Source organism: Sceloporus occidentalis, unplaced genomic scaffold, assembly GCF_023333645.1.
Source record: "Sceloporus occidentalis isolate IW3139 unplaced genomic scaffold, rSceOcc1.0.p SCAF_54, whole genome shotgun sequence".
NCBI classification, from domain to species: domain Eukaryota; kingdom Metazoa; phylum Chordata; class Lepidosauria; order Squamata; family Phrynosomatidae; genus Sceloporus; species Sceloporus occidentalis.
The window spans coordinates 2,473,901-3,050,616 of NW_028317034.1; the positions used below are offsets into that span (position 1 = coordinate 2,473,901).

The 576,716-nt window shown below is 39.2% G+C and overlaps 3 protein-coding genes across 3 annotated transcripts; 1 reads left to right on the plus strand and 2 right to left on the minus strand.

Annotated features, from left to right (window-relative positions):
* Positions 1-10,659: 10,659 nt before the first annotated feature.
* On the plus strand, positions 10,660-18,085 carry LOC149288032 (N-acetylglucosamine transporter UNC93A-like). Its single transcript, XM_089492169.1, has 8 exons — positions 10,660-10,743; positions 11,885-12,066; positions 12,245-12,474; positions 15,311-15,445; positions 16,122-16,333; positions 16,528-16,663; positions 17,602-17,733; positions 17,835-18,085. Exons 1-8 carry the CDS (start codon positions 10,660-10,662, stop codon positions 18,083-18,085), a joined length of 1,362 nt encoding a protein of 453 aa, XP_089348295.1.
* Positions 18,086-23,460: 5,375 nt separating this feature from the next.
* Positions 23,461-25,220, minus strand: LOC149288033 (homeobox protein notochord-like). Its single transcript, XM_089492170.1, has 3 exons — positions 24,875-25,220; positions 24,188-24,384; positions 23,461-23,607 (listed from the first exon to the last, which is right to left on the minus strand). The coding sequence occupies exons 1-3, from the start codon at positions 25,218-25,220 to the stop codon at positions 23,461-23,463; spliced, it is 690 nt and encodes a 229-aa protein (XP_089348296.1).
* A 39,557-nt stretch (positions 25,221-64,777) lies between these two features.
* LOC149288034 (sodium/potassium-transporting ATPase subunit beta-1-interacting protein 2-like) lies at positions 64,778-373,014 on the minus strand. Its single transcript, XM_089492144.1, has 6 exons — positions 372,961-373,014; positions 235,747-235,884; positions 221,520-221,600; positions 134,000-134,200; positions 83,292-83,352; positions 64,778-64,863 (listed from the first exon to the last, which is right to left on the minus strand). The coding sequence occupies exons 1-6, from the start codon at positions 373,012-373,014 to the stop codon at positions 64,778-64,780; spliced, it is 621 nt and encodes a 206-aa protein (XP_089348270.1).
* Positions 373,015-576,716: the final 203,702 nt, after the last annotated feature.

Below are 576,716 nucleotides of genomic sequence, written 5' to 3' on the forward strand. Positions count from 1 at the left end.
CTGCAACAAATGTACCAAGAGGGTTCCCAGTCGTAAGCCATTGCTTATAAGCGTCATAAGGTGTTTCCTGACAAACCTGGGATGTTTTTGGCATTCAGCTGGTCCTCAAGGAGTGTGTAATGTCACGGATCAGAGACCTGCAATTGGCAACCAAGCTGCGGCTAGCCGGAATGAGGTCTCTGTGCAGAGGATAACTACCCAACAGCCATCTCCTGCACAGCCGCCTCGGGCTTCTGGCTATCCTGTCGGAGCTTGTGTGATGTGCTCATTGGGGTGAGTCTGTGATGTGCAACAAGAGGCAGGACAGGCTCTGTGTCAGGTTTAAAAACTCAGAACTGTTGTACAGAATCACCCTAGCAAATCTGTATCCTGAAGCTATGTTTGACTCCTGGGTTGTTTGACTACTCTATGCCTAGCATTTTTGCACTTTGCTGACCTGTTCTGTGTACCGACCTTGGTTACGTCTAAATATGTGCTAATGGATTACTGCCTGTCCTGTCTACCTGACCTCTCATCTTGAGGCTGCATGTCCTGAGTAACTACCTGTGGCATCTCCTATTGTAACGTTCACCCTTCGCTGTATGGACTTGTTGAAACTTGGTTCTACTCAATTCATGTTTCCAGCCACTAGTGGCCGCCCTTGCCACTCAGAACCACTCAGACTGATTATCAGGTCCAGCTGCAGTTGATTACCTGATCAAGACAGCCTTTATAAACCTGCCCAGCCCTGCAGTCTGGGCCTTGACATTGATGTTATAGGACTGCCTGATCTGTTTCCTGATCTGTTTCCTGATCTGTTTCCTGATCTGTTTCCTGATCTGTTTCCTGATCTGTTTCCTGATCTGTTTCCTGATCTGTTTCCTGATCTGTTTCCTGATCTGTTTCCTGATCTGTTTCCTGATCTGTTTCCTGATCTGTTTCCTGATCTGTTTCCTGATCTGTTTCCTGCTTTGTTTCCTGATCTGTTTCCTGCTTTGTTTCCTGATCTGTTCCTGCTTTGTTTCCTGATCTGTTTCCTGATCTGTTCCTGCTTTGTGTTTCCTGATCTGTTCCTGCTTTGTGTTTCCTGATCTGTTCCTGCTTTGTTTCCTGATCTGTTCCTGCTTTGTTTCCTGATCTGTTCCTGCTTTGTTTCCTGATCTGTTCCTGCTTTGTTTCCTGATCTGTTCCTGAGTTGCGGCCAGTGACGAGTGACCTGCATCTGGGCTCCCTGGTTAAGTACCCTGCAAGTGGGCTTCCTGCCGTGTGCCCTGCAAGTGGGCTTCGTGCCGTGTGCCCTGCAAGTGGGCTTGCTGCCGAGTGCCCTGCAAGTGGGCTTGCTGCCGAGTGCCCTGCAAGTGGGCTTGCTGCCGAGTGCCCTGCAAGTGGGCTTGCTGCCGAGTGCCCTGCAAGTGGGCTTGCTGCCGAGTGCCCTGCAAGTGGGCTTCCTGCCGTGTGCCCTGCAAGTGGGCTTCCTGCCGTGTGTGCCCTGCAAGTGGGCTTCCTGCCGTGTGTGCCCTGCAAGTGGGCTTCCTGCCGTGTGTGCCCCAACTAGAGGGCTTCCTGCCGTGTGTGCCCCAACTAGAGGGCTTCCTGCCGTGTGTGCCCCAACTAGAGGGCTTCCTGCCGTGTGTGCCCCAACTAGAAGGCTTCCTGCCGTGTGTGCCCCAACTAGAGGGCTTCCTGCCGTGTGTACCCCAACTAGAGGGCTTCCTGCCGTGTGTGCCCCAACCAGAGGGCTTCCTGCCGTGTGTGCCCCAACCAGAGGGCTTCCTGCCGTGTGTGCCCCAACCAGAGGGCTTCCTGCCGTGTGTGCCCCAACCAGAGGGCTTCCTGCCAAGTGACTTTCCTTGTATATATATTGTTGTACCATCATATGCAATACAACTCTTAATCCGCATCTTCAGTCTTTGATTTATTTCCTGCGCCTGTCTGTACCAACCCCAAGCCATCATGCATCGTGGGGTACAGACAGAGCCCCTCGTATCCCCTGCACCTGGGCTCCTGTCAGACCTGCTCACCCGGTTCGTGACACCTATATACAGTCATCCAGGCTACCTGCAAGTGCTTTGCTATCGACTACTCAGTACCAATAGTATTTGTCTCTACCTGAGCAACCACACTATTAGGACACCAGGAACTTCATGGATCCCATCTTTGGGTTTAACCCTTCGGTAGGTTAATCAGGGTGAATAACTCTTGTGGTGTGTGTGTGCTTCTGAGTTCTGGCATTGTGACAGTGTAAATAAATTATACACTCCCTTTAGATTATGAAGAGAAGATCCTCCATTTCTAAGCAGATCTAAGCTACCTTGACCATTACTAGTGTACAGGACCTTCTCTTAATATAACTAAACCAAAGTAACCATCTCTATGTAGCAAGTATTAGACCACTACTGAATAATGAAAAATGTATTCTGTTTTGAAATACGTATTTGTGGGTCAAAATATTAAACCTAGAAAGGTTTTCCACAGTAGCTGGGAACAGATAAACATCCACTGCTACAAAATGAACAGAAAGTAATAATAATTGTTCTAGTTTAATTGTTTAGTCACAATGAGCTTTGTTTGATTAACCATCTCCACCCTTTCATGATGTCATGTGTAATGACTAGCCTCATTAGCCAATTTTCAAATTAGCAAACATTTTAGTTTCTCCTGTGCGTCTCTCTTGAGTTAATCATGAATCCTTTTTGCATAGCATCCCCCTAAACAGGGCCACCATGCAAAATCTTGTGGCTCAGTACAGGCTCCTAGGGTTATTAGTGCCTGGGTGTAGTATTTCCTCAGGCCCCCCCATAACTAACACACATACATACTGACATGCAAACTCACTCCAACACTGACACTTACTTGACACTGTCGGGATTCCACTCTGCCAGCCCAGACTCTGTATTTATTTAGGTGTCAGGTATGTTGCAGTCTCTAGAGGCCACATGTTAATGACCTGACAAGCAGCATCTGCTTACTTGGGTGCAATCCCCCCTTAAATACCTGTTGATTCCATTATTCTGGGCCTTTGCTTTGCAGAGTATACAGCCTACTGCTGTTGCTATGTGTTCTAGTCCTGTGCTATTGCTAAAAGTTTTCTGTGGATTTTACCTGTTTTGACCCAACTAGCGGTGACCTTGCTCTTGGCTCCCGATTTTGTTCCTGTGATCTGCCGGGTGAGCGCTGCTCCTCCGGTTCTCCGGGTCAAGACCCGAATCCTCCGGGTCGCAGGAGCGGGGTGTTGACACGCCCCGCTCCCCGCCCATTTTTTCTTGAAATGGGGGTGTTTCCCGCTGCCGTCAGCGGGAACATCCCCGACATCAGCGGGACCGCCCAACAACGTCAGCGGCACCACTGACGTCAGTGTGCAGTCCTGGCGGCGTCCCGCAAAGGAAGGCTCTGGGTAGCCGGAGCCGAGAAGTTCCCAGGTATGCCAATATGCTGACAGATAATACACTACAGATGCTAACATTATATGCTCACAAACACACTAACAAAAAGAAAAAATGTTGGTGCGCTTAGCTAATCTCAGGCTCAAATAATACAAATGTATAATACAAGGCCTACCAAACAGGTGTAAGCCTGCTGCAAATACAGTGTATTGGCTGTACAATGTATACAAAAAACAAAAACTGTCTTCTTAACCTAATAAAGTTGGCAACAAATATATAAACATAATATAAATAAGAGGTTTTGGTTATATGAATTGGCAAAAGCATAATTAAGCTCATCAAGGCACACTCTCAATAGGGTGAGAACCTACTCTCACCTCCTACATAGTGGGCACACAAAGCAGTTTATACCGCTACCAAAACCTTATTAATGTGTTGGGGGAGGTGCAATTAAACCTCCTCCCCATTAACCCCTGGACAGCAAGCTGCAACCAGACTGATGAGGAGCCAACAACCTCAAATATGTGTAAACAGGGAAAAGAAAAAATGTCGGTGCGCTAAGCTAGTCTCAGGCTAACACCATATACTGATGTACAGGCATGCTAACACACCACATCAAAACACATCCACTATAACACAACATGATGATATAGACACTAAGGTTAATGACATACAGTAACACACACACAACACCATATGCTCTCATACACTAACCAACAACATACAGACTGACTTTACCTTTATACACACATATACAGTATATATAGTTAGTCAGTATGTATATAATATATACCGTAATATACACACTGGCTCTAACACTTTACATACACACTGTACTCTAACACAACAGTACAGTACACTCTAGTCCCCTTCTTGCCTTGCTGTGTCCTGTCTCCCATGTAGCTTACACTCTCTGTACAAGCTGCTGCATTGCTGCCTCTATACCGGGGCCAGACTAGGAATACAAAACAGCTCTGGAAATATTTGGACACCAGCCCTGTATATTGGCTCGCATGGTCAAGCTCATGTGCCCATACACTACACCAGGGGTTTAACTAGAATCCACAGTGCCTTGGGGCAACATGTCCCACAGTGCCACTTTTGCACCCAAACAGCTTGTCTGTGCCATCGTTGCCCCGCCAAGCAGCTTGTCTGTGCCCTCTCTACCCCTAAACAGCCCTCCAGGGCCTTGGAGCAACATGTCCTACAGTGCCACCTTTTCACCCAAATAGCTTGTCTTTGCCATCTTTGCCTCCCAAGCAGCTTGTCTGTGCCATCTTTGCTCCCTAAGCAGCTTGTCTGTGGCATCTCTATCCCAGCCTGTCTGTGCTATTTGTGCCCCTAAACAGCATACATGTGCTATCTGTGCCCCCTAAACAGCCTGCCTGTCCCATATCTGCCCCATAAACAGGCTGCATGTGCCACTCTTGCCCCTGCTCCAGCCTGTATGTGCCACCCCTGCCCCTGATATAGCCTATCTTTGCCACCCCTTCCCCCAGAAACAGCGTGCCAGTGCCACCTCTGTCTCATCCCTCTCTACCCCTTAAACAATCTGCCTGTGCCACATCTGCCCCTGAAGCAGCTTTTCTGTACCACCACTGCCACTTAAGCAGCCTGCCTGTACAATCTCTGCCTCCTAAACAGCCTGCCTTTGCCATCTCTGCCCATGAAACAAACTGCCTGTGCCACCACTGCCCCAAAACAGCCTGTCTGGGCCAAGGGATGTACCTAGAGTAGTTGACGGATCCTGTATGTGGCACCCCCTCACACATTGGCAAAAATATTTATTTCACAAATTTGCAAACTGTATGTCAACTGGAAAAAAATAGAAATCTGAAAAAAATAAATTATTAACTTATAAATAAATTAAATATGTTTAAATAAATAACATTTATTGCACATATATGGTACAGCATAGCTCCCATCACTATATATACTGAGCCAGACATTGATGGTAGTGCAGTATAACCCCTATCACTATAAGGTAAGCCAGACATTTACGTGGTAGGCCTCTGCCCCTGAACAGCCTCCCCATGCCACCGCTGCCCCTAAAACAGCCTTCCTGTGCCACAGCTGCCCCTGAAGCAGACTGCCTGTGCCACCACTGCCCCTGAAGCAGCCTGCCTGTGCCACAGCTGCCACTGAAGCAGCCTGCCTGTGCCACCGCTGCCCCTAAAACAGCTTCCCCATGCCATCGCTGCCCCTAAAACAGCCTGTCTATGCCACTGCTGCCCTTAAAACAGCCTGTCTGTGTCACCGCTGCCCCTATAACAGCCTGCCTGTGCCACCTCTGCCCCTAAAGCAGCCTGCATGTGCCACCACTGACCCTTAAGCAGCCTGCCTGTGCCACCACTGCTCCTGAAGCAGCCTGCCTGTGCCACCTCTGTCTCTGAAGCAGCCTGCTTGTGCCACCTCTGCCCCTGAAGCAGCCTGCCTGTGCCACCGCTGCTCCTGAAGCAGCTTGCATGTTCCACCTCTGCCCCCCTAAATGGCCTGTCCCATTTCTGCCCCTAAACACTTACTCATTCATTCACCCACCCATTCATTCACCCATGAACTCTCCCGCACCCCCTTACCCCTCTTGCAGATTTCACTGGTCCAGGGGCCGACTGAGCATCACTGGGGCACCCAGAGCGGACTGCCCCTCCCCCTCTAGGTACGCTACTGCCTGTGCCATCGCTGCCTTTGTTGCCACTGCCACCAGAATCTCCCCTCACATACTAAGCAGGTAAGCACATGTGAAGGGATCAATATTGTTTCTGGGCTTCCAAATTCAAAAACTTCAAAAGGCCACAACTTTTTCATCTTGATGACATTATTTGAATAGTGATGTAATATAAAGGGTATATTTGTATATATATGTGTATCTCGTGTAAAGTACATAATTTCATTATTACTATTATTATTATTAAGGACCTCTGTTGCATGTGGATATCAGTGTTACACTCATTCATAACTCCCTTGGTGATTGAGTGCATTTTATATATTCAAAAGTATCACCCCCATGCAAAAGCCAGCCAAATTACCCTTACCTGTTTTGGTCATCACTATCCAAATGCTACTTAAGCCTATATGGCATGACCTTAAGAGGGAATGTAGGTTTGGTCCAATTTTATTGTTCTACATTTTGTTATACATAGAAGCAACAAAAAGCAAAAAGCTTTTTACATTAACAATTACACAATTTAAACTTGTTAGAAGTGTTGCTGAAACTATTAATAAAAAACAAAACAAATCAGACCACACTTAGTATAGGTATACTGCAATTCCTATAAATGCATCTCTCAGGCATAAATATTAGGGATTCCCAATATGGCCATATATTATTGAGCCTGCTACAACATCAGATCTATCTAATCCCAACATGGATGCATTGCTTTTCGTGGAGCTTTCAACTGGGTTCAGTATAACATTTTTTGTCACAATGCACAGCATGGTTCCACATGTCTATTATAAGTTATGACATTTCTAGTATAAGCTGTATGTCAACCTATATGTGGCTGCATCTATTGATCATCACCTATATCACATTGGTGATAGTAACTGATTATAGGATGTTCCTATTCACCATATTTGCAGGTACAGAGCAAAAAAAATAATCCAGCAGTAAATCAAAAAGCAATTCGAAACAGTCACAAATCTTGGGATAATGTTTCAATTGTGGCTTTAATTCAAACAGGTAGGCTAAGGAACAAATACACATAATCATAAGTTGTAAAATCATATATAAATATCTGATGTAGAAGTGCAGGTTCACAATGTCACAATGTCAACCAGAAATAACCAGAAAGATTTATTCACTGTACTGTGCCAAAAATGTCAATGCAAAACAACATGACTATATTTTACAAGACATCTTTCAAAATGTAAATGATTACTCAAACATACACAACATACCTAAGCTTCCTTTTTAAAATCATTCAAGAGTCATAGTAATTAAATTAGTACTTCCTAAAAGTATGTGCTAACGAAATCAAATTGTAAGTGAAATTTTCCCAACCTGAATCAACAGTGATTACAACCTTCTCCTTAAATGTTGGTCGACAATATTAGTTAATATGCTAAATTAGGAATTACACATATCATCTATGGCATTGTTTTCTGTAACACAAGTGATAAGAAAAATGTCAGTATAGAAGTGACTCACCTAATTTGCAAGCAGAGTTTTCTAAATTGCAATAAATTACTCCTATTTTAATGAACAGAAGAAATATACTATTGTGTGAGTGTGCTATACTTGTTAAAGTGACACATCACTTTATAGTTTCTATGTTATTAGACAGAAGGATTTCATACTTTTATATCATAATGTTACTAGGTAATATACCCTCAACCTGTTTATGCATTTTTGTGCTTCTCTAAATTGCATTATCATCTGATCTGAAAAGGACTCAGGTCACAGCCTGCTTTCTTACATTAACAATATAAAAAGCAATACAAAAACACAATTACCTGGTAGTGCACAATCCTGGAATGGAGAAGACATGAACCGAAATCTTCAAATATGGATGTAAAACGTAGGTTTTATTGCTTCAGATTTTCAGATAGCCCTTCTTCAAGCTTCAGAGCTACCTCTGTCATATTTATGAATAAAAGTGAGAGAGCATGAGTAAGAGTAAATGAGAGAGTGTGAGGGAGTGAGAGTAAAAAGGCAAAAAATTGCAAATGAAAATGATGATGGGAGATGGGAATTATTCTGTACCACTGTCAATGTCTGTCTTAAAATATAGTGATGGGAGTTATAGTGCACCATCATAAGTGTCTGGCTTAGTACATACTGATTGGACTTATGCAGTACCACCTTCAGTGCCTTGCTCAACAGATAGTGATGGGTGTTATGCTGTACCACTGTCTGTGTCTGGCTCACTATGGTATGATAGGAGTCATGCTGAACCACCATGTGTATGGATCTGTAACGTCGGAGTCTCTGACCACAGGTGATGGAGTCCAGGAGCAGGAGAGATAGCCGCACAATCGTACAAACAGAGACACTATTCTAAGCAGTTAGAGATGGAAACAAATGGAGTCACTGTGAATGGGTCCACAAGGGCAATAATTCCAAAAAGCATAATACAAGAAGATGAGGTAAAAGGCATAGTGAAATGAAAGGAGAGGTCGGGACAGTCGGCTAAGTCAAGGAAACAGACTGAAGGTCAAAGAACAAAGTTTTATTATAACAGGAAACTGGAACCTTAGGAACAACAGGTACACTAAAGTTAGCTTAATGACTAAGCAATTAAGGAAAGGAGCTGTGGCTATACATAGGCATCATGGTAGGTATCTCACACCTGGAGAAGGGCTCTTTAATTGATGTGTTGCTAGGTTGCTATGATGCCTCCATAGCAATGATAAAACATTGTCTGTATGGAGCCAGGCCATGCTCCTCTATGGCAACCCGAGTGTAGCAGCATAATGGAATGCTGACCTGCATTCTGTGGGCATAGGGTAAGGGCAAGGTAATGCACCTGCCATATTGGATGTTGACCAGATTGCCCTTTTCAAGTTTAGGAGCCCACCAGGACTCGTGTCTCAGACCTGTTGACAGTGTTAAGGCAGCTGGGGACATGACATGATCACTCTATAATGATAAGAGTCAAGCTGTACCACCATCTATGTCTGGCTCACTATATAATAATAGGAGTCACTTTGTACCACCATCTGTGTCTGGCTTTCTTTATAATGTACTGTACCAGTCTGGATCACTATATAATGATAGACGTTATATTGTATCATCCTCAGTGTTTGGATCACTATATAATGATAGGAGTTATGTTGTACCACCATTTATGTCTGGATCACTATATGATAGGAGTCATGTTGTTCCACTATCAGTGTCTGCATCACTGTATAATTATAGGTGTCTTAGTGTGCCACCGTTTCTGTCTGACTCAAGATGTTATGATGGGAATTTTGATGTACCACTGTCAGAGACTACCTGTAATGAGGATCGTGAAGCTCAGTCTTATAGGTTCATGCAACATTGAGTAGGTCCGTCCTCACTGACTCACAACTATGGCCGGTATTTTATTTTTTGAGGAAAAGGTGCCAACCCTATCTGAAAATTAACTTATTATCTGGGTGCATTGATCTTGTTTGGTGGCAGGGAACTGATTGGATATAAGTGTCATTCCTAACTGCAAGAACAGATTTGGACAAATCAAAGTATTCATAATACTATTTTCAGCAGACCTGTATTTTGTATTTCAAAAATGTGAAACATTATTCATGTACATTTTCGGTTTATATAAACAGTAAAAGCAACATTATCACATTAAAGAATATCTGTTCTTTACAATCTTCTGATCAGTCTTAGATTCCACTGGCACAAAAAAAAACCATATTAATTAAAAGGATGTCATATTTGTGAGAAATGTATTCAATAATATACTGTATAATACAGTATGTATATTGAAACTATACATTTTACACATATACACGTTATATATTTAACATTTCCAAGAAAACAGTAATATACAGGAAGTGACAATTACACTGAAATGAACTTGTTACCACACAATGACATGATGAATATAATAAAAGCACTTATATATTACACAATTAATTGTATGTCAAGCCAGGTATATAAAAGACCAGGTATTTTAGATTTCCTTTACTTGTCATCTGAATAAACATTATTAAAGACTACTTGGAGTTTTGATGCTCGTAAGGTCTACAAGAAGTACAGAGTTAAACAAACAGTAAGTATAATTAAATGATTTTTACTCAAGGTTGGAAACCAGTTACTGCACAGTAGCAATACAGATAAGAAGAGTTGGTATTTATAATTCCTAAGTTAGTAACTTCTGACCTTTTTGCAATATAGAAATAAATCCTGAACGCACACTATCTATTTTACCCTGCATTGTATTGTATAAAACCTTTTCTTTCTAGGTGAGTATGGTAACATCAAATTAGTAAAAGCAAAACATCCTGCCAACTGTATTAACTATCCAAAACTGTTTTAGAAATAATTAGTCTCTTCTTCTGCTGAACTGTTCAATGTGCATTCATCCTGCACTTCCTAGTACACTCCTAGTGTTAGTGTTCACTGACAGTCATAACAGGCAGGGCATTTTTGAGAAACTCAAATATGAGTAGTTATTACTAAACTTTTTATTGGACAGGGACCACAACTGCATGTTTACATGGATACATTTTAAGAGATATTGAGAGTTGGTATATTATATTTTGTTCTGTAATATATGTTTGGAAAAATAAAATAACCCATGATTTCCGTTTCTTTCAGGATTATATTTCAACATACATTCCCAAAAACATCGATCTGACAAAAAAGAGAATGAGTCCTATAAAAAACTTGGTAGTTCTTTCAATCGGAATTTTGTTTTTGTATACTGCCTATGCTGGACTAATGACACTGCAGGTAATTTGAAATATTTGGCAACAGGGGTTTTTATTGAGAAAACATCTTTACTAAAAATCACACTCCAAATTAAAACAACATAGAATCATAGAATTTTAGGGCAGATAAGAACCATTTGACAGATCTGGTATGCCCGTTTTTTCTGATTTAAAGGAACTTAAAGTGGTACTACAATTGGCAACTTCCAGTCTTTTGGAACTATTCTTGTCAATAGTGATTGGTTAAACATGTCTGCTAATGGTTTTCTCAGGACACCCTAAAGCTCTTTTATTAATTTTGGGTGTATCCCATTGGGTCCCATAAATTTGTCAGTTCTCACTTCGGAGAGTTTGAGCAGAACTTATTTTTCTGTAAACACACATTTTACGTGTCTCCTTTCTAACTTAGGTCCCTTCCCTTCACTTTGCTCTGTTAACAGAGTTATTTGTTTAGGCAGTTGGCTAGCTCTGTATCCTCATTTTAGATCTTTATCCTCATTTAAAGTAAAAATAATTAGTATACTATAGGATATTTTACAGTAATGTATACAAAGTTTAATTGTAAAAATATTTGTAATTTTGATTATCTTAATAATGTTTTATTCAATTGTTAATATGGTGTTAATATAATGTTAATAACTACTTGCATACATTTGGAAATCTATTTCCCAACAAAAATGACACCTTTACATGATAATTACACCATGCCTTAGAGTCACTTTCCTGTTTGTATGTAGAAGCACAGAAGCAACTTCTAACAGGGTTAAACTAGAAAGGTTGGGAATTATCCTGGGTAGGGTGAGGTTCAGATTGATTCCACAGAGGAAGGTGTTATGCTGTCATCTGATATGGCCTTAACACAGAATACAGGTGGAAAAAATATTTTGCAGAACTTGTTTTAATTGTGTTAGTACACGGCTACAAAACGAGTGGAAGGATTTGGAAATCTTGAACCTAATGTAACATGTTCATGTTGCATAATAATGTCATTGTATATCAGTTACAACACCATTGTGTAGTTTTAGTATCAACCTGTCCTTTTCAGGTATACATGCTTTTATTGCTTCTCATTAATCTACACACACAAGGCAGCTCTGCAGCACCTAAGTGTCTGTGGGATCCATCAGTTGTATATTGATGTTTTCTGTTTCTTGCTTCTACAGAGCAGCATGAACCATGATGAAGGCCTGGGTGTTGCATCTCTAAGTGTTATGCATGGAGCATTAACATTATCGTCGATATTCTTACCAGCAATCCTCATGAAAAAATTAGGATGCAAATGGACTATTGTTGCCTCAATGATGTGCTATCTCTCATTTACTCTAGGAAATTTCTATCCAAGCTGGTAAATATTATTTCAGCCTATTTATTTGTAATAAATCAGACAGTACTATCCATTTAGTCCTGCATCATATAAGCAAACCATGCCTGAGCACTAAAGAAACAATTAACATTTGCAATTTAGCATTTGCAATTGTATTATTATTTGTACAACCCTTAATTCTCTCTCTCTCTCTCTCTAGGCCAACGCTTATTTTAAGCTCAGTACTTCTCGGAGTAGGAGCAGGGCCTTTATGGGCTGCAAAGAGCATCTATATCACAGCCATTGGTAATAAGTATGCCGAAATGACTGGAAAAGCTTCCAAAGATGTTGTTAATCAATATTTTGGAATTTTCTTTTTCATTGTTCAAACCTGTCGAATATGGGGCAATCTCATTTCATCGCTAATATTTCAATTTACAACTTATGCAGGTAAATATTTTTCTCACGTAAAATTAAATCAAAATGGGTTTGGGCAATTTCTATTTAAAAATGCAAAAGTATTAGCATAAAAACATTTGATGGCAGATAAGAACGATTCAGCCCATCTAGTCTGCCTATTTTTCTGATGTAAGGTATTCAAACCCCCATCAGTCCTTTATCTGGCCCCTTAGTGAGGATATGTTTATGTCTATCTCATGCCTGTTTAAATTCCCTCACTGTATCAGCCTCCACCACCCTTTGAGTAAAGTAGAACTTTACTTACCGTATTTGCTCGATTATAAGATGAGGTTTTTTTCAGAGCAAATGCTCTGAAAAATACCCCTCATCTTCTAATCGGGGTCGTCTTCAAATAGAGGTCTGATTATGAGACTAAGATCCAGATCCCCCGCACCGCTGCAGGGGACCTGGATCCTCCTGTCCCCCCCCCCACACACTTACCGTTGCTTCCTGCTGTATTGCCGGGGCAGCGGGTTGACGTCTACGCGATCCGCGTAGACAACGTCCGCTGCAGCCGGAAGGAGGTGTGGCTAGCAGCGGGGGTTGTCTGCGTCCGTCGCGGATACCTTCCCCGACTGTCAGAAATCAGAGTTCCCCGCACAGAGTGCGGGGAACTCTGATCTCTGACAGCCGGGGAAGGTATCCGCGACGGACGCAGACAAACCCCCGCTGCCAACTCCACCTCCTTCCGGCTGCAGCGGAAGGAGACGTCAACCCGCTGCCCCGGCAATACAGCAGGAAATTGAAAGCACCGGTAAGTGTGTGTGTGTGCGTGTGTGTGTGTGTGTTAAATGGGGGCATAGGGCGTTTCTGGAATGCCTTATACCCCTATATGCCACTCTGGCACTTAGGGGGTTAAAAGGCATATTATGGGACAGAGTGGCATATAGGGAGGTATAAGGCACTTCAGGAGGCAGAGTGGCGTTAAGGGGGCATTTAATAGAGCACTCTGCCTCCTGAAATGCCTTATACCTCCCTATATGCCACTCTGCCCCATAATATGCCTTTTAACCTCCTAAATGCCAGAGTGGCATATAGGGGTATAAGGCATTTCTGGAGGCAGAGTGCTCTATACAATGCCTTTTAACTCCCTTAACGCCACTCTGCCTCCTGGAATGCCTTATACCTCCCTATATGCCACTCTGCCCCATAATATGCATTTTAACCCCCTAAATGCCAGAATGGGATATAGGGGTATAAGGCATTTCTGGAGGCAGAGTGGCACATAGGGGGGTCAAAAGGCATACCATGGGGCACAGTGGCATATAGAGGGTTAAAAGGCATATCATGGGCCACAGTGCCATATTGGTGTGGCAAGCCTGGGGGCAGATGTGCGTAACTGGGGGACAGGTTGGAAAATACCAGGAAATAAAAACCAAAAAAATATTTTTCTCAATCATAGCTTTTATTTTAAAAAAATAGTTTACATGAATTAACATTTACTGGTAAAACTTTTTTCCTTTAGGGTCGTCTTATATTCAGGCCTTTTCTTTTTTTCCTAAATTAATATTCAGATTTTGGGGGGTCGTCTTATAATCAGGGTCGTCTTATAATCGAGCAAATACGGTATATTACATATAAGCCTGTGACCCTCAAGTTTAAGACTATGTCCTCTTGTTCTAACATTGCACCTCTTTTCAAATAATTTCTCGTTCTGTACACTTATCATTTTTGTACCCCTCCTCTGAACTCTCTCTTATGTGTCAATATCTTTCTGGAGATGGGATCTCCAGAACTATACACAATACTCTAGATGAGTCCTGACCACACATCTTTCTGTTACTAACGCCTCTCACAATATAACCCAGCATCCTAATCACCTTTTCTGATGCTTTATTGCATTGTCTGGTTACCTTTAAGTCATCAGAAATAATTACTCCTAAGTACCTCTTATTCTGTTGTCACTGACAGAATGGTGTACCCAATGTTATATTCTGCCTTGGGATTTTTATGTCTCAAGTGCATTATTTTACATTTAACTGCATTAAACTGCAGCTGCCAGGGGGCAAGGTCAAATGCCTTATTAAAATCTAGATAGACCAGGGAGGAGTTATTGATATAGCCTATTATCTTAGTTACCCAGCCAAAAAAAGTTTTAAGTTCATACAAGGTTATCGTAGGGCGAAATGGTGGAGCTTCTGGTGACGTGTATTCCCCAATCCACCAATCAGGTGGACAGGATGTCACCGGAAGCTCTACCATTTTGCCCTACGATAACCTTGTATAAACTTAAAACTTTTTTTGGCTGGGTAACTAAGATAAAAGGCGGAATTTTTCATCAGGAGAACGGAGCTATGGGACACGGTCGACAGAGAAGGTAGGGATACATTCAGGGAGAATGGAACTGAAAGAGCCTATAAACTTCAGATGAAAATTTGTAGCCTTTTGCCTCATTTTCATCTGACTGGGGTGGGGGTTGGCCTCTTTTGTGGAGATTCATAATAATTGACTAAAAGGCATATTTTGTTACATTTTCAATTTATATGAATATTACCATTTTTTAGCATGTTTTCCATCCATTTGCCAACTACTGACATAGGTCTTCCCTACTAGCTTTTTTTGTGAAGTAATAGAATAATGTTTAAACAGTTTCTTATCATAAAAAACATGTAGTCAATAATTTATTGCCCCTTTTTACACCTCCAAGCCCATATCCACCTCAAAAATCTTACACAAGCAATTGCCAGACTTCATGCAGATATATGCAGCTACCTGTCCCATGTGTGCCATGAATTCTTAATGCAGGGAGGTGCAAGATATCACTGATTTATAAACGTATGTTATTTATTTTAGTGATTTAAACAAATGAATGCATTTTTTTTTGTAGACGACTATATTAGTGTCTTGAACAACACTGTTTGCGGAGCAGGTTCCTGCCCAATCCATTCATTTTCCTCTCTAAACGCAACAGGTCCAAGTCTATCAAACAGTGTGCTATATACAATTCTTGGGGCATACACAGGTATGTTGTACTTTGCATCATATGAAACTGATTAGAATTGTTATTTGTAGAAGCAGTCAGTATAATGTTGCTAAAAGCTCCTTATTTTTACAACCATTACTTTATCCTTACATTTTTATGCAAAAAATATTTTCAACTAATAGGGACACTCCTGCCATAAGTTTTTTCACATGCAAATGGGGGTGGTTCATCAAAATGAACATTTGCACAGTTACCCAAGCCCCTTGGCTTGCAAGAGATGCATTCAGTACACATGCAGGATTTTAACCATCAGCCACCTACCAGCATGTTTTTCCAGTATAGAGAAAGGAGCCATGTGAAACCTCCTGCCAAACGTCTCCTACAAGGCAAATTCTTAAAGGCCAAAAGCATATGGGAAAATTCTGAAGGATCTCTCCATGCATTTGCAAAGGGGGCACCATGAAAATATGCATTATAGTGCATATGATGGCTGTCATGTCCCTGTAATGAAATAATGGGTAACAACATATATTGGGCATATTTAATTGTGTTGCTTTTATGATAAACACCTTGCATCTTATTTTTCCCTGTTAATTAAATATTTTCCTTTTAGATTTGTGATCTAAATAGTTAATAACCTGCAAAACATTACTGTGGTAAATTGACAATAGGTCAAGGTTTGCTCTTTTAAACTTGCATATTTGTTCTCTTCTAGGGTGTGGCGTAATTGGCATTCTAATTATTTTGATATGTCTTGATCAAATCAATCTAAAAAATGAGCACAACAAAGATGAGGATCAGCAATCATTATGTTCAATAGTTTTTTCAACATTTAAGCATCTGAAAGATAAACGCCAGTGCTTACTGATTCCTATTACCATGCTCAGTGGACTGGAGCAGGGATTCATTACAGGAGACTACACCCGTGTAAGTCTTAACGCTCCAACTCTATTGACTTTAATGATCGTGTGCAACAGCAGTTGAACACCATAAGCACATTTAACCATATTCTTTGTTCTAATATTTTGTTAACAACAAAGCTTGCATTGCCTATGACATAATAAATATTATTTCATAGCATCACATTGAATACTTAGTAATACTTTGTTCCCCATCTTTAGGATTATGTCACCTGTGCAATTGGTATCCGGATGGTGGGATTTGTCATAATTTGCTCTGGAGTAACAAATTCCATCAGTGCAATTGTATTTGGAAAGATTTCTCAATACACTGGTAGATTTTTCATCTTCATATTGGGTAAGTTTCAAAATAAAAAAACTTCAATATATATACACAAAAGTACCGCTTATATATACTATATAACATTTATCCTATTGTGATATAAATGTATACAATTACAAGACTGTCTGACATATAATATTAGTGTGGGAGATTATATGTCCTAAAACAGTAGTATTCTGAGCTGTTACATACACAAATTGAAAATTAGACGTGCAAATGTGCCAAAAACGATTTGGACACATTTTTTGGTTCATTTTTGGGCAACAAATTTTGTTCCTTGTCCATTCGGTTTGGCTGAAAATTTGGGGGCATTTTTGAATCAGGAACAAAATAAGTTGCCAGATGCCCACATTTACTCTCACATTTTAATTCTTGTTCTCTCACACTCTCTAAATGTTTCCCTACCTTGTCTGCCGACCACTTCCGCTTCTCCCGGCCACGTCCGCTTCCACATCTTCTTCTATCGTCTCCCTTCTTATCTCTCTTCGATCTTCATTCCTTAATTTGCTATTTTCTTTGTTGGTCCACCAAAATAGCTCTGCGGTGACATCCTCCCTGATATTCCAATTGAGGAAGAAGACATCACCTAAAGCACCAACTGAGATGGTGCTTGCGATGATGTGCTCTCCCCAATCCTCCAATCAGGGGAGAGAACTGAGGGCAATATGGTGGCGCTTGCGGTGATGTCCTCTCCCTCAATTGGAGGATGGGGAGATGATCTCTTGTTAGTTTTATCCTTCATCTGTGACTTTTTGCCACCATATTAGCCTGGTATGTCCTGATGATTTACTATAATTGAAAATGGCAAACATCTAATTTGAAGTAATTTTGTAATTACAGCCTTTACATTGCAGTTGAGAATAACTTGCCTAAGGCTTTATAGCTATTATTTAAATTTTCTAGCATGTCAAAAACATAATACATTTTCCTTGCATTATTTCTGTTTTCCATAGGTGCAATCATCAACATTTCATGCATCATTGTTCTTTTGTTGTGGAAACCTCACGCAGACCAGATAGTAATTTTCTTTGTCATTTCTGGTGTTTGGGCTATTTCTGATTCAGTTTGGCAAGCCCAGGTCAGCTGTAAGTATCACAATAAAACAATATGCTTATGCAAATAGTTTTGAGTACGAATGTATTATGTCTACAAATTTTACTAAATATTTTGTCTTGTTTTATTACAGCTTTATATGGAGTTTTGTTTGAGAAGAATAAGGAGGCTGCATTTGCCAACTTCTGTCTGTGGGAAGCAGTTGGCTTTGTGATTGCATATGCATACAGCTCATTTCTATGTGTATACATGAAGCTCTACATACTTTTGTGTGTAATTGCACTAGGCTTTAGTATGTATGTGGTTGTGGAATACATGGAATTCATGAGAACATCTTCAGATAAACAAGAACCCAAGGAAGCGCCAACGCTGAACACACAGTAAATATGGCAATAGTAATTTCATACAAATTTTAACACAATTTGCCAAATCCTTCAATTCATACAAATGTCTGAAAACAAGGAGGGCTCCCTAGAAAAGAAACAACAATGAAGCAGAGAGCTCCAAACTTTTGTTTGCATTTCAAGTTTTTTTTTCACTCTTACTCAAGCTCTCTCAGACTCTTATTCATATTCTCTCTCTCTCTCTCTCTCTGAATGTCTTCCTACCTTCTCCATCGTCCAATTCTGTGTCCTGTCTCCTTTCCTGTAGCTGTAGTAATAATAGTCATTGTTAATAACGCAGTCGGTTGTCTCAATGTCTGGTGTGGATGAGAGGTTCTCAAATTCAATCACAGGCAGTGTTTCGCTCTGCTCAGTAAACAGGTACACACCTCTATCTGATCACTTGTTAAATAGCCAGCCTCTTTTTGCGGTGCTCTGGCTAGTTAAGCTGCTAGGTTCAGTACCTCACTGCCCTTGCGTGGTTTCAGACCTCCTTGTACATTCCTGCTGTTTCTGCTATTGATTCTGTGTATGATGCTTGGCTTACTGATTCTCATGGTTCCTGATCCTGGCTTCTGTTCCTGACTCTGTTGCCTTCTGTGTTCCTGACCTGGCTCTTCTAACTACCTGTTTTGGCTTTGACCCCTGCCTTGTATTTTTGACAACGATTCCGGATTGTACTTTACATTTGTTTTTGATATTTTTCTATTATTTAATAAAAGGTGTTTTATTTATCAGCATCTCCTATTTCTGTCTGGTTTTCATGGTTCCCTGAGACAAACTGAAGGAAACATGGTGGTGCCTGTGGTCACGTGCTCTACCTGACCCTCCAATTGGGGTAGAGGACGTCACTGCAAGTGCCATTATTTTGCCCTCGGTTGAACTCTGAGGAAGTTCAATATCCTGCGGGAAGAAAATAGAAGATTAAGAATATGCGAAAGTGATCGGCAGAGAAGGTAGGGAAACAGGGAGTGTAAGAGAGCGAATAAACAAACATCACTCTTTCAACAAACACATATGAAAATAACACCTATATTAATATTTAATCAGCGCTGAGGCTAGTTCCATCAGTCTGCCATCTTTTGGAGAGCCGTGAACAGTTTTCAAACAGACAATGGAAGACCTGCAACTGCTACCAAAACTTGAGTTGGGAATGTTGCTTGAAATGAGAGGATAGTAAAGGTTTGGGTTATATCTCTCTGTCATTGACGCTGACAGAAAAGGTGAAAACATGAAAGCATAGCTGTTTTTGCACGTGAGGAGGAAGCACTGGAGGTGTACAATAACTGTGTTTCAAGAAGAAAATTACCTCAAATTAAAGCCAATAATGCATATGTTTGAAGAATATTGTATACCTAAAAGAAATGACATATGAAAGGCACACATCCTTTACCTTTGTTCAGAAGCCTGAAGAATCATTTGATCCATATGTGACAAGAACCTCAGCAAAACATGTGAGTTTGGTATACAGAATTGTGTGTGGTATACTAGATAATGTCCTGAGGGAGAGGCTGCTAAGTGAAAAAGACTTAAATCTAGAAAAGGCCTAAGCATCGTGTAGAGCAGCTGAAACTATAAAGCACAGTCCACAGAGCTCAATAATGCAACCTGCTGTAGACCAGCTGAGAGCAAAAGAGTACAATGGAAAAAAAAAGAAAAGAAAATGCAGTCAGCAAAAAAAAGAAATACATTTTAAAAAATAAAAATAAAATAATAAATAAATAAATATATATATATATATATATATATATATATATAGTTAAAAGGCAAAAGCTTAGTTGCCAAAATCAGGGACACTTTGCAGCACAGCTATCAATTACGTACTTGAAAATTTACCACACCTACTGACTCAAAGCTCTTCCCACACGTCACAACCCACATAATTAGCATAATCTGACTAGTTATTATGGTGCACATTATATCACCAAGTTTCCACCAACGGTACAATACGTTCTCGGCATTCGCACCAACACTGCCGCCCTGGACAAAGGAATTGGGTCTAAAGGGGCAGGGCCACACACTCTGCGTGACCCTGCAGTATTGAGCTCTAGGCTACCTGGGTAGTTTGGAGCTCATTTACAAGTGAAAACATGAAAATGTAGGGTGTGTGTAACATAGTAACATAGTTCATAAGGTTGAAAAAAGACCAAAGTCCATCAAGTTCAACCTATATACATATTGTGTCCCTACTGTGTTGATCCAGAGGAAGGCATAAAACCCTTATGAAGCAGATGCCAATTGCCCCATACCAGGGGGAAAATTCCTTCCCGACTCCAAATATGGCAATCAGAATAAATCCCTGGATCAACGTTCTGTCCCTATTAATCTAATATCCATAACTTGTAATATTATTGCTTTCAAGAAACACGTCCAGGCTCCTTTTGAACTCTTTTATTGAGTTTACCATCACCACTTCCTCTGGCAGAGAGTTCCATAATCTCACCGCTCTTACTGTAAAGAACCCCCGTCTGTGCTGGTGTAGAAACCTTCTTTCCTCCAGCCGTAGAGGATGTCCCCTTGTTATAGATACAGTCCTGGGTATAAATAGGTCCTGGGAGTGATCTCTGTACTGCCCCCTTATATATTTATACATAGTTATTAAGTCCCCCCTAAGCCATCTTTTTTCCAAACTAAATAACCCCAATTCTGATAATCTTTCTGGGTACTGTAGTCCTCCCATTCCCCTTATTACTCTGGTTGCCCGTCTTTGAACCCGCTCCAGCTCCACTATATCTTTCTTGTACACTGGTGCCCAGTACTGTACACAGTATTCCATGTGTGGTCTGACTAGTGACTTGTACAGTGGTAGAATTATTTCCTTGTCGTGGGCATCTATGCCCCTTTTGATGCACCCCATGATTTTATTTGCCTTAGCAGCAGCTGCCTGACACTGGTCGCTACAGGTAAATTTACTGTTAACTAAAACTCCTAAGTCCTTTTCCATGTCAGTCATCCCCAGTGTTTTCCCATTTAATACATATTCCCAGCCTGGATTTTTCTTCCCCATGTGCATAACCTTACATTTATCTGTGTTGAACCTCATCTGCCACATCCCAGCCCAAGCCTCCAACCTATGCAGATCCATTTGTAATCGTGCACTGTCCTCTATTGTGTTAACCACGTTACAGAGCTTAGTATCGTCTGCAAAGATTGATACTTTACTATGCAATCCCTCTACAAGGTCATTAATAAATATATTAAAAAGAATAGGACCCAAAACTGACCCCTGTGGTACCCCACTAGCAATAGTCACCCACTCAGAGTATGTACCATTAATAACCACCCTCTGTTTCCTATCACTGAGCCAGTTACTTACCCACATACACACATTCTCCCCCAGCCCAAACATTCTCATTTTATGTACCAGCCTTTTATGTGGCACCGTATCAAATGCTTTGGAAAAATCAAGATATACGACATCCAGCGATTCACCCCGATCCAGTCTTGAGCTCACCTCCTCATAAAAGCTGATCAGGTTAGTTTGACAGGACCGATCCCTTGTAAACCCATGCTGATATGGAGTCATACATGGATGTCTTAGACATTTGTCAGAAATAAGGCATAGGTGCAAACTGACCAGATAATGACCTCCTAAATATAACCATTTCGCCCCCAAACAAACCAATGCATTGGTGGTATCACTGTATTCAGGAGATGTTTGTTTGGTAGTGACATATATTAGGAGCTATAACTTCATACTATGCGTATGGGGGAAAAAATGACTGCTGCAAATTTTGATAAAGGCTGGTGGTAAACTATATATATATATATATATATATATATATATATATATATATATAGATATATATATAGATAGATAGATATAGTTTACCACCAGCCTTTATCAAAATTTGCAGCAGTGTTTCCAGTTTAATGATTATTTGACTGTTGCTTGATCCCTTGCTTGGACTCTGGCTTTTGAATTTATTGTTGCATCCATTTTTTTTTATAACATCTCAGTCTGACTGATTTTTTTTTTTATATCGGACCTTGCTTGGGCCTTGACTCTGTCTCGGTTTTGCTCACCAGTACCCTGTTCTAATCTGGTATTCAACCTCTTAGGCTAGTCCAACCCACAAAGGGCAGTCTAGAACCAAAATGAGGGAAAGACAATAGAAAAAAAAAAAGCGACAAAAAAGAGGAGTCAGCAAGTGAGGTGCCATTCAAGTCCACATGCAAGTCAAGAAATACGTTGGCAATGTTGCAATCTGTCTCTAGTGAAGCAGCCCAGCAGCTACTGTCCCCCTGATCTGTCAAGCCCAGAAAACCCCTCAACAATTTCAGATCAGTTATTTTATGTTGCAATCCTGTAATAGTAACACACTAGAATAGCTCATTAAGTAAAATGTATTTAACAGCAGTAGAAAAGCTTTTAGCAATCAACTCAGATTGTTATCACAAAAATATATTAAAAATACTAAGTACACCAGAAGTGGATTCACTATGTGGATTTATTTGAAGGGGGAAGCAATCATAAAAACTCAAAAACCAGCAACAGTTACATATTTTGCACAGTAAAACACAAGTGGTTTGAAGTTACAACATTTTAAAATAAATTGATGATTAATAGCTAATTCCCTATAGTGAATATAAAGTCTAGATAATGAAATAATTTGTATAAAAATAGATAATAACCATTTGTTAGGAAAATGTCATTACATTCTATACAGGAATAGAAATTCCAGTGTTCTTATCAAAAAGTTGTAGTCCGACATCAGCTGGATGTCAACGTTGTTAAGCATGTTCTACTACTAAATGAAATTACTGACCCTTAAATACTACAATGCAAAGTCAGAGACTAGAGGCTGTGTGACATGCTGCCACTTTAATGCAGTGTTCATTTAAGTATGAATACTGGTCAGTGGTTTGAACTTTAAGCAACTATTAGGACTGAGTACAAACCTTGGTATACATTATCTCAAAGACTGTTGCTGTGATGCCTTGTAGAAACCCAAGTGCTGAAGCATACCAAAATGGGTCTGCTGCTGAAATAAAAATTGATTAATCTGCATTTTGTTCCAAAGACATAGGCAGGTTTCTGCATTCACATTGCTGATGTCAACCACTATTGCGAACCTGTAACTTAAGTGCAACTAGAAAGGTAACAGGAGAAACCAGGATTAAGCCTTAAGACCCTTCTCATAGGGATGACAACCCTTGCAAGGACCAGAAGGTAGCCATCTCTAATGAATTCACCAATTCTTGTGATAATTCTAGATCATAATCTGTAATGGTTTCACGTAATTCATGGTGAAAATGTATAGGACATTCTGTGCCTACAGGATACATGGTGACGCCTTCTGACTATCCATGGAAAGCAGACCTGGTCAGTTATTTAGAGGACATGAATATTCTTTCATGCATAAAGTTTAAAGATTACAGTGTCTTTTCTGCTTCTGGATTCCTCTTCATTTGTACTTTTGTGTCTGGGGGAATTACCCCACACTGAGATAACTTGGCCTTCTTTTGCTCTTGGCTCTGCTTTTTCCATTTGATACGGCGATTCTGGAACCATACTTTTACCTAAAATAAAGCAATACATAGTTAGAATAGCCAACTCAGCCAAGTGAGTAAAAATAGAAGTAAATGCATCTTGCTTAACATGAGCTACTTAATAATAATTAAAAAAAAAAGATATGCTTATTTGAAAAAGAATAAAAACGATTGATATATGCCAGAGAAGGAAACCGTTGATCATATTCAGACAGAACCAGAGGTTGTAAATCTCTGAAGAGACATATCTACAAAGTGTTAAAAAAAATCTGAATGGCAAGCATTTCACACATATCTATATACTAAACATCCAAATTTTTTCTGTAATTTAAATACAGAAGCCGCTGCCTACAGTTAATGTTCTGTACCTTATGAAACCTGCAGATAAATTGTGGATTCAGTCAAAAGGGTGGCACCAGGCCAAAGATCACCAGTGGTTCTCTTTCAAAGAGTAAGCATGACAAATGTTATAGGAACTCATCCAGTGGGAGTTAAAGAGCCCAAATACCATTACCCTGAGCTCAAAAGGGTTAAAATAAAAAAAACAAATAATTCAAGGGGTCATCAGAGCAGGTTATAATGTGATGACTAGCAGCAGGAGTGTCCTTACTTGTGTCTCTGAGAGGCTTAAAGTAGAAGCCAGATCCACTCTCCCGGTGCCCACCATGTACTGCTGTTTGATGAATTCCTTCTCTAGTCTTTCCTGCTGCTCCTGGGTAAAAACTGTCCGGACCCTTTTCATTTTGCATTGTCCTGAATGCCAGGACACACATTCCACGGAGTGGCTATAATGCGTGTATGCAATTCCTAAAATAGACACACGATGGCAATATAAGCACACAGGAAATGCAAATAGGGTTTTTTTTCACCAGAAAGAAGACATTCTGACCAAAAGGTATTATATTAAAGAGCAAGAGTCATAGCTAAAGCAACGTGTTGTCTTACATTATAGTGTTGTATAAAAGATTAAGCAATTTCTGAACACACAAAAATGGTCCGAAATAACACATTTTTAATTCTACATTAATGTGGTGCGATAGTAAAAACCCCCATGAAAATCAAAAGACAATCATGTAGGTCAATTGTTAAAAGAAATTTAAAAAAACTTGAAGGTTAAACAGCAGGTAAAGCTCCCAGCCTGGGCAGCACCAGGCTTTGCATGAAGTATCTGCTCTACAAGCCATGTTTGTTCAGCTACGGCACCTGAGGTCAAAACATTGTATAGCATGGACGTCACTCATGTTGCCTGCAACAATTAAGATTTAATGAAAGTTCACAACTAACTGAGACTGCTCACCTATAGCTTGGCAGAAGGGGTCTGTGAGGTGGCATGGTGTCTTGGGCAAGCTGGCTGTCTGGTGTTGGGAAAGCAGGGTGGGGTGGCCAGCTGCTGGTCGATGAACCCACACAGATGGATAGGGTGCCATGTCATATGAACATCCATAGGACACAAGAGGAGGACAGGTTGGTTGCCAAACTACCATCTCTGGTGCCGCCTTGCGGGTGAATATATCCTTCTTGGCCAGAATGGTGTCAATGTTGAAAGAAGGCTTGGGGCTCTGCTTAACCTGTGTAGTCATAGGAAAGGTGGGGAGCTCTGCCATATGCTGCACATAACCTGGGAATATTGGGTTTTGCAGCATGGTGCAAATGAAAAAAGTACACAAGGTATCCAGAAAGTTTCAAGTAACTGTTTCCAGGAAGATTTCAAGTTGTTCTCTGGAGACTAATGCTGGAGATTAGCTACTCAAAGCAGTCTTGGCTTGATTATTAATGAGCTTTGAGAAGGGCCCTTGATATATATGCCCCTCCCTAGACTCTGAAATGTTAATAGGGTATTAATATGCAAATTATCCCAATCAGGTGAAGGGGAACATGTTCACACTCTCTTGTCCTCAACAAACAAAACTTAGCTCTGCCTGAGGGGAGGAGAGAGGAAATGGAGATTTGTACACGGGATCAGAGCATAGAAGAAGGCTTCCTGTAGCCTATTGAAGGTCAATCAATTTCACCCAAAGTAAAGACACTATTATATGTAGATAGTAAACAGCACCCTTTGTTTACTGTTCTAATTGTATTGTATTAGGGTTCACAAAATGATCAGTGGTGATGAATACTTAGTTGCAATTGTTACAAGAGTCTTAGCCTGGAGACTTTGAGGATTAACTATTTTAAAACCAGTGTATAAGTCTCACAACTATTGAACCAACTGGTAAATATCAAATATTTTTTTCCACTGATTTATCATAGTGTTGATGAAATGTAGTTGAAGGCACAGAGACCCATAGTTTTAACACATAACTAGATTGTAAATTCCTTCTTGACAGACTTGCATTCGAGCATAATTGTCAAGAGATTATGTAGCATTATACTTCTGTAATTTTCTTCTGATAATGATAATTAAAAATGTTATTTTGTTGTTCAATAGAAACGTTAAGGTGATTATTAAAGACCAATTGTTAAAAGTTAATTAACATCATTAAAGTAATAATGTCTGTCTACCTGAATAGCAACATGGGCCTAAAATATTTATAAACTATTCATATTTATATAAAAGTAAAATGTATTGCGGATTGGATAGTATAATTTTATATAAAAACAAATCTATCAGGCGGTTAATTCTAAAGACAATCCTAAGTGTTGGATTCCTGACAAAACACTAAACTGATTTACACACTAAAAAAATGTTCTGGCATCTGATAAATATGCAGATCTAAATCTTAAAATGAAAAATCAAAAAATCTACATTTTTCTTTTATTCCAATATAGCAGACATGTCAACAGTGGCATGTGCTAATGTATATGTCACATACCAGTGATATATACATTAGCACATGGTGATGACTTGAGAAGTATCACACCAGATACTAAACTGATATATATCAGTGGTGGCCCACGGGCCAAATGCGGCCAGCCGGAACTTGAGGTGCGGCCCGCGTGAGATCTGCAGCCAGGGCAACCGGGATTGCAAGGGCCATGCTGCTTACCTGTGGGTTGCTTGCACACACTCTGTGAGCAGGGTCTTTTATACCGCACAAGGAAAGCAGAACCCAGCAGAGTCACGTCAATTTATGTCACATCACATGACTCTGCTCCATTCCTACTTCCTCTGTGCTGTAAGTGATGTGCAGACCCCATGCTGCTGGCAGTATCACTACACAAGGGGGCAGCTAGCCAGGTTTCAGTTGAACTGATCATCATTTTTTATATTGACCTTAACAATGGCTTAATAACTCAGCAGGAACTTAACAAGTTGAAAGTAACTGCTTCTCAGGGAATTCAATGATAAAACAGTTTTATTATTAACATGTACCTAAAATCTTTGGTAAGTCTGTAATTAGCTGGAAGGATGTGTCCTGTTTCACATACAGCGGATTACACTAATATTAAATAAGAAGTTAATGGGTCACTTTGTTTCCCATTAGGTGTGTGTGTTTTGTTAATGTATTTTACTTAAAAAGCCGCAATTTTTCTGTGGTAATGACTTGAGAAGTATCACACCAGATGGTGAAGGGTGGAGAAGGCTCTTCTGTCACACGGGTCCTAGTTACAAGTAAAACCAAACTGTAATAGGAAAGGGACAATTTAATGTCCTATACAGCCCCACAGATAAAAAACGCATATTAAAGTATTTTACACATTCCTTAAATTGTTTGAGGTAAAAGAAATAATGCCACTAAGTAGATCCAGTACTGCGGCGTTCACCCACTTTTCATCAGTGGTGTGGTTTCCATACCACTTTTGGCTACCTTGCAGTATGTGGGATATATAAATTCACAATAGAAAGTCAATTATTTTATCAAAATTAAACATACCCCAAACCACAAAAAATAGATGTGTCCTAGGACAATAGCTACTTAGTTTGTGAAGTGTTTAAAAGGGTGCTATAAGTAAGAAAGTTTTAGACATTTTGAGGTTGGTTGTTACAAGAAAAATATATTTTATATGTTTTAGTTTTTTTTTACTAAGAGCATAATCTATTATTGTGTTAATCTAATGTAAATATACTTCCATGCAGTGTTTATTTTGTATGCCATTTTTAGAAATGTAAAGACTATGTATCATCATTTTGGTAATTATCAGAGATCGGCCAAACCTGTAACAATACATTTTTTGTGGACCACAAATTTACATATGCAGAAATGATGGGAGCAGTTTTCAATGTACGGTGTGCAGCTTAGAAACTGAAATAGCTACTGGAGTGCTTTTGGTGGTTTCCGATTGCTCTGATACAACCCCCGTAGAATATGCTGAAAAAAAACAGTGAACTTCTGTTATAGAATATGATGGAGTCATTTCTCAGGCCATTCAACAGCCAAAAACATTGGTATCTACTTCTATTACCCAATACACAGAGTGCATAACATATACATAAAGTAATAGAGTGCATAACATATACATAATGTAATACTGACCATTATGCATTAATGACCAGTAGAAAATGTAGACTATATCATAGAAAAATCCATGGAAATACTTAAATGTGTCCTTAATAATGCAGCATTGTTAACCTAATTACAATAAACATTTACAGAAACATAGCAGACTGCACCCATCTTTTTCCCTAAATAACATCTTAACCTTATGCAACTGAAAAATTGCGTATACCTAGAGTTGTTAGGATGTATAATGATTATTTATTGCAGTGTTTTAAAGTGAAAATATTACTTTTGCCTTGAAACTTACTTGCAATTTTAGCAATCCACTGATTTCAAATGAATTGTATTTAACATTTTTATACATTCAATCAAAATGGGAGGATTTTACCAAAGAAAGTTTAAGATAATGCCTTTTTATTGTCGCTAGTCGGCCATTAAAGCAAGATGTCTTCCTGCATGTATATGTATCTTTATCTTAAGGGCTACTTCACAGTCTGTAACATATAACAATGTGTTATATCTAGGTAGGTAAACAAATTGTGGGAATGTGATTACTTTTGCTGTATTAGGGCCTACTTCTAAAAGGGTGGAGAGGATCTGAAAAACATTTCCTAATAACTTTAAGAAAGAAAAGCAGTTTCATTGATATTTCAATTGCCTTGTATGGAGATTAAAGGCTGGGACCAGGAGACCTCTGGTCTTCTCTCTGCAGATGTGATTGTATAAGCAGTGACATGTTTTTGCACACAGAAAGCTGCTCCACTTCAAAAGATCCTAATAGATGCTAATGACTACTAGAGGGAACAGAGACTTTTGTAGGAAAATAATAGGGGGCAAGAAAATAGTGTTTTAGAGGATGCCATCACATGAATGTCAATGTCCCCTAAGTGAGCTTCCATAGAGTTGAATTTGGAACTTCTTTTTCAGCACTTGTGGCACACGGTGAAGCTCCTTGTCTGGACCTGAGACATTTCACATCGTGCACCTTATCAATAGACAGTATTGACATCTACTAAGGTCTCTGGTCCCTGGGTGAGGTGAGCAAGTATTTCTGTGTGCCAAATGAGTACATTTTTTTGTAATTGGGAGTTAATCATATGATTTCAATGCTATCATTAGTGATATAAGAGCATTGGATGCTCATCTACCCTGCAGATTCAGGCTTTTTTTTTAGCTTTTGTAGATGAGTGGAATATTTTTCAAATAAAAGTATTTATTTTTTAAAAATTTTCACCATATTTTATATATACACATAATATGGTTAAATATATATATAATTTTTTTATTGTAAAATAGATTATGATCAAGATAATATCTAAAAAAGACGTTCTCGTCCTGAAAAATATAATTTGTACATTAAAATAGAGAGAAGAAAGTTACAGCTAAACATGAGCACCACGGAAATGTTAAAACAGCCATTGTCCCAAAGGGTGCAAAAATAATGTACACCTTATTTTTTGTACCCTATTTGACCAAGGCTGTTTTAACACTTTTGCGGTGCTCTAATTTAGCGGTAATTTCTTCTTCTCCCATTTAGTTCACCCATACAAGTTGTATATTATTTTTTTCAGGACGAGAAAGGCTTTCTTCTTGAGAAACAAGTTTTTTGGATCATATCATCAAATTTCCTCTAAAAAAAATAGGATGGAAAAATGATAAAAAACCCATTTTTTTCACTATTCGAAAAATCTTTTAGCCATCTAAAAAACCTAATGAAAAAACCCGCTAAATAGATTCTCCTATTTGTCCTGAGTTTAGAAATACCCAATGTTTTATTTATTTTTTAAACTTTTCTGCAAGTTATTGGGAAATACAAGTAGCGTTTTGCTATTTCAAACCCAATTTTTCAAAATCTGTTCATTCTGCCCCATATGCTATTTCGAGTATCTTTAAAGCCGGCCAATGCAATTTACCCCATCAAACCATATATTTTTCAAACTAGACTCTCCAAGGTATTTCAAATGCTTGTATTTTCCCCCCATTTTGGTCAGCCTGTGCATATGTCCTATCTTTGAACCCGGCCACTCTAATTAACCCTATCAAACCATTCATTGGGTATTTGAAATGGTTTTATTTGTTTTATCTTTTTAACTCTTTACTTGTCAGAATTTTTGGGAAGATACAATGCTAATTTTAGCACATTCTCATAATAATAAACTTATTTTTGTATTTATTTTTTACCTTTTTTTTTTGTACATTTTTCTGAAACTGGATAGTTCCCTTGATGGCGGCATACTTATTTTTAAATGTTACCACCTTTTTTTTACTAATATTTTACTAATCACATTGTGATTAGAAAGCTGGGCTTCATTGATTTGCATGGTTAAATGCAGTACCTGTATTCAACCTGTAAGTTCTCTCTTGAAAACTTTAGAAACTTGTTTATATTTATAAAGGATGCGCTGCCATCTTGGGAGTGGCAAAATCACTTGCAGTGGCGGTTGTGACGGCTCTCCAGAGCACCACAGCGTATTCTCGGGTGGGTGTTCAAGGCATCAAGGCATCAAGGCATCAAGGCATTTCAGCAACGCCATTGAAACCTTTAAAATGGGCATGCGCTGCCATACAGTATATGGCGGACATTGTCGCCCCAGGGATGAGCCAGATATGGCCCCTAATGCCGACTTTGGTGTTGCTGAATGACATTGAGGCATTACAGCAATACATTTTAATCGGAGAAAGTGATCGTAGACTTTCTAAGCTTGTTTAATGACATGATGCCTTGAAGTTTTTGCATGACATGCCTGGCCCGTCATAGGTCGTTAAAGGAGTACTAACCTCTAATTTTCTACTAAGTAACATCTTACTTTGTAGTGTATTATAATGATTATTGATTAAAATGAATATAGATCTTATAATTACATGTGGTCCATATATCTACTGAAACACATTTCTCTGTGGACCCCACTTTATTATTTTTGTTTTTCATTAATAATGTTAAGCACCAGGATTTGATTTATGTCATTTAAACCTGTAAGCAAGGATAGCAATGTTTTCACACTCAAGCACTCCTCTGCTTTCTTTACAGATTAATTATGTGGTAGGCTGCTTCTGCTGTGGAGGTTTTTTTCCCCAGAAAGTAAGAGCTAGAATAGACTAGACTAGTGCTTTCCAACCCTGTCTGTGCTGAGTAGTGATGTCCCGATCATGAACGAATCGTTCATTTGATCCGGTTCTTTTTAGTGATCCGGATGAGTCGGTTCACTAGACTGAACGATTCGTTTGTAGCGGTTCAGTCTGTGAATCATGCAGCTGTAACCTGATCCTAGAGCTGTGAGTCATCTGCAGAGCACTCTGGGGTCAGGTTACAGCTCATTAATTCACACAGGAACGATGACTCATAGAGTCAGAGAGTCGTTCAAAGAGTCGAATGATCCGAAGAGTCGAATAATCCGAAGAGTCGAATGATCCGAAGAGTCGAATGAACCGAAGAGTCGAATGAACCGAAGAGTCGAATGATCCGAAGGGTCGAATGATTCGAATCTTACAGGGATCCGGATCTTGCAAGGATCCGAATCTTACAGAGATTCGAATCATTCAGAGAATATCACTGATACCATACTTTTATAAATAAATACATTAATAATGTTCACACTGCCCCCAGGATTTAGATTCCCCTGAGTTTGCCCCCCTTTACCTATAACTGCACCTACAGTTAACTTTATTAAATTAATTAAATTAACCCTCAGTCATCAGCATAAAATTAACCCTTATACCCCATCAACCATAACTGCCCCTGAAATTAACCGTAAAGATCCCATTAACCATAACGGCCCCTGAAATTAACCCTAAAGACCCCATTAACCATAACGGCCCCTGAAATTAACCCTAAATACTCCATTAACCATAACTGCCCTTAAATTAATTGCATGTACTCCAGATAAATTACCTAATAAATTGGTATGGTTGATGGGGTCTTTAGTGTTAATTTGGGGGCAGTTATGCTTAATGGGGTGTTTAGGGATAATTTAGGGGCAGTTATGCTTAATGGGGTCTTTAGTGTTAATTTAGGGGCAGTTATGCTTAATGAGGTGTTTAGGGTTAATTTGGGGGCAGTTATGCTTAATGGGTCTTTAGTGTTAATTTAGGGGCAGTTATGCTTAATGAGGTGTTTAGGGTTAATTTGGGGGTAGTTATGCTTAATGGGGTCTTTAGTGTTAATTTAGGGGCAGTTATGCTTAATGAGGTGTTTAGGGTTAATTTGGGGGCAGTTATGCTTAATGGGGTCTTTAGTGTTAATTTAGGGGCATTTATGCTTAATGAGGTGTTTAGGGTTAATTTGGGGGCAGTTATGCTTAATGGGGTGTTTAGGGATAATTTAGGGGCAGTTATGCTTAATGGGGTCTTTAGTGTTAATTTAGGGGCAGTTATGCTTAATGAGGTGTTTAGGGTTAATTTGGGGGCAGTTATGCTTAATGGGGTCTTTAGTGTTAATTTAGGGGCAGTTATGCTTAATGAGGTGTTTAGGGTTAATTTGGGGGCAGTTATGCTTAATGGGGTCTTTAGTGTTAATTTAGGGGCATTTATGCTTAATGAGGTGTTTAGGGTTAATTTGGGGGCAGTTATGCTTAATGGGGTGTTTAGGGTTAATTTGGGGGCAGTTATGCTTAATGGGGTCTTTAGTGTTAATTTGGGGGCAGTTATGCTTAATGGGGTCTTTAGTGTTAATTTGGGGGCAGTTATGCTTAATGGGGTCTTTAGTGTTAACTTGGGGGCAGTTATGCTTAATGGGGTGTTTAGGGTTAATTTGGGGGTAGTTATGGTTAATGGGGTGTTAAGGGTTAATTTTAGGGGTAGTCATGGTTGATGGGGTGTTAAGGGTTAATTTTAGGGCAGTCATGGTTGATGGGGTGTTTAGGGTTAATTTAATGGTGAGGGTTAATTTAATTAATTTAATAAAGTTAGCTTAAGGTGCAGTTGCAGGTAAAGGGGAATGTAAATCCTGGGGACAGTGATTATTAATTTATTATTTATAACAGTATGGTGACATTCTCTGAATGATTAGAATGCCAATGAAGGCAGAGAGTCGTTCAAAGATCAGGATCTTACAATGATCCGGATCTTACAATGATCCGGACCTTACAATGATCCGGATCTTACAGTGATCTGGATCACTGTAAGATTCGGATCCCTGTAAGATCCGAATCTTTGAACGACTCTCTGCCTTCATTGACATCACTGGAGGCAGGGGGGAGGATTCATAATGAAAGGGGCGGGGCCAATCGTTAGTGTGCCTGCACGGAGTTACTGGAAAACAGTAACTCCGTGCAGACACACTGAGTGATCCGAAGATCCGGATCATGAATCGGATCATTTCAGTGAACGAATCGAAATGATCCGATTCACTTTAATGATCCGAACTTCCCATCACTAGTGCTGAGCTGAGCCTTATGAATATGCATAAGGGTCAGACAACAGGAAGTGAAATCATGCCTCAGCAAGAGCCAGAACTGCAGACACCCAGAGTAGAGTGCAAAGCAAGCACCTAATGTGTCATGATACAGAAATGGAATAAATAAATGTTGACTTAACAGAACCTTTGTGGATCATTCTTCATACCAAAAAGGGTGAACAACACACTGTCCTTGATGGCCATAATTCAGGTTAAGTTCTAGGACAGGGGAGTCCAACATGCGGCCCACGGGCCAAATGTGGCCCGCCGGAACTCGAGGTGCAGCCCACGTGAGATCTGCAGCCAGGGCAACCGGGATCGCAAGGGTCCTGAAGCTTACCTGTGGGTTGCTTGCACGCACAAGGGAAGCAGAACCCAGCAGAGTCACGTGAATTTACGTCACATCACATGACTCTGCTCCATTCATACTTCCTCTGTGCGGTTCAAGAGAAGTTGCTCCTGCGCAAGTCTGCGAGCAGCACCGACAGAGCTGCGATGCAGGTAAGGGGGTGGGGTAGGGTGTATGAATGAGTATGCTTGATTGAGGCAATTATTCTGTGAATGAATGAGTGTGTGTGTGTGTGATAGCATGGATGTGTAAGTGGGGGGAGCATGGCACAGGAAGGCTGTAAGTGATGTCCCGACCCTATACTGCTGGCAGGATCAATACATTGCCTGGGCATGATAGGAGTGTTATTGCTGTTAACAATTATATATATAGTAATATTGTTATTGAATTTCTGTCCAATTTTGGTGTGTTAACCACACTTTTATTAAAAGTAAGTAACACATCAAAATTGGACAAAAAAATACAATAACAATATTCAATTATATATGATTGTTAATATCAGATATATATATATATATTAACATTGTTATTTTTATTTTTTTTACAATTTTGGTGTGTTACTTTTTATTAAAAGTGTGGTTATTTTTTTTATTTTTAAAGGTAGGGGGTCCTGAATTTCTGGTTCCGGTCCAGAATTTTAATTTTGGTGCATCCCTAGAATAAATGGAACTATTTAATTTTTACTTATCCAGAATCCTGAATTTGTAGTCACTTCAGAGGAAAAACCTTTCTAGGCCCAGAAATCAGTGAGAGAAAAAGTTAAGGTTTTGTGTATTTACTTTATTTCAATCTGCATATTTTATTAAAGGCCATATTTTCTCTCAGTGAAAAATGAGTGTAGCCCACGCACATATACATTTCTGATGAAGTAGCCCACTGCAGAAAAACCTTGGACACCCCTGCTCTAGGATACAATTATTCTTAAAACCTGTTCTGTTTGTGTCCCTGGACACAAGTTAAGTGACTGAAATAAACAATGGGTTTGTCAGTTAGTGGGATATGTTTACTGTCTTGCTTCACTAGTTTGCAAGTAATGCCAAATCAGATGTGTTGGTTCCATCTTGGGAATTTGTACTGCGCAAAAATGTTAGGCAGGTGTGGAAAAAATGCTATGAAGTAAGAATGCTTTCAAAAATAGACATGTTAGTTTGTTTCTATCATTAAGCAAAATGTGAAGTCACTGAACAGAAGAAAATTATAAATCAAATCAATATTTGTTGTGACCACCCTTTGCCTTCAAAACAGCATCAGTTCTAAGTATACTTGCAACAAGTAAGAGATTTTGTAGACATATAGTTAGGTATATGATTGGTGGTGCTAATGATCATGAATTTAATATGAAGGTTGAAACACAATTGTCAACTGAAAAATTAATACATGTATAGGAGGTAGAAAACTGGGTAAGGAACATCCAAACTTGCAAACAAGGTGAGGTTGCTGAAGTTAAATGTCAAAAGTCGAGGGGGGCGTGGCCGACCTGCGACATAGATGGACGCCTAAGTCTGTAGCTCCCGCTCCTCGTGCCTAAAAAGACGCTCCAGTTTCCTGCAAAGTCCCTCAAAATGGGCAAACATTCCAGACTTAACTCCCCTAAGCCTTCGGGATCGAGGGAGAAGTCGGCACTCACCTCTGTGCGCTCCTACTTTCAAGCGTCGTCGGACCAAGATTCCCGCGACTCCTCTCACAGGCCGCCATCTTCGCCACCTAGCCCTGCTAGTGAAGCGGATGTGGAGGTTCAGCGTGCCCGGCAATCACTCCGGGCTCCCTCGGCAGAGCAGTTGTGGCACGATAAGCTGGATTCCCTACCTTCGAAGGATGACATCTCGGCGATCGTGGATCACGCTACACAAGGCCTGCATGCGAGTCTCTCTGCGATACAAGCGGACATCCGCCATATTGGGGACCGTGTGGCCTCCTTGGAGGATGTCCAACCGAAGATCTGTACAACAGTGGACTCCCTTACCATGCGGCTGCGGGACCAGGCAGACGCTATGGTGCAGCTGACAAGGAAGATGGATGACCTGGACAACAGGGGCAGAAGAAACAACATACGGGTACGTGGCTTACCGGAGTCCGTTGTTCACGACGATATTGCCCCGACATTACAAATTATATTTAATAAGATTCTCCGTCGACCGGAGGACACGGTCCTCCGCTTTGACAGAGCTCACAGAGCCCTCCGGCAGAGGCCCGTGGGAGCGGCACCTCCCCGGGATATTATCTGTTGCTTGCAAAGTTATCCCCTGAAGGAAGATATTATGCGGGCCTATAGGAGCAATGCGGCCTGCTCCTGGGACTCTCATCCCATCACGCTTTTTCAGGATCTTTCTCCGTTCACATTACAAGCTCGGAGGATGCTCAAACCGGTCACACAAGCTTTACGGGCGGCTAACATCCCCTATCAATGGGGCTTCCCGTTTGCCTTGCTGGTGCGTCGCGGTAACGCGACTCATATAGTTCGCCATGCATCTGATGTCCCTTCGTTCACTGAGGCCTTGGGCTTACCCACCTGCGAAGTCACCGACTGGGAGCCATCCTTCGTCGCGCCAGCACCCCTTATGGATCCGTCTCAAGAATGGTCACCTAGACCACAAAGGAGGAAGCGGCACAAGCTCCAGGACACCCCATGAGTGAGGACGTACGCACGGTGGGCTCGTCCCGCCTTATCCCGTGGACATCGCTCCGGTTCGCTGGTCTAGGAAAGCTCCACGTTCCCGGCGTTATGTGGCTGCGCCGCACCTATCGCTGCTCAGGGTGTATCCTTACTTTTTCCTTTGGTTTTAATTTTCTTTTATTTTTATTTTTATTGCTCCATACTACACTCTCTTAACTCTGCACGCGGAGCTCTTACCTGTATTGCCGGACATCGTCGTTTTTTGGGGGGGGGGGGTTTTTTTACAGATTTTATGAGTTTGCATGCGTTTCTCCGTTGCCCCTTATGGGACGCTTTTGACTATGTTCTCTTGAAGCAGGGAACCGTTTTTTTTTTTTTGTTTTGTTTTTTTGTTTTTTCTAGGCCCGTTGGAGCGGGATGCGATATCTCCTGCCCTCTTTGTATTCATTCTCTCTGCCTTCGGCAGTGACGTTTACGAGCTAAGTTTGCGCTTCTTCCCCCCGAGCCTACTTACCTGACCCTTTCTCCAGGTTCAGGTACAGGGTTCTGACCTTCTCTAAGGTCATCTGGCTCAATACTCGATGCTGCGGCATCTAGCGTGGTTCTATGCTATGTTTGTTGTGATTTTATGTTGTGTTCTTGATTTTTACTGCTTTATTTCTTTTTGTTTCTTTTATTGCTCCAGGGGTGGCATTGTCTCGGCGGGGTTCCTCCTGATATCCCTCTCATGGCCCCTGATTTAATTAAATTTACATCACTTAACGTTAGAGGTTTGAATAAGCCCCAACAACGTTCGAAGGTCCTCTACACCTTGCAGCACCAGAAATCCCATGTCGCCTTCCTACAGGAAACCCATTTCAGGTCTCCTCACGAGTTCCGACTAACGAATAAATACTTCCAACATGCCTTTCTGGCGAGTGCTCCTGAGTCAAAGACGAAAGGGGTTGCCATTCTCATTCACAAATCCCTTCCATTTCAGCTCCTGGATGTCTGGAGGGACTCCGAGGGGAGGGCCATATTCTTGAAATGCTATTTTGGGACCCAAAAGGTCACATTGGGTAATGTGTATGCTCCTAATCGTAACCAGGCCTCCTTTTTATGCAATATGTTGAATAGATTTGAATCTTTCCAGGAAGGCATAAATGTTTTTGGGGGCGACTTTAATATGGTTTTGGACCCGCGTAGGGACTCCTCCACTCATACCTCCTCCATCCCCTACTCTAGCATTAAAAAAGTTAAGCGGATACTACATTTACACCAGCTAATTGATACCTGGAGATCGCAGCACCCGATGACTAATGATTACACTTATTATTCCCACGTGCATAATAGATACACACGGATTGATAGTCTGTTCCTCTCACACCATCATCTTTTGCATCTGCATTCTTCCGAAATCGGCGTACAGACACTTAGCGACCATGCCCCCACTCACTTTACTCTACGCCTCTCGAACCCCACGCCCAAACAGTGGGGCTGGAGGCTCAATGAAAATTTAATTGACAACCCTCACCATGTTGCCGAGCTTTCAACTCACCTTCAGAATTATTTTCGGGATAACACTACAGCGGAGTTGCCCTTCCCCTTGATATGGGAGGCCCATAAACCAGTCATCCGTGGTCACTTGATCAAATTGGGCTCCACGATTAAAAGGTTAAAATTGGCCGCTATTTTAGATCTCACACGTAAACTCCACCGCCTCGAACAATCCCACAAACTCACACTCGCCCCGGAGGTCTTGACGCAATTGCACACGTTACGTGACCAACTGGCCTCTCTCCTGGACGACACCACGAAACGATATTTTCTTCTGACCAAAAAATTGTTTTATGAGCTGGGTAACAAACCGGGTAAACTATTGGCCAGGGCTCTGCGGGTGCGAAGGGCCTCCACTTATATTCCTAAAATCAGATCCCCTGACGGCTCTATTCAATATGAATCTCATGGAATCGCTAAATGCTTCCACTCTTATTATAAGGCGCTTTATGACATTAGCCCCCTGTCTGCTGGCTCCCCTGTACACCTTCAAAGTATTGATGATTATTTACAAAAATACTTACCTCAGAGATTGGACGGGGATGCGCTCACCTTTTTAAATTCCCCTGTGACAGGGGACGAGATTCTGGCTGCCCTGAGACTTACCCCCCGTGGTAAATGTCCCGGCCCGGACGGTTTTACTACCGGGTATTATCGAAAATTTTTTCCTGTGTTAGGTCCTCACTTAGTCACCTTATTTAACGCCCTGGCCGCGGGGACGCCACTTGACAGCCAGTCCAATGTAGCTCACATTTCGGTTATACCCAAGCCGGGCAAGGATCCTGAGCTGTGTGCTAATTACCGCCCTATTTCCCTGATAAATGCCGACATCAAGTTGTTGGCTAAGGTGATGGCGCTGCGCTTACAACGTTATGTACCCTCCCTCATCCACAAGGATCAGGTCGGATTCGTGCCTGGGAGAGAGGCCAGGGACAATTCTATTCGCGCACTCAATCTCATCACTCATGCTCGCGCGCACAACATCCCCTACGCCTTGGTTTCTATGGACGCCGAAAAGGCGTTTGATCGGGTGTCCTGGCCCTTCCTCTTTCGGGTTTTGCATAAGTTAGGCATTCACGGCCCTTTTCTCAATCAACTCACTGCTTTGTACACTAATCCCTCTGCACGCATAAAAGTCAATGGTATTCTCTCGGATGCCCTGCACCTTAGGAACGGCACGCGACAGGGGTGTCCCCTCTCCCCGCTACTGTTTATCCTAGCTATGGAACCTCTGGCCCAGGCGATACGCGACAATGATCTGATTACGGGTTTGACTATTGCGAATACCACTCATAAGATTGCAATTTACGCGGATGACATGCTGTGCATGTTGACCAACCCACTCTCCTCCCTCGAACAAGTTGTTTCGGAATTGTCTCGGTTTAACCTTCTGTCCAATTATCGAATTCATTTGCAAAAATCGGAAATTTTAGGCATAAATATTCCTACTGCCCTACGGTCGGTGATGGCTCGCGCCTTCCCCTTCAAGTGGCAGGATTCGGCCTTTAAGTATTTAGGTCTCTGGCTCCCGGCGGACCTCTCCCAAATTGTCCAACTTAACTTTTCGGCCCTTCTGGCTACGGTGATCCAGGACCTCCGTAAATGGTCGGTACCCCATATCTCGTGGTTTGGTCGCATAGCTGTTCTTAAGATGAACATTCTCCCGAGATTTCTATATCTCTTTCAGTGTTTGCCTGTATTTTTACCTAGAAGCTTCTTTCGTGCCTGCCAGAGGGTCTTTACGCGGTATGTGTGGGGGGGGGACGCCTAGGCTGTCCTTTGCGCACTTGTCTCGCTCTAAATCAAGGGGAGGTATGGCCCTCCCCAGTTTGGAGTGGTATTGGCTTGCGTCCCATTTGCGGAGGGTAGTGGAGTGGTCATTGGAGGCCCCCAAGCTATGGGTTCACCTTGAAAATTCTTTTTTTACCTGTAACATCGCGGCTGCCCCTTGGTTACCGGGAGGCTCTGGGTGCCTTACTCATTCCTCTCATCCCACTATTTCGGCTACTTTGAAGGCCTTCCGTAAGGTGACAAAGGGGGCTATTCTTACCTCGACACCAGGTCCGCTTCTTCCTTTGACTTGCAATCCTGAGTTACCCATTCACATCACAGACGACATGACAAGATCACTTACCGCGGCGCGTTCCGGTCCTTTGAGGCTTTGTCACATATTGCAGGCGGGTACTTTCCGGTCTCTTGGGGACCTCCTGCACCCGGTTACACCTTCCTTCCATATGGCTTTTGTTTACCACGGGATCAAGCATTATGTCTCCTCATTTCTGCCTAATCCCCAACTTACCAGACCCCTGTCGGGGTTTGAACAGTTATGCTTGGCTGGTTCTGAGCCGGCACATTTTATGCTATGCTTCAGGAGGCGTTCGGAACCGCTAAGCCCTTTTATTTTAGTTTATGGGAACGGGATCTACAATCACCTCTGACTGATGCTGACTGGGATAAGGTGCTTCAACTCACCCATAAAGGGGCTATATCCAGTTGGGTTCAGGAAGGCAACTACAAGTTGCTGTCCCGTTGGTATAGAGTCCCGGCCGAAATGCACCGTTTCCTCCCTCAGGTCTCACCCCTTTGTTGGAGGTGTGGGCAGGAGGATGGCACTTACACACATATTTGGTGGGATTGTGCCCACATTCGTCCGTTCTGGCGGGCTGTGGTGAAAGTTATCCGTGATATTGCGGACCCAGATATTGAGTTCTCGCCACTAGGTTTACTGTTACATCATACTCAGTCCTCGTTGCCCTCCTATAAGAAATCTCTGGCCATTCACCTGGTCCATGCTGCTAAGGCCGTCATTCCCCGCTTCTGGAGGGTGCCGGGCCCTCCCCCGCTCTCAGCTTGGGTGACCAGAGTCAATAATATCTCTCACATGGAAGATTTGGTGGCGTCTGCTCATGGTCGTGAATACGCCAATGGTCTCAAGTGGCTGCCATGGGTGACTTTTGTCGCTTCTCCCCAGCTGCTCGATTTATATCTTCCGTAGTGCCTTTTCTGTTAGGGGGTCGTTTTCGTTGGGGTACTCCTATTCCAGGCCCCGATCTGTATCTGACGACTTCCTTGCCATATGTTGCTCACTGTCATTCCCTTGGAGCGTGTTTTTGTTTACGTTTATGTTTCTTATTTCTTTTTAATGTTTATTGACGAAATCACTGTCACTGCGTTACCTGCATGGATGCTATGCGTCTTATTGTGACTTTGTTATGGCTCATCTTGGTTGTGTACGGCCTCTCGGCTGAGTTATCTGGTCTTACACTACGCCTTGTTTTTGTCATTCCTGGCACTTTGCTTCGCATCATTCTCTCTGCATATGTGTACCCCACGGGTCGTTCCTGACCTATTCTGTACTACTTACCTTATGATGTTTGCTGCTTTATTGTACTATGATCTGTCAATAAACGATGTTGAACAGAATAAACCAAAAGTAGCCAAAAAAAAAAAAAAAAAAAAAATGTCAAAAGTCATACACCATGGCAAGACTGAACACAGCAACAAGACACAGGGTAATTATACTGCATCAGCAAGGTTTCTCCTAGGCAGAAATTGCCTTCCAAATTGCCAGTAAAATGCTAATGATTTGGCTTCTGCAGAGGTGGTCACACTTGCTGATTATTAATTAATCAAGGGCATTTGAGTAGCATCACTTGTCTGCAATGTAGCACCTGGAGGCAGTAATGGTGTATTTCATTTTCATCCAATGGCTTCTCCATTTTGGCATTATTTTTGTTGAATAAATCATGTCATGTGTTGTTGTTGGGTTTAACTTATCCAATTTTTAGACCTGCTAAGGAACAGATAATGTTATTATATTCTGAAATCTTGGTTCATACACTGTTAAATAGTTTGAACAGCGAACAGCCAATGTTGCTGCATCCTGCTGATATAGTAGACCTGGCTGTCCTCGGTGTGATTATCCACGAAATAGTCAGTAGATTTCTCTACTGATGCAAAAAAAGCCTAGGATATTATGTCCTTCAGTTTCAAGTGCTACTTTTGCTGGGATGTTATGTAATGTCCCCAAGTGTTAAGAGTTAAGTTATTTAGCTTAATAGTTTCCAGCTGCTTTCACAAAAACATAGCCAGGGCATTTGAATGCAATTTTGTCTTAATTTCCCACGATACCTTAGCAGAAATTGCTTTGGAATCCTCTGATATGCCAACAAAGGAAGTTGTAACATACTTTTTCTGCTCTCTGTATATTGCAGCTTTGACATTAGATGCACATTCTCTTAAGTATTCTTAAAAAAAAAAAGAAAACAAATGCAGTTTTCTCTTTTGACACTAGTGATGCATCAGCAAACAGATATTTTAGATTTGGCCAAATTAATCTCCTGTAAATCAAGTACTTGAGGACAGGGAAGGATGAATACCTACATGTCTCGCATACAAAAAAACAAAGATGCTTAAAGATGTCCATCTCAATTAATGACATGAATAATTTGCAACCTTTCTCTTATATTGAAACCTGTTGTATGCCATTATTCAGTACAGGGGTCGCAACCAAGCAGCCCGTGTGACCACATGTTTCTGTCTCTTCATACCGGTTATAATTGTTTAGATAGAGCCCTTCCGACTTAGGCCGCTCCTTTCTAAACTATTTTGAACTGGCACGAGGAGACAAGAACTTATCGGGGTCACATTACATCACGTGACCCCACAGTGAAACCAAGGCTGCTCACAGGAAGAGAGAGCTACAGGAGAGGTGAGAGGTAAGCAGGGGTGGACTGTGGGTACGTATGTATGATTTTTTTTTTTTTTTATATATGTATGTGTGTGAGCATAGATGTGTAACTGTGTGTGTGTGTGTGTGTGTGAGCGCGGATGTGTAATTGTATGTGTGCGAGCGCGGATGTGTAATTGCATGTGTGCGAGTGCGGGTGTATAATTGTATGTGTGCGATCGTGGATGTGTAATTGTATGTGTGCGAGCGCGGATGTGTAGTTGTATGTGTGCGAGCGCGGATGTGTAATTGTATGTGTGCGAGCGCGAATGTGTTATTGTGTGTGAGCAAGGATTGTGAAGTTTGGGCTCCTGGGGCAATTTGTCACACCAGGGCCCTGTGGTTTCTAGTTATGTTCCCTGCCATTATTCTGATTAATAGAGCTTGATAGGAGATTTTATTAAGGACACGGAGGCTCCTATTATATTGCATTCTCTTTTCTTTATTACTACTCCCACAGCAGCAAAAATACAGGAAGTAGTTAACTGAAGAGAAAAACATCTATAAACAGATATAACAAGTCAGCCAATCAGCAACAGCTCCAGGTACATCAAAAGGCGCGATACACTGCTGCACTTCCTCTTTTCTTGCTGCTCCCTCAGCGGACAGTTAAGCATATTCCCGGGTCCGCTCCACTACCGGGCGCTGCAAAGGCTACGAACTTCTTCGCTATCTTCGGTGCACTCTTACGAAAATTGTGTCTCTCTCGACGCCGAATCCAGAGACGAGCTGATGTGGTGGTTGTCCCACATGGAAGCTTGGAATGGCAGAGCCATCTTCGGCACCACTCCAGACGTGGTTATAGAATCGGACGCCAGCTTACATGGCTGGGGAGCGCGCTACGGGACTATATCTACAGGCAGCAGGTGGTCCTCAGAAGAGTCCCTTCTTCACATCAACTGCCTGGAACTGTTAGCGGGCTCTTTTGCCATCCGGAGCCTAGCGCCTTCCAAAGCCTCCTGTTCCGTCCTTCTCAAGATGGACAACGTAGCGGCGGTTCGGTATATCAACCATCTTGGGGGCACCAAATCCAGACTATTGGCATGTCTCGCAAGAGATTTCTGGAGGTATTGTCTTCTTCATGGAATCTCAGTGACCGCCGTCCACATTCCTCACGGCGGATTGGAACTCGCGGTTTCTCAGAGATTCCGGAGATTGGCGCCTTCATCCTTCTGTTTTCGCCAAACTCCACCGTCTTTAGGGTCCGATGGAGATCGACTTGTTCGCGTCTCGCCTGAATTCACAACTGCCAAGGTTCTTCAGTTGGAGACCGGATCCGGAGGCATTTGCCATGGATGCATTTCTCCAGCAGTGGCCACAGACCCTCCTTTACGCGTTTCCTCCTTTCACCATGATCGTGCGGACGATTTTGCATATGATTCGATTCCGGACGTCTCTCATCCTGATAACTCCGTTGTGGAAATCTCAGCCTTGGTTTCCCAGACTGTTGGAAACGTCGATGGATTTTCCCAGACTTCTTCCCTCCTTCCGGGACCTGCTCCTCGACCCGGACCTTCATCCGCATGACCTGATTCTTCTGAACAAGCTTCAGTTGGTGGCTTGGCGTGTTTCCGGGGACCCTGGTCTGTCGAGGGTGTTTCACAGCGAACTCTTCTCCTCCTGGCCGATGCATGGGCCCCGTTTACTAGAAGAGCCTATTCTTCAGCATGGCGATCCTGGTCCAGCTGGTGTCTGGGAAGGTCATTGGATCCCGTTTTGGCCCCTCTAAATATGGTTCTTTCTTTCCTTATGGATCTTTTCCAAGACAACAAGGCCTATCGCACGGTTCATCTGTACCGTTCGGCCATTTCAGCCGGACACTCTCCTGTAGATGGGGTTCCTATTGGCCAACACCCTTTGGTATGTAGGTTACTCAAGGGTATTCGTTTTTTCCAGGCCCCCTGTACCCCGTTACTCCTCTACGTGGGACGTCAATGTTGTCCTTCGGTTTCTGGAGTCTTGGTCTCCTAATCATGAACTGTCGCTTAAGGAGTTATCTGCTAAGCTTTTACTTTTGCTCTGTGTTCTCTCCTGTAAAAGAGTTTCGGATGTCAGAGCCTTGGATTTTTCTGCTAAGGTCTACCATCCAGATGGTGTTTTGTTCGATATTTCTAGGAGGACTAAGACCAATATTAAATCGGTTTTTTATCCGTCTGTAAAAAGGAAGGCATGATTGACAACCAACTGTATGCCAATGAAGTGAAATGGTGTTATGATGCAGAGATCCAATGGGCAAAGCCTCTCTATACAAGATCTTAAAATGGTCTCAAACATTAATGGAGATTCTTCTCTGCAGAGCACATGGCAAATCAGTTAGGACATTTGGTCACCTTCCACTCCCTCCCCCAGTGCAATGTCCTTTCCCTTTTCTATCACCTTGGTCTCTAAGGGTCACTGGGGAAGATAGGTTACCAGGGGAGTGTCCAGCAGAAGGAGGACTTATTGTGTTTATAAAGTCCTGCCAACTCTCTCTCTCTCTCTCTGAGTCTGCGTGGAGATGATCACAAGGGAGTGGTAATTGTATCACGTGTTTACAGGCTTATCCTGCTGTTTCTTTGTTATTTCCATTCAATCAATGAATAGATAGTTTGGTAACAGCATATACTAACTTATAGTAATTTGTATATGTATTGTTAATTTGTTTAGCCTCTCTTAAAAAATATTGTTAATTGCAGAAAACAAGGAGTGTGGACTCTGACTTTACACTCGATAGTTAGTGGTTATTGATAGCATAACAGTGTATATATATATATATTCATACAGTAAATGTTATTCAATACAGTAAGATTCATAAAATACAAACACGTTTTTATATTTATAACATTTGGCGAGCCAGGTAATTATTTTTTACCACTTTTTGCTCACTTGCAAGGGGGGACAATCCAGTTTTCTCCAGATACAAGTGAGCTAAAAGGGACAAAATAACCGAACCGATTTTGTTTTATTTGCTGGAAGCGTTTTCTGCAATACGTCTCGGGCCAAGACGTGAGAGATCCTAAGAGGCAACCAGAGTGATACGCAATTAGTAAGCCGGACATCATTTCTGGAGGATCGCGTTTTATCCAGACCGAGGATTCAAAGTGGGGTGCACACCATTTGATTACCTGCAGTCTGAAGACACAAGTCGTGTGAGTAAATTATAATTTATTTTTTGATATATAAGAATGGAAATTGTAGCACAGTATGCGGAAGCTAGCACTTTTGACCCATTAATGATGGAAAATGAAAATGAATTTAAACAAATGCATAGCTTGTGGTTGCAATGTGAGAAAGAGAATTGCAGAGTAGACAATAAGAAGTGGTGTCTGAATAAAGATAGATTGAAAATCCAGAACTGTATGAAGTTGCTGAAGTTATTGAGGAATCAGTTGAACCGTATACTTGTGGGGCACACTCCTGTGGCCTCCATAATAAACAACACAAGTAAATATAGTGATTGTCCAACCTGTGGATTAAATGGAGATTATGTAAACACATTAGAGGACAATTACGAAGCGAGAGGAGAGTTGATATCATCCCTTAGGACATGTTTAGCCACGCAAACCCCAGTTGCTGTATGCAGCCAGGGGGAAACATGTGCAGAAGAAGAAGAGGCACAAAGTATTGTAGAGAATGAGAACCCAGGAACAAACATAGGAAACCGTATACTGGATGAGCTAGATAATGGTGGTATTCCTGTATTAACCCCTCTTGTAACAAAGCCAGCAATACCACATTTTATGGACCCTTTATCTGTTTCACCTAGTGTTAAAAGCAGGACATCTGCCACCCTGCAAACTGCTAAAATTCTACAGCAGCAGGATAGAGATAAGGTGATGAAACAGCTGATGAAGTTAAAGCCCCTCTTTCCCCCATATGACTGCAAAACAGATGTCCTTTCAAACATGTCTAATTACGAATCAGCAGTTAAACAATATATGCTCTCTCCTAAAGAGGCATGTATGATGCTTAAAATGTGGGCCCCAAGCAGCATTGCATGTAGATTTAATCCACCCATAAATGGCCCTATTAATCGAGACCGAGATTGGTTTAAAGATGATAAATGGGGTACAGAGGGAGACAGACTTAGAGCTGTCTCCAAATTTGTAACAGGAGACAGAGATTTAGATAGTCATTCACTTGCTGAGATGAAGGTGAATTTACAAGATGATCCGTGGGTTTTTGCTTCCAAATTTGAGCAAGTCTATCGGCTAACCCACCGCATTCCACCAGATCAAACCCCTCCTGATCTACTGCAATACCTAGTAAAAAAATTCACTTACTTAGACCCCGGAGTGCAGATGATGGCAGAAGAAAAAGATACTTTGGAAGGGGTATTGACCATCATAGGGAAGGCCAGGCAGAATTTAATGAGGAAAGGAGTCATAGGACAGCGTAAGGTTGCGATTGTAACTACCAATGAAGGGAAGCAATCTCTACCTGAGATTCCCTTCAGAGGTATTTGTTATTATTGCAATAAAAATGGTCATGGACAGAAAGAATGTAGAAAGGCCAAGAGAGACCAAAGGGTGACTGAGGGATGGCATGTTAGTCCATCCCCCTCTTGGTCTGTCAAAGAAAAAAGTGATCAAAGAGGATCTGTAAAGATGAAAAGAAATAACATCCCTGAAAAGGCAGGTCAGGAACATCATTCTAACCCTCTGCCTAGGACCAATCTGTATGGTCCGGCGCGGGAGGCTCTGAGAATGATGGCAGTACAAGGAGCGGTTACTAATGAGCACAAACTGAAGCCGGGGGATGAGGCTCCTCTAATTTTATTTTCAGATTGACTAGCACTGGACGATATGGTTCCTATTTGTAAAACATTTAGGGACCATTCCGGACGTCCATACGTGCATGGTATTATGGCAGGACATCACACTAAGATTCTGATTGATATAGGAGCTTCAGTGACATTAACCGATCTACCATTAAGTCCTCCTTCTGGGGTGAAAAATACATTTCTTGTAGGACTTGGTGGCTCCCAGTCTCATGCATTTCTTATTCCACAAGTGACCTTGACTTTAAGTGCTCAGTGGAGTAAGGAAATACTGATCTGGCAAAATAAAAACACTGAAGGTACCATACTGGGTGCAGATGTAATGCGAACAGAAGGAATGCTGGTAGACCTTTGCAATAATGTTTTGTGGAGAGATATGCAAAACCTGTGTTCTCTATTAGGAATACAGCAGAGATTTCATATACCATATCATCCCCAGTCATCCGATATAGTGGAAAGAAGGAATCGTACTCTGAAGTCCAGGTTATCTAAAATGCTGGTACAATATGGCAAATCATGGGTTAACCATCTCCCAGCAGTACTCATGGCTATCAGAGCTACACCCTCTAATGCTACTAGGTGCTCTCCATATGAATTAATGACAGGGAGAAAAATGGCACTAGGCCATCCAGGTGAACCACAACTTTCAACTCCACTGAGAGAATCTGTATCTAGAGACCAGTATCTATCCCAAATTCAGGAGCAATTAAACTCATTGCTTCACTTTGCTGCCTCCAATATGGCCCCAACAGATTGTAAAATTTTATCCACACCTCAAACTCTGTTTGAGAAGGGGGGATTGGTAATGATTAAACATTTTTAGAAAAATTCTCCCTGGGATGCAAATTGGGAAGGGCCCTATGTAATTCGAGACACACTGGGCACAACAGTTCTACATGTACAGAGGTCTAACCCCAAAAAGGCCAGAAGGCAGCCTGGATATAAGTGGGTGCATGTAGATCAGTGTAAATTATATAAAGGGACTTGTGCTCCAGATACAGAGTTAACTGCTAAGGATTGATGCTTCTGCTTGATCTTTTTAGGTGCCCGAAGTATGACAACGTGAAATAATATTCTAAGAAGAATGAAGCTCAACATCTTTCCGGTCATGTTGCATTTCCTTAAACAATTCAGGACATGTGAATCCGATAATAATTCCCTATTGGAACTGAATGCAACTCCATCCACTCAGCAACATAATGGAAGTTATACAGATACCAAAAATGAATCTTCCAATACTTGAACTTAACACAAACTCATTTGACCAACATCCTGAAGGCAATTATACTAGAAACAGCTCTTGGACTGATCTGGGCATCACTCCGCCCTCTCGAGACCTCAGAGGGAATTACACCAATGGAATAAAAGGATGGACTAAAATATGGAGTGGTGGCAATGTATATGATCTGTGTTTATATGTAATACTCAGTGGGGGTGTGGGGTGTTGTTAAAAATTGATGGGGAAATTTTTGGGGAAATGATTATATTCTGGGATTATGGGTAGATAACAAGGGCAATCAAGATGATTGGGAATGTAAAGGGTCGGTTTGGGGAAAATGTACTGTAGTTTTAAGTGGTAGGGATGTAAAACTGACTGATTGGTTAGTGTCTACACATTTCAAATTTCTACATATTTTCAAAATTGTTCCAGAATTACCTATACTATAGAAAGAGCTTTAATAAGGTGGGCTTAATGGGTAAAAGTAGATATAGAAGAGGGATTGTGGACACAGTTCTGGGAGGTGTAGGGCCTGGGTTGGGTTAGTGAATGCAGCAGCATTATAATTGTTAACTGACACTTCTAGTGCAACTTGGTGGCAAAAGTTAACTAATACTTTCTCTAATCAACATGGGGTACTGCTCTGGGGAACCTATTCATACATCCATTTATTATTATATTGTGTGTTTCTGTATTATGTATTGTTATTCAAGTTTGTATGTGTTGTTACCTGAAGTCATTGATTGCCAGAGTATATCACCTCCATTATGGAATGCAAATGGAAAGAACTCTGTGAATAGCGGGCTGGGTATGCATACATAGTAGATACGCTGCGAGGTACGCTCTCCCTCTTGTCTCCAGTGGGTTTTATAGAGTCCAGGGGTCTCATCCACTTCATTGTCAAAAGGAGGGATGTAAAAAGGAAGGCATGATTGACAACCAACTGTATGCCAATGAAGTGAAATGGTGTTATGATGCAGAGATCCAATGGGCAAAGCCTCTCTATACAAGATCTTAAAATGGTCTCAAACATTAATGGAGATTCTTCTCTGCAGAGCACATGGCAAATCAGTTAGGACATTTGGTCACCTTCCACTCCCTCCCCCAGTGCAATGTCCTTTCCCTTTTCTATCACCTTGGTCTCTAAGGGTCACTGGGGAAGATAGGTTACCAGGGGAGTGTCCAGCAGAAGGAGGACTTATTGTGTTTATAAAGTCCTGCCAACTCTCTCTCTCTCTCTCTGAGTCTGCGTGGAGATGATCACAAGGGAGTGGTAATTGTATCACGTGTTTACAGGCTTATCCTGCTGTTTCTTTGTTATTTCCATTCAATCAATGAATAGATAGTTTGGTAACAGCATATACTAACTTATAGTAATTTGTATATGTATTGTTAATTTGTTTAGCCTCTCTTAATAAATATTGTTAATTGCAGAAAACAAGGAGTGTGGACTCTGACTTTACACTCGATAGTTAGTGGTTATTGATAGCATAACAGTGTATATATATATATATTCATACAGTAAATGTTATTCAATACAGTAAGATTCATAAAATACAAACACGTTTTTATATTTATAACACCGTCCTTTCCTCTTCGTCCCCTCCTTTGTCCCGTATGAGACTCGCACTCGGGATCTTCGGTGTTCCTCATCTCTTCCATTGTTCATTTCTTTTAGACGACCTCATGCTTCTGTTTCTTCTTCCACTCTTTCCAGATGGTTGAAGTGGATCTTGCATCGGGCAGGCATTGACACTTCCATTTTCTCTCATCACTCTATTAGGAGTGCTTCGGCATCTAAGGCTGCGGTCCTTGGTTATCGTATGGAGGATATTTTGAAAGCTGCGGACTGGTCTTCTGATTCTACGTTTTGGGAATTCTACCTTCGCCCTATCCATCATTTTTCTGAGCGTTTGGTAGATCAGCTTTAAAATTGCAATATAATAGGAGCCTCCGTGTCCTTAATAAAATTCTAAGATTTTACTAGTCTCATGATGTAAAGTCATGATTTTGTTAAGGACACGGAGGCGAGTATTATTCTCCCCCTTCTTTTTTCCCTCCCTTAGCTGGTTGGGTGAGTATATTGCCTCTGTCTGTGGATGGTCATCTATTTTGTTGTCCATGTATTTTTACTTGGTTCCTTCATCATGCTGTTTTGTCGTTGTGTCTATGCCAAGTCATGCATATTGTTCCGATTGTATTGTCTTACCTCATGAGCTCCTGATTTGGTTGATTTTTCCATGGTTTCTACCAGCGAGTTGTCCATTGTTTGAGATACCTGTTCCTGTTCGCGTTTTGTTGGTTCCGGTCTGATGTGATACGCAAGAAAAGAGGAAGTGCAGCAGTGTATCGCGCCTTTTGATGTACCTGGAGCTGTTGCTGATTGGCTGACTTGTTATATCTGTTTATAGATGTTTTTTTCTTCAGTTAACTACTTCCTGTATTTTTGCTGCTGTGGGAGTAGTAATAAAGAAAAGAGAATCCAATATAATAGGAGCCTCCGTGTCCTTAACAAAATCATGACTTTACGTCATGAGACTAGTAAAATCTTAGAATTAAAATAATATGTATCAGATCCTTGAGTAGGACTGTGCAATAAAGTGCCACTTTCAAATTGGCCAGGCAATTATTGACTAAACTTGTTGTGAATCTATTTCCAATACTGGTGCCACATTGCTAAAAGCTAATTAATTTATTTAGAATATACAGAAGAAAGAAATAGAGGCTCAAAAGGTTGATAATTAGAAGACCGCAGGGAGGAAGATACTGGGCAATAAAACCTTAAAATATTGTATAATAAGCATAAAGCAGTTCCCTGATGAAAGTGTGACAATCCACACTGTGAAATTTGTGTAAGACCCATAGATCATTTTCACCACACTCCTCCCTAATGGCTATTACTTTATAGTAAAGATTTGAGAATCTTTTTGCTGACCCAAAACCATTGTTACATGCTATATCTCTGTAGCAGGTACAGTTTCCCTGCATATCTTTAAAAATAGTATATAGTGAGTATTTAGAATTTTTTCCGAGTATTCATCCTGTTGATATTTTAATTTCATTGATTACTTAATAAAAGTTAGGTTTTATTTTCCAGGGAATTATTTTTTTTTGTTTGTAATTCATTTATTACACATTTTATGGCACTTGCATGGGTTAACTTTGGAAATGGGTTACTGCATGTGTTTTTAATTGTATTAAGGCTTTATTATGGTTTATGACTTTATGGGTTTAGCTCGGTCAACTACATGCTATTAATCCTACCTCTTGGCGACTACATGAACATCCATCTTTATTTGCTGCTGGGCTGTTTCACAGAGTCTTCTCTTGGACAGGAACTGACCTTAGGTTAAAATGCAAACCAAGACCACTAGATGTCGCTACTATAAGGAAGAATTAGCCATATTATTAGTACAGAGTGATTCTGAATGTGATTTTAGCGATGAAGATGATTATAAAAAAGTTCCATACAATGAAAAAATATTCATTGTGTGTGTGTGTATATGTATATATATATATATATATATATATATATATATATATATATAATATATATAAAATTAAAAGCGCAGGTTTTTTTTCTTCAAAACCTACATGGACCTGCTTTGCACACGTGGTGAAAATTTATTAGGCTGCAAAGGGTTAAGATTTCTCTTCACTGGAAATAAGGGGCACAGCCCAACCCATAAAAAACAGCCCCATATCCCTCATCCACCAAAAGTTGTAATAACTATTCAGAAGACAACCTCAGATTGGGAAGGTTGATGCAACGACAAGCCGAACAACAAATATATATATTTAAATTTTTTTTTATATTTTGTGTCACTTTTCATCATTTTAGCGCACAAACCACTTTTATTGTTTATTGCACTTGGTGATGTGAGGCTAGCATGAGTTGCTGCTGTTCCTAAATGCCGGAATAAACAGGAATAAAATGTGTTGAATTAATTTATTGAAAAGGTGGAATCCTATCACAGTACCACGCTTGAATTCACTGAGCGCTTCAGAAAAACCTGATTTTTCTGAAATGTTTGTAAATGCAGACTGCATGGCCAGGTGCTTGATTATATGCACCTGTGGCAATGGGTCTGATTGAAACACCCGAATTCAATAATTCAAAAATACCTTTGTCCAAAAATACCTTTGTGTACTAATCCCTGAGATTTATCCTGTGAGTGTTTCCATTGTGTAATCTTTTCAACACAAATTAGCAGTTTACACTTTCTATCCTTTTTCATGCTTCTGGGTTTCTACACCTCCTGCCTTAGCTACCAACCCAGTCCTGACATTACGTCTTCCATTGACGTTTGTTAGCAAGCCTCTAAATTGCATTAATACACACAACACATAATCTATCAACGTCTGATAGATTTATACTATTAAAATTTACGAAGATTTTCTTTCACAATCTATATTACACTGGAGACACAACATAAATTATCACTATATCTCTATACTATAATACTATGGAAGGGGTTGTTTTTTTTTGTTTTTTTGGGTTCTAATTCGGCACCTACGCTTGATTTGGCCCTATATAGAGTTAGGGCAAATGCTGCATGATTTATTCTCATGTATAAATTGTATGAATTGTTTTATGTATGCTGAAATGTGTTTAGACAGCAAACAGGGTATTAGAGGTGGAAAGGATTTGTTGATAATTCAACTAGATGACAGACTGATGTCTATTAATTGTTAAGGCTTGAACTTCCCACACAAAAGGGCGTTTCTATATGACACGATGAAGCGAGAACAAATCGATATATGTTTCTCACAAGAAACTCACTGGAAAAAAGGATCTCCAACCCGTTGGTTCTATGAAAGATATCCATATGTCTTCGAATCTAGCTTAGATTATAAGAAAAAAAGAGGGATAGCAATTTTCATAAGTGACAAAATTAAGTTCGAAAAATTACATTATGAGAGTGACCGTGAAGGACGATATGGGATATTAATATGCAAGGTGAATGACGCAACTTATACTTTAGTAAATATATACGCCCCAAACACGTCTACAGTTAAATATCTAGATAAAGTTTTCGATCGGGTCCATGAAATAACTAAAGGCTTTCTTATAATAGGAGGTGATATGAACTGCATTCAATATGTTAAATTAGATAAAGGATTAAGATATGGTATATACCCTGACACAAAATTGAAATCCCTAGCTAAATCTTTTTCATTATGTCTTGTTCGTAATAATTTATACGATATTTGGAGAACAAATAATCCCTCTGTGAAAGATTTTACTTTTTATTCACCGGTTCACTTATCCTATTCCAGAATTGATACATTTTTTACAGATGGTAAATCAATAGAATATTGTAACTCTGCATCCATTGGTAATCATACCTGGTCGGATCATGCTCCAATTTTCATAGAAATTAAAAACAAAGATGTATTCAGAACAAGATCCAATTGGAGACTTAACGAATCGCTATTATTATCTCCAACATTTAAAGAAAAACTCTGTAACTTAGCCAAAGAGTTTATAGATATTAACGACAACGGAGAAGTTTCCGACGCAACCCTGTGGTGCTCTTTCAAATGCACTATGCGAGGGTTTCTCATAAAACACAGAGCAGAGGTAAAGAAACTAAAGGGTTTAACCCTATCAGACCTTTATATTAAATTAGCGAAACTTGAAGCTAGGAATAAACAAAATCGGTCGGTTCTGCTTTCTGGAGAGATTAGATCTATTCAATCTAAGATTAAAGAAAATCTAATTGAGAAGACTAACATATGCCTATTAAGACTTAAACAAGACTGGCATTACAGCAGTAATAGAGCTAGTAAAAATATGACAAATAAAATTAGAAATCGAACAAAAAGAAACAGAATAAATAAAATTGTGTTAAACAACAAAATTTATTCAACTCCGAAACAAATCGGAGAAGCTTTCAGGTCATATTATGCTTCACTGTACAATTTACCAGATATAACTAAAAACAACTCACAGATAAATTATTTTCTGGATGGGTTGAATTTACCTAAACTCTCTGCATCAAAATTGACAAAATTAAATTTGCCTATTCAACTCTCAGAAATTAGGAATACGATATGCAATTTACCTAAATCTAAAACTCCGGGCCCGGATTTTCCACCCCTTTTTACCAGCTCCTAGATCAAGTCATTTCCCCACTTTTGTTAAGAATGTTTATAGAGATACCAACTAAGAAAATTTTTCCAAGCGAAATGTTACAGGCTACGATAACCCCCATTCCCAAACCAGGTAAAGATTTAACTAAAGTTACAAACTATCGTCCCATCTCACTAATAAATCTAGACATTAAAATCTTTTCTAAAATTTTAGCTGAGAGATTAAACGATGTAATGCGGGAACTAATACACCCAGACCAAACAGGATTTCTTAAGGGGAGGAATGGGGAAGACAATACCCGTAGAATTTTAAATCTTATCTATGAACTACAAAATACCAAACTACCTGCTACATTAATAGCCTTAGACGCTGAAAAGGCCTTCGACAGGGTCAATTGGTCCTTTTTAGAAGGTACTTTAAAAGCCTTTGGCCTGTCTGGAGATTTCCTTTATAACACACTAGCGCTCTATAAAAATCCACAAGCCAAAATATCAGGAGCTAACTTAGACTCTAATACTTTCAATATTAACAACGGCACGAGACAAGGCACCTTTGCTTTATATTCTCTCTATTGAACCTTTGGCTGCAATAATTCGCCAATCCATAAAAATAAAAGGACTAATAACAGGCCCACTAGAACACAAGATTGCACTATATGCGGATGATATCCTCCTTATTTTACCTCCCCAGAGTCCTCAATCCCGGAAGTGATAGAACGTATAAAGGAATATGGTCTATATTCTAATTATAAACTTAATATAGACAAGACACAAATAATTAACTTTAACATGGAAATACCCCAAATACAAAACTTAAAAACTAAGATAACATTTTTTGGAACGCAGACCTATATTAATTACCTAGGAATAAAAATGTATAATCTTCCTGATTTAATAAAAAATAATTATATTAGTCTCTTTGACAATTTGAAAATTCACCTATCGGCATGGCAAAGATTAGAAATTTCAAGGTTTGGAAGATTAAATATATTAAAATCATATTATACCTAGACTAATTTATTTGTTTAGAACTATTCCACTTTCAGTTCCTATAAAAATTTTGAATCAATTTGAAAAAATGTTTTTTTCATTTGTTTGGTTAAATAAAAAGCCAAGAATATCACGCTTCTATCACAGATTGGATTTAAATTTCCTAATATACGAAATTTACATGAAATCTGCATGTTTGGTCACTTCTTAGCCAGGGATTTCAAACGGGAGTCTGATCTACCATGGTATAAATACGAAAGATGGAAATGTCGGAACTTGGACCCATCTCAATATTATTGGCTTAATTCTAAAAGCATAAAAGATTTAGACATACTTAACCCATTAATATTAAATATCTTGAACAATATGCTTACTTTTAAAGAAAAATTTGCTCCTAAAGATTCATGGTCATCTCATACACCTGTTGGTCTGTTACAATTTATTATTAAAGATATTGACCTTAAAGTTTGGCAATTACAAGGTATCCATAAAATCGAAGATATTTGGTTTCCTTCTGGATAAAATTATTTTGCAGAACTGCAAACTAAATTTCAACTTCCAGATAATGAACTTTTTTCATATTTAAGAATTGTAAATTTCATTAAATCTAAGACCTGGTATTTGCCAACTATTTTAGATAGATTTATAGAAAAAAACATCATAAGAATAATTTAATCTCCAGATTAGGAATTATGCTAGAACAAATACATATTATAGAAAAGCCTATTACCATACAAAAACGGGAAACAGATTTTGATATTTCCTACTCGGTAGAAGCCTGGCATTCCGCTTGGAATAATTTAAGGAAATCAATTCATTGTATCAATTTACATGAACAATTCTTTAAGCTAGTGCATAGGTGGTATTATGTTCCCACAACCTTAAATAAAATGGCTAGATCTAACTCCAATAAATGCTGGAGATGCAAACTAGAACTAGGTACTGCAGCTAATATCTGGTGGCACTGTGACAGATTAACAACAGTAAAATTTGAAATTACAAACCTATTTAATAAGATTTTTGGACAACAATGGAGTTTATCTCCTCAATCTTTTTTATTTCATATAGATATTCCTGTGAAAAACAAATTCAATTTAGAGTTAGCAATTAACATTTTTGCTGCTGCTAAAATATGCTTGGCACGTAATTGGAAATCTGAGGTAGTTCCGACTCAGTCGCAACTTTGGAACCAAATTGATTACCAACATAAAATGGAGAAGCATTTTTTTTATGTACACAATAATATAAAAAAATACGATAAAATTTGGCTACCATGGCGGAAAATCTTCCCGGCTACAAATTAATCTTTTATCCTTGGCAATTAAGCTGCAACCTTAATCCATCTAACTATCCTTTCCTCTCTATTCCTGATATTACTTAAGCCTACTCGATCTGGTTATAGTCCTACTTGCCGTTCTATGTATGATTGTTTAGAATTCGATTTATTATTATGATTATTCAATTACAACTTGGTTATGGAATAATGTAATCGTATTCGGACTGTATGTTGCAGATGTTGAAATTGTTGTGATAATATCGATATAATAATAAAAAATATAAAAATAAAAAAAAAATTGCATTAATCCAAGAAAACACAGTGCTCCAGGGGTGTTGCAGATGAATCTACAAATGGGATGATAGACAAGGTGGAAGCACAAACATTTTGGGGTACACATTTTGGGTTATGCCTTTATCAATGTGCACCTACAGCTTAGTTGCATCTGTTGGCATGTCTGTCTGTTGAGTGGGGGTGTTAAATTGGTTAACAAGTGTTTGGGTCCAGGAAGTTCTGGGTCAGCTAACCTATTCCTTGTGAGAAGGCAAGTTGATTTTCTTTTGGTAGCCGTTTTAATATCAATTGTTGACTTGAACTGTAAAGTTGAGGCTACTCTGAATGAAGCTGACCTAACGAAATTTAAAGCAACTTAAACCATTGAGAATAGTTTCCTTAAAAGCTCCAATGCCTCTTTCTTGGTCACAGGTCTGGACAGAGGTGGGCATAAATCTGTATTGAACTTGGTACTATAATTTCCATTTTATGTCTTTCTTTCACAATTACTATGCATTCAAGCATGAAGCATTATCTACATACATTTTCTGGAACAGTCCCTCAAGGCACACCAATTTGTACCAATAAAATATAACTGGGTAATTCCTAGATCCAGATTTGTTAGTTGCAGGTGATTTGAGAACTCCAAGACTCTAAAGATACTATTTTATTGAAAGTAATTGGATCCCATCCTATGTGCACTAAAGTAGTTTAAACTTTTAATTGTAACTTATCATTTTCGATAGTCAAATATTTCTAGAATGGGTAGGGCTCGGTAGGAAATAAACTTTAAATTAGAAATATGGGTTTTCTTGTATTACTCACACCTATGCCTAGCACTGAATGTTTGCAAAACATCTATAGTGGAAAAAGTGATGTAATTAAATGGTACTTGGAATAGAAAATTGATTCAACAGAAAGGTAGCCTGTGAGGCTCACACTTGTTCAGATTTGTGTTTTATAAATGTATATGTACGCACCAGCTTGCAAGGAAACAAAGAGTCAACATTTGATTGCCTTTGCAAAGTAAGAATTTTGGCAGGATTATCCTCATACCAGACCCATCTTTTGCATAGGACCTCGCATGCCGTTTACAAATAAAATCCTTAGGCAATAGAGTGATTAAAAATACTTAAAAAAACACAGTAGACATTTATTACAAATAAATTATTGTTTAGTGGCGAGTAAAAAGTCAAAGAAGTCCTTCACTGTGCCTTGTGCAAATACACAGTGCGCAGATGTCACAACTAAAAATGAAGGGGATTATGCTATAAATCAGGATAAAATGTGACATGTTAGAGCAAATGTAATGTTAGTGACTTTATATTATAGCTTCATCACATTATATGATTAATGGATATAAAGTCTACAGCTATTGACATATTGACAGATCAGGTGTAGAACACCACATTGGCAGGACCATCTTTAATGATTTGGTTCCCCAGTTAAGATCCTAGCCCATTTGTACCTGTGGTAATAAAGATCTGTGCAACCATTAGCACAGCCCTGTATTGATTTCTACTTCACGCTGTGTCCATCTTCTGGTGCTGGGCTCCAAGTTAGTCCCTAAAGGGTGAATTGCTAGTGAAGAAGTCTGTGCTGCCAGATGCACAGACCTCTACCATGTCACAGACCCTAGTGGCTGTTGAAGGATTCCAAGAGACAGCTGAAACTGACCCTTTGGTGAGTGCAACTTCATCTTTTACCCCATGTAAAAGAAAGCCCTGCTAGTTTTACAGCCATGGTCCCTGGTAAAATCTTGACTAGCACACTTCCAGCTTCTAGGTTCAAGTCTGTTAGTTTTCTATGAATGGCAGTTTTGGTTACACAATAGCTGGCTGGACTGCCTGGAATATCATGGTAAACAGTGACAAAAATGCAAAACTGCATTTTCACAAATCAATGCAGGGTGTATTTTTTATTGCATAACTCTCAATCTATAGGAACTAGAATAAGTAAATAATATTTTAAACCCACTTTAAGGAGAACAAAGATATAGTGTAATATGGGAGAAAAACATGCGGCCAAACAGGGACTGACCGTTAAAAAGATCTTTGTATACACATAGGCATTCCAACAACAATTGCACATTAACTTAACCAGCGTCTTCTACTTAATCTCTTGGCATGCCTCAAATTTAGCTATGAAGTAATTGCTGCAATTGAAATATAACAGATTAATTTCTTAAGTAATATTTTTTCAATAAAGGGTACAAATCCAAGAAGTATATATTTTGCGGTAATTTATAAACACAAACTACTAATACTTTCCCCCATTACAGTATCATTTTTTCAGCTAAAGAACATTTTTTATATTCACAAAATCACAGGAAGAAATAAATATGCAATTCTAAAACACTAACCAACTTTCCAGACATCACAAAATATTCACAAAATAAAATCCTTCTTCCACATAGTAAAAGCACTCACATACACTATATTGTACTTCAACTGTAAGTATAAAATATTTGTTAGTTCTATGTCTACTTTATCTTCTTGTATAGAAATCTGTCAATGTCCACTTTTATTTTGTAAAGTACTAAATACATTAAAAAAAACCCAATAAAGTTCAGGTTTTTTTTTCCCTCTGATTTTTTTTGTACTGGGTTTTATCAGTGGATTACTAGAAAACAAAAACATTCCCCTACTACGTTATACATTTGGTGTCAGAGGAAAACCACGCAATGCACTGCAAAGCGTTTAATGCCTACTTCCAAAGTACAGCAAAACCAAGCCCTTGGAAGTAGTTGCTTGTTCATGAATGCCTCCTAAATGCTTCAAAGTCACTTAACTGATGGCTATGTAGCATATAGACATTATGATGAAGATGTAGTTTGCTGTGAATAAATATACTGTGGTTTATATAAATAGTAATTAATTGTGGGCAGTATATTGCCATATATAGTCATTGCACTTTACACCATTGAAATAAATTACTGGAGTGATCATAACACCTATGCAAATACTGTCAGAGATGTCATCTCATTTTAATGTAACAACCCCCTCAAAGGCAACTTTTCTTGTGTTTGTTTCTTAGGTTAACAAACAACTGTGATCAGCATGGAGGTTTAACATTGCAGCGGTAATGGCACATAAATGTGCTGTCCAATCATAAGATCCAGTTCACAGAGCACAACAATCCTTGTGAATAGTAAAAGTCTTTGCAAAATGATAGCTGTCTTACAGAGAGTAATTACTCCTACAGCAGTTTCTGCACATTTTCCTCTGACAGTGACATTTTGGCTGGATTAAGGCAAAGTACAGGCACATGATGTATAGAAACCACCTGCAAAAAAAAATAAAAAAAACAACTTAGTGTGTCCTGCTGCCCTTCGCTTGAGAGGTCTTTATGGCACTTTTTATTATTCACAGTTTTAGGTGTTCATCTAGATCATAAAGTGTCATATATATAGTGCAAAAAAGAAAGAACATTGGAGATGTTTCCACAAGAGGGCACCAAAGCGTCTGGTATGAAATAGTTCCTAGTCTGGATTGTGGGATCCGTGAAATTACATCTATTAATACTTCCACCTGTGCACTGTTAGGACAAGGCATTTTCTGCTTCTACACCGTAAATTCAGACAGACCTATGCCCTCTTGAAACCAAAGGAATGTTTCCATGAAGAGATGTGGAATGCTCCTCATATTTGTATGCAGATTTATTTTGACCTACAAAAGAACACAAAATCAATAGCTACTCAATTTATACAGTTGGGTTTTTTTTTCTTTCAGGACAGACTAACATAAAATATATCACTTTGTAACATATCACTACTCCAAAATAAGAAATATAGTTTTTCAACAATGATTGTCCTTGAAACATATTTTAACATATGTTACTATATGATAAACAATTAATAAAAACACTGAATCAAAATATTTATATAATGTTTAACCCCTTCAATCCCAGGGGTTTTTGGTACCTCAAAGCCCAGAGCAATTTTGCCATTTTTGGGGTATGTTGGTTTAGCGATGATTCTCTTTTCCTGTGAATAGTGTACCCATATAAACTATATATCGTTTTTTCAAGGAGAGATAGAGCTTTCTTTTGATACCATAGTTGGATGATTAGCTGGAAATTTAGAATGAGAAATTTAGTAAAAACTAGCGAAGATTAGAAAATTAAACTAATTTTTTTTTTACATTATCCCTCTGAATCCTCACAAAATTAGGTAAAGTGATGGAAAATCCCCTCCAAGTTTATCAATTCAGGTGTCCTGATTTCAGAAATACCTAATTTATATAGATTTTCCAGACTTTCCCAGCACCAGGGAGCGTTCTATTAGGTGTATAATTTTTATGCCTATGGCTTAACGGGTTTGGGGGTTGTGAACGGGGGCAGGAGGGTTATACTGGCTAGATGTTATGCTAGGGCAATGGGAAGTAAGGTTTTTTAATAATTTTTTTATTATCTTTTTTTATATAATTTTTTTTAAATTTTTTTATTTTAATTTTTTTTACATTTTTTGTATTTTTTATATATTTTTTTTAAAACAGTAATGGTTAGAGGTCCTCCTAGGGACCTCCTGAACATACCAGTGATGTCACAGTGACATCACAGCTCATATTATAATTTTTTTAGTATTATTTATATTATTTTAATGATTTTTTTAATATTATTTTTAAATGGACTAACGTTTTTTTTTTTTCAGCTTCTCTCTTTCCGGACGGGAGGGGGAGTGAGAGAGATGGTTTCTCACTCCCCTCCCCGCGATCCCCCTGCACCGATCACACTGTGATCTCTATGCAGGTCCTCACAGACCTGCATAGAGATCGCAGCGTCTCTGTGCCTCATCGGAGGGCAGGATATCCCCGCAGGGGATATCCTGTCCTCCGATGACCTTCCGGGTTACGCCAGCAGTGACGTAACCCGGAAGGGAATGCCCGATCGCGCGTTTGCAACTGCGCGATCGCGCGATCGGGCATTTACAACCGTAACAGCTTACCCGCTTTCATGCCGGAAGCTGTTACGGGCGATCGGACAGCAGAAAGCCGGCAAAGCCGGCTTCTGCTGTCAGTGGGGAGTCCAGGCTGTCAAACGACAGCCTGGTCTCCAGTGCAGCGGCAGGGATGTGTCCCTGACGCTGCACGAAGGGCTGGACGTACCGGGACGTCCATAGGGGTTCCTTTGTGGGCGTTTTTTGGACGTCCCGGTACGTCTATAGGGGAACTAAGGGGTTAAGTTAGCAGCCTTAGGGATTTTTTACAGCAACCACACCCAACATGCTCTCCCGCTTCCCAATTCAAGCAGGGTAGTTCTGATTTGTAGGGTAGTTCACGCAAAGTAGTGAACTGGTCTTATCATGCTGAGATTGATCCTGCAATGCACCAGGATTCCTCCCACCAACTGTTTTTGATGCCACATTTGTGCACACAGTTTAGTGATCCAGAGAGACTGAGAGGGATCCAAAAAGCAGGGTGAGCATACCGAAGAAAAGGGGTTATGTGAAAAGGATGGGGGGGTTGGGTAGAGCTGGTGTTTCAGAGAGGTGCTTTGTAGCTTGCACATATAAGTGCATATTCACAAGAACCAGAATTACGCCATGGCTCTGCTGGTCAGCAGCCCAGTCCTAGGACTGCAAGTAATTGTACACAATACTTAAATGGACAATTGAAGGTCCCTGACAGGCCCACTAAACTCAGAAAGTACTTTAATATGCTTTTTCGGAAATGAAAAGAATATAAAAAAATTAGAAGACTTACCTGTAGTAGAAACTATGATTGCTACAAATGTTGCCACTAATAGGCTGCTTGAAGCTACCAATCATTGGCAGTAAACTGCTTCTAATCAAATATAGGAGCCATACCTCCAGCACAGAAAACGGTAATATAAAAGGGCCACACAGCTTTAAATCAGACACAGCACATGGTGCTAAGGAGGAGGAGATGAAGCATTTTGTGGGCAAAGCATGTAGGTGGACCTACATCTTATGTCACTGCTGAGTGCTCTGACACCAGGAACCTAAATGTTTACAAGGATTCACATTCCCCTCTTATGTCTAAGTCACTCTTCTTATTGGGGGGCACATGGTGACCAGAAAACCCCATCTGGTCTGCCCTAACCAGACTCCCATAGACTAGCCGGCTATAGGGGCCCTATATTGCCTTAAAGCGCTCTGACTAGGAACTGGTCAGCTAGGAACTGTGGCAATGCCCAGTTCACAATTGAAACTGCGTTGCTACGGACATCAATTGTCCCACCACGCTGCTCTTGTGGGGTTACACTATGCTCATTTGGGTTTATTACCCATCCTTACCCATGGAGTTTACCCAGCTGCTTCTATGGATCTCTGGCCTGGCTACCACACAAGCTATTCCGGGGATGTTTCTGACGCTGTTGCTCAGGGTCCCGATGTTGGATCAAGTCGATTTTTGGAATATAACATCCTCAGACCATGAGCTCTCCATTGGTACCACTATGAAATAATGACTATTTGTCAGGTGGGCATTAGAACTAGAACCATAGAACTTTATGGAGGTGCCGGACTGTCTGGTAGTTGATCCAATTATGTTGTGTGTATTAATAACTGTGGTGTTCCCAATAAAGTCAATTCCTATTTTACCTCAATACGAGTTCTGTCTTGTTATTGGGGTAAGTCTTGGTGCTGTCTTTGTCAGGACAGTAAAGCACTGTATTGCTATGGTACAGTGCCACCAAGGTTCATGGGGAGCAGTGTCTCCTGCTGTCTTCGATGCTAGTTCCACCTCAAGATTGAAGTATTGTATTCCTGGTGGCTATGAGGAGAAGGCAGCAGCCAGGCTCCTGGCACAATCAAAGGGCTGAACTGTTGACGGATCCATAAAAAACCATATTCTTAACCTCTCTCCTCTTCAATGATTTTCTCACCAAAAGTTCTTGAGTAACTTGCAAAATAGACTGTTTGGTTCAGATGTTATTCTGCAAATTCCCTAGCAACTAAATTTAAAAAATTACCGCCAACTGCAACTGAATAAAAAATATCTATGAATTTCAAAAGAACACCAGTGACTTTAAATTTGATTTAAAAAAGACCTTTAATTAGGAGGTAATTCTAATTATACACATACACCAATATACCACAATATTATGACCACCTACCAGATACTGTGTAGGTCCCTTTTTGTGGCCAAGACAGCCCTGTCCCATCGAGGCATGGACTCCACTAGACCTCTGAAGGTGTGCTGTGGTATCTGGCACCAAGACACTAGCAGCAAATGCCTTCAGTCCTGTATATTGCGAGGTGGGGCCTCCATGGATTGGAATTTTTTTCCAGCACACCCCACAGATGCTCAATTTAATTGAGATCTGGGGAATTTGGAGGCCAAGTCTACACCTTGCACTCATTGTTGTGTTCCTGACACCATTCTTGAACCCTTTTTTTCAACTTCTCATTAAAGTATAACTTTGTTATATTACATCTAAACCTCTGACCCTCTAGTTTCAGACTATGACCCCTTATTTTAACATTGCTCTTCTCTAGAAATAAATTCCCTCCTATACTTTGTTAAATCTTATTATGTAGTTAATGGTTTCCGTCACAGTATTTTACACTCTACATTCAACAAAGCACAATGCAATTGCTGTCTTTTCACATTTAAGAATTAAATACTCACATATACATGGGTTGTAGCTGCAAGTGGGATGTCTTCTGGGGTCCCTGATAGCCGTAAGAATCAAAGCCACCTATGAAATCAACTGGAAAACAGACAAAATGTGTTCATTACCATAGTGACCTCAGGCACAGAGCAATAATCAATCAAGAGTGAACTTCCAAGCTTACTTGTCAGGCTGTTAATAACCAGTCAGAGTAACTAATTGTCTGAATGTACAAAATGACTCCTGCTCCTAACAGAGATGGAATGATAATGGAGAAAAGTTACAAGAAAGATAAATTGTTTTAACCCTTCAGAACTGTCAGGTACTATTATCGTTAATGACCATGGTAGGACCATAACAAATGCTGTCCCACCTACAACATTTAAGCAACTGAGGGTTAAATAGTTTTTAACTAATTTGCATGTTCCATATTATATCACAAGAAAAATTACTAAAAAACGGTGACACACTATTTACTAAATGTAAAAACGTAGGAAAGGGTTTTGCACCATGTGCTCATCAAACAACTACATAGACCATTCAACATTAGATTTTGAATATATGTTTCTCCCTGATGACAGCAGTGGTTTTGTTTAGGAGGGATGATGGGAGGAAAACCTAAACTGTCATGTTAGTGTGGGTATATTAGCACATGCCCAGACTTGCCGTCTGGCAAACAAGACAAATATCTGCTGGTCATTTTGGTTTGTTATATAATATGATTGACAGGCTTTTATTATTTTACCATGGTTAAATATTCCTCATGTCATCTCTCTTGATTTACCATTTACTAGTAGCAAGGCTGGATGCACATATAAGCTGCCTGCTATAAACAGATGTCTCACAAATGCATTCAAATGTCACAGGAGAGGAGAGAATTGGGAAGTTACAATAACAGGAAATAAATTTATATATATATATATATATATATATATATATATATATATATATATATATATATATATATATATGTGTATATTGGCAAAATTGGCCTCTTCAGCTCTTGTAGGCTACAATTACGATGACCCTCAGCCAGAATGATGGTGTGTGTCATTGGGGATGTAACCTTCAAAAGGTACAAGTGGATGTATATTTGTGAAAACATGTATGTTATGCATAGATTGTGTTTCTTTTACTTTTGCAGGGCCCCTGTCAGAGAGATAATGACCCTAACAGGCAACTAAGGAGGCTGGCTACATGGTACCATTATCTTGATTTATAATATAAATATACTATTCTTGTGTTGTCTGTATAGCAGTGTCAGTTTATATTAAGCTTAAAAACACAAAGCAAAGTCTAGCAAACCTTTTCCCCTCACAAACAACTGTAAGTATAATAGACTGTTTAAAACAAAATCTGTAGTGCTTGTGAATGCCTAGGAATTAATTGATTTTCTGAAAATAATGCTCAGAGGTATTCAGCTAATTTGTGCTCAAGCCCTCAATAATTTTCAAGTGGTAGAAAATCATTCTCCACCTTGGAAAGATTTCAGGTGCAAAATCGCTTTACAAGTGGATAAACCTATTCTATTATTCATTAAGGATTTAACTAAAGCTAATGGTTTGTTCCTTTTAATGAGTTCACTGTTCTTAGATCTTAATGCTAGTCAGGTTTAATTCTGTATTTAACAAAGTGAAGGTAAAATGTACCATCCTGGTGGATACATTCTTAAAAATCATCACTTCAAGAGTGTCACCATAAACATTTTCTGTTTATAGCACCTACTTTGAAGGGATAGATGGCATTAAGGTACCAAAAAATACATAAATAAAAGTTGTTAGTGGAAGCAAAATCATAACTGATGTGCATCATTCCTAACCATAGCCTCAGACTGCAATGTGAAATGCCTCTTCATTATTATGGGGAGTTATAATAAAACACAGCCTGTGGGGAATTCTTTTAACATTAAACTTCATTAGTTGCGAAGGCAGCAATCCATATCCAATTTTCTTTCCATGTCAAGCTTGTTCATGTATAAATCCAATCCTTTTGTTGGATACATTTGCAATTAATCCCATGAACAAAGCGAATGCAAATCTTGTGCTGTCAACCTAACCATTTTCAGCTGACTCTCTTCCTGACTTCTCTCCATTATACTGAAAAATGAACAAAAATTCCCATATTAAGTCAGACCTAATTTTCTTGACATAATAGTAATAATGGTCCTTTAGTCCCAGAAGTACTCAGTTCCTCTTGATAGTAACAAACTAATTTGCATGCCTTTACAAAATGTTTTAAGTAACATTTAGGTACCAGAGGAAATAAACCTTAACATTAATTACAATTACAAAAATTGTCACATTTAAACTAATCATACTTAACAATTTAAGCAAACGTCACCTTTTCCTGTGACTTGAGATTTATCTCCACTTTTATCTTACGCATATGTCAACCAGCTGCAAGAATTCTTCACAAATATGTCATTAAACAAAAACATTGTTATATCGGCTCCTATAAAACCTCTTCTGAGAGCAAGTACAAATTAAGAAATCTGGAAAAGAGCAATCACTGATTCCCCACAGGAAAAAAATAATTTACATTGCTACTTTTACATTGTGAACCACCATAATATCCATTGTACTTTGTTCTTTGTTTAGAAGGAATCTAAGGTGTCAGCAGCTAAATAGTTCATTAATAGTTAATCAATAAAAGGTATATGAAGGTAGAAGATTACACTTCTTAAAGTTGCTTACAACTTAAAGTGATAAAGGCTTCAGACTGAATTAAGATTTACAGAAACACAGAAAAATTTTATTTAGGAAAATATTTTTAATGGTAATTTTAAAAACTGTTTAGCTGTACTAAAGTACTTTTATAAAAAATGTACAGATAAGAATACATTTACATGAAAACAAATTAGTTTTTGCTTTTTACTAAGTTTTTAGTCTAAGTCTTATACATATATATATAATCTAAAAAAAAAATATATTCCTACCTAACTTGAGACATGAATATTAAATTGTTAAACTCAATCAAATCTCTATTAATATATTAATGTTCATTCACTAAAGGGATAGTTGAAAGGAAAGTTTGATATAGAGTTGTGGTTTCAAGTCCTTAACTTCCTTGCTCATTAGGAAGGGCCAACCATCATGCAAACCATCATCTAAAACCAAGCACTAAACCAACCGCTCACCTCTCTTTTCATTTTATTTATACATCCTATTTTGAATCCTGAAACCACTTAGCATTGATTATGTCTACAAGAAAGCTACTATGCCATCTTTTCACCCCTCCTTTTGTTTCATTTACCCATACTACTCCTTTGGATTGTAAACTCACGAGCACAGCCCTCACAAGATCACCATTCCTGCCAGGAACATTGTGTAAAAGTACCATAAGGCTAGATTACGAGCTCACTGCCAGGGTTCTCAACTCATGATGTGTCTGTTTGTATTAATGTATATTTGTCATGACCCCAGCTTGCTTACTGGACTACGCTATGTGCCTCTGGCCCCTATTTTGGATTACCAGCCACTGACCTCACTGGACTATGTTTACTGGACTATGCTATGTGTCTCTAGCCCTTATTGTGAATTACCGGCTACCGACCTCTGCTTGCTTACTGGACTCTGGTCCCTATCCTGCATTACCGGTTGTTGACCCCTGGATTGCTTGCTGGACTATGTTACTTGTCTCTTGTCTCGACCTCTGGTCCGTGGCTCCACTGGTCGAACCCTTACACCTCCTAAAGCCAGCCTTATTGCACTGGAAATAGTACTTAGACTTTGATCTTCATAACATTAATTCAATTTCTTGTATTTGTATGTGGTGTATTTCAGATCTCAATTCACTAATGCGCTTTGTATAGTAGAAAGGTTTAGTTTATGTTGTGATTGTGTTAATGATAATTGAGTTAACGTTAATAGTTTGTTTTGTTCTCTTTGTTTCTTTTTTTATAGCTGTCTCTTTGATTAGGATCCTGGCAATGATGGCCTTATGTGCGCTCTACAAAGTGGAAGCTAATTCCACAGACGGTGAGTTTTCATTAAAGTAGTGCATAATACGTTCAGCTATTTAGAGTGGGGTAATTTAATTGTTCACGTGCTAGGGATTTTTTCCTTTCTCTAAAATTGTCAAGGATATTGGAGAATGGTCGGAACATGTTATGGCTCCAATGTCATGTATCATACCATTTAAATCAGAGAGAGGGGGTACAAATTGAGAACACTTTCTGGTGATAGCTTTTGCCTTATGCAATTTGTTCTGAACTGTGGTGTCAAGTACTGGATCTATGGCCAAGTTTAAATCTTAAGAAAAGAGAGTTAATCCCATTTAGGGATATATATGTTTCCAAGAGTGTAATTAATGCAATTTATTGTACAAAGCAGTATTATGGGGTTTTTTTATTTTTTTTTTATTGCTCAAAGTAAATGCTACAGACTTGCTTATATAAATTAAAATCCCGGTGAAAAGAGAGAGGGTAGTTTTTGTGGTGCGTACAGTATTTGGAGATTTAAATTAATAGAAGTGCGTTTCCTGTAGGAATAAAGCATCAGTTCTAGTGCTATGGACCATAGCTAATGTTTTTTTATGTGGTAAATTAAGTCTCTTAGCATTTAGTGACAGAAACATTAATCCCATACCATGTAAATGCATTTGTGAATATGTTTTTGCCCCTGGTTATTGGGAGGGGTTACCCTATCCCCTCATGAGGCTCACTCCCATCCATTTGTGCTATTGTGTGTCTAGACTCATAGAGCAACGTTGTGCCATCTTTTCTATAAATAACAAGGTATAGTACTAATACGGAATCAGGAAAACTCAAAGTAATAAAGAGACAAAAAAAATAAGAGAAATAATTAGCAGAAAACAAAAAGTAAGGGCTGTGATTGTGAAACCCAATCTCCTGCCAAAGTTGGTGGTTTTACTCAACTTGCTCACTAAAAAACTGAGAGTCACTGGGGAGAGTAGTACAAGAGAGAGGTGATATGTGACATCCTAATATTTAGTGTATTCGGAATGAGAAATGAAAGAAAATATGTAGTTTATATTTAACCTGTACCAAATACCTTGTATAACCATATAGTGTTTATCTTTACTTAAATGCCTATATAAATTATGTCCTTCTAAATTATGTTTAAGCATCTTCCCTGGGTGCTTCAACAAGGCATAGTTGTGCCATAACCGCACATTGTTCATTAATGAACTTGGCTACCAAAAGGTAAACGACTTCCTAGTATTCTCAGGGCCTCATAAGCCGCGTAGCCAACTATTTGTTGTTTTCTATTATTAGTCACTCAAGGAAAAGGCCAATTAAGTGCTAAGATCTGCAATAATTTTTTTATATATTCCAACAGATCAACTTGTGAGACTGTTAGACACCATCTTATACAGATTATCATTTGTATTTTACTAGCTAGGTCTTGCTAGGGATTTATCTCCCTCAGTGTATTTGCCCTATGTAAACAAACTTCTTGTAGCTACATTTGTGTGAAAAATAAAGTACACCCTCTTTGAATTCTATGGTGTTACATATCAAGACCTAATAACAATCATCTGTTCCTTAGCAGGTCTAAAAATAGGTAAATACAACCTCAGATGAACAACGCATGACATATTACAAAAAAAATTTCAACAAAAATAAAGCCAAAATGGAGAAGCCATGTGTGAAAAACATGTGTAAGTACACCCTTACTCCTTCCACAGGAATTAAGATGCTAAGTAGCAGACAGGTGCTGCTAATCAAATGCCCTTAATTGATCATCAGCAAGTGTGACCACCTCTATAAAAGTCAAAGTTTTAGCAGTTTGCTGGTCTGGAACATTCAGGCATGTGTTAACACAGTGCCAAGGAGGAAAGACATCAGCAATGATCTTATAAGACCATTTCCAAACAATTTAAAGTCCATCATTCGACAGTGAGACATATTATTTAAAAGGGGAGAACATTGAAGACAGTTGCCAATCTTCCCAGGAGTAGATGCCCCAGCAAATTCACCCCAAGGAGAAGTTGAAGTTGCAAAAGCACCCAAGAGTTGCATCTCAGACTTGACAGGCCTCACTTAGTATGACCAGTTCATGACAGTACAATGCGAAAAAGACTGAACAAGTATGGTTTGTTTGGGAGGGTTGCCTGGAGAAAGCCTCTTCTCTCTAAAAAGAACATGGCAACATGGCAGCATGGCTTAGGTTTGCAAAGTTGCATCTGAACAATGTCCTTTGGATGAAACTGAAGTGGTGATGTTTGGCCATGATGCACAGCGCTATTGAAAACCAAGCACAGCAAATCAGCACAAACACTTCATGTCAAGCACAGTGGTGGAGGGGTGATGATTTGGGCTTGTTTTGCAGCCATGAAACCTGGAAACCATGCTGTCATTGAGTTTACCATGAACTCTCTGTATACTGAAGTATTTTAGAGTCATATGTTACATCTAAAGCTTGAAATTGGGTCATGCAACAGAACAATGATCCCAAGCACACCAGCAAATTTATAACAGAATGGCTGAAAAAGAAAAGAATCAAGCTGTTGCCTGTCACGCGCGCCGCCGCCCCTACCTCTGACGCCAGGGCTGCCACGCCTGGTCCCGACTACTCCGCGGCGGTCCCCGCCGGGCGCACACGGCGGTGTCGCGGTCCCACCTCCTCCTCCTCGGCTAGGGTCGCATCTGCTGTCCGTGGACGCGCCGGCGCGTCCCCCGCGCGTGCCGAAGGGGACGCGGGTATGACGCGGCGTAGGTCCGCATCTGGCGTACCGCAGCGTACGCAAAATACGCAGCGTACGCAGCCTATGCAGCCTGTGCAGCGTACGCGGCGTACGCAACGTACGCAACGTGTGTAGAATACGCTGCACAGCTGTTTGTAATCATTCACCTATTTAAACACCACTTTTCTCTCCTGTAGTCACCCGTTCAAAGTGTTATGCTTTCTGGGTGTGCTGATTACTCTATATTATCTCGATTTCCTTGTGTACCGACCATTGCCTGTTTTTTGACTACGATTCCTGCTGCCTGCCCACGACCTCGGACCCGTTTAACCGTTTTGCTCCTATCCTGCCTGCCTCGACCTCGGATACGTTTGACACCGCTGCCTGCCTTTGCCCTTTTGATTACGGACTGTATACTGGACTTCTCTACAGTGCTTATCTGCATAGTAGGGTCCTTCCTCTCTCCCTGACCCCGTGACATTGCCCAGTCGAAGTCCAGACCTCAACACGATTGAAATGTTGTAGTGAGACTTTAAGAGATAAACAAACACCACAAACAAATGCCCATAAACCTGAAGCAACGTTGTAAAGAAGATTGGGCCAGAATTCCTCAACAACGATGTGAGAGATGAATAAAGTCATACAGAAAACAATTATTTCAAGTATTATTGCTGCTAAAGGTGGTTATGCAAGCTATTGAATCATAAGGTGTACTTAATTTTTCTTACATGGCTTCTCCATTTTGTCTTTATTTTTGTTGAATATGTCATTTAATATGTCATGTGTTGTTCATCTGAGATTGTATTTGCCTAATTTTTAGACCTGCTAAAGAACAGATGATTGTTTATGTTCAGATATGTAAATTCATAGAATCCAAATAGAGTGTACTTTCTTTTTCACACAACTGTATTGAACCTATACACCTGAAAAACAAAGGTAAACAATTTAAAGTCCATCATTCGACAGTGAGACATATTATTTAAAAGGGGAGAACATTGAAGACAGTTGCCAATCTTCCCAGGAGTAGATGCCCCAGCAAATTCACCCCAAGGAGAAGTTGAAGTTGCAAAAGCACCCAAGAGTTGCATCTCAGACTTGACAGGCCTCACTTAGTATGACCAGTTCATGACAGTACATGATTTGTTCCTGTGTATATAACAACTTACTGGCTGAAACAATTGTAACTCCAAGCATAAATAACTCAAACTATTGTCTGTGATACTGTCCCAGATTAAAATGTTCCTTGGATTTTCGGGGACATTCTGTATCCAGAGAATGTGGGATTAACTATAAGGGTAATAATTCAAACCTGGTTGTTGCTTGGTTGCTTAGGATGTAGCGGTGCCTTTTTGTAGGTGATGAATTATTCCATAGTAGGTGTTAACTCCAAAAGTAAGTTCTACCATCACCTTACCTCTTTGATCAATAGGTAGGCAGTCGATCCCAATGCGGGTTCGTGAAAGATAAAGTTAAACCTATGCCTCCAAAATAGATAAGCGTCCTTACCACTGTACCAATCACTTGTGTCTTAGCTCATCTGGCTTTCTTCCTCCATTCCTTTCGTATTTTGCCCAGTGTAGCTGGTTGTTTTCCTTCAGTAGTGAGGCCCATGTACACATTCCAGGAATACATAAGTGCGTGGTGCCTTCTTTTGGGGAATTTAGTATGTGTTGTACATTTATGAAAATTATTTTATTTGATGAAGCAACCCCATTGATAATGGATCGCCTGTTTTTTAAAAGTTTTTTTTAACCCCTTCATGACAAAGCATGTACATGCACAAGCTCACAATGCATTTTCTTTAATAGGTTTAAGGACAACTAAGTACTACTAAGGGGCTAAAAAGTTTGGTGTTTCTGCATTGCGATAGCCAAGAGGTCTGTATAGATTTGTATATTCCTGTGTCGCTGTATTCCTGTGCCGCTGCCAATATTTTTTCTTTATATTTAAAGAAGTGTTTAGAGGGGTATTTTTGTTGCATTTACAGGGGTATTATTATCTTTTGGAATGCTATGGGCCCAATAAAGTATCCCTTTTAGGTGTATATGTAAAAAAACCAAAAACAAAAGCAGGTCATCTTCCAGATCTGCGGAGGCAACTAATTCGGAGGCAATCGAATCTAAAGGTTATTCATTTTTCAAAACTATTTAGGTGATCAGTACCGAATCCGAGCTCACTTATTTCTTTCTTAACTTCTTCTGTTAGAATTGCTTACAGAAGCTCTTTCTTCATCTCGGTAAATAATGAGCATATTTCACATATGCAGAACTAGGCAGGTGCGGAGTTGATGGTGGAGATTCAGGTTCCTGCACTTCAGCAATGTAAAATGGTACTTCGTCTTCAGTGGAATCTTCAGTTCTGGTGGGGTTTGGGCTGGAAATACCTCACTTGTTTCTTGCTTGTCTTCTTTTGCCTCTGTGAAGCCATGGTAGGTGAATAGTCAACAAATTTAGGTATTTGAGCTGCTATTCGCTATAATCACCCATCTTTAGACGGAGCTCTACACCAGTATGTCCATTCCTGCTTTCTGCCAAACCACACACGTTTATGTTCTTTTTTTAATATCTTTCTTTTATGGCGCTAAGGTCAAGGTTTGTTATCGTGTAAAACAATGCATTAAGAATGGTACTTGTAGCTTTCTCTGTAAGTGTTTTCTTTGAAAAATAACACTATTTTTATAATACTAAACTTAATGTGCAGGCAGGTTATAAGCTGGCAAGAATGCTTATTCTTGTACATGTATAACCATTTTAAGCTGCCTACTAACAAACATACACTCACTGGCCACTTTATTAGGTACACCTTGCTAGTTCAGGGTTGGACCCCCTCCAAGTGGCACAATACTCTCTCACAGAGTCCAGAAAAGTTTGGCAGAATGTATGTCGCCACTTTCTAGCCAACTCTCAGAGTAGTGCACGAATGTTTGCCAACTAGGCAATTTCAGCACAGGAGAGAGGTCCGACAGCTGACCCGTCACGTGTTTTATGGATTATGATAAATTGTGTAAAAGAAGCAATTTGGAAGACCAGGAATATTTTATTGCTTAATAAAGAATATATAGACCCTTCCGTTTGTCTTAAGATGGCTTTAAGTGGTATGTACACACACTTTTTAAAGGATTGTAACCCCTTCGTGACAAAGGCTGATTTTACTTTTTGTACCCTTCGTGACAATGGCCTTTTTAACATTTCTGCGCTGCTTGTGTTTAGCTGTAATTTTCTTCTTTCCCGTTTACTGAACCCACACACATTAGATATTGTTTTTTTCAGGACAAGAAGGGCTTTCTTTAGATGACATTGTTTTGATTGTATCATATTATTTACTACTAAAAAAAGTATAAAATATGGTGAAAAATTTAGAAAAAAATGACTGTTTCTAACTTTTAGTTGAAAAATCTTTTACTCATCTATAAAAGGTAATGAAAAAACCTGCTAAATAGATTCTACTATTTGTCCTGAGTTTAGAAATACCCAATGTTTTTATGTTTTTTTGCTTTTTTCTACCCATTATGGGGCAATAAGTACAGGTAGCGTTTTGCTATTTCAAAGCCATTTTTTCCAAATCTGGTAATTCTTCCCCCCATGTGCCATTTCGGGTATCTTTGAACCCGGCCAATGCAATTTACCCCATCAAATCATATATTTTTGAAAACTAGACATCCCAGGGTATTCCAAATGCTAGTATTTTAACTATTTCCATGCACCATATCTACCACCAGTTTTTGTCAAACTTTGTGGTAGTCATTTTTTTGCATTTGTTTTGTCACACACATTTTACTTCAGGTATGAATTAAAAGGTTCTCGTTTATGTCACTATCACAAAACACCCTAATATGTGTTCAGCAACATCTCATGAGTACAGTGATACCTCACATGAATGATTTTGCCTGGCTGTTTGGGGGCAAAAGGGCCACATTTGGGGCATGCGCATTTTTCAATGTTGAACTTTGGCATTTGGGGATCCACTGCCTATGCCCTATTTGGTACATCTTTGAGTCGGGCCATTTCAGTGTGCCCAATAAACCCATATATTTTTGAAAACTAGACACCCCAGGGTATTTCAAATGCTAGTATTTTAACTCTTTCCATGCACCATATCTACCACCAGTCTTTGTCAAACTTTGTGGTAGTAATTTTTTTGCATTTGGTTTTCCACACACATTTTACTTCAGGTATGAATTAAAAAGTTCTCGTATATGTCACTATCACAAAACACCCCAATATGTGTTCAGCAACATCTCCTGAGTACAGCGATACCTCACATGAATGATTTTGCCTGGCCGTTTGGGGGCAAAAGGGCCACATTTGGGGCATGCGCATTTTTCAATGTTGAACTTTGGCATTTGGGGATCCACTACCCATGCCCTATTTGGTACATCTTTGAGCCGGGCCATTTCAGTGTGCCCAACAAAACCATATATTTTTCAAAACTAGACACCACAGGGTATTTTAAATGCTGGTATTTTAACTCTTTGCATGCACACATTTTACCACCAGCATGTTTTCAAAGTTTGCAGTAGTATTTTTGTGTGTGTATTTTTCCCACACACACCTACTTTATGTATGAATTTACAGCCTCTGGTATATGCCGCTGTCACACGACACCCCATAATGTGTTCAGCAACATCTCCTGAGTGCAGTGATACCCCACATGCATGGGTGTGTCATTTTTGTGGGAACTAAAAGGCCACATTTGGTACGTGTGCATTTTTCTAATTGGAAATTAGGTGTGTGGCCATCCTTCCCCCGGTGTTAATTGGGACATTGTTGAACCTGGCCAATTCAATTTACCCCATCAAATCATACCTTTTTTAAAAGTAGACACCCCATGGGCATTTAATATGCCAGTATTTTAACTCTTTCCATGCGAGAATTGTTTTAAGCTAATATGCTAATTTTAGGACTTGCTCACAAAAATATATTTTTTATATATATATATATTTTTTTTGTCTTTTTTTTTTAAAAAAATGTTAACATTTTTTTTCAACTTGGAGGTTCCCCTGATAGTGACATCAGTGGGAAATTATTTTTACATTTTACTAGTTTTTTACTATTTTTTTTCTAATTATTATTAATTTTATTTTATTTTTTAATTTATTTTTACTAATCACACTGTGATTAGAAAGCTGGGTTCCATTGACTTGCATGGTGAATGCAGTACCTGTATTCAACCTGCAAGTCTGGACCATCTAGCGAACTTTTAAAATGTGTTGGTTCCTGTTACAGGGCAGCGGCCATCTTGCTTGATGGCGAAGATCATCGTCAGCTGCGGCTGTGACCGCTCTCCGGAGCGGTCACAGCCCATCGAAAGGTAAGTGTTTGGTGTCGCTGGATGCCTCCTGATCGAGGCATTCCAGCGACACCATTTAAGTTTAGGAGGCGATCGTCGATCGCCTCCTAAACGCTTTTAAAACGGGCGTCTGTTGAAAACGGGGGATGTTGACGCCCCGTGGAGGGGCCAGAGATGGCCCCTTCGTTCCGATCGCGGCGTTGCTGAATGCCTCGAGGTCGAGGCATTCAGCAACGTTTTTTGGGTGCAGAAAGCGAAAACAGATCGCTTTCTGCACCCGTTTAAAGACGTGCCGGTCCTGGCACGTCAATTGTCGTAAAGCACATGCTTTTCCGTGTCGTGCCAGGACCGGCAATTGTCGTTAAGGGGGTAAAGGCATGGGTTCAGTGAATGCAAAGAGACTTTGGTGCCTTAATATGAGGAACATTCTACCTGCATGAACGTCCCAAATACTGGTTTTATGTATTTATTGTAATTTTATGTAAAATGTTTTAATTCATTTTATCATTTTAAATGTTCCATTCTATCACTTAACCTGTTTTAAAGTATTTATTTATTGTACTGTAGCATATAGTTAATACAATTTGCAGCTATAGCGCCTTGTACTTTGTTCTGATCTCCCATGTATGACCTTGGCTATGTTTACGATCCAGATTTGTGTACCAGACCCCAGCATGTCCCAGACTTACCTACCTGTCCAGCCGTTTCCAAGCCTTGCGTCCTTGCTGAGGGCTTCCAAGCCGTGTGTCCTTGCTGAGGGCTTCCAAGCCGTGTGTCCTGCCTGAGGGCTTCAAAGCCGTGTGTCCTGCCTGAGGGCATCCAAGCCGTGTACAGTTCCCCTGCCCTTGCTACAGTTCCCCTTTATTCTTTGATTCCAGTCCTGCTTTTCTGTCTGTTGTATGCTTGTCTGTACCTACCTATCCATCATGATGCAACAAGGGGTACAGACAGAGCCCCTAGTATCCCCTGCAACTGGGCTCCTACCCGACCTGCTTGCCTGGCTCCTGCCAGACACCAACAACCATGCCATGTTTAAATACTCTTTCCTCCTCATTCTGATGCTGAGTTTGAACTTTAGCAAGTTGTCTTGACTACATTTACATGTCTATATTTGTGTTAAGCAATTGAACAGGTATACCTAATAAAGTGGTCAGTGAGTGTACATTGGAAGTTATTTTTATCAGGTTAACCTACCAGTTAAAACTCTCCAATAGATAATACCCATAGCTGTAGATTTAAACAGCTCTATGTTAGTTCACAAAATATATTTGCAAGAGTCACTGTCCAGTTAGTAGATTTTGACTTAAATAATATGGCTGCAGCAAGTGATTGTTCTGGAAACATTACCTCAAATAAAGAGAAAATGAAATCAATAAAAACAAACTTGGATTCCTATTGTTTATTACTATAGCCTGTCATTCATGAGCAGGGTTTGACACATGTCACACAGAAAATAAATTTACGTTACTGGTAGTTTTGACAAAAGTGCAGAGATAAAGATAGCCCTTATTGCTCAGAAAGAATAAACGGAAAGAGGAGACAAGAAATCTAATTACTCATTTTGATCCCTGTTGTCCATTGAAAGAAAATTCAACTCAGCAGGATATTATTATCTCCAAGTAAGGAGAGGAAAGTTTCATTAATTTTAATTGTGCTCTGGGAGAATGGGAATAAAGGGTGAAATTAGAACTTCACCTTTCTGTACTGAAGCTACCTACAATTTTCATAATGTTAAAGCAAAGAACAGGGATCCCAATTTGAAGGCAGTTATTTAGCAAAGTTGTCTCCTTTATTTTACTGTTGTATGCTTTTTATTAAATGTTATAATCGTATCACACAATTAAAAAAACAAAAACTTCAAAAACTATGGATTGCTAATTACAATATAATTGCAATGTTAGCACAGTGTATTTGTGCATATTTTAGTCCCTGTTGAAGATGTTTTATTGTTGTTAGCAATAATGTTAATTAGAGTACTTTTTACTAGCCATCATTTTATAGTCTGCATTACAAAGAGGGAACATCTTTAACATAATGAGGCAGTCCATTGTTGGTTAAAACCTAGGAAATTGCCATTGGCAAAATGGAGGCCTTGCCAAAGCAACTATTATTATGCTGGAGCCTTGTCATGGACCACCACAAACAGTTTAATCCCTTAAGGACCAGGCTGTGTTTTACCTTTTGTACCATTGGGACCGAGGCTGTTTTAACACTTTTGCGGTGTTCGTGTTTAGATGTAATTTTCTCTTCACTCATTTAGTGAACCCACACAAATTATATGTTGTTTTTTTCAGGACAAGAAGGGCTTTCTTCAGATACCATTGTTTTAATCATATTATCTAATTTCCCATAAAAAAAATAATACAATATGATGAAAAATGTAAAAACCCCCCACATTTTCTGACTTTTACCCCAAAAATCTTTCTATCATCCAAAAAAGCTAATGAAAAAAACCTACTAAATATATTCTACTATTTGTCCTGAGTTAAAAAATACGCAATTTTTTTTATGTTTTTTTGCTTTTTTCTGCACGTTATGGAGCATTAAGTACAGGTAGCTTCCCCCCATGTGCCATTTCGGGTATCTTTGAAGCCGGCCAATGCAATTAACCCCATCAAGTCATATATTTTTGAAAACTAGACACCCCAAGGTATTTCAAATGCTAGAATTTTAACTCTTTCCATGCACTAATTCTACCACCAGTCTTTGTCAAACTTTGTGGTAGTAATTTATTTTGTGTTTTTTTATCGCTAAAATTGCTCTTCAGGTATGGATTTACAGCTCCTGGTATACATCACTTTCAAACAACACCCCAATATGTGTTCAGCAACATCTCCTGAGTACAGTCATACCCCCTATGCATGGGTTTGTCGGGTTGTTTGGGAGGTAAAATGCCACATTTAGGAAGTGCACATTTTTTAACTTGGAACTTTTACATCTGGTCATTCTGCCCCCATGTCCTAATAGGACCATCTGTAAAGCCAGCTAATTCAATTTACCCCATCATACCATATATTTTTGAAAATTAGACACCCCAAGGTATTTCAAATGCTAGTATTTTAACCCTTTCCATGCATGAGATTCTACCACCAGCCTTTGTCACACTTTGTGGTAGTATTTTTTTTTACACAAATTGTACTTTGGGTATAAATTTATAGCTCCAGGTATACGTCACTATCAAACAACACCTCTCGAGTATAGTGATACCACCCATGCATGGGTTTGACTGCTGTTTGGGGTTAAAATGCCACATTTTGGAAGTGCGCTTTTTTTTTCTCCATTTCGGTCAGTCTGTGCCTATGCCCTATCTTTGAGCCTGGCCACTCCAATTTACCCCATCAAACCATTCATTTTTTTTAAATTAGACACCCCTTGGGTATTTGAAATGCTTTTATTTAAAGATGCAGCACTAATTTTAGCACTTGCTCATAATAATAAACTTTATTTTTTAAATTTATTTATTTTACTCTTTTTGGATTTTTTTTTTACATTTTGCTGGAACTGGATAGTTCCTCTGATGCATAATAATTTTTAAATGTTACCATGTTTTTTTTAAGCTTTTTCTTTTTTTCCTTTTTTTTTTAAAATATTTTACTAATCACTATGTGATTAGAAAGCTGGGCTCCATTGACTTGTATGGTTAAATGCAGTACCTGTATTCAACCTGCAAGTGGAGCCAGAGTTCTCTAGAGGGTCTGGAGACCATCTAGCAAACTTTTTCAACTTCATTATTTTTTTTACCGGGCGGCCGCCATCTTGCGGATGGTGAAGATCACTGGCAGTGGCGGCTGTGACCGCTCTCCGGAGCGTAAGTGTCATGGGGTAAGTGTTTGGTGTCGCTGAATGCCTCCTGATCGAGGCATTCCAGCGACACCATTGAAGTTTAGGAGGTGATCGTTGATCGCCTCCTAAACGCTTTTAAAACGGGTGTCTGCCGCCATACAATGTATGGCGGATGTTGACGCCCCGGGGAGGGGCCAGACATGGCCCATGATGCCGATCTCGGTGTTGCTGAATGCCTCGACATCGAGGCATTACAGCAACACCGTTTAAGCTTAGAAAGTGATCGTTGATTAAGTCTCCTGACGTGTCAGGCACGTCATAGGTCGTTAAGTGACCGTTTTGCATGACGTGCCTGACCCGGAAATGGACGTTAAGGGGTTAAGAAATGCGCACTTGCTGCAGCAGCCTTGAACACCAAGCACAGTATAAATGCACAGGTCTATTGAGTCTTTATTTGGCATGGGTGCTTTGTTGCACATGACCATACCTGGAAACTCTCCAGGTTTGACCCTGAGATCTCCAGGTGAAGCACCTCTTCTCTGGTTCTCCAGGTCAACACCCGAATAATCTTCTGGGCCGCAAGAGCAGGATCTTGACAGGCCCGCTCCCCACTCATCAGCAAGAACGACAGTGGGAACTCTCACAGACATCGGCTGGACCGCCCAAAGCGTGGGCAGTCCTGGCTGTGTCCCACAAGGGAAGGCTCCAGGTAGCCAGAGTGAAGAAGTTCCCAGGTATGAACATGACCCTTAAGTATCAATTTAAATTGAATTAATGCAACCATAAAAGTTTACACCTAGGCTAAAGACATTTAAACTCATGTTTTCACAACTCCACAAATTTCCTATGATACTCTTTTGCATAACCCAACTGTACATGAGGTTAAGGTCACAAACTGATGGCCAGACATTCTCCTTTCAATTATTATCATCAATTATGGCAAGTCAAGATGTTTTTTTTCAAGAAATGGCTTTGTAATCCTTTCCAGACTGATATATGTCAATGGCTTTGTTTTTCATCTGTTCTTTAAATTCTTTAGATTGCAGCATGTGCTGTTTTTTTGAGTCCTTTTAGCCTACTTCACTTGGCAAGACATGTTCTATTTAATTGATGTTTAGATTCAACAGGGTTGGCAGTAATCATGTCTGGGTATGTCTAGTAAAATTGAACCTAATTATTAATTAAATTTGGTTAACTGGTTGATTTAGTTACTAATTTGGCAATGATCATTTTACATATGGCCAGGGCTGGTTAGCCGTTTTTCTTCTATACATTAAATCACCATTTTAAAACTGCATTTTGTTTTTATCGGTTTATCTTTGTCTAATATTAGTTTGATGATCTGAAACCTGTAAGTGTGAAAAATATGCAAAAATAGAAAATTGCCAAATACTTTCTCACAGCACTGTATGATGAAAGGGTACGGAATTTATTTTTTTATAGGCATGAGAGAACATGATGACCTTATAAAAATGTTCAAGAACGATACAGGCAGCTCTCTGGGGATCTGCTTATAAGTACAAGTATCCCTTAAACAATATCCAACAAAGGAGAAACTTATTTAAAGAAATAACAGTAAAGATACACTCTTCACCATTCAAAACTTTGGGGCCACTTAGCTGTTTTCATGGAAAACAAGGACATTTCTAGGTGTGCTAACATAATTGTCAATTGTTTGTCTAATGATCAATTAGCCTTTGAAACTTAAACTTGAATTAGCAAACACAACATGCCGTTGGAACAGAGGAGTGATGGCTGCTGATAAAGAGCCTCTTTAGGCCTATGAAGACATTCCATTAAAAATCATCCGTTTCCAGCTACAGTAGTCATTTACAACATTAACAACATTTACACTATATTGCTGATGCACTTAATGTTATTTTAATGGACAAGAAATGAACACAAACTTTTGAATGGTAGTATATGGAATCTATGGTAAAGCCCCTGGTTGGCCCTCAGACTAGAATACCCAAGGTATTACTTGATACACCCATCGTCTTATTTATTATTTTTTAAATGAAAACTTATGGAAGCTTCCATTATTTTTACTAAAAAGAATTAAAATGTCTATAGCCTCAGGCTGGAAAAATAGTCCTCTCATCGCTTCCTGATGTAGACTGTGAATCTTTTTCATCCTCAAAGTGAACCCACCAGTAGCATACCTAAGCAGGGGGCAGGGGTTGTGGTCTGCTCTGGGTGCTACTCATCAGGGGGTGCCACCTATGGGGAAACCAAACGGCAGTCTAATGCGGGTATGCAGCTTTCCGCTGTACACTGTGCACAGATTTTCATGCCCAGATTTCTTCTTTGACTGGGCTCTTTTCATGCCCAGATTTCTTCTTTCACTGGGCATGAAAAGAGAGCTTCCTCACACAGTATGCACGCAAGTGGTAAGCTGTGGGCCCATGTTAGGTGACTTAGTATATAGTGATAGGAGTTGTGCTGTAAAATACTTTTCAGTAAATGTTATTAAAACTTATTTAATTTATTTCTAATTTAAATTATTTTTTCAGATTTCTAGTTTTTTCCAGTTGACATATAGTTTACAAATTTGTGAAATATTCTTGCCAAAATTTAGGGGAGTGCCACATACAGGATTCGCCCTGGGTGCCAAATTCTTCAGATACGCCTTTGGAGCCCAAACATATTGTTCCTGCAGGTTGGGAGTGGCTGTTTGGGAAATGATGTGGTTGGGTGTTGAGTTAGTGTCTGTTTTCCAAGTGTGAAGAGTATGTACCCACATGAGCTACAACTTGTTGCGTTTATGATTACAGTGACAGTATTTTTGTATTTGTTATGATACTTACAACTGTCTTCTTCTTCAGAGATACATTTCAGAACATAACAAGCATAGATGAATCCAGCAAGCTGCAAAATACAGAAAAATATAACATAAGGCAAATGCTGCATAGTTTACTTCTTAAATTTTACCAAAACGCCAAATTAAAAACATTATATCATGTATATCAAGGCATATTATATTAATCTGTCATCATGGATACATTATTATAATGTAATAAATTACCTTTTTAACCACAGCAGAGCAATTTAGTAAGACACAAGCATAGGCTATGAAATATGGGACATTGTTATATGACACCTAAAATGAACAGAACTGTGCCATACAAACCTCAATTAAGAACACTGGAATTCTAAAATACCTGTTCAGAGAAGCACCACAGCATTATATTTTCTTATTTTCCAAACCAACCTAATGATATATTGCTTTGTATGAATCCAAGAAATTGAGATTACATCTCAATTAGAAAATGGGAATTTAAAAGGTGCCACACATCAATGAACATTTTATTGATCAAACTGAAAAAAGTACATAAATTGCAGATAAACGGATAAACTTCTAACATACTGTTATTTTCATAACAAAGTTTTTATAGTCGGGTTTATATAGAAAATCAATATAGCTTCTGTCAATAACTGCCATTTGTTCACCTCAACTGAGATATTACCCTATTTGATAATTGGATATTTTATTGAGATTAAAAAAACCTGTGGAGACATGAAAGTACAAGCTACATTGATAAACCTGGAGAACAATGTCATGTAGGTAATTAAAGGTGCTGTTTCACATAAACAGAACATCAAACATGCAATCTACTACATTCATGCTATTCTATTATTTTCTCTAATGCTAATCACAGAAAACACTGATACTATGAGTATCTATGGGCTCCATTTATTTAAAAAAGTATAAAACTCAAAGCAGGTGGGACGGCATAGTTGTCAACATTTTTAAAAACTATTTCAGGGACACTTTGCAGCTTTACAGGTTTAAAAACTTACCACACCTGTGATGTAATGTTATGTTGATTTGTGACAATGTTGTTAATTTCCAAACTCTAAAGTTCTACCTTAAATACTAATATATGGTCTACCTTAAGTCCTGTTATGCAACTAGTTGAGGGGGCAGGAGAGAGAGAGGAAGAGAGAGCATGGAATAAAGAAGTTTCTGCCTGATCTATCTGTCTTTATTGTACATACAACACCAGGAGTGTATCTAAAGGATAATGGCAAGCAGCACAAGAAACATTCCTCCCCTGGATTTAGAATCTGGAAATGTATCAGAGAACTGGGCAAAGTGGAAGGAGCTGATAGAGCTGGTTTATGCAGGCCCTGATGCAGCACAATGGACTGATCAACAAAAGGCTGCATACTTTCTCATCAGTGTTGGCCAAACAGGCCGGGATGTATGCAGAGCATGGTGTGCAAGTGGAAACATAGCTCCAGAGGACAAGAAAAAGACAGAGGTACTCTTTGCAAAGTGTGATGAATATTGTAATCCACGAAAAAACACCACAGTGCAAAGAAAGCTGTTCTATGAGAGGAACCAAGGGGGCAGTGAATCAGTTGATGAGTGGGTCACACAGTTACAATTGCTTGTGCAATTGAAAAGCAATCTAGAAGTCACATAAGAGAAAAAGCTGACTGGAGAGGGAATGAAAGAGAAAACAGAGCTAGGAACACAGAAACAACCTGTGGATATTGTGGAAACACACACTACAAAGATATGTTATGCCCTGCAAGAGGCCAAATATGTAATAAATTAGGGCTGCAACTAACGATTATTTTAATAATCGATTAGTTGGCCGATTATTTTGTCGATTAATCGATTAATCGGATAAAAAAATACATTATTTTAAATTGAAGAAAAATTGCAATAAAAAACGTACAATTTACACTTTCATCTCTTTATTGCAATGGCCTCTCTCTCTCTCTATTCACCTTCTTATTTTACTGACATAATAATAAAAGCTACAAGAACCCAAACACAGTGTTTCTCAAACTAGGTTTTAATACAAAGTTATTAGTAAATATTAATTCATATGTTAACTATTTTTCATATTTAATAAAAACTGAGAAAAAAGCCTTGTTTAAATTTTTTTATTTACCAAACTGCCCCCAGTTATGCACATCTGACCCCCAGCTTGCCACTCTGCCCCCATATATGCCTTATACCTCTTATATGCCAGATTCCACTGTGCCCCTTGATATACCTTATACTCCTTATATGCCAGTGATATGCAACTGAGCCCCCTGATATACCTTTTACCCCCAGATTTGTTTTATGCCCCCCTGATATGCCTAATATCGATGTCTTATACCCCCTATATGCCACTGAGCCCCCTGATATACCTTTTACCCCCAGATATGTTTATGCCCCCCTGATATGCCTAATATCCATATGCCTTATACCCCCTATATGCCCTAAAAATTCATAATACCCCCCATACACCACTATAACTCACCCATACACCACTCTGGCTCCTCCCCCTCCCATACACCACTCTGGCTCCTCCCCTCCCATACACCACTCTGGCTCCTCCCCCCTCTCATACTCCACTCTGCCTCCTCCCCCCTCCCATACACCACTCTGCCTCCTCCCCCGCCCATACATCACTTTGGCTCCTCCCCTCCCATATACCACTCTGCCTCCTCCCCTCCCATACATCACTTTGGCTCCTCCCCCTCCCATACACCACTCTGGCTCCTCCCCCTCCCATACTCCACTCTGGCTCCTCCCATACTCCACTCTGCCTCCTCCCATACATCACGTTGGCTCCTCCCCCTCCCATACATCACTTTGCCTCCTCCCCCCTCCCATACTCCACTCTGCCTCCTGTGAACCTCCGTTTCTGACAAGACACCAGGGAGCCGGGTAGAGAGGCAGAGTGGCGTATGAGAGGGGGAGGAGCCAGAGTGGTGTATTGGAGGGTGGCTCCCATACACCCCTCTGACTCCTCCCCCCTCCCATACACCGCTCTGCCTCTCTACCCGGCTCCGTTACTGAAGGCACTTTCACTGCAGCTTCATAGAAGCCACAGTGTAAGTGAAGGGCAGTAACGGAGGCTGTCTGTGCGATGCAGACCCTCACCAGATATCAGAGAGGATGATCCTCTGTCAGCAATCGCACAGAGACTCCGTTACTCACCTTCACTTACACTGAGGCTTCTATGAAGCTGCAGGGAAAGTGCCTGTCAGTAACGGAGCCGGGTAGAGAGGCAGAGTGATGTATGGGAGGGGGGAGGAGGCAGATGGGAGGGGGAGAGAGACGGAAGTGAGAGACCGGCCGACAGTGAGGGGAATCCAGGTCTCCTGCAGCGTTGCGGGGGATCTGGATTCCGGTGTTATAATCCGATCTCTGTTTGAGGTCGGATTATATAAGGAGAGGAGTTTTTCAGAGCATTTGCTCTGAAAAAACCTCTTTTTATAATCGATAAAAATCGATCCGATTAATCGATGATGAAATTCGTTGACAACGATTTTCATTATCGATTATTATCGATTTTATCGATTAGTTGTTTCAGCCCTATAATAAATGCAGAAAAAAGGGGCACTTTGCCAAAATGTGTCATAATGGAATGAGCTATAGGAAGCCACAGACACGACCAGTGTATAATATAGATGATTTGGACAACCATTCAGATGATGACACAGACGGCTCACAGATATACCTTGCATCGGTGCAGAACACACAACACTCTGCAGATGAAGCAGTGGTCACCTTACATCTAGGGGATGCTAAGATCCCTGTCAAGTTTAAGATTGACACAGGAGCTCAGGTAAATTGCGTGCCAGGGCACATATATCGCAAATTCCTCAGTAAGGAATTACAACTCGAAACGCAAAGGCTACCAAAGCTAAGAGGTTATGGAGGAGAGGTCCTGGATGTTATTGGACATTGTCATACAAAATGTGCCTATAAAGGATCTGAAACTAACTTACAGGTGTTTGTAATAGAAACACAGGCTCCTGCTGTGCTGGGTCTGCGGACGAGCCAAGAGATTGGACTTATCAAAATTATAATGACTGTTAACAACGGTGAAAACATACTTACAGCTCACGGCATTAAACATGATTTCAGTGATGTATTCAGAGGACTCGGATGTCTTCCAGGGATATGCAAAATCCGGATCAAAGAAGGGGCACACCCTGTTATACATGCACCAAGGAAAATACCTTTAACGCTTCAAAGCCAAGTAGAACAAGAACTCTCAAGGATGGAAAAATTGGGAGTGATCAAAAAGGTCACAGAACCTTCTGAATGGGTCAGCTCTATGGTGGTGGTGGTGGAAAAGAAAAACACAGGAGCAATCCGTATATGCATTGACCCACGTGATTTGAACAAGGTAATAATGAGAGAACATTACAGACTACCCACTCTAGAGGACATAGCACACAAACTTGTTGGGGCATCAGTGTTCAGTGTACTAGATGCACAGTCTGGGTACTGGCAACTACGTCTAGATGAGAACAGCAGTCGCCTCACCACGTTTAACTCCCCGGTTGGACGATGGAGATTTACAAGAGTACCTTTTGGTGTAGCATCTGCTCAAGAAATGTTCCAGAAAAAATCACACGAGCTAATTTCAGGCCTGCAGGGTGTGGAAGTCATAATTGATGATTTATTGGTCTATGGCAAAGACCGTGCGGAACATGACAAGAACCTGATTGCCTTGCTAAAGAGATGTCGTGAGAAGAATATGAAGCTCAACCCGAACAAACTGCAGATTGGTGTTGAGGAGGTAAGCTACTTTGGGCATATCATCAGTAAAGATGGTTTAAAACCTGATCCCAACAAGATACAAGCAATCATTAAAATGCAAGCACCAACTTCCAGAAAAGAACTAGAAACAGCACTGGGCATTTTCAATTATCTGTCAAAGTTTTCGCAGGGTTTAGCCCAACAAACAGCACCTCTACGAACTCTACTGAAGAAAAATGCATGCTGGTCTTGGGATGCTAATATGCAAACAACGTTTGAGAAAATAAAGGCCACCATAAGCAAACAGCCCGGACCCATCTTGAAATATTTTGATGTAAACTGTGATTCAAGTAGACGCATCACAATTTGGGTTGGGTGCAGTACTGACACAAAGAGGTCACCTAGTGGCCTATGCCTCGAGGGCACTTACGGCAGCTCAATCCAACTATGCCCAAATTGAAAAGGAAATGCTAGCCATTGTCAACGGATGTGAAAAATTTCATCAATATATCTATGGGCGTCCAGTATTAGTGGAAACGGACCACAAGCCTTTAGAACACATAATGCTGAAACCACTAAACTTAGTCCCTCCACGCCTACAGAGAATGGTAATGAAGCTGCAACCATATGACCTTACTGTCAAATACAGACCAGGGAAAGAAATCCCAATGGCAGACACGCTATCCAGAGTGTTTCCAGCAGGACATGACGCACGGGATGAACCTGATCTGGAGGAACAAGTGCACACAGTCTTAGTCAATGTACCCGTCTCAGATGTCAGATTGGAAAGTATTCAAAAGGAAACGTTACTGGACAAGCAACTAGAAAAACTTTGCCGGGTCATGTGCAATGGTTGGCCGGAGAAGCGCAAAAAACTACCACCAGAATTACAGGAATTCTGGCCTGTGAGACATGAATTGTCAAATAACGAGGGCATTATCTTCATGGGTGAACGTATACTCATTCCTAGAAGTCAACGGAAAGTGGTTTTGGAACAAATTCACCAAGGACACTTAGGCATGGCTCTGTGCAAACGACGGGCACGGGAATTGGTTTATTGGCCTAACATAGACTCTGACATTGAGAGGTTTGTGAAGATTTGTGAAACCTGCAACGAATTTCAACGACGAAACACAAAAGATCCCCTCATCCCCTGGAGTATCCCTTCTCGTGCTTGGCAACGACTGGCTACTGATATTTTTCATACTGAAGGAAATGACTACCTGATTATTGTTGACTATTACAGTAAATACTTTGAAATAGTACAACTGAAGGATCTGAAGTCCTCCACTGTAATTTCGGCTTTCAAATCAATACTAGCCAGGCATGGTGTATGTGAAGAACTTGTCTCTGACAATGGTCCACAATTCTCCAGCGCTGAATTTCAATCTTTTCTCCACGAATGGGGCATCAAGCACAGTCCCGTTAGTCCACATCTACCACAGGCTAACGGACTAGCTGAAAAATATGTAGGCATTGCCAAATCCATTCTAAGGAAAGCACAATCGTCCGGGCAGGATGTTCATTTGGGTCTTCTGAACTATCGTGCAACACCTCTGGAGGGCTTATGTTCTCCTGCACAGTTACTTATGGGCAGAGCACTGAGAACTACAGTGCCCATTTCTCCAAAGAAACTTCAGCCACAGAACCTTGCACACGAGCATGTAGCTGTGCAACGAAACAAAATAATTTCCAAACAAAAGCAATATTATAACCAATCAGCCAAATCTCTGACACCACTTGCCACAGGACAAGCTGTAAGACACAGAGTAAATGGAAAAACTTGGGAACCTGCACGTATAGTACGAGTATTGGAAACCCCAAGGTCATATGTAATCGAGAATCGGCTGGGTCAGGAACTCAGACGAAACAGATGTCATCTACGTCCTGACTTTTCAAGTTCTGCTACATGTACCTCAAATGATGCTGCAGCTTCCAGCACACCCGCCTTAACAGACAAGCTTGATTTGTATTCTGAGGACAACACTGAACCATATAAAACTACCGACTCCCTGGGTTTAGCATGTTCTACGGCTCCAGAAAGAGAGAATGCTCTGAACACTCCTATGGAATCAAGGGACACCTACTCTAGTTACGGTCGCAGATTGAACCCTAAAATATGGGAGGACTTTGTTACACATTAAATGCGTAAATGTTTGAGGGGGAAGATGTGATGTAATGTTATGTTGATTTGTGACACTGTTAATGTTGTTAATTTCCAAACTCTAAAGTTCTACCTTAAATACTAATATATGGTCTACCTTAAGTCCTGTTATGCAACTAGTTGAGGGGGCAGGAGAGAGAGAGGAAGAGAGAGCATGGAATAAAGAAGTTTCTGCCTGATCTGTCTGTCTTTATTGTACATACAACACAACACCAACTGCCCTGAAAGCTCCACCCACTCTACCCAACCCACATAATTAGTATAATTTAGCTTTGCCTGGTTATTATGGCACAGATTATATCACCAACACTGACATACATCCTTGGTATATACAATTGCAGCACATAAACTATATCAGGCATGTGAATTGTATCACCTTTACAGAGGTTATTTTAAGTAAAGTAGATACATTACGAGGAAATTAACAACAGTAGAACTGCAGAGAATTTAAAAAAAAGTAAAACAAATTTCCCAAAACCCATTCATTTAATCCCCTTTTGACATTTTGTGCAGGTCGGGGCAAATGTTTTGCATGAGGTTAATGGGATATAAGGCACAATGGAATTTGGCACTCTAGAGGTTGTGTATTATAGTTCCCATTTTACATGTGCAGGTGTTATAGCATAGCCCTCATCAGTATACAGTTTGCCAGACATAGATATGATATAATGCAGCACATAGTAAGCCTGACATACACTCACTGGCCACTTCATTAGGTACACCTTACTTCATTCTTCGTGGCATACTTTCTACAAGGTGCTGGAAACATTTCTCAGAGATTTTGGTCCATATAGAAATGACAGCATCACACAGTTGCTGCAGATTTGTTGGCTGCACATCCATCATGCGAATCTCCTGCTCCACCAAATCCCAAAGGTGCTCTTTTGGATTGAGATCTGGTGACTGTGGAGTCCATTGGAGTACAGTGAACTCATTGTCATGTTCAAGAAACCAGTTTGAGACGATGTGAGGTTTGTGACATGGTTCATTATCCTGCTGGAAGTAGCCATCAGAAGATGGACACACTGTGGTCATAAAGGGATGGACATGGTCAGCAACGATACTCAGGTAGACTGTCATGTTTAAACAATGCTCAATTGGTAATAAGGGGCCCAAAGTGTGCCAAGAAAATGCCCCACACACCATTACACCACCATCTCCAGCCTGAACCATTGATACAAGTCAGGAAGGATCCATGCTTTCATGTTTATGCCAAATTATGACCCTGCCATCTGAATGTCACAGCTGGAATCGTGACGCATCAGACCAGGCAACGTTCTTCCAGTATTCCATTGTCCAATTTTGAGGCTGTGTGAATTGTAGCCTCAGTTTCCTGTTCTTAGCTGACAGAATTGGCACCCGGTGTGGTCTTCTGCTGCTGTAGCCCATCTGCTTCAACTGACATCAACAAGGCATTTTTGTCCACACAACTGCGCTCACTGAATATTTTCTCTTTTTTTGTACTGCATTGCTCCCATCATTATATATTGAGCCACTCAGTGACAGTGATACAGCATAACTCTAATATATAGCAAGCTAGACACCGACAATGGTACAACTTAAGTCCCATCATTAAATAGTAAGTCAGACATTAAAGGTGGTACGGCATAACTCCCTTCATTAAATATTGAGCCTGAAGGTGACACAGTATAACTCCCATCAGTATATACTGAGTCTGATAGCGGTGCACAATAACTCCCATTATTAGATAGAGATCCAGCCACAGACAGTTGAGTCCTATCATTCTATAGTGATCTACATACTGATGTTTGCACTGCACAACTCCCATCATTATATATTGAGCTAGACAATGACAGTGGTACACCATAACTCCTATCAATATATAGCAAGTCAGACACTGACAATAGTACAGCATAACTCCCATCATTAAAAAATAGTAAGCCAGTCCTTGAGAGTGGTACAGCATCCCTTCATTAAATACTGAGCGAAAGGTAGCATAGTATAACTCCCATCAGTATATACTGAGTCTGACAGGGGTACACCACAACTCACATCATTATATAGTGAGCCAAACACAGACGGTGGTACAGCATGACTCCTATCAATATATATCCATACACAGACAGTGGTACAGCATGACTCCTATCAATATATATCCAGACACAGACAGTAGTACAACATAACTCCCATCACTATATGCTGAGCCAGGCATTGAGAGTGGTACACCATAACTCCCATTGGCACTTCCTCGGTATAAATGCATCTTCTCCTTCAATATATGTGCCACATTTGCTGAGTACCATAGTGCTTTCCTTTAACAGAACATATCATTAATGTTTCAATTTCTCCTGGATTCCACTAATTATCTTTACATTTTAGAAAAAAAATCACCCTTTCCAAAATGTTAAACCTTAGTTTTAGTACAGTGCAATGCAACCTTTGCCCTTTGTAAATACTAAATCACAGCCTCCTTGAATGATGGCTCTTCTACCAAATCCCTAAAACACACAATCATTTTGCAGATTGTAGGATTTCTCTACTCCTAGCTGACCCAACTGCTTGGTTTCTCTAGCCTACATCTGTTAGATTAAACTCTCCCATAATGATAATTTTACCTTTCATTGACATCTTCATTATTTCCTGTATCAGCAGCTAACAAAATTCCCCTCCTTGTCCAAGGGGTCCAGGAGCGTAGGAAGGGTGAGGAGTGAGAGGCACTTGCCTCGGGCGCAGCTGCAAGGGGGCGCACAGCCAGCCGATCAGCAGCTGCAGGACTGGATGCACAATCTCCCTCTAACCGGCCCAACATTAGAGAGTATGAGGTCTGTCACTTAAGACCTCGGCTTCCATGCTCCGTAATCACTACGCAGTGGCAATTGATGAGGGAGCGCTACAGCAGAGGCCTGGAGTGACAGACCTCATGCTATCAAAATTGAGTGGAAGATGAAAGGTGGAGGATGGAAGATGAGAAAGGAAAGAGATGGGGAGAAAGGGGTGTAAGGGCAATGTATGTGTATATATATGTGTGTGTGTCTGTAAGCTTGTGTGTGTGTATAAGAGCAGTGTAGGTATTTGTGTGTTTGTAAGCTGGCATGTGCATATGTATGTGTAAAGGCAGTGTATGTGTATATGCGTGTTAAGGGGCAGGTGTGTGTAAAGGCAGCGCGTATGGGCAGTAGTGTGTAAGGGCATGGAAGTGTATGTGTGTGTGTTAATGGGCGGGTGTGTGTAAAGGCAGTGTATGTGTATATGTGTGTTAATGGGCAGGTGTGTGTAAAGGCAGTGTATGTGTATATGTCTGTTTATAGGCAGGTGTGTTTATGGGTAGTGTGTTTGGGCAGGCGTATGTAAGGGCAGTGTATGTGTATATGTGTGTTAATGGACAGTCGTGTGTAAGGGCAGTGTATGTGTATATGTTTGTTAATGGGCAGGCATGTGTAAGGGCAGTATATGTGTATATGCATGTTTATGGGCACGTGTGTGTAAAGGCAGAGAGTAAGGGCAGTGTATGTGTGTGTTTATGGGCAAGTATGTGTAAAGGCAGTGTATATGGGCAGTCGTGTGTAAGGGCAGTGTATGTGTATATGTTTGTTAATGGGCAGTCATATGTAAGGGCAGTGTATGTGTATATGCATGTTTATGGGCACGTGTGTGTAAAGGCAGAGCGTAAGGGCAGTGTATGTGTGTGTTTATGGGCAAGTATGTGTAAAGGCAGTGTATATGGGCAGTCGTGTGTAAAGGAAGTGTATGTGTACATGTGTGTTTATGGGCAGGTGTGTGTAAATGCAGTGTGTAAGGGCAGTGTAAATAAAATAGCTGTTGGACACAATTTTCCATTCTTGCCTAGGGTGCAAAAGGAGCTAGCTACAGCTCTAAAGGGGTCTATATATCACACCTATGTGAATGACAACCCTGTTTCAAAATTCTAAAGTTTTTTAAGCTATTTCTTACAAGCGAGGCAGGCCCTCCGCCTTTTTTCCTTCCTTTCTGTATAATAGGTATCCTGTATGACAAAATCCCAATCATTTTGCTCATACCAGGTCTTAGTAACCACCATAAAATCCATATTGTCACTTGTTACCTATGCAAGTTAGGGGATCATACTCCCTAAATTGCAGGTATGTGTACATATCACTCTAAATATACAGATATACCATGCAATATTGTGGGGGGCAAGTATTTCATCTAACTGCCTCCTATTGCCTCCCTCTCCTAATGCCTATTAATAAAACTGTTCACAGGCTCACAAAAAAATTTTGTTCCTTTGCGAAAATCTGTCTGTTTAGATGCTTCCTTATTACACCAAATATGAGTACTGTGTAAAATAAAAACAAATCCCTGTTTTTGCCACCATTTCCATAGCCATGAATTAACCAACACTCACTACCAAATGCAAATTTTACTTCTTTATTTGTGATCTATATTCAAAAAAGTTGCAGTGGATGCTACCATCTACAGATCCTTACCTAGTTTACTGAAAACATCCATTACCACACTTACCTCCTTACATGACAAATGATGTGTCTCTAAAAAGCATGAAGCATGTGTGTGTGATGGCCTCACTGATGGGAGTTATTGTGTACCACCATCAGTGCCTGGCTCAGCATAAAGTGGTAGGAGTTAAGGTGTACAGTGCACCTTAACTCATATCACTGATTGTGGTACCACCTTCAATGTCTGACTCAGTATAAATTGATGGCAGCTATGCTGTACCACATCAATGTCTGGTTCAGTACATAGTGATGGCAGTTCTGTTGTACCACTGTCAATGTCTGGCTCAGTATTTAGTGATGACAGTTATGTCATAGCAAATATATTTACCTTAACATTTTTATTTATATACATTTTTATTTATATATCTATGATTAGAATTACTTGTATTTTTTCAATTGCTGCTAATATTATATATATTTAGTAATAATTATATTTATGTGAAAACAACAACTTAACATCTGTTTACACTGTATAAAAGTTATGGTTTTTTTTATTACTAATAATGAAAGTTAGATATAAGGGGGTGTAAATCTGCACATGAGCAGATTCAACCTATCCACCTCACATATATCATAAAGTACAGGTAAGAGGATTAACTGTCGTAGGAGAAGAGGAAGCCTAAACCCGTACTAATTCTAGTTTACACTCCCTTCCTCCCACAGTTCCAGGTTAAACTATGCCAAACCAATCATAGCTTCCAAGCCCCATCCAACTTGTTCAGGTTTACATGGTTTTGTGTTTACGTAATTACATAAAATCTGATTATAAAGCAGTATTTTAAAACAAGATACAGCAACAAGATTTTAGATCTTTCATACAAAATAAATTGTAAAGCTGCAGTCCAAATTTGAGTTATTAAATAACAAAATGAGAATAATACAAAAACCAAATAAAAATTAAAATAGTGTGTTAAAATAGTCTATAAAAGTGTTTATATTGAATAGTCCATTATTGTACATAACAATGTCCCTGTACAGTATTTGTAGTTGTCATGTTTAAAAGGTTCTTGTAATAAGCTAAACCTTCCTAACCACTTAATGTTGAATGCTGGCTTAAGGGTACATTGCAGTATTTTATTTAGTTTTTCACTTTAAATATAGTCACATTACACTTATTTGCACTAACAAAACAGCACATGTGAGATTAGCAATTTTTTTGCTTGGCTATTGAGCAAGACCTGTAGTAGTATACTCAACATTTAATTACTGTTTATTTTCAAGTAGTAAGATAATAAAAGCCACCAGATGCAGCAACATATGTGACTCCTACAGCAATATACAAAAGACTGGCATTGAATTAGAAATTGTACAGAATGAAAATTGTGTAACTCCTTATTAAATCTGATCTAGCAATAATTATGATACTGTAGCTGAACAACTTACCACTTTCTTCTCTGAATTTAATGTTTGTGCATATTTGTATAGATTGTACCCACTAGCACAATACAGTTTAGTTTGGGAGAAGGGGCACAGAAACAATTTTGCAATGATAGATCCTGCATGACACTGACCATCTGCCTGCTGCAAATCTTCTTCATAGATAGAGACTGGGGAATCCAACCACCACCCCTTCTAACTGCACACATTTGGGGGAATTAATGGAAACTATGTTAAAGGATAGGGTTGTTGAACATCTGAAGTCACATGGGTTTCAAGATCAAAAACAACACGGGTTTGCCTCAGGAAGATCATGCCAAACTAATCTTGTTTTGATTGGGTGACTGAGCCCCCTAGGCTGCCCTGAATCTACATTAAACCGCCTCGCGGCCGCCCATTTAAGTGGCCAATTCGGCCACGCCAGGGTCCGTCTTTAATGCCAGCAGCATCCGCGGTGGGCCGGCCGAACTGGCCGGCATACCGAGATGCCATTGCAGCCGATGTGGCTGTGAGTCCTAAAGCGGCGGTAAGACACGCTGGCCGCTTTAAAATCATTAAGCGGCCAGCGTGCCTGCACAGTGCCGCCCAGTGTCCTGTTCCGTGTCACTCCGCCCCTTTGAGCGGCACGTCACTTCGTCAATGTGATGGGCCGCTCAAGGGGGCGGAGTCACACGGAACAGCTCCTCGTCACAGCTAGAAGAGCACGTTGGAGGACAGCAGCAGTGAAGGATGGCAGCAAAAACTTAAGTACTAAAAAAATACAAAAATATTTGGGGTAATAGGCAGAAGGGCAGCCATATTCAAAAGGGGGGGCTGCATTGGGACTTAATGCAAAATGGGGGTAGCTAGGGGGTATAAGTACACAACAGGGTGGTTGGGGCATCGCATAAATCAATACACAAAGGTGGGGGGTGGGTGGTTGGGTTCAATATACATGGGTCATTGACAATGCAAAGGGGGGCATCAATACACAAGGGAGGGGACATCACATAAATCAATACACAAGGGTGTTGGGGCATAATGTACAAAGGGGGCTGGCTGGGGGCACATATCCACACGGGGCAATACACAAGGGTGTGAGGGGAAATACATTAAAACCAAAGGGGGGGGCTGGCTGGGGCATCAATACACAAGGGGGAAAAAAACAGCAAACCAGTGTGAAAAGCATTTTGGATGTGGGTGTCTGTGTCGCAGAGCCTTCCTGGTGTGTGTGTTTGGTTGTAGGTGTGGCAGAGTGTGTGTGTTTGGATATCGGTGTTGCAGAGCCTGTCCTGGTGTCTGTGTGTTTGGCTGTCTGTGTGGCAGACCCTGTCCTGGTGTGTGTGTGTGTGTGTGTGTGTTTGGGTGTCGTTGTGGCAGAGCCTGTCCTGGTGTATGTTTGGGTGTTGATGTGGCAGAGCCTGTCCTGGTATCTGTGTGTTTGGCTGTCTATGTGGCAGGGCCTCTTCTGGTGTGTGTGTTTGTCTGTCTGTGTGGCAGGGCCTGTCCTGGTGTGTGTGTCTGGGTGTCGGTGTGGCAGAGCCTGTCCTGGTGTGTGTGTTTGGATGTCGGTGTGGCAGAGCCTGTCCTGGTGTGTGTGTGTGTTTGGGTGTCAGTGTGGCAGAGCCTTTCCTGGTATCTGTGTGGCAGAGCCTGTCCTGGTGTGTCTGTTTGGGTGTCGGTGTGGCAGAGCCTTTCCTGGGGTGTGTGTGTTTGGGTGTCGGTGTTGCAGAGCTTGTACTGGTGTCAGGGCGGGCTGTTTGGGGACAAAATTGGCTCACGCTGGGCTGTTTGGGGACAAAGTTGGCTCACTCTGGACTGTAATTTGTTAATGTTATCTTGGTGCTGGTCGGGTTCTATGTGGGCAGTGTGGACACCAGGGCTGGCTTTGGGGGTGTGCATCCTGTGATCTATGCCTGTAATTTAGGGGGTTTTAGCTATACCTTTAATGCTTAGTTGTTATGTGATTTCCAGTGGATCTCTACCTGCAAAGCTGGGTTTGTGTGTTATTCTGTTGATCTGTATCTGCTATGCTATGTTTCCATACATTATTTATATATACCTGCAAACACAGGGTTTGTATTTCTTATTCAGTTGATCTATACATGCACGTGCTGTTTACATGTGTTGTTTATTTGATCTATACCTGAACTACAAGGAGTAAGTAAAACAGAGGTGTGGCTTAGCGAATGAGGGACAAAGGGACTCTCGGGATGATTACAGGCAGGTGCCCAAGGAAATGCCTAGGGTCCAATTTTTCCATATTTAAATTTTATTTTGTTACAAAGATTAGCTGTTTTTTAATGTATTAAACATATTTTTTTTACTCCCAGTCCCATCACATGACATCAATATGCGTTAGAAAATCAGGAAAAGATGGACATGGATGGTGTGCTGATTCGGTGGCGCAATGGGCCACTTGACTAGACTTGCCCCCGAAGGCCTTAGGCTGCCAGCCCTCCCCTGGTTTCAGAGGGGCTCATGGACCAGGGAATTCTACATTCCTTTGGAATCATTTAGGCAGAATATTGCATGGGTCAAGTAACCAGGATAATGTGGGTGTCACAAGGCCAGGTTTTTTACCGGTATATAAACTTCTTATCGGAAAATACTATGGTACGCTTGTTGGCACCATCTGGTGCAGTTTATCCAAGTCATGGAGCACTTTTGTGTCCATAGACTGGCTCCATCCACCATTAAGCTTTTGGACTTCTTTTAAGGTTTTATCAACCTCATGGACTAATATCAGCCGCCTAGCCTTCCAGCCCCTCACCGTGACATTCCTGGTAGGATCTGGAACTCTGAGTCAGCCAGCGCAGCCTTCCCTGATCCGCTGCGCCAACAGAGGACTAAAACAGACTCCTAACCACAGGGTATACAAGGAAGGCACCAGCCTGGCAGCTAAAGGGATATAATACAGACAGGGAACTCTATTGTACAAGATAATCCCCTTTCCTGGACTATTGTCTGTGTATTATGTGACAAACCCTGTTGCATGAGGGCCATACATGTCACATTTAAGGGTCCTAAGCACAGTCCTCTAGGGCAATCAGAGTTGGGAACACCAGCTTTTAACAAAACAGCACTTTATTTTAACCCAAAAAAAACAAATCATAAAAAGAAACCCTAGCTCCCAATTGGAGCCCTCTCTAACTGAACTATGCTGGTCCAGACTGAACAGCCTAATCACCCACTACCTCAACCTCCCAGCCAGACCCAGCTACGCCAGGCTCTGGAAAACCTCCCCCAGACAGCACACAAAATGTCCAGGCAGGTATTGCCTCACTTGGCTCAGGGATGGTCTTCTTGTTCAGGGCCTCTCCTTGCCCTGGGAGCACAGGGAAATGTCCTCTTCCCCCAACAGTCTCTCTGATTATCAGGTTCCAGGGGTTTTTAATGTCCAGCACCTGTGCCTGATGCCGGCTCAACTCCCTGGGGTTCACAGTCTCACAATTGTCTGTCTTAAGCACCCGTGTAAAGAGAGCCCAATCACCTAAATGGGCTAAGGGGCTAATCTTCCCCAGTAATATGGCACAGAGGCTGCTGCACAGCCCCACCCACTTTGACCTAGCACCACAGGAAAAGATCACAACATGCCTCTGCTTGTATTTGCTAAATATACACACCTCACTAGTATCATGCTGCTTACCAACAAGTATACTGTACTCTATGATAAATACGCATGATAGTAAATGACCAGTTAACAAAACCTTTAGTTAGCTTGTCTTCAAGTGGTGTGGTTTTTTTTACGAATATATATATTATTAAGGGGTTAAAATGAAATATAAGACATCTACTATGCCCCATATGCGCCCAAGAAAGTGATCTGTCCATATTTAAGTTTGAAAAAAATGCGATCCCACAACGTTTGAAAACGTGAAATACTGCTGTACTTGGGGGTATTTTTTTTTTAATACAAATCAAGGTTTTCTCTATTCTGTCACACATAAATGCTTTTGTTTGTAAAAAGTTTGCAAAAAGGTTTTGTTTGCAAAAGTACAAAAAAACCTTTAGAACTTAAGTGTAAAACTAGAAGAAACTAAAGAGGTTAACAGGATCTCCCTATAGAATACAATAATTTTTTCTTTAATTAAACAATAAAAGTGACAGGTTCTTATTTCCTCATAGAAGTATTTAAGTGCTACTAGTGGACAGTGAAGCAGCTAATCATTTACAACATTTTCTTATATACAGCACCAATGATTTAAATCAGACAAACTGATGTCACACACCATATATAGAAGAAATGTTGCGTGACAGAGCCATAAACCAACTTTAATCAAGAAATAAAAATTATTTGAGAAATCTGAGTCCTTGTAAACCATTGCCCAATAAGAATGATACATTTTTAAATGTAAAAGTTTAAGAACACAAGGAATGCATGCATAAAGTGCCAGACAAGAGTGGACACAGATATGTGAAGAAGTCACACAAAGCTACATTAACTGTAGCAGGGATTACATTGATAGTAACGCAAAGGCGATATTAGATGAGAAAGATGATGCTTATGTATTGAACATGGATGGGGGAAAAAATGGATTTTTAATACATTTTATAGAATCAGCGAACTTGACGTTTGGGCCATCTCACAACCAGGGACAGCTCACTGGAGTCTCCAGGTGAAGCCATGCTTCCCTAAGGTTTGGGGACTATTCCATCAATGTGTCATTGATGATGAAAGACTAGATACCTACAACAGATCTAATGCATAATGTTTACATTTTTGATCAACATTAACAGTTGATGACTTTTCAGATGGGTTCTATTGGCAGTTAAATATTTCAAAATAAAAATGCTTATACGAAAAGACACAACTATTAAAATGTTCAAAAGATGGTTTAAATATTTTTATATTTAAAAACTATTGGTACCAAACAATGTGGTATAGTTTTCTTATCGTCAAATAGTTAAGTAAAAACTAAATATTGATTTATTTGTAGTATTAAATACGATGCTGATATAGGAGGTTTTTGGAGGGAAAAATAAGTAATCTTCATTTTCACATGTGAAATGTTTTAATTTTCTGGCAGAAGGCATTAAATTAATTTCTTAATGCAGTTTGATCATGCAGATTAAAAACAAGTAGAGTGATTTAAAATCTAACCTATGAATCTTGTGGATCAGCCATTATCTCATGCATCTGTACTGAGATTATTACAGAGTTTTAAGGCCATCTAAAGGCCACTCAGAAAAAAATACAGGAAAGCAAGGCTGAATGGGTGATCTCAGTTCACCTCATTACATTAGTGCTAAACATGCTATTAAATCACAACATCACATACAGATATATTTTAGTTAATGTTTTGAAGGGGCAGTAATGAGTGTAGGAACAGACTCATCAACCATTAAAGAGGAACAAAAAATTGGTTTTATGTAATTATTGCAGTAAAGGTCATTTATCTGCAGACCTAGAGGATGCCTTTGTTGTCAGTCATGTGATATTTTGGGTGACTTTCCCAATCAAACATGATTAGTCTAAGGGGTCTGTGGGTAACCCTTTGTTATTTTGTAATAACAAACCAATAATCCTTGTGACTTTTGCTCCTATTTAGCAATTCAATGAAGATTTGTGTGTTGCCTTCATAGAATGTATAACAATGGATTATGTTTATGGGGCTAGTTCTCAATATTTTTCCTGCATCACGGATCATTATTTCACACAGTTGGAAAATACATCCAATTTACAACCATGGTTAATAATTAGCAGTGCATCCCTTTGTATCTCCACTACAGGGGACTTTTGGTTGTGGTGTGCCTTTAGATTGTAAAAGGCTAGTAAAGAAGTTCTGGAGTCAGCAGTTTACACTAGCTTAGGCTTTGGATGGCAGGTCCAAAGGAGTGGGCAATCAGGTTCCTTGGTGTGCCTTCTGCTCAATAAGCTGGTTACAAAAAACAAAATACTGTCTGCGCTTCTCACCCTAATAAAGTTGGCAACAAATATATAAACATAATATAAATGAGAGGTTTTGGTTATATGAATTGGCCAAAGCATAATTAAGCTCACCCGCCACGTCAAGGCACACTCTCAATAGGGTGAGAACCTACTCTCACCTCCTACATAGTTGGCACACAGAGCAGTTTATACTGCTACCAAAAGCTGGTTACAAAGGAGATCTCCTCAATAGGTCTATTTACAGTGGCAATAAAAAGTAAGTGAACCCTTTGGAATTACCAACATTTATGTATCATTTTTTCTTAAAATATGATATGATGTTCCCCTAAGTTAAAATAATGAACAAACACAGTCTACTTTAACTAATAACACACACCTTATTGTTTTGTTCTTGTGTGTATTGAATACATAATTTAAACATTCACAGTGTGGGTTGGAAAAAGTATGTGAACCCCTAGGTTCAACTTTAACAAAAGCTAATTGGAGTTAGAAATTAGCAAACCTGTCAGGCCCGTTTCCATCCTGCGCAGCATCTTATGTCTAGTTTTTCCTTTGTCTCGCTACAGTTCCCCTGTCTCGCTGTAATCCATTCCTGGATTTCCTTATGCTCTGCCATTAACTGATTCTTGAATTTCAGTCCTGCTCTTCAGCTTCTGTTTCCTTTATAAGTTGTGCCCCACCCATTTGTTATGTTTGTCTCAGTCTGCAGTCTATGGGTATGTTTTATCTCTGTTCTGTGTTTAGATTTAATGTTTAGTTTCAATTTAGTAATTCAGTAGGCAGGGTTTAGCAATAGGACCCACCGAGTATTGGAGTAACATTACAGTGGGAAAATAAATCCGTTTCACAGAAGGCCATGGTGTACTCCGGAGCCAGCAACTGTTTTCTGTTTTTTTTGGCCCGTTCTCTGCAGATCCCCACCCAAACCAAGAAGCTACCATTGACTGTTCAGCTGGTCGACGGGAATCCCATCCAGTCAGGGCCTGTTACTGAAGAGACCCACCCAGTTCAGTTGACAATCGGTTCTGAACATATAGTGAAGGAAAAAATAATTTGATCCCCTGCTGATTTTGTATGTTTGCCCACTGACAAAGACATGATCGGCCTATAATTTAATGGTAGGTTTATTTGAACAGTGAGAGACAGAATAACAACAAAACAATCCAGAATAACGCATTTCAAATACGTTATAAATTGATTTGCATTTTACTCAGTGAAATAAGTATTTGATCCCCTAACAATCAGCAAGATGTCTGGCTCCTAGTTGTCTTTTATACAGGTAACGATCTGGGAATAGGAGCACTCTCTTAAAGGTAGTGTTCCTAATCTCAATGTGTTACCTGTATAAAAGACACTTGTCCACAGAAGCAATGAATCAATCACATTCCAAACTATACACCATGTCCAAGACAAAAGAGCTGTCCAAGGATGTCAGGGACAAGATTGTAGACCTACACAAGGCTGGAATGGGCCACAAGATCATCGCCAAGCCGCTTGGCGAGAAGGTGACAACAGTTGGTGGGATTATTTGCAAATGGAAGAAACATAAAATAACTGTCAATCTCCCTCGGTCTGGGGCTCCATGCAATATCTCATCTCGTGGAGTTTCAATGATCAATGAGAACGGTGAGGAATCAGCCCAGAACTACACGGGAGGATCTTGTCAATGATCTCAAGGCAGCTGGGACCATAGTCACCAAGAAAACAATTGGTAACACACTATGCACAGGACTGAAATCATGCAGCACCTGCAAGGACACCTGCTCAAGAAAGCACATGTACAGGCCCGTCTGAAGTTTGCCAATGAACATCTGAATGATTCAGAGGAGAACTGGGTGAAAGTGTTGTGGTCAGATTAGACCAAAATCAAGCTATTTGGCATCAACTCGCCGTGTTTGGACGAGGAGGAATGCTGCCTATGACCCCAACAACACCATCCCCACCGTAAAACATGGAGGTGGAAACATTATGCATTGGGGGTGTTTTTCTGCTAAGAGGACATGACAACTTCACCGCACCTCAGTCAGGGCATTGAAAATGGGTCATGGATGGGTATTCCAGCATGACAATGACCCAAAACACACACCCAAGGCAACAAAGGAGTGGCTCAAGAAGAAGCACATTAAGGTCCTGGAGTGGCCAAGCCAGTCTCCAGACCTTAATCCCATAGAAAATCTGTGGAGTGAGCTGAAGGTTCAAGTTGCCAAACGTCAGCCTTGAAACCTTAATGACTTGGAGACGATCTGCAAAGAGGAGTGGGACAATATCCCTCCTGAGATGTGTGAAAACCTGGTAGACAACTACAAGAAACGTCTGACCTCTGTGATTGCCAACAAGGGTTTTGCGACCAAGTACTAAGTCATGTTTTGCAAATGGGTCAAATACTTATTTCACAAATTAAAATGCAAATAATTTTATAACTTATTTGGAATGCGTTATTCTGGATTTTTTTTTGTTATTCTGTTTCTCACTGTTCAAATAAACTTACCATTAAAATTATAGACTGAACATGTCTTTGTCAGTGGGCAAACGTACAAAATCAGCAGGGGATCAAATAATTTTTCCCTTCACTGTTCGGAGTCGCTCAGTTTCAACTTAGTCCAATTTCATCTGTTTCCCCTTATCTTGGTGTTGCCATGGCTCCAGAGACATGACCCCACTATACAGTGGAATTCTGGTAAAGTGTAATTCACTTCCACCTTCTGCCAACAGAATTGCATTTCCCGTCCTTGTCTCGCTTCCTGCTCTGAACAGTCACAGGCCGTGAACCTACCTTCACCCTAACACGCCCTTCACAAGGTCTTTGACAAAAAAGAAGCAGAACAACTTCTACCCGGGGCACCTATTCCGTTTGGGCACATATTCCCCCTTTCAGATCCAGAATCAACGGTGCTTAAGGAATATATAAACAGGCTGCACGAATCACGCAGGTCCGGGGATGTGGCCTAGCGCGGCCTAGCACAACGTTCTGGACGTAATAGTACACTGACATACATTTTTGCTAACATACCCAGACACACACATTTTCATTAACATACCCCGACACACACACATAACCGGACATACATGCTATCATACAAAAAAACACATATTCAGACACTAAAATACCCCCTACACACATACATACCCACATGGACACACAAGCAACTCGCTTACCCTGGAAAGCTTCAGCCTGTCTTTAAAGCAGCTCACCCATGCAATGTTATGTTCTGTGACCCCACTCAACCCCTCCTACTCCTGGAAATTAGGTGGTTATAGAGGTAAGTCTAGGTGTTGGGACTTAGCTTTTTCTCTTTACTCCTGGAGCATGCTCCTATGTCGTGGGGGGCAATTGCCCTGTTGCCCTCCCTGAATCTGCAAATGGCCTTTAGAAGCCAAGCAGCGTTAAATTTGATCTAGAAAAGTGATTATGATTTTTTTTTTTTTAAATGTCATCAATTGTGCACGTTCTCCTCTCTGCTCAAAGTGAGACTTTGACGTTATCTATGTATAAGCTACGTGTAGCCAATTAACCCCTTCGCGACCTTTGCCGGTTCAGGACCGTCATGACATGAAGGTCACTAAATGACCTTTGACGGTCCTGAACCGTCAAAAAGTAAAATAAGCTTAGAAAGTGATCAACGATCACTTTCTTCGCTTAAACGGCGTTACTGTAATGCCTCGATGTCGAGGCATTCAGTAACGCCGAGATCGGCATCGGGGGCCATGTCTGGCCCCTCCCCGAGGCGTCAACAACCGCCATACATTGTATGGCGGCGGACCCCCGTTTTAAAAGCGTTTAGGAGGCGATCAACGATCGCCTCCTAAACTTAAATGGTGTCGCTGGAATGCCTCGATCAGGAGGCATCCAGCGACACCAAACACTTACCTCTGGGTGGGCTGTGACCGCTCCGGAGAGCGGTCACAGCCGCAGCTGCCGGTGTTCTTCGCCATCAACAAGTTTATTATTTTGAGGAAGTGCTAAAATTTCTCAAAAATCTCAACAAAGAGTTAAAATAAAAGCACTTCAAATACCCAAGGGGTGTCTAATATAAAAAAATGGCTGATGGGGTAAATTGGAGTGGCTGAGCTCAAAGATAGGGCATAGGTACAGACTTTCCAAAATGGACAAAAAAAGCGCACTTCCCAAATGTGGCATTTTAAATCTCAAACAACACGACAAATCCATGCATGTCGGGTATCACTGCACTGAGGAGATGTTCCTGAACACACATTGGGGTGTTGTTTCACAGTGACATTTACCAGGACCTGTATATCTATAACTAAAGTACAATTTGTGTGAAAAAAAATTACTATTACAAAGTTTGACAAAGTATAGTTGTATAATTGGTGCATGGAAAGGGTTAAAATAACAGCATTTGGAATACCTTGGGGTGTCTAGTTTTCAAAAATATATGGTTTGAATGGGTTAAATTGAGTTAACCAAAGAGGAGATGGAGGCAGAATGACCAGATTTGTTAAAAAAGATTTGGAAATCATAAAACGCTGCTTGTACTTATTGCCCTATAACTTACAAAAAACAGCAAAAAAAACATAAAAACATTGGGTATTTCTAAACTCAGGACAAGTAGTAGAATCTATTTAGCTAGTTTTTTTACTTGCTTTTTTAGGTGAGTAAAAGATTTTTCAAATAAAAGTCATAAAATGTGTTTTTTTTCAATTTTTCACAATGTTTTTTTATTTTTTTATAGTAAATAAGATGATACGGTCAAAATAATGGTATCTGAAGAAAGCCCATCTTGTCCTGAAAAAAACAATATATAACTTATGTGGGTACACTAAATGGGTGAGGAGAAAATTACAGCTGAACACAAGCACCACAAAAGTATTAAAACAGCCTCGGTCCCACAGGGTACAAAACGAAAAATGAGCCCGGTCCTTAAGGGGTTAATTTTTTGGAGAGAAGCCAGAGAGGAGAACAATTTTTCTAGTGTCATCCCAGACATTAAGCAAAGTATCAAAGGTTGGATAATTTGATATGATATACAGAAAGGGGAGCACACAACCTTAAAATCATAAAAGCTATCTTAGCTTCCCTCTTACCTAATATAATACAATTGTTAATAGTTATAATACATTTATAAATGTAATGGCCCTAGAGCAAAAAAATACTGAAGTGTGAGCGATTGCCTTGCATATGCATGGGGGTCTGCAGATCTAGTCTTAACTAGGGGATTGGATGGTCTTTTAAAATGCCTTAATATTAGTCTCCCTGCTTCAGCATTCTCCTTCAAATTGTACATTTTCTCATACTAGTCAGCAGTGTTCCCTCTAAGCTGTGCGCACAACCAGTAGCGTACCGAATGGGGGTGGGGTCTGCTACTGGTTGTGTGCACGGCACCCCTCCAGAGACGGACAGTAATGTCCGCCGCTAGAGGTGCAGGCTCGGTTAGAGGGAGATCAAGGATCTCCCTCTAACCGTCTTAAAAAAAATCAAGGGAGCGGGAGGTCTGTCAATGCAGACCTCCGATCCTGCTCCCTTGCGATGCGCGCGGCAACTGATGCTGTGCGTCGGGATTTGATGTCATATCCCGGTCATATCCCGCCTCCACTGCATTGGAAGGAGAGGACACAGAAGAGGAATAACGAAGAAGAGGAAAAGTGACAGTGACAGAGAAAAGGTAGGAAAACATTCTGTGAGAGTGAATTAGTAAGTGTGTGAGAGTGATGGGTGTTATGCTGTAGCTTAAACTGAATGTTTGTGAATGAGTGTGTGGGATAGCATGGATGTGTAAGTGTGTGGGATAGCATGGCATAGGGAGGCTGTAATCATAATCCTATCATGCTCAGGTTCCAGCATGTGCTTGCTGCCTGAGCATGATAGGAGTGAGATTGCTGTTAGCAATTATATTTTTTTGTTACATTTTGGTGTGTTAACCACACCTTTATTAAAAGTAAGTAACACACCAAAATTGGACAGAAAAACAATAACAATATTAATATATATATATATGATTGCTTACAGCAATCCCACTCCTATCATGTCCAAGCAACCAGTACATGGTAGAACCTGGACATGATAGGAGTGTTTATCATATATATATATATATATATATATATATTGTTATTGATTTTTCTGTCTAATTTTGGTGTGTTACTTTTAATAAAAGTGGTGTTTTTAACCCCTTCAATCCCCTATAGACGTACCGGGACGTCCAAAAAACGCCCACAAAGAAACCCCTATGGACGTCCCGGTACGTCCAGCCCTTCGTGCAGCGTCAGGGACACATCCCTGCCGCTGCACGGGAGACCAGGCTGTTTGACAGCCTGGACTCCCCCCTGGCAGCAGAAGCCGGCATTGCCGGCTTTCTGCTGCCCGATCTCCCGTAACAGCTTCCGGCATGAAAGCCGGTAAGCTGTTACGGTTGAAAGTGCCCGATCGCGCGATCGCGCAGTTGCAAACGCGCGATCGGGCATTCCCTTCCGGGTTACGTCACTGCTGATGTAACCAGGATATCCTGCCCTCCGATGAGGCACAGAGACGCTGCGATCTCTATGCAGGTCTGTGAGGACCTGCATAGAGATCACAGTGTGATCGGTGCAGGGGGATCGCGGGGAGGGGAGTGAGAAACCATCTCTCTCACTCCCCCTCCCGTCCTGAAAGAGAAACGCAGAAAAAAAAAAAAGTTAATTTATTTAAAAAATAATATTAAATAAATCATTAAAATAATAATATATATAATACAAAAAAAAATTATAATGTGAGCTGTGATGTCATTGTGACATCACTGGCATGTTCAGGAGGTCCCTAGGAGGACCTCTAACCATTTCTGTGTAAAAATAATATATAAAAAATAAAAAAAATGTTAAAAGATTAAAATGAAAAAAAAATTAAAAAAAATATATAAAAAAAGATAATAAAAAAATTATTAAAAAACCTTACTTCCCATTGCCCTAGCATAACATCTAGCCAGTATAACCCTTCTGCCCCCGTTCACAACCCCCAAACCCGTTAAGCCATAGGCATAAAAATTATACAAAATTGTACACCTTATAGTATGCTCCCTGGTGCTGGGAAAGTCTGGAAAATCTATATAAATTAGGTATTTCTGAAATCAGGACACCTGAATTGATAAACTTGGAGGGGATTTTCCATCACTTTACCTAATTTTGTGAAGATTCAGAGGGAAAATGTAAAAAAAAATTAGTTTAATTTTCTAATCTTCGCTAGTTTTTACTAAATTACTCATTCTAAATTTTCAGCTAATCATCCAACTATGGTATCAAATGAAAGCTCTATCTCTCCTTGAAAAAACAATATATAGTTTACATGGGTACACTATTCACAGGAAAAGAGAATCATACCGACATACCCCAAAAATGGCAAAATTGCTCTGGGCTTTGAGGTACTAAAAACCCCTGGGATTGAAGGGGTTAAAGGTGTGTGGGGGGGGTCATTTTCGGTTTCAGTCAAGTGAATGCAAAATTTTCAGGCCCAGAATTTTCATTTCGGTGCATATATATATATATATATATATATATATATATATATATATATATACTAGGCCAGACACTAAAGTGGTAGGCCTACACCACATCAATGTTTGGCTTAGTATATAGTGATTGGGGTTATGCTGCATTATTGTCAATGTCTGGCTCAATGTATAGTGATAGGTGTTGTGTTGTACCACGGCCAATGTGTGCCTCTGTATATAGTGATAGGTGTTATGCTGTACCACCCTCAATGTTTGCCTCAGTATATAGTGGTAGCAGTTATGCTGTACCACTGTCAATGTTTGCCTCACTTCATAATGTTAGCAGTTATGCTGTACCACCCTCAATGTTTGCCTTAGTTTATAATGATAGCAGTTATGCTGTACCACCGTCAATGTTTGCCTTAGTATATAATGATAGCAGTTATGCTGTACCACCGTCAATGTTTACGTCAGTATATAATGATAGCAGTTATGCTGTAACACTGTCAATGTCTGCTTCAGTATATAGTGATACGTCTTATGTTGTACCACCGTCAATGTCTGCATTAGTAAATAATGAAAAGTTATACTGTACCCCTGTCAATGTTTGCCTAACGCTAGAAGCTGTGCAGTTTTAAAGAGTGTGTGTGTGGGGGTCCCACGTACAGGATTCGCCCCAGGTGCCAAATACTCTAGGTACGCCCCTGCACACAACAGTTTTTCCCAATTTTTTTTAATCCTTTATGCGGCCTGGAGCCTCCACTCGTGATTCGCTCATAATTTACTTATGCAGTGAGAATTTCACCTTTAAAAAAACATTACAGTTAGTAATACTGTTTTGTAACTAATACTACATTATCACACTATAATGTAGTGTTATTAACCCTGAGTGAGCTGTACCAAAACAATTTAAATTTAACATTTACAGAAGCATATTGTGCGCACAAAATTTTGGCTCTGGGAAAATTTTTGCACAAGAGAAATTTTCTGCGCACACCACCTAAGAAAAATTAGAGGGAACATTGCTAGTCAGTGAAAGATCTCACTACCTATATAGGATTATATAGCCTCCTAGATTGTAGATTTGTAGTCCTCAAGGGGGATCAAGGTGAGCTTTGAGCTAACACAGTCTGCCATGTTGTTAGTAGCGTGAACTTAATTTTTGTGTCTAATTATAGACTAATTTTAATTGTTTGAATGGTGAGACCTATCCTCCAAGTCCAAGTTTGGAAACTTCTGCTTGTAGAGAGGCATGGAGGTGCAGAAGCTCATTACGTATCAGTTGGCTGCTTAATTGTGCCTGCAAGTGCAGTTCTAAAATGAGACTGTCCACCCAGGATTTTATAATAATTCCTATGCGTCCAATCTGGCAGGTCATGTGGATGCAATCTGGGTTCCAGGGCAAGTACTATGTGTGCAATCTGGGTGCCAGGGCTTAGCTTTGGGATGCGTGGCCTGTGATCTATGTGTGCAGTTTAGGGTTTCATTGTTACTTTGATCTATACATTCAATGTTGGTTTTTCAGTTGACCTATACCTGCAAGGCTGGGTTTGTGTATTATTCAGTTGCTCAATACCTGTTTTCATGTGTTATTTAGTAACACCGCAAATACATGGTTTGCATGTCTTATTCAGTTGATCTATACCTGCAATGCTGTGGGTGTTTTTTTTTTTCCTTTTGTATAAAAAAGACTGATACCCGCATTAGCAACTCATTATATAATTGCAGTCTAATCTATTTTTAGCACACACACACACCCATTTCTATCCTAGGGAAAAAACAAGGTGAAACAAAGTTCAGGACCTTTTCTTCTCAGTCATGGGCAGCCTAATCTACAATTTCAACCCCCCAGTCCTTTGGTTGCTGGAAGCATAAATTCTTGTCACTTCCATTATAAATCACCCTCAATGTCTCATTAAAACAATCAACATCAAATATGTTCTGTTTTCCTTCAGTTGCTTGCAAACATATATCAAATCTGCTTTGTGAGGAAGATAAGTCGATATATCAAATATAATTTAGCCTGTTTTTTTGTAAACTATATACCAGTCTCACAGGACTCTCTCCATATGATCATTAGTCTTTGGTCTATTAACCTTTTGGTCCTCAAACCTCCACAACCAGTTGAGTACATAAATGTTTTCTGCGGCAGGAGCCACAAAACCAGCAAGATGACAGGTTACGTGCAGGGACAGAGTGAGGCTTAGCCAGCTGGCAAACTGGCAGGGTACAAGCTTGGCATTGGGAAGCTGTTGGGGGCAAGGCTGACAATAGAAAGCTGTTGGGGGACAAGGTTGGCACTGGGGAGTGTTTTTTGGCACAAGGTTGGCACTGGAAAGCTCTTAGGGGACAAGGTTGGCACTGGGAAGCTGTTTTTGAGGCAGGGTTGGCACTGGAAAGATGTTTTTGTGGAACAAGAGTGGCACTGGGAAGCTGCTAGGGGACAAAATTGGCAATAGGAAGGTGGTTTTTTTAGACATGGTTGGCAATGGGACCCTGTTTTTTGAAACAATGTTGGCAATTGAAAGAGAGAGATTACATTTATAATTTACTGTATTGTTAGTATTTTATCTTTAAGAATATATTTACACCAATATATCTTGTATTTATACATTAGGAAATGTGTATTTTATTTGCAGTTTATTAAATATAGTTTGTGTATATATATATATATATATATATATATATATATATATATATATATGTTTTAAAAGTCCCTGCTCATTGAGGAAAAAAAAATAGATATCTAATGTATAGACGTATGACTTTTAATGTAGCCAGTGATTTCCTAAATACTGAAAAATGCGCTGGCAAATATGTTTTTCCTGTCCCAAAATGATGCAATGCACTCTTCAAGATAAGTGTCCCTGAATGGCAGTTAGGAAATGTTGTCATCCTACTTTTCAGGGTTTAAAGATTTCTGAATTATATCCTATCTTCAGCTTATTGCACACTATTTCTAAAGCTAAAATCCTATAACCACACATTGGCTTCTCTACTTTGTGTTATCCAATGCACTTTTTGTGAACCACGTGAAAAAGAGTTACCATCATGCTCGATTTTTATTTACGAAAACCGTCATTTTTACTTACATAGAAACAACGTCACAGCACATCATTCCGCCCTTCTATTCTGGCCACCAAACCTCAACCTCTGGTATTCCGTTTTCACAGTACCAACCATGGTATCTTTAATTTGGCATTCTTATGCCACTACATTATCACATAGACATGCACCATACACCATTACACTGTAACATACTGCAATGCAAAAAAAAAAACAGGGATTGACGTCTATTTCCACGACTTAATTTTATCCCTAGCATAAAGTTATGTAAACTGTGTTCTTTAAAATATGTTGTTGCCTGCTTATTTACCTCTCTCACGCTGATGGTTTGTTCAAAATGTTGATATAACGACTCATTCTGTTTGTAAATGTGAGCGTGCATAGTATATTTTATCTATTATGCCCTTTCCTGTTTAGCTGCATAGTTACATAGTTACAAAACTATAATATATTGTGTAAAAATGAATATTGTTTTATAGACATAAGCCTAAGAAGTCTAATGAATGCTGCTTTGTCCTATCTAGGGAGACTAAAGCACATCACCTAATTTGAAGTCTATAGATGTGGATTTATTATTTCAAGTTGTAGATAGAATTTTGTCATAGATGTTTTGTCTAGGTGGGAGAAAAAAAATCAAGAAGTCATCTGTCAAGTGCTAGAATGGACAAGCTTTCCCAAATGACTTGACTTCTTTTCCAGGAGTAGATGCAGGAATTTATCTGCTCACATTTCAATGGAATTATTCAGCATATGAGTCTGGGGCAATATAATGAAACATTCGTGTTTGCAGCTCACTTTATCTGCTCCAGCCATTTGTTATATATTATGACATTCACAACAACAACTCTACTGCAGGGATTAAACAAGCACAAGGACAGCCAACAAAGGTTGAATAACTAAAAATAGCAGTCACTGGAAAAAAAATTTGGTTCAATAAATGAAAACATAATATGAGCATAGGATGCATTTACTTTAGAACAGCTGGAAATAAAAACAACATAACTTGTATACATGTGTCTCCAAAAGTTTATTAGCTTAAGAGGTATGAATATATATTATTGTTTCCAGATCAGATAGTATTTTGAGATGTTACTTACAGTAGTTCGGTGGTGGGCCAATACAGAGAACAAGATGTAAACTCACATTAGAATGTGAGACCTTGGCCATGAAAGTAGGACCAGAGCTTCCTTTCCAACTACCAGCTTTTAAGTGGAAAAAAAAACTATTACAAGCCCCCCTAGGGTTGCTAGACTTAATGTCTTGCTAATAAAGCTCCAATAGTCTTCAGAAACATTTCATTTATGACATTATGAGAAAATAGTGAACAATTACAATACAAATGAGATTATTTTTCTTTTAAAATGCTATGGCAATTTACATATGTTTTATTATACTTATATCAGCACCTTTAAGGAAGAAAGAAACATAATGGGAATAATGTATGAGAAATGAAGGATTTGTGTATTCTTAATTAGTCCCAGATTTAATTAGTTCAGTTACTTAAATGAATAGGGCTGCTACAGTGCAAGCATGCATTCTGCTATGACATTGGAAAGTGCCATCTGAGACTGTATCAACTGAATGATGCTGTAGAAAATAGCCATAACCAGAAGCTGGTAATGTAAAAATTAAAATGGGGCTGCTGCAATAGTGCAATTTTTGCAATAGTGCAATAGTGCAATTTTACTCACTTGACAGGTTTCAGCTGTTTTCTAGCTAAATTTGGAGGAGTATAAAAGGAATGTAGGTTATCACTTGCAATCCAAACTCAAAAATACCACAGACAGATCCAGCAACTTTGGCAGGTTTGTTTTTATTATATGGTTCAAAGTAACTCATCTTCATCCTTTATTAATATGAAATGTTGCTGTGCACTTTTTTTAACCTCTGAAGGACACAGGTTAATCTACACCTGTGTATACAAACTGTTTTAGCATTTTGTCTTTCTTCAAATCTAATTTTCTTCATTCTCATTTAGTGTACCCACACAAATTATATATTGGGTTTTTTTGTATTTTGTATAGGACACAATTCTTCTAAAATAGTCACATATATACATAAATATTATAAACTATTATTATGTACATATATTTAGAAATATATATATATATAAAATACTGTGCTTTAAAAATATGTTTATAGTTTATTTTTATAATTTATAATTTTTTTTATCATTTTTATCAATTAACAAAATGCAGTGAGTGAAGAGAAGAAAAAATTAAATCAAATCAATATTTGGTATCACTACCCTTTGCCTTCAAAACAAAGAATATCACAGTACAGTGGCGGATCTACCGGGGTCGCAGGGGTCGCGACTGCGACCGGGCCCCGGCGGCTGGGGGGCCCAAGCCAAGGGGCCGCCCGAAATCTTTTTTACGTTTTTTTTTTTTTTTTAAATAAGGCAGGGGCGTCCAACATGCGGCCCGCGGGCCAAATGCGGCCCGCGAGACCTCGAGGTGCGGCCCGCGTAAGATCGGCAGCCAGGGCAACCGATCTTACACGAGCCGCACCTCAAGCCCTGCTACTTACTTGTGGGAGGGTCTTCTGGACAGCACAGAGGAAGCGGAGTTCACGTGACATCCTACTTCCTCTGTGCTTTAGCAGAGAAGGCAGAGGGAGGCCGCGCCCCCTGCTGAAGTCTGTGAGCGGCATCGAAGGGAGATGCAGTGCAGGTAAGGGGGTGGGGAGGGTGTTTGAATGAGTGTGTGATTGAGGGAATGAATCTGTGAATTAATGATTATATGAATAAATGAGTGTGTGTGTGTGTGTGTGTGATAGCATGGATGTGTAAGTGCTGGAACCTAGGCATGATGGGAGTGTGATTGCTGTTAGCAATCACACTCCTATCATGCCAAGTCAGCCAGTACATGCTGAAACCTGGCCAGCTGCCCCCCTTGTGTAGTGATGCTGCCAGCAGTATGGGGTCTGCACTTCCAGCCACCCTGTACCAGCATGTACTGGCTGACTTGGCATGATAGGAGTGTGATTGCTAACAGCAATCACAGTCCCATAATGCCTAGGTTCCAGCATTTACTGGATGGATGTGTAAGTGCTGGAACCTAGGCATGATGGGACTGTGATTGCTGTTAGCAATCACACTCCTATCATGCCAAGTCAGCCAGTACATGCTGAAACCTGGCTAGCTGCCCCCCTTGTGTATTGATGCTGCCAGCAGTATGGGGTCTGCACATCACTTACAGCCATCCTGTACCAGCGTGTATTGGCTGACTTGGCATGATAGGAGTGCGATTGCTAATAGCAATCAGAGTCCCATCATGCCTAGGTTCCAGCATTTACTGGATGGATGTGTAAGTTCTGGAACCTAGGCATGATGGGACTGTGACTACTGTTAGCAATCACACTCCTATCATGCCAAGTCAGCCAGTACATGCTGAAACCTAGCTAGCTGCCCCCCTTGTGTAGTGATGCTGCCAGCAGTATGGGGTCTGCACATCACTTACAGCCACCCTGTACCAGCATGTACTGGCTGACTTGGCATGATAGGAGTGTGATTGCTAACAGCAATCACAGCGAGCACAGTCCCATCATGCCTAGGTACCAGCATTTACTGGTTGCCTGGGTATGATAGGTGTGTGATTGCTGTTAGCAATCACACTCCTATCATGCCAAGTCATATTGCTAATTTTGTCCAATTGTGAGTTACCTACTTTTATTAAACATGTGAGGTTTTATTATTATTTTTAAAGGTGGGGGTCATTTTCAGTTTTGGCTAAGTGAACCCTGAATGTTTTGGTCCAGAATTTTCATTTTAGTTCATCCCTAGAATAAATCTAGGGAATCCTGAATTTGTAGTCGCAAAACTTTCAAGGCCCAGAAATCAGTGAGAGGAAGAGTAAAGGTTTTGTGTCATTTTACTTTATTTTAATCTGCATATTTTATTAAAGGCCATATTTTTTGTCACAGTGAAAAATGAGTGCGGCCCGCGCACGTATACAATTCTGATGAAGTGGCCCACTGCAGAAAAAACTTGGACACCTTTGGATTATGCCCTTTGTACATGCGCCCCTTTTTCTTTGATTTTTTTACAGATATGATTCAATATGTAAATTGAATTTGTTGAATTAGTTGAAAAAAAATTGTTGGGTAAAAATCATGTTTTTTTGGGGGGGTGGGGGGGTGAGGGGGGGGTGGGGGGGGCCCTTAACAGATTCTCGCACCCGGGCCCTGAGGCGTCTAGTTACGCCCCTGTCACAGTACTTAGACTAATAATAATGTAGACTTATTGTCGCTAGGTCTGATCTCTTGTTGAGTCTACAAACTGCACTAAAAGAATTAGGAAAACAAATCTGTGTGTTCAAAAAGCAATCTGCGTTTAGAATGATCAAGCCTAGTAAATATGTTGCTGACATTTTGCAATCCATGGGGGTCACATTATCAGTTAAGTTATTTTTCTGGTGTGAGTCTACATAACATTAGGTAAAAGTTATATTTCCTTAGGCAGACTCTAAATACATTATGAAAAGGAAGCAAGGGACAAATGTTCTTATAAACACAGCACTATCCTACAACTCAAACTGCATATTACATTATCTGACTTTTCAAATGTCAGTGATGACGTGTTGAGTGTATCTTTTCTGAAAGCCACACTATATTACCTTTTAAATTGTGTTTTTATAGAAATAGGATTACTTAACGCTTAGTTTCTTCACTTGACCTCAGATGTCCCACTAAAGTCTGAAAATTAAGTGGAAGCATTTAGGAATAACAGCAACTCAGCCACAAAGCGTAAAGCCACAGAGCGGAGTCCTGAGGTGCATGTTGTCTGGAAGACTTCCAAACTTGCACTGGTATTAATATCAGCACAAAAACCGTGTGGTGGGAGCTTCATGGGATTGGTTTCCATGGCTAAAGAGCTGCATGCAAGCCTCATTTAACCAGGTACAATGGCAAGCGTTGGATGGAGTCGTTTTAAAGGATTAAAAGTATATAGAAGTCACAGAAACCGTAGCGAGAGGAAATAGCCAGACCAACATCCTAAATTACTTAAACAGTAGAAAATGTTTAAAATGTGGGATACTATATGATTGTTGGATAGTATGCAGTCTAGTAATACAAGTATCAGAATATAGGTGAACTCAGCTGAATTAAACTCAATCAATAAATTACATATTTATCCACATTCAGAGTAAGTATTCTTCCTTTAGTGGTAGTGCTAGATCAATAGTGTAAGAACTCATGAGAAAGAGGCCATAGTTTCAATAATCAGTCACCACCAGCTAAATAGAGATATATCATGGCAGGCCAATAAACAGCTATGGTACCCACAGATTCCGGGACAAACCCAAAAAGTGTCTGTATGGGATGTAAGGTATTTGATCAATTAAGTATTAACAGTTGTCCATACTATAGTTCAGTAAGCAAAATAAACCTATAAAGCCAAATCTTGTACCTTTTAAACTTCAATGCAAAAGAAAGAAATACAAAAGATTTCTAAAATTCTAACTCACTAAATAAATATTCATAATAGTAGTGTAACATTTAGTAATTGGTTTATTAGTATCTTTAGTTATTAGAGATGTAATATACTGTATGGCAGCATCAGAAAGCTGAATGACATGAATTTTGAATACACAAGGTAAAATGCTACCTACCCAAAATAACTCCTCAAAACTATTACACTGTTTATAGGCATTATCTAATATTCTTTACATGCCTAAGGATACAGTAATGGATGGGATGCAAAAGAAAAATGGTTGATTTTGTTGAATAAACACATGTATTCATATTCCCATGCCTCGTATTATGCTTTTTACTTACTCTTTTATGGTACTCTAAGTTAATATGTATAATTGCCTCTCTGGTTATCTCATACTATTGTTGTAAGCAAATTTCCCCTGCACGAGGAAACCAACAACCCCAGACATACGATTCAGCCTTCATTGGCCTTGTCAGTGGGGTATGGTTGGAATCCCTCTAGACCCAAGAGAGCAAGCATGTCTGGGCCCCAAGAGATCCCCAAACGGTAAAACATCATACAAAACAAATTTAAGAAGCTCAGCCAAGAACAGACAGCCGCTTCATAGCCTGTCCTAAGGTGTGTCCCCACTTGGGAGCATGTCAATATTTCAGATGACGGAGGCTATGAAACCAAATTTTGATGAAGAGGCCACAGATGAGGCCGTTGAAGGCAGAAACACACGTCTGAGGTTCCTCCTTGCTCTCTTGTGGGATTCCAATCTAATCACATTGAAGAGGCCCATGAAAGCCATTAAGTGGTGAGTAAAGATTTGCTGCTAGACTGAACGGGAAATCTTCTTGTAAGGAATTTTTGCACCCCGCAATGCTCTGGTCCCAGAGACTGCTTCTGAGGCAGGATCCGCTCCAAGGATAGATCCTGCTGGCTACCCATAGTGGATATGCTACCTCACAGCTCCCTCAACCGTATGGCCGACAACGCAATACACAGCAATCAAGGCATTTCAGCGACACCATTGAAGCTAAGGAGGCGATATTCTAAAACGGGCGCCGACCGCCATACAGTGTATGGCTGATGTTGATGTGGCCAGACATGGCCCCTAATCCCTATCTCGGTGTTGCTGAATGCCTCGACATCAAGGCATAACAGCAACACTGTTTGGGTGAAGAAAGTGATCATAGTTAAAACAATTTAAAATGTGATGAGATGGCCAAATAACCATACATGTTGGTACCCCCACACTCCAGTTTCTCCAGCATTAAAAAAAAAAGTAAAAAATCTGAGCAATTAATTTATCCATGGATCAGCCAATGAAACAGACAAAATGGTAACTTAAAAAAAGAGAATTGGCAACATGCTGCTAGTTGACTGTCAGGGATGCCAGCATGTAGAAATGAATAAATGTGAACAGTAAAATCCCACACATTTATTAAAATGAATTTATTTTTATTTTTTAAACTAAAATAGTCTGATGAGCTTCTGTTTACCACAACTCCCATCACCCTGAGTGAGAACAATGATAAGGGTGATAGCCTTCAAAAGTGGGTGCACCATAGGTGTGCAAATATGCATTTGATACAAAAATAGGCCTGGCCTCCCAAACACTTAAAATTAGAAGCATATAGCTTTAAGGGCCCCTTTGTTTAGTGGCACCATATGTAGTTATGTTATCTTCTTATAATGTTGCAGCACTCCTGGCTCACATTAGGGGAAGCATTTCCAGAAGCAACAAGTGAAGAGGAACTAATAAGAGCATCAATACTAAAATTTTTCTTTGACATAAATTATGTCTGCAAAATTAACTATGTAAACTATAAATATTTCTATGTTTTGTTTGGTTTACACATTTTTCTGGCATTTGACTTATTTTTAATTAAGTGTATATCTCTTCTTTTTAATATCAAAATCATGACCTCTTAACTGAGTGACAGAACATTGCAATTTTGGGAAAGCTCTGTGATTAGATGCTCATAGTAATTTTCACAGTTAGAATATGTGAATGCATGAAGTTCATTTTTTCAAAAATCAACTCTAATTTTATTAATCCAGATGCAGGTAACCAAAAAATCCTCTCTTAAGAACAAGAGAATGTCCCATAAACCGTGGGGAAAATCCTTCCTGACTCCAAGGGCAGAATAATCTCTGTAATAACTGCTATATACTGTAAGTTTAATACTCATGAATGTCTTTCCTTGATTTAATGCTAGAATGAATTAAGATCACTCTCTAAAATCTTATTTAAGTCTTACATACGCAAAAAAAAAAAGAATTCATTTTTATTAAGATGAGTTAGATTCACTTATAGATAGTAAATGTCCTCTAAAGGGCTGATTACTTTGCATAATTACAATATCTTAGCCCTCCTAAGTTAAAACCAATTTTCTCCCTTTTGCCTTTTTGTTTCAAATATATTTTCTGCATATATTCCCTATCTCTTTAATTACATTTGTTAAGTAGTTCATCTAGGTTAACACCATTTAAGCACAAAGCTAGAACTGCAAAAAAAAAAAAAAAAAAGCATTGCAACTCAATTTCATGAAAGCATAGATTTGTACATCAACATTGTATAAAGTCAACAAGTTTTCCTTATTTCCCCTATTGACATAAATACACCCCAAAAGAGAAAGAAAAATGAACACGACAGGTCTGGGCTGGCTATCAGTAATGCTGGACTTCAGTATGTGAGCATACAAAAATAGGATACGCATTTCTAGAAAGCCCCAGGCAAGAGCATGGAGCAAGAAGGGCGCATGACTGAGGGGACGACAGGCAGCCCTCTCCCCCTCCCCTTTTCCTGTTTTTAGTAAATTTGCTATGGGGGCCGGCGGGCAATGTTGATTGACGGCCCTGAGCTGACAATTGATAGGTGTGCATCACCTTACTGTGCTTAGGGGTGGGGGTCACTATATATATGGGAGCCCACCCCGTTTAGGTCACTTTTTCGATTGACCAGGAAAGCTTTCCCTCCCTCCCACCCCTCTTTTTTTTTTTTTTCTGTTGGCGGTTGGTTATCAAGCTGGCATAGCGCAAGGGTTAACCACCTTAGGTGTGGTTTGACCCGTGGTGCACAGGCCCTCGGCCTAAGTGCAGGACACTCCTTGGGCTTGTGCCTTGGTGAATCCTAGCCGTGACAATGGCTGCCGTGCAGGGGACGCCGGTGGTCTCTATGTTTTTACGGTTTTACGCCTGTGCCAGCCGGTTCGGTTGTTTACAATTTAGGGTTACGATTTGTAGCCTTTATGTTTGGTTTACAATTGTTAGTTTTAAGGCTTGCACGTGTCATAGTAAGTCGGGTGGTGCGGCACGTGCATTGCTATATTATATACTATGTTATATGTGTTTACAAATAAAGTTCATTTTACTATGAATAAAGTTATTTATATCTGTGTCACGGTGTGGAAGGCGTAAAGCGGACTGCACCGTGGCCTTATTTTTCCATAGTTGACTATAATAAAGCATTATATTATTTACTTTGTGTTTGTGTATTTATTGTGGGAAGGGGGGTAAAGAGGGCATCGCATTGGCGCTACCTCAGTCATGCAGTCAGTAAGGGTATACCTATTTGGCACCCTGTGTGGATCCTGTATGTGGCACCCCTGCACACACAAAAAAATTTTGGCAAGAATATTTATTTCACAAATTTGTAATACATTAGATTTATTTATATAACCCCAACAGATTCTGTAGAACCATTACAACAGTGTAACAGAATAATTTAAAATAACACACAATAATAAATTGGTACAAAAACGAGAAGAGGGCCCTGCTCTTGCGAGTTTACGATCAATCTAGTTTATTTATAAGCAAGCCGACACAGGACTTGCAATGACAATACTCAGTAATTCAAAACTGTAGTAGTTTCTCCAGTTGATGAGTGTAGTCCAACCATAAACCAAGCATTAACCAGTAGTTTTGTGTGAAGGCAGCTGTTCCTTCCTCAGATACATACATAACATGGTCACAGCGAAATTAATAATCTAACCCCCATTCTGACCCAGTCCACTGTACGTGTTATTACGGGAAAGTGAAAGTATCTAGGAGTAAAAGGTCAGCCATGAAGTGATAGACTACACACACTCAAGCGTAGACTGTAAAAATTGCCTGTCTTCAGTAGCATCACTAATTGCAGAGTTCCAAACTGCCTCTCGAAGTAACATCAGCATAAGCACGGTTTCCAAGGCCAAGCAGCTGCACACAAGCTGAAGATCACTACGTTCAATGAACCAAGGACTACCTAAGGTCTGAGTTTTTACATTTGTAATCATGGGCAGACTGGAACAGCCAAATTCGTATCTGTTGTCAAATTGTATGTTTCTATGCATACAATGTGGTATTCTTTATTATTTTCTACCTATTTGCATATCTATCCCCTAGTACAAACACACTTCAAACTATATTTTGTGAAAACGTATTCTCTCCGATTACATCAACTATTTTTGTAGCTTATTCATTCAGCTACACATGTATGTGTACAGACATACGGTCTGAAAATAATGACTTAAACCAATTGTTTAATGAGCCTAGTAAAATACATTTCTGTGTTGTACTGATATGCCTGGCTTTCTTTATTTTTCAATACAAGTAAAAAAAAAAAAATCTTATTTTGCTTTCTTTTCTAATTTTATTCTTTAAAAATCATAAAAGGTTATAGCAAGTAAGCATACTGTTATCTTGCTTGTCAGATATCCAATCCAAGGTATCCTGCTGAGTGAAAACACCTTGTTGCCTTGGGCTGTCATTTTGGTAGATGTCAGTTGTTTCAACCTGTTTCTTACATTTTAATACAATCTTTGGTCTAGACATGTATTTTTCCTTTGCTGATATGATAAAAATAAAACACAGAAGTGAACTAACATTTGTCTGTTGAAGTGAACATTTTTAGCAGTTTTTATTGTTCTGCAAAACAGATCTCAAACATTTTCTAGCATATGCCTAACATTTAGTCTGTTTGACTAAATTGGTAGCATAGAACATAATGGGCAAATATATGGATTTTATATTCACTTATTATGTGCACAAACTGAGCAATCATATATTATTTGTGACAGTACTAGATGTTTATATGTTATATAAGAAATAATGTGTACTAAAGGCTGGTCTTTGAAGATAAAGAGCACATTTTAGCTTATTTACTTATTTTTTTATTTTCTTATCATGCTTAATAATAATAATAATAATAATAATAATAATTATGCATGGGCTTCATGCATCTACAGAGGGGGCATTTGACTGCATTCCTCTCATGGGTATGAGTAGGGGTATGTAGGGAGGCACCCAATGGGCTTTTTTTTTTTAATTTCTGGGTTATATTTTTTCCATTCCATTGGACGTGGAATGGCAGATGCGAGGTTAGGTCAACTCTGTACCCATTCAGTGTTTTTTGTTATTTGTTAGTTGAGGTTTAGGGTTATATATGAATCACCTCCATTTGCAACTCAAATGCAACTTTTGGTTTAAAAAGTACATGAGTTGCTTCCTTTTTTAAACTTAAATAAACTTGACTGTGCTGCACTCAAGACCTCTGCACTGATATTTGTCAATGTGTATAGTGCTTAGAGAAATAACTTCAATAGAACATCCAATACTTCTGAACCTCTTTCTAATAACGTCATAACAACCCTAACATGGCTGGTTGGGTACACCTTACCAACTAACATTCAAGTACCACTTTTCAATTGAAAGTCATATGATAACATCTCTGAAACCCCAATGAGGAGCTTTCACGGCTTCTCATTCACTGACCAAACATCCACCTTTACTACAAGACCAAACCAGACACTGAAGTCTCCTAGCAATCTGAAAATCATAAACCTTCAGCAGCACCACAATTACCTCTTCAATTCTTGACTGGCTGCCCATCTGCGTCAATTTTTTTCCCCCATGGCGAGCAAACCCAGGCACAGGCTAACCACGTCTATGTACCCCTACCCCAGTTGCTCACTCAAGATACTGTTTAATTAAGGAACACGTACAAAACTTTACACAGCTCAGGCACAATCCCATCATTTAGTGACCTCCCTTTCGGTAAGGAAAAATACTGAATTTCCTGGAATTTTTGTAGCTCCTTGTTTAAAACAACAGAGGGGATTACTCCAAGGAGGAACAGGGGAAGGCCCCCTATCCTGCCTATTGCGACCTCTTTGCTTCACTTCTCCCCAAAAATGCTGGGTTGAGAACATGTGGACTTATTATTATATGCAATAATGGAGTTCATGCAAACAAATAGACTCAAACATAACGGTTGACTCTCTGTTTGTATACAGATGGAGCTATGGATACATTACATCCACTTTTGCTGGCATTACCTCCCCACCCACAACCCCTCCAAGTTTCACACTGGATGGCTTCCACCACAGTTAGCATATTCGTGCCAGAACCTGTAAAAATATCCCCACTAGCAATAGCTTTTGCCATACTGCCAGCACGCACCTTTTGTAGCTCTGACCAACATGCCTGAAGAGAAAGGGCTTTCTCCTCTTTCCTTTAAACGGCTGAGCAACACAAGCTGGGGGCATGATCAGTAGCCATAAGGCAATGCCCTTACACTCATCCAATGCTAGTATGCACAGCTTTTTACTGCCAGAACTGTTTTTTGTAACAAACCCAAACATTCTTGAAAACATTTATCCCTATGACACTTGCAAAAATTGAAAAGGTTTGAAAAGATCTGCAGTTTGGTACTACCTCTTATGTTCTTAATCCTTCTTTTTATCATTTATCTCTGGAAGGGGGAGCAAATTAAAACAAAGAAAAATAAATATACATACTCCCTCTTCCAAATCCTTTCTTGAGTTTCCTGTTTAAATGTGCCCCCCAGGGAGCCCCTTAAAACTATCTACTTTCCCTATTTCAGAGAAGAAAGAAGCATATGAGAGTATGATAAATGTGAATGTGTAGCAGGTACCAGCTACAGAATTTTGAATTACAAGATTCCTCTGGATCGGGGTGAAGTAGCCAAGTCCTATCTGGGATGTGCAGCATTCTGGGACACCCGGTGCCCACTAGGCCATGGCTTAGTAGAACACCTACAAGCTGGATGAGGCCCTGGGACAATGCAAGAGGTTCCATTGGACGGAGCTTTGGAATTTGGTGCAGACTACAACTAATGTTAAGATCCTGAGGCCCTACTGCCCAGTGCTGGAGTGACAAGGTAGAGGCAGGTCCTTTTAATCCCTGCTCGAGACCAAACCAGATCCCCCTCACAAGCTTCCATTTTACCTCCCCAAGTAAAGTCATGGCCCCCTTCCTCTTAGTCTGCTCCAAGCGACCTCTTTACACATGCTGTCTTCATCTCTGCAAAATTCTAAACAACTGATACTTTCTTTCTGATGCTTTATACATATTTATTAGCTGGCCTCATCTGAGACCTCAACAAGGTACATAATAAGTCTTCAGTGTGTGTGTTTTATTTTTTTTTAATCCAAATAACATCACCAGAATCTACAGAGCTGTAGGTCATCATTGAAGACAATTCTATATTTTTGGCAACTTTCCCTGCCCAAACACATCATTAAGCTGATTCTTTGCAGCAATGCTAATCAGGTCCTGTTTATCTAATGATGTTCTTTTCTCCACAGACTTTTTAAATTCTGTTAATGATTAAGACTGAAACCTTCTATTGTTTGCCACAAGTCAGTATGATAAAGATTCAATGTGTTTGTTTTTACGATTTAAGAGAACAGAGCTAGAACACATACCAATGTCAAATATGTCCAAAAGATTACATCAAGCCTAAACTAAAATTATTTTCAAATAGAAAATACTACATTTTTTAAACCTTGATTTTTATGTGATAGTTAAAAAATGGTGTAGATCCTATTTAAAGCCTTGTGAATGGAAAGATATGACCAGCCCATAATCTCATTAATACTAATTAATTTAATTAATAATAAAAAAAAGTGCCTTAAAAATAAGTCAAACCCTTTAAAATTAATTATTTAGCAGGTGGCACATTATGGTAAATAAAGCTTCCTTACATTCTCCAGTAATAACCGTTAATCAACACTGAAGAGGATGTTACCACTGTAGCATATTTTAATTGATTCAATTCAATTTAAACATTTCAAATAATTAGCACGAGTCTAAGCTGGATCAACTGAAAAAGCAAACGGTTTTTGGTAAACTTTTCGGTACAGAGCAACTTATTGACCTAGTGTGGGGCCTGTGACCCGGTGAAGATTGCATTTTGTTGCAGCTGGTGAATCCCAATAGTCCTTTGTAATCCTCCCTAAATATGTTTCACTGCTGTGCAGTAAAAGTGGAGCGAGTAACTATGCAAGTAATTTGACTACACTCCAAATAAACTTCAGGCTTGTAAAAGGTCATGTTTAGCTTAGCTTAATTATCCATGTTAATTAATATTGAACCACAGGGGCTTTTACTTCAATATAGCATTTACTGTGTGACCTTTATATTTTTTGTATCGATTTGGCACCTTTTTACGGAATAAGCACCGTAAAAGACATATATTTCAGAGAAAATATGTTACTTACAGGTACTGTATTTGCCGTCGTCATTGATTTATAAAAATTAGCCACAGGGAAAGCATGTAGCGTACTGAGAAATATGTCACATTCAGTGCAATTATTATTGCTTCAAGGTCTAGATATTGATTGTTTGTTAATTCAAACTATAAAATTAATGTGTTGAACAATTTACCGTAGGGACTATTCACTAAAAGTTTCCCTGGGATTGTAATATTCACAAAATAGATGGTTATAGTCCAGTTGAAAGTGGTGTTTCAGATCCATAGGTTAAACTATTTTCTATGAGATTCACATTGACGTATTGACAGGCAGGTGTTTGTGGCAGAAGTTTGGAAGACTGCAGGAATTACTAAGCTGACTTATGTCGGTGGCAGGAGCACACTGCAGAAGCGTGAGCTAAGCCAGTCTGGATGAGATCATACACAGGAGAAACTGGGTAGAAAACAGTAACAAGTAAGGATAATCAAAGTATAAGTATATATGTATAAGTTATAGGCCAATTGGTGCAAATAGTGTATTGCTTTTTCAAAACCAATTTTTAAATTTGGTCATCTAGCTCCCATGCCATATTTGGGACATCTTTGAAACTGACCTATTCAGTATACCCCGTCAAACAGTTTTATTTTTTGGTTGTTTTTTTGTTTTTAAACTAGACTTCCTAGAGTATTTTAAATGCTAGTTAATTAATTTTTTCCATGCACTTATCAGCAGCCATTTTTTGTAGTAGTAATTTTGTGAATTAATAGCTCGTAGTATATGCCAATGCGAAAGAGCACCCTAATATGTGTTCAGTAGCATCTCTTGAGTACAGTGATACTAGCCATGCAAAGGTTTGTCGGGTTGTTTGAGGCCTAAAGGGTCACATTTGGGAGGTGTGCATTTTGTTTTGTATTTTGACAAGTTTAATTCACCCCATGAAACCATATATATATATATATATATGTAAAAGGGTGAAGCCGTATTAGTCCAGTAGACACGATGTCAAAAAATATTGCAGAGTATGCGGTGATACCTTTTTTATTGGACTAACATAACATTAAAAAGACAAGCTTTCGAGAGTTATCCTCGCTCCATCAGGTTCGAAGCAATACTAATCAACATGATAGAGGTTACAACTTTAAAACAAGTGATGGTATAAGAGAAGAGGGGGGGTTTAGTGGGGTGTCGTAAATAATAGGTCTGGAGGTGAGAAATGCAGAGAGGTAGAGAGATAACCCAGGGACAGAACAAATAAACCTAGGGAAACCAATAACCACAGTAAAACATCAAAGATAATAACAGCAATTAGACACACATTGGATGTTTAGATGAAGTTCATATGAAGTTCTGGTAGTGTGTAAGGAAACCAGAATCCACATTAAGTCCCTCTTTTATGGTGTTAAAATGTGTAATCATTCTCATCTCAAATGTTTTTCTTTCCTGAGAGTCTCTGAAATTTCCTTTGAGTACTTTAATTTTTAGGTTTTGAAAGGAGTGATTGTTCTGTGTGAAATGATGTCCTACCGGGGTGCAATATTTTTCTTCCTCATGATTTTTGATGGAGCTTTGGTGCAGGTTCATTCTAAGGTGCAGTTTAAGCCCCGTTTCTCCAATGTAGCACCCTTTGTCACATGCAGAGCATTCTATCATGTACACCACGTTTGCCGATGTACATGAGTAAGAATCTTTGATGATGTATGTTTTGTTGTTGTGACTGGCTGTGTTGCTGTCACATATATGTTGGCAAAGTTTGCAGCGGGATTTGTTGCATGGTACAGTGCCATTCTGTGTATGCTCCTGTTCTGGGGCCAGTTTGCTGCGCACTAATCTTTTAAGATTAGTTTTTAAGATTAGTCCGCAGCAAACTGGCATTTTATTTAATGTTTTATATTTTTGGAACTGGATGGTTACCCTGATGGTGACATTATGTTACTACATTTTTACTACACTAAAGGGGTGGCCCACGCAGTGCCCCTGAACACCTAAAGCCTTTCCTGATAATTACTTGCATGTTTATTTTGGGTCACATGTCAGACCTGCACCATTCATTTATTATGTGATCAGCATACAACTGTGCTCCTCCCTTGCTCTGCACGTGTGGCTTGAAGAAGTCTCATGTGGAGTCATGCTAGGGTCAGGAAGGAAGACCGCACTGACAGTATCCTCCTAAGTCGGTGTGTCAAGCACTTTGTTTTTTTGTGTTTATTGGTGTTGGGTTGAAGGGTGTTATTGCATGCTGGTGAGCGCGGGGGTTCTATCATTATTAAAGATTGTCCTGAACATCTTATGTGTGTGTAGCACTAAAGAATCTGCTGGGTCTCTATAAAATTTAATGCATTGGGCGTGATGTGAAAACTGACACCATATAGTAGAGTTACAACTGAAAACAATACAAACTAAACTTTGACAATTCACAAAATGCTTTTGATAAGAACTACAAGTGAGTTGCTATGGTCGTGAAGCCAGTTACTTGCCAGTTTAACATATGATTCCCTGTGTTCGCTAACGACTCTCACCCTTCTGTACATCATTTTTTAATAACTTTAAAGACTTAATTTTAATGTAATTAATGTCGTAAGCAAGAGCACTGTATAGAATGTACTGCAATCTATAAAAACTGATAATCTACTGTAATTTTTTGCATTTAGACATTTGCATTATACTTTTACTAGATATACAACACAAGTCTGCAGGATTTTATCTATCAAAAGTATTATGTACGTTTTGCACATGCTATCATTCTTATATACAGAAATATATTCCTTTAGTTCTTTGAATTTATTTTTTACTTTTGAATACAAAAAGGCAAAACCTAGCAGTTTAGTGATCTTCACAAAATGTACAACATAAGAGCTGTTGTGTAGACCCATTTTTGAAAGTAGCCTAAATGAAAACATTATTAGATATTGCATTAGCTAGTGACTTGGAAGCAGCTATTGCCAAGTCTGATGCAGAGGAAACAGTCCCAATACTAAAATCTGGAAAGGGAGTTGATGAGAGCAATAAAGTCTTAAAACAGGTATTTCCTTTGCTAATTAAACTCACAGTTAAAGGCATGTACTAGGAACATAATGACCATAGCAGACTGGCATGACCAAGCCAAAGACATGGACCGGGGTTTATGCAGTGTTGGCAAGGCCATTATCAACCTGGTGCATGCTCATTACAAAGGTTTTAGATTGTAATTATCAGATTAATGAAGCACCACATTATGTGAATGAAAAAGTGTTAAGCATGCTTAACATCACATTAAAAAAGGCTTGTTACTATGAAAAATCCAAATAGTTTAACCTTACAAGTGATTGTTATATTTTGCTATTTGAATAGAGACTGGTATACAAAAAAATTAGTCTTTAAAAGAAAAAAGGCTAAAAGTGATGATGTATGTTTACATGCAAGGAACAGTTAGATTATTGTAAAACACAAACATTGTAATCATCAAACCAGTAATTAAAGATAAACATCTCTTGTCAGCAAGTGGAATCGGCGAGGTGATAAGATATGGGAAAGTGTGCATAACAGGGAAAGAATAACAACAATATGTGGGAATCATTAATAGGACCTAGCAGTAGAAAAGAAACACGAAAACATGATAATAGCAAGTTTAAGCAGCCTAGAATGAATGAAGGGGGAAAAATGTTTAGATGAAGAGAAGCAAAGCAAAAGGGATCTTTTGATGAAGGGTTTTAATGCAGTTAAGTGGCAAAAGAAAGAAGATCCTGGTGGAGGGTTACTTAGAGGACATGTTTTTTAATTGAGGATTACACTAATAAATATATCTCATTGGAAAGTTGAGGCTCTGGGGTTCCCATAATTGACATAATTAAGACAAGTGTTTTTGAGTATGTGGAAGAATAGAGACCTGCTGGTCACTCCAACTGGTTCTTTGATCACCACAATAGCCCAGCAGAAACCAAAATTCCACCACCCCTCCTACAGCTGCTCCAAGGCATGGGCAGGAGCCTAGCAGAGCAGGCAGTTAAATGGTCCAAGCGGTTCAGTGCATCTGTTACGCTAATGATAAGACCACTTTTACTATACTATACTAAAACTGCTCTTTATAAACATAGAATTGCTAAAACACAACAATATATTCTGCAATGTTACAAGAATTAATATTGTAATTACCGTATTTGCTCGATTATAAGACGAGGTTTTTTTCAGAGCAAATGCTCTGAAAAATACCCCTCGTCTTCTAATCGGGGTCGTCTTCTAATCAGACCTCAAATAGAGTCTGATTAGGAGACTAAGATCCAGATCCCCCGCACCGCTGCAGGGGACCTGGATCCTCCTGTCTCACCCCCCCCCCCATCATACACACACTTACCGGTGCTTCCTGCTGTATTGCCGGGGCAGCGGGTTGACGTCTACGCGATCCGCGTAGACAACGTCCGCTGCAGCCGGAAGGAGGTGTGGCTAGCAGCGGGGGTTGTCTGCGTCCGTCGCGCAAACCTTCCCCGACTGTCAGAGATCAGAGTTCCCCGCACCGGTGCGGGGAACTCTGATCTCTGACAGCCGGGGAAAGTATACACGACGGACGCAGACAAACCCCCGCTGCCAACTCCACCTCCTTCCGGCTGCAGCAGAAGGCGACGTCAACCCGCTGCCCCGGCTGGAAGCACCGGTAAGAGAGGGCTGAGAGGGGAGGGGAGGGGAGAGTGTGTGTGTGTGTGTGTGTTAGTTAAATGGGGGTATAGGGTGTGTGTGTGTGTGTGTGTGTGTGTGTGTTAAATGGGGGCATAGGGCATTTCTGGAGTGGCGTTAAGGGGGCATTTAATAGAGCACTCTGCCTCCTGAAATGCCTTATACACCTATATGCCACTCTGCCCCATAATATGCATTTTAACCCCCTGAATGCCAGAGTGGCATATAGGGGTATAAGGCATTTCTGGAGGCAGAGTGCTCTATACAATGCCTTTTAACTCCCTTAATGCCACTCTGCCTCCTGAAATGCCTTATACCTCCCTATATGCCACTCTGCCCCATAATATGCATTTTAACCCCCTAAATGCCAGAATGGGATATAGGGGTATAAGGCATTTCTGGAGGCAGAGTGGCATATAGGGGTATAAGGCATTTCTGGAGGCAGAGTGGCACATAGGGGGTCAAAAGGCATACCATGGGGCACAGTGGCATATAGAGGGTTAAAAGGCATATCATGGGCCACAGTGCCATATTGGAGTGGCAAGCCTGGGGGCAGATGTGCGTAACTGGGGGACAGGTTGGAAAATACAAGAAATAAAAACAAAAAAAATATTTTTCTCAATCATAGCTTTTATTAAAAAAAATAGTTTACATGAATTAACATTTACTGGTAAAACTTTTTTCCTTTAGGGTCGTCTTATATTCAGGCTTTTTCTTTTTTTCCTAAGTTAATATTCAGATTTTGGGGGGTCGTCTTATAATCAGGGTCGTCTTATAATCGAGCAAATACGGTAATTATTAGAACAGGCTAACTTTAAATATCATGGCTATGCAGTCAACATAAATTTCAGCAATCATATACTGTTGCTAACATGGTTTCTACCCAGGTTCCACATCTTTCAAATCTACTGGGAAACTAGACTCTTTTAGTCTGGGACTGTCTTTTCCCAGCCACACTCCATTTCCCCTCCTATACGCTGTGAGGGGCAATGCTGGGAAGTTCACAGATATGATAATCAGTCAATAATATTATCAAGTATTGTATTGTTTCTCAACTCATGTGATACACATGGGGCATTAGGTCATGGATGTGCTTCAAAACCACTGTTAATTCCCCAAGTTAACTGTATTCTGTAGAAAATATGTAAACATACATAGATACATACATGTACATAGATGAAAAAATGTGCATGTTTTAAAATACAGTAAAACAAAACTATTGAGTAATACTTTGTCAGGGTTTATAACATTATTCACAGAATAATCATATTGTACCTTAAGTACCTTTTCGTTTCGTATCCGTTTTGCGAATATGCCCATTCACTGTGAGTTTTTTATTTCACTATAGTTGGGATCATAGTCACAGTCCAAATATATGCAGATAATTAAGGTAAAGTCTATTAAGAAACCAATTTAGATGATTCCCTACTATAAGCTAGATGCATATTTCATTCATATTTCTTGAGTTTTAAGTATACTCTTGTGTCATGGCACATTCTCCTGCCCACAGGAAAAGATATATTTTTTTACACAGACATTTATTCAGATGCACAAAACTACTGTCCAAGATGGCAGCTACTGCTCTTAGTCAACTTTAATGTCTGATGCTGTACCACATGTTCACAGTATCAACCTTCATCAAATGCAACCAACTATTTGTTTGTTATGGTGGACCAGAAATATTAAGTAATTTAACCCTTTTGTGACAATTTTTCTTTTATGTTCTGTACTGTATTTGTGTTTAGCGGCAATTTTCTTCTTGCTCATGTACGGTTCACACACTAATTATATGTTTTTTTCAGGACCAGAAGGTCGTTCTTTAGATACCACTGTGTTGATTAGACCATCTAATTTACTATAAAAATATTTGTGAAATATTTTACTCACCTACAAAAGCTAATGAATAAACCTGCTAAATAGACTTTAATATATCTTCTGAGTTTAGAAATACCCAATGTTATAGGGCAATAAGCACATATAGCGTATACCTCAAGGTATTTCAAATGTTGATATTTAAACTCTTTCTGCGCACTAATCCCAGCACCAGCCTTTGTCAAATTTGTGCTAGTATTTTTTTCAAACACATTGTACTTCAGGTATGATTTTACAGCTCCTGGTATATGTCACTGCCCTAATATGTGTTCAGCAACATCTAATGAGTACAGTGATACAAGTTTTTTCAATTTGGAATTTCGGCATCTGGTCATCATAAGCTAGTGTCCTATTTGGGAGATCTTTGAAGCCGGACAATTTAGTTTACCCCATCAAACTGTATATTTTTGAAAACGAGACACACCTAAGGGTATTTCAAATGCTGGTATTTTAACTATTTACATATAATAAGTCTACGTCCAGCCTTTGTCATATTCCATATAGAAAAAGTGATCGCTCTGGAGAGCGATCACACGAGGCCCCAACATTTTTTTAGAGCATATGTATGACTTTTTATACACTAAATAAACCAATGTAATAGTGTTAACAGATAAAAGTAATCAATATGGCAGCAACAACTTCTTGGAGGGGAAGAGCAAGCCATGTATAAGAGCAGTCTACCCTAAGGTAGCCTTTAGCAAGGGTGGCATAGGCAGGAAACAGGAGGAGAGTGAAGATGGAGAGTTCCCAGGTATGCAAGTATCTTCATCACATTTATACTGATTGACAAAAAATGCTATAGGTAATTTTAATAAATGTACACTTAAAAAACATGTAATTTTACGCATAAAAAAGTATTTCAAATTAGTGTTTCATTTCTATTTCACTAACATAATTAAACTAAATAATATATTGATATGTTTTCACAATAGTGAATTGTATATCTCCCAAGCGACTCTCTTTAGTTCCCTTTTTTTCATCTTTGTTTCTATTTTGTCACGCTTTACTAAAAGTGTACAATGTTTGGCGTATACCTAAAATGTGTTTGTAAATTAAATTTTTAAATAAAATGCCTTTCACAAATAAGTCACAGTGACATAAAAACTCTTGATAAGGACCCACTCCTATCCCCATGCCTAACCACACTCCTATAACATATATGTTCCTCTGTCATTGGAAATGTTGGCAGGTCAAGTCACACAGTAAATGTATTATTGTTTTTAGTTAAAATGAAAGAACTTCACTTACTGCAAAAAAGATCTGAAGAGAGCTATGTGCAACTTCTATATACTGATAGTCCACCAAACACTCTGAAACAGTTATATACCGATGGTCTTCTGGTGCCCAATCAGGAGCAGGAGTCACTAATGTCACCGTGCAACCTGGCCCATTTTCCATCCACCAGGATCGATGCATTGAAACATTAAATGTTAAAATGAGGTCCTTCTCCTGGAAGTAAAAATAAATATAAAATAAATAATATTATACATTTACAGTTTAGCTATGTAATTCAAAATTTATGTAATTCAAAAAAAGCATATTTTGAATTCTCTGGTGCTATTAATTAGCCCCAAAACAGCAAGGAAAACTAAACTAAACTGTTTTAAGGTAGTTTACAATAATAACCCTATCACCAACAACTGTGCATGTTTAAAAGTCAGACAGCCTTGATGTGTGCACTGTCAATATGGTCAATAAACATAAATGCATGGAGATTCATTGAACGCTGGGATAATGTATTTATCGGCCAACAAATTATAATGAAATACGGTATATGAAGCAACTTATAAAGCTTGTTAACATGGACTTTCTGCTAAGATCACAATGACTGGATTGGGTACCTGAGAGTACTGACATGGATACAACATCCACTGCACTGTGGACACACCACTTGTCACTCACCTGGGTCCCAGCCCATGTTGACTCCTGCATTTACCTACTAATGCTTGTGTCACCGAGTTTGCTGTATCTCAGGCAGCTTAGTTCTGTCCTAAACCTACAAGCACATTCTACCAAAGCTGAACCCTACGCTGTGTAACTTACTTTGAACTGAGAGGGCTATTTTTCAGACTCCCACCATAGAACTAATAACTTATAGCTAGCTCTAATGACCATTCTTTGCACTGTCCTGCAAAACAAATCTTTGTATTATTTTAGTATAGGTGAAGTAAAAACAGGTGCTCCAGAAAGCATACATATACAATTATATATATATATATATATATATATATATATATATATATATATATATATATATACACAACCCACATTTATGTATGCATGTACTTGACTGTTTACTTCTCTACTGTACAGCACATAACTATAAAAACAAACAGCATACTGTAGCAAAACCTTTTGGGGAAAAATTGGCCATCTGCCTCTTGATGTCTGTGATAGACCATTCGTCTGTCCAGTTTAACTGTCAGTTCATAAATCCACCCTAGACCATGCCTGTAAATGCCCATTGGTATTACCGGTATATTAAAATACTCTGTTGATTGTACTGTAGATTTAAATTAATTTCTCTAGAGACAGTATCTTGAGGGAGCACTAATTGCCTGCAGATGTCTCTGTTAGCTAATGCTGAATTAGTAATACTGGCTGCTAATAAGTCCCTTGGCATATTAGTGAACATCAACGCCCAAATGTTTGATTCTGTACTTCACATAAGTCTTAGGGAACCTTAATTTACTTATTTTTTCATTCAAAAATGTTTTGTAAACTATCTTTTCTGAAGGTATCAATGTTGTTTTTATTGAAATATTGTAACTAATGAATAATACCGGTAATTATTGTTAGTTTGTTTTCTCTAACATATCATCAATAATTATTGTGATCAGAGAAGGGTTTTTTGTTAGTGAGTGCAAAACAAAGGTGAAATAATATCTACAAATTATGCCAGGACTACAGTAATTACCGTATTTGCTCGATTATAAGACGACCCTGATTATAAGACGACCCCACAAATCTGAATATTAATTTAGGAAAAAAAGAAAAAGCCTGAATATAAGACGACCCTATAGGAAAAAAGTTTTACCAATAAATGTTGATTAATCTAAACTATTTTTTTTTTTAATAAAAGCTATGATTGAGAAAAATATTTTGGTTTTATTTCCTTCTATTTTCCAACCTGCCCCCCAGTTATGCACATCTGCCCCAGAAATGCCTTATACCCCCTATATGCCACTGTGCCCCATGATATGCCTTTTAACCCTCTAAATGCCACTGTGCCCCATGATATGCCTTTTAACCCTATATGCCACTGTGCCCCATGATATGCCTTTTGACCCCCTATGTGCCACTCTGCCTCCAGAAATGCCTTATGCCACTCTGGCATTTAGAGAGGTAAAAGGCATATTATGGGCAAGAGAGGCATATAGGGAGTTTTAAGGCATTCAGGAGGCAGAGTGGCGTATAGAGGGTTAAAAAGGCATTTCTGGAGGCAGAGTGGCATTAAGGGGGTTAAAAGGCATTTCACAGAGCACTCTGCCTGCAGAAATGCCTTATGCCCCCCATTTAACACTCCCCCTGCCCCCGCCCCCCCCCAAACTTACCGGTGCTTCTGACTTCACTCACTATAGCACCAATAACACACACTCTCACACACACTCACATTAACACACAAACACTCACTCTAAAACATACTCACTCCATCACACCCACACATTCACATTATCATGTCCTCACCTTGTCTGTAGTCTTTCTTTATAGCTGCTTGCACACTATGTGAGAGCCTGCACTATTACTGTTGGGTCATGTAATGTTGCATTAAGCGAAACTACTGTGCCCCCTCCTCAGCGAGTCTTGGGCTGGTCCAAGTTGGAGTGGCCCTGTTCTGAGAAGCTAAGACCAACCCTAGAGGCAGTTGTCACCATAGGCTTCAGGCCAACATGTCCCTGAGAGGAACAATTCTAGACAGAAAATCAAGGATCCCAAAAATCCTGCCAAATGCTGTAAAGTATGGCATAGTTTGGGGTTATAGCCCCATAAAATGGCAATTTTAAATCTATAAGTGTAATTACATCAATTTAAAATATTGATTTCTGAAGATAATCCACCATACAATTCCAGACTGCCCACTCATTTTAAGGATAAAAATAGGAAGGTCTTGATATAGCAACAAATACTTAATCCATGATGTGGGATTTTTTGGAATGCAAAATTTTATGGTTGATTTTACATTAGACTCAATAGGCACTACATCCTTAGATATTGATTAAAATAAAACTTGATTGATTGCCCTGCAAAGTTCCATATGCCAAAATGTAGAGTGACAGTGACAACAAAATATATACAAGTATAAGCATTCCATCAGGTATTCTTATGTTTTAAATATAATTATCTAGGTAAATTATGCAGGTAAATTTGGCCAGCAGAGAAGGTAGGGAAACATTTAGAGAGCGAGCGAGAGAGAAAGAATGTGAGAGAGAGTGAGTTAATGTGGGCATGGGGCAATGAATTACGTTCCCAAATTAAAAATGCCCCCAATTTTAATATGAACCAAAATGGTCTGGGAACAAAATTTTTTCACTGAGATTCATTGTACAGCAGTACTGAAAATAAGACTGTATTAAGGGAACGTCGAGTTCCTTGTTGTCTGGTACATGTTTGGCTGCTGTCTCCTCCTGAACTCTGTTCTCATGGATGAATACATTTTCATTTCAACGACAGTTTAGGCAGCGGTTGTCGGCTAATCCAGGTATGCGGTGGGACCAGATGGACCTGCCATTATAGATGAAGCTTATGATGGCGCAAAAGGCGCAGCCCTTTCAGTCGGGGGCTGGCGTGGGCGGGCACGGTTCCACGTCGGATGTTAACAAAAAAGGTTTCTGCTGGCTGTTTAATGACAGCCAATGTAAGTGGGGGTCAGCTTGCAAGTTCAAGCATGTATGCTCCGGTTGTGGGGGTTCCCATAGTTTCGCAAAATGTTTTAAGAAGGGTAAATCTGGAGGAGTCTCGGGAACTATGCCTTCCGGGTCCGGAGCCGCTTCCTCTGGGACTAACCCTGGTGAGGTTAAACGAGATGCTACCCTGGCTAAGCTGCTACGGTGATCGAGGAGCGGCACAGTTGTTGTGTGAGGGTTTTCGTTATGATTTTTACATTCCTTTTTCTGTTCGGCAGTTTCAAAGTTGTAGTCGTAATTTGAAATCGGTTTTGGAGTTTCCAGAGGTGGTGAGGGACAAGTTGGCAAAGGAGGTTTCTTTGGGCAGGATGGCAGGTCCTTTTTCTGCTCCCCCGCTGGGTAATATACGTTTGTCGCCATTGGGGGTGGTACCTAAGAAGGAAGTTGGGAAGTACAGGTTGATTCATCACCTGTCGTACCCGAAGGGTTTATCGGTGAATGATGACATTGATGAAGTGTTATGTTCCGTCTCCTATGCATCATTTGACCAGGCTGTCGAGTTGGTTAGGAAGGCGGGCCCGAACGCCCTTATGGCTAAGGTGGATATTGAATCGGCTTTTCGTTTGTTACCGATTCATCCTGATTGTCATCATTTGTTGGGTTGTTCTTTTGAAGGTCAGTATTTTGTCGACTTGTGTCTCCCTATGGGTTGTTCCATCTCTTGTTCTTATTTTGAGAAGTTCAGTTCGTTCATTGAATGGGTGGTCAAGTTGGAGGCAGGGAGTCGGTTTTTGGTACACTATCTGGATGACTTTCTTTGTGTGGGCCCTTGCGGCTCGGGGGAGTGTGGGTATTTGTTACGGATGCTGGAGTGGGTGACCGGGTCGTTTGGTGTTCCGCTGGCTGCGGACAAGACCGAGGGTCCCACTACCTATTTAAGTTTTTTGGGTTTGGAAATCGATTTGGTTGCTGGTGAATGCAGGCTGCCGCAAGATAAGCTGCGGGCGCTTCGGGAGGTGGTTCACGAGTTTCGTGGTGTTCGGAAAGTAACCCTGAGGCAGTTACAATCCTTGATTGGCCGTTTGAATTTTGCGTGTCGGGCAATACCTATGGGCAGGATTTTCATTCGGAGTTTGTCAAGAGCTACTTCGGGCGTAAAGTTTGCGCATAATTTTATACGGCTTTCGGTGGCAATGAGAGCTGATTTGGAGGTTTGGGATGTGTTTTTGGAACATTTCAATGGCAAGGTGTTCTTTCGTAGGGAGTCAGTGTCCGCTGAGGAGCTGAAGCTTTATACCGATGCTTCTGGGAGCATTGGTTTTGGGGCATACTTCCAGGGCTATTGGTGTGCGGAACATTGGCCGGCTTCCTGGAGGGACAGTCAGCTCATGCGCAATTAAGCGTTTTTGGAGTTCTTTCCTTTAGTGGTTGCCTTGTCTTTATGGGGCGATTTGTTTCGTGATAAGAAGGTGGTATTTTTCTCGGATAATATGGCGGTGGTTCACGAGGTTAATCGGCTGTCAGCTTCATCTATGGCAGTGGTTCGGTTGTTAAGAAAATTTATTCTGTTCTGTATGTCTCTTAATGTGGTGTTTCGGGCTGAGCATGTTCCTGGTTTCTTAAATGTTATAGCGGATTCCCTGTCTCGTTTTCAGTGGGAACGGTTCCGCGCCCGGGGCTCAGGAATCGGGTCTGGTCTGTCCAGACGAGATGTGGCAGTTAGGGACGAGTTGCTTGCTGGAGGCGTGAAGGCATCGTTGGCGCCAGTAACGTGGTCCGCTTATGGTAAGGTCTGGGAAGAATGGGACAGGATGGTTTCCTGTGTTGGTTCTGTGAGTACAGAGGCGGAACAGCTGGATGTGTTGCTATGGTTTTTGTTTGATTTGGTTTCAAAGGGGGCTTCACCTGCAGCCTTGGGGCGGAATATGTCAGCTTTGGCGTTCTTGTTCAAACTTAAGGGTTGGAAGGATCATACTAAGGAATTTTTGGTTCGCCAAGCTGTGAAAGGATTTCGGAGGCGGGTTGGTGTTGGTGACACTAGGCGTCCGGTTTCTGTTCAGGTGTTGCAGAAAGTGTTGAATGTTTTGCCCATGGTGTGTTATTCGGCTTATGAATCCAGATTGTTCGGACTGGCATTCATTTTGGCGTTTTTCGGAGCTTTCCGGATTGGAGAGCTGGTGAGTGGGAGTAGGGCAGGAGGTGGTGGACTCCAACGGTCTGATGTGATAGTCAGTGAGGAAATGGTGTCTATTCGCTTACGGCGGTCCAAGATGGATGTGCTTGGCAAAGGCTGCGATGTCGTACTGTATCCATGGCGTGGGTCAGTTCTGTGTCCGGTCCAGGGTTGTTTTGAATACTTGGCTCGTAGCCCTGAGGTGGTGGGACCTCTGCTTCTGCATGAGGACGGGTCAGCTTTGTCTCGGTATCAATTCTTATGGATATTTCGTATTTGTTTGGAACGTGCGGGGCTGGATCCACAACAGTTGGCACTCACTCTTTTTGTATTGGGGCTGCTATGGAAGCAGCCCGTATGGGGTTTAGTGATGATCTGGTCAAAAAATTGGGGCGTTGGGAGTCGGTACGATTTAGGTCGTATGTTAGGCCAGAAGGTCTGTTATGACCAATGCTCTGTTGGGGTTTTTTGTTTAATGTTGATTTTGTTTTTCAGGTTTGGTGGCATGGATCCTGGGTCATTCCTACATCTTCTGGGCTGGTCAGAGAGCCGCAGTTCGTACAACGGGTCAACAACTGGGCTTTCCGGAGGATCGTCTGTTGCTACGTTGGTTTGGCCTTCGTGGTGCAGGATGGAATGACGTGTGTGCGGAACTGTGGCGGCTCTTACGGGTGGAGCGGGTTCCGGACATTGTTTTGTTTCATGCGGGAGGTAACGATTTAGGTGTGGTCCCCCAGCGAGAATTGGTTTGGCGGATGAAGCGGGATGTGGAGAGGTTGAGGGATTTGGTTCCCGGGGTGTAAATGTTGTGGTCGGAGATAGTTCCGAGGTTGCATTGGCGACATGCTCGTGATGCGGTTGCCCTGGCTCGGTGTAAGGGTAAAGTGAATAAGCTCATGGCGAGCTTTATCAGGCGATGTGGTGGGCTAGTAATACGACATTGGGAGTTGGAGTCCCTGTTGCCTGGTTATTTTCGTGAGGCCTAACTGATGTGGGCCTGGATTTTCTGAATTTGGGTTTTCAGGACGCGTTAACCCAAGCTTTGTTTTTTCAGTGTGGCGGGGCTCAGACGGCTTGAGGGGATCAAGGTCTGGCCTGTGGCGGGGATAGTTGGGGATTATTGTTTAGTATGGTGGTTTTTTATGGTTTGGTTTAATAATTTGACTTGGTTCAAGTTATTTTGGTAGGTTTCGAGCTGGCCTGTGGCTCAGAACCTGGGGTGGTGTAGGGATGTCTCGGTATGCCCCTGCATTGGTGGTTTGGTTAAGTTGGTGGTGGAGGGGTGTCTCGGTATGCCCCTGCATTGGTGGTTTGGTTAAATTGGTGGTGTAGGGGTGTCTCGGTATGCCCCTACATGGTTTATAATTTGGTTAAACGGTCTGGTAGGGGTGTCTTGGTATACCCCTATTGTGGTCAATGTGTTAATGGATTAATGTGGAGGCACCTGGTATGTGTTGGTGCCATTGTTATACGGTTAATGTGTTTGTTATGGGAGGTCATTGTCAGTGTTAATAAAAAGGAAAACTGTTATTTATGTTCTAACCGGGGTGGCTTGGTTTGACAATGACCTTTAAATATTGTATATTTTAATAAAGCTGTGGAAAATATATTTGCACCCAAATAAAGTGTCTCTGTCATTATTTGGTATGGGGTACGGTCTTCCTGGGCACAATCTCAACTATGCGCTTGTCAAGGACTGATGATTAGTAGAATGACTCAGTATGATACTACATAAGAATCAAGGCCTTACTTTTTTGTTTTTCTTATCATGCCTCAAAATGTTATGTTTTTATATTAGCCAATGTGCTTAAGCATTTGTACTTTAATTGCTTTTATATTCTATCAATCATTATGTGGGTATTATAAGTGGGTATACGGAATGCAATGTAAACTGAGTTACCCTGAGATCAGATTTTGACTATACACCTGAGGCCATAAATAGGGTATGTATATAAAAAGTTTGTAGAAACAATTGATTGAAATCCAACAAATAAATGTGTTTTCGCCTCCTAGGGTTATTTTAAACAGATATTTGTCTAACCCAAAGGATCTAATTATTTTGTGAAATTCTGAGATTAAAGACACATAAACCATATACATATATTTAAAAAAATAGGCCTACATTCATTTCTAAATAAACTGCAAAAACATGTGAAAATGTAACTTATAAAGACACATTTTGCAGTGGTATGTGCAATTAAAACTAAGTATTAATTACGGTATGATGTCATCTTGACATTTATAACAGTATAAAAATGCTTGTAAGGCATCATATGGAGGCATTAGTAGATTTGTAATAACTTTTGTTTTACATACAATTTAACAGCAGATGAGAACCATTCAGCCCATCTTATCTAACCAATTTTCTGGATATAAGGGACATGTGATCACCCTGCCTAACAGTCCTTAGCGTTGTTGTAAATTGAGGATAGCTTTATGTCTATCCCATGTCTCTTTAATTTCCTCACTGTATTAGCTTCCACCACTTCTGCTGGGAGACTTCTACTTCTCTCGGTAAAGTAGAACCTCAGTGTGGTGCGCACTGATGATGATGTGACACTGATGATTAATAGTACTTTAACTTGAACCTTGTCTCCTTTAATCTGGCATGCCCTTCATTGTCTACTCCCTACTTTATTGTGTTTCCAGAAAGAAATGGAGAGGTCACGTGTATCATTCTATTAATCACTAGTCAAATTAGGCAACATTTTTTGACAGCTTATATAAACAGAAGTTCCACATATTTTCTGGGTGGCATTGTTTTGGACTAGGCTACAGTGGTCCGTTTCTTAATGTAAGACAATCACAGACAATTTTGGCAAGCCACATAATATCATAATACGAAAATGTTTTCTATTATGTTTTGGTACATAATGTATGCCAGAGTCAAGAAAAAACCTTCTGAATGTTGTGGAGTTGTTGCTGTTGGCCTTGTGCCACGTTTGTCCTTATTTAGAGGATTTAGCTTGTATGACTATGAGACTGTAAGACTAGTGCAAAATGTTTTTCTCATTTTAGGAATCTGGCAGAATATCAAATCTTCAAGTAGAAGACAGAACAAGGAACACAACAAGATAAATATGCACAGAGGAGAGTTTCTTCATAATGTTAAATACTAGTAATTTGTGCAAGGGGCGTTTGACCTTTTACAACCTAGCATTTTGGCTGGAAATTAGCATACACTTATTAGCTAAATTAAATATCTATTTTGTGAGGGCATATGTAATTCTACATCTGGTTACTAAACTTAATTATCCTCATCCTACCACAAAATATTGGTGTACCTTTCATTACTGCATTCATCTCAATAAAAATATCAAGTATAATGTCCTAGTGACACAGAGTTTGATATATTCATCTTTTTTTTAGTCTGGAGACCATATTTGGTGCACATTTTTAGTGCCAATCACACAAACACATGGTCGTCAAACCATGTACCACATATGTGGTGGCACTTTGCAATGTCCTATCTGCTGCCGCTAATAGCCTTTTCTCTAGTGCAGTGAAGGCTGACGATCATCTTTTAAGCTGGCCAGGAGCCATCTTTCCTCTCCCAGTAAAAATATCACGTGTTTAACTGTACATGCAAGACCTTTGTTAAAAAAACAAAAAGGCCTGCACAAACTAGGCACTCACACTACAGGGAGGTAAGTGAAGGGAGAGCTATATAGTGATATAAAGGAGTGCTACGGGACAGAGAATTGGGAGATGATAGAGGAGTCAAGATGTTATTCAACATATTTATAAATGATCTGGCAATAGGCGTTGAAAGTCATGTTTCCGTGTTTGCAGATGACACTAAACTCTGTAAAGTAATACAATGTAAGCAGGATATTACTTTGCTGCAGAGGGCTTTTGATAGACTGGGGGACTGGGCACTGCTCCTCCGGTTCTCCAGGTCAAGACCCAAATCCTCCGGGTCACCGGGTCTTGACACGCCCCGCCCATTTCCCCATTAAATGGTAGTGTTTACCACTGTCGTCAGCAGGAACGCCCCCAACGTCAGCGGGACCGCTCCCGACGTCAGAAGGACCGCCCACCAATGTCAGTGAGACCGCCCACCAACGTCACTGGGACCGCTCGCTGACATCAGTGTGCAGTCCTGGCCGCGTCCCGCAAAGGAAAGCTCCGGGTAGCCGGAGCCAAGAAGTTCCCAGGTATGCAAATGACAGATTACATTTAATGTAGATAAATGCAAAGTTATGCACTTCAGGGTAAAAATGCACAAGCAACTTACACCCTAAATGGTAGTGAATTAGGGATGACAACAAATGAGAAGGATTTGGGAATTGTTATAAATAATAATAAACTAGGCAACAATGTGCAATGTCAGTCAGCAGTTGCTAAGGCCAGTAAGGTATTGTCATGTATAAAAAGGGGCATCAATTTGCGGGATAAAAATATAATTTTGCCCCTTTATAAATCAGTGGTAAGACCACACCTTGAATATGCCGTGCATTTGTGGGCACCTATTCTAAAGAAGGATATTCTAGCACTAGAAAAGTTGCACCCTTTATTCATTTGAATAAAATTGCTCTGTAAATACTGTGGGTGCAATCTAGTCAAGTCATCTGTCTATGTGTAATCTGAGTGCTGGGGCAAAGCCTGTGGGCGCAATCTGGGTACTTGGCAATAAGTAAACATTATATAGTTAAAATGGGATGTCTAAAGTAAATAGACTTGGTTGCGTATTTCCCAGAGGTTGTTTATAATTATTGTTTATAATTTATAAATGTTTTGCAAATATCTGTGTGTGTATGTATGTATTTATGTATGTAAATAGAGTTTTGTCCCCCATGTGTCCCCTCCAAATATGAATGCTGCACTATATGCATTTTTTATGTAAATCATAGCTGCGTAGTCCCTTTACATTTTCGTGCTATTCCTTTTGCAAATGCAACACTGTTATATCATGTTCCAAAAGGCAAATGCTGTTCCATACTGTCATATAGTATACATTTATATTTTCTATTTGTTTTTTTATTCAATTCTTTAAAACTGCACAAGCTATGTGTTATATTGACTAGCTGGAATCCAACAGCTACCTTGTTACGTTAAAATTGTAGCTGCATTATGAGTTCAGCCCCCTGTATCCTCACCTATGGCAAAGAAAAAAAGTCACAGGCAATGTTGATGCACATAGCAACAGTCTGGGTGTCTCTATGATAGGAAATCAAAAACAAAAACACAATCTGTAATGAATCATTTCTTCTTTTAAGCCAAGGATGTTGATTCATGCCTGAGAGAAATGTAGGAGGCGAAGGAGGAGACTATATTAAGACTATATTTAGACAATACAAAATGTTTATATACACCTATCAGCATGCCCCCCAACGGTCCCGATTTGAGCAGAACAGTACCAGTTTTGCAACTCTGTCCCGCCTATCCCTACCTCTGTCCCAGGTAGGGTGAGACGAGAGAGGCACTCACCTCAGGTGCAGCTGCAAAGGGGCGCACAGCTGCCCAATCAGCAGCTGCAGCCTGCAAGACTAGTTGGAAGATCACAATGTCCCTCTAGTCAGCTCAACATTAAGGAATCCATAATAAATAAATAAAAAAAACACTACCTCAAAAAAAAAGACTTACCTACTACTCAAGAGGTCCCCCAACCTCTACATAGCAGACTTCCAACTCTGCATGGAGGACCTAGGCAACACGAGCAAGAGGCACAACATTAGAGTCTGCAGGGTCCCCTTGAACCAGTGGGTCAGGAAGATATCCCCAGCTCCTTACAATTTTTAACAACCTTTTAGGTCAACAGGGAGAAACAGAGATCCTAATGGGCAAGAGCACACTTGGCCCTCCAACCTAGAGGCCCCATCATCTGGTCCCCCAGGGACACTGTTTGTCCCCTTGCAGACTTTAAACTGAAAGAGGAGATCATGAAGAGGGCCTGCAAGTTGGAGACCTGGTCAATAGATTGCCTCCCTGTTTCCTTCTATCAAGGCATTTGGATCTCACATTAGGCCAGCCAAGCCCTCCATCCTAACATTGTTGGCGAGGCTGTAAATACCCTTCCTCTGGGGTTCCTCCTGGTGATTCAACACAATAATATATCTTCTGCAGTACGGCATTACAACAAGATGCCAGGCCTTTTCTGGGTGTTGGGCCTCCCGGACATCTAGGTTCGCGACTGGTCCCTACTAAGTCCCAACACATTGGTCGCAGACCCAGGGAACTCCCATCCTCTGCGCTCTACAAGACCTCCACTTTCCGATGAGGGGCTCCTCTAAATCAGAGTCATAAGTAACCCACAGGGCACCCTTTTACCTAATCTTTGCTCGTGCCCTTTACCTGCCCACCTTTCCCAACTTATTCAAGACTGCGGGAATGGTGTGGCTGCCCAGTTTCCAACTGATCTTCTGTCATGGTTCTGTTGCAGGAGGAGGGTGCTGGCAGCCCCCAGACACTAGTCTACTCTCACCTGCCGCATGACCGCAACTGCACCATGGTGTCCTCACCTCTGGGCCTGGTTACAGCTTCATGGCTCTAATGAGACAACCAGAGTGTCTCTGGGGCCCCAGAGATGTCAGCCCCATCAGAACTCACTGGAAGTAGCTTGGGTTGGAAGGTAAGCGTGGCTCGGGTTGGATAGGGAGCCTAGGGGACTGTGGCTCATAGTTGTGGCTCTCTTGGGCTATTGTAAGTTTTTAAAATGTATTTATATTTTCATTACTCTACAGGTGAAATTATGAATTTACACACTACTGCATACTTAAACTTTCCCAGGGGGAGAGAGTGGGACAAGAGTGCAGTAAAACTCCAAGGCCCTAACCTACAAAATCACGCACTAACATTGATGATTTGTGCATTGAAGGGACTAGAAAAGACCCCCCTCTAAGAGGACAAAGTCGCAAACTTGCAGTGGAATCAGACACTCTTGAATGCCCAATCTCCCTTTCTGAACAGGCCACCTCCATGAAACGCTCTTTAACCGAAAAATGCCTAGGACTTGATGGTCTATCGCTTAAATACTACAAGCTTTTCACTGAGTCCCTGGGACCGCACTTCATTGAATCCTTCAATTCTATCCTTAAGGGTAACAACATTCATAGTCACACCCTTGAGGCAACAACCTCCCTAATCCCTATGGATAGCAAAGGTGTGTGTAAACTATTGCCCACTCTTTCTTGCAAACCGCATTAAACCTTCCATGCCGGACCAATTCTCCCAGACCAGATTAAATTTATCCTAAGGTGAGAAGCCCAGGACAGCACCATCCGTGCCCTAGCCCACTATTCCAAGTGCTCCTCAACTGGAACCATATTCTTGTCTGCACACTCTGAAAATGCGTTTGATCAACTTAATTGGACTTTCATTGGCAAAACACTTAGGCACGTGGGCTTTGGCCCACACATACTTAACTGGATCCATCCCCTCCATTCAACCCCCCTCAGCTAAGCTTCGGATAAACAGTGCTCTCTCCAACCCCTTCTCTATAACAAATGCTACAAGATAGGGTTTCCCCTATCTACCCTACTGTTTGTACTTTCCCTGGAACCATTTTTGCAGTCAGTACAATCCCACTCAGACATTACGGGCCTTCTTGTGGCAGATACTCACCATGAAACCCTAGAGGCTATGCCGACGACCTTTTGTTTAGTTACTCTCCCCAGAATCACTCTCCCTTCTATCCTTAAGGCATTTGCTTGTTGTCAAACCTAGATTAAGTACCTTTGGATCTGACTGGTTACAGCTTCCAACTGTACCACCTGATTTTCATCCCTCTTTTGACAACATTACAAAAAGACATGAATGCTTGGTCCAGCCTGATCATCTCTTGAACAGAAATGATCAACACAATAACACAAAAATAACATCCTGCAACTTTTTCTATAGCTATGGGAGAAGATATGTACCCTTACCACGTACTGTATGCCATTTGATATAGACCTCCTTTGGTTGTCCATAACTGCCACTCTGACATGCCAGATGCCTGCTAGCGATGTGGTGACTCCCTGACCTCCCAGCTTCACATCTGGTGGCTTTGACCCCAAATTGTTTCTCTTTGGACTCAAATACAATCAGTACTGCACAAAGACACAAACAACTACTATTTACACCAGTGTTCCTTCTTTTAAATCATACACTCTGATCTTGCAGAATAAAAAGTCAATCATTTCCTAAACGCAGCTGCAGCCTACATCCCCCTGCGTTTGGTGCCCAACTCCTTCCTTTTTTAGGGAGTGGGTAATCAGGGTCGAGCAAATATGCAAGTTGAAGGAGCTAGGTGCCTCAATGGAGAGGTACCAAAACACTTGGTTCTACTGGCTGGAATATACAGCTGGCCCACAGATCCTCCCACTATTGCCTGGGGAGGAGATGGGGGTGAATAGGCCCATTCTCCATGATTCCCAGACCATTTTCCTCTTCTCCAGGTAAATCTTCCCTTTTCCCTTCTTGTTGTTTCCCCTGTTGCCCTCCCCTACCCCATAGAAAATGGTTTATTTCCCTGATGCAGTATATTTCTATATTTCCAGCTGTAGACTCTCCTGGAGAAAAAAATCTAAACAAAAATTTACCAAAGAATAAATAATGATTACAAAAATAACTTAATTTTCATTAAATGTTATGAGTATTTTTCTTAGTCAACATTAGTCTACAAATTCTTACTATATGGTTTTTTGTGTTGAATGTCAGACTCAAATAATATATTCGAACACAGGGCCTTTGTCAAGCTCAGCAAAACAAAAACAAAAAAAGGCCCTGTTTGGCCTTTTTTTTTGTTTTGCTTTCTCTGAATATAGTAACGTAAGGATTGGAAGCTGTTTGGAGTGCAGGGATTCTTTTCTGTGTTCGTATACTTCAAGAGGGTTTATGCTGTCCCTTTTTTCCTGCTAGCACCCAGCTTCCTGGGAGTTGAGTGCTGAACCATTTTTTTCTTTTTCAAATAATGTATTCGTGATAAAATAAATTGACAATGAGTATCCTCATTCTGTCCCAGAAGACCAAAACAGATTGGTGTTAACTATGCCTGAACATATGCTTTAACTAATTTAAACTGCATGAAAAATGTCCTCAGATTTTACTTAAAACATATTGTCATCTTATTTCATATTGTAGTCAAATTGAGGATTAGAAATACTTCATACCGTTTGTTTTAGTGAGTACGGTTAAATGTTCTTTAGTGTTACCTACAAAAACAAGCATATATATACATGATACATCGACTATTCTAATTATATGTGTTAAACAAAATACCTTGACACAGTGAATTTTATTTGTTAACTTTAAATTAGCGGGTTGTGCATAATTTCACTAAAGAGAACAACAATAATAGTTAAGTGTTCCCTGAAACAATCAGCTATCATGTAGTGACTTGTATGGTGGCAGAATGACCTTGGATTTAAGTGGTCATATGTATAATGTACTATAATTATCCTGACTATAATAAAACAATGGTTCCACACCAATATTTTATGACATTTTAATTTGTGGTTTGTAGTTCAATAGTCTCTTGAGAAGCAGCTTTCTAACTGGGCTATGAGCAAATTTCAACAAGAAATACTCTTCCACAAAAATCTTTACATCAGTCAAAAATACTTAATTTATAGAACCTTAATTGTGCACAGTTTCAAACGGCAATGGGGCTTTTCATTGCAACACTCAGTGGAGCAGCATGTCATAAGCGCCCTTTCACTGCAACATTTCACTGCAACAGGGCAGGATTTCACTAGCAACCTTTCAAGGCAACACTCAGCGGGTTAGGATGTCATAGTTGCCCATGCATTCATGCTTTTTGTTGTTATATCGTGCTCATACTTTGCAGTGTACACTACCCACAGCTTTCTTTTTTTCTGGATGAGTGGCTTCATGAAGGAGCAGGGCTTGCCACACGAGAGGACTGAAAAATGCCGGAACTACAGGGGTCACAGTGGTCACAACTGCGATGGAGCTAGCCTCTGTTTTAGTATCAAATGATCTTGCCACTCAAAGGATCCCTTCACTTGTTTGCCCACACTACACCAACCACCTGATTGCCCACACTACACCAACCACCAGATTATAAGGTTGGGGGATAGCGCTCGTATCAAGAGGCAACATCTGAACTGCAATGTTGTTTGTTGTTGTGAAAGAAACAGAAACTGGTGATAAGGAAAGTTCAAATGATGATTATGGTAACCCGATCATTTCCAAAAGTAAAACAAATACGTTATATGGATTCTTCATAGATATTCCTCTCACAACTGACTAAATTTCATATAAATAGTCGGTAAATGATGATGATCTGTCTAAACCTTTAAAGCAAACCAAGTTTTTTCGCCAGTGCAATAATATAAAATAAAATACCAAATGAGTCTCCTAATCCACTCTTGTGTGGTTTTATAGAAAAGATCTTTAGAAGGTTATTACAATATAGTAATGTTGCTCAATTTATTTATGAAAAAAAAGCAAAAACAGAAATAAAAATGGTTGATGGTGTGTAACTATTAGCATCCAATAAAGTTCTGGTGGTTCTTCAGTAAAGATCCTTAAGAGAATATCATAATATATTGCCGTATGAGGATAAAATAGACACACACGCTCAGGGCCACCATCAGAAATCTTAGCGTCCAGTACATACTTGATGCCTAGGTCCCCATGTTGCTCCCATCAGCCCACCCCATGTCCATCCCACTTTTCCACCCATAATTTCGCCTTATGATTTTCACATTATCATACCATGTGAGAACAAGGACAAGCCTAGAGTTAGTGGTGCCTGGGTGCAGTATATTTTCAAGTCTCCCCTATAACTAACTAGTAAGGTCAGGACAAGCTGGGTCAAAACTAGTAAAATCCAACAGAGAACAGCACAGGGCCAGGAAGCAGAGAAACAGCAAAGCTGAATACACCACAATGCAAAAGCTCAGATTGAAGGGCAGAGCAGGTTTATAAAGGCAGGGCTAATATACGGATAACATGGCTCCAAATAGCTGTTCCAAATAGTTAAACCGGAAGGGTGGCTGCAGGCAGGCATGGATTGTATAAATATTACATAGTTCAGGCTGTCAGGGTGGAATCCCGACACATACACTAACAAACACTTACACACTCTAACGCCATACTGTAACAGACACACAACTGCTAATATCATATGCTCACAAACATTAACACCTTACAGTAACACACATGTTATCTTATACACTTGTTCAGGCATGCTAAACCCATACACCAACATACACACTCTAATACTACATGTGGATATTTACATTCATTTTTATGCCATACAGTAACAGTTGGGTTGCTGGCTGCATATTTGTGTACCAGAATGTAAACCTTGACAATTCTGCAGTAAGTTGATTAATTCAACTAATTAGAAGCCATCATACACACTCTGCTAAATGCTGATGAGCTGTGTTAAACATGCAGTGTAGAAAATAATAATGCGATTGTGTTGTTTCTATCATTATCCTGTAATATCAAGAAGAAAAAAGAACTCAAAAAGAGGTCTGCCAGCTGCAAAAACGGTGGAATTTAGATGCATAAATTATTATTTTTCTAGTTTTTATCTTTTAAATATTGCCGAATGCTTTTGATCATTCAGTTATCTTACATTATTTTTAAAGATAAAAGATTTTGAATGAAGACATCTGTTTCTATGATGTCAGTTTTATATTATCTTTGTAAAATGTTTGTTGTAAATCTATTAATGGACATTAAGGTTATGTGATAACGTTGCCATGCAAGATTGTTCCTTCGTCCAAGGATCATCCATATCTAAGCCAATGCAACATATCCCCCATACTAGTCATCCAGTGCATGATTTCTAGCAGCATGTTCATGTTCTTCAGCACCAAAATATGATATATATTGTTAGTTTTGTACTGATGCCCACAGGTCTGCACAGACTAGAGGTGGCCTTGACAAGGATGCAGAGCAGAGCTAGGCCAGGGGGTGATGTAAAGTTCAGATTGGTTCCTGTTTGGTCGTGTTTGCTGGAACCTCGGATGGGGGTGGGGCTTAATGGAATGTCCTCCCATAGGTGACGTTTATGACGCTTTTGGCCCCGGTTGATCCTGGCAAGCTTAGGGGTGCTCAGTTGTAAATGGTTTTGGGTCATTGTCGTGTTAACACACCTTTTATCTTCACAGGTTGCATGGCAATGACTCGGCTGTGGCCTTTTAATCCCACATTGGTGTCTGTGTTTTATTTGGGGGGTTAATGGGGCATGACATAGCCCAAGAGTCGAGGCTACTCTTGTCATTTCCCCCCGTTATAATAGCACTATGGAATCTGCATACCCATACATACCCATTAGCAGATAAATTGCTTTTACAATATTGTATGTCTTAAGAACTCAACTTCATTGGTTTATGAACTGCACTAAGTAAACATGATGTCTATGAGAAAGAGATTGTTTCATTATTATCAGTTATATCAGTTATTGCATATAATTTGAATACTGTGCTTTAATTGTGTATTTAGTAAATACAAAATAATATCATATGTAAACATTTTTCACCTTGCAAATGGGTTACATTTAAAACGCTTTAGAACAGTTTAATGTGTTCTCTTGTAATTGGTTTTTATTTTCCAGATTACAGCCGCATCCAATTGTCTTGTTTTTCTCAATTTAAAAAAAATGTTTAGAAACCAGGCCAGCTACAGTCTAATGGGCGGTAAAAGAAAACAACTATGTAAAATGAAAATGTTTCATTTTATAAATATTATTCACTCTTTAACAGTGCAGTATCCTAATAAAAATGGAATGGCACTTTGTCCCCTTCATATTTTAACATGCAGGCATACTTGGGAACCTCCTGAGGTTGACTGCCCATGGCTCATTTTCTTTCAGTGATGTGGTTATGCTAATGGAGCAGGGCTAGCAACAGATATAAGTGAGGCTATCTCTAGTGTTCAGGTAGTGGGTGGTAATGAGCAGAACTTGGGTGGGACCTGGGGTGATGAAACACTCCCCTGACCTGAGCAGCTCTTTACCCAGAAACCCAGAGTCAAACCTAGCAAGTTCCCAGGTATGCATGCATGTGATCTGAAGAATCACACAGGTGGCATGATTTATTTACATTTTTAGGAGTAATAAGTGCAGGAAGCCAGTAGAAAATTAATACTGGCATTAGAAAGACACACCCTTTAAAGATTGACTATAAAAGAGGGACTTAAAAATTAAATAAATATTTGGTGTAAAATTAATTGTTTTCTTAGACCTAATTTTTTAAAAAGGAAATGAGTGTTATATTGAGTTATAGTCATACCCCCTCAGCATTTCCAGGTTTTGTTGCACTGGGTACATTGCCCACTGTCCTACTTTTGTGGGCAGTGGGCAACATGGGCTGGTTGGAGAGATCCCAAGCAGCCAAGGGATGTGAAAGAGCAATGAAACAACATAGCTACACAGATACTTTGCCTCCTTGTGACACTAGCGTCACATGCTGGCTGTTTGCATAATACAGGCAGGTGACCACATATTCCGCTGTTCCTGGGCCAACTCCGTCCCCCTCCTCTTAAGACCCCCAAAACAATCTGAACAAAAGAAATGTTGGGTTATGCTAATTAGCATCCACAAACCCACCTCATTTTCCAGTGTGTAGTTATATTGAAATAGGCACCTGCAATGTATGCATTCCCTGGATTAGTTTTGAGGATTGTAACCTCATCCCAAAGGAGAAAAAAAACCTGAAAGCATTAAAATAATTTAATAGAGGCAATTTTGAAAAAGACAGTCATTGCACAGAAACTAAGCATTTTAGTTTTATAGTTTAATAAATCATGTAACATAAGCTATTCATCACCAGCACTGCTGCTAGACAGAATGGTGTTCATGTTGTTATCATCTTTGCAATGACCCATATCTTATCCTGGAAAGAAAAGATTATAATGCTTTGCTTCTATGGATTCCGTACACTTAGAGATAGGGGTTTATTTTAATAATTATAATATCTGCAATTCCATTGATATTGTATGTACTGACAAAGCTTTACAATAGTGTTTATATGATCTTTTCAATAATTATGATCTTATATTGCTAATCATCAATGCCTTCTTCAGTCCTAATGTCATTGTGTTACTTTTTCAACTGATTACTGCTTGTGCTGATTCATGCTTGTATTCTGTCTATCCTGAAACCCATGGAGCCTTAGAAGTCCCTCAATAGGCATAAGGAGTACATGCACCGGCCATGACCCCAGCAGGCACCCTTGGGTGGTGGGAAAAAGCGGCCTATCAGGCCCCTCGAGAAAAGGGAGGTTGCAATAGTCTATTTTAAGTTACAGGGTTAAGGCCTTTATAAGTGTCAGCTCGGCTGGTTTGCCTCGCTCATTCAATTTGAATATTAAAAAAAGAATAGAGCAGCTTTTCCCATCCCTCCCTATTTGGAGGGGTAAATATTGATGTTGCATTGGTTGGGTTTTGTTTTAGACAACCAGTGATACATGGCAGGAGGGATGCAAGGAAAAGGATGTTCAATAAAAAATTTTCATTTGTTAATCTAACTGCCAATTCTTAATCCCTCTGGTTGTTTTGTATGTTCATTGTGTTCCATATGTTCATGTGGTTTAAATATGGTTAAAAGTGTAAGGTGGTAAGGTGTTATTTAACCTGCTAATGAGGGCAATACAATGTGTCTGTCTGCTGGATTTCTGACCCTTCCCATACTTCAACCTGAATTGTCTGGCTTCATTCAACTTTGTCTGGGTTGTGTTACCATAGTTTGGTAGTCAAGGAGTACATTCCTTTTCCTGACAGTCCAGCCATCTCTCATCAAGGGTTTATGTGACAATTAGCTCACGTTAAAGAAAACTAGATCACTAAGATACACAAAAGATCCCTAAATGTATTATTAGCTACTGTAATACCTAAATAGCTTATTATTAATGTGAATGCTGCTAGATGTGTAGGGTGATCAAAGGGCTGTCCTGCTCAGCTCTGGAGCCACATTTTCTTCTAATGGTAAGTACTTTTTTGTACTTATTTTCTGCAGGTAAACAATGCACATTAACATGTTAAAGGTACTTTACTATGCTTCCTTTGTTAGTGTTGCTTTATTGTGATTGGAGTGACAATAATTTAAGACAGGTGATAACCCATAAAAATAGTACTCACAGTTCCTGGGACCAAGAAGATATATTTTTGGACACTAAGATAATAATATAAATTGAAACAGAAAAAAGCTTTCATGTACCGGGCTAGTTTTGTAGCAACTTTTCCATGGGTGGACAGTATAAACCATATAAAATGTTCAACATAGCTGAGCCTGTCCAAGTCTATACAAAAAAACATTTTTTAATGTATACAATCTCAACCTTTCTCATCACTCTGCAGTTAATGGATGTTTTTTTAGGTCTCTGGGTCTACACCTGTTTCCTCTACAGTTAACCCACTTGATCCATCTTTTCAGGCAGCCTGACCCTTTTTACTTAATCCCTTCAACATGACTTAAAACTCAATATTTGACTTACTGCTTTCATCTACACATGCACTGGAATAATGTCCTTTTGTGCACAATAAACTTTTTGCTTTTAATACAAGCCACTAGCTTTCAAAGTGTTTTTCATGTTATTTGCTAATTTTGAAGGTAGAAGTTTGTTTTGGGTATCTTTCATAAGCTTAGGTAAATCAAGTTTACAACAGATTCTGATTATACTCTGATTGCGTCTTCAGTAAAGTGAAGTAATCAATGACTTAAGCGGAGCACATTTGCATATGTCATTCCAACGCAGCTTTAAAATACTTTCTAGAATTAGTAAGAAGATTCAAACACAATTAGTCTGCATTTTACTCGTCACGGTGTAGACAAGTTATGTAGAGAAGTGCCTTATTGTTTACCAATTACAGAAATGCATTTCTAATTGTAATTCTAAAACAATTATTACATTGCTTTATTTCTAAATCCAGTGGTCCATAAAACAGACTTTGTCTTTACTTGATAAACTAGCTATTCAGCTTAAAAAAATTAAATAAGCAGAAAACGTAATAAATATTTAAAAATAAATTACAAATGGTGTAAATGTATATAAAAAGCAACAGTCTCTTTGCAATAGCTTAAAGGCTGTCCCTGACAGCCCCTCTAAAGCTGCAGATATTTGTACTACAGTATTTTTTGTTTGTGAAACAAACTGCTTCCCTCCAGGCTCCAGGTTAATGTCTTAATTTGCCAAGTACTTGGTCCCAGCCTAGCTCTCAGCCACTGCCATCTAAGTTATGCCTACTCATGCTCAGGGCCAGCCTTTGGGATGTGCAAATGCCCCTTGTGCCAGTCCAAAAATTGTCCACAAAGAGAAGGTACAACCTTTTGTGAACAACTTTGGACCAACATGGGGAGGCAGGAACACAAGGTTTTGTGAACCCATGATGAAAGCTGCCAGCAAGGTTAGGGTGGTGCAGGAGGGAGCAAGTGAGTAAGAGGGTAAGGAACGGAGTATGTATGAATGTATGTTAGAATGAGAAGGTGTATGTGTAAGCATTCGTGTGTGTGAGCATGAATACAAGTGTTGGTGTGTGAGAGCATGAATGTGTATCAGTAAGTGGTGTGAGAGGGAGTGTGTGTCAGCATGCATGTGAAAGTGTGTGTAAAAGTAAGTGCATGTTAGCATATGTATGTGTGTTAGGAGTATGTCTCTGCCGGGTGGAGGGGCAGAATGTCCGACAGAGCCACACTGGACTGGAGGTGAATCTCACTCTAACCAGCCCAATGTAAAGGGAGTGCAAGGTCTGTTCATACAGACATCACTGCTCCCTTCTAAAAGCTCTATTTTGGTTTCATCTGATCATAGAAACAGATCCCATTTGAAGTTCTAGTAGTGTCTGGCAAACTTTTTCTTTAAACCCTTCCAAACAACTTATGGTGATGTTGGTGACATCGGATTTTAGTTATGGAGACTTTCTGTCTCCAAGACGCAAATAACTTCTAGACAATATAGACACACATCCTCTTGCAGGTTGATTCATAACATTTGACTAAAACTTCTTAATGATTACCCTGATGTTGGAAATGGGCAATGCTTTTGCTATTTTTTTAAAGCAACTTCCCATTTTGTGAAGCTCTGTTGTCGCACATCTATATACTGAGGCATCTATATACTGAGGAACACATATCACTATATACGGAGGCAAACATTGACGGGGGGTACAGCATAACACTTATCACTATATAATGAGGCAAACATTGACGGGGGTACAGCATAACACCTATCACTATATACTGAGGCAAACATTGACGGGGTACAGCATAACACCTATCACTATATACTGAGGCACACATTGACAGTGGTACAGCATAATACTATCACTATACATTAAGCCAGACATTGACAATAATGCAGCATAATCCCTATCACTATATACTAAGTCAGGCATTGATGTGGTGTAGGCCTACCACTTCAGTGTCTGGCTTAATATATAGTATGGTTGCATCAAAATGAAAATTCTGGACCGAAACCGACAATTCAGCATTCACTTGTCCGAAACCGAAAATGACCCCCCCATACACCTTTAAAAAAAAAAAACAAACCTTTTATTAAAAGGAAGTAACACACCAAAACAAGACAAACAAATCAACAACAATATTAATATTATTAACAGCAATCACAATCCTATGATGCCCAGACATCAGTTGCCTCGCGATGCGAGCGCAAGGGAACAGGATCGGAGGTCTGCATTAGCAGACCTCTGGCTCCCTTGATTGACTTTAAGCTGGTTAGAGGGACAGCCTTGATCTCCCCAATCGAGCCTGCTCCTCCTGCTGCGGACATTTCTGTCCGTCTCTGGAGGGGTGCTGTCGTGGTGGCACCCGCCTGATGAGCGGCACCCAGTGTGGACCGTCATGGTTGAACAATTTTGTGTTCCTAGCCACACAGTGTCACGGAGCTGGATAGTCTGACCGACTAGCTCCGCTGACTTGTGCTCCCACTAGCCGAGGCTCAGTGTAGGGTTTAAAAAAAAAATGAAGACTACTTTATTTTTCACACACATGGCTGGATATATCCAGCAAAGTACACGTTAACACGAATCCCGATATTGGGATACAATAGGTACACAACCGTCCCCTTAATCTGCCTCCCAGAGACAAGAGGATCAGTAAAGGGTTTAACAATACAATGGGGTCCCAACCTCCACTATCTATTACTGGCTGAAATCATTTCCAGGGATGGCTTGGCCTGGGTAAATGTCTGTAGTGGTAGAACAAGGGGAGGGGGGAGACTGACGTATACAACATAGTAGTGCACCATGGGGCGGGGGGGTCTGACATTAAACTTAAACAATGGTGGTCACTCCCTGGTTTCATATCCTGGTTGTCTGCCAGAGATTATCCCCTCAGCAAGTGATAAGATGATATACTACTGGGGGTAGGCACAGAAGTCTTTACAAAGCCAGGAGCCATATTCGGTAGGGAGGAGGCTGGTTGACAGGTCTCTCCAGTGGCCCCAGTGACGGAGGGTTCCGCCACTGGGGAGTGAGGCCACCTGCATCCCCTCCCTGGTACTCCTGCTCCTGCTGGGGAGTGAGCCGGGTTCCTTTGCTCCCAGACTTGTGAGCTGCCGCTGGGGAGATGGGCCTACTGTGCCTTCTCCCAGGCCCTCCCTCAGCTGCTGGAGAGTGTTGACGCCTGCAACCCCTCCCTGGTGGTCCAGCTGTCGCTGGGGAGATGGGCCGGCTGCCACATATCCCTGGATCCCAGTAGCCGTTGCAGTGGTGGGGGGGTTGGGGATCTGGGCGGACTGTCCAGTATTCTGAGAACCCAGATGTGGAGACTGCAATCTCATCCACTCCTCCTAGGTTAACATTCTCAGATGAAAAATCAATTGAATCCACAAAATCCATGGACACTGAGGCATAATGTTGAACACAAGTGTAGTAAAATTGTAAAATATCACTGGGATTATACTTATTATATATTAGATTATATATTATAATGTATTTTTCTCATATGAATTCATAGGGGTGCCAATCATTTTGCCACACATACAGTATATTTAATTATTTTTCTTTCTTTTTTTATAAACCTGTGTTTATAAAAAAAAATCTTGTAACATTAACAAAACATGCAGCCTCCCTGTGCCCTACCCCCCCTACTTACACATCCATGCTATCACATGCATATTCATTCATCACAAACATTCATTCACGTATACTCATTCATAACCCTTCCCCACCCTTACCTGAACTGCAGATCTTCCAGTGCCGCTTGCAGACTTAAGCAGGGGTGCTGTCTCCATCTGCGTTGCCAGCAGTCCGTTTGAACTTCTCTTGACCTGCCCAGGGGAACAGGAAGGTGACTCCCCTGGGTTCCCGCGTCCCCTCGATGGAGCAAGAGAGGCTGCTAAGCAACACAGAGGGAAGCGGCAGGGCCCCTGCGGATGATTATTTTCGGTGGGTTTTTTTGTTTCGGCATTTTGCCAAATTAACCCTGTATTAATATGCATTATAAAGCTAAAAGGCCATATTTTCTCTCAGTGAAAAATGAGTGCGGCCCACGGACACATTCATTTCTGATGAAGTGGCCTACTGCAGATAAAACTTGGACATCCATGCCCTAGAACATTTTATGTTTTGAAGTGTTTTTCCATTTAAATAAATTACATTATTTTTTATTTAACATATTTATGATTGTGTTTTTTTGTGAAAACATTTGGGGGCCTACAAGCTATCTTGCACCAGGGCCCTTTGCTCACTTAATGTGTGTTATGTGTGTTGTCACTGTGTGTTATGTGTTGTGTGTTATGTCACTGTGTTATTTGTGTTATTGTGTGTGTTATGTTTGGTTGGTTGGTTGTATATCAGAAGGAAAATAATGAAATGGAAATGGAAAAGGAAATGGAAAAGGCGAATGAGTGGGCAATTGGCGACCCACTCACCTGTTTCACCCCAGAGCAAAGCATCCAAACACTGTCAGTCTTAGACGTTTGGCAGCAGACTTCCAGAGCTCAGACACTAGGCCCTAGCGTAAGCTGGCCACTCCGGCCGAGGTAGCAGGCGTTGCCACACCGCAGACAGAGGCAGCCAGGGGGGAGAAACTGCCCTTACCATTAGGGACATTTTGGGCATGACTCTAGCCAGGAAGCGAACTGGCACAGAAGAGATGCTGGCACCACCACCACAACCACCACCACCAGCAGCAGCATTGAAAAATGGGAAAGGCGAATGAGTGGGCAATTGGCGACCCACTCACCTGTTTAACCCCAGGGCAAAGCACCCAAACACTGTCAGTCTTAGACGTTTGGCAGCAGACTTCCAGAGCTCAGACACTAGGCCCTAGCGTAAGCTGGCCACTCCGGCGGAGGTAGCAGGCGTTGCCACACCGCAGACAGAGGCAGCCAGGGGGGAGAAACTGCCCTTACCATTAGGGACATTTTGGGCATGACACTAGCCAGGAAGCGAACTGGCATTGAAGAGACGCTGGCACCACCAGCAGCAGCAGCAGAATTGGGAAAGGCGAATGAGTGGGCAATTGGCGACCCACTCACCTGTTTCACCCCAGGGCAAAGCACCCAAACACTGTCAGTCTTAGACGTTTGGCAGCAGACTTCCAGAGCTCATACACAAGGCCCTAGCGTAAGCTGGCTACACTGGCGGAGGTAGCAGGCGTTGCCACACCGCAGCAAGTGCAACCAGGGGGGAGAAACTGCCCTTACCATTAGGGACATTTGAGGCAAGACACCAGCCAGGAAGCAAACTGGCATTGAAGAGACGCTGGCACCACCACCAGCAGCAGCAGCAGCATTAGAAAAGGTGAATGAGTGGGCAATTGACGACCCGCTCACCTGTTTCACCCCAGGGCAAAGCATGCAAAGACTGTCAGTCCTTGGCGTTTGGGAGCGGACTTCCAGAACTCAGACACAAGGCCCTAGCGTAAGCTGGCTACACTGGCGGAGGTAGCAGGCGTTGCCACACCGCAGCAAGTGCAACCAGGGGGGAGAAACTGCCCTTACCATTAGGGACATTTAAGGCATGACACTAGCCAGGAAGCGAACTGGCAGAGAAGAGACGCTGGCACCACCACCAGCAGCAGCAGCATTAGAAAAGGTGAATGAGTGGCCAATTGATGACCCGCTCACCTGTTTCACCCCAGGGCAAAGCATCCAAAGACTGTCAGTCCTTGGCGTTTAGGAGCAGACTTCCAGAACTCAGACACTAGGCCCTAGCGTAAATTGGCTACACCGGCGGAGGTAGCAGGCATTGCCACACCGCAGCAAGTGCAACCAGGGGGAGAAACTACTCTCTCCATTTGGGACATTTGAGGCATGATTTGAGCCAGGAAACGAACTGGCAAAAGATACTGGCACCACCACCAGCAGCAGCGTTGGAAACGGAAAAAGGTGAATGAGTGGGCAATTGACGACCCGCTCACCTGTTTCACCCCAGGGCAAAGCATCCGAAGACTGTCAGTCCTTGGCGTTTGGGAGCGGACTTCCAGAACTCAGACACTAGGCCCTAGCGTAAATTGGCTACACCGGCGGAGGTAGCAGGCATTGCCACACCGCAGCAAGTGCAACCAGGGGGAGAAACTACCCTCTCCATTAGGGACATTTGAGGCATGATTTCAGCCAGGAAGCGAACTGGCAAAAGATACTGGCACCACCACCAGCAGCAGCGTTGGAAACGGAAAAAAGGTGAATGAGTGGGCAATTGACGACCCGCTCACCTGTTTCACCCCAGGGCAAAGCATCCGAAGACTGTCAGTCCTTGGCGTTTGGGAGCGGACTTCCAGAACTCAGACACTAGGCCCTAGCGTAAATTGGCTACACCGGCGGAGGTAGCAGGCATTGCCACACCGCAGCAAGTGCAACCAGGGGGAGAAACTACCCTCTCCATTAGGGACATTTGAGGCATGATTTCAGCCAGGAAGCGAACTGGCAAAAGATACTGGCACCACCACCAGCAGCAGCGTTGGAAACGGAAAAAGGTGAATGAGTGGGAATTGACGACCCGCTCACCTGTTTCACCCCAGGGCAAAGCATCCGAAGACTGTCAGTCCTTGGCGTTTGGGAGCGGACTTCCAGAACTCAGACACTAGGCCCTAGCGTAAATTGGCTACACCGGCGGAGGTAGCAGGCATTGCCACACCGCAGCAAGTGCAACCAGGGTGAGAAACTACCCTCTCCATTAGGGACATTTGAGGCATGATTTCAGCCAGGAAGCGAACTGGCAAAAGATACTGGCACCACCACCAGCAGCAGCGTTGGAAACGGAAAAAGGTGAATGAGTGGGCAATTGACGACCCGCTCACCTGTTTCACCCCAGGGCAAAGCATCCGAAGACTGTCAGTCCTTGGCGTTTGGGAGCGGACTTCCAGAACTCAGACACTAGGCCCTAGCGTAAATTGGCTACACTGGCGGAGGTAGCAGGCATTGCCACACCGCAGCAAGTGCAACCAGGGGGAGAAACTACCCTCTCCATTAGGGACATTTGAGGCATGATTTCAGCCAGGGAGCGTACTGGCAAAAGATGCTGGCACCACCACCAGCAGCAGCGTTGGAAAAGGAAAAAGGTGAATGAGTGGGCAATTGACGACCCGCTCACCTGTTTCACCCCAGGGCAAAGCATGAAAGTCTGTCAGTCCATGGCGTTTGGGAGCGGACTTCCAGAACTCAGACACTAGGCCCTAGCGTAAATTGGCTACACCGGCGGAGGTAGCAGGCATTGCCACACCGCAGCAAGTGCAACCAGGGGGAGAAACTACCCTCTCCATTAGGGACATTTGAGGCATGATTTCAGCCAGGGAGCGAACTGGCAAAAGATGCTGGCACCACCACCAGCAGCAGCGTTGGAAAAGGAAAAAGGTGAATGAGTGGGCAATTGACGACCCGCTCACCTGTTTCACCCCAGGGCAAAGCATGAAAGTCTGTCAGTCCATGGCGTTTGGGAGCGGACTTCCAGAACTCAGACACTAGGCCCTAGCGTAAATTGGCTACACCGGCAGAGGTAGCAGACGTTGCCACACCACAAACACGTGCAACCAGGGGGAGAAACTACCTTAAACATTACAGAGAAAAAAAATTAACTTTCCAAGCTAAGAGCTGGGTAACCCAGCTTGGGCAGATTGAATTTAAGAAAGGCAATCTGCTCCACCAGATGAGGTGCCATGCGTGAGCGCTGTGGACTCAGTATGTTTCCAGTCATAGAAAACACGCGCTCACTTTGAACAGTAGTTGGCGGACATGATAGTAGCTGCTGCGCAACCCATGAGAGTGCAGGCCACACACTCTTCTTTTCATCCCAGTAGCTAAGAGGATCAACATTAGGCACAGAAGGAACTTCACAGAGGTAAAGTTTGACCATTTCAGCAGCACTACTCTCCTTTCTGCTGCTAGCTCTGTCAGATGGTCCAACTATACTCCCAAGTGCCTCTTCCCAAAACGCAGCTGCTCCACTCAGCTGTGTTGTGCTGCTTGTGGCACTGCTGCTGATGCTGCTGCTAGGAGTAGCAGACCACATCATCTCTTCCTCCTCCTGCACCTCTCCCTCCTCGGACAGCATTCCCATTTTACGCTGCCAGTCACGCACCTTGTTGACCAATTGCTCCCGGTAGCTACTGAGAACATTAAATTTCAAAGCTAGCTTTCCCTTAATTCTTGGATCGCAAAGGCACGCTAGCATCATTTCGGGACTCTCTTCCATTCGTTTGCGAAGGTGTACTTTTAGCAGATCCTTCAGCTTCCTGGCTATGGCTGCTACGTCAGGATGTAGAGTGCCACCTTGAACAGCCTCATGGTTTCCAAGGAACACATCCATCTTGCTGCCTAGATGGGAGAACACTGGGATTACCTGGGCCAGACTGGCAGTGTTTGAGCTTAAATTTTCTGTGGCATCCCTGAATGGTTTAAGGACTGCCACTAGCTGGGCGATCACTGTCCAATCCTCCCTATTCAATGGAGAGGTAATCCCAATATTGTGCTCTGAGGCAAGATTATGGATTGCCCTCTGCTGCTCCAAAATCCTCTCCAGCATGTCTAACGTGGAGTTCCACTGTGTACTGACATCCTGGCGTAGGCAGTGTACGGGAAGACCTGACCTCTCTTGCTCTTCCCTCAAAAGTTGGCTAGCCTTAACACTATGGTGAAAGTGCCCAGCGATCTTTCTGCAGCGGGACAGAACTACTGCTGCCACATTAGTTCCTTCTGACATTGCTGCCTTCACTACAAGATGGATGATGTGGGCTGCACAGCGCACACCAACAATATGACCATCTCGCAGCGCTTTCACCATATTGGCACCTCCGTCAGTTACCACAAAACCAACTTCAACATTGGTGCCCGCCTCTGCTCCCACCCAAAGGCTAAACATTTTCCTCATTGCATGCAGAATATTTTGGGAAGTGTGCTTTTCATCCATCACTTCTGCATGGAGAAGGAAAGATCGGTAGCCTGCTGCAGCAGCTTCCTTAGACACACCGGGCTGCCACCAGTGTGCTGTCACAGAAAGAAAGGCATGCTGGCCGCTAGGTGCACTCCACAAATCTGTAGTGAAATGAACAGACTGACCAGCAGCCTTGGAAAGCTCCTCTTTCACTGCTGCAACACAGGACCGATACAATGAGGGGACAATGTTCCTGCTGAAAGTGGAACGTGACGGAACTGTATATTGTGGAGCCACAGCCGCCATCAATTGTTTGAAAGGCTCCCCTTCGATCATAGAGAAGGATGCCCCTCCAACAGCAATGAACTGACCAATCAGTCGCGTTACTTTATTGGCCTGCTGTTTGGGCACTGGAATGCCACAAATTGTTCCAGGGTGGGCTGGACATGCAGTGCTCCAACCTGCCTTGGTCTCTGGCTGCCAGTACTAGCTGCTGCTGCTGCTGCTGCTATTGGCTCAGAAGAAGAAGAAGCTGTTGGGGTTTTTCCACGGCCACCAGCTATGCTGCCTGCACTAAGTTTTACTTCTGCATCTTTCCCCAATAGCACAGCGTTGTGTTGAGTGCTGAGGTGATGCTTCATGCTAGCACTGGTAAAATGGCCAGACACTTTCCCTCTGCTTATTAGCTTCCCACAATGTTTGCACTTTCCATAGCGCCCTTCTTCAACATTTTCAAAGTGCTCCCAAATTGGGGCGCGCATAGCCTTGGAGTGTGCCTTGGGTGCTGCTCCTACTGCTCGGGGTGGATGAACAGAGGCAGAACTAGTGGTGGTGGGACTGGTGGTAACAGTACTGGCCATAGTGGGACTGCTAAATGCTTTAGATTTGCTAGGTTTTGCTGCTGCTGCTGGTGGTGGTGGTGATGGTGATGATCGTAGCGGAGAAGGTGGAGGCTCAGGGGAAAATTGTGCACTAGTCATTTGGACACTGCTCCCTGAGGAATCTGATTCCTGACCACTCATCTCCTCTACTTCCTCTGGCTCATAGTCTAGCTCTTCATTAGCCAGATCGAATGGAATTCCTGCTAGGCTGGAGCTAAGACTGATATCGTCGTGAGACTCGTGACTAGTAGTAGTGCGAGCAGGAAGAATAGACTCTGCACTTGGCCTCTCAGTCTCAGGCTCCTCTGCTACCTCGCTAGGTGGAGTTCCACTATGTGTAGCCCTCTCTCTAACTGTCTTTACAAAAATTTTGTAAGGACTTGGTGGCTTGCTAGAGGTACTAGGAGGACATGGCGTGGGGGTACCAGTGGGAACAGTAGGCGCAGCACTAGTGGTGGTAGAGGCGGTGGGGATGGTGGTGGTGGTGGTGGTGGTTTTCCCTACAAAAGAATGAGATCGCTTTTGTTTGGGACCCCTCTGAGTCTTGCTGCTAATTTGGCTCTGCTTGGTACCTTGCATGCTGCTGGTGGATGGGGAAGATGCTGCTTGGGGCAAAAGGCACTTCTTTTTAGTCACTGGGCTGGTACTACTTGTGCTACCCTTTAACTTTGAACGTGCTTCTGGTGCTTTAGGCTTTCCGTAAAAAACCATAGAGCTTGTGGGCCTAGCCGCACTACTACTGCCTGCTTTTGGTGCCTTTCCTTTACTTGATGATCCTTCAAGCAATGCTTCCCCAAATGATAAGCGAGAGCTTGGCCTACTTGGCCGACTAGACTAACGCAAAGGCTGCATCTTAGAACTGGTGGTGGTGCTGGTGGTGGTGGTAGTGGTGGTAGATGGAGCTTGTCCCTCCTTAGTCCCAAAAGGAGGATCCATTTCAAATTTTGTGTTGTGTGTGTAGTGTAGTGTAGTGTTTAAAAAACTATAAAAAAAAAAAAAAAAAAAAAAAAAAAGGAAAAACGAATTAAAGACAAAAAAATTAGAGGAAGTTCTCTTCAGTGCTACTGCTTAAAAAGTAAAACTATGCACTACTGCACTGTGCTGTTGTGTGCAATCTGGCAAAGTGCTAAAGTTATTTAAATTATTAACTCAAGATTAACTATTTAATAACTAGCAGTATTTTATTTTTAATTTGAATTTACACGGGCCTAAGAGCTTAGCCTACTACTATGCTAGCCTAAAGCTATATTTCCTTACTATAAGTCTACCTCTAGGCAGACGCTCTCAAACCCACTAAGCTAAAGTGAAGTTAAATCAGATTCAGTATGATTTATTAATTAATATTAAATTATATAATATTAATAGATTAGAAATAATTTACTTATATATTATGTATTATAGATAGAAGAATATAGATTATGAATTAGAATTTAGAATTACAATTACTTATATTATAGATTATGAATTAGAATTTATATTGTTATATATTATTTATAATATATTATAGATTAAGATTAAAGAAGATTAGAATTATTTTAGTACTACAGATAGTAGCTTGAAGCTTTGCTTAGTACAGCTCGTCACAGTCAATTTTTCTTGAAAAGAATTAGAAATAAAATAAAATGTCACAGCAAAACAGTTAGCTCCACTGCTTGCTGAACAAAAACACACAGCACTTATGCGGCTGCACTCACTAGCCCAACAAGTCCACTTCACTTATGGACTGAGGTGAGCAAAACACTAAGGGTACTTTTAATAAAATTGAAATAAAATGTAAAATAAATGAGAAAATCTTTGCAAAACAGTTAACGTCACTGCTTGCTGATCAAAAAAAAACACAGCACTTATGCGGCTGCACTCACTAGCCCAACAAGTTCACTTCACTGATGGACTGAGGTGAGCAAAACAAATGAAATAAAATGAAAGATTATTAATTAAGAAAAATTGACTTGGCCTCTTGCTGTTGCTAAAACAAAGCACAAACTATAGAGCTGCAGCACCAGTACTAATAAGATTAGCTGAACTATACGCTAGTAGTAATTAATTAATATTATTACTTTTATTTATAGCTAATTTAATTAACTATTAAGATAAGAAAGAATTATAGAATTATTGATATTACTGATTTTAGATTAGACACTAGTAGATGTCTTGAATGTCTACAGTATACTCTACACTAGTATACTATTATACTATACTATTACTAACTATAACTGACAAATATATATATAATTTTATAATGAATTCAATTATTAATTATATTAATTAATATTACTGATTTTAAATTAGACACTAGTAGATGAATGTCTACAGTACATTCTACACTAGTATACTATAGTATATATATATATGACTGACAAATATATATATATATATAATATTATAATGAACTATTAAATTATATTTAATTTATTTAAGCAGGACAGGCAGTAGGCACTAGTGCCAGCCCAGGGCAAGGGCACCCCAGTGCCACTGAGACACTGGGTGCACTGTCAACTCAACAGCACTTACACTACAGTTGATGACAAATTAAATAAATAAAAAATTAAATTAATCAAATTATTATTATTAATTATATTAAGTAGCACTGAAGTGAGGATGAAGTACACTGTGAGAAATGGCAGGCTAAGGCTTACCAGTCTCACACAGAACAGAACAATCTCTCTGTAACGCTCGGATGCAGCACAGCAGTGTTGCCAAAGCAGTCACAGCGAAAAATGAATGGATCTCTCAGGCAAGCTCTGGTCTTATAAAGGCGCCTTCAGAATTCAAAAAACAGCAGCACAGGCATTGGACGAGACCCTTAGCGTGACGTCACAAGAGTGAGCTGATTGGACAGACGAGATCAGCTCACTCCTGTTTGAAATTTTGGCGGCTGCGCGGCAAAAACGAAGACGATCACGAAGAATCTTCGATTCTTCGTGGTTGTGAGTCTTCGTCTTCTCCTACGTTTTGCCGGCACTGTATTCTCTTCGGCGTGTCTTCGGAACGAGCAAAAAAACGGCCTCTTCGTGCTCGTTTTCATGTTCGCCCGAAGACGAATGCGCAAGTCTACTTGTAACACTAATGAGTCACAGGACACCAGGGAGGGAAAATGGCTAATTGAGCCGAATTTGGACTTTCACTTCGGGGTGTGCTCACTTTTATTGACAAGGTTTAGACATTAATGGCTGTGTGTTGAGTTATGTTGAGGGGACAGCAAATTTACACTGTTATACAGGCTGTACACTCACTATATACAGTGGGGCAAAAAAGTATTTAGTCATCCACCAATTGTGCAAGTTCTCCCACTAAAAAGATGAGAGAGGCCTGTAATTTTCACCATAGGTACACTTCAACTATGAGAGACAGAATGGGGGGAAAGAATACTGTCGCTGGGCAACACGGACTTTCAACTCCCTCCAAAGGTTTTCTATCAGGTTGAGATCTGGAGACTGGCTAGGCCACTCCAGGACCTTGAAATGCTTCTTACGAAGCCACTCCTTCGTTGCCCAGGTGGTGTGTTTGGGATCATTGTCATGCTGAAAGACCCAGCCACGTTTCATCTTCAATGCCCTTGCTGATAAAAGGAGGTTTTCACTCAAAATCTCACGATACATGGCCCCATTCATTCTTTCCTTTACACGGATCAGTCGTCCTGGTCCCTTTGCAGAAAAACAGCCCCAAAGCATGATGTTTCCACCCCCATGCTTCACTGTAGGTATGGTGTTCTTTGGATGCAACTCAGCATTCTTTCTCCTCCAAACACGACGAGTTGAGTTTCTACCAAAAAGTTCTACCTTGGTTTCATCTGACCATATGACATTCGCCCAATCCTCTTCTGGATCATCCAAATGCTCTCTAGCAAACTTCAGACGGGCTGGGACATGTACTGGCTTAAGCAGGGGGACACGCCTGGAACTGCATGATTTGAGTAGCTGGCGGTGTAGTGTGTTACTGATGGTAGCCTTTGTTACTTTGGTCCCAGCTCTCTGCAGGTCATTCACTAGGTCCCCCCGTGTGGTTCTGGGATTTTTGCTCAACGTTCTTGTGATCATTTTGACACCACGGGGTGAGATCTTGCATGGAGCCCCAGATCGAGGGAGATTATCAGTGGTCCTGTATGTCTTCCATTTTCGAATAATTGCTCCCACAGTTGATTTCTTCACACCAAGCTGCTTGCCTATTGCAGATTCGGTCTTCCCAGCCTGGTGCAGGTCTACAATTTTGTTTCTGGTGTCCTTCGACAGCTCTTTGGTCTTGGCCATAGTGGGGTTTGGAGTGTGACTGTTTGAGGTTGTGGACAGCTGTCTTTTATACTGATAACAAGTTCAAACAGGTGCCATTAATACAGGTAACGAGTGGAGGACAGAGGAGACTCTTGAAGAGGATGTTACAGGTCTGTGAGAGCTAGATATCTTGCTTGTTTGTAGGTGACCAAATACTTATTTTACCGAGGAATTTACCAATGAATTAATTAGAAATCCTACAATGTGATTTCCTGTATTCTTTCCCCCCATTCTGTCTCTCATAGTTGAAGTGTACCTATGGTGAAAATTACAGGCCTCTCTCATCTTTTTAAGTGGGAGAACTTTCACAATTGGTGGCTGACTAAATACTTTTTTGCTCCACTGTATTGTAGCAGAGTATCATTTCTTCAGTGTCATCACATGAAACGATAAAATAAAATATTTACAAAAATGTGAGGAGTATACTCTGTATGTTTCTGCCTTTTTGACAGTTTTTGAACTAAATAACATTTTTAGATTTTTTTTCCCAAAGAGTGGCTCAGAACATATTAATACTTCTTTTCCAATAAATAAACACACCATTTCCTGTATGTGATAGCCCTTATTTTGTAATCTCATTAGTAAAACCACATTAAATAAATCATAGGGTCATGTAGTATTCTCTTTCCAAGTATGTACATTGATATTGGACACATGTAAATAAAAGTATGCCCCCTTTAATAATGTAAACACAGTTTCTTTAAAACAAAAAGAAAACCCCAACTACTGACTGATATGGTTACATTGCTAAAAATATAATCATTCTATTGCCATGTGTCAAGTAATGATGGCTTGTTAGAAAGCCCAATTTACAATGAAACTATAAAGAGAATATTAAATCTAAAAGTCTAAAATTAAATACAATTTTAATGATTCATAAATTTCTAACAAGCTATGGACTCTTTATTTTTGGTACTTTATATTTTTTTTAAAGAAAGTTTTGGGCATCATTTATATTTTAGTGCAATCTACCATAGATATTTACATGACACTGGGCAAGCAATATTGAATTGTAGGCAAAACAACAACATAAACTGTATATCATTCTTAGCCTACCAAGGGTTCGCATGACAGACAGAAGTTTCCACCGTAAATTATACATGCCCTGCTCTACAGTTATATTTATCTGCTGTCAATGCATGCTCTGTTGTTTTGTTACACCTTTATTGGTATATAAGGAGTTGCAATTTATAGTGGAATGCACATCCAACTCAGGCAGTGTACTGTCATTTACAGTATGTCAGAATGAAATAAAATAGCACCAATGCCCAGAGATGCTGAGAAAAATAAAGTGGCAGATTACACATTACACACATCCTCTATAAATGGAATAGAAAGGGAATTATTTTATTGCATCATAGATCAGTTTCAGCAGTACAGAAAGTACAGTGATGTCTCAAGTATTGTTTGTACACTATGATTACAGTATACATAGGTGCAGAATAGCTAGCCTTAAATTTCATAAGAAAAAATGGATATAGCCTTACTAATTGAACAGCAATTTCAGCGTTTACTTGTTGTTGATACCTCTTTATTGGCCTAGCATAGAAACAGATGTAAAATTACATCATGCATTGAACATCAGTGGCATTACTTAGCTTTCATTATAGTATGGTGCCTCCAATATGTAACGTGTGAGTAACTGGGAGCTCTCTGGTACAGATGAGTAGCTCTTGAACTGGCATAGTCCATGTCTATATTAGGTTTAGTGGTGTATGTATAGTTCAGCACGACTAACCTTAAAAAGGGAAACAATCCAAAAATATTTTAAAAATACAATATTCAAAATAAATAATCTTTACAGTAGTTCTTTTTAAAATAAAAATCCATTGCTATAAGGGAATGTGCCTCATTGTAAAATCTGTGGTAATGCATCCAATCAGGTGATAAGCAGGATTTAGAATAGATTTTTTACTCCCTGAGAAAGCTGTTCCTCCATCAGTGAAACAGACATGGAACAGTGTGTACCATGTCACACTATGTGAAATTAGAATCTGTTAGCTGCTGGCAGTTACTGATTAAAGTCTAAGTGTGAAGCTAATGACAATGTCTCCCTCTTTAGCAAGTATCTACAACTAAGCATTTTTTTTAACAGCGAGTAGCTTACTAGTAGTCAGCATACTGTGCAAACATAGAAAAAATAGAAAACTGTAACCCATAGAGCTTTTTAGCTCTGTTGGTGTCCTTTACTGTGGTTTTTTTTTTGACCCTTAATACAGTCTTATGAAAAAGAAAGTACACCTTTTTTATTTCTATGGTTTTACGTATCAGGACATAATAGCAATCATCTGTTCCTTAGCAGGTCTAAAAATTAGGTAAATATAACCTCAAATGAACAACGGCACCGTGTCATGATTTGTGCAACAAAAATAAAGCCAAAATGGGTAAGCCATGTGTGAAAAACAAAGTACATCCCTAACCCCCTGGTCTGGAGCATTCAGGTGTTTGTTAACACAATGTCAAGAAGGAAATACATCGGCAATGATCTTAGAGAAGTAATTGTTGCTGCTCATCAATCTGGAAGGATTATAAGGCCATTTCCAAACAATTTTAAATCCATAATTCTACAGTTATAAAGATTATTCAAAAGTGGAAAACATTCCAGACATAACATATGATTGTCATTATGTCCTGATATGTAAAACCGTAGAAGTCAAAGAGGATTTACTTTGTTTGACACAACTGTGTATATATACCCTATTGGCCGGAATATATTTCTTCCCTCACTTTAAGTCTTTAAATTTGGCTTGCGGCCTATAATCGGGGTTTAGCACAGGGATGATCAATTCGTATCGCCCGATGACCAGGACATGCAGTTCCGGGGGCCAGGCGGGTGTTTTTTTTATTGTTCATTTAGCCCTGCTGCGGGCAAGCTGCCGGGTTAGGATCCAGATCCCCCACAGCGCTGCAGGGGACCTGGATCCTCCTCTCCAGAAGCTGGTGAACGTCTGCGCAATGCGCGTAGACAACCTCCGCTGCCGGACTTCTCTGCGATGCGCGTAGACAACCTTCTATAATGGAGCACCGGCGTGAAATAACCTTCTGGTGCTCCACCATAGAAGCCCTGACGAACGTGATGGCAGTGGAGCTGTCTACGTGCATCACGCAGACGTTCACCGGCTGCCAAAAAGGAGGATTCCCCACCGCCCTGCAGGGGACCTGTATCCCTGGCGGAGTTCAGATGGAGGATGAAGACCTACTTCTTCTTTCCATATACTCTCCCTAGCCTTCCCTAGAGCACCCTGTATTTTGTAATCATTGATAAAACCTGTTTTAGTTTTAAAGCAATAATATTTATTAATGGAAACAATAACGTTAAACATAGCATCAACCAATGGTTACTTTTATATTCAAAATAAGAGATTTTCTTTATGACCACAGCTTTCCCAGTAAGTGTAGGTAGTACTACATGGTCATTTTCCTCAGTCACATTCCTTACTTTTCAAAACTGTGTGGCAAAACTCCAAACAGCATTGGATGTCTCAATTCTGTCAATCTATACTTACTATCTGTCTCCATAGAAACCGTTAAAGTGATAAGACTACTGTACATCACTGATTCACTTTTTAACCAAGCTAAATTTAGATTTGGTGCATACTCATAACCCCTTATGTATAGTAATTGTGGGATTCTAGAATGAGCATGTTAAAAAGTCATATTTAGCTTTCAAGCTCTTATTCAGCCCCTTAAGCCTGCTTAACCAGAAAGCAAGAGCTTGCCCAAAATAACATGAAAGAGGGACCACATTTGGAAGGAGTTCAAAGATTCAGGCTTTCTGTTTCTCAAAGTTCAAACCAACACGACCAGCTAAAAGCTACCAGCGGAAATAACAGTCTTACCTTTGTGGAGATTCAAATGTGTTTTCAAGTATTCCCTGTACATGTGGCCTTTAATGTGTAGAATTAATTTAACCCATTCAGCCTTTCAACTAACCAAGAATACAGTAACAGACTTAAAAGAGTTTGCATTCTAAAAGATTGATGGTGGCAATTTTCATCCACATAAATATGGGTAATTTGCAGCTTAGCGAATATGCACTATATTTACATACGATTAAATGACAGACAAGAAGGTAATAATGTGTGAAATAAAATTGGCCTTTAATCTGATCCCTACATTTATACAAATTGTTAAGTTATTGATATAGAACCTTCTCATACTTTTCTTATATGAATTGGGCACAATATCAGCACATTGTTAAACATTTGTGATCAAGAAAAAGGGAAAACAGTTATAATTATTTAGCCATGTTTTATGTTAACTATTCTTGCTAGGCTCAGAATGTGGGTCTGTAATTTTACTGAAATTATTACTATCAATTCATTGAGTATTAAATGGTGTTAACAAAGAAATAATTAAAAGATGTATACTTGCTTCATACAATAGATAAAGCAAATAAGTCTTTATTTCATCAAAATACCAGTAACTTTTCAGTAAATGGCTGTATACTTCAGGGACTGAAATTGGAAATTAAGAATGAAAAATATACAGTATATGGATGTTATTGTTTAGCTTTTCATTGGTTTTTGACATGAGATTCATTTGTTTTTGACTTGAGATTCATTTTGCATCATGGGACAAGAGATGAAGTCTTAAGTACAAAAAATCCAAAAACTTACAGATATTGCAGTTTATCATAAAAAAAACTACGTAATGCATGAGTTAGGTTTAAATAAATCTGCTTTTTAAAACTACATCCTCTGAGTATATTTTTATTGAATATGTGTAGATTTAAGTATATTTTGGTGTACACGGTTACTGGAAATTGGTAACACAAAATCTTCTTTTATCACTTGTAAAAAAGGTACAACTATGTATAGTTATTTTATTGTTTATTTTATTATAATTTCTTGGTTTGTTTTTTTTCCATTTAGGATCTCTCATACATGTTTTATGCCAGTGATGTCATGTGATATTTTTATTTTTTTTGAAACTATGTTTCTAATTCTCCTTCTTCTGATCTGTGTGTCTTCTATCTGCTGCACTAAGTTTCCTTGGTCAACCACTGTGTCTGCAGTCTTCAACATTGCTTGGGCAGGACATCTGGAAACCTCTGTCTGCCTTGAAATTTCAGAAAGTTCAGATGAAATTTGGAGGCTTGTTTTGATTCTGAAATTCAATTCAGGCTGTGTTTCCAAAGGTACCTACCACCTTCTGGAATTACCTTTACTTTACAACAGCAGCATCTCAATGTTTAAGAGGAGATCCAGACTCGATTTTGCATTGTCGAACCACTCCCAACAACAGCAGCATCTACATCCAATAGCATGCTCTGAATTTCTCCCAACATTTCTCCCAACATTTTACCTTTTGGTAAATTGATCCCTCTGAGTAAAGAAGGTGATAAAGCAGCAGTAGCAGTAACAGTAGGGTACTGAGAAGCCACACTCCAGTAAATTTTCTGCACTACACAATTGACACTTGCAGTATGGTAGATGGCCATCAATCTCGGCTTCAACGCTGTTACTGCCACTCTCACTGTTTTACACTCCTACCTCCCATCACTCTGTGGCTGCTACTGACAAGTTAAAATGGCCCCAGCCAGGGGAGGGCTGGGATCCTAAGGCCTGGGGGGAAAGACGTGGGACGAAGAGCTGAGGCATGGCCATTGGGCCTGACTGCGGCACGATGCAGGGGTGGTATTTGGCACCTGTGGCAGATCCTGTATGTGGCACCCCCCCACACACACACTTTAAAACTGCATAGTTTCTATGGTTAGGCAAACATTGACAGGGGTACAGCATAATTGTTATCATTATATACTGAGGCAAACACTGACGGTGGTACAGCATAACATTTTCTTTGCACAATAATTTACTATCCTTGATCACCGCTGCTATTTAAAATATCAAGTGACCTCAGAAGTCCTTGTTTGCGGATGTTGGACATTTTATTCCATATGTCGCCATCGTGGGCATACTGAGGAAGACATTAACTGGGGGTACAGCATAACACCTATCACTATATATTGAGGCAAACATTGACGGTGATACAGCATAACTGCTATCATTATATACTGAGGCACACATTGACAGTGGTATAGGATAACTGTTATCATGGTATACTGAGGCAAACATTGACTGTGGTACAGCATAACTGTTATCATATAATGAGGCACACATTGACTGTGGTACAGCATAACATCTATCATTATACACTGAGGCAAACATTGACGGTGGTATAAGATAACTGTTATCTTTATATACTGAAGCAGACATTGACAGTGGTACAGGTTAACTGTTATCATTATATACTGAGGCAGGCACCGACAGTGGTACAGCATAACACCTATCACTATATACTGAGGCACACATTGGCGGTGGTACAGCATAATTTAGGGATTAAGCTGTACCAGTGCCAATGTGTGCCTATCACTATACATTGAGCCAGACACTGACAATACTGCAGTACAACCCCTATCACTATATTCTGATGTGGTGTAGGCCAAATGGCACTCCATGCAAGAATACTGTCTGTTGCTCCCACCCCATATATATACCTATTACCCCTACTTCACAATAATAGTTCTTAAATTGAACCAGGGCATATGTAGCAGGGCAGAAATTTCATGACCTGACTTGTGGCAAAGGTTGCATCCTAAGTGCTGCATTTCAAGTCACTGAGCTCTTCCGTTCGACCTATTCTACTGCCATTTTTTTGTCTATGGGGATGTCATGCATCTGTGCTTGATTTTATATACTGCTAGCAAAGATTGTGGCTGAAATACCTAAACTCAATAATAAGTAGGAATGTCCACATAATTTTGGTCACAGTGTATAATCCTATTACATTGAATCAGATGGTGTCTGCAATCTTTTGTTTAACAAATTATTCTAACCCCTTTAATGGTGTTAATGTGCAAATCACTCATGGATTGCAAGGGTTAATTTATAAAGCAGGTGCCACTAGAAAAAACTTTTGTGTTGGCATTATAAGAAATGTAATGCTGGCTGTCATCAGATACACAATATATTGAAATATACATACATTTAGAAATAAAGGGTATGCATAATATCTTGTGTATGCATCAATCAGATTTCCAGCTGGGATGTCACTGTAATACCTGGTTTAGAATTAGCAAAATACTATTTTCTACCCAAGTACAAAACAGCTTAATAGCTGGGAAATCAAGTGATTGTAAAACACTGTTAATTTCTAGCTTTATGCTTGATTCCCCTAGGCAGTTCTTTAAAATTCTGTATTCTGAAGCTATGGCCCTTTATTATTTTTATTATTATTATATCTGTAAAGTGTGTAGGCTTCATCTATATCATTGATGTAATCAGGAGCAAATTATACCACGGAGAAGTCATGCAAGAACAGATCTGCAGCATGGTTAGAATTGAACACAATTTAAGTATCTGCAGATGCTATTTGTTGACACTGCTGATGGATTCTTAATGATTCTTTCTCTAATAGATGCACCGAAGGATCTGGTGTTTCTTAAAGGCCTTTGTTAGACGAATAAATATTTGCTTCTAGGTGGTAAAGAAATGTAGTTCAGGTAGGCCTATTTGTTTTAAGGGGATCCCACACCAACAAAAAAAACATCTTCTAATATTCATATACCTACACAGATAAACATACTTAAATTATTTTAACCAACAGTATGTTATATTGTGCATCCATCAAAGAACCATTAAGAGACACAGTATAATAATATAATATATGTTCCAAGAAGAGACATCTGGGATCCCAAAAACAAATGTGGATACAAAGCTTTGGCCTAATAAAAGGTATCATCTTTGACGAACACTTCCATGTTTACAGTAATTTGTGTTTGCACTACCTAGTTAACCTAACAAGTAGAAGTGAAAGTAGAATCATCCTCTCTATTTTCATTCTGAACAGATAAAGACCTTTTCCATTATATTTCATTACTATACTGGTGAACATCCTACAGATAGCCCCCCTCTCCTACTCTTTATAGAATGCAGGGAGGTGTGTGTGCAAGTTAAGGAACTAGCCCTAGCAACATGTAGTTGCTATCTTCAAAATGGGCAATAGTGGACAGCGCCAAAAAATGTTCCCTATCCAAAGACTAAACACACTGATCTGTAGGCCCATTAAACATCCCTTGTTTCTGGAGTCTCTAGGTGAAATGTGGAGAAATCTTTATTGTATTAGGTTAAACAGATATCCCTGTTTCCAGAGGGAGATGCCATGACTTAGACTTCTCTCCCTATAATTGCCCACTAAATCCCTCTAAAGCCTTAAAGTATATTATTGTAACAGGACACAGCCCTGTTAATCTGTTGCTGATGTTGTGGTATTCCTGTTTTTGCTAAATGTTGTTTCTGTTATTATAGGTTATCACCATTATATTGTGCTGTTCTAGCCTCTGTGAAGTTGTGCCCCGTGCAGTGGCGTCACTACAGGGGGGCAATTGCCCCCCCAGGTTAATCCTTGCCCCCCCTGTTGCCCCCCTGCCGAATTTGGAATAAAGTCGCAATGCGACTTTAAATCCCGTCTTTTTTTTTTAATGCGGAGGACAATCCTCCACGAGGCCTCTACCTCCGTTGTGGTGCCGGCATTTCATGCTGAGCGCCGAAATATGACGTCATATTTCAGCGCTTAGCAGTGAAGCAGAGACCACCGCAGCAGAGAAGGAAGACAGAAGCCTCGTGCTCCCGTCGCTGGACCTAAAGGTGAGAGAACTACAAAGGCGGAGGGTAGATAGTGAGTAGGGAGAGGGGTTAGAAAGTGATAAGGGAGGGAGAGGGGGTAGAAAGTAATAAGGCAGGGGCATCCAACATGCGGCCCGAGAGACCTCAAGGTGCGGCCCGCGTAAGATCGGCAGCCAGGGCAACCGATCTTACGCGGGCCGCACCTCGAGCCCTGCTACTTACCTGTGGGAGGGTCTTCTGTACTGCATAGAGGAAGCGGAAGCTAGCAGAGTTCACGTGACATCACATGACTCTGCTCCAGTCCTGCTTCCTCTGTGCAGTACCAGAGAACGCAGAGGGAGGCCGCGCCCTCTGCTAAAGTCTGTGAGCGGCATCGAGGAGCTGCAGTGCAGGTAAGGGGGTGGGGGAGGTTGTTTGAATGAGTATGCGTGATTGAGGGAATCTGTGAATGAATGAGTATTTGAATGAATGAGTGTGTGTGATAGCATGGATGTGTAAGTGCTGGAACCTAAGCATGATGGGACTTTGATTGCTGTTAGCAATCACACTCCTATCATGCCAAGTCAGCCAGTACATGCTGAAACCTAGCTAGCTGCCCCCCTTGTGTATTGATGCTGCCAGCAGTATGGGATCTACACATCACTTACAGCCACCCTGTACCAGCATGTACTGGCTGACTTGGCATGATAGGAGTGTGATTGCTAACAGCAAACACAGTCCCATCATGCCTAGGTACCAGCATTTACTGGTTGCCTGGGTATGATAGGAGTGTGATTACTGTTAGCAATCACACTCCTATCATGTCAAGTCATATTGCAATTGTGGTGTGTTACCCAGTAGCGTACCTAGCGGGGGGCGGGGCGGTCCGCACCGGGTCCCGCTCATCATGGGGGTGCCAACTTGCCGGCACCGGGCACCCCTCCAGAGACGGACAGTAATGTCCGCCACTGGAGGAGCAGGCTCGGTTGGGGAGATCAAGGATCTCGCTTTAACCGGCTTCAAATCACTCAAGGGAGCCGGAGGTCTGTTAAAGACCTCCGATACCGCTCCCTTGCGACATGCGCGGCAACTGCTGCTGTGTGCCGGGGTTTGTTGTCAGATCCCAGCGCACAACACTGAAGCCGTGCCCACCGCCGTCCGTGCACTCTGAACTGGAAGAAGACGGAAGAAAACAGAAGAAGAGCGAAGAAGAGGAAAAGGAGCTGACTGCTAAAAGGAGAAAAGGGAAGGGAGGGGGGTAGACAGTGAGACGGGGGGGTAGAAAGTATATTGGAATAAATAAACAGTGAGAATGAGTGAGAGAATAAATGAATGTGTGAATGCATTGTGAGAATGAGTGAGAGAATGGATGAATTGTCTGAATGAGGGATATAATTAATGAGTTTGTGAGAATTCATTAATGTTAGCAATCATACTCCTATCATGCCAAGTCAGCAAGTACATGCTGGAATCTGGGTATGCCTGGGCATGATAGGAGTATGATTGCTGTTAACAATCATATATATATATTAATATTGTTATTTAATTTTTTTGTCCTATTTTGGTGTTTTACTTACCTTTAAATAAAAGTGTGAGATTTCAGTGTCTGCGCCCCGTATAAAGATAGAAGCTATGCAGTTTTAAAGTGTGTGTGTGTGGGGGGGGTGCCACATACAGGATCCGACCCAGGTGCCAAATACTCTAGGTACGCCCCTGGTGTTACCTACTTTTATTAAAAATGTGAGTTTTTATTATTATTTATAAAGGTGGGGGGTCATTTTCGGTTTTGGCTAAGTGAACTGTGAATGTTTTGGTCCAGAATTTTCATTTTGGTTCATCCGTAGAATAAATAGAAGTATTTCATTTTTAATTATCCTGAATTTGTAGTCACAACCCTTTCTAGGCCCAGAAATCAGTGAGAGGAAAAGTAAAGGTTTTGTGTCATTTACTTTATTTTAATCTGCATATTTTATTAAAGGCCATATTTTCTCACAGTGAAAAATGAGTGCGGCCCTTGCACGTATACAATTCTGATGAAGTGGCCCACTGCAGAAAAAACTTGGACACCCCTGTAATAAGGGAAGGAGAGGGGGTAGTTATTGAGGAAGAGGGTAGTAGGGAAAGGGGAGGGAGAGAGGGTAGAAAGTGATAAGGGAGGGAGAGGGGAGTAGATAGTGAGGAAGAGGGTAGTAAGAATATTTAAATAAGTAAAGAGTGTGAATTAATGTGTGGATGCATTGTGTGAATGAGGGAGAGCATGAGTTAATATGTGGGTGAATTGTCTGAATGAGGGAGAGCATGGGTTGTCTGAATGAGCGAGAGCATGAGTTAATATGTAGATGACTTGTCTGAATGAGGGACAGCATGAGTTAATGTGTGGATGAATTGTCTGAATGAAAGTGTGAATTAGTGAGTGACTGTAAAATTGTTTGTATATATAACTAGCAGGATGGCACAGGCAGGTGTATATGGAACAAAGATGGCACAGGCCGGGCTGTTTGGGGACAAAGTTGACTTGTGCTGTGCTATATGGGGACAAAGATGGCAAATCTTATGTGTGTTATCTGGGTGCTGGCCAGGTTCTATGTGGGCAGTGTGGACACCAGGGCTGGCTTTGGGGTGTGCGACCTGTGATCTATGCCTGTAATTTAGGGGGTTTTAAATATACCTTTTAATGACGTGTTTTTAATGTGAATTCCAATTGATCTATACCTGCAAAGCTGGGTTTTTTTGTTATTCTGTAGATCCATATCTATATATTTCCATACATTATTTATGTATACCTGCAAATACAGTGTTTGTATGTCTTATTCAGTTGATTAATACCTGCAATGCTGTTTCCATGTATTTATTTGATCTATACCTGCAATGCTACGTTTCATATATTATTGTATACCTGCAAATACAGGATTTGTATGTCTGATTCTGTTTATTTGATATATACTTTCAGTGCTGAGATCACAAGTGAATTTCAGTTGATCTATACATGCAAAGCTTGGTTTGTGTGTTAATGTGTTGATCTATACCTGCTATCTGCAACTGGGGCTAATATTAATATATATGGGCAGCAGGGGCATCAATACACAAGGGGCAAAAACACTAAGGGGGGTATAAATGACAATGCAGTGTGAAAAATCCATCCTGATGTAGACATCTGTGACGTAGATTGTGTCCTGCTGTTGGTGTGTTTTTGGTTATCAGTGTAGCAGAGCCTGTCCTTGGGTGTGTGTATAGGTGTTGGTGTGGCAGAGCCTGTCCTGATGTGTGTGGGTGTCTGTGTGGCAGAGCCTGTCCTGGTGTGTGTGTTCGGATGTCTGTGTGGCAGAGCCTGTCCTAGGGTGTGTGCTTGGGTGTCAGTGTGTCAGAGCCTGTCCTGGTGTGTGTGTTTGTGTGTTTGGATGTGGGTGTGGCAGAGCCTGTCCTGATGTGTGTGGGTGTCTGTGTGGCAGAGCCTGTCCTGGTGTGTGTGTGTGTGTTTGGTTGTCGGTGTGGCAGAGCCTGTCCTGTTGTGTGTGTCTGGGTGTCGGTGTGACAGAGCCCGTGTTGGTGTGTTTGTTTGGTCATCTGTTTCCTGGCACTTAACTTACAGTAGGAATTATTTCATTTATATTTATCCAGAGATAAAATGCCCTCCTGAAGTTGTAGTGACGTTCTAGGCCCTGAAATCATTTAGTGGAAAAGTTATTTATTGTGTTATAATATTTATTTCAAGGATTAGTCGCACTCAATTGTGGCTTCAGGCTCACCATGTTGAATGATCAAGTATTATTTTAGCCCAATAACAAAAGTATAATTCCATAGCACATTACTTTTGGCAATATATATATATATATATATATATATATATATATATATACAGTTTTTTCAGTGGTATGATTTAATGGTGGAAATTACCATATTTGCTCGATTATAAAACGACCCTGATTATAACACGACCCCCCAAATCTGAATATTAATTTAGGAAAAAAAGAAAAAGCCTGAATATAAGACGACCCTATAGGAAAAAAGTTTTACCAGTAAATGTTAATTCATCTAAACTATTTTTTTTTTATAAAAGCTATGATTGATAAAAATATTTTGGTTTTATTTCCTTCTATTTTCCAACCTGCCCCCCAGTTATGCACATCTGCCCCAGAAATGCATTATACCCCCTATATGCCACTGTGCCCCATGATATGCCTTTTAACCTTCTAAATGCCACTGTGCCCCATGATATGCCTTTTAACCTTCTAAATGCCACTGTGCCCCATGATATGCCTTTTAACCCTCTATATGCCACTGTGCCCCATGATATGCCTTTTGACCCCCTATGTGCCACTCTGCCTCCAGAAATGCCTTATACCCCTATATGCCACTCTGGCATTTAGAGGGTTAAAAGGCATATTATGGGGAAGAGTGGCATATAGGGAGGTTTACGGCATTTCTGGAGGCAGAGTGGCATTAAGGGGGTTAAAAGGCATTTCACAGAGCACTCTGCCTCCAGAAATGCCTTATGCCCCCCATTTAACACTACCTCGCCCCCCCCCCAAACTTACCAGTGCTTCTGACTTACCTGTCATGTAGCCGGGGCAGTGTGTAGATCCCACGCACTTACGCTGCAGCCGGAAGGAGGCGTGGTTAGCAGCGGGGGTTGTCTGCGTCCATCGCGCAGACCTTCCCCGACTGTCAGAGATCAGAGCACCGGTGCGGGGAACTCTGATCTCTGACAGACGCGGAAGTTCTGCGCGATGGACGGAGACAACCCCCGCTGCTAGCCACGCCTCCTTCCTGCTGCAGCGGAAGTTGTCTACACGAATCGCATAGACATCTACACGTTGTCCCAGCTACACACCGGGGACTCAGAAGTACCGGTAAGTGGGGCGCGGGGGGTTGGGAGACAGGAGGATCCTGGTCCCCTGCAGCTGTGGGGGATCTGGATCTTAGTCGTCTCATAGGCAGACCTATTTGAGGTCTGATTATAAGACGACCCCGATTATAAGACGAGGGGTATTTTTCAGAGCATTTGCTCTGAAAAAAACCTAGTCTTATAATCAAGCAAATACGGTATGAATGCCCCCCCAGTTTGACTGTGGTATATATTGTTTCTAGAGTCGCCACTGGCCCCGTGCCATAGTAACCCACCTGTAGCCGCCTTGCACTATGAGGAAGGCTGCAGTGATGGCCCGGGCATCCAAGTCAACTCTTAGTTCCTGTGGGTTTGTTTTTTTTAGTTTTTAGCTATCTGGCTTCTGCACTTCTGTCCCAGGCTTTGTTTAAAGACTGTCTAGTACAGGTGTAGAAAATTGATATGGGGCAAAAAAAGTGATTATTGTTAATCTTATTTGCATGTGCCTAACCAGAATACCTTGCAGTGGTGGTAGTACTACAAGTTTAGGATTTCTGACAGATGTGTGTAGATAAGTGTTTAATAATGGCTCTGCTATACTCTATTTAGACTGAATGTAAAAACAAAATGTAATTGAATTAACTATACATGTTACATCTGTACTTTTTGGCTTAGATATCTTATTAAAAAGACTTCGTAATTTGCTGGTTTCAGAAGTACTGGTTGTACATTCATTAAAATGTCTGTGTTGCCCTCAATTCATCCTTTGCCTTTTCTTCCAGTATCTCATTAGTTGCTTCATAAACCTGTGCCAGATATTTTAAACTAAAATAAACCTTAATAAAATAAATAAAACTATGATCTTAGACACACTTCCCAACACTGTTGAGAGACACTGTTGTTTTAGCGGTGTGATTAGAGACAGGGCTTTACCAAAGATTTTCTGGGAGTTTTATTTGATTAATGTGTAAATTGATAGCTATTTACATTTTTTATAGATGTCGTAGTGTATACACATTATTATGAACTTTAGTACTGAATTCACTTCTTCCAAACTACAGTAGTGTGCACACTACTATGTGAAAGCTAGGTAATTATAAGTGTATTGAGTAATGCCTAAAAGCTGGCACGATGAAAGTTAACATTTAAGTAGCCAAATATGACACTGTACTTGTATTCTGCACCTTTGTCCTGCCAGCTATCGATCTTTCACTTTCCGAAACATACTATTAGGAGTATAAGAACACATAAGACAAAGCAATCTTCTGTGGAATATATTCCATATATAGTATGCAATATGACTGACCAATACAAAATCATAGGAAGGGCAGCTTCCTTTTCTTCTGTGACCTTTACTTGATGACACAGTGTCCATTTTTTTCAGCCACCTCAAATTAGATTTTATTCAGTAATCATATCTCATTCTTTGATGCTTGCATTGGCCTACAAATTATCTACTACTATTGTCCGTGATCATAATAAATGTTGGACAGTTAAAGGAACATTTCAGTGACCTGAACAGCCCTCACAGCAAAGAAAGAATAAATTACTGCACATGGCTGGTCTCATTGGAACCCACAAGAACCCTTGACAAGCCAGCAATGGAGCTGATTGGCAGTGAGTATATCATGTGGCAGGAGATTTGATTAGTTGAAGAGATCTCTGGCATGGAAAATAACAGTGGGGTGCAAACACATATGGGAGAATTCTGCAGAATACCTGCATGCATTTTAAAGGGAGACACCATGGATATTTAAAGAGACCACTTAGCTATTATATGCATATTAGAGCTGGAGGGCCTGTTTAAGTCAGTGTTTCATGTTATTCTTTGACAATTCACTACAGGACGACTATACAAATTAAAATAGAAAGAATGCGTACTAAAATGTCCCGTAAAGACCTTTACATATTTCCAGAAAGCTTTACGTTTTCTTTCTATTTGTTTCTCCTAATTAGCCATACAATTTTCCTCTCCCTATGTTATTGATATACAATAGAAAATAATTAAATTTTTGAGAGACATTTTACCAAGGTGGACATATTGAAGTCAGTATTTATATTCAGTATTTATACCCTAGTTTTCAATTAAACTACTGATAATAAAAGCACATTGTCTCTGAAAAGTTAGCTTACTATTTACTAAAATGTTACATGGAGAGGGAGAGTATACATTAAGCACAAGGTCATCCACTTATGTCTTGTTAGGTAATCCAAATTACAATAACATTCAGTTGAAGTGAACAATTCAAAGAGGACCATAAATTTACAATTAACATCAGAACTAATCGATATGACTCATCTGAGGACTTGTTCTTAAGTAGCTTAATCCCCATGTGGAAGCAAATTATTCAGAAGTGTGAAAAAAGGAATGTAACATAGTTGTAGTTCCTGCTTATTATGAGATTCCAATATGACATAACCACAGTAAAAATTGATCAGTTTTTGCAAATTTTATTGCTTACAATTTCAATGCATTGTTTTAAGCAACCACCGTAAATTAATCACAATTGCACAATGGGTTCTTATTGACTATTGGCAGTATTCATTAAATAAAATAATTATGTTTTTTTGGAGGAGTGAATACTGAGGATGTCAGAAACCCTTGTCAATAGTGCTGTCACTGTCACTGTGGGAAATGTCAGTCATAATTAGCAGGGCTAAAGTTGAAGGTCCAATCAAAAAGCACGTGCTAGAATCTGACTGGGCATTACCCTTAATGGGACACTCTAGCCATCATACACACTTTAATGCATTTCATAGTTGTGTGGTCCATTTTAGTTTTTGTGTGATTCTTTTGCAAATGCATTGTGGAGTGGAGGTTGGGAAAGCAGACGAAAAAAAGGTGAGAAAATTAAAAGAGAAGAAGGAATGGGAAAATAAAAGAAAAAGTAAGAAGAGGAGGTAAGAGAAACATTAAAAGGTAGAGAATGTTAAATGAATAGAAAGATAGGAGAGAGAGACAGAAGAAAGAGATGTAGAGATCAGAAAGAGAAGGAGTGAGAACAAAGAGGAAGATAGATGGGGGCAAGGAAAAGCGAGAGAAGAGAAAAAGGTGAAAGAAGAAAGGGGGTAGAGAGAAGAGGAAAAGAGAGAAGAAACAGGGGTATGAGAGAGAAGAAACTGGAAGAAGGATAAAATGAGAGGGAGAGAGAAGAAAGAAAGCAAAGAGAAGGAAGGAAATGAATGTTTTTAATTTTAATGATGGGCATTTATGCTGTTATCAAATAAAGGTGCAATTACCATTACATAAATTAGTTACTGTCATCTACAGGTGGGCAAAAGAAGCACTTTCCTCACCAGGGATGCTGCTGCCGTAAAATTCTGTTTCCTTAGCTACGTTTCTGACTACTTTTTGGTATTTCATTGACATCATGGTGCAAGTAGTGCTTTCTTTTCATGCTCGCCATTGTTCCCATGGGATATACCTCAGGAACAGATTTTCCATGGTAATAAATAATAAATAATAAAATATTAAGAACTCTAAATAAACAGATTTAAAAATATAAATGCATAATACAGATAAAAATATAAATATATCTCTATAACATTGTATTTTATTTTATTTTTCATTTAAAAACCCAGAATGATATTAGCAAATATTACATAGCATTAGACCAGGCCCAGACTGATCATCTGGAACACTGGACAAATATAGTGCCACATACTTCCCATACAGCCGAAACAGTGGCAGATCAGTTCCTGCAGTGTGCAGCCACCAGCATTTCCAGCCAGTGGCGGCACATGAGTCATTTGGTTGTCGCTGACCATGAACTGCCAAGGCCGCTAAGTCATCCTGAGCCTGGCCCTGCATTAGACACTACTAGTACTAGACTCCTTAAAAATTATGTCATAGAGTCTTCAAGGGATGTAAATATTTAAAAAAATAGTAAGACACATGTTAAACGGTATCATATTGTAACGTTCACCCTTCGCTGTATGGACTTGGTTAAACTTTGTGCCATTCATTTCATGTTTCCAGCCACTAGTGGCCGCCCTTGCCACTCAGAACCACTCAGACTAATTATCAGGTCCAGCTGCAGTTGATTACCTGATCAAGTCAGCCTTTATAAACCTGCCCAGCCCTGCAGTCTGGGCCTTGACATTGACGTTTGAGGACTACCTGCTTTGGTTCCTGCTTTGGTTCCTGCTTTGGTTCCTGCTTTGGTTCCTGCTTTGGTTCCTGCTTTGGTTCCTGCTTTGGTTCTGCCGTGTTCCTGAGTTGCGGCCAGCGCCCCACTAAGTGGACTCCCAAGTTGAGTGCCCTGCAAGTGGGGAACCTGCCGTGTGCCCTGCAAGAGGGCTTCTAGCCGTGTGCCCTGCAGGAGGGCTTCTAGCCGTGTGCCCTGCAAGAGAGCTTCTAGTCGTGCCGTGTGCCCTGCAAGAGGGCTTCTAGCCGTGCCGTGTGCCCTGCAAGAGGGCTTCTAGCCATGCCGTGTGCCCTGCAAGAGGGCTTCTAGCCATACCGTGTGCCCTGCAAGAGGGCTTCTAGCCGTGCCGTGTGCCCTGCAAGAGGGCTTCTAGTCGTGTGCCCTGCAAGAGGGCTTCTAGCCGTGCCGTGTGCCCTGCAAGAGGGCTTCTAGCCGTGCCGTGTGCCCTGGAAGAGGGCTTCTAGCCGTGCCGTGTGCCCTGGAAGAGGGCTTCTAGCCGTGCCGTGTGCCCTGCAAGAGGGCTTCTAGCCGTGCCGTGTGCCCTGCAAGAGGGCTTCTAGCCGTCCCGTGTGCCCTGCAAGAGGGCTTCTAGCCGTGCCGTGTGCCCTGCAAGAGGGCTTCTAGCCGTGCCGTGTGCCCTGCAAGAGGGCTTCTAGCCGTGCCGTGTGCCCTGGAAGAGGGCTTCTAGCCGTGCCGTGTGCCCTGGAAGAGGGCTTCTAGCAGTGCCGTGTGCCCTGGAAGAGGGCTTCTAGCAGTGCCGTGTGCCCTGGAAGAGGGCTTCCTGCCGTGTGTGCCCCAACCCGAGGGCTTCCTGCCGTGTGTGCCCCAACCCGAGGGCTTCCTGCCGTGTGTGCCCCAACCCGAGGGCTTCCTGCCGTGTGTGCCCCAACCCGAGGGCTTCCTGCCGTGTGTGCCCCAACCCGAGGGCTTCCTGCCGTGTGTGCCCCAACCCGAGGGCTTCCTGCCAAGTGACTTTCTTTGTATATATATATTGTACCATCATATGCAATACAACTCCTAATCCGCATCTTCTGTCTTTGAGTTATTTCCTGCGCCTGTCTGTACCAACCCCAAGCCATCATGCATCGTGGGGTACAGACAGAGCCCCTCGTATCCCCTGCACCTGGGCTCCTTATCTACCTGTGTCCTCGGTTCGTGACAGAATGTCAAGGCCAATACAAGGAGTCCGCGAGGATACCTGCAGTACTGGAATTGGTGGTGGACACAGAGACCAAGACCCAGACACAAAGAAAGATGATGAGACCACAGGTCTGTGAGCATCCGGAGGCTGCTCCTTGCGGTGGGGGTAGGTAACGTTCACCCTTCGCTGTATGGACTTGGTTAAACTTTGTGCCATTCATTTCATGTTTCCAGCCACTAGTGGCCGCCCTTGCCACTCAGAACCACTCAGACTAATTATCAGGTCCAGCTGCAGTTGATTACCAGATCAAGTCAGCCTTTATAAACCTGCCCAGCCCTGCAGTCTGGGCCTTGACATTGACGTTTGAGGACTACCTGTTTGGTTCCTGCTTTGGTTCCTGCTTTGGTTCCTGCTTTGGTTCCTGCTTTGGTTCCTGCTTTGGTTCCTGCTTTGGTTCCTGCTTTGTCTCCTGAGTTGCGGCCAGCGCCCCACTAAGTGGACTCCCAAGCCGAGTACCCTGCAAGTGGGCAACCTGCCGTGTGCCCTGTAAGTGGGCAACCTGCTGTGTGCCCTGCAAGAGGGCTTCTAGCCGTGTGCCCTGCAAGAGGGCTTCTAGCCGTGTGCCCTGCAAGAGGGCAACCTGCCGTGTGCCCTGCAAGAGGGCTTCTAGCCGTGCCGTGTGCCCTGCAAGAGGGCTTCTAGCCGTGCCGTGTGCCCTGCAAGAGGGCTTCTAGCCGTGCCGTGTGCCCTGCAAGAGGGCTTCTAGCCGTGTGCCCTGCAAGAGGGCTTCTAGCCGTGTGCCCTGCAAGAGGGCTTCTAGCCGTGTGCCCGGCAAGAGGGCTTCTAGCCGTGTGCCCGGCAAGAGGGCTTCTAGCCGTGTGCCCGGCAAGAGGGCTTCTAGCCGTGTGCCCGGCAAGAGGGCTTCTAGCCGTGTGCCCTGCAAGAGGGCTTCTAGCCGTGTGCCCTGCAAGAGGGCTTCTAGCCGTGCCGTGTGCCCTGCAAGAGGGCTTCTAGTCGTGCCGTGTGCCCTGCAAGAGGGCTTCTAGTCGTGCCGTGTGCCCTGCAAGAGGGCTTCTAGTCGTGCCGTGTGCCCTGCAAGTGGGCTTCCTGCCGTGTGTGCCCTGCAAGTGGGCTTCCTGCCGTGTGTGCCCTGCAAGTGGGCTGCCTGCCGTGTGTGCCCCAACCCGAGGGCTGCCTGCCGTGTGTGCCCCAACCCGAGGGCTGCCTGCCGTGTGTGCCCCAACCCGAGGGCTTCCTGCCAAGTGACTTTCTTTGTATATATATATTGTACCATCATATGCAATACAACTCCTAATCCGCATCTTCTGTCTTTGAGTTATTTCCTGCGCCTGTCTGTACCAACCCCAAGCCCTCATGCATCGTGGGGTACAGACAGAGCCCCTCGTATCCCCTGCACCTGGGCTCCTTATCTACCTGTGTCCTCGGTTCGTGACACATATATTAACATATCATTATATGATCCAGGGAATTAAAATCTGATTGACAAGTTATGGTCCAATTTTTTTACATCAATTAATATATTGTATTTTAGGCATCCGTTATTCCTTATTTCTCATTATTGCAGAATACTGCAGTGCTTCTATTGACTCGAAATGAGGATCTGAGTAAGAGATCATTGAAACGTGTACAGCATTAGTCATACTTTTTCTGGGAAATGAAATAATATTTCTGCAGCTTTCCCTATCAGAGCAAAATCAACTACAATGTTAACAACAATGCATTATTCAATAATGCAATTACAACCTACAAAGAAAAAAGTGGCTTGATAAAAGAAAATTCAGCAGTGTCAAGAGTCTTGAAGCCTTATGAACACCTGTTACCAAAGTATACAAAACTGTATGTACTGTTAACATGGGTTTATAGCTGATAAAAGTGAACAAAATGCATAATGGTTAGAAAACTCCAAGTTAATAAAGAAAAAAACATTATCCTTATGATCATGTTTTTGTAGACACAGTATACAATGGATGCAAGCTCCAATTTTATATTCAGCAAAGGCTTTGTATGTGTAACGGGAATTGGGGTGAATGATGATGTCCTTGGCAGTCACTGCTTTCTTCCTCACACTCTGAGATGGCTACAGATGGTAAGCCAATCCGGTTCTCTGGGTAAAATATGCCTTTTCTGCAGAAGGTTTTCTAAGAACACAGTCACAAAGGACACAACACAGTTTGCAGAACAGGAATGCCCTTTTTTGGGGAAAACCAGAGCTTTTTTTAGGTATTAAAATTTTATCCGGTGAAACAAACAGAAAATGAACTGAATTGCCTGCCAGTGTGTCTAGCCAATTGGCATTGAAGTCAAGAGCAAAAAAAAAAAAATCAGAATGTTGTGGCACGCTGGGGGAGGACAGAGATCTTTAATCAAAATAACCAAATATATACAGTCATGTGAAGGTACTGTAGGAGCTACCTATCAAAAGGGTCTACAGTGCTATGGCTGCCAGCAGGCTGGCACAATCAATGAGGCTTCAGGACTCTAACATAAAATGGTAACAGGGTTGAGTCCGGTTACAGTGTATATTTTTTCATGTAAAAGAGTATAAGACATTCCAGTGTTACAATATGAATTGTACTTATTCAACAATTATTTCGAAAGTGCTATCATTTTTCAAATAACTTTTCCAGTCATACTCAAAGGCTTGTGACAACTGTAAATTCTATTTTAAAAACAGCATTTTTATCCCAAAGTGCTGACATGTCATGAATTATTTAATTTACCATACAGACAACAATATGGCTTAAGTTTATCAAACAGTGAGAAAAGACCACATAATATCTTGTTTTGTGACTCATTTATAAATGTAAATGAATGTAATAAACGTGTCGGAATGTTGTGTGCTTCTTGTCTCTGGGAACTTTAGTAGCCATACAGTCTTTCAGGGTGCAAAGAAAAATGCATACACAGGAGCTATGTGCCAAATGAAGTGCCTGTGTAATGGGATCCCAGTACAATGGACTAAAATGCAGTAATAAAAAAAACTAGCTTCCTAACTATAGTCAGACAGCTATTCTGCTTAATGACAAAAAAACAACAAGTAACAAGGCATCAACAATATCACAATTGTTCCCAGGATTTGAGCAAAATTCTCTCTGCTGCTGCTGGAACAAATTGAAGGCCCTGCATCCAGTTAAGTAGCTAGATAACAAGATACAAGTGAACCCAGTATCACCGAAAGGGACAAGAAAGTTTAAACCCTGGACTATTTTACAGTAATGCCAATTCCCTTAAAAGGTGAAATGGAGAACAGACCCAGCACTGTATTCCACCCGGAGGAACCTAAACTTATTTTATTAATACATGTTGAGAGATGCCCAGCATTTCCCTGAGGCCGTAGGATGATTACATGGGGAATAAACCGTGCAGAATATTGGGTCCTGTGAACCTTCCTTCTACTACATAACCCTGGATTCTGTCACATAAAATAGAGGCATATTTTACAACAGGTTAAAGTAAAGTAAAGTTTGGAAAAAAATCAGTTGGGTCTTATTGGTAGTTTTGGAATACAGCCTTTATCAAGATATCATCTCGACAAAAACTCTTAATTATATTAGTAAGAGTTTTTAATTTTATGCACCTTTATGCATTTACATATATTGTGTTACTTACTTATACTGTACTAAAACATTTCTTATGTTGGTATTCCATTACCTTTAAATTTATACACCAAAAATAATTTATTTACATTGAATCCTTGGATTGATTTATTTTTTTACTTGTGAAAACAAGATTTTGCTCTTTGCAATGTTCCCATACATAAAAGTGTGACAGCTGGTTAATGTGTAAGTCAAACTGTGAAGTCAATAGGGAATTTGGTACATCTTACTACCTTTAGTGTTTACCCTGGAAACCTATGAACTGTGACTAAAAGACACCTTAAAATATTCTTCTAACTAAAGGGGTGTCAAAATCAATTTGGCAGCAAGTCAGAGTTCTCACAAACAGGTAATATAACATAACAGGTACTATAACATAAAACTCATATAATGTAAAGATAATAACACAACTCATAGGCACTCACAAAAACATTTCCAATGCTTTAGGCTTCATCCTTAAGGCTCCTCTTGGTTAGTCTAAGGTCCCAAGACTGCTCTGGAATCCTACCTATGAACATCCTGATACGTAGATAGCACAATCACTATGCTGAAAAATCCTATAGTACTGCATGATATAGAGGTATATTGTAGGCTCTTGATGAGTCTGACAAGTTATTTATTTTTGAGGCCGTTGATAGCTCAATGGATTGAGATATTTTAGAAAAAGAATAGATAACAGAATAAATCAACCTGCACAAAGATCGAAGCACAACCACTGTACTATCATTGACAGTACAGCTGCAATCGGTGAAACCCGCAGAGTATATAATATTACATCTTCTGCCTTAAAAGTCAAGTTTTGTAGGGACGTAATGTTGTTTTTTTATTCTTAAGAGATTAATTGTGGTAAATATTATGGGTAAATTTGTGTCTAGCTATACATATGTCATACATATCTAGCTACTGTGTATGTTAACAAATTGGATATCTGTATTATGTTTGCTGGCATGTATGTATGGGAGGGATCTAAATTCTGCAGTTTTACAAGGCTATTTTATTTATATTTAAAAGAGGGGCTGGTCTCATGTTCTGTATGATATATTTTTGTAACATTATTTTGGTAAGTGGCAGTAAATCATATACGCTGAACTGTTGGCACATAGATATGTGTTGATGTTGAAATAACTGATAACATTTAGGTTTATTATTTTGGCTTTTCCTGTTTAAGGCACATCTATATATGTCTAATACAGCTATCATGGTATCAATATTCCATTGACTCCAGACACAATTTTTCAAAACCCTATTTGAATTAACCAATATATTCAAATACTGTATATCTGTAGTGAACACTGTTTAAAAACTGGAAATGCATGTCTGTCAATTTATTCTGCAGGCTGTAAGAAACTGTTATATATTCCGTCAGCACCTTAGGAGCGAAATAACAAAAGAAGCTCTACTAAACCATTCTGTCTCCTGACCTTCATGCTGTGCTCAGCAGTCATTTATTGGTAAGAATCCGCTAATTCAAGAAACAGAACAGTTCCTAAGAATGGGGTCATTCTAAGTGACAGAAGCTCCCTTCTCACATACCTGCTATTCACTGTGACATGATTGGAATTTTATAAAATGACAGCTGAAGAAGATATATCCTGACTCATCTCTTAATAACAGAAGGCAGGTTTCTCCATGCTGACACTAATGACACAACCTTTTTCTAAGGCACCTAAACAGAAGAGTTATATTACATGTCCTAGGTTACAATTATATATTGAATATGACAGCAAAGCTGCACATTAATTTCTCTTTTTGTTAAAGCTGATGTGATTCTCTCAGCTTTGGGTGACTAAAAAGGTATATTTTCATGGGGCCAGCTTTATAATTCTCCAGTACTTTGTTCTCCAGTACTTTTCTAAGTAACTGTATTGTTAGTCTTGTTCTTGGTCATTTATAGTATTCAATAATGTAACACAGAAAGTGATAGGGTAGAATTTATTTAGGTATAGTCACATTTATTAGTTTAAATAATTATAAATATTTATTTACTGTATATATTTACTGTATATATGTAGTGGCAAAGTTAGAGAGGCTTTCTATGTCAGTAGCAGGTTGGAGCGGTCTCTATTCTAAGAAAGGGTTAATAGATGAAAGTCAGGCCTTCCAGGTGAGTTCAATTAACCTCTACTGCAATGTTTAAATTAGAGGGAACAGGCTAAGATCATTAGATGACTAAAGTGATCTAGTAAATGTTTACTTCAATAAATCACATTGACTGCGGCTGGTATGACTTTGATTGTTAACCATTGTAAGCGATTTTAAAACCCACATGGTGGGGAATACGAAGGCCTGGACTGACCATCTGCTGAACCAGACAAACACCCAGTGGCCAATGACAATTCTACTGGCAGCTGCCCAACCAGCTGCTTTTCTTCCCCTGGTCCTAGGGATATGTCTTAGTTGCCCTTGTCACGGTCAGGACTACTTGCCAAGCCGTGACTGTGTGGAGGGCGTGGGCATGAAGGGGTTAATAGCACCAGGCCTCTGGATTTACTAACTTGACCCCTTAACAAGGCATAAGCTACACCAAATTAACCCCCCAAATCCTGCCTGTATCCCCCCAGGTAGTCTGCCACCACTCACGATTTTGATACCGGATTCGTGAGAAATCCGAATTAGAACCTTTATCTCTATATATATATATCAACCCACCCCGGGCAAACAACATATATATATATATCCTGTAGAACTTAATAACAATACGGTAACGTGTTATCCTCTGTTAGGGTTTGTGGATATCAATACTAGAGCCCAAAGACAGACTTGGATTATGAATATTTTAATAACAAAAAGACAAAGATTACACAGTGCCACAATTACAAAAAACAAGACATACAAAAGAAAAATAAAACAGCAAACAGTTCTTAAAAACAATAGGACTTAAACACAGGACCCTCACTCACGAGTTTCTCCAATAAGTCGGCCTGTGGGAACTCCTTAAGTCCAGATGGTTTCTGATGATGTTCCAATCAGAGTATATCATGGAGTTCTGCTTTGAGGTCGCTGCATTGTCCCTAAATCAGACTTTTGCAAGCAAACGCCCCTCTGACCACATGACTGATTATATGACACCATCCCCAAGAATCGGGTCCCATCTCTGATGTGCCAATAAGTTATGGTGGGGTAAAGGTGATGGAAACCCCTCCACTTAAGATAGGAATGGAATTCCTATAACTCAGGGTCCTTATCTGTTAGGTCATGAATCACCACAGGGGTCCTTTGGGAAGATGACACCTCTAGCCAGAACAGATACAGAGGGCATGCACAAAGAAATACATTTAACTCAACCTCCTCTGCTGAGTTACCCTTCCATGCATCCACTACGTTATATGAGTTAATCATGACAGCCCTAAACTGTAGTGGCTTACGACAACATAGAAATTAGCTGCGTACTGTTAGAGATGAGTAAGTCTGTATGGGCGCAAGCATAGCCCAGCTTCTCAGAAGGTGAGGACCATGAACCACAGAGACTTTCAACTCTGACTCTATCTGGAAGGATGGTTGTGAAGATACACATGTTGGGCCAAGGTCTGTGACTGTTCCAGCTTGATTCATGCTTCAATAAACCAAGCTCATACATCTCTAGTTTTTTTGTATGTTTGTTATTTATTTAGTATTGTACAGGACAAGGCTATGTCTGTTGTGTTATTATATTTTATATATATATATAGCGGTGATCTGGCTATTGTACCTCTTCCCGAGTTCTGTCTAAAGGCTGTCTTGTACAGCGGGCAATTACTTTCAAGGGATCCATGTATAAAGTGGATATAGAGGCAAAGGTGATAATTGTTATCCTCATTTGCATGTACCTACCCAGAATCCCTTGTGGTTGTGAAAGCACCATGAGATTTCTGAGGGGAAAAACAAGCCTTCTGGCTTGTCTGGTGTCTGTAGATGAGTGTTTAACCCCTTAAGGACCGGGCTCATTTTTCGTTTTGTACCCTGTGGGACCGAGGCTGTTTTAATACTTTTGTGGTGCTTGCGTTCAGCTGTAATTTTCTCCTCACCCATTTAGTGTACCCACATAAGTTATATATTGTTTTTTTCAGGACAAGATGGGCTTTCTTCAGATACCATTATTTTGATCGTATCATCTTATTTACTATAAAAAAAATAAAAAAAACATGGTGAAAAATTGAAAAAAAACACATTTTATGACTTTTATTTGAAAAATCTTTTACTCACCTAAAAAAGCAAGTAAAAAAACTAGCTAAATAGATTCTACTACTTGTCCTGAGTTTAGAAATACCCAATGTTTTTATGTTTTTTTGCTGTTTTTTGTAAGTTATAGGGCAATAAGTACAAGCAGCGTTTTATGATTTCCAAATCTTTTTTAACAAATCTGGTCATTCTGCCTCCATCTCCTCTTTGGAACATCTTTGAAGCCGGTTAACTCAATTTAACCCATTCAAACCATATATTTTTGAAAACTAGACACCCCAGGGTATTCCAAATGCTGTTATTTTAACTCTTTCCATGCACCAATTATACAACTACACTTTGTCAAACTTTGTAATAGTAATTTTTTTTTATTTTTTTCACACAAATTGTACTTTAGTTATAGATATACAGGTTCTGGTATATGTCACTGTCAAACAACACCCCAATGTGTGTTCAGGAACATCTCCTGAGTGCAGTGATACCCGACATGCATGGATTTGTCGTGTTGTTTGAGATTTAAAATGCCACATTTGGGAAGTGCGCTTTTTTTGTCCATTTTGGAAAGTCTGTACCTATGCCCTATCTTTGAGCTCAGCCACTCCAATTTACCCCATCAGCCATTTTTTTTATATTAGACACCTCTTGGGTATTTGAAGTGCTTTTATTTTAACTCTTTGTTGAGATTTTTGAGAAATTTTTGCACTTGCTCAAAATAATAAACTTTATTTTTTTATTTTATTTTTTTAATACTTTTTTTTTTTTTTATATTTTTTTTACACATTTTGCTGGATGGTTCATCTAGTGACATCACTGCATAATTATTTTTAAATGTTAGCACTTTTAATTTTTTCCATATTTTTTTTTTTTTTTTTATATTTTACTAATCACATTGTGATTAGAAAGCTGGGCTCCATTGACTTGCATGGTTGAATGCAGTACCTGTATTCAACCTGCAAGTGGAGCCAGAGTTCTCTAGACCATCTAGCAAACTTTAAAAACTTGTTTGTTTCTTTTACAGGGCGGCCGCCATCTTGTTGATGGCGAAGAACACCGGCAGCTGCGGCTGTGACCGCTCTCCGGAGCGGTCACAGCCCACCCAGAGGTAAGTGTTTGGTGTCGCTGGATGCCTCCTGATCGAGGCATTCCAGCGACACCATTTAAGTTTAGGAGGCGATCGTTGACGCCTCGGGGAGGGGCCAGACATGACATCGAGGCATTACAGTAACGCCGTTTAAGCGAAGAAAATGATCGTTGATCACTTTCTAAGCTTATTTTACTTTTTGACGGTTCAGGACCGTCAAAGGTCATTTAGTGACCTTCATGTCATGACGGTCCTGAACCGGCAAAGGTCGTGAAGGGGTTAATAGTACTTCTACTACCCCTTACATTTAAGTGGAAGGGTTTCCATCACCTTTTACCCACCATAACTTATGTAATGGTATATATATATATATATATATATATATAAAATATAATATCATGTGATATGATGTACAGTTTATCTTTAACCAGACATTTATGAATTGCTTAACTTATTTAAAAAAATGCATATGGTATAATCATGTAAATAGTTATTGAAAAGTATTTTCCATTTGTGTTACTGCTTTTATAATGATACTAGTGATGTGTGTGAGTGTTGCTGACAGGGGCTAGGGCAATGGCTCCTTTGACTGCCTTGAATAAAACAATTTTTGGACACTACATAAAACATTTTTTTATAATATTATATAATGTTACCAGACCTTTCCAGCTGTATTCATACTTTTTTGAAAATTTAGGATTTTTATTTTTTTCAATCAAATCATAACGTAGAAATGTTTTAAATATATGGTAAATTATATGTTTATACATAAGCTCATCAATTATTTATATTTCAGGAGTTCTTTTTTACATGTTATGCCATGTTTACATTTCTTTTTTATATAATGCTGACTTTAATTGTTTATGTAAAAAAACTATTGTACTCAAAACAATTCATAAAACAATACTTAAACAAGGACATCATCAATTTGCCAAATTTAATGTTAAAAAAATGTGTTCTCAGACACAGCCTAGTCTCCCAGAGAATAAATGTTAGCATCAGTAAAATACAGATGATGCATTTCCAGAAAATGATTCAAATAGTTTGAAAACAAAAGATAGCATTCCGATAATTAGGTACAAGGCACATGACCTCTACTATATTTATCTAAAGAGGTAGAAAAAGATGAAATGCAGGAACATCTGCTGAATATTGTTTATGATTCAAATCTAAGATAACATATCAGCTTCAAAAGTATACAGTGTGGTAGGACATATAGAAAATTCAGCAGTCTTGCATAAAATACTTTAGCCCTGCTTCTACTTCTTCTCTACCGTCATGGACTTTCTTTATTCAACTCAGTAGCTTGCTAGCACCTTAGATAAACTTGTGGGCAAAAATGACTAATCGGGAGCCTCCTTTTTAATAGATGGGACTTGATTTGAACTAAGTGATCGCCCACCGATAGTATTAAAAAAATATATATTGAAAAATCAATAGATATGACAATATTGAGTCAGGTAAGAAGCAATAACATAACAGATCCCTGATATATAGATATCTTAGAAAGCCAATTAAAATTCTGTTCAAGACTGAAAACTAAACACCCGAAGATCATTTAGTGGGAACTCATATACAGTACATATATAGTACATCACGCTGGTATGCTATAAATCCCTACAATAAATTACTCTGCATAACAAAACATTTCTTTAAGATTTTGCTTATTCTCCTTATTCTTTAATAAGTGACATACAATATCAATATATAATGGATATTCATAATAGAGGGACACGTCTCAATAGTAAATTGTTTAAATTAATTTAAAGCTTGTTATAAACTATTACCGGTATTATTAAAATTATTGAGAGTTATAACCTTTTGTTGTGCCTATCAAATACATATATTTTATAGGCCATTTTATGTTTCCTTGATTTTGAAAAAGATTATGTGAGTGGAGAAACTCTGGTGAGGGGAGGGGAGGACAATGGCACAATGCACATTTATGCTTACTTTATGGTTAGGATTGTCACTGGTCCTAAGGGATATTGAATAGGGCAGGATGCCTGGGCAACTTGTGTATTCTATTAAGAGATGGAAAATGGGATGGGTTTAAGTGAGAGAAATGTGTTAATAGTGAGGTTTTTAGCAGCTGCAATAGTAATCCCACAGCACATATATCTAAGTGTTTGTGTATATAATGTATTTATACTAAAACACTTTTGGATATAATGTTGAGTAATTGGTGAAAAAAAAATGTATAAAAGTGTGGTGTATGGTTTATATAAGTGTTAAGCAAAATACGACTAGTGGAGGATAATGATATCATTTATACTACTAAAAATGAAATGTGGATTTGTGGTGTATTAATAATAAGATGGAAGCCTAAATGTGAATACATTAAATAATTAATATTTGGGTAATTTAGTTATTGATAGATTGGTGCCAAGTTTAGGAAATAAATCGGAGAATCTGCGAATAATGAGTGTAATGATTTATTGATTAATAGAAATCTAGGCGAAAGTGTAATTATTTAATTGATGATTGTTATTTGCTTCATAGATAGACTATTTATGACATTTGTAATTAATATAAAAAGCTTTACAAGTAGGCAATAATAGATATGGTAAGGCAATAATAAACATAGAACAATGAGGGGGAAAAAAACCACATCCCTGTGGCAGAAGGGATGGATCTAAGGAAGGAACCTAAGGAGGGAGAAAGCTGAGTGCGAGAGCTGGTGGTTATATAAAGTGATTCCACAAATTATTTGTGAAAGCCTTACGGGGCTAACGTTTGAATTCAAAGATCCAAATCTTTTATTTCTGCCACAGTTCGTGGTTACTGCCTCTCCAATTTTTGGGTACTATACATAATTGGAGAAAAGACAAATATTTGGAGTCATTGTTATGATGTTCTAGAAAATGTTTGGAAAGACTATGTTTTGTACACCCCTTTTGATATTTCCTATGTGTTCCATCACAGTTTTTCCTACATACTGGGGACAACGTGTGCAAGAGAGCAAGTATATGACACTATCACTATTACATTCCAAAAAGTCTTTAATTTTCTGATCTCGGTTTTGCTGAATGCTTTAACATCGAGGCATTACAGCAACACCATATGGGTGAAGAAAGAGAATTGTTGTTAACAGAATGTTTTTGCATGACATGCCCGGACCGTCAATTGTCGTCAAGGGGTTAATATACACTAACAAAATGGATAAAAATGAGAACTTATGTAAACCATTTTCCAGGTATAGTGCACCCATATAAATTATGCAGTACATATATGAATATACATTATATATATAACAGGTTCCACTCTACTGGGAAGGCTTTTCACAAGATTTTGGAGTGTTTCCAGAAGACCATTTGTTAGGCACTAATGTTGGACGAGAAGGCCTGGCTCACATTCCCTGTTCTAGTTTGAGGTTGAGGTCAGGGCTCTGTGCGGGCCAGTCAAGTTCTTCCATACCAAACTCACCTAACCATGTGTTTATACACCTTGCTTTGTGCACTGGGAAACAGTCATGCTGGAGTAGAAAAGGAAAACTGTTCCCACAAAGTTTGAAGCATAGCATTACCCAAAATGTTATGGTATGTCCTCTTCAACATACCAATGCTCATTAAGCCATATACATGAATTTTATCACTAATTTGTACATGAAATGTAGGTTATATAAAATAAGAATGTTACATGTAGTAAAGAAAACAAGTCATGCCACTATAATACAACTGTGGAACTAGACCACAGTTTGGTCACCCAGCTTCAGCCATGATCATACAGCTACATATAGATAGCTACATAGCAAATACGGTTAAAAAAAAAGATCTAAGTAGATCAAGATTAACCCTTCTGCCTAACCATCCTACTCTTGATCCAGAAGAAGGCAACCACCCCCTCCTGAATTAAGCTACTACGAATTCTGCCATCAGGGGGAAAACATTCTTTCTTGACTCTAAAAGGCAATGGGATTTCTCCTTGGAGCAAGAAGCTCTAAAATATTAATGCTATTCTATTTATAGCCCTGTATGACTTTATTAAAAATATATATATTTTTACCATAATGCATAACTTTGCATTTATCTATGTTGAACCTCATCTTCCACTTGCCCGCCCAGTCCCCTCTGTCTAAATCCTCTTGCAAAGAAGAAACATAATTAATAATATATTATAGATTAAATACATATACTTAGTAATGATAATTTATACATTGAACTACTTAACTTATAAACGGGGTGTGCGCTAGATTGGCAGATAATGGTATTTGTGTGTGCATCAGTTGCGATTAGAATGAGAAAATGTTGAGAGTTGTACGTAAAAGGAGACGATTTTGAGTGCTTGTGTTGTTAGTTGTGCCTGAGAGGAAAAAAACAGAGTTTGGCCATGTGAAAGAAATTGATGGGGTCGGTAGTGCGCTCCAGGAGCAAAAAAAAATGTTTTGTTCAAAGTGTACACCACTGGTGAGTTGGAATAGGCTGCAGTCAGTATGCATAGTCAAGTACAGAACTGGACATGCATACAATAAACTGGAAGATTTGCAGCAAATGACATATGGGCAGGGGCGTACCTAGAGTATTTGGCACCCGGGACGGATCCTGTAAGTGGCACCCCCCCCAAATGTAAAGACATCTACAAAATTATGTTGGCAAGAATATTTATTGCACCAATTTGTAAACTGTATGTCAACTGTAAACAAGAAATCTGAAAAAATAAATTAATAACTTATAAGTAAAATAAATACATTTAAATAACATTTACTTAACATATAATAGTGCTTTCTTTAATAACCCTCCAAAAAAAAAAACAGCGTCCACATTGCCCACATTGCCCACATAGAACCTGACCAGCACCCAAATTACACACACATAGGACGTGCCATCTTTGCCCCCAAACAGCCCAGAATGAGTCAGCATTGTTCCCAAACAGCCGAGTGTACGCCATCTTTGTCCCATAAACACGCTACCTGTGCCATCTTTGTCCCATAAACACCCTGCCTGTGCCATTTTTGTCTCATAAACACCCTGCTTATACCATCTTTGCCTTTTTGACAAATCAACTATACACCTATGATTAACACAAACACTTTTACAGTCACTCACTAATTCACTTTCATTCACACAATTCATTCACACAATCATTTATTCTTTCACACAAATTATTTACACATATTCATTGATGCATTCTCACAAATTCATTAATTCTCTCACTCATTCACACAATTCATCCACACATTAATACATTTATTTTCGCTCTCTCATTCTGACTCTTAATTTCAATATTCTTGCTACCGTTCTTTCTCCCTATCTACCCCTTCTCACTCCCTTCTCCCTATCTACCCCCTATCCCCCCGTCTCACTCCCTTCTCCCTATCTACCCCCTCCTAACTATCTACCCTCTTCCCCTTTTTGAAATTCACTTACCTTTCAGGAGTCCTGCGGTGGGGGTGCAAGGCCTCTGTCTCCCAGCTCTGCCACTGTATGGAACAGTATAGAGTGATGGGAGTTATGATGTACTTTAGAGCATAATTATATAATGAAAAAAACATTGGAAATGGTACAGCATAACACCCATCACTCTCACACATTTACCAATCCATACTTACCAATCCACACATTGGAGGGGTGCCGGCAAGTTGGCACCCCCCTGATGAGCGGCACCCGGTGCGGACCGCCCCCGCTAGGTACGCTACTGCATATGGGTAAATTTTCCTGAGACCCCTGCATGCTGCACATTCCATTTTGAAAAGGTGCATGCATACTCACATTTTGCATCACATCAGTTAATGAAGGTTTATTTTCTGCATCTATTATAAAGCAAAATGTGATTTTGTAGAATAGTAAAGGATATGCCAAGCTGTTACATTGGGAAGGCAATCATCCAATGAGTCATAAAGAACCTTCATCCCTTTAGGCAGCATTTAAAACTACATTAAGGCTTTGGTACTAGCAGTTATGGCATAACCTACTGTGTCAGCCTTGAGGGGAATCACAATTCCAATATGCTGTGCACGGTTATTTTAACCTGAGAAGTCAAGGAGGCACACTTACTTATTTATTTTCCAAGATAAAACAGCTGGCCCATTACTAAGCTCTAAAGAAATGTGTTCTAAGTTTGTAAAGAAGACAGGCATGTTACCCAGTGTGTCTTTTTTAATAATATGATACATTTCTCTTTTATTCCCTATTAATCACTTTAAGTACAATAGGAAAAACAGAACTTCATTTCTCTCTTAGTTAGTGCAGACTCTTTGATACAGACTCTTTGATGATGAGAGATTTGATACATTTCTCTCAAGTTTTCATTCTTGGTGGGGTAGGTCAAGCTTTTTTCAAAGTATCATAGAAGACAATCCCTCTGAAAGCTGTGATGCAAAAAATCTTTCAATTGTCACACAATTTGCAATGTTTTAAGCAATTTGAATTTATTAAGTGTTACTGTAGAAAAGGACAACTTCTACTGAGCTTGCAGCAGAGGAATTGACAACAGGCCCGCTCAAAGCACAAGACATGGTCAACATTATTTTCCCATTAATGGACACAAAACTTGAAACACTGACGGTCTCCATAGAAAACACATTGGCTGAGCTCACTTCACTTCACCTTCGTGTCTTAATTTGCCTAGTCAAGATTACCAGAGGCATTCAGAAAATCCCAATGGCTCCAGTACCAGGGACACAAGCTACTGCTCTTTCAAGATTTTTCTGCAGCAGTTACTGCGAAAAGAAGACTCTGTACAGACCTGTACAAAAATAAATAAAAAACAGTATACAGCACTTCCACATCTGGCGAAATTATATCTGCAAAGGGGCGGTTACACAATTGGGAAATAGATAAAACAACAATAGTGTAACAAGTCCAATAAATAAACAGGCACATCTCATCAAATCAAACTTTACTTCCAAAAAATTCCAAAATTTACAAAACTGGCAGATGCTGGGGTGGTCGAGCGCCGCCAGTAGCTCATACAGGACCGTTGGTGAGTCGTGGGCGTGCCACAACGGTTCGCATGGCGTCATGCGACTGGTGTGCGTGTACCGCGTTGGCCGCACGTCCCTCCGTGTACGTGCCATGTGCACGTCACACTGAGAGGATGCGTCATCGCGCAGGAGCCGCCCACCCATTGCCGATCGGTGTGGGACCGCGGCAGATACGGTAGTTACAACAGTTGGGCCCCCCTTTGCAGCTATAACAGCTTAAACTCTTCTGGGAAGGCTTTCAACAAGATTTTTTTCCCATTTATCCAGTAGAGAATTTGTGAAGTCATGCACTAATGTTGGACGAGAAGGCCTGGCTCTCAATCTCCTTTCCAGTTCATCCCAAAGGTTTTCGATGAGGATGAGGCCAGCCTCCTCTACACCAAACTCATCCAACCATGTCTCTATGGACCTTACTTCATGCACTGGGGTACAATCATACTGGAAAGGAAAAGGGTCTTCACCAAACTTTTCACACAAAGTTGGAAGTATAGCATTACCCAAAATGCGTATATCTAAGTCCTCAGCTTCCAACTGTTTGACGATTATTTTTCATACTTTCATTTTTATTAAAATGTTTTGTAATGAAAAAAATGATGCTTAAGCTTTCTCTTCACTGGAAGTAAGAGGCCTAGTCCAACCCCTGGAAAACAGCCCCATACCATTATTCCTCCTCCACCAAACCCAGACTCACCCATCAGACTGGCAAACAAAGAAGCATGACAAGTCTCTTTACAGAACAAGGTTCCACTGCTCAAGTATTCAGTGGTGGTGTGCTTTATACCACTCATTCCAACGCTTGGCATTATACTATGTGATGTGAGGATTGCATGCAGCTGCTTGGCCCTGAAAACCCATTTCATGAAGCTCATGACGCAGTTTTTGCGCAGATATTTATACCAGTGGAAGATTGGAACTCTTCAGCTCTGACCCTGCTCTTTGACTTTACATGGTCTTCTGCTTGATGGCTAATAATACCACTTACAGTTGACTGTGGAATATCTAGCAGGAATAATATTTTACAAGATGATTTATTGCAGAGGGGGCATCCTATCACAGTACCATGCTTGAATTCACTGAGCTCTTCAGAACAACCCATTTTTTTCACAAATGTTTGTAAATGCAGACTAGGTGGCTAAGTGCTTGATTTCATACACCTGTGGCAATGAGTCTGATTGAAGCACCTGAATTCAAAAATTAAGAGGTGTGTCTCAATACTTTTGTCCATATAGTGTATGTATCTGTTAAGGCAGGGGGCAACCCAGCCTAGTCCCATTGGAAATTCAGAAAGGGGATTAAAAAAAGCCTGCATTCACAACAGACGTCTTTACCGCTTAGTACATTACCAATATTGTATCAGGTAACCCAGATTGTGTGTGCACTTCTTCTAAATGTGTCCAGTTAAGATGATCAAACAGTTTTTAAGATTCAGTAATTTAATTTCCACGGAAGTGCTGCCATGCTGTGGAACTTCACCATGAGGTCATGTCTGAAGACATGTGGATGAAGAAAGAAGAAGCAGAGCTTAGAGACGTAAAAGCGAAAGCGGTCAGCAGAGAAGGTATGGAGACATTCAGACAGTGTGAAACAGTGAATGAAAGTTAATGTGGGTGTCGGGCAACACATTTTGATTGACCCTGGTCTAAATATGATAAAACTTAGTATGCTGATATTGATATAATAGCCAGACATACTATTTCATTGGTGAGCAGTAAATCTTTTAGAAATAAACCTAGAGATGTCTGTCTGACCTCAATCTGCAGAAAACAAGCATAATACATTCTAATATACTAAAGCCAACCTGCAATGATATAAAAAAAATAAAACCTGTGCATTACCCTAGTGCTATATAAAGTATAGTTTGAGAAAATATAGTACAATAAACATATTGCTTACTTGTTTGCCTGAATATTTCAGTGGATGCTATCTGGGGCTCTCTGTCAGGGTCTATCCAGGCTGCGGAGCTGCATATCTCTGTTTTTCCCTGCCTTCTTGCCTCAGTTCCCATGTTTTGCTGTGGTCCATTCCTGGATTTCCATATGCTCTGTTCTGTACCTCTGATTCCTGGATTCTAGTTCTGCTCTTTGCTTCAGCTCCTGTTTCCTTTATATTGTGTGCCCCAATCGTTTGTTATGTTTGTCTCAGTCTGTAGTCTAAAGGTATGTCCTTGGTTTTGTGTTTCGATTCAGTGTTTGGTTTCAGTTTATTAATGATTCAGTAGGCAGGGTTTAGCGTTAGGACCCACCAAATATTGGAGTACTTTGGAGTAGTGGTGGGCTAAGCATACTATGGCCATATGATGGAATCTCCAATTGTTATCTCATAGTCCTAGGCTAGTCCTGTATCCATGTGTGTCTGTATTTTGTGTATTTTGCTCCCCTCCCCTGAATCATCTGAGGATTCCAGCTCCTCGCGCCTTCCCCTGTGTTCCTTGCCTTGTTCCCTGTCCTTAGTTGTGCTCTGTATCATGTATGTCTTGTCTGGTTATGTTCCTTGCTCGGTCTCCCTGTTTCTTGCTCTGTCCTTGTTGCTTGCTACGTTTCTGTTGATACTCCGCTTGGCTTCCATTCTCCCAGCCTGCAGCATCCTGCACATGATTCTAGTGCTATGTCTCATACCTGCTCCAGGGTGCCTGCAGGTTACCTCCAAGTTTTGATTTGTTCTGGACAACATCCGCTGCTATGTCAGGGCCCTGGTATGTGGCCGCACAATCCTAGGTGTTCAACACCCTGGAGAGTGCAGTCGCCCTGCACCAGGCCTTATCCAACTCCGCTACTGCGCAACAACTCCTGAACTCCATCTTTGGGCGCTCTGGGTCATTACAGTCGTCTGTATGGACCCAGTTCCTGACACTCTCTCTCTTTTTAGGAGGTGGCTTTAAGAATGTGTGCCCCAGACATATGAAAATTTAAAGGGCACACACATATTGTATGCATTAAAATGCATATGGTGGTTTGAGTGTCCCTTTAAGACATAATTAAGTCAGTGAAATGTCATATTTTATTTTACCTATCACAGTTTAGTGAATAAACCTCTGAAAAGATGAGATCTTTTACAGAATAAAATGCATTAACATTAAACTGTGCCATATAGTCACTGTCAACTATGAGAGGAGCTTAACACCTCAGTGTGAGGAAATATAATAAAAAATATTCAAGAGTGTATTTAATGGCCAAATAAAAAATATAATTAGAGTCATCAAATTAAGTGCTCAAACGATAATGTAAAATGCAGGTTTAGTAAAAGCAGTAAACATTTCTTTTCAATGATTCTCAGCAAAGCAAAAGTGTTAAAATGCAGCTGGGCCCCCGTTCAATGAAATTACTTGTCATGATAGGCTTGTGTTAGCCTGTAAGGTTTTAACAACAGAAAAAATCATCCCAATACAATAACTACCATTTCAATAGTAACCATAAAAAGCCACATAATTTTAATATAACATAAAACACTGTTAACTATGTTTTAAAGTAACCTTTTGTTATTTATGAAAGCTTTCCAGACACAACATGCTACACCAGGCTACAGCTGCAAATCATCAAAGTCTATAAGCATATGTATATGTATATTTATTAACAAAATTTAAACAGGCTCACTGCATATAGATGGCTTGCTTCACCTCTACTTTGGCACCTCAAGGTATTTAAACGTCTTTTTTTAGATCTCCATGGTTTTTCTTGCTATTATCCTATTTTATAAGCCCACCGTTCTTGCTTTGAATGGAACTGCCATAAAGTTAAATAGCAGGATCATGGGCAGGGTCCGCAGCTCCTGTTGTATCTGTACTGCATATTTTTGGGTGTTTGTCAACCACCCTATTCAAATTGTACAACACTGTGTAATATGCTAGTGCTGAATAGATAAATAAATAAATACTCTCTCTATCTATTGCTAAGTTGTTAGTTGTTTTTAAAGTGTTTAAGGGTTGCTGAGTACAGGGGAGAGATTTTAAGGACAGGTAAATTATTAGATAATTGTGTCTGCACCACAAATCTCAGCTTTTAGTTATAAATAATGAATGTAGCAATGCTCAAAGCTGATGGTGATGGTAGTTTTTAAGCTTTCCTGGGTTGATTTGCAGGGTGAGAGGCAAGCTCCCCCAAAAGAACACTGTATCAATTAATAAAAGCACTGGGATAACTCCAAGGCTTAGAGAGCCACTCAGTTTGACAAATGCTTTAACTGATGACTCCCTCAAGATCGCCTGGAGTTTTGTTAAAAAGTTTAACCTATAGACTGCTATATGTTATAGAACCTATACAGTCTAACAGATGATTCCTTCTTGTAAGGCAACTGTATGAGGTTACTAATTGTGCATAGGTGTTTAGAAAAGCAATGCCGTCAATAGGATTCTTTATTCTGGTTTGATTCCTACATATGGGCACTAAGCCAAGCAGGGCCGGACTGGGACTGAAAAGCAGCCCTGGAAAAATTTGGAGACCAGCCCCATATAGTTTATCTCACGGTGAAGCTCTTCTACCCACACGCACCCCTTATACATACCCGCGTCACACTATTCGCCATTCTTTTTATCTCATTATTTGTCACTCTGCATCCAGAAATGCCTTATACCCCTATATGCCACTCTGGCATATAGGGGGTTAAAAGGCATATCATGGGACAGAGTGGCATATAGGGGGGTATAAGGCATTTCAGGAGGCAGAGTGGAATAAAGGGGGTTAAAAGGCATATCATGGGGCACTCTGCCTCCAGAAAAGCCTTATACCCCCCTATATGCCACTCTGCCTCCCTGATATGCCTCAACCCTCCTATATGCCACTCTGTCCCATGATATGCCTTCTAACCCCCTATATGCCACTCTGCCATATAGGAGGTTAAAAGGCATATCATGGGACATTTTTGTTTACTTTATATGGCAAGCCGATCCAGCTTGCCATATTAAATAAAAAATAATAAATGCCACTCTGTCCCATGATATGCCTTCTAACCCCCTATATGCCACTCTGCCATATACGGGGTTAAAAGGCATATCATGGGACAGAGTGGCATATAGGGGGTATAAGGCATTTCTGGAGGCAGAGTGGCATGAAGGGGGTTAAAAGGCATATCATGGGGCACTCTGCCTCCAGAAAAGCCTTATGTCCCCTATATGCCACTCTGCCTCCCCGATATGCTTTATACCCTCCTATATGCTCCTCTGCCCCATGATATACCTTTTAACCCCCTTTATGCCACTCTGCATCCAGAAATGCCTTATACCCCTATATGCCACTCTGGCATATAGGGGGTTAAAAGGCATATCATGGGACAGAGTGGCATATAGGTGGGTATAAGGCATTTCTGGAGGCAGAGGAGCATATAGGGGGACACACTTACATACACACACATGCCGATTTTTTTTGTTTTTAACAAATACAAAAAACATTATACAGTACAAAAAATACATTTTTTTACTCACCTTCTACTTCTCTTGACTTCCTGGTAGCTGCACACTGTTCTCCTCTATGCTGACAGGACGCCACTGACCTGACATCCGGTGCTGCAGCAGTCTGAGTGCGAGGGGGCGGAGCTTCCACCTCACGCTGCTCCCACACTATGCAGCCATCAGACTGCTGGGAATGTAATCTAAACGGCCGGTGCGTGCTGATGCCGCCGGCTGGAGCTACTTTAACACTTTTTTTTTATTTATATGGTAAGCTGGATCGGCTTGCCATATAAAGTAAAAAAAAAGTATTGAAGCAGAGGCGGCCGGCGGCATCAGCACGCACCGGCCGTTCAGATTACATTCCCAGCAATCTGATGGCCGCATAGTGATGGGAGCAGCGTGAGGTGGAAGCTCCGCCCCCTCGCACTCAGACTGCTGCAGCACCGGATGTCAGGTCAGTGGCGTCCTGTCAGCATAGAGGAGAACAGTGTGCAGCTACCAGGAAGTCAAGAGAAGTAGAAGGTGAGTAAAAAAATGTATTTTTTGTACTGTATAATGTTTTTTGTATTTGTTAAAAACAAAAAAAATCGGCATGTGTGTGTATGTAAGTGTGTCCCCCTATATGCTCCTCTGCCTCCAGAAATGCCTTATACCCACCTATATGCCACTCTGTCCCATGATATGCCTTTTAACCCCCTATATGCCAGAGTGGCATATAGGGGTATAAGGCATTTCTGGATGCAGAGTGGCATAAAGGGGGTTAAAAGGTATATCATGGGGCAGAGGAGCATATAGGAGGGTATAAAGCATATCGGGGAGGCAGAGTGGCATATAGGGGACATAAGGCTTTTCTGGAGGCAGAGTGCCCCATGATATGCCTTTTAACCCCCTTCATGCCACTCTGCCTCCAGAAATGCCTTATACCCCCTATATGCCACTCTGTCCCATGATATGCCTTTTAACCCCGTATATGGCAGAGTGGCATATAGGGGGTTAGAAGGCATATCATGGGACAGAGTGGCATTTATTATTTTTTTCAATCTGATGGCCGCATAGTGATGGGAGCAGAGTGAGGGGTGAAAGGTCAGTGCGAGGGGGCGGAGCTTTCACCCCTCACGCTGCTCCCATCACTAGACGGCCATCGCACACGGCTGCTGGGTGCTGATGCCGGCCGCGTCAGCACCCAGCGGCCGCTTTGATTAGATTTCGGGCAGCCTGGGGGGCAATTGCCCCCCTGCCCAGCCCGCCCCTGGCACCGAGGGAGGCGTTCAATGCCATTTGCAGCCGCTCAGCGGCTGTCTTCATGGTTAGTCTGCCGGCCGCCCAGCCCACGGACCTTCCGGCCCACCGGGAAATTTCCCGGTATCCCGGTGGGCCAGTCCGGCCCTGAAGCCAAGGAGAAGTCATAACTAGTGATTTCTGATCTGAATGTCCATTCGTCCGAATAACAAAGAAAGTAATGCAACATTGGACAAACATGCGCAATACGAAAATCTTTGTTCGTTCATCCAAATTGATTTTGCTCGCTATTATTTATAGTGCAGCAGCAGATTATTTAGCCCTGTTACAATAAGGAGACTATACAAAATAAGCAGTACAACAAATAAGCATTGACATCTTAATTTATATTAGGAAATTGATAGAAATTTAGACATAATGTAATACATTCATACGTGTGTTTTGTTTATATTCTATCATTTCTAACAGACAAGATAGATATACAAATACTTAAAGGTCATAATGCTGCATATATGTTTTACAATTATGGGTCAAGGCACAACTATTACAATAAAATCGTCATAAAAACAAGAATTCCAAGAACAATTCACAATGTTTGTTCTCTTTTGATAAAGGATCCATTAGGGAGTAGGAAGTTAGGCGTAATTTCTTGTAGAGACCTGAATAACATTGGTAATTGCTTTCTTTAGATACCATTATTTTTATCATCTAATTTAATACAAACATTTTTTTAAAAAGGCTTTGAAAAAACTTGTACTCGTCTGCAAAAGCTAATGAAAAGCCTGCTAAGTATAAGTGTAAAATTACAAATTACAAAAATCGGATAGTTTTTTCTTTGGAAACAAAACTGTCACTGATCCCCATACTCTCTTACACTCACATTCTCTTACACTCTTTTTCACAGTCTCATTCACTGTCTCTCACACGCTATCTTAATGTCTCCCTACCTTCTCAGCCAACCGCTTCCATGTCCTTGTTTCCTTTTCTCCTGCTCCACATTTGCTTTTTCCTCTTCTTGCTCTTCTGTCTTCTTTCTTCATCTGCTTCTTCCCATTTCTGCACCTCTTGTCTGCATTATGCTGGCTTCATAGAGTAAAACAGAGTAAAGGGCAGAGCCATGGTATGCATCATAGGGACAGTATCTCAAATCCTTCCATCCAAGTACCTGGATAATGACGCTCATATCGGGGGAGTGGACGAACAAAGGAGACAAAGGAGAGACAGAAAAACAAGAAGGGGCAAGAGAAGAGAGACAGGGATACGGAACTGGTCGGCGGAGAAGGTAGGGAGACATTGAGAGAAAGCGAATGATGAGTGTGAGAGATAAGAGAGTAAGAGTATAAAATAAAATAAAATAGCCCTAAGCTTCTGCAGCTGTAAGTAAAATGAAACTACAAAAGAAAGCCAAAACAACCTATGCCATTTCCATACATAAACCACAATAAACACAGAGTATGTAGAACAGGTGGTCTCTGGCTCAGCCATACCACACTGATGAGGCCTATGAGAGGCTGATGAGAGACAAATGTCTGTGGTTGCTCGTGCAGGGGAGGCTTTCCATGCATTTTGGGTCTGAACTGTCCTGATATGCTTATGGAGAGGTCTCCTCTGTAATGGTGCAAGTGAGCAAAAAAAGGATGATGCCTTCCTCTAGGGCAGACTATTTCAGCAGTGTCCTTGCTCTCATAACAAGCATTGCATTACAGGACAACAGAGGGTAACAGAAACAAAAAGTAAGGAGGGCCTTGGTTAAATCTACTATATAAATAAATTATTCTTTATATAAATATCTACCTTAAACAGTGACATAAAAAGCACTGGTTAAGCACTGACCACTAGTCAATGCCCCTTACCACACTACCAGAGACAAAAGTGTACAGAGATCAAAAAGTTGAGCAGGAGAATCCCCAAGGAAGCCTGAGCCAAAAGCCAATTTCCACCAAGATTTATTCAGTCATGCACTACTATCTGAAATGCAGTTTCATATAATGGCCTAAACTAAGCAGCCCTTGTGATAAATATGTCATTCTCTACACACTTATACATGTTCCGCATAGCAGCTGAGTGATTGCTATTTTTGACATCATGGCAACTAAATATGCATCAATGGCACTAGAAAGGTATTAAGATCAATTATGTTGATTTGAAAAAGCATTAGAAGGAAGAATTAATTGACAGATAGGGTAATTATATGAATTTTCAACTAGCATTGCTATTAACTTATGTAGAAATTGTTGGCTTTATTGCTGGATTCCAGTAAGTTACATTGTCTTGTTAACCCTCAACCCTAGTTATATTATTTTAGTTAACATTTAAATTAATATATTCCTAAAATATTATATATTGATGTTTTAAACATTGCATTATTAGTAGTATTGTAGCGCATATGCCCATCATTAAAATGGCATCCTTTGTTTTCTTCTCTCTTTCTTTCTTCCCTCTCTCTCTCTTTATTCCCCTTTATCAATCTATACCCTCTTTCCTTCTTTGTAGTTGTAGGTACTTGCAAACAACTCATATTTTACTGAATATGCTAGCTGTTTTGCATAAGAGGCCATGCAACCTCAGTTGAGTCTGGTCTGTTGAGTTAACCATCAGCTTGACTATTCAACTTCAGAAGTGAATATGAGCCTCGTGGGCAACCATTCATATAAATAGATGGTTAAGGCATTAAAAAGTGTGCAACCACTTAGACAGCTCTACAGAGCATAGGGAAGCTGGGGAATATGATATACCGTATTTACCCGAATATAGGCCGCACTACCTATATTTGGGGTTTAGGGCAGGATTGTGCAATTCATATTGCCCGACGCCCGGGACATGCAGTTCCAGGTGCCGGGCAGGGTTAGGATACAGATCCCCCGCAGCGCTGCAGAGGACCTGCATCCTACTCTCCGATACGCTGAGACAGCCTCCCCTGCCTGCAATTTCCACGGGGGGGGGCGGGTGTCGGCACGGGAGGTTGTCTAAGTGCATCGTGCAGACGTTCACCGGCTGCGGCGATGCACGGAAACAACCTCCACTTCCGGCACGTCTGCTCGATTTGCTTTAACAATATCCCTTGCCGGGAATTCCCACAGGGTGAACGTCTGCGCGATGCGCTTTTACATGCGGAAGTGCCGGCACCGGAAGTTGTATTCGCGTATTGCATAGATGTCTCCCGCCGGCCCCGCAAGACACCCGGGAGTCTGCACCGGTAAGTCTAGGGGGGGCACATCTTGGGGGCAGAGTGGCAGCATATCTTGGGGGAGGGCAGAGTGGCAGCATATCTATTACACTAAGAATCAACATTTTTCTTTAAAAAAGCACCTAACTTTTAGGGTGCGGCCTATAATCAAGCCAATACGGTATATGTAATATTTTTAGTCATGAGTGAACTGTGAGAAAATTTCCCATCTCAAAAATGGAGGGAAAACATCACTTTTAGCATAAGGAAACTCCTGAATGAGCCTTGTTCCTGTGTTTTTAGTGAATATATATCAAAAGCATTGTAACATATACCTCACATGACTACTCAGAATGTTGTAGTGCATGCTACACTTCCTGAAACACTGGAAGTGCCCAGCTCTTGTCAAACTAACAGACATAAAAACACATACCTGTTCCTTTACTTTTATTGGATGCAAGTACCTATATGAAAAATCTGGTAATGTAAACACAATGCAAAATCTAAAATGAGAACAGAAAACTAAGAATCTCACACAATCTCACACAATTTTCTGTTGGATCCATTTATACTGAAACATTCAACAAAATATATTTCAATGTACCTAATATTGTTTTGATGATAGCATCCCTTACATACCATGAGGATGCTGGGTAATCATGATGATGGAAGTCCCAGACTTATTTAATTAACATTTCCTGCAGGCTTTTTCAGACTCGATTTATTTCCTCTATTACTCTGTCTATATTGTTAGAATGGCTTTGGGAAACCCTGTTAATTGATAAATGAGCCTGGTAAAAAAAAGGAAGGCAATGGGGTAAAAAGTATCTAATAATGTCATGAATGATAAATACCTATTAAGACAAGTTTAGTGTTCGGATTAGTGTCTGCTGGAATTACTTCCTTATAGTTAGCTGCCTGAGGGGCTGAGATGGTAAAAGATGTAACTTCACTGGCATACTTATTGGAATATCCAAAGAACATCTCCTTAATGGAACTATGTCAGAGGTTTAGAAATGTTAACTTCATTGACTGAAGTATGTAAAATACAAGTTGACAGATTTTCACCCAGTCTATAATAGAGCTATTACAGGATTGTCCATCTATCATATCATGTATCTTGACAAGCTCATTGCTCAATTGTTTATGCAATGCCATTTCTCAATAGTATGAATCTACCCTCAGTGATGAGCTCATTCTGTGTGCTATACCTTAAGCCTCTTTTTTACATGACATATGAATCTGATTGCTATGGGAAGGATGGACACGTTCAGACTTGGAGGCAAGTCTGCATACGTAGGTTGTTAGTATAGACACCGGTTTTTCCATAAGTTTGCAAGTAAAATTCACAAATTCTTAAATCAGAGCAGCATAAGCACCGACTGTTTTGCTCCATTCATAGCCCACTTCTGTTGGTTACTTCAAATGGGCCCTCCAAAAAGGGTTCAGCTATAATCAGGGACGTAGCTAAGTTGGGGCCCCCAACTTCACCAAGCAACATGTCCCACAGTGCCACATTTGCCCTAAACCTCTTATGAGTGCCTTTGCCCCAATCAGTTTAGTAGTGCCATCATAACCCCCAAACAGCTTGTCTGTGCCATCATTGCCCCTTGCCCACCCCCTCTAACATACACTCTGACACACATATGTAAACACACTTACACAAATTACACATGCTAACACACACTTATTCAAACTCACTAATCCACTTGTACACAATCATTCGAACACACACACACTCCCTTTCACACATCTCATGGTAAGACACACATCCATGCTCACACAAAAACACTTACACATCCATGCACACACACACTTATACAAAGACATCCATGCTCCCATACACATATACATACATTCATGCTCCCATACACATATACACACATTCATGCTCACATACACTTATGCATAGACATTGACGTTCACATACACTTATCCCAAACATACATACCCCCTCTGTCCTTCCCGTACGGAGGCTCGGTTTCACTGCGGGATCATGTACATAATGTGACCTGGATATATTCCTTTCTCCCTGTGCCGGTTTAAAATAGTTTAGAACAGCCCTTTCAACCTGGACCGCACCGGTCCTTCACCACATGACTTTATCAGTAACCTACTAGTGGATTAATGTTCAGGTATTTGTAATATCAAGTCAAATGGCCTGACATATAAATTAAAATAACTATGTATTCTTCTCTAGTTGAGGGCATAGCAGAATGTATAGTGTTAGAGTTAGTGCGTATATTACATATAAAACACAGACATTGACTCTAACACTTTACATACTGTGGTAAAGTGTATGGGAAAGTGGTGGATGGGATATATATCTCACCTGGTTTCCTCAGCCAGGCACGGTAGCAAACCCAGGAGCCATCAGGTGAGGCTTCCTATGCTCATTACTGGGGAGGAAGCCTTAAAAGAGAGGGCTGTTGGGTTTGCAGGGGGAGGAGGGACTGAGGCAGGGAGCAGCTACAGCCAGCGCTGCAGCCCACCAGGTATGAAGCTTTACCCATGCAAAACCTGTTACTTTGCTTTGTGCCAGACCTTAGGCTTGTAGAGAGGTATCCGGATGTTTAGTTAGAGCTGGACAGGCTTAGAGTTTGTTTTATTTTCAAGGTGCTCTGTGCCTACAGCATCTAAATAAACACGCTTGACTTTTGAAACCTGTGTGAATACTGTCATTGCCGCCCCATGCGTGAGCTGTCCCCTACAATACATACTGACAACAGTACACTTACAGACACATACACAAATACACACACATTACTCCTCTTCTTATCCAATGCATCTCTGTGCAAGCTACTGCACCACTGCCTGTATACTCAGTGCCATAATAAAATGACAGGACTCCCCTGCGAGACATATGGTTGAGACTCCCAAGTAACATGCTTACACAGCCTAACATCCTAACTTACACACATGCCAACATACAGCAACATACTTTCACAAACTAACATACTTATTTACACTTACTCATACAACCTGCCCTTATTGGCTCAGGAGGGCATAGGCTGGTGTCAGCTCTTCTGCACCCTCAAGGTCCTCACTCGCTATGTCTGAGTGCAGGGAAATTACATAATATTCCCACGCTCAGACTCGTGTATGGCCTTGGGAAATGCGTCCGGCAGCGACAGCCTAGCTTAAGCAGGGGTCCCCACCTCCCTGAAGCTAAACAGGGAGCCCTGTCTCCCTGCTCTCTCAGGTGACAGAGCAAGGGCAGCCTGGCCTGGTACATCACTACCGGTAGAACCAACTGATGGCAGCCCTGCCTATCCTTTTATGTTTAAACTCCCTCACTTAAGTGGGTGAGGCTGTGGTCAAATGCTGCTCCCCTGTCTGAAGAAAGAGAAAGGAGTTCCCAGATATGAAAATGTAATCTCCCCCTGGCTATCATAATATACATAAATATTATACACCTATATTTATCTGAAAATAAACCTTTACTGTTAATGATATTTGTGTCAAAACTCATGGTGGAGAAAATTGCCAGGTTAACCAAAAAAGGTAATACAATAAAAATATACAAGTAAAAGGAGAAAAACTAAAAAAAATAATAAATAAAGACAAATGAAGGGCGTAATATACTGTCAATGATGATAAAGATCTAGCTGACTGCATAAATACTTTCGTTTCTACAGAGGAAGGTGAAAGGAAAATGCCTCAATTACAAAGAAGAAACAAGGATATACAGTATGTAAAGCTTGCGTGTTTGCAGAGGAAGAAGTTCTACTTGAGACTCTCTAAAGAAAAACCAACAAATCCATGGGACCAAACGGGATACACCCAAAGTTAACCCTTTAGCAGACTTATTTAACAAGTCATTACTGACAGGAGTAGTTTCAAAAGATTGGAAGTAGGCGGTAACACTTATCAAAAAGGTACCACGGCAGGTAAGGAGACCCCTGCTCCGAGCAGGCCTCGGGGCCTTACAGATACCTGGGGGCATCTAGGGTGGTTTCTATGGAAGGCTCAGAGCCTGGCTGGTGCATGGATATTTGAGATCAGTTCCTAGGTATTTTACAATATATAAGTTGTGAAAATTAAATGAGAAAGAAGAAAAACACAGCAAAACAGAACCACAGACATGGTAAAGCAGCCATGGCCACGAAGGAGACCTATCCTTTTATTTACCTCTTCTTAAGCTCTGCCCTCAAACTCAGACGGGTCAATCCTGTCACTACCCAGGTCAGCCAGCCACACCTACCCAAGGGCTCAACAGAGGGGGCGTGGCTATTATTGGTTGAGTTTAGTACCTTTATTTTCCTTTACCTCTTGATTGGATATCTGGTACTTGAACTCATTCTTTCATGTAAACAGTACATTATTATTATTTGTTTTATATAGCGCCATCAAATTCCGTAGCGCTGAGTAAATGAGTAAATGGAGTCATATTAAACATAGTTTTCACTAAATGTAGCAATTCAATCTATATATAAAAAGTTTCCTTATAGGCAGGGTCCTTCAGCACCCTTAACCACTGCATTTAATGAACCTCCTTTTTGAAATGACTGATAATTGTAAAAAGAGAAAAACATATTTAAAGATCAAAGTTTTTTCTCTCGCTCTCTCTCTCTCTTCCTCACTCTATTCTATTCACTTTTAGGTGCAATGTGAGGAATTCTATTATATATAAAAGGCTTTCATCTCCTTTTCCTTCGACAGGATAATAAAAAGCTAAGTGTCTGCGGAGTTATCAAAAATGAGAATATACTCCCCAAAATAGAGGTTAAATGTGAAGATTTCATTACTTGTTATGAAGAAACACTGTGGAAGAACATACTGGCCTAAATTCATCTTTGTTTCTTTTGTACAGTGTACATTAAAAAGGCACACAAGCAATAACGAAAAATCCAATTTAATCAAATTTAATTAATCAAATCCACCTTACAAAATCATCTATATATATATATATATATATATATATATATATATATATATATATATATATACATACATATGTGTGTGTATATATATATATATATATATATATATATATATATACATATACACACACACTATATGACCAAAATAATGTGGACACTATTCCATTACTTAATGTCCTTAATGTGAAGTTAAAATGTACATCACGGAGCACTATTCAACGTTTACAATGTAATTAATTTCAATGGAGTTTCAGGCCTGAGCGACAAAATAATAAACATGAACTTGCATAAACCGGTATGTATAATGCTGCAGAACTCAATACAGGTTTGATACAAATGCATCTGCAGTATCCATATTAATCATAGAAAGGCACTTCCACTCAAATCACAATGAAAAATGCCACACAAAAAAGATGGAACCAGCAACATAGTATGTTCTTCAAATCAGTGAAGTTGTTTTAATGTAAACATATAACAGCCGCAGATCAGTTTTGACATGCCTGATCTTTTCTATGCAAAATACTTACAACAATCCCAGCGATGACACCAGCTGGGTGACCTGTTTCCATCCAGGTCACACAAATGGGTAAAACATTCTAAGGCTCTGTGACTTCCTATGGCTGCCAATTATTGAGTATCCATGGGCAGACGTTATTTTACTTAAATGTACAACTCTATATCTGTACTATACAAAATAATAATAAAAAAACCCCCAGAAACTCTCACTGTTTCAGAGGGGCCACCAGAAAGCTTTCTGTAGCTGTGCTTACTACAACTGTTTTGCTAACATTAAAGAAAATGCTACACTATGTCAGTAGTCTGTACTGAGTGTGAAGCATGTTACGGATGTTTGTGTAGAAAGTAATCATTTTAATGCATGAATTGTTCAGAATAAGATTAAAGCAAGAACAATACGTGTTAAGTGTAAATGTTACATTTTCCAGTATTGGCATGAGTTGACTTGCAATACACAAAAAAGCATATTATATTTCTTTCCATGCGTTTGATTCATAAAAACACATACAATTATGCATGTCTAATGGGTCGCTTATTCAGAGGTGCCATAGACAGTAACATGGGAGAAATTTAAAAGTAGCCCCATCCACTCCTAAATATTTTATAAACTTCTTCTTTCAGACCAGTGTGTAATTTCTAAATGCTTTTGGCTAACACAGGCTTAAAAATGCACTCAATAAAAAGTTTTTAAGACCTATAACAAAATAAGCAGTTTATAATTTATGCAAGTATATATACATATTTACTCTAAGGTTGTGTATTGGGGCATGTGCGCTTACACCTTTATGGTTATTGTTATTAGTTTATAATACAGCACATTACTACATAGAAGCAGTTTAGCAGAAAAACATATGTAGCTCTGATTATTGTACATGCACAGTTTTTAATTTAAAAGAAAAACTCATACGATCTTTATGCCCACTTAACATCTGTGTGAACAGCATTATATGTGTGAATTTAGGTGTGTGTTAAATCCAGATCACATCTTAATAAACAATAATTCTAAGTAAAACCTCCTAAAAATTCTCAAATTTTGGAAACCAGGGGAATGTGGCTTAGCTGTTGACATGAAAGTCCAGTGCATTGTACGCAACTGACATGGGATGGGGTGGTTGAAATCAGTTGCATATCCTAAGGTTTCAAGTGTCCCAGGTAGGCTGTGCATATGCGCAAAGCTATTAGCAATAGGTATTCCTGTGCGCATGCTTAGTTGGACTTTTTTGTCAATTTACTGTGATAAAGCACCGTATAAACTAGTGTGTTCTCAGGAATATGGCCAGTACAATACATAGATAATAGATAAATGACAAATAATGTATCCATTTCAGAAGGTTTCAATTATTTACGCTACTAATTAATAAGAAAGATAACTGGATATTTCCCTGCACTCCAAAGGAGAGCCACTCTGTTTCATAAGAAGAACCGATTGCACTTGGGCTTTGACAGTGATTTTGCAGTATATTTTATATATCAATGTTCTCTTCTGTAAATAACTGGATACACTGTCCAACAGTAATCATTAAATATCAAAGTACAGTTTAGAGCGCAGTTGCTTTTCCAGCAAATTGAATTTAATGTCATTATACACAAACATCAGCTTACTAATATATAACCATCTTGTTACTGTGAAGACAATAAACAAACTGACAAGATTGATAAATATGCAGAGTACAGAGATGGTAAATTTCCCATTGGTGAGACTATATATATATATATATATATATATATATATATATATATATATATATATATATACAGTATATGTATATAATACAACGAAAGTATGAGTTATGCTTCTTTGAAGTGATACTAATAGGTTTCAATTTTACCAATACAAAAGAATGCTATGAAATCACCTCCTGCGGTGTCGTCTCTATAAAAGCTATACTTTAATTCATTACTTGCCTGAAGGGTATGTTTTACTCTCCATTTTAAACCAATTCAATGTAATATATTTTTCAGCTTTGACATGTCATTTTGTAACAAGAGGAAATTATGAGTATGGCTTGGTGTCATATTTATTCTTAGCTGAGAATGCAGGAGATGAATGCAAAATGGGAATGGCTCGCTAATAACCAATGTGCCAATGATGACAACTAATGTAGCACAAAAACCTTAAAGGGTTATTTGATCTGTGTTAAGAGAAAATTGACTTTTTTAAAGCAAATATTATTTAAAGGGAAATCACCTTATTACAACTTGAGTTAAATAAATGATAACAAAATCAGGCTACCCTTTGCTAGAAGGTTTTGTACACCAACACACTTGTGAAACTGATATTAATATAAACATATGGTGGGAATTTATGTATTTAGAGAAACTGATGTGACATACCTTATTAAGACTAATAATGCCTTATAAAAACACATTGGAACAGCATTTAGCCCAACCACTACCTGCAAGACAACACTGTTGCAAAACAAAGGGATCAAAAGGAACATAAATACCCTTTGCCTAACAAAAAATGAAAATATTCATGTTTCTCAAATATTTATAGTATACACACCTCACTTGCCACATAATAAGTACATTTAAAATGTTTAACTTGAATAAAAGATCTCAACAGCATGACCCCAGATAGAAATCTATTATTCAAGATCAGCTGATTATTCCTTTGAGATACATACTATAGCATTCTTTTTAATCACTGAAAGGAGAACACACATCTTGTTACCAGATGGTAGCTTACCTTAGAAAGTTCCCCAGCCTCCAGGTAGAAACAGATGATGAACACATTCCAAGTAACCCACAAGACAAGCCAGGTTGCATACTGCAGAGACAGAAGGAGAAATGTAGTTCATACTTCATGAAATGAGATTGGCTTCAAATTAGCAAGATATCATACAGCTCACCCAGCCTATATCATGAAGCTTTCCATAAAAGGAATGCATTATTAGACTTGGGCGCCGGCCCACAAAAGGGTGGAGCCACCAAGCACACCCTCTCCCCCTATTGGAGGAACAGGGAAGAATCTGTGGGGGCAGACTGTGGCTTCACCCTTTTACAGATCTGCAAAGAAAGAGAAGCAACTATTTGTCTGCACTATTCTGGCCCCTTTCCCCTGTTCCTCCAATCAGTGGGGAGGGTGAGCACAAACACACCACCTTTTTTGCAGAAATACTGAGGGAGAAATGACTAACGCAGCTGATAACGTGGAAGAAAAGGCAAGAGAAGAAGCAGAGCTGTGGTAAAGGAGACAGGGACACAGAAGTGGTCTGCAGAGAAGGTAGAGAGACATTTAGAGGCCAAAAGAGAAAATGAGAGTAAATCAGAATTGAGAGAGAGCATGAGTGAGGGTAACTGACAATAAATTTTGTTTCTGAATGGAAAAAGCACTCCACAAAAGGGCAGGAAACTAAATTTGTTGTCTTAAAGAAATGGAAACATTTGTCCACATCATTTTTGGTTTATTTGCACAAGTCTGCTTTCCAGTATTGCGTACAGTTCTGGTGACTCCTTATCTCCAGAAAGATATTGACATTGAAAAAGAATACTTAAATGGTGAATAGCTTGAGGGGTAAAACTAATCTGGTAAAATAAATAATAATCATGGATCTCAATTTGTATAGCTTGGAGGATAAATGAGAGAGAGGTGTGATAGAAACATTTAATTACACAAAGTACATGAGCAACGTTTATTTCAAAGTGGGGTAAATGTTAGAACAAGAGTTAATCCTCTACTTAGAGGGTTGTAGATAAGTTGGACAGACTGCCAGTTGAAGACATAAAGGCTAATGCAGTGAGAGAATTTAAACATCCATGGGACAGGCATATAGCATTTCTGAATCTGGTTAAGACTGGTTAAGGTTTGAGTCTTTTCATCAGGAAAAATGGACAGACCGCAGTTGATAAGGATCAGTTTCAAAACTCTTGTACCAGGAAGCCTTGGCAACTCCCTTGAAGAAGACTGAAAGGCCACCATACCAGAAGTACATCAGGAGGAAATCTTCCTTCTAGACATGACCTTGACATATCATAACAACATGATGTAATACGAGTTAATCCCAGCACTCATGCTATCAGGTCTCCCCTTTTCTTTCATGTTTTTAAAGTAAATTGGATGCTAATATTACATGTCATTTTCAAAAAGTGAAGCCCTACATTACATGATAAATATGGCTGAAATGTACAGTTGCTAAAGACAAATAGGTGGTTATGGCTGCAGTAACAACAAATGATGAATCGTTTCAAGCATGGCTGGATAAAGATAGAAGGAATGTGCTATCAAATAAAAATAATAATAGAACTCAGGTGGGAAAATTTGCAAAGGGATTGAATTCAGCCTTTTCTTTAACAAGATAAGTCAAAAACAGATGGGACCCATGCTCTATTAAGTTATTTTCTTCCATCACTATGCTACTTTATAAACAAGCCAATCGATTCATTTAAAGGAGGAGCATAAATAACTTAAATATGTTCGATTTTTCTATAATTTATTCTTTCACATTACGATCTTTAATGTTCTATTTGTGGTCGTCAGAAAATCAAAGCAAATCATTTGATGCTAAAATGCATGGTTGAACAAGAATGCCCCCTCTTTTATGGGTGTCACACAGTCATAGCTTTTCTTGTCATGTACTTGAGAATATTTTGGAAAGATTTTCTGAATCCAAATTAAGAATAACTTGATGTTATCTAGTAGTTTACTTTGTTTTTTCAGTCTATGAGTTATAGAGTATCCTAAAAAGTAGAAGTTTATTACCATTAGTGTCAAAAGTGAAAAATTATCACAAAGCATTGACCTTATATAGGAGAGAACAAGTCTGTATTGTTAGAACAACTCTACTAGGCACTGTGTCAGGAGCAAGGTTGGGAGCCTAAGGCAGTGTCATAGGACCACAAGGGCCAGGCAAACCGAAAGCAGTAACAGCCAGAGGGTAGAACACACGTTGTCAGACAGTCCAGAGGTGAAGGCAGGTGGCACAGATCCACTTAGGTCAATCAAGCCGAGGTCATGGGACAGGAGAAAGACAGGGTAGTCCAAAATCATGCTGATGTCAAAAGTCGGAGTACAAACAAGGTCAAGTGGGGTCAGCTAGTCAGCATACAAGTGTAGGGATAAATTATGTCTGTACCAAGACAGACACCACAGCTTAGAACACACAAGCACTAAGGTAAGAGAAGGGGCTATATAGGGTCACAGATTTAAGCTTCACCCCTCATGGCTAGTTACTTCCTTCCTGTAGTAGGATCAGTACTGAATCAGGAGGCCTCAATGGAAGAGAAGACAAGCCCCCCGCCAGCATGCAGCACGAGAGGTACATAAGGCTAGGAATGCGCCCTACTCTGCGAGCATGTGAGCAGTCATAGTGACCCCCTGGACTGTGTACGCTGCTGGACGTGGAACATGAGTTACATGAGAACAGGAATGCCGCCTTTTCCGCACGTGGACATTAAAAAAAAAAAAGGAATATCACAAAAGAAATGAGAGAAGAGAAAGTTTAGCATTTACATAGTAGTATCTTGAAGGGAAAAGTAAGAAGAGATATGAACGGTAATCTTTAAGAATGATGGGATGTAAAGAAGGCTTTTATAGGATGGGAGAGGTTAGTATGTGTAAATTAATAATAAAAGGTGTCTGAATAACAAAGGACGGAAGAGACTTTTCATGTATCCTTAAATAAGAAATGTTTGCCATTGAGCATGGGAGGTCTAAAACAACCTGGTTAGTGCAAAATTGGAAAGAGAGAAACCGGGGTTTTTTTTGCCTTCTTTTGGAACAACAGCAACAAATTAACAGATATAGGAAAGGCTGAACTTGATGGACGCATGTCTTTTTTCAGCCTATATAACTATGTAACTATGTAACTATGTAACTATGTAACTTACTGCAGAGCACTCGCATGCCTTGGCCACGTTGGAGTCACAGTCTCAAACCCACATGGTGCCAAGTTAGTGTCGGCAAGACGTTTCAGGCTGTGGAAGCAGGTAAGTACAGGTCTTCTTCTGTACCAGTAAATGTTAATGTGTCCTAACATTATTGAGCAATTGTATATTCAATGATATGGGATCTACTGGCATACTTAAAATACTGTAATTAAAATGTATGTAATTTTTGACATTATTATTGCTATTCATAAAGTTCAAGATACCTGTCAAATCTTTCTCCCTCCCTTCTAAAAAAATCACATTAGCCATCGATTTGTTTCCAAAATATTTTGCTCTTTATTTAATTGTATCTCAATCGAGTTCAAAAGGGTTTGTCTAACAAGTGACTTTTTAAAAAGTGTTATCTGTTCTCCTGAAAGCTCTTTTTTCTATCACCAGCTGCCTCTGCTTACTGTCTAGTTAAACTACCTAACTGTAGCTGAGCTCATATGCCACCTAGAAAAGTTTTTTAAGAATGTGAAGGGGTCTTTCTGGAGGATAAATGTGTGTGAACCGTTGAAATATATATCTACATATAGTATGCGTATTTACCAGAAATGTTTTTATTTGCAGAGCTGAGAACTTAGAGGGTTTTACTTTGTGTTTCACTTGGGTTTTCCCTGCTTCTCATGAATTCTAAATTCCTTAATCTTCAAGCAAGAAAGCAATGTTTGGTCCCACCCACCCCCTTATCAAAGCTGGACCCTTTCCTGCCTCCTATAAGAAGCTAACCCTGAAAGCTTCCCAAGTATGTTTATGCATCCCTAACTTTAAAAATGAACAGTATGATTACTTTATAGTAGGAATAAGGACATTGGTAATAAACCACAATATCACAAATGCACACACAACCAATACTAATAAAATAGGAGCATTCATTTAGAGAATTAGAGAATTACTTTTCCTAATAGCCATACACTATTAAATAAGCCATAAATGGGCCTTTATGTTCATTTTCAGAAATATACATTATACTACACACTAATATAAAAATATCTGCACAGTGGCATATAGGGTTAAAAGGCATATCATGGGGCACAGTGGCATATAGGGGGTATAAGGCATTTCTGGGGCAGATGTGCATAACTGGGGGGGCAGGCTGGAAAATAGAAGGAAATAAAACCAAAATGTTTTTCTCAATCATAGCTTTTATTTAAAAAAATAGTTTACATGAATTAACATTTACTGGTAAAACTTTTTTCCTATAGGGTCGTCTTATATTCAGGCTTTTTCTTTTTTTCCTAAATTAATATTCAGATTTGGGGGGTCGTCTTATAATCAGGGTCGCCTTATAATCGAGCAAATACGGTATATAGATGCTAACAGCAATCATACTCCTATCATGCCAAGTCAGCTAGTACATGCTGGAATCTGGGTATGCCTGGGCATGATAGGAGTGTGATTGCTGTTAACAATCATATATATATATTAATATTGTTATTGATTTTTTTTGTCCTTTTTTGCTGTGTTACTTACTTTAAATAAAAGTGTGAGATTTATTTTATGGTGGGGGTCATATTCGGCTTAGGACAGGTAAATGCTGCATTTTCGATTTCAGTCCAGAAGTTTCGGTGCATCCCTAAGCCAGACAATGAAGTGGTAGGCCTACACCACATCAATGTTTGGCTTAGTATATAGTGATAGGAGTTATGCTGTGTGACGGAAGCCTCCATCACTGGGACCACTGGAGAAGCCTGACTGCCAGCCTCCTCCCTATTGACTATGGGCCCTGGGTTTGTAAAGGCTTCTGTGGCTACCCCCAGCAGTATCATCTCATCACTGGCAGACAGCCAGGATCTGCCACCAGGGAGTGACCACCATTCTTTCAGTTTAATGTTGTATAAATCAATCTCCCCCCTATTGTATTGTTAATCTCGTTACTGCCCTGTTGTCTCTGGGAGGCAGATTAAGGGGGCGGTTTGTGTCCCAATATCTTGTTTTTATGTTAATGTGTGTTTTGCTGGATATATCCAGTCCTGTGCGTCCAAAATAAATCAGTCTTCGTTTGGTTTTACCCTACACTGAGTCTCGGCTAGTGACTGGGGAACCCGGGAAAGTGTGGTGTCCCAAGCTAAGGGAGCACAAGACAGCGGAGGTAGTCGGTCGGACTAGCCAGCTCCGTGACATGCTGCACTATTATCAATGCTTGGCTCAATGTATAGTGATAAGGATTACGCTGTACCACCATCAATGTCTGCCTAAGTATATAGTGATAGGTGTAATGCTGTACCACCGTCAATGTCTGCCTCAGTATATAGTGGTAGGTGTTATGCTGTACCACCTTCAATGTCTGCCTCAGTATATAATGATAACAGTAATGCTGTACCACCTTCACTGTCTACGCCAGTATATAACGATAGAAGCTATGCAGTTTTAAAGTGTTTGTGGGGGGGGGGGGTCACATACAGGATCCGCCACAGGTGCCAAATACTCTAGGTACGCCCCTGCTCAGAATTATCATCCTATAGTATTGTTTACAGTAACTGAGGAAGTACTACTGCACCCCCCACCCCGCAAACATAGAATTTGGTAACTTGAATGCTCCCATCTTATGTAATGCAAGGAAACTTGCCAAGACATCCAATTTATGGTTACTTGATTCATGAAACCCATAAGGAGTCTTTCCTTTCAGCCTCCTTGCAACTTATCATCTTGTCACAAACGCTAAACCACCCAACTCTTTTCATTTTATCCATAGCGTGCAATTACTTTATCCTGATTGCACGGCAAGGAAAATCGATTTGGATTACATTTTCGTTTTTGCCACATTAGTTTTCAGGCAACAAATTTCATTTTATTATTCGGGAACAACATACGGGGAGTGTTCCCAAAGGGGGAGGTCACTTTTCACCTTCAGCAGCACCATCCAAAAGTTAAGAAATAGATCCACACTCTGTTTTGCACTGTAGGATCACCAACAGCACTACACCAATGAATACACAAATCAGGCAACATGCTATGGGACTCAATTTCTCCAAAAATTGGACCAGTTTCTTTTATTGATCCCTCAGAGTAAGGAAGGTGATATGGCAGCAGCAGTAGTAGAAGGCACTGGGAGTAGGTAGACACTGGCACATATCCAGCCCCACCATACAGGACACTGAATTACCCCAAAAATTTGAAAAATATTTATCCCTCAGAGAAAAGGAAGGAAATTGAGCCGCAGAGGCACAGCACGGCACAGGGCAGGCATTGGCAGACAGACTGAAAACCCCCTCATAGTAGAAACAAGAACAAGAAGCAATTCACCAGAGTACATACATCCTACCCCCTTGAGGCACAGTGCAGGGGTCAGAGCAGGATAGGACATTCTCATACAATTACACATCCATGCTCACACACACACAAATACACATCCATGCTCACATCCATACATAAATACATACACACATACATCTTACCCCCTGCCAGCCCCCGCCTACCTCTCACCACTCCTGTAGCTTTCTCTCTGGCTGCAAGCACAGTGTGCGAGCAGCCTCGGTTTCACAAGATGTTCCTATCTCCCCATACCGATTCAAAATAGTTTAGTAATGGCCCTTCCGACCTGTACTGAATATCTCATAAGTTCATGAAAGTCTACCAATTAGCTACACTACACATGTTTATGTCTAGAGTTACTCATCTTCTGCCTTGTCTCCTTTTTTGCAACCTTGTATAGCTGTCTATTTATAAAAGTAAAGATGCTGAATGGTAAAAATTGAAGGAGTGCTTTTAAACCAACAAGTGTTCATAAGACTGTAAAAGAATATTTTGAAGGAATTATCTAAATATTTGGATCAACTGATTACAAATTTCTTTCATTTCCTGCTCTAAATATAAACATGACTGTAAATGTATTGAAATAGGTCTATTAAATTGCTCAATAAGTAAAGTCAATCCTGTAATCTCAATCTCTCTTTAATCCGCTGTCTATGAGCAGTAGCTACATCTTAGTTATTGAAATAACACTGCTTCCACTAATTTTGATTTGCGATCCAGTTTGGAAGGACCCTTTCTAAACCATTTTGATTCGATATGAGAAGACAGGAAATAGGGGTCGCAGGGTTTGCACTCCTGTAGTCACACCAGTGCACACTCAATATTATAAACAAAATTGATCAGACCAGGCCAGACACTGGCAGACAGACACATCTAGCCACAATACTGATTCACCTGCATATTAGAAAAAATAGGAATTCATTCCCCATGGTAAGTAAGGGTATTGAGACACAGGGCAGGGTGCAGGCCAGGACCGGCACTGGCAGATAGACACATCCAACCACAAGACTGACCTACCATACTAGAAAAAATAAGAATTGATCCCCCAGAGTAAGGAAGGAGATAGCTATGAGTCATTGATATGTACCCTCCTACACACAGTTCCTTCTTACTGCAACAAGCACCAAAACAGCTTGTAATGGCACCAAAATGACTTGTGATGGCTGCAGCAACATGTGGCAACAAATGGACGAATACTAACTGTTGTAGTTCTATCTGCTTCAGATATAATGCCAGTAGTTTAATACAACTTTGCTTTATTGTTGAACATTAATGAATAATCAGGATATTTAATGCTGACACAAATATAAGAGTATCATACCATGCTGCATCACTGCTTAACCCCTTAACGACCTTTGCCGGTTCAGGAACCGTCAAAAAATGTAATAAGCTTAGAAAGTGATCAACGATCACTTTCTTCGCTTAAAGGGCGTTACTGTAATGCCTCGATGTCGAGGCATTCAGCAAGGCCGAGATCGGCATCGGGGGCCATGTCTGGCCCCTCCCCGGGGCGTCAACAGCCGCCATACATTGTATGGCGGCGGACGCCCGTTTTAAAAGGGTTTAGGAGGCGATCAACGATCGCCTCCTAAACTTAAATGGTGTCACTGGAATGCCTCGATCAGGAGGCATCCAGCGACACCAAACACTTACCTCTGGATGGGCTGTGACCGCTCCGGAGAGCGGTCACAGCCGCAGCTGCCGGTGATCTTCGCCATCAGCAAGATGGCGGCGGCCCGGGAAAAAACCCAATAAAGATGAAAGAGTTCGCTAGACGGTCTCCAGACCCTCTAGAGAACTCTGGCTCCACTTGCAGGTTGAATACAGGTACTGCACTCAACCATGCAAGTCAATGGAGCCCAGCTTTCTAATCACAATGTGATTAGTAAAATATTAAAAAAATAATAAAAAAAAAAAATGGGGGAAAAAAAAATGTGCTAACATTTAAAAATAATTATGCAGTGATGTCACTAGATGAACCATCCAGTACCAGCAAAATGTGTAAAAAAATATAAAAAAAAGTATTAAAAAAATAAAATAAAAAAATAAAGTTTATTATTTTGAGCAAGTGCTAAGATTTCTCAAAAATATCAACAAAGAGTTAAAATAAAAGCACTTCAAATACCCAAGGGGTGTCTAATATAAAAAAAAAATGGCTGATGGGGTAAATTGGAGTGGCCGAGCTCAAAGATAGGGCATAGGTACAGACTGACCAAAATGGAGAAAAAAGCGCACTTCCCAAATGTGGCATTTTAAATCTCAAACAACACGACAAACCCATGCATGTCGGGTATCACTGCACTCAGGAGATGTTCCTGAACACACATTGGGGTGTTGTTTGACAGTGACATATACCAGGACCTGTATATCTATAACTAAAGTACAATTTGTGTGAAAAAAATAAAAAGAAATTACTATTACAAAGTTTGACAAAGTGTAGTTGTATAATTGGTGCATGGAAAGGGTTAAAATAACAGCATTTATAACAGAATACCCTGGGGTGTCTAGTTTTCAAAAATATATGGTTTGAATGGGTTAAATTGAGTTAACCGGCTTCAAAGATGTTCCAAAGAGGAGATGGAGGCAGACTGACCAGATTTGTTAAAAAAGATTTGGAAATCATAAAACGCTGCTTGTACTTATTGCCCTATAACTTACAAAAAACAGCAAAAAAACATAAAAACATTGGGTATTTCTAAACTCAGGACAAGTAGTAGAATCTATTTAGCTAGTTTTTTTTCTTGCTTTTTTAGGTGAGTAAAAGATTTTTCAAATAAAAGTCATAAAATGTGTTTTTTTTTCAATTTTTCACCATGTTTTTTTTATTTTTTTTATAGTAAATAAGATGATACGATCAAAATAATGGTATCTGAAGAAAGCCCATCTTGTCCTGAAAAAAACAATATATAACTTATGTGGGTACACTAAATGGGTGAGGAGAAAATTACAGCTGAACACAAGCACCACAAAAGTATTAAAACAGCCTCGGTCCCACAGGGTACAAAAAGAAAAAACGAGCCCGGTTCTTAAGGGGTTAACACTCACTAGCTTACAAAATGGCCACCGTGCTCTCTGACCTGTGAGGCAATACAGAGGCGGAGCCACTAGTTAAAGTGAGAGGGACAATGAGATGCAGTATCCTACATTTCAGGTATAACACTAACTAAATTGCGTCACTTTTGCAAATAGTTTTTTGCAGTTCCGTCAGGGATCCCCTACGTTATTGGAGATTTATATGAACACACAAAATAATTTTTTCGTTAAAAAAACAAGTTCGTACAAATCTGAATGCACAGGTCTACGTGTTTTTTTTTATTGTATATGCATTTCACACCAGTAGCAACTAATGCAATCTTTATGCTGATTAGACTATCTCATTAATTATTATACCTGATATTATAATTATTACAACATCACTTTTGAAATTTTCTATACTTATATACTCTTTTATACACAAAAGCATGCAGTATTACCTCATTTTTTTAAAATGAAGTGTTTTCTTTTCATCACAGAGATCAAAAAGAATCATACAGTAAAGTAATCGTTCTAGCAGAGATACTGCCAGTTGTTACCAGCAATGTTGGCTTTGCAATGCACTTACAATGTCAAAAATGACATCAGGCATGCACAAAATAAACATTATGATACATGGCTCCAGCATCACGCTATCCCCATGTACTAATGCCACATTGTCATTCCACACCACCACCCAAGTAGGCTAGGCAGATGCATATAGCTCACAATGTCCTGACTGAAGGTTTACCAGCTGGACGCTACTCACTGAACCCTGAAGCTAAGTTTCTTAAATTTTTTACATTATTTAATAAATAATAATAGTTTAATTACTATTGTGGCCTTTACCATTTAGATATATATCTTAAATCATTTTTTAAATTTCAGAAAAAAGTTGTCAGTCATTGTTGAGGTTTTTTTCCCTAAAAGAATTAAGATGTTTCAGCAGTCTGCTGTATCAGGCAGTATATTTTCCGGATGGGTAATCAACTCATCAAGCTTGTATTATGATTGAACACTAATCTCTTTTTGATCTTTAGATGGAGAGAAAATGATTGCTGAGCTACTATTGGCTTCAAAGCAAAAGCATCCTTAAGTGGCCTGCTAGTTGCATTGTTCAGTAGGGAAACCAAAGATGATTAGTTGTGTCTGCGGGAAGGTGGCTTAACAGTAGGGAGATAATAGCTTCCTCTGCAAGATCCTCTGAAACACAGCACAAACAATGCCCAGTTTTTGCTGAGCTGTAAACATGCCCACTACACAGGCAAACATATTTTCTTGGTATTAAAACCTTCATACCTTGACCATTATAATGGAAAATTGAACTCAACCCAACAACTGGATTACTGACATTCAAAATGTCAGACAAGGTCTGCAAGGGGATTATGCTTTGGCAAGCAGTGCTAATTCACACGATAAATGCCAACCATAAATAATAAAAGCACTTCTGTATCTATGACATTTGTTTTGTATACCCCTAAGTACGTACTTATTTAATAATTACCTTATAATTATTATCTCCCTGTCAAAACCCCCCACATTATCATCACTGAATAACATTACAGAGGACTTAACGGAAAGGATAATTAAAGTAATCTATGTCACATATTATCTTTACATTGAAATATAATTATCTAGAACACTTAAATGTGAAACTGTTAGATAAATTATAAAAATAATGTTGCATACTCTCAAAAACATGCAATAAAATTGAATAAGTTTGCCGGGAGCTTGAGACACTGTCAACCCGAAAGACAAGAAATGCAGCAGGTTTAAGGCTGCAAGTACTGATCAAACAACTACTGAAAAGACCTACTGTGTTATGCTCCTTTGTTATTTTGTCTTAGAATAAATGCTGTGCACTTGAAACACATAGCCATTCCTTAAAAGTGCTAAAACACATATGTAAATATACATTACAGGGGAAATCCATCACTGTGTTACTCCATGAACTAGAGAATGAGTCAGCAAGATGCACCAAAGACAGTTTATGAAACGGTCTTGGGCTTTTTTCTATACAAGGTAATCCTGAAAATGCCAGATCTAAAGGCATTCCCGCAGAGATGGATACAAAAGCTTTCTACTAAATATAACTAGTACAAAGACTCTGCCTCAAGCGAACAAACAGCTGTGCAATCTTCAAACATTCCTCATCTAAAACTAGAGCAAGACTATGCACTGAACATGCAAATCTTACTGAAAGGTTCAAAAAGCAGGTGCCAACAAAGACAGCTTGTGGTTTCAGTGACACAAAAACATCCATATAATAGTCTATCGATAAATCAGTTGTCTTCTATGCATAGCAGCTTTTAAAAGAAATTGACAGATGCGAATCTTTTTTACTTGCAAGTTAAGGGGACGGCCAAGGATACAAAGTTTGCGCTGAGCTATGCTAACCTGTATTGGTTGATTGGAAAAATACATATATTTGGAATAACAATCCGCTCGGCACAAACTGGGTACTATGGCATGGCTATATAGATGATATTTGGATTATTTGCGATTGAGATTCAAAAACATTTAATAATTTCACTTCATATATAAACCATAATAATACAATTTCGTTTTTAATTCAGCATTAGATAACTACAGTATTACTTTTTTAAATCCCACTTTATTTATTACATGGGTACATATATTTGTTCAAAAACTTTTCTTTAAACCCACGGACAAGGGCGGGTTCATCAGCATACCTGGGAACATCTGGGCTCCGGCTACCCGGAGCCTTCCCTTGCGGGACACGGCCAGTACTGCACACTTACGTCAGCGGGCGGGGAGTGTCAAGACCCTGCGACCCGGAGGATTCGGGTCTTGTCCCAGAGAACTGGAGAAGCAGTGCTCACCCGGCAATCTCCAGGTCAAACCTGGAGAGTTCCCAGGTATGTTCATCAGACACAAATTGCAATCATCCATGATGGCTGAAAAGAGCCCCGAAGGGGCAATTTACTAGTATCATGCAAAACTGTTCTGAGGTAGATAAATACAAAGAACATGCATTCAGGGTGAATTTTTGAATAAAATATTACCTTCAGCTATATATAAGCTAGAAAACTAAAAAAGCATTTAGCCCCTAGTATGGTAATAAAGAAACAAAATGGCAAAGAAACAAAAGATTATGGTTTCTTAAAATGTTTCAATTGTAAAATGTCTAAAAAGATAGTGAATTTCTCTAGGCACAGGAAAATTGCTTAAAATTAAATAAAAAGTTACGTGTGATACAAACAATGTAATTTATGGGCAAATTCCGTTCCCTGCCCATTCGTTTCGGCCAAAAGTTCATGGACATGTTTTATTCGGTACAAAATTAATTGCCCTGTGCCCACATTCACTCCCGCTCACTCAAATTGTCACTCACACTCTCTTCTTGTTCACTCTCTCTCTCACGCTTTCTAAATGTTTCCCTAACTTCTCTGCCAACTGCTTCAGCATCTTCTTCTGAATCTTTTATCTTCTCCCTTCTCTTCAATCTTCTTTCTTCGTCCGCATCTCCGCAGACTTAACCCAGCAACTTCCACCAAAATGGCGGTGCTCCAATCGGGGAAGAGAACGTCACTGCAAGCGCCGCCAAATCCCCCTCAGGTGAACTGAGAGCAACATGGTGGTGCTTGCGATGACATCATCTCCCTGATCCTCCACCACAAGCAACACAATATTGCCCTCAGTTGGCGCTTTCGTTGACATCTTCTTTACCGCTTGGAGGATCGGGGAGGACATCACCGCAGCACCTCTATTTTGGAGGAAGTTGCCGAGTTATGTCCATGGAGATGCGGATGAAGAAAGGAGATACCAGATAAAGGACTGAAGATTGAAGATAGAATAGAGAGGATGAATAAGAAGATGCAGAAGCGGAAGTGTTTGGCAGAAGTGGACGGCAGAGAAGGTAGGGAAACATTTAGAAAGCGTGAGAGAGTGGGTGAACGAGAATGATAGTGTGAATGAGAGTGTGAGTGAATGTGGACCCACAGATTTTGGACAAAATTCAGCGCTTTTTGTTTCATTTTCGTCCATGGGGGTCTGGCCTAGTTTTCATGGCTTTGTAAGAATTTGAACTATTTATCAAAATTCGTTAAGATTGAATCATAGGATTTTATATATGAGAGAAACGAAATGCGAAAGACTCACGAGAGAATTTGGTCGGAAATTTTATTATGATACCATGGAAATGAATCATCTTGGACCAGGAATTACGCCCTAGATTAATTATACTTGGGAGGGTATAGGACAAAGGAAAAGTGAGGGAGAGTGATATATAGGAATTATGGCATATCTTGTATGATTCATTTTTGAAATTTAGCCACGGAGGAAGTCATTATACCAGACAAAAAGCATAGGGCGTTGGCTAATGGTTTTACTTATATACTGATTCTGTATGTGGAGTTCTGGTTTATGACTCGCCACCTTTATAAAAGATCTGAGAGCCTCACGGACCAAGAAGCCGAGATACATTGATACTCACTGTGATAGTGCCAGTAACCTGCACATTTTAACGCATTGTTGGCACTTGAGCTGGTGCAATAAAATTTGTGAGTGCATGTCAAATAAATATTATATTGCTACTTTTACATTATACAATGAGTCGTTGCAGAATGCATTCTTAGGGAGAGTATTTTTGTGTTTCTTTATAAGTCTGGTCTATATTATATTGTGTCTATCTTCAGTTGAACTAAGTTATGGAGCTGAGATACCTTAACACTAACAGTGATGAGAATCATTGAGCTACGACAGAGATCAAAGAAGGAACAGAACAGCATTTTATTAGCAAACATTTGGATACTTACCCCTGTAATGTACCTTGTCCTGCACTGAATAGTTCCAAATAATCCAAGAATGACAATAATGATGTGAACAAAATTGGCCAAGATTGGAGCCCACTGGTAGCCAAGGAAATCAAATATCTGTCTCTCCAGAATACAAGCCTACAACAAAAGGGAAAGAAAAAATAATTTTATGAAATAAAGGAACCATTGATGTGAGATGCTCAAATTTAATCAGCAAATATCCTTGGATGTCAATAAATATACCATTTCGTATATAGGATGACTTTGAACGTGTTGTGGATTATTTTTTGGTTCCTAGTATGCATTATGCTGGCAGACATTACCACCTATATTTTTCAAACATCTGTCCATCACTCTGAGAGTTACATAAGAATATAATAGTATTTTACAATCTTTAAAATATACAGTTCCCTGCACAATATTCCTTACAGCTTTATTAGCTGATATAGTAATTTGAAGCATGGCAGAAAATTTTATACAAAGCACATAGGATATCTAAGTGGAACATTATATTTGGCATTATTTCAAAATTAGATTAACACATAATCAAATGCACCAATTATTTATTTTACATAATATATATAATAGCCTTTTGATTATAGTTGTCCAGGTGGAAAAAATTACTTTTCTTAAAGGATCAAAAGGTGAACTTATTAAGTAAACAAATTATACAGAGTTGCAGTTGTTTGTTGTCACATCTCAGAGGTAAAATAGAACTCTTTAGATAAACATATCAGATGGAAATGAAGCATTACAAAAAGTGCCCACACTATTTTGCCTCAATGGCTTACTTCATCTGTCCTCCTGAAATATATATATATATATATATATTACCTTTAGGATGAATTGCCAACTGTGAGCCAGGCCTTTTCATGTAACATCAGTGCCTGACCTCACAAATGGTCATATATATATATATACACCAAAAATATGTGGGCACCTGTCCCAGTTAATGAGTTTAGGTGTTTCAGCCACACCCATTGCTAACATGTGTATAACACGAGTATGCCATTTCTATAGGCAAACACTGGCAATTGAATGGATCAAATTGAAGAGCTCCACTGTCAAAGGATGTCAACTTTGCCACAAGTCGGTTGTTCAAATTTCTGTTTTGCTAGATATGCTATGGGCTGCTGTAAGTGATATTATTGTGAAGTGGAATCATCTAGGAGTGACAATAGCTTAGCCACAAAAAGACAGACCATGCCCACTCACATAGGGGGCCTCCGAGTGCTAAAATATATATAGTGCTTAAAAACTGCTTGTCCTCTGTAGCATCACTCACCATAGAGTTTCAAACTGCAGCTAAAAACAAAATCAACACAAGCACTGTGCATCAGGAGCTTTACAAAATGGGTGAGCAGCTGCACACAAGCCAAATATCACTATAGGCAATTACAAGCATCAGCTGGAGTGGTGCAAAGCACACTGCCACTGGACACTGGAGCAGTGGCAACATGTTTTTTGGAGTAATGACTCGCGCTTCGGTATCGGGAAGTCTGATGGATGAATCTGGGTTTGACAATGCCAGGAAAACACGTAGCGTATGGTGCATATCGTAAAGCCTGGAGGAGGAAGGATAATTATCTGGGGCTGTTTGCTAGTATTTTGATAGGCCCCTCAGCTCCAGTGAAGGGTAATGTTCATGTTACATACAAAGACATTTTAGACAATTGTATGCTTTCAACTTTGTGGCATCAGTTTTGAAAAGGCAGTTTCCATATAAGACATTGTTTGATGGGTTTGGTGTGGAGGAACTTGCGCCTAACCTGCCATTGCCCTCGTTGAACACCTTTAGGATGAATTGCCAACTGTGAGCCAGGCCTTTTCATGTAACATCAGTGCCTGACCTCACAAATGCTCTTTTGGTACACAAATACGATCCAAAATCTTGTGGAAAGCAATTCCCAGAAGATTAGAGGCTGTTATAACTGCAAAGAGGCGGTTTTTGATATTCAAAACATATGTGTGAAGGTCCGGTGTCCACCACTATATATATATATATATATATATATATATATATATATATATATATATATATATATAACTTGTGTATTTACATTTGTATGAATTGTGAATTTACAGTGAGTTTACTGTTTACCTTTTACTGTTCAACTGATTTTTTTTGATTTATAAAATTTCAGGTGCACGGGCCTGCAGAACTACCTTTTGTAAAAATAATTTTAAAATTTAGCAGTTTTCATAATTCCATATAAGTACAGTTTTTCAAGTGCCGTTTTAAAAGCTTCAAAGAAGCCTTTAGTCTATGATAAAAACTATTGGTAAACACAATGTTCCGGTAATTGAGGTCAATTGCTGAGCTCAGACTAAATAGACAATCACCTCACAATTAGCACCAGCAATTAACAGCTAAAACCATTCTATTAATCCAGGAAAAATAAGCAGCCTCATAATCTTTTTCAAGCTCACATTTTACACTGCTTTGAAGGGAATGAAGACCTATAGAGACAGATAAGACTATGTCCCTAGGCCAGTCTTTTCCATTGACATGTTTTCTGCATTAGTTTTGCAAAATGCAAACAAAAATACAGGTTCCTTTGTCTGTTGGGTAACGTCTTTTCTCCACCTGTAAGATACTGCCACCACTTGATTAGGTCAACCAACATTTTTAGGACATACCTAAAAACAAATCTGCACAAAATTAACAAAAGTACAAGATTTCCAATGAACTTTTATGAAGAGATGTGCAGACAAAGACACAAATGTTGCGCTATTGTACACTTAAAAAAGAAAAGTCGTTTTTGTAATAACCCAGCCTCAATACAGATTACAGCTGATTAAACACACAATATATATAGTATGTGGATATTGTTCTGCTCATGTTGAGAAAGAGGATGTGCTGCTAAGTATCCACTTACTACAATTCTGTACAATTATTAGTCTAATTCTAGGAATGCTCTAATGCGCTGCAGACCGCTACTGAACTAATTATGACTAAAAAAGCATAACAATGATCTGATGAGATGCACATTTTATGTAAATTTCAATTTTGCTAATCCATCCCATTTTATCCAGGATACATTGTATATATTTAGCTATATGTATGCGGTATACACGAATTTTGTATCAATTAAATACTTTATCATAGTATACATACATCATATGTTCACTCTGTCAGCTTAAACATTTCCACATATAATACACATTTGTCTTCGGTTTATTTAAGTGTGATAAAGCAAGATGTTATCTTAACCATGTTATACTCAGTCAACATAAATGTGTACTTTAGACTATCAGAGACCCTGCTAATGGCTCATTTTACTTGCAACCTGCAGCAGGTCGATGTCCAGGAAATTAGCAGACTGATTGTTAGATTGCTCAATGACTACTTCATCATTGATAGTCTTCAGGAGGACGATTAAACCTCAGTCCCATTCTTCTTTTCTTTAGCCTTTGGGCGTTTGTCATATCCCCCTCCACCATATTACCACTATTTTGGATCCCTGGAACTATTTAATGTTTTTGCTATATATATCATGCTTACCGTTGCTTCTTTGTATTTTGCACGAGTGTCTCAGGTGTACCGTTTCTATTTTACACTGTACACAGTGTATATACTTAGTTAAACTGGTGATGTTAGTGTTCTACACTGCCTCATGGTTTGCCTTGTATGTAATGTACATGATGTCCTTGACCTTATATCAGGTACATTTTTGAGACTTAGTACCAACCCCTAGGCTTGACTCTCCTGGTCCTCTCCTCAGACATTGGACTTGCAATATCCCTTTTCACGTAACCTTACCCACCCAAGTTTCATGTCTGTTGCAATATCAAGTTTTTTGCTCCCATGGGGCTGTTTAACATGTTGTGTCATGATTACTGCTGCTGCTTTGTATTATGCATGACTGATTGCCTTAGATGTACTGTTTTTATTACTGATTATACATAAATGCTAGTCTTGTATATAGCTGGTTAAGCTGACAATGTGTGTGCTCTTTTCTGTGTCACAGTCTGTCATGTTTATATGTATGTCTTTGAATGAACTCAATCAAGACTACTGCAGATAAGCAAATTGTCAGATCAAACCAAAAATGTGCAGTTTAGCAAATAAGATGCACCAAATTATTGTACATGTTTCTGTGTGGCAGATGGCAAAAGATGTAAAACAATTTTAGGTGTTAAGTGACTTCCTTTTTTCACAATCTAAGAATTGGAAAAGTGTAACAGCCATTTACTTAACTTTTGACATACAATCTGTGCATGTGGAGGGTGTTTTATAATATAGAATCAGACTAGCATAGTCTAGCTTTCTAGATGTGGTTGTAAAATCCTAACATTGGGCTTGTAGCCTAACACCAATGGCTCAAGCATTGGCGTAGTTCCAGATCTAGCTTAAATACATGAAAACGCACAGTAGGTAGACAACTACAAAGTAAAAATAGCTAAATTGAAATGTTAAATATTTAATTTTTCAATTTTATCTAACTACTAACTGGATAAAAACAGAGAATGGGTTATGAGAGGCAGCAACAGAGCATGTCACAGAAATCAGCAGGAAAATGATATGTTGGATGGAGACCATTTCTCAAACAGTGGGAAACCACATAGATAGATGTTCCAATTATAGCCAAGTAACAATAATTAACTTAAATAACATATGAAGTATGAAATGTGCTCCTTGGGATATTATAACTCAAGAAAACTACATTTGTAATGTTGATTCCAACCACTAATTGCTCTGCTGGTGTGATGACACCTCTTTTGTGCATTCAATGACATTTATTATCAACAAACAAAAAATGAAAGTGCCTCCAAACGTTGCACAGAAAGGAATCCGAACATTGCTCAAATTGTGAAATAAAGCTTATGGCTTTAGCTGTTTAGTTGTCTGTATATGTGGCATGGTTATCCAATTTTGCGTATCAGTAACACATTGTAGGACCTTTTTGTTTAAATTACATGTAGGTTTTAATTTGTGTTTAATATATCATTTGTGACAGTTTCTAAGAACTGCTTGTTGTTAGTTCAACAAGTGGTGCAATCCAGACAGAAACCAATGGACTACTTCCAATGTCCAAACAATTATTCTTAAATAATACTAAAAATACTTTGTTTTGATGACATCTGTTTTGCTTGAACGAGGGTTAATGATAATAACCACTATTATATTGCTAAATACCTTACACTATAAAAATAACAACATGCTGTGACACTTACTTGGAAAATAAAGCCATCATTTTGATTATGTATTCATTTTTTATTTCTTTCTAGACTTTGCAATAGTCCAATTACTAATGATTACCTGCTCTTAACTTGTATAACTATCCTGGAGCCTTTCTTTCATTAACTTTGCACTAGTACATTTGACTCTGTATAATAATGATTTTTTCCAATTAATATAACCGGTGAATGAGCTCAGAAATCTACAAAATGTCCTGTCATGTTGAATTTAAACAGTCATCTGTCAAAACATTTTAATATATTTTTCTTCCTTCATTGCCTGAAGGTATGTTTAAGATTCAACTCGTCTGCTGCACGGAGAATGGCTAAAGCATTTTTGTGCCTAGTGAAACGGTAATAGGCGATAATGTAATGGCTCTCATATTTCAGCGAATTTAAAATGCGAGATACTTGTGTTTATGTCTAAATGATGAAGCCTGTGAAAAGAGCTAAGGGAATTTCTTAAATCTCAACATCAAAGTCTTACAAATATATTTCGCAGTTTACTGATGTTTTATCATTTTAAATTTTTCTGTCCCATACAATTATGTATAAATGTAAAACGGATAGTTTATTTAAAAGAAAAAGTTCAAACAAGTAATCAAAAGTCCTGGTTGCAAATTCACTAAACTCAACTTACATGAGCACATTCAAAGAAGGTTACTTGCAAGTACCTAATGTCCTCCCCCAAATCTAAATTAATAAAAAAATGGGTGTACCCGGGACCACCTACTAACCAGGGGAGGGGCCAGTGACAGCGCCCTTTCTCCCCTACCCTGCGCATGGTAACATTAAGGGGTGATTAAATAAAACTGGGGGTATATGCCCTTTGAAAAACCCTAAGGGAGGCCTGTGCCATGAGGATGGCACCCAAAGGGTGTAAAGAAAAAAGGCTCACTTACATTTTTTGGACCCCTGCAAAAATACAAAATAATCTATCTCCTCCTGATGGCATTATCTTCTAAAATGGGCACTGGCTGCACAAGACCATTCTTAAATACTAATACGTGTCTTTCAGTGTTTGAAGCACTTATTGCATTCCATAGACTTCCATTGGCTACACAGAATTAAATAGGCTCAATTTGGGCAAAAATTGACTGTTTATATTTTGCGTCTAGGTTTTTATTTTTGGATGGCTTCTTTCCATTGACATAATATTAAGGATGGGCAGTTTTATTAACCATCACTGTAAGGGCAATCAACTTCTCGGTTAAAAGACCCAAATGTCACTTGTGCCATGATGCATTTTTTTTAGAATATTACTTGCAGTTCTACATATATCCACCAGGTTGTCCAGCATATTTGCCCTGACCACATCTGGATTATTTTTATGCCCAGTATAAAATAGTCCTGCAAAATGGCTATGCAAAAGGAGGAGAATCGGATGGCACAGAAAGGAGAGATTGACATGTTTGATATAATTCAAGTAAATCAGAAGATAAGCAAAACAAAACACAATAATTAAGCTCTGGACAATGGTTTTCATGTTTTTCTCGAGCTATTTGTGTATAGTGCTTTGATGTTTTCTCATGAATCAATCACCATTGGCAGAAGCAGGAACTGAAAAATAAGACCATGCACCTTACCATGTTTTAAAGTGAAGAAACTGTCAAAGATATTTTGCAAAAATAGCTTTTACAAATGTTGCATTACCACTGACTGGCAGGTCAATGTGAACACTCCAATTGATGTCCCCTGGGAAAAGAATATGCCACGTATTTCATACCATCAGTCCTTCCATGAATCAATCACCTGGCCTTTTGAGAGCAATAGCGCTGGTTTATGTGCTTTAGACACTGGGATATTGTGGTTATTCTATATAACCAGTGAATTTCATTGTCATTATATTACTGAAAGATGAGTGAAAATTGTTATGTGCAAAGCAAGACGTGCTCCAAAGACTACTCAGCATTAATTTAGAATTTTAAAATTCTATATTGTTTAAAAGGACACCAGGATCCCATAGTTATGCTTGAAAAATAATACTGCCAAAATTGTTCTTTTAGGATTTTAATGCATGAATTCAAATAAACTTTTGTTTGTAAGGTACATATAAATCGTTCTAACTAGATGCATATAACAAGAAATAAAGAGTTTCTGCAAAATGTAAATAAAAAGTAATTATGTGTCAGTTTCCTACTTTTGGTTTTATCAGCTTTCTAGATCAACTTTTATTAGCAAACCTTCTCTGATGATTCCCTGAACATTCATTGAGGGAGACATTTATGACAAATTTTACAGTTGTTACAAATTTAACTTTTTACACATATGCTGTTGGAAATGGAATTTATATATATTTTTTTGATTACAAAATTCAGCTACATGCATTAAATGAGACCGTAATGCAGGGATTTTTCATAAGGATCTATGAAGAATACTAAGTTTACCTCAAAGCAGTACTGAAAGAATGTGGAGTCCCTGTGGAGTGTTTTTATGTGGAAATCATATAAACAAATATATTATTATTCCTTTAATTTAATTGCTTTGGTATCTAGTGTTAAATTATAAATAATTACACATTTAATAATAATTTTAGTTATATATCGTACAGTTTTTTTGAAGCCCAAATTGCTTTTATCATTTTATTGATTTTATTGGATCAACAGCAACAAATTAACAGATATAGGAAAGGCTGAACTTGATGGACGCATGTCTTTTTTCACCCTATATAACTATGTAACTATGTAATCATGTGGAACAAGCGAGAGGAGCTCCAAAAGTGGTAGGGTCACAGTGGACAACAGGTCACTAGGCTTCCTCTTCTGGGGCTACACTCATCATAGCCTTCTCTCCCTGGCCAAAGCCTAAGGAGGCCCAGATCTTCTAGAGCTTACCTGAAGTCTTCAAGAAGAGGTGGCCACAAGCCACAGCCCACCACCCACCAAAAACCAGTCTCCAGGGGCCCAGTTCCACTGTTGCATTTCCAATAAAATGTTACCATATGAATAAAAGATAACATGCATGGACAAAACAAACAAAAAGTGTGCAATGTGAACAAATGTTCTGTACTAGCCCCAGTAGAAACAGAAATAAGGAGCATGGAAGTATCCAGAGTGTTCATAGTGCACTTAGAAACACAGCTGTGACATGAAAGTGTACAATATACCATCACAGTGCTGAGTACCCCAGTGGATCAAACAGGGGGCTCTAAGTACACCTCAGGCTCCAAGGCCTGCTCGGCTTTAAGGCCAGAGCATCAAGCTTTCCCTCTCTCACAGGCGCTTACTTGATCTTAGCCAACAGATTTTATTAGTATAATACATTTTATTTATGGAGCACCAGCTGATTCTGTTGCATTATTACAATTAGGCAGAGCGAAAATGTATAATAACTGATTATATAAAAAGTTACATGTCAACACACACATTAATATATACTACTACAGAATGAGAGGAGGGCCCAAATCTTGTAAGATTTGTTAATATTTAGTTATTCCATCAACTTGGTATAAAGGGTGAGTGGCCTATAATTTATCTAAAAGGAGATTATCACCGTAGAGGAAATTTATAACGGACCATTAAAGCTGGCACTAACTAGACTATCTATGTGATATAATTAAAGGCGAGAAGTATATTTCAGTTATCGAATTACAAGCAAGCTGCAGTAGGAGTTTCATAATCCTCTGAATGAATAGAAATGGTATAATGACAATTGAGGTATCCTTAACCCAAACTTTGGAAAAGCAGATAAGAAAAATGATAACATATTCCATTCCTGGACTGCCTGGGTCTAATCTATTTTTCAAGATCTAGATGAGCCAAAATGTAACTGCATGGAAGTGTGAACCTCACCTATCTTCATTAGTATGATTTTTGTTGCTTTCTTTGCTCTGAGAGTTTTCTCTGACAGAAAAATGATGATAGATTAAAGAAATATTACTTTGCCATCAAGTCCATACATATTGATAAAGTCCATACATATTGAATAAGAATATCTGCAATTATATACTATACATATAATTTAATATGCAAGCAACTCATCAATGTAAAAAAAATACAGGCATGTTAAGTAATAATTTTTTGCAATTTTTTGGGGTAATTATAGAACAAACGAAAATCAGCTTTCGTGGTAATATTTTTCATGTAGAGAAGGGGAAACTGGGAATGGAGCATTTTTCTATCATCATAATTTTTATATAATGCACATTGCGATATAAAGATGGGGGAATTGCATATTTTAAGAGGCGATGTGCTTTAAACTGTAATCATTTTACAATGTAATCTGCATAGATTTGAGAAGGTAGCTAAAACTAAACCAAATTGAAAACTGCACTATATTGCCAATGTATACCTAATATATAGAAAAAGACAATTTAGTGATGCGCAGTGAGCCAAAAATCTCTGATGTAAATCTGGCAGTGGAAACAGTCTAGACAAGATTTGTTCTTAGCAATTTTTTGGCTCAGTTTCTATAATGGCAATTTAAGAGTAAAATGAACAATTTTCATCACTTTTGTTAGAGATGCACACTAATCATTTGACTTAACATCCCACATTTGCTCCTGGTACAGCTCAAGTCATGTTACAACAGTATTCAGAAGTTGTCACATAACATTTCACGACACCAATATACATGCAGGTTTTGTTTTTTTTAACAACAAAAAAATTATTTTGTAAAGATTATATTTTTATTGGCTAACTGAAATGTAAGAGATTGCAAGCTTTAGAGACTACCTAGATTTTTACCCTTCAGGCATATTATACATTTGTAGCTGTAATCGCTCATGAATTTAAACAGTAATATGCAGACAGTCACAGCAAGATACAGAGATTGTGCATTTGAGATTCCATTAGCACAGTAATATCAGGAGGAAATGCAAATTTAGGATTTCTTTATAGTGTCAGTGTGAATTGTGTCATTTGGCACAAGCAGCCTCTTTTGGTGTTATAAACGGTTGCATTCTACGTGTGTGCATACAATAAATTGTGTGGACACAGGCACATAGTGTGGGATTGTTTATAAAACTTAAAAAGGATGTACACAGACGTAGGGTAGATAGTGATGAATATTAGTCTCGAGACATGGAGCAAAGGGTGAGCATATGGCTCTATGTGGCATGAAACATAAACAAAATCAACAAAATGTGAAAATGTGGAAGCCATTGGAACATGACAGAAAAAAAGCCTATAGTTATTAACCTCTGGATAGCATGAGGTTGGGTCTACTGAATTCAGCAGCCATTCTACTTAGTTTTACTAATATTGTTACCTGCTGCACCTACACCGTACCAACAAATAGATTATACAAACTTTTATGGTATGGGGAATATTAATCTTGTCAGCAGGGCCCGATTAACGTAGGCGCTGATGAAGCTGCAGCTGACTGGGCCTATACGTGGCCGATGCGGCTGCCAGGGCCGACTATAACGCAGGCAAAAGAACAGCTTCCACCTGAGCCCGCAGTTGCGACCGGGCCTGGTACTCTAGGGCGTCCAGGTAACCTCCGTGATCATTTCCGCAGGGGCCCGCTACTTACCTGTGCAAGGGGAAGCAGGAACCCAGCAGACACACATACACAAGGGTTTGGGGGCATTCATTCACAAGCGGGTGCTGGCTGGGACATCACATAAATCAATACTAAAGGGGTCTGTCTGGTGGGATAAATATACAATGTGGTGCTGGCTGGGGGCATAAATACACAATGGGGGGGTTCGATGGAGTGCATAAATACACATGGGGCTGGCTGCATCAATACACAAGGGGGGCAGCTGTGGCCATCACATAAATCAATATCAAAGGGAGGGGCAGGCTGGGGGCAAAAATACACATAGGGCTGGCTAAGGGTAACACACAAAGGGGCAAAAACACAAAAGAGTGGGAAATTTAAAAAAATATATTGTTAGCTTATCCCGTCTGGATGTGGGTGTCTGTGAGAGAGCCTGTCCTGGTATTTGTGTGTTTGGTTCTCTGTGTGGCAGAGCCTGTCCTGGTGTGTGTGTTTGGTTGTCGGTATGGCAAAGGCTGTCCTGGTGTGTGTGTTTGGGTGTCAGTGTGGCACAGCTTGTCCTGGTGTGTGCTTGGGTGTCAGTGTGGCAGAGGCTGTCCTGGTGTGTGTGTGTTTGGGTGTCAGTGTGGCACAGCTTGTCCTGGTGTGTGCTTGGGTGTCAGTGTGGCAGAGGCTGTCCTGGTGTGTGCTTGGGTGTCAGTGTGGCAGAGCCTGTCCTTGGTGAGTGTGTTTGGGTGTCGGTGTGGCAGACCCTGCCCTAGTGTGTATTTGGCCATCTGTTTCCTGCCACTTATTTACTGTAGGAATAAATCGAACTATTTCATTTTTACTTATCTAGAAATAAAACCCCCTCCTGAATTTGTAGTCACTTCAAAGGACAAAACTTTCTAGGCCCAGAAATCAGCGAGAGGAAAAGTAAAGATTTTGTGTTATTAACTGTATTTCAATCTGCATATCTTTCTAAAAAGGATTAGTGGCACTAAATTGTGGCTTCAGGTTTCCCGCGTATGATGACTTTTTTTTTTTTGTATACTTAGGTACTCCCAATCCCATCACATAGCATTCTATCTTATACTGTCTGCCTCGCACTGATGTCATCTTATTCCAGTACACAAGGATGCCGATGAGTTAAGATTCTGTCTATTCTGTGATTTTTATTTATTTCCATAAAAAGGCCCACCAAAATCCTCAACACCAGGCCCATGATGCTCTTGTCCGAAATGGACAAAAGGAAGCTAAAAGATCAGACGTTTTGTTCAAAATTCTTGGCTTCTTTCACTCCTATTCTCTCACACTCTTTGAATGTCTCCCTACCTTCTCTGCAACTGTTCCCGCTTCTGTGTCTCACAGATAACCCTGGGTGAGTTTCGGTAAAAATGACAGAGCTTCCAGTGACATCCTCTTCCACAGATTTGAGGGTCAAGGGAGAGGACGTCACAGGAAACTCCACCAATTTGCCCTAAGATAACCTCCAAAATGGCTGAGCTTCTGGTGATGTCCTCTTCCTGGATTGGAGTGTAATGAGAGAGGACGTCACCAGAAGCTCAGCCATTTTGGTGGTATTTTACCGGGGGGGGGTTATGTCCACTGTGTAGGAAAGAGGAAAACAAGAAGATGTGAGACATGGAAGCGGTTGGCAGAGAAGGTAGGGAGACATTCAGAGAGAATGAGAGAGACAGTCTGAGAGAGTGTGAGAGTAAATGTGGGTGTCGAACAAAACATTTTATATCCAAAACTAAAATGCCCAAAAAAGGAACAAAAGGAAATTGTTCTTCAAAAATGTATGGGCCAAAAAGAAACTGAAAAATCCACCCAAAATGTATATATATTTAAATATATATACTTGGGTGTACTAGTATTCTAAGAAAGTACACCACATCCATTAAGGATCTTCAGCATATGTGACATCTCTTAGGAGAAAAAATGAGATGGGGAAAAAGTTATTTGGTAGAATAACTTTATAAACATCAAACGGCAAGGTAAGAAATAACCAAAAAATAATAACCTACACAATTCTTTTTATTTTAAGTACATTTAAAATCATTTTATTTTAAATAAATCTCTCTTAAAACAAACAACTAGGTTAACCAATGGATATGTTCATATTCAATACAGTAAATCATTGTATAACGCACGTAGCTGCATATTCCATTGTGGAAGAAATACTTATATTTTACACACAAAACATCATTAAGTTAAAACTAAAATATTATGACTTAGTTGGCAAATGAACTGATTGCTGTAATATAAAACCTAAGAAAAACAAATACAAATCATACACTCTGATATAAAATATAAATTTAGATATATGGGGACTGTGATTTTTTGTGTTCAAATAATAAATCAGACATTTTCAATGTAATCAATTTTTATGACATTCTTAATGGAGTATGCATGAAGCCAAACACTGTTTTTCTGGCAGAGGGTATGTCATCCTAAATCTATTGTTTAGTTATTGGACATTTTCCATCATCAAGCATGTATTGAGAGAGGGTTAAGTATACAGTGCTGAGAAAAAGTATTTGCCCTTTCCCGATTTCTTCCATTGTTTGCTTATTTGGCACATTTAAATGTTTTAGATCATCCAGCTAATTTAATATAAGATAAAGACAATATAAGTAAGCAGGTCTCTATTGAGAGCAGGTATGCCCTGAATGTTGTTCCATGTCCAGATTTGGGCCATCATCTGTAATATTACTTGTACATGTGGGGGGTAATGACCTGAGTTGGGTTAGGACCATTTAAGAATGGCCTAGCTAGATGTTGTGTGATCTTTAAAGCGGTCATGTTAGTCTGGTCTGAGGTCACTGGTCAACCAGCATGGAGAGATTTCTGCTGTCATCTGTAATATTAGTTGTACACGTGAGGAGTAATGACCCGTGTCAGGTTAGGACCATAGATCTGATTCATTCAATCAAGCATGGCCTAGCTAGATATTGTGTGATCTTTAAAGAGGTTACGTTAGTCTGGTCTCATGTCATGTCTCAACCAGCATGGATAAATTTGTCAAACCCTAAGGCATTGGAGTGCTTAAGCTTTAGGTCACTAATTGATGGAGAGATGCAAAAATCATAAAATCTGAAATACAAAGTCAGTCTTTAAGCATTTTGTACTTTGCAGTGAAGATTTTTTTTTTACTGTACAAAATGCCATGCGGCCTTTAAGATACAATCATTAGATTAAGTTTTGCACCTCAATAAACTCTTTATTGTTGCATGCATCTTGCCACTACAACACTCAACTATATTAAATATGTTATATACACCAAATGTTCTGCAGATGAATCTTCATTACCTATTCCTCTGCTACCTGTAAGGAAACTATTGCTTGTGATATTATTAGTGCACAAATCCAAACCTGTAAATATATAAATTATACATTACACAATCATGAGGTGACTTTGACCAAACCGCACAAGGTCATCTGCCGCATAAAGGTTATTAAAATAACAGTGATTCTAGCTAAAATGAAACGAATAATATAAATGTACTAACATGCAACCTTTTGAACCCCCACTCATCCTAATACCTACATACTATATAACCACCTTACCACGCTGTCCTTACACATGATTAAGGAAAAATATTTATGAGCATTAGAAGATAATAAAAGTTACATTTAAAAGACCAGTTAGTCTGCAAGGCAGTTTGGAAGACCTGTTGGCCAAAGGATCAGTTTCAAAAGTAAGTCTATTGTAATAAAAATAGAAATACAGCACATAAAAGGAACATCTTATCTGTTTATATTGTTTTACTAATGTTTGTAAAACAAAACAAAAAATGAACAGGTTTTTCCTGCCCTAGCTCTTACAGATATAGTACCAAAGTATGCCACCTTATACAGTTTAGCCTTTTACATTGTTGAGTTTTAATACCTATTGAGCAGGGTAAAGGAAAATGACTACAAAATAATAACACTTAAATTTACTAATTGTCTATATTCTTTCCAGAATTTAGGAGTCTTTTTACAGCAATCTGTCACATACCTGGCTGCCGGTTCCTCCGGGTCCTCGGATCTGTAGCCGCCACGGAGAAGGGGGAGACCTCCCACCTTGCCGCAGCAGCCTCAACCGCCGCGGAAGAGAGGGAGACCTCCCGGCTCGGGTCGGCAGCCGCAACCGCCGCGGAAGAGAGGGAGACCTCCCGCCTCGGGTCAACAGCTGCAGCCGCCGCGGAGAAGGGGGAGACCTTCTGCCTCAGCACAGCAGCCTCAGCCGCCGCGAAGAAGAGGGAGACCTCCCGCCTCCGCGAGGACGGGGAAGACCCCGCAACTCCGCACGGCAGCCGCCACCTACCGGAGCCAGGTCCGGACCTGCCGCATGCACACGTTCTGCACTCCACCTAGTGGCGCCAGCCGGTACTACCGGTCCTTTTAGGAACTTGCGATCTCGCCAATCCCAAGATGGCCGCGGACCGGAAGTGACGTAACGGCACTTTGCAAATTTGGCGGGAGAACGCTAATTAGTGCCTGGACTTCCTCTGCGTATTTAAGAGCCTCAGAAATCTTCCAGCTTTGCCTTCTGATGGTTGTACCTATCTTGCATAGTGTCTTCTCAGTATGCGTTCCTGTTGATTTCCCGTTACCGACCCGGCTTGTTCCTGTTTTCGATTTCCTGGCGTTTGACTCTGGCTTTCCTCACGACGATCCTGACTTCTGACTTCTGGCTTCCTGACCCCGGCTTACCCTGCAACGATCCTGACTTCTGGCTTCCTGACCTTTGTCACAGTCCTGGGTCCTGGCAAGCACGGGCACCACGAGGTGGAGACCCCCAGAGACAAGTACTTACCCGATCTCGGCACATCCATGGTTCCTGAGTAGAAGACGGGGGCGTGTCGTCACAGCATAGCTGGGGCGTGGTCTTGATGACAGGCTGAAGCTGCATCAGTGATGTCATCCAGTGGGCGGAGCTTAGGTCTGGCACAGGATTTAAAAATCCGGAAATCCTCCTCCCAGTTACCCTGTTGTGGTCTTTGCTGTGTGCACCGTGTTGTTTAGTCTCCTGAGTATTTTGACCCTTTGCTTGCCTGACGTCTCTCTTGCCTGCTGATTTTGTACTGCTACCTTCTCTGATTTGGCTACCGATTTGGCTCGTCTAACTACCCTCTCTGGATTTTGACCCCGGCTTGTTCGACTACCCTCTCTGGATTTTGACCACGGCTTGTATGACTACCCGATTTTGGTGCTCTGACCCAGCTTTCCTGACTACCGTTTTGACATCATCTCCACCCTGCGGGATCCTTTACCAGATCCTTCTACACTTTACCAATACCTTGTTGATCCAGCTCCATTCCAATATTACCTACCTAAACCTGGCCTCCTTACTGTTGGGATCCTCTAAATCCTGGGGTGCTGCTGCCGGGGGCTTCTCCTTCAGCAGTAGTACTTTGGGTAGAAAAACTTCTGCGGTAAGTGCCAGCGTGGTGGTGGTCGTGACAACCTTGGCTTGCTCATTGGCTATTCTGTACTGGACTTTGGTGTTCTGTCTATTGAACTTGCATACGCTGCTCTACCTGATTACAGGTTCTACTTTACGCTGTGCGTGACACAATCACAACAGTTTTGTTTTTAGTAATAGGTAGAATATGCGGCAAAGCTTCAGAGAGTATCATCATGGAATACAACAATGACCAGTTATTTATAAAATCCTATTTTTAATTGTATGAACATGATAAGGGTTTTGGCAGTGAAAGAAGCGCAAAAGTTTGTCTGGTAAAATGTATTCTTTGGCGTCTTTTCAAATGTTAAAGGAGATGTAATGCTTTCAAGCATGAGGCAAAACAATGATTAGTATTCAGATGAAACAAACTTACATCATATTCTTGTTTGGGCTCCAAGTTCTAACTCATTAGGGTGATTCTCACTGAGAAGAATGCTTAAGTCACACAAGTATCGGAGCCAAGAGTACTTATTGTCATTTTGGCTAGGGATTTTATATTTGTGGACAAATAAAAGGTTAGGATCTAGCTGCAAAATTCATTACTAGTAAAATATTGTTTTTAAAAAAAGACATAGAAATCAAAACTCAGACAGCAGACAGAAACAGCTTAGTCCATATGATCACCGCATTTTTTAGTTGGTGGGAGTGGAGCTTATGTCCTCTGATGCATCATAATGAACAACGCAGACCTGACAAAAGGGAGAATCAAAAAACCTAACCTGTACTCCATAGGTAAATGGGAATTTAGTGTAGTATTTTTTAATTATACAATAAACTCTGTGTTGTTATTTGTTGTGTTCTTTTTCCGTGTGCTGAATAGTTACTGGTTTTGTTTTGCATTTATTGAGCATTTTTATTTAAATAACACACACTGTATATTTCTAAGACAAAGAGCACCTATCAAATTTCAGGAGATGGTAACATAGATGCCTTGTATATTCTGTGGCTGTAGAGCTCAATCAATAATTGGAAAGCCCATATATCTATAGCTCTGCATGTTATGGGTGAAGATTAACAAGAGGTGTTTAGCCTTGCCAGCTGCCTTGACACTGGGATTTATATTAATTGCACACAATGTATTTGAGAGATATCAGTTCTGGACACTTCCAAATTTGACGTAAGAAATACTTCTCAGAGAAACTGACCTTACAGGCAAAAGGCAACAGAGAAATGGCAGGCGATTGAAGCCACAAAAGCAGAAATTAAGGTTATGTTTGCAGGCACAGACCAGACTTTCACTGGAAAGAAAAACTACATTCAAAATGCAGACAGGCTTGATTAAATGAAACACAACTCAATATTCTAAAAATAAGCAGCAGCAAGAGCGTGCATCCCATAAATGCGGTAGGGTGCATATACCAAATAGATTACCAGCTTTTGGGTGGATTCTTTGCAACCGCAATAAAAAGGACAACTTTGCAAAATGGTGCAGATTACAAAATAGAGAGAAGATGCCAGGGGTGACAATAGATATTTCATTTATAGAAGCAATAAGTAGAGACAAAATGCCTGACCATGAGAAACAACAACACACCACCATACTCAGTGGTGCATAAGTGGCCCTTCAATCAACTTCAAATGTGCTACCAGCAGCCCTACTACAGAAGATCCCTAGATTTAAGTAGGGTATGATTTGCATCTCATTGATAACAGTGAAGTATGCAAATGTTTTAGTATCTTAATTCATTCAGTGTATTTCTTTCAGTGTATTTTCTTTATACCTAGCTAAAATAATTTAAATATATTATATTAAATAGGCAGATGCCATATTCAATGGTGGGTACTGAAAATGTAGGACTCATTTCATAGACACTGAGATGCATTTAGGTCCTAAAGGGCAATTGCCCCCTAGCTATAGTCTTCAAACAGAGTTTGTAAGTGTTAGAGTGAGTGTTAGTGTAGCTGTTAGCACAAGTGTGTGTGTCCTAGTACATGTTAGGTACCTAGGGACAAGATGTCAGGGGGCCATTTCTGCTACCCACTACCAATCCAGAGGGTGCCAGCACTTTATATTCTAAAGAAAAGTGTGTGTGTATAAAATGGTGACAAGCTATAGAAAATATCAAAACAGCTAGTTTATTGTTATACAAATTGTGGAACACAAATTCCAGTTCCCAAAACAAAAAAGAAACTGATTACAAAACAAAAATAAGCGAGAATGTAGTTTTAATAAATGCTTGGTGACAGCTCGTCATTGGTTTCACCTTTTCACAATGTTAAAATTATTTTTCTACTGTTACAATAATAATGAAAAAACTTAAAGGTGCTGTTTCACTTTTATTTAGTTCATTACACAGAAATGTTTATGTTTTTTTGGTGTTTGTGTTGTAACAACCTTTCACCTGATTTTACTTGATTAAATAATTGTTTTTGTGAAGAAAACTAGGCATTCACCAGTACAACAAATGATGTTTATAGTGTAGCATTTAGTTACTGAACAGGCTGAACAGCACCTAAAGTTATGTTTTGGGGTGTAAACATTATGGCACAAAGTTGTGGATTGCTTATTAACCCCTTCAGTCCAGGAGCAATTTTGCTTCTTCACTTCGGTTATGCCACCACATTTTGTAAGTGGATCCTGTTTTTTTATCTTGTGTATAACAGAGGATGCTGCACTATTGTGGTTTTATCTATTTTTAGATTGCTAGAACAATTTAAAGAAAATTCTACTACTGGTATCTGAAGAGTCTGAATTTCAAATTTATAAACTTCAATTCTCAGTACATATTGCACTATTATTGTTGTATTCTTTTTCCCTTTATGTACATGTGCCCCATTTCTGGCTAAGTCTAAAAAAACCCACTAACACTTTTTTTGCTGATTTGTGTTTCAGCACCGATCACACTGTGATCTCTATGCAAGTCTAAGTCCCCATAGACTTGCATAGAGATCACACTGTCTGTGATCAGTGCCTCATTGGAGTGATCAGATATCCCAGCAGGGTCTACACAGATCCTGCAGGGGATATCCTGTCCTCAGATGACCTTCCGGGTGACTTAGGCAGTAACGCGTCCCGGAAGGGAATGCCCGATCGCGCAACTAGGTACTTAAAACTATAACAGTTTTCCGGGGGCAGTTTTTAAACGACAGCCTGATCTCCCGTGTAGTGGCAGGGATGTGTCCCTGCCGCTGCAAGAAGGTCAGGACGTACCAGTACATCCATAAGGGTTTCTTGAGATGAGTTTTATGGACGTACTGGTACATCCATAGGGGACTGAAGTACAGCAAAAGATTGCGCTACTGCTGTACATGTTATTAATATAGTTATCTATTGTCATTAATTGTAAAATATTTAGAGTGTTCTTTTTAACAAAAATGATAGGACCCAAGAATTTGCTCTCCAAGACAACAGCAGCTTTAATTATTAGATACTCCCCTAGCTAACGATGAGTAATGCAAACTTATTCTCAATGTGGATATAAGAAAAGTGTTCACTTGTTGGCATTATCATGACGATATGATTCATTGACAATTCTCCTGTGTATTAAAAGTATGGAAAATTGTGCATTCTTAACATAAATAATATCTTACAATAGAGCAATCGACATACATTTAAAACCATAAATAACCTATTTCATAGTTATAGGCAAATGCAAGCAACCATTCTAATTTTACTGTATATATGAATATCTTTTTAGTATGATCTTATCACCCTAGCAACAAATGCATGGTCCTGATTGCCATACCTGGAAACTCTCTGGGTTTGACCCAGGTGAGCGCCAGTGTGCAGTCCTGGCCGGAGCCGAGAAGTTCCCAGGTATGCTGATTGCTTTGGCGATATGACTTTTATGTTGTTTGTTTTTTTTTTGCAAACCTCTGTAATCTCTTTTCATGGTATATAGTTTCATTGAACACATATTCTGTGCACTACTTTTTACATTTCAGACTGACTGACTGACATCTCACCACAGCAGCACAGCACATGCTTATTCCAAATGTATATAACATTAAGAAAATTGAGTCATGGAGAACTTCACTTACATGCTTTCACTAATAAACCTATGCCTACATAGAGTATATATCAAGCTGTGTGTGGGTCCTAAAGATAGACAACTACAAGACTACACTCCAACATAGACCCCAAGGGATTGTGCAGAGATTAGCTAACATAGTAGCTGTTATCCAGATGAATACTTCCACATACAAAAGATAATAGAACTATAGGAGTTAGAAAGTTACAATGGAAAAACACCGCTTCTGCTCGACTCTATTTTATCCAAATGTAGCTCCACATAGAGCATCTACCATCACCATGACATCACATTAGAGAAAAGTAACAATATTATGACACAATAAGATGTATTATAGTACTTAGCACCTACTGAAAAAAGCAAAATAATTCTATTGTATTTAACATGTTGTAAGCCTAAATGTAAAGAGGAAGAAACTGAATCAAAGCTATGAATATTTTTGCCTAACTGTGAGAAAACAGATGGTGGAAAACACTTGCTTTAGAAACACTTTTGTTTCAGAGCAGGCTGAATAGGACAGAAATGACTTGCATTCTAGCAACGTGAATGCTTATATAAAAGGCAGCTTTCAGAAATACTTGGCATATAATGGACTTTCATGCTGCCAGTGTTAGCAGCAAACATCTCTTTTTTATACATCGGCTCAGGGACTCTTAAAGCGAATTACATATCTGTGCATTTTGGTAGATACAGATAACTTTCAGGGAAATGAATATCCACAATTGCTTTTGTCTTCTGTAGCCTACTACTTCTGTTCCCTAACACTCTACCTGAGTACAGCTGGGGCTTTTGTCTATGTGATCCCTAGGAATGCAAATATATTTCCAGTAGATGAGATTATAAAATGTAGCCTAGGCTATTACTGGTATGCTTTATGACAAAAAGTCATGTATATCCTCCCAGTGAAAAAATATAAAAATACAATTTTCCACATATAGATGAGCACTTTGAACTCTTTGAATTGTTATTAGTTGCTTTGGTCTTCAGATAATAGTTGTAAATGGGTAATATGACTATTACAACAGGCGGCTACGAGGAGCTATTCCTATTAAACCACTTTTAATGAACACAAAATTAGTAACAGGCCTGGACTGGCCATCTGGCACACCAAGCAAATGAGGTCAGTGGCTGGACATGCCAGGCCACAGGTTACCTCATACCCAGCCGTCGGCCACACTTATGTCATCAGGGCGCCCCCTCGTGATCACCACTCTGGCCCTGTCAGTAACTGACAAACTATTTGAAGGAGGGCATATTGGACCATTGCTACTGGTAAATTACATTGCTGATAACCATAGGTGTAAATATCTGAAAGGTTCCGGGCTTAGTTTTATGTTTATAAAAGTGTATATACACAAAATCACTAAAATCTGTGTGAGATATGTTTCACATCTTTCACAAACAATATTTGTTGGTGATATACTATAATAATTATATATCATTATACACAAGAGGTATACATCCCCTTATGTGGATGTGTATAAAAGGTAGCAGATCTTTTCAGAATATGTTTGGTAGTTTATAAATAAAATGGTGTCGAGTAGGACATGAGTATGTAACAGCAAACTGTAACAATAGTCTGATACAATTAAAATACCAATAGTAAATATATTTCACTATGAAATCCATTCTCACTAAATAACAGCTGCATTTTCTATAATAACATATTTAAGCTGACTGTTATGTAAGGTTTTATTTTGCCTCCAGCTGTTTAATTCCTTCTGCAGCTAGTGATAAAATACCTATAACTATGCACTCGGGTGCTAATTTGGCATTAAAATATGGCCTATCCTAAAATAAAGTAGATGGAAGAAAAAAAGTAAACCCAAATAAAACATAAATTCAAACATAAAAGAGATGATGTCGTGAAAAATGAGCAGGATACATAAGGCTATAAAGCTTCGCTGTTTCTTGACCATTACACTGCCCATGTCCCTGGAGGTTACCTTCTGACCCATCCCTCAATCATGACAGGACACAAGCAGGATTGGATTTTTAAAATGGCCGTGACATTTATTTAGAGATTTCACATCTTAACTTTATTTGTTTTGTAACAAACCTTCAATGAAAAACACTAACAGTATCACAAATCTATGTTTCGTCATAAAGCTCCACTTTCCCCTTGGCACTTTCCCCTTTTTAGGGGGAGAGCACCAACTCAAACCTCTAGCTGTACAACATAACTTGCCAGTCCCATCATAATTTTCAAACTCCTCCTTTGGACTCCTCCACCAGCACCTAAAATTTCAGCACAGAAAAAAACACAAGAAAAAAAAAACAAGGAAAAGACCAAAGTCAAAAGAGGATAGGCAACATGCTTCTGGTGTTTTAAAGACCCCTGCCTCACATGCATGGGCTATTTATTATCTCATCACTACCTACCATCACTATGGCCCCCACTCCTTCCGCTCCATCCTGTATTTGATTTTGTCGTTACCCTTTTTATCACCACCATGGAGCTGTGAACTATGAAGGGGGTGACTATGCTGCAGTGCCATTGACTCCAGGGCTTTCAAAAATGGCATTAACCATAAAACTGAACTTATGGGTTACGATTCATTGTGTATTTATAATTGACAATCAAATCTTTTCCAAAAGCAGCTGTGCATCAGTAAGTTTACATTGTACTTTGGATAAAAAATAGTCAAAAGAAAGAATAGTATTAATTAGTAGAATTATTATAGAATTAATAGTATACTGGCAGTGGGGTATGGCGATCAGGAACCAACATGATTCTGCTTTGTTAATTGAAGGTTAGATAGGACATAGAAATCAATCACAGATTTTACTGTACATAACTTATGATATAATTGAAATTTATTTTAATGGTTCAGTCATCTACCATTTCAATTACTTTAATGGAGACTAATGAGCATTGAAGGGAATAAATAAGTTAACAATGGGAATAATTTATTTAATTTCCCTCCTAAACACTTAAAACTGCCATACGATAACACAGCAATTAATGCATGTTACTTGGCCAAACAAAGTCTTCATTTTGGAAAAAATAGTTGTTAATCTATCACTTCACACAGAGCTTTTTGTGACTTAAAGTCTCTTTGTCTGATACAACAGCATTACTATTAAGTTATTACGATTTGATTATTTGTACTGTTTCATTAAAAGGAAATCATGCCTAAAAAATAGATGAGAATTCCAGTGGTGTATTTTGGCCTAGGACAACAGATTTGGGGAGGGAGCAGTCCCAGCTCTTTTGCCACAGACGTTAAACATACCACTGGAGCATTATTTTCCATTACAGGTAGACTTTCCTGAACAGCATTGTTTTTCATGTGCCACCTCCAGCTACAGATTTTGTTTAGTATAATAGTACCAAACAAATATCTTCAAGAAAAGATTAAAAAACAAAAATCCCCAGATATAGGTAGTTTTACTTAATAAATTAAGTTACGCTAAAATCATTGTTTGAAAAACCCACTGCAATCAAGGGGTTAAGTTCCTTCACCGTACAAATTTCTACCATTTCTGCTGGAAGGCTGTTCTACTTTACTTATCTGCCACCATCTTAATGAAGGAACCACTTACATCTATGCCTCTGAGTAACTAGTTTTATGATCTCTTGTTCTAACATGTCTACTCCTTTGAAATACACTTACCCTTTGTTTTAATTTGTTGATTGTTGGATAAATTAGCTAAAGAAAACCCTAATGCCGCTCTTTCTATATCCATTTAAGTATAGTCTTTCATGTAATAAATGTTGTGTTTCATAATTGTTTATCATTTATTATTTATTTCTGGGGTTTTTTTGTAATCTTTATAGAAAGTAAAATATACTACTGTCAGAGACGAATAGGAACAGACCTGCCACAAAAATGTTAATAATAGAGAAACTCTAATAGAAACATCTTCCTTTTATTTTCTGGGCCTTTTCATGAGAAATGTGCAACACATTTTTTTAGTTTGTTTTGGGCCCATTAGTTTATATTTAACAAATTTCGTTCCCTGTCCATTCGGTTCTGATGGAAATTGGGAGGAATTTTTAATTAGGGAATGAAATTCATTGCCCTGTGCCCACATTCACTCTCACACTATATTTCTCATTCACTTTCTTTCTCTCGTGCTCTAAAAATGTTTCCCGACTACTTCCGCTTCTTTCAACCACTTCTAAATCTTCTTTTACATAATCTTCTCTCTCTAGCTTCTGCCTTTCATCTTCTCTCCTTTATCTTTTATCTTCTCTCCGTTGCCGCTCTCTCTCTTTGTCCCTATCTTCATGGACATAATCTGTCACAAATTACGCCAAAATGGTATCCTCTCCCCCAATCCTCCAATAATATTTAAAACAGTTTTTAATCTGATTGTTGGTAGGTGTTCTCCTTAAGTCAAAATTAATATCAAACAGAAGAATTGAAAGTTAATATTTGTGGCAAGAGACAAGGTTGTATAAGTCATTTGTCTGGCCTCTCCTTGTCCTCCCCCCACATTACTCTTGCTTTGTCCTGTACCTTCTTTTAACTGAATCATACACTGCCACCAATGGCTGAGTCTAAATTCTCATTTTTATAACACTCCACTAACAATTGCGTATGTACCAATGGCCCTGAATTTCCTGAAAACTGGCTGTGGCAAAATGGGGAATCCCCAACTATCCCTAACAAACAAGGGGATGAAGGGCAGGACAACAACAGGTCTCAAAAAACTAATCAATGTGCTTGTGTTTAGAGGAGAGAATACTTACTAACAACACAACCTTACATTTATCAACAATTTTAAAAGTTGCAATGAAATAATTTATTATCATTTATTGTTTTATTTAGCGCCATCATATTCTGTAATGCTGTAAATGAGTAGACAGGAAATAACAAATATGTCAGCATAACAAGCAGGTGAAGAGGACCCTGCTTAGGGATAGACAAGCCACACTAGTATAAGTATTGCAGGAGAGGGACTATTAAAAGTGAGCTAAAGGAAGAAGGGAGGCATGGTGTTACCGTGTAAGTTGTAAGCATCCTTAAAGGTCTTGAGAGATTTTTTGAATGACCACTGGTAGGGGGGTAGGCTGGGGAAGGGCATTCCAGAGGATAGGGCCAGTATTTGAGAAAACTTGCAAGCGTGCACAAAAGCTAGAAACCAGAGGAGAGGACCGGAGATGATTGGATGAGCAGAGTGACAAATTAGGAGTGTATTAACCCCTTAAGGACAATGGGTTGCCCTAAAACCCATTAAGAACAAGGCATTGTGAGCCTGTACATGTACGGGCATTGTCATGAAGGGGTTAAGAGATGAGTGATGAGATGTAAGTATGGGAAATGCTATGAAGGCCTTTGAATAGTAGGGATTTTTAAATGAATCCTGGAGCTCACAGGCAGCCATTGAAGAGACTGACAGAGGGGAGAGGTGTTAGTAAAGAGATTGGAGAAGAAGATAAGTCTTGCAGCAGCGTTCATAGTAGATTGTAGAGGAGCAAGATAGGTAAGAGGTCGACCAGCTAATATAGACATACAATAGTTAAGGTGGGAGATAATGTGGGCATGGACAAGAGCCAAAAGGTGAATGTGAGGGGGAACGAGAGGTCAAGGGTGACACCAAGGCAGTGATAAGATGGGGAAATGATTGCACCATTAACATTAGGGGAAACTGATGAGGGAATGTAAGCATTGGAGGGAGGAAATTTGATTTTGGAGAGACTGAGCTTTAGGAAACATGCAGACATCGAGGTAGAGACAACTGTAAGGCAGTTAGTTACACTATCTATGACAGAGAGAGAGAGAGATCGGGAGAGGATAGGTAAATCTGGGTTATCATCATACATGTGGCACTGAAAGGAGATTAGTCTGCCAAGTGAGATATAAAGGTATAAAGGAAGAGCAGGAGGGATCCTAGAACTGAGCCTTGGGGTACCTTAACTGAGAGGGAGGGGAAGTCTTACCGGAGACTGAGATGCCGAAGGTATGATCAGAAATGTAGGATGTGAACCAGGGGAAAGCAGTGTCTTGGAGACCAAGATCATGAAGAGTTTGAAGGAGAAGAGGGTGGTCCACAGTGTCAAAAGCAGCAGAATATTTCCAATACGATTAAAATGTTGACAGTGAAGGCACTTACCTAATATGGTAGTAAAACCCAACTCTGGTCCAAACAATACGCAACAGTTTCCATCTGTTTTAACTAAGCCTAACTCTTATGAACAAGTTCTGTATCAAAGGTGATTAATTTAATTAAACAAATCTGAATTGATTTAGCTTTTTTTTTTAACACCAATAACATGGCTAGGTAATTAAGCTAGGTAATTATGATCTTGCACTCAATCACATGTACTCATTTATCAGATAAAATTTGTGTTCCAGTGTTTCTGTAAGAGCGCAAACATGATGCCTAAATCCCATACAATAGCATAAAAGCAGAATAAAAATGTTAATGGTAATAGCAAGCAAGTTGAATTCTTTTATTTAAGCCTGTTGACAGAAATGAGGATTGACAGTGGAAAACAGTCACATCTTGGGCAAAGAAACTTTGAACAATATGATTGTTTATGGATTGCTCACTTTATGGTTTATGCACACCAAATAGGCCATTTGCATCACAGAAGGTAAGGTTTTATCAATTTGTTTCCATCACATAACATTTTTCATGCTGTGGTTTTATGCCTACATAACAGCAAGCTTTAAACCTAATTTACAAACAACGCACCTATACATTACATAACCAGATCGAAAACTGCCACTCATAAACAACCCTTTGCATGAACAGATTTTAATTTTAATGACGCAACTTTGTCTACAATTATAAGGAAGACGCTTCCAAAATAATATCATAATTTCTGTATTTTCCAATTAATCATTTTATCCACAATAAAAGCAAGAAGTAAGCCTATATATTAGTAAACAATATGATATACTAGGATGTCTCTAAAATGGAAAACATTATAAGTGGGAAAGTGGAAGCATATATATAAATAAACATATTTATATAGTTATTCATCTTCATAATCTTATGAATGAAATTATATGCAGGGTTTGGAGGCAGATCTATTTATATTATAGATTCATTTGAGGCATTAGAAAGCAACAGTCAAGAATTAAGAACCAATGTAAGGTACTGGAAATCGCAACCTAAGACTAAGCCAAAACCATCAGGGCAGGTTAAGTACAATTGCATATGAAAGTGGAGCCAGGATCTGATCTATGGAAATCTTCTTACATGTAATGCACAAAAAGTACAATAAAGTAGCTCACTGAATGGGCAAGAGATACTGAAGGTCTGAGAATATATACACCAAGGTAGAACTGGAATTGGCACAAAATGCATTTTGCATCACACGCACAACTAAAAAACACAATATCTTCAAAAGGATGTGCGTGTGTGGGCTACACCTCTGCAACATACCACATGTCTGTGTATAGGGGTCTGTAAGTATGGAAACCTAAAAGATATTCCTAACTGCATTGATCTAAACCACAAAAATTGATTCTCCTAATAATAATGGATGTTATTTCTGTCCATACTATGAAAGAATTGTCCACTTTGATTAATGTTTTCCTTCTTCCACCCTTCCAAGATTTTTGAGTGGCCCTGTCCTACTTTAATACTTTTATTCAATTACATAAAGATAATTCATTTAACATTTGCCAGCCTATGAATTTTAACGGTAAACAGCAGGCAGCACTACGATAAATGAAGATATAAGCCAGGAGAGCACAGTTGTTTTGTCAAAGGCTTTAAAATTAAATTACATTTCTGAGGACACAAGTACCATTGTAGTGTACATATGTGGACATTCTCTTTGATTGATATGTGCAAAGTTCAGAATTTAATATTTCCCAAAACCTTGTCCTAATGCTGTTCTATCAGTCATTGAGCAAAAGAGTTATGGCTAAAATAATTAATCAAAGCTGGTATGTTGTGAGTGGAGAGCTCTGATGAAACACTGTGAGATTGCTTTTAAGATAACTTCCTATTGAGGCTACTTATTCTAACATTACTTCAATAAGTCTAATTTTCTTTTAGCTGAAACTATCACGAAAAGGCAATGCAGTTGAAAAAGCAAGGAGTACAATTATGGTGTTCCATTAAGTACATTTGATCCTTGGATGCAAGAGCCAAAACATTTGGTCAACATTTCCTTAATCATGAATATGTATTTAATTGATTTTGATTTGAACTTACTTGAGTTGATATTAATAAACATACACCAAACTAACAGGGAGCGAAGGGGTGAGGAAACTATTGGAAGAATTGGAATGAATGACTGCTGGGAAACGAATGGGAAGACTATTATAAGATTAGATTACTCCTCTTACAGAAAAATATTACAGTTATTTACAGCATGGAACAGAGATGCCAAACTCCAAACCTTAATCAATGCAAACAGAGCAGAATTTCAACTTTCTCAGCTTTGGTACAGATGGGTCAATAAAAATGATTAAAATTGATTAGATCACTTCTGTTTAAACAATGATATATGTTTCATTTTCTGTTTCCTGAGGCTTGGAGTTTAAAAACCCTGATGTACAATGCATCAGTGTTTGTGGCCCCTTTTAACTATAAATTGTTTGTATCCCTGGATCTATAAACAAATAAATAAAAATAACATATGACTGCTAGCAAATTACAATGATGCCATCCAGCAACACTAACCATATGTATGTTCCAAATATTTTATACTAATATCAGAGACATGGAATTTAGTATATGTGCAATACCTAAAAAATGTTAAAAAATGATAATAAAGAGGGCGTGGTCTGGGTGGCGAACTGAGAGGACGCAAGGTGAAGGAGCTCCGCGCCTAGCCAGCCTTTCAGCATTCCATCGGTGGCTATTTTCACCTTATTGCTTCACCCTGACTGCTCCACGCACATGTCGGGTCACCGCACGAAAAAATCAGTGAAAATGGCGAACTTTTTTGAGCCGAAAATCCGGAAAAAACACTCATCTCGCACGTCGGGCCTACCTCGTGACCAAGAGGAGGACTCAGACGCTTCCACAGGCCCGGCCTTGTCCTCCCGCTCCAGGCCTCCATCACCATCGGATACTCAAAAGACGACTTGGGTCAAGACACACACACACACACTCACCTCACACACTATGAAATCGCTCCTACGCGAAATGCGGGAAAAGCTCCGTCAAGACTTCCAGGACATTGCTAACTCCATTCGACGCGACCTGGATGGCCTGGGAGACCGTACAGACCACCTGGAGAGGCGCATGGAAGAATTTGCCGATGCTCACAACACCCTCGCGGACGACCACACAGCACTTTAATCGGAGATTTCACATCTCCAGACGAAGGTCATGTATTTGGAGGACCGCTCCCGGAGGAACAATATACGCCTGCGGGGCATTCCAGAGGACATAGGCCAAGAGGCCTTGCAAGATTTCGTAGTAGACCTCTTCAAACATCTCCTGCGTGAAGGTAATAATACTGACATACGCCTAGACAGACTGCACCGCGCCGCTAGGCCCAAAGCACTTTCACTGAAATCCCCTAGGGACGTCCTGACTAGGGTGCATTTTTATGATGTTAAAGAAAAGATAATGCAGGCGGCCAGACGTAAACCTGACCTTCCTCCTCGTTTTCAGAACATCATGCTTTTAACCGACCTCTCTCAACTTACCCTCCAGCGACGCCGTTCCTTCTCTCCGGTGACGAGCCTCTTGCGATCACACCAAATCTCCTACAGATGGGGTTACCCCATCCGCCTCATAGTCGTCAGAGATGGCACCGCGTCTTCCATCCACACCCCGGAGGACGGCATGGCTCTTCTGCACAAATGGGGGATCGACCCGGTTGCTGATCCTGCATCACCACCGCCTGACACCGCGAAAGATAAAGTCTCCCCGCAGAAAAAGTTGAAGAGGGACTGGTCCACGAAAACCTGAGGATCTGCGCTGTTCTCCAGGACGGTAACCCGTTGACTCACATGTGTTGGGCCGCATGCCGACCCCAGGAACTGGAGCGGTTCGATTAAGAATTGGGCCTTCTTTCTTTCTCTCTTGGGTTTACTATTGGTCCCTTTGTTTTATTTGTTTCTTTGTTTTTATTTAACTGGTTCTCCTACACGTTGAGGTTTTTTTTGCGCACTACATACACACTCTGCACTATCTCGAAAGCCCCCGGTTAAACCCTGCTTCATTTGGGCGATTGACAATCATATGTTTCGGCTCTGGCCCATATAGGCCTGTGACCTTTTTTGCCCCGCTCAGGGGCTCTAGTTGGTTTCCCTTACCGGGATAATGCTCACTCGTACTGCACACATCACTACACACTCTTTCTTTTACACGTCACTCCCACACACATATTCTCTATACATATTTCCACCTTGCCTCCACACACAGCCATGTTCTGCTACATCGTTTTTGGCTGCGCTGTCTCCCGCTGGAAGAGCCTCTATCACCTCCACCTCTCCACCCCCCAGGTGCTATCTACCTCTTTAGCACACTCTCTTAACATCATGTTTGGGCAATCTGCCCTGGTTCTACATTTTTATTGTTAAAAGTACTTTTTCTTTTTGTTTGTCATCAGTGATGTTTTTACTTTGGTTTACATTATATTATTACACTGCCGTGTCCTGCCTGGTCGGGTGTGGTCGCCCATACGTTGCTCTCTCGCACTCCACATTGGAGACTCAGCTCCCCTGCGTGTCCTTCCTCCTATAGCGGTTTTTACACCTCATACCTATGGCTGAATTAATCTTACTTTCCATTAACGCCAAGGGTCTTAATACGCCTCAGAAAAGGAACCCTCTATGGTCTGAAGCCAAATCTCATAAAGCTAATATTGTCTGTGTTCAAGAGACTCACTTTAAAAAGTCTAGCACGATTAACTTATTTTCCAAACGCTTTCTCTGGCAGTATCATTCCATGGCTGCCTCTAAAAGAGCGGGCGTCTCGCTCCTCTTTTCCAATGCCCTGTCATTTTCTTTGATACGCAAATGCCCCGACCCGCAGGGACGCTACCTCATCTTGGTGTGTGACATTAATTCCATCCGCTATACTATAGCCTCTTTTTATGCTCCTAATACCTCCCAAACACAATTCTTTAGCTCATTTTTGTCAAAATTAGACGCCCTAAAGCAAGGTCAGGTTATCTTATGTGGTGATTTGAATGCGGCTCTCCATCCCCAACTGGACAGCTCCACCTACAGACACTCCACGCACGCCTCCCGCACTCGGCTCCAATATGTCTTCTTTACTACACTCTAACCAACTATTTGATGCCTGAGGGTCCTGCACCCCTCTGAACGTGACTACACGTATTTTCCCGCACCACATACATCATACTCCCGCATAGATTACATTTTTCTAGATAAATTTACTCTCCAATCGGCCAAGTCGTGCTCCATAGGGTCCATATCCTGGTCTGACCATGCCCCGCTTATACTTACCCTTGCACTTTCTTATCCCATCTCGGGCAGAGGCAGTTGGCGCCTTAATGACAGCCTGTTGCTACATCCCGCACATAAAGAACAAATCCAGACGCACCTCACTAATTACTTTCAAGACAACGCCTCCCCTGACTCCTCCACGGAGACGATATGGAATGCTCATAAAGCAGTCATACGTGGGCGGCTGATTAGCTTAGCCTCCCATCTAAAGAAACAATCCCTTCCCGACAAGACCTCCCTGCTTCTCCAACTTCACGACTCTGAGACCCTCCATTAACGCCATCCGACTGATTCGCTTTTGCGCAAGATCAAACACATTAAATCTCAATTGATGGAAATTAACGCCCGTTCAACGGCATATATGCTGATGAAGTTCTACAAAAGTTCTACGCGAAAGGCAATAAAGATGACTCACTTTTGGCTAGAAAACTTAGACACACTATCTCCTTATCCTGCCCCTCTCACATCACTGACAATGCCGGTCGCAAGATTCGCAACCCTTCCCAGATGGTGGAGACTTTCGCTACCTACTACTCACAACTGTACAACCTTCAGCGCGACACCACTCTTCTCCAACCCTCGCTTGTAGACATTAATGCTTATTTAGATTCCACACACTTGCCCACCCTCACACCTGATCTTTTTGAGCCACTTGCCGCGCCTATAGAATTAAGGGAGATTGAGAGAGCTGTATGTCAACTTAAAAAGGGATCAGCCCCGTGTCCGGATGGATTCACTGCTTTTTTACCGTATTACTGTATTACCGCTGTTTCTTACCTACTTTAGGGCCCCATCTCCTTTCACTTTTCCGTTCCTTTATGTCGTCTGGTACCACCCCCCCCGAGAACCTCAGGGCTCACGTAGTCACTTTGCCTAAACCGGGTAAGCCATCCAATATATGCCCCAACTTTTGCCCCATTTCTCTACTCAATATCGACCTCAAACTTTATGCGAAAATACTAGCGAACAGGCTGGCCCCTCTACTGCATTTCTGAACTCCCTTTGGGATGCAGCCAAACACAAACGCCCCAGCCTTTTTTTTTCCTTCGACGCCGAAAAGGCGTTCGACAGACTCCACTGGAGGTTCTTGTCGTGCGTTCTTCATAAATTTCCCCCCTCCATGTATACAGGCGATCCTAGCACTCTACACGTCTCCCACCGCTTGCATTTCGATGATGGGTTTCCTTTTGTCCCCGTTCCCCGTCAGGGTTGCCCCCTGTCCCCCTTACTTTACACGCTCGCACTTGAACCCTTAGCGGCCAACATACGCTCGGATCCCCTGATTTCTGGGTTCCCTTTACCCAATGGCGACACTAGCAATCTCGGGTTGTTCGCGGATGACATTCTGGCATCTGTCACTTCCCCGGAGCGATCCCTTCCCGCACTCTTCTCCCAATTCTCCCGCTATTCTAAAGTCTCCTATCACTCCATTAACATATCCAAAACGCAGGCGACGTGTCTCCATCTGGACCCAGGTTGCAAGGCCCGTCTCTCCTCCGCTTATAAGTTTGCGTGGAGGTCGTCCTACCTTTCCTATCTGGGCATTCGTTTGCCCAAGTCGCTTCACGACTTAAATACCCTTAACATAGTGAGGGTGTGGGACTCGGTGAGGCGCGATATTGTCAGGTGGCGGGGTTATGAGCTCTCTTGGCTGGGCAGGGTGAATGCCTTAAAAATGACAGCTCTCCCTAAAGTTACACTCTATTCAAAAGTTTTTTGTTTCTTTCACGTGTGTCAGAAGTAGGTCCAGAGTAGCAAATTGTACCTGTTTTGTGCCTCGCTTGCAAGGTGGCCTTGGTATCCCTCACATAGAATCTTACCATGAGGCTTGCATTCTAGCGCAGACACTCCCTTTTCTTTCGCCCACCCGCCCCCCAACTTGGACTGCTCAGGAAAATAGTATCATTTCCCCTCTCACCGTTGACCAACTCTTGTGGCTACGCCGCACTAAGCGCCCGTACCTTCCGCCTCTGCCCCCGACGACTAGGCACGCTATTGACACATGGGATAGGGCGGCTAAGCGTTTTCCTTCCCTACACCGTCTCACACGCATCACTCCTTTACGGATTCTGGAGTTGCTCATCCCTGATTTCACAATCTCCCACTGGGTTCGCCCTGGTCTTTCCTCGTTGGGCGACCTATTTACGGACGGGGTGCTGCTCCCCTTCTTCCACGACATGATTTTTTTAGATACCTCTAGATCCGCCATCTGCTCGGCTTGCTGCCCTCTCCCGTGTGTCACTCCTCCCCGTTCCTCCACCAACTGATTGCCCTATGTGATTCGGCTCCCAGGTTTCAGGGGGTCATCTCCACCTGGTATTTGTTGTTAATTGCCCGTTTCTCTGCCCGCAAATTGCCTCATATGCTTTCCTGGGAAAGGGAGCTGCGCACGGAACTTCCATTAGAATCCTGGCTGGAGGCGGAGGAGGCGATGCGCGGGGTCACCCATTGCACCAACCACATAGAGCTCCAAAAGAAGCTCAGTTGCCGCTGGTATCTCACCCCGGTCCGTCTCTCACATATGTGGCCCACCCAATCCAGACTCTGCTGGAGAGGTTGCGGGCACTCGGGGTCCATGCTTCATATATGGTGGAGCTGTCCAGTACTGAAGCCACTTTGGAAGGAAATATTCACCCTGTTACGCCGCATTTTTCACTGTTCCTTTGACTTTCTCCCGGAATTTGCCTTGCTCCACGTATTCCCCGACCCCATCCCTCCCCCGACACGCAAACTCCTCATACACATCCTCTTAGCCACTAAACTGTGTATTGTCAAACGATGGAAGGCACCTCTCCCTCCTGCCCCCGCCGAAATAGTCTCCACTGTTGAGAGGCACAGGGTTTTGGAGAAAATGTCCCACGACTCTTCATGCACCACACACTTATACACGAAAATCTGGACCCCCTGGCTTTCTAGCCAGGTTCTCTCTGAATATTGTTGACCCTGAGTCTCATATCTCCTTTTTCTTTTTGTGTTTTTTTTTTTTTTCGTTTTTTTTTCCCCAACCCACACTGGGCCTCGACCACACCCGACCAGTATTCCGGTATTCCTCCTATGCTGACCTAGGCTCCGCTCCGCGGTGGAGCTTTTCTGTATTTCCTGCTTGCAGGATGTCTCACGTTCTCACCAAGTTACATGCCTCGTGGACTCGGCTACATGACACATCACTGATATGTTCATTTCTGTTGCTGTGCTTTTAGTTTTATTTTGTTTTCGTGACCATTTGTTCTACATATTCCCATTCAACGCACGGTGACTGTTTTACAATGTATTACATATGCTCACGTTGTATTTGTGTTTTCGTTACCGAAAAAAAAGGAAAAACTCAAAATTCGTCGTCGGTCCCATCTCGAGTGTCTGCATCACTCTGTTGTGGGCTGTCATTATTATCTTCTTTCTTTTCACCATGTTGCTCACATGGATATAATCCCGTTCTGCGTGACGGCTGTTATCTGCTACTTGTGATCTGTGACTCTCTTTTTGTACCACGATTCCGACGAATAAAAAACTTTTAAATCGAAAAAAAAAAAAATTATAATAAAAAGCATTTGAACTTATTCTGAATATTTATGGTTCAATCAAATCGTCTTCAATATTATAGTACTTAAGTCATGGTGTGTCACTCTTAGCCCATGCAATATCTAGTCTCAATGACATATAAATCCATTCCACTTTACTAATCAACATTTTTCACTGCTGTAAAAAGAATAGAGTGTTTAAAAACAAGTCATAGAATTCATGAATTCTATATGTATGGTATTTATTAACGAGATAGTAGCATACAATATTATGCAAAGCTGCTTTCATATTAATGGGTGACAGTGCAACTTATTTATCTGAGAAATGTGTAGATTAATGGCTATGTTCACTAATATATTAACAGTAGGTTTTATACTTTCATGTCAACAATATCTTATTTTTCACAGCATCTCTGAGAACAATATTCAGCCCAGTGGACAAGTCCGGCCACATCGTCCAGTAATAAACTGCCCTAAACATCTTTGCAGTGGTTGCCCCTGGAGGGGCATTGAAAGGATCGTGTATGTTCTTCCTAAATTTCATGTTACTTCGGATGTCCTGGTGGTTACACATTGAATTGCAAACAAAATGCACAAATGTTTAAGCAATGGGCCAACAATATTACCAGTACCTTGGTAGCTACCTACACACAGTAATCAGAAAACACTGTTGGGGATAGTCCCAGCAGTTAGAATACATTTATATTGTAAAATGATGGAAACATTTTTACAGGTTAGCTACATTAGTTAAGTCATAATGCTAAATAAATTATGTTAGGATAGTGCCCTTCGTGCATTTGCATTAAGTTAGCTTTTCATTCTATAAACAACTCTTTCAATGCATTATTACATATCTCTACTCTTGAAAACAATTTCAAAAAATGTTTGAGGCTGTTAGTAGGATCATTCAGAAAGGTGTGAAAGAGGTCTGACTACCCACTTGACACCAGGGACTCTAGAGCATGGGGACAACTCTAGGGATGCATTGGAGGGGGGTATAAGGCATATGAGAGGGTCAGATTGACAAATATGGGGGATAAGGCATATCTGGGGGCTGAGTGATAAGTAGGGGGGACATAAGGCATATCTGGGGCGGCAGAGTGGCATATAGTGGGCAAAGTGGCATATTAGGGAGGCAGAGTGGCATATAGGGGGTATAAGGTATTTCTGGGGGCAGAGTGGCATATAGGGAGGAATAAGGCATATCTGGGGAGGCAGGGTGGCATATAGGGAGGTATAAGGCATATCTGGAGGGCAGAGTAGCAAGCCCTGGGGCAGATGTGCATATCTGGGGGTCGGGCTGGCAAATAAAAGGAAATAAAAACAAAAAATTATACTATATTACACCTTATGGCTTTACTACTTAAATTACCTTTACCTTGATTTACTTACTATATGTTCTAATTTATTACACTACAACACATGATCATACATGAAAACTTCTCAGGGAAAGCTACTTGGAGCTTTACTTATTTTGAGAGAGTGACTTTTTGTGGGGAATGGGCCAACAACATATGGGATGGGGCAAGTCCCAAATTGCTTTCCATGAGAGGGAATGGGATTAGGAGAAAGTGGGTAGGTAGAATGTAGAATGTCGGTGGTGAGTGGGTAGGCCACATGGTGCCACCTTACCAAGAGAAAGAAGGAACTGACTCAGGAATATATATATATATATACATATATATATATATTGTGACAGAATACCCCTTCACTTTGGTACTCTGTCCGGGAATCTTTACTTACACACAGTCTTCAAGGCTGCAGAGACGGCTCAGACACGAGGAGGGTAAAATAAAAGGCTGGGCCTGTTTTTATTTTTCGTCACAGGCATAACAGGAAAAATAAACAAATCAAAACAAAAACCTTGCTCTTGTGAGCACTAACTAATACACGGTTCTCCAACCTAACTACAGTTGGACGGCTTATCCGTTCCCAACAAACAAAACAACAGAGTATATGCAATAATAGCAGCAGTTAGTGTTTTTGGTAGCTCTCTCCCTCTCTCTCAGGGAGCCAAATGATCTCTCCTCTGCACTGAGACCAGGAGGCTACTTAACTGCCTCTCCCATTAATTAGTGGAACCAGGTGAGTACTAGGAGAGTATCCGATAATCTCCGGACTGGATTCCCACCTGCTGGTCTTCGGCTGCTCATAAACTGTGGAGTGGAGCACTGGCCCGCCCTACTCTCCAAATGCTCCACCCCAGGGACCCAAAACACACAAATAACAACAGACGTTAATAAGTCCAATATTAACAGTACATTTCCCTGGGGCTAGAAAACCTGCAAAATATAAGGGGATATATACACTCCTTCCATTATCATCCCCTGCTTTCTGTCACACATCCTCCCCCCCAGCTCAGACCTGATGGGGTGAGCGACCATAGACATCAGCGAGTGCATTCTTGAGAGCCCATCAGCATTTCCCTGTTTGCATCCAGCCCTGTGTTCTACTGAAAAGTGATAAGGTTGCAAACTCAGAAACCAGCGCGTTACTCTACTGTTTTTCTCTTTGTTCTGGCACATCCATGTAAGTGGTGCATGGTCAGTTACCAGTCTAAACTTTCTCCCTAGCAGGTAATATTTAAGGTGGTCTACCGCCCACTTTATAGCAAGGCATTCTTTCTCTACAATAGAGTAATTCCTTTCGTGTGGGTTAAGCTTCCTGCTTATGTACAAGATTGGGTGCTCTTCCCCTCGGCTTTCCTGAGAAAGGACTGCACCCAGTCCAACATCAGATGCATCTGTCTGCAAAATGAATTCTTTGGAGAAGTCAGGGGTTACTAACACTGGTTGGGTACAGATGATTTCCTTCAACTTTTTGAATGCTTTCTCAGTTTCTGGGGACCATTTTACCAACACAGGGGCTTTTGCTTTCGTAAGGTCTATTAACGGACTTGCAATTGTAGCAAATTCAGAGATGAACCTCCTGTAGTATCCAATTAAACCTAAGAATGTTCTCACCTGTTTCTTAGTGGCTGGTTGCGGCCAATTGCGTATGGCTTCTATTTTTGCCTGTTGAGGTTTCACTAAACCCCTTCCAATTGAATACCCTAAGTATTTGGCTTCCTCTAGGCCAATTGTACATTTACTCGGGTTAGCCGTTAACCCAGCATCTCGGATTGAATTCAACACGGCTTGCACTTTTGGAAGGTGAGATCCCCAGTCTTCACTATGTATGACTACGTCATCCAAATATGCAGCTGCATAACGCATATGTGGTTTCAATAACCTGTCCATCATCCTTTGAAAGGTGGCAGGGGCTCCATGTAACCCAAAAGGTAAAACCTTATATTGAAAAACACCATCGGGGGTAGAAAAAGCAGTTTTTTCTTTCGCTCGCTCTGTTAGCGGAACCTGCCAGTATCCCTTGGTTAAATCAAGTGTAGTAAGGTAACGGGCTTTCCCCAGTCTTTCTACTAGCTCATCAACTCTGGGCATGGGATATGAATCAAATTTTGAGATGGCATTCAATTTACGGTAATCATTACAAAATCTTATTGTACCATCCGGTTTTGGTACAAGTACAATAGGGCTACTCCAATCACTGCATGACTCTTCAATTACCCCAAGGTGTAGCATTTTTTTTACTTCTGCCCTAACTGCTTCCCTGCGAGCTTCAGGTATTCTATAAGGTTTGAGGTAGATCCTTTCACCTGGTTCTGTTATAATATCATGTTTTATAACATTTGTTCTGCCTGGGTTTGGAGAAAACACATCTGTATTTAATCTAATAAATTCCTTCACCTCACGTGTCTGGTGTACTGACAGGGTTACTGGTATGTTAACCTCTGGTTCCACATTATCCTTTAGGGGAAAGGTAGTGGCTTCCACTGCAACTAAGACTTCCCTGTCCTTCCATGGCTTAAGCAGATTTACGTGATATATTTGTTCAGGCCTTCTTCTGCCTGGCTGTCTCACCCTGTAGTTTACTTCTCCTACCCTTTCAATAATTTCATATGGTCCATGCCAGGTTGCTAGGAATTTATTTTCTACGGTGGGGACCAGGACTAGGACTCTATCACCAGGCTGAAACACCCGAACCCTGGCGTTCCTGTTATAACTATTCTTCTGATCCTGTTGGGCCTTTTCCATATGCTCTCGTACTATGGGCATAATAGCTTCCATACGTTCCTGCATTTGGCTTATGTGGGAAATGACGCTACGATATGCAGTACCTTCTTGTTCCCAAGTTTCCTTAGCTATGTCAAGTAGCCCCCGGGGATGCCTACCATACAATAATTCAAATGGTGAAAAACCCGTAGAGGCTTGGGGCACTTCCCTAATGGCAAACATTAAATAGGGTAACAGAAAATCCCAATTTTTCCCGTCTTTATCAATTACTCTCCTCAGTATTGCCTTTAAGGTTTTGTTAAACCGCTCTACAAGGCCATCTGTTTGTGGGTGATACACAGATGTTTTCAGGTGCTTTATGTTAAGGAGCTTGCATAACTCTTTAGTGACATTAGACATGAATGGTGTTCCCTGGTCTGTCAAAATTTCTTTTGGGATCCCAACCCTGCTAAACATCATCCACAACTCTTTGGCAATAGACTTTGCAGAGGTTGTACGCATAGGTATCGCCTCGGGATATCGGGTGGCGTAATCCAATATTACTAATATATATTGGTGTCCTCTCGCAGATTTCACCAACGGGCCAACAAAATCCATTGCAATACGTTCAAATGGGGTTTCAATGATGGGCAAGGGCACCAATGGACTACGGAATGCTTTAAATGGGGCGGTGCGCTGACAATCAGGACAGGATGCACAGTAATTTGTTATGTCTGCAATCACCCCTGGCCAATAAAATCTTCTGAGTATCCTTTCTCTTGTTTTGTCCACTCCTAGATGACCCCCTAAGACATGGCTATGTGCAAGATTTAACACTGTGCGCCTATAACTTTGTGGCACCAACAACTGTTTTGTTGCCTCTTTTTTACCAATTCTATATATTAAGTCATTATCAACTTCAAAATACGGATAGGTAAGTGGTTTTCCTGGGTCAGTAGGCGATCCGTTGCTTACTGCAATAGTGCTTCTAGCCACTGATAAAGTAGGGTCTGCCCACTGTGCACTATGGAAGTTACCTGGGCTAACTTCTAAATCAATTAACCCCATGTCTTGTTCCGGACTAGTCAAGGTGTCAGTTTGTTCTGGATTGTCGCCAACTAGTGTTTTAATAGGACATAACAACTTAGCTTCAGGCTTCTCATCATTATTCAGCTCGTCTACCAACATCTCTGCAAAAGGAAAATCATCCGACAACCTAGATGCATTATTCTCAGAGGAATCCCATAACCCTAAAAAATGTGGGAAATCTCTACCGATTATCATGTCGTGTGCTAATTTTGGTACCAGGCCAACTTGACAGTTTACTGTGCCACAATGTGTCTCAACTCGTACTATAGTAGTAGGATAATTGTGTATGTCCCCATGTATGCATGCGATATCTACCTTATTACAATTATCAATACAAATGTCGGGAACCAAAGACTTGTCAAGCAGAGTCACCATACTTCCAGAGTCCAGTAAGGCCTGTACTGTTTTCCCTTCCACAGTCACCGAACACCATGGATGATTTTTTTCACAACCACTTTTGTTTGCAGAACACACGGATCGTGAATATAATGAATAACCATCCCTATTATTACCCAAGTTACATTCCATTGGTTCAATATTATCAGGGCAGTCTTTTGCTATATGTCCAAATGCCCGACATTTAAAACATTTTATCATTCTAGTGTCCCTTGTAGGTTCTTCCTGCATGAAAAAACCTCTCTCTCTTGGCGTTATGTCCCTGGAATTATAAGAGCCTACTTGCTCTTCAAAAGTTCCCCTTTTCCCAGGAGCAGTCTTACCATATTTGCTGGGGCTTTTTAGGTTTCGAGGTCGCTCCGTTGCCGGATGTTGGATTACTTCTTCGGCTGCAATGTACCGCTCTACTAAAGCAACCAACTGGTCAGCTGTCTGGGGTTCGCTCTGACTGACCCACCGGCGGAGAGTAACTGGTAAACCTCTCAAAAATCGGTCCATCACTAGTTGCTCCACTATGTAGCTTGATGAGTTAACCTCCGGCTGTAACCACTTCCTGGCGAGATGTATCAAGTCAAACATCTGTGACCGAACGGCTTTTCCTGGGCTGTACATCCAGGCGTGAAATCTCTGTGCGCGGATAGCGGCTGTGACTCCCAAACGTGCCAGGATCTCCAATTTTAGCTTGTTATAATCCCTTGCTTGGTCTGGTTCCAGATCGTAGTATGCTTTTTGGGGTCCTCCACTTAGAAACGGTGCTATTAAGCTTGCCCATTCAGCCACAGGCCAGCCTTCTCTTTCCGCTGTTCGCTCAAATGCCATAAGGTAGGCCTCAACATCATCTGTAGGCACCATCTTTTGCAGATAGTTACTTGCTCTGATTACCTTGGGACCTTGCAGTCCTTCTGCGGTGTCCCTGGTAAGCCTTTCAGATAGGACCTGGATCTCTTGCTGCATGGCACGAGTGGCATTTTGCTGCTCCTCTCTGAGCATTTGATGAGCTTCAGCTTGAGCTAATGCGGCTTGCCTGATCATAGCTTCTATGTTTTCTTTTTGGGCTAGCACCAGTTGCTGTAGTGCAGCGATATTCTCTTGCTGTATAGTATTAGTCTCAGCTGCCCTTTTGTTAGTTTCTTGCTGCACTGTGGTGCACTGGATAAGTGCTTTAATGACATCCTCCATTTTCTTTAGTCTCTTTTACACCTTAACGACTTGTTCGTGTGTTGCCCGCATTCTCCACCATATGTGACAGAATACCCCTTCACTTTGGTACTCTGTCCGGGAATCTTTACTTACACACAGTCTTCAAGGCTGCAGAGACGGCTCAGACACGAGGAGGGTAAAATAAAAGGCTGGGCCTGTTTTTATTTTTCGTCACAGGCATAACAGGAAAAATAAACAAATCAAAACAAAAACCTTGCTCTTGTGAGCACTAACTAATACACGGTTCTCCAACCTAACTACAGTTGGACGGCTTATCCGTTCCCAACAAACAAAACAACAGAGTATATGCAATAATAGCAGCAGTTAGTGTTTTTGGTAGCTCTCTCCCTCTCTCTCAGGGAGCCAAATGATCTCTCCTCTGCACTGAGACCAGGAGGCTACTTAACTGCCTCTCCCATTAATTAGTGGAACCAGGTGAGTACTAGGAGAGTATCCGATAATCTCCGGACTGGATTCCCACCTGCTGGTCTTCGGCTGCTCATAAACTGTGGAGTGGAGCACTGGCCCACCCTACTCTCCAAATGCTCCACCCCAGGGACCCAAAACACACAAATAACAACAGACGTTAATAAGTCCAATATTAACAGTACATTTCCCTGGGGCTAGAAAACCTATTGTGGGTAACCACCCTGCAAAATATAAGGGGATATATACACTCCTTCCATTATCATCCCCTGCTTTCTGTCACAATATATATATATATATATATATTATGCTATTCAATGCTGTTTCTTAAAGTTGAAGATAATGCTTTGAAAACATGTAGGACTTTCAAAAACACAAGTTCCCCTTTCACTTTAAAGCTTTTATGTACGAAAATAAAACACATTCCATTTTGATTATTCTTAAAATCAAACACTTATATAAAAGATAATGGGATATACAATACAATACCAAGCAGGAAAACTGCAAACCCTATGCTCTTAAAAGGTCAATCATGTTCAATATGTTTTTCAAGAGTCAGTGAAAGAAATTTTGTTCTCACATAGGAAACAGAGCTGGGCCTTGGAAAGATAGGGAAATAGAAGAAAAAAATGAAGACAACAACAGTCGATTAATTCAACAGTAGGTTAACGGTGATGAATGTAAATGCTGTTTTCAGCCTGTATTTGTGGGAGGGGTCTCAGGGGGTACTTATACCTCTTTCCCTTGCTCTTTACTACATTTTCACTGTATCTCAATTAGATACTCACCTGTGTCTCCAGACGTCCTCTCCATCCTCGACTCCCATGCAAGCACACACTCTTGATTCACTCTGACATTCCTCTCCCTTCCCTCTTCAGGCTGGGGTAAGCGTTCACGAACAGAGGGGGGGGAATATATATAGGGTGGTTGCAGCCACACGATTCGGCTCATGGGCGATGTAGGGTGACATCTGTTGGCTGACAGGCTTTTTCCTGGGGCATTTCTGACTAGGTGTGGGGAGTTGAGCGCATTTGTGCAGTTCCTGTCCCTTCCGATCAATTTAACCCCTTTGCTCATTTCTGCATTAACGATATTGCGTGAAGTTACTGGCCTTTGCACTTACCATTTATTTGAGTTGTTTACTGGTATATTTTATTTATGCCTTAGTCACTGGTGCTGTTTGGATAACAAATTTAATTTCCAGCCTTAACTTCGTCATGTGGATTATACCCTAGGGCAGATCCTTCATATCATACCTAGCTCTCCCAAGGCTGGTATCACTTTAGATCAAGGAACTAGAGTCGAATGAAGCATGGATGGGAGTTTTAGATAATTGGATTGGGCAGGCGATGTCTATCCCTCAGCCATCACTGCATTCCCCAGGTGGTCTCCACTTCCTCGGGTGGTTTTGCTGCCATATACAACAACAGCTGGCGGCCAAACTTTGGCCCATAGAGTTCCTGGATATCCTTGAATGTAGGGACCCCCTCCCTACTCGACACCTTTGGGCAGCTCAGTTGGTAGTATTTAGTTCTAATTACCCCAATATGCTGCACATTCTTCAGAAGGGCTGGCCCACTTATGCCCAAATTATGCGCGTTATTTGTAAACTCACATGGCTCTCTTTTCAAGGAAACTTTCACGTTATATGTCAGTACAACCCCCATGAGTTTCTGAAGGGCACTGATGCTCTTGCGTGTTTTGATATGCAGATTTTTTTCCATAGAACAGCTACAAGCAGGAAACCAGTGCCCCCTTTCCATCTACTCATTCTAGATTGAAAACACTATTAATAGATACAATTTTGGCACCTTCTGAAACACTATTCTCAACCTACCCCCCCAGGATTGTTCAACTATACATAGTGGGCATACAACATAAGGTTTTTCCTACTTTCACTAGTAAATCCTATTCTGCTCCTATATTCTGCCCTGTTTATTTCTTTGGCATCTATCCTCCCTAAAGGGGGGGCATTTTGTGGTCTAGTGGTCTAGACCCCAAATATATTATTATTCTTTTACATCCTATATAGTATGCTTTGCCAGAGGCAAGAAGCTAAGCTGTATACAAATCATTATGGGATAGAAAAAAATGGACTGCATAGTGTTACTGGTGAAAGCTGATTAAGGAGAATGCCACACTTTTCTTATTTCAAAATAATAATAAAGAAAACAGATAAGAAAAAAATTAAACAGACCCTACTAAAAGTGTTGTTTGCGTTTGTATTGTTACAGTTTAATTTTAATTAACATAATTATACTGTAATGTCGCATGGCTATGAGAACATTGCATATAAAACATGTTTTTATCTATCTGAATCAGTTCAGTAATTTTTATTTGTACATCTCTGATAAAGCCTTTAATTGTCCACAAGATCTCCTGTCTGCAAACTGCAGCAGGTAATTTAGCTCATCACCCTATCTGTCATTTTCTAATACAAGCAACGAATAACAAAAGTAAATTATATTAATTAAGGGAACTAAGTGTTATTTATAATTGTATTTAAATTAGCAATTTTGTGGGGTGAAAAGAAAAAGCTCATACATACATCAGTAAATGTCCTGGGCTATAAAAAAATGGTTACAGTGTTGATGGATCTTTCTTCTCTGTCTTCCAGATGGTAAAACCAAAAGTATTAAATCTAGTAATGGTTTAGTGGTGAATTTATTTGGAAAAGGTTGAAGACTTTTTGATGGGTGTTCAAATGTTGTTTGGTGAGTGCAAATGGTGAATGATCTTAAAGCTACACTAATCAAGTGTTTTCGATAAAAAAAGAACAATTGTGTGCACAGCAATTGCATTAGTATGATCCCAAACTCCCAATCACACTTATTGCAACAGCTTGGCAGCTTGCGCAATATTAAGCTTTATTATCATATGCCACTTTTTGTTTAATGTTATTGTTTGAGTGATTGACAATGGTGAGAGTGGTTAATTCAATGAATCTGAGATGGATACATTCAGTATGGAAATAAACTGTAATACTGTACAAAACTGATCTATAGCCATTGACACATATATATTCAGGCACCGTAAGGATAGCTTTTATAGGATGAAAGGAGCAGACTGGCTGAGGAGGAAGGGAAGAAACCATTGTTCCCAGGGACAGCAGGACGTGGGAGGCTGACACTCAGCAGCGACACATAAACTAATGTTATGTATCTCCACAGGAGAAGAGCATTAGCCCCCATACATCAAGCGCGACCAGTATAGTGAGTAGGAGTGTTTAGCGTGTATGTGTTTATGGAGGTAAGGGGTGTGACTGTTCTTGGGCCAAAATGTGCAAGCCCTCCCCTGGTGAGTAGGTTGACTTGTGCATTGTTTTAGTTCTAGGTACATTTGGCCAATGCAGATCAAGCTTATTCATATATATTAAGTAAAATTCAATGCTTAAAAGGGCACTCTGCATACACAGGAATATGATTACGCATCATCATGCGCCCATATGACGTCAGCTGTTCCTGCCAGAAGGAGTTTTCCAGAAGGAGTGCCTATATTAATACCAAACTAAATTTCCTAGTTGCTGTTTAGCTCCTGAATTATCTCTTTAAAATTTGTGGTTTCCTCCTTGCATATGCATGTAGGCAGGGCCGGCCTTTGGGGTGTGTGACCTGTGCGACCGCACAGGGCGCCACACTCCAGGGGGCGCCGCCTCGGTGTCCGCCGCCGCCGCCGCCGCGGGGTCCGCTGCCGCCCCCTCTGCACCTAAATGAAAACATTGTTGGTTTTTGTTGTTGTTTTTTTTTAACTTTATTTAACATCCTCCCTGTGAAATAAAGTTTTTTTAACTTTATTTAACATGGAGGATGTTAAATAAAGTTAAAAAAAACAACAAAAAAAACAACAATGTTTTCATTTATATCACGGGCAGGGGCACCGAGCGGTTGCTCGTGAAGTTCTCAGCAACCGCTCGACGCCCCTTACTCTCCGTGACTCCTTCGCGGTGCCGGGATCTTATGTTGAGCGCCGGACTATTCCGGCGCTCAACATGAAATGCCGGCAGGACTCCTCAAGGTAAGTTAGGATAAGGAGAAGTAGGGAGAGGGGGGGGGATAGTTTGAAGGAAGGGGCAGGGGGGGGGTAGTTTGAAGGGACAGAGGGGGGGGTAGTTTGAAGGGGCAGAGGGGGTTAGTTTGAAGGGGCAGAGGGGGGGTAGTTTGAAGGGGCAGAGGGGGGGTAGTTTGAAGGGGCAGAGGGGGGTAGTTTGAAGGCACAGGGGGGTAGTTTGAAGGGGCAGAGGGGGGGTAGTGAGGGGAGTAGTTTGCACAGGGCGCCGGAACACCTAAGGCCAGCTCTGCATGTAGGAATTCTGCAGAAATTGATTTCAACTGAAGCTCTTTCCTGCCACTGATAGATTGCTTCAAGCTGAATATAAGGGCACTGGTGGGCGGGGAGCTGCAGATGTGCAGTTTCATTCATCATATGCCTAAGGTGAGTCATTTTCCCACTTTTAACAATGTACAGTATTCAGAGGTACTTACAAAAGACAGAGCTCTAATTCTCAGAGGGCTTAATTATTCTTAAAAAAATGAAATTGACACATTTTACAAGAATAAATATTGAGTCAATGCACACTTTTTATTTGTCTTTTCAACAATGTTGTCAGAAATGTCCAATCTCATTTTAGATTGGCCTCAGTGTGTGCCATTAAAAGCAGTAATAATAATGCTACTACTTACTTACTTAGTAATAATATTATTTAAGAATGGCAATAATATTTTAACCTTAGAGTGATTAAAGTCCACCATTTTCTGTGGATATTTCAGTAATTAATCATTAACATGTACTTGAAAACTAAGTGAATATGTGAAACAACTTCTCCGCAAATCTGTCTTCATTATTCTGGCCTCTCGGTGTACTTCTATAACATAGTGGATCCATGGGTACAGTCTCTCAAATTGGGCAGGGGGTGAAGATGTGCCCCTTTGTAGGGAGGCCTGGTTCATGGAGAATCTTCTCTCTTCTATCTTCTACAATTAAGGTGAACTTCCACCAAAATTGTGTTTTCGGTGACGTCCTCTCCACCGATTGGAGGATCGGGTGAGAGGATGAAACAGGAAGTGCCACCATTTTGGTGGAAGTTCGTTTTTAGGTTATGTCCGGGGAGATGCGGAAGAAGAGAGAAGATAAAAGAGAGAAGATGAAGAACAAGAAGATGTGGAAGTGGAAGCAGAAGTAGAAGTGGTTGGCAGAGAAGATAGGGAAACATTTAGAGAGTGTGAGAGAGAAACAATGAGAGAGAGTTAGTGAGAGTGAATGAGAGTGAATGAGTAATTAATTTCATTCCCAAATTAAAAATGCCCCCCCATTTTCATACAAAGTGAATTTGCAGGGAACGTAATCCGTTGCCAAAATAAAACAAATGGGCTAAAAGGAACCAAAAAATTAGTCCGAAATGTTTTTGGCCCATTTACGCATGTCTAGTTTTTATCTCTCATTTGCACTAGCTATGTCCATTTTTTTAACGTATAGGTGAAACTGAAAAACATTGTTTTTTTCAAAATATTTCTGGTTTTTATTTTTTCATACTAAATTATGGATTATATGTATGTACCTAAATTGTTTGCGTTACATTTTTTGTTTTTGCTCTTGTTCTTTTGGTTCAGAGAAAATTTGGAGGGCTTTTTTGATTCAGAAAATAAATTTGCTGTCACTCATTCTGATTTATTATTTCATACTCTCTAACATTCTCACTCACACTCTCTTACTCTCACTCACACTCCACAGGAAGTGGAGAACAAGAAGAGGAGCAGTGGAGAAGGAGACAGAGAAGCAGACACGGTTGTTGGTAAAGGTGAGGAGACACCGATTCCATGTCCCTGCTTCTCCGTCTCCTTCGCTGTAGCTCCTCTTCTTGTTCTTCTCCACTTCTTGTTCTTCTTCTTCTCTCATGAAATGCAAACACAAACCCGGAGATCCCTGCATAGTTTTTGTTTGTTTCTTGTTTTCCGACATTTGTACAAATTGAGGCGTTTAGAAAATTATTGTTAAAACTAAAATTCTTACAATTCCAAATGCAGAAGTCTAGTTTCTATGTTTAAAAGAAGAGGAACGAGAAAATGATCTAATGTGGTTAGATTAACGTGCTCATAATCTGCTTTCTTAATTTAATTTCTATTAGTTATGTTTCTTATTATTTGTTACCCTCACAGAGTTTATTTTATAGATATATATTTACATACATGGATTGGTTCATTCATTTTTGAAGACTAGATCTGAGGATGTGACTTTTTACATAAGACACACGTTTTTGTTTTTGGTAATTTTTGATAATTTTGGATTTAGGCTGTTTGCACTCCTTGTCACAATGTATGTAGCTGTATAGTCTTAAAGAACTTTAGGGCTATATATATATATTTATGTATATACATTTAAAACTACTGAATGAAATACTAAATAAATATGTGTAAGCATACATTTTGGTCATGCACATAGCAGTCAACTGAACAAATGGTAGATGCATAAAAGAAAACAGAAAAGAAAGAAGGGAAAGACCTGCATTACAATAACCATATTTAGAAGTAAGAAGCCAAAGTATTGGTAATAAAAATGCACAGACACCCTGCTGCTTATATCATATTTGATTCACTTTTAGACTGGGAGAGCTGGCAGCCTTCTGCCCAAAGGGCAAGTCTGACCAAATCACCCACTGATATAGCAGCAACTCACTGAGACAACTCACTCAAAGCTCACTCTCCAGTACTGTCCAACACATTTACAAAATAGATCTCTTAGAAACCAATAAAATAAGCGCAGAAAGACAAGTCAGTTCTGGACATCCTAGTAGTTGTATGTGGAACTGCAAAAATAAAGCAAAAAAATAAAGAAACAACCTTCTGGCAGAGGCATACGATGTTAAAATCAGAATGATTGCCCCTACGCCACATCTTCTTGATAAATAAGGACCAAAGTCATTTTAAATAATGCGAGTACAGAATGTCTGTTTAACTGCTTAGAGCAATTTCTAAAGTTCTGTGCTTAAATGTTTTTTGGACTTCTCTACCCAATTCTACATTTTTTGTTCTCTCACGTTGTTCCACCGACATGGTGGTTGAGGATGTCTTTCTCAAATCTGCCAGTTAGTGTGTGAACTTCACACATGACTGTTTTTAACCACTCCACTGATTTGGATGTTATAGGAGTTACACAATTGCTTAACCCTTATGCACGATGCACACAGACAACCTACGCTTCTGCCTGTCACTTCTGCTGGGGCTTCTATGATGGCAGGCCGGCATGACGTGACCTTCCAGTGCTCCATCATAGAAGCCCCGACAGACGTACCGGCCAACAGCAGTGGAGGTTGTCTGCACACATCGTGCAGACATCCACCGGCTGCCCCCACTTGACACTAGAGAGTCAAGCACGAGGGACAAGTCTAGGGATGCATTGGTAAGTCGGGGGGGCATTTAGTGGGTTATAAGGCATATCAGGGAGGTAGAGTGGCATATAGGGGGTATAAGGCATATCTGGGGGGCAGAGTGGCATATCAGGGGGGGCAGTGCAGGATATCAGGGAGGCAGAGTGGCATATAGGGGGTATAAAGCATATCAGGGGGGCAGAGTAGCAAGCCATGGGGCAGATGTGCATAGCTGGGAAGCAGGTTGGCAAATAAAAACAAAAAATGCATTTTTCTCAATCATAGTTTTTATTAAATATGAAAAAAATAGTTTATATGTGAATTAATATGTACTAATAAAAAGGTTTTCTTATAGGGTAGTCTTATATTCAGGACTTTTCTTTTTTTCTAAATTAATATTCAAATTTTTGGGGGTCGTCTTATAATCAAGCAAATACGGTACTTGGTTCATTTAAACCATGACCAGCATGTCTATCTGGCAGGCTATTGAGCTTCTACTGAACAGTGCCAACTTCCACCCTGGTTTCCAGACTTGCAATATGGAAAGCAGCCACAAAAAATGTTTTAAATGTAAGGAATTTGACTTAAAGGGTTATTACAAAACTTCGAAACTGCTTTAATTATGAGAAAATTATCTTTTGCCTGCAGGTGTAAAATTTAGTACTGAAAATCCAGTGTGACAATTGCTTTAAAATTGCAAGTGATATTAGGTATATTTCGATTTTTTCATTAAAACTATGGATATTACTTATAAAATACTATAACAGCATACTTTTATGTGGTGTGTTACTTCACAATATGCAATTAAGGCAAAATCTAACGTGTTAATCCTTTGTTGACGATTACATTTTTGGAAGGAATTACATTTATAAGGCCTGTTCAGAAATATTATATGTGTTCTCATGTACAGAAGTAGAAGTAGACAAGGTTTGTGGTTAGCAAATGCAATAGTGCTTTTATTTATAAATCTTCACTATTGTATCAAACACATTATGCTTTTAAAACAGCATGGAATTGGGAACATTTCTGAGTTTGGAATATATAAAACAGACTATGTAGGGAGCATAAGAGAAATAAATAAGAAATGCAATTTATCTACAAGTTGTAAAATGAAAACTCAAGGCTGCCTGAGAAGCAAAGCTTTTTATGAGAACACAAATAGCTGTAATTGACATAAAACATTCTACACTGCGATCCTGTTTCACTCTGGTCATTTCAGATCACTAGAAATTACAAAATAAACTTAAGCAGAGGTAATTAGACCACTAAGCATTAGATGTCATATAAGCTGTCATGGTAATGATTTTTAAGGCTTAATAGGAAAGGACAGGCATTTAAGTTATGTCCAAACTAAGTCACACAGACTTCTTCGTAATCAGCAGCAAGTACAATAATGCACTGGGGTATTTAATGCTGTGGTTTGTGAACAAGTCTCAATTCTTACTGCATTATAAATACAAATTCTTCCCAAATCCATTATTCCTTTTAAGCTGGTCTTTTCTCGTTTTCTAGAAATGTTAGCAACAGTTCTGCTACATTTATTATATTAAAACTGCTTTTAATCAGATGTCTGCATCTTCTTTTCATCTTCTATGTTAATGCTAGTGCCCGTTTATTATGCATTCAAATGAAAAAAAAAATTCTGTGGGATTAATGAAAAAGTTATCATTTTTCATCTCTTTCTGATTTATCTATGTATTAGTTTTTCCTGTTTAAATCTGAATACTGAAAAGGGAGACTGGGAATAATACATTTTTATTTTTATATATATTTAAAACAACCACAAACATCTGCAGACAAATCAAACAGTTTTGGGGAGCCCCTGTGGTCACCTAAAATAAGCCTGGGCCCAAGACGGCTGTCTAGAGGACACCAGCCCATTCATTTAGTTTAAAGTTTATTATTAGCAAAATTTGCATATTTTGTGCATTCCTATGAATCCTATGAAACAAAAAACTTAATTAAGCTTAATTCATTAGTTATGCTGCCATTACAACCAGTTTTTGCTGTGATTGATGGGTCCAAAAGTGACTGAATGTGTCTGTCTGTGATTGCTGCCCAGGCCCAGTGCGTGTACTGCTCCTTTGTGTCCTTCCTAACTCTGGGGATCAGGTTTTTTTTTTTCTTCAATATTAGGGACATTTAGTCCTGCACCAAGGGGCTGCATGTATCTATCTGCCTGTTCCTTACTTCTGTCTGGAGCTGTAACATGCTCAATGTATCCATAAAAACTCTTTATGCATGAGGTACACATACATTGAAAGAATGCAATCACACCCAGGGCCGGCCCAAGACATAATGCCGCCTGGAGCGAAGTTTAAAATGCCCCCCCCCCGACACCAGGGGCCATTATCTACCCTTTCTCTCCCTCCCTCCCTATTATCTACCCTATCCCCCCCCTTTGCACTTACCTTTCAGCAGTCCTGCGGCAACTGGCGAGTCTCCCTGCTCTGCCATGGTGCGCGCTGCTTTAATGCTGAGCGCCGGAAATGACATCATTTTCCGTCGCTCAGCATTACAAGCCGGCACCGAGACCGAGCTAGAGGGCACGCAGAGGAGAGAGGGGCGCTGAGCGGGTAAGCAAAAAACCACTCGGTGCCCCTCTCTCTCCTCCGCTTAAAAAAAAAAAAATGGTGCTTGGGGCGGCAAAGTGCCGCCTCTTCAAAATGCCCAACTCTGCTCCATGGTAGGGCCGGCCCTGATCACACCACAGACAAAAAATTTGCAGTTCAATATCAAGGATTTGTACAATGTTTATATAGCCTTAGTTAAGATGACTCTTTGCTATAATTGTTTGGTGTGGATGTGTTGTGTAATCCCTTTTCTGCCTCTGCCCATTTAATTCCTATTATACCCATTTCATACCCTTTTTTTAATTTACAGTTAGCCACATAGCTAATCCAGCCTCCCTTAGGCCAACTCTGCTGCCCCCTAGCTTCTATATTGAGAAGGAATGCACAAGGCCAACATGCATTGTAGGTTTCTAGGTACGGTCAGAAAGCAAAAATGTCATGTCATGTAATATTAGAATTATTCTGAAAATGCTTAAAATGCATACAGTAATGCACATTCAGGTCTAATCTACTAAAGCACAATTAGGTGAATAGCTTCTCCTGTAGCAAAAAACAGCTATTCGTGACATAAATGGTGTTTCTATTAGCAGCTAATCTCATAAAAATATGCAGGTTTAATTGAATTCATTCAGCAAATATAGATTAACTCACTTAGTTTGTTGCAGGAACTAAAAGGAGGTGTTCAAGCAAGAATTAATTAAAATAATAAGCTGAGATTGATTTAGCCATGAAGCAAACCACTTACTAGATGTAAAAATAATTGTGCTACTTGAGAGTTATGCATGGCTGGAGTTTTTTGTAGCGCTTTAGTGATTTTGAGTACCAGCATGAACACTTAGCTTTTCATCAGTTATCATGCGTTCCCTGCACAGTTATTGAATGAAAATACACATATAACTGATCTTTGAGAAAAATGCAACGGTAGTAGCCTTTCATAGTGGAATGGATTTAAAATATCACGCAAAATGCACACATTATATTTTTGTACAATGGTTTCACCACGATGGCGGGAAGAATTTCATGTTTTTTCACAAAACACTAAAAATGATTGCTATTTCAGTTATAGCAATTTCAAATACCATCTAAAATGTAGGGTGATTTTTGTTACATTTAAATGACTGAAACACAGTGTAGATTATTTAAGAATAGGCTTGAAATATGCATAAGGAAATACAAAGTAATGTTGGGCCTTATCAAGTATGTAATGGTTTAAATGGAAATTACTATTACTTTGAAATGTTTCTACCAAGCAAATTATTAGTGCAATCCTAAATGTAAGTGTAACCCTTTTTTTACCTTGCTCTGCTGCCAAGCTGGTAGTTACATATTTCAGTGACGCTGGTGACAGGAAACCTGAGCCTCCGCAATTGCCGGGAGATCGGGACATCTTCTTTCTTTACGCAGTGCATCTACTCAGTGATTTGTACTATGTTGAGTAGGGGAACCCACCCACTGAGAAATGGCCCCTTTCACACAAGAAAATAATCACTCGAGCTGCCCCATATCTCTGGAATCTTCTCCCAAGGAACCTTCAGCATTCTCCCTCCCTCCCAACATTCAAGAAACATCTAAAAACCCACTTCTTCAGAGAAGCATACCATCTTAGCTGCTAGAACTTCCTTGTCATCGATACAACCCCCACAATACCTCTCACCCTTTCTCTATGCCTTATGTTTGTCACCCCATTTCCCTCTAGATTGTAAGCTTGCGAGCAGGGCTCTCTGCACCAAATGTATCGGTTTGTCTTAGTCTGTCAATTCTTGTCTTGTCATATCCCTTGAATTTATGTATTGTATTAAGCGCTGCGTAAACTGTTGGCGCTATATAAATAAAGGATAATAATAATAATAATAATAATAACACACACAACTGAAATGCAAATTATATATATAGAATATATTGAAATAAACAGGTATTATAATATAAGGACCCAGCTGCTGTGCCTATGCAGTTCAGTTCTAGAAGTGGGTGCACAGTCCTGAGAATATATATATAACACAGATAACTGCCAACACCAGCTCCCCCACCCCAAATGTAGATGTTCTTCCCAACCAGATGTCCCTGTGTTGGTGCACTGTTGGGGCCCTTGATGCAGGTAGCGCTACCTGGGGAGACAAGGATATATATGTTGATATATATATATTAGTGAAGTACCTCTCCTTAATGTCTCCAGGCAGCTCTGGGATGCTGCCCCTTTAACTTCCTGGCTGAGAGTTATAACTGTCTTCCCACACAGATGTCTGTCTGCAGCTCTGCTGTTACCTCACTGGTACAGGATGCAGGACTTGGACACTCTGGGTACTTGCAGTCTCTCACACTCACTCAGGAAGCATACAGCACCATGCTGTATTCTCTGCACACTTGTACTTCACTTCAGTGTACTGCTTGGATGTCAGCAGTACACACACTAAAGACAGCAGGCTTATTTCAGGCCTGCTTACAGGGAGGGCAGTTTGTCTATCTTCCTTCTTCACTCCCCTGCTTAGCTCTGCTCTTCCAGAAGTTTCTTCTTAGATCCTCTCCTCTGATAGGCTGAGAAACATTTCCCTAGCTCAGGAAGACTGACATATGTCCCAAAGAGATACCGATTGGCTAACAGGAGACAAGTGACCTGGATGCTGGAAGGAAAGGTCAGTATCCATGACAACCCAGCTGCAATGTTATTAGACAGAATGACTGCACTGGGTTACATAAGGACAATTGTGGCTTGGGGATATCGTGATATTTCACAGTTTCCCTTTAAGTAGGTCCACTCACTGTTCATTATTGTGTTTCACGTTCATCCCTTTAATTACAACCTGGTAAAATATGGCCATGTTTTCTTTTTATTGTTCACACAGTAGGTACATGGATATTAGCACTTGAGGACTGATTTATTTTTGTTTAATTTTACTAATGGAAGAAACAATATTAAACATTTGATCTGTCCCATCTGAGCTGGCCTCCACTTACTAGGCGACTCTAGGAGGACCTACCCATAAAAAAGTTCAGTAAAGTAATACATAACATTATTGGCACCCTTGAAATTTTTGTGCATCATGGACAATATCTTCAGAAATAATTGGAAATGTACCGACTTTGTATTATTAGAATATCTTAATGAGATGTCCGAAGGTATTCAACAAAAAAGATGCCTTTTCAACTAACTTAATGATTTGACAAAAGACGCATAAAATATGACCTAGACAGCTCTTGAATGTTTGTAGGACTCCTTTTTCCAATGGCAGACTTCAGCTCTTTCCGAAGGTTTTTAATTGGCTTAAGTGCTGGACTTATTAATGGCCATGTTTAACTTTTCACCCATTCTTTTGGATATACAGTATACTATGGATCATTGCCCTGCTAGAGGACCTATTGTCTTTGACCCATATCTAGTTTGGGTAGCACAGTTTGGGTAGTACATTTCACTGCCTTGGTAATCCTATGATTTCATGATTCCCTTCATATGTACCGGTACCAGAGGCAGCAAAGCAGCCTACAACAGTACAGACCCCTTACCATATGTGACTGTAGGTAGGGTTTTGCTTTCCTTATAAGCTTTATTTGGTTGCCTAAAAATATATACTAATACATTGATTTTATCTGTCCATAGAACATTTTCCCAAACTTTTTTCACTTGGTGGGTTTTTGCAAAGATCAGTTTTGCTTTCAGTAATGGGGTTTTTGTTGGCCTTTGTCCATAAATCCCTTCTTGATTTAGTATGTGGTTTCACTCCAGGTTGCTCCAGGTCAGTCTTAAGCTGTGCATATATATATATATATATATATATATATATATAATGATGTATTTTTTCTACAGTTCTCACCAACCTTCGAAGATCAATTTTCTTTTTGCCACAATGTCCCAGGAGGTTCTTGACAGTTATATGAGCAGCAAATGTCTTAATAACATTGTGAACTGTTGAATCAAGGAGGCCAAGGTCTTTGGAGGTGGGCTTGTACCTTTAGAATTCGTATGGTTGGTGATAATAGCTCTCTTGTCTTCAATATTGTGAAAAAGAAACAGGTTTACCTCACCTGCAATATATCATTAATTGCAGGCGCCATTGAGTACCACCCTGCCAAGAAGATCAGATTTTTTTTCTGCTTCCTGTGAAGATGTAGGAAGCTGCTGAGAGAAACTGTAACATAAAGGTTGATAATTCTGTTGGGAAATGGACAAGCCGTCCGAACCATGCCAGTATATAACATTAGTTAGTCCTTAGTAGAGCAAGGATTTTGTTTTATTTCACTATACACTTCTATACTTTACCTTACTTACTTTATCCAGCACGTAGGGCTTCTCTGGAACTTGACTTACTTTTGTCACAATAAATAGATTGATAGATACATATAAGTATAAAATTTGTATGTACAACAATCTTACCCAGCAACCAGTGGAATGCTCCTGCTAAATGTTCATTACTTTTTTACCACTTTGTACCTGATGCCTTTATTAAATATTTTTCTCAATGACTATAAAAGGGGGTAAGGCACTGGAATACAAAATATACTATTGTTTTGATTTGGTATTGATAAGTGTATATACATAACCTTTTTCAATAAAAAAATGGAGAAAATAAAATTTAAAGAATTATATTTTCACACATGCTGAAAAAATATTTTATGTATACCATAATGTACTGCAAAGAAACAAAAACAGAATGTGCTGCAAGGAAACAGAAATATTATATTTTTGCCAAGTAAACTACAATCATGAGAAATTCTCCATAGGACTGTATCATTGCCTTTATCAGTTAACCAGACTGTATTACAGTTTTATAGCTGTAAACTACACAGGCAGTGTATTGATATCCAATTCATAAAAACAACTCAAATAAAATGAGTGCCGACAATAAATTGCACCATAAAGATGCTGTGTCAACAGTCATTTGTTTCCTGTGTTAACAGTCATTTGTTTCCTGTGTTATTCAATATTACATTAATGACCTGGGATGGCTGATATGTTCTTGATCTTAAATAGTTGTGGTTAGATTTACTTATAACGCCAATTGACAATATGTGATGCATATCTTGAAAGAAATTATGATTTTCTTTCTATCAACATCACATTAGTTGCCATGAAGATGACACTGTTTAACCAAATTAAGTCTGACCTATATTTATTAAAGGCACAGTCTAGTGTCCCAGGTAGCTGCCGCCTCAACAAAGAATACATATTAAATTACACTATATGACCAAAAGAATGTGGACACCTGACCATCACAGCTATATGAACTTGCTGGACATCCTGTTCCAAAACTATGGGCATTAATATGAGGATGCTCCTCCTCCCTTAGCATCTATAATAACCGCTACTTTTCTGGGGAGGCTTTCAATGACATTTGTGCTCATCCAGCCAAAATACAGTAGTGTTTATGTGGTCAGGCACTGATTTTGGACGAGAAAGTCTAGCTTGCATTAGGCATCCAGTTCATCCCAAAGGTGTTCAATGAGGTTAAGGTGAGGGCTCTGTGCATATCACTTAAATTCCTCCACCCACAATGTAACAAACCATTTCCTTATGGAGTTTGCCAGAAAGTTGAAAGCATACAATTGTCTAAAAATGCTTTTGTATGCTAGACCCTTCCCTGGAACTAAGGGGATTAGCCCAATCCTACCCCCCCCCAAAAAAAATCACCTGATCATTACCCTTCCTCCACCAAATGTTAGGGTATGTACTATGCATTCTTGTAGATAGTATTCTCATGGCATTCGCCAAACTCAGATTTGTCCATTAGAGTTCAAGACAGTGAAGAGACCACATTTCCATTGCTGTAGAGTCCAGTGGCAATGTCATTTACACTCCAGCCAATGTTAGTGCTCATGTGGCTTCCACATGCAGTTTTGAACTCTTTGTAGGGATTGCCCGAGACAGTCCCACAGTGGGACATAAATATATATTTCCATATATTCCATTTAAATTAAAACCTGCCTTCAGAGTTTTTCACATATCACACATATTTTTTATATGTTTTTCTAGTTATATACTAAAGAAATTAGTATTTTGAATACAGTTTTCAAACATCAAACATGAGTATTATTTCTAGTTTGGCATGGAATCATTCCAAGGAGTGATACTGTTAGGGAATATTAACATTCCTTTGCTTCTTAACGAATACAGTAAAGAACATAAAGAGAAAAAATAGGTTAATAAAGTACAGATATTTTTCTTTAAATGTTGCCTTTTAGTGAAGTCATTTTTTAATGTTACGTTGTGTGGGTGGAAAGGGTACATTTTTCTCATTAGGGTATTTGTTTACTTGAAACAGGAACAGTGTGAGGTTTGAATAAATCACAAAGGTAAGTCCAGACATAAAGATAACAAATGGCCTTAATAAAGTTCTCATTTTTGCCTTTTTACAAAGTAACTTTTAGTGTTATGTTCTGTGGGTGGAAAGGAAGCTGTGGGTTTTGTCTACTTGATGCAAAAACAAGTTTGAATAAATCACAAAGGTAAGGATACATCTATTTTGTGTACTAAAAGGCATAATGGCAGCACTTAATGGGCCGGGGGTGTTCCTGTGTAGACTCAATAGATCACTTCTATCCATTTCATCAATAGTCTGACTGATGACAACAGCACTGATCCCATTTCCACCCTCTGCTGCTCATTGTAACGCTACGACACTTAATTGATCTTGCTCTGTAATACAAAATGCTCAAAGCATTCCAAAGGCATTTACTTTGGTGCATGTATTGTACATCACGCAGTAGGTCTACGTCTACAGGTACTCTGTAATGTAACAGAATGCTTGTTTAGTGCTAGATGTATTGCACTGGGCATATTTCCTTGACCAGAATTTAGTGATCAATTAATGTATTAGACCGGTTTGAAGGTCAATAATTATTCATATCTACAGGGGGATTTAACAGAGCACAGGAGGGAAGTTTATTTAAAAAAAAAAATCAATGTTAGAACAAGGGGTTAAAATTTAAAACTGGAGAGTCATAGGCTTTGATGTGATGTCACATTTTACTGAGGGCAGTAGATAAGCAGAACAGCCTTCCTGCAAAAGTGGTAGAGACTAAAACAGTGAGGGAATGTAAACATGCATGGAGTAGGTATATGGCTATCCTAAATCTATGAGTAAACCAATTACGAGTCTTTACATCAAGAAAAATGCTGAGACCAAATGGGCTGGATGAGTTCTGTTTCTATGTTTCCTCTTTATTTTGAAAGGATATTATTTTGTTTTCTGAATTGCACATTCCTCCAATCAGGGGAGAGGTTGTCCCCAGGGGTGTAACTAGAAACCACGGGGCCTTCGTGCGAAAATTGTCCCTGGGCCCCCAAACTTTATCAGCTGGTCTGTGCTGTCATTGCCCCCAAACAACTTATCCATGCCTTCCTTGACCCTTGCCCCCCCCCTTTCCAACATACACTCTGGCACACATATGTAAACACACTTACACAAATTATACATGCTTACTTATACTCACTAACACACATGTACACATTCATTCTAACACACACTTCATGGGTCTCACGGGCCCCCTAGAGGCATGGGCCCCATTGCAGCTGCGAGAGCTGCGACCCCTGTAGTTACACCAATGGTTGTCCCCCTAGTTTGTGTGTAGGCTCCTCCCTGTTTCAGTAGCACTCAGGAGAGGTGAGAAGAATGCAGAGGGAAAATTGTACACAACGTAGAAGGAAAAGCAAAATCGGAGAAGGAGGAGAAGAGAAGCAGAGATGGGGAAGCAAGGATTGAAGATAATAATCAGCAAGCTCCGGGTGAAACCAAACAATTATATATGGTTACGGGCACTGTGCTTGGGACAGAAAGAAAACATGTTGGAAAAAATCTGCATAAGATGGTAAATTATTCTGATTGTTTATTGAATCCTTTAAAATAACAACTGTGGAAACCTTACATTTAAGTAAGGTTTAATTAGTCATTTTGTTAAGTGTTGAAAAAAATTGACTAGCACTTTAAAGTGGATTTGAAACTTTTAAAAATCCTTTGTTTTGCAGTTCAGTGCACTGCATAAATCCATTTAAATGTGTTTACCAATTAAAATAAGCAACATTTATACATATGTTTTTGAAACCATCAACACATTTGAATCATGCAAGCAATCAACCTAACTTATTCAAGGGATCTACATAATTATTCATCCCATTAAGTCACTCTTTACTTTTTGTTAAGCTCCTGCTCCCCTTTGGTTGCCGCGGCCTTTGTAAGATGGTGTGAGGAGAAGGCATCAGACTTCAAAACAAAATACTGTTATAATAGTTTTCTACCTATTACTACATATTACGGTAGCCCTGAGATAAAAAGAGAGCCTTCATTTTAAATCAATATTTTTAAAACGATTAACGTGTAGTAAGACAAAAGGCAAAAGCTATTGAACGTTTTGATTAATTAAATTACTGTTTTGTTAAAAGCTGAAGCTGACAGGTCCAAAGTCATTCTTACCCTTATGGAATTCACTAGCTACCTAGCAACCTCTGCGTTCGAAAATATAATTAGAGAAGCAAACATAGAGAAATATGCTGAAATTCAACAAACTCCCACGGATACAATTCTAGTTAATCGCCCACAAAACACTCCTTAGATGATCGAGGAGAAAAATACCTATTTGCTACTTTTTTCTTCTTTGAGTTATCTAAAGACTCTTGTTAATTAACAAAATATGCCCAATATTTTTTTTTACTGATAATCTATATATGATTGTTTTATAGATCGCAATTAGCACACAGATGCCTGGCCAATAAAGATCCCGCTATGAAGACACCTAAGATGATCTTTAGTTATGCTACTGAGCTGGCAGTATAGTTTTCTAAATTTGTATACTTACATTCTGTCATCATTTCAGATTATATTAAAGATAACAAGAGGGATATAAAAGTAACATCTCTATGCATATAAAATATATGCTCCCATTTTGTACCATAATGACTTTGTCTAGGTAGTGAGTACGACACCTCTGGGGTTGGCATTAACTTAACCAAGGTCTACTTGACTACATGGGAGTTTATTAAAGGTTGAGTCATTAGTTAATTGCATGGATGTTTGGTTTCTACAGTCAGGGTCCCACAGTTCCAGCTTGTTAGTGACCCCAAACAGCTTATCTGTGATATATTTTCCTGCCAGACACACTCAGACACACATTTACATACTTTCGTTAACACACATTTACACATATCCACTCATGCTAATACAAAGACACATAGTAACATGCACACAAATACATACCACTTATTTAAACATTCAGACTCATGCTTACACACATATACAATCAAACTAACAGACGCTACACACACGCTCATGCTAATATGCACATACACACACATGCTTATATACACACTAATATATTCACACTTATGCTACCAGACTTACACATGCATATTTATGCTAATACACTGAAACATACACTTACACATACACACTCATCCTAATACACACACTTATACTGTACATACACATTAATCTTAATAAACAAACTTACACACAAACATTCATGCCTCTATACACAGATATACTTCTAACTCTCCCTAGCAGGTTTAAGGAGGCAGACAAGTGTTCGCAGGGTAGCCCCGGACCCCATAGGTGGGCCAGGTCACAATTGCCACGGTTTAGCATTAGTAAAGAGCAGGTTGGCTGTGTATGGAATATCATTGACATACACAAAGCACAATGTTTAGGTCAAAGTGGATAGGGTAGGAAACTTTACGAAAAATGGGAAAGGGAGCTGTTTGTAGAGATCATGGGAGGTAATAACAGTAAAGCGCTTTTCTGTCTTCAGACTTATTAGGATAAATCTTCCAAAATGATTTGTGACACCTGCCCACCATTCTGTATATTTTATCTGTTCATTTCCCTTTGCAACCTGTAACCACTATTGCCCCGCCTTCTGTTTCAATTATACAGTTAATTCCTTTTTGATTCTAAGCTAATGAGCTGGGCTTCAAGAGACCACTATGTTTTTAGGGAACATTCTGTGAGTCTAATAAGGCAAGTTGGCAGGCTCACGGGCAGGATCCTCGACTCCTGTTCTACCTGTATGTGTAAATGTTCACTACCATGTTTATATTGCACAGGAATGCAGAGTATGTTAGCACTTAGTAAATAAAGGATAATAGTAGTAAAATAGTTTAATATCCATAGTGACATTGCGCATGTGATGTGCTGTGTTTTCCACCGACTGCTACAAGGTCAGTTTGACACACCGATGAAAAGAAACTGGAATAGTCGCCATACTGCTACTTTCGCTAGCAGAATATAAATGTGAGAAGCGAAGTAGTCCAAGACCATAAACTCACTAATAAATCAGCCTGCAGTTTACAAATTCTCTGGGTAACTGAGAGTTGAAATGAGAAAAAGAAAGGGTGAGGAATTTACAAGGCTTTATTTCATTATTAAAGTGACACTGAATAGCCTTACTACTAAACCTTTCCGAATGTCCCTAAAATAAAAGTTTCAAATAACTTACAACATAATAAAAATATGAACAGGGGTCAGGAGAATATTACATGATTTCCCGAAGAGAAAAGGTCACCTGTGTAACTTTTGTGAGCGTAATGTAATTGGATTTCAGTTTGAAAGCGACTTGGTAAATCATTCCTCGTTGACTCTTGTATTTGGAATATGATCCTAATGTTATTCAGAGCCCCAGCATGCTCTCTCAAAAGGGCAAGGCATACTTAACAGGCATTGTTCTTTGAGCTAAAGGCTATGTTGGCTTATATGAAATACTTTCCATCAAGTATAAAGCATTTGACTGTATTTATCTTCTGAGCTTTTATACTCTGCTCTTTAATTACATTTAATACATTATTTGAAAAGTTTACATTTCGTTCAATGCTTTCCCCAGGCACAGTTATGTTGGGATTGAAAAAAGCTTAATCAAAAAATCAAAAGGAATAAACATAGTGAAATACTAGCATAGTTGATCACATTGCATTATTGTAAAGTCCCAAGTATAATACCCACTATAAGAACACATGCTGCTAAACCTGCACTTGTCCAATAAAATATTCTCTGGGTGTTTAAATGAGATCTACCAGTTTAAATTAATGTTAACCTAGAGTGTTTTAGTCCATTTCAAAAAATTTGCAATATATGTTTATCAGAGAAAAGGTTTTAAGTTACAGTTGATACTAGACATGTGCAAATGGACCAAAAGACTGATATTTTGGTTCCTTTTTGGCCTATTTGTTGCCTGGTGCCCACATTCCCTCTCACTCACTCTTATTCACTCTCTCTCTAACACTCCCTAAATGAACACTTCCGTGTCTGCATTCTCTTCATCTTCTAGATCTTCTATTGTCTATCTTCTTCTTTCTCTTCTCTCGTCTCCATTCTATCTTCATCCTTCAATCTGGTATCTTCTTTCTTTGTCTGCATGTCCACGGACTAAACCAGGCAGGAACTTCTCGCATCAAAACGTCACTGTATCAAACTGACCTTGTAGCTTGTGCAGGGAAGAGGACGTCGCTGAAAGCACCAACTGAAATTTAAAAATTACTAAATACTTTCTATATACTTTATATTACACCCTTATATTGAAAAGAATGTACAAGGCCATGCCTAATATTTGTTCTGATGTAGAGATAGTGGAACAGCACTCCAATATTTCTGGTGCTCAAACTGGGCTCCACCAGCACCCCAAAATATCACAAATAAAGTCACTAACTACACCTCACTTAACTACTGGAGCGCTGAGCGACTTTATTTGTGATAATATTTGTTCTGGGGGTACATTTTGACGGGTAGCTTCAAACACATTTTGTTATCATATCCTGAAGTAATTTGGATGACCCAAAAAAGCTGCATCACAAACATATTTAATATATGTTTTAAAAGATGTATGTACAACAGAATTTCATTGCATGTAAGTACAAACAAATGAATTATATATTATATTAAGTTACCATATATTAATATGTAACAATTATGTGATCAAAGCACAGGCACCTTTGTAGAAAACGCTTAAAAGTTATTTGTTAGCAAAATCGTGACAATTTACTAATTAGATCCCTTCCAGGTAAGCAAAACAGTTTTCTCTTCTTTAAAAAAAATCCTTCTGTTTCTTTCGCTTCTAGAAAGCATTTTAGACAAAAGATGGGACAACAAATGCATTTCAATAATGTAACAATTATATGTCATGCATGAAGTGTTACTTTAAGAATTGTGGATATATTTTAAACCTTCTATTTGCTAATTGTTTAATGCTTTGAGTTTCTTGTTAATTTTAGTGTGTTAGTACAGGTACATCAATCCCACCTCTAGATATAGAGTGTAAATATTGTTACAAGGCGACTCTGTGGTAGTCAAAGGGCTACCAGTAGCTCGCAACCAGATACCAGAATTCTTTTTAGGACTGTAACTTTATTGTAGAACAACATACAAGAAACATCTGTTTTAAAATCCTGTCTACTGCTACGCTTGTAAATCTCATTAGCTTAACCTGATGGAACCTGTCTAACTTGGGCCGATCTGGGACTCAACAGAGACAGCCTTGTGTAAAAATTGAAAATGGAAAGCAAAGCTTAGAACCTCTCACCTAGAAGATTCTAGAAGGCCCAGCTCTGAGAATTAAATCTATCTTAGGTACTTAACAAGTCAACCCAATGTGTAGCTATTACTACTTTGAACCAGAATTCATTTTTATACTTAACCCTTTTGTGTTACAAATGAAAAGCTATCAAGTTATCACATGATGTTACATTTACACAAAAATGCTTGTTAGCTTTATCACATTTTGTTACAGAATTAAAGTATCAAATCACACCGTATTGTATGTAGCAAATCCTAAACATACAATCCATAGTTTAAAATTAGATTTTTCTTCTTCAACTGCAACTGTTCTAAATAATTTTAAAACTGGTAAAAGGAACATAAAAGTAACCATGTCAGTTATCTTAGACCTAAATAGGTCCTTTGGAATTTAAGCAAATCTTCTCCTTTCTCTAGCGCAAAGCAAAAAAAGTGATTTCCTAAAAAAGAAAGCAATCAATATCCAGCTGGGACTGATAGAAGCAATGCAGGCTCTTTGAAAAACTATTGCACATTAACAGAACCTGAAAGGGATATTACTAAAGAGATGCTCGAGCTTATATTAGAATAATATTAATTAATTTCTCCTCTGCACCTTATCATTATAAAAGTGATAAAAAGGCACTAAAAAACTGGTTGGAAAAACCATGTGTACCATGGTGGAAAACCAATAAGATGTCAGACATCACTAAACAGATGGGGTAGTAGGTTGCAAATAAAGGCTTTACTAACATACCTTTATTAGGTTTAACTTTTAAAAAGAATTATAAGCTTTTAGGTCTATTTAGTAGAGGTTAAGTGAATGCAAGTTGGCAGTAATGGTGAGTTTGCAAGCACAAACTTACATGTATTCGCCTTAAAGTCCAACTAGCATATTCATAACAGAGAGTTTGTTTTTATTAACTCATCCACTAGATTGCATCACTTGAGTTGCTTGAGAGTTGTGAATGCAAGTAAGAGCCATGTTACTATGAAAGTTTTTCTTTAAAAACCTTTTTTTATGCATGTTTGTGATGATGTGCATTAGCCTGTAACCCACATAATTTAACACATAAATAGCATGTATATTAACAAATATAACAAATTGCTTTACAAGTAGAATGAGAAAACATGGAACTCAAATTGACTTACATATATGTTCCATGGGAATAGGTAACCTTGGCATAAAACCTAAATTGTATATGTTATTAAGAAACTAGGCTTTCATAAAGAGATTTTTGGGTGCCTTTACAATATAGCACCTACAATTGAACAACATAGAGAATCCCACCGCCACTACTCATGACTCCAAAAGCAGTTAGTTGATATAAATGTCATTTTATGTATCGTTAAATTCACTCCTTTGCCAAAATATATTAAGATTTCCTAAAGACATCTGCTGTTGCCATCTTTCCCAGATAGTACATTACATAGTTTTCATCTACTAACTGCAATTATATCCATGTTTCTCTAATCTCAAAGGGATTTTTTTATTCCCATTTAACAAAATAATCAGTAAAGAACTATAGCTAGCATAGCACCTTAACCCTGGAAGCACAGTCTATTGGTAGTTTTTATACTTGGATTGTGTAATTATTCCTTTTCTATGTTTGCAGTGCCCTTGATTAAAGGTCACAAATGAATGGCATGGTGCCACCATGTGCATTCCCATGGGAGTCTTTTATATTTTTTCATGATGCAGCCTAATGCTAAATGTTATTCTATTGCCTTCAGCACAGGTCAAAAGGTGGTCCGCATTTTTTTCCAGTTGGTCAAAACAGACAGAAAAATCACAAATACCTTACACAGTACATATGTAAAACCTAAATCGATTTAACAACAAAATATAAATATAATATTGGATAATGTAAATAATTAACCATTTAATATATAGTGAATGCAATATAGAAACAGATTAGTTACCAGCAGCCACATTAATCTCTGTTGTTGTGCTTTATACAACACTCTAAATTCTAAAATCTATCATTGCACCTATCCCCATTTGGCTTGGTTTAAGGTGTAGGAAGCCAGCAGCCATCAGGAACTTGCAAATTATCTACTGGTTTAGATATGGACAAATGGGGATTTTATGGGAGATGGGAGAGGATCCTTTTTTTATTTACTACAAATATAATGTTTCTCTTAGAGTAAGGCAATAACAACATTCTCATATAAAAACATATTTTTTCTTTTGATTTGAAAGTACTTTTTTCTTTTTATTTAACTTATTAAATTGTTTTGTACAGCCACATCAACAGAACATATATAACGGATGAAGGGAAGTTAATACAGGGATGATTTTTTTTTAAAGAAAAAAAAAAGGTCCTATCAGACAGTTCTTGACCATTGCTTAAGTTCCCTGCTTGCTCGCAGTGTGACCAGTGTGCACCATACTTTAACACATGGACATGAGCATATTGGAGTCTGTCTGGGTTACAGAGACAGAAGTCAATGTCTTTCAAAAGCAATCTCTTGCAAAGTTGTTCATAAATGCAACAAGGTGTGAAAATAAGCATTGATGTTATCTAATAGTCCTCAAGTTCAAACATCTTATCACAATTTGTTTACATACAATAATTAAAATTAACACTGTTGTGCCGTGTGTTGACTGGGAAGCCTAGTTGTCCCAACAACCATCATGTAAGACCACAGCTAATTATAAGTATTTATTGATTTTATAGCACCATCATAATCTGCAGTGCTGTAATAACTTTAATAAAGCTAGCGAGTACTAGAAACAGAGAAGGCGATATTTGCAAATGAGTCAGACATAGCATCCTCATTCTGCTACATCAATTCAGTTTCATGGTGCCATTGAGACACATAAATCAGTTTTATCATACAAGATGTATGTCATAAATATAAAACAGAGCCTTATATTTGCTTTAACACTTTGCATCAATTCTAAGCAGAACACATGTTTCTCCTAATAATGCAGTTTTCATACAAGATTGTAAAACAAACTGAGACGAGGCTCAGCTGTAATTAAAAAAATATATATATATTTAAGGGTAATGGTATCAACAATATTTGTGACTAAATAAGAGCGATTAAAATTGTTTGGAAATTATCTTTCAACCATTCAAGGTCCTTATCCAATGCTAGTGCATGGGAAAAATATCTTCCCATTGTTAAATGCTGTCAAAGGGCATTAGCCATTAGTTCATAGCAACATAGCTTATGGCAACATAGTAAACATTCACTTATTTATTTTATCAGCAGTGGAATAAGACATTTCGGACCTAGATAATGTTTTAATAGCACACCCTGTTACCTGTGACCTAATTTTTCAATATTGCTTGAGCTTCCAATACTCAATACCATTTATTTCTGCCCACATTCTCATTATGCACAATGGTGAATCCCACAAGGAGACACAGGTGCAGAAATGTAAGATGGCCTTGCCTGATTTTGTCATGCTGCTGGATATTGAGGTTAGTTTTATATATATATATAGAGAGAGAGAGAGCATGGGCCTTGCACCATAAGACACTTAACCTACCATGTAGATAAAAGAGCTAGTGAAGGACACCACCAGGGTCTTACCTGTACAGGAAAAAGAGTTGCCTTAAAGCACAAGAAACCCTAGGGCTGGGTACTGATATCTATTGCAGACATGATTTTTGCATGACTTTGTTTTTCTTATAGATTTGTTTTAAGTATTTAACTTTCTAGCGTGAAATCATATGGTGGAGAGGTTAAAAATGTGGGCTTATTCCATACAACAAAACACTGTGTTTATTTTACAATGCTGCTAATTGGTTTAAAAGCTGTACAGTAAGATGAATGCCAACCTTAAATAACACATCTAAAGATATTCTACATAGAACATGAGCTCAGGACTGCATTTTTTACTGTTTCCCTGACAACCTGCCAGGTTTCACAACCTCACAAAATTCCCCACTGATTTGAAGATCAGACATTTAATAATTCAGTGTTCTGTCTTTCTTCTGGTGGGATGGCATTTTGTCACCAAGAACATAATCACTCTCCCTTTAGAAAAAAATAAAATAAAACCGTTTGCAGTGACCTATCAAAACAAACGAGTTTATCTGTCAAAATAGTAACCCCTTAAAAGTCAATGAAAAAGATTCAGTGGTAATTAAATGGTTTGAAAATCTGGCCTAATATAACAGCTATATTGTAAATAGTCTCCTGTAGTCAAGCAGTTATTACAATAATGTAAAATCCAAACACAAAAAGATCTGTGGTTGAAAATTGCCAAGTAAATGGTATGTTGTAGCCTCACAGTTTCAGGCTTTATGACTCTAAAAATCAGTCATTATGCGCAGAGTGAGTCAAAAAAGAGGGTTGGGTAAAACAATCTTACCTTAGATTACCCCAGATAGAACCAGTAAAAGTATTTGTAGAATGTCTACAGTAATAATATGCATTGTACTGGTTAACATAAATGTTCTTAAAAACATGGTTTGGAACTCTGTACTTCTTTTTATGTGTGATAGAATGTGTTTACAGAATAACAGGATGACACAGATTTATAACAATCACCAATATCTTATTCCATCATGTTAGATCAAATTTCATTAATGCCGAGTGCGTCGAGGTTGGCTATTTTTATGTAAATGAGGCAGATCTTTAAAGTATTGCAGTATGAAAACCAAAATAATACTGTCCCGGAATACATGGATGAAGATCTCAAGGTTTCATGTTGTAGCATATAAGAAAAAGACCTACATTTAAAACAGTGCCCATTAAGACCTTAATCACACTCTGCCCGACCTACCAACCACTTTGGTTGAGTGCAGTTCAAGTCATACCTGGCATGCCTAGCTATAAATGGTAGGGTGCTTTGTTAGATATTTGCAGCACAAACCTAGCTGAGATAGGCTCCTGGTACCTAGGTGCGGGTTTAAACTTGGTTGAAAAAAGTGGCTACTTTAAGAACACTCTGTCTAAGTATGTTACAGTCCAAAAAACGTCTTGAACCGGGTTCACTCAGGACCATGTGCTGTCTCTCTGTCTGTTTGCCACCAGCACTTCACATGCTGAAACTTTCATTTAGCACTAATATATGTTTTTTTTTGCCTGCTGCATCGCATCATCAACATCTGCAACCTCTTTACTCAGTATATAAGCCTGTCTAAACCAAGTGTCTTTGCCCAGTTCTTTCTGATGCTCACATACTGCAGTCCAGGTTGTATTGTATCCTGATTGATTTCTCTGTTTACTGACCTTGGCCAGATACCTGGATATTGTTTCCTTCTGTTTGACTTTGATTCTTGGACTGTTTACAGACCTTGTATTTTCCATTTTGTACCTAAATTTGGAATATCAGCTTTTCTTCATCTTTGTGCTGAATCTCAGTGCTCTGAATCCTGGACTCCCAAATGCAAGCCTAACATAACATAACAAAGGAGGGGTACACACAAATTTATATGCCAACCATTTTCTTCTGTTTTATTGTCATATTCAAATCTATTTCTTTTTATATTCACACATTGTATTACCTTATACTTATTAGCCTCTGACTGCATTACTTGAAAAATGTTATGTTACAATCGGCGTTTTTATACGTCATACTATATAATACAGCTATCAATAGAATGGGGTAATAACTCCCTACAACTTGCTGTAAACTAAGAAGTAACAGTTCAACATGAAAAAGACTAGAATGCATTTGAAAAAGTGTAACCATAAACTATAGTACCAGTATTTTATTAAAGTGTTTATAGAACATGACAGTATATATTGCAATTCACAGACACTGGAAGCCCATGCTTTTTAGAAGGCTATAGAGCAGATAAATACTAATGAATAGTCCAGAAGTTCAGATACAGAACAGTAAATATGGGCTGTGTGATTCCAACAAGGCAAAACTATAGTGATCAAAAGGAACAACACAAAAAGAATATATTAATAATGACTGCCGGCAGAATGACTGCACACTTTACCAGAATAAAAACCAGTGACTGGGAATGAGAAAAAAAGAATTGTCATATGCACTTTGAATAATGGATTTCCAGCATGAAACTGTAAAAAAACATTCAATCAAGTTATTGAATAAAGAGTTGTGATTAGATTCTGCTGATAATGCCAATACTATATCCATATTTACAAATGATAGCTGGTGTTGACTGTGATATGTGGAAACACTTTTTTATGTTTTGTTTAGAAAAAGCAGCACTGTACAAATACAATTGAAAATGCAAAATTAAAAATAATAGGCATTACACTTGCTGGTATTGAGATGAAAGCCCTGCTTTTGTGAGCTTGCATTTTATTAGGAGGATTACAGTGATCACTACAGAAGGTTGTTTCGACTACAGGTACTGAGTCAGGCACAAGTCTCTGCGAAGGGCAGGGATGAACTTAGGGTTATTGGTTCCTGGGTGCTGTATCTCTTCCCTGCCCCCCCCCCCCCAGCAAAAAACACATTCTAACATGCGAACTCACTATAACACCATGCACTTACACTCACTATAATATTATACACACATACATACACTCCTTCTACTCTTTGTTTTCTCTCACTTCCCCCCCTCTTCCCTTCTTACCATCCCATCTGCAATCAAGTTCGTAAAGCACTCCCTCTTATCTTGAGCCATTGCCTTTAGTCCGGCTTGCACTCTCTCAGTGAGCTGCCGAAACTACCGGGAGATCATGTAACGCGCAATCAAAAGTCCAAAACAAGAAACTGAAGGACAAGTTCAGAGCCAAATGTCAAAAAACATTTGCAGTATCTGCATGATGCTTAAAACAAACCTCCAGTACTGGGTGCTTAATGCAATTAGGCATTTATATGCCACCAGTATATGGTTGGTCTCAGGTGGGTGATAATCAGTGAACAACGGTGGGAGACATGGGGAGACAGGCATCCCATTGTGGTGATCAAGTGGTGATTGTAGTGGTGATTGTAGCGAACAACAAATGCAGAAGTTGGCAGCCGGTAGTCATCAAAGCCGACAAAACAATTTCTTTACAGTGTCTTAAGTAGATGATTGTTCAAGCATTGATTTTAACATAACTAAGGTTTGTTTAATAGTTTTCTTAGGAGTTGAACATTCAAGTTAAGCTGCACTTTAACTATCATTTGATTTCTAACCCTGTAAGTGGCACATGGATGGAAAAGCGGATCCTGGAAGCCAACCACATATCTCATATGTGGTGACACTGCTATGTCCCTCCCTGCCATCTTATCTCTTCTTTGTGGAAGTCTTGTGCATTTAACAGTACAAACAGGACCTCTGTTAAAGAAGAAAGCTGCATATTTACTGTGGGATGGGGGTTAAAGGGCCAGCATGCTGTCACTTTATATCTTGTGGCTTACGTTCTGGTAAAATGTGTGACTCCACAGATGACCCCACCCACACTGTAAAATCCTGTCTCCTTGATAGAAATTATTTAAAAAAATTAGCACAATGATATGTTTGGGAATTACTTTTTTAAATGGAGCAATGGGGTTATGTGGACCACAGCTACCATCAACCTCAGCCATATCTGGAACCTCTCTGGGTGAAGCACTGCTGCCCGTGCTCTCTGGGTCGCTCAGAAGAATGATGAGTGTGACGGGAGTTGTGGCCCGCAAAACCGTGGGCACAAGCAGTACAAAAAAGGTAGACATACTTGCCGACATAAAAACATGAGGTCTGAAAGGTTGCAATGAGTAATAGTTGGCTTCACAGGACCACTCACGCTTTGAAATCAATGTAAGATTGTGAGTAGGTTATAGTGTTCCCAGGGGAGATCTGTTAACAAAGTCTGGATAGTTGTAGCAGATATGATCTTTTATTCTTACAAATAAATCATAGGAAAAAGCCAGGAAGGAGCTGCAAGTGAACAATGTAAAAAGACTTGTGCGTTTTGCGCTAGATCTATTTAACCATCACCATCACTTGTGGAGATGTTAATTTATTGCTTATTTTGTGTCCTTGGAGTAAGGTAACCCCTTCCTGATGTGTGCTTGAACTGCATTAAGTTGTGTACTGTCAACAATGGACTCTGTGTGTTGTGTATTTGTGTACCATCACATATATTCAATACATTTACTGGGGGGGGGTAAGAAAATAATTTTATTTCCATTACTTTTACTGTAGAATCTATGGGACATTCGTAGGAAAAAATGGGGGTGTCTGGTAAAATGTATACACTATATTATGGTGATCAGATGCACAGAAATGGCTCCAGAAATCCCAGAGTGGCATTAAGGGGGTTAAAAGGCATTTCATAGAGCACTCTGCCTACAGAAATGCCTTATGCCCCCATTTAACATTCCTCCCCCCACAAAAAAAAACTTACCGGTGCTTCTGACTCCCGGTGTGTTGTCTGGGCAGCTGCTAACTGCACCTCCTTCCGGCTGAATCAGGAGTTGTCTACGCGAATCACGTAGACGTCTACACGCTGCCCCGGCTACGCACCAGGGACTCAGAAGCACTGGTAAGTTGGGGTGGGCAGGAGGATGCAGGTCCCCTGCAGCGCTGCGGGGGATCTGGATCTTAGTCTCATAGTCAGACCTCTATTTGAGGTCTGATTATAAGACAACCCCGATTATAAGACAACCCCGATTATAAGACAACGGTATTTTTCAGAGCATTTGCTCTGGAAAAAAACTTTGTCTTATAATCGAGCAAATACGGTACGCCTTGATATCCCACACTTAAAGGATATCAGAAAACTCAATTTATATTCTATTGCAGATGTGAAATAAGTCAATGCATTATAACTGAAGTTATTTATCTAGTATTTTACACATTTAAATTGTTATATAAACATATCCTTGTATTGATTTTTACCTCTCACTGTTATTGTTTGTGTTTTAATTGTTTTGGCTGTAAGGTTTCAGCAGATCTTTTCAGATCTCCTGAGACTTTTCTGTTTCATGTTGGTTCATATACGCATAATTGCACACATTTGCACTACACAGGGATAATGTGGAGAGCTGATGTTATTTTTTAAAGAAAATCTCAGGACTCTGGAACCTGACCATTAAAACAAACCTTCTTTTGTTAGCCCTGGGTGTTCCAGTGGGGGTATCGACACTGGATCCTTATCAGAGGACCACATGGCCATCATGAGATTTTTGTATTTAAAATATTTTTATCAATACAAAAAAAAACAATAAACAGGTTGATGCCTGTTTTTCATATATACGTTGTTACTTGCATTCATAAAATCAGAAAGACGATAAGCAATACTGCAACGCACAGAACAACTTCAGTTAACGGAAAGCTTAGCAATACAGTAAAAGCAGTGTATAGACATGGCACATATGGTTTAGCACATTTAGCGAAAATAGCCTGGGGAAAAGGGGTAGTGGAGCAGCCGGGGTGGATGAGGGGAAGAATGGAGAGGGATGAAGGAGATGGGGCTACTACTCAGCTTCTAGACTGTCCATAAGAGAGTAGGCTCTCAGCAGGCTTTGGATAAGTCTGCGTCAGTCACGGACTGTGACCTGCTCCGTCCTCAAAACCAGGCGGTTCCTGGCAAATCATAGAGGGTCTGTCAGGAACCCTCTCTGAGAACCGGCGTCTTTGTCCACGGACCACACGCGGTCACGGACCGCATCCACGAAGGATAGGCCGCATCCCTGGTCTCTGTTACGGCGCATTCCGTGTAGGGCGGGCACCAGAAGGAGACTGACGGCAGGGAGGCATGTCCTGCGGTCCAGTGACGGAGGTGGGCAGGCAGGGAGGCGGGATACAGCGGTTACCATTAATATGGCATACAGGGAAAGGAGAGCTTATGGGAGGAGTCGGGCTTTGCGGGCTATTTAAACCTGCAGCTCTGTACCTTCATTGCTTGTTTGTTCAAGTTCCCTGCTATATCCCTAAACCTTATTGCTGGACACTTGTTTTTTAGATTCCACATACTTTGACCTTGGCTTGCTTATAGGGACTTTGATGATTCTCTCTACCCCTGACCACGGATTGCTGTACGGTACTGTTTTTGCATACTCCTCTTGTCTCAGTGAATAAACCTTTGCTGTTGCATTATATATTGGTTTCGTATCTACTGCTTCACCTGGTGCCCCTCTGCGCTGTGCTCCAACCCCACCAACCCTGACAGCGTCCTTTACACAGCACATGAGGCTCCAAGCATTGTCAATGGTGCCCTCAGTGTGTGTTCCTGGAAAAAGTCTGTAAAGTACAGGGTGGTAGGACAGGTACTTTCTCTCAATCCAGGGCTCTGAAAAAAGACAGTGCAAATTGGAACAAGTGAATAGCATTTTCATCTCCACAATGGACTGTGGGCAGTGCAAAAATGTCTTTTGGGGTGGTCATCCATGCAATGTCAAAAGGGAAAGAGTAAAGTATGCAGTGATGTACCAGGAATCTCGCCAAGGGAGGAAAATGAGTGCCTGGCATCCCTATCATGCTGAGGTTGTGTCCAACTGCGTAGGGAGGACTCTGAGACATACTGAAAGGCTCTACTGGAAACTCCGTGTCTCGCTTCTTCCTACTGCCCCTGTGGAGGCAGCTCGATTGGGAAAAGTGGGACAGCTCCACTCATAGCCAATTTTGATCTTGACTCAGAAAAAGGGGAAGCCTTCAAGAAAAACTTTCTCTTACTGCTAACAGAATAGCTTAAAGCTATGAGCCATCATATGTACTTCAATTCATATGATTGCTGAGTTTCCTATTTAATTTTTATAAATGTATTGAATTTCTGCAGAATTCCTCTATATGCACTTGAGATTGGTTCAGCTTAACATATGTCTTGCTCCTGTGCCCTGGCTCAACAAGAGTTCCAGGGGGTCTACTGAGAATCATGTGCAGAAAGCGCTCCCATTGCTTAAAAAGTACTGAACTTTGTTGGTGAAGCTAGACACTACACTGTCCTTTTAAAGGGATTAATTACCACAAAACATAAAGAGGTATAAATGTAAATATGATTAAACCAAATCACCCTATAGCAGAAATGTTTGGCTGTTTTTATCATAGACAATAATGCAGTTATTTTAGTTACTTTTTTTCTATATATACATACAATGCTATGGGTTTTACTCCCTCATAATGCTATTACAAGCATAAAATGCAAATTAAGTTTTACCACCTACAGACAGATGAATGCTTAGTCATAAGCCTTTTGGAAAGCAGGTGTTTAAAACACAGACACGAAAGATAATGTTGTACATTACAGTGGTCATCTATTGATCGTTCCAGGACATCTGCGAGAGAGGCAGACAAAGCGGTAGAATTACTCTCCAAAGCATTGCTGTTAGTGGGGGAAAGAACACAAGAAGCATATTGCTTTTTATTTGTGCACAGACAATAACATTTTTAGAGAAATTTTCCGCTTCTAGCTCTGTTCCAGAGATAAATTTGTATTTCCACTTTGCATAATTTATGCTGTTCGGCGTTGTCTTGACTTACTTTCACCAGAAACTATTTTTCTTTTCTTCATGACTCTCATTCTTCCACATGCAGTACATTTTAAATCTTTCTCTCTCATTTGTTTTAAGCATATAACTGCTATATTTAAGAACATACCTGAGAATCTCTAATTCCCAGGTATATACTGTATATGTATCTACTTTTTGGCTGGCACTCAGTACAGTTTTATATAAAAACATATATTTGACCGGGTCTGCTCTGTCTATATCATAGCCCTCAAAATATATAATGTAATTACATACACATTTTTTAGTTTTTGTAGTGATCCAATCTCATCTGTGTATTAATAGCATACGAGATTACATCACCTAAACTTCTATTATTATGAAGTATATTACCGTATTTGCTCCACCTTAAGACAAGGTTTTTTTCAGAGCAAATGCTCTTAAAAAATCCCTCATCTTATATTTGGGGTCATCTTATAATAGAGGTCTGACTCCAAGACTAAGATCCAGATCCTCTGCAGCGCTGCAGGGGACCTGGATCCTCCTCCCTGGCAGCCCGTGAATGTCTGCACGCTGCGAGCAGACAACCTCCGCTGCTGCCGGCACTTCTGATGGGGCTTCTATGACCTTCCGGTGCTCCACCATAGAAGCCCCGGCGGAAGTACCAGCCGGCAGAAGTGGAGGTTGCGTGCGTGCATCGCGCAGACATGAACTGGCTCCCAGAGAGGAGAATCCCTCCTGCAGCGCTGCAGGAGACCAGGATCCTCCTCTCTGGCAGCCGGTGAACATCTGTGGTGTGATGCGCGCAGACAACCTCTGCTGCTACCTGACACTTCCGGCGATGTGACCTTACGGTGCTCAGTCATAGAAGCCCCAATGGAAGTCTCGGGTAGCAGCAAGGTTGCCTATGTGCATCACACAGATGTGCACCGGCTGCCCTCACTATGCACCAGGGAGTCTGGAGCATGAGGGATAAGTCTGGGGATGCATCTGTAAGTTGGGGGGGCATATAGGGGGTATAAGGCATATCAGGGGGCAGATTGGCAAATAGGGGGCATAAGGCATATCTGGGGGGCGGAGTGGTAAAAAGGGGGATATAAAGCATGTCATGGAGGCAGAGTGGCAAATAGGGGGAATAAGGTATATCGGGGGGGCAGAGTGGCATATAGGGGGTAATAAGGCATATCTGGGGGGGCAGAGTAGCAAGCCATGAGGCAGATGTGTATAACTGGGGGGCAGGTTGGCAAATAAAAGGAAATAAAAACAGAAAAAGGCATTTTTCTCAATCATAGTTTTTACTAAATATGAAAAAAATAGTATACATGTGAATTAATGTTTACTAGTAAAACTTTGTTTATAGGGTAGTCTTATATTCAGGCATTATCTTTTTTCTAAATGAATATTCAAATTTTGGGGGGTCTTTTTGAAAAATCAGGGTCGTCTTATAAATACGTCTTATAAATAATCTCTTAATTAAAGATACCTCACTACATTTTGTGTAGGCTCTCTGTATATTCGAGTAGCATTATAGTACTGTATTTGTTCTCACAAATAGCATACAAGATTCATGATACAACATTCACTTAAAGAAAATTTTTTCTTGAACATGAGCTTGCACAATATATATACCGTATTTGCCCGAATATAGGCCACACTTCCCCCCCCCACTTTAAGTCTTTAAAGTGGGGGTGAGGCCTATATTCGGGGTTTAGCGCAGGAATACGCAATTCATATCGACCGACGCCCGGGACATGCAGTTCCGGGCTCCGGGCAGGCAGCAAGGTTAGGATACAGATCCCCTGCAGCGGTGCAGGGGACCTGCATCCTACTCTCCGATGCGCGTAAACAGCCTCCGCTGCCGGCACGTCTGCACAATGTGCTTTAACAATCTCCCTTGCCGGGAATTCCCACAAGGGAGTCCCGGCAAGGGAGATTGTTAAACGTGGCGTGGCAGCATACCTCGGGGGGGGGCACATCTTGGGGGCAGAGTGGCAGCATATCTCGGGGGGTGGATAGAGTGGCAGCATATCTTGGGAGGGCACATCTTGGGGACAGAGTGGCAGCATATCTCGGGGGGGGGCAGAGTGGCAGCATATCTGTTCCACGAAGTGTTTTTTTTTACTTTTTAAAAAAAAATTCTTTACAAAAGCACCTAACTTTTAGGGTGCGACCTATATTCGGGTGAGGCCTATAATCGAGCCAATACAGTAAATGACTCTTATGTTTCCATAGCCATCATGTCCTTCTATTTTGTCAGGTAGAGTTTACATGTGCAATCTGAATAAAAATAATATGAGTTGTTAGAAATATGGCTAGTATCGACAATATTAAGAGCATTGTTTGCTTTAAAATAATATTACTTTTTAAGTATTACCGGTATTTTCCTTTTAGCTGCACAGTTGTACTTCATACTCCAAAAAGCTTCATTTCAGGCTTTACAACTGTATTGGGGGGCAGGCTATAGATACTGGTAAAGCGAATATAACTTTTCATTATATTGTTTTAGTTGTCAAGCTAGATTGATGGAATAACTGATTTAGACACTGATATAAATTCACTGACAGAATATGTAATTTAATTAGGTACCAAGATTGCTATGATCTAGTATTTCCTAGAATAATGCATTTATTCAAATCTAGTTCGACTTCATTCACATCATGACATTTCCATCTTGTGTTAATCATTGAAGGTGTGAATGTGTCTGTGAGCATGAATGTGTATTATAATAAGTGGGTATATGTAAGTGTGTGTTTGCAGGTGTGTATATGTGTAGATGTGTTAGCATGAATGTGTAAGTGTGTGTTATTCAAATCTAGTTTAATTTCAAATGTATGTATATGAATGTCTTACTGAAGGAAAACATAGGAAAGCCCTACAGCAAAGCACCAGAATAATCTCAAATTCATATGAAAAATTGATTAAAAATTAGGGCTTGTCAGCTCCACAGAGAAGGTTCCAGCTCTACTGCGCTATACCACCTCTGTGGGTAATTGCAGGACAACAACTTCTCAACTATAGTTCAGGGTATATATGGAGGGAATTGGTTATTATGTATGGAAATGTTAATCTTTTTTAATAAAGGTGACTTTTATTATAGGATCACACACACAAATTGAGTTTCTACATTAATAGTGGGGCTACCACAAATGTAGTGTATTAGAACATTCCTTGTGAATTCCTTGCTACTCTGCCCCCAGGATATGCCTTATACCCCCCTATATGACACTCTGCCTCTCTGATATGCCACTCTGCCCCCAGATATGTCTTATACCCCCTATATTCTACTCTGCCCCCCAGAAATGCCTTATACTCCTCTATATCCCACTCTGCCTCACTGATATGCCACTTTGCCCCCCCATATGCCACTCTGCCCCACAGCTATGCCTTATAGCCCCCTATATGCCATTCTGCCTCCCTGATATGCCTTATATCACCCTATTTATGCCTTATTCCCCGGATATGCCTTATTCCCCCTATTTGCCAATCTGTCCCCCTGATATGCCTTATACCCACTATATGCACCTCTGACTTACCAATGCATCTCTAGACTTGTCCCCCATGCTCCAGACTCCCTGGTGTCAAGTGGGGGCAGTTGGAGGACGTCTGGATGATGTGCATAGGAAACATCCACTGCTGCTGGCCAGTACTATCGCCAGGGCTTCTATGGTGGAGCACCGGAACGTCATGTCACGCCTGCGCTCTGTCAAAGAAGGCCCAGATAAAGTGCCGGCAGCAGGGGAGGTTGTCCGCATCGTGCAGATGTCCACAAGCTGCTAGAGAGGAGGATACAGGTCTCCTGCAGTGCTGCGGGGATCTGGGTCTTGTAGTCAGGCCTCTATTTGGTAATTGAAAAGCAATCTTTCCATAGACTGCAATGTAAAAAATGAGATAAACAGTGATACATATAGGCTAATATATGTTTTTTTATCTAATTTTTTCCCACTGCAATCTCTGCAATGATATTGATTACTATTCAGGTACCATATTTATGTTGATGATTGAATAAAAGAATAAAAGCCATTGTTCTCAAGCACATGGTGGGGTAAATAATCTAATGTATGCTCTGCAGTTCTGATATTTTAAACAAGATCAAATATAGAAAGGCTATAGGCAACTGCTAGATAGCACCACAATCGTTCATGCTTAAAATTCTGCACTTTTTTAAATGTCTTTTTATTGTATTAGGAGCAAATATGTTTTTTTTCCCTTTTTTACCTTAATAAAGGCAATGCTCATGAAAATAAGGACACGCTAAATCAATATAAGTATACCCAGTAATCCAGACCCAGAGTCTCTGGGTGAAACCCTTTTTTTGCCCCGGTCTGCTGGCCAGTTTCTTCTTTCTCTGGACATGAAAGGGACCATATATTAATGTGATCTATAACTGTGTTTTCCAATACACTATTCATTCTTTCTACTTAACAGGGAATGTATCACTACTAATAAAATTTGCAGCTTGTCAGGGTCCTCAGCAAGCACCCCAACGAAGCGACTCACCCGAGTACCCGCCAATGGCGGGCACCAGTTCCCACGCCGCTGCCGTCCTCACTGCTACTCCGTTGGCTGCTTCTCCGTCTGAGTATAGACCCCCACCTCTCTTTGTGGATTCCTGAATGGAGAAGGCGGGGAACGCGCGTCAACGGCATTACGCACGGAGGTTTATGCTGATTTCTCCGTTCCTGACCCTTGGCTATTGAATATCGTTTATGCTGATTTCTCCGTTCCTGAACCTTGGCTAATAAACACCGTTCACGCTATTTTCTCCAGTACTGGGCTTTGGCTATTTATTCCTGGACTTGCTGAATTGCCATCTATCCTCACCGCTGTGAGGTATCCTGCATTCCGGGTTCCTCACCTCGAATCCCCGACACAGCTACACTCTATATTTTTTTCACTATAGAAAATAAAACCAATATAATTGTCGCTACAAGCTCTCTGAAAAAGAAAATAATGCTTTTTTTCTGTAATATATATTTTCCTTTTTTTATTAGAGTCTTAACAATGCCACAGAGGGAACATGAAATCATAATTTATTTGAAAAGGTTAATTATTTGAATAGGACCATTGTCTATCTTTTATAAAGAGATTCTATTGCTGGTAGCTATATTGGTTATTTTGAGATTAAAGGCCAAGAAGTAATAAACTAATTTAATTAACAAATTAATAACTTTGAAAACGAATAATAGCTCTAAGAAGTGGAGGTTAGGTATGAAGCATTTAGCCATGTGCTGTTATTAATTAATCTTTTTAGTTACAAAAAACAGATCATTAATTAAAGTTGAATTTCCTATAAGGTGTGTATTTAATTTCCTGTTTAGTGACATTAATAGAAGGCTATGTTTTGCAAAACAAAACATGTCTCTGATGTTGTCTTTCACTTCCTATTGTATACTGCTGTTATAAGGTTTTCTAAGAGCATAATGAGGCAGAGATGAGATGCATTAGATGCAGAAAGAAAGCCATGAATCTATAAGTGTGAGGGCAGCATGACTAGGGATCCTGACCATTGACACATGGCAATGCTTATATTACCCATGTAAGCAACTGTAACAATCCATAGAAAAGGAAACCATAGGGTTCAGACATTATGAACAATCTAGGTGGAGCTGATGGGGGACATGATGTCATAAGAAATATAATAGTTTAGAGTTCCTGACCAGGCCATGTTGTAACAACCACCCACCATCCCTTATCTAAAAAAACAGGACAGTATTGTTAAATAAAAATTAGTATAAGGTACAGTATTTTGTAGTTTTCAGAACTACTCGATTATATTTAAGTGGTTCTGTCACTAAACGTGCATGTTTTCAATTTAATTAAATATGGATTTATTTGGGTTCGATGACATTGACTTTGGTATTATAAATTATAAATATTACCTCATTTGGGTAGGGTGGCTATGGCTTGTAAAAAGGTACGGGGGTTGCTTTCATCAAGTGATTTCTTGGACTAGTTGAATTTCACTGACTTGATATTGTTTTCCAAACCTATATATCTATGTAACTTTTCATGTTTGAAATTTTCAAGTACATCTTGGAAGCTTTGGCAAAACTTGGTAATTGTATGTCATCACAGCACTAGGATTTTTCAAAAAATTGGAAGAAAATCAGCTTAGCAGTTGGAGAAAGGAGACTTTCCACCATTTCTACATGGTGAGACGATTGAGAGAAACGCTACTAAAACCCAAGGCTATATTGCCCTCTCGCCGTGATACAACAGAGCTAGGATGGATGGCTGGGCTTGTAGAGATTGTTGACAGCCGGAGGTTATGGGTTTGTTTGAGGCAGTCCTAATACTCAATGGTGGATGTGAGGGTATGGTGCTGCCGTCACATGGTGGAATGAATGGTTTAAACATTGATCTGAGAAGATCAGTGTGTAGTAGTGTTTCTCTCAATTATTTTTCATATATCTAATGTGCTGACAAGAACCTCTAATTTTTACTATGAATAAATGTTGTGGCCATTATTATTTGTGTTTTGTGTCTGGTTATGTACATGAATGTATTAAGTGAATTTTGAGGGGAGTATGGCCCTAAGGCAAAAGAAAAGTTGAGTGAAGAAAGAGGCATATAGAATGTGATAAAATAAATTAATATAGACAGTGGTATACTTATCCTTGGGGTCCCTAGTTGCCACCACTTCTGTGGTCGGATCTCCGGTACACTAAAAGGCGATGTGCGGTCATATATTAAAAGCCGGCATAACTTAAATAATTTGGTTAGGGTGATCAAAGATCTCCCTTGTAACTGGCCCATTGTTTGATGGAAAACTGGGGGGCTTGATCCCCCAAGAGGGCGATCTGCCCCACCGGTTTGGTACTAGGCCTAGTCGGCCTAGGTTGGGACACGTCACAGATAGATAAATACTCTACACATGTATTCATATATGGTATATTTACATGTGTTCACACTTGGAGCAAAGCTACAAATTCAGATGCCACAGATTTACTGTCGCTTACCACAAGAGAATTAGCTACACAGACACACCTGCTTGACCTTGGAATTGATAAAAGTGCCAATAAAACTGACACAGTTACGTGGATTAGCTATATACACATATTGTGTGAACTGTATATTTTAAGGTACTCAGTGTGAACGTGAAAACATTTAAATATTTGTCTTACCCTGTCTACAATTCCTGAATATAGAGGTCTGAACAGAATGTTCTGACCAGAAAACTAGTAGAAATGTTATAAAAATAATGTACAAAAACAGTTCATAAGCTACTGTTTCTGAAATATATTAATTACTGACAAATGACAGCTAAAATGTTTACATATATTAATATGCTTTAATATATGGTATATTCATTTAACTGTCTGAAATACATTTCTTTTTGTGTCTTTTAAGTGAACTGTATGATTGTTGTGTATTATGTGGGCTTTCAAATTCTCAAAACTACAGAGCCCTGCAGTTTAAAAATGAGGGAGATTAGTTGCTTGTAGTTGGTATACGAGCTCAGATTTATGTGTAGGAAGTTGAAAGACACACTATTAATAGAAAGAATACTTATGGAAAACCTGATATGAAATGGTAGTTAGACTATAAATGCGCAATGGAGATGACTTCTCATAATTTCCAGTATACTCTTCAATGATCTACACCACAGTTACCACAGTATAATGTAAAAAAAGTATAATGTAAAAAAAGGTTGCACTACAGATTTTAGAGTTATTTGTAGCTGTACGAACAGCACCTCATATTCTGGGGAAATTGTAATCACTGCTTCTGTGATTTTATACGATCACATTTTCTTGCTAAATTTTTTTTCCCGTAAACCAAAGGGTGAAACAGATAACAAGCCTGTCGTCTGTATCAACTGTGTAACCAAAGTCATTGAAATTCATGGAATAAAAATGAAATAAATACATTTTAATAAACAGATATAAACCATGGACGAGAAACAGTTTTGCAGCTTTATTTATTTAATATACACAACCAGTCCGCCCAGAGTCTAGTTTATTCATTTAAACTGATGTAGAAATTCTCTTGTTGGTGGCCAGTACAGTAAAATTTAAAGCTGCTCGAGAACATGAGATAATTTTGTTGCGTTTTGATGCCGGGACATATTTCAAACATCAGGCTGTGACTGGCATATGCCTTCAACCAAAGAGGTTCTGGAGATAGTAAATACTGTTTACTCTCAGATTGTATGGCAGTAGGCTTACAGGATATGGGTAAAGCATAGGGGAATGTTGGTGACTTGGTAGAGATGGTTCTAAGCTTTTATGGGACCTAAGATGAAAAATGTAAGGGGCCCATGTCTAATACAATTATTAATCCAAACTTAGGCAGTTTTTTGTGGTATATGTGACATATAAGAACTCACCAAATTTGGTGTGGAGACACCTAATATGCCATGGATCTTGGTCTACAGGGTAAATCATGGTCTGGCTTGGGGGAAGTGGTACATTGCTTGGCTATGGCATCACTTTCTTACTGGTTCTGTTCTATTCCAACCACTAAACACCCTTTAATATAAAAATCCTTCCCCTTGCACTGAACACATTACCTTTGGGCATGGAGAATATTAGCTAAGCGTGTAGGTTTAATGTTGGATATCTACAAAAAAAATGAATTCAGGAGGATGCACTTAGGTCTTATTCAATTGCATGTTCATCTCCTTGATAATACTACTAACCAAATCCTCTTCTTTTTCAGTGATACTGTTTGCAATAAATACTTTTTATTGTTATTGAGACCAGTTTCATATACAAAACTAATTTATGCTTCATATAATCCCATATTACTTATTTTAGTACCATACCTGTATTACACATTTATCATGATATAATATAGCAATTCAACGGACACTATTGCTCTGTGATCCCTTAAAATCAAGTATACTGTTTGCTTGGAAGGAATATTACAGAAATGCATAATACTTTTACAATATTGTATTTTACAGACCCTCTTCCGTTTCATAAGAACCATTATAACTGCAGTATATTTGTCAAATTATGAAGTTGGTTTTATTCCCTAACAGCTTCGCCAGAGAAATAATGCACACACTTTCTATATTTCAGGTTGTCAGCAAATTTCAACATTAAGAGTAAAAGAAACAATTGGTTATTTCATTAATATTATTACTAATTGTGACATTAAACTGTTTCTTCACTGCATGAAAAGTGTGAAGCCTATGTCTCTCGCTTCAGACCACTTCTTTGCCGCTTCCTGGCAGTACACACAGCAATTGATGCTGAGCACCGGCATATGACGTCATGTCCTGGCGCTCTGCGGCTATTACTTGTGCACAGTGATAAGGAGCACGTAAGCTGGGCTGGTTAATTCCCCTAAATCGCGCTGTCCCTCCAAGCTCTACCTTTGCCTCTACTTTTATGTGTGTTTGTCTGTGATTTTTGTGAGAGCTGTGAGTTGTTTCCTTGTGACAGTACCAACCATGTTTCCATATGTCTGTAATTAGTACATTAATCCTGTTATTTCTAAGTGATACCTGCCGTTATAGCTTTAGACTGTATCATCATTGATCATTTTCCATAGTAAAGTGTAATTACTATTGCCCTTGTATTTTAATGCGTATCCCAACCCTAGTAATGCTGAATAAAACCTGGGAGAAACTAGTAAATAAAAAATAAATAAATAAAACAAACGCACATTTCACAAAGATGAGGGTTGTCTTTGTCGGAGTATAGAAAGCCCCCTTTAGTGAATTCATTGGTCCTGTTACTGGGGCTTGTCTCTGATGTCACATCACTCCCATCCAATAAAAACTGCTGCTGTTCAAGTGGAGTAAAGAGTTCCGTATATCCAGCTGTGAGAACTGATAAAGTCATTCAGAAAATGATTACTTCCAAATTATTGCTACTAATGGTGGTTCTACAAGCCATGGAATCATAAGGTGTACATAGTTCTTCACACATGGCTTCTCCATTTTGACTTCTCCATTTTTGTTGATTAAATCATAACACAGTGTAATATGTCATGTGTTGTATTTGCCTAATTTTTCGACCTGCTAAGGAAGAGATTATTGTTATTATGACCTGATATATAAAACTATAGAATTCAAAGAGGGTGTACTTTCTTTTTAAATGAATGTATATTTATTCAAATGATCAATTTAGTTGATTTTAGTTGTTTCTTAAGTGTACGGTACTAATGAAAGAAAAGTTTCTTACATCTTCTAATTATATATTAATTAATCAATTTAATAAGGGAATGTTTTAGTCTTTTATCCCCTAGGTTCCTAGATGGAGGTGTTCATATCTCAGTGTGTTGTACCAGTGGACAATAAAAGATTATTAGATTTCCCAGGCTCTTGGAGGGTATTAAATAGCGGAAAGTATTATTATACTTTATATAAAGGGAGTAAAGATGAATTCCTCATTGATCCCTTTAGGGACCAATGTATTTAAGGTATAAATCCAGAATATTTCTCTTTGACGTAATTTAGGATGACAATTACCCTCTTGTGAACCTTGTGAATCTGCTTCTATAGCTAAAAATAGAACCTGCTTATATGCCTTAAATTGTTCCCATGTTCCTGTCTTACATGTCGGGCTACTGGGGTAACAAACCCTTGGCGGATTGTCCCCAAATGTTTCTCAATTTAAGAGGTCTAATTGTTTTACCAACATATTGCACCTTACATGTTTTGATTTCATATACTTTTTGATTATAATTACTGATTAACTTCCTAGATGGTTTTATGTATTTACAGGCCTTACAATGCCCAAAGCGGTACATCGCTATTGTCTGAGGTAACCATGATGCTATAGATTTTACTTCCGAAGGGAAGTAGACAAATAAGTCCCTTATGTTGCATCCTCTGCGTAGTGTAACTGACAGTCTTTCATGTAGCATTGTTTTTAAAGTGCATATCTGCTAAGCAAATATCTATCTATCTATCTATCTATCTATCTATCTATCTATATATATAATGAAAAATGAAAGGGAGTATGGCAAGAGAGGACATTTATCACAATATACGCATGCGTGCTTATGTATCTGATCATTTAAGTACAATCAGGTGTTCAGATAGCACTAGTTTATTTATTATTAAGCACCCTTATGTCTGCAGGAAGCATGCAAGTTACAGCTAGACTTGGACGCCGACAGAAAGTTTGTGCTCAAGTATTCAATGGAATTTGTCCATCCCTGTCTTCTTTTTGGACGATTTTCGTCCAACAATTAGAAGAAGTTGAATCAAAATGGCGAGATTCTCCTTCTCTTCAGGTAAAATGGTGTCCACGGCGATGAAGGAATGATCAAAGATTTTTGTATTGTGCACATTTAAACAGGAAGTCATGAGAATTTCCTGTCCGTAGTCACCCAAGTGTAGTAAAAAAAAAAGTAAACTATCACTGTTCTCATATGAATTCATTCTGGTGCCAATAATTGTGCCACACATATATTTAACAATTTTGTTGTTTGTTTGTTTTTTTGTTTTTGAGAAACCTGTGCTGTGTTTGCAATTGTTCAATTGCCAAATTTTGTTAAGAAAACATCAAAGGGTTTGACAAATTTTTCACAGCATTCTTTGCTAATATTTACCAAGGGTGCAAATATTTGCGGAGGGCAATTTATATGTTATAGAGGTAAAGCTGCTGCTGCTCAGTATGAAATTTGGTGTATAACAGGGATGAAGAGCAAATAAATAGCAACTGAAGTTCTGAAGCAACTGACCTAGGTATACCGTGTCATTCATTTGACGATTGATGTATTGGGTCAATATTTTCTTGTGTAAACCTGTATTTAAACTCTGTAGGTCCTTCCAATGCTTTGCAGAGTATGACCATTTAGTTCTGACATATTCTGTAGTATGTCTTTGATTTGAATAATAAACATAGTTTGATCACTTTTTTCATTAATTTTGTCTTAATGCTGACACAGAAAATAAGTTGGGTGCAAGACAAGAAGGGCCATTTTTTATTACTGATCCAGGGTCCAAAGCTCTATGGCCTGGCCTTGCTTGTTAGTTATGAGAGGAAGGGGCACCAAAGAAATATTGCACCTGAGTGCCACTAATCCTAAACTTGACCTTGCTTTCATAAGGTGTGTTTAGAGATGGATCATAAGGTTGAGTGATAGGTGGGGTGATAGGTGAGGTGATGGGTGGGTTGATGGGAGGGGCATGGGGGCCCAGGTTTCAGCTCTGTACTGGGGCCCAAGATTTGTTATGGCAGCCCTGTCTGTACATTGTCATTGCAAAACTAACAACCTTTCTTTTAAAAGCAGGACTGAGCATTTGAGGTTTCTGCAGAAGACTACAGAACCCTTAAACAATAATGCACTTGTCCAAGACTAGGTAGCTTGATTTGCCAGCAGGTGTATGCCATTTCGTATTGTAAGCTCTTTTTTATTCTAAGATCTAAATCATCTAGACTAAATAGCTAAATGTTCATATTAAGCAACAGAGACTTCAAAAGGATATCAGTAGTAAATGTAAAATCAATCATGGTAATCAATAATAAAAAATTATATGATTAACAAAACTGCCTGCTTTTCTCGATGAAATAGAATTTTAAAAAATGTATTCTAAACCCAAGTCAGTGACCTTTTTTAAGCAATAGTAAATATTTTAATATGGTAAATATTGTATTTTTATCAAAAACATGCAGTAGACTTTTGAAACAAAAAACTCAATCCACTATTTAACAATGAAGTAATGTAACTTTGATTCTTTTTTTTTATTGTTTTAGCCAGTGTACATGCACTTTTCCTTCCATAACATCTTCATTGTTTCCTATACAGAACATCCTACATAATAATCTGATTATACATTGCAAAATGGTTTAAACATACTATAAAAGGTTAAGGTTGCTGCCTCATCAACAGTGTTTTGACAGCAATGAGTCCAGTGAAATTGGGTGCTGAAAATTTTACGCAATTTCACAGATCAAAGTGCACCTCATTATAGAGTATTTTAAAATATTCCTCGCACCAACATTTCTGGTGATAGGTCCATATCCATGTACCTAGCAAAGAAAATGAAATGGAAACAAAGTATTAGTGGACTAGATGCACAGTGAACATATTTTGTCTGTCACTCTTCTGCATATAAAAAGGGAATCCATTGCTTCCGGCAGCCTGAATGGGTTGCACAAATGAATATTATCTTAATTTTACAATTCAAACATTTCCAATGAAGGACAGAAGTATGTTTATTTATCAAAATGTAAATAGGAAAAATGCAAAGGGGCATCCTGGGAAGGGCTGATCAAGAACCTGGAAAACGTAAACGGTAATAAACCAAAAGAAAAACAAAGGCGGTGGTTTAATACCAAAATATTTTTTTCAATAAAAGGCCTAGTACTAGAATGTAGAATCCCCCACTCTGTGTTTTTTGGTATAGTATAGTGCCTGAAATTCAGAAGAGTGTCCAGGCAAATTTGGGAATGCTTGACTTTAACTTCAAAAGACTTGGTTCTCTAACAATTAGCACAATTGGCTAAATATAAAATGATGTCAGTAATTCAAGGTAGCACAACTGTTTTTTGAAGAAAAAGAAAGCCATGAAGACTATACTGTAATTTGTGATTTTCTCACAGAAATAAATTTTTTTTTTTCCCAATATGTATTATACTAAACCTGAAACATACAGTAATATATCTTCATTAGAATATTATGCTGTGACTGGTACAGGGCTAAACACTATCATAGAAATGACCGTTTGTTTGTTTAATTAACAGCTAAACACCTTCCTGGCAGTTTATAATTCAGGAATGCTTCATGGTACCTACAATTTATGAGTACAACTCATTTATGGCCTTGTAGTCTATCAAATAGTTTCCTTGTTCAGGGAACCTGCGGTTGTATAACTCATTAAGTTTAAGAATATTGGATTCTCATTATGCTATATAGTGCATTCAGCATCTGTTTTATAGCTACTAAATATGTCACCTTGGTATGTGTCTGTTACAGTGGTAATTCTGCATCCTCTACATAAGTGTCTTGTATACAAATGTTTTAATAAAGAAACAACCTTCAAAATGAGCCGATATTATTTAGCATGCAAGAATATATATATATATATATCGTATTTGCTCGAATATAGGCCGCCCCCGAAAATAGGCCGCTCCAGAATAAAGGCCGCACACATTACTGGAATGGTAAAACAGTATTTTATCTAATGAATGAGCAGGAATGCATGTAAATGTATATACAGACAGAAAACCAATAGTCATTTTAAGGTCTCCCCTTAATTCATAATGCACCTTACTTACAGATATGCCCCTCTGCCCCTGATATGCCACTCTGTCCCCCAGATATGCTTTATAACACCTGATATGTCACTCTGCTCCCCAGATATGCCACTCTGCCCCTGATATGCTATATGCCCCCAGATATGCAACTCTGACCCCCCAGATATGCTTTATGCCCCCTAGAAATGGCCACCTGCCCCCCAGATACGCTTTATGTCCCCTAGAAGTGCCAGTCTGCCCCCCTGATATCCCACTCTGCTTCCTAGAAGTGTCCCCCCCGACTTACCAATGCAATATATATATATATATATATATATATATATATATATATATATATATATATATATATATATATATATATATATATAACAATACTTACAAGCTTTCAATGCAAATGGGTCTTTCGAAATTATTTGTTGTAAAAAGGTAGGGTTTAATCAATTTTGGAAAAAATGCATGCAGAACCTATATATCATTTTGCTTTTTTTACCGTGTCTGTTGGTAAAATATCATCTGTAAGATGAAAACACATCAAACACAAAATGGTAGTTTTCACTGTCTTGCTTGTCAAGTCAAATTTACAGGTCCTACACAAACCTTGGCTCGACTGAAAAACCTTTTTACTTTATTAACATAGAACATAACCACGTAATTTTAATGAAAAGTACATCAATACATTTAATGGGTTCACCAACTAAACTACCACAGATGAAGCAAAAATATCAAAGAAATGTATAAAAATAAATAAATACTTATCCATGTCCAAGAATTTAATTAGCGTGCAAACATCATCCTGGGGACATGTGCATTAGGAAACTAAACTCATACACTGTAACACATGGTCATGACCTTTTTCACTAATTGGGCCATTTAAAAACATAACTATTTGTATCACATTTTATGCAAAGTGGTGCTCGCAGTTACGTTATTCATTAAATCGTAAGTTTGTATTAAGGTCCTGCCCTACCACCATGACTACATCAGTAATTTAAATTTTGGCCTCTACACAGATTGTAAAGACAAAAAGCTTTGAATGAGAAAGGTTCTTTATATTTTTGCTTGTTTTCTAACACACATTTAATAAGCAGCCTTACAATTTCAGAAAATATAATAACAGAAGAATCACTTTTTAGGGAGAATTTTTGTTTGGAGGTTATTTTTCTTACTTTCTTCAGAACAATTAAATTGGTAATAGATATAGCATTATGTCAAATATCACAAGTTCTAAAAATCACAGGCACAATAATTTAAAAAAAATGTTCTAAAATATAAAGACAGGTATCAGGTATAACCTCTCTTAAAAAAGAGAAAATGTTTTTGGGGTTTTTTTCCTGCTAAAATCTAGTAATGTGACCACTTCATGGAACACCTCACACTTTCCCAGTTTCAGCCTTTGCCACCACTTTGTGTATTAAAATTGTGAAGAATTATAGTTTCAGGTTTTCAATCTTTATCTGTAATGTAATTACATTTCCATCACAACTGCCTTATTGGCAGATCCAGGGGTTCGGATAGGCTGAGGCTTCACAGGGTAAGTGAGTGTGTGTCTGGGTAGTTATGTTTGAGCAACGTCTTTTGTACCGCCAAGGGGATGCAGGAACCCAGCGGAGTCACGTCATGTACGTCACGTGACCCTGCTGCACGTCTGCTTCCCCAGGGGGGTAAAACAGAGGTTGTTCGCACAAAGTGCAAGCAACACAGAAGGAAGCAGGGGGCCCCCTCGGAAGTCTGCGAGTGGAGTTCAGGTAAGGTGGTGAGGAGGCTGTATGAATGAGTATGTGAGATTGAGTGAATGAATGAATTAGTATCTGAATGAGGGAATGAATGAGTATTTGAAGGATTGAGTTAATATTTGTGAATGGGTATATGTAAATGAGTATCTGAATGAGGGAATTAATGAGTATCTGTGAATGAATATCTGAATGAGTGAATGAATGAATATCTGTGAATGAGTATATGAATGATTGAATTAATATTTGTGAATGAGTGAATGAATATGTGTGTGATAGCATGGATATGTAAGTGGAGGCATGGCACAGGGAGGCTGTTTGGGGGCTAAATATGCCACAGGGAGGCTGTTTGAGGGCAAAGATGCCACAGGCAGGCTGTTTTGGGGGCAAACATGCCACAGGCATGCTGTTTGGGGGGGGGATATGCCATGGGAATGCTGTTTTGGGGGGAAAGGTACCACAGGAAGGCTGGGGCAAAGATGACAAGTCCTATGCTTCCAATCTGGGTGCCAGGCAGGTCCTGTGTATGCAATCTGGGTGCCAGGGGTGATTTTATACTAAAGGGGGGCTGGATGGCATAAATACACAATGTGGGGCTCGGGGTAATATGCAGGGGTGTGGGGGCATTAATTAACAAGGGGGTGCTGGCTGAGACATCACATACATCAATACTAAAGGGAGGGCTGTCTGGTGGGATAAATATACAATTTGGGTCTGGCTGGGGTATAAATACACACTGGGGGACTCGCTGGAGTGCACAAATACACGTGGGGGCTGGTGGCATCAGTACATAAGGGGGGCAGCTGGGGCCATCACATAAATTAATACCAAATAGCAAATATGCAGGTTGGGGGCATTAATACACATAGGGCTGGGGGCAATATACAAAGGGGAAAAAACACAAAAAGACATAAGCAGTGTGGAAAATTTAACAAAAAAATATTGTTAGCTTAGCCTGTCCGGATACGGGTGTTTGGGTGTCAGTGTGTCAGAGCCTGTCCTGGTGTGTGTGTGTTTGGGTGTCAGTGTGGAAGAGCCTGTCCTGGTGTGTGTTTGGGTGTCAGTGTGGCAGAGCCTGTCCTGGTGTGTGTTTGGGTGTCAGTGTTGCAGAGCCTGTCCTGGTGTGTGTGTGTGTTTGGGTGTCAGTGTGGAAGAGCCTGTCTTGGTGTGTGTGTTTGGGTGTCAGAACCTATCCTGGTGTGTGTGTTTGGGCATCTGTTTCTGGGCACTTTACTTACTGCAGGAATAAATTGAACAATGTAATTTTTACTTAGCCAGAGATAAATTGCCCTCCTGAATTTGTAGTCACTTCAGAGGACAAAGCTTTCTAGGCCCAGAAATCAATGAGAGAAAAAGTAAAGGTTTTGTGTTATTTAATCTATTTCAATTTGCATATTTTATTAAAAAGGATTGGTGGCACTAAATTGTGGATTCGTGTGGATTCCCGTGTATGATGATTTTTTTTTGTATACTCATGTACCCCCAATCCCATCACATTTTATACAATCTACTTTGCACTGATGTTCTCTTTATCCAGTACACATGGATACAGAGGAGTTAAGATTCTGTTTATTAACCACCAAAATCCTCAGCACCAGGCCCATGATGTTCTTAATCTGGCCCTGACTGTGAACACATGTGAACATGTGTCTTTGGTATGTTAGTGTGGGTGCCTGGGTATGTTAGTGTGTATGGGTATTTTAGTGTGTGCTCCAGAGTCCAGTGGGGTGTGCTTTACACCACTCCAGATGACACTTGGTTGGCCAGGGCAGAAATTACACAAACTGACTTGTGGCAAATGTGGCATCCTATGACAGTGCTACATTTAAAGTCACTCAGCTCTTCAGTACAAGCCATTCTACTGCCAATGTTTGTGTATGGTGATGGCATGCCTATGTGCTTGATTTTATACCCCTGTTAGCGACGGGTGTGACTGAAACACCTGAATTCAATAATTAGCAGGGGTGTCTCAATACTTTTGCCCATATAGTGTATATATTATAGGAAAAGTACACACATTAATCATTCATGCTAACAGTTTTTCAAGTCAGTGTCAGCCAAGGACATATACATATACTTTACACTTTTCTTTTAGTTCCAAAGCTAGAGGTGAACAGCAATGACACCAAACTATTCTAAGTTCATGCAGAGATTTTATTTGTTTAGTGTTAAGGCATTGTAATCCTATGTATTTCCTTTTAATAATAAATGCTTGACTGTGTTGAAATAATTAGCTGGACAGGCAACCGTATCTGCAGCATAACCAAGCTGCTTTTCAGTCCAATTTAATGAATATTGCATGTGTAGATCTAAGAATATTTATTTGCTTGGTGTAGGCTTATGTTGTGACACCTTCTATTGACCTATATATAATTCGAGGGCACCAGGGTATGCAGAAACAGACAATAGATATGCAGTGGTGGAACTACCGGGGTCGCAGGGGTCGCGACTGCGACCGGGCCCCGGCGGCAGGGGGGCCCAAGCCAAGGGGCCGCCCGAAATCTTTTTTTTTTTAAAATAAGGCAGGGGCGTCCAACATGCGAGACCTCGAGGTGCGGCCCGCGTAAGATCGGCAGCCAGGGCAACCGATCTTACGCGAGCTGCACCTCAAGCCCTGCTACTTACTTGTGGGAGGGTCTTCTGGACTGCACAGAGGAAGCGGAGTTCACGTGACATCCTACTTCCTCTGTGCTTTAGCAGAGAAGGCAGAGGGAGGCCGCGCCCCCTGCTGAAGTCTGTGAGCGGCATCGAGGAGCTGCAGTGCAGGTAAGGGGGTGTTTGAATGAGTGTGTGTGATTGAGGGAATGAATCTGTGAATGAATGATTATATGAATAAATGAGTGTGTGTGTGTGTGATAGCATGGATGTGTAAGTGCTGGAACCTAGGCATGATGGGACTGTGATTGCTGTTAGCAATCACACTCCTATCATGCCAAGTCAGCCAGTACATGCTGAAACCTGGCTAGCTGCCCCCCTTGTGTATTGATGCTGCCAGCAGTATGGGGTCTGCACATCACTTACAGCCACCCTGTACCAGTGTATATTGGCTGACTTGGCATGATAGGAGTGTGATTGCTAACAGCAATCACAGTCCCATCATGCCTAGGTTCCAGCATTTACTGGATGGATGTGTAAGTGCTGGAACCTAGGCATGATGGGACTGTGACTACTGTTAGCAATCACACTCCTATCATGCCAAGTCAGCCAGTACATGCTGAAACCTAGCTAGCTGCCCCCCTTGTGTAGTGATGCTGCCAGCAGTATGGGGTCTGCACATCACTTACAGCCACCCTGTACCAGCATGTACTGGCTGACTTGGCATGATAGGAGTGTGATTGCTAACAGCAATCGCAGCGAGCACAGTCCCATCATGCCTAGGTACCAGCATTTACTGGATGGATGTGTAAGTGCTGGAACCTAGGCATGATGGGACTGTGACTACTGTTAGCAATCACACTCCTATCATGCCAAGTCAGCCAGTACATGCTGAAACCTAGCTAGCTGCCCCCCTTGTGTAGTGATGCTGCCAGCAGTATGGGGTCTGCACATCACTTACAGCCACCCTGTACCAGCATGTACTGACTGACTTGGCATGATAGGAGTGTGATTGCTAACAGCAATCACAGCGAGCACAGTCCCATCATGCCTAGGTACCAGCATTTACTGGTTGCCTGGGTATGATAGGAGTGTGATTGCTGTTAGCAATCACACTCCTATCATGCCAAGTCATATTGCTAATTTTGTCCAATTGTGTGTTACCTACTTTTATTAAACATGTGAGTTTTTATTATTATTTTTAAAGGTGGGGGTCATTTTCGGTTTTGGCTAAGTGAACCCTGAATGTTTTGGTCCAGAATTTTCATTTTAGTTCATCCCTAGAATAAATCTAGGGAATCCTGAATTTGTATTTGCAAAACTTTCTAGGCCCAGAAATCAGTGAGAGGAAGAGTAAAGGTTTTGTGTCATTTTACTTTATTTTAATCTGCATATTTTATTAAAGGCCATATTTTTTGTCACAGTGAAAAATGAGTGCGGCCCGCGCACGTATACAATTCTGATGAAGTGGCCCACTGCAGAAAAAACTTGGACACCCCTGGATTATGCCCTTTGTACATGCGCCCCTTTTTCTTTGATTTTTTTAAAGATATGATTCAATATGTAAATTGAATTTGTTGAATTTGTTGAAAAAAAATTGTTGGGTAAAAATCATGTTTTTTGGGGGGGGTGGGGGGCCCTTAACAGATTCTCGCACCCGGGCCCTGAGGCGTCTAGTTACGCCCCTGTAGATATGTACACGTATGTCAGGCAGCCAATACAGTGTACAGCCCACATTTTAATGGCAAGGTAATTAAAAAGTCACCATTTTCCTCTGTACCCTGAATTACAAAGATTAATGTCGGTATAAAAGCATACACTACATGGAGAAAAGTATTGGGACATCTGACCGTTACACTAATAGAGTATTTGATGACATTGCATTCTAAATACAAAGACACTAATATGAAATAGGCCTCCCCTTTGCAGCTACAACAGGTTCCACTCTTCTGGGAAGGCTTTCCACAAGATTTTGGAGTGCTTATGTGGAATGTTTGCCCATTCATCCAGTAAAACATTTGTGAGGCACTAATGTTTGAAGAAAAGACATGGCTCATAATCTCTGTTCCAGTTCATCCCAAAGCTGTTCAATAGGGTTGAGGTCAGGGTTCTGTGTGGGCCAGTAAACTTCCTTTATGGACTGTGCTTTTGTCCATATATTCAGGGCCGGACTGGCCCACCGGGATACCGGGAAATTTCCCGGTGGGCCGGAAGGTCCGTGGGCTGGGCGGCCGGCAAACTTACCATGAAGACAGCCGCCGGCCGCCTCTGCTTCAATACTTTTTTTTACTTTATATGGCAAGCCGATCCAGCTTACCATATAAATAAAAAAAAAGTGTCAAAGTAGCTCCGGCCGGCGGCATCAGCACGCACCGGCCGTTTAGATTACGTTCCCAGCAGTCTGATGGCTGCATAGTGATGGGAGCAGCGTGAGGTGGAAGCTCCGCCCCCTCGCACTCAGACTGCTGCAGCACCGGATGTCAGGTCAGTGGCATCCTGTCAGCATAGAGGAGAACAGTGTGCAGCTACCAGGAAGTCAAGAGAAGTAGAAGGTGAGTAAAATAATGTATTTTTTGTACTGTATAATGTTTTTTGTATTTGTTAAAAACAAACAAAATCGGCATGTGTGTGTATGTAAGTGTGTCCCCCTATATGCCACTCTGCCTCCAGAAATGCCTTATACCCCCCTATATGCCACTCTGTCCCATGATATGCCTTTTAACCCCCTATATGCCAGAGTTGCATATAGGGGTATAAGGCATTTCTGGATGCAGAGTGCCATATAGGGGGTCAAAAGGCATATCTGGAGGCAGAGTGGCATAAAGGGGGTTAAAAGGTATATCATGGGGCAGAGGAGCATATAGGAGGGTATAAAGCATATCGGGGAGGCAGAGTGGCATATAGGGGGCATAAGGCTTTTCTGGAGGCAGAGTGCCCCATGATATGCCTTTTAACCCCCTTCATGCCACTCTGCCTCCAGAAATGCCTTATACCCCCTATATGCCACTCTGTCCCATGATATGCCTTTTAACCCCCTATATGGCAGAGTGGCATATAGGGGGTTAGAAGGCATATCATGGGGCAGAGTGGCATATATTATTTTTTATTTAATATGGCAAGCTGGATCGGCTTGCCATATAAAGTAAACAAAAATGTCCCATGATATGCCTTTTAACCTCCTATATGGCAGAGTGGCATATAGGGGGTTAGAAGGCATATCATGGGACAGAGTGGCATATAGGAGGGTTGAGGCATATCAGGGAGGCAGAGTGGCATATAGGGGGGTATAAGGCTTTTCTGGAGGCAGAGTGCCCCATGATATGCCTTTTAACCCCCTTTATGCCACTCTGCCTCCAGAAATGCCTTATACCCCCCTATATGCCACTCTGTCCCATGATATGCCTTTTAACCCCCTATATGCCAGAGTGGCATATAGGGGTATAAGGCATTTTTGGATGCAGAGTGACATATAGGGGGTCAACAGCATATCTGGAGGCAGAGTGGCATAAAGGGAGTTAAAAGGGATGTCATGGGGCAGAGGGGCATAAGGCTTTTCTGTAGGCAGAGTGCCCCATGATATGCCTTTTAACCCCCTTTATGCCACTCTGCCTCCAGAAATGCCTTATACCCCCCTATATGCCACTCTGTCCCATGATATGCCTTTTAACCCCCTATATGGCAGAGTGGCATATAGGGGGTTAGAAGGCATATCATGGGACAGAGTGGCATATAGGGGTATAAGGCATTTCTGGATGCAGAGTGAGGGTATAAAGAGAGGGTATAAAGCATATCGGGGAGGCAGAGTGGCATATAGTGGGGCATAAGGCTTTTCTGGAGGCAGAGTGCCCCATGATATGCCTTTTAACCCCCTATATGGCAGAGTGGCATATAGGGGGTTAGAAGGCATATCATGGGACAGAGTGGCATATAGGGGGTATAAGGCATTTCTGGAGGCAGAGTGGCATATAGGGGGTTAGAAGGCATATCAGGGGGGCAGAGTGGCAAGCCTGGGGGCAGAGGTGCATAACTCGGGGGTAGGTTGTCAAATGAAAGGAAATAAAAACCAAACATGTCTTAATCATAGCTTTTATTAAATATGGAAAAAATAGTCTACATGAATTAATAAAGAAATAAAAGTTTCTTACCAGAATATCATGAAGAATAATGTGATCAGTGTTTTGTTCCACTAAATAAAATGGAACTCTTTCATCTAAAAATGTTCGCAGTAGCAAATATTTTGATCCCATTATGTGTAATGTATTTCATTTATTAGGGCCTTTTAACACTTTTGCTTTCTGGCATTTTAATACAAATAATGAGATAAAAAGAATGGCACATAGTGTGACTCGGGTGTGTATAAGGGGTGCGTGTGGGTATAAGAGCTTCACCGTGAGATAAACTATATGGGGCTGGTCTCCAAATTTTTCCAGGGCTGCTTTTCAGTCCCAGTCCGGCCCTGCATATATTGTATACATACACTGATCAGCCATAACATTCACTGACAGCACTGGGGAGCAGAAATTGGACCATTGTCATCAGTGTAGAAGAAATGCTTTTTTATTTTAGTACAGATTTTTGTACATACTAGCACATGTTTCTATGGTTTCAAATTAAAGCCCTATTTTTTCTGAAAAAGAAATGGCTAATTTATGTAGGTACACCAAACACAGAAAGGGGGAATCTTAAAAAAATATATATTATTTTTAATAATAATAATTATGGTAAAAATGGCACTATGGAACGTGTTAAATACCACAGTACTTCAAGGGTTAAAGTCTATAAGCAACAATGAGCTGAAATATCTACAGTATTTGTTAACCAGGTATAACATGGTGCACTGTCATTGGCTGGGTGCCTGTGTTAGAACGAGGATTCTTCCATCATTCCTGGCAACTGAACTGTGAATTACATGGATTTAGCAAGATGACTTATATTTTTTTGTCTTGGAAAAAACAAAGCTACATATTTGTTTTTGCTGTTAACAGCTAAATACAAGCTGTCCCTCTATACAGAAAATGTACTTATAATAATCACTAGACTTGGGCACCAGGGGGCTCTTCGTGTTCGTTTTCGTGCTCGTCTTCGGGGGAAAAAAATCTTCGTATTCCGCGAATATTCGCCTGTTCCTGTCTTCTCTTCGGGCGAATATTCGTGGACATTCTTCGTGTTCGTTTTTTCTTCGTTTTTTCCGGTTAAGGGGTTAATACGGGGTTAACGCAGCTCTGACGCCAGGAGTTTAAATGTACGTATGAGCAACTCTATTGGTCATCAGCAGGGGGCTCGTCTGCCATTGGTTGATGGCAGATGAGCCCCCTGCCGGCGACCAACAGGGTCGCTCGTACAGACTGTTAAACTCCTGGTGCCGTAACTTACCCTGCAGATCCCACTGGCCTCCCTGTTCTATCAGTTAAATGTCCGTACGAGCGACCAATAAAGTCACTCGTACGGACATTTAACTAATTGAACAGGGAGGGAGACCAGTGGGATCTGCAGGGTAAGTTGCAGCATTGGGGTTTTAAAAGTCTGTACGAGCGACCAACAGAGTCGCTCGTGCAGACTTTTAAAACCCCAATGCTGCAACTTACCCTGCAGATCCCACTGGCCTCCCTGTTCTATCAGTTAAATGTCCGTACGAGCGACCAATAAAGTCGCTCGTACGGACATTTAACTAAGTGAACAGGGAGGGTGACCAGTGGGATGTGCCGGGTAAGTTGCAGCATTGGGGTTTTAAAAGTCTGTACGAGCGACTCTGTTGGGGTGAAGTCACATTAGGGAGGTGTAGCTAGCGACACATTGGGGTTGGGCTAGCTCCTTGGTAAGCAATATAGCCATGTAAAATGAAATAGGACTCAACAAAATTGGGTGACTTTGACGTAGTGGAAGGCTAAGCAATATATGGCCACCTAGTGTGACTGGATCCCCAATATTTATCAGATTCATTTAAACAGTTTTGACTAGGTGTGCACTGATCTCTTTGCTCATGTTAGTCTTTCAGCAGAACCCCGGGAATCAGGAAACTTCCCTGGTATGTTTATACTACCCATTGAATATTATTATGTATACATATATATATATTAAAAGATATAACTACTATTATGACTATTTAACACAATTATAACAATGAACTAAAACAATTCTAAAAGATATTTGGTAGGGCTGGTCTCCTGAAGCCCCCTGTATTTTCTTAATTACTGCAGTAACAATTTTATAGGACTTTCAGAAAAAAATGACAGACGTAATTGTCAAAATGAGTAATTGCCTGTTGAAAACTAGGATCAAGGCCTCGAATTTTGTAAACAAGCTGAACCTGAGAAAACTCATAATATGAATTGTTTAAAATCATAGGAAATTTCCAGTGCAGGTTTCCCGGGGTCTCCAATTTCCTTGGAAGGGGAGAGCAGCAGATCTGGGGAGGCAGTTACTTCCCTGGAGGCCTTGTAATTAGCTCTTGAGTTCCAAATACAGTAATAACCAATTACATATTATAAAATAGTAAGACAAGTGTGTTACATTTTTCAAGAAATTAATTTGCCTGCGAAAACAACAAAGAGAGCAGTTAGTTTTTGGAACAACTATTGTAGCAGAATTTGTATGCAGATTAAATTTATTTGTAGTCTTTGCTAGTAAGATGTTTAGTAACATATTCATCCAAGGGAGGTATTTCATGCATTACTAAGTTTTATAGTGGGGGTACTGGTTTAATAAATCACCCAGACCTTGAGCCAATTTATGATACACCAAAGATATTGTCATCCTGCCAGTTATCAGTTCGTTCAAGGCTACTTCTTCAAGGCAACAGATTTTATGATGATAAAACATTAAAATAACTACAAGTGACACAAAAATACAAGCTGGATTCTGGAGAGTAAATTCTAAAAATTATGAATATACAGAATTATTTTTAACAGATGTATTTATTTGCAGTGTAACCATTCCTTTAAATGAAGAAAATCTAATTAACTGTCAGACTAATTGCTAATGATTTGTATATTTAAAATAACTTAGAAATTCCAAGTGACAGAAGGTGATGAACCAACAATTTTGCTTGTGTTTATAATTCCTTTATTTGTTTGTGGTTGACCCGTACTATGTACCTGAGCCAGTGGCGGAACTACCGGGGTCGCAAGGGTCGCGACTGCGACCGGGCCCTGGAGTTCTGCCAGTCAGGGGGGCCCAAGGGGTGCCGAGCGGTCGTTTTCAGCAACCACTCTGCGCCCTTCTGTCTCCTCTGCCACTGCTGCCACCACTTTCCTCAGCGCTGCCCCGACTGCAGTGGTGGGAGCGTGAGGCGTCTGTCGTATGATGTCATATGTCGGCGCTCAGCAGTGAAGCCGCGCGCACCGCTGTAGAGCAGCAAGACAGAGACCTCGTGCCCCCACCACAGGACTGCACGGTAAGTGACCTACAAAGGGCGGTAGGGAGAGGGTAGATAGTGAGAGGGGGGGTAGGGAGAGGGTAGATAGAGAGAAGAGGGGTATGGAGAGGGTAGATAGTGAGAAGGGGGGGTAGGGAGAGGGTAGATAGTGAGAATGGGGGGTAGGGAGAGGGTAGATAGCCTGAGAAGGGGGAGTAGATGGTGTGAGAAGGGGGTAGATGATGTGAGAAGGGGGTAGATTGGGTTAGGGGTGGGGGGGCCCTTAAAAGATTCTCACACTGGGGCCCTGAGGCTTCTAGTTACGCCCCTGACTTGAGCTATTATATTTGTATATTGTATAACTTTATACCTACTGATGGTAAAAATAATATATACCGCATTGGCTCGAATATAGGCCGCACCCGATTATAGGCCGCACCTTTATAGTTTGGTGCTATTTTAAACAAAATATATATATATATACTATGTTTTATATTTTTTTATTACATTTAATGTATGGTAGGAGGCTCCCACCCTCCTTACCTAAACTTTAGTTTTGCAACGTTGTTGTAGATGCGGCAGACATGACCTTTACTTCCTGAACCAGTCTGCCTCATCTACATCAACGTTGAGAATCAAGAATCAGGGCGTAATGAAAGCTTTTGCTTTACCGAAAGCGCTCTGCAGTCTTCTGATCCGGTCTTTCAGACACCCTGGAGAAGGTAAAAATCCTAACCCCGATTATAGGCCGCACCCCCACTTTAAACATTTCATTTATAGGGAAAAAAGTACCGGACCAATAAAGTACATATAATGCCAGTTTTTTGTGAGCGTAAACTGAGGGGACGTGGCCCAGACATCTGTCATTTTTTGGTCTTTTTGATTGCCTGTATAAGTCATGTGTGGTAGCCAAAGCATTATTTTCCAGAAATGCATTCAGCCAACATATGCATTGTTTCTATGTGTATGTTAATATAATATTGGACAGAGAGACAGAAATTAGTTTTTTGGAATATCAGGAGGTCAGGAGTTTATATTAAATTCTGAAAATACAGGGAGAAAATGTAGGGAGGGGAGGACCCAGTAAGAAGTTACAATAATCCTAGTAGGGACTTGCAATTATCACAAGGAAATGAATCAGTATTTTAATAGTACCATATGTGAAGAAGGAACACATTTAAGATACAATGTGAAGAAAAAGTGAACCTTTTGGAAAACGAGCATTTATATAAATGTGTCTTAAAATATGATATGATCTTTGTAACAATAATGAACAAACACAATCTGTTTTAACCAATAACACACAAATTATCGTATTGCTTCTGTCCATATAAAATACATCATTCAAACATTCACAGTGTGGGCTGGAAAAAGAATGTTATCTCCAAGGCTTATCACTTTAACAAAAGCTAATTGGAGTCAGGAGTTAGCAAACTTGGAGTCCAATCAATGAAACTGGTTTGAAGGTGTGTTTAAGAGGTACTTTTACATAGAAAAAACACTCAATTATTTTGAGTTTGCCAAGAAGCATTTGCTGATATGAACCATGCCTCACAAAAAAATAAATCTCAGAAGACTTACAATCAATAATTGTTGATTTGCATAAAGCTGGTACAGGTAACAGAGTTTACATATTCATCAATCCACAGTCAGACAAATTGTTTATAAATGGAGGTTTTAGTACTGTGGCTACTCTCCCTAGAAGTGGACACCCAGCCAATATGGCTCCGCGGGCAAACAGCAAAATACTCAATAAAGCAAAAAAAAAAGAACCCTAGAGTAACAGCTAAAGGCTCCAACACGTTATCACTGTTTGCCTAACGTTTGTCAAAAAGCACCTTGACACTCCATAACGCTACCGGGAAAATGTTTTGTGGACTGATGACATGAGAAGAACACGCAGCACTACATATGGCGTAAAAATGGCACTGCATACCCACATGAAAACATCATGCTAATGGTGGAGGGAACATCATGATTTAGGACTGCTTTGCTGCCTCAGGCCTGCACATCTTGCCCACCAGCTGAAGCTCCATAGAGGTTGTACAATGCAGCAAGGGAATGACCTTAAACATCAAAGTAAATCTACTAAAGAATAGTTATAATACACATATATATGCCTCTTGGAGTGTCCCAGAAAGAGCCCAGACCTAGAGACACTGGCATAACTACAGGGGTCACAGCAGTTGTTTGTTTGTTATTAGATTAAGCACATTGTGTTTGTCAGTTGGTGGAGAAGGTGTCCAGACATTGAGAGAGTGTGTGGGAGAGAGTGAGTTAAAAAGTGCGAGAGCATAGTCTATTGAATAGTTCTCATTTAATGTGACATACTTTTTTTTTTTTTTAAAACCTTATGCAGCAATTTCACAAAAATGAAAAGTGTGATTTAGTGATAATTTAATTGATATATATCCTTTCCTAACAGCAGTATATGCAAGTATAAATTTTTAATGGAATGGACTGACTAGTGCAAGCATTTTATCTTCAATGATTCTTGCTTGGACTTAAAAACTATATATGTTAATTTTATGGACAGCATGCTACAGGTTTCAAATGGACAAATATATCATGTTTAATGCAAACTGTTGACATTTAGTGGCATTACTGGGTGTTCATAATAAAACAGTACTGCAGATAATAACAAATACATTGTAACATTTATTTTTGTGTAATATGCTGCAAACCTGAAGAGGGTGTTTTCAGTATCATACATTTTTTATATATCTGTGAAATACCATATACTAGGCAAATAATATTAGTGTTAGTTGAGGAATAGAAGGACAGGTATGGTATCATCACAGGTAAAGCATTACATGCACCCACAGAGTTTTTTTTTAGCTTGTCGTAACAGAGAAAATTAAAGGTATAGGGCTGGATTTATGGTGAATATGTATTGTTGAACAAATACAAGGAGACGGGTAACCATGGCTCCTGCTTTGTTTTGTTGTTTGTACTGTTTCCATTAATGTGTGCTATCGTATATTGCTCCCTTTGGATACTTCCCTTTATGAATCCAAAGAATATCAAGCCAGTCTTTTAATTTTTGTCTGGCTCATAAATTCTGCATCGAAAAGTTTACTTTTACTTCTGCAAACTTATCCATAAACCTTTGCTAAATCTTGCTGCTTTCACCTACAAAATAACTCCTAAACTTGTCCTTTACTTGTGCAAGGGACTACCGATAAATTAATTCCCTTGTGATATTTTGTCAGGATTATTGGAACTCTCTGATAACTGGTGTGTGTTTGGGTGTTGGTGTGGCAGAGCCTGTCCTGGTGTGTGTGTGTTTGGGTTTTGGTGTGGCCGAGCCTGTCCTGGTGTGTGTGTTTGGGTGTCAGTGTGGCAGAGCCTGTCCTGGTGTGTGTGTGTTTGGGTGTCGGTGTAGCAGAGCCTCTCCTGGTATGTGTTTGAGTTTCGGTGTGGCAGAGCTTGTCCTGGTGTGTGTGTCTGGGTGTCGGTGTGGCAGAGCCTGTCCTGGTGTGTGTGTCTGGGTGTCGGTGTGGCAGAGCCTGTCCTGGTGTGTGTGTTTGGGTGTCGGTGTGGTAGAGCATATCCTGGTGTGTATTTGGTCATCTGTTTCCTGGCACTTTACTTACTGTAGGAATAAATTGAACTATGTAATTTTTATTTATCCAGAGGTAGAACAACCTCATGAATTTGTAGTCACTTCAGAGGACAAAACATTCTAGGCCCAGAAATCAATGAGAGGAAAGTAAGGGTTTTGCGTTAGTTAATCTATTTCAATCTTCATATCTTATTAAAAAGGATTAGTGGCACAAAATTCTGGCTTCAGGCGTCACGTCTATCATGATTTTTTTTTATTTTTTTTTAAGTGTACTGATGTACTCCCAATCTCATCACATTACATCAATATGAGTTAGAAAATCAGGAAAATATGGGCATGGATGTTGGGCTGATTTGGGGGCCACTTGACTATATTTTCTCCCTAAGGCCGCCAGCCCTCCCCTGATCACAAGTACAGACCCCTCTTATCCTGCTGCACCAGTATGTCTTTGCCCTCTCCCATTTTGCAATAGCTCTATGGTGTCTTCTGGTGTCCTATAAATAAAAATTCATATAATGTAATGCTTGACTGTTCTGCAAATCAGCACTCATTCATGATCCCAAGACAGTATGGGGTTTTCTCAATGGTATAGTAAAATTTCCTGCACTTGAATTCAGGTTATTCAGGTAGTTTCAAATCTCTCAGCAGAAAGATGGCAGCAACTAATGAAAATCCCTCTAACTGACTAATCATTCTTAATCATTGGCCATGAAAAAAGCTGGATTTGCAGTAGTGATGCCTGTTTTTGGCATAGCAAGCTTTATTTTTATATATTTAACACTGATATATGTGAATAGATTAACAAGCAAGATTAAAAAACAAGAGACCTCTAAATTATAAAACATGGAAATTACTGTTCTGGTAGTCTAAATTAAATGAATAGCTAAAAACCACCTGCACATGGCGACAAATAATTACCTTCTACTTCCTAAGATTTATTGTAATATGATGAAAATTAGTACAATTTTGTACTATGTACTTCAGTGCTATGTCAGGATAATTGCTGATTCTTAATTTTGCAATTAATGTTAGCTACAATAGATCAACCAAACAGATATGGCTTTGATACATACAGTACCTTGTATTTTTCTAATTTGGATTATGATTTAAAACAATCTGAATATTAATCTAAAATTACAAAAAATTTAACCCTGCTCTAAAAAAATGCTTTGCTATAAATGTGTGTGTGTGTATATATTATATATTTATATATAGTGTGTACATATTATATATATATATATATCAGCCAATCCCATGGCAGCAACTTTAGGCATGTAGACGTGGTCAATACAGCTTGCTGAGGTCCAAACCAAGCATCAGAATGGGAAAGAAAGGGGATTTAAGTGACTTTGAACGTGGCATGGTTGTCGGTGCCAGATGGGCTGGTCTGAGTATTTCAGAAACTGCTGATCTACTGGGATTTTCACACACAACCATCTCTAGGGTTTACAGAGAATGGTCCAAAAAAAAGAGAAAATATCCAGTGAGCCATGGTTGTGTGGACGAAAATGCTTTGTTGATGTCAGAGGTCAGAGGAGAATGGGCAGGCTGGTTCGAGATGATAGAAAGGCAACAGTAACTCAAATAACCACTCGTTACAACCAAGGTATGCAGAATACCATCTCTGAACTCACAACATGTCGAACCTTGTAGCAGATGGGCTACAGCAGCAGAAGACGACACCGGGTATTACTCCTGTCAGCTAACAACAGAAAACTGAGGCTACAATTCGCACAGGCTCACCAAAATTGGACAATGGAAGACCGGAAGAACGTTGCCTGGTCTGAGGAATCTCAATTCCAGCTGTGAAATTCAGATGGCAGGGTTAGACTTTGGCGTAAACAATATTAAAGCATGGATCCATCCTGCCTTATATCAACGGTTCAGGCTGCTGGTGGTGGTGTAAACAGCCTACCTGAGTATTGTTGCTGACCACGTCCAACTTCCAGCAGGATAATGCACCATGTCACAAAGCTCACATCATCTCAAACTGATTTCTTGAACATGACAATGAGTTCACTGTACTCCAATGGCCTTCACAGTCACCAGATGTGAATCCAATAGAGCACTTTTGAGATGTGATGGAACGGGAGATTTGCATCATGAATGTGCAGCCGACCAATCTGCAGCAACTGCGTGATGCCACATTGTACATATGGACCAAAATTTCTAAGGAATGTTTCCAGCACCTTGTAGAAAGTATGCCACTAAGAATGAAGGCAGTTCTGAAGATGAAAGGGGGTCCAACCTGGTACTAGCAAGGTGTACCTAATAAAGTGGGTAGTGTATATATATATACATATAGAGAGAGAGAGAGAGATCCACAGAAAAATAGGAGTACTCGCATGACCTAATGACCTTTGACCTAAACTAATAAATATTTTTTTCTATGGATGTCTAATTGTGGGCAACCGGGGCAAGTAAATTTATGGATTAGAGTATGCCTTCCATTATTGGGACATTTGTATATATGTATATACACTATATATATGACTATAGTAGTTTTGATAACATACAAATGGTTTCATTGTGCCATAAAACGTGTGTGAAAAGTACAACTGAATATTTTGTGCTGCAACCATTGGATCATTAGGAACTGATTGACTAATTCCTAACTAGTTGCTATTCTAGTAAAACCTCTTCTTTTAGAACCAGAATTGCCAATATTTTTCTTTTCACCCTGTTATTGCATGCATAGGGGCGACATTATTAGAAGCAGTTATGGAAAGAAAGGAGTTCATTTTAGGACACCAGAATAAATTATCCTCCGATTGTGGATAGTAGATCATCTTTCAATATAGACATGTGTATATATATTAGACTTGGGCACCAGGGGGCTCTTCGTGTTCGTCTTCGTACTCGTCTTCGGAGAAAAAAAAAACTTCGTACTCCGCGAATATTCGCCTGTTCCTGTCTTCTTTTCGGGCGAATATTCGTGGACATTCTTCGTGCTCGTTTCATCTTCGTTTCTCCCGGCTGCGTAGCAGGGGTTAATACGGGGTTAAGAACACATCGGAGCAGCAGCAGCAGCATATGCGTTCGCGCCGTGAAGGTACGTGTGTGCGACTCTATTGGTCGCCGGAAGGGGGCTGGTCTGGCATCAACAAATGAATTGCAGAACTGCAGAATGCACCTCATTCGTTGATGGCAGGCGAGCCCCCTGCCGAAACGACCAATAGGGTGGCACACACGTACCGAGGTGTACTGTACACAAAATGACCTAGATAAATGCTCCAAGGAACTTGGCCTCCTTTTTATCATACACAGTCACACATCCATAGATGTTTAATAAAAGAATAGGGATTATTTTACATTTTTAAATTGATTTTGGACCACTTGTAATACATGCCTAACATTTGCTACCTATTTATAACGGCATACTTTGCAACAACCCAACTTTTACTGGACAGGACTGGAAAAAAGCAGGAGTGTCCACAAAAATGTTGGGTGTGTTGGCAGGTATGCAAATGGAAAAATGTTGGACAAGAACTAAAAAATAGCTTAGGGTTAATGTACGGTTATTTTTAAGATTATTAGCAGTGCACTGTTTTGGTTAAAGATGTATTATGTCTAAATAATAATTTAATTTTAATGGGTTTATTGAATTTTATTTTAAAGTTATATTTATTATTATTTACTTTATTATATTTATTTAATGTTGTAGTGCTACCCTACCCAGCTATACCTATGTGCACTAGCATACCTAGTTTAGCTAAATTTGATGGGACAGGAAAAAAGCAGGACTGTCCCTGAAAAAGTTGGGTCTGTTGGCAGCTATGTGGATGGAAAAATGTTATAGGGTGAAGTGTGAGTTATAGCGTTAATGCTAGTGAGTATAGAAGTGAAGGCCAGGGCAAATAACAGGAGGAAAAGTCCTTGTGATTTGTGAATTGTACATGTGTGTGTTATGTGTTATGTCACTGTGTTATGTGTGTTATGTGTTATGTCACTGTGTTATATGTGTTATTGTGTATGTTATGTTTGGTAGGTTGTGTATCAGATGGAAAAAAAGGAAATGGAAATGGAAAAGGAAATGGAAAAGGCGAATGAGTGGGCAATTGGCGACCCACTCACCTGTTTCACCCCAGAGCAAAGCATCCAAACACTGTCAGTCCTAGACGTTTGGCAGCGGACTTCCAGAGCTCAGACACAAGGCCCTAGCGTAAGCTGGCTACTCTGGCAGAGCTGTGGTTCCAGATACACAAGGAAAGTCATTAAGGTTGATTATTCCTACCATTCACTATCCTATTCCCTATACTGGTTTTTCTCACCTTTTTTTACACATTACTCTGGCGGAGGTAGCAGGCGTTGCCACACCGCAAACAGATGCAGCCAGGGGGGAGAAACTGCCCTTACCATTAGGGACATTTTGGGAATGACGCTAGCCAGGAAGCGAACTGGCAAAGAAGAGACGCTGGCACCACCACCAGCAGCAGCATTGAAAAATGGAAAAGGCGAATGAGTGGGCAATTGGCCACCCACTCACCTGTTTCACTCCAGGGCAAAGCATCCAAACAACTGTCAGTCCTAGACGTTTGGCAGCGGACTTCCACAGCTCAGACACTAAGCCCTAGCGTAAGCTGGCTACACCGGCGGAGGTAGCAGGCGTTGCTACACCGCAAACAGACGCAGCCAGGGGGGGAGAAACTGCCCTTACCATTGGGGACATTTGAGGCATGACACTAGCCAGGAAGGGAACTGGCATTGAAGAGACGCTATCACCACCAGCAGCAGCAGCAGCAGCAGCAGCAGCATTGGGAAAGGCGAATGAGTGGGCAATTGGCGACCTGCTTACCTGTTTCACCCCAGGGCAAAGTATCCAAAGACGGTCAGTCCTTGGCGTTTGGGAGCGGACTTACAGAACTCAGACACAAGGCCCTAGCGTAAGCTGGCTACACCGGCGGAGGTAGCAGGCGTTGCCACACCGCAAACAGATGCAGCCAGGGGGGGAGAAACTGCACTTACCATTAGGGACATTTGAGGCATGACACTAGCCAGGAAGGGAACTGGCATTGACGAGACGCTGGCACCACCACCAGCAGCAGCATTGGGAAAGGCGAATGAGTGGGCAATTGGCGACCCGCTTACCTGTTTCACCCCAGGGCAAAGCATCCAAAGACTGTCAGTCCTTGGCGTTTGGGAGCAGACTTAGAGAACTCAGACACAAGGCCCTAGCGTAAGCTGGCTACATCGGCGGAGGTAGCAGGCGTTGCCATACCGCAAACAGATGCAGCCAGGGGGGGAGAAACAACCCTTACCATTAGGGACATTTTGGGCATGACTCTAGCCAGGAAGCGAACTGGCATTGACGAGACGCTGGCACCACCACCAGCAGCAGCAGCATTGGGAAAGGCAAATGAGTGGGCAATTGGTGACCCGCTCACCTGTTTCACCTCAGAGAAAAGCATCTAAACACTGTCAGTCCTAGACGTTTGGCAGCGGACTTCCAGAGCTCAGACACAAGGCCCTAGCGTAAATTGGCTACACCGGTGGAGGTAGCAGGCGTTGCCACACCGCAAACAGACGCAGCCAGGGGGGAGAAACTACCCTTACCATTAGGGACATTTGAGGCATGACACTAGCCAGGAAGGGAACTGGCAGAGAAGAGACGCTGGCACCACCACCAGCAGCAGCAGCATTGGGAAAGGCAAATGAGTGGGCAATTGGTGACCCGCTCACCTGTTTCACCCCAGAGCAAAGCATCTAAACACTGTCAGTCCTAGACGTTTGGCAGCAGACTTCCAGAGCTCAGACACAAGGCCCTAGCGTAAATTGGCTACACCGGCGGAGGTAGCAGGCGTCGCTACACCGCAAACAGACGCAGCCAGGGGGGAGAAACTACCCTTAACATTAGGGACATTTTGGTCATGACTCTAGCCAGGAAGGGAACTGGCAGAGAAGAGACGCTGGCACCACCACCACCAGCAGCAGCAGCATTGGGAAAGGCGAATGAGTGGGCAATTGGCGACCCGCTCACCTGTTCCACCCCAGAGCAAAGCATCCAAAGACTGTCAGTCCAAGGCGTTTGGGAGCGGACTTCCAGAGCTCAGACATAAGGCCCTAGCATAAGCTGGCTACACTGGCAGAGGTAGCAGGCGTTGCCACACCGCAAACACGTGCAACCAGGGGGAGAAACTACCATGAACATTTTGGACATTTGAGGCATGAAACTAGCCAGGAAGCGAACTGGCAGAGAAGAGACGCTGGCACCACAACCAGTAGCAGCATTGGGAAAGTTGAATGAGTGGGCAATTGACGACCCGCTCACCTGTTTCACCCCAGGGCAAAGCATCAAAGTCTGTCAGTCCATGGCGTTTGGGAGCGGACTTCCAGAACTCAGACACTAGGCCCTAGCGTAAATTGGCTACACCGGCGGAGGTAGCAGACGTTGCCACACCACAAACACGTGCAGCCAGGGGGAGAAACTACCTTGAACAAATTAACTTTCCAAGCTAAGAGCTGGGTAACCCAACTTGGGCAGATTGAATTTAAGAAAGGCAATCTGCTCCATCAGATGAGGTGCCATGCGTGAGCGCTGTGGACTCAGTATGTTTCCAGCCATAGAAAACACGCGCTCACTTTGAACAGTGGTTGGCGGACATGATAGAAGCTGCTGCGCAACCCATGAGAGTGCAGGCCACACACTCTTCTTTTCATCCCAGTAACTAAGAGGATCAACATTAGGTGCAGAAGAAACTTCACAGAGGTAAAGTTTGACCATTTTAGCAGCACTACTCTCCTTTCTGCTGCTAGCTCTGTCAGATGGTCCAATTATACTCCCAAGTGCCTCTTCCCAAAACTCAGCTGCTCCACTCAGCTGTGTTGTTGTGATGCTTGTGGCACTGCTGCTAATGCTGCTGCTAGGAGTAGCAGACCACATAATCTCTTCCTCCTCCTGCACATCTCCCTCCTCGGACAGCATTCCCATTTTACGCTTCCAGTCACGCACCTTGTTGACCAATTGCTCCCGGTAGCTACTGAGAACATTGAATTTCAAAGCTACCTTTCCCTTAATTCTTGGATTGCAAAGGCACGCTAGCATCATTTCAGGACTCTCTTCCATGCGTTTGCGAAGGTGTACTTTTAGCAGATCCTTCAGCTTCCTGACTATGGCTGCTACGTCAGGATGTAGAGTGCCACCTTGAACAGCCTCACGGTTTTCAAGGAACACATCCATCTTGCTGCCTAGAACACTGGGATTACCTGGGCCAGACTGTCAGTGTTTGAGTTTAAATTTTCAGTGACATCCCTGAATGGTTTAAGGACTGCCACTAGCTGGGCGATCACTGTCCAATCCTCCCTATTCAATGGAGATGTAATCCCAATATTATGCTCTGAGGCAAGATTATGGATTGCCCTCTGCTGCTCCAAAATCCTCTCCAGCATGTCTAACGTGGAGTTCCACCGTGTACTGACATCCTGACGTAGGCAGTGTACGGGAAGACCTGACCTCTCTTGCTCTTCCCTCAAAAGTTGGCTAGCCTTAACACTATGGTGAAAGTGCCCAGCGATCTTTCTGCAGCGGGACAGAACTACTGCTGCCACATTAGTTCCTTCTGACATTGCTGCCTTCACTACAAGATGGATGATGTGGGCTGCACAGCGCACACCAACAATATGACCATCTCGCAGCGCTTTCACCATATTGGCACCTCTGTCAGTTACCACAAAACCAACTTCAACATTGGTGTCTGCCTCTGCTCCCACCCAAAGGCTAAACATTTTCCTCATCGCATGCAGAATATTTTGGGAAGTGTGCTTTTCATCCATCACTTCTGCATGGAGAAAGAATGATCGGTAGCCTGCTGGAGCAGCTTCCTTGGGCACAGCGGGCTGCCACCAGTGTGCTGTCAAAGAAAGAAAGGCATGCTGCCCACTAGGTGCACTCCACAAATCTGTTGTGAAATGAACAGACTGACCAGCAGCCTTGGAAAGCTCCTCTTTCACTGCTGCAACACAGGACCGATACAATGAGGGGACAATGTTCCTGCTGAAAGTGGAATGTGACGGAACTGTATATTGTGGAGCCACAGCCGCCATCAATTGTTTGAAAGGCTCCCCTTCGATCATAGAGAAGGATGCCCCTCCAGCAGCAATGAACTGACCAATAAGTCGCGTTACTTTATTGGCCTGCTGTTTGGGCATTGACCTTTTGGATTGGAATGCCACAAATTGTTCCAGGGTGGGCTGGACATGCAGTGCTCCAACCTGCCTTGGTCTCTGGCTGCCAGCACTAGCTGCTGCTGCTGCTATTGGCTCAGAAGCAGCTGTTGGGTTTTTTCCACGGCCACCAGCTATGCTGCCTTCACTAAGTTTTACTTCTGCATCTTTCCCCAATAGCACAGCGTTGTGTTGAGTGCTGAGGTGATGCTTCATGCTAGCACTGGTAAAATGGCCAGACACTTTCCCTCTGCTTATTAGCTTCCCACAATGTTGGCACTTTCCATAGCGCCCTTCTTCAACATTTTCAAAGTGCTCCCAAATTGGGGCGCGCATAGCCTTGGAGTGTGCCTTGGGTGCTGCTCCTACTGCTCGGGGTGGATGAACAGAGGCAGAACTAGTGGTGGTGGGACTGGTGGTAACAGTACTGGCCATAGTGGGACTGCTAATTGCTTTAACTTTAGATTTGCTAGGTTTTGCTGCTGCTGGTGGTGGTGATGGTGATGATCGTAGCGGAGAAGGTGGAGGCTCAGGGAAAAATTGTGCACTAGTCATTTGGACACTGCTCCCTGAGGAATCTGATTCCTGACCACTCATCTCCTCTACTTCCTCTGGCTCATAGTCTAGTTCTTCATTAGCCAGATTGAAGGGAATTCCTGCTAGGCTGGAGCTAAGACTGATATCGTCATGAGACTCGTGGCTAGTAGTAGTGCGAGCAGGAAGAACAGACTCTGCACTTGGCCTCTCAGTCTCAGGCTCCTCTGCTACCTCCCTAGGTGGAGTTCCACTATGTGTAGCCCTCTCTCTGTCTTTACAAAAATATTGTAAGGACTTGGTGGCTTGCTAGAGGTACTAGGAGGACATGGCGTGGCGGTACCAGTGGGAACAGTAGGCGCAGCACTAGTGGTGGTAGAGGCGGTAGAGGTGGGTTGGTGGTGGTTTTCCCTACAAAGGAATGAGATCACTTTGGTTTGGGACCCCTCTGAGTCTTGCTGCTGATTTGGCTCTGCTTGGTACCTTGCATGCTGCTTGTGGATGGGGAAGATGCTGCTTGGGGCAAAAGGCACTTCTTTTTACTCACTGGGCTAGTAGAAGTACTAGTTGTGCTACCCTTTAACTTTGAACGTGCTTCTGGTGCTTTAGGCTTTCCGTAAAAAACCATAGAGCTTGTGGGCCTAGCCGCACTACTACTGCCTGCTTTTGGTGCCTTTCCTTTACTTGATGATCCTTCAAGCAATGCTTCCCCAAATGATAAGCGAGAGCTTGGCCTACTTGGCCGACTAGACTGACGCAAAGGCTGCATCTTAGAACTGGTGGTGGTGCTGGTGGTGGTGCTTGTGGTGCTTGTGGTGGTGGTGGTAGATGGAGCTTGTCCCTCCTTAGTCCCAAAAGGAGGATCCATTTCAAATTTTGTGTTGTGTGTCTAGGGGGGATAAAAATTTACACGGGCCTAAGAGCCTATCCTACTACTATGCTAAACCTAAAGCTATATTAGTATTCTAGTCTAACTCTAGGCAGATGCTCTCAAGCCCACTAAGCTAAAGTGAGGTTAAGTTATATATAATATTATATTATTAATAGATTAGAATTACTTATATTATGGATTATAGAGAGAATATAGATTATGAATTAGAAAGAATTACTTATATATATTATAGATTATGAATTAGAATTTATATTATATAATATATTATAGATTAAGAAGATTAAAGATTAGAATTTGTTTAGTACTACAGCTAGCAGCTTGAAGCTTTGCTTAGTACAGTTGTTGTCATCACACAGTCAATTTTTCTTGAAAAGAAATTCGAAATAAAATAAAATGTCACAGCAAAACAGCTTCACTGCTTGCTGAAACACACAGCACTTATGCGGCTGCACTCACTAGCCCAACAAGTTCACTTCACTGATGGACTGAGGTGAGCAAAACACTAAGGGTACTTTTAATAAAATTTAAATAAAATGTAAAATAAATGAGAAAATCTTTGGAAAACAGTTAACGTCACTGCTTGCTGATCAAAAAAGAACACAGCACTTATGCGGCTGCACTCACTAGCCCAACAAGTTCACTTCACTGATTGACTGAGGTGAGCAAAACAAATGAAATAAAATGAAATATTATTAATTAAGAAAAATTGACTTGGTCTCTTGCTGTTGCTAAAACAAAGCACAAACTATAGAGCTGCAGCACCAGTACTAATCAGATTAGCTGAACTATAAGCTAGTAGTAATTATTAATTATATTTATAGCTATTTTAATTAACTATTAAGATAAGAATTATAGAATTAGTGATATTAATGATTTTAGATTAGACACTAGTAGATGTCTTGAATGTCTACAGTACACTCTACACTAGTATACTATTACTAACTATAGTATATATAACTGACAAATATATATATAATTTTATAATGTATTCAATTATTAATTATTAATATTACTGATTTTAGATTAGACACTAGTAGATGTCTTGAATGTCTACAGTACACTCTACACTAGTATACTATTACTAATACTATACTAACTATAGTTATATACTAACTATAGTATATATAACTGACAAATATATAAATATATAATTTTATATGTATTTAATTATTAATAATATATTCTATTAAACTATTTATAAATTCTATTATTTAATTTATTTCAGCAGGACAGGCAGTAGGCACTAGTGCCAGCCCAGGGCAAGGGCACCCCAGTGCCAGTGAGGCACTGAGTGCACTGTCAACTCAACAGCACTACACAGTTGATGACAGACAAATTAAATACAAAAATGATTAAATTAATAAAATTATTATTATTAAATATTATTAATTCAGTAGAACTGAAGAGAGGAAGAGTACACTGTGAGAAATGGCAGGCTGAGGCTTACCAGTCTCACACAGAACAGAACAATCTCTCTCTGTAACACTCGGATGCAGCACAGCAGTGTTGCCAAAGCAGTCACAGCGAAAAATGAATGGATCTCTCAGGCAAGCTCTGGTCTTATAAATGCACAGGCATTGGACGAGACCCTTAGCGTGACGTCACAAGAGTGAGCTGATTGGAGAGACAAGGATCAGCTCACTCCTGTTTGAAATTTTGGCGGCTGCACGGCAAAAACCAAGAAGATTCTTCGTGGTTGTGAGTCTTCGTCGTCTCCTACGTTTTGCCTGCACTGTATTCTCTTCGGCGTGTCTTCGGAACGAACAAAAAAATGGCCTCTTCGTGCTCGTTTACATGTTCGCCCGAAGACGAATGCGCAAGTCTAATATATATTAACATTGGTAGAAATAAAATGTACACTCACTACATATGTGGGTATTAAATTCTATTCATATTTTATTTTAGCGGTACTATCATTTTTTATTGAATAATCTCCTTGGTCTCTTATTATGGGGTTTGATTCTCTCTAGTCATCCATCAAATAACAAAGTAGTTGTAAAATGTGAGTGTTTATTTGCTTCTAGTTTAAGAGGTACACGATTTCATACTTTGAGAAATCTGTGTCTATCTCAGCATTCTGTTTAGTTCTTTATTACATTCATTTTTAGCCTTGTCAAAAAAGGATTTAGCTTTTAGACCTTTGTGTTAACTAGAGAGTTCCCTGTTTATTATATCTACCACACAATACTTATTGGTACTTAACTTTAAATTATGACTCCACATTTACTGCAACCTGCAATAACATGTTCTACTAAACACAATCTGCCTATTGAATGCCCTGACTATATATCAATCTAGTGATGGTCTACGGAACACAAAGGGGTTTATTCACTAAATGGACGGTTGACACGAGAGTGTAGAACAGCTGCTTTTTTCAACTGCTTGACTTCACTAATCATACTAACCCTGTGGAGTAAGGCTTCTTAAGTCTTCTAACACATTAAATTATGAAGTATATTATTTATATTATGAAGTATATTATTCATATTGTGAAAAAAAAACTATAAATTGTTCTAAATTAACAAATATTAAATAACTGTTTGATACCTTTATGGTAGTATTGCACAGTGAACAGATGAACATAATGTATTCTTGATTTTGTGCAAAAACATTTCTTGCATGGACAAGCCTACTCCACAGTTCCAACTTGGCTACTGGCAAACCACTCATAGGTTAATGAATCCATGAATTGGTGGCCAAGTTTGGTAAAGATGATATCTTTATTGGATATCTGAAGTTTACAGGGTTGCAAGCCTTCAAGACTATCTAGGACTCTTCTTCAGGCATTGTGTTCCGAACCTGTTGCTGTTGAGGTAACTGGGCCTGTTTATTATATAATACAGTTTGAATGGTGTTATTTTTGACACTGATTCACTTGGTATGTTGTCTAGTTGTGGGTATTTATGGTATACTTCTAATCAATCTTTGTGGGGGATGTTGGTATAGAGGTATTCAACATAGTTGCTAGAATGGTATCTTTAGGTAAGGGAAGCTAGTACATTATTTCAACGCACTTTAACTTTACATGTTACAACATCCAGGGATGTTCCGTGTTATAGAGAACATGGGACACTTATAAGATGGGGGCATGTACATGTATGTAAACATATATATATTGATAGGTTATACAATATAAAAAGTATGCAGTAAGAGAAAGATTATTTTTTTTAAACGTAATTTTAATGATGTATATATGCTAGTATGAAAATATTAACCATCATGCCATCAAACAATATTATGGCAGACTTGCATTGTCCTGGGGCGGACTAAAGTCAGTCTAATCCTCCAATACTAGCTACATTTAGGATTTCCATACAAACAGGAAGAGTCAATCAATAGCTTTTGTTCTTTTTGTTTCAATGTTTCCATTGCTAGCCAGTAATTTCCATAAAAGTAGCCTTATATCACTGCCCAAAGGGAACATTAAAGCAACTTTGAAGCAATAGATAAAAATAAAAATTCCAGAAATCATAAGCAATATAAATAATGTTGTTTTTTTCATTGTTGTAGCACAAATATTAAAGGAAATAAAAGGAAAACCTGAAACATACGCATGAACTAGTGAATTCAGTTAGGGGGAAGGTTATATTATTTGGATTTGGTGGCTACGGAGGTTGAATATGTACATTAACATTTGATGTGCTGGAATCAAGACACATTCCCTGCCAAGTCCCAGACCAATTTTGGAGCATTGCTATAATTATATTTAGCTGACACTTATACACGATTTAAACTTTAACTATGGAAACCTATATATTTTCAGTGAAGCTATTCATAGATACCATCTTGAGTGTACAGTTAACTAGGTATCTATGAAAGAACCTTAAACTAGATAATTTCCTTAAAGTAACCATCCCTCCCTCCTTAGTTAATGCATCCAATAGGTGTCAATGTACAACCATGGTGCACCAAACGCAAACTTAATTTCGCAAATAAACCTTTGTTTCACCTGCTTTTGAGAACTACAACTCCCATCACTCTCATCTTTATGCTGGCTTACAATGATGGATGTTGAATTCAACAATAGTTCATCTGTCCAGCTAAATAAGTGAAAAGTACATTTAATAAATTGAAATGTTTTTCTTGTATTTTATTTCTTGTATACTCTTGTATTTATTTATTTGTATGTATATAGCAGGCACTCCAAATGTTAAAGGAGGATTTATACTTTGTTTTCCTCATCACATTACCACCCTGCATTTTAGGTGTCCAAATTGGAAATGTCCCTCTAAAAGCAGGACTTTTGGGAGGTATTTTTAGGTTTCCTTCACAGATACACTGTTATGCACTATGTGCAATATATATGTATATACATAACAGTAACTATATAAGATGTGTGGATCAGTGGTTTATGAGATCAGGGGCATTGACAATATACCGTAAAGTAGTTTCATCATAACTATTCTATTATTAAAGTTGTTAACATTTAAAGAGTGTATGATTTTAGTCAATTAATCGCCTTGTATATTTTACTTGAAATGTGATCCTGCATTTCAGATATTGTCTTAAGATTCCTACTGCAACAAACCACCCCCTGCCCTGCTTTTCTATTAAATTATCTTTGCTCTCTTGGCCTATGGCAATGGAACTTACAGATTTTTCTGAGGAATGCTATAATCTTGGTGTTTTAGATGTTCCCTTGGAAACAGTTGCTAGGCAGAATACACCTTCATCTAAATGTGCGCTTGATAGGAAGGTAACGGTTTAGAATGTAGTTAAAAGTGTAAAGCTATACTACCCTTCTCTGCACGAGATATGTGGTAGGTCTGGTTTGGTTATGCCCTATTTGCAAAGCCAGCTCCGCTAAAGAGGCACAGCTCTCGGTAGTTTTACAAGGGAAGTTGTCAGGCATGGTTGCCTTCCACCAGAGTATCCAATGGATACTTCATAGCTGCCTTGAAGGACAATGTAACTGCTCCGGCAGAATATGTATATAAATGGTTTAGAATCATAACATTGAAGCTTATATGGTCTGACACCTGTCTAGTCATCTTAAAACCCTTTCTGTTAGAAAAAACACAACGAACACTCATTTTATAAAATGTGCAACTAGGGATATATATATATGGTATGTATTTAGATATATGTTTTTTTTACATCTGGATAAGGCGATTTTTAAAAAAGAAAGTGAGATGACAGGTCCTGCTGTGACATGGAAAGTTAGAGTGGGGTGCACGCGGATTAATTTGCATCAGTGTGGCTGGGTGTTTGAGTGTGCATTAGCATGGCGGAGAGTGTTCTGTGTGTTTGAATCCAGGTTGAATATTTATTATTGATGCTGCACATAAAAATATTTTTGGGACTAGGATCCCACAAATATGTGTGGGCAATAATGGCACTTTATTCTATTTAATTTAATTTCCAGAGCTGGGTTTTCTTTCCAGTCCAGCCATGTAGCTTTTCTTTAAATTGCTGTACCTGAACTTTTTAAAGGTACACTGATGTATGAGAGTGCCTGTTTACATCTTATTATTGTATAAGTCTTTCTGTTTCATCAGAATGTTCTGTACTTTAAATCAGCTTCCATTGTCTGTCACAAAGAGACATGGAAGCTTTTAAAACTCTTGAAGATACCCAGAGAGGCCCTTTAAGGGAGTTCAGTTTTGCAATCATCATTTTCAAGTGGCATGCTGGGGACTAGACTGTGCTTTCAATAACACACCACTACTGCAGCTTTTAAATTGCACCTTTGACATAAATATAGGATTTCCTGCTGTTAATACATCATGTTTTTACTTGTTTATATGTATACTAAAAGATCTGAATAGGTAGTGAGGTAGCAATGGAGTCTGATACCATGTGTATGTCTTATGGTTATACCTTATCTTATATCATTATTCACCGATATCAGTGTATTTTACATTTGCATCAGGCTACCACTTTTACAAACCGATTCGCTGACTTCAGGTATCATAGAACTGACATGATGATGTCATATATAGGCCAGATTGGCATAATGGCATTGTGATTCCACAACTGCTGAGATATTGTCATTTGACTACAGCCATGGAGTGAGAAGCTATTGTATGATGTGAGAAAATGTGCACACTATTGCATTTTTGTTAATTCAACAAAAACATAAAAACAAACATTTTAAAGCAATGTTTTGTACACCTTGTATGCCAGTTGTGTTATATATGTTTAATATATATATATATATATATACCCAAAATAATTTGTAAAATGACAGATCAAATTCTTCATGTTCCATTTAACCAAATTATGTGAGATTCTGGCACCACATTATTGCTTTGCCTGGGGCACCACTGTGTCACAAGGTTAGATACTTAAACAGTAGTGACACTGTGCTAGTCCGAAACTGACAATTTCATATCAAAACCGCATCTTTTATTATTATTTTTTATTTTCATTGCTATATATATATATATATATATATAAAAGCTTCTTGTCATTCATTCATTAAAAAATATACAATATTATTAAGAGACAGTATTATACTTTACTAGTTATGAGTGTTATCTAATTAATATTAAATATATCTTATTTCATGCTATATTCAGTCTCTCTGCTCTTCAGTCATTGACTATAAACATTTCTTTAAAGAATAGGACTACACTATATATTATAAAATAATATATATTTATCTAAGTTTTATAATTTGTTAATTCCATAGTCTTTTACACTGTGACTTAAAGATGTCTTTATTGTTAATAACTTAGCAATAAGATATAACCCTCAGCAAAGAGCTATACATTTGTAAATGCATGAAGCATTTAGATGCAGGGTGTCACGGATCTGGATAGTCGAGCTCCGTGATAGCTGAGACTCAGTGTAGGGTATTAACAAAACAAAGACTACTTCATTTTTCACAAACATGGCTGGATATAGCCAGCAAAGCACACATTAACATAAATCAAGATATTGGGATACAATGGGTACACAACCGCCCGCTTAATCTGCCTCCCAAAGACAACAGGGTCAGTTCCAGGATTAACAATACAATGGGGTCCCAACCTCCACTATCTATTACTGGCCGAAATCAGTTCCAGGATTTGGCCGGGTTAAATGTCTGTAGTGGTGGAACCGGGGGGGGGGGGTGCCCCGGGTGCCCCAGTGATGGAGGGTTTTGTCACAAAGGGGATATTGCACAATTTCATTTATAAAGCATTTTTTTGCTATTTATATGCACATTGAAAAATTTTTAGGGTTATCAAAACATTTATTTCTAACAAACCACTGTAATTTTCGAGAAAAGGGAAACACTAGTAGAGGAAAAGGGAACAGAAGGATGTAGGTTACCATTTCAAATTGCTATTTTTTATTTTATTAATCACATATTGTTAAATTATAGCACATATACAATTACTGAATCTTATATAAAGCATGGGATCTTTTCCTCAAGGCATTGCAATGTATTAAAAAAACCCCAAACATATAAAACTTCAATAGAAAATTCAATTGCATTACCGCCAAGAAGCTCAATTTTAGCAGTTTCAGATTCTTTGTGAGTCTGGTCTCCAAATTGTTTTTTCTAAATCTCTGCACTAATACACTAATACATCTTTATACTAATGTTCAGTGTAGCAATACTTGGGAAATTAGCCCAGCTTTTCGGGTGTAAAACCTATGCATTTGACATGTTACATGGCCTCACTGGGCTCTTCATGGGACCTGCTTCACCGAGCCCCTCCAGGTTGTCCTGGCCAGTTTTTACCCTCTTATACTGCAAAACCCTGGTGCCAGAAAGTAATTTCTAGTTGCCATGGTGTCGTCATATATCTTTCTTACTTCTGATGCGTTAACTTGTGAAACAGAATGCAAACAGCTTAAATATCAATGAAATGTTACTGTTGACATGGTAGCCAGTGTGACAGTACTTTACAGAGTGCTGCTGTCTCCAATGACTCTGATCAATAGAAAGTAGTAATCCAGGAAGAGCAGTGTGTACAAGCTAAAATGTTAATTGGGGCACAGAAGCAATTATAGTACCTTCACTGATTCTGACAAAAAAAAGTCCAGAGTCATAATATGTATAACTGGCCAGGGTAGGCTACCTAGAGGTCTTCTTCTTTTGGGGGAATGTCTTCATGCCAGTCATGTGTGAGACCAGTGCTAGCCCCAGACAACCTTTTAGGAGAAGGGAAGGAGACATGGAGTAGGGGTTGCCAAAAAACACTTCCATGTCTGGAGAATGGAAAAACTGTCCAGGAGACCCCCAGGTGGTATGACAATAGGTTTACTGGGAATCAGCAATAACATGACAATTAGCCATGTCACTGACGTTAAAAAGCATATATTGGGGGCTTCCCTCAAATTCTTAAAGCACTTCTATCTCCACATTCATCTTACTTCTCTGCCATTACAGTAGCCTCCCTGTATCACAGTATCCCTTATATGTTCCTGCCTCAATCCCTTTTGTATTTCTCTTGCTTTTCCACTAAGTACGAAAGGCCAATTACCGGGACCATTGGGCCTTTTGGCCTGAGCTGACTCTAAACAAGAGTGCTATATGAAGTGATATGGATAGATAGATAAATAGATAGCTAGGTATTGCTGGGTTGCATGGTTGCTGAGGTGATGTCAGACAGGCTGACTACCATCTAAGTGTTGCAAGGCTAAATGCATGTAGAGGAAATGCCTTTGCGTTCCCTTCTCCAGCAGTTTCAGTTTAATTGTACCTGACAGTGTTGATCCCAGCTGGCTTCATATCCATCTCTGTGTCACAATAGCTAATTTTCATGCATTACCAAGCCAGATGAGTCCTTGCCAATGAATATGTGAAGAGCGAGAAATCACGTTCAGACACCATGCAATTTAATGTGAAAGACAAGCTTTGTTACCATTTTCAATTGCTGTTTTTTATTTTATTCATCACCTATTGTTAACTTATAGCACATATGAAATTACTGAATCTTATATGAAGTATAGGATCTTTTCTCCAAGTATTGCAATATAAAATCATAGAAAACTTAGAAAATTTAGTTTTTACCACGGCCAAGTAGCTCAATTTTAGCAGTTTCAGAGAGTTCCTTTGTGAGCCTGGTCTCCACAAGTTTATATATATATATATATATATATATATATATATATATATATATATATATATAATATCATGAATGCCTAATGCAAGCAAAAATTGTAACTTTGTGGAAAGAAAAAAATGATAAAGTAACAGTGAGATAAAAAAAGTAAAAAAAAGCAAAACAATAACAATTATATATAATCATACAATTAGGAAATGTAAGAGTGATAATAATATTGCAATCGAAATGTAAAAGAGAAATTGCAAAATAAATGCATATAGGCGCAATAGTAGGGAAAACAAATAGAGAGGCATTGAGCTAGCAAAATTAATATATACTAGACATTATTTTTTATTTTACCTCCCTATATTAGTAGAAAAGGGGTATTCTGTGGGACTTATCATTGAACAAGTTTGTTTATTTTGTTGTTTTGTTTCTCCCATTAAGTGGCTGGTTGCCCTGGCAACTTTCCAATTCTCATAGCTGAGATTGGGCTATTCCTCCTCCCCTGCAACTTTTCTGTAGTTGGTTTGTCCTGGATGTTTTCCTGTTCCCCTGTATCTATACCCTGGACATTTTATCTCAGCAGCCTCTGTGAGTACAGGTTCTGATTATCTACTCCCTTGCAAGGCAATCCATTTTTACCTTCCCCTTGCAGAAGCACTTCCACCCATACCAAAGCACCTTCTTCTAGAAAAGCACTACACAACCAACAAGTGCCTTTATTTCTATGACTTTCCTAATAAAGCTAAGAAAATACAGAAGACTTTGTGTGCTTTATTAGGGGACGAGTTAAGCTATCTGACCTTATTCATTTCCTGGCATTTGACATTCATATCCAGGCATCTGACCCTGGGGTTCCAGAATAGGAGTAATACAATGCAGTGTGGTTTTTTTTAAAGTAAAAAAGCACCTCTACCAGCTTACACATTTCACTTATTATTATCATGGTTACAAACTCTCACACGGCATATGCCAGTTCTGCACAAGCAAATGACTTAGATCCTCCTTTAAGGAACAGAAAGTAGTTTGACAAATACATGAAACTCGATGGCATCATTATTGTTTTAATTTAATTTTGTTGATATTCTTTTTACATATGATGTCTAATTTACACGCTTCTAAAATTATGTATTATGTAGTGTATTCTAGTGTAGGGCAACAAATCTTGGTGGGGGATTGGAGGCCCCTGGGCCAATTCCCTAGGTACCAATTACTCTATCTGATCAAAGATTTCCATTGAAAGTGGCATAGATCTACAATGGAGCACTGTGCAGACCTCAATCGTATACTTTATAAGACAAGACCAAGCACATAGTATTCTTTACTAAAAATGTAATTAAGAACTAATGCTAAAGGCATGGCTTGGGAAAGAGAACATTCTTCTCTTTAAGACCAGTTTGCAAATACATATTATTCAGATATATCAACTATATTCCTGATGTAGTACACTAAACTGGAAAAAAAATGAAACAGCAGATGTCATGTGGGAGCTTAACCTATACAACCAAGGTATCACAATGAACACTATTATGATTCTCCTGTAGTATAAATAATTCATTTAAAATTAAAAATGTATACATGTGGTCTGAGATGAATGTACTCAAGAATGTTGGTGACCTTCAGTTGACATTCTGAAACAATTTATGTTTTAGCCTTTTCTGTCATGTTCAATGCATAGTATCAATTGAAAATGTAACTGAAAACAAATGACTTTCTGGTATTTTGCTAGAATATAGGTTAACTATGCAGTCTGTTGGCTTGGAACATAATAAATGGTATGTATTATAATAAGCTGAAATGTTTTAACTTAAACCAACTGATCTCAAAGTCCACTAACTAAACCAAACTGCTTGTATAGTAGATGCGTGTATGCATATATACAGATGATGTCAAAGAGAGAAATATTCTAGGTGGTAAGAATTTCTAATTTTTCTAATTAATTTTCTCCATATGCACAGCATATAATATGTACTTTGCTCGGAAGGAGTCTGGACCGATGGGAAAATTCGAGTAAGTATCCTCTTATGGCACTCAAGACCTTAAGTATACTCAGCCAATATAGTTGGCAGATCAGGATGAGAGCCATGATTCAATGCAGTTTGAAACCTACAGTATATGTCATAAGTCAATTGAGATAGTTAATAGCATATGAAGACATTAGAGAATGACATGTCTTGACAATGAGGTTTAGTTCATTACTTAACAGCTTTATTATAACCAGCATTTAACTTGATTCTAGATTAAGTGTTTCTGAACAGATGGCTAGTTTTCATGAGCAAGGATTTTTATATTGGATTTGGATCCTTGAATCTATTTTTATTGTACTTTTGTGTTCTTGCTTGACTTTTAGTTTTAAAATTAATCTTGTAATTTTAATGCCTTATTTCTGAGCTTTAATTTGTATATTGTAAATCTTTCTGATTAAACATAATCATTATAACGTAGGTTGCTGTAATAAATGTAACATGATTTTGCATATTTTTTACATAATTTCTATAAAAATTAATAGTGAGCCTTATACTGTCTGCCGGTTGCTCATTTAATGGCTGGAAAAATGTCATAGCAGTTTTAAATGGTGAGAAAATAAGTAATATTACCTCCACAACAATTCTGATGTACTGTAATATAGGCAAAATATACTTTTTGTTCATGACAAGACACTATAGCAAATTGTGTGCATCTACGTAGCTGTTTAATTTATTAATGCATACCTAGGTAACTGACCTTTTAGAGATGAACAATCCTATATGAATTCAAACAAATGTCTAAAAAATGAAAAAAAAAATAATATGCCTCCACCAGGTCTGGAGGTTCTTGAGCAGGTAACAAAATGTTTAGGATTCCATTATATCCAAAGTAATAATAATAAAAATAATAGTACGGTAAAAATAATGGTGGTGGACAGAACTATGAGAAACTGTAGGGAATATTGTCTTGACACGGGATATGTACATGTGTGGCTTTGAAAGAAAATCATGTAACAATTGGAAAAAAAATAAAAAAGAATTTAAGCTTTTGTATGTTTTATTCCCTTTTCTCTCCATCAGGACTGTGACATAATTAATTATTTGAATACATAAATCCACCCATTGTAAAAATAATACATCAGTAAAACTACATTATTTTTCATACAAATACATGCCTTTATACATTTGCTGTCCTTCCTGCCACCCAGCTATTCGTATTCCTGGACAGCATGTCTGCATACTCACCACTAGCCAGCCACAGGTTATTTCTAGGGACACCTCCCAGACATATGCGGAAAATGTACTCCCTTTGATTTTAACAGGTAATCTTTACACATGTATTACATAGGTATGTTGCCTATATTTTGATTTTAACAGGGGGATTTATTTTGTCGTTGATTGGCTGCTTCAAGTAGACAAAACTGGTGTCACAGCATTTTCTCCATCCTTTTCACCAGTTGTCTACTTCCTTTATTATTTTTTTGACAGGAAAATAATGCATATGAAATAAGTATGCATAATAAATTAGCAACGAAGTGGGGTAAAAAGGGGCATATATCTGTAATTTTATTTAATTATTCCCTACCTCACCTTGCACAATAAGCAATCTTTGCCCCCCTCCCTGGATTTGCAAGCATGTATTTTAATTTGTCATGATTACAGAAACAACCTGTATGCCTTGGTATTTTTATGAATTTTTACCCTTTATCTATGGAACGGCATGGAAGAGTTAGGTGACTGTTACCCTAGCCCTAAGTGTAACAACCCTAAAAAAACAAGTAGTTGCACAAAGACTGCTGATCATTCTATAATATTTTGATTATTTACATCCCAGCTGTCTTCTTTGCTGAGATCGCTGCCAATGGTAATGTTGGTAGACTTCGCATTTGGCAATGTGCATGTAATTGGCTGCTCGAGCTATTACATGCACGGAAGTGGCTCCTTTGGCTGATGTCATAACAGTGATAACAGCAACAAGCAGTTAAAGGCCGGTTTTGAGAGGACATAACAATATTATGTCCTTTGTCCTTAAAACTTGCCTACACTTGCACCTTCTAGGTGAGAGTATATGTAACTGTGATTTGTGGCTATTGACCACATTTCACCATTATCTCAATGTAGTGACAAATTCAGGGCTTTATTGCAACTTGAGATTCAGTGGATACACACACTTGATACTATCCCACCCCATGGTCTGAATGAACAGATTTTGCTAACGTCTTTTTTGCCTAATCATTGATGATTAACAACTTTGTTCCTATTAATAATATTATAAATGTTTTGAATACCGTGTATAGCATTTTGAATCTCTAGCCAACACTAATTAAAATAACAAGATAGGATTTTTTTATATTAATATAGCGTTATATTTTACACTTGTCAAGTATATGCATATTGCACCATTTATATTAAGTTGCTATGTAAGGAAACATACATATGTTTTCTATTTAGCTTCACCTTGCCCCACACAATTGCAATGTCCTACCAAGTTGCCTGCCTACGTTATTTGTATCTGAGATTTAAAACCAAATCCCAGATGTCCTGCAGCTATTAAATATTAAGACTACAGTTGTTGCAAATGTACTAACTATACATCAATGACGCACTGTCACAAGTTTTCCAGTGGAAGCATTAAGTTCAAAAAGAGAAGTATGTCTCCTTTAATTATCATCCCAGAAAAAAAACAAATGCCAAGGTACCGGTAATACCTAAACAAGGACAGCTCGTGCTGTAGACATTTCTTACACATCAGAATTAGTAAATAGACCTTTGGTTTTTTTTATATCTTTTTTTTTTTTGTTTTGTTATGGAAACACTGTAACTGCTATAATGTATCATTAAAACAGAGCTTGGAAAGGTCCTCTGGCTTTCTGTTCACTGACAGATATTTTAATGGTTTTAAGACATAACTGAAATAGCAATAATGGCCGCATAAGAAATAATTATTTTTTCATAAAATGTGTATGCTTTTCTTAGTTCTGTCGATCAAAATGTTTTCTTCATTTAAGAATCTCGCACAGTACTGTGGACATATTGTGCAAAATACTGAACAGGAAAAAAAAACACAGACAGTATAGAAATGGCAGATAGTCAGCCCTACATATTATAGCCCCCATGTAATTATTAACATACTGTCTCTCATAGGCCTATACAGGTTGTAAACAGTGCCCGGAGCCATTATGCCAGCTAAACATAGATATTGACAGGCTGGGAGGAGATACAATACTTGCCTATCCTCCAATTATCAAAAAGGCAAGCGCTGAGCGGGTCAGGACAGCTCAGAAACATTTTCTCTCCAATACTGCCAAGATTACAATAAGATGCATTGAAAGCTGGGTGAATTTGATGGCAAATCATTTCTATCTCCTCTTCTAAACCCGAGGCCTACATGACCAATCAACTTAAAGAACTCTAGCAATGGTTAAGCTGCATCTATCTATTTGTTAATTTAGGTAACAGAACATATACCATAATGTGTTGTCATCTAAAAAAATATTCATTCAAAAATATTAAAATAGCAAAGGTTCCCATTAAAAAAAAATATGGGATAAATATTCAGCATTCATTAAAATATTCTCATCAAGGAATAATAAATGAATCTTAATAATGGTTTGTAACACAGTTTATACAACTTCTTGAATATAATTACTGTTGGGTTCCTGCCTAAATTCTATCTGATTTTAACTCCTATATGTTAGTAGTGTAATCAGCTGGTGAGGGTGCAGACCAGGCTTGAAAAAGAAAAAGGACCAGGTATACATTAAATACAATTTTAATCTGTTTTCTAAATACCTGGTCCTTTTTCCACATTTGCCTTCTTCTCTTGTGGACATTAGAAAGCTGTCCTCTGGCAGTGATAGATAGCAGCCACATTTTCGCTATTTTTCCTTCTTCCCTTGAATACTCTCTCCTCACCCCTAGCAGTTTTTCTTGCATTACTGCATTAGGATTGGCGCAGTTTCATACTAAGTTTTCTGTATGTTAGCAGTGCACAACTCCAGTCTAAATGGGCCACGGTTTTTGGATATCCCATCGTGAGCACAGGCATTACAATTGCAATTGTTTTCAGGCAAGGATACACAGAATTGAGGGTCTGTTGATGCATCTCTTGAGTACAGAAATTGCCAGCCTCTTCTTTCCTCATCTGATCTGTTTTCTTCTCTAGGAACCACCTGGCCTTATGCCTATTTAATACTCTCCATCATTGATACTATCATTGACTTTAGCACATCAACAGACAATAAGTAGACAAGAAGATACATTACAACTATGTAGGGAAAGATCAGTAACTTCTCCTGTAGCCAGTGAAGAATGAGCATTTTCAAGAGTTATTTTCTTTCTATATTCAATAAGACACACTCTTTAAATAGATCTATTTTTGGCCAAATGAAAGGCTGCCATATGCGCTCTATGTTTGTTACAATAAAAAAAGAGATTTTCTTTATAAATGGTTTGCATCTGTTTTGTCCTCAAGCTGCCCCAGTTTTACCTTGATAAATATTGCTATAAAAATATCAAAGACAAGAAAGTATGAATGTGGAATAGTGCAACTCTTCATTCTTTTTACAATATTAATATGAATAATAAGCTGCTAGTTTTCTGCTACCTGTTCTGACACTCCCTATTACCAAACAGAATAGAGTCTCTTTTCCCGAGGGAACAGTAATACTAGAACGTATGTTTTCTTTTCAGGCTGAACTTGGCTTTGCTTTCTTTTGGTACACAACCACACAAAGCAGAGCGATGATTATAGCTGTGTGGGGCTAGTCAGCTCACAGAATAAAGTAGAAATGTTATAAGCAGCTTTATCTTCCAGAATTTTTTTCTCTTCTTCTACTTTTGTGATTTTTGCTAGGAAACTCCAGTACACTATTGTAAATGACAGAAATACATTGTTTGCTTCTGTTGTGTTTTCTAAGATTAGAGGCCAAAATGTGAGTCGGAAACAATATTGCAAACACTTTCTGTGCCAGATAGCCTTTTAAACACTTAGTTGGTTCAGTAAATAAGAACACAGCACAGTAATTATCATGATTTGGGTTTTTTGTGTTTCTTTTACTGGCAGCTGTTAATGGAGTGCCCTGGCATTTGCACACTTGCTGATTTTTTTGCCATCTTGTTGATGTTTGCACATGGAAAGTCTAGAGTCAGTTCCATAACAGGTAGTTTGGCTGTCAAACAGGCTTTGATTTTTTTAACTTAAAGATGCATGGCTTGCCATAATTGAAAGACACATCAAAATTCAGTATTTGACTGACTTAAAGGACAACATATCTTTTTCCAATATAACTGCTTAACTAAACTTTGCTGCCGTGGTACAGTCACCACTTCTGCATTTCACTGACATCATTAGGTACCTAGCTTATAATAATGCTGTTGAAACAGACTTTGCTCAACAATATATCTTTATATTCGGCTATTGCTACATTCGGCTATTGCTACATTAGACAGGTTTAGACAGCATTTTACCAGATGTGCCGTTTCTACATTTAACTAGCCATTCCTCTACATTTTAAAACTGAAATACACCATTTTTCAGAACAAAGACTAATAGATTAATAACTAATCTTACGATAGTAATAAACACAAAACAGACAAATATAAAGTTACTAAATTCTGAATTTATTTACTTATATGTTTTACATAATGGTAAAATTGTGTATCGCTTACACTTGTTTCATATAAGTGTATAGAAATGAATACATTTAATGATGTTACAACATATGAAATTTAATGATGTTACAAAACATATGTTCTTCAACATAAGAAAAAAAGATTTTTCTTGTGATATCATTGTTCACGTTCCTGACAATCTCACAATTTGCGTTCCATGTTACAATGTATTGTAACTTACATTTTTGTTTTAATAGACCTGTAGAATACTCTGTATGTACACACCCAAAAAGCAGATATTGTCAACTCATGACACAGATATGCCTATAATTTTCCACTACAGGATACCATTGGCCATCTGTCATGTAAAAAACACAAAACATAAGTCACTGTTACAACCTATCAATACATCGCTATTGGGATTTATTACTAAATTGTATCATTGACCAGTTCCACCCGTATGATACACAAGGTGAGTACAGATTTGTGGGACAAAAAACAAACAAACGATGCAACACATTTGTTGGTTTTTAAACTTATCCAATGCTCAATTCCGTATGTGAAATCTGAGATGGCTGCAGATACAGGAAAGCAAGAGAGATGGGATATTTTATGCTACTGTGAACTACAGAGTCTCTTGAGGAAGCTGCAGATAATTCTTCATGTTTTTTTTGTATCAGTGATAATGAAGCAGAAAAGTATGTATAAATCACATCATGTAAAGTAAATTGCTGCTTAATGTTCACTTCTGTGTACACTGCTAATTTCTGTATTGAATATTCCATTTGAAGCAGATTTGCTATTTCTGTACAAGTTACAGCCACATGAAGTGACATGTCAATGCTGAGAAAATTGCTTTGATATGATACATTGAGTCCTTTGGTTTAACAAAAATCATGGTTTTTCTGTTATCCAGGACTGCAAAATGGTGGAACTAAGTATAAAAATGGGCATCTGTGAAGTAACGCAATCATTGGATCATATTAAACACTACCGTTTTGTTGATGTTTGGCAAGGGTAGAGTGGCCATGTTGATAAGTTGATAATCCTGTGTGCCTATTTTTGAAGTATATCTGCTGGCTTTTCTAACAGACCTATATTACATTGTATAATTTATTTCTACATGGAGCAGGTGTTGAAAATGCCCTGATGAATTAGAATGGTTCAATTGACAAAGCCCCTTTTTATTTCAAAAGGCCGACACCACTGTAGCAGGACATCTTTAAGTCTGTATGAAATCAATTTATCATTGCTTTCCATTCAATCCATTCTATTTTAATGTTGGTATAAGGATAGCTAAAGAAGATGTTTTCTGTATATTTAGAGCAGGTATAAACTTTTCATCAGAGGCTTTTAAATGTTCATAATAGCAGAATATGAACATCAGTGGGCTCCAAGTAAGGACAACCTGTGGTGTAGTGAGAAGGGAAGCAGGAACGTATGGTCTAGAAGAAGGCAGGGGAAGAGTGAACATTTAAGAGCACAAACTGATGAATAATTCATTAAGGGAGGTCAATAAAGGACATGATATTTCATAAAACATTTGATAATGCTTCTGGATTTTTATTATTGTTAGTCTTGACCCAACGTAGGTCAAATATCAAACCATGGTTAGATCACAGTCTGACCACAGAAAATTAAAATTTCTAAGAATTTTCTTCGTTAAAGTTACAGGATGAATGGACAAATGCTCAGGGTGACACAGCCTATAGCTGACCTTCATATTCTACACTAATTTAGTGTTTACAGAATTTATTAACAATAGATTAAAAATCAAAAGCGGAAATTATTTGTAACTCAACCATACATATCAAATTTATATCTATATAGTAAGTTGCTATGTAGGAAAATGCACGTAAAAACAGAAGAAAGGAAATACATAATGGCATGGATTTCTTCTGTATTTGAAGAAAGCAATGAATACATTAGCTGAAAGGAGAAAGCTAATAATTCCCCATGAATACATTGAATCAGTGCCTGGCATATATTTTTTTGACGGTTATTGTTATATCATCAAGGATATTTTTAAAATTACAGTTTACAAAAGTTGTCATTTTCATCAAACTGTAATAAAAACAAAGCAAACATTAAGAAATTAAACAAGCTCAGCAGCATACGCTACAATTATTAAAAAGGAAATTTGCTTAGTTTCCCACACTTGGTAACAAAGAAGAACACATATTAACATGTCTGTAAGTGTATTTTTTAACCCCTTCATGACAAATCCCACACAAGTACGGGCTCACAATGCATTGTCCTTAATGGATTAATTCTAAATCATTTACATATTCTTCCATGATGACAAGAAAGAGGATCAACAGCCTAATACATTTGTTGTTATTAACACCGCTAGGTATATGTTTTAGCCAGTTCAACCACTAATACTAATGTTGTTATCAAGAAGTATTGCTGTATCCAGTATTGATTACCATACCTGGGAACTCTACGTGTTTGACCCTGAGGCTCCATGAGTTTCTTCTTTATCTAGGCAAAGGAACAGTGTTTGCCCATGCCCACTCCCCACCCATGTATCTCCTATCCACTAAAGGCTGTCTGGTGCCAGCCCTAGCCCTATGTGATTAGGGATACAAAGTTTCATCCCATGCATTTCTCATTTTCCTGATATGTGTCATTGACATCCCAAAGATATTGTATTTTATCACCTTATTTCGCCTCTGCATTTACCAATAAGTCCGGTCTACGTTTAGCTTTCAACCCAACATATTAATTTTATATTATATAACGAAGGTTAAGATTTGTAATCTCAAATGATACACAATTTCAATAAACAATACTGCAGCATATACCGTATTTGCTCGATTATAAGACGAGGTTTTTTTCAGAAAAATACCCCTCGTCTTCTAATCGGGGTCGTCTTCTAATCAGACCTCAAATAGAGGTCTGATTATGAGACTAAGATCCAGATCCCCTGCACCGCTGCAGGGGACCTGGATCCTCCTGTCTCCCCCCCCCACACACACACACACTTACCGGTGCTTCCTGATGTATTGCCGGGGCAGCGGGTTGACGTCTACGCGATCCGCGTAGACAACGTCCGCTGCAGCCGGAAGGAGGTGTGGCTAGCAGCGGGGGTTGTCTGCGTCCGTCGCGGATACCTTCCCCGACTGTCAGAGATCAGAGTTCCCCGCACCGGTGCTCTGATCTCTGACAGCCGGGGAAGGTATCCGCGACGGACGCAGACACACCCCCGCTGCCAACTCCACCTCCTTCCGGCTGCAGCGGAAGGAGACGTCAACCCACTGCCCCGGCAATACTGCAGGAAATTGGAAGCACCGGTAAGTGTGTGTGCGTGTGTGTGTTAAATGGGGGCATAGGGCATTTCTGGAATGCCTTATACCCCTATATGCCACTCTGGCACTTAGGGGGTTAAAAGGCATATTATGGGGCAGAGTGGCATATAGGCAGGTATAAGGCATTTCAGGAGGCAGAGTGGCGTTAAAGGGGCATTTAATAGAACACTCTGCCTCCTGAAATGCCTTATACCTCCCTATATGCCACTCTGCCCCATAATATGCATTTTAACCCCCTAAATGCCAGAATATAGGGGTATAAGGCATTTCTGGAGGCAGAGTGGTACATAGGGGGTCAAAAGGCATACCATGGGGCACAGTGGCATATAGAGGGTTAAAAGGCATATCATGGGCCACAGTGCCATATTGGTGTGGCAAGCCTGGGGGCAGATGTGCATAACTGGGGGACAGGTTGGAAAATACAAGTAAATAAAAACAAAAAAAATATTTTTCTCAATCATCAATGGTAAAACTTTTTTCCTTTAGGGTCATCTTATATTCAGGCTTTTTCTTTTTTTCCTAAGTTAATATTCAGATTTTGGGGGGTCATCTTATAATCAGGGTCATCTTATAATCGAGCAAATACGGTAATACAAATACAAATTATGCAATATCTGTCAATTCTTCTTAGACTGATGATGCATACCAATATGGATACATTTACATACAGAATAGTCACTGTTATAAAGGATAGTATAAAAACAACCTAAAGTACTGCTTCAATATAATGATTCAATGTTCAGTCAATCCATAGGTACACAGTGGTAAATTGTATATGTAGTGCCAACTAGTGTCTTCCTTTGTTACTGCAGAAAGCTAAAATCATTTAATATTACAGTATTGACAGTAGCACTGTACTATTGAAATCCTTAATATCATTAAACAATCTCATCCTGTCCATCATCATAGGGACATCATCATTCATGACAACATGAAGTACTCCTACAGTTATGAAGGAAATTAAGCTTACAGCTAAATATATGGCCTGAATGGAACTAGCAAAAAGCCCAAATGTTTAGAGCATACCAGTTAATGGGCGATATCATTTATATTTTGCCTCCCAAAAGGTCCCATTTATCTGACATTCCTCATAGACAGTCCGGGCTTGAGACCATGGTGTTTTGGCAGTAAAAGATAAAATTTACAGTCACATTAATTGAAGCATTATGCAGTTTATTTTACCTGTATCCCAACATTTAGAAATGTTTGATGTTAAAGAAAAAATATTATGCGCAGTAAGAGTATGGTATTAAATTGACTTTTGCTGGTCAATAAAAACTCAGTTCTCTAACTGTATGATGGGGACACAGTGAGGAGGTGGTGCCAGTAGTGAGTATTTTCTGAACTGCAAACAAAAGAAAGCTGGCATTAATCCCAGTAAAGATCCAACTCTGGATCTTTAAACCATTACAGAATTAACCAGAATAACAGAAGTAACAGAATAACACATGACAAGTTGGAAGTTGTATGCCAGGGTTTGATCACCAATGACGCAATGGTATATGTTTGGATATTTGGTTTTCATTTTGTATTGAGAAAGAAAAGAAGCCAAGACATTTAGCCAAAAGGTGGAAAATTAGCTGCAATACTGTGAAAAAACTACCATAAGCAGTGTCTCACCTCCATTCTCAACCAAGCCCAGAATTTCAGCCACATTTTTTATGGAAGATGAATCAAAAAGGGCAAGAAATTTGTCATGTAATGCTTTATCCATCTTTTGCAGTCACGTGTCCTGCATTTACCCCTTTCAAGACTACAAAACTTACTGTTGCATTTCTATGTGTAATCATAATTAGACATTCTTAAAGGAATCTTATAAAGGAAATAACTAACATACCAATGCAAAATACACTACACACTTGTTTGTGTTTAAATGTATACATTTTAACTAGACATAAGTTATTTGACCCTGATGTTTATTGCAATGAAATAGGAAAGAATACAGCACTATTGTATCCAGTAAGGGAATGAACAGTATATTATTAGACCTGTATGGCATTAAGGGGAAGAAAAAATTATTTATTATCACTTTAAGAAAATACAACTTTTAAAAAAAAATCAGAAATTTTTCACAAATAAAATAAAATAGAAGCATTTAAGCTATGGGATCCTGCAATCACAGGTTTAGTTTCTTTGCAACAGGAACAAAAGTAATACACATACATTAACTCTTTAGTATTAGAGGAGACTGCACCACACTGCTGTGGAATGTGTCACAGTCACTGCCAAATATTTTGTCATAGTCTGGTGATTACCACATTCCCCAAAGCAGTGTCATCACCTTTCACAATTAAATAATGAAACCAAAAGGTCAGTGACCATTCCCAGATTTTTTACCACTCCATAACCTCTTCAAAGGTTTGATTATATCTTTCAATAAATAAAATCTTACTGGTTTAAAAGTATTGCACCTTTTTTTAAGATCAAAGGTAGTTCTAGAATATTTTTCTTCCATAGATCAAAACACTAATATGAGTGATCTTGTGACACCAATGACATGCACAGGTACAGGTTTCATACAATGTATATTTACATTAGATTAAAATAATAATAATAATAATAATAATAGCAAGAAGATACATCCAAGTGTTACTTACCAGTTGCATCCCACAGATAAACATCAGTGTGCACCTGCCACTGCAAAAACCCATGTTTTCCAAAAGCCTGATGCCCAACAAGACTTGGTGTCAAGCCACCTCCCAGTGAAGACAAGTAGATGGGTTGAAGGTAAGGTTTGGCTCTGTCTTGGATGTTGCTGTTACCTCCAGTCCCCAAGGAAACAGTGGGCATTAGGACCTAGCAGCTCACCTGCAGCACCAGTATTCCTTTACTGGTGACGGGAGGAGCAGCCAGGGCTTTTTGGTGCTGGACACAAGGGCTTGATCTTCTCCACAGCTGCTTACATATCCCTGGTGCTGCAGGCAGCACATACCAGCAGCCTGGCGGCATTTCAGTCTCCCTGCATGCTGTAAGCAATGAAAGATCTCCTGAGCATGGCATACACACAGCTGAGGAGGGATGCTCTCAGCCACACAAGGGGAAAAGGGAGGAGGTGTGAGAGGAGAGAAAGGAGGAGAGAGCAGAGGGAACCCTTTCTCGTTTGCTTTTTTTCACCAGCTTTTCTCCTCCTAGTTTTGTTGCTTCAGTCATCCGACATATCCATTCAGTTTTTTCCTGATCTGGAAAACCTTATTGAGAACACACAAACAATGAAAGTTTAACCTCTACTGTCCTGAAGACATGTTGTCTGAAGATGCCACACACCCATAAAGGCTCTGTTGTATCAGATGGGCTGTCACTTACACACTGCTCCAGCTGCAATGATAATGTAGAGCGTGTCACAGATCACTATACACTTGATATATCTTAATTGATACAAAACCATATGTAAAAAGAATAACCCCAGAAATGTTAGTATCCAATTTTGTTCTATTTCATTACATATGGTACACTGTTCCATTCACAAATATTTAAATAAGATACTTTGACAAAAAATGCAATATGTTTTTTCTGTGATTCCTGATAAACACTGTAACGACCAAAGGGGAAATTCTAAGTGTTGTATATTGTGTAATTATTATGTGTAATTATATTGATAATGTAGAGGAAGAAGGAAATAAATAATCATCAATAATTTATATTTATCAAAGTAATTAATGTAATCATCAGTTAAGTGTTTTGCACAAAGCCCAAATTATCATTTACCAGGAGAGAAAAGGAGTATACAAATCTTTTTCCCCTGACAGTTTAGCTCCAAGGGACTTGAGTGTCAGGTTTACTGTTGGGCTGGAGTTCACTTATAATGTTTGCAAGAGACATTAACATGACTATGTTCAGTGCCTATAACAATTTCACTTTCCTGCTGTAATAAAATGGTGATTTATTATACATTACTAATATGAAGAGGCTTTCTGACGCTGTACACATTGGAGAGAGTTTGGATTTTGGATTTTGAGGCACTGCAAAACCAACTTAGGCACAATGAAGATTTCAAAATTCACAATGAATTAACAAAATAATTTAAGCAAATTTTGTCATCTACGTTGTAATAACTACTGAGCACTTTCCAATGATTGATTGTAGATAGGATAAAAAAATCCCAAATGCTAAACTCGTCCATAATACATTTTTCATGTCCACTCTTCTTGCCTTCTGCTACTCATCAACTCTTTTTGTAATTTTAAACAATAATTTAGATTATAATAAATACATTTTTCAAACACGACAACTAAGCAAGCAAGATGGTTTTGTTTCCACTGTCAATGCCTGACTCCAGTACTCTGTTTTTGGCAACATTTGTCCCATTTGTTAATAGCAAATAAAACTATTGGAGTTTGCGGAAAGAATCAGCCAATGTACACGCATGAGTTCTAGGAGACGGCGTGTATGTGGGGCATGTATGTGTCCACATCTAGCTCAGAGGAACTGTGACCACTAATGTGAGATATTATGCCTCTAACGATACATGTATTTTTCTATAACCATATACCTCAACGAAGTAATAACAGATTTAAAAAAAAAAATCTAAAATGAAAACAACTCATTTGGACGACAGATACAAAGTAGCTACACACAAATTAGCTGCAATGGAAGTAGTCCATATGAACCTACCTGTCAGGGATGAGTTGGGGTAGGAGCGCAGCGCAGAGAGACACCGCGTACAATGTAGTAAAGGGCAGTCCAAAAAGCAAAGTCCAGTATTCCAGCCAAGGGTCAAAAAGTCAGTGAAATCCAATATAGAAATATGCAGCACAGCAAGGGTTAATCCGAATAGCAAAGTCCAGTAATCCAGCCAAGGGTCAAAAAGTCAGTGAAATCCAATATAGAAATATGCAGCAGCAGGGTAGAGAAACCAGTAGGGAACTTGAACAACCAAGTACTGAAGGTACAGGGCTGCAAGTTTAAATAGCCCGCCAAGTCGCTTCCCCTCCCCTAACCCCTTCTTCCCCCTCCTCTCACTGTGTCTGTCTGTCACTCCCTACTCCCGCCCCTCTCTGGTTGCCTGCGGTGGTGTTAGCCCATAGGACACGCCCCCCCCTGGCTGCCTACAGTGGTCTGGGACTGCAGGACACGGCCCCCCGCCATACCACTCGTCCCGGCGCCTGCCACGTGCGGCTGGCGCCGTAACGGAGGCCGGGGTCGCAGCCCACGGCAAGAAGAGGCAGTCTGTGACTGTGTGGCACGTGGCCGAAGACGCCGGGCGAAGACCACCGCCGGTGACGGGTAGGGACCTGACACTACCTGTAACCATTGCTTTGTCAACTAATGTGTATTCACAAAGAAAAATTGTTGAAAGTATCCATAGAGGCCCTAGACGAGGGAGCACTTTTTGCACTTTATGCAAATCTAAAGCATTTTTGATATTTAAACTGGGTACTAGGACGCCAAGAGGCATTAATATTGATTATGATGTGAATTGCATTGTATATGGTTATGTTCATTGTTTTGTTTCACTGTTTATATTTAGTATTTCATATAATAATATATTCCATGGGATTTAACCCGTGTATAATTTGTTTCTTTTTTAATAAAATCACATATATGAAGTTTTTTTAATTGGTATGCGTCCAGTTAAGTATTCAATGAGTCAATTAATTAAAGGAGTAGCGAAACACGTTAAGCAGTCCACCTGGATTCTTTGGCACTTTATATAAAAAAATATATTTGATATGACTTAAATTTGGAATGCAGGACATTTGTTTTTCGTTGTTCTGTTCCTGTGCGCTTTGGAGAGGTGCCGTGGGTCCCAGGCCTGGGGGGTGTTTTCGTATTGAGGGACCGCAAGTGTGAGGAGTGTTGTAGTGAGCAGCCCAGAAGAATATTTTTTTCTAATGTGTATTCACAGCAATGCAAATTAAGCAGCTGTTTAGGATTGCCTTTTGTCTAAAGGGCACCGCTGAAAATGTGAGAGGGGCGAGACACCGATTCTTCTTAGAGGCAGAATTTGATGGTAGATAGGAAGCATCTAGTTTGCCCATTATTCTTGCTGTAAAGACTCAAGCCTTAATCAATCGTTGTCAACAAAAATGGACAGCGCTAAATATATATATATATATATATATGTGTGTGTGTGTGTAAAAAAAATTATATAAAGTGGTGGCGTCGGCAGGGAGGGGGGCAGAGGGGGCCATAGCCCCCCTACAGCATGCTGTGCCCCTCCGTGTGCCCCCTCAATTGAAGCAACGTCCTTTTATTTATTTTTTTCCAACCGCCACGAGGAGGCACTGATTGACACGGAGGAGAGAGAGGGGCACCGAGCAGTCACTCAGGATTAGGTTTTCAGCAACTCGTCGCCGCCCCTCACTCTCCCCTACAAGGCCTCTGTCTTCAGTGTCATGCTGAATATGACGACAGAGGCCTCAAGCTCCCACCGCAGGACTTCTGCAAGGTAAGTGAACTACAAAGGGGGGAGAGGGTACATAGTGAGAAGGGGGGAGAGGTGGTACATAGTGAGAAGGAGGGAAGGGTGGTAGATAGTGAGAAGGGGAAGAGATAAGTAGTGAGAAGTGGGAGAGGGGGTAGGTCTTATTAAGTTGATCAATACCTGCAGTGCTGTTTCCATGTGATTTTCAGTTGATCAATACCTGCAATGAGGGGGTTGTGTGTTCTGTTGATCTATACTTGCAATCAATGTTCCATCTAATTTTTCTTAGTTGGCGTGCGCAGAAAATTTCTCTTGTGCAAAAATTTTCACAGAGCAAAAATTTTGTGCGCACAATATCCGCGCCGCATAAAGTTTAAAAAAAATGATTATTTTTTTCTTTTTTTTGGAAAAACTATTGTGCGCACAATTTTTGGACGTGTGCGCTCTCTAAAAAAGCTATGTGCGCGCGCACAAGCGCACAGCTTAGAGGGAACACTGCTTGCAATGCTATGTTTCCATACATTATTTATGTATACCTGCAAATACAGAGTTTTTATGTCTTATTCAGTTGATCTATACATGCAAGTGCTCTTTACATGTGTTGTTTATTTGATCTATACCTGAACTACAGGGAGTAAGTAAAAGAGAGGTGTGGTTTAGTGAATGAGGGGACAAAGGGACTCCAGGGATGATTACAGTGGAGAGGACCTCTCAATGTCACGGTAGGGTCAGAAACAGAGTAGACTGCACTGACTCTCAGTCTTCCCCTAATCTATGGTCAGTGTGGCAAATATTTCTTTTTGTGTGGTAGCAGAGGGAGAGATTGCATGCTAGGGAGCGTGGAGCAGGGTGTAATATTTATATATATTGGCAACAGGGTCTAATATTTTTATATATCAACGGCAGGGGCTAATAGTAATATATATATATATATATATATATATATATATATATTGGCAGCAGGGGCTAATATTCATATATATTGGCAGCAGGGGCTAATATTCATATATATCTGCAGCAGGGGCTAATATTTACATATATTGGCAGTAGGGTCTAATATTAAAGAATGAAAACTAACTGCCAGTTCAGCTGTTATTTTGAAATCATATTTTAATCACGGTCTTTACTTCAAAGAGATAAGTACATATTATGTACCATATTTGCTCGATTATAAAATGACCCGGATTAAAGGACGACCCCACCAGAATTTTAATATTAATTAAGGAAAAAAGAAAAAGCTTGAATATAAGACTACCCTTTAAAAAAAAAGTTTTATTAGTAAATATGAATTCACATATAAACTATTTTTTCATATTTAATAAAAACTATGATTGAGAAAATGCATCATTTGTTTTTATTTCCTCTTATTTGCCAACCTGCCCCCAGTTATGCACATCTGCCCCCCAGAAATGCCTAATTCAGTGTTTGTATTTTTACTTTATATTTGTATTTCTTCACACACCCTCAAGGGGTTCATAAATTTTTTTTTAATTTTCACGGTGGTGTATGTCACTTTGTAGCGCTGTACACTTCTTTATTGTTCTTAATGAATCCTTAGTCTCGTTTTATATTTCAGATATGCCTATCCCACTATCCCACTACCACTTGTGGTGATGGTCCTTTTATCTACCACCAACTCTGCAAAGTAAAATTTTCTTACACTACATTTAAGTATCTAATCCTCTATTATGAGATTATGACCTCTTGTTAGAAATAAACTTCACTTTTGTTAAATCCTTTTAGGGTTTAAAGGATTTAACTCTGTTAAATCCATTTAGATTTTTTTTATCCTGCAAACCATTTTTATCACTAAATTATATGTACTTGTTGTTAGACTTGTGTTCAGATGTAGTTTACATACAGATGTAATGATTACTGTGACTTATTTATCTTTTTTTCTGCGAACAAAGACCCTTTCAAGTCTTTAAAAGTTGTTTTCTGCTTGTGATAATTAAAAAAAGAAAGTTGAAGGGAGCATAGAATAAGTGTTTTCATAACTTCTACTTGAGATGGGACCCTTCTAAATAATTTAAATTAATGTTGCTAAATTATGGAGCATGCATTTTGTACCTGGAATGGAGATCATTGAGATCTGTCACAACCGCAAATAGTAAACTACATTGCTGATTTAGACCTTACATGTAAACAGTAAAGTGGTACTTGGCTGAGTAGCTTCCAATATGTCCGCTGTCATGTTTTGTTTATGTAAGATTTTTTTTTTAGATTCTCTTTCTCACAAAACTGAGCTTAGGCTAACTCACATACTTCTAAAGCCACTGGTAAACATATGAGCATGAATCAGGCTCTCTCTGAAACACGCAAACCATAAGCTTTAACACATACTCACAGATAAAACCACTAATATTTAACATAAAACACACGTTAAAGCACAACTCTAAACATTATTATTTTGTAATTTATGCAGGGAAAGTCTTATCCTTCCTTGTGAATTTTAGTAAACTCCTCTAAAAATGTGAGTAAATTATATGTGCAACACAAAAATAATATGTACAAAGATACCCTTCCAGCGAGAGTTCCCACACACAGTATCCAAAACGTTCATATTAGACTTGCGCATTCGTCTTCGGGCGAACATGAAAACGAGCACGAAGAGGCCGTTTTTTTGTTCGTTCCGAAGGAACGTATAACAGAATACAGTGCCGGCAAACCGTAGGCGAAGACGAAGACTCACAACCATGAAGAATCGTACTGCCTGTCCTGCTTAGATAAATTAAATAATATAATTTATAAATAATTTAATAGAATATATTATTAATAATAATTGAATACATTATAAAATTATATATATATATTTGTCAGTTATATATACTATAGTTAGTAATAGTATACTAGTGTAGAGTGTACTGTAGACATTCAAGACATCTACTAGTGTCTAATCTAAAATCATTCAGTAATATCAATAATTCTATAATTCATTTTAGCTAGCTTAATAGTTAATTAGCTATAAATAAAATTAATAATTAATTACTACTAGTTTATAGTTCAGCTAATCTTATTAGTACTGGTGCTGCAGCTCTTTAGTTTGTGATTTGTTTTAGCAACAGCAAGAGACCAAGTAAATTTTTCTTAATTAATAATATTTCATTTTATTTCATTTGTTTTGCTCACCTCAGTGCATCAGTGAAGTGAACTTGTTGGGCTAGTGAGTCCAGCCGCATAAGTGCTGTGTTCTTTTTTGATCAGCAAGCAGTGACGTTAACTGTTTTGCAAAGATTTTCTCATTTATTTTACATTTTATTTTAATTTTATTAAAAGTACCCTTAGTGTTTTGCTCACCTCAGTCCATCAGTGAAGTGAACTTGTTGGGCTAGTGAGTGCAGCCGCATAAGTGCTGTGTGTTTTTGTTCAGCAAGCAGTGAAGCTAACTGTTTTGCTGTGACATTTTATTTTATTTCTAATTTCAATTCAAGAAAGATTGACTGTGTCACGACAACAACTGTACTAAGCAAAGCTTCAAGCTACTAGCTGTAGTACTAAAATAATTCTAATCTTTAATCTTAATCTATAATATATTATATAACATAATATAAATTCTAATTCATAATCTATATTCTTCTATCTATAATCCATTATATAAGTAATTCTTCTAATATTAATTATTATATAACATAATATAATAAATTCTAATTCATAATCTATAATATATATAAGTAATTCTAATTCACAATCTATATTCTATCTATAATCCATAATATAAGTAATTCTAATCTATTAATAATATAATATATATATAATTTATCCTCACTTTAGTTTAGTGCCTAGAGTTAGAGCGGAATACTAAGAAATATAGTGTAGGGTACGCAGGGTTTGGAGCGTAGCGCAGTGAGACACCAGATATGCAATAGAGGCAAACAGGCAATATCAGGAATATCAACAAGTTTATTCCACAGAATAGAAAAAGGCATAAACTGTACCGTGTAGCAATCTTGAGGTCAAGGGTAGGAGAAGTATATCAAAGTCCATAAACAAGCCGAGGTCAAAAGTCCAGTAAATCCAATAAAGGGGTATCAGCAAACAGGTTCAAAACAGGTGTCAGCAAACAGGTAAGTAGAGACTTGAACAATCAAGTAATGAGGCCTAAAAGCTGTGGGTTTAAATAGCCCTCTAGAAATCAGCTCCTCCCCACAAATAACAGAGACCCATCCCTCCTCAGTATGTACAAATGGAATAGTGACTGTCAATCACTACTGGTCCTGCCCCTAACCAGGACTTTCTCATCAGTGGAGGCACAGGCCATGCCTCCCCGCCATCACTCCACGTGTGGCGTTTCTCCTGTGCGGCATTCGCCGCACTGGAGTCCGGGGATGCGGCCTACCGTAGGCCGCAGTGGGCCGTGACCGCGTGGCTCGCGGTCGTGTACAACGGAGCCGCGTGGTACGTGGACGAAGTCCCGGACGTCCCGCGATTCCACCATCGGGTGGAGACCTTTGCTGCCGCGGGGGGATTGAGGTAGGATCCTGACATATAGCTTTAGGTTTAGCATAGTAGTAGGATAGGCTCTTAGGCCCGTGTAAATTTTTATCCCCCTTTTTTTTTTTTTTTTTAACGTTTTTTTAAACACTACACTACACACACAACACAAAATTTGAAATGGATCCTCCTTTTGGGACTAAGGAGGGACAAGCTCCATCTACCACCAGCACCACCACCAGTTCTAAAATCCAACAGCTGCTTCTGAGCCAATAGCAGCAGCAGCAGCAGCAGCAGCAGCTAGTGCTGGCAACCAGAGACCAAGGCAGGTTGGAGCACTGCATGTCCAGCCCACCCTGGAACAATTTGTGGCATTCCGATAAAAAAGGTCAATGTCCAAACAGCAGGCCAATAAAGTAACGCGACTTATTATAGGGAGTATAGTTGGACCATCTGACAGAGCTAGCAGCAGAAAGGAGAGTAGTGCTGCTGAAATGGTCAAACTTTACCTCTGTGAAGTTCCTTCTGCACCTAATATTGATCCTCTTAGCTACTGGGATGAAAAGAAGAGTGTGTGGCCTGCACTCTCATGGGTTGCGCAGCAGCTTCTATCATGTCCGCCAACCACTGTTCAAAGTGAGCGCGTGTTTTCTATGACTGGAAACATACTGAGTCCACAGCGCTCACGCATGGCACCTCATCTGATGGAGCAGATTGCCTTTCTTAAATTCAATCTGCCCAAGTTGCGTTACCCAGCTCTTAGCTTGGAAAGTTAATTTTCTTTCTCTAATGTTCAAGGTAGTTTCTCCCCCTGGTTGCACGTGTTTGTGGTGTGGCAACGTCTGCTACCTCCGCCGGTCTAGCCAATTTACGCTAGGGCCTAGTGTCTGAGTTCTGTAAGTCCGCTCCCAAACGCCTAGGACTGACAGTCTTTGGATGCTTTGCTCTGGGGTGAAACAGGTGAGCGGGTCGTCAATTGCCCACTCATTCGCTTTTCCCAATGCTGCTGCTGGTGGTGGTGCCAGCGTCTCTTTTCTGCCAGTTCGCTTCCTGGCTAGTGTCATGCCTCAAATGTCCCTAATGGTAAGGGTAGTTTCTCCCCCCTCTGCCGGAGTAGCCAGCTTACGCTAGGGCCTTGTGTCTGAGCTCTGGAAGTCCGCATCCAGTGTTTGGATGCTTTGCCCTGGGGTGAAACAGGTGAGCGGGTCGCCAATTGCCCACTCATTCGCCTTTCCCAATGCTGCTGCTGCCGGTGGTGCCAGCGTCTCTTCTTTGCCAGTTCGCTTCCTGGCTAGAGTCATGCCCAAAATGTCCCTAATGGTAAGGGCAGTTTCTCCCCCCTGGCTGCGTCTGTTTGCGGTGTGGCAACGCCTGCTACCTCCACCGGAGTAGCCAGCTTACGCTAGGGCCTAGTGTCTGAGCTCTGGAAGTCCGCTCCCAAACGCCATAGACTGATAGTGTTTAGATGCTTTGCTCTGGGGTGAAACAGTTGAGCGGGTCGTCAATTGCCCACTCATTCGCCTTTTCCATTTCCTTTTCCATTTCCATTTAATTTTTTTTCCGTCTGATACACAACCTACCAAACATAACACACACAATAACACATATAACACAATGACATAACACATAACACACATATAACACAGTGACATAACACATAACACACATAACACACACACGTACAATTCACAAATCACAAGGACCTTTCCTCCTGTTATTTGCCCTGACCTTCACTTCTACACTCACTAGCATTAACGGTATAACTCACACTTCACCCTATAACATTTTTCCATCCACATACCTGCCAACAGACCCAACTTTTTCAGGGACAGTCCTGCTTTTTTTCTGTCCCATCAAATTTAGCTAAACTAGGTATGCTAGTGCACATAGGTATAGCTGGGTAGGGTAGCACTAAAACATTAAATAAATATAATAAAGTAAATAATAATAAATATAACTTTAAAATAAAATTAAATAAACCCATTAAAATTAAAATTAAGTTAAAAAAAACACTCTAAGGAGACCATTACACCCTATGTATGGGGATATTTATGCCCTTTAAATTGTAAGGGTCTGATCTGCTTAATAGCGTTTTTTGAAAGACCTACTTTGATATACTACACCATAATTTATTTTTCCTTCTTTTCTCTCTTCCTTTTATATCTTTGTACATATTATTTTTGTGTTGCACATATAATTCACTCACTTATTATTTAGGTGCGCAGACACTTGTGTGGTTTTGATTGTATTTAATTTGGAACATTTTGGGGAGTTTGTTCCTGTGTTTTTGCAGCACCACTTCACCAGAAGGTGTAATACTTATATTTCATTAGAATATTGCGCTTCACTTTTTTGTATTTTGAGTCCTCTAAAAATGTATTTGGACAACAGATGGGTAAGCAGTAATCACCTGCTTTCCTTTCTCAAGTACTAAGGGTGTTTGCTAGGGGAAAATAGCTAGAAAGAGTTAAGACTTTATTTATGTTATATACAGGAAAAGTAGTGCAGACACAGCAGTACTACAGATTTAATCAGTGCACATCTGTGTAAAATGTCAATTGTGAGCTCCAGACAGTTATTGCTTCACAGTCGCAAGCTCCAGGCAGACACTGCAACATAATTGTGAGCTCTAGAGAGGCAGTGCTATACCACTGTGAGCTTCAGGCAGCCAGTGACATGCAATTGTGAGCATACAGCTGCAATACAGAAATCCGTGTTTTAAAAGCTATATAGTAGAAGGGAGAGAGAAAACTCTTTCAAAAATGTCTTAGTACTAGTACTATTCAATAAAATATTAACCACAAACATATGCATGTATGGGGAAAAAAAAACCATTAGCATAGTACATCTTCATAGATGTACTAGATTTTCCCCAGTATAATTATATTTGATTATGATGCAAAATTACATGGGTGTCAGATTTGCTGCTTTGGCCTATAAATGCTTCACAGAACTTTAACTATTAAATAAATACAGAGGCTTCACATACATTAAACAACAGATAAAACATCTGTAATACACATTGTTGTTTTCTCAACCTGATGTATTCTCCAATAGTTTAGCTACCCTTAGCTAGACCCTGGAGAATAATATAATAGGTATCTATACAATGTATATCTTGCAATGCTAGAAACGTGATTGTAAATGTTCCAGTTACACAAACCTTTAATGTTCCGGTACAGGGCAGCATGTAATATATTGATAAATATATTTACAAGAGAAAAATTGTACTGTAAAATGTTATAAGGAAAGTGCAAAGCAAAGTTATTTGCAGACAAAGGAATACAGACACTGCAGCACTACAGAAGCCTTTAATCAGTGCACATCTGTGTAAAAGGTCTGCATTATTCAAATCTTAATTGAAATCTACATGAAAAAATGTATCCGCAGAAATCTGAGAATTGATGTGTTGTTTACAAAAAACCTGTGAAACTGAAAGATCGAGACAAATACACACTGCTTCAAACATGGACTGCTGCACAATTGTACACTCCAAGCAGGCACTGCTACAAATTTGAGAGCTCCAGACACTTACTGCTTCACAGCCGCATGCTTCATACAGGCACTAATATACAGTTGTGAGCTCCAGACACTTACTGCTTTACAGTCTTGAGCTCCAGGCAGGCACTACTACATAATAGTGAGCTCCAGCAATATATTGGGTCACATTTGTGAGCTTTAGACATCCACTGTTATACAATTGTCAGTTCTAGCCATAGAGCTGCAATACAGAAATCTGTAAGTTAATAACTTTTTTTGTGCAAATCTCATGAGAGTATATACTTTATAACAGAGGTGAAAGACGTATAAATGCGTCCCTGGTAGAAATAGTATGATTTTCCCAGGGATGTCTGTGCATATATATATAAAATCCTTTACAAAAAGTACTCCTACAACAGCCATTATACATGCTGTCTGTTCTGTTATAATATCTGATGCAGATTATGGATGGTTAAAATACTAAATTGCCATAAATCACTTTACTGCATAAGACTAACAAGAAGAAATGCTAACAATACTTTGAGTTCCAGTCTTTGTAGCCACCTCCTAGCAACATCCCGAGAGAATAATACTATAGTATTTCCACCTAATGTATCGGTTTGTCTTAGAATGTCAATTCTTGTCGTCATACCCCTTGAATATATGTATTGTATTATGCAATATATAAATTGTTGGCGCTATATAAATAAAAGATAATAATCATAATAAAAATAGTATCATGTGTGTTTTGCAATACTACAAATGTGATTGTAAATGTATCAGCTACATCAACCTTGTACATCAAATGTTCAAGTACAATACAGTATGTGAGTTCCAGGCAGTTACTGCTTCACCATCACAAGCTACAAGCAGACACTGCTACAAAATTGTGAGCTCCAACCAGTTATACCTGATGTAAGGGGAAATGTGAAATGGTGGGAGAATGAAACATATGGGAGTAAAACAGCTTGAAGTTATCAGTAGTCCTCCAACACAGTTTTGTGTTTCCAGTTCTGTTTTCGCTTTTTTCTAATCTACCTGTTTAAACACAAAGTCAACCTCTTAGTGTCCAGAGGGAAGGACAATCCTTCGAGCAATGGTTACTCAGAGGTTTCGTCCAAGTAGGTTTTTTTCTCTCCTGCGTGCTGAAGGCTGACTGTGTTTGAGTCCAGAGGAAGTTGCCACTGTGATCAGCTCTACTGTTGCATTAGTTTGAATATCCATCTTAAATATTATAATAAAATAAGTATTCATTAAATACTATTTTTCCGGTTGTTGTGTTACTTTTGTTATATTAGTGACTCTCACTTGGTGTGATTCTGTTTAATTCACTTGAGGTTACACCTCATCCATTGATAACATTTTTAATGTTTAATTTTAATAATTATATAATTGTCAGGTGTGTAGGGGTTGGAGTACAGCACAGAGATACACCAGGTTAAGTAGCAGATGCAAAACCAGGGTATAGTGCAACAGCAAAGGTTTTATTCCACTGTGCAATAATAAAAGGCAAAAACAGTACCATACAGCAATTTGTGGTCTGGGGTAGAGAGAATCAGCAGAGTCCGTTAAGCAAGCCAAGGTCAAAGTCCAGAGAATCCGAAAAACAAGTATCCAGCAAGGAGGTATGGGAATACAGGAAGAGACTTGAAGAATCAAGCAATTGCTGGAGGTTTAAATAGCCTGCCAAAGCCTGATTACTCCCCCAGTCCTCCTTCTCCTATATTCATAGCCCCCTGGTCTGCCATCCTGTGTCATCGGACCGCAGGACAGGCCCCCCCGCCGTCACTCCTTTCCCAGCTTGCGCCCTGCGCGGCTTGTGCCGCAACAGAGGCCAGGGATACGGCTAATCTTCATTAATGCGGTCCGTGATACGCGGACGAAGATGCTATCTGTGTCGGGTGAAGATAACCGTGGACGACGGGGAACCGAGATAGGTTCCTGACAATAATCAACAAAACAATCCAGAATAACACATTTCAAATAAGTATTTCATCCCCTAGCAATCAGCAAGATATCTGGCTCTCAGGTATCTTTTATACAGGTAAACTGAGATTAGGAGCAGTCTCTTAAAGACCCCTGTCCACAGAAGCAATCAATCAATCAAATACCAAACTCTCCACCACGGCCAAGACCAAAGAGCTGTCCAAGGAAATCAGGGACAAGATTGTAGACATACACAAGAATGGAATGGAATACAAGACCATCGCCAAGCAGCTTGGTGAGATGTGTGCAAACCTGGTGACCAACTACAAGAAATGTCTGACATCTGTGATTGCCAACAAGGGTTTTGCCACCAAGTACTAAGTCATGTTTTGCTAAGGGGTCAAATAATTATTTCACTGAGTAAACTGCAAATCAATGTATAACTTATTTGAAATGCGTTATTGTTTTGTTATTTGGATTGTTTTGTTGTTATTCTCTCTCTTACTGTTCAAATAAACCTACCGTTAACATTATAGACTGATCATGTCTTTGTCAGTGGGCAAACGTACAAAATCAGGATCAAATCATTTTTTCCTTTACTATAGGGTTACAATAGCCTTGGGGGCATCTTGTGTTAGGAATGCATGAATACGGGTAATGTTTTTAAGATGGAGATGGCAGTTTTTTGAGATAGACTGATTGTGAGGGTAAACAAGAGGTCATTGTCAAGGCTAACACCAAGGCAGTGAGTGTGAGGGGACAGGGAGATGATTGCACCATTAACATTAGGGGAAACTGATGAGGGAATGTCATTGGGGGGGATATGCAGAGTTCGGACAGATGCAAGGCAGGTAGTTACATGACCTAAGACCGAAGGAGAGAGATCAGCAAAGGATAGGTACATCTAGGTGCCACCAGAATACAGTGGTATGGAAAGCCAAATGATAAGATTTCGGTAAGTATACTAACAAGCTTTGTGTTTCATATACACATAAAGAATAAACTCTCTGCCCAGTTGAATGTTTTATGCTGTCTGGCATGCATGATCTCCCACAAATAAAAAGTAAGTCCCCTCACGTGGAAGACACTAGCTGTCAGGTTCCACCCTACTCAGCCTGGAGTATTCAAAACTTTGTTATGCTCATGTTGTTCTACAACCACTAGTGGCCGCCCTTTTATTATGCATTGTGGGGTACAGACAGAACCCCAAGTATCCCTTGCGACTGGGCTCCTACCCGACCTGCTTGCCCGGGTCCTGACATTAGCATTTATGTAGGAATTATGGGGCATGATATAATAATCTAATAGTTTGTAAACTCACAAGAGCAGAGCTCTCTTCTCCTCCTATACCAGTAGTTCCTAATGTGTGTCATTGTTATATTAAACTGTGTCATTTTTTTACGTTATTGTTAATTGTGTTAAATGTGCTATCCCTGAACTACATGACTAATGTATGGGCAGACATTAAACCATCACATTATCAAATAAAAGAGTTTAAAAGGATAGCCCACACAAAGTTACCCTGACTGCAAGCAGGGTTAATATCCTTTAACTGGCGACTGCCTGTGGTTTGGTAGGCAAAATATTTAAGATGTACCACTGGATTTTCAAAAAGTGAAGGAGGAATCTGTGTTTTGCTTATCACTCAAATATTACACTCTAGGCTGCTTTAATGGATTTTAACATATTTTTTTAATATGCAAGAGGAGGCAGATAAAGAAAAGCCCATAGAACGTGAAGAGCTGTGGTAGAAGAGATTGAAGAATCAATAGAAGTTTGGATCCTCTGCGATAGTGGTCCTTTTACTTACCTGTAGGATTCACCAAGATATAAGAAGGGCTACAGGAAAATCATCCGGTTAGTAGTCTATTCTATAATTCTTTACATTTTTTAAAATTTAAGGAAGGTATACTTAATTTAACTACTGTATTTTTCTCCTATCTTTATGTTTTGGAAAATGATATATCAACAACCATCATTAAAGAATGAAAGGAAAAGAAAGTGTTAATTTACGTATGTACCATCCTGATGCAAAACTTAAAATAATATATTGTAATATTAATATATATATATATATATATATATTTAAATATTGTATTGCTTTTTATGTTATTGCCTCTGTAGTTACTAACAAGTCTAAAAAAGCCTGTGAAAGTAATTCTGAAACCTTTGACAAAAGTACAAGTGAAATTTACAGTGACTAACAATTTATATTGAGGCACGCTGAAAACTACCGTTTTGCTCGATTATAAGACGACCCTAATTATAAGACGACCCCCCAAAATCTGAATATTAATTTAGGAAAAAAAGAAAAAGCCTGAATATAAGACGACCCTATAGGAAAAAAGTTTTACCAGTAAATGTTAATTCATGTAAACTATTACATTTTTTAATAAAAGCTATGATTGAGAAAAATATTTTTTTGTTTTTATTTCCTTGTATTTTCCAACCTGCCCCCCAGTTACGCACATCTGCCCCCAGGCTTGCCACTCCAATATGGCACTGTGGCCCATGATATGCCTTTTAACCCCCTATGTGCCACTCTGCCTCCAGAAATGCTTTATACCCCTATATGCCACTCTGGCATTTAGGGGGTTAAAAGGCATATTATGGGGCAGATTGGCATATAGGGAGGTATAAGGCATTTCAGGAGGCAGAGTGGCGTTCAGGGGGGTTAAAAGGCATTTCATAGAGCACTCTGCCTCCAGAAATGCCCTATGCCCCCATTTAACACTCCCCCCCCACTTACCAGGCCTTCCAATTTCCTGCTGTATACCGGGGCAGCGGGTTGATGTCCACACGATCCGCGTAGACAACTTACGCTGCAGCCGGAAGGAGGTGTGGCTAGCAGCGAGGATTGTCTGCGTCCATCGCGCAGACTTTCCCCGGCTGTCAGAGATCAGAGTTCTCCGCACCGGTGCGGCACCGGCACCGGTGAGGGGAACTCTGATCTCTGACAGTCGGGGAAGGTCTTTGATCTGAAAAAAACCTCGTCTTATAATCGAGCAAATACGGTAGTTATTACCTTTGGATTCTGCCTTTTAAATGTAAAACTGGTGCAGTTAGACCATGATTCTAGAGATGGACACTAAGAATTCCTGTTACAAATTGTACACAGAGAGGGAAGAAATGACCAATACAAATCATTGCGTTTTTGTGTGTGTGTGTTTGTAAGAATTTGAGTTTTCCATAAAACATCGTTTGCTGTATTTTTGGTGCTATAACGTGCTACGTGCTACAGTTTGCTACTTTTGGTACTTTTAATACTTTGTGTTAATTTTAAGAAAATGTAATCTATAAAATTTGTAACTATTTTATTTAAAACTGCTTCCCAGCACCAATACAAATGAAAGTCTGAGAAGAAATGACTTAATTAGCAGTGTCATAAAGAATCAAATCAGTGTTTAAAATATCATGTAACTGCAAACAGTATATACAGGTTTGGAGTTAAAGTATTTTGAAACAGAATGAATAAAGCCAGGTTTTTCATAACCTACAGTACTGTATACAACACTCTATTTCATGGTCAAGGAGAAAACAAATAACATGGGAATTCCATTCATTTAAGGCTAAGTTTCCACTTGGCCCATAATAACGCCAATTCAGCCACACGGCGTTTTATTAGTGAAAAAACGCTGCGGCCAGATGTTAGCTGTTCTTCAATAGGAAATCGCACAAGGCCATATCCACTTGGCGCTTTTCTGTTTGGCGTTTTTTCAGTCCTCTTTGGCGTTTTTCTGCTTTTTTGGGCTGTGTGGCAGTTTTTAAAAATCGCAGCATGTTGACACTGGCGTTTTTTGCAAGGAAATCTTGGCGTTTTTCTCCAATAGAATTCTATGGGAGAGAAAAACGCCATTAAAACGCCATGTGGGTTTTGCCTTGGTGTTTTTTATGGCGTTTTTTCCACAGTTACAATGCAGAGGATGGACCCAGTATCTGTGTGTCCTACGAGAAATAGGCTGGAAACAAACAGTTTCACACAAAACAAAGTTCATATTGAATTTTACACCATTTGGAACAAACATGCCATTACAAACAAACATACCCAACTGGATCCTGCGTGCCAAAAGCAACAGCAAACAATTTGCACCATCATTTGGGGCCAATCTTCCTAGAGGAGCAGACATTCGGAATAAAGCATGCCTTACAAACCACAGAAAAGAGACAAAAGTGTCCGCCGGGGCGTGTTTAAGTAGAACTTTACCAAGGAAATGACATCAGGAGGGGGCAAATACTTGCCATTTATCCTAATCCCTTTTAGCTGGGTGAAAAGTATAACTTGTAAAGGCTGGAAAAACTGGAAAAAGGTCAAAAAAGCAATTTCCACAGAAAGGCTAAAACGCTAGAAAAAACGCCAGAAAAAACGCCAAAACGCAGGAAAATACAGTGTCAGTTTTTCCTGGCGTTTTTTATTAAGAAAATAACGTAGGAAAAAAACCCAAGTGGAAACCTGGCCTAAATACAGACTTTATCTTTGACATTGACAAATGCAGACGTAATTGCTGTTAATTGGAAAGATGTAACTGTTTTTATGTTAGATTTTTTGCCTTTACAACACTTCAAGCCCAATATAATCCTTGAACTGCTTTGGAGTAAAGTTTCTGTAAACTGTAAGAGGGAATTATTCCAGTATGTGACTTCAGCCTATTCCTTCCACCCAGGGCCGGCCTTAGGGGTGTGCGACCTGTGCGGCATGGTAGCAGGGGCGCCTGCCCGGGACTTAAATTAAAACATCGTTTTTTTTTTTAAACTTTATTTAACATCATTCATGTTAAATAAAGTAAAAAAAAAAAACACAAAAAAACGATGCTTTAATCTAAGTCCCGGGCAGGGGCGGCGAGCGGTTGATCGTGAAGTTCTCGGCAACCGTTCGACGCCCCTCACTCTCCGTGACTCCGTCGCGGTGCCGGCATCTCATGTTGAGCGCAGGACTATTCCGGCGCTCAACATGAAATGCCGGCACCGCGGCAGAGCGAGAAGAAGGATGCCTCCCGCTCTCACCGCAGGACTCCGGCAACAAGGTAAGTGAGGGGGGGTGTAGTTTGAGGGGGGGTAGTTTGAAGGGACGGGCGCCAGAGGAGTAGTCCGCACAGGGCGCAACAACGCCTAAGGCCGGCTCTGCTTCCACCTAACAATATGGTGTGCAGATGATACTTACCTGATTACCATCACCACTTTTTCTTCTTCATGATAGTCTTCCTACTACTTAATACTACTAACCTTGCAAAAGCAGTGGCCCAAAGGTGTAGCTTCATAATATAAGCCATCGATCGATCTTTCAGATGAGACAATGGTAGTCATTTCACTTATAAAGCAACTGGGGCATATGGCTCATGCATGCCAAAAACCGACTGAAACCTTTTGCTTCTCAACCAGGGGCGTAACTAGATGCCTCAGGGCCCGGGTGCGAGAATCTGTTAAGGGGCCCCCCACCCCCTCACCCCCCCAAAAAAAACATGATTTTTACCCAACAATTTTTTTTCAACTAATTCAACAAATTAAATTTACATATTGAATCATAATCAAAGAAAAAGGGGTGCATGTACAAAGGGCATAATCCAGGGGTGTCCAAGTTTTTTCTGCAGTGGGCCACTTCATCAGAATTGTATACGTGCGCGGGCCGCACTCATTTTTCACTGTGACAAAAAATATGGCCTTTAATAAAATATGCAGATTAAAATAAAGTAAAATGACACAAAACCTTTACTCTTCCTCTCACTGATTTCTGGGCCTTGAAAGTTTTGCGACTACAAATTCAGGATTCCCTAGATTTATTCTAGGGATGAACTAAAATAAAAATTCTGGACCAAAACATTCAGGGTTCACTTAGCCAAAATCGAAAATGACCCCCACCTTTAAAAATACTAATAAAAACTCACATGTTTAATAAAAGTAGGTAACACGCAATTGGACAAAATTAGCAATATGACTTGGCATGATAGGAGTGTCATTGCTGTTAGCCTAGGCAACCAGTAAATGCTGGTACCTAGGCATGATGGGACTGTGCTCGCTGTGATTGCTGTTAGCAATCACACTCCTATCATGCCAAGTCAGCCAGTACATGCTGGTACAGGGTGGCTGTAAGTGATGTGCAGACCCCATACTGCTGGCAGCATCACTACACAAGGGGGGCAGCTAGCTAGGTTTCAGCATGTACTGGCTGACTTGGCATGATAGGAGTGTGATTGCTAACAGTAGTCACAGTCCCATCATGCCTAGGTTCCAGCACTTACACATCCATCCAGTAAATGCTGGAACCTAGGCATGATGGGACTCTGATTGCTGTTAGCAATCACACTCCTATCATGCCAAGTCAGTCAATACACGCTGGTACAGGATGGCTGTAAGTGATGTGCAAACCCCATACTGCTGGCAGCATCAATACACAAGGGGGGCAGCTAGCCAGGTTTCAGCATGTACTGGCTGACTTGGCATGATAGGAGTGTGATTGCTAACAGCAATCACAGTCCCATCATGCCTAGGTTCCAGCACTTACACATCCATCCAGTAAATGCTGGAACCTAGGCATTATGGGACTGTGATTGCTGTTAGCAATCACACTCCTATCATGCCAAGTCAGCCAGTACATGCTGGTACAGGGTGGCTGTAAGTGCAGACCCCATACTGCTGGCATTATCACTACACAAGGGGGGCAGCTGGCCAGGTTTCAGCATGTACTGGCTGACTTGGCATGATAGGAGTGTGATTGCTAACAGCAATCACAGTCCCATCATGCCTAGGTTCCAGCACTTACACATCCATGCTAACACACACACACACATTTATTCATATAATCATTAATTCACAGATTCATTCCCTCAAAAAAAAAAACGTAAAAAAGATTTCGGGCGGCCCCTTGGCTTGGGCCCCCCTGCCGCCGGGGCCCGGTCGCAGTCACGACCCCTGCGACCCCGGTAGATCCGCCACTGTTCTCAACCCCAATTTGAAACTTTGCAGTTTCCAGATGGACATCAAAATATAAGTAGATAGTATGCTGCTCAGAGCAGATGACAGGTGTAAGTCTATCCAGACAAGCAGCCAGTACACAGGAGGACTAAGGAGCACTCACGTAGAAAGGTAGCAATACTATACCCGATCCATGGGTTTGTCTCATGCTCCTCATTCATGCATTACAATTGAATATTGAATGCACACTGTAATGTCTGAATTACAAGGTATTTGTATTAAGTTATATGAAAAATAAAACCTGTAAAATGTTATCAAAATATAATTTAACTTCCACTGATTAGATCACATTGATAATATCTGTATATAGCTGAACAATATTAATGTGGCATGTACAGAGATGCAGAACAGTCTTTTTGAGAAAATTACTTTTGCTAAATTTCTCAAGTTGCTATAGTAACAGCCAGTGTGAAACTGTCTTGCTTAAATGCTGTTGGAGTTCGTATGTTTTCAGTAATGGACATTTTCAGCAACTCAAATTTTTCTCACTTTCATTTAGGAGTATTAATTGTGAACCTAAAAGCCAGAGGTCAGAAAAATATTACACAAGTCAAATATACAGATTTCAGTATCAAGTTCAGCTTTGTGTTAAACATTCTTCTGGGTAGCTGCAGCTTACACTGGGAAGTTAACCCACATACTTCTTTGTTTTCTAGGTAGAACATCCCCAGTGAAATAAAAAGCAAGACTCTATGTTTCATATATTGAATATGTTATTTCAATAACAGCTTCAGAATAATTCAACAGTATTGGCACCTCCCCCGGGTTAGCCCCCCCATATTAAATTTTTTTACAAAAGATCATGGCATTTGTTAGATCATTGTTAGATCAGGTTTGATCAACTGTTTTTTTCGTTAGATCTACTCTAAAATAGGCAATATTAACAATCTTTTTCAGGGGGGGCTAACCCGTAGCCAGCCCCCCCTCAACAAAAATTTCAACAAAATGTTACTGATTATGATAGCTCTACGTTAGATCAGGTTTGATCAGACAACATTTTTGTTAGATCCAGTCTAATTACTGAGATATTGCATATTTAATGAGGGGGGGCTGGCCCCCCCTCAACTGAAATTTGGATTTTTTTTAATGGATCTTGGTAGATATTCGTTAGATCAGGTTAGATCAACTGTTTTTTTCGTTAGATCTACCACGCAGGAGGCGGTATTCACAATCCTATTTTGTGTGCGGGGGATGGGTACACATACGGTCTGGCCCCCCCTCAACTGAAATTTTGATTTTTTTTTAATGGATCTTGGTAGATATTCGTTAGATCAGGTTAGATCAACAGTTTTTTTCGTTAGATCTATCACACAGGAGGCGATATTCACAATCCTATTTTGTGTGCGGGGGATGGGTATACATACGGTCTGGCCCCCCCTCAACTGAAATTTGGATTTTTTTTAATGGATCTTGGTAGATATTCGTTAGATCAGGTTAGATCAACAGTTTTTTTCGTTAGATCTACCACGCAGGAGGCGGTATTCACAATCCTATTTTGTGTGCGGGGGATGGGTACACATACGGTCTGGCCCCCCCTCAACTGAAATTTGGATTTTTTTTAATGGATCTTGGTAGATATTCGTTAGATCAGGTTGGATCAACTGTTTTTTTCGTTAGATCTATCACACAGGAGGCGATATTCACAATCCTATTTTGTGTGCGGGGGATGGGTATACATAGGGGCTGGCCCCCCTCAACTGAAATTTGGATTTTTTTTAATGGATCTTGGTAGATATTCATTAGATCAGGTTAGATCAACAGTTTTTTTCGTTAGATCTATCACACAGGAGGCGATATTCACAATCCTATTTTGTGTGTGGGGGATGGGTATACATAGGGGCTGGCCCCCCCTCAACTGAAATTTGGATTTTTTTTAATGGATCTTGGTAGATATTCGTTAGATCAGGTTAGATCAACAGTTTTTTTCGTTAGATCTACCACGCAGGAGGCGGTATTCACAATCCTATTTTGTGTGCGGGGGATGGGTACACATACGGTCTGGCCCCCCCTCAACTGAAATTTGGATTTTTTTTAATGGATCTTGGTAGATATTCGTTAGATCAGGTTAGATCAACAGTTTTTTTCGTTAGATCTACCACGCAGGAGGCGGTATTCACAATCCTATTTTGTGTGCGGGGGATGGGTACACATACGGTCTGGCCCCCCCTCAACTGAAATTTGGATTTTTTTTAATGGATCTTGGTAGATATTCGTTAGATCAGGTTAGATCAACTGTTTTTTTCGTTAGATCTATCACACAGGAGGCGATATTCACAATCCTATTTTGTGTGCGGGGGATGGGTATACATAGGGGCTGGCCCCCCTCAACTGAAATTTGGATTTTTTTTAATGGATCTTGGTAGATATTCGTTAGATCAGGTTAGATCAACTGTTTTTTTCGTTAGATCTATCACACAGGAGGCGATATTCACAATCCTATTTTGTGTGCGGGGGATGGGTATACATAGGGGCTGGCCCCCCCTCAACTGAAATTTGGATTTTTTTTAATGGATCTTGGTAGATATTCGTTAGATCAGGTTAGATCAACAGTTTTTTTTGTTAGATCTATCACACAGGAGGCGATATTCACAATCCTATTTTGTGTGCGGGGGATGGGTATACATAGGGGCTGGCCCCCCCTCAACTGAAATTTGGATTTTTTTTAATGGATCTTGGTAGATATTCGTTAGATCAGGTTAGATCAACAGTTTTTTTCGTTAGATCTATCACACAGGAGGCGATATTCACAATCCTATTTTGTGTGCGGGGGATGGGTATACATAGGGGCTGGCCCCCCCTCAACTGAAATTTGGATTTTTTTTAATGGATCTTGGTAGATATTCGTTAGATCAGGTTAGATCAACAGTTTTTTTCGTTAGATCTACCACGCAGGAGGCGGTATTCACAATCCTATTTTGTGTGCGGGGGATGGGTACACATACGGTCTGGCCCCCCCTCAACTGAAATTTTGATTTTTTTTAATGGATCTTGGTAGATATTCGTTAGATCAGGTTAGATCAACAGTTTTTTTCGTTAGATCTATCACACAGGAGGCGATATTCACAATCCTATTTTGTGTGCGGGTAATGGGTATACATAGGGGCTGGCCCCCCCTCAACTGAAATTTGGATTTTTTTTAATGGATTTTGGTAGATATTCGTTAGATCCGGTTAGATCAACTGTTTTTTTCGTTAGATCTACCACGCAGGAGGCGGTATTCACAATCCTATTTTATGTGCGGGGGGATGGGTATACATACGGGCTGGCCCCCCCTCAACTGAAATTTGGAAAAACAATTATGGATTTTGGTAGATATTCGTTAGATCTGGTTAGATCAACAGTTTGTTTCGGTTGGAGGGACAACCCATATGTATTCCCATCCCCCCGCACACTATATAGGATTGTCAATACCCCCTCTTGTGTGATAGATCTAACAAAAAAAACAGTTGATCTAACCGGATCTAATGAATATCTACCAAAATACATGAAAAAAATTCCAAATTTCAGTTGAGGGGGGGCCAGACCGTATGTGTACCCATCCCCCGCACACAAAATAGGATTGTGAATACCGCCTCCTGCGTGGTAGATCTAACGAAAAAAAACTGTTGATCTAACCTGATCTAACGAATATCTACCAAGATCCATTAAAAAAAATCCAAATTTCAGTTGAGGGGGGGCCAGCCCCTATGTATACCCATCCCCCGCACACAAAATAGGATTGTGAATATCGCCTCCTGCGTGATAGATCTAACGAAAAAAACTGTTGATCTAACCTGATCTAACGAATATCTACCAAGATCCATTAAAAAAAATCCAAATTTCAGTTGAGGGGGGGCCAGACCGTATGTGTACCCATCCCCCGCACACAAAATAGGATTGTGAATACCGCCTCCTGCGTGGTAGATCTAACGAAAAAAACTGTTGATCTAACCTGATCTAACGAATATCTACCAAGATCCATTAAAAAAAATCCAAATTTCAGTTGAGGGGGGGCCAGCCCCTATGTATACCCATTACCCGCACACAAAATAGGATTGTGAATATCGCCTCCTGTGTGATAGATCTAACGAAAAAAACTGTTGATCTAACCTGATCTAACGAATATCTACCAAGATCCATTAAAAAAAATCCAAATTTCAGTTGAGGGGGGGCCAGACCGTATGTGTACCCATCCCCCGCACACAAAATAGGATTGTGAATACCGCCTCCTGCGTGGTAGATCTAACGAAAAAAACTGTTGATCTAACCTGATCTAACAAATATCTACCAAGATCCATTAAAAAAAATCCAAATTTCAGTTGAGGGGGGGCCAGCCCCTATGTATACCCATCCCCCGCACACAAAATAGGATTGTGAATATCGCCTCCTGTGTGATAGATCTAACGAAAAAAACTGTTGATCTAACCTGATCTAACGAATATCTACCAAGATCCATTAAAAAAAATCCAAATTTCAGTTGAGGGGGGGCCAGACCGTATGTGTACCCATCCCCCGCACACAAAATAGGATTGTGAATACCGCCTCCTGCGTGGTAGATCTAACGAAAAAAACTGTTGATCTAACCTGATCTAACGAATATCTACCAAGATCCATTAAAAAAAATCCAAATTTCAGTTGAGGGGGGGCCAGCCCCTATGTATACCCATTACCCGCACACAAAATAGGATTGTGAATATCGCCTCCTGTGTGATAGATCTAACGAAAAAAACTGTTGATCTAACCTGATCTAACGAATATCTACCAAGATCCATTAAAAAAAATCCAAATTTCAGTTGAGGGGGGGCCAGCCCCTATGTATACCCATCCCCCGCACACAAAATAGGATTGTGAATATCGCCTCCTGTGTGATAGATCTAACGAAAAAAACAGTTGATCTAACCTGATCTAACGAATATCTACCAAGATCCATTAAAAAAAATCCAAATTTCAGTTGAGGGGGGGCCAGACCGTATGTGTACCCATCCCCCGCACACAAAATAAGATTGTGAATACCGCCTCCTGCGTGGTAGATCTAACGAAAAAAACTGTTGATCTAACCTGATCTAACGAATATCTACCAAGATCCATTAAAAAAAATCAAAATTTCAGTTGAGGGGGGGCCAGCCCCCCCTCATTAAATATGCAATATCTCAGTAATTAGACTAGATCTAACAAAAATTTTGTCTGATCAAACCTGATCTAACGTAGAGCTATCATAATCAGTAACATTTTGTTGAAATTTTTGTTGAGGGGGGGCTGGCTACGGGTTAGCCCCCCCTGAAAAAGATTGTTAATATTGCCTATTTTAGAGTAGATCTAACGAAAAAAACAGTTGATCAAACCTGATCTAACAATGATCTAACAAATGCCATGATCTTTTGTAAAAAAATTTAATATGGGGGGGCTAACCCGGGGGAGGTGTATTGGCTGACATTCATTTCACAGCACAAATGTTTGAAGCAAAATTCTATGGAAACATGGATTAAATATTCTGCTATTAATACAGTACTATTACGTTACAAAAACATTAAATAGTTCAGGGTACTGTAGAAGCAGAAATCCAATTTTTAGACCTGACCCTGTTAGTCATATTTTGTAGGAATGCAAAATTTAACCACACATGCGCTTGCGAACACACTGCAAATTTCCTAAGCTGTTACAGAACAGCTAACGATATGTAACAGGCGTATAAAATCAAACACATAGGCATGGCATCCCCATACAAAAACATTGACAGTAGAATGGGTCATACTGAAGAGCATTGACAGTTCATGAAATTTCTTCCCTACTAGTTTTGCCCCGGTCTACTGTGCTATTATTGTGAAGTGGAAGCATCTACGAGTAACAACAGCTGAGCCACGAAGCGCTAGACTCACTGTCCACAGTAGAATCACTCACTACAGTTCCTAACTGCCTCTGGAAGCAACATTAGAACAACCTTAGTCTGACCACCTGCACACAAGTTGAAGATCACTATGTGCAATATCAAGCGTCAGCTGGAGTTCTGTAAAGCACACCGCAACTGGACTCAAGTGGAGGAGGGATAATGGTCTGGGCTGTTTTCCCAATGCACAAAGCAAGGTCCATAAAGACATGGTTTGACAAGTTTGGTGTGTGGGAACCTCAGTTGCCTGTGAAGAGCTTAACAACATCTAACACCTTTGGGAGGAATTGGAATGCTGATTGCGAGCCAGGCCTTCTCATCCATCATTAGTGCCTGACCTTACAAATGTTCTTTTGGATGAATGGGCACAAATACCCACAGACCCACTTGTGGACAGCCTTACCAGAGGAGTGGAGGCTGTTATAGTCACAAAGGCAGGGCAACTAATACCAATGGTTTTGCAATAGGATGTCCAACAAAATCATATAAGTGTGATGGTCAGGTGTCCACATACTTTTGGTCATAAAATGTATCTCACTGAATTATTCCAATAACAGTTATTTTACATTATTTATATTTACTAACTGTCACCTACCTGCATGATCTGAAGCCACTGAGGAGAGGGAGACCCCTCTACACCAACCAGCAGTCACAGCTGCCGCCACAGAGGAGAGGGAGACCCCCCTCCATTAGCCAGCAACCGCAGCTGCCACCACAAAGAAAAGGGAGACCCCCTCAAACAGCCAGCAGCTGCAGCAGCCACCGCGGAGGAGAGGGAGACCCCCTCCATCAGCCAGCAGCGGCAGCAGCTGCCACGGAGGAAAGGAAGACCTCCATCCGCCTCCACATGCCCTCTGGCGGTGACTCCGAGAGTCTGCACTGCACGTGCCTATACTACGGTCGTGGCACATACAAGATGTTGCCATAATCCACAGAAAGGGAAGTGACATCAAATATTTTGGCGCCAAAATCTCTAATTCGTGCCTAGTCACATCCCATATAAGCTCTCAGTAGACATCAGACATTGCCCTCTGATGGTCCTGCCTATGTTTCATAGTGACTATTCCTCAGTGCTCTGTTACAGTCTCCAATATTCAACCTCGGCTTGATTCCTTACCTCGTCTTGTTTCATGTATTCTGGCACCCCGACCTTGGCTTGTCTTTGACCTTGTTACAGTCTGCTCCTTGGAGTCCTACCTGCATCATTGTCTCCTACCTCACTGTGTGTGACACTAACAATTTTTACACAGGTGCTGTTCTATTTCCACAAAACACCAACTTCATCCTATAGTTGGTTAAACAAATAAAAAAATACCAGATATGTCATTTTGAGAAGCATTTTAGTTTCCATGGCAACAAGCTATGAGTGCCTCTTTTTGTCACATGGCAATTAAGCATTTCCTGATACATTTGGTAGCATTTTACATAATTAAATAATTATTTCTAGAAAAGGCTTAGGCATTCAACAATTCTATAAATTATGTTTTTTATTCTGTATGAAAGTTTTTAAAGAGTTAAATATAGATACAATTGATAGTTATTGAAAATAGATACCAAAAAGATGGTAGTTTTATTCGTATATAGAAGGAACTATGTAATGCAGTTTAAAATATGGGCAACCATGTTTCACTATGTCAGAAATAAATTTGCAATTAAAGTAATGCTTACGATTAAGTCGGGCAAAATGTCATAGGGCTCTGTTTAGCTTTTCACTTTACTTTTTGTCAGCCTTTTTTTTCACTACGATAAGTGACAACTGTGTTAGTTGACAGTACAGAAAAATAGTACAATACTTGGTTTCCTGCATATATAATTATTCTCCCAGTGTACACTTAAATATATTTTGTTAAAACTCTTAGGTGTTCCAATAACTCCAGCAAGAATAAACATGTGGATACTTAGCACGCTGAGTTATTGTTGACTGTTAACAATAAAACGTTATATGATTTGATTTTTTCAAACTACAACTTTAAAATGAATAAAGGCTGGTAACTGACAGTTCTGTGATATTGAAATTAAGTGAATAGTCAGTTGTTATCACCTGTCCCTAAAAATCCAAGGATTACAGCTTCATTAAAGATATTTAAATCAAATGTCAACCAGGTTAACATTGACTTGTTAAGTTGATGTGGAATGCAGTGACAATATTCTTAAAATGTCAGGTAAAGTGGTTCATCTGCAACCTTTCTGCTAGGGAATTATGAAAACCATGTCCTGGCATTCATCTTTAGTTTTATTTTAAAAAAAAAAGCAAATATTTTTATTTTGAAGCTGATCGGGTTAAATGGATGCAAAATTACTTTAATGTTATTATTGTTATTATTTATTGATTTATTTAGCACCATCACACCATTACAGAGCTATATAATGGGTAAATAGGACATAAACAAAGGGCAAGGAGGGCCTTGCTCAAATGACCTTTCAATCTCAAATCGACTTGTATTGACTGTTTCATGTTGTTTTTATAAATTTTAAAGGTTTACCTGTTGACTTAAAAATGTAACACTTTTTAACTGTTGACTTAAAAAAGTAACACCAGCAGCACTGCGCCAATGGATACATACACACAGCAGCATGCTATTAACCCCTTCAGTACCGGGACGTACCTGGTACTTCCTGGTTAACAGTCACCGGTAGACCGGGACGTACCAGGTACGTCTCCTCCAAAAAACGCCCCCACATCACCACAATCGCGGTGATCGTGGGGGCGCTGCTGCTGCTGTCTGCCCAGGAGTCCTGGGCAGACAGCACAGCCTGTCTAAGCCCGCCCCCAAGCCCACGATCACTCCCACGGAGTGATTCTCTAGGCAGAAACTGCGATTGCAGAAAAATCTGCAATCGCGGTTTCAGCTGCCACAGGCAGCTTCAGGGAAGGGTGGGGGGGTATTGAATGGGTCCCCACACAAGTGTGGGGACCTGATCCAACACCCCCCTGCTGCCTGATCGCTCCATGAGAGCGTCAGTGCAGCGTTAACCCCTTCAATGCCGCAGGCAGACCAGCAACAGCAAAAACGAGCCCCCAGAAGTCCTCTGATCAGTCCTGTAGGACTGATCAGAGAGACTCCTCCCCTACAATCTCCAGTCTATTGGAGATTGTGTCCCAGCTGCCAGAGGCAGCTTCAGGGACAGGGAGACAGGGTTCTTTGGTCTCCACATGAGTGTGGAGACCAGACCTCCCCCACCCTTCCTCAGTTAACCCCTACCCCCCTCTTCCTCAATTAACCCCTTCAATGCTGCGATTGTGTATGACCCCCATCGCAGCATTGCAGGGGTTAATATTAGTCCCCACAAGCTTGTGGGGACTAAATATCAATCAATGCTGTGCTTCAATGGAGCATCAGCATTGAAAGAGTTAAAAAAAAATAATGTAAAAAATAATAATAATAATTAAAAAAAAAATTTCAAAAATAAATAAATAAAACAAAAATAATAAAATAATAATAATTATTAAAAAAAAATAACAGCACTGACCTGAAAGTCCAGGGTGCTTCCAGGTCAAATGCTGGGCTGATCAGATCACTCCTGGCCAATAGGAGTGATCGGATCATTATGGCAGCCCACGGATGACCCTGCTCTACAAAGAGAGAGGGGTCATCTAGGGTAATTATGAAAAAACACAAATTATTAATAAATGAAAAAATCATAATTATTACCTGATCACTTGTCGGTGACATTTTAAGTCGCTGATTATTGATCGGTCTCCCTGATTGATGTCAGCGGCCTAAACCTGTCACTTACAAGTAATCTGATGAAAAAAAATATTTAAAAAAAAATGTAAATGCACATGTTCCAGTTTTGCCCTCATAGCTTCCTCAAAAAATACATGAACCATGCATGTGAGGCCTTGTTGGAACCGGGGGGTGTTGGTGAACAAAATGTGGTGTTTTTTTTCCAGTGTTACACATATGCTGTGCAAGAAATAAATTGCAACATTGAAATGTATGCGTTAAAAACGCAATAAAATAATTTCCCTGTGAAGTTTGGCAGACATCAGTGAAGAAATGGCTGGCTGAAAACTGTCAAAACTACCCTAGTTGAACACCTTGACTCGTCTACTGTTCATAAATATATACTTTTATGGGGTAATTTACAGTGGGGGGGCTTCCAAAATGTCCCAAATGGGATATGGGCCCAGGAAACCAATTTCTGAAAACTTGCGCATGTTCCAGTTATGGCCTCATGGCTTCCTCAAAAAATGCATGAACCATGCATGTGAGGCCGTGTTGGAACCGGGGGGTGTTGGTGAACAAAATGTGGTGCTTTCTTCCACTGTTGCACATATGCTGTGCAAGAAATAAATTTTAACATTGAAATGTATTTGTTAAAAACGCAATAAAATAAATTTTCCGTGAACTTTGGCAGACATCAGTGAAGAAAAGGCTAGCTGAAAACTTTCAAAACTACCCTAGTTGAACACCTTGACTTGTCTACTGTTCATAAATATATACTTTTATGGGGTAATTTACAGCAGGGGGCTTCCAAAATGTCCCAAATGGGATATGGGCCCAGGAAACCAATTTCTGAAAATTCCAAATGTGAAAACGAAAATGCGCATGTTCCAGTTTTGCCCTCATAGCTTCCTCAAAAAATGCATGAACCATGCATGTGAGGCCTTGTTGGAACCGGGGGATGTTGGTGAACACAATTTGGTGTTTTGTTCTGCAGTTGCACATATTCTATACAAAATATAATATAAAATCTAAAGCAACATTGCAACATATGCAAAAAAACCCCAAAAAATATAAAAATACCTCAAAATTTGGCAGCAATTGGCGATAAAATCCCTGTTTGAAAAGTGTCAAAATGACCCTAGTTGTACACCTTGACTTATCTACTTTTCATAAACATATAATTTTGGGGGGATAATCAGTATTTGTGACAACTATTGCAGTTATTAGACTACCATGCCAAATTTGAAAAAAATTACATTTCAAAAACGTGATGCATGCCTTGCAATATTTGCCCTATACTGGTCAAAATAGATAAAAATCCTGGCCATGTTGGGTGGTTTCCAAATCAGGACAAGTTAATGAATATATTTGGGATAATTTTTTCCCATTGGTTTAATGTGTGTACAATTTGTATGTATACAAAACAGTTTTTTTCAAACAAAACAATGTACTACCCAGCTTACTATGGTTTCAAATGAAAGCCCTACTTGTGCTGAAAAAAACAATATATGATTTGTGTGGGTGCACCAATTGATAAGAGAGAAATTACAGTTGAAGAAAGACATGGCAAAAACACAAAAACGGCTCCGGTCCTTTAGCGACACCCTAGCTTAAAAATCCCGGTCCTGAAGGGGTTAAATCTTTTAAAAATGATCCCTCAGAGTAAGGACGATGAGAGAAGAGCAGCAGCAGCAGCAGCAGCAGTAGGGCACTGGGCCTAAGCAAGCACTGACAAATTATGAGCACATACTGCCCCTTGGTTCAGGACTGAATTTCTCCAATATCATACCAATTACAAAAACAAATGGTCCCTTAGATTAGCAGTAGGTCACATGTAGCCCCTTGGTGCCGGACTGAATTTTCCCAATGTAAGAAATGTTGTACCTCCTTGACAGTAGTGGGAACGGTCCATTCCAATACGGCAGATACTTTCTTTGGATCCATGGCTATGCAACCAGGTGCTATTAAATACCTTAGGAAATCGACGGACTTGGTTTTAACGTTACATTTCTCTAGCTTAGCATAAAGTCCATGTTGCTGTAGTCAAGAAAGGACACAGAACATATGTTTGTGGTGTTCCTCAAGGTACAGCGAGTATACCACAATCTCATCAAGGTAAACAACAACAATGTGTCCAGCATATCCTAGAACACATGATTTAAAAAATGCTGAAAGGCAGTAGGGGCATTACAGAGTCCGAACTGCATGAGCAGATATCCATAGTGACCATATCTAGATCGAAAACCATTTTCCACTTGTGTCCTTCATTTACCTGAACTAAGTTATAGGCTCCTCCTAGGTTAAACTAGGTGGCTCCAGTGTATTGTCAGGTTTGGACATGGAGCTTGTTGCAGAGGGCGCTGGACTCTTGCCAAACACAGGATCAAAATAACAAAGCCAAATGTTAGAGCCATGGTTAAAGAAGAAAAGTCCAACATTCCAAGCTGAAGCTCAGAGGCACAAGCAAAAAAGACATGGTCAAATATAACTATCTGAGAACCAGGAACTGTAATAGCCAAAGGAGAAACTTTAAAATGCTGCAGAATAGGACACATGGAATGCAGGATTCACTGGTGCTGTAGCTCTGGAGCAGTATGGGGGGTTTTATAGTGCTGCTAGGCTAAGAGCCTTCCGCTTGCAGGACAGACTCTGCTGGATTGAAGAAAAGAGGAGTGTGCTTCTCTAGCACATGCCTCACTCATACTTGCACTCACACATAAGATGCATTCTTATTACCTTATTGTTCAGAAAACCTTTACATGGGTGCTAGTTTATACTTGTGTACAATAAACATTTCCTGTCCAACAATTCTAAAAAAGAAAAATGTGAGTATCATACCCGAGACTTTATACTATTAACTTGGTATGGAAGCCACTCAATATTTATTTTTCTATGAAACTGTTTTTCTAATATTACTCTATTATTACTCATATGATAATTATTTGTCTGATTTGCATTTATTGTATTTTAAGATACACTGCACCATGAAGTGTTGCTTCTTTTTTAAATTTTCACATGGCACGAGGTACTGATATTTTTAGGTGTGCTCCAAGGCATTTTTGTCCTATAAATTTTAATGACAAATCAAGACGCATGATTGAAAATTCATTGCCCTCTTAGGAACCATTTTTCCCTTTGTGCATTGAAAACTCTGAGTTTCCAGACCACTAACTGTGTTAATAATCACAGATAACTAGTGACTCAATTGAGCAATTCTTGGTGTTCCTAAATAATTACAGAGCAGCTAGAAGTACACTTGTTAGCTTAATGAGGCAAAATTAATTACTAAAAAAGAATATGATGAAACAAAATTAAACTAAAATTTTACAGTATTTTCTTTAAATATCAATTTTCTTCAATAATTTGATACTAAGACTATTCAAATATTTCAAATGTAGAAGTGTGGCTAGGGGGTAACATAATTAGAATGAACATAATATGCTGCACAACGTACTTTGGATTTAAATATTTCAATTTATATAACTTTAGTTCTTAAAACTATTTTTATTTATACGATAATAGTAATCTAATACTAAAATTGATGATTGATACCTGTCATTTACTTATTGTCTTGTGGGTTTTTCTTCTCTTAAACTGTGGTTACAATAAATTACCCAAAGACAATATTTACAAATATAGCACAATTTGTAGGCAGTGATGTATTTCCTGGCAAATTCCATCTTAGGTCTGACAAAGGCCAGCACATCAAAGTGAAAAATGTCTCTGTTCCCTGATCAAACCCACTCCCCACATCATCTTCTGAATGAACTTCATTTACTTTGCGGAGGGGGTTCTCCATGGTGGCAGAGGCTTTCTCTACCTGACATATCTACTACCCGCTCTGTGCATTGTGGCTGTGCAGATCTTAGCTTATTTCCAGGTGAGAAATTGACTGGTTCCCTCAGAAAGCCTCCAGGTCATAAGCATTACTTTACCAGGAGTCTGGGATGGTCTCTTCAATATCCAGCAAGAGAGCATTGCTTGGTCATACCCACTCCCATAGGCCTACCCATTCCCTGCAATGTTAAAGTTTTACTTGAGGCAGCCCTGCCCCAGACATCTGCTACTCTTGTATTTTAAGGTTCAGGTCCTATCTGGCACAGTGAAGGATAAGAGGAAGAAGCGATGTTAATGTGAGAAACTTTTCAATGGCAGTTGACTCAAGAAGCAATCAGTAAGACCATTGTGGATTACAGTGTGAGTTGACTTGCTTATAAAAAGGAACACAATGCCCTATTAGAATGTATGGATGCAATGTTATCTTGTCCCCTACTTCTTCTGAGAATGTTCGATCCAACTCTTTTCCAATTTTATCACATTTACCAATATGGACACTTTTCTTGGTAAAATAATGGTATTGTAACCTACTTTATAAGCTTGTTTGGCAGACAGAGATATGAATCCTGGATGTTTTATGATATGTATCTGATAACTGTGCTGTTTTGTTTAAGATCATTTATGTGTGTTTGTGCAAATTATACAAATCTATGTTTTGGCGAATTGTAAGTTAATTAAACGAACAAAGCCCTGTGGAAAAACTTACTGATACTGCCAACATTGCATTTGGAGATCTGACATTGTATATTCCTGAGCTTGGATAGGTGCCATTTTGGTTACTGGGATTAAAAGAACAGTCTATTGATATCTCTAATCTCTACTCCCTGAAATTGTATTTTTATGTTTTTTATGAAATCTGAGTCTATGATGAAACAAAATTAAACTAAAATTTAAAAGTATTTTCTTTAAATATCAATTTTCTTAAATAATTTGATACGAAGACTGTTTAAATGTAAAAAAAAACATACCTCCCAATATTTTAAGTGTAGAAGTGTGTAGAAGTAGGGGTAACATAATTAGAATTAACATAATATGCTGCATAACGTATTTTGGATTTCAATATTTCAATTTATATAACTTTAGTTCTTAAAACTATTTTTATTTATAAGATAATAGTGCAAATCGTGGCATTAATTGTTTAGTGAATGGAGTTAGAAAATGAGAATTCTGTTTTATGTTTTCCTCTCCTGGCTTTCTCTATTTACACTAGGAACCATTAGTATATAAACTACTCACACGTGTTTAGTTGCACTTATACTGAAGTCTCAGAAGCAGCAGCTAATCTTTTGTATGCTAGCAAAACATCAGTGTTCTGATAACATACATGTGATTAGCTGAAGCAACTCAATTTTATTGCAATGGTTGCCAGTCCCTTTGGCTAGAATCAGAGCATTGTCATGAAGCAGATTTCAGTAATCTTCCTGCATTGAATAGAAGCAGTTGGGGAGTCATGTGAGATAGAAGTCTAATTTTCTAACTCCAATAACTAAGGAATGCCTGCACTGTTCTGCATGCAGTAAAATGCACTGGGGTCCATGCTTAATTCAGTTTAACGTGAAAATATGGCCTGGCTACTCCCTTAAGTTTGGTATGAGCGCTGTTGCTTTATGCCACATATCTACAATAAATATTTGGGGGTTTTATTTTATGATGATCATTTTAGTAGAATAAACACATTTCCCTACTCCTTTCTTTAGTCTACTTGTCACACACAATAGGATCTCATCCTGTAATCTACATTGTTAAAGGTAGATCTGGTCTGGGCAAATCTGATTCCTGAAAATTGGCTAGGTTACATGCTATGCGAGTAGATGAATACGTAGTACTTGTAGTAACAGCCAAATACATCTTTGAATGACTTTCAATGAAAAATTCCTATAGATCTGGGAAGACTGTGCAACACATATGGGTGAGATTACTGCAGGCAAATAAACCAGATGTGTTGTACAAGCCATGTTGTGTATTCTTAAAGGGAAAGTCCTGTTGAAAAAATAAATATTTCACTTTGACTATTAAATATGTTGTATATAATAATGTAGTAAATGTAGTGTAGCTCTGAAAAAAAACAAAAACATTGATTTAATTTCATATTCTAGCAATAAATGACCTTTATCAGCTAGTCATGCAATAGAAGAGTACTTACTAATCAATGAGCTTGCTTATAAACCACATGGCATCTTAAGTGGAAGTGTGTTCCGTTTTATATTAGGTTAGGATAACAAAATATAGACCCAGGCATCTTATGTGTGATAGCCAATGTGCAGCCATTAAAATAGTCAAATAGTTTACTTATTATAGCATTATAAAACAGACCATGAATATTTCAGTTACTGTTATGTGATAAAACCACTTTTAATCTTTGTATCTGAAAGACTTTTTAAATGTAACCCCTATTGTGTTATGAGAACTATATTTGTTTTGAAATAAAAAATTATAAAATATGCTTTTATGTAATACTAGTAATAAAAATATGGCAAAAAAATCCACTTTAGGACCTAGATATACTATGTAACATGTTGATGAGTGCTATTATCATGCTATTGTGATTATGATTACATAACTGCCAACAATCTGTTTTTTTGCTTTCAATTTTTGTGAGAATATCTTCTTCACTGTTCTGTTCATACTCAAATTCTTCACATTTACTAATGACAAGATGCTCATACGTGTCAATCAGAAGAGCACTGGAGTAGGAAGAAACAAATATCCACAGTTAAGTAGATACTGTAAATTACAACAATTCTTATGAAACCGAGGATTTAACTATATCGCCTAAAGCATTTTGTGCCCGAATAGGCTGAAAAAGCTGAATAAACACTCAATAGTAAAAATAGTGTATATACAGTGGGGCAAAAAAGTATTTAGTCAGCCACCAATTGTGCAAGTTCTCTCACTTACAAAGATGAGAGAGGCCTGTAATTTTCACCATAGGTTCACTTCAATTATGAGAGACAGAATGGGGGAAAAGCATACATGAAATCACATTGTAGGATTTCTAATGAATTCATTGGTAAATTCCTCGGTAAAATAAGTATTTGGTCACCTACAAACAAGCAAGATATCTGGCTCTCACAGACCTGTAACATCTTCTTTAAGAGTCTCCTCTGTCCTCCACTCGTTACCTGTATTAATGGCCCCTGTTTGAACTTGTTATCAGTATAAAAGACACCTGTCCACAACCTCAAACAGTCACACTACAAACCCCACTATGGCCAAGACCAAAGAGCTGTCGAAGGACACCAGAAACAAAATTGTAGACCTGCACTAGGCTGGGAAGACTGAATCTGCAATAGGCAAGCAGCTTGGTGTGAAGAAATCAACTGTGGGAGCAATTATTCGAAAATGGAAGACATACAGGACCACTGATAATCTCCCTCGATCTGGGGTTCCACGTAAGATCTCACCCCGTGGTGTCAAAATAATCACAAGAACGGTGAGCAAAAATCCCAGAACCACACGGGGGACCTAGTGAATGACCTGCAGAGAGCTGGGACCAAAGTAACAATGGCTACCATCAGTAACACACTACGCCGCCAGCTACTCAAATCATGCAGTGCCAGACGTGTCCCCCTGCTTAAGCCAGTACATGTCCGGGCCCGTCTGAAGTTTGCTAGAGAGCATTTGGATGATCCAGAAGAGGATTGGGCGAATGTCATATGGTCAGATGAAACCAAGGTAGAACTTTTTGGTAGAAACTCAACTCGTCGTGTTTGGAGGAGAAAGAATGCTGAGTTGCATCCAAAGAACACCATACCTACGGTGAAGCATGGGGGTGGAAACATCATGCTTTGGGGCTGTATTTCTGCAAAGGGACCAGGTCGACCGATCCATGTAAAGGAAAGAATGAATGGGGCCATGTATCGTGAGATTTTAAGTGAAAATATCCTTCCATCAGCAAGGGCATTGAAGATGAAAGTGGCTGGGTCTTTCAGCATGACAATGATCCCAAACACACCGCCCGGGCAACGAAGGAGTGGCTTCGTAAGAAGCATTTTAAGGTCCTGGAGTGGCCTAGCCAGTCTCCAGATCTCAACCCCATAGTAAACCTTTGGAGGGAGTTAATAGTCCGTGTTGCCCAGCGACAGCCCCAAAACATCACTGCTCTAGAGGAGATCTGCATGGAGGAATGGTCCAAAATACCAGCAACAGTGTGTGAAAACCTTGTGAAGACTTACAGAAAACGTTTGACCTCTGTCATTGCCAACAAAGGGTAAATAACAAAGTATTGATATGAACTTTTGTTATTGACTAAATACTTATTTTCCACCATAATTTGCAAATAAATTCTTTAAAAATCAGACAATGTGATTTATGGACTTTGTTGTCTCATTCTGTCTCTCATAGTTGAAGTGTACCTATGGTGAAAATTAAAGGCCTCTCTCATCTTTTTAAGTGGGAGAACTTGCACAATTGGTGGCTGACTAAATACTTTTTTGCCCCACTGTATAATTGCTGCAAATGTTAATCACAATTATGTCTCTTTAAAGTAGAATTTGGCATCTACTGATATCTTTCATTGAAATCTTTCAGTGATATATATCAACCCGGATAGAGATTTAAACAAGGTACAAAAGAGCAGCCAAGTTGTATGGAGATTGTGATTGTATGCTTTATTAAATTTCCCAGATCGAGGGAGATTATCAGTGGTCCTGTATGTCTTCCATTTTCGAATAATTGCTCCCACAGTTGATTTCTTCACACCAAGCTGCTTGCCTATTGCAGATTCAGTCTTCCCAGCCTAGTGCAGGTCTACAATTTTGTTTCTGGTGTCCTTCGACAGCTCTTTGGTCTTGGCCATAGTGGGGTTTGGAGTGTGACTGTTTGAGGTTGTGGACAGGTGTCTTTTATACTGATAACAAGTTCAAACAGGTGCCATTAATACAGGTAACGAGTGGAGGACAAAGGAGACTCTTAAAGAAGATGTTACAGGTCTGTGAGAGCCAGATATCTTGCATGTTTGTAGGTGACCAAATACTTATTTTACCGAGGAATTTACCAATGAATTCATTAGAAATCCTACAATGTGATTTCCTGTATGCTTTCCCCCCATTTTGTCTCTCATATGGTGAAAATTACAGGCCTCTCTCATCTTTGTAAGTGGGAGAACTTGCACAATTGGTGGCTGACTAAATACTTTTTTGCCCCACTGTATGTATTTAAAAACCTTTATTTAATTTGGAATGATGAAGATTGTGTCATGTTTTGGTCCAGAATAAATGATTTCATATTTCACATTATATGAAAAAAAACATGTTATCTCTCCTCATGTTTTAACTGTTCATCTATAGAGTTAATGGGATTGTTTAAGTAGAATTCTATACCCCTTCAGTCCTAGGGGTTTTTGATACCTCAAGTCACCAAATGTGGGTTTAATTAAGATTACACACACTTTGTTCAGAACAAATTTTGTTTGAAACCATAGAAACAAGCAAAAAGAATAATTGTGAGTGCTAGTATGTAAAAAAACAATTCTTAGAATTTTTTCTACTCTTTAGGCCCCTCTGTTGAACAATGACCAAATTTATGTTCAGCAACATCCCCTGATAACAGACATTATAGAGGGTCACATCCTTTCCTTACATAGTACCCTACAGAATAGCATTTATAATAGTTATGGCTTAATATGGATAGAGATCCCTTTAGTGAGCCCTCAAACATGTTATGTATGCCAGTGATTTCACAATGACACTATATTGATTATTTTTTTTTTACTTTTTCCACTTGTGGGAAGAGGGAGAAACAGTATTATCCTCCTGCACTGATCACACTGTGATCACTAAGCAAGCGTGATCGGCCAGTAGGGGGAGAGCTTTGATAAAGTCAGCCTGACCTCCCGTGCAGTACCAGGGTGATGTCCCTGCCGCTGCACAAAAGTCAGGACGTACCACATAGAAACATATAGGATTGAGTTGATTTGTTTTACAATCTTCATATAGTTACATTTAGACAACACAACACACAGGCCTCTGTTGTAAGAATCTACAGCAGCCAGTGTCAAGAAGGTCCACTATGGAGGTTCAATTATACAAAATAAATCCCACAGTATTGGTTAGTTACATGAAACAAAAGAACAAAAGGTCAATTTATCCATAACTTCTCTGACTATACCTGGGAACGGGTCAGTTGCAGTATGTGAAAAAGCAATAGTAAGTGTGTGAGAGTGATGGGAGTTATTATTGTCAATCTCTGGTTCAGTGTATAGTGATGGGAATTATGCTGTACCATCATCAGTGCCTGGCTAAATATATAGTGACGGGAGTTCTACAGTAGAGCATAACCCCCATCACTACTGAACTAGACATTGACAATAGTAACTCTCACACTGAGGCACACATCAAATTAATTTATATAGCGCCAGCAGATTCCCTAGCGCTGGTAAAATCCGTCAGTAAAATTGGAAATCACATCTAGTTGATGGCGGTACAGTATAACTCTTATGACTAAATACTGAGCCCGACATTAATGGTGGTACAGAATAACTCCCATCACTATACACTGAAGCAGACATTGACGGTGGCGCAGCATAACCCCATAACAATATACTAAACTAATGTGGTAAAGGCTACATGTTTAGGGATGGACAAGTTTACAAATTTATTTAAATTAGTTTTAGAGTGAGACTTATATGTTAAAGGCTTTCATTGTGTTAGGTACATATACTTTTCTCAGGTAGAATCTATGAACAATATTAAGGCTTCATCATCCAGGATCCAGCATATCAAATTTGGAAAACCTATACTTTGTGAACAGGGATCTGTTTTTTTCAGATATACCTTTATTATATTTTTTCCAATGACACATAGTTTTTACACTAATTTATATTATTTTTATGGGTACACTTAGTGGGAAACTTGGGTGAAAAAAGAAATAGCAAAAATATGTAGTTCATATGTAGTTTTCAAAAAATGAGTCATGACTGTGTCATTCTTGGGCAAAAATTACATATTTTCTCAGGTAGTCATTTTCATCAGTAAATCTCCAACTGCAATGTATAGTAAAGGAAAGTATTAATTTTGTTCTTAAGATGAAGCTGAGCCTCAAATTGTTTTACGTATGCAAAGAGCCTACAAGCCAGACTTGTGAATTAAAGGCAATTTGGAACCTGTCTGTTACAATGATAAATTGATACTTCATCCTGTCTTTGATTACAATATCTTTATAGATCGATAAGGACACACAGGAATCAACTGACACATGAGATATTGCATTCCTTATGCTTTTACATCAAACTACTTTAAGGAATAAAAACACATTTTGCCACATAGGGGTTTGCTTATGACAAGTGGCGCATCACTTAAGGTAGTCCAGCCGGCATAATGCACTCTTACAAGGGCATTTATACAATTATGCATTTTAATTAATTCATTAATTAAAACCAGCTCTATGTCAACGATTTTGACCTGCCAATGAGGCAACTGCTTCACTGTTCCCAAGCCAGCCCACTACTGCCTTTAATGGATTGACTCCAGAATAAATTAGCATTTTCAGTTGGGAACAACTACGTCCGTTTATAAGTAGGAAGGCTGCAAGAAGAAAAGCCAATGTGATCAATCTAAGGAGCCTCATACTTAGCTGTATTAGAAATGAGAAATAATTGTAGATGTGCATTACCAAGCTATTTAATATCAGCTAAAACAAGCTATTCGTGGCTAAAAATTGCTTACAGTACCCAAATGAATATTAACTGCCCCTCCATGATGAAGCCCGTGAAGACTGAAACATATTTCTAGGATTTTTGGTTCTCCTGTGCAGTGGAGTTTTTCATTGTATTTTGGTTTTATACTGCTCTTATGGGTGGGATTATTATGTAAAAATAGAGTTTTTTTTCTGTGTAGTGGTCAAATTAAGTAAAATGGTTAGTTCAGTGTTTGGCTGAGCTAGTCTACTTTCTTTTGTATTGAAAACAAAGATTCTGGAAATTTACAGCTGAAAGTTTGAAATAAATTTTCATTCATTGTGGTTGGATATCTAACCATGTTATCTGTACTCAGGTGTTTTTTTCCTTACTTCTTTTAAGGTGCATTGACTTGGTAGGCAAACTTTTATGCTTTGGTCAATATAGGACTAAAATGTAATAACATTTTGATACCTGAACACCCCAAACACATTCTTAAATGCTTTGCGTAGAAGATTGAATTTGATATATATTGGCAGAGCGGCGCACCAGGACTGCTACTTTAGGAACACGGTGTCATGTAGAAACAGAATACTGTTTGTGCAAATACAGTTCTTAAAGAGGAAGTGTTTTGTAATATTTTTCTACCATTCTGGAAAGGGCACTTGGATTTGGTACTAAATCTAAACCAGTCCCCACAATTATTTTATTTTTTTGTTCTTTTATTCCTCTCTTCATTTTTACCATATCACATGGTCATCACTTTTCATTTCAATTTCATTCTAATATATAATTATATTAAAGTTATTACACGGAATGTTATTGTAACTTTAGGGTGGCATTTAATTTTTTGTGTGGTGTCATTTAAATGTCCCATAAAATTTTAGGTACTGTATGCTCGGCGCTCAGGATAATACACATGCTTAATTTACTGTAAATTTCATTTTCAGGAAAACTTACAGGGAAGTTACGTTATTTAGTGTTGGTGTATAAGTGTATACCCTACATAAGTATCGAAAAGATGGGCAAAGATAGATATATGAGAGATTCTTCAGTGCTTTTCAAAACATGTAAAAATCCTTGGTAGGTCCCCTTTTTCAACGAAGACTAATCAGCCATCATTCAGACCATATTGATTTACTTAACTATGTTGAAGTGTTGATTTTTTACTGTTATTTACTGGAAGCAATAACACTTACCAGTGGTTATTGATCAGTGCAGAACACAAAAAGAATCAATGCGCTTCCAATTGACATGCATTCTGTTTATACTATATAGAACAACACAGCGTAAACCTGAGGGTCCTATCGTAGGGATGTAACGTCGGGCTCCTACTATGCATCAGGGAGGGCCCAGGTCATATGAGGTGTCCACAGAGGCTTCTTGGTTCACAAGAGCATCTTTTGACTTTGACTATAATGACATGCTGCACATGGACAGTCTGTTATCATATCACTAATACTGTCACTAACGTCTTTATGTAAAGTGGCACCTTGGTTTTATTAGCTCCATATAACTGCACATAATTGACACAAATTATTCAGGCTTTCAGATCTTCACTGTGATGGACAGAAAGAGATAGGAGGAGAGAGAGGCCCCTCAACAAAGCTTGTAAGGGGACCTATAGCATTTTTGTTATGCCTCTGTCCTCAGAATATGCAACTGGTGAGATATAATGTGTTCAATTTAAAAGATAATTTCTCACACCAGAATTCATAGAAGTGACATAGTGTGAAGAGAATATTAAATATCAATATTTAAAGTCATGTAAACTTGCCAACATTCTGTCATCTTGTATGCAGTATGGCCACCAGAGAACTTTATATAATTTTTTTGCTCCTGCAAACACAGTTTGCTTGTCTGCAGTGTATTTGATTTAGATGTTTTATTGGTGTGCCAACAGGGTTGATATACTGTCTAAATGTGCAAGGCCTTTCAGAATATTTCTAAAAAAATGCTATATTTTCAAATACTTTACTCTGTCAAAAATATTTGCAACATGTTATTTTATATCACATTGCACGTGGTTTGTTGTGCCTTCTTACCACAAATAAAGACTTATAGAGACCATGGGATTACATTTGAATTTTATATTAAAACCTGCAACAAAATCTTTAAGAAAGAGCATGCAACATTATTAATGCATTAACCATTTGATTCTTGATCCATCACATCCGTTTAAATGTAGTTAACCAGGAAGGTGCTGCCAAATGCCAGCAGCAGCATTCTCCCCGACACAGTAGGTGGGAAGAATTAACTGTAGCTTGGCTTACTGCCAACTCTGAGGGGGTGTTTATTCCCCCCAAATGATGTAGCAAAATCTGGGAATGTCTGTACCCGTGACAGGCTAGCCCTCCAAAAGACAACATTTCACAAAAACAACTGTGGTCGTCTTTCTCCTCCAATCATTATGTTCCTCCTACAGAAACAAAATCAGCAAAATTAAAATAAAACGCACGGTGGGCGGACCTGCTTGGTCTTCCTGGTGATGAGGAAAAGGAAAGGGCAAGTCACTTCCTCCTTCTTATATGGTGCTGCCTGATGCCCCTTACCCTTCCTGCTTTACCTCAAATACTAATAACCCCTTGACCCCTTTGAACGCCAGAACCCCTACACTGACTAGGTCATGCCCTCCCTCCTTTTTGGCAGCCCCAGGGATGGCCATTGTTAATATTGATTGGATCCTGGGCTTGGCCCCCCTACGCTCTGTAGCATGCAATCACACCCTCCACCCCAACAGCAAAAAACAAAACAAAACAAAACTACTTGCCACAAATTAGGAGCAAACTATCAGAGTCAGTGCAGTCTTCCCTTCTTCTGACCCTAACGTGATTCAGCTTGAGATGTACTAAACCACGTGCACACAATACTATGCTAATCACACACATAATATAGGATAATGTCACAAAAAAAAAAAGTAAAGTGACCATTCCTGCGCTCTTTTCTATGCCAGCAGCACCTTAATTATGTGGTTTCCCATCCACAACTTAAAAGCCAGCCATTGCGCTCACATATTCCATTATTGGTAAAAGCTCATCATAAATATTTCCAAAGAGGTTGATCTCCAACTCCCAGGACTTTGCCGTACCAGATCTTTAGACCTCGTCCCCAAGAGGTTCTTCAGCAGCTTCACGCCTCCCGGAATGAAAAGGAAAGTGACCGTACTCGAGATAATGCGAATAAAAATTTATTTAGAATAATAAATAAAAGATTAAAAAAGTTAAAAGTCCATGCGCATGGACTTTTAACTTTTTAAATCTTTTATTTATTATTCTAAATAAAATTTGTGCATGGGGTAAACAAAAAATTGAGTACGTAAGACACTTTGTTTAAAGATCTTTGCCCCTTTACAGTTTTTACACTAAAGTCTGAAACATCAAGGGCCTGTCGACAAGGATCTCTCAAATTTGTATTTATCGAAACAATTAATTTTAGATGTGCCAGAACATTGTCCTGCTTTACCTGCAAGGGAAAAATGTATAGCATGTTAAGATAAAGTGATTTTTTTTCCTATCTGGTAAAATGCAGTTGATACGTCAACATATATATTATATTTGGAACGCATTGCACATCATGACATGAGCAAAAGGGTTAATTAACAGAAGTGTACTTCTTGCCAGCAGGAGTGAATGACAGGGGGATTTGACAGACCACACAGATGGGACCCACCCTAAACCAAATATGGCCAAGAAGAATGCAACCAGCATCAAGTGTGCTATGAATAAACCAGGGCAGTAATGGATAATGTTACCAGACATTCACAGACCTGTCCCCCGTGAAAAGTACACTTATTATGAGACAAGCCATAGGGCCTTAGACGGCTCTGTTCAGTTCCTTTGCTTTTTTTTGCTGTCTCTCTAATTCCCAGTTTCTTTTTGGAGTTGAATGCCTATTTTTGTAGGAATCCTCAGAAGAACTGTGACATTTTGCAGCTAGCAAGCTGAAGTGGGCTACTTTACACTTGTTCTGAGAAAGGTATCTGGAAGAAAGGACAGAAGCTAAGAAGCTCCAGGCAGCATAAAAGAGGAAGGAACTGACTTTGAAAAAAAAATAATAATAAACCAAGGAATCTCCCCAAAACGTCTCAAATCTGTTTTTCTCCTATTGAAGACCTCAACGACCTGGCATTGATTCTTTAGTAACATATCCTATCATCACTATGACGGAGAACTCAGCTGAAGGTAATCTAATCATTTGTAAAACACAATTAGCTCCTATAGATTTGCAGTGATAAAGCTTATTTGTGTCTAAAGTGTTTCAATAATTTACGTTCAGGAAATCACATTTTCCTCTTTTTTTTTTGCTTGTTGGTATTGATCAAGTGAGAGAAGGAATATACAATTTTCTTTATCTTTTCTAGTCGGTGAAATTGCTAGGTTACTCAAGATTGTAAGTGTTTTGGGAACTACAGTAAAAAAAAAAATATCGGATAAAGATAAGATAAAAATAAGTTAGGATAACATTTTTTTTAATATTTTTTTACTGTAATATGGAGATAAACTGAGCAGGTACACTGCAAAATAACGTCTCCCAACATGTTTAAAAATAACCTGAAACACAAAACCACAGATGGATCAGCACTGAACATCCTACTAATGTAACACAAGCAACTCTGTTAAGTGGACTCATCAGCTGAATTTATAAACTAATAGTTACAAACTTCTCTCAGTTTATTTTGTTCATTTCTGCCCCATCCCGTGAGGCCTGATTCGCTTAACTGCTGTAAAGGTCCTTGCGGATCATTATGAGCCAAATTTGTAAAATTAGCACTAATTGCGTATTGGGCAATTAAATTCTACATTGCGTTATGTGTAGAAATGAAAATGTTAAGTTTGCAACAAATCTCCCTTCTGGCTTTTTGATGCATTTGTTGGGCTGCTTTAGAATTAAGTAAAAATATTGGCTCTTAAATTAATATACAGAACACAGTAACGGTATTAAACAAGTGTCTTATAATACATTAATACAAATAACAGGGGAAACAATATTCAACCCCAAGCTCAGCAAACTGTAAAATACCATAAAATACCATGCACTGCAGGGGCCTGTGCAACACCCCAGCACTGGTGAGAACTGCATGGATTCAGAAAAAAAACGACAAAGAATTCAAAGAATGGACATTAAAATTGTACAAGGTCTTACAAGCACACCATACCAGGATAGACTAAACATGTATACTCTGGAAGAGCAAAGGCAGAGGGAAGACATAATGGAAACACAAATATCAAGACTTGTACATAGTCCCAGAGGGACACATTTTTTTAATAAAAAGAGAGGTCCTAGAAATAGAGGGAATGGTTAACATTTTAAAGTTGGAAGACTGATGGGTAATTTTAGAAAATTCTGCTTTAAATATACATGGAATAGACTTCCAGTACAATATGTAACATAGTAACATAGTAACATAGTTCATAAGGTTGAAAAAAGACCAAAGTCCATCAAGTTCAACCTATATACATATTGTGTCCCTACTGTGTTGATCCAGAGGAAGGCAAAAAACCCTTATGAAGCAGATGCCAATTGCCCCATACCAGGGGGAAAATTCCTTCCCGACTCCAAATATGGCAATCAGAATAAATCCCTGGATCAACGTTCTGTCCCTATTAATCTAATATCCATAACTTGTAATATTATTGCTTTCAAGAAACACGTCCAGGCTCCTTTTGAACTCTTTTATTGAGTTTACCATCACCACTTCCTCTGGCAGAGAGTTCCATAATCTCACCACTCTTACTGTAAAGAACCCCCGTCTGTGCTGGTGTAGAAACCTTCTTTCCTCCAGCCGTAGAGGATGTCCCCTTGTTATAGATACAGTCCTGGGTATAAATAGGTCCTGGGAGTGATCTCTGTACTGTCCCCTTATATATTTATACATAGTTATTAAGTCCCCCCTAAGCCGTCTTTTTTCCAAACTAAATAACCCCAATTCTGATAATCTTTCTGGGTACTGTAGTCCTCCCATTCCCCTTATTACTCTGGTTGCCCGTCTTTGAACCCTCTCCAGCTCCACTATATCTTTCTTGTACACTGGTGCCCAGTACTGTACACAGTATTCCATGTGTGGTCTGACTAGTGACTTGTACAGGGGTAGAATTATTTCCTTGTCGTGGGCATCTATGCCCCTTTTGATGCACCCCATGATTTTATTTGCCTTAGCAGCAGCTGCCTGACACTGGTCGCTACAGGTAAATTTACTGTTAACTAAAACTCCTAAGTCCTTTTCCATGTCAGTCGTCCCCAGTGTTTTCCCATTTAATACATATTCCCAGCCTGGATTTTTCTTCCCCATGTGCATAACCTTACATTTATCTGTGTTGAACCTCATCTGCCACATCCCAGCCCAAGCCTCCAACCTACGCAGATCCATTTGTAATCGTGCGCTGTCCTCTATTGTGTTAACCACGTTACAGAGCTTAGTATCGTCTGCAAAGATTGATACTTTACTATGCAATCCCTCTACAAGGTCATTAATAAATATATTAAAAAGAATAGGACCCAAAACTGACCCCTGTGGTACCCCACTAGCAACAGTCACCCACTCAGAGTATGTACCATTAATAACCACCCTCTGTTTCCTATCACTGAGCCAGTTACTTACCCACATACACACATTCTCCCCCAGCCCAAGCATTCTCATTTTATGTACGAGCCTTTTATGTGGCACCGTATCAAATGCTTTGGAAAAATCAAGATATACGACATCCAGCGATTCACCCCGATCCAGTCTTGAGCTCACCTCCTCATAAAAGCTGATCAGGTTAGTTTGACAGGACCGATCCCTTGTAAACCCATGCTGATATGGAGTCATACACTTATTTTCATTGAGATACTCCAAAATAGCATCTCTTAGGAAACCCTCAAACAGTTTACACACAACAGAAGTTAAACTAACAGGCCTATAATTCCCCGGGTCACTTTTTGTCCCCTTTTTGAATATTGGCACAACATTTGCTATGCGCCAGTCCTGGGGAACAGACCCTGAGCAAGGAATGTCATCAATGCGATCCTAGGATAAAAAGTAGATGGGTCAGTTTGTTCCTTTCTGCCATCTGTATCTACATGTTGGTTTTGTTATTTTGTACCTGTGTATAATGTGTCCTCCTCTTAAAATGAAAACAATTGTGATTATTAAAATTTACAGAACACAATAATTAACTAATGTGAATGCTCAGTTTATAGTGACAAATCATGTCTATTCCCCAGTAGGGGGTTTATGTTCGTGTAAGAAAAAACATTCTCAGCATACCTAGGATTTTGGTTTCTGGAGGGAGGAAAACATATTTTAAATAATTACTGTACAGCTCCAATATGTCTGTGCTGTTAGCTGTCCAGATTGTTAAAATGAAACCCAGTGACATGTTTGCATATGAAGTTTCACCAGTAATATCAGTGGGGACACATATACATACTACTATCTTACTAAGCACTTTGTAAGTTGCTTAGATTTTATTAAAATGTACTCTCATTAAGATAAACACATAAGTGTACTTGGTTCTTAGATAGTCCTCAAATGATTAAGAAGGTTTTGCAATTTCAGGATTATTAATTTCAGGCACATTCTATATTCTATATACATCCAAGTATTTTGGATATGCTTTACTATTGAAAGTGAAGATTTTAATAATTTGTGACCATGCCAAAGATTGCTTAAATGAATATAGTTCTGTGTGATACAGGAATAGGTTTTGGCAGTGGTTGTAGATTTCCGTGCTCATCTGTCTGAGCCTGGACTATGACTTAGTATGGATGTTGGTGGAAGGTCTGCTTTGTTGTCTTTTGAGTAACCTCAGTTTCTGCACCATCTTGAAAGCAACCGACTTACCTCAAATTATCACTTCCTTGGACCTATAGGGTTGTTAGTTTGTTTTGCACTTATAAAGGATGACAGATATGCCTCTGATTGGATTCTGGTCATTTTATTTTTCATCCCTAACATCACCAAACTAAGGCTAGTAACATTTGAAGATGTGTTAGATCAGTCTGTAACCCACGGAAATAATGATTACAATACACATTTACAATGTATAAGCACCTACTATGTATTTAATGAATTTAGGACTTCTTTATAAATCTGACTTTCAAATGTCCACTTAACTTACATAATACTATATTACATCAGAGCACTGTAATAACCTTGTGGGACTAACTGCTCAGCACTGTATCTACCTGTTATAATGCCATAATATTTATATTTGTTGTATATGGCTAAACACCCTTGTATGTATTTGCATAGAAAATAAAATTAGACAATATTAGAATATTAAACATCTTTAATATTAACTAAATAGAAGTAGAAATTTACATTGGCAACTTGAGAAACTTTCAAGGACCTACAAAATGTTCGAAGAGTTGAACTTGCCAGGGTCAAAGTAGATGATGTTGGCTGATATTTCCACTCTTATTTGTCCATTTAGCCCATTTAGTCCCAGAGAACTTAGACTTAGGAGTCTTTAGGTGAGCCCAACAACACTCTAACTTTACGATGCATCACAAAGGTCTGACACCAGACTCCCTGAAATTTTAATATTAATCTGCTGCTAGGCCTGATTCTCATAATGGTATCGCTCCCAAATTTAGTGGCAGCATGGATCAAAATGAGAAAGCTAATGATTAGCTGGTTTTTTTTTTTGTGTGTACTTCTCAAAATATACAAATCTAGCCAGTAGGTTTTGTGAATGTATTCTTCAGGAATGTATTCTTCAGGATATATATTTTTATCGACACAGTTGTGTACTGTATGTCTTATATTTTGCATTATACTTCATGTTGTACATACAGCTTTATTAACCAACAAAGCATGCATATTAAATACTTTCTGTTTCAACTCATGGGTATCACTTTCCAATGTTTTTTGTAAGAATAGTTTTGTGGTTTAATTTACGGCTAGAGGATTACAATTTTCATTTCACATGGTATTTCATGGAAATGTTTTCAACTTCAGTAAAATGGTTTTATGGATCCCTGATTCCCAGATTCTGCTTATTTATCGCTGACCTGCTGACTTCTCAGATGTCCAGAATATTTTCAGGAAACTGTACTTGTGGGGAAGTAGCATGTGGGTGATTTAATTAATTTACCTATTTAAGGGCTTTATTTTTTCTCCTTTTTTTCTAATTCACAGGCAAAAAAACACTACTCTGCCTGGATTAGACAGCCATATAATTAAGTTATGTTTGATGACATATGCTTAAGCCACAGACAGCTCTTTATTGCACTGTGAGGTGCAGGATATATATTCTGTATTATAAAATACTTATTTGCTCTGAAAAACATATGGCTGACATATGCCTTTTTTATTTTGGTCAGCCGTTGAATGGTTCAATGATTTGTTTCTGGCAATAGGAACTGTTGCAAAAAGCAGGAACAGGTGGTATATCCTGACAGCTTCATCAGAGGAGTGTCTGGCGTGTGTAGAAGAAGCCATGCCAAATTTATTCAAGGCTTTCTTATTCTGGTCTTTTCTTAAAAGGATATAATAAATAATAAAGTCGCTAACACATAAATAATTTTAGATCTTTAGAAATTCAATTATATACAGTGAAAAATATTTATTAAACCAGGCAGAGTGTTTATATATACAGGTATAGCCTGATGTATAGCTTCATTCAAAGTGTATACAGAATATCTTCAAGACAAATTGGACATATTTAAACAAAAACCTTTGAAAAAAAATGGAACACTTTTAAATTTAAACATGCCATCTAAACATCTTGGCCTTTGTATTATATAATGGTCAATTTGATAAAATCTACAGTTTTTGGCCCTTTTTAAAGGGACATTTTTAATGTCACCTGACAACCCCACTTGTCACTGATTGGCTACTTTTAGCGTAGTAGGGAAAGGTGCAAATGCATATAGGTGATTCTGCAGAATCCATCCATGCATTTGTGAAAGCGACAACACGGATATAAAGGGACCATGCAGCTATCATATGCATTAAAATGCATATAATGGTTGGAGCATCCCTTTAAGTCTATCCACGTGAGTGGAGATTGAGTGGGGAATTTAGAATTTCCATTGGTGTTCTATAATAGGTAGAACTGTATGTGTAACCTATAAAAAATACAAAATAATGAAAAAGAAGATATTGCCATAAAATAGGTTCAAGCTTTCCTGTAGATTGTGCCAATTGTCCTCCAGGGAGATATGCAATAATCCCAACATGACCAGCCCACCATAACTGTATTTAAAATAGCCTCAGTTATGTATCTTAAAGGCAAAACATTGTAAATGTGTAGCTTGTCATATTGCAGCAGAATCTAACTTTAATTATGTTTAGATGGAATACTTGGTGAGGTTTATTCCTGAGTCAGCAAGGTTTCCCACACCACTTCTAGCAAAGTTTACTACTCACAGCTGCATCAAATCTTTAATCTATGGAGCATTACGTCGAATTGCTTGGTTCTGTTGAAAGTTTGATGTATCTGAGTTTACAAATATATACAAATACATATATATATCTATAGGAGAATGTGTTTTTCAGAAGAAATATTCAGAAAAATCGACCTTGTCTTACAATCAAGGTTGTCTTATTCAGACCTCAGATCCATGGCAAGAAAGAAGTAGAATGAATTGAGCATAAGGTAGCATTAATTTCTCAGTGTTCAGAATTACATGTTCTAAGAGGACTTTAATAATTTCTAAATTATTTTTTAAATGCCACCTAAAATCTGGGTTATTCTAGCATATCCCTCAACATTTCAGCTGTCCAAATCTTTGTTGAAGTTGGCGACATGGGAGCTGCCACTGAGGTTTGTGCAAAAGCAGACCTCAGTCAACATTACAGATTGCTGGGTCAGTCAGCAAAGATCAGAGGATCTCCCCAACCGGCCCAGTGATTTGGAAAATTGGACCTGCCCTGGAAAAATAAAGAATGGTTAGGAGAAACCCTGATGGCAATACATGAAATTCCAGTACATCACACAAAAAAAAAATTATCGCCTTATCGATGGACTTTCCTTGCTAGAAAATGCTTTTTTTCTATGTTTTGAAAAATAAAAAATGGTTCAGCACTCAACTCCCAGGAAGCTGGGTGCTAGCAGGAAAAAAGGGTCAGCATAAACCCCCTTGAAGTATACAAACACATAAAAGAATCCCTGCACTCCAAACAGCTTCCAGTCCTTAGATTACTTTATTCAGAGAAAGCAAAACAAATAAAAAGCAACGTTTCGGCCAAACAGGGCCTTTGTCAAGCTTTGGCCGAAACGTTGCTTTTTTTGTTTTGCTTTCTCTGAATAAAGTAACCTAAGGATTGGAAGCTGTTTGGAGTGCTGGGATTCTTTTCTGTGTTCGTATTTTGTCTATGTTTTGTCATTCCTTTGGAAAGTTTGGCCTTACTGCTAGAACTGATTGTTGGTACTTAAAACATAGGTTTATTAAATCCTACTTTGGGAAGCACAGTACAACAGAGACAAAATAAAAGGGAAACCCTCTGCCCTCTTACCTTCTGTAAGACAATAATAGGCAAAAAATAATCTTCAGTCTCCAAAATTAAATTATTTACAAAGAGGCAAGCAGTGGATGCACCTGGTGCATTAGAGTATATATACTGAGTGGTAACAAACATTATATTTTTATTGTAGCCATAAATAATCTGGTTTTAAGAATGAACATTGCTGTGCCTTTAAAAGGCACAAAAATAATAGTAGAAAATAGATAACATGCAAAGCCTGCCATTTTCCTTGCAGTGTTCTGTTTCTATAGCAAACATCAAAAGTATGTGCCTACCTTTGGCTGGTGTCAGATTGTCAGAAGGATAGTGAATGTGAACCTGCGTTAAAGCCTTTGTTATGTAAATGAGACAGTTTGCTCTCATTCTGCTACGTGTTGTTTGAAAATAGACTAGATCTCATTCTGTGATCTTAAAAATTCCCTGCCCATCACAGTGAAACAAGTATCCTTACATGTATACCATGGATACTGTGGATTTTTTTGTCAATTTTTATTGACAAATTTCTGCTAATAAGATCCTTATAGCAATCAGTGGTCTAGTTAGTCTACTGATGGTATGTGTCAGAAGGAAAAACACGCATTCCCAGATCTTGACACTTTCTTAATTGATAACAGAAACATTTGATTGATTCTGTTATAGCCAGACATTTTTTGACAACAGTCCCTCAGGTGATGTCAAGAAATTCAGTACAGCTTCTGCTGCACTGTCTGAAAGAATTGTAAATTTTCGTTCTTTTATGGCAGAATCGGTAAACCTACACTGTTCACGTAGTCAGGTAGCTGTTTTCATGGAAAACAAGGATATGTGTGCGGGGGATGGGAATACATACGAGTTGGCCCCCCCTCAACTGAAATTTGGATTTTTTTTGTCCCGCAGAGCTCTACGTCTGTTTCGTGGAATTTGGGGGTGGCCCGCACAGGGAGTCTGAACACCTAAGGCCGGCTAAACACTAAAAGATAGGAAATAAAGCATATAGAGAAATAAAACCTATCCCCTCGCACACAAAATAGGATTGTGAATACCGCCTCCTGCGTGATATATCTAATGAAAAAAACAGTAGATCTTACCGGATCTAACGAATATCTACCAAAATCAATAAAAAAAATCAAAATTTTAGTTGAGGGGGGCCAACCCGTATGTATTCCCATCCCCTGCAGACAAAATAAGATTGTGAATACTGCTTCCTGCGTGATAGATCTAACAGAAAAAAACAAAACAGTTGATCTTACCGGATCTAATGAATGTCTACCAAAATCAATTTAAAAAAAAATTAAATTTCAGTCGAGGGGCGGCCACCCCCCCTCATTAAATAAATATGCAATATCTCAGTTATTAGACTAGATCTAACAAGAATTTTGTCTGATCAAACCTGATCTAACGCAGAGCTATCATAATCAATAATCAAAAAAACAGATGATCTAACCTAATCTAACAAAGATCTAACAAATGGAATGATTTTTTGTTAAAATTCTTAATATGGGGGGGGGGGGCGGCTAACCCGGGGAGGTATGGGAGCTGTAATCAACCGACAGACCTCAGCCCATTTGTAATAAAAAAATATGTGATTTGCAGGGGTTGGCTGATTGTGGTTAAATATCTGATCCTCTGCATGAAAGCAGTGTGCCAGCTGATCTAATCATAGCTGGCAACATGTTGGCATACTTTTTTATTTATTTTTTCTTACTTTTGGTAGCAGCCATTTTTTTATATATACATTTATTTTTTTTACTTTTCTGAAGTGGCTGATCAGTATCTGGCCCATCAGCAGCACTCACTCCCCGCGAATGGAGCCTCACGCTAATTTTAAGCTAATTTAAGGGAAGTCTCGTGTGATTGAGCAAGGTTTCTGGCATGGGGAGGGTTAATGGTGGTTCCCGAGCACACCGCTACTTTATTCATAATATTCCATGCCGTCATGATAGGTTTTTGAGCACATTTTTCCATGACGTCATTGAACGTCATGAAGGTTTTCAGGGGTTAATATAAGACAGCTGAATAAAAATAATAATAATTGAGGATGCAGCTATCCACTCCTTCAGATGTCTAAATGTAATATCCAGAGGGTAATGCTTAAAAAACTGAAAATAATAATGTAATACATATGGTAATCAGTGGCACTAAAATGAAGATCATGCACTCACCAAAGCAATAATTAGTTTGTGGACAGAAATTGCAGATGACTTATGCGGGGGGGGTACAGATAAAAAACCCCATAGAGTAATAACCTATAAATGAATATTTATTGTGGTGATTAAACACACTCACGTAAGTAAAACTAAACAGCAAAAGGAAATACTGAGTGGCACAGCTTAGGTCCTTATATAGATCCAGCCAACACATTCTGCCAGGAAAAGCTGCAGCAATAGACTCGTGAAGAGCTGTGTGTACAAGCTGAGAGGCGTATGTCCAGTTAAAACAAGTAGACAGAAACTGGATAATGAATGATAAAATGAAATTAGACTAACTAAACATAATATCTCAGAGCTCACAAGGAAGACAAGGAAGAGAAATCTGAGAGACAATGTTCCAGTAACAAAATGTCTTAAAAAGCAGCAAAAAAATGATAACTCTGAAATAGGGCAATGACACGAGTTTGAACAGTTTCTCCAGCAACGAGAAGAAACATAAGTATCCCTATAAAATGCAGAGAATAGTATCTATTGTCCATTGCATATTAAACATTAAACATACACTAATGCCCTTTGCTTGTTGAAACCCTACCGCTCAAACCATTTAAAATAAATAATAATAAGACACCATTTAAGTTGGATAATAATGGCCATAGCTTTTTTGAAAGGGTATAAGAAGCATAACATAATTAAAACATAACCATGCAATATAACATATCAACCAATTAATCATAACTGAATACAATCCACCATTTCTTAGCCAGATTGTATAATAAAAGCCTCTGTCCACCCCAAATGTGGGACGACCTTTACCCTATCAAACAGCTACGACAAATAAAAGGTGAGGGAGGGTGGGACGCTCTGTCAGGGATGACAGTTCTTCAGATCAGCCGAGGTAAGCAACCTAAGCTCCGAAACTGCTGGTATTTATTCAAAATAAAGCTGTCTCCCGCCGCTAACACCTCTGATTAAACCAATCAGCGGTTTAAATTTTCCGGCCGTGCAAACGCTCTCGCTGCAACAGCTGATTTACTAATCAGTTGTAGAAACCAGCCAAAACCAATATACCTGACCTGCCTGACCACTACTTGACCCTACATACCATATTGTCCAGCAATGGACAATTACAGTGATGCCTATGCGGCTTGCGCTTTTTAAAAGGGATACATTCTCTGTATTCAAAAGGAATGTCAAGTGGACCGCAAACACTGATTTACTAAGTGAAACAACTAAAGACAGACAAACAGTAATGGGTGAACATGTAAGACATTAAGGCACAATTAGAAGAAGAAGCTTTTAAAAAAATGCTTTGGAGATCCAAAAAAACTAGACCCAGAAGAGATGATCAAAATGAAACATAACATGAAAGAATAACTGATTTAAGGCAACAATCAAAAGAGTCAAGAAAAATCTGAAAATGCGTTTTGTTACAGCAGATAAAAGATATGTGCCCAACATGGCCAACAGGTAGTGCAGCAGGTGAAATAATTGAAGGGGCATCTTGCAAATGCTAGACTACCATACAAAACAACTACAGTATAAGCAGCAAGCAGACACCTTGATGATTTCAAAGGTACCACATCTTTCTGAAGAAAATGACAGATTAAAGTCAGCAGCTGATGAAGCAAGAAAATTACAAAGAAGAAAGTGATATTCAGTGTCTGCACAAGATTGCTGAAATGGTGGCATTATTGGAAAAACAAAAAACTTCTGCTGTGAAGACACCTCCTAAGTATGAAAGATTACTACAGCAAGAATCAGCCAAGAAAAAAAAGAAAAATTGCCTTTGAATTTGCCTCTAGTTCTAAAAGTTCAGAGCCAACAGGCATTCTGGATATTTGCGGTAATTATTATTATTTATTGTTTTATATAGCACCATCGTATTCCACAGTGCTGTACAATAGATAAACAGATAAACAGGATATGGCACAATTTATATAGCATTTTATTAATCTAAATGTATTTATAACATAACAATTTGACTTACAGAAACTACAGGTAAGGAGGGCCTTGTTAAGACAAGCTTACAATCTAGAGGGAGATATGGTGTATTACCCAAGAGGTAAAAGTGCAATGTTAGTGATGGACCAGCCACACTAGTATAAGTATTGCAGGAGAAAGACTGGTAAAGGTGAGCTAGAGGAAATGAGAGGAAGGATGCTAATGTGTGAGCTCATAGGAGTTCACTTAAATAAGTGGGTCTTAAGGGATTTTGTGAAGGACCGAAGGTAGGGGGGAAAGGCAGATAAGCTGGGGAGGGCATTCCAGAGGATAGGGGCAGCTCTTGAGAAATCTTGCAAGCATGCATGAGAACTGCAAATCAGAGGGGGGTACAAACTGAAATCACTCAATGAGCAAAGAGATAGGTTAGGGGTGTATTTGGAGGTGGGTGAGGAGATCATGCAAGGTAGCCACGCAGCCATTAAATAGACTGACAGAGAGGTGTTAGTAAAGCGATGGGTGAGGAAGATAAGTCTGGCAGCAGTGTTCATGGCGAGATAGGTATGAGGGAGACCAGCTAAGACAGGTTTACAATAGTCAAGGTGGGACTGGTGCCATTTATGATAATGTGGATTACACTTTGCAATCTACCACACATTTTGTTATTTCTGTAATTTATCTTCAGCTTCCTTATGGAACTGTGGGCATAATATGACTATGTATAATTTAATGTACTCTTCTGTTTTGTATATCATTATGGAAATATATATTGTACTATTTACTGTGGACCTGATATCTGATGATGCTGTACAATAAAAATTAATTTACAATAGTCAAGGTGGGAGATAATGAGGGCATGGACAAGAGCCTTAGTGGCATCTTGTGTTATGAAGGGACCATTGCAGGCCATGTTTTTAAGATGCAGGTGGCAGTTTTTTGAGACATACTGTATATGGGGGGTGAATGAGAGGTTTGAGTTAAGGGTGACACCAAGACAGCTACCGTTGGGCAATGATTGCATCGTTGACATTAAGGGAAACTGTTGAGGCAGTGTTAGCATTGGAGGAAAGATGAGAAGTTCAGTTTTCTAAAACATTTAGACATCCAGTTACAAAAGCGAGGCAGTTAGTTACACAATCTAAGACAGAAGGAGAGAGATCAGGAGAGGATAGATAGATAGATCTGGGTGCCATCTGCATAAAGGTGGTAGTGAAAGCCAAAGGTTGAGATGAGTTTGCCAAGGGAAGAAGTGTAAAGTGAGAACACAAGGTCCAAGTACTGAGCCTTGGGGTAGCCTGACTAAAAAGGCAATGGGGCGGGGAAGTGAAGAGGGAGACGCTAAAGGTATGGTCAGATAGGTAGGATGTGAACCAGGAGAGAGTAGAGTCACCGAGCTTTTAGGAGAAGAGGGTGGTCCACAGTGTTGAAAGTAGCAGAAAGACTGGTAAGATGAGACAGAATTGGATGAAAGGGACATGTGGTTAGACAAAAGGAAAGAATGAGAGCATGAATCTCATCTTCAGTGACAAGAGAAAATCTGTTTTTTGTTGAAGGGGGAGAACCAGTGGCGGATCTACCGGGGTCGCAGGGGTCGTGACTGCGACCGGGCCCCGGCGGCAGGGGGGCCCAAGCCAAGGGGCCGCCCGAAATCTTTTTTACGTTTTTTTAACAGATTCTCGCACCCGGGCCCTGAGGCATCTAGTAACGCCCCTGGGGCCCCTGGGGCCCCTGGGGAGAACTGTCCAGACTTATCACATCTGAGAGTTTCAATGTTATTATTGAAGTATGTGGCAAAGTCAGAAGCAGTAAGGTTAGTGGAATGGGTGATTATGATAGGGCAAAAGAAGGGAATTTAAAGTATAGAAGAGGCATATAGGGCTGTGAGACAGGAAGGAGATGTAGGTTCTCTTAGCAAGGGTAAGAGCAGAGCAGTAGGAACAAAGCATGAATTTATAGTGTAGGAAGTCAGACATAGAATGACACTTCCACCAACTACGTTCAGGAGTGCTGAAGCAATGTCGAAGGTGACGGGTTAGTGTTGCGTGCCAGGGTTGAAAACGTGAGCGTTGTGAAAAGGTAATAGTAGTTGGGGCTGCATCTTCAAGAGCAGTTGTGAGGGTGGAGGTATAGAGAGAGGTAGCAAGGTTAGGGCATAACATGTTTGATATGGGAGGAGAGAGCGTAAATTGGATGAGAATTTCTGAAGATTGTGAGAACTAAGGTCTTTGGCTGGGCAAGGTTGTAATGATGGGATATTTAAGAAATGAACTCCAAAAAGTATGAAAGATTACTAAATGAACAACCAGTCAAGTAGAGAGAGTGCCTTTGATTTGCCTTTGATTCTGATAGCTTGGAGCAAACATTTTGGATAACTGTGGTGATCATATTCCCAAAAAAGCAGAACATATGCTCTAGTTTCTGCTGCAACGCCAAAATCTGGATCTGCCCTCAAGTTGTATGGACTCAAATTTCCAAAGCAGACTAAAAAATAAATTCGAAAACTGTCAACAAATAATGTAACTAATAAATGACAGGATGTTTTTCTTCCCAGTTATATGGGGTGAACCAATATGGGACAGGCTTCTAAATGGTATTTTTCTAGCCCATGTTGATTTTGTTAATGTCTATGGCTCCCTGCTCATAGCATACAGCAGAATGAGATGTTTTAAGAACTTGTTTTAATAATTGGGAATCACATTGTATGTTGATGTCAGTAACCTTTATTCATACACAGGGTTGATGTAGTAATCTTTACCCACCAAAACGCATTCTGCTTACATTCAGTGCGCGTTACTGAACAAACTATTACATACCTGGCCCTTTTGGGCTTTATGCTATTCCTCTGTCTATATGATTTCCAAAAGATGTCTGCCCTCAGAATCTAGAATGAATGTAGAAAAGCCATAAAACTTCCAGACAAAAATGCCCACTATTTCTTTTAATCTTATTAATTCTTTATTTTTCCTTATTACTTAATCTATGTATAACCCTTGTACTCTTTAAACTCACATTTGAGTCATTATCACTCAATTCCCTTTTCCTATCATCTACTTCCGTGTATGGTGCCGCCTAACTCTAGATGAACTTGGGGGGCTTAGGGTTTAACCATGGCACTGCTATTGTGGACAAGACTTCTGGTAGCCTTCGCCTTCTGTGAATGGCCAGTTTGGGATTGTTTGCGTTAGTGGCCATGAGCCTGTTAATGTCTAGCTGGTTTAAAATACTAGCTGGTATGTAAATAGCTTTGCTTACCAATCTCTACTAATTTAGCAAGGTATGTTTCTACACCAGAAACCAGACAATGTACAATTCAAGCTCATCTCCCAAAAAGCTGCATTTTGTGGTTACCATAAGGAGTTCAGCTTTTTCCAAGATTGTCAGATTGAGCTGGTCCTGTGGAGGATTAAGTGTGACCAGGACCAGGGCCATTGTATATGGGGGCCCATATTGGTACCTAGGAACCCTAGGTTCTGGACAGCACAAAAGTTTTAAACTCATCTTTTTCGCAAAAAAAGGATAACATTTTTATAAAATTAAAAAATAAGTGGCTGAAGAAAGGGGCAAAATGGTAGCTTGTTCTGCTACTGGTAAGAATATGGGCCTAATTATCAACACAATAAAACAATGTTTAAGCCTTTCTTCCCAGTCTTTAGTTTCACTGAATGATAACAACACAAAAATGCCTAGTAAGTGTAAACAGATTAGCTACTAATAAATTAAGGTTAACAGATTAGCTGCTAATACATTCTCATGGTAGAATGAGCAGTTTAAGGACTAAAGCTGATTCTCATTAAACAGGTCAGCTTCCTCCATTCATAGCCATAAATGTGCCTGCTAATTTAACTGCACCATAAATATTCATCTTCCAGTGTAATGATGATACATGCATGTGTGAATTTCTTGCATTACTTACCGCCACTTACTAAATTATTCCTGGACATGTGCTGATTTCATATAATGGAAAAAGAAATATTGGAATGGCTGGTGATTAATTGTTCTTTGACCAGCATCCGACTGACTTTCAAAGCTCTTAGTAGTGTACATAGAATGTCTAAGTGGTTATTAAAAAATAACATTGTAAATTGAAACTGATATCACATATCAGAGCATCTTGGTAGGCAGCTATGACCCCATTATGAAAATATTAATATTTCCAAAAATGCTCTTAGATAAACCCTAAGATAATATTTTCAAAACCGTAATGTTTCTTAATGAGATCAGCACATGATATGGTACTGAGGTTTAATGGATTGCAAATAGAACAATTTACTGTATACTGAATGGGACGCTGCAAAGTCAGACATTTAAGTGAGTTCTTAGAAGAACTGAGTGTTTACGATGATCAAAGGTCCATTGATGCACCTACGTGCAGTGAGACATACCATTCTTTGCTGCTGTTAAGGGCCAGCATTTCCATGTGCACCAGGTAGTTAAAACATACTCTATGTACACATCAGTGGGAATCCGTGTTCTCAGGATCTAGATCAGGGGTGGGCAATTAATTTTCCCATGGGGCCACATGAGAAATTGGAATGGTTTTAGAGGGCCAGACCTCTACAAACTACAAACTCCGAAGCCTTGTCCATTTTGTTAACTTATGTGCTGTTTAATAAAGTTATTCAAGCCTACGTCATTGGTAGAGGTGCTTGAATAAGTAAGGCCTGAATAACTATTAGCACAGCACAGAAGTGAACAAAATGAACAAGGCTTCGGAGTGCATACCGTATTTTTCGCTCTATAAGACGCACCTGCTGATAAGACGCACCTAGATTTTAGAGGAGAAAAAAAAGGAAAAAATATTTTGAGCTAAAAAATGGGCTAAAATATTTATTACAATAACTGAATAAGCTATGAACACAGTAAGACACACGCAGTAAGACACACACAGACACAGTAAGACACACACAGACACAGTAAGACACACAGACACAGTGAGACACACACAGACACAGTAAGACACACACAGACACAGTAAGACACACACAGACACAGTGAGACACACACAGACACAGTGAGACACACACAGACACAGTAAGATACACACAGACACAGTGAGACACACACAGACACAGTAAGACACACACAGACACAGTAAGACACACACAGACACAGTGAGACACACACAGACACAGTAAGACACACACAGACACAGTAAGACACACACAGACACAGTAAGACACACAGACACAGTGAGACACACACAGACACAGTAAGACACACACAGACACAGTGAGACACACACAGACACAGTAAGACACACACAGACACAGTAAGACACACACAGACACAGTGAGACACACACAGACACAGTAAGATACACACACACACAGTAAGACACACACACACAAACACAGTAAGACACACACACACAGTAAGACCTCCCTCCCTAACCCCCCTTCTCAGTATCTCCCCTCTAACTCCCTAACCCCCCCTTCTCAGTATCTCCCCTCTAACTCCCTAACCCCCCCTTCTCAGTATCTCCCCTCTAACTCCCTAACCCCCCCTTCTCAGGATCTCCCCCCCCCCCCGCCCCGGTCACTTACCTTAAACTCCTGTGTTGGAAGCGTGAGGCGTTTGTCTCGGGTGCCGGCGCTTCACTGCTGATCGCCGGCGTCTGACGTCATATGCCGGCGCCCAGCGTAAAGCGCCGGCACCCGAGACAAACGCTTCCAACACAGGAGTTTAAGGTAAGTGACCGGGGCGGGGGGGGGACACCGGACTCATTGGTGAGTCACCAGGACACTCTTTGCGGGCCGGTCCGAGCTATTCAGCGGGCCGGATGTGGCCCGCGGGCCGTGCTTTGCCCAGGTCTGATCTAGATGGTTATTCCTTTCCATTAAGTTACCTTTGCCTACTTGTTGCTGATAATCAGATAATGTTTGTGCTCTTTGACAAACAAGTTGTAGACAGTTCGAATAAATTAATTTTCTACCACAAGCTTAAACAGACTGCTCCCCTTTAACAGTGCAGTTTTAGATTTACCCCACCACACACATAGCTTTATTATATCCGTTACGGAATCTGACATACCAGTTTACTGACTCAACTATGTTCATGCAAACACCAAGAGATTGAGAGCGACGACTATCATTTTAGATCAGCATCAAACATTGACAACATATACCTTTATCGTTTGTGCTAAAATCTGTAGAGCTCTGACAAATTCGTTAATTGGAATAAGGGTTTTTAAAAACTGAACCACACAGACATTTAAATTACATCTTGGGAAGTTATGTTTTAAAATAATAATTTATGTTAGGAAAATATATCAACATACATATCACTGTGCAAACATTTTTTAATTATGCAACTACCTAGGTGGACATAGTCCTGTCTCATATAATGCGTACTTGTATATGACAGGGTAGTCCTGAATTCAGACCCCTAACCTGCTGTCCTGACTTTTTAATCTAGTGTTTCACATTTTAGTATCAGTGTGTTTGTACACAATCATGCCTGCTTAGGCCTATAGCCTTTGATCAACAACCATCACCAACCCTACTGTGTCTTATGGACACAGCTTTATTGATAGACCCTTGTGACCAGTGGAACACCAAGACATGTCCTGAGAGCTATAGAGCTCCACACACCTAACCAAGTTCAAGTTCATCCAATGCCATCAGCTTTCTTTGGGACACACATGCAAACCCTTATAAGCAATCACCAGAATCACAAACTAGATGAACACCGTTGCTATGACAGTACAAAAGGGGACAACGCAACAAAAACATCGCCCACAACATGGCCTGAACTATCAACAGAAACCCATAATAGGGCAGGGAAATCTTTAGATGTGCCCAAGTTCAGGAAGCGAAATAGCTAAGCCACCTCTCCCACCTTCCATTAACATGCCTGCAACAATGTTGCCAGCGCTCCCCAGTAGGGAAGCGGGATGGTGACAAGTTCTCTAGTCATGCCCCTCTTCCCTATTAGACCCCTTTTGCATCACACTCGGCCATGAATCATTGTTTGCAAAATACCCAGGAGAATTAAGCCCCTGATTGTAATGGCCGAGTAGTTTTCACCCATGGGAAAACAGACAGATCTCCAACTGGTTTGGTATGAAAAATGGTGGTATATTGGTTTTCCTTTTTTCTAAAATTAAATGCATAATGCTGATTTAAACAAACATGTCAAGCCAAACTTTTTTTATTCTTTTTTCTGCAACAAGTTTGTCACTGTTGAAAATATTATTTTTTTAAATTGGATATTATTGAAAATAATATCATTTGTGATCCTATTCATCATTTTTAATTAAGAAGGGTAATGTATACTATATTTAACTGTGTTAAATATTTAAATGAGATGTGGATAATTGGATATTTTTGAGGAATTCTAACCATGCCATGCTTATTCATCCGGTGCGTAAAGGGTAATATATAAGGCACAATATGTATAGAAAGCACCACCTCAGTCTTAAATTGTAATAGTACTTTTATTTTGTTCTTGTCAAATTATTATTTTTCAAATGAATTTCCAGGCTCCCCTGGGTTGATTGTTAGCCGTTTAGCATTTTGCAATCACAGCTGTTCATTACAGCACCAGGCCCATAAATCTGCCTAACAGTATAGTACTTTGGTTTCATTATGGATTCAAAAGACAAGAAGCTCAAGTGAACAGAAATAGATTATGATATGGAGGAGGATTGTGACAAAACAAGAAGCAATTAAGTGAAAAGATTGAACTGTAAAACATTTTCATTACAAAGACTTGGCATTGAAACTTCATAGTGCTAACAAACGTTAAAAAAAATGGTTTTATCTGGGAAATAAGCTTATCGTTTATTTTAAACTTCAAGTTTATGAACTAGCTGTCCACTGAGTGAATTATTTTAAAAGTTTCCTTATATTTAAGATATTTGATTAACACAGTATTTTGCTCTCTCAAAGTATGCAAGCTTACAATGTTTCCCGTGATCGGTTCAATGGGTATTATGTACCTTGTTTGAAATGTAGATGGAAAACTTGTGAACAACAGAAAGGAGCTATTAGGGCAATATGGTTTTTGTATAACGGTGAACCCATTACACAATTTTATAGGCGATATACAAACCATATGAATGAATATGCATATTTATACACTTATTTACAGCAGGCAGCCTTTAGTCAAAGGTGATATTATTTACTGGGCCAACATGGAGAAAGAGGGCGTCACGTAGGCTATAGATTTCAAAGGTCTGAGATCCTGAAAACATATGTAACAATTTATATGATGTTGATACAAATATCAGAAGAAAAAAAAACACTAAAGAATGTAGATTGGATGGATTAAGTACATTGGTTTTGTTTTGTTTTGGTGGTGGCTACAAGACTTTACAGATACTTTTTTATGCCACCTTTTATGACTTTTTTGGATTTCAGAACACAGGGATGCTACATACAACCACCAAACATTCTAAGCTTTTAGAAAATAAATAAGTCTTGTTTGAAATTCAGGCATCCGGTGAGGAAAGAGGGGCATATGAGTTCAGCTGGCCCTAGTTTACCTGCAAAGCCTGTTGCAAAGCAAACCGATTCATGAAGTGTATTTGCCTAGTTACTATTACAACTAGGGCAGGCATGCGCAAAGGTATGTCAAATTTTCATGATGAACAGTCGATTTCATGGAAGTTGAGTGAGCATACCTAAATTTATCCCGGCCTAATTAAGCCTTGTTCTGCTTATGCTATCCTCAATCACATTTTGAAATAGGCATAATACAGGTAAAGCTGACCATTGCCAGAAAGAGCATATGAAAATAATTATACAAGTTATTACGTATTCACAGGACTGTTCTTCCTTTCATTGCCTTTTTTTCCCTTTAAATCTCCCTCCCACACCTTTGACACACAGTATATGTGACAGACGTACCACTTTGATAAGAGGCATTGCTATTCCTTAAAAGTAACTGTATCAATTTAGAATATTGTATTAATATACACTAAAGGCATTTGCATATAAAAGTGTGAATAAAGGTCTTTATTCACTAAAGATGCTGTATCCCAGTAAGCCCAACATTTAGCCTGTAGCAATACATTGTTAAAAGGAAGCGGGAGATTACAGTGGCTGTGTATTGCCTGCAGCGTTTAGTCTGAATGCAAAAGGCAACATATTTAGACAGATAATTTGATGTGCTCGAAACACAGATGTTTATTTAGAGATAACATATGACTACCCATAAAAATATGAAAAGTGTGTAAAAATTGCTTTCTCCATACAGATTTTCATTCCCTTTGTCAGCGTCAGTCATAAATGCAGTGGGCCTGTGCTTCTAAATATTTAACCCATTCCAAAATTCAATAGTGTATAGTTTCAAATCTTATATATCTTACCTATTTAAATAGATTTTATAGAATGGCAGTGTTTCCAATTAAAATTCCTAATTTCCATAGATTACAGGGAGAACTTAATGTGGTTACCTTTTAGAGAGGCTGTTCTACTGGTTCAGTAGGGCCTGTATAACTGTGTCGATAATAGCACATGAAAGCATAGGCCGATGTGGTGACAAATATTATGACGATGTGAACCTATATCATTATGTATGTTTTATTAAAGCAGCTGCTTTATTAATAATATTTTTCTTTTGGGGTCTTCCAAGTCCTGACCTGGAGCCACTTCTCCAAGCATCCTTCACATACCTCAGCTGCAACAAGGTTGGCATACACAACCAGTAGAGCCCCAGGACTCACTGACCTGGGATAGGCCATTACTAATATCCCCTATAACTCAGCTGAATAGGGGAAGACTTAAGTTTTCTCCCAAATTCCTTAGCCCATTATCTATATATTATGATTGACAGGTCCTGGCATCCAGCTGGCAGGATAACATACATGTATCAATTACCTTGTAAAATAGTCAATGCTAATGTGTTTGGTACATTTTAAAAACATGGTTCTAATTATAGTGAAAAGTCCAGGATGTATAGCCCCCATGCAAATCAACACAGCAAATACAGTCCATTATTGCTCACAAGCATTATTTTTATGCCGACCAATAGTGTATAATAGTATATATTGTGACAGAAAGTCTGGTATAGTGGTAGAATGCAAGGTTCATATAGCCCGCTTTGGCTAATTTTATTTGGCCATACCAACAAAGTTGAAGCTCCAAGGAAAGATAGGCAAGTTGAATAAAACATTGATTGCGAGTGACTTGCAAATTGTTTTATGGATCTCTGGGGTGGAATATCTAGAGAGAAGCGTGGGCTGGTGCACCAACAGCCATAGACATTGAGCCCCGGATTTACAGGTGAAGCTAACTGCCGGTCACCTGGCCCAATTTGGAGAACTTAAATTTTCCTTTCATCTTAGCCAAGAAAGCTGAGCGATCTCAAATCGCTGGATTGCTTTCTGTTTGGCTACAGAGTTTGTGTTATGAATCAAGCATTTAGTTAGTGCCCAGAAGTGCATTTATTTTGTTTGATTGCTACTGTTTTAAGGAAAAGAAAAAAACACTTCAACTTGAGCTGGACCTGCTAGGTGCTTTTAATTACCCTAGAAGACAGTGGTTCTTAAGGATCTTGACAAACACTTTGAGCTCTAAAGGATGTTTTGTCACATCAGATATATACATATACACACTATTATACACTATGGGTCAGCATATAAAACACAGCTTAAAATTCTTAAAATGTACTACTAAAGCTTAAACACTACTAGTTTACAAACAAAAGAAGCAAGGTTTTAAAATTTGCTGTTATCAAACCCATCTCTCGGTTTGCTTCTGTGAGTCCAAAATAAGCAATCCAAGCTGCCGTGTTTAAAAATAGCTATGCTCTGTTTTTTTGAACTATTGTACTTCCTATCTTAAGTTCGTTCCATGGAGTTTCAACATGATTTGCACTAAATTTTATGATTTTTTTAATGAATTTTTTTATGAAATTTTTTATGAAAAATAACAAAAAAATCTATATGTTTATCATTATGAGGTTGATTCAGTAAGGACTAAGGATCTTCATTTTTGAAGTAAATAACTTAATTAGGAAATTGCTAATAGCTATTATATATATACATATATATATATATATATATATACTATTCCCTAGTAAATTGGTGGAACATACCATGAGATTTTAAGACATTTGGTATCATTTGTAACTTCTTATATTATAAATTAAGTGGAAGAGAGCTACCATGGATGTATCTCTAATTACGGAATGTATTTTGATGACATTCTTGACATGTACTAAGATGAGATAGAGTTATGAAGGTCTTTGTAATCTAGAAGAATTAACAATATAAGAAAGTAACTGAACATATTTGAAAAGATTTGTTAAGCCCCATTAGATCAGATATCACATTGCAAAGCAACTACAGTCAATATGGAGGTTATGCTGAAGTGGAATTCTAAAACGGTCAAAACTGTAAAACTTAATCTTTGTAAAGTTGTTCTATCAGAACTTGCTTTTTACATGGTATATGGTTACTTTCTAAATAAGGTAACCATAAAAGTCTTCAACTATTAAACTGTCACAAATGTATTATTGAAGTAATGCAATATTGGTGCCAACCAAAGGGTTCTAAGAATGGTGCTTATATAAAATACTTTGGAAGCAAAGATATTCTGAATAACGTCAATTATTTTCAAGCAGGACTTTCACCTGTGATATCCTAATGAGAAACGCTCCAGCTGGGATGCTCAGATTTTATTAAGTCAGAGTAGAATATAAAGTAGTCAGAGCCATGATGTGTTACATTGAGCATTTACCTATTCACACTCAGACTATGAGACAGGAGTAAATCCCAGAGGTTAGACTCAAACCCTGAGAATCCCCAGATTTGCAAATCAGAGTTTCAATACATGATATACTGAACACTGTAAGCCATTTTCTGTAAGAAAAGCTTCACTATGTCCGAGCATGTACAGAGAGTAATTGTGTGTATAGGCATTTCAAGACAAGCTCTAGATTAAGTAGGTTATTAACTTTACTCTGCTTCTACAGTATTTACTGTATGTTTGTCAACATATTGCTAACATCAAGGATGTGTTTCAACAGGCCGTACATCTACCTCCACAACTGTTTTAGATGGCAAGAATGGATCTGTACATAAACCACCAGTGAAAGCCACAAGTTCTGTCACAGAAGACTTGAAGACCACATTCCGCTCCCCAGTTGCATGGCTTCTTGTAGCTGCTCTTGTAGTAACATGGTCAGGGGTGGCTATAGTAATGTTTGACTTGGTGGACTACAAAGCTCTTGCAGGTAGGGAAAAACCCCATATTGTTGTTTTTGTACAAACTTTATAATACTGATTCTTCATGTCCTTTGTATTAAAACATTTAAACCTATTTGTAGCATAGAACAATGGTTATTGAGGATGGATATCTGATTGTAAAATATAAAGTAAGTGTGGAGATAAATAAAGATATCACTCCAATGCTCATTAGAAGGTGGACACATTTTTTTGCATTGAACATGGAGTTTTGATGATTGTGCTCTTTGGGTTACAGTATTCACTAAAAGGAGAGCTGTCTGAGAGTTCACTATTCATTATGAAAGACCAACACTGGCAAGTTTCTCCAGCTAGGAGTTGTCCCTGCATAATATATGCTTCAATGAGTGAGGAGAAACTAAAGACATTGTTTTGATTTAACTATGCAGCCAAGCTTTTCTTGCACCAGAAGCTTATTGAGCATTGGCCATATGGCGAATGGAGGAATTAGAAACCACAACTCTCATGACAACTCTCCCTTTAGTGAATAAACCTGCTTCTTTATAAATGTATGATGTCAAAAGATCATCATTGCTTTGTAGGCCTCTGTTTTGCCTGTTTTGTGGTATACATGACAATGTGCAGGGTATCACTTATGACCCGCGTGCTGGTAGATTTGAAGCAGTCTATACAGAAAGTCTCTCATGTCCTTCAACTATTAACTTGACAATGTCAGTATATAGTATCTCTTAACCAGACTGCTAATATTCAGATATCCCCATATAAATCTCCTGTAACTATAGACGTGCAAGATGTCAGCCCTTTTCCTTATTTATGTTAGGAAAGCTTGATCAAGCAGAATACTTGGTTCATACTTTTAACTATAACAAGCTATAATAAGGGTATTTGGTATGAATTTTATGCATTAGCTCTGTGGCATGATAATTAATGAACTAATAAGAGATTATAAAATACCCAGACACAAACGGACCAGGGATTCTGTATATCTTTGCTTGAACTCAAGTAGATGAAACAACAAAAATTTTAAATGGTCAGAGAAGAACACTTGTGTTTAAGGGGGTCTAACCAGACATGGCTAATGAGTGCAGCGTTTTATAGAAAATATTCAAATTACTGTATGACCTATATATAGCTTATAATGTAATTTGCTAAAATTGTTAAGATGACAAATAATACATTTTATTTACATGGTTTCATTTATAAACCCATTCCTCCTGTTTCTATAAATATTTTGATGGCATTTCAGGCTCTAGGAAAGTGTGATACAGTGTGATTTCAGTCCAAAAGAAGGAATGTCTCTTTTTTTGCCAGGGATGATTGGTAGACATAGAATTTGATGGCATGACCCCCACCCCCACCCCCCACAGCAGCCACTTTCCATGCAGGAGATATGTTTAGCCAAACACATCTCCTGACACATGATATAATTAACATCAGTGAGTTCCAACACCGAACTTCTGATTTGGACTTTTAAGTTACAACCAGAAAAGAATAACCTTGACACTGACGTGTCCTTCCTATTCTCCATGATTGTAGTAGATATCACCAGTTGGATATTTGTTTATAACAAGAAAAACATAATAACTGTTTCTGGCACTTTCATGTTTAGATAATGAAATGTTAATTTGTAGTTAGTGTTCACATTTAATGTTTGCTACAAATACACTTCTTTCATTATTCCATTCCCCATACATTTCATGTTTAATTAGATGGAACTGTTGATATGGAAGTTATACAATAAATAAATATAAGTCTGATTTATTTCCATCATTTACAGTTCTACCACTATGCCATTTTCATGTCACATATTGACTACTTACAGTAACTTATCATTAGCGTTTATTAGTTTGTTAATTGGGTGCCCTGAATATATCGTGTTACCATTAATTTTATACAATGTCATTGTAATTTGTTAATTATTGTTTTATGGAATATATACCTAGTACAATTGAAGAGTTACAAGGTTTTCATTAACATGCAATGATGGAATTGTGGATATCTATAAAACAATTGTAGGCAAAATGATAGTTCAACATTAATCAAGAATCACCCAATTATATATGCCCCTAGGTGGTTTTTCATCAATTTTCTCATGGGATGAGCCATTGTTATTATCGTGGTACAATGTTCTCTTTGTTCTCAGATAAACACAATCTCCATCTAGGATTTCCAGTTCAATGCTGCTAAAATGTTTTCTAACACGTTTGAGCCTAATGTGATATTGGATTGGTATCTTTACTGATATTTATACTTCGAACAACTTTAGGCACATTTGGGATTATAATATTGAATAACCAATGTTATCACAATCCCCATTTAACTCTCTATTTCTCTCTATTTAACTCTCTGTTTCTTTCTGAAATGTTGTTGCAAAAACGAATCAAATTACTATGAAAGATAGATTTATATAATTTACTAGTTTGACTCTTAAATAGTGAGTACATACTAGCGACATGTAAACAAAAATGTATTCATATAACTTTTAATCATTGATTTGATGTAAAAATATGTCTGATTACTATTTATAGTATTATAATCAAGCTTTTATTGTAGGTATCCTTGAATTTTATGGTATTGGATAGCCGTATAATGCGCATAATTATTATTAAGCCTGCGATTATAGCGGTGCTTTACTGTCCTACATATAAATTTGTCAGAATTATTAATGAAATATGAAATTAGCAGATTAATCGTGGATTATGTTTCTACAACAACATTTTATATCATTGTTGCAACTGTTGCAAAACAGAATACATTTGTAGTGAATTTTAATGTAGATTGCAGTGCTTTTCATCCTGTGTATCTACATTGGGTTAACCCAGACTTTGTATAGTCAACCCTTTGGGTGCCATGCATTACTTGTTCTGACAAGCATATGAATACATTGTAGAAAATTCTGATACGTTTGTGACATTCATCATCTTCGTAATATGCATTTTGTCAGCTTGTGCTGCTCATATTACATTTCACACTTGGTAGCGCTCATGATTGTGTGATCACCATATCTAAGATTTTGAAACACTTCCAGTCTTTTGCTAACCTTTTCCTTTTTAAGCCCTGGGGCTAAGAAAAACTATCATTCTGTTGCAGTGAAGGTAAGTTATTCCGTTTGCTCTGCATTATGTTAATGAATAATGTACAGTTCCACAACATCTGTTTTATGGAAGAACAACATTTTCTTAGAGTTTAATAGTACAAAAAAGTAGAATCATCTGCTCAGCAGGAATACATTTAAATGTCTGGTGTTTCAAAGTACAAAAATTGATTTTTATAAGGACCTATGTTTGGGGTCTACTTTCAGTAATACCTACTGTGTTCATGGTATGTGGTTTATTATTATTAAGACACAACTAATAATCATGCCCAATCACCATGACCAAAAAGCATAAACTTATGGGCTTCTTTTCAGGTTGGTGTTCTTCAGAGTTTAGTTTGCTCTGTCTGTCAAAGTAAAAAAAGTTGTATGCCTTCAATTGTGGGTTGTTTAAGGATCACAGTACACATATACCGTCATGTAGATTTGCTTTTCCTTGACTGGCCATTGGTCACTAAATGAACCTGTTTTATTCATGGTAAAAATGACATATGATTTTATTATTTAGTGTCTACAATTGTAAGTTTATACTTTATATGCGTAACATATTGCTATCCGAGCCTCTCTTCTTCCACAGGAATAGAATATTTTATTGTCGTGTAAGTGCACATGGGAAAGGTTAAAAAAGAGCAATTGAAAGTTCAGGGCAAAGTGCTAACACCTCTCCTTCCTTTTCTGTTATTTCCATGACTCTTCCTGACATCATCATCAATAGCCACCTATTCCCACTACTGTGATGACCCTTGTTTACCACCGGGTAAAGATTTCTGCCTGCAGTGTTGTCTCTTTCTCTGTTTTGTTTTAACATTTCTTGACTAACATCATGTACTATCACAGATGTCAGCTTTGCCATTTTGCTGCAATTTTATGGTACAATACCAATATATATAGATATATATAGATACAGGTCTGGATTTTCATGAATGAATAGCTTAGGAAAGCTTAAGTCATGTCATTTAGGCAGAACTATATTATGTAAATATTGTTATATGGCCCCTTTTATCTGTCGAAGCACCAGTAACCTAATATGGCATAATTGTTTATTTTAAATCTACCTCCTAGAATGTCCAAACCTAGCTCAAATCAGGATAAATGTAGCAATATGATATTGTTTCATAAAAAATCATCTAGAATGATCCCTTAATTTCCACACAACTATGGTGCATTGTTTCGCAAATCTTGTTTTTATTTTATCCGTCAACAAAATCTTTTTTGCTTCTGGTTCAGCAAATATTTGTAAACAATCTGGTCCTTATGCCATGTCTTTTTAAGCCTTGTTGCTGTCTGCATCTTGTTTCTGTATTAAAAAAAAAAAAAAAAAGACAAGAGAAAAGACCCAGGTCAGTTATTTAGAAAGACAGAACTACAGCTCTTGCAGTCAGGTTGAAGCTGATATGAAGCTGATACAAATATATTGTTGGCATAGCAACTTATTTCTGCCCCCTAACTGTTTTATAATGTTTTGTTTGTAGTACAGATATCTATTAACTTTTTCTGAACATTACATTAATTTAGATAGCATCAGCAGATTCTGTAGGGCTGTTACAATAGGACACAGTGAAAATATTTATCAAATTCAATAGGACCCTGTTCTTGCAAGCTTACAATTTATTAGGTGGTTGAAAGGAAAGGGAGACAGTGGGAGAGGACTGCTTCAATGAGTATGAGCAATACAGAGAACTTGAGGTTAACTTAACGCATTCTAGTAGAAACTTAAATATTCATCTGTTGAGTTATCGCCCAACCAAATAATGTCAAGTTGGTATACTTCTTGGAGCTCCAGAAAAAGACAAATATCTGGGAGGAAGGAGAGGCAGATTTATCTTGGTCTGAAAGATAAATGCATGCTAAGTACTCTCATTACAGGCTTTGCTGATAACACACGTATGTTATCACCACAATACTAAAAATAATTTTCCAAAAATACTCTTCTTTTATCATGGACAATGTGTGATCTTTTAGCAGAACAGCATTTTCTAGATGTTGTGTGGGTTTAGATAAGGAAGGATTTACATATCGTGTGCAGCATGCAGAGCAACATAAAGGAATGCTAGGGCAGTACAGTTGATTTCGAGTTACTTGTTAAAATAGTCACTAAACTGAATTATAAAAATCATTGTTTTTTAATGAAAACATCAGCATGAAAAATACTTATTGGGGATACATGCACAACTTGTATGAATTAGAATGAATAGAATTCTTACATTATGTATATTAAAGAATAAAGTTCAGGCCACTGACAGATTGTATAAATTGGATTGTAACTGCAGTGCCACATTTTACGGAGTTTTGTTTAATATTTATATTCTTAGTTGAGACCCACCAGCAATATTAATTTTAGTTGAAGGAACAGTTTAGTGTCCTTCATACCCCTACAATAGAAGAATGCATATTAAAGTACACTGTGAGTGCATTAATATATATTGTTCCAAAATTCCAAAATAAATAAATAAAAACCCAGATCCAGCACTGGGTCTGCTGAACAGTAAGATGTGGTTCGGCAGAGAAGATAGAGAGTGTAAGCAAAAATGATTGTGTGAGATATTAAGTGAGAGCGTTTGTGAAAATGTGTTTCAGATTAAAATTATGAGCTTTTTGCTTCATTTTCGAATCACACATTTTCCAGAATTCGGTAAATTTGCAATTCGTACGAATCCGAATGCCTGGATCTAGCTCTGGGCATCTGTAGCATTTCTCACAATCCAGAATGAAAAATTGATGGAGATTAATTTTATCCCAAAATGTTAAACCGATCTTCTTCACATTTTCTGGCTTGGGCCAACTCGTGCTGTGACATAAGAATATGAAAGTTATTGCAAAACCTGTAAAAGGTTACATAGTTATTCAGGTTTAAAAAACAATATCCAGACAAGTGAAATTCGCTTAGCCTATTATATTACTTAGGATTGACCCAGATGAAGGAAACCCACCCTTTTCCAGTTATATCCTTGCTCAGAAAGGATGAGCAATTACTTTATGATCTCAAAGAGAATCCCTATTAATCTAAATTTGTAACATGCAAGTTTATGAAATATCATGTGTAACAAATGGATTATCGAACACTATAAAATATCATCTACTAATCCCTATCTACCAGCCAACGTTATTAAAATTAGGTCTGGCTAGTGGGTCTTTCAACCTGCTGTGGTCAGTTACTCAGATTTGTTACCTTTTCTCTGACATCATATCCCCTACAGTTCCACCTATGCTGTTCATCTTTTCTTAACTCTATGTCAAGGGTATCCAAATTTTTTCTACAGTGGATCACTTCACCAGAAATGCAAGTGTGAGTGGGCCGAATTCATGTTTCTTTAAGAGAAAATATACAGCATAATTCATATGATTATATAGTGAGTAAGACACAGATGGTGGTACAGCATGACTCCTACCATTATATAGTGATTCAGACACAGACTGTGGCACAACATAACTCCTATTATTATACAGTAAGCCAGACACAGACGGATGTACAGCTTGACTCTTATCCGTATATATTGAGCCAGTCCCAGACTGTTGTACAGCATAAGTCCAATCACTATATACTGAGCCAGTCACAGACTGTGGTACATAACTTCCATGATCATTATCATCATAATTTTTATTTGCATTTCATTGCTTTTTCTTTCTCATTCCCTCTTCCTCACACTCACCCACTCTTACTCATGCTCTTTCACTCATGCTCTCTTACTCTCTCTCTCACACGCTCTCTCTTAATGTCTTTCTTCCTTCTCTACCAACCACTTCCATGTCTCTGTCTCCATTCCTGCAGCTCTGCTTCATCTCTCGGCTCTTCCTTTTCTCCTGTCTTCTTTCTTTTGTCTTTTTTTTTTGTCTGCTTCTCCCCGTGTCTTCTTTGTTCATGAATCAGGCATCCCGGAGCACTTCCATGGAGAAAAAAGGTGCAGAAATGCTTCTCTTTTTTGTGAATCCGTCTTCATAATGCTGGTCTTTAGGAGCACTTCCCCAAAAAGTGCTCTGGGAGGCCTGGTTCACTGAGAAGGGGATAAGAAGACACAGGGTGAAGCAAATGAAAACAGAAGACCCTGCTATTTCCAACACCTGGGTGAGGTGCACCCAGTGCACCCACCTAGGAGCGGCTCTGGTTTGATGTACGGTTACCACTGCTAATCTCCTGAGGGCTGAACCTTGATGTCCAGTGGCCCTGCTCTATGCTCCACTTTTTCTGTGGATTGTTACAATTGTTATATGTCTGATTTAAATATAATCAACAGTTTCCCCCAAGTTCAGATCCCTAGTCATGCTGTTCTTACACTTATTATACTAATTATATTATATGATACTCATCTAATGAAAAGGACGTTCTAGCTGCAAATCACTCATAGCTTAAAAATTATAAGAAGAACAAGAATGTACAAAAATGTCCAAACCCACTTATTTAGTTTACCTCTGGGATGAGTTGGTGACATCACTTATTATCAAGAGAAAATATGATTAAAGTTTGGCTTTATGCAGAGCTTGTAGGATAACTCATACCCAAGCAACAATTGACAAGAAAATTGTTCAGGGCAAACTGGATGTAGAATACAGTATCAACAATAGTAGGCACAATGAATCATCTCAGTGTTGATTGCCAATAAAAAATTGGTAAATAGCACATTAGTGGTGTAAACCAAAGGAAACAACTTACCACTTAAATTTTTTTTTCTTCTTCTCAACATAATTGAATGTTGTTTAAGACGGTCCTTTTGAAAGGTCCTTTGCCTACTAATTAGAACAGCACTGATAAATTAAACCATTAGTTGCTTAAATAGTACAATTTTGCTTTTAGATAACTGCATTAGCAATTTTACCACCATAGGCATTTTTTATAGATTGTATTGTTCTTCTGTTAGAGTGTAAATAAAAGAAGATAAATTAAAAGCGCAATGCAACATTCTCTTAATCCGGTTCAAAAGGTTTTCATGTTAAGCCTTTTTCACCCTCGTTAGTTCATGTATTTTCAGTATAGTAATCTGTAGTTATATTCTCTTCCCTTTTAAGATCTCGTAATGGAGCCAACGTCTGGTGCCGACTTTGCTTTAAAGGAAGCTTAAACAGGAACTACTAATTGCACATCCTTACAGTATCATTAAAAACTCAAACTACACATGGATCATACTATTTTGTAAAAAGTAATTATTTTACAAATATTTTAAAAGTTGTAGCATTTGCTAAATCGTAATAAAGCTGAGTTTAATGGCAGATGGCAGCAAATCCATCATAGCTCATTCATTTTCTGTGCTGATAGCCTATTTTCTTTTTAATGCTGCCAGCTTTAACAAAAGAGAAGGGATAACATGGAGGGAGGGGGTCAGTGGCATCAACAGCAATCAGAGGGGACATGGAGGAACATACATGTAAATACATACATAATACATATACACACACGTACACACACACACATATATACTGTATATATATATATGCAAAGCATTTATAAATAAGAAAACAACCTCTGTGAAAAATCTAACCAAGTCTATGTGCTATCCCATTTGAACTATATAATATGCATTGCACCCATAGGATTTGCCCCAGCACCCAGATTACACACAGACACAGGAAATGCCAAGATTGCATCCACATGACTTATCCAGCACCCAGAGTGCACCCACAGTGGTCTCCTGTTAGTCAGGGCTCTCTCTTTATTCATTCTATACACTTTAGGCCCAAGAACAGTAACAGTAACAGATAGATGGTCAGAATACACAGATTCCTTTCTGGAAGTGCCAGCGCTGCATAATTTGTTGGTGCTTAATAAATATACTTACACATACAGTACATGCTCACTCACTTACACATACATGCTTACAACCATACATACATGCATTCGTGCTTGCTCACAAAAACTTTCTCTCCTTCCCCTCTTCCTCGCACCCCTCCCCCCCCATAGCTAAGCTGTACATTTTCTTGGCTGCTTGCACAGTGTGCAAGCAGCCTTACTTTAGCAGTGGGGTCACATAACCTGACATTACGTTACCATGCAGTTTTACCGACTCCCTGGGCCAGTCCAAAACTGTTCACAAAGGGCTGGTCCGACCTTGAACCGCCTCAGACCAGGTAAGTGGCAAGGAGGCAATTGTGGGACCTTCCGCTGGTAAGTGGCACCTGTGGAGGTCTGCCCCCACTACTAATGCCACTGGGGCTGAGAACCAGGATAGGACATTATATCACGGCACTCGGCATTAGTTTGGGGCTGGTTACAGGGAGATCTATGATCTCCCAACTGGCCTATAGCCCTGTATGGAGACTCTTAAAGCATAACGTTACCACATACCCTGGATTGTTAAGGACAGTCCCTAAATAAAGGTGGTACGTGCTACCATTTGCAACATGTCACTGCAATCACATGATATATCTAAAGGGTTTTTATGTATTACTTTATATGTAGTTTTTGTGTGCTTTGAAAAAGATCGAATATTAATAGGAATTTTGCAGTAAGAAGAAAACAATTTAGCAAAGAAGATAAGTCAGTGCAGTTAAAATACCAATTCATAGACTTGAAACATAACAAAGTTTGTATGCCATAGTCATAAGACATTAAAGTATCTTGCAGCTGTCATGGTGCATGCTTGGTGCAATACTGCAGTCAGAAATGGTGGTAAACATTACACAACCTGATTATTCTAAAATAATCCGTAACTGATCAATCCATGTCCATGCCAAATACTATAATGGCATATTCATCTCATCAACCTAAGAAAATGACTGTACTTACTCTCAGTGAGCTGACAAATACCATTTGTTATGCAGCCGTGCAAAGTCACTACATATAAATTGTAAACTGTCACATACTGACAGAAGTTATCACTTTGCCCTGACTTGAATCTAAGTATTTATGTCTATTCCTAATATATATTTATGTCTATTCCTAATATATATGTCTAATTGGAGGTTAAAGTCTGCTATAGTAATACCAAACCTGAGAAGAAAAACAATGAGAACAGATAACACACACTGGTTGCAAAATCACTCCAATATTGTTTATATTTAGTATAATTACCATGGACAGCAGATGTAGTACACAGGAGGCAACTTCTCCTCCAAAAAGATATGGCTGGTATGTTAGTGTCCATTTCCAGAGTTTGAAAGTATATTGAAACCTGGTGAAGTTTGTCAACTTGCTCAACTTAGTTTTTTGGGCGCAGGTCCATTCTACTCATAGGCAATGTGGTTATTTATCAATGGGCCCCACTAGAAGGAAAACATTAATACAGTTTTCCCCAGATACATTTATTTATAGTGTTAGATTTTCTTTTTACCATATTAATGTGTGCTCCATTACCTTTACCTAAATAGAAAAGTATGGATAGTCAGGCTGAACCAGTTCCTTAATGAGGTTCTATCCTGTGAGGACACTTACATCTCGAATGGAATCCCGGTGGCCAATCTTTAAATCAAAGAGGACAAAAAAGCAGGCCCCTGGTGCTTAAACATTCTCAAGGGCCCCACATAATCCCACATTGTGACCATAGCCTATAAGAATAAGAATAAGATGTGAGCTAGGAAACAAGGGCAAGAGGATACCTACAACTTCTGGTTTAGTTCCTCTGCTTTCACATGATATACTGTATCTTTTTTTATTGGGCAGATCCTAATAAAGGTTAGCCTGTGGGTTCCGCCAGTATTTAAGATGGCCAGGGAACTCTCTGTCACTGTGTATTGCTTCTGCTGACTTTGCCAGCAAAAGAAAGAAGGTTAATAAAAATGTAAATTATATCTGTCTGCAGATAATGGGGTATATAACAAATTAAATAACCCCAGCTTATGTTTAGGTTTAATTTCCCTTTAATAAAAGAAAAATGGTAAAATGTTTTTTAGAAAGAGAATGGCTTTAAAATTGCATGTCGCCTTTTATGAAGCCTGACTCTATTTTGCATTAAGATTTGAGTAATTATCTCCTTCTTGATTTAATAATCATGTAAAATCTCATATTTCTGTAATGGTAATGTTAGAATTGCTATCATGCACAGTATAAGATAAAGCAGTTGCTTGTCAGTCATAAATATGACCTCATACGACACTGATTGATCTTTTCTTTTCCTTCAAATGAATAACCCAAATGAGTGGAATGAAGTTGTAAAAGACCATTTTTCACCCTTCTTTTGTTTTAAACTATGTATTCAGGAAGTTCTATTAACAAGTTCAGGAGTGACCCGGTCAGACACATACATCAAGCTGTGGACGACTCCACTGATTGGCTGTATGCCTGGTTTTCCACTATTTCTGACATCATATCCATTGATGATGGCCATAAAGGTATTTATTGACAAAATTTAAGCGCAACTGCAAATGCTGTACACGCAAACACAATGTTCAATTATCTCAAAGTTGGTTGAGCTACTTCAAAGGGTACTGACTACAAAAGAATATATATATAGGCAGAACTAGGCTTTTTCTGGTGGAAGAAAACATGTAAATTTGATTAAATAAATAGCTGACTTTGTGGCAAGATCTACAGGTAATATAGACATTAAGCTAACACATATGCTAATTCAATAGCACAGTATAACAAGACGAGCTCTTTGAAAGGAAGAGAGGTTGAAACTAAAGAGCACTAAGGATGCACCAATTTACCCAGATCAATTTAAATTCATTATAGCAAAGTGGCTAATGAAAATAGTGTCATGATTATTGAGAATGCTGAGCAGACTGCCATGCAAAGCATCAATGAAATATTGTCAAATTACGGGCAGACACAAATTCTTTTAAGTAAAGGCTTTGGCCCTAAATTACCCTTTTAGTTTTCTCTGGCTACATCTTAAATTTGCCTTTTAAACATTTCGACATATTAAAGACGGCTTTTTCAGATGGAAAAAATGATCTAGGGTTGGATAAATTAGAGCTTTGGCTTTAGGATGAAAAACCTCTCTAGATGATTCTGTAGTTTCGAGGCACTATACCGGACAATTCAAATAGTTTTTGTTTGGGGAGTTATGAAAGTTCAATTACAAATGATAACCAGATTATTTCACAAAGACCACCATTTGCTGGTTCAATAAAAATAATTTAAAATAGTTAGCGATAGACCCCTGAAATAACAACTATAGATGTTACTATAGCTCCATGCTTTTTTTTGGGTGGTGCTTTCACAGGGGCTTAAAAAATATTTATAAAAAGTGTACATCGCCTGATTGACGTGAAGTATACTTTTTGTAGGGTCATACTGCTACATATATATATATATATATATCATAAAGGAAAAAAATGAAAAAAGTTAGTTTTTAGTTATCCAATAATGCGAGCCATTTGAGTAACACATAGAAACCCTACGATGGGCTATTACAGGGTTAATATTTCAAGGGTCAGCTCATGCAGAAAGTTCCTAGGATATTCTAATAGAGCCAAATGAATCTCTAGCCAGTCCCTATTGCCAGACAATGAATTTGGTATGCAGAGGGATATAGTGATATCATCAGGCAAAACTAATTAGGCCATGTTTTGTTAGCTTAGACGTGGCAAATAGCTGGGAGTTTAACTAGGGGAGTTGGAGGTGAGAAAAATCATAATTTACTTATGGCACCGAGAGCTGGCTCTTTCTACTCCTGACCTCCTGTTACACACACAATGAACCAGTGGACTTACTATGACCCTGCTGAAAATCACAGCGCAGATTGACGTTTTGCATCATAAAGCTATAATGGTCATATTTGCTGTGACATTGTGTGAGTTAGTTCAAGTGAACTATCCGATTTGGTTGTTTACTAGCATATTAGGGGAAAAAAAACATGCAGCTTTATGACCTGGCTCAAAACGGTGACCTGTGATCCAAAATATTTCAGTAGCACGAATGAGAACACAATTTATGTGAACCAAATTCTAAAAGAACTCTTTCAACCTAGAAGTCTAGAACATTAGACACAAAAAGAACCTCCTTATGGAGGAGAGAATGAAAAAAAATGTGTTTTTAGTGTTTAAAGCATAAAACATAACAAGTGCAGTAGGGGCCTCTAGGTTTTAAAGTAATCTTTACCATGGTAGTTGAAAGAAAGCAAAATGGTATTGGCAGACATATGTTTTGTCAGTCTAATATTGTTACAATTTCTACTACTGCATGGTTAATCTTTATATGTGCCATATTTGTTTATAAAAATGTACTGACATGTCTGCATGCTAAATATATTCTTTCAAATGCATTCTAAAACATGGGCATAATACATTATTATTATTATTATTATTATTACCTCCTTTTTATTAAGCAACAACTTGGTTTCAGATGGTGGGTGGGATATTTTAGGAAAGCTACAAGAGAGGAAAGAGAGAGATGAATAAGAGAAGATAGTTTTTAGGTTATAAAACCTCATTAGACCTTCTGTTATGCTCTGCTGCCTAGTCTGCTTTTTTATGCTTGTAGGATCTGTAGTAAAGGTCCAGGATTGGACTCTTGTATATTCATTAGTTATTTGTTCGTCTTTAGCAAATTATTTCACAAATTAGGTGACCACCATAACTGGGAACTCTCCAGTTTTTGCCCTGGAGATTCCGGGAAAGGCACCACTTCTCCGGATCAGCAGTGGAAAACTCACGGGAGCTGGATTTTGACACTCCCCACTTAAACCAGCTACCCGGAGACCCCCATTGTAGGATACGGGTAGGGAGACCCGCTGATGTCAGCCCAACAACATTATCAGGACCACTCGCAACGTCAGCATGTCCCCCTGCCCAAATCGCACAAGTAGCCCAGGTATGATGACCACACTGTGGTATTTGTTCCTGGGCACTTGCAATATGACAGATATATAATGAGTAACTGATTCCCATCTGTGAGTTTCTACATCTACCATACTAAAAAGTAGCACTTTAAGTGTGCTATTCAGTAGCATGTTAAATGTGTAGGTTTCTTGGATAAACGTCACCCAACTAGGGATAGAATGATGGAATTGTTCACATCAGTCACAACTAAACTAATAGGTACATGTTCGCTAACTTAATACAATCCTTACCAATGCATTTAATAGTACAATCCATTATGTTGTTTATCCACCAAAGTTTTAAGTGAAATGCATTGAGATGATGAACTACATTAACCGTTCCCTATAATGGCCCACCTAACCCAGTACGTTTTTCCTACAATTTGGCCGTAAATAACGCATTTGAATTGGAAGAACTGATTATTTTCATCCCATTACAACTCATTTGCAACCTACTCTTTAGTGTAGAATCCCCAATCTCAGAAACAGACAATGTTTTGAAGACAAACATCTCTGTAAAACCGCTGTGTGGAATTAATTGCACACCGCTTACCATTAGAGAACAGACATAACGTAAAAGCAACGATCAAAGATTCCTTCTTAACAATGATGTTTATGTCTGAGGTCATTGTTGCTAGTAAAATTATATAAAAAAAATGTATATTATATGTAAATTCCTAATAGATGAGTAAATCATTCTTCCAATGGAGCGTTACTAAATTAGCAACACCGGTAACAGATCATTAACGTATAACTAGTGTCTTAGATAACATTGAGTCAGCTTTAACATGGTCACGTGTTCTAATGGTTGCTCCTCTTCCAGCAGCTTAGAGGAGATTGCAAGGAGAATACTATGTGCAGGCCACAGCTGGAAACCAGAAGTAATTTGCGTAATCCAAACCAGTAATGCATTTTATTCCAAGGTTCATTATCACAGTAGGAGAAACATCACGGCAGATTGCTGTGTGGTGGCAACTACAGCCGATGATTAATTGTTTAATACGTGTGCGCAGCCGAACCCTCTGTGTGTGCACATGTTCTAAAATGAGATTCTTAAGTCGTCTCCATTTATTGTACATATTTAGAATTATAATACTGAATGATCACTGAAAATGTGCTATACATAACCACCAATAAGGAGTACACATATGGTGTACTTGCAATATTCTGCCCTGCCTTGACTGTTAAATATGATAAACCCCTAATAGATTAAAACAGTATCTTTTGAGAGAAAAAAAAAGAATATAGGTATTATAATCTACTTTTATTCTTAGTTATAGAGTATTATCATGGTTTGGGGAAAGAATAATACATGGCAAGTACAAATGCATTATTATTTCCAAAATATGGTAAATGTAGTTTTTTTTATACACTGGTGGTGCAGTTTAATATGCAAAATATGATTGATGACGCTTGGATTATTTAATGAATGAAACAATGGTGGTGCTATTATGTACAAATACTTCGAAAACAGGCTGACATGGCCAAAAGACAGCCCATCTGGAACGGTATCCCTTGCCAGACAAGGAGTCGTGTTGTTTGTCTGCCATGAGCCTGCTGAAAACCAGCCTTACCTGGCACAACTACCGGTAGATCATTAATAAAGTTAGCTTGGCAGTTGGGCCTTAGTAGCGATACCACATCAGACAGATAACTGCTGTAATGCATAATGACATACGCAGTGAATAATATTTCTTATCCACCCCTTTTCCTACCCACATTTTTAGTTTAAGGCACCCTCTCCTTGTGTATTATATAGTTAAGCAATACATAAGTTATTCAACACTCAATACTAATTATTAAATGGAAACTCTATGCTGCAGACTCTTCAGAAGTGGATTTAGTGCATGTTTAACTTTATTTTCCTGCATGTGTGTTAAAAAATCAGTACATTGTATTTTTGACTGCAAAAATGTGAACAAAGAATATCCTGTATGGGGGTGTGAAAAACAGCATGTTGGGAATGTTAAGTTATACCCCGTCTCATTTATCTGTCTCATTTATTCTTTCCAATGTAGGACCTACAGAGCCGTCGGTGAAGAAAATAGGTTAGTTTACTGAATTTTTTAATCTTTAATGTTTCCTCTCTTTCATAATTATTATGTGTTTTATATCATCGTATGACATTTAATATTGTTATATGTTATACTATGTTACTATATACCATATGTTACATAGCTACACATATGATATATATAGTATATGTTTAAAGATTTCATACAAATGTTACGTTGATTGAACAGTCTTCTAAGCCAGACATCCTATAGTATTTGTTCATTACCTTTTAGTAGATGTAAAACAACTTGCATTTAACCCTTTATCTGGAATGGTTAGGTGTTGCCCAAATCCTGTTAAACTGTAATATATGCAAAAGCAATGGAAGACATTTTTGGAACACTTGATCTTTCTATAATCCTGAACTGACATTCTTGGTGAATGCCAAATCTTGTACCTGCTTCATTACGTGCATGATTTAATGAATATACTAAATTTTTATCCCTAAAGTGACACTACTGATCATGTATAAAATAGCTCTGCAATGTATAGAAAAAATAATAGATTTGAACTTGCAATCCGGTAGAATAGCACTGTACAAACCTACAGGAAATACCAGAAAACCTAAATTACTGATATAAGTAATATTGCCTTTGGCATTCGCGTTAGTACAGTGAATTGGCATATCAGCAGAAAAACACAATGTCTTTATGCAACATAAATATTTTTATAAATTCTTTATTATTTGCACAATTAACACAAACAAAATCTGAAAATCTGTAAGTAAAGGGCTAAGTGAGAGGGTGGATACAGACTGCCATGAACTATATTTATGTTACTGCATAAATCAAATTAAACAATACATATTAGTCCTGATGGATGCCAAATGATCTGTTATATTGAAAGGTATTTGTTACATGATAGAGATTACAGAGGATAGCAGCTGAGTGACAAATGATGGCTAATGAAGTTGATATGGTAAGCATGCAAGTTGCTGACAATACATAATAAAGCAATACATTCCGCTGGCACAGTGTAGGGGAATGAATCAATGCAACACAAAGAATGAACAATGCTTCTAGCTTTCTCTAAAAGTCATTGTGACTATGGAGGAATATTGCCAAGGAAAATTAAACATCCTACTAAACCCTTACCTTAATGTATTAGCAAATGTCATTAAAAACTGAGGAGGCAGAATTGGTATTTAGAGTATGTTAAGCTTATGGTTTTCGCATAGCTGATAACCCATACTTTTTATATTATGTAATACCATGTCAACCTTGAACAATATCCAAATGAAAAACATTTACCCCCCAAAAAATCAGACATGTTGATTTAAAAAATAAATATTTATATAAACTGCAGTGCTCATTATTCTTAGAACTAAACTGCCTCCTTGTCCATACATGCCAACAGCCCTGCCTATCTCCTAGGGTTGCCAAGAGGTCAGTATTTTACATGACTGACCATTTTTAAAGGTTAAGCTGGCTGCCAGTTGGATATCCTGACTGACTATATAAAAAGATAGCTTGTGTGGAGAGAAGGATGTGTTCTAACAGTCTTGACTGTACTCTGACAGTTACGATGTAAAAGTGCTTGCACAGATCACTGTTATGTTTAAAGGGACAGTATATTTAAACGGACATCTCCACTAACGAAGAATGCATGTTATGGTATTTTGTGATAATTTAACCCCTTAATGACAAGACGGTTTCTTTTTCGTAGTACACTTTGGGACAAAGGCTCTTTTAACATTTTTCAGTGTTGCTGTTTAGCTGTAATTATCTTCTTTCCCATTTTGTGCACTCACACACATTATACATTGTTTTTTCAGGACAAGCAGGGCTTTCTTTAGATACAATTTTTTAATCATATCATCTAGTTTACTATTAAAAATGATAAAATATGGTGATTTTTTGTTAAAAAAATGATTTTTTTCTCACTTTTTTTTGAAACATCTTTTACTCATCTCCAAAAACTAATGAAAAAACCTGCTAAATAGATTCTACAATTTGTCCTGAGTTTAGAAATAGCTATTTTTTTTGTTGCTTTTTCTGGGCAATAATTAGCATTTTGCTATTTCAGAATCATCTTTTTCTGAAATCTGGTCATTCTACCTCATGTGCTATTTGGGGTATCTTTGAAGCCGGCCAATGCAATTTACCCCATCAAACTATATGTTTTTGAAGACTAGACACCCAGGGTATTTCAAATGCTAGTATTTTAACCCTTTCCATGCACTAATTCTACCATCAGCCTTTGTCAAACTTTATGGTAGTAATTTGTTTTGTAATTTGTCACACACATTGTACTTCAGCTGTGAATTTACCGCTCCGGGTATATGTCACTGTCAAACAACACCCCAATATGAAGCGATTGCCGATAGCTTCCTAAGCACTGTTTTAGCTGGCCAATTAGTGTCAGGAAAGCACACCCAATGAAATCAAATGGATCTGAACAAGCTCTTGCCGCCAGCATTCCCTGGGTCAGCACAGTTGCTGACTGGCAGTAATTATATCACTTGTGCTGGGATGTGTCTGACCGATCACGTCACACATACATTCTCTGTGTAGTGTGTGTTGTTAACCTATTCAGTGCAACATGTTCATATTTGTTAGTCTAAAGACATAATGTAGTGTGTGACCCCATGGCTGCAATATGGGGAGCTGGGGTGCTCTTACTTTTATGCTGTGTTAAGGCCAGTTGTTTCTATTTTGTAATTGGCAACCCTACAGTCTACAGACACAAAGCCAACCAAAAGGAGGAAAGGTACTGGGAGGATAACCCACCGATTCTTTCCTTCTTTTATTATTATTATTATTATTATTTATTGTTTATGTAGCACCATCATATTCCATAGTGCTGTACAACAAAGACAACAACAACAGTAAATCTTGCAAACAAATATAGAATATATGCAAGGCATTATATTTTCATGATGATTTCTTTTTCATCATACCTTATTTACCATTAACAATATACTTTTGAGTATATATATATATATATATATATATATATATATATATATAGTATATATATATATATATATCTTGTGCAGCTTTTGAAAAATCTGCCAAAAGTGGACTTATCACTATGGCACTACAGTACAATTTTTACCGTGACCTCTCTCTCAACCTGTGACATTTTAGCATGAAGAACATTTGACACAAGATCCTTTTACTGGCAATCCAAGGAGGCAGGTTGATTTTGTTTTGATCACTAAGGATATATTACTCATTAAGTTTAAGTCTATTCATTCTATGCTCGCAGCCCCAAATAACTTGCATATAGAATGGTTTGAATAATATAGTGCAGCTTACTCATGAATAAGTAAATGTTAGAATATAAACCTTAGCCTATTTTTAGTTGTGATTATAAAACACAATTTTCTGTTAATTTGACTATGTGTGCTTAGTTGTTTTTCTTAATGTATGGATTTAAATGGATAACAGCCAACTAATTATAGAACCAAGCTTTGCATTCTGAAATTTGCCCCCAACAGAATAAAAGGATTTCCTTAGGCTAAGTGTATAGAAATTCAAGATGTTACTGTTGTATTATACTGTTTCTTAAATACCAAATTGTATGTAGTTTGCTTTGAACATGTGCTTACCAATGCAAATAGGTTTTGACAAATCAAAATACTTTCAACACTTATTATTAGTAACATTTACTTATTAGGAGCTAAAATGTTCTACAGCACATGTGCACAGAACAGCACATACTTAAATTCATCTAGGTGTACAGAACAAACTAAGACCAAGGCAAAAATAGAAGTGACCAGCTGATTTAGTTAGTGTGTGGCTATTTTACCGGATACATGTGGCCTCATGTTGCAAAACTGTAAGAATGTAGCGTGTGGCAATGTGTTTCCAGGTGGCCAAACATGTATGTTATTGGCCAATTGATGGTCAATCAATTGATTGACTACATCACTGTTCCCATATTGGCATTCCTAGAATGCAAGTTAGTTTACTGCATTAAATTAACTAAGATAATAGACCTAGGAGTTGATGTTGGTATATAACTTATCTAGAATTTAGGAAGACATTTAACAATATCCCCCATAGAAAACTTACACATAAATTGTAGTTTTTGGGTTTGGATGTCAACAAAAGTTGAAGGGATACAGCAATGGAGTGATAGGAGGCAGAAGGTTGTAATTAATGGTGTATGTTCAGAGGAAGAAGTTGTTAATAGTAGGGTGCTTCAGGGATCCATACCTCTACTTTTGGTAAGGTATGTCTTTTTGCAGATCATACAAAGGTCTGCATCAGGGTAGACCTTTGGGGTGGGACAAGGCAAGTGGCAAATGATTTAAGTAAATTAGAAGAATGGTCACTAGTGTGGCAGCTGTAGTATAATGTTAATAAATGTAAAAGAATCTGCTTGGGTAAAATCCCAAAGTAAAACATACCATTGGGGTGCTGTTCTGTCAGTGACAACAGAAGAGAGTGACTTAGGAGCAGGCCCGGACTGGCCATCGGGCACACCGGGCATTTGCCCGGTGGGCTGAGCGGCCCAGGGCCGGATTGACGTAGGGGCTGATGGAGCTGCAGCTCCAGGCCATTACCTTAAAATAGGCCCAGTCAGGACCGGACTGACTGGGCCTATGCGGCCTCTACGACCGCATTAACGCAGGGCATAAGGGGCACCTGCCCTTAAGCCCGCAGCAACTGCGACCGGGTCCGCCACTCTAGGGGGCCGAGCAGCCCCAACCAGAGCCGGCTTTAGGGTTTTTTGTTTGCTTTATTTAACATCCTCCATGTTAAATAAAGTTTGTTTAACTTTATTTAACAATTAGGATGTTAAATAAAGTTAAAAAAAAACAACGAAAAAACCTCGATGTTTTAATTTAAGCCCTGTGTGGCCGCACACCCCTAAGGCCGGCCCTGGTAGGGGCTGCCCGGCCCCCAAGAGTGGCGGGCCCGGTCGCAGTTGCTGAGGGGGGAGAGGGGTTAGATAGAAAGGGGGAGAGGTGATAGATAGTGAGAGAGGGTACATAGTTAGAAGGGGCAGATAAGAAGGGGAGGGGTAGATGGGGAGAGGGTAGTTTGAATGCGTACGAGAATGAATGAATAAATGTGTGGATGAATTGTGTGAATGCGTATGAGAATTAATGAATTCATGGGAGGATGAATTGCTTGAATGATTTGTGAGACTGCATTAATGAATGTTTGTTAATGATTTGTGTGAATGTTTAAATATTTGGAACATAAGAGAACTTTGAGGAATCTAAAATATATTTAAGAGAAAGTTGACCAGAGAATCAAGTCATGAGATAGATTGTAAAATGATAGTTATAATCTCTAGGGTAATTTGGAAACTAGTCATAAGTATACTGTGTAGGGAACTGTTTGACAGGTTGACATGAAAACCATGTTTGCTTTTTTCAGATGCAAAAAGTTTTTTTTAAAATTACTAGTTTCAGATTAGCAAGATTTTAAAAGTATTGCGCTGTTTTCTTTTTTTTTAATATACCGTATTTGCTCGATTATAAGACGACCCTGATTATAAGACGACCCCCCAAAATCTGAATATTAACTTAGGAAAAAAAGAAAAAGCCTGAATATAAGACGACCCTAAAGGAAAAAAGTTTTACCAGTAAATGTTAATTCATGTAAACTATTTTTTTAAATAAAAGCTATGATTGAGAAAAATATTTTTTTTGTTTTTATTTCCTTGTATTTTCCAACCTGTCCCCCAGTTACGCACATCTGCCCCCAGGCTTGCCACACCAATATGGCACTGTGGCCCATGATATGCCTTTTAACCCTCTATATGCCACTGTGCCCCATGGTATGCCTTTTGACCCCCTATGTGCCACTCTGCCTCCAGAAATGCCTTATACCCCTATATCCCATTCTGGCATTTAGGGGGTTAAAATGCATATTATGGGGCAGAGTGGCATATAGGGAGGTATAAGGCATTCCAGGAGGCAGTGGCATTAAGGGAGTTAAAAGGCATTGTATAGAGCACTCTATAAGGCATTTCAGGAGGCAGAGTGCTCTATTAAATGCCCCCTTAACGCCACTCTGCTTCCTGAAATGCCTTATAACTCCCTATATGCCACTCTGCCCCATAATATGCCTTTTAACCCCCTAAGTGCCAGAGTGGCATATAGGGGTATAAGGCATTCCAGAAATGCCCTATGTCCCCCATTTAACACACACACGCACACACACTTACCGGTGCTTCCAAATTCCTGCTGTATTGCCGGGGCAGCGGGTTGACGTCTCCTTCCGCTGCAGCCGGAAGGAGGTGGAGTTGGCAGTGGGGGGTTGTCTGCGTCCGTCGCGGATACCTTTCCCGGCTGTCAGAGATCAGAGTTCCGGCACCTGTGCGGGGAACTCTGATTTCTGACAGTCGGGGAAGGTATCCGCGACGGACGCAGACAACCCCCGCTGCTAGCCACACCTCCTTCCGGCTGCAGCGGACGTTGTCTACGCGGATCGCGTAGACGTCAACCCGCTGCCCCGGCAATACAGCAGGAAGCACCGGTAAGTAAGTGTGGGGGGGGGGACAGGAGGATCCAGGTCCCCTGCAGCGGTGCGGGGGATCTGGATCTTAGTCTCATAATCAGACCTCTATTTGAGGTCTGATTAGAAGACGACCCCGATTAGAAGACGATGGGTATTTTTCAGAGCATTTGCTCTGAAAAAAACCTCGTCTTATAATCGAGCAAATACGGTAATATGTTTTCATGCAGCTGCATATAAGCTATTTGTTGGCTTCTCTCTCTTTTATTTTAAAGGGATCTTCTAGATAAACACCCTGACTGTGGCTAACCACACATTAGCTCAGTCTTAATTATCCAGCCAAATACACTGACTAATGAGTCTATCATGGAACTGACTCCATTAGTACTTCCATAAAGGTCAAAATGCCTTGGCCGGATTGGTAAGACAGAACGCAGCAGGGTCACATAATGTGAAGTTACGAGACCCCACAGTGAAAAAGGCCTCTGAGAAGGTACAGGGATGAGGGGAGAGAGGTAGGCAAAGAGGGAGAGAGAAGGAAGGGAGGGAGGCAGGTACATAGTGAGAAAGAGTAAGGAAAGGAAGGAGTCACGAAGAGAGTGCTAAGGGAGTAACAGCAATGAAGGAGGCAGTAAAGGAGGAAAAGAGTGAGAGAGACGATAAAAGAGTTATGGAGTATTCATATATGTTAGGGTGTATCTGTAAGTGTTTGTGTTTCAGCATGCGTGTGTAAGTGTTTGTTACCAGGAGCACATACAGTATGTATAAGCATGGGCGTAGGAACCCCTAAAAATCTGGGGGGACAGCATTTTCCCCCCATCAGATCCCCACTTTCTCCCCATCTTTCACACTATCTATTCCCTCTCCCCATTTTCACACTATCTACCCCGTCTCCCCCTCACACTTTCTTTCTATCTACCCCCTCCCTACCCTCCCTTCTCATACTATCTACCCTCTCCCTACCCCCCTTCTCACTAGCTACGCTCTCCCTACCCTCCCTTCTCACTAGCTACCCTCTCCCTATCGCCCCCTTCTCACTAGCTACCCTCTCCCTACCCCTCTTCTCACAGTCTACCCCAGGGGTGTCCAAGTTTTTTCTGCAGTGGGCCACTTCATCAGAATTGTATACGTGCACGGGCCGCACTCATTTTTCACTGTGCAAAAATATGGCCTTTAATAAAATATGCGGATTAAAATAAAGTAAATGACACAAAACCTTTACTTTTCCTCTCACTGATTTCTGGGCCTAGAAAGTTTTGTGACTACAAATTCAGGACTCAGCATAATTAAAAATTAAATAGTTCTATTTATTCTAGGGATGCACCAAAATGAAAATTCTGGACCAAAACATTCACGGTTCACTTAGCCAAAACCGAAAATGACCCCCCACCTTTAAAAATAATAATAAAAACTCACATTTTTAATAAAAGTAGGTAACACACCCCATATTGCTGGCAGCATCAATACACAATGGGGGCAGCTAGCTAGGTTTCAGAATGTACTGGCTGACTTGGCATGATAGGAGTGTGATTGCTAACAACAATCACAGTCCCATCATGCCTAGGTTCCAGCACTTACACATCCAACCAGTAAATGCTGGAACCTAGGCATGATGGGACTGTGATCACACTCCTATCATGCCAAGTCAGCCAGTACATGCTGGTACAGGGTGGCTGTAAGTGATGTGCAGACCCCATACTGCTGGCAGCATCAATACATTAAGGGGGGGCAGCTAGCTAGGTTTCAGCATGTACTGGCTGACTTGGCATGATAGGAGTGTGATTGCTAACAACAATCACAGTCCCATCATGCCTAGGTTCCAGCACTTACACATCCATGCTATCACACACACTCATTCATTCATATACTCATTCATTCACAGATTCATTCCCTCAATCAGGCATACTGATTCAAACACCCTCCCCGCCCCCTTACCTGCACTGCAGCTCCTCGATGCCGCTCACAGACTTCAGCAGGGGGCGCGGCCTCCCTCTGCGTTCTCTGGTACTGTACAGAGGAAGCAGGATGTGATGTGATGTCACGTGAACTCTGCTGGGTTCCGCTTCCTCTGTGCAGTACAGAAGACCCTCCCACAGGTAAGTAGCAGGGCTCTTGTTGTAGCAGGGCTCGAGGTGCGGTCCGCGTAAGATCGGTTGCCCTGGCTGCCGATCCTACGCGGGCCGCACCTCGAGGTCTCGCGGGCCGCATGTGCGGCGTTTCTAGGGGGGGGTCCTACAGCCCTGGGGGGGATTTCTTCATTATCGGTCCCCCCGCATGAGTTACTGGGGGGGATCTGTCCCCCCCGGTTCCTACGCCCATGTGTATAAGTGTGTATTAGCACAAGTGTGTAAGTGTGTATGTTAGCATAAGTACATACTGTATGTATACACATGTGTTAGCATGAGTGTTTATGCTACCCATGTGTCATGTGACTACACAATATCGGAAAATTGTGAGACAAATGTTCCATGACCTGGAACTGTCTGTTTAGCGCTATTACCTCTGTGAACGTGAGTGCATCCTATTGCCTCTATCTCCTAGTGACTGAAACTTAAAGGGCCATTATAATAATATTTAAGGACCTGCATTGAATATCCTCAGTAAAGATATTCAACAATGCTATTGCAGGATCAAATGCTATGGAGGGCTGTATAATTTACAACATCACTCAATTTAGGATATTCCCAACAAATATGTACTTTGCCTCCACACCACGTCCAACAGTCAGGTGTCGTTATAGGCTAAATTTTGACAATCTACTGGGAGTTTGGTACCAGCAGTGAAGTAGCTTGATTAAAATTTCCCTGTGTACAATGGACCTGGTGGTCTTCCATATGTGTTTTAATTGGGCACACAGTATTACTAAGTTTGGTGATACCAGATGTGGGCAGTTACAATGGGGTGGTTCTAATCTTCTAAACATGGCTGAATAGGCTATAGAAAGCTAATACCTAAGTGAGCTGCAGTGAACAGGTTACATAAATAGTAAAATGTCAGTTCTTAGACTGTTCTAATTGCTTTGTCATTTCCTCTGATTTCCGGCTCCTTTAATCACTCCCTCTGCTCATGGAAATCCAGTGCAACATTTGTCAATGATGGCATCATTTAATTACTGTTCATAGTGACACATCGCAACAGGGTTGGTAGTGCGGCTGATGCCACTGCAGGCTTTCTGTGCATTCCTGTAGGTCATCACATAATTTGATAATGACGCTTTCTCAGATGGCAGCGACATATATCATTAAACACCCCACTCAGCCTCAAAGCACTGAAAGTTATTTTATGTAGGAGCTCTTTGCAGTTGCTATCACTATCTGCACTAGCATTCCCAGACAATATAACACATAAATGGTCTAAGCTACAATGAAGCAGAAACTTTAAATAAAGGGGCTTGTCAAACTTTTAAACACCATTGATTATTTATTTCACTTAACAATTTTCTAATTGATGAAAATTGATGAACAGAAAATGTATAACTGTTCTCATAGTCTGTGCCACACACGCTCAGGATGCCTAAACAAATTCAAGCTCCGTTTTTCATTTAATTTCGAATGCATAGTATTGCCCCCCATGCTTTTTAGTTCTGAGGTGACAATGTACTTTTTTAATTAAATTCTAATAACATTATTTACAGGAATATGTAGTCGACAGTGCCAGAAGTATGCTCCTAAAAATGCTGAGTGAGGAACAATGAACTCCTGATATTTCTGGGAACTGAATCACTAATGACAGACATCTCACTTATTTTCTCAATCTGAACTATTTTACAACTATTTCTAGTCCATCGGTTAGAGCCTGATTAACACTGCACCCTAGGCAAGGTACAAATTTGGGGCCATCTCCTAACATGTTTACATATGGGGCAGTTTAGTCCCGCAACACAAGACCCCAGTTTTTAACTATCTGTTCCAAGGCCGGGCTTTAGCCTTGGCTGAAGTTTGTAATGGAAGTATTGCTTTTTTGACAAGAATGGCTTTTCTTACATAAAGAATGAAGAAAGAATGAAATAAAAAGTTAAATGCAACATAAAGACGTGTACAATATCCATAGACACAAAAACCACTGCTTCACATCTATATGAGCTTGTTGGATGTCCCATTCCAAAATCATTGGCATTAATATGGAGTTGGTCACCCTTTCTATCTATAATAGCTTCCACTCTTATGGAAAGGCTTTCCACAATGGTTTCAAGTATGTCTTTTGCCCATTCAGCCAAAAGAGCATTTGTGTGGTCAGACAGTATTGTTTGATAAAAAGGCCTGGCTTGCAAATGGTATTAATTAATTTCAAAAATGGTAAATGAGACTCAGGCCACTCCAGATTTGTCAAACCATGTCTAAATGGACCTTGCTTTGTGCACAGGGGACAAAGTTAGGCTGGGACAGGAAAAGGTCTTTCCCAAACTGATGCCAAAAAGTTGAAACCATACAATTGTCTAAAATGTCATTGTATGCTATAGTACTGTTACCCTTCAGTGGAACTAAGGGGCCTAGACCAAACTGTTACACTATAAGCAGTTGTGTGAATAAATATGTATATGGACACGTGTATGCGGGTGTATGGATGTACATGTGTGTAGATATGCATATGTAGGTATGTATGTGTATGTGTGTATATATATATATATCATGGTTTCTGTTAATACTAGTTAAATCAAGATGCATGGGAGGTGGCCGGGAATGATAAATATTTGGGAAACCTTTTATCTTAGTTTAGATAAAACTGATATGCGTGATGAAGGGTGTGTGGAAGAAAGACAGGTTTTCTCATGAAATAGATTGAATCAGGTCAGGAGATCTTTGGGTTTTACTGGCCCATGATTGTAAAGACCCCAGGGTGTGGTGTTGGCCAAAGGGAATAACTTCAAAGGGTAACTACGGCAACCACAGGGTCCAATCAGGGATCTCCCAGTAGACTCAATTGGGACCCTCTAGTATATCAACGGACAGGTAGTGAAAGAGGAGAAGAGGAGAGAAAGTAAAGAGACAAAGGAACATCACTAACCTGGAGCTCTCAGGGAAGGTAACTATGAACATGCATGTTTGAATATTGTAAATAGGAACTTATATATATGTATTTGTTGTAAGTGTGTCAATTAATGTGGGGATTATTGTTATTGTACTGTTATTTGTATTGTTTTATATTTGGAACGTTCTAGTAAAAGTTTGTATTGTTATATCATAGCCGCATTGTGGATTCTTGGATATCCTGTTGTTGTTTCCAAAATATTCTGTTGCATTCTGGAAGAAGCGAAAGTTTTCAGTTCAAACCTTAAAAGTTAGAAGAGATAGAACAGGGATTGTTTAACTTAATAAGCCAGTGGGTGGGTTTATCGGTGCATATTTCATAAGTGTATCCATACACCCATTCACCTGGATAAGTGTAGTTATTGTAGCTAGAAAACACATTAGCCTTCAGGAGATATATCCGAATACATATTGTGATTTCATTGATATGTGTTTGGATGTATCTGTTGTTGGATCAGTTGTAATCTTAAGCACATAACACATTCATAAGTCTTTTAGATGGTATGCTGCAGATAAAGCATTAATCCATCTGATTGATATTTTAATAACACAATTCCCTAGTTCCCTCAAAAGAAAACTTAACAAAACCTTGAACAACAGTCCCAGACCATTATCCCTCCTCCATCAAAATTTACAGTAGGCACTATACAATCCAGTAGCTAGCATTCTCAAGCTATCCGTCAAACCTAGATTTGTCCATCAGACTTCTAGATAGTGAAGTCACTGAGCTCTTCAGTACCACCCTTTTTACTGCCTCGCTATGGAGATGGCATACCTATGTGTTAGCAATGGATTCAGCTGAAGCACCTAAACTTAATAATTAGGAAGCCTTTGGTCATATAGTGAAGGTACTTTATCATAACAAATTTAGCATCACAAAATACCAGATGCAGTTTCGGCACATAAACCCCAAGACTCAAAATGCACACAAATTTTTTTGTGTAAATAGTATATTCTATTGAAGCACTAACCAAAACAACTTAATTTTGTAAAAACAGTATGTGGTGGCAAAAATTATATATTACTTTTTGCACGCACAATGCCTCTACTGCCTAAGTGCCTATTAGTGACATAAATCAATTTCATATCACATTTAAATAAACTGCTGCAACGGATTCCATGTAAATCTGTGAGTAACAGGACATCAAAGAGTAGACTAGTATTGTATGAAGTCCAGCAAAGCTGACATAAAAGCTAAAATTTAGTGCCATTGAAATGCTTTTTGCAAAAATTATGTATAAATTTCAAATTCTTCCCCGTTATATATAGTTCTATTCATTAGTGATGATCCTAGGTAAATGTGCATATTGCTGGATGAGAAACCATATGATGTGTGTTTCTTTTTACTCTTTTTTCACAAACGTTAACAGTTTTATACTGTAGATAGTAAGGAACGTGATCAGAAAATCTACTAGAAAGTGAGTAATAGGCAATGTAGTTTTAATCCTTCTGTTGCCTAAGGATCCTATATCCTTAGTACTGTGTGACCCCTTAGGCGGTTAATGGAATAAAGCTAATTTCTTTACAGTTCTGTGATATACTGTCTGAAAAACCCTGTTGCGAAGGAGGGTTTAAGGATGAGCCAGCAGATCAATCACATGAACTCATTGTGCACTCTGGGACATTCCTGTTTCTTTTACTTTCAGTCGAAGCTCCAGGTTTAATACAATCCGTCCAGAGCCTTTGATTGGTAGGATTCGCTCATCTTACAGAAATAGTCCAAATACATAGCGTTAATTAATACTATACTTACTATCAATTCATTAACCCCCCCGCCTAAAGCCTTTAAGGGGTTAATGAGTGACATAGTGAACAAGTACGTACTTTGAAGCTGGCACTACTGACAAATTCCCCCGGTAATTATTTATTGCCTGGTATGTTCAAGGTAATTTTTTTTGTTTTGCCCTCAATTTCTGTAGCATTTATCGACAATGCAAACTGCCGGCTAAGAGGCCTAGAGAGGGAGCCGTGAGAAAGTGAGGTGTTTGGTTAAATGGTTACAATATAATGAGATGTCTAATACTTAAATACACGGTCTAAATAATATGCGATAATGCAATAAACGTTGGCTGTCATTTCACAAACCTTACAGTAACCACGGCAACAAAAATGATCCCAGTGATTCTACAGTCTGTCACCCCCCCCCCTGTGAATAGAACTTGATAATATTATGATTTATTAACAATGTGTCACATTGATAAGAATAAATTGCATGTTTTACTCAGGGCATGTAAGTCTTCTTTAAAATGAGATCCTCTTTATCAACTTAACAATATAATATGATGTGATTACAAGAAAATTAAAGCCATTTGTCATACCGGATATGACATTTCAAAATATTCAATAGGAAAGAAAAAGACTCTATTCTGTATTAACATTACTCCTATTATGCAAATAATAATAATATTTATATTACAATGAGGGCTTTGTTCTAATAGGCATAAGAGTATGGCGTCAATAAAGTTATGCGATTAGTAAATAAAAGTAAAATATATTTTATGTGTCTTCCTGCCACGATAGAATACATCCTTGCAAAGTAAATTATATTTCTGGCCTGCTAGCAGTATGTTATCATTTGCAGGTTAGTGGAACGTTATTACTTTAAAACAATTAACACTTCAAGTCAGAATTAGCCTTATTAACAAAAAAATTATCCTAATTTTTAGTTGCATTCATAAGCAACCTTTTCAGTGTAATCTGACACATGAAATAACCCCCCCCATTTTTTCATGAAATCCATTTATTGGTGATATATTTGTTTTTAATATACATGAAAATTATACATGTATTCATCATAAAAGGAAAGTGCTATACTTTTGACAATACATGACTGTATGAAACGTTTTTTTTTTTTTAGAAATATTTGAAAGGTAGCAGAGATAAACCAAAGACCGGAGTAATAAGACACTTACATACCAGGGAACCCTTGAGATTTTGTCTGGAAGCTCCAGAAATCAGAGATAATTACTATACCTGGGAATTTTTCAGGGTTGGCTGCATGGAGCTTTAACTTCTCTCCTACAACAGGAACAGAAGTATAGCTGTCATAAGAGGCAGAGGTAGCCATGTGTAGTCTTCTTACCTACGATATGGGTGAAGAGTGGGCAGAACCTGGAGAAGAAGTAGTTCTATCCTTGGTAGGACACTCTCCTGGAAGCTCCAGGTGAAACCCAATAAGTTCAAGCGATTATGACTGCTGTCTGGATTGCGGGAGTAGCATTTGGTTTGAATACACAAATAGTTGTGATGTGATTGGCCAGTTGGTTAAATCTGTGTTTTGAATAATGTAAATATAAGAAAAAATCCAAACAATGGTCTTCATGATTTCACTTTCATTATATCTTGCATCCTCTATTAATTTGAGAATCTGAAAACTGAACTTATCTTTCTTTGTGGACTTACATTCCAGCTTTACCAAAATATTTCTATATGCCTTAAAGGATACCAATCAGCCCCCACTGATGGGGCCTCTGAAGGACAAAACTGCATCTTTGAGCTTGTTGAGTCGTTGTTCATTCATGTAGAAATTTGCCTCACATTTTGCTTCTAAATTAATTCTTTGGGCAGGAATTGAAGGTTATACTGATGGAGACTTTTCCTCTGTAATGACGCATGTAAGCTAAAATGTCAGACTTTGGGACTCATTATGGGGCTAGATCTATTCCTTCCTATGAAACTCTTTTTAAAGGAAAAGAAATGTCCAGTGTATTAAGGGATACCTTAATGTGATGTGGCCGATTCATACAGTTGGGTTTATTGATCCCTTCATACAGATGAAATTTTAGACTGATACGATGAAATTTGCCATTATAATGGCACGTGAACTAAAAATCAAGACTATCCAGAGTGCAGAATCACCATGTTAACCCCTTTTAAATAAAAAATATGTATTGTTCTGTATTAGGGAACTTAATTAAGAACAGCTCTCAATTATAATATCCTATTGTCAATATTTTTTAGTTCTTCAAAAAGACAAAATGGAGAAACCTGAAAAAACGGACATCAAATCACATAAAGGTGAGCAATATCTATATGTATGAGTTGGATATATTTTGTCATATAGGCTAGTAGATTAATAAAGTAACATTGAGTGTCCAGACTTTTAGATGATTCATTTTATTGATGTTTGGCCCAGTTTGAAGCCTTCAGGGATTCAGGTATAAAGCCTCATTACTATATTTAGAAATAAATCCCACTGAAAGGAATGTAATCAGCTACTTTGATAAATGTTGAACTGTGTGTATCTCTGTAATGTTTTTTTGTTTTATTTCGTTTCTTGTCTTTGTAGCTTCAATGCCTTATGAAGGATACCTTTGTGTCTGGATAGGAGATATTTTTATCCATAGCTAGTTTTGCTTAAAATCCTGCTGCAGAATTGTTTCTTTCAGTTACAATATATGCTTTGCTGTATTCAGATTAGCCTAATTTTGAATCGTGTATTGATCACACGGTTTGTTATTTTTATTAAATAATGATTTTTGTTATATGTGGAAAATAATCTGAAAATGAGGGTGGAAACTAAGTTCTAGGACTGAGTTTAGTATTATTGTTTTGAATTACTATGTACAGCAATCCTAGATATTCATTCATTTGATTAGAAATGTACATATTCTGCCTGTTTGCTTTGTTTATGTATGCAATGAAAAAATGAAAAAATATTTCAGAAATAAAATGCCATCAACACACATTTGAGTGTCAGAGTGGTGGACAATGCTTTTGGATGTCCACTTTTATGGTGCTCTAACATTTAAAATTCATTATCAGATATCATACATGCCACACAGTGCATAAAAATAGAATTTTCAGTGATAGGACCTTTACAATGCTGATGATGGACTTATTTCATGACAATATGACAATGCATGATATATTACAAGTCCTGACAATGAGTCCCAGCAGGGGAAGGACCTGGCACCTTCTGCCCAGGGGGGAGTAAAGTCAATTACTAACACACACTCTATCACACACACTTACCGTACCAGAAGCCTATCTTCCAACCCTGCAATTAGACAACATTGTACATAAAATGAGAATAAGAATTTGGCAAGGTACTGAAAATCTGAAAGCTGAATGTCAATTTGTTATGCATACATATAAACAAAATACATATTATAAAGTTGACCACTGCAGTATTTTTTCCACCTACAAAATAAACATTATGCAATATTTTTTTATTATTTATAGTAGGCAGAAAATAAGCAATTGGTAGACATTTACAGAGCTAAGTAAATATCTTCTATGAAAATATAATTTTATCTTATTTCAGTTCTTCACAAAGACAGACCAGTCAAAGAGGAAAAACTTGACACAACAAAACACAAAGGTATGTTTAAATATAATTTTGTAAAAATGTCATGAACGTTTTATATCAAAAAGAAAAAAAAAATCATACTTATGTTCGGCTGTAACTACAGTATACTGTATGTAAATGCCAAAATCAGTGATTTCTCACAGGAGGAACTCCATAGAATACTTGTCTGATATAATAATGCCAACACCCGATTATTCACTTTTAATTGACATGAATAAGGCACCGAAATGGTAACTGTTTTGTATCTCACATACATTGGGCTTATAAAATGATTGCGAACCTATTTAAAGTTATGACTAATTCATGATTACCGAAACTGTGGCAATTTGAAGCACGCCCGCATTCTTTAGCTGACTTCAGGCATTGTAGGTGGATTGAGTCAAAGACTAAGTTTTAGTCCTGAGTGTGTAAATTTCAATTGGCATAGTACTTGATGAAAGGGAACTGAGTAGAAGTGAGGTACCCTTTTGGCAACACCACTGATCAAAGATGGTGAAGGTAGAGCAACCAATTCAGGCAGAAATATGAGCGCAAGGTCTGGACGGCAAATCCAAAAGGAAAGACAGAAGCGTGGTAAACAGGGATAGGCAGGAACATTACTTATGGTGGATATTTGCTGGGGTCTATAGTGGACAATTTAACGATGTACTATGGACATCACAAACCTTGCCACAATGGATGGATTATCGCAATAATAATATGAAATATATAGGAGAATATGCCTTTGGAGTACAAAAACATCATACAACATACATGATCTATATTTTATGATCATATACAAAGTGAAATTGCATTTGAAAATTTTGTAATGATAGTATTGTTGGCATAAGAAAAATGTCCTGAATGCAAATATTTAAAGCTTGGTACAGTATGTATCTTTTAGAACAGAAGAGAAATTATAGTAATGTGGCGTGTATTATAAATATCTCAGTTTCTCTGTATATAAATGTTTGCATATTATCTGCTCTGATAGGCTGACCTTGGTAATTGCAGTAATAAAATTATTTTATGTAAGGCACTTACCAAAATGGAATAAGAAGGGGACATATGATTTTTTTTCCACACTATGCTTAACTGGAAATGGATGCTACTCTGCATTTCCACTCTAGATAAGGAATGAGAGTAGATTGAGCCCTTAATCATGCAAATAACTGTGAGTACAAACCAGATGATCCACACAGCACATTACCTTCAATGAGGGTTAATGGCTGTATAAGATTTTGATAAGTAGAACTGTGAAGAGTGAAAATTGTGCTTCAATTTCACATTTCTACAAGAGAAGTATAAGGTGTAACAAGTTAGATGACTTTCAGCTCGGTGAGACGAATCATTTTGTGTTAATCTATATTGCCTGCTATATGCTTTTGAATACATAATCTGTGGAATAAATATTTTTTCCATTTTGTAATTTCTTACAATATAATTTCCTCAACTCCAGCAAAAAAAGATAAGTGCATACGTTCGATCTGTTGTTTTTTTTACAGCGTAAATATATCACGCGGTAATAGAGGTAAATGACAAGTTCCCTGAGCATTTGGCATAATTTATGGGATTAAACCAGCCTTCAATATTGACAATGGCGCAAAAGAGTAAATTGTGTTAACAAAGTAACTGGCATAGGAATCAAGCCAGCTTCTGTTATCCTGTCAGAAAAGGGTCTTCTTTTAACACATGTGAAATGCAACAAAGTTTATTTCCCCTACTAATGCTGTATACTATTTTGGGGGTTAATATTAGTTATTATTATTATTATTATTATTAGTTATATAGCAACACTATTTACATATCCCTTGTTAAACACCAGTAGTTCCTATTATATCATTTAGTAGTTTGTCTTGGTTGGGTAGCTTGTTTGGTTAGGATTGACCCGGTGAAGATCCCTGGCAGCCACCATGACTTATTTCTTTGGCAAATCTTTGCTAGTTGCCAAGATATGACATCATTTCCTATAGGCTTTAACCTACTAGAATTTGCCAGCATGATGTATTTGGTGATCTCCTAGTGGTTTAACTGGATAATGGGAACCAGGAGATCTGTCTCTCCTCTGGTACCCAAATCCCTTTTGTGCAGTGAAGGTATGACATGAGAGGGCTTTAGGCAACATTTACATGTATTCAGTACTCCTTTTACAAGCTTTCTATGCAGTTCATCTTTGAAAATACAATATGCATTGGCCAGGATGTTGTTGGCAACATGTTTTGGGACACCTTGTTGCCATCCTTCCCCTGGCTATTTGAACTGCGTAGAGGCACATGAAGCCCTGGGTTACAATGCCTTAACTTGGCACTCCCTCGGCATCTAGTGACAAGCAGGGGGCTCCATGGAACATGGTCACAGGATCTGTTAATATTCTGCAACATACTTATCTCTGGTGCTGCCATAGGATGGACCCGGGCAGTGCTGTTAGCCACATCTTACTGCGGATGTAGTATATCCCAGGGCTCTGCCTATTAAGGACATGTGGTACCTGGGAAGGGAATGCAGTACCTTCTAGGCACAGGCATAGCATGAAGAGCACAGTTGGGGAGCTAATAGATTTCCACTGTAATTGGCCCACTGAGCAGTGGTGCACTTGGGAACCTGATTGTCCACTAGAATGAACTGCCCCCTGTTTGGAAGTAGAGAAGCAGCTGCTTCCTCCAAAATTAACACCCTAGGCTTAGGAGAGAATACATCTCTGTTATTAGTAGCACCTGGGAGAAATAAGGGCAAAATAAACTACACAAGAAGTAATTTGGAATCCAGCTGTAAGTCATCTCTTGTTCCCCTATGTATGTATATATATATATATATATATATATGTATATATGTAGAAATGTAAATGTAATTCTTATATCTAAAAGCAATGACATGGTTTAGCGTTATTATTTCTGCATTGTTTATGCTTGTTTTCAGTCATTCACAAAGAAAAAGTCGAAGTGAAAGAGAAGGCTGAGAAGAAACCTCCACCAAAAGGTAAAGCAACACTTAATAACTAAAAATGTCGCCATAGACACTGTTTGTTTTTCTGTTTTATTTTTTGCACATAACAGATCATATAGATAGTTTGTAGACTGTGTTTTCACAATAAATCATATATCGATTTACTATTGTGGTGGTATAATATCTCATTTTGAATTAAACATTTTGGTGTAATCTAAAATAATTTAGTATCAGAGATAAAATATTGGGTATCTCTTTATATTTATATTGTGGGTATGGTCCTACGATATTAGCCTATTTGCTCGATTATAAGACGACCCTGATTATAAGACGACACCCCAAAATCTGAATATTAATTTAGGGAAAAAATAAAAAGCCTGAATATAAGACGACCCTATAGGAAAAAAGTTTTACCAGTAAATATTAATTCATGTAAACTATCTTTTCATATTTAATAAAAGCTATGATTGCCACTCTGCCCCCAGCAACGCCCCTCTATATTTCACTCTGCCTCCCTGATATGCCTTATACCCTCCTATATGCCACTCTGCCCCATGATATGCCTTTTAACCCCCTATATGCCACTCTGCCTCCAGAAATGCCTTATACCCCTATATGCCACTCTGGCTCCAGAAATGCCTTACACCCCCTATATACCACTCTGCCTCCAGAAATGCCTTTTAACCCCCTATATTCTACTCTGCCTCCATCAATGCCTTATACCCCTGCAGGGAATTCTCCTCTCTGGCAGCCGGCAAACGCCCGCTTCAGTGGACGCAGACAACCCCCACCACTGCCCGCGCTTTCGCCGGCGCTCGGTGATAGAAGCCCCTGTGGAAGTGCCGGCAGCAGCTGATGTTAGCAGACAGGAGGATCCAGGTCCCCTGAAGCGCTGTGGGGATCTGGATCTTAGTCTCATAGTCAGACCTCTATTTGAGGTCTGATTAGAAGACAACCTTGATTATAAGATAAGGGGTATTTTTCAGAGCAAATACATTAATAGCACCAAATTTTGCATATTTTCATAAAACATTGGTTTTTCATATTTCATCACATAACAATCACTATTTGTTATTGTGGGGCAGGTATTTTCCTTCAGTACTAGTACTATGTAAAATAATTGATGTCATACCTACCTGTCCGGCCGGGCTCCCGCGGTGTTCTTCGCGCACGTCCCCCTCGGGGCGTGCGTATCGAACAGGCACGCCTCCCAGCCACTGACAGCCCTGATCGGGCTGCCGCAGCATATCAGCAGCGATCGGAGAGACGATCCGCCGCTACATGCTCGCGGCGCCCGACCAGTGCCTCTTCTGCCTGTGTGGCGCTTCCACGTCGCTCACGGTGGCAACACAAGCAGAGAGGACTTGGTGGTTGAGCCGCCGCAGGCATGTCGGCGGCGATTGAGTGTTCGATCGCGATGACATCATCTTACCTGCTCTCCCGCCATTGGCTCTATTTAAACTTCCTGGTCCTATGTTTCCTTGCCCGTTCAACGAGTCCATATTATTGTTCTCAGGGTGTTAGTGTTGCTAGTGCTTTCTGATTGATTTCCACGTGTACCAGACCTCGGCTTTCGTTCTTCTGACCTTGATCCTGCGCTGCCCGTTCCGACCTCGGCTATTGTTCTTTGACTTCGCTCCTGTGCTGCCTGCCTCGATCCCGGCTTGTTTATCGGATATTCTCGCCATTCCTGCATCGTGGGTCCATCACCTGTGGTGCCTGATCCAGCGTAACAGTTGAGATGTCAATAGATTTCCTATGGTTATCTAGGCAATATGCAGCAAGGGAATTGATGTAAGGGAGATGAAATGGTCTTCTGCAATCTCCCTCGTTATTAACTATAATTTAGTGCTCTCAGGGATTACATTATGTGCATATTCACTGACGTCATCCACTAAAGTCTGATTAGGAAGCTGAGCTGCAGATAAATATCTTCAAATGTGTCCTTCACATTCAACCAACTGTCCTTAAAGAGACCAGATTGTCAACCTTTGATGAGTTTTGGAATATCACCCCTGACTGCTGCATACAATAATTAGAAAATTATGGATTCTACTTCTGACTAGTTTGTCAAGGTTAAATTTATGCAAGTTTGTGTTTAACATTTTTATCCCAGATATAAGCTTTAGATAAGTTTCTTTTTCTAAATAGGTTATATGGTTCAAATTGTCTACTTGCATTTTTTAGATTACCATTACCAAAGTTCTATTTTAAAACAAAGGACTGATATGGAACAGAATAATCCCAAGGGTGCTACTTTCTGGTGACAGACAGCAATTTGTGCACTTGTAGTCTTGCCATGGAGCCTTCTCACTGGGACGCTTGGTGTACTTATAAGACCTGTCCAAGCTCAGCTCAAGAACTTTATATATTATCCTAGCAGAGACCTTCACTAATGTCATTGCAAAGAGGATTCTTGGAACAGCAGTTCCTACAGCTGCTGTCATCAATCTTCACTTCCCGGTGGGGGGAAGGTTGGGAGGCATAACAACTTCTTAGATGAAGCGTCTCTTTCCTGAGACTTGGCACCAGCTTTGAAAAAATAAGGAAGGATACAAATAGGAAAATTGATATTAGCAGAAATTAATTATAAACAAATATTGACTTTTACTGTTACATTCATATCATTATCCCATTAGTTGCAGGGATACTTGTCTAAAAAAGTGATTTATTAACTATATATCCATCGACCAAACAAAAGCCTTAAAAGGACTTTGCTTTCAATTTTTGTACAGTGTTGGAGATTCCATCTCCAGAAAATTACGGACAGTCTAGAGAGAGTTCCAGGGTTACTAAAATGGTAAATTGTTTGTAGGAATAAGATTATCAAGAAAGACAAAAGAACCTCAATATATATTACTTGGAGAAGAGAGAGAAAGAGAGAGGATGTGACAGAAATCTTTAAATACATTACATGCAGGGATGTAACAAAGTATATGGAGGACGTTTATTTCAAAGGAGGATAAATGTTAGAACAAAAGGTCATAATATAAAACTAGAGGGTCAGAGGCTTACATGCAATGTAGAGGTTTACTTTTACTGAAAGGGTCCTAGATACAAGAACACCTTCCCAGTACAAGTGGCAGAGTTCAATACATTAAGTGAATTTAAACATGCATTTAATGGGATAAAGCTTATCTACCTTCAGAGCCGACATTTCTATGTTTAGGTATTAAAACTTTATTTTAACACATTTTTAAATTCCCCATGGCAGTTCTAACCACTCTCCTGTCCTTACCCCTGTGCCTGGCTCCATAAATATATTATATATCACTAAATGGGAATTAAAAGACCTAGAAATACACTTAAAAGAAATAGAAACCTTGGAGGTTTCCAGTCTTAAAGGGATGTCATATTCAAAACACTGCAGATGTAAATATTGTGTTATTTATTACATACTTTTAATACAACAGTGTGTTTCTTTGATGCATAGTTAGCTGTGCGTGAACAACTGTACAAACATTTCAAGTGGAACTTGGATTTAAACAAATGGTGCATAGTACTTTAAAGACTCCTGATTACAACACAGACACATTCTAAAGACATACATACATGGGATTCTCTGTCAATGATGTATACATTGATCTGACATAATAAAAATGTTTAAAATGAAAAATATTTATGTACATAAAAAAATATTCATGTACATCTCATAGCGTTAAAGAAAGAAAAGCATGTCTAGATGTTTGCATTACAAATTTAACATGCACATAGAAAAGCTGCATTTAATTGTTGCAAGTTGTAGCATACCTCCGCACACATAGGACAGAGCACATTCATAAATACAGGACAAAAGTAAATTCATGATATGTCTAGTAATGCATAATTTTAATAATATTATAATTATAAGATATAGCAATACTTGCACACAAAGAGATTGTTTTGATTTTCCATATGGCTAGCGATTGGGTTTATTCAGAGAAGGTTGATGAGTTGGTAGTTGAAGCATGTTTGCTGGAGAAAATGCACACAGGTTGCATATTTACCAATACTTACTTGCTTTTCCACTTGAAACATAACTCAACTTGCAGCACAGTTGAGCTAATGTGAGTTGAAACTAATACATTGTTCCGATGTGCACATTTTCCCCCTCCATACATTGTGGTAAAATATTAATATAAATACATTTTTTTAAATAGTTGATCAGTGTTGCTCCTTCCCCATCGGTTCAGTGGGGTAATAATAATATACATTTTGGAGGCATTAAAGCCTACTTATACACCCTTCACCCAGCTTCTTGTGCCCAGTGGAATGGGGCAGACTAAATATAATAAAAACCCACTATGGTGACACACAGCTTACATTTAACTCACCTGACAACTCAATATTTTAGTGAATGTGTATTACCAGTAATGTTTAGGGCTATATTCCCAAAATTCCCAGGTTTGGATAAACTAAATTAAAAGCAGTACTTTACAAGAAGTCATAATATATATATTAGGCCTCCAGCATTTTGTCTCACGATATTGCTCTGAATGGCTAGTCATATGACATAAGGAGCACAATAAAAAGGCCTGTATACAATGTTTAACAGTACAATAGTACATGGCTAATATATGAAGGTAAAGGCCTGTGTGGAAATAGGAACGCAACAGCCTTAAAATAAGAGAGGAGGATAAAATCCTTAGATTATTGATTTAAGATTAAAATGTATGAAAAAGCAAAGTGCTTGTACAGACGTGGGCAATATGTTCAGATATAATGTGATCAAGACCAAGGGATACTATGCCAAAAAGGCCTGTCTACTTGGCCCAACATTATTAGCAGTCATGTTAGCCAGAAGCTGAACTAGCACATTGTTAGAGTGTGATCCAATATGTTCTGAGTGATTAGCAGCCTCAGAACATATGATATGTCAAGCTTAGAGCACGGAGACCTGATGTCCAGCAAATTGCTTAGTTTATTGTTAAATAGACACAGACATTCCAGTCTGAACATATGTCACAATTGGATTTATATGAAAAAAAGAGATTAGACTGTATGTGTCTATTTAGAAATTAAACTATAAATTGTGAAAATAACATTTTCTGAGAATATGATTTGTGTCCAATAAAAACAGATACAGATTTTGGGCCCCATTTGCACTTCTCATCTCACCCCCATCCCACTCTTCCACCATGGAACACAATATGTTTTCCATTATAAGATCATAAATCAATCATACGTTTACTTTTATTATCCTATTTAACAAGTTGAAGTGTAGTACAGTAGTTGACAGATAAATACACTTAAAATGTAGCTTGAATGTTTTTTTTATTAAAAATATATTTATATCTCATACATCATATGTCAACAAAGCACTAACCTACAATCTTTATGAAGGAGTGTCTAGGTCACCACACCAGTGATATAAACACCCCCTGTGTGTGAACCAGGACTTGTTTTACTAAAATAATATCCGACAGTTATAGATATGCCGTTTCTGTATCTGTAGTGACCTCTGTGTGAGAGCTCGGCAAAAGCTAACTTAATCCACACAACCTATAAATGTATATGAAATACTTTGTCTATGATAAAATACTATTGCTTCTTCACGTTTGCTCAAAACTTCCCTGAATGGATATCGTTTGAAACATCAGCTTGGAAATAGCAATTGATAATCCAATTTATGATTCTTAATGAATGAAATATGGTGCACTAGTTAAAAATATTTTGCAGTAATAGGAATTCTGAGTGAATGAAAAGACATTAAATTAACTTTTCATTAGGAGAACTTTTATGTACACAGAAGCAATCAAATGACACATTTTCTAAACAAAGTGGTGTATGGGAATCCGAAATGGCAATCCATCACTGATTAAAGCGCTTGCTCCCTGTATAGGTTTAATTGATTATCTGAGACACTTGGTTAAGCATTGAAGACAAGTTCCATTATACAGATTTTCAGGCTTGTTTGTGATTTTCTGCCTGAGTTATTACAATTTTTCTTTAAATTTCATTATTTTATTTCTCAGTGAAACGCAACAGCTGCATCTCAATACACAGTCACAAATAATTCTGTTTTTTTTTCAACTTAACACTGTTTTGGAGGATATCACATTGATATATCAAGAAGTAATTTAAGTGTTTAAGCTATATTAAATATATATTTGTTCAGAAATAGCTAATTATGTCCACCATATAGGAAAGAACTGAATAATCATACAATGGCGAAAATGTGACTATTATAACCATCATGATTTATAAGTCTCTTTGTGAGGGTCAACCTTAGACTAGAGTTGCCATAAAGGACATTTTTGAGGGACATATGTGTGTTTCACATTGCTCCTCAGCACATGTAAAATGCTGCTTGCAATATTTCTGATGTAGCAACACGTGAACTTTATAAATATAATGGAGAAAATAGCTGATATGGCAACATGACCTTAGACCAATCGGCACCCTAAATAGCTGTTTGTTCTTGCTTATATGAAAACACCACAGAAAACTTGTTTAGACCTTTCTGCAGGAGAACATTACTGGGGTTGGCCCTTTCTAATTATAGAAATGAAATTATTAAACTCATTCTTCATTAAAAAAAAAATATAATTTTTATTAATATATTTAAATTAAAAATATTGCTTCCCTTGAAACATTAGCACAATGCTAAAAGCTCGCCATTGTTTTTTGTTTGTTTTTTAAAGCTGTTGAAAAGCCAAAGATAACTAGAGAAGAATCCGTAAAGAAAAAGTCTCCAAAAGGTAAATAATAGGATAATTAGCATATAGGCCTGACCAGAGTGGCATGCATTTTTTGCAAGATTTAAAACGCTTTCTGTGTTTTGCTAAATTATTAGCATTAATGAGTGCAGTTTCTCACAAGCTAGAAAAAAAATCAAAGCCCATCTGCTACTTCTGTACAGATTTCTAAATCAACTCCCATGAAGATTAGTTTTGCAACATAAATATATGCCAAGAGTTGTGCATTTTAGAATCATAAAATCTCTTAGCTGTGACATAACTTTTCCAGCAGGACAGATAGCATTAGGCTTTGTGATGGACATTTCAGTAAAGGCACCATGGGAATTAATAACTTCCAGAATCCTTGTCATGGACCTGGTTCCTAGATACTGACACACTATCCATCCTTATTTCCCTGAGTCCTTCTTCACTTCACCCTTTCACTCTTTTACATGGGAACCAAGATGTGTGGAGCCAGCAGGTACTGGAATCAGATTTGAGAGACGATGACAAGGGGTGGAATTGGCCAGGGTTTTCGTACCAATGGAAGTCAAACAACTGCCTCAGAGTCTTGAATGTTAGTGGATGTTCCCAGATATCTCACAGTTGTGAATGTGGAGAAACCATCATTGTAAGCTAGCAAGAGCAGGGACCTCTTCTGCATACGTAACAGTATGTTTTAATGTGTGATAATGCTGTCACCAGTTTTGGAAATTGTTAATTTTATTGTTCATTTTTGGCTCCCCAAAAATGACATATTGACATATTGTTTGTCACGCTACCGGCAGGGAGATCCGCTGGGTCCCCCGGCCGGCAACAGCAACCGCCGCGAGGTAGGGGGAGACCCCCCGCTTCGGTCCGGCAGCCGCAGCTGCCGCGAAGAAGAGGGAGACCCCCCGCTTCTGCACAGCAGACGCAACCGCCGCGGAGAAGGGGGAGACCCCCCGCTTCTGCACAGCGGAGGCAGCCGCTGCAGATTGAGGGGGAACTTACCTCATCCACGTCGCGTTCCCAGCAGCTTCAGCCAGAGCACAGGTCCAGCTCTGGTGTCCGGACGCGTTCTTCTTCACGCCACCTAGTGGCGCCCGCGGAGACTACATCTAATTATATAGGAAGATTACGCAATCGCCAACCACAAGATGGCTGCGCAGGAAGTGACGTAACGGCACTTTGAAATTTTGGCGGGAAATCTCCAATTAGTGCCTAAACTTCCTGTGCCTACTTAAGAGACTTCAGTACACTGAGACCTTGCCTTCTGATGGTCGTCTATGCCCTGTGCTAGCACCCAGATAGCGTTTTCCTGCTTGATTCCTGTATTTGACCTCGGCTTGTTTGACTATCCTGATCTCTGGTATCCTGACCTCGGCTTGCTCCTCGTTTATCCTGCTCTCCGGTATCCTGACCTCGGCTTGCTCCTCGTTTATCCTGCTCTCCGGTATCCTGACCTCGGTTCTCTGGACCATCCCTGCGGTCCTACCTGACTACGGAGTCTCCTCTGTACGCTGTGTCGTGACAGAATCAGAAGGCCATTATGAGACCCGCTTCGGTAGGACAAGGGTCCACTGAGGCTCGACTTGACGAGATGGATCACCGTCTGGATCAATTTGCTCAAGCCCTTCAGACCTTGCTTCAGCGTACTGATCCTGCGCAGCAAGCACCGCAACCTGTGGCGGCTCCTACTCCACCACCGTTACCAGTAGCCACGGTTCCTGCTCACTTGCCTCCACCTCAATGCTACAATGGTGATCCTGCAACCTGTCGAGGTTTCCTGAATCAGTGTGAGATACACTTCGAACTGTCTCCTTATGCCTTTCCCACTGAGCGTGCCAAGGTGGGATACATCATTTCACTCCTTACGGATAAAGCCTTGGCATGGGCTTCACCGCTTTGGGAGAGGAACGTCTCTGCAGTGCGCTCCTATGCCGAATTTGTTTCCAGTCTACGTGCCGCATTTGATACTCCGGGTAGAAGGGCCACTGCTTCTAATTCGCTCTTCACCATCCGTCAGGGTTCCCGTTCACTTCTGGAGTACGCTATTGAGTTCCGGACCCTGATGGGAGAGGTGAACTGGACTAATGAGGCATTAGTAGCTGCTTTCCTGAATGGACTTTCTGAGACCCTCAAGGATGAGACTGCTGCCAGAGACTTGCCCACGGACCTAGATTCCGTGATTTCGTATATTTCCCAAATTGACCTGCGTCTCCGTCAGAGGCAAGCCCAACGTGAGAGTTTGAAATTACATGACAAGGGTGGGAGATCTACCACACGCCTCTTGCCACTGTTTTCTTCTGCCGATCCCTCGAACGAACCGTCTGAGGAACCCATGCAGTTGGGAGCCACTCGGGTCTCCGAACGTGAGAGGAACAGGCGGAGACGAGAGGGATTATGCTTTTACTGCGGACTCTCGGGTCACTTCATTGGACACTGTCCTAGTAGGCCGGGAAACGCTCGCACCTAGGTAGGCCAGGGGAACCTACCATAGGTGTGGTGAACTATTCCCCGAACATGTTTACTACCCGCATGACTGTCCCGGTCCGTCTGGTCTGGGATTCTGGATCAGTTGACACTGAGGCTTTCCTGGATTCCGGCGCTGCCGGTAACTTCATTGACTCAGTGTTTTGTGAGCAACAACACATTCCCACCCTGTCCCTGCCCGTACCGTTAGCTGTTGAGGCTATTGATGGCAGACCACTTTGTCCTGATCAAATTTCTCGCTCTACAGCACCACTCAACCTCGCCGTCGGGATTGTGCACAATGAACGTTTACAACTACTCATCATCCGCTCACCCTCCATTCCCGTTATATTGGGATTTCCGTGGTTACAGGTGCATAATCCTGCTATTGATTGGACTACAACTCAGATCACGGCCTGGAGTGCGTCCTGTAAAACACATTGCCTCACCCCTCTAAGGCATGCCGCGGTTACAGCTTCTTTAAAGGAGACCTCTTCTCTGCCTGAACAGTACCAGGACTTCGCGGACGTATTCGATAAGAAGGAGGCTGAAAAGCTGCCACCACACAGGCCGTACGATTGCCCCATTGACTTGCTTCCTGGGACCATGCCACCCCGGGGGCGGGTTTACCCACTCTCCATCCCGGAGACCCAAGCTATGGATTCGTATATAGAGGAGAATCTTCGCCGAGGATTTATCCGTCGGTCTGTATCGCCCGCTGGCGCAGGCTTCTTCTTCGTGAAGAAGAAGAACGGGGAGCTTCGTCCTTGCATTGATTATCGTGGTCTGAACAAGATTACCAGACGCAACACGTACCCCATTCCTCTAATTTCTGAACTTTTCGATAGGCTACGTGGGGCCACTATTTACACCAAGCTGGATCTCCGGGGTGCGTACAATCTCGTCCGGATCCGTGCGGACGACGAATGGAAGACTGCCTTCAATACTCGTTCAGGACATTACGAATATACCGTTATGCCGTTTGGGCTGTGTAACGCCCCGGCAGTCTTCCAAGAATTCATTAATGATTGCCTTCGGGACTTTCTCCAACAGTTCGTAGTGGTGTACCTGGATGATATTCTGATTTACTCTTCCGATTTGCAGTCACACCGCACCCATGTTACGCGCGTTTTGTCCCGATTACGGCTCCATGGACTATACGCAAAACTCGAGAAATGCGAATTTGAGATCCAGAGGGTGACATTTCTAGGATACGTCATTACGCCCTCAGGCTTTGAGATGGATCCATCCAAAGTACAGGCCATCAGAGACTGGCCTCAACCACTTGGCCTAAAACCCCTACAGCGTTTTTTGGGGTTTGCTAATTATTATAGACGTTTCATCCGTGACTACTCCAAGGTCGCTGCTCCCCTGACGGCCCTTACTAAAAAAGGGGCCAATACCCTGGAGTGGTCTCCTGAAGCCATTTCCGCTTTTTCCCGACTCAAGACCAAGTTTACCACCGCTCCTGTGTTACGTCATCCTGATCCTCGGTTACCGTTTGTTCTGGAGGTCGATGCATCTGAGTCTGGAGTCGGGGCTGTTCTTTCACAGAGGGCTTCCTATAGTGGCCCTCTCCATCCTTGCGGGTACTTCTCCAGGAGATTCTCCCCGGCGGAGAGGAACTATGATGTGGGAAACAAGGAACTTCTGGCTGTCATCCTCGCGCTGGAGGAGTGGCGTCATCTTCTGGAGGGTGTTCCTATTCCCACGCTGATTCTGACAGATCATAAGAATCTTCAGTATATAGAGACTGCCAAGTGCCTGAATCCCCGGCAGGCCAGGTGGGCCTTGTTTCTTTCCCGCTTCTCGTTTGTACTGACTTATCGTCCAGGCTCCAAAAACGTCAAGGCGGATGCTCTCTCCCGTATGCATGTGCCCCCCGAGGAGGAGGGTCGTGCGCCCGAGCCCATCATACCTGCTACCAAGGTCCTGGCTGCTCTACATACTTGCTGCCGAACTCCCTTGCTTGACCGGATCGCTGGTTTTCAAGCCCGAGCTCCAGCCTCCTTGCCAGCTGGGAGACTGTTTGTTCCCGCGCACCTCCGTACCCGCGTGCTTCGCCTGTCCCATGGGTCCAGAACTGCCGGCCACCCTGGGCTAGCACGTACCAAGGACCTTGTTTCGAGGACATTTTGGTGGCCAGAATGGTCTAAGGATACTGCCCTGTTTGTCCGCTCCTGTCTCAAGTGCGCCGCCAATAAGTCCTCCAGGAGACACCCCGCCGGGTTGCTTCACCCATTGCCCCGTCCTTCAAGGCCCTGGACTCACCTTGCCATGGACTTTATAGTGGACTTGCCCAACTCTAAGGGGCATACCGTGATTCTGATGATCATTGATCGTTTTTCTAAGATGGCGCATATGATACCTTTGAGGAGACTTCCCACGGCATCAGTATTGGCGGATATATTCTTGCGGGAGATAGTCCGTCTTCATGGAGTACCCACCGAGATCGTCTCCGACCGCGGCACCCAATTTATTGCACGTTTTTGGCGCGAGTTCACGAGGGCATTGGGTGTTACACTAGCGTTTTCTTCGGCCTATCACCCACAGTCTAACGGCGCTGCAGAGAGGGCTAACCAGCACCTTGAACAATATCTGCGCATTTTCATCAACCAACATCAGGATGATTGGGTTGACCTGCTTCCTTTGGCGGAGTTTGCTCGGAACAACGCGGTACAAGAGTCCACGGGAGAGTCCGCCTTCTTTTGTGTTTACGGTCTTCATCCGCAACCCTTCCCTGGAGCCTTTCCGAATTCTACTGATCCTGCATTGGGGGAACGACTGACTAATATACAGTCCACCTGGACTTCGGTGCAGAGAGCTCTGGAACTGGCTGGTAGACGACAGGAACTCCAAGCCAACAAGAGACGTTCCGGTACTCCTGCGTATTCTCCGGGGGACCGCGTTTGGTTGTCTACGAGATACCTGCGACTCCGCGTGCCCAGCATGAAGCTGGCACCGCGTTTCATCGGTCCCTTTTCGATCGTCCGTCGGGTGAATCCTGTTGCTTACGAACTTTCTCTGCCTAGGACACTCCGTATCCCTCGAGTCTTTCATGTCTCCCTATTGAAGCCACTGGTCTGCAACCGTTTTTCTACTAGACCCCCTGTCGCGGGGACTTCAGGGCGTATTCCTCAAGCCATCCTGGACTGTCGCAGACAACAAGGGAGTCTTCAGTATCTTGTCCATTGGAGAGGACTTGGCCCAGAGGATCGTTCCTGGGTTCCTGAAGCTCGCTTCCACGCCCCTCATCTCGTGCGTGCATTCCATGCTAAGAGGCAGCGTGGTTCGGGCAGGGGTCGCCCTGAGGTCGCCCCTTTAAGGAGGGGTACTGTCACGCTACCGGCAGGGAGATCCGCTGGGTCCCCCGGCCGGCAACAGCAACCGCCGCGAGGTAGGGGGAGACCCCCCGCTTCGGTCCGGCAGCCGCAGCTGCCGCGAAGAAGAGGGAGACCCCCCGCTTCTGCACAGCAGACGCAACCGCCGCGGAGAAGGGGGAGACCCCCCGCTTCTGCACAGCGGAGGCAGCCGCTGCAGATTGAGGGGGAACTTACCTCATCCACGTCGCGTTCCCAGCAGCTTCAGCCAGAGCACAGGTCCAGCTCTGGTGTCCGGACGCGTTCTTCTTCACGCCACCTAGTGGCGCCCGCGGAGACTACATCTAATTATATAGGAAGATTACGCAATCGCCAACCACAAGATGGCTGCGCAGGAAGTGACGTAACGGCACTTTGAAATTTTGGCGGGAAATCTCCAATTAGTGCCTAAACTTCCTGTGCCTACTTAAGAGACTTCAGTACACTGAGACCTTGCCTTCTGATGGTCGTCTATGCCCTGTGCTAGCACCCAGATAGCGTTTTCCTGCTTGATTCCTGTATTTGACCTCGGCTTGTTTGACTATCCTGATCTCTGGTATCCTGACCTCGGCTTGCTCCTCGTTTATCCTGCTCTCCGGTATCCTGACCTCGGCTTGCTCCTCGTTTATCCTGCTCTCCGGTATCCTGACCTCGGTTCTCTGGACCATCCCTGCGGTCCTACCTGACTACGGAGTCTCCTCTGTACGCTGTGTCGTGACATTGTTATGGCATTTTCTGTCTATCTAAAAATCAGATGTAATTATTAGATAATATTGTCGCATGTTAACTTACTAAAGCTTTGCATGGTCTACTTCAATATAGTGAATAGTGAATTGTGTGCTTCCTTACTATGGTTTCCAATTTCTGACAATGCCTCATGAAATAATTGACAGAGTGTATTTTTATTAACTCTTTTAGTTGTTGAAAAAGAAAAACCTGCACTGAAAGCAAAAACTGAGAAAAAGGAATCATCTAAAGGTAACAGTATAAAATGTTGGTTAACTATATTGGTAAATTGTGGCTACTAATAATTCCAAGATAGCAAACATGAATGCTATTTCTAATATATATATATACTTATTTTTATTTTTTTCAGTTATTGAAAAAGAAAAACCTATATCCAAAGCCAGAACTGAAAAGAAGGAACCATCTAAAGGTACTTTTTTGAGATTTTGTGGATTTTATGGGTTAAGCATAGAACATTCTCTTTTCAGTTAATCTAATGCTATTAACGGGAATTCATTTCTAACCCATCCTTAAAATGGACCATTACTGCCACACTGACTATTTACTGATTATTTATGGAATTGGTGTCTGCAAAATAAGTTTACAAACTTTATCTTTATCACTGTAGAACAGTGAGAAATGTCAACATCACTTAGAGAAGTAACTTGAAGTTACTGAAAGTAGATATCTCCAACAGCCTTTCCAAGTTGTAATTGGGTTAATAAACATTTTGCTAATACGCGGGTCCTTGAGGAGTTAGTGGCTGGACACATGGGTCGAGAGGCACAACATGGGAAGAAATTGTTCTACTGGTCTCGTTTTGTGGCTGGGGCCCCTACATGATGGGTGTAGTTTGATTTCTATGTTTTCTACTGCGCTCTGGGGCGCATCTGGCGCCTTACCAAGCCATGTATCTTGTTATGTTACTACTCTGCTGTGTACTACTCTACCATGTCTTGTATTTTATTGTTGCTCTTTTATTGTTTCCTTTTATTTTATTTTATTTATTTTTTTTGTTCCTTCTGTACTATGCCTGGTCCTGCTGCATCAGCCCCCCCCTTCTTTTTTTTTCTGTATATCCCTCCCTTCCCCCTTTATAGACAAAATCAATAAAATCTTTGATTTACAAAAAAAACCATTTTGCTAATAGTTTTATGCTTACATGACAGCAGGATATGATGGCAATATGCAAGGCACATGTGTGACAGAGAATAACCATCATGGCTGCATCCTGTACATCCTGAATGTGAAGGTGGCCTTTTGTTAACTCATTAAATAGGCTACATATAAAATATCAATCCTAGTGGAACGTTTTAAGACCATAATGACCAATGTAATTGTCTAATCAGTGGAAGATTCCTTTGGTTGATCTAGCGATAAGATTAATTTGCAACATTTCTCCAGACTATACATCTGTGATGGAAATATTGTTTAAAGTTGTGAATATAGTGTGATAAAACAAAGTGGTAAAACTGGGCTACATTTGTAGCTGTAGAATAGACAGAAAAGGTTTCCTAAGTGAAATCTGCAAAAATATAATAAAACATGATGTAAAAAATAGTTAAAAACCCTATTAGGCTTAGTGATGTAGGATATTGATAAAAAGTGGCCCCTTAAATAGCAAGAGATTAACAGCTCTGTGGTGCTCAGAAGGGAAAGGAGCAACATCAGGGATTTAGAACTAGTCTTGTTGAGTTAGCACTACCCAAACCAGAAACTGTAAGAATTCACCTCATTATAGATGTTCTATTGTTGATATTATGATCCCTGACATCTGTAGGTACACATATGAGTGTATAAGATCACCATAAAGTAGCCAATAATAGAGTTCCAATGTGTGAAATTGACATATAGACTGCTGCTCGCCCCCTGATGAAAATTGCTCAAATTATAACTAATATATAATATATATATACTGCAGTGCCAGTGGAGAAGGCTCTGTTGCACTAACCGGTTGATGCCTAGAGCACTCCCTAGTGCCTGCACTGGCAGGTGTGAAGAAAGATGGTTTGTAGTAAGATAGACGCCTGCTAAACAGATGTTGCTCAACAGATGTTTTTTTGTTTGTTTGTTTTTTAAATTCCATGTAATGAAGTAGTTTGCAGGATATTTGAGGTGACAGATATGGTCTTGTTCAGCTGTTTTGGCAAAACAGCTTGAGCCAGGACAGGACATCTGTTTTCTTAATAGAGTTGCGGGTTGGGCTATTTTCAACTTTGTAATCCATGTAAAGTTTGGTAATGCAAACATTTAGTTTACAGGAAAATTATTTTACAATAGCAGTCTGAAATGTAGAGGCAATAGTTGACATTTTGAGCTCAGACCTAAAATGACTGGGCAGAAGTCCAGAAACATTAAGAGAAACATCAAGGTGTTTGATGGCTTGAGCTGTCAAGTCACTCCTACCAATGTGATGGGGTGTAAAAATCGATTTCATAGACATCCAATCATTTTTCTTCTATCCAGAAGACCCAAAGTTCATCCCCATCGTGAAAGTTTTACTAGAAATTTTTAAAAATGAAGTGCCAAAACCAGTCAATAAGCTTTCAAAGTAAAATTCATGAAATATTTTTGGTTCCATTTTTGTTGTAATACTGTACTGTATTTATATAGTTCTACTTTTATTCATCTAGTAATTGCCAAAGAGAAATCTGAAAAGGAGAAAGTGGAGAAAAAATCACCTGCCAAAGGTTAGTGATTCTGTTATCAGGAAATGAAGCTAATTATCAGATTTATTGTATTAACCTGGAATAACTCATTATTTTTATATTGAACTTTCAATACATCAAGTGTGCAGTTCTCAATCCAAAGGCCTTTTGACAAAGCAGGTTTATTACCGATCAGGCATAGGAATAGGGCTTCATTTAGTCTAGTTCAGCTTTGTGTAATGAATTAGGACAGCCAGAAGATATTTATCTTACTATTTAAACATTTTCTTGCAGTAATATTAAACAAATAATGGGATTAGTGAGAGGTTTATTCAGTGAACCCTGAGTTACAGAGTGAGGTACGGAAGAGTGGGGTTGGGCTCAACTCTAGGTCAGATTAGAATTATTACAGTAGCAGTGAATCACAGGGGACCTGGCATGGTGTTGAAGGCATTTTGCTTGGCAGGTTAATTATTTGGTTACATGACATTATGGGCATACAGTACTGTCAGCTGATACATGTTCACCCAATAACAACCTGTCCAATAAAAACTATCAAACCAATAACCTAATCTTTTCCTAAAGTGTCTGGCCAAAGACTGTCAATGGCATTATTAAAAGTACACTTCATTGCTTCCTCAACATATAAAATTAAACCTAATTAAAGATGAAAAAAAGTATCAAAGCTTTTGTCTATGTGCACTGCTTTTACCGGTATGTTTTTTCGGATATTTTGATTTGGTAGATTGTTCATAGGTTTTGTGACTATATGAGCAGACTAAGCAGCCGCATGCAAGACTTTTACATGTATTAGATTGATCATAATATTGCATCACTATTATATATTTACAATCTTATGTATTGCATTGTTTTGTTTACTTGTTAAAAACAACTATATTAGAGATTGCCACACAAGATGTTTAAAGTAGATAGGTGTTAAAACCTATATCCCGTTTTTCACAGATTATAAATAAGCAATAAATACCTATTAAAAACCTACCTCTTGTGCATACAATCGGGAACCGGTGTAAATTAATGTTCCTCTCCATTAAGATACAGTAAAACTGCCCTTTTTCTCAGGAAATCAATTAGATAATGCTGGCTCTTCAAAACAATGATTGACAAACTTTAATAAATTAATTTACTTATGCGACAATGATAGTTCACCTTTAAGCAAATAGTACCTCTCCTTTTAACCTCACCCCAGTGCCCTAAGAATTTATCCTTAGGATCTGAAGTGACTTCTGAACTTTGTAAAAGAGTTTTTAAATATATTTCTCTATTTTTTTCTTCTTCAACGTGTTTGGTTTCTCCTTGACTTTGTATTTTTGGTGTTATTACATCATATGTTACCCATATTATAGTTTGATTGTACATGAACGTTTTACAAAGAAAAGTAAAACAGGGCAGCCCAATCTCTTTATGTTATGTATTTTTCATTAAACATCAGATTGCTAATTGTTTCATTAAAAATCTGTTAGTACACTGTTTCCATCTTGATACATACGGTACCACGGTACTGCTATTACTTTATTAATTTAGTTTGTCTAATTCTAGTACCTGCAAAAGAAAAACCTGAAAAGAAGGATAAAGTTGAAAAAAAAACACCTGCCAAAGGTTAGTTGTTTACATGTGGTTTCTTATTTGCATGCACCGAAAAATGTATTGTTATAAATTCCCTGAACTTTGGCATTTCCATGTGTAGAATGTTTGTCCTGGGCACACAGGCTAGTTATAGCAATATGGAGTCCTTTATTCTTTGGATGTCCTCAAGAAAGAATGCCAGTCAGTGCTTGGTATACTGCTACATAAAGTTCTCTATCTTTATTTTTACTGCTGCTGTTTATGTAGTGTATATTTTTAGTTGTGGTCATTTTAGTAAGTTTAGACATGCATAGGATGCACAGATAAACTGTGATATTGTCAAGTGGCAGTAGTGCTAGACTCATCAGAGGGTTCTATTCAACTTCTGAGGTGATCCAAGTTTAAATAAGCAAGCAGCCTGGGAATTAATTAACCCACAAGCTGCTTGTGATAAGGGAATTGTGAGCTAGAACATTTAAAAAATGAAAGAAACCTAAATAAATGATAACAAAAGGGAAAACGGGGTCCTTGTGACACCAATTAACCAGGAGGAAGGGTTCCATCACATTATTTTCATAGATTCAGTGAGTTCATGCTGTCCAGCTGGCAACCACTGGGTAGTTTTCACACAGCTACAAACTATTCTTGTGGACGGGATATTTTCTTGCTTCTGTCTGTATTTCAGTTATGTAGAAAAAATATATTTTTGGTCAAAAGAATTACGTGGTCTTATCACCATACCAACCAATAGAGTTGAGTTGAGGCTGCCCATATACCACAAAGCTCAAATGCCAGATGGGCTACTGGACCTCAGCCTGTTTTTTAAATCATGGAGAATATGTAAAATGTTGCTTGACATGTTTGGTCACATGCTGGCTGTGAATGGAATTGTGCAATCAGCAAGAACAGTTCATTAGATTCCATGCTGATAAGGCCTAGTAAGTCCCAATGCTCAGACAATATCTCAGTAGTTTATTGTCCTCGATTATTCTCTATATTTAGGGAAATAGAGATCATAATGTCTCTTTTCTAACTTTCACATTCGGAAGGTCCTCAAACTACCTTTACCGTTTATCAGCGCTAACTTAACTATCCCTTTTAGCTTCACCTATCTGCATCCTAAAGCTGTTTACTCTCAGGATGCTTGAAGAAAGTAAACTATATCCTCCAATGAGAAGAGATAACAGTAAGGATTACTATTTAAGGCTTAATAATTTATTCTTACAAGCATATAACCATCCATTTTTATCAACAGCTTCTCCCACCTAACAAAGATATGAATAATCCCATGTTCCAGCATGTGGAAATGGAGCTCTTGGAATTGCATTGGAAATTAGATAACATTTTATGCGCATTTTGAATGTTTATATTAACTCATTTGTTAGGCCAAGTTGTCCGTTTCTTGGATATTTTATTTTCTGTGTTGGTGACATCTCATTACAGCAACTATGCAAGAAAAATCAGAGAAGAAAGAAAAGGTAGAGAAAAAAACCCTTTCTAAAGGTCAGTTGAGGTCAAATGTTGTTCTTTGTAATATTTTTATTCAGTTTGGGGTATACTTTTGATATATATATATATGTATATATATATATATATACTTAATGTTTCCATCTTTAGAAAGATCAAAGTGTAGTTTAGTTGTGCTAAATATTAATATAATATTTACTACACACAGCCTATATTGACCTATGAGGACATTGCTTCAATTCTTATATAAAACATTTTAAGCATACTTTATATAATGTCACTGCATGATTCATTAAGTGATTTTCTTTATTAATTTTTCTCATTAACATGTCTCCCCTTTCAGAAATTATCAAAGAAAAGGTTGAAAAGAAGGAAAAGGCTGAGGCAAAATCACCACCTAAAGGTTAGCAGCTGGTCTTCCAAAAACAGAATTTGTACTGGTAGAGAAGGAAATTTCTGTATGTGTAACCAAATTTGGACAGTGTTAATGATCACTAATTCTGGTTGTTTTCTACTAGTTAAACAACTTCAAAATATATTTGCTTCTTTGACCTTATCTTTATGTTCCTGATAACCTTATGACTTACCCATTTGAATGTCTTCTCTTCTCCTCTCTCTTTCTTCTTCCTCCTGTTCTTTCTCTCATTTCTTCCTCTTATCTCCTCTCTTCTCTCCTTTTTTTCCACCCCTCACCCCCTCTCTATCTCTCTCGTTAATATGAAACAAGATCATTCACGTCTTATTACGTCTTCAAAACAATATCTTTGTTTATTGGATATTTTAAACAAGGCTCGTTGCCAGAAACCATTCACAACAGACAAGTTGTTTCAAGAATGGGCCCGGAACATAAGTTTCAAAAATAACAAAAAATAAAAATCATACATACATTTGAAAACAATACATAACAACAATACATATGACATATTTTTTTCCGTGGTTAAACTTTCAGACTGTACAGAATGTACCAAAAGTCTTTGCTTATACCTCCTTTTCTCCGAAAAGCTGAACTTTTGACTTACAAAAGCTACAAAACCCATAACCACTATATTTTTATCATTACACTAACACTATAGGGCAACCCCTACCGCCCATAACACTATATGCCATAATCCTCCTATGCACACTGTTGTTGTATGTATAAATATATGTACAGGGAGATGATTAGTTTGGGTACAGGTGCTATTCAGATCCTACATGTGTGTCCCTGGGGTGGATTAATTGGAGAGTAAGGTGGGACAATGGTCCATTCCCCCATTCTGTGGAAAATCCATGCCGGCTTTTCCAAGAGGCTAGAAGTCTGCAGGATCCGGTCCAGGATTCCTATGGAGCTGACATCAGGCACAGGTGCTGGGCATTAAAAAAACCCTGGAGCCTGATAATCAGAGAGACTGTTGGGGGAAGAGGACGTTTCCCTGCGCTCCCAGGGCAAGGAGAGGCCCTGAAGAAGACCATCCCTTAACCAAGTGAGGCAATACCTGCCTGGACATTTTGTGTGCTGTCTGGGGGAGGTTTTCCAGAGCCTGGCTTAGCTGGGTCTGGCTGGGAGGTTAAGTTAGTGGGTGATTAGGCTGGTCAGTCTGGGCCAGAATAGCATAGTTAGTGAGGGATCCAATTTGGAGCTTGGTGTTTCTTTTTATGATTTTGTTTTGGGGGGTTAAAAATAAAGCTACAAGTTTTGCTACAAGCTGGTGTTCCTGACTCTGATTGCCCTAGAGGACTGTGCTTAAGACCCCGTAACTGTTACATATATGGCGCTCATGTGACAAACCATATATATATTTATATAATATATATATATACACAGTAATATATATATATATATATATATATATATATAATCATATTCCTAAACCCTACTAAACACTAACCTTCAATCCTCATTTAGAAAATTGTAATTAAAAAGATACACACAAATGAGAACAGGTAAATATGGTTGATGGAGCAGTTGCATTTTGGAAATGAACAGTGTGATATGTAAAATGCATCTCTCTTTCAGTGTGAGGCACATCGAAAATGAGACCTACAAACAAAGCCAATGCTTTTAAGCATTTTCCTTGTCATGTGAACAAAGTATTTGCTGTGAATGGTCATCACATCCCCCGCCAATCCCTGCCATGTCCAGCTACCCAACATCTGAAACATCTAACCTTTCTTCAACCAACAATCTTTTTCTAATCAATATCTCCTTCGAATATGTTTCCCTCTCCAATCAATTCGTAAATCTTCTGGCAGACTCACTTATCTCTCCTAAAGCTTCACATCAGTTGGCTTCACTTGCAGATTCCTATTTATCATCATACCTCCACAGTGAAATGTAATATTTTACCATAGGCCTTCAATGCAATCAAGAACTGGAATCCCCATAGATCTCATGCCTAAACACTGTAAATCATTTTATGAACTAGAGTACCTCAGACCTAGGTTCCCTTTTCCATGCATAATACCCTCCCAGTACTGACTCCAAAATGTTCTAAGCCTTCAAGCCTAAAACTATGGATCATTGCTAATAACCATTGACAATCTGGTGTACCCAGTCTTTATATTAAATTCTTCCATAACCTTTCAATGTAATGTTCCACCGCTGCCAAATTGCTTGTCAATTCCACCTTTTTTAACCCCTTCGTGACAAAGGCTGATTTTACTTTTTGTACCCTTCGTGACAATGGCCGTTTTAACATTTCTGCGCTGCTCGTGTTTAGCTGTAATTTTCTTCTTTCCCGTTTACTGAACCCACACACATTAGATATTGTTTTTTTCAGGACAAGAAGGGCTTTCTTTAGATGACATTGTTTTGATTGTATCATATTATTTACTATTAAAAAAAGTATAAAATATAGTGAAAAATTTAGAAAAAAATGACTGTTTCTAACTTTTAGTTGAAAAATCTTTTACTCATCTATAAAAGGTAATAAAAAAACCTGCTAAATAGATTCTACTATTTGTCCTGAGTTTAGAAATACCCAATGTTTTTATGTTTTTTTGCTTTTTTCTGCACGTTATGGAGCAATAAGTACAGGTACCGTTTTGCTATTTCAAAGCCATTTTTTCCAAATCTGGTAATTCTTCCCCCCATGTGCCATTTCGGGTATCTTTGAAGCCGGCCAATGCCATTTACCCCATCAAGTCATATATTTTTGAAAACTAGACAGCCCAGGGTATTCCAAATGCTGGTATTTTAACCCTTTCCAAGCACTTATTCTACCATCAGCCTTTGTCAAACTTTATGGTAGTAATTTTTTTGCATTTGTTTTTACACACACATTTTAGGTATAAATAAACAGGTTCTGGTATATGTCACTATCAAAAAACACCCCAATATGTGTTTAGCAACATCTCCTGAGTACAGCGATACCTCACATGAATGATTTTGCCTGGCTGTTTGGGGGCAAAAGGGCCACATTTGGGGCATGCACATTTTTCAATGTTGCACTTTGGCGTATTGGGGGATCCACTGCCCATGCCCTATTTGGTACATCTTTGAGCCGGGCCATTTCAGTGTGCCCAATAAAGCTATATATTTTTGAAAACTAGACACCCCAGGGTATTTCAAATGCTAGTATTTTAACTCTTTCCATGCACCATATCTACCACCAGTCTTTGTCAAACTTTGTGATAGTCATTTTTTTCCATTTGTTTTGTCACACACATTTTACTTCAGGTATGAATTAAAAAGTTCTCGTATATGTCACTATCACAAAACACCCCAATATGTGTTCAGCAACATCTCCTGAGCGCAGTGATACCCCACATGAATGATTTTGCCTGGCTGTTCGGGGGCAAAAGAGCCACATTTGGGGCATGCACATTTTTCAATGTTGAACTTTGGCATTTGGGGATCCACTGCCCGTGCCCTATTTGGTACATCTTTGAGCCGGGCCATTTCAGTATGCCCAACAAAACCATATATTTTTGAAAACTAGACACCCCAGGGTATTTTAAATGCTGGTATTTTAACTCTCTGCATGCACACATTTTACCACCAGCATTTTTTCAAAGTTTGCAGTAGTATTTTTGTGTGTGTATTTTTCCCACACACACCTACTTTATGTATGAATTTACAGCTCCTGGTATATGCCGCTGTCACACGACACCCCAATATGTGTTCAGCAATATCTCCTGAGTACAGTGATACCCCACATGCATGGGTTTGTCATTTTTGGGAGGAACTAAAAGGCCACATTTGGTACGTGTGCATTTTTCTAATTGGAAATTAGATGTGTGGCCATCCTTCCCCCCCGTGTTAATTGGGACCTTGTTGAACCCGGCCAATTCAATTTACCCCATCAAATCATACATTTTTTAAAAGTAGACACCCCATGGGCATTTAATATGCCAGTATTTTAACTCTTTCCATGCGAGAATTGTTTTAAGCTAATATGCTAATTTTAGGACTTGCTCACAAAAATATATTTTTTATATATATATATATTTTTTTTGCCTTTTTTTAAATTTTTTTAACATTTTTTTTCAACTTGAAGGTTCCCCTGATAGTGAAATCAGTGGGAAATTATTTTTACATTTTACTGTTTTTTTACTATTTTTTTTCTAATTATTAATTTTATTTTATTTTTAATTTATTTTTTCTAATCACACTGTGATTAGAAAGCTGAGCTCCATTGACTTGCATGGTTGAATGCAGTACCTATATTCAACCTGCAAGTGGAGCCAGAGTTCTCTAGAGGGTCTGGAGACCGTCTAGCGAACTTTTTAGACTTTATTGTGTCTTTATTGAATTTTCCCGGACCGCCGCCATCTTGCAGATGGCGAAGATCACCAGCAGCTGCGGCTGTGACCGCTCTCCGGAGCGGTCACAGCCCATCCAAAGGTAAGTGTTTGGTGTCGCTGGATGCCTCCTGATCGAGGCATTCCAGCGACACCATTTAAGTTTAGGAGGCGATCGTTGATCGCCTCCTAAACGCTTTTAAAACGGGCGTCCGCCGCCATACAAAGTATGGCGGATGTTGACGCCCCGGGGAGGGGCCAGAGATGGCCCCTTTGTGCCGATAATGGCGTTGCTGAATGCCTCGAGGTCGAGGCATTACAGCAACGCCGTTTCGGTGCAGAAAGCGAAAATAGATCGCTTTCTGCACCCGTTTAATGACGTGCCGGTCCTGGCACGTCATTTGTCGTTATCGACATGAATTTCCGTGACGTGCCCGGACCGGCAATTGTCATCAAGGGGTTAAAGTTCAATTATGAACTTTGAACTTAACTTTCAGGGTTTGGTAAATATAGACTACTGTCATTTAAGCCAAGTTTAACAATTGCAGCTAATATGTACAATTTAAAATTATATTTTATTAATTCACACAAAAATAGTCATGTCATATACTCACTGTGATAGGGGTAAATGTTCAAAAATGTTTAAAAAAATGTTCCATAGTCATATTGTTATATATGGTTTACATTTGAAAACATATTTATAAACAAGTTTAACCTTCTATATTTCAGTTTACAAAAAGACAATTAAGTAGGACAACATGGGAACATGAATATGAGATAAATGTCTACCTTCTAGGGGTCTAGAGTTCTTCTCAGGGGTTTATAAAACTTTCAGTTTCAGGATTTTTTATAATTAACATGCAATAAAATAATTAACATTGTCCATCAATGAGAAATGTGTTATTCAGGGCTATAAAATTCAACGTGTTTCTTGAAGAACATTTTTAAATTAAAACATGTTCAATGGCTACAGTTACATAGTAATTATGATATATACATTCCGCAATTTCTATATTATAATTGTTTTTTTTAAAAAGCAAAATATTGAAGTTTTATATATATATATATATATATATATATATATATATATATATATACATATTTATTATATATATTGTTTTCTAGTAATTGAAAAAGAGAAAAAAGAAAAGAAGGAAAAGGATGAAAAGAAGACATTGCCTAAAGGTTAGTATTTTTTTTTGTTAAATTATAAATCAACAATATGCTGCTTCATGCACAGTACAGGGGTTTTTTTTTTGGAAGCCACAAAGAATATGATGTTCCAAACATGTAAAGAGATCACCGGAGCTGAATATAAACTGCAGGCCTTTGAGACACCATGACAATTGGAAAACTCTCTATCATAAAAAATATGAATGAATATGTGGGGATTTGACCATAGTCAAACATCAATGGGACATAGCTGGTGTGGACACAACTACCTTTAACCCCTTAAGGACAATGGGCACTCCCAAAACCCATTGAAAACAATGCATTTTGAGTCCATACATGTATGGGCTTTGTCATTAAGGGGTTAAGTCACTGACACTTTAACTCATAGCATCTCTTTTTATATGACAAATAAGTTATTGTTTTGGTAGTCACAATCTTCAATCCAGCCTAACTGTCACCAAATCCAGCCTCATCTTAGCCTTTAAGTGCTGGCTATATGACTGAAACCTGTTTGAGGGCTAGAAAACCATGTATGAATTAAGAAAACATATTGTGAAGCTTTTTTTAGCAGTTAGCATGTTATGTACCCACACGTAACCACTGGCTTCTATTTCAGAAGTGACAAAAGACAAAGCAGAGAAATTGGAAAAAGAAGAGGAAAAATCATCACTTAAAGGTTACCTTTCTGTTTTTAGGATGAATATAAGTTAAAGATTTTAAACCCACTGGTTAATGTGCCAAGATGTACAAGTATATAGAAACATTTAACATTTGATTTTTTCAAATAAATGAAAAAAAGATTAAACTTTAACAAAATCATTTGTGGCGTTTTCATTTTAGAGGAGAAAAAAGCAAAGGTCTCTCTAGCAGAGGAAACGACCAAGAAAGAAATAAAAAGTAAAATCACAGACACAGAGATAACAAAAGACACTGTAAAAGAAGCTAACACATTACGGGAAACCAAGACAAAGCCCAAGGCCAAAGAGGGCCTGCAAGACAAAGTGGAAAGAGGAGTTGAGAAGCAAGGTAAAATATCCCTAAAGAATACTAGTGCAGATCTCATGAAGATTGTAAATCATAGAAGGTGACCAAAGCGAGATCTCAGATGCAAATATCATATGAAAAAATGTACTTTTTAAATAATTTGGAGACAATAAAAAAGGCAGACTGAATATTCATTTGGAATGAATTTTTTTTGTTGTTGTTGCAAATGCTATTCTGTACCTGTAGAAATAATATGGCCTTATAGTTATATCTGAATCTGTAAATATTTTAGTAGCACGAGGGAAAAATAAATTCATCTTCTAACACGATATGTATACTGCAAGAACTCCTGTATCATTAAGATTATATAACCACTAAACTGCACGTAACAGAAAAACTCAGCATGTTGGGCTGGACTTCCTAACAGAAAAAGCAACGGAAGCTAAGAAAGAACCTGGTGGAATTGGAAATTAGACTAAAAAGACTGACATGTGTTTAAACCCCTTACATCAGGGAAAATGGGCAGACTAGATGAGCCGAATGGTTCTTATCTGCTGTCAAATTCTATGTTTCTATTAGACAACAAGAAATGATGCCACTTGTTTCAAAACATAAACACTTTACTTCATTCTTCCCCCATATATGTTTATATGTGAAAGGTGCCTACATGTGAATAGACAACTAGCTTAGTAATATAATGCCCCATAGTATACTTAGCAGGCAATGTGGGCATTACAATTGTTAGTAGTGCTATGTTGCCTGCTAAGTATATTAAGGGTCATTATATCACTAGGCTAGTTTTCAACTCCCATGTAGGCATCCTTTGTCTCATAAATATCCGCATTTACCAGACAGTATTCTGCTGTTTCTTAATCTCATTCATAACAATATTCCACACAATTAGCGCAGCAGTTATTCATTTATATGTGAAGATTATATTATATGAAGATTCCATGTGATTCACCCTCTTGATGACTTTACACATGTTATATAATTTTTATGGCATGGATTTTTCCATAAATGGAACTTCCTGAATGAAACAAGGATTTATATTACAACAAAATCTTATTTTATTTTTCCCTTCCTTAATAAGCCCGTGGAACAGGCATGTATTTTCTACTAGAGGGAATCATATATTTTTTGGGCGGCCGTCCATTCTTGTTACCCTGATCTTGCCAATTAAAGTCTTCGGGAAAATGCAGAAAATTTATTATAATGCTATTATGCTTTTAAAAAAAAAAAAAAAAAAATCATGATTCCTTTGTGTTTCCTATTCCAAAAATACATATTTCACTGGCTTGATATTTCTCAAGGTTTCTTTTGATTTCACAGAGATCAGTCACCTACTGTTTCTTTTGTCGGGACATGTAGGCTTTCTGAAATCACAAAACAACTCAGTGAAGGTTAGATAGGTGGTGTTGTTACATCACAAGGTCCTTTCAGGTTAGGTGCAGATACAATAACACTTAAAGATAATAAATATTGGTTAGTTATTTTAGTGGAACTTTATAAAAACAAACAAAAAGCAAAACTGTGTCTCTTTGAAGAACTTCCAGCAGCATATTTTAAACTATTCCGTTATATGTGACTGTTGGTGGCTAGGCCATAAACATTAATGAATAGCCTTAAGAGTGGCATGGTCATCCTTGGTATATTGTCAGGCTCTGCATTCATTCATATAGATGCACACGTGTCATCCAGAAGCACCCTTGCCCATTGGGAATTTGTGTAGTGTGCCTAAAAGCTTTTCTGTTCTTGCTTCTAAGACTAACTGGATTAGTCTTTGGACACACATGGCAAATGACAGGTAAATGTGTAATCATGTGATGCCAGAAGTGCTTGTTTTTGGAAACTGCTGGAAATGTCTGTTCTCGATCGTGTCTTACACTGTAAGTCACACTAGCCTTAGTGTTTGTTTTTCTGTTTTTATTTTCTGATGGGAGTGTCATGGAACAAATAAAGTCATTTTTTATGCTACAATTGAAATTGATTCCAAATGAATATTTAACAGCTAAAGATAGTTATATTGTGATATGAACCAAACAGTAGTGTAATTGTTTATACTTTACAACAATTGTTTATACTTTTATCTAACTTATGATAAATATATATATATATAATGTGTCATATATCTGCTCTCTTCATTGGTATTCTTTTTCCTTTCTGCTCTGTTAGATCAGTATCAGTTCTGTCGCTATATGGTTGACATGTTTGCTCACAGGGATTTTTACTCAGGTATTTTCCAAGAATATTTTACATTTTGGCTTAATAACCCCTGGTTTGTGGAGGGCTTACATAATAAATTATTGAACAGGGAACTGCTGTGGAGAGGTATCTGGAGTTAACATCATACTAATAACTGAATGTTGCTTTGTCTGCATGAACTAGGCTTTCCAAAGTGTCTTTTATTAATGGTCTTTCCCAGTCTTAAAAGCCTAATTAGAAGCTGAAGTGTGAGTAAAATCTTTACAATGTTCCAAAGAGCATTCCCTTGTGTCACTTTATGTTTCAGTAAACTAGTTCATGTTGTACAAGTGGGTTTAATGTGGTGTCTTTAAGTCACAGGGGCTTCATCTTTCCCACAAATCCTCTTAAAATGATTAAATATGTCCTAGTGGTCAATGCTAAACTGTACAATTCCTCATTTATATTTTTTCTTGTTATCTACCTTATTTTGAAATTTGAGTATTTTCATCCTGGTTAATTCATTTGTAGAAATGCTATGTTCTGTCATTCAGAAACCTGATATTCAACAAATGCCAAATCAGAGGGTATACCCATTAACTTAATTGTCAGATGGCAAGCTGTCAATTGTTTTATTTCATAACATGAACTGTTTAAATAATGGGAAATATAGTAGAGAAATTAAACTAGTAAAGCTCCATATAAGTAAGCCAGTATATATATGATCTGATATATATATATATATATATATATATGATCAGCCATAACATTAGGCCCACTGACAGCTGAGGTGAATAACACTGATAGTCTTGTTATCATGGCACCTGTCAGGTTATATTAGGTAGCAAGTGAAGATGTGTTAGAAGCAGGAAAAATGGGCAAGTGTAAGAATCTGATAGACTGGGTCAGAGCATCTCCAAAACTGCAGATATTGTGGGGTATTCCCAGTCTGCAGTTGTCAGTACCTATCAAAAGTGGTCTAAAGAAGGAAAAGCGGTGAACAGTAGACTGGGTCATGGGCGGCCAAGGCTCATTGATGCACGTGGGGGCAAAGGATGGCCTGTGTGGTCAAATCCAACAGATGAGCTGTAGCTCAAATTGCTGAACAAGTTAATGCTGGTACTGGTAGAAAGGTGGCAGAACATGCAGTACATCACAGTTTCTTGCGTATGGGGCTGCATAGCCGCAGACCAGTCAGGGTGCCATGCTGATCCCTGTCCACTGCCGAAAGCACCTACAATGTTACACGTGAGCATAAGAACTGGACCAAGGAGCTATGGAAGAAGGTGACCTGATCTGATGAATCACATTTATTTTTATGTCACATGGATGGCCGGGTGGGTGTGTGTCCCTTACCTGGAGAACACATGGCACCAGGATGCATCTATGGAGGCCCTTACCTTGCAACTTACAGGACTTAAGGGATATGCTGCTAACCTCTTGGTGCCAGATACTACAGCACACCTTCAAAGGTTTAGTGGAGTCTATGCCTTGACGGGTCAGGGCTGTTTTGCCGGCAAAATGAGGACCTACACAATATTAGGCAGGTGGTCATACTGTTATGGCTGTATAATATATACATTGCTCAAATGAACCCACACACTGCTTGGTCCATTCAGTAGAATACTCTAGTAATTCAGTTTTGTCAAGTTTTTACAGAGGTAGTCCCATGGTACAAATATTTTTCTTGTGTATTCAGCAGTGTTTTATCTAGTAATTCATTATATAACTGGCATGGGTTTTATTTTATATTTCAATAAACCTTTATTATCTGGAGGTAACCATAGTGGCATCTGATATTTTGAATATTGTGAATAGTTGCTGGATGGTGGTATTTGAATATCTGACTTGCAATTTGTTTTCATAACTTAGTTTGCATGAAAACAGGCACCTTACAAGAATTTAAAAAATCAAATATACATAAATGTGTATATTCTGAATACAGATGATTTAATAAACTTTAATGCTTTAGTCAAGCATATTTCAATGTTATAACTTGTTAACATTTTCTGTTTGTCACACAAAAGTTTGTGTTAGCTTTCCTATTTGGTTAAAGATCTGAATTTAAAAAAATTAGCAAATCATATCCCACATTGTTTTTTTTTCCTCCTAGTGATATTTGCATTTTCAGCATTTCCAGTTATGTCCTTTTTAATTTATTTAAACAAATGTTACAAGCCAATTGCATAAAACATTATATAAAAACTAAGAGTCCAATCTGTACCAATAGTTAATATGTAAGTCTAGTGTAAAAAGTAAAAGTAAATTAACAGTTAAATAAACATGTTGTAATATTACTGCATCGGCTAAAGTCTCATACTTCCTATCTTTTTCTCCTTTCTTTCCTCTCATTTTTTAATCTCTCTCTTCTTCCTCTTTGTGATTTCTTCACTACCTTGTATTTTTCCAATATTCCTCTCTTTCTTTCACCTTTCTGCTTTAATCTCTATGCTATTTGTGCTTTCATTCCTGCTTTCTCATGCTGGTATACCTTCTTTCGTATTGCCATTATTTACCTTTCATGAATTTCCTCATTGTTTCATGGCCACAATTCTTCTATAATGCATTTTCTCTGTTTCTACACTGCATCCTCTCTCACACCCTCTATGCTTCTCATGTCATGAACCCTCTCTCTCTACCACTGCTTCATGGTCACACTTTATCTACCATGTACTCTCCTGTGCATATCATTAACTATTTTAATATCTGTTTGTCTATCTATCTGTCACCTTTTTCCTTCACCTGCATCTAGTGTGCCCACGGACTAAGAATATGTAACGACGGACAAATTATATTTACTGATCGGATGTGGATGTTTTAAGGCACAGGCAATGAAAAATCTGTAGTACTTACTGTCTAATTACATTCTCAAGATGGTATACAATTTCTTTGCGTGATATCACTTTTTTGATCAATAATACTTTGCAAATCTTATAATTCTCTTAAATATGAATATATGGTAGACTATTTCCTGATGTCATTTTTGGTGCTAATTGGCATTTGAAGGATTTATGCCCTGCAAGCTGTAATTTAAAAATGACTTGATGGATATGATCAGTAATGTACTACGTGTTGATTGTATCTATTTATTTGGACCTTAACAGCATTAACCCTTTCAGGACCGGGATTTTTAAGCTAGGGTGTCGCTAAAGGACCGGAGCCGTTTTTGTGTTTTTGCCATGTCTTTCTTCAACTGTAATTTCTCTCTTATCAATTGGTGCACCCACACAAATCATATATTGTTTTTTTCAGCACAAGTAGGGCTTTCATTTGAAACCATAGTAAGCTGGGTAGTACATTGTTTTGTTTGAAAAAAACTGGAAAAAGTGGGGAAAAAATGTAAAAAAACGCATTTTTTTACAGTTTTGTATACATACAAATTGTACACACATTAAACCAATGGGAAAAAATTATCCCAAATATATTCATTAACTTGTCCTGATTTGGAAACCACCCAACATGGCCAGGATTTTTATCTATTTTGACCAGTATAGGGCAAATATTGCAAGGCATGCATCACGTTTTTGAAATGTAATTTTTTTCAAATTTGGCATGGTAATCTAATAACTGCAATAGTTGTCACAAATACTGATTATCCCCCCAAAATTATATGTTTATGAAAAGTAGATAAGTCAAGGTGTACAACTAGGGTCATTTTGACACTTTTCAAACAGGGATTTTATCGCCAATTGCTGCCAAATTTTGAGGTATTTTTATATTTTTGGGGGTTTTTTTGCATATGTTGCAATGTTGCTTTAGATTTTATATTATATTTTGTATAGAATATGTGCAACTGCAGAACAAAACACCAAATTGTGTTCACCAACATCCCCCGGTTCCAACAAGGCCTCACATGCATGGTTCATGCATTTTTTGAGGAAGCTATGAGGGCAAAACTGGAACATGCGCATTTTCGTTTTCACATTTGGAATTTTCAGAAATTGGTTTCCTGGGCCCATATCCCATTTGGGACATTTTGGAAGCCCCCTGCTGTAAATTACCCCATAAAAGTATATATTTATGAACAGTAGACAAGTCAAGGTGTTCAACTAGGGTAGTTTTGACAGTTTTCAGCTAGCCTTTTCTTCACTGATGTCTGCCAAACTTCACAGGGAAATTATTTTATTGCGTTTTTAACAAATACATTTCAATGTTAAAATTTATTTCTTGCACAGCATATGTGCAACAGTGGAAGAAAGCACCACATTTTGTTCACCAACACCCCCCAGTTCCAACACGGCCTCACATGCATGGTTCATGCATTTTTTGAGGAAGCCATGAGGCCATAACTGGAACATGCGCAAGTTTTCAGAAATTGGTTTCCTGGGCCCATATCCCATTTGGGACATTTTGGAAGCCCCCCCACTGTAAATTACCCCATAAAAGTATATATTTATGAACAGTAGACGAGTCAAGGTGTTCAACTAGGGTAGTTTTGACAGTTTTCAGCCAGCCATTTCTTCACTGATGTCTGCCAAACTTCACAGGGAAATTATTTTATTGCGTTTTTAACGCATACATTTCAATGTTGCAATTTATTTCTTGCACAGCATATGTGTAACACTGGAAAAAAACCACCACATTTTGTTCACCAACACCCCCCGGTTCCAACAAGGCCTCACATGCATGGTTCATGTATTTTTTGAGGAAGCTATGAGGGCAAAACTGGAACATGTGCATTTACATTTTTTTAAATATTTTTTTTCATCAGATTACTTGTAAGTGACAGGTTTAGGCCGCTGACATCAATCAGGGAGACCGATCAATAATCAGCGACTTAAAATGTCACCGACAAGTGATCAGGTAATAATTATGATTTTTTCATTTATTAATAATTTGTGTTTTTTCATAATTACCCTAGATGACCCCTCTCTCTTTGTAGAGCAGGGTCATCCGTGGGCTGCCATAATGATCCGATCACTCCTATTGGCCAGAGTGATCTGATCAGCCCAGCATTTGACCTGGAAGCACCCTGGACTTTCAGGTCAGTGCTGTTATTTTTTTTTTATTATTATTATTATTTTATTATTTTTTTTTTATTTATTTATTTGTAAAAAAAAATTTTTAATTATTATTATTATTTTTTACATTATTTTTTTTTAACTCTTTCAATGCTGATGCTCCATTGAAGCACAGCATTGATTGATATTTAGTCCCCACAAGCTTGTGGGGACTAATATTAACCCCTGCAATGCTGCGATGGGGGTCATACACAATCGCAGCATTGAAGGGGTTAATTGAGGAAGAGGGGGGTAGGGGTTAACTGAGGAAGGGTGGGGGTGGGGGAGGTCTGGTCTCCACACTCATGTGGAGACCAAAGAACCCTGTCTCCCTGTCCCTGAAGCTGCCTCTGGCAGCTGGGACACAATCTCCAATAGACTGGAGATTGTAGGGGAGGAGTCTCTCTGATCAGTCCTACAGGACTGATCAGAGGACTTCTGGGGGCTCGTTTTTGCTGTTGCTGGTCTGCCCGGGCTTCCAGGCAGACCACCAGCAGCAGAACCCCTAAAAAAATGGGAATTAACCCCTTCAATGCCGCGATCGCGGCATTGAAGGGGTTAACGCTGCACTGACGCTCTCATGGAGCGATCAGGCAGCAGGGGGGTGTTGGATCAGGTCCCCACACTTGTGTGGGGACCCATTCAATACCCCCCCACCCTTCCCTGAAGCTGCCTGTGGCAGCTGAAACCGCGATTGCAGATTTTTCTGCAATCGCAGTTTCTGCCTAGAGAATCACTCCGTGGGAGTGATCGTGGGCTTGGGGGCGGGCTTAGACAGGCTGTGCTGTCTGCCCAGGACTCCTGGGCAGACAGCAGCGCCCCCACGATCACCGCGATTGTGGTGATGTGGGGGCGTTTTTTGGAGGAGACGTACCTGGTACGTCCCGGTCTACCGGTGACTGTTAACCAGGAAGTACCAGGTACGTCCCGGTACTGAAGGGGTTAAAGTACTTCAGTCATAAAGATTTATTGTTCTTGTATTTGCTATTCCCTATTGGGTAGAATATTTAATCGTATTAACTATTTTAGAACAGTTCCAGGATTTCAGCTATGAAATGGTTGGGGGAGGGGGGGTGTTGCCAAATTAGTAGCCCTTATTATTGCAGTATTTTGCTTTAAGATTATGTTCTAGAATGTCTTTTTATTGTTTTGCTGATTGGATAATATTCTTCATATGAAAATAGCTTTTCCAATATAAAGAGGTTAAAGAGATATTGCAGATATCTCAATATTTCTCCATATATCTCCAACTTCGAGCATCTCAAACAGGGCCAGATTTTCACTTGGTAAACTAGAACATGGTAATTTGGGTGCCATTTTAGGATGCCCAAACTTGCTCAGTCAAAAAGTTGCTAAAGTATGGGAGGTTTACTATTCAGTTACTTGGGGTTGACTATAGCTCACTATTTCCAGAAAGATGGCAGTTTTTGTATAAACAATACTGCAAAGTTATTTAGGATCTTTAGATATTTGATGTATACATAGGAAAGAGTTCCATGTCCCCTGTAAGATTCATATGCTGGGGATAAAAGTACTTAAAGTGGGACTGTTACCTCCCTCAATTCTATCATATTTATTAATTCTAGCACTACAATTTAGCACTTAAACAATTACTATAGTATAAATCTATATTATAAAGTACCGTATTTGCTCGATTATAAGACGAGGTTTTTTTCAGAGCAAATGCTCTGAAAAATACCCCTCGTCTTCTAATCGGGGTCGTCTTCTAATCAGACCTCAAATAGAGTCTGATTAGGAGACTAAGATCCAGATCCCCCGCACCGCTGCAGGGGATCTGGATCCTCCTGTCTCACCCCCCCCCCCCATCATACACACTTACCGGTGCTTCCTGCTGTATTGCCGCGTAGACAACGTCCGCTGCAGCCGGAAGGAGGTGTGGCTAGCAGCGGGGGTTGTCTGCGTCCGTCGCGTAGACCTTCCCCGACTGTCAGAGATCTCTGATCTCTGACAGCCGGGGAAAGTATACGCGACGGACGCATACAAACCCCCGCTGCCAACTCCACCTCCTTCCGGCTGCAGCAGAAGGCGACGTCAACCCGCTGCCCCGGCTGGAAGCACCGGTAAGAGAGGGCTGAGAGGGGAGAGAGGGGAGAGAGGAGAGAGGAGAGGGGAGGGGAGGGGGGGGAGAGAGTGTGTGTATGTGTGTTAGTTAAATGGGGGCATAGGGCATTTCTGGAGTGGCGTTAAGGGGGCATTTAATAGAGCACTCTGCCTCCTGAAATGCCTTATACCTCCCTATATGCCACTCTGCCCCATAATATGCCTTTTAACCCCCTAAATGCCAGAGTGGCATATAGGGGTATAAGGCATTTCTGGAGGCAGAGTGCTCTATACAATGCCTTTTAACTCCCTTAATGCCACTCTGCCTCCTGAAATGCCTTATACCTCCCTATATGCCACTCTGCCCCATAATATGCATTTTAACCCCCTAAATGCCAGAATGGGATATAGGGGTATAAGGCATTTCTGGAGGCAGAGTGGCATATAGGGGGTCAAAAGGCATACCATGGGGCACAGTGGCATATAGAGGGTTAAAAGGCATATCATGGGCCACAGTGCCATATTGGTGTGGCAAGCCTGGGGGCAGATGTGCGTAACTGGGGGACAGGCTGGAAAATACAAGAAATAAAAACAAAAAAAATATTTTTCTCAATCATAGCTTTTATTAAAAAAAATAGTTTACATGAATTAACATTTACTGGTAAAACTTTTTTCCTTTAGGGTCGTCTTATATTCAGGCTTTTTCTTTTTTCCTAAGTTAATATTCAGATTTTGGGGGGTCGTCTTATAATCAGGGTCGTCTTATAATCGAGCAAATACGGTATTATTCATATGAATGATCATATACAGTCTATTTCATTTTAGAATATTTTTATGAATCAGGAGCCATAAGATGGACCTGAATGTGTAGTGCATATGTGGCATACAGACCTCCATTCCTATATCCATACTTGAGATTGTATGAATTTTATCACACGTGTTTCTTATAGTATGTGGTTTGTAACCTTTTCCAGTTAGGTAATAGGATTCCATTTTGCAAGTTGAAACTGATGTATTTCCTGATTCAGAACATCCTTAATCCAGCTTTGCTTTCTACCTTACATTGGCTTATATGGTAAAGATCAAAAGCAAACATGTCTGCTTAAAATAGATATGAGGACAAGCAAATGCATTTAATAAAGGATTAGTGTTTTAAAAAAAGAGGGCTCCATAAGTACTTACCGTCCTACATTTAAAATGATTGCCCTTATAGAATATATATAGTTTTTCCCTGTAATCAAGCTAGAGATTTGTATGTGCTTTCAGTAAGCACCAGAGTTGATGCATATGGAACATTGGAATGGGCATGGGCGTAGGAACCACTAAAAATCTGGAGGGGTAGCATTTTCCCCCATCAGATACTCCCTTCTTTATTCCCTTCAGATACCTCTTTCCTCACTATCCCCTAATCCACTTTCTCCCCATCTCTTTTTTTGCCAACAAGTACAATAATATATAACATGAAACACTGGTAATAATAATGTACATTTAATGCATTAAATATAGGGAAAAAACAGCTAATCTTTGTTACAAAACATTTTTTTTAAATATAGAGAAATTGGACCACAGGAAAGCATTTCCTTGGGCCCCGCTCCACGCACCCTAGCATGCAATCACTCCCTCCGCTCCAACACACACACACAAAAAATATTTGCCACACTGACTGCAGATTAGGGGTTGACTGTGAGTGTCAGTGCAGTCTTCCTTCCTTCTGACCCTAGCGTGACTTTGAGAGATTCTCTACCCCGTAATCATCCCCAGAGTCCCTTTGTCCCCTCATTCACTAAACCACACCTCTCTTACACATGCAAACAGCACTTGCGTGTATAGATCAACTGAATAAGACATACAAACCCTATATTTGTAAGTATACATAATGTATGGAAACATAGCATAGCAGGTATAGATCAACAGTATCAACACACAAACCCAGCTTTGGATGTATAGAGCAATTGAAATTCACATAGGAATTAGCATCTATACGTATATTTCAGTATTCATGTACAACAAATGACTCATCAATAGACATTCAAACACTTCTACTATTATGTGCCAGTCTGTAAAAGTCCAAGGAAAAATGCATGTACGGAGAACACAGTTTTGAAACAATACAATTTCTTATTCTTTGTTAACTCCTATTTTAGCTCACTTAATAGAAGAATTATCTTGCCACATCTTGCTAAATCAGTGTGTATAAACATTCAGTTACGTATGATTTTGTTTATTTTGTTGGTTTTTTTTCATACAAGCAACAATGTGCTAAACCCCTTCAGTCCCTTATGGACGTACCGCTAAGTCCATAAAACGCATCTCAAGAAACCCCTATGGACATACTGACCTTCTTACAGCGGCAGGGACATAAAAAATAAACAATAAAGTGAGCTAAGTGATGTTATTGTGACATCACTGGCATTAATAACATGTTCAAGAGGTCCCTAAGAGGACCTCTAACCATACTGCACTGATAACAGGCAATTTAAAAAAAAATTAAAAAAATGCAAAACATAAAAATAAAAACATTTAAAAAATATAAAAAAGATAATAATAAAAGAAGAAAAAACCCTTACATCCAATTGCCTTAACACAACAGCTAAAAGGTATAACCCCCCTGCCCCCTTTCACAACCCCCAAACCCCTTAAGCCATAAATATAAAAAACACTATCCTATAGTGTAAGGGATGGATATGGTCCTCTAGAAAGAAAAAAAAAACTACGGATGTAGGTCGAAACGTTGTTGTCCTCCTTCAATAAATCTGCCTGATGGAACCCTTGAGTGCCTGGAGCCTTTTTCTACTTTGAGATGACCATTAAACATTTTTTTTATTGAATAGCTTTAAGATAATTTTTTACATGAATTATATGTTTATGCAAGTATGTCCATAGAGAAAATGCATAGTAGTTTGATAAATTGAGACAGTTTGATCTGCCAAAACCTCAAAAAGTATACTTTAACCCCTTCAAGACTGGGACGTACCTGGTACTTCCGGGTCAAAGGTCACCGGCAGACTGGCACGTACCAGGTACGTCATCGATGATGCGCGATCCAGCGTCGCTATGGACACTGGGATCTCGAGGGGCGGCTGCTACTGACCGCTGGATACTGTCCCCAGCGATCCGTAGCAGCCACCCCCCCTCAATTCCGTGCACGTGATCGCTTTGCAGCGGATCATGGGCACGGAATTTAAATATTTTAAAAAAAACTGCGGTCTTCAAGGGAAGGCGCAGTTTGCCAATGCCAGTCCTGAAGGGCTTAAATTCTATTTTCTCTTTAGAATTGATTTTCAAGATAATTATTCCTATGACACACAAAGTTAATTTAACCTTTGCAAGCATTATCAGGAAAACCATATAAAAGCTGAACATATCTATATTTGTCATTACCTATACATTAGAGACTCTAGAGTTTCTATTGCAGGAGTGACTCTTATGTTTTTAAGCTAAAATAGTAAACACAAGCAATAAAAATGGTAATTATGCATTAAGTAAGGAACCAATTGTTTATGGCTTCACATTTATGTTAAATACATTTTGTCTTATTAAGAATTTGTTTAACACTTATATAGGTCTCTAAGGGGCTCCAGTGGGCCCTATGTACCTGCTTATATGATAGCAGCACTCATGTGCTATCTAACTGTTCTTCTGTAGTCTTCAAGGAGAAAATAATAGACACTAATTTGAATATTAACATGGAAAGCACAAACAATTATTACTTAGTTAGCTACTAATCGCTGGTTAATTGCATGGTATTTATTGTAATAAGTTAATAATATGAGCAAAGGTTATATCTGCAAGAAAAATTAAGCATGTTGCAAATCTGTGCATATGTATTTAAAAGCCATTGACTTGTTATTTGACAATTTGACGATTTTTTTTGTGTTTTTTTTAGAGTTGTGTTTACAGCTCGTGGTACATGTCATTGTCAAACACACCAATATGTGTTCAGCAACATGTACAGTGACAGTGATACCACGCATGTATTGGTTTGTCAGGTTCTTTGGAGGGTAAAGGACCACATTTGGGACATGCACAATTCAATTTTTCCATTTGGAATTTTGACATGTTCAAAATTCTGCCCCCATGTCCTATATAAAAAGTTAATTTTTATGAACAAGTCCTAAAATGAGCACTATATATTCACAAAAAATTATTGCATGGATGAAAATACTGACATTTCAAATCTCATGAGATGGATCTGCGCGCATATTGGGGTGTTGTTTGGCTGTGGCATATACCAGGTGCTGTAAATTCATACCTGAATTGCAATGTGAGTGAAAAAAACTAATTAAAAAATCCTACCCTAGCCCTACTGGGATTTTGTTACATTTTGATGGGACTGGATGGATCCCCTGATGGTGACATCAGTGGGGAATAATTTTTACGTGTTACCACATTTTTCTTTTGTTTATTTTACTCATCACATTGTGATTACTAAGCTGGGCTCCATTGACGTGCATAGTTAAATGCAACACCTGTACCTGTGTCTGGAGAGGGCTCGCCATCTTGAGAGAGGCAAAATCTCTACTGATTTAATATGGTGCATGTTGAGCAATTAGACAGAGCCCCTTCTGCCACTTTACAGCAACACAGTTTAGGAGAAGAAATCTTAAATCACTCTATACACCATTTTAAACTCATGTCGCCGATGAAATGTCTTTCTGCGACGTGCCTGACATGTCAGTTGTCATCAATGGTTTAAACAATGCAAACAGTTATTTTAAAATGTGAGTATCTATACTGGATCACAAGACTAATTGCTAAAAGCTAATCAATGACCAATGTGGGATTCACCTGCCATCATGTTCTGAGAAATTGATGGGTAGTTTTTTAATTTCTGTTTGCTAACTTTGGCTAAATTTATAGATTTGGTTTGGATTCTTGCATTTTCTTTATGGTTTAGGATCTTAAACTGTGAGCTGCAGTTGCATTGATATTAGATGATACTTTTAACTTCACCATTTTTTTTTATAAAAGGCTTACTGCCCTGGGTTTCTATTCAACAAGTGCTGAGCTGGTCCTGCTTATTGTATCGTTACATTGGTTATATAATCTCAAATATTTTGTAATACAGTGTATATTATGGAAGGCTAGCTCTTTCATTTTCAAAGAAGAAACATACCTTGGTCACCATAATAAAGTCAAGAGATACAATTTGCATCTAAACACAACTCACCACTTGCCAACAACTCTTTGGTTAAGTAAAATAATTATATCAATTCAGTTATGTTAAAGCAAAACTTCTATTTGGCGTTAGCATATCGTGGCCACAGAAAAACCTCATTTCTGTCAACTCTAGTGCGTTTCATTTCCAACATTTTCATAATAATTGCATTACCACATCTTTTAGATTCAGTGAACAAGCTTGTCATTTTTTCTTGGACATGTGGCATGTATAACTGAGTAACGGATTTTCTCCTGTGAGTGTAAACAATACACATACTACAGGGCAGCACTTCACATGTACTGGTCAGCAACATGTGGGAGCTATGTCCTGGAAAACATGGCTGATGTTGTCATTCTATGTTTACACTTGCCTGTTTTTATACAGTTCTTTGAGCTGTAGCACAGGGCTAAAGGAAAGGAGGATAGGGCATTTATCTTTACTTTACTAGTACTATTTACTAGAGGTTATATACATAATATTCTTTGGCACGTATCACAAATATTGCACGCACCATCATGTTACAGTATGATAAACATTTTTGACAATGCTACTGTCAAGTGGAGATTACTTATGGAACTAAGGGAAGCATACGGGAACTGCTCAGGCAGGTAGGTGCAGTGGGAGAAGGGATGAAGGGGGATTGTAGAGTCCAGGGGATATGTCAACACACACACTGCATAAGTCAGCACAGTACTGGAGTAGTGGGAGGTCCAGAATGATGTGATGAGAACAAGGCTGAAGGGCTTGGAGTTAAGTTACCAGGAGAAACTTGTCATCATCGAATATCCTGCAGCACCAGGCAAAACCATTCCGAGCTAAAAAATAACTGGTCAAAGTTGGAGGACATAGCAACTGAATATGCTGTCAACGTCATAACTACAAATGCAGTGGTTTCAAAGAATTGTCAAGCAGAAGATTGCTATGAAGTATGCAGATGAAGGCCCCTACTGCCATTACATTTATCAGCTGGGAAGAGCTACTCCAACAGAGAATGCATACCACCACAGTCACCGCTGAGAAATAGACTTGGTAGATGCATCAACCATTCCTGGTTCTGGTAAGTAACATTCCTTTACACAGCATTTTTGTATCATAGGCAACAGCTGCAAAACATAGTGGAAATCAAAAAGAGATAGTAGGTAGACATTCACAAGTCCATTTTGTTTTGTGCTGTGTAAAAAGTTTACGAGGACTGGCAGAACATTACCCCTATGAAAAACAGATAAGCCTCAAAATGAGCCGTTTCCTAAATCAAACATTTGGTTCACTGTCTAATGTGTTCCCATCCAATTCATATAACAGGTTAGGTAAAAGTATGCTAAATTCCAATGCTTAAAGGCAACTATACATATTACTATATACAAATGTAAACTTGTTGATAATTGTTGATATTTTAAGATTGTAATCAATCAATATGTTCTTTTGCAATATAGATCCTGCAGTCACATTGTCACCCTCTATAATCAGACAAACAACCCTTCTGCTTGACTTTTACTACAGCCAAATATTATAAATTTTGACTCATCAGTCCAGAGCATGTCAGTTTCTGTGTTCTTATGAATAGTTCAGTTGATGGGCCTTGTTTCAACAAGGTTGCAAGTCTTCCATAAAGACCACTTCTGACCAGACATTTCCATACAGTAGATAGGTTGATGAGCTGATTGCACTGGTGGACATCTTCTGGTTGCAAAGTGAAGTAAGCATGATGTGTCTTTCATCTGCAGCAGTAAGTTTCCTTGGATGACCACTGCATCTACAGTCTTCAAGATTGCCAGTTTCTTTGTGCTTCTTTAAAAGAGCTTGGATAAGACATCTGGAAACTCCTGTCTGCCTTGAAATTTCTGCTTGAGAGATGTTGCTGATGCAGTACCTTGTTACCTTGTGTCTTGGTGCTCAGTATTGCCATGGTTTATAACTTTTGACATTAAACTGTCTTCAGCAACTTCACCTTGTTAGAGAGTTTGGCTGTTCCTCACCCAGTTTTATTCCTCCTACACAGCTATTTCTGTTTCAGTTAATGATTGTGTTTAAACCTACATATTAAGCTGATGATCATTAGCAACTGTTTGGTATAATTGTGAAATAATATGCCTACAAAATCCCCAACTTTGTGGAGAAGAATTAATGCTGTTTTGAAGGCAAAGGCTGGTCACAGCAAATATTGTTTTATTTTAGGTTTTTCATCTGTTCACTCACTTTACATTTTGTTAAATGATAAAATCAATTATCATATATTTTGTCGAATCATTTGTACTTTACAGCACTTTTTCACACCTGCCTAAAACGTTTGCACAATACTGTATGTTTCGGTTTGTTGAGTCATGGTAATGATGAATGAATCTCACACAATATATAATTATTAATAAACATTCACTCCATCTAAGTAATTAAAAACAATTGATTTTGTGTCAACATTTTAGAAGACAACAGGCTGTGTTCATGTGCAGAAACTGTAAAGCAAAGGCAGTATTTTGTTTTACCAATATCAGATTATTACTAGCCTTTCTGTATTAATGTATGCAATATTTGTTTTATCTATTAAACTTTGTATATTTAATAATGTTTTTCAAATAATGTATGAAATGCCTTATCTATTCTAGAAATCACAAGGTGTTCTGGCCTAGCAAGCCATGAAATACAACATATCTTATTACTTAGTTTAATTTCATAAAATTTTACACAATGCAGTATTAATTAACCTTTATGTTAACCAAAAAAAAAATGACATTAACGTACACCTTTATTTTTAATTTTACATATTGAAAGTGTGTTACCTCTGGTCAGTTTAGCTTAATTTGGAACAACCAACAGTAATTATATAAATGTATTTATTTTTTTAAATCAGTTATGATATATAGAGAAAAGGAAAACTTAAAACGAAAAGATATAAAACACAAAAAGTAACTGTAAGGAGAAAATGTGCAAAAAAAAAAAAGTATGCTTTTGGTGTATGTTTTATGACTTTTGGAGTTAAATATTTTAATGAGGTGTGGATTTTTAATTTAGCGCTTGCCTCAAAATACAATATGTTCTAGTTCTCACTAGATATATTTTCAAAAATAGTTAAGCATTCTTAATGCCTAATAAATTTAGCAATTTAGTTTGTTTCAGAGATGAAACACAATTTCTAATTAGCCAGAAATTTTGTGTTAAAAAAATGGAATAAACTCCAAATAAACACTGTACTAATGAGTATGGCTATAAACATGTTGATGATTCAATATTTTTATAACTTATCTGTCAAGCCATTTTGAAGCGTTGCAAAATTACAGTGTTTACAGTCAAAGGTTTTCATTTAAGGACTTTATTTAAAACCAGGTAATAGTCCATTAACCCTTCACTGTCACCTTGAGCCACATTTTTGTTCTGTTGACCTTTAGCTGATAAACATTTGTTAGTGTGAGCACAGGAATGGAATCACTGATAATGTTAGTTTCGCTGTGCCTTCATGCTTTAGCGCGGTGAAAGAAGCGAGAAACAATTTATTATTGTAGTTCCTCTGATTTTACTGCTGCTGGGAAGACAGCAGAACAACTATTAATCTGGCTTGGCCAAGGATGAATTTATCTGCATGGGTGGGTATAAATGAGAAAACGGACCTCTGTATGTGACATGAAATATGATTTCCTAGATGAGAATTCCCAGCACAAGGTTAGAAAAAGTGAAATGGAAAAAAATATATGCAGCTAAAATACTGGTTATATAAACCTTTAGCATTCTTAGGTCTAAGAATATATTCATAAAAGATCATAGTGTAGAGATTGGAGCAACAGTGTTTTAACAGATTTAACGCATCTGAGACTGGAACAAACCTACCTGCAATACATTCTGTATTCTTGGAGACCTGATAGTAAATATTGCCTGTAGATGCAGTATTAGAGCTCAGGATTATGGTATATAATGTACACAAGCAAGATTTGTGTAAAATATCTATGTTCTGGAGAACACTTGGGTTCAGGAACAGGGCTGGGCCAACTTTAAGACATTTCACATTAGGCTTGCCTGCTTTGTGAGGCTGCCACTCAGTAGGGTTATGTAACCCTACACTAAAACTGCAACTATGTGTACGTGGTCCAAGCATTAGTGAAGCCTTGCAAGCTAAGCTGGTTATATTTGGTGTGTGTGCTTTAATGGGGGTCCTCTTGGCTATACCTGTCCCCTACTCTGGGCTAAAACGTGCCTGTCATTCCCTGATATAATATCTGTTTAATAATACAGGCACTGATGGGTTATGTAATAAAACAACTTTCTTTAATGAGAGGTATACATACAATAGATCGAAGTTTCAATCTCAAAGGAGACCTTTTTTATCTTGATAAAAGTCCCACTTTGAGACTGAAACATTGTTATATTGTTTGTATACATTTTATTAAACAACATTGCTTTATTACACAACCAGTTAGTGCCTGTATTCATAAACAGATATTGAATGACCCAGCGGAACAGCACCAGGGCAATTGATTGGATTTTTGTGTGGATGCAAGTACCTTGGACTACATATATTAGTGCTGTGGAAAGGTTTTAAGTAAGAATGCTTTCAAAAATGTTAATAGTTTATTTTTATCATTTAACAAAATGCAAAGTGAGTGAACACAAGACAAATCTAAATCAAATGAATATCTGGTGTGACCACACTTTGCCTGCAAAACAGCATATATCTTTGGAGAACACAGTTCTTCTGTGGATTTAGAAAGCCTCAGTTGGTTCTCTCTCAGTTGATTATTTTATCTTACACATAAGACTGATAATGCATTTTAATAATATATTGCTTGTGTTAATATGTAAACATTGTTATGTTATTTGTGTATGGGACTATACAATATAGGATTAGGAAAGTCAAGTTTTTTAGATATGCTAGTTTGCACATTGTTTTCTACCGCGAAATGTCAAGTTTATCTGTTTTCATCACCTTGGCCCACTGTTTACAACTTAAAATTGCTTTACAGCTGTTTTCCTTTGAGATTCTCTAATCTAGTGTGTGACAGCTGTACGCTAATGTTGTACTTTCATTCACTTACTTTCAGAATAGCACAATGTAGTCTAAGTAAGTGCTTGATGACTTTGCTTACTGACCATTCAACGTGGCTTAGTACATATATTTGCTAAATATGTTGTCGGCAGAGTTTGGCATATCACTCTTACATGCTTTGTTATGTGTTACTCTATAGTTTCTTTGTTCTTGTTCAAGTGTAAAGTTGCTAACTGACTTGACATTTGGCACAGTTTCTGATACGTCCATTAATTTTATTGGTGTGTTGAAAGTTTGGTTAGATGACACGTGCAGTGCCCTGGCACAGTTCATATGTAATGTAGCCTAGTACTTTTTAAATTGCTTTTTTGTCTGTAACATATTGTGGATAGGACTTTATAATTCACTATTAGAAAATCAAAGAAATCAGAAATTACATATATATTCATACCATATGAAGTTTTATTGGTATTTCATTAATATAATCCATCTATATCTAAGATATCCTTAAATAAATCATGCCTTTGGGTTTGCTTATTATTAGACATATTTAACAATCTGTGACATGTACATTTTATAGGATGTGATGAGTAACTCTAACCTTTCTTTTAGGAAGTATTAGTAAACTCCAAGTACATCTAAACACACTGATAAACTCCTGACTAAACTCAGTCAGAGGAAAGTGAAGGGAATAAACTTCAGTTAGAAAAGAGTTTTGGAGACATGTACAGTATGTATGATTTGACAAAATGAAATGTACAAGCCCAGGCCTGGATCTGCACTGTAGATGCACCTGGGCAACAAATACTAAATAGTCCTCCCATCTAGCACTGCACATCTCTCAGCTTACCCATTCTATCCACTGTCAGCCCTTTTGGCTTATGCCAATAGGTTTGGGGAGTATGTGGCAGACCCTGTTCATTACTGGAGAAAGCTAGCCCAAAGCCATGTGTGTGCATGCACATGTCTATTAGAGAGAAGAGCCATTTTTTTCAGGACACCTATACGTTGTAAAGTGCTGCTCTGCAATATGTAGCATTGGAGTAGTATAAAGTGCGTGGTACCAGAGGGAGTCCTAGAGGACAAATGACACCACAGTTCAGTTATCGCTTTTTAAACATTCAATATTCAGCTATGAAAAAAGCTACCAACCCTCGGTAAACTTGATTAGCATTCAGGCTTAAATTGGGCTTCCCATGTACCGTATAAATATAATGCTGCCACTTACTATCTGATTGAATTTAGCACAAGAGGTTCCAAAGCAACGTCATGCAACATTCAAATGGCATTTCTGAGCACCCAGAAAACATTTTTCTAAGGCTATCACTCTACTAAAGGTAGCACAGCCATTTATAAGATTCTTGTACTCCACCAAACCAATTTAAGAGCCACTTTGACCGGACAAAACAAAGTTTGGGACAATTATGAATCTTCTCAGGAGTGGGAATCCTATGAAAGTCTGCAAGGAGTAAAATCTAAGATGGCACAAAGGAACCAAAAACAAAATGGTCTGGGTGATTTTCTGCCTCTATCTGTGTTCCTGACTTCACCATCAGAGTGCATAAATAATGTGATCGGCAAACATGGAATTCATGGCAGAATATCTGAGATATTCAAAGGCAGCCTGCTGGACATTGAGGTGCGGCCCGAATGAGATCTGCAGCTTGAGGATCACAAATACATAACATGAGATAAATACTTACCACTTTGTTCTGTGACACACAATAATAATCATATAATTGCTTGTTAATTGGAGAAATCATTGTTTTACTGCCCTTGCTGTACATACAATTCTCTTATTTATATTGTATAACAATATATATCTTGATAATCTTAGGCCTATAGTTTTGTTTTTCCTATATGTGAGTTAGTCCGACAGAACAACTAATATTATTTCTATAGAATGAAAAGCTCTATACAGTGCATGGTTTCTTTTGGCTAAGAATGTGTTAAGACTCAAGTGTGAAAAGCTTTCCGCTCTTTATTATAATTATTCTCACATATCAGCAATTTTTAATTAAATTGTCTGCAAATGACAGAAAATAATGATATAACACAATTTTTTTTTCAAGCCATTAGTAATGAATGATTTCAGAAGTATTTTGACCTCATGTGTCATTTAATTAACCACCACTTTTTTTGTTTTACAGGCCTCCCAGTATCCCCTGCTCCCTTGCCTCAAAAACCAGCTACTCTTCCACCTCCTTCTATAAAAGGTATGTGATTGATTCATGTTAGCATTCGACCAATATAGATATATTACAAAAAAAACCCAAAAGGCTAAGACATTTATCATTGAATGTTTATTTATCATAATAATCTTAGGCGTTTTTAAAACATTGCATACAACTGCTTATGGAGTATCTAGAATTTCAACATGGTTAACTGAGGAGCTTATATCCAGTGTTAATAGGACAAGAGCTGTGTTTTGTAGGAAATATGGATATAACAAAATGGACTTAAAAAGGAGATGTTACACATTAATTAAAAATAAAAAATACAAAAAATAACTGCGATGAGGGATAGCCCCCTGGTGGAGTCGGTCAAAGCCTTTGGATATTGATACCATCCCAGTTCCCCTTCTCCTTGCCTATCTTTCTTTCTTCCTTTTTCTTTCTCTTCTTCTTCTTTGTTGGTCCTTCTTCTCTCACCCGCTAATCTACATAGAAGCAGCTCCACCAACTTTGCTACTTAACGACATACAGCAATAGGAGAATCCCCTATGAACTAGTTCTACAGAGGTGTCTAGTCGAGTATATGTTGTATTGGCAATCTGATGTCTCCAGGCCCACTTTGTGGATCAATATATTTTGCTACTACTTTATGTTGATAATACATAAATTGTAACTCTGCGTGGAAGTCTTATCTCATTGTACAACAAACATTCACCTTCTAATGTCTATTTCTTTCTTTCCAAGTATGAAAAACATCCTCAATAAAATATTAACAACATTGCACAGGGATATTTAAGTACAATTTCACCAAAGGCTGAACTTAAATCAGCTTCTTTTTAGAATTGGATTATGCTACCCAGTTGAAAAATTGCATTTAAAAACACATAGTTTTCCATAAGTTTTTAAGACATAAGTCCCATCACATAATCAGTGTAATGAAGAGTGAGTCTAATAAATGTGAAATGTTCATTAAATTAATTAAATTCTCTTTTTGTTGATTGAATTAATTTGAATCTAATGAACTAGAAATGTGTCAAAAGGATTCTGACAAGCATAGAGAGGACTTTACTAAATCAAAAAGCTATGGGCAAGTGGCGTGATACAGAGGCTTGATACATACGCAAAAAGAAGACAAATTATATGCAGCTGCTGAAGTGGAAATTCAAGTTTATGAAAAACATTTGTCTTTCTCTTGATAATGAACCTGCTAGTTTGAATAACAATTGGGAACAATTAGGGTCACCAAATATTTCAGTTTCAACTAAAATCCGAACAACATAGCCATGACTGAATGGCTAACAATAAATACTAAATAGTCTCTGAAAACATTAAATGTTTAGCTGGATTTGATTATAAATCAGTGTTGTCTATGTAAAATGGCTGCAGAGTTTTAGGTTAAATGTTTTGGTTAAACTAGTGGCACTAATTGGCTGAATGGATTTCCAAATATTTCATATAATCCCTTGTGGATGAAATTGGTCTTGCTCTTGACTTAAAGGTAATTGTAGACACAATATGGTTTAGATAAGGCACTAGAAAAAAAACCCTGCTCTGTAAAGTGCTTACAGGTTCAGTCCTGAAAAATCTCTTGTAAACTACATACATACAATAGTAAATGACATGGGGCAAGATGTAAAAGAAGAAAAGAGAAGCAAATTTATAAATAAAACATTGTCATTAAGTGTAATCAAGAACACTGATGCAGAATCCGACAAAAATAATATTCTTGGTGGGGAAGATGGGTGCTAACATTTTGGTTACCGTCTCCTCTTGAAAACTCCAGAGTAATATAAACACAGCTGCAGATAAACCCAACAGTGAAGATTATATCAAGGTGGTAGCAGAAGGATACAGAGATCAAACCTTTGGCTATAGAATGTAGGAAGAGTCGATTTGAACCTAAACCATTAAAATATATCGTTTTCTAAATAGCTTATCTTCCTTTCAAATCTTTTGGAATAGGAAGAGGACATTTGCCCATAAGGTGAACAGAATCAGTCTTGAAACTAGGTGTTTAGGTAGAATGTATTGGGAATTGTTTGACCAAAAAGCAAGGTTATGATGAACTGTGGTCTTCAGCAAGTCTCTGAAAAGTATTTGATAAAGGTCAGAGTAGGTTGAGACATTGCCTTTTATCCCATAAAGACACAATAAGTAAATAATCAGAAGGCCACCATTCAGGCTACCTGTATCCTTTACATCAAGCATATAAAGTGAAAATATTAAACTTTTTTATGTAGCATGCAACTTTTTTCCCTTCCAGCTTTACTTTTTCTGTACTTCACATCTAAATTGATGTGCTGCTGAGCATAAAAAGAAAACTGTAAAGTGCAGGGTGTTGACACAGCAGAAGCTAAATACAGACAGTAGTGTTAATGTTACTTTTGGTCAGGGGTGCCCAAACACGAGCACTGCAAAAGTGTTAAAACAGCCTTGGTACAAAAAATAAAAAACACCCTGGTCCTTAACACCTTCAGTCCCCTATAGACGTACCGCTTCCGGCATGAAAGTCTGCGGGGACTTGCATAGAGATCACAGTGTGATCAGTGCAGAAACCATGTTTCTCACCTTCCTCCCATGCTGAAAAAAGAGATGGAGAAAAAAAAACGGTTAGTCATTTAAAAAAAAAATTCGCTAAACTTCTCCCCATGCTTCAGATTCCTTGGTGTCTAGTGGTGCCAGCCGGTGGAGGTCTGTGCAATGCGTGCAGACAACCTCTGCTGCTGCTGCCGCTGGGGCTTCTATGAATGAGCACCGAAAGGTCATGTGACGTCGGAGCTCTGTCATAAAAGCCCCGGCAGAAGAGGAGGATCCGAGTCCCCTGCAGCGCTGCGGGGAATCTGGATCTTAGTCTTGTAATCAGACCGCAAACCGACAACCTTGAATATAAGACGATGGGTTTTTTTTGGAGCATTTATTTATCTGAGCCAGAGAGCTCGAGTTGCAATATGACCATCCCAAAGTGTTTTGGGCACATATACGTGACTAGCTACAACATATATCCCACCATGCATGTAATAAGTTCCTTCCCCCTGAGAGGCCAAAGCCTGGAAGTTCCCAGGTATGCTTGACGCTACTCACCACTTCATGACATAGAAGACCCACAGCTTTCTTTCTGGGTCACATAATTATAAGAACCACAATAACGAAGTGTGTTAATATGACTTTATGCAACTGGTATTAGGATACAAAAAAACCCTCGTGCTTGAAGGTGTTTAAAACGTATAAGCCTGTTTATTATTTTCACTTTGTATCAGTACATATGCCTTCTGTTTGCTTTTTTACATTTCTTTCTCATACTGGCAGATGGTAGTACAGTGGTTCTGAATCATTTGACCAATTTTCTACAATAACTGTATATACTAGTCAACAGTGACGGGTGTATACTATTCAACCCTTTATATGGTGCTTAATGAAAATTCAGTAGCAGATGTTATTCTAATTTTGACATTTATGAACACTTCTAAATATTTTACAGGCAATGAGGAGAAATCCCCACGCAGTCATTCTGTCTAGTGACTATACAGACGGATAAACATTTTACTTTCACTCTGGTACATAAATTATTAATTTGGGCTTATATTTTTACTCTTGGAATGTTACATATAGGTATTTTTGCAGAGTTTACATTTTATCTTAAATAAATTATTTTACATAAAATATTATATTTATACCACTGGAACTTATCCCCTGATGCCTGTGTAAGGCATACTACAGTATTAGTGTTCTTATTGTAAGCAGTTACATCCTTTACCTCTGTGAAAACTATTTATTTTCTATTTGGAATAACTCAAAAGTGAATTATAAAAAATCTATGCATTAGATGGTTTCCGGACAAGGTCTTTGTACAACTAAGCATGTGTATAAGCTGATGGAAAGTATCTTACATCAGCAAACTAGTTCTGATCCTGAAATAACAGAACATCGGAGACGTTCATACAATTAAACTTGATTTATTATATCAAAAGATATCAAAATAATTCACTTAGCTTCGGCTAGTTTAGAAATGTGGGGGAATACCGTGTCAGCATCAGCCAACGCCCATGATCGAGAATACAGAACAGGTGGACAAGAATACACGGTATGAGGTTCCAGGGGAACTTTGAATTAGTAACCGCGTAGAAGATTGTATTACTCTCACTAGATATGGCGCAGGCAGTGCAGTCTTCTTTGAGAGGACAGTGGTCCAAGATCCAGCAAGTACTCTGTGCAAACACTATGCAAATACTATGTCTGTTACACTATGGCCATCTGCCAAGAGTCCAAAAAAGCAAGGGGGAAAAAACAGCTAGATGAGCACCTTAGAAAAAAAACAACTCCCATCAAAATGTGCATATAAATTCATTTTTTCTTTAAGAACATAACACATGTATATATGTGAATACTTCTATCTTTACTAAACCTGAGTGTTTATAATAACTGAGAATTTACTGTAACCATGTCTATTTTCTGGTGTATCACTTCTAGTAGTTATTGTCCATTGAAGCATAACTTGTTACTATTAGCGAGAACTACATTTGTAGACATGTGCAACGCCCCCACTTTCACACTCACTCTCTCACACTTTCATTCACTCTCTCTCTCATGCTTTCTGAATCTCTTCCTACCTCCTCAGGTTCTAACAGCTTTGTTTTTTCTCTCGCATCATCTTCATCTTTTTGTTCTTCTGTCTTTGGTCTTCTTCTGGAAGACAGAAGAGACAAGAAGATACTAGAGAACTTGCATGATGTTGAATCGGTCAGTGGAGAGAGCAGGGAGACACCTGGAGATCGTGAGATCTCCAAATGCACAAGTCTGTTAATTTGTTTAGATGTCCACCAGGGGAAGGCTAGCAAGGATGTTAGTTGTCCCCTGGGCTGCTCTCATTTAAACATTCAGGGCCCTGTCAGAAGCCCATTTTGTATAGTTTAGACCATGTCTGGATTCATTCCATGTTCTCATTATGGGTTCCCTATTCTAGGAAGTCCCCTCTTGATGGCTTTATGTTGCATCCCAAATATATTCTAATCACCTGTCTTAATGATCGACTTTCCTGGGTTTCCATGGGCAGATGATGACAGCCTTTCTATGAATGCCACTCCAAATGTGCATACCTGGGAACTTCCTGTCATAAGTTGTCCAGAGCTACCCTACTTGTGAGGGGTGGCTTCATGTAGGGGCAGGGCTAGTCATGGGTGGAGGTCAGTTTAGCCCCAAATTACCTTTAGTGGGTGGAGCGTATCCTAGAAATGGACAGGGAGTGGGTGTGGCTAAACACAGCCTCCATGCTTCAAGAAAAAAAACTGACCTAAAGACCCTGGCCTTTCCTAGAAAGTTTCCAGGTATGTAAAGCATATACAATCGTACAAAATTAGGCATGATGAAGGAGATCATTTTATTAAAAAAAATTCAGCAGCATTTTTTTAATTACATAACATTTAAGTCAGATATATTTTTTCCAGGTCACACAGTGGAATCTATTTGTATAGCAGCAAACCACCCACAAAAATAGAGGTGTAAAATATTTACTGTGAACTAATCATTTCAAGGATTTGCCTGACCAGAGGAAACACCTTTGACTTGTTTGGCCTACAATTTCACGTCATCTAACCTTTACTTTTCATTTTACCAACATATTTCAATGTTATTATCTTATTTTATTATATATACATTTATACTGATCAGCCATAACATTATGACCACTGACAGGTGAATAACACTGTTAATCTTGCTATCATGACACCTGTCAGTGGATGGGATATATAAAAGTTAACATCTTGTCCTCAAAGCTGATGTGTTAGCAGCAGGAAAAATGGCCAAGTGTAAGAATCAGAGCAACTATGACAAGGGCCCAATTGTGATGGCTAGACGACTGGCTCAGAGCATCTCCAAAACTTCAGCTCTTTTGAGGTGTTCCAGGTCACTACCTATCAAAAGTGGTCCAAGGAAGGGAAAGCAGTGAACTGGCGATAGAGTCACGGGCAGCCAAGTCTTATTGATGAAAGTGAGGGGTGAAAGCTGGCCCCTGTTGTCAAATCCAGCAAACAAGCTACTGTAGCTCAAATTCCTGAAAAAGTAAATGCTGGTTCTGATAAAAATCCATCCTGAGATGTGTGCAAACCTGGTGGCCAACTACAAAAACGCCTGACCTCTGTTATTGCCAACAAGGGTTTTGCCACCAAGTCATGTTTTGCAAAGGGGTCAAATACTTATTTCACCGAGTAAAATGCAAATCAATTTATAACTTATTTGAAATGAGTTATTCTGGATTTTTTGTTGTTATTCTGTCTCCCACTGTTCAAATAAACCTAACATTAAAATGATAGACTTAACATGTCTTTGTCAGTGGGCAAACGAGCAAAATCAGCAGGGGATCAAATATTTTTTTCCTCCACTGTATATATATATATATATATATATATATATATATATATATATATATATATATATATATATATATGCGCACAAACACACATATTATATACTGTATATAGATTTATATTTTCACTCTTGCAGGAATTCTTTTTTTTTCTTACATTACTTCTACCACTGACTATTTTATTCTTGGTGTTCATTTAGAATTAATTCACTTAGAGTTTTTGAATCTGTATTAGATGATCCCTTCTTATCTCCTTTACCCTTCTATATGTCATGCTTATCTGTGCTAAACAAGAGGTTATTTTGGATACCACTCACAAAAAAAGTGATTGTTCTTCAAAATCTGTGTCTCGATGTAAAAACTCTAGAGGTAGAATCAAACATCATGGTAAAAGGAGTCATTTGAAAACACTGCTTGTCTGTGGCAGAGATGAGGCAGTGAATTAAAATCAGAGGGCATGCAGTCCTATTACAGACAATATGTCACTTGAAGATAGCTTAGTGACAACATTGAATCTGGATCTAAGTAGAAAAAAAGAATATGGTCCAGGGATGTTAAACATGTTTCTAACATCAATACCCAGCAGTGGAATTTATAATATAAACCGTTTTTAATGTTTTGCATTACATTACGATTAAAAACGTTCCATCCCACTAATTGCATTATGAAGGTCAACTTTGTCCTTATTGTAGAAACTGACCTAGGTTGCCTTTGCTTAATACATAATATATGTGGTGACAAAAGTTTTCACCTGACCAAAGGGCATGCAAAATTCAGCGTTTCATTAATCATTGTGGGTTAGGTATAAAAGGTGATCATGGTGCAAAATGGTCTTATTACCATGGATGTGGATTAGTGTCCTTATTGCCTTGGAAGTGGATAGGTTCAGTCAACAGCAGCATTCCATTTGTTGCTATGGAGATAAGGCCTCTGTCCAGACCTTGTTTCCATGCATACATAAATCTGTGTTATGTAAACTGAAGAAATAATGGTTCTGATAAACCATGGGGAAGTGATCAGATATGCGTGGTCTTTCACATTCCTACCCATTCTGTATTAATGTTACCTATACATACTTCAGATCCTCTTGTTTAGTAAAGAGAAAATGGTAGTTGCATCAATGTGTTACCAGAACGGGGTTCACTGTGCATTCTTTACAAATAAATTGCAAGGTCATCTCCAATGTCAATCATTGAAGAACTTTAGGCATACATACCCATGTGCTGCTGGTTTATCAGAAACCAAGCTGATTTTTTAAAAGTCTTCCAGAGTATTAAAGCAGAACTCCAATTACACCGCCTGCTACGACATATTAGCTAGATGTTTAACGTCAGCTGTTTGTTTTATTATAAATTAGCTCATTGCCAGCTTATCCTGCAGAGAGTTGAAAAAACACTTCTGGTTCCTGTACACATGGGTTAAAAAAGTGTAGATAGGAAGTAAAGTTTACTACAAAATTATCTAAAATTGAACAATCAGGGTTATTGGATGTCCTCTATTTCTTGGCCAAAAAGCCAATAATTTGTAATACAGGCCAAGTTATATTAGCAAAGGAACCTCCACAGCAAGAAGCTCAAAATTTCCTTTGCAATATGTACAAACATCACCAGAAAATAAATGACACAAAGAAAGGATACATATTTTCACGTAAGTCTAGTAGCTTTTCAGTTTAGTGCATCTAACTGGAAGTGAGTGGCACAGAAGGTAGGAAAACAATTAAGTGAGCTTGAGAGAAAGAATGAATGAGAATGCAAGTGTGAAAGAGTGAAAGTGTGAGTGAATGTGGACCCAACAATTACAGATGAAAATTCGGAGCTTTATGCTTTGTTTTTTTCCAGTTCGTGGGGGTCTGCTCTCATTTTTGGGGCTTCACACAAATAGCCAAATTTGCCAAAATTTTGTAAATTTGCAATTCGGATGAATCTATTCGACAATCTCCTTACCCTTTTGATTTGCTCTTTCAATCACAAGTGACGGAATTAAACATAATACATTGATGTTATCCCTGAAATAATGAATTTGCAATATAACTAAAATATATGAATACCTGATTTTTTTAAATGTTACATATATGGCAAAAATAGGTTCATGGTTATTATTATTATAATTATTAAAAGGGATTTTTATTTCAGTCCTGACCTTTACTTTAATTCATTTTCTCTCATCCCATTTACCAGTGTAAACGTAAAAGATAAGTGCTGTTCTGAGGGCATGATTGGAAGTTTGAATACTTTCCAAAATCTAGCAAATAGGCTAGTAAAACTCAATAAAACAAAAGAAAATGTTAGTTCTCTCAATAAATACAGGCAATCATCTGAGTCATGTTGGTCGACTCATGCAGTTTGTGCGATTAAGTTTTTCATTCTTATAAACAGTAATAGATGGGGAGATAGAGGGGCAGAGGAAGAAACATGGCAGGATCATCATATTGCAGCCCGTAACTGGATGTTGGAGTCCAGAGCGCAGGAGTGTAAGAACGCAGTGATAGAAACAAACTTCACAAATGACACAAGCAGAATGAGTGGAGTGTCCAGACAGTGTATTAGTATATGGGAGGTGGTTCAGAGAGCACAGCACTGGGCCCCGAAGAAGCTATACAGAGTATGGGGCAAAGTATGTGGGTCAGAGTGGGTGGAGCTTTGGGGCAGTGGGTGTGGTACATTTATTAAGTAAGTATTGATTAGCTGTGCTGCAAAGTGTCCCTGGAATATTTTTTCAAATGTTGGCAACCATGTATTATAATATGTCTCGAGTTACAAGATTTATTAAGGGAAATATTCCATTATCTTTATGAGGGGAATTCTGATGCCAAACAAGGGTCATTTCTTATACTCGAATCGCCTTTTTGATAAATAGCACTTTTCTCTACTTACATATTCATCTTTACCTGTGTAAAAAATAATTGTTTGCTGTAAATCATCTTAAAATAGATGTATACTGAACAACACACAAGGTATTTAGGAAATATTTATTTATATTGAATTATTGTGGTCATATTTCAATTACTTTACCCTTGTTTTGATGCTACTAAGAAAGCACATTTCAATAACTTATCCACAACGGTTAACATTCAAGTTTAGAATCCTAAAAGCTTTTGAAACCCATGGTGAAAAAAATCTCTTACTTCTAAATCTGTTCAAGGCTCTGTGAAATCATTTGATCTATAGTAACGGCAAGAGGTTTTCTTGAATATTACCTAATAGAATCTGAGCAGTTTTCTGGAGCCGCATCGGTACAAGAATCTTCAGTAATAAAATATTGTCAAGAGCCTTTCATGCACTAAAACCGTATCTTTGGTGGCCACAGAGAAATAAAAACCCAAAGGGTCGTGGATAGTTTTTAAAAGACAATCGCTTTAATAAAGGTGCTTGTGTGAGTTATTTACCCTTGCAAGGGTAGACTCAGAGATGCCACTGCTATGTATGTAATGAGCTTTACCAACTGTTTAGGGGCCCATGTGACCTAAGACGCACCAGTCAAGGGATGTGACTATATAAAACATTATAATGGCAAAGCACACTGTACATTTATCATAATATATGTGATGTACTGAAAAGTCTGGAACATCCTGTCTGTTCTGAAATCCCCAGCTCTACTTTGCTGTATTTCTGGGGACAAAAGAAATGTAGCCACTATTTATAGTGGCCTCACAAAATCAATGTTTTTTTGTTGAAAATGTATCCTAAAATCATTCAAGAACAACATCGACATCAGATTTGGACAAGATTATTTTATGGTACAAGAAAATAAAACCAATATTTGAAGTGGTTCAACTATTTTCTCCTGTTTTGTACATACATTTATATTTGAACAATAAAAATGATGTATTTCTAAAAATAGATTTTATGAATTATTTTTGGGTTCAGACAACTCTGCAAAAGTTGAGACCTCCAATCTCCCTTACATATATTATTTTAACTGCTATATAAGATGAACCTTTTATGTAATAATGTAATCAGAATTTTAGGTTATAATGAACAATGGTTTTCCACGGTGAATTACTATATGTTTACAGATACTAGAATAAATATTATATGGCTTACCTGTTCAACAAACATAATATCCAACGTTCTTTGCCTTCCCAGATTTTAGATAAGCTAAAGCTAAACACATATAACTGATAAAGCCAGTTATAAACATATTAAAAACCTCTGAATTTAAATAGTTTATTTTTCCTATTTATGCAAGCGTCTGAGTAGATTACAGATATTTTTTTTGTGTTTATCCAGTATGCAAATATATGTAATCAAGATTTTCTTTATAGCTTAACCAAACAGTATTATACTAACAATGATTTTGGTTAACTGCATAAATGCCAGACCCATGTGCATGAAACAGATAATAAATGCAAAAAAGAGCTTTTTTACTGTTCTACATAATCAGTTTATACAGTGACATGTGTCTTTAATTAAAATTAATAATAAGTGCAATAATTAACACTCGTTTTCTGGAATTAGCAATTGGTAATAAGAAGCCTGCGTAACTCCTCAACTAAAGTAGTATATGAATTTAACTATGACTTAAGTTATATTGTATTTTGTGTCGACATGTGAAGAGATCTCGTTGGGAGTTCTTACCAAAACTTCTGATCTTTTAGATGTACAGAGATAATATGTGTGGATCTTGTTAATTAAGCTATGACAAAAAAATATCCATGACGATTGAGACTCAATGATTAAAGGACTTTCATTAACAATTCATAATTATAAGGTCAGGTGACTTTGATTAACTAATAATGTGATAGAAGCAAAATATAAAATATTTATGAAGCATTGACTTTTCTATTGAAAAATATAGCAAATTCGAATCTGTAAATTGGAAATTAGAAAGTGTTTGTGGTATTGCTCCTGATTTGAATGTGCTTTAAGGTCTGCATCCAGACAATGTTGTAAATAACTGTCTAATAACTAGTAAATAACTAGTGACATTTAGATGAATTACAGAAAATAAGGGAAGGTTTGCTGTATGATAGGACCTTTTTTTCATTTCTGATGTCTGAGGATGGAGTTACCTGTTCCCTTAATTGTAGAGACCAGAAATATGAGTTTCTAGCAATACCTTTGTATTGGGGCCCTGATGTAATTGAAGAGGTTCTTGTCTGAGGCAAAATTCACACATAACCAACAGTCCTGGATCTGTTGGGACTACTGGGCAAAATGGTCCAGCAGGATGTCTTTGCAAATATGCCAAATATGGGGACTGCTGGCATCAATGCAATGGTAATTGTGGAGCTACCCTTTGAAATAACAGCAAGTGGTTCTGTGCAATGGTTTCATGTGAGAGTCTATTCTCGAGTAGTGTGGCTATAGCTTCTGGTGTTGCAGAATCATGTTAGCAACTTGCTGCTTAATGTCTTAATTGCTTCCCTGACTGAACTGACTGCAAGAAAAAAAACATTTAAGTACACAGAAAAATAATGTGTGCATTGTTCGTTTTATTGTAGCTAAACCAGAAGAAAAGAAAGTCTCTCCAGAGAAGAAGGATGCACCAGGTCCTAAGAAACCAGGTTAGAAATACATAATAATTATAAAAGTATTAAAACGTTTTTTGCTCATCGTTATCTTCTGCCTGCCTCAGACATAAACAGGGTACAATTACAACTAGTCTTTTGAGCCAAAGAGTCAAAGTCTGCAATATCCAATAGGTGTTTTCTATTTTCCTTTAACCTTTGCGGTATATCTGAGAAAAGGGATATCTGTAATTTTAGTGATAGCTGTTTCATAGTTGATCTCAAATTTAAGTTGATCTTGATGGATCTCTATGATGGAAGGGGAATGGATGTAGTGTCATGTCTCTAAGCTATCAATTAATTAACTGGTGGAACCTAGAGGAGGATATGTCCAAGGCCGGCCCAAGGCAAAATGCCGCCTGGGGCAAATTTTTAAATGTCGCCCCCCCTTATCTACCCTTCCTCTCCCTCCGTCCCTTCCGCCCCCCCCCCATTATCTACCCTTCCTCTTAGTGATGTCCGGATCATAAACGAATCTTTCATTTGATCCGATTCTTTTTAGTGATCCGGATGAATCGGTTCAGTAGACTGAACGATTCATTTGTAGCGGTTCAGTCTGTGAATCATGCAGCTGTAACCTGATCCTAGAGCTGTGAGTCATCTGCAGAGCACTCAGACACAGACTCTGGGGTCAGGTTACAGCTCATTAATTCACAGAGGAACGATGACTCATAGAGTCAGAGAGTCGTTCAAAGATTCGAATGATCCGAAGAGTCGAATGATCCGAAGAGTCGAATGATCCGAAGAGTCGAATGATTCGAATCTTACAGGGATCCGGATCTTACAAGGATCCGAATCTTACAGAGATTCGAATCATTCAGAGAATATTACTGATACCATACTTTTATAAATAAATACATTAATAATGTTCACACTGCCCCCAGGATTTAGATTCCCCTGAGTTTGCCCCCCTTTACCTATAAGTGCACCTACAGTTAACTTTATTAAATTAATTAAATTAACCCTCAGTCATCAGCATAAAATTAACCCTTATACCCCATCAACCATAACTGCCCCTGAAATTAACCGTAAAGATCCCATTAACCATAACGGCCCCTGAAATTAACCGTAAAGATCCCATTAACCATAACGGCCCCTGAAATTAACCCTAAATACTCCATTAACCATAACTGCCCCTAAATTAATTGCATGTACTCCAGATAAATTACCTAATAAATTGGTATGGTTGATGGGGTCTTTAGTGTTAATTTAGGGGCAGTTATGCATAATGGGGTGTTTAGGGTTAATTTAGGGGCAGTTATGCTTAATGGGGTCTTTAGTGTTAATTTAGGGGCAGTTATGTTTAATGAGGTGTTTAGGGTTAATTTGGGGACAGTTATGCTTAATGGGGTCTTTAGTGTTAATTTAGGGGCAGTTATGCTTAATGGGGTCTTTAGTGTTAATTTGGGGGCAGTTATGCTTAATGGGGTGTTTAGGGTTAATTTGGGGGCAGTTATGCTTAATGGGGTCTTTAGTGTTAATTTAGGGGCAGTTATGCTTAATGGGGTCTTTAGTGTTAATTTAGGGGCAGTTATGCTTAATGGGGTGTTTAGGGTTAATTTGGGGGCAGTTATGCTTAATGGGGTGTTAAGGGTTAATTTTAGGGGCAGTCATGGTTGATGGGGTGTTAAGGGTTAATTTTAGGGGCAGACATGGTTGATGGGGTGTTTAGGGTTAATTTAATGGTGAGGGTTAATTTAATTAATTTAATAAAGTTAGCTTAAGGTGCAGTTGCAGGTAAAGGGGAATGTAAATCCTGGGGGCAGTGATTATTAATGTATTTATTTATAACAGTATGGTGATATTCTCTGAATGATTAGAATCCCAATGAAGGCAGAGAGTCGTTCAAAGATCCGGATCTTACAATGATCCGGATCTTACAGTGATCCGGATCTTACAGTGATCCGGATCACTGTAAGATTCGGATCCCTGTAAGATCCGAATCTTTGAACGACTCTCTGCCTTCATTGACATCACTGGAGGCAGGGGGGAGGATTCATAATGAAAGGGGCGGGGCCAATCGTTAGTGTGCCTGCACAGAGTTACTGGAAAACAGTAACTCCTGTGAGTCACACTGAGTGATCCGAAGATTCGGATCATGAATCGGATCATTTCAGTGAACGAATCGAAATGATCCGATTCACTTTAATGATCCGAACTTCCCATCACTACTTCCTCTCCCTCCGCCCCCCCCCTTGTACTTACCTTTCAGCAGTCCTGCGGCGAGTCTCCCTGTTCGGTCTCGGTGCCGGCTTGTAATGCTGAGCGCCGGAAATCTTCCGGCACTCAGCATTACAAGCCGGCACCGAGACCGAACAGGGAGACTCGCCGCAGAGGAGAGAGAGAGGAGAGAGAGAGGAGAGAGACTCGGCGCCCCTTTCTCTCTTTCGCTTTTAAAAAAAAAAAAAGGGCTTGGGGTGGCAAAGTGCCGCCCCTTCAAAAGTGCCGCCTGGAGCGGTTTCCCCACTTGGCTCCATTGTCGGGCCGGCCCTGGATATGTCTGCTTACCAGACAACCACTGATCCCGAAACTCTTCCACAATCAGTAACACAGAAAAAGGACAAAACTGCTACAAGAATGTAGACGTGTAAGGTAGCCTTAGCACAAAAATGGTTGGTAGAAGGAATGCGGGCCTATTGGCATATTGCCGCCCTCTTCCCGGTAGCCCTCTCCATCCCAAATTCTACATTTTACATTTTTGTACATCAAAAAAACTTTTCTCTGAACTTTCCTGCATAATAATATCTCTCCCCTATTTTTTTAAGTTGGTAATTGCTGAGATTAACATAGGCAACCTTTGGAAGGGTAGTTGAGCAGGAGAGGAAGAATTTCAGGTCAGGAGAAAAAAAGATTAATTAGACACCCTGAAATTCCTTAGCTGCCAACGCAAAAAAAACCCTGAATATTTAGAATACAACTACACTGTATTTAATTAATCTGAAATAATCTTTTGCTTGAAGCTGTAACAGCAACATCCCCTCTTTATGTGAATCAGAAGTTAAATTACAGAGAAAAATCCCTACAAGTATCTGTTCCTAGAATAACGTTTTTGGTGGTGTTTTGTGTTGGATGGGAGGAGTATCCTGAATCTTGTCCGTTTTGCTGAAAAATATTGGGACATTTTTAGATTATCGAGAGAAGGTTCTCAAATCTTGTGAAGACTTACTTTGCTCCCCAATTTAGAAGAATAAGCCATTTTATTAGTCAGTACAGTAAGGCACTTTGTCAATGTGAATTATTATTATATTTCTTACAGCAGCTGCTAAAGAACAGGAGACATTATCACCAGAGACTAAAAAAGATGCTTCCGAGCTAAAGAAAGCAGGTATGGAGAAGAATACAAATGAGACATGAACATAAATTGTTAAAGAGAATTGATTAATGTTTTATGAGAAAAGCAAATATAGTTTAAGTAGTAAGTGAACATCAATACCTTATCTATATTAATAGTTAACAGAGGTATATTTTCCTCCTTTAAGCATAATTTTATAGGTTATGGTAAGACATGCGCTCAAAAAGACAAAAAAAAAAGAAAAAAGCATTTTACCCTGTGACTTTCCAAATACACTTTTAACATTTCCTTGGTAAATTTATATAAATTGCAAATACATTTGAGAATATTTTGTAAAAGTAATTTTTGTGTTGAATGTGAAAACTTCACAAGCTTAAAAGCAAGTACAAGTAGTGTCAAGTAGAATAATTAATTACAAAAAGAGTCTGTTTTTATTTTCTGTTGTTTCAAAATATTTGGTGTGAACACAAATAAACACACTATACTTTTTTGTTGACTAGAAAAATATGTAAAATAAAAATAATTGGTGGGCACCTCCACAAAAAAAAAATAGGCCACAATTTTTCCCCCCATATATTTTTGACTTCTAGGGGTTTCATTTTTAACTCCTTTCACATGGTATCAAGAGAGGGAAAGGTATGGTGTGAGGCCTGTGTCCCCACAAATAATTGTATTATGTATTAACCCTTGCCTACATGATATGGGGTGGAGTCGGGCACGATCTTGGGTCATCCTCATTTTTTTTTAAAAACTAAAAATTATTAATATGTACTATGTTTTAATTTAAGTCTAATGATTTTTCATGAAATATGTGGTGCCATGAAGATTGTGTGTTTAAGCATATATGCCAGGGACAGACATAAAATGCCATAATACATGTTTTGTATGTATTGACATTCAGATTTCATTACTGAGGATCAGAGAAATGGAAGGTTTAGGTGAAAAAATCGGAATCCCATTCATTTCAGTATGTGACCCAGTGGAGTTGTGACTGGCAGCTATAAATATTTGCTTCTGTAGTATAGCTGTCTGTGCTCATCACAACTGCTTTTCTTGCCCCTTTTTTTGATTATTGCTTAGTCTAAGGCTCATTGATATCTTTGCAGGATTAATTGGCAACGCCAGTTAAAATGAAGTGCTTTTTTTTGCAATAGTGTCTTTTCATGATTATTAGGCCTGCAAGTAAATCATAATTAAAATGACTTTGAGGTGGATGATCTATACCTACCTATAGGTATCAGGGGAGGTGGGTGAATTTAGAAATACAATTAAAGATATTGTCACTTTATATCTCAGTGTTTTAAGAATATAATATGTAAAAAAAAGTCAGATAAATTAATTACAGCTTTAAAACTATTTTTTTTCTAGTATAACCTCATATTTTCTGTGGGATATGCTGGAGGAACCAATGTTCAACAGGCGTACTTCAACTCTTGACATCCAATAAATTCAGTCAGATCAAAGAAAACAAAAGACCACAAAAATCATAAATTAAACCAATGCATTTATTCATTCAAGACAATAGTGAGTTGAGTTAAAGGCCTACACATTTTTGTTTTAGTCTATTGCTGATCACAATTTGTGTGAACATTCATAAAAGGTATATAATATGCAATATGTCTTCGTGTTCGTCTTCGTGCTCGTCTTCGGAGAAAAAAAACCTTCGTATTCCGCGAATATTCGCACGTTCCCGTCTTCTTTTCGGGCGAATATTCGTGGCCATTCTTCGTGCTCGTTTCATCTTCGTTTTCTCCCGGCTGCGTAGCAGGGGTTAATACGGGGTTAACAACACATCGGAGCAGCAGCAGCAGATGCGTTCGCGCCGTGAAGGTACGTGTGTGCGACTCTATTGGTCGCCGGAAGGGGGCTGGTCTGGCATCAACAAATGAATTGCAGAACTGCAGAATGCACCTCATTCGTTGATGGCAGGCGAGCCCCCTGACGAAACGACCAATAGGGTTGCACACACGTACCGAGATGTACTGTACACAAAATGACCTAGACAAATGCTCCAAGGAACTTGGCCTCCTTTTTATCATACACAGTCACACATCCATAGATGTTTCATAAAAGAATAGGGATTATTTTAAATTTTTTAATTGATTTTGGACCACTTGTAATACATGCCTAACATTTGCTACCTATTTATAATGGCATACATTGCAACAACCCAACTTTTACTGGACAGGACTGGAAAAAAGCAGGAGTGTCCACAAAAATGTTGGGTGTGTTGGCAGGTATGCAAATGGCAAAATGTTGGACAAGAACTAAAAAATAGCTTAGGGTTAATGTACGGTTATTTTTAAGATTATTAGCAGTGCACTGTTTTGGTTAAAGATGTATTATGTCTAAATAATAATTTAATTTTAATGGGTTTATTGAATTTTATTTTAAAGTTATATTTATTATTATTTACTTTATTATATTTATTTAATGTTTTAGTGCTACCCAGCTATACCTATGTGCACTAGCATACCTAGTTTAGCTAAATTTGATGGGACAGGAAAAAAGCAGGACTGTCCCTGAAAAAGTTGGGTCTGTTGGCAGCTATGTGGATGGAAAAATGTTATAGGGTGAAGTGTGAGTTATAGCGTTAATGCTAGTGAGTATAGAAGTGAAGGCCAGGGCAAATAACAGGAGGAAAGGTCCTTGTGATTTGTGAATTGTACATGTGTGTGTTATGTGTTATGTCACTGTGTTATGTGTGTTATGTGTTATGTCACTGTGTTATATGTGTTATTGTGTGTGTTATGTTTGGTAGGTTGTGTATCAGACGGAAAAAAAGGAAATGGAAATGGAAAAGGAAATGGAAAAGGCGAATGAGTGGGCAATTGGCGACCCACTCACCTGTTTCACCCCAGGGCAAAGCATCCAAACAACTGTCAGTCCTAGATGTTTGGCAGCGGACTTCCAGAGCTCAGACACTAGGCTCTAGCGTAAGCTGGCTACTCTGGCGGAGGTAGCAGGCGTTGCCACACCGCAAACAGACGCAGCCAGGGGGGGAGAAACTACCCTTACCATTAGGGACATTTTGGGCATGACTCTAGCCAGGAAGCGAACTGGCAAAGAAGAGACGCTGGCACCACCACGACCACCAGCAGCGTTGAAAAATGGAAAAGGCGAATGAGTGGGCAACAGGCGACCCGCTCACCTGTTTCACCCCAGGGCAAAGCATCCAAAGACTGTCAGTCCTTGGCGTTTGGGAGCAGACTTACAGAACTCAGACACAAGGCCCTAGCGTAAGCTGGCTACACCGTCGGAGGTAGCAGGCGTTGCCACACCGCAAACAGACGCAGCCAGGGGGGGGAGAAACTGCCCTTACCATTAGGGACATTTTGGGCATGACTCTAGCCAGGAAGGGAACTGGCAGAGAAGAGACGCTGGCACCACCACCAGCAGCAGCAGCATTGGGAAAGGCGAATGAGTGGGCAATTGGCGACCCGCTCACCTGTTTCACCCCAGAGCAAAGCATCTAAACACTGTCAGTCCTAGACGTTTGGCAGCGGACTTACAGAGCTCAGACACAAGGCCCTAGCGTAAATTGGCTACACCGGCGGAGGTAGCAGGCGTGGCCACACCACAAAGAGACGCAGCCAGGGGGGAGAAACTACTCTTACCATTAGGGACATTTGAGGCATGACACTAGCCAGGAAGGGAACTGGCAGAGAAGAGACGCTGGCACCACCACCAGCAGCAGCAGCATTGGGAAAGGCAAATGAGTGGGCAATTGGCGACCCGCTCACCTGTTTCACCCCAGAGCAAAGCATCTAAACACTGTCAGTCCTAGACGTTTGGCAGCGGACTGCCAGAGCTCAGACACAAGGCCCTAGCGTAAATTGGCTACACCGGCGGAGGTAGCAGGCGTTGTCACACCGCAAACAGATGCAGCCAGGGGGGAGAAACTACTCTTACCATTAGGGACATTTGAGGCATGACACTAGCCAGGAAGGGAACTGGCAGAGAAGAGACGCTGGCACCACCACCGGGAGCATTGGGAAAGGCAAATGAGTTGGCAATTGGCGACCCGCTCACCTGTTTCACCCCAGAGCAAAGCATCTAAACACTGTCATTCCTAGACGTTTGGCAGCGGACTGCCAGAGCTCAGACACAAGGCCCTAGTGTAAATTGGCTACACCGGCGGAGGTAGCAGGCGTTGCTACACCGCAAACAGACGCAGCCAGGGGGGAGAAACTACCCTTACCATTAGGGACATTTGAGGCATGACACTAGCCAGGAAGCGAACTGGCAGAGAAGAGACGCTGGCACCACAACCAGCAGCAGCAGCAGCATTGGGAAAGTTGAATGAGTGTGCAATTGACGACCCGCTCACCTGTTTCACCCCAGGGCAAAGCATGAAAGTCTGTCAGTCCATGGCGTTTGGGAGCGGGCTTCCAGAACTCAGACACTAGGCCCTAGCGTAAATTGGCTACACCGGCGGAGGTAGCAGACGTTGCCACACCACAAACACATGCAACCAGGGGGAGAAACTACCTTAAACATTAGAGAAAAAAAAAATTAACTTTCCAAACTAAGAGCTGGGTAACCCAACTTGGGCAGATTGAATTTAAGAAAGGCTATCTGCTCCATCAGATGAGGTGCTATGCGTGAGCGCTGTGGAGTCAGTATGTTTCCAGTCATAGAAAACACGCGCTCACTTTGAACAGTGGTTGGCGGACATGAGAGAAGCTGCTGCGCAACCCATGAGAGTGCAGGCCACACACTCTTCTTTTCATCCCAGTAGCTAAGAGGATCAACATTAGGTACAGAAGGAACTTCACAGAGGTAAAGTTTGACCATTTCAGCAGCACTACTCTCCTTTCTGCTGCTAGCTCTGTCAGATGGTCCAACTATACTCCCAAGTGCCTCTTCCCAAAACGCAGCTGCTCTACTCAGCTGTGTTGTTGTGATGCTTGTGGCACTGCTGCTGATGCTGCTGCTAGGAGTAGCAGACCACATAATCTCTTCCTCCTCCTGCACCTCTCCCTCCTTGGACAGCATTCCCATTTTACGCTGCCAGTCACGCACCTTGTTGACCAATTGCACCCGGTAGCTACTGAGAACATTGAATTTCAAAGCTAGCTTTCCCTTAATTCTTGGATCGCAAAGGCACGCTAGTACCATTTCGGGACTCTCTTCCATGCGTTTGCGAAGGTGTACTTTTAGCAGATCCTTCAGTTTCCTGACTATGGCTGCTACGTCGGGATGTAGAGTGCCACCTTGAACAGCCTCACGGTTTTCAAGGAACACATCCATCTTGCTGCCTAGATGGGAGAACACTGGGATTACCTGGGCCAGACTGGCAGTGTTTTTCAGTGGCATCCCTGAATGGTTTAAGGAATGCCACTAGCTGGGCGATCACTGTCCAATCCTTCCTATTCAATGGAGATGTAATCCCAATATTGTGCTCTGAGGCAAGATTATGGATTGCCCTCTGCTTCTCCAAAATTCTCTCCAGCATGTCTAACGTGGAGTTCCACCGTGTACTGACATCCTGACGTACGCAGTGTACGGGAAGACCTGACCTCTCTTGCTCTTCCCTCAAAAGCTGGCTAGCCTTAACACTATGGTGAAAGTGCCCAGCAATCTTTCTGTAGCGATCTTTCTGCAGCGGGACAGAACTACTGCTGCCACATTAGTTCCTTCAGACATTGCTGCCTTCACTACAAGATGGATGATGTGGGCTGCACAGTGCACACCAACAAAATGACCATCTCGCAGCGCTTTCACCATATTGGCACCTCCGTCAGTTACCACAAAACGAACTTAAACATTGGTGCCTGCCTCTGCTCCCACCCAAAGGCTAAACATTTTCCTCATCGCATGTAGAATATTTTGGGAAGTGTGCTTTTCATCCATTACCTCTGCATGGAGAAGGAATGATCGGTAGCCTGCTGCAGCAGCTTCCTTGGGCACACCGGGCTGCCACCAGTGTGCTGTCAAAGAAAGAAAGGCATGCTGCCCAGTGGGTGCACTCCACAAATCTGTTGTGAAATGAACAGACTGACCAGCAGCCTTGGAAAGCTCCTCTTTCACTGCTGCAACACAGGACCGATACAATGAGGGGACAATGTTCCTGCTGAAAGTGGAACGTGACGGAACTGTATATTGTGGAGCCACAGCCGCCATCAATTGTTTGAAAGGCTCCCCTTCGATCATAGAGAAGGATGCCCCTCCAGCAATGAACTGGCCAATAAGTCGCGTTACTTTATTGGCCTGCTGTTTGGGCATTGACCTTTTGGATTGGAATGCCACAAATTGTTCCAGGGTGGGCTGGACATGCAGTGCTCCAACCTGCCTTGGTCTCTGGCTGCCAGCACTAGCTGCTGCTGCTGCTGCTATTGGCTCAGAAGCAGCTGTTTTTCCACGGCCACCAGCTATGCTGCCTTCACTAAGTTTTACTTCTGCATCTTTCCCCAATAGCACAGCGTTGTGTTGAGTGCTGAGGTGATGCTTCATGCTAGCACTGGTAAAATGGCCAGACACTTTCCCTCTGCTTATTAGCTTCCCACAATGTTTGCACTTTCCATAGCGCCCTTCTTCAACATTTTCAAAGTGCTCCCAAATTGGGGAGCGCATAGCCTTGGAGTGTGCCTTGGGTGCTGCTCCTACTGCTCGGGGTGGATGAACAGAGGCAGAACTAGTGGTGGTGGGACTGGTGGTAACAGTACTGGCCATAGTGGGACTGCTAATTGCTTTAACTTTAGATTTGCTAGGTTTTGCTGCTGCTGGTGGTGGTGATGGTGATGATCGTAGCGGAGAAGGTGGAGGCTCAGGGGAAAATTGTGCACTAGTCATTTGGACACTGCTCCCTGAGGAATCTGATTCCTGACCACTCATCTCCTTTACTTCCTCTGGCTCATAGTCTAGTTCTTCATTAGCCAGATCGAATGGAATTCCTGATAGGCTGGAGCTAAGACTGATATCGTCGTGAGACTCATGACTAGTAGTAGTGCGAGCAGGAAGAACAGACTCTGCACTTGGCCTCTCAGTCTCAGGCTCCTCTGCTACCTCGCTAGGTGGAGTTCCACTATGTGTAGCCCTCTCTCTGTCTTTACAAAAATATTGTAAGGACTTGATGGCTTGCTAGAGGTACTAGGAGGACATGGCGTGGCGGTACCGGTGGGAACAGTAGGCGCAGCACTAGTGGTGGTAGAGGCGGTAGAGGTGGGGGTGGTGGTGGTGGTGGTTTTCCCTACGAAGGAATGAGATCGCTTTGGTTTGGGACCCCTCTGAGTCTTGCTGCTAATTTGGCTCTGCTTGGTACCTTGCATGCTGCTTGTGGATGGGGAAGATGCTGCTTGGGGCAAAAGGCACTTCTTTTTACTCACTGGGCTAGTAGAAGTACTAGTTGTGCTACCCTTTAACTTTGAACGTGCTTCTGGTGCTTTAGGCTTTCCATAAAAAACCATAGAGCTTGTGGGCCTAGCCGCACTACTACTGCCTGCTTTTGGTGCCTTTCCTTTAATTGATGATCCTTCAAGCAATGCTTCCCCAAATGATAAGCGAGAGCTTGGCCTACTTGGCCGACTAGATTGACGCAAAGGCTGCATCTTATAACTGGTGGTGGTGCTGGTGGTGGTGGTGGTAGATGGAGCTTGTCCCTCCTTAGTCCCAAAAGGAGGATCCATTTCAAATTTTGTGTTGTGTGTGTGTAGTGTAGTGTTTAAAAAAAAAAAAAAAAAAAAAAAAAAAAAAAGGGGGGGATAAAAAAATTAAAGACTTTGAATTTACACAGGCCTAAGAGCCTATCCTACTACTATGCTAAACCTACAGCTATATTAGTATTCTAGTCTAACTCTAGGCAGACGCTCTCAAACCCACTAAACTAAAGTGAGGTTAAGTTATATATAATATTATATTATTAATAGATTAGAATTACTTATATTATGGATTATAGATAGAATATAGATTATGAATTAGAAATAATTACTTATATATATTATAGATTATGAATTAGAATTTATATTATATAATATATTATAGATTAAGAAGATTAAAGATTAGAATTATTTTAGTACTACAGCTAGTAGCTTGAAGCTTTGCTTAGTACAGTTGTTGTCGTCACACAGTCAATTTTTCTTGAAAAGAAATTAGAAATAAAATAAAATGTCACAGCAAAACAGTTAGCTTCACTGCTTGCTGAAACACACAGCACTTATGCGGCTGCACTCACTAGCCCAACAAGTTCACTTCACTGATGGACTGAGGTGAGCAAAGCACTACGGGTACTTTTAATAAAATTAAAAGAAAATGTAAAATAAATGAGAAAATCTTTGCAAAACAGTTAACATCACTGCTTGCTGATCAAAAAAGAACACAGCACTAATGCGGCTGCACTCACTAGCCCAACAAGTTCACTTTGCTGATGGACTGAGGTGAGCAAAACAAATGAAATAAAATGAAATATTATTAATTAAGAAAAATTGACTTGGTCTCTTGCTGTTGCTAAAACAAAGCACAAACTATAGAGCTGCAGATTAGTTGAACTATAAACTAGTAGTAATTATTAATTATATTTATAGCTAATTTAATTAACTATTAAGATAAGAATTATAGAATTATTGATATTAATGATTTTAGATTAGACACTAGTAGATGTCTTGAATGTCTACAGTACACTCTACACTAGTATACTATTACTAACTATAGTATATATAACTGACAAATATATATATAATTTTATAATGTATTCAATTATTAATTGTTAATATTACTGATTTTAGATTAGACACTAGTAGATGTCTTGAATGTCTACAGTACACTCTACACTAGTATACTATTACTAACTATAGTATATATAACTGACAAATATATATATATAATTTTATATGTATTAAATTATTAATAATATATTATATTAAATTATTTATAAATTCTATTATTTAATTTATTTAAGCAGGACAGGCAGTAGGCACTAGTGTCAGCCCAGGGCAAGGGCACCCCAGTGCCAGTGACAGCACTACACAGTTGATGACAAATGAAATAAAAAAATGATTAAATTAATGAAATTATTATTATTATTAAATATTATTAATTCAGTCGAACTGAAGTGAGGAAGAGTACACTGTGAGAAATGGTAGGCTGAGGCTTACCAGTCTCACACAGGTTCTTCGTGGTTGTGAGTATTCGTCTTCTCCTACGTTTTGCCGGCACTGTATTCTCTTCGGCGCGTCTTCGGCACGAACAAAAAACGGCCTCTTCGTGCTCGTTTCCATGTTCGCCCGAAGACGAATGCGCAAGTCTAGTTATTACAGGACCACCACTAGTTTATAGTGCCTTAGGGGAACTATGTTATTGGTGTCCCCTTTCGGAGGGTACTATTGTATTAATGCCAACCTCACAAGCTCAGTGCCCTAGACAGGCATGTTGGTTTCTGGCTAAGCATGACACTTTCATTCTCACAGAACATACTTTGAAGTAACTGAATGTTTTTTTACATTCTTTATCCGACAGAGAGCTACATTCTTTAATATCTATGTGTGAATACTTTCTGATTTGTATTTCCCCTGCTGTTATTTTTTAACATTGTAGCCAAAGGGATCAGAGGAGTTCTCTAAAAATATATTTTTAAGTTCTGGATACTTTCATCTAATTCATTTACACTGCTAGGGGCATTAACATTTCATCAACAGTTCATTATAATCTGTTCATATTAAAATCAAAAACTAGCACCACTAGCCTGTATTTTTCCATTTACCTAACGCAATATAGAGCCTCTGTTTTTAACTATGGCTTAAGAGCATTTTATTATTTCAAGAACACATGCAGCTTGTGACTTGTTTTGCCATCAGATTTCAAAAAGTCACTCCTTAATAATTAGGCGTGAACAATTTTCGGCAGTTCTTCAGCTTTATATTGGGTCTGACACATGCAAATGAAGCCAGGTGATTCTGCCGAATGCAAATACCCACATCAATAGCAGATCTGTAGCTAATGCAATTCATTCTAATGGAACAGAGCTTTTGAAGTGTGTAAAGGGAAGTGCTGACAGGCCTGATTATATTTTCTGCCTGAAAAAAATATATTAACATACATTTAATCTGACATAAATTTACAATCATTATTATTATTTGTACAAAACAAATATAAATTGCATGAACAAAACCAAGACATTTAAGGAAAGGAAATTAAACAGATAAAAAATAAAAATATATAAAGGACAGGGCCACCTTTAATATTGACTGGGTCCTGCACCCTTGCCCTCTACTCCAACACTAATTTCAACAGCTGGTCTGTGCCATCATTTCCCCTGAAACCTGTCTGTTTCTTTTTTGCCCCTTGTCCCCCAGCATACACTCTGGCACACAATTACAAACATACTCATTAACACGCATGTACACATTCATTCTAACACACACTCCATCTCACCCCACTTAGAAATACATGCTCACATATACACAATTACACGTCCATGCTCTCACACACACTATTACATATACATGCTCACACTCAAACACATCCATGCTCACACACAGACAATTACACATCAATGCTCACAGACACAATAACACATCCATGTTCACACACACGTACACATCCATGCTAACATTCATATACAGTATATATGCAAACCGATATACATACATCCCACCTCCCTCCTGTCCAAGCTTACCTCTCACTGCAGCTTTCTCTTTGGCTGCTTGCACACTGTGCGGGCAGCCTCGGTTTCACGTGATGTAACGTGACTCCAATACGGTTTTGGCTCCCCGTGTCAAAACAATTTTGACCCGGTATGAGGAGACAAGAACAAGGGGTTGCAGGGGTTGCACCACCACCTCCGTAGTGCCCCTTTATCCCCCCTAGAGTGCCTTTGTCCCCTCCTTGACTGCACAACACCTCTCTTTTCCTCTCTCATGTAGTTCAGGTATAGATCAAATAAACAACACATGGAAACACAGCATTGCAGGTATAGATCAACTGAATAAGACATACAAACATACAAACCTAAATTTGCACGTATTAAAAAAATAACACATGAAGCATAGCATTGCAGCTATAGTGTATCTAAATAACACAAAAACCCAGCCTTGCAGGTATAGATCAACTGAAAAATCACAAGCAAACACAGCACTGAAGGTTTGGATCAAATAAACAATGCATTGAAACTGTAAATTGCAGGCATAGATCACAGGTCGCAAACCCCAAAGGTTATCCCTGGAACCCAGATTGCACACATAGGACTTGTCCGTCCTGCACCTGCTTACCTCAACTGCAGATTTGTCTGTGGCATGCACACTTCTGCTCAGGCCCACAGCTTACCTCTGTGTCACGTGATGTAACGTAGGGAAGCTATCGCTGGGGTCCCCGGGCTAGAGTGGCGGGCCTGGTCGCAGTTGAGACCACTGTCACTGTGGTTGCTGCAGGATTTTGGGGAAGCTGCTATGGGCCCCCCAGGAATGACTGGGCCTGGGGCACCTGTCCCTTTTGCCTCACGTTAAAGATGACCCACACATAGTAGACATGTGCAAATGGGTCAACAAAGTTCGTACCCTGTCCATTTGGTTCAGCCGAAAATCCGGGGGCCTATATATTTTAAATCTATGCTGCACCATTCTTGTTTTTCACAACATATATATGGATATATTTGATGAACCTTCTCTTTACATTTGTTTGTGAGTGGATATCCACAGTTTCATATTTAATTTGTGATAAATACAGGTTCACACAATATATTGGTTTCTTCTTTTTTTTACCCTTTATATGTATATGCACCCTCTGTGATGTGATTTGTGGACATAGGAATGTGACAGGTCCACTTTAAATTAATGCTAATAAAAAAACAGCAACACACCCTTTTGTAACGCTTACACTATGAAGAACAAATATTTGCACCTTCATATAATATAGTATTTCTTTCAACACTTTAGATGTGTCTCTCATCTGCGGCCCCAAATTATTAATGAATACATGAAATTACAAAATCTACAATGTGGAAACAAGCAAGATATTAGATGGGTATATTCATAACTACATTATTGCATTAATATATAGCTCCTGTTTACAAGATATGTGCTAATTCTTAATTTCCTTTTAATGAAATACTTCACAGATTTCTTCTGTTACAGTCTTATCGTGGTTTTCCTGCTGCTTCTTTTAGAGTGTTCTGAATAATTTTGTACACCTGCCATCATAGTGATAAAATTCACATGACTGGAGGAGGGCCTACCTGGCAGCCCCCCTTTTTCCCCTCCTCCCATAACCACAATAAAGACATACACCAAATGTAATTTTAACAAATTGACTTTATTTATTTAACAATGTCAATAAAAGTCAGATATGGATTAATATGTCCACGGTGCAATCCAACTTGCATCTCCGCACCGTGACACTAACACAATTAATGTGTCAAGGGTTAAGTACCATTAACCCTTTGTAAACTTTACACCAATGTGTTGGGCGCTTAACGAACGCCCCTTTTAACAATTAACTAAACACCATCAAACTGAAACAGTAACCAGTGAAACCGTCAATGAATAAACACCATCTGGCATAGGCGTGTAAACCATATACCCGCTGTGACTGACGGCGTCCCTTGCCCGTCAGCCCGTGGCACCAATAGGAATCGCAAGGGCCCTTAGCCCAAGGAGTGTCTTGCACTTAAGCCCGAAGGCTTGTGCACCACGAGCCAACCACCCCTAAAGGTGAGTAGCTCTAGCACCATGCCAGCATAAAACCTACACCATAGAAACAAACACAAAAAAAGGGGAGGGTGGGAGGGAATATTTTCAGGCAAACGGCAGTAAGGAATAATGCCCTACCCTGTAGGGAGCCAAATTTATAGCCCATATCATGGGGGGGGGGCACCAGGGGGCTGCTGACCAACCCCGAGTGACCCCCTAATCTGCAGATTTACATATAGCTGGGCAATTAGTAACTTTATACAGTTCAAAAGGTGAAAGTGGAGGAGGAGAGGAAGGGCAGCCCAGGCCCCCCCAGTCATGGGCCCCTGCGTCCATTTCTCTCCCTCCAGGGCTGTGCTTGACATTCCCTCATCAGAATTTCTGTTTGTGTTGCCGCGTGAAGCATGGTGCTGTCAGTCATTCCAAGTAAAAATCTTCTGTGAACTAGGAACCAGCTTAGTGGTAATTGGATAACATGCTGAAGATATGATTTGTTACAGTACTAAACGCTTAGCTTTCTTAAAAAAACTATGTCCTCAGATGTATTGAGGATCAAATGAACAAGTAACAAGGCAGAATGCTTTGCTGCATGTTGCGTAATAGGTGTGACTAGCTTCACATGCTCTAGGAAATAATATTCTGGAGTTTCAAGAAGGAGCTATATGTGAATATCAATAAGGTATAAAAAACATTGAATGTACAAGTTTTCATGTAGATTCAAGGAAGACTGATGTTGATTCAGCAGCTGGATATTCTTCTACAGGGTGATCTTTAGGAAACATAAAGCCTAACAATATTACGCCTAACAATTTTCTAACTTAATGTAGCATGAGAAACATGATTTCTAGAACTACTGCAGTACCAGAACTAATGTTTAATGAACTAACATATTAATATGAAATATTTATATTTTTTTTACTAGGAACATTTGTTATTACACAAAGCCGGCACTGATAATAGTGTAATATTAGTAATAAAACAGCATTTTAATGGTTTCTATGCTGCTTTAATACAATCAAAGGTTGATTTGCTTAAAATGTTAGAGAGCTCAATGAACGGACATGTAGCAACACCTTTGAGATTTATTTTTACAACCTCCTTAGGCTGAGTCCCCATTTGTTATAGGACTATATATAGGTTTTACTCAGGACAGCCCTGAGAAAACTTATGTTGTGATCTGATGAAAAACAGAATGCGATAAGATATCAGAAAAGTGCACAAAATAGCATTAGGTATGATTTAGTTATTTAGGAAACACAAAGATTTTAATGCCCAGCGGGATGAACCCCATTGCTATGTTTGTGCTGTGTCTTTGCATGGAAGCACACAAAAAATGCTGCAGGACATCTATCACAGAAAAAGAATAGATTACAACCAGATTCAAAACAGAGAAAGCAAAATGAAACAATCAAGAACAATCCTCTCCACTTTAAACTTACATTTATACTATTATTTCTATGTTTCCTTATGCAGAGATAAAGTAGGTAATACAGTCTAACAACAGGAGCACTGAAGCATATGACCAATTAAGTAAAATGCAGTGTTTTTTTTTTTTTTTTTTTCTCTTCACTACAATTAATCCACAGCACGTAACTCACATATACACGTATTAGAATCTATATACAATCAATAAATTTAAAATAATTTCATAGACACAACCAAGAGATCTTATAATTTATCGTCTTAATGTAATTCTTTAGGGGTTTGTCACTATTATATATATATTTTTTTTTTTTTATTTTTCTTTTTTTTTTTTTCTTTTATCACAATTAATCCACAGCACGTAACTCACATATACATGTATTAGAATCTATATACAATCAATAAATTTAAAATAACTTCATAGACACAACCAAGAGATCTTATAATTTATCGTCTTAATGTAATTCTTTAGGGGTTTGTCACTATTATATATATATTTATTTATTTATTTATTTATTTTTTATTTTTTTTTTTTTCCCCTCTTTGTGTCTGATTCAAATTTAGGATTAGTACGTAAGCGAATTTTATGACTACATGGGCTTACTGCTCTTATTATTTATACTTATAGTACCAATAGTACTTATAGTACAAATACGCATGCACTAGAAAAATATCTAAACCAAACATAAAAATAATCTCTTGAAAAGTACCAAGAGACTTTATAATTCTATTCTGCTGAAACATCAAGGAATTTGGGAATAATATGACTTTCATTATAAATATGTTATAAATTAGCCCTATATAGAAAGGTATAATATCCAAACTGAGATAAAGTGTTACAATAATTTCTTTGTATTTACACATATCTGATCCTTTTTCTATGAACGATACCTTTTTTTTATTTTTTATTTTTTTTTTCCTCTTTGTGTCTGATTCAAATTTAGGATTAGTACGTAAGCGAATTTTATGACTACATGGGCTTACTGCTCTTATTATTTATACTTATAGTACCAATAGTATTTATAGTACAAATACGCATGCACTAGAAAAATATCTAAACCAAACATAAAAATAATCTCTTGAAAAGCACCAAGAGATTTTATAATTCTATTCTGCTGAAACATCAAGGAATCTGGGAATAACATGACTTTCATTATAAATATGTTATAAATTAGCCCTATATAGAAAGGTATAATATCCATAATATTGTGTTACAAAAATTTCTTTGTATTTACACACATATCTGATCCTTTTGCTATGAACGATACCTTTTTTTTTTTTTTTTTTTTTTTTTTTTTTTTCTTGCGTAACCTCGTGGGTTTTCTTCCATATCCGACGTCACTGCGACGAGGCATAGCCTCTTGCCTTGTGTTAAATTGACACAATCTTCGCACTTAAGGGTGGTATTATTCCCCCCTTCGCTGCGATGGTAGGCCCTGCTAAGGGTCACTGGAATCTTCCCACAGTGTGTGGTTGGGTTTATTGGTCACAAATTGACGTGACCATGTTGTTGTATGTTTTTTGTGTCATGGCGTGGGAAGGAAGTCGGGAATTATGTATCAGATATAATGGTTAAAATCATCTCAGTTAATGCACAAGGGCTGAATACAACTTTTAAGAGATCAATCCTCCATAATTATTTAAAAAAAGAACGAGTGGACATCTGTTTTTTACAAGAAACACATTGGAGACAAATCGAAAAAACCAAAAAGATAGGAAGCTCCTTCTTTAATATATTCTCTTCTTCAGATCGTACAAAAAAAAAAAAGGGGGTTGCTATAATCTTCTCAAATAATATACAAGTACAAATCGACCATCAAATAGCGGATGAAGAAGGCAGATATATAATTTTGATTTGTAAAATTAATAATGAAAAATATACTCTTATCAATATATATTTGCCTAATATCTCCCCAGTAACTCTTTTAAATAAAATTTTAGGAGAGGGAGACAATATTAGAATAGGTAGATGTTTGATTGCAGGCGATTTTAACTGTGTCCTGGATCCTTATATAGATAAAAACTTGCCCATAGGTCGCATTATTCACCCTCAGGTGATAAAACAAGCGAAAGCCTTAAATAAGACCTTAAATTATAACAACTTATTCGATATTTGGAGGACAATGAACCCCCAAGTAAGAGAATACACTCATCTTTCACGAGTACATCTTTCCTACTCTAGGATTGATATGATGTGGGGAGATGCTGAACTCATTAAAGATACCAAAAAAATTAATATAATAGAAAACACATGGTCAGACCATAATATTATATCTTTAGAACTTAAAGATGAAGTATCTCCTAAATCAAAAGCCACTTGGAGAATGAACGATTATATCTTGAAAAGCCAAAAAGAAAAACTAGCCCTCCAAAATACGATACAAAATTACTTTAAAGAAAACATCCCAAGTGACACCTCCGCAGGGAATAATTGGTGTGCTTTTAAAGCTGTTATTAGAGGACATTTAATCAAAATAAATATTAATCAAAAAAAAGCCCAGAATAATAGTTTACCCGAACTCTATTGCCAGCTAAACACAACATCTAGAAAGAACAAACTAGCACCATCACGATTACTATCACAAAAAATAAAAGATATTCAAGAACAAATTAATCATCGGCTAATTGAAAGAGTCTCTAGAAATATGGAAAAATTAAAAATAAAATTTTACGCTAGAGGCAATAGGACCGATAAGATGCTGACTAACAAGCTAAAGAAACAAAGAGCTAATAATAGAATTACAAAGCTAATCGATGGTAACCAGATACTAACTACGCCGGAAGATATTGGTAATTATTTTAATAGATATTATGGAGATTTATATAACCTCTCAACATCAAGTACAGATAAAGATCTAAATAACTATTTAGCACGAACAAAACTACCTCATATCTCCAATGCTCAAAAAGAAGCACTTAATAGACCCATAACTGAAAAAGAAGTAAATAATGAAATCTTAAAACTTGTTAACTACAAGACGCCGGGCCCAGATGGCTTTAGCAACTTGTTTTATAAAACGTTTAATACTCAATTAGCTCCACATTTAACAATATTATTTAATGATACAGTAGAGATAGGCAGTTTCCCAATAGAAATGTTGAGAGCTAACGTTATGCCAATCCTGAAAGAAGGCAAATCCTCTTCGTCCATCACAAATTACCGCCCGATATCTCTAATTAATGTTGATGTAAAATTGTTTTCGTCAGTATTGGCAGCCAGAATGAATTCGATACTAGATAAAATAATTCATAGAGATCAGATAGGCTTTGTCCCGGGCAGATCCTCTAGTTACAACGTGAGAAGAACCATAGACATCATAGACGCCTGCTCTAGATCTAAAACTTCTCTATTATTGATGGCGCTAGATGCGGAAAAGGCCTTCGACCGGGTCAGTTGGAAATTCTTAAGTTATGTACTACAAAAAAATGGTATTACCGGTTGGATGCATAAGGCAATTTTTTCTTTATATGCAGATCCATCGGCTAGGGTAGTGGGCCCAAATTTATGTTCCTCTTGGTTCCAATTAAGAAATGGTACTCGTCAAGGCTGCCCACTATCGCCATTATTATATATAATTTATATGGAGCCCTTAGCTATAAATATTAGATCTAATAATATGATTAAAGGATATCAAACTAACACAAATCATTTAAAAATGAACCTCTACGCAGATGACGTACTAATTACTCTTACGGACCCGGTCGAATCTTTGAAACACCTGATGACCGAAATAAAAGACTATAGTAATGTCTCAAATTATAAGTTAAATACAACTAAGACAGTTCTATTAGGTAAAAATATTGATAATAGCTCAAAAGTAATAATAAAACTAAACTATGGTTTTACTTGGGCAATTCGAGATTTTAGCTATTTAGGCATCCTCATTTCCGCAGATCCTAAGAGAATAATGGAAGCAAATTTCTTGAATTTAATGAAAGATACCAATCGTAAATTAAAAGAATGGCAATGTAAGGAGTTATCATGGTGGGGAAGAATAAATTCTATAAATTCATATATAATCCCTAAGTGGCTATATCTCTTTCAGATGCTTCCCCTAAAATCTTCAGACCAATGGCTTTCACTGATACAATCTAGTTTTTCAAACTTTATATGGAGAGGGAAAAAACCAAGACTCAAACGAAATATACTAATTCAGAAACCTCAACGAGGAGGTATCTCGTTCCCAAGCATAAAAAATCTTTATATAACCACGAGGATATTACATATATATAGGATGCAATTAGCGATAGACAAAAATGAGGGATGGGTGGAAATAGAGACAGAATTAAGTGGTAACCTAGAGTTAGATAGCCTTATTTGGAATATCCATGGCTTAAAGCATATAAAAGAAAATATTAAAGGTAGCATAATTCTTGAACATCTCATCCCTTTATGGGAAAACCAAAAAAGACATTGGAAAATAGACAAGAAGATTCTTAACTTTCATCAAATTGAAATTCTGGCGGCCAATATAGAAGAACTCAACTTAACATCTTGGAAACATAAAGGCTTATTACGAGTTAATAACTTATTCTTTGGTGGTAAATTAAGAACTTTCCCAGACTTACAGATAGAATTCCAATTATCATCAATAGAAATTTTTAAATATTTAAGAATAAAAAGTGCCCTCAGACAGTTTTTTATGCATTCCACCTCTCAGATTGACCTCCTTGGTGAAATATTTAGCACTGAGAAAGTCCCTCGAGTGACCTCTAAGATTATGAAATTGGTGCGTGAATGGGAAGAGGTCCAGATATCTCCCTATATAAAAACTTGGGAAAAAGATCTGCATTGTAAAATCTATATTACAGACTGGTTTCAAGCTCAATTAAATACAATGAAGTCTATACACTCCATAACTCTTTTGGAGACCCAATATAAAGTGACCAATAGATGGTACCTGGTTCCGTCTAAGTTAAAATGTATGTATCCCAACAGTTCTTCTACCTGTTGGAGATGCAATAATGACGATGGAACATACCTACATATTTGGTGGGAATGTGGACAAATTAGACCTATCTGGAATAGGATGTACGACCTATTGGACACCTTACTTAAAATAAAGATTAAAAGAATACCAGAGGTAGCCCTATTACATCTAAAATGGTCGCCTTTACAAAAGAAAGATAAATTATTACTTACGCATTGCCTAGTAGCAATGAAAATCATAATAGCCAGAAATTGGAAAGTACCTAGTTCTCCTATCTGGAATCACTTCATCAACCAGTTATTTTTCCAGATAAAAATGGAAAGAGCAATTAGTTGGCCCTTCCTAAACTCATGGAAATCTTATAATTGTTGGGACTTTTGGTTCAAAACATTTGATGAATTAGTATCATCCCTTTAAGTGCATACAACAACTTTATTAAGTTTTCTTATTCTAAATACATAAAGTTTACCCCGTTCCTTACCACGCCATGTTTGTTTGTTTTTTGTATGTTAAAATAAAAAAAAAATAAAAAAAAAAAGGATGATAAAATAGTTATTGTTATTAATGATAGTGTTCTTTGGGTTTTTGTTTTTTTTAAAAGCACACGTTCAATTTAAGGAAAGCACATATTGTAAAACTGAACAATAATACAAATTTTATACATCATTTCTAGTTAAACTTGTGTATCTACTTAATAAAAATACCCTTGTGATGTGTCTGGTTCCTCAAGATCCTCCTCCTCCACAGTAACTGTAAAAATAACTACTAATAGCGATTGAAGTTTGAGTGCCGGGCTTCCGAGCATGTGATCTTACCGCAGGAATCCCCATGTGACCAAAAGCTTAGACGGTTATTGGAATCAGCTGTGACTTATAATAACCTAGAGCCCTGCTGCTACATGATTAAAGGAACACAACAGCATTTCCTACTGAGAAAAAACACAAGTCTAGATGGCAGATAAGGAAAGGACCAGTTGGCCCGTCTACTCTGTCCATGTTGCCTTCTTTTTATCCCAAACATTTAAACATTTTACTAATATTCTTTCTACTGCTGCTGCTGCTGCAGAATTCTTCCAGACGTCGTTCTTATGCCAGTAGGATTGTCCTTAATATTATATATTTCTTAAATATTTTTTCCCCTTGGAATTGAGAAGAAGAGTATTTCATGCTAGAAATCTTGCCACGGAATGTTTCCAGCCATAGTAGTACCCACCAAAATATAATATACTGTATAATAGAAATGGAATTGCAAGCATTATGGGTTGTCAGAGAAACCTCTTATATAGACCAACATGGTTGCCCCATGGGAAGCAATGCTACCACAGGCTTTTTGAGCCAATGGTCACCATTTTTTTTAAAGTCTCTCTGGCCATTTTTAAATGTCCAGAGAGACTTTAGTTGGGGTGTAGCGGGAGCTGTGGCTAGGGGTAGAGCTTCACCAAAATGTATGCCCTTTGTTAATTATTGATAGCTTTTTATTTGGCAAAAAGTATGGTATTTAGAATTTACTTACAGAGTTTCATCTTCTCCTGTATCTTTACATGTCATGTTTTTAAGGACAGTAGAACACTATGGTACACTCATAGCCACCATAAAAGTTCCGCATCAGGGTAGAAAAGGTGGAACGGGGTTATTTGGTGCCTGAAGAGAAGAACTCTTTGGGGTATGGTAATGAATGAGCTGATTTGTGGGAGAGAAACATATAATCTCGACCTTAGTAAATATGCACAGTGAAGTGCTCCAAAATCACAGCAAAAACACTCATGGAATCTTTTTATCCGGATTCATGACTTCCACACTTGGGATTAAATGTATTTTTTTTCTTAACCGCATAAATTAAACCATGAGCTCATGTTTATATTCCAAGAAAATGCAGCGAAACTTAGCTCACAAACAAAGCAAGAGGCATTTTATATCAATGGTCAGTGCCAGGGATTTCGTAACTCTCCAGCATTACTTCATTTACAGATAGCAGCAGTGGGTCATGTGACCTTTTGCTTTACTTGGACCAATTGTAGTTTTCTACATTGAGGCAATAAAACATTTTCCAGACACCACAAGGGCAACTTGATCCCCTTGGCACAAATCATACCAAAACCAGTGGTGTTTAATGGTGCAATGTAACTAACGCACAATGGAAACCTGCACTAAATGTTTAGGGCATTAATAGGAATATTATATAGGTATATATAAAATATGCCATTGCACTCCAAACCAATTCTGTTGTAGCCTGGTGCTAGGTAACAAGGCAAAGTAATATACACAGTCTATGGATAGTTACCAGCACTCTAGGTCTTTTTCCAATAAATACAAACTCCTCTTTTGCAGTCTTTATTTGACTTTCATCAGGTCAGGTGTATATATATATATATATATATATAATGACATTTACTTATATAGCTCCAGCACATTCTGAAGCTCTTTACAATCAGAGTCTGTAGGTCAAAACAATTATATATAATTACTATCGTTTATTGAACAAATTTCTCAGGGAAGGTTACTTGGAGCTCTACCTCTTCTTGGGGAGTGTATAAGTGAAGGGGAGGAGCTAATGTATATAGAGGTGGGGCTAGCTCCATACAGCCTTTAGTGGGTGGAGTGTGGGAGGGAAGAGGGCAGAGAGTTGGTGTGGCCCAACCCCTGCCCACAAAAAAAAAAAAAAAAAAAAAAAAAAAAATGCAGTGTGTTATTTTAATCCTTTAAATTGATTGTGTATCTTAACATAATTTAATGTTTAATTTTTTATTTGTTGAAATCTAATTGTCTCTTGTGTAACAATTACAGTACATTTTGTGTGTGACCGTTAAATAACAACACAGCAGCTAAACCAATGCCCCACAGATGCTCACGTCTATAAGATTATCCCAAATAATAAAATGAACACTTTTTTTTGTACTATAGCTTAGACACACCCAAGCTGTTCATCTCCATCATCTTACAATTTGCACCCCTCACAATGCTGACTCATATGTGTGAAGTTACATTACCTTGCAGCCAGCCATAGATCTGTGCATATTACTGGCAGGCTCCCCACCAACAAATTAGCCCTAGTTTCAATAGTTTTTTTTTTCTGTTTCTGCTTTGTGCACCAATGACTTATTTAATTATGAATTTATGGTAGGGACTTTATGAATCATCAGACAGTGGCTACCAGCATTCTAGTTTCACATTGGAGCACATATAGCGCACACATTTGTAGTATATGTATGTTGTTGTGACATTACTTAATGCTCTGCCCATGTCACAGCCAATTTCCTCCCCATTTCCTACAGTGTGCATACTAAGCTTCTACTATAGGATGACTAAATGTCCCTGTTTAGGGTACAGTCCCAGGATTGAGAGTTGGTCTCTGTCCCCAGCAATTTTCTTAAATCTAAAGATAAATTAGATTAAAAAATCTGTAAAATCTCACTTTGGGCCTGTAGCTCTTGCTTCATGTGTCTAGCTAAATCTCTCTCCAAGCCCTGCCAGGCTTTTCTGCTTTAATAAATTCTGCAGGGCTTTGAGAGCGATGTAGCTAGATACATGAGGCAAGAGCTACAGGCCCAAAGTGCGATTTTATAGAATGGCTTCACAGTGGGGAAAGAAATCGAGGGGCAGGCTACCTAATTTATTTGAACCGCAAGCCCGTAAGAAGGCCTTATCTCATGCAGCAGGCCAACACTTCCTCACAATCATCGACCAGGAAAGAAATGGACGACTCACCGGTGACATCATCATGTCCTGATGAAAGTCTGAAACGCTGACTTGTAATACAGAGCTTCTTGAGATTTATTGAAAGCAAGACCCACGAGTGCTGGCAACTATTCTTGGATTTTATATGCATTACTGCTACAGTTACCAGGCACTGGGCAGAGCATTGAAGGTTGGTGTGCAATTGTGTATCTTGGATTTTATATATATATATATATATATATATATATATATATATATATACTCTGACCTTTCTTCACTTACACTACAGCGTAAAGTCTTTGCAGAGGTCACAGATTAGCAACCCTGAAATTATGCCATCATTGGTTTAAACTATAGCCACATATGGCCCAATATTAGGAGAGATCTAACGTGCTGGGACACACTAGAACAATATCAATTAAGATGATAGCCCTTCCTCGTCTTCTATACATAAAGCACATAATTCCCTTGACACACCCTACAATATTTCCTAGCAGAATACAAAAATCAGAGAGACCCAAGGGTTTGCTGATGCCTCCATCTACAAGCCTGTCTTTAGAAATCTTGGGCAAGGTCATAAAGAAGAACTCAGCATTGAGAGCATTCTCTTGTTGCTCCCCTATCTCCTTGGTTCGAGCTCTTGGTTCCGTATCTCTCACACAAGTGATAAAGACACTGTGGCTTGACTGTTATGGGACTGCTCTTTCAGAGGCAAGCTTTGAGGAACTCCACTTTGAATAGGGGATTCCAAATAAGGAAATCTATAAGTACCTACAATTGAAATCTATAGTGATGCAAACTGGGCATTTAGTTAGCTTTGTCCCCTGAGCTGGCTCTCCTCCACCTCTCCCAGGAAAATATCTCCCCCTATTTGGGATAATTATTGATTCACAAATTATTGGCAATGAAACTGGCAATAGCCAGAAAGTGGAAATCCACAAAATATTTTTCATACTTGACCACCATAAAAACATGGAAGAGATGTCTAACGCCAAAAGAGGCACCTCTGGTCTATTTGAGAAGATATGGACCCATGGCTCGTGTGTGAACAATACAAAGCCTGGCGTTGTGATGCTAGACCAGCCCCCACCAGAGTAAAAGTGCTTGACAGATAGGAGACTGGACTCTAAGCCTTTGGTCTGTGGATGATCCTCCTGGCTTGTAGACTTACTCTGATATGTTCCGTTTTCTCTTTTTTTTCATCTGACAGGGGATGCCAGGCAGAGTCAGACATTCATGATGCTAGTTTCTTTCTTTCTGTATTTTTGGGTGTACAACTCTATGAACATGTCCTCTGCAATGCTTTCCCGGTCAAATCATATGATATTATACAATATTGTATTTTGATCTAATGTATAATTTACTGTACTCCCTATTTCACTTAAAATCTTGAGAAATGTCAGGTCTTATATATGGACGATATATAATAACTTAATAACGTTATGTTTAAAAAAATCACCAGCCAAATAATTGTATTAAAAACTGGCCTTAAAATACTGTAAACGCCTATATATCCCCCAGAAAAGTGTGTTTCAGATTATTATTGATATATTTTTCTCTTCCTTAACTAAATACACTGCTTATAACGTATAATAATATAAATAAAGCATTAAAAATATCCCCATGTTTCATTTTAAAAATGCAGGCATTTTATGTGAGCAATCACAACAAACATGTCATTTTAAGAGATTGCAGACTACAGCCTACTAGGCTTTTAAGAGCAGACTACTCTATCTCTTAACAAGAAGAATAGTATAAAACATAGTGCTTGCTAGTGTGCTTAAAAACTACAATATCAAGAAAACCAAAATGTCTGTTTCATTTTAGTTTACAAAAACAAAAAAGAGACACAACCATATCAGGCTTCCAAGAATCAAGGCACATAATAGGAAAAAAAGCTTCTTTCTAAAAATTACTTCTTATTTTCAGTAATAAAATATTCCCTAGGCTATTCGACAACTGACACAAAGACAGGTATGAAGAAAGTGAAAACAGAAATGATCTTTCTTGATGTGCATCTATGACTTTTTTGATTCAATTGCAAAGTACTTTCATCATAGTTGTTTTGTATCATTGAAATGATCCTGGTTCTAAAATAAATTGTTAAGTCATCTGTGTGGTCCCTATGGTCTCATATCATCCACACTGTCTATTGGAAATCAGCATCACTGTATTATAAATTATAACTCGTTTAAGCCTTCATTTCTCAAAGAGATTAGCCTGTTGCAATACTATGCCTTATACCAGAGATACTGCATTTATATAATCTTTTTGTTTTTATAACTTAGTTTGCTGCTACATTAATAAAACTTTCTTGATGTCAATCAAAATCTATCTATTGTACAGCATTATAATTCATTCATACACTTTACTACAATCAGAAACCGAGATAAATAAAGTAGATTGTTAAGCAAAACTGACTGAATGCCAGAGGAAGAATATTATTAAGTTACAAGTGTCGTTTGCATCAGTCATTTTATTTTGGTGCATTGAGTTCCCATGCACAGTACAGTTATGTAGGAGGAAATCAAATATTTGTAACTCTTAAGTTGCCATAACTGCAGGGCCAGAGGCCACCAAATGATGGGAGCCAGTTTTATGTGTACATGTCTTGCTGCTATTGGGAATCTGGTTAGATAAACATTTTACTCCGTATTATAGGTTAAGGTTCACCATCACAGTGTTTAGCTGAGAAATAAGTCACAAGTTGTTGACCTGAGAGATAAGTAGTGATGCAGAGATGGTGTTAGGTCCACTACAGTTGGCTTTTGTACAGTAGACAATACCAAAACAAAACATTTTTTTGTATTATAGAATAGTGCTTATCTAGTGGTTTTAGTGTGATTTTTAAGATAAAAATACCTAGCTTATCTATAGTGTTCATAGAGTTCACACTTAGGTTCCTTTGTCATAGGTGGTATAATCAGAGGTGTGTAGATGAAAGGTATTATCAAATCTTGCATGTGACTTTGTGACCTTTGCGATTGAGTAGAGCATTTATTTACACAAGTTAATAAACACATTTGGATACCTATTATTGTGAATGTTAGGGCTGTACAATACTGTGAAACGACCTCCAAACATTTTGAAGTCCTACAAAGGAGGAACATCAGAGGAGGAAAAGGGGACAGGTTTATTTGGTTCTCAAGGTGGGACATTTGGGTGATATGCTTGCACATCAATCCACAACAATCCTGGATATTCTCCAACCACAAATCTGTGTATTTATTTACAATGTGGAAGACTGAGGTTTTCTGATATGCAGATCAGACCCTGGGTGTAGAATATTTGTATTGTTGTATTTGTATTTGTGTTTTTTATACATGCATTCATCTGGAGTAAAAAAAAAAAAAAAAGGAAAAAGTGTTAACCATTTTAATAAAAAATTTCCTCCACCTCTTGGAATATGCTTTCATGTAATTATCTCCTCTCATGCTGAAAGGAAGCTAGGATTGTAACATCAGTAGGTAGGATTACCTTCCTACTAACCAGGGAGACATCGTCAGCCTTATAGCCAAGAAGGGCTCCCAGGTCATTTGAGAGAAAGAAAATGATAGTTGAAATGTAGCTTTAAAATTACATTATGCTGCAAAATGGAGAAGTGAGTCTTGAATAAGATGGCAAGTTGATGTGAGTAGTAGACAAAGCCACACATTTTAAAACAAACATTGGTTGAGTACCGCATCACAAAAATTCTATCAACACGCTTTATACAATACTTTGTCATGTATATAATAATACACTCAGGCTAAAATTATGTTGAGTTAATTTATTTGCTTGTAAGACTATACTTTTTTTTTTTTTTTTTTTACAAATGTCTTAGAATAAAGGGGAGAAGTTGTAATAAAATAAGTATAATTCATTACACCTTGTCAGGATCAGTACGTGATGAGGGTATTGTATCTGTATATTGTCATATTCACAATTGAGTGCTCTGCAATTTAGTAATGTATATACTGTATATGCATACATTGTATTACTAATATATACCGTATATATATATATATATATATATATATATAGTAAAACTTTTTTTTTTTTAACCAATAGAACATATAAAGACTGAGAAGCACAAAGAAGAAGCTCCAAAAGCACCTCAAAGTATGGTTCAGTACTCTCTCAATATTTGTGAAGATGCAGAGACTAGCATGTTAACACTGACAGCATAATACTGACATCTACTGGCATGAAAATATAAACTCATTTAAAAAAGTAAACATTAATGTTATAGATCATTACACGTGGAAATATTGATTTGCCTGTTGATTATGCTAAAAAGAAATAGATGCATATGTTAATATATGGGAACCTTTTCTGGATAGACTCTATAAGCACTTAGCAAAATTATATTTTTTTCACCACCTCTTCTTGAGCCGTCACTGAATAAAATTTGCAAACCGTAACAACGATTGTTACTACAGTGAAATGCAAATTAAATTATATCATCTAACAGACATTATAACCTTATTACAGGTTCTGATATTCTATTCTAAGTCTATAAATTATATTAAAATGTTTTCTTTGATTGTTTATAATAAGTCCAGTGGAATAGATACATGAATAGATACCAAATTAATTAAGCGAAATAATGTGCAATTTGCAAATATACAAATCTGCAAAATTTAATAGGAATGTTAATAAACTAAAGTCTGTTGGAGAAAACCATTACCAAGAGACTGCTAATTTATTATAGTTATGTAACAAATATACAGAGGAATATTGCAAACACAGTAATAATGTTAAATCTGCTGAAGAGCTATGTTGTAAATACGCAGTTTGGTATCTTGTGGAATCCCATAACAAAGTGGCATTGGATTGAGTACTGTACATGTTTGTGCCTAAGAGGCACTATAATAAGCAACATGCAAATGTTACAAATCCCAATCCAATAGAACCATCTGCTTTACATATAGACGGGCTGTTTTCTTGTCTCTTCTAGATATCTGCACGTGACTATTCACATTTATGTCTATCAAGTCCCTTTTAACATATGTCTCATACATCCTTCTCTGTCTCCTTAACTCAGAATGTCCTTGTTTTTCTTGTTGTACTAAGGCCATAATATTTTGATAAAAAAAATACATATGAGAAAAATAAATTAACATCCCACAGCAAGCCCTCGTTTTCACTTCTGATATGGTCTCATAACGCTTTAAGGTCTTTTTGTGATCTTTATGTATGCAACGTGTGCACATACAATGCACCAATGTGAATATATGAACGCATTTACTGCACAGGCACTGTGTCTCAGTTTAGTACAGTTATATTGTAGGACAATTAAAATTGAAGTGGCAATTTTTTTCATAAGAACATCTTGCACATGCTGAAAATAAACAATTAAGAAATTTGCAGCAGATTCCATTAGTATCAGCATCAAAGGATACACCGCTTGCTGGGGACCCAACATTGCCTTTGCTGGTGCTTCCTAAGCTGCTGATTCTTGTTAAAAGTAGTAATGGTCAAAGAAAGTAGTAATGGCATTTTTCTTAAGAACTTTATCTGCTCCCTCTTCCTGCCTTTCAGATCATTGCTGTGCATTTACTTTTTGACAGATGCTGCTCAATACATGCAGACAGCTAAGGAGATGTGCTTCCTGGCAAATCTGTTTTAAGTAGATAACATGGCCAATTTCTGATGACATCACTCTTAAGAGTTTGTGTCAATATGTTCAGATGGAAATAACAAAATGTCTGAAAAAATAACAAGTGCAGAAATAAAAAATAAAAAATGAAAAAGTAACCCCCCCCCATAATGATAATCTATACTTTTTATCAACAGAAACATATTTGAAGAACAAAAAAGACTGCTCTTGGATTTAATAATGCATTTTGTAGTTTGTGTTGGCAACAGCATTTGATGGTTCCCTTGACGTACTTAGATTTTAAGTAATGTCACCCATGTCTTGGGTTGTCTTTTCTCATACAAACTAGAAGAGTCTATACAAAGTTATATATGAATACATAGTATCTCACATTGAAAATAAACTGAATTGCTTACACATGGCAAAATACCTGAGCACCATCTACTGTCATACGGGGGGTAGTGAGTTCATGTGAGATAAGCTTATTGTCTATGGAGTGTGAAAGTTGGGCATTTAGCGAAACTCGTTTGCTATTCACCTAGACAACTCCCAACCTTTAGTGAATTTACCCAAACAATTATAAATATATTATTTAAATATTTATAAGTATTATATAGGCTTCTCATAAATATATACATGGATATTACAATTTGTAGGAAAGAAAAATCCACAGATATGAATGATAGGAATAAGATGTTATAATTTGTTTCCATTTTTTCAGTCAAAAGAGGCAAAATCAGTAGAGGAAAAAGTAAGTTGTCATGGTGTTTGCTCTATGGCTCTCTCCAGCTTTTGCTTTGGCCGCAGTTTTGCTTTCTGGCCTACAGCTTTTCATGCTATTGAGATGTGAGCCTATTGAACACACCTGTCAGTTTTAGAAAGTACTTTATTTTCATGTTATTTCCTATATTTTAGCCTTTAAAATGTATTGATGAACATTTTCCTGCAAAAGATTTAACACATGTATTAATACAGTTCATTGAGCACTATGTAATATCAAAATGAAAACTGATGGCACCAGACAAGGAAAGTCCCATTAAAAACATGGTGTTCTAGGTTTCCAATGTAGCATTGAAAAAAAACCTGGTTTTATCTAATTTTGTTACAATAAGCTTCTTTTATATGCAGATCTGGGGGCTCCCACTTGTATGGCATGTGATATTTTGAGTGACTTTCCCTGCTTAAACACCACACTGATCTGATTCTTTATGGCCGTGCTAATAGATACATTGCATTTTACTAATCAGTCCTTGGTCTCATCCTAGGTTCAAGATGGCTTTGAGCCTATTATCTGCATTATTAGATTCCCTCACTGTTTTAGCCTCTTCACTACCACGTTTGCAGGGAGACTGTTATCTACCACCCTCTCAGTAAAGTAAAACATGCCTGCATTGCAACTAAACCTCTGCTCCTCTGTTTTTAGATCATGACCTCTTGTCTACACTTAAAAAAAGTTTAGCAACCATGCACAGTTTTTTTTAAGAAGTTTAAATTTCATGGCATCATTGTAGTTCATGTGTAGTAACTGATGCCAATTCCCTGTGAGTTTTAATGACTGTAAAGTTAAGTACTTTATTGCCACTGAATACGACAAATAACTTAGAAAAGCAGATGGCAAACAACCATTATAGTTTTAATCTACTGTAAGGGAGACAAGAGTTGCCAAAGGGCTGTAAGCCAACACATTACAAACAATTTAACATTTAGCTGGTTTTTGAATGATCTGCAAGTTGTTGTGGAGTTCAACAAACAGCAAACATCTTCATTGGCCATGGGAACATTTTCATTTAACCCTAATGGCATTGTAAGCAAAACTGCCACATTGGCCTAGCAGTAATTCTATAATTTCCTATTACAACTGAAATGTATTTTGATACCAATAGTAACTAAAATCTATAGGTATGGTTATGACTTGATGGACTAATACAGCCTCAAAATGGGCTTGACGTCGATGGCTGGATCAGTTTGGGTTTTGGTAAAGGGGACACAATTGTAACTGAGCCAGAAAGTGAGCTGGTAAGGGTAATCTCACCTACTTCTAAGAACTAGAACATTTTTTAATTATCATGTTTGATGGTATACAAAAATAATAGAAGATATACTTTGCACCAAAGGGCCTGATCACCGACTTCATGGAAGTCCTCAGGGATCTTGAGACTATCGCTCTAGGTTATAGGTAGTATTTCCATTATTGTTGGCAAAGCAATTACGTTTTGATTTGCAAAGGTACTTCTTATTTAAAAAGAAGAAAACAACAAAAGACAATGTCTTTAAGACAACCTGAAAGAAAAAAAATGGTTGCAATTTTTGTAGTAACAATTTAATATTTAAAAAAAAAAAAATAGGTCCCCGGAAACCTGCTATAGGTTGGAGGTTTCGACAATTCCACGTCTATCCTCTACACATGCACAGAGTAATAAAATAACGTTGTGGTGTGGGGATGGGGTAAAGGACCTTACATTTCACCCTCCTCTAAAAAAATGCCCTATGAGACTCATGTTGTCTAGTATAATTTTCTTTTTTCTTATCCTTCTTCTCTTACATATAATATTGCATTGTGTACATTTTATTTCTTGATAACCCACACAGGTAGCATAGAAATAATGAAGTCAAGAAGTTAACAACACTACCAAAATACACTGTGCTACATACATATAGAAACATAAAATAAAATCAATGGGGATGTTTTATAATAGAGTCACAAGACCAAAGTTCTGTCAGTGGCAGAAATGCGTACAGGTTATAAGAATAAATTCTGACAGAATGTGCCAAACCAGCTAACCTGTGGATTTCTTTTTTGGTAACCTTGCACAGCTTTCTTAATACATTTTCAATCTTGCAGTTTAAACACAACCTTAAAACAAAGAATAAAAAGAGAGACACAACCAACAGCTAGGAACCCTAAGGTGGCAAGTCCTGGGGGCAGCATCATAGACCAGTGCATAACACTGGGCTGGAACGCAAGCCTGGTGAGATGTCCCACTAACGTATGCATTGGTGCAGAGTCTAGTAGGAATGCCAACATCTTTTTATGTGTTTTCTTCTACATATCAATAGTAGTGAGAAGTCTCAACAAAATTAAAACAGCTGCATCAAGCCAAACAAGTGTTCACTTGTCGTTTACACTTGCTACAGCCCATAAATACACCACTGGAAACAGACCATGGTATCCTTTTTTATATGAAAAAGATGATGAAGGCCATATGTGGCACAAACGTTGGACCTATTTCTCATTGGAGTGTGGATGGTGTTCTTTTTCTATTTTCTTCAGAAACAATGATAATAGCACGCTCTTGTTAGCCAATTTTTCTTGTCCTTCCCCTACTTGCTGGCCCTCTCTGCCTTTTGCTATAGCTATTAAAATTTAGTTTTAATATACACTGTAGACAAAAGCATTTTACCCCCCTTCTCTAATACCATTACTTGTTTTAAGTTGTAACCTCTATCATGTTGATTAGTATTGCTTCAGACCTGATGAAGAGAGGATAACTCTCAAAAACTTGTCTTTTAAATATTATGTTAGTCCAATAAAAAGGTATCACTGCATACTCTGCAATACTAGTTGTATATATCTATATATGTATCTATAGCTATATCTATCTATCTATCTATCTATCTATCTATCTATCTATCTATCTATCTATCTATCTATCTATATGTATATATATAGTTGTTTCTATTTTCAAATTTGGGACACATTTGTTATTTTCCAAATGCTTTCTGCTTCTATTGTTTATACTTTACATTGGATCTTTAGATGTTTGCATCAGTTAAATGTGTTGTACTATAAAAAACCACATCATAGGACCCTTTTTTTTTTGCAGAAGAAAAAACTGAAGAGAAATCTACGTCTACTGGTAAATAATATTTGAAATAGGCTCTTTACATTGTTTTATATTATTATAAAAACTGATCTATTTATGATAATGACAAATATATAACACACAATGCGTGATATCAACATGTGCTGTACATTTAAGCCAGAGTTAATAGGGTTTTTGTTTTTTGTAATTTTATCCTGGGGACTTGCTGGTTTAGATGACCTTAGTTACACTTTGTAAAACACACTCAGTTTGCCATGCACATGCATACATCTGTGGCAACAAGTATTTAACCCCTTGATGACAATTGCCGGTCCGGGCACGTCACGGAAAAACATGTCGTTAATCCGTGATCGATTTTTTTACCCAAACGGCGTTGCTGTAATGCCTCGACCTCGAGGCATTCAGCAACGCCATGATCGGAATCAGGGGCCATGTCTGGCCCCTCCCCGGGGCGTCAACATCCGCCATACAATGTATGGCGGCGGACGCCCGTTTTAAAAGCGTTTAGGAGGCGATCAACGATCACCTCCTAAACTTAAATGGTGTCGCTGGAATGCCTCGATCAGGACTTACCTCTTGATGGACTGTGACCTCTCCGGTCACAGCCGCAGCTGCCGGTGATCTTCGCCATCAGCAAGATGGCGGCGGCCCGGGAAAAAAAATAATAAAGATGAAAAGGTTCGCTAGACGGTCTCCTGACCCTCTAGAGAACTCTGGCTCCACTTGCAGGTTGATTACAGGTACTGCATTCAACCATGCAAGTCAATGGAGCCCAGCTTTCTAATCACAGTGTGATTAGAAAAAATAAATAAAAAATAAAATAAAATTAATAATAATTAGAAAAAAAAATAGTAAAAAAACAGTAAAATGTAAAAATAATTTCAGGGGAACCTTCAAGTTGAAAAAAAATGTTAAAAATGTTTTAAAAAAGGCAAAAAAAAATTAAAATATATATATAAAAAATATATTTTTGTGAGCAAGTCCTAAAATTAGCACATTAGCTTAAAACAATTCTCGCATGGAAAGAGTTAAAATACTAGCATATTAAATGCCCATGGGGTGTCTACTTTTAAAAAATGTAGGATTTGATGGGGTAAATTGAATTGGCCGGATTCAACAATGTCCCAATTAACACAGGGTGGAAGGATGGCCACACATCTAATTTCCAATTAGAAAAATGCACACGTACCAAATGTGGCCTTTTAGTTCCCCCCAAAAATGACAAACCCATGCATGTGGGGTATCACTGTACTGTGGAGATGTTGCTGAACACATATTGGGGTGTCGTGTGACAGCGGCATATACCAGGAGCTGTAAATTCATACATAAAGTAGGTGTGTGTGGGAAAAATACACACACAAAAATACTACTGCAAACTTTGAAAAAATGCTGGTGGTAAAATGTGTGCATGCAAAGAGTTAAAATACCAGCATTTAATGCTGAACACATATTGGGGTGTTTTGTGATAGTGACATATACGAGAACTTTTTAATTCATGCCTGAAGTAAAATGTGTGTGAAAAAACAAATGCAAAAAAATGACTACCACAAAGTTTGACAAAGACTGGTGGTAGATATGGTGCATGGAAAGAGTTAAAATACTAGCATTTGAAATACCCTGGGGTGTCTAGTTTTCAAAAATATATGGCTTTATTGGGCATACTGAAATGGCCCAGCTCAAAGATGTACCAAATAGGGCATGGGCAGTGGATCCCCAAATGCCAAAGTTCAACATTGAAAATGCGCATGCCCCAAATGTGGCTTTTTTGCCCCCAAACAGCCAGGCAAAATCATTCATGTGAGGTATCGCTGTACTCAGGATATATTGCTAAACACATATTGGGGTGTTTTATGATAGTGACATATACCAGAACCTGTTTATTCATACCTAAAGTAAAATGTGTGTGAAAAAACAAATGCAAAAAAAATGACTACCATAAAGTTTGACAAAGGCTGATGGTAGAATTAGTGCTTGGAAAGGGTTAAAATACTAGCATTTGGAATACCCTGGGCTGTCTAGTTTTCAAAAATATATGACTTTATGGGGTAAATTGCATTGGCCGGCTTCAAAGATACCTGAAATGGCACATGGGGGGAAGAATTACCAGATTTGGAAAAAATGGCTTTGAAATAGCAAAACGCTACCTGTACTTATTGCCCCATAATGTGTAGAAAAAAGCAAAAACACATAAAAACATTGTGTATTTCTAAACTCAGGACAAATAGTAGAATCTATTTAGCAGGTTTTTTCATTACCTTTTATAGATGAGTAAAAGATTTTTCAACTAAAAGTTAGAAACAGTCATTTTTTTTCTAAATTTTTCACCATATTTTATACTTTTTTTAATAGTAAATAATATGATACAATCAAAACAATGTCATCTAAAGAAAGCCCTTCTTGCCCTTGAAAAAACAATATCTAATGTGTGTGGGTTCAGTAAACGGGAAAGAAGAAAATTACAACTAAACACGAGCAGCGCAGAAATGTTAAAACGGCCATTGTCACGAAGGGTACAAAAAGTAAAATCAGCCTTTGTCACGAAGGGGTTAATGTTGAAACCCTCTGCAAGTTTATTATCATTAAGCTATAAACACAGTGCATTGGTTCACAATCTGTGGTTAAAAAACGTGGCTATAGCTTCATATCAAGGTGCTGTGCTTCAAAAGGCCTGGGAAAGATACTATGGAGGCTATGCTGCTAGAAACAGACCTCCATAGAGTAACTGGTCCAGTTATAGTATATGCTGTTGACTCTCTGTTAATATTTCTAACTGGGTGTAACTGCTCCAAAAAGGAAAGATTCAGAATGAGACTATTTAAACATATTTGAGTAGTGATCATTATATGAAAACAATACTTAACCTACAATAAAAATGTTGCACATTATTCCTTACAATCTATTAGTTTATGATTTTGTTTAACTTTTCATTGTCTTTAAAAATACAGCCCATCATGTTTAAAGAACCTTGCTAACTTGTACTGTATATATATAATATTGTAAAAGGTTAACTACATTTTGTTTGACTGTATATGTTATATTTTAGCACCATCTGTTAAAGAAAAAGCTGAAGGTAAGAAATATCTTAATAGTACCCTTTATAATGTAGACTCATTGGAATTTATAGAGCTGTTTAATGACCTGTATTACCAAATGTATTTATTTCTTACAAGGTTTCATTTGTTCAGTACTAAATATAAGGCAGCTTTTCCTAGCAATATTTAGAAGAAAGAAATGAGCGGTTATGATTCGTTTTCACCAGAAGATGGTGCAGTTCTCACAGTTATTTGCAAGATGTCCATAAAATTCTGCATTTTTTTGAGTAGAGTTTAGAAATGTACCGTGTTAAAATATGCATCTTTTGTTACCATGTAATCTGTATTTAAAATGTATTATTATTACGATTATTATTGCATGTTTCAGAGTAGCTTTGTAAAATCCACTTACTGAATAAGTCCTAAAGCAGGTGTAACCTGATTTGTGATGACACATTTACAGAAGGATATCCGAGTTCCAGAATTGCTTGTTAATGTTCCACTTCATTTAATGAAATACTATTGACCAAAACTATGTGAAGACCACTCCTAATTATCGAGTTTAGGTGCTTCAGCCACAACAGCTAAATAAAATCAAGCACATAGACAGCCATCTCCATAGACAAACACTGGCAGTAGAATGGGTTGTACCGAAGCGCACAAGCCACAAGTCACTTTGTGAACTTTCAGATCTGCTACATCTGCCCCAGTCCTCTATAAGATCTATTGTTGTGAAGTGAAGGCTACTAGGAGTAACAACAGCTCAGCCACAAAGTGGTAGACTACACGCTCACAGAGCATGGCCGACGAGTGCTGAAATGTGTAGCACATAAAAATCACCTGTCCTTTGTAGCATCACTCACTAGAGAGTTCCAAATTGCCTTTAGAAGCAACATCAACACAAGCACTGTGCTTCGGGGAGCTTCATTAAATAGGCTTCCATAGCAAACCATCTACACATATGCAGAAGATCACTATGCAAGATGGCAAGCTTAGGCTAGAGTGGAGTAAAGTACACCACCATTGGACTCTGGAGCAGTGAAAATGTGTTTCTACCTGGAAGTCTGAAGGATGTACTCCAGATACCAGGAGAATACTACCTACCAAAATGCATAATACCAAAGGATTGGCGAAAAGCTGATGTGGTTCCCATTTTTAAAAAAAGGATCCAAATCTGAGCCTGGGAACTACAGACCTGTAAGCTTAACATCTGTGGTGGGGAAATTGTTTGAGAGTTGACATGAACAATGATATCACCAGTAGGAGTAAGCACGGTTTTGTGAAGAACAGATCATGTCAGACCAACTTAATTGCATTTTATGATGGTGTTAGTAAATGTATAGATGTTGCTGTAGATGTTGTCTATTTAGATTTTGCAAAAGCATTTTTTGTTTCACACCAGCAGTTATTGTATAAGCTTGGACAAATAGGTTTTGGAGAAAA

Excerpts from the sequence above, each read along its gene's own strand:
- LOC149288032 (XM_089492169.1), top strand. The coding sequence starts at position 10,660 with ATGAGTCCTATAAAAAACTTGGTAGTTCTTTCAATCGGAATTTTGTTT. Across the intron at positions 16,334-16,527 it reads TTACAGGAGACTACACCCGT|GATTATGTCACCTGTGCAAT; the intron begins GTAAGTCTTAAC and ends CCCCATCTTTAG. Across the intron at positions 17,734-17,834 it reads TTGGCAAGCCCAGGTCAGCT|CTTTATATGGAGTTTTGTTT; the intron begins GTAAGTATCACA and ends GTTTTATTACAG.
- LOC149288033 (XM_089492170.1), bottom strand. The coding sequence starts at position 25,220 with ATGCTGCAAAACCCAATATTCCCAGGTTATGTGCAGCATATGGCAGAG. Across the intron at positions 24,385-24,874 it reads CCCCTTCTGCCAAGCTATAG|GAATTGCATACACGCATTAT; the intron begins GTGAGCAGTCTC and ends TGTCTATTTTAG. Across the intron at positions 23,608-24,187 it reads TAAGCCTCTCAGAGACACAA|GTAAAAGTATGGTTCCAGAA; the intron begins GTAAGGACACTC and ends GCTTTATTTTAG.
- LOC149288034 (XM_089492144.1), bottom strand. The coding sequence starts at position 373,014 with ATGGGTTTTTGCAGTGGCAGGTGCACACTGATGTTTATCTGTGGGATG. Across the intron at positions 134,201-221,519 it reads AGGCTGGGGAACTTTCTAAG|GAGAAGGACCTCATTTTAAC; the intron begins GTAAGCTACCAT and ends TTTTACTTCCAG. Across the intron at positions 64,864-83,291 it reads CTCTGAAGAAGAAGACAGTT|TTGATTTCATAGGTGGCTTT; the intron begins GTAAGTATCATA and ends TCTGTTTTCCAG.